Source organism: Hirundo rustica, chromosome 1 (genome assembly GCF_015227805.2).
Source record: "Hirundo rustica isolate bHirRus1 chromosome 1, bHirRus1.pri.v3, whole genome shotgun sequence".
NCBI lineage: Eukaryota > Metazoa > Chordata > Aves > Passeriformes > Hirundinidae > Hirundo > Hirundo rustica.
In genome coordinates, this window is record NC_053450.1 from 75129238 (window position 1) to 75578120 (window position 448883).

Here is a 448883-nt window from a genome sequence, read left to right on the forward strand (position 1 = left end):
GGGATTCCTCTCGGCCCACCGCACAATGCAGCCCAGGCAGAACAGGTGGACGCAGGGTGTTACAGAGGCGATTTCACCCGGAACGTCACGGCAGATGGGGCAGTTCTGCTCTGTCTCCGTGGCCATGTTGGAGCTTTGCAGCAGAGCAAGGGACAGCAGCTGCTCCCTCTTGCTGGTGTGACACACTGCCAAACAGTCACTTGCTGTCCCAGGGAGATGGGCAGCTAGAAGAAATGCCCAGACCCCTCCAGAAGGACACACTCACATCACCCCAAACGCCATCGCCCACCCCAGGGCCGCCCTGTAGGCATGTTTCCTGCACCGCTCACCTGTGCTGCTGCAAGCGCCACCCACACCACTTGGCTTCCCGAACCACGTAGGGCTAGGGAAACAGGCACAGTCTCGTGAGTGAGACCTGAGAGTTGCTGGCAGCAGCTCCCAATGACCTCACGGGCTTCCAGTCCTCCCAGACACGCTTGCCAGGAGTCCAGGCGCGAGCAAGTCTGAGCCAGGCTCTGCCCATGCCCAGACATAAGCAGTGAGGGATGTGAGGTCACAGTGCATTGCTCACCTAGGTTGCCATCCATGGAGTGCGTGGCCACCGCTGATGTCACACTCTGCTGTTCTGTACTGGCAGCCTTGGCTGCCTTCCAAAATTTGCCATAGCAGACCTTTCTCCCTTGCAGGTACACGGCATCAGGAGAAAAAATGGGGTGCGTCGGCCATGCTGTGCCATTATTCGTTCATGCCTCTGACTTTCAGAATCATTTCAAGTCATTAGTCCAAGCACTTCTCCCTGAGAAGCTTGCTTCCTGCTAGTGTTAGGTTTTTGTGATGGGAGGGTGCTGTGTACATCAGGCACATGGGTTGGCCTATTGAAATCTGGTGAGATGACAGCCCATATTCTCTATTCTCAGTGCTGCTTGCCTGCACCACTTGGAGAGGGAGGAACATCCTGACATTCCATGCCAGCCTCTGCACACACTACTTGCCAGGTCGTTTTAAAGTTCAGGTGTTTTTATCTTCTCCACAGCCCCATTGGATTGGCGCACAATGGTGTGGTCATTAGCTCAGTGACCATTAAAACCCACTGTTGCTCTCATCCCATTCAAAAAGAAAGCTGTGAATGGATAGACAACTGAAAAAGAAGCATCAAGTCCAATTTTGGGCAAACCAGTCAAAAACAGGGAGAAAATCTATACTGTCATTGCATTTTAATCTCTCTCTCCTGTGGTAGTGCTTGCCACCCAAGAAAGGGCAGGTCTCTCTGTTCTTGCTGTGCTTCCCAAGCTGCTTTGCCTGCAGCTTTCAGGGAGCTGCAAACCACTCCAGCCAGACTTGCAGCTGGGCATTTTCTGCCTCCTTAGGATGATTTTACTAAAACTAGTGGGAAGTGATCCAGAGTGAGTTGCAGCTTGACACCAGCCTGGGAGAGAAGGGGATTTTTAGGAGAGTTTTCCTGCCTCATCTTTACCATCTTCTCTGAAATGCCTTCTAGTGAAAAAGCCCTAGGCACATCCCAGGAGCATCCCTACCTTCATGAACCCTAAAAACACATAACCTCAATCAGTGCCAGCTGAGCAGAAGTTTAGTATCATGTTCAGTGTGAAGTGAAACTTCTAAAAGCCAAGTTCCTGCTGCCTTGATGAATGAGCCCAGTACTCGGGGCTCTCTATTGGATGTGTGTGTTGGTCTGAGCTTTTTCTTGGCTCTTTCCCTGCACTGACCCCCTTCAGTGCTGAGGGCAGCACCAAACTGTCACCTGGTCCCTGCCTGTGTCATTTTCCCTCCCTGTGTCATTTTCAAGGGCAGGGTCTTTTAAAGATCCCTGGAAGACTTTTGGTTTATTAAGAGAGGGAAAGGTTAAAATAAACCACCAGTCATCTGTCTCTTTGGATCAGGGACTTACCTGAGCACCCTTGGAGACTCCATCCATCCAGCCACTGGCACTTGGCCTGGCTGACCCTGGGTGGTCCTGTCCAGCTGTCTCTGGTTAACAAGCAGGATGGGATGTGGTTCTCTAAGGAGACCTGTGTTTCCAGTGGGTCCCTTAATTTCGGAGCCCATTTCCAGGATGGCCAATCAGTAGCCCTGGGGTCAAGAAGGAATGTTCCCCCAGGACAGACTGGCACTGGTCCCTGGGGAGTTTGGCCTTCCTTTGCAGCACTGTGCATGACCACTCTTCAGGGCTCCTTCAGTCCCTTTTGGCTCGGTTGCTGCCTGCTGCTCATGCCCCGTGAAGATGGCCTGTCGTGGCCTGCAGCTGTGGCCAGGAAGCCTTCCAGACTCCCAGCGTCTGCCCCAAGGGTGATCTGGGGGTTGCTTCTTGTCCTCCTGTAGCACTGGGCACAGCCCCTTGTCAGGGCTCCTCAGGGCCCCTGTGGCTCCCTTCTTGCCTGCTGCCCTCACACCTCCAAGGCACCACGCGTGCCCTGGCTCTCTCTGGCTCTCTTGCCCATTGCAAACCTGGAGTGGGGTTGAACTCTGCTCTTCCCTTGCTTCCATTTTCCATGAGGTTCTTGCATCCATCCACAACTGCCACTTCTCAGTTCTCCTGCCTGCAAGCACAGGACAGACATGAGAGGGCTGTTCATGCATCCCTGCTCTGGGAGCACAGCAATGAGGCACACCTCAGAAGGAAAAAGTGTGTTTGTCATTGATCGGTGTTACACTTTGGAACAGGCCGGTGGTAGTCCACACCTTTTGTATTGTTGCTACTGATTCGCATTCTCCATGTTGTGACCCTTCCAGGAAACAGGACCTGCTGGGCCTGTACTCCTGCTGCTCCATTCTACAGCTCTGTCATTTGCCTTTGCCTTACTACAGGGGATTTTTCAAGCTAAACTGAAGAACACATCAGCCTGCGCCTGGCTACACATGCACATTGTGGGAATGGTTGTGAGCATCAGCTCTGAAACTGATTCAGAAAAACAAAAATAAAATAATATCCTATTTCCAGGTGTAACCTCTGTGTCATGTGTTCTTGAATGTGTTTTCTGATCAGAAACTCCCTGGGACTTCACAAAAATAACAGCCTCAGCATCATTTGCCTCAAGATGAGTGCAGGGAATAGAACAGGACGGAGCAGTTACACTACGTTAAATCCGGAGCTCTGCATGACAAGGTCCGAGCCAGGTCAGAGGGCTCCAGCCCAGAGAGCAGCTCTCTGCAGTGCAGCTCCCAGGCCCACCCAGGACCCCTGCTTTTTGCAAATTTGTGCAGATGGTGCCTTTATCTTGAGATGATCCAAAGCCCTGACCCACCACAGAAGATACAAACGTTCCAGCCAGGTGACAGAGCCAGTGCCTGGGCTGGTTGATGGTTATGGGTATTCAGTGCCTTCTGCTAGTGCAGGGCTGGGAAGACTTGTCTTAAGAGATCTCCTCAGTGTGTGTGGGGAAAGACACAGAAAAGGAAAGGGGATAGGAAAGGGGAAGATAAATCCATCCGCTAATAATGCCAATGAAGTGAAACTCAAATTTGGTGTAGTAGCACACCAAAACATAGCCATTCATTGCCATGGAGCTTTTTGCTTCAGCACCATTACATATTTATAAGCACTAAGCCAGATAGCAGCGAATTTCAGCAGCTGTCAAATGCTTGTTTTCCTATGTAACACAATGAATTTGTTCTCCTAGTAGTGAAAAAAGTGTGATACTTTTCCAGCCTTACCTTCTTTATTTAGACAGGAAGCAAACTATCAGCTAGGATATAAATCTTGGACCATAATCTTGAGGAATTTTAACTAATATGAATGAGTGACAGGGCTTAGTTTTCCGCAAATACACACACACATACAAACAGCTTTGCATTTACCCTCTTGAAGGTAAGTCCTGATAGAAGAATATTTACTACCAAACAGTAGCAATGTTCAAGTCAATTAATCTTTATTCAAAGTAAAATTAGGCACACAGGAGGAGTGCTTATGCACACATAAGTGATAGGAACACTAAATATTTCTCATGATTTTTCAAAGACATCAAAGTTTATGTCACTATAAGGTATAGCATTTATAAGCCTACTGTAGAGGTTTATTGAGAACAATTTTATAAAAATACCATAATGGAGTCTATGATTTAGAAAAAAAATTTTTAGAAGTGTTCCACTGTGTATCTAAAGAACTCCTGGAATTTTTTTTTTAAATGTTACTTGACATCACACAGAAGCGCTACTCCACGGAGTACCCAGTGCTCTGGAGGCTGACGGGTTTTAAGATCCATAGCAGCAATGTAATTCACATCTGTTCGACTGCTCTTTTTGTAGATGGGACATGAATACAGACGTGGATCTTTTGCAGCTGAAAAGACAAAAGAGACATAAAGAGCAATTAAACTAAGTTGAAAAAATAGGGCCCTAAGTGAATGATCATAAGGCAAATGGAAAACTGAATCCAAGTTCAATAGTACACTGCTCTCTATTTGCTATTGCCAGCTGAAGGACATATATGCTTTGAAATTTCTGTAGGTTTAATGTTTAACATGAGCACCTAGGAGCTGATGCAAAGCAAGACACATAAATAGACACTCTAGAGTAATTGGTGTTCTTATTATATTTTAATCCATGTATATCATATGTTGTATATACACACTTAGGTATATGTTACATATGTTTTTTATAGATATATGTTATATATATATGTATAAATTACATTCATTTTTGGCATGAGTGAAAGAGATGATTTAGATTTACATTACAGAGGCTACAGAGATCACAGAGTTTATGTGTAAGAAAGATGGCATTTTCAATCTGGGATACATATTGGCAATATGCACAGCTTACCTATAAATGTGTTACAAAGTTCTTAACACCATTAAGACCATGTATAGAGACCAATCTAGATATTAGGTAAAGTGCCTACTATCAATTATGAAGCAAGTCTGAAAACACATTTTCAGTGGAAGACTGGGAAGTCTCCCCTGTTGAAAGAGATTTGCTATGTATACAATGATTAGCAACAGTCTCATGAAATCCCTACAGCCCAAAAGATTTCAAAGCAGTTAAATTAAAAGTTATATTGAATTCAATGGAAGTAACATCCTTAACAATACTGTTACTTACTGTTATTCTCTGCATATATCCTTATAACTGGCATCAGCTCGAAGAGCACCTTGGGCTTAGATTCTGTCAGTCTCATGTTTCTTCTGTCCCAACCAGCCCCTTCCAAATACAGCCCATAGACATAGACACCTTCAGAAGGAGGGCTTGTGATATCATCCTTCATCCATTTAGTGACTTCGTTGCACAGCCCTACACTGTCAAGGGCCCATCCTTTGTTAGCTCTTGTTATTTCCTGCCCAAACCAGAAAAAAAGTTAGGTGGTTACATTTGCACATGAGCACAGAACTCTTTTTCCCAGCAGTTATTAGCAATAAATTTGAATGGTCATAACATATCCTCTTCAGTAAAAAAACAAAACAAAACAATTCTTTACAATATCCATGTTCACAGAAGTCTGACTTTTCTCTGAGGGAGTGAAGGCATGGCACTACAAGAAAGTTTACAGTATTTTTACAAAGACCATACCAAGTAATTCAACCAGTGAATGCCCATGGTAGCCAGCTCTTGTGAAGACAAAAATTTCACATATTTGATGAGAAAACATTACCTGCACGTGGTAAGTGAAACATATTTTCTGGTGTTACCTTCCTTTTCCTGCCCCTCTACTCTTCAGTAACTATTCTTAATGAGTTAGAACTCACACACTATTCTTAATGAGTTAGAACTCACACAGCTAAAAAGCCAGCTGAAGAGACTGCAAAAAAACCTGTTAATGCATTGGACAACACTCATTTCTCAGTTTCCCAGTTCGTAACTATCCCATGCAAATAAGTTACGGCAAACCAAAGTTTTATCCTGGTCTTCCAATGGCTTAAAAAAAATCTTTGTTTGAAGTAATTGTAATAAATGCTTGCCCCATACTGTAGTTACTTGGATGATCTAAAAGAACTCAAGGTTTATACTTCAGTGATCATTCTGGCTCTTTCTCATTTCTATTTGTTTTACCATACAGCAAAGCCCAGAAACTCACTTTGGTATTTACTTGGGATATTATGTTGTTACATATCCAAAGTTCCTTTTTAAGGAACCAGAAAATTCTGTAGTTTCCAACTGGTTTGGATCCTGCTAGTAGACCTTTTGCACAATCTTGGATGAAAAAGATAGCCCCAGTTTAGGACTATTCACTCAAAAGAAATATTTTGTTGCAGAATTCCGAGGCTATATGCTTGAAATTTTAGATTACACTACCCACATCTCAGAGTAAGAGGGGATATTTTTCCTACACCACAAATCCTCATTCTCTTCTCCAAAAGTATGGGCTTTTTTTTTCACCTGGGTATTCTTTTTTTAATTTTACACATTCCAAACACTTACTGTCTCCAGTATGTCCCTTTATGCTGACCAACACAGGCATTTATCGCTTCCTTTTAAAGTAAAAAACTTGCCATGACTGCAACACAATCACCAAGTCAACGTGCATACATTAGCAAGCACATCAACTATTATATGCATTAGTTAAGAAAAGTCTTCCTCACTTCCTGAAGAAGGGCTTAATCAGCTACTGAACAGCTGAAGCAAAATGTAAGACTAATTCCGAATAGCTTTTCTGCCCAGTCTCCAGTCAGGTAAGTACTGAACACAGAACAAAAAACAAATTCATGACACTTAATGACCATTCTCAGAGATATCTCAATGGAAACCTGAGACTAAATATTTTTCTAGTCTACCATAATAATGTTGTGAGCTATTCTCTACTTATTTGGGCCTTGGTCAACACAGGAAATGTATTTTAACACATAAGTGGTTGACAGACTGAGAAAGTATGTGTGAAGGAAGAGCACATCACTCAGGAAATGTTAGACAGTCCCACATCTTCCCATGTGCATAAAACTCATCCTTCATCAGACAATATATTTTAAAAGGATGTAAAAAAATAAGCAGAATAAGACTTCAAAACCAATTTACCTGTCTCACTGCAGTCAAAAATCCTTGAGGATTAAAAAACCCTGTCATCCAGAAACAGTTCGGCCGACTTTCAAAAATCCACTTGTAAAACTGGTGGTTCCTTTCTAGAAGTTCAGTAAACCAGAAACCAAGTGTACTGGAAGGCCAAGATGCCTAAAAACAGTAAGCATATTTTAAAATAGCATACTGCTGTCAAGAAAAGCTAAAATCCTCCCATGATAATAAACAATCTATTAGAAAAGCATATTTGAAGATTATCTATCATGTCTTGATTTTAATCTGAGGCTTAAACTTTGCATCCCACTGAAACCTGAAGCAAATCCTTTCTCTGTTCAAATTCATGTCTACTACTCCATTTACATGTTCAATGCTCTCTGTAGTAATTGTCTATTTCATTACATTTTTGCAAGGTTAGCTGCATAAACTAAGAAGAAAAATTGCATACATGTCTTTATAATTCCAAGGTCAGTATATCAAGACAACATAATTTCTGTAAAACTGTTCTCCATTTTTATTCTTCTGAATAAAACCTAAGGAAAACTGAACTTGGACTACGTGGAGATATAGCTGTGTTGTGAAGCATTTGTTTACATCTAGGTTTTGTACCATGAAAACACTTTGTCAGTAGAAACAAAACAAGCAAACAAAAAAACCTCCCCATTTTTCTTTCCATCAGTTGCCGTTAACAGCTATAATTATCCCTGAAAACAATTTCTATGGGGAGAGGCTGAGAGCTGGGATTGTTTAGCCAGAAGAGAAGGCTCAAAGGATATGTCTGTATCTCATGTGGAGAACGGAAGAAGATGGAGCACAATGCTTGTCAACAATAGGAGAGAAGGCAATGGGAACAAGATGAAATGTCAGAATTTCTGTTTCAGCCTAAGGGGTTTTTTGTTTGTTTGGCTGGCAGTTGGTTGATTGGTTGGGTTTTACTGTGAAGGTGATCAAACAGTGGAATGGGTTCCACCTCTCTGATTCTGGAGACTCCTGGAAAACCTGCTTTAACTGACCCTGCTTTCAGAAGTGTGATTAAGCTAGACTGTCTCCATAGATCCTTTCCAGCATCTACTATTCTATAAATATGTGGCTATTACTCAAAGCACACTGATTTTGACCAAGATGGACAAGCCACCTCTACTTAACCCAGAAAAGGAACACATATAAATTATATATGTTCAATAAATAACACCAGCGTAGTCCACAAATGTGGGTGCTATTTTTTAAAATCTATCATCATATTTTAAATTTATCTCCTCTCTCTGGCTTTTTTATCCTGCCAATATGCAACAGGTTGTTAAAAATGGCAAATATCTGCATCCCTCACATTCATTTCGATTTTTATAAATTAAAGAAGGCTTGTTTTGACTATGTTTATTTTAGCATGAAATCTATTCCAGCAGTTGCACAGCTCTGGTTAACACTTCTGAAACTCATCTGATAACATGTTTACTCTAAGTCTAGCAGTTTAATATAGTCTCTTCAGAAATAGATTTTTTTATTTCTTTCCAGAACAAGTGATGTACACCTACCTTTCTCCAGCTAGCAGGAATCCTTCCATCATACATGCAGTCTAAAGCATCCCTGAGATTTTCACTCATAACTATTGTCCCATCAATGGCAAGTTTTAGATCAGTCAGAGTGCTTCTCACTAAAGAAATAACTCCCTGCATTTGTTCAATCTCCTGTCGCAAAAATATGTGCATAGGTTGAAAAGGCCCCATGTTCTTTAGTTTTTCTTTTACCTGTTGGTAGAAAACCAAAGATCCATGTCAAGGTTACACCCCAATATGATCTTTGAGACATAACATATTTATTTACGAGCTTAAATGGTCAGTTTGGCACCTCCCTTGAATTTGAATTGCAAAGAGAGAAATTCAGGATTTGTTCCAAGAGAAGTCTACGATGCTGAGACTGGCTATATTTTTAGTCCAAGTCATTATTCAATCTGTATATCATTCTCTGAGCTAATGACACTTGTAGGCTGCTTGCCTTAGTTCAAGGAATTCAGCTTTAATTCCAACAAGTAATTCCAAGGTTCTCTGCACAAACCAATCAAGAGTAATTGCCCCAGATACTTTGAACTATCACAGTACCAGGCAGTCTTGTATTCTTACCAAATTCACCGATATATTTTTAATCAAAAGTGTAAAATTAACAAATAAACAGCTGCATGAACATAACTAGAAATTTTATAGTGTCAACAACCTATAGTGTTAAAAGCTGATGATCCTACCTCCCCCATAGAGCAAATGACAATTTAAGTGTTAACAGGTTTAGTATTTCTGAAAAAGTTCTTACAGAAGCATTTCAGCACACGTTTAACGACTTCATTATAAACATTAATAGTTTGGTCACACTTCTTTAAAATACCAAGTATTGCCTGTATGAATTAATTCAAAAATGCTTTTAGAAATGTTGTTGGTTGTTAGTTGTTGGGGTTTTTTTGGTTTTTTCTTTCAATCCATAAAAGGCAAGATGGAGAAAATGTTTTTGCCAGAATTTCATTAACTCACTTCAAATGGTACATAATCAGCAGGAAGTTTTTCCAGCATATCATCAGCCAGTCTGGCTACAACTGCCTCTCGAGTTTCACCTCCTCCACCAGAGCTATCTTTAGGCTGAATACTGAGGATGGTGTCCAGTACATCTTTGGAAACTTTACTTTGGTAGGTGATATCCGCATTGGGGTGCAAACCAAACACCTCTGGTGTGTCATAAGCAGGAAGGCTCTACATGGTAAAATATAAAAGGAGTAAAACTCGAGAATTAGAAGAAAATCATTTAAAAAAACACACACAAAAAAAATTCCCCAAATGAAAACCCATAAAACTCAACACACAACAAAACCAAATGTCCTAGGTTACAATGTAAAATGTGCCCAAAGTATGTATTCTATCACCATCTACATGAAATGTTGAAACTAAGTTGTGCACCACTGTTTCCCGTGCCCCCTCCCTCCAGACTATCTTCTGTTAATGGCCCATCAATGCCGTCCTGCATGACTCATAGATAACCCCCTCCAGGAGCTATCTCTGTTTAATAGGCAGTCCAGGACCCATTACAAAACTGATAAAATGATATCAGCCCATTGTGAGATGCTCTGCCCAGGGGGAGGAGCCAAGCATTCCCACCTGGATATAATCTGGGCCTTGGTACAGCACAGGCAGCCTTACCTACTGGATTCCCAGAGGACAAGAGCTACCAGACCTTTCTGCAAGAACACTGCTTCAACAAGACCACTTCATCTGGACTGCTACCACCACGGTTTCAGGTTGTATTCTGACTCTGTCAGTGATCTTTTGTACCATTGCATGTGTTTTATTTTATTTTACTTTTTTTTTCCTCTCCTATTAAATTGGTTTTTTTTCTGACTTGGAGTCTCTCGCTGGTTTTGCCTTCAAGCCAGCACACCAAACAAAAAACAGAAAAAACCCTTGATTACTCTTAAATAAGAAGCTAGATTTCTTCAAATAGTCTTAAGCCAAATAACTTGCTATGGTCTATTTGTCATGCCACAGCCCAAATCACACCAAGCTAGATGTGTTTTAACAACTATGTGCTGTTTTAATAATAAACTTTTACTCTCATATATATACAACTTTTATTTCAAAGAGGTTGTACCCTATATCTGGACTCCATTCTTTGCCCTCCTTAATAACTTTAGGTGTGTACCACAAGCAATCTGCATGAAAGAAAAAATATGTCTTGCTGTCATGAAGATGATTACTGATAACAGTAATTAGTTGTCACTAACAGATATGCAAAGTGCTAGAAATCAGTTTAAAAATCTGTGAATGAAAGAGAAAATACAGGTACTCAGACAAAAAAGAAAAATTATAGGCAATCAGGAACTTACGAGTAACAAGTAATTAGCTTTCATTTACCAACCTGTACGTACTGAAGGTATTGATCCACCACAGTACATTTGGGTATGCTGTATCCTTTGTAGAAGCTGAATTCCTGACTGAATATATTTTCACTGAACCAAACCTTTACAAAAGTGTTCATGAGTCTTTTGTCAAAGTCATCTGTCACACGACCACCATACTGGATCTCACCTATCATGTAACAAACAGTACTCCAGGAGATCCCCTAAAACCAAGCAGAAAGCACTGACTTTAGCTAATCCTATTCTTATTTACTTAGATCTGCCTTAGTAAAACCAGCCGATGTACTGCATCTGTCTTTGGAAGAAAGTTACTTTGACTTTTGCTGTTCTTTGGAAGAAAGTTACTTTCCTGTTACTCTCTTTTTCATTATAATTTTGCATTCCCAGAATAGCTGCAAGGATTTCTCAAAATATAATTCATTGACAAATTCAAGATCATCTTGAAGATAGCAAGAAGATTACAGATACAATTGAATCCTCCTTTCACTTAAAATGCCAACTGCAAATTGTTCTGCCACAGACCTCTCTGTATGACAACTGACCATATGAAAGTGAGAAACGTAGGAGACATTCTTGTATAATCATTTAAAACCACTTTCAATCTTTTCTTGCTGCAAAGATGGGGGGGCAGATATTATTATTCTTTCTTGAAATAGATTTAAACAATAGAGTGTTTTAAATATCCCTTTTTAAATAATCGACTTAATCAGAATTGAAAAGAAGGTCTATACTTCTGAGGTTTATATTTCTGAAGTGGCTAGGAAGGCTTTTTTTAATGTAGACATTAATACAGAAATTAAATATGCACTAGATTAGAAGTCTAAGTCTGCTGCTATAGACAGGTATAGTTGAAATACTGAATTACTGTGGAAAAAACAAGTTAAAATCACTCTTGTAGTTCCATTATTAGGAAGCATTTACATGCATTTCACTACTAGAAAGATCCATCATCTTAATCCACCTTTCCCACAAAATCATTAATTACCTTCTTGGTATCCATGCGATTCAAGTGGTTTTGAACAAACTGCACAGTAGCATTGAAATCAGCTTGATTAAACTCATAGGGTATATTCCAACCCAGAGACCCAAACTTGCGTCTTTCTTGAACAGTGGAGTGCAGAAAGGCTACAGCATACAAAAGTGGTTTCCATTGCACCATTTTACTGGCATCTAATAAATCCTGGCTGACACCTGTTGATTGCAAATGGGCTTTATGATAATCACAGTAATTGTCTTTTTCAAAACTACTTCAAGTCAGTGCTAAAATATCACTGTAAAGATATTCACTTGGCTCTCTGCCTCTCCCAAGGGTAAATTATTGTCCACAAAGTGTTCTGTGCAGGAGACAGTTTATAGCATGTTATTAAGTTGCTCAAATTAAAAGAGTAAACTTCAGGATAAAAAGCCCCACAATTTACTAATAGCTGAATTCACATCAAGTTTCTTTCTGCAGAGAATCTTTGTCCTTTATTTTGTGTAGTGTAAAGAGCACTTGATAGCCAACGATGTCATTTTTCTGCCAAAAGACAGAATATTAAAAATTCAAACATTTTTAACTGAGATACTAGGAGTCAACATGTGAGAAAAGAAAAGGCATTTCCTGTTTTGCTATCCAATTTGTTCTGGCAACAGAATGTCAGCAACTCTTCTGTTCTTTTTAATTTTCAAAACAAAAACTAAGATATGTCCTGGCATCATTGTGGTCAGTTCCTCATACTAGCTTACACCTACTACCAGTTTAACATGATCACACAATAGCATCCCAGTCAAAAATTTAATTTTAACTCATTACCGTTCTATCACTCACCACTGTATGTCCTCTTTAGTCCAGCTCTGAGCCCTTGTGGTGGTTCATTGGTAAACTTAATTGACATTTGAAGAAGCGTGATGGGGAACTGTTTGTGAATGTCTGTTGTCATCCACAGTCGAAAGCTTTCATGAACAGTCTCTGTTTCTATTAAAGTGTCCATTAACTCATCCAGAAAGTCAAGTCCAAGGTGACAGTTTTGCAGAAGTGCCCAACCTCCCTAGTTTAAAACAATAGAGATATAAAAAATCATCAACATTATTCACAAACTGAAATCACTCCTTGAGGGGAGCTAAGCTGTGGGCTGTTTCTTCTAAAGATGGTGTTAGCTTATTTGGTTTTTTCACCTGAACAAGTGGTCCCTACTTGTCTCATCTGGTCTTTTCAAATTGTCTCTATCTTTTCCATTTCAATGGAAACATACCTTGTTTCCATTTTTTTTAAAACATACCTTGTCATGTCTACAGTGCTGATAGAAACTGATAAATTTTGACTTATATAAGACAGCTCAAGAGTAGCTCCATAGAGCAACATGCTGCTAAACCTTGTTCCTCACAAGGGTCCCAGGCGTGCAAAATAATCAAATAAACATACATAATTAATCTATTGCTATCAATCAACAGATGTCAAACTTTCTTATATGAATTACTCTAGTTCATTATAGGCATCTCATATACTTCTTCACTGAGGGCTTGTGAGACAGTGAGGGAAAGTAACTGTATTTCTATTAACTAAATAAAAGGTGCTCCTCTCCCCTATTTTTGAATGGGTTTCTTCTCATTTGATCTGCTTTTAGTTCCTTGTGAGAAGTTATCAAACAAGAATCTTAAGCAAGTCAGAGTAAAACAGGTTATAAAAAGAAGCCCGTAACAGAGGAGAGCAAGATCAGTATTTTCACGTGAGCAGGCATAGCAGTAGTATAACCTGATGCGCAAAGCATGACAAATTGGAACATATCAACTTTCTCACAGATAGTTTTTTCTTTAATTCCTTTTCCTGTAAAATGCCTGTGCTACTACATTGTCCCTCCCAAGTCCAAATTCAGACTACAGCAATACAAAATAACTTGCTATATACTTCCATTTTTTTTCATCAAGTTTATGTAAGTATCAATAGCATGTTTGGAATTAATTTTCTTCATTTAACAAAATACATCTATATTGCTAAAAATAAAAAACTGAAAAAATAATCTGAAATGCCTACAGAAGAATATGTACTTGTGACATAGCCATAAAAACAAAAAAAATCAATTCATCTATGTTCATCAGTCTGCAATGAACTATAAAAATTCTATTTTATATGAAAAGCACTCAATTTTCAATGAAAAACATCTGCACAATATCAAGAAGCTTGTTATGGCAAATTGAAGGACTGTGAAAAGACAGTTCTCTTACTTAGGACACTTATATAAATAAATGTAGGGGTTTGCATCAGCATTACCTACCCGCCAAACAACATTATCTCATGGCAGGATTATTCTAAATGCTTAATACAGAGAGAAGGATGTCAGATTTTTGTTGCTTACGTGAGCCATTTTCTGCTGTAGAAGTTTACGAGCATGGATTCCTTGCCCCTGGCCCATGGAAACACAACACGTTTCTGTCCTCAGTCTTTTTCCCAAAGCAATAATTGAGTCCGTAGGATCAGAGCCCATGGAAAGAAAGCATATGAGGGGAGTACGTGGATCTGACTCTTCCCATGTTTTCTCCAAGTCCAAGATGACTCCCTCTGCATATTTCTCCCCCATAGTGTCAGTGATATATTTTCTTGCCTATATTAAAAAGGGTAAATTTAACTTGTGATGTAACCATTTAATACTTTTTTCTTCCCAGTGTAAATACTACCAATAATTCAACAGAAGACGAAATAATTTGGTAAAAAAATTATATCAAAATATAAATACACAAGTTTATTTTTACATGTCAACACATCATACTGTCTTTGAAGGTGCTATTTCTTATAGCCTTATACAATCCTTTGAAATTTAAAAAATAATTATATTTCATATATCTGTATGTATTGTTTTATATATAATAACTATAATTAGAATATAATAAAAATCATAACTTCTGTAAAACTTTAGAAAAAATTTAATGATTTAAGGATATCTTCATTAGATAGTGCAACTCCTAGCCTTAAAATCTAGAAAAATAGGAGGAAAGGATTAAAGATGGGCTTCAAATCTCTTAAGCTTTTCTCACCTTCACAGTTAAACAAGCAATAAATCAACAGCGGCAATGATTAACTATCACTAAGTCAACGATCCAGAGGAACTGGTGAAAACCATTTCTTATCCCTTCTTTATTTATCTTTAAAAACTCTAGATTATTGTTCCTTTTCACAAAGGAATAGAAAGGGCTCTTTCGAACAGTCTGAGATTATCTTTCTTGTACTCTTTCCCACCACACACCTTTTATCTTAGATAAATCTTCCCCATAACACCTCTGGGTTACCTCTCAGAGACAAAAGACATTCAACATTAAATTTTTTATAAACTATCAATTTTCATAAAACCATCGAAAGATGAAAGTTTACCTTGCCCCATTAACAGCAGGGAGGAACTAATCTTGCGTGATCTGTTTTAGACACATAGCAGATATCATAGAAGTATTCTTTATACAGTACTGCTTAACCTGTTGACTGCAGTTACACCAATAATTGCTGAGATTTTTCTCTGAATCTAATCACAATGTCTAAAGATATGCATCTAGAAAATTAATACCACATTTCAAGTGATGCATTCAAATTTCAGTAAATCATCAGTAATTGCTCTGAATTGTCAGTAATATTATAATTTGTTGTTCTTTTGTACTGGAGAAGAACATAAAGGTTAAAAATAGGCTTCTAGAAGATTATTTTTCTTTAAAAAAGGTCTATTTAATAAACTTCTATTTTTTACTTTTTTAATAAATGGCTTTAAATTGAGATCTTTGAGCAGACTTTATTAAAGATTTTTTTTTAAAGTGGATCTAATTCTTCCATGCAAGAAATAGTTTCTCAGTTAAATAATTTTCAATTTTCTCTCAGCCAGTCAAGTTCATTAAAATATTTTACTTCAGCCTAACATGGGGACACTTCTAAAATTCCAGTGAATAAGCAAGGATAGCCAAACATATCTTCTGAACTAATAAAAGCAGACCTGGGTGAACACATATGATTCCAGAAGAAATCACCACAGTGATATCCACTACAGTGGATAATACTTGCTCAATACATTGGAATAATTTTGTTATCACTGCCCTTGTAAAAAATACATAAATGGTCTGAAAAGAATTTCAGAAAGTACAACATAAATGTCTAAAAAGATGTTTAGCATTACATAAGATAGTACTAACCTGCAATCTGGAAACTATTATTCTAGTGAAACCCGAATAGGTCATGTAGGCTATATAAATATACCTGAGGTATGGTCCTGTCAGGACACCAAGATCTGATAAGAAGAAGATGCCTGAAGCAGTCCAGAGATTGACCATAGCCACTAGGAACCAATTCTTCTTCAGGATTTTTACTATCAAACCAGATTTTCCACTGTTTCTCTTCTCTGGAAATCTGCAATTATACCATCAAAGAAGCAAGCATCACTAAACAGACAAGTCATATTTGCACTGCCACTAGGTCATAAACTTTTAATGAGAGTCAGAGACATGCAATCCACACCCAGACATTTGTTTAGAGATATTCTTCCACAAGTTTAATAAGGCTATTAGAAATGATAGGATAAAATTTCAGATTATAAGTATGCTATTGTAGAATGCAACTACTAATCAGTATTTTCTATTATGATATAATAGATTATAGCTATGTCAGAACATGGATAGCTAGGCACAGACACAGCTTTGAGATAATTTCTCCCTACATGAATGCACAGAAAAGTTTTCTTCACCTATACCAAAAGCTATTTACCATTAACTACAATAAACATAGTGTCCAGTAAGACTATTCATACAAGTATTGAATTTGCTGAACACCTTCTCCCCCCTAACTTTTACTCCATGTAACATGAAAAATATTGGAACGAGCATCATAAAACATATTGTGAGAAGGCACAACAGAGATTACAAGAAAATCTAACAACCAAAATAAGAATAAAGCTGTGATGTATAAATTGGATAATGGCAAGTTAAATCCCAGTCTTAAAATATAATTATATAAAGTCTGGACACTCTACACTCTTCTTATTTTCCTGGGGGTGGTTGAGTCTTTTTTTTTTTTTTTTTCAACATAGGGCATTAAGCAGTCAGGGACATAACTGTGGCTATCTGCTGTCAGTTTTGTTTCTCTTCTATAAAATAAACCACTTTCCACCATATGGATTGATAGCTACCAGACAATTACTTGTTAAACAAGAGATCAACTTTAAAAAGTTCTTACGTACTTGATCAAGAATATCTGAAAACTGTTTAAGCTTACTGAGCTCCACCAAGTTCAACCAAGTCATATCCAGAATCCATTTAGCTGGCTTAGGAGGACAAGTTTTAAGGTCTAGGGAAGCACCACCTGCAAGCAATTGAAATTAGTTCTTTATACTTTTGGAGAGACAAAGAAAAATAAACAAAATAAAAGGGGAAAAAACAAATACAATAATCCAGTTTTTATATCATGATGTTATAGGAGTTTTCTACCATACAAAACCACGCCATATTTGATTAAGCTGAGTTTAAATATGGTTAGTTTGTTTTTTAGGTTTTTTTCTATTATGTACCTTAAACAGAACTCTTAACCAATTTATATTTCGAGGCTTTATTGGTTTTTCATGCAAAGTGCCTAGAAATAAATGCTTTTTAAGAAAAGATTTAATCCATAAATAAATGCTGCATAGAAAATTAAGTCTCTTGAAAAGGTAATACAAAATGGATCCAAACTTTCAAGTGAACTCAGTGCTTGTATGCAGTCAAGACCAAAGCCAAGACCTTGTCACATGCAGCTGAGACTCCAATAATCTTTTAAACTGTTAGCATCATTTTCTGTTCCTATTTGCTGCAATTACTATAATTTGTTTAGTACAATAATATTTTTTCTAAGTTAAACACATACCTGATTGTATTTGAGCAGCAGACATAAAGGATACCTAACAATATTCCTTTTAAATTCTCACCATTACAAAGATATATTCATCAATATTCAGTGTACTGCTATAAATCAGAATCACCATATAATGTTGCCTGCCACCAGATCAGAATGATAAACACGTATTCTTACAATTGACTGGTTTCTCATGTGCAAAAGGAAAGAGCATGCTGGCTAAGAGATAGAAATACATAAATTTTCTATAAAAATAATGTGCTGTCCTTAAAATTTATTCATAGTTCCAACCTTTAATAAGTGTGAGAAATTCTTCATGCTTCACTCTGTTTCTTTGTATATCAATCTTCAAAGTAAGTAGCAATGTGAAAAGAAATTTGTGCTCCTCATAGAGCCCTCGGGCAGTATATTTGAATACTTCATATGTCATATGTTCAATAATATTGGTAACCCTCTTGCTGGTTATAGGGCTCTTGGTAGACCTGTTAGAAGAAAGGTCTACAGTTGAAAGTTGATTTGCTTAGGCTTTATAGAAGTGAATACTATGCAAAAGGGAAAAAGCCATAGTTCAGTATTTTCAAAACATGAAAAGTAATAGATCACAAACAGAGTATCAGACAGTAAGCTGACAGCAACTTTCAGATTGAAGGAAAACCAGTAACAAAAATATCCTTTCTAATCAGGCTTTTTTGCCCAGATGAAAATCAATGCAGTATAATGCTTTTTTTTTATTAACTAATGGCAAATTTTGAAGGACTGTAAGAACATTAGAAGGTTCTTTGCCTTGCTAACTGACAAAGTTTTATGGGTATTTAAGCTGACAATTCCTGATCAAGATCGTAAGAAACAACAGTCTTTCTGATATTAGTTTACAATAAATACAAGCACCTCCAGGACTGGGTAAATACAAATGATACTTCTTGCTAGCTAAATTACCTGGCTAGGGAGTGGTCAAAAAGCCCCAGAAACTGCCGAAGTGATGTCTGATACATAATATTGACCATGCTCATCTCAGTGATAAGGAAGTACAGGATGCTACCTCGAGTTGCAACTGAAAAACAGAGAAGAAAAAATTTATTCAAAGTAGAAATGCAGAGCAGAAAACTTTAACTCTACAAGTGATTTTAATACTAATGATAACTGAAGATCCTTGAGTTTCTCTATTCTTTACTGCCAAAAAAATAATAAAATCATTCATTTAATCCTTATACAGAAAAAAAAATCTTTTCTGTAATTAATGCAAACAATGTAAAGCCCAAGTTTCAAGTTTGAGCATATCTAGAGAGCAGCTTGATAGTACATTGCAATATTGAGATCATCAGCAGAACACATAAAAATTATGGCTGTTTGAAATACTGTTTAAGTAACCAAATAAATTTCTTTTTACAGACTTTTACAAGGGTCATATAAAAGTCAAATGAACTATATTGATTTAGCTCACCCAATACTGATTTAACTTCTTTTCAGCAGACATTCAGTTCTAAATGCAAAGGTTTTAGAGTATCTGCAATGTTTCTGGTACACTAACTGTACCATCTTACACATTCCCTCGAATGCAGGCTATTACAGAGAGCTATTTTTATCCCTGTTTTTTTCACATTATTATCTGTCAGATAAAAGTCAAAAGACTCATTACATGTGCTGACTATAACAACCTAAGGATAAATGATGAAGCATTCATCAGAACAGATATAAATACCACTTAATGTTATACGAGCTCTGTAAAGGAATGTCAATGTGTTGAACTCATACATACCTAAACACCGTAATGACTGATACACTTGTTTATAGAGCAATAGGAAGTCTACAAAAAGAACAATTCATTCAATTTTATAAATTCCATGAGGCATAACATCAACTATTTTCTCCATTATAGCTCAATTGATATCTCCTAGATACATTTTACTTACAGGAAAACACAGATATCTCCCACCAATTTTGGTCTCCCTGATCTCATACTGATCTCAATTTCTCCTACTCTTAAGTATTGATGTTTTAAATATATGGTCTAGCTATTTGTATTCCATCACTACCTTCACTCACCAGGTCTGTACTCTTCACGGGCTGCATTGATCTGTACTTCAGTTTCAGCAGAAGTTTGCAGTTTCTGTGTTACTTCTTCAGCAGTCTTCTTAGTGTTACTCAATACAATTAGTAGAGTCTCATCATCAGCCAGAGAACTCTCAGTGCTTGTCAGTCTAAATAAAAGATTATCTTCCAAGTCTTTAATCCTCCTCTTGTTCATAGTCACATCTTCAATAAGATCAGTTCTTTCTTTCTCTAATTCCTATTGGATTACGTGGTAATATTTGGGAAACAGAAGAGTAATCAAAAATAAAAATAAAATATTTAGCTTAAAAAATACTGTTCCTACTAAAACGCTGTAGGTCAAGACTAGCTGCTTTAATTTGGGGAAAGAATTTCAGTGTTTTTTCTGACACAAGATCTATCACCAGGATCTGAACCTGCTACATAAGTAAGAATTAACAAATCATTTCTACAAATATTATACAAGATGATTGCATCATGCCATAAAGAATAGTAAGTTCACAATTGTTTGTCTTCTCTGTTTCAGAAAAGATGAATGAAAACATCATTCCAGATAAAGGAACTTATTCCTCTCCATGTAATCTTATCCTCATTAATGCCTTGTTTTACAATTGTCATATGGAAAATTTAGTCTCAATGGCCATCCTTCGTCATCAAATCAAGCATCAGATATTTCAAGAAGTGCCAATACTCCTCCATCAAAAAGAGATAATTTCAGCCTCTCACTAAAATGGTTCATTGATTAAGAAAGTATGTAGAATTTGAGTTACTTCACTAGAAGCATTTATTTTATACATTTAGTAATACAGTCTGGGTGGTTTATGTACCTAGTTTCTTTTCCAATGGCCAAATATAGAAGATGGATTACTGTTAATCAAGAGTTTTACATTTAAAAAAAAAAAAAAAAAGCTATATGAAATCTCTAGAACAATATTTTTCAGCTATAATAGTCCTTTCAGTTCATTCTTAAAATTAACCTTTAAAAACTTGCTCCCTCAGAGATAAAAATCCTCTACTGAAATATTACAAAATGTTTCAATACAGAGAAGTAAAAAAAAAAAAGAAGAGAGAGGATGGGTTAAGAGCTTTTCATAAGATAAGGTTAATATGAATCTTATGAATGAACAGTAAGTGAGCCAGTTAGTAGAAACATTTGCTGTCTAGATAAGTACTTCACAAAATTTACAAAGGTCTGGTGAATAATTTTAATAATAAATCTCCAAATTTGGAAGTTCCTGTTCACCCCATCATTGCCAAGTCCATTTCCATGTTGCTTACCAGCTGCTGGTAATAATCCAAAGGAACAGGGACACTACTTAGAAATACACGACCTCTCATATAGCACTAGAGACCTAGTGGACCTTAAGGAAAGGTTTTACTCCACCATTTGAGTAGTCTTTATTTATACATCTTTGAAAAAAACTATTGCAACTTTTGAAATTGCTTTTTTTATTTTTCCACATTCTAAACTTCTGGTCTTCTCAACAGTACATTCTCCTCCTACATTCCTAATTCAAGCATTTATTCTTTAAAGAATCCCCTCTTACCTTAAAAAGGAAATTAAGAAAAATCATCTTATTATTATCAGATTTAGAGATTTCTTGGTATGTTGAAACATCATAATCATCATCAGATAGAAAATATTTAGTGGGACAATTATTTTAGAATAATGCAAATACAACATGACTTAGAAGATGTGCTTACTTATTCAAAAGATTCTGACAAAAACTGATGAAAATAAACAAGAAAACTAGTTATCTGCATTTCAATCAACTGCTGCTTCATGGAACTGAAGAAAATCAGGTGACAGTTTCATGAAGCATTTTTTTCATGCAAGTTTGAGGAAGTAGAAACTTTTTTTTAAAGAATAGTATTAAAAGAAAGTAATCATCCAATAAAATATAATAATTAACATACAGAGCCAAATTAAATTTCATGTTTTAAGTTCAGTTTTAAAAGTTAAGCATACTTCAGAATTCAATGCATCATAAAAACAGAAGGCTATTCTCCTCAAAAGAAAAGCCTGAGAAACAAGTTGGAAACAGTTCCCAAGCTAAAGTGAAATAACCCTAGACGAAAACCTTAGTGGAAAAAAAATCCACATATTACGCTCTTGAAAGCTTTCTTCATATCTTCAAAAATTTCCAGTCACAACACCAAGGGTGCAGAAAAAATAAGCCAAGTTACCATGTACATAAATTCAAGGAACTTGCACAAAAGAAGCTATTTCAAATCCAGTTTCATGGAGTCCCTTTCACAAGCAGATGACATTTTACTGACTGTACCAAAGAATGCTATATTCATAAAATATGAAAGCTGCTACATAGCATATATCAACCTGTCACAAAATGATTCACAAGTACAAGAATTTGCATCGACTGCATCTTACAAAACTTGAGTCTTTTTCCAGAAAAAAATCTTGATATATGAATGTGAAAATTCAAAAAGCCATAAATTTATTGCGTATTAGAACTTCACTACTAACCTGACTTACCTATGACAGTAAATAATTTTTTTTTGTTTAAAAAAAATTACATAACAGCCAATGTATCATAATTATGATATCATTAAAATATCATAAGTTATATTACCTTCAGACATATATCAAATCTCTCAAATCCTATTATTTCAAGAAATATAGTAGAATAAAATTTATACAAATATACCAGCTGCCCATTAACCTTATGCTTCACTTGTAACTTGCAATTGGTTTAACATTCTGGTGGAAAATAAGAAATCAGTACCAGTGCTCCTATCAGTAAACAATTAATTCTATAGAATGTATGTGACAAAGATTCTTCTAATGGTCATACCAGACAACAGTCAGACTTTCCATAAACTTTAAATTACATGCTGTAAATACTCCTTCTCCTTCCTTGAGGTCTAAACCTCATTCATTCTAAGACCAGAACCATGTAAGAGACGGTAGAATGGGAAGAATGATAGAAATGTGCATTAAAATCTTGAAGAACTCTAATTTCAAATAAATAATCTCTTCTCTTTCTGGGACAGAAGTTCTGCACATACATTGTAACACTGGATATCACCAAGCAGTCACACTGCTCAAATCACGTGACAGACTATCTCACAGTAAAATAATTCCACCACTCTCCTATCAAAGGCTACAAAAGGTATTAAGAATCCAGATATTTAAGAGGGAAATCCCCGAATTCCCAAAGATGCATCCTTAGACATCGTAGAAAAGCATGTGGATGGTGTGACGTGTTCAAATTGACTCCTCAGGAAACCTTGAAACACAAGATGTAAAAACAGAGGCCAAGAAAACTGCAACCTGGTAAGCCTGTTCTGTAGACGTTCCGCTGTCTGTCAAATGGTCCACTTGTCATTTATCTAGAGGAAATATCTCCAGGTGGTTTCAAACAAAGTAGTAGTGAGTATAACACTCTGAGAAGCTGGTAGAGGGAGCACCGCATGTTCGCCTATTAGATGTTCCCACTTAGTGACAAAGAGGTTGATGGAGTCCAGGGCATTCCTCTGGTTGCCCTAGAAAGTCAGAGACCTAGGCAGAGGGGTCTAGGACTTGGACGGGGGGTCTAAGACTCTGGTACAGAGCTTAGGAAGATATTGGCTTTGATTTTAGTTTATGGGAAAGCTTTCTAACATGATTTTAGTTGCGGGCAAGAGCTTTAAATCTAACTTGGCCTTTTTCATAGCTTTATGATACAACTCCTTATTTGTTTTTTGCTAAAATTTTGGCTCAAATAGGATACGGGTCTTACATTGAGGATAATTACAACAGACTTAGAGTAACAATGTTTGAAGTTCTTTTTTTGGGAGGGCTTCAAGATGTGTAGAAACCACTCCCCGTAGGGCAGATAGGATAGTAAGTTTTTCTTGGGAAATGGCTCCCCCCATGATTTAGATTTAACTGTTCTTACTAAAGCTTAAAGGCTTGGGTGCAGTTGTTGAATTTGTCTTAGAGGTGTCTTGATCACTAACTAGCAGGTTTTAGAGTGACAGATTCTAGGGTTCTTGGAGATCTGTCGCTTTGGGACAAATTTGAGATTAGTTGCTCTGGCTAGAAGTGTTCTTTTTATTTTGTCTGGACTGTTTGGTTTTTTGTCTTTAGAGGGTTTGCAGTGTTCACTGCGTGCAGAAGGCTTATTGTGGCTCTTATTATGCCCTATTTTGGGGCCCACCCAGGGATGCAAGTTCTTGGGTGTTTCTTCCAAGATTCAGGTGGTTTTAAAGTCCTTTGCTTTCTGAAAAGCCCTAAGCCAGATGGAAGAAAGAGATGAAGTCTTCAGGTTCTGATTTTTTAAGGTTGCGCACTTTGTTTATTATTTCTTATCTTACAATTTTTTTCTGTGCTTAGCTAAGATCTGTGCAGCTGCTCGGGCATCTGATGACTCCCCCTGCACTGGGAGGTCGCTGCCTCTTATACTAATTATTACGTGTTTTTCATTTATAGTTACTTGCTAATACTTACTACTTATACTAAACAGGTCATCTCTATTCTGACTTAATCTCTTTAAATTACTTTGTGCTAGCGTTACCGCAAAAAAATGGAGTGAATGAAGAAGAAAGAAGAAGCAAGAGACAACGTCTAAAATATTCTATCTTGCTCTCATTTACTTCTATACTAAAGAACCTAAAATTATGATTTTTTTTTTTTTTTTTTTACCCTGTGATAAGCTAAACTACTATCTTTCACACTCTTGTGGCCTGTAATTCATCTTGAAGTGTTGGGAGGCTTTCCCATGGACTGAGATCAAAGACAGCGTCTTCCTGGGCTCTGTGCCAGGGTCCAGGTCCCAAACCCCCCTATCCAAGTCCTAAACACCTCTACCTAAATCTCTAACTTTCCAGGGCAACCAAAAGAATGCCCTAGACTCCAACAAGAGGCCACTGAGTAGCAGAATAATTTTAATTTCAAAGGCACCTACAGAAATTAACTAGTTTAACCCCTGCTCAGATCTAAACACCTCAGCTGCTTAGGGCAATTTCCGGGTGAATCTTGAAACCTTCCAAGAACGGAAATTCCACAAAATCCTTGGTTTATCTGCCCCTGGATTTGACCACTCTTGATATAACTATTTTTTTTCCCTAATATCTAATGAGAATTCCCCATGTTCCAACTTGTGTCTGTTACTTCTCCATCTATTTCTTGGCTCCTCTGAGAAAAATCAGGCTCCTCCCATTTCTGTGTCCCCCAAGCAAGCACAAAGCAACAGCAATCACTGGAGCAATTTGATAAACTGACTGTCTCCTGGAGCAATGTACTGTATTTCAAGGCCCAAGTAGTGAAGTTTGGCATTAGGCTTTGCGAATATACACATCACACCACGTTTTAAATAGACAGTGATAATTTCATTACATAGGGAGTTGACAGGCTGTCAGAGGTTGAAGAGAAGGTGACGGTGCAATGAAGCTGTCTGACAAAAACCAGACCCTAACAGACTGAGTGTGATTTCTCTCATGAGATCCATGCACTGTTTGGGAATGAAATGCAACTACTAGACGTGAACAAGATGACTGAGGCTATTAACAAGAAAAATATTACATTGATGTAGCAGAGAGAGGTGTTGGAAGGATGGAGGAGAACCTCAACAGATGCCACAATAAGGAAAAAAATATATTCCTGTCATTCCTCTCTAGTGAAGGTAAACTGGAGTTATTGCCAAAATCTTAGTAAATACAAAAGTAAATGCACAGTCATAGCTGCATAGTGTTTCTGATGAGATTAACATTGTCTGACCTTATAGTTACAGGGATTAGCTCTTCATTAGTTAAAAAGATAGCAATCAGCCTCCCTCCAGAACTGCAGGTGGCATGTTAATTGGGACTGGCATCCTGAACCTAGACCTCCTCAACTAATATATCTGCAATGTCAAAATAAGTAGGCAGCCCATTGTCCCTGGAGCAAGGAAGTAACTAAGTCTGAATTCTTTGCACTAGGTTCTGTTGCCATGAGTTTCAGGGTGTGTAGACAGAACATCAGTTTTGATTTCAGGCCCTTTTGCTTTTCACCAGCCATTCTCATGAGGTTATAACTCACTGAGGCAGGAAAAATAAGGTTAATACAGTACAGTTACAACAATAAGGAGACAGAGAAACTTCCACATGGATGAGTCAATCGCTTCTGTGCCATTTTTTTAAACCATTACAAATAGATTATATAAAGAATAATCACAATAGAGAGAGCCAGAAAGTTACTTTGCAACGTGAGAATAGAGAGTAATAAATTAAAGTAAAACATTCTACAGGTAAATATAAGAAGTACAGCCAGGAAAATAGATAGAATAAATTCTTTTACCTGTTTCTCTGTGAGAATAACTCTGCCTAAGAGTTGGTTTTCAAGACCTTTCATGGTTACAGTAAAGTCAATGATGGAGGTTTGAGCACTAATTTCAGGAGAGTAACATGGATTTGACAGTTTTGTAGTAATGTAAAGTCTGAAGCCATTCATAACATCTACTTCCTTATCACCAACTTTCACCTTAAGAAAAACATTAAAAAGAAGTATTGAAATATCAAGAGCCAATACACACTTTTTCACATACTACATGTAGGAAAAAAGACTACATTTTTCTCCTTAAAGGCATAAAAATCCAGTTCTAAATCATACATCTGATGCAGACAATTTCTTGAGAACAGTCAACGACCACTTTAAATGGCCCATTCAAAAATTATTTCAGCTTCTAAAATTGTCGTAAGCAAATGAATAAGGAACTCTATACATTAAATATACTAACAGTTTGTGAACTTAAACTCTACCTTATTTTTTTCTTGTATTAGCATTAATCAAGTTTAAATGAGTTTAATTTTTTATAGTCCTACATTTATTAGGAGATATTTTGCTAAGGAGAGGGTGTGGGGAGGGGAAGGGAGGAAAGGGGAATTTCCATGTTTGCTCGTTTGTTTTATTTTTACCTTGTTGGCTGAACCTGTTTTAATGATGTTTCTTTCCAAAACATTATCAAGTGCTGGGTCAAGCTCTTCCCCAACATCTTCTACTAAAAGAGGTCTTCCCAAAGAAAGGCTGTCTTCTAAGTGGTTTCTAAAATACTTGTGATTCAAAGAAGTGATCTAAAAACATAGATGCAATATCTTATGCCTGTTTACCAAGATTTTTGTTTGTTTTATATTTATAAATTATTTCATTTTCTTTAAAGTACTGTCAAAAACAATGGCCCTGTGAATAGACTAGTATTAAGGCAAAGACTGTGACCTCAAGGAAAGGTAACATCAGCATATCCTATTGCCAGATCTCATGGAATGCAAAGTTATATTTTTTCAGCTGCAAAGGTAGAAGCAAAGCAACACTGAGTCCTTGCAGTTTTGATATCCTATGTGCACAACTACTCAAGGATTTCACAGGAAAAATTCACAGGAACCTTTTAGCACCTTCAATTTTATCTTGGATAACATCTCCAAGTCAAATTGCAGCAGGGTCAATTCCAAGATAAGTATTCTTCTGGGTTTTTTTCACCCTTGAAAATTATAGTTTTACATGGAACAGGACCTTAAACAGTCTTTGCTTTAAACAGTCCCCCAGTATAACTGGAATTTTCAACATGTTCCAAAAGCACATTCAGCTTAGACTTTAATAAATTTTAAGCTTGTTTATTGGTGTAATCATAATCGTAGCCAGTAAGGACATTCCTCCTCAAATTTTCTTGTTTGAATTGAATTAGTGTATCTTGCTTCAGACTGTACATTGTAGCACTATGTCTGTCCTGTATATTTGCAGAGTGCTTAGCAGCTGACATCCCTACTGAGACAACAGAAATTAACAATTCTGATTAAAAAATTTAAAAAGCATCTTGCTGTGAATCTTCATTTGTAAACACTTACATGAAATTGTATTAATCAACGAGTTGGTGTTTTTTTCCTAACAATTTTATTTTTCCGAAAACATGTTTCTTACGAGACAATGCCCATCCAGCCTATTTTCCAAAGTTTATGTTTCATTGAAATAAATTCATTAAACAAATGGAATCATTGGTGCTAAACTATATATACTTCCACCTCTAGCCAAATCTCAAATCCACTAAAATATATCTGAGATATTCTTTATATTCAAACCAGACTTTTTATATAAATTTGATTTCCAAAGCATTCTGGCATCCTAAGGTGAATCACTGAATTATAATGTTTTGTAAGATAACAGTTTTTAGGGATTATAAAAGCACAATCATTTCTATTACCTGAAGATCATTTCTGCCTTCCTTATTTTTGATCCAAATTTTACCCTGTGCTTGGGGATCAATTAATAAAGGATAACGAGATGCTTTAGTGACAATAATTGCATTCTGTATGGATAAGTCATCATTTGGCAATCCTTGCAGGTTCCATTCACTGATAGTTGGAGCATCAGTCAACATTTCTATGAGGTTCAAGTCGCTACGGAAAGGAATTTTTCGACTTTTCATTTCCTTTTGCCAGTCATTTAACAGCAGACTGCGGAACTCTTGGTTAAAAGGACCAGAATAGGACAGAAAAGCTGTAGCCAAGAGTACATCACCTCAAAGAGAAAAAGGAAGAAAATAACCCCAAAGCATTACAACATTGCCAATTCTATTAATGAACAAGTTGATTCCTTGTAGTATGTAGTATGTAGTATTGTCGTATGTAGTTGCTACATACTCTGGCTGGCAACAGAAGAAAACACTTGGACCCATAAAGAAGGCAAATCAATCTTTTTTCCAAGGCTCATTCATGTCATTACAATGGTACGTTTCAGTACAGGCCACATTTACTTTGTTCTTACTGTGCAATTGTAGGAATCAAGAGATCAGCATCTGGCACCTTGTTAAGGTCAGCTCAACACACATGTAACCCTATTCCAAACACCAGATCCTGCACAAGCAGGACACAGCAGAGAGGACTTGCTCATAAACTTTTAATCCCATTATTTTCTCATGCATTCATAAGAACAGGCTTAAACAATGGGGTGGGTGTGTGTTTGATGGGGGGGAACATGGTGGAACCCCTCATAAGTACTAACTCAATGAATTACTGTAAATCAATTACAGTGATGAGTATTGGTAATAAAAGCTGTCTCAGATATCATTATGGAGGTATTAAGCGTGACAACTTTTAAACTTCTTAAAAGTTCCGTTTCAAAATTTTCCCCCTAAATTTTGTGACACCATAGTTTACGGGAGTTTCGTACCTCTAAAATAAGAAGGCAAGATTTAAACTGGAGAAGATATCATACTTTTATACTGAGCCCTAATACTTTATGGGCATTTTCAAGTTATCTATAAATGAAATAGGATGAATCTGTGGGGAAGATATCCTGCATTTTTAATAAGTTTATACACATGTATATATTATACCAGCAAACAAAATACAACCTAGTTACTATAATACAACAAGACTGCTTTTTGCAGCTTCTCAAGGTAAAAGGCAGAGAAGAAACTTCAGCCCACAGTAAATGACGAGATAAATTTCATTTATTGATCTAACTAATGAACCAATTATTTATTACAAAGTACTTTAGTTTACAAGAGCAAATTTAAAAAATAATAATGACCTTCTAGAAGCAAATTTTTATGAACATTAGTAACTGCAGTTAAAAATATTGATTTCTACGTATAAATGTCAGTGCCTGAGTATCAGGCTTCCTTGCCTCTATATATATTCTCAGTCATACACATTTTATTGGCGCTTGCCAACATGTCACTCTCTTTGGACCTGTACCTACAAATATCAGTCTAGTTCAAATTTTAGTGTCCCAAATATGTGCCACCACATTCATAGCATCCATTATCTTTTCTTTTTAAATATTAACTTTAGCCTTATGTTTATTTTTCACCTAACAGGGATTTAGCAAAGGAATTAAAACAATTTAAAGGAATTAAAACCCTCATTTTTGAGACAGGGATCTAAGATACAAAGGAAAAGTCTGACATTTCAAATGTTTTCACTTTCACTGCCCATTAAAACTCAAACAATTTGCTTCCAAGTTCAAAGGTTTGGATAAAAACTTACCAACTAACCTCTTGGTTTGCATGGCAAATTCTTTACTCTGTTCTGTCCACCTCTCTTTTTCACCTGCTAAACCACTTATAAGACTTGAGGCAGTTTGCATTTTATGTCGGCAACGCTCAGCATCTTCCAGCAAAGTCTAGAGAAAACATTCACCAAGAGAAATTGTTTTTCACTCAGATATCTGATAGGTCAGAAAAATCTCTACATATCATTAAACAAGTAGATAAACAACAGGTTAGAAATTTATTCTCAAACATCTCTATCACTATGCAGAGGAGGAAAAGTGAGATGGAAAAAGTGAGATGCATCAGGATAAACTATCAACATCTCCCAGAAACATGATACAATATTTCTTTTTAATATTTCTGTTCTTAACTTTTATTTTGGTGCAGTTGTTGAATAGTACATAAATTCTTGATACTTATTCATCCTGGGGAATTCTACTCAGAATTTCAAATACATTATACATATATAGCATACATGAAATTTGAAGGTAAAATAGTAGGTACTGAATAAAAAGTACAAATAAAATAGTTTTTGAGGGGGTAGGAGGGAAGAGAGGAGATGATCAGAAGCAAAGGAAAGAGGTCAAAAGCAAAGAGGCAGTATTCAAATACTATCTATCTCTTATCTACTGTCCATCAACATCCTTTTCAAGGAATCACAGTGAAATTGAAAGGCTGCATTAAGTGCTCCTTAAAGCAGGTATAGAAACTTCTTCTCTGTGAAGGGCAGTTCACCTGTTTTTCTCTCATTGCATTTTCATACTCTGCCTGCACAATATCTAATTCTTCTTGCTTGGCTCCCAGTTCTTCTTGAGCTTTCTGCAGATCCAGCATAGCACTAGTTAGGCGTTTCTCCTGAATTGCTAAATTAGCCTACAGAGCATAAAAACATAAAAGTGTATTCATACCCAGAGAATTTCAAAGCATTTGCTATAATATATTTCAGAGAGCTTTCTTGTACTACATTTCCAAATCAGACTCTTCAATATGGATTTCATCACTCAGCAAAACCTTTTATTTGAATCTTACAACAAACTAAATTCTTATTTCAGATAGCTGCACTTGAACAGTTGATTTCATGCCAAATGGAAAAAAATAATTAAAAATACTTCTGGGAATGCCAGTCATTCTTCATGTGACACAAAAGTTAGTCGACACAGCTTGCAGAATAGAATGATGCGTCTAGAAGTCTACTTGATTTGCCCAACCAATGTGCTAGGTCAAAACACAAACCCTGCTCCCCTCTCAGTCATTCCTAATATAATACAAGCTATTATCTGTTAAATGTGCTTGACCATGTTCTTCCTGACATTCATTCTAACTACTTAGGCTTGGTTTTTTGGGGGTTTTTTTTGTCTACATAACACTGATGGAGAGCCTCTGTACAATCTTCTTATGAACTGAGATCTGGAACATTGAAAGAACCACATCACAATGCTTTTTTCTATTTAATTCAAAATTAATGTAAGAGCAATTGCAGTAGTGTATTTAACTAGATGGCAGATGCTTTATCCCCATTCTGTAGGGGTTCAGAAGCATAAAACCACACCATCTCTTTCATAATTTTGACAACTTTCAAGTGGAAGAATATTTAAAATGTATTTTATTGTAGAATTACAGCATTCAAGATAATAAATTTCTAGAGAGAGAAACACCAGTTCAAACAAGGCAGATGAAGATTCCCACAGATTAGATCCTCAAGTTCAAACAGGTGAGGATGAGAAGCAAAGGGTGTATTTGACTGACTAACAGACCTTTAAAGGTAATACTTCTTTGTTGATGGAAAAAAATACTGCCATAGCTTTGGTCCATGAGCAAAGGCCAGCAACATTCCCACATACTCTCTTAGCTGTCTCAATGTTGTAGTCCACCATCTCAAAATAAGGGCTCAAAAGTTCTACCACTTCTTCATTAATTGTGTCTTTCTGAAATTGCTGAAAAAAAAAAAATTAAGTATAAGATACAAAACACATTTAATAAGTGTAAATTATACACACATGTATTTCAGAACACATAGAACACTACAAAGATCGCAAGTGTTACTTACAAACAACTACTAGGAAGTTATTTGTTGTGTGCATCTTTGAGACCTTTACAAAGTCATTCCACTGTTATAGATACTTAAAAAAAGGAAAAAATGTTTGCCTTCATTTATGATCTTTGTTATCTCACACTCATGATTACTGTAACACAGCTAACCAATGTTGCAAAACATCACCAGTCCGGCTTGAAATTTCATTTTGCTTAAGACAGAATAAGTTTTAACAATCTTCGAAAAGAAAATGAAGGGCTAAACTCTGGTTCAGAAACATACATTCTACAAGACAGTCCATTCAAAGGACAAGCTAGTTATTTTACCCTTAAATTACCTTGTCTAATTAGTGGAATGCATTTTAATTTTTAAAAAATTTATTTTTATTCATTTCTTGAAAAAGCCTATTTTTCCTTCTTCCACCTGAAAAGCTCTAAATTTTCTCCCTCATTTTTTTTTACAAAGTATAATGAAACCCTATCCCAGACAAACTTGAAAAATAGCTGTTCCCTGAAGCACAAATAGGTTTAATTAAGCACAAGTAAAATGAAACGTTGAAGTCCTTTAGAAAATTAAAAACCTTTACAAGTAGATGAAATGTGAATACTACATAAATAACATCCATGCCACTACCAACCATACAAAGGTTGGGAGGTCAAGCCACCTAGTAGAGCAGTGAAAAATTAAGTAAACTCAAAATGCAGAAATCAGGGATAACAGTCAGCAGAGCAGGAAAACATACCATTTATTCCAACTAGATCAATCATATTATTGGTCTTAGTTATGAAAAGGGATTTTTTTTTACCAGATAGCTAGTCTTTCCATTTCTCTAGACAAATGCTGTGAACTAAAAAATCCCACATTTTAAAAAGTTCTGACTCTGTTCATCCTAATAACTATCTATGCTTTTGCAAGCCAGTGCACAAGCTGCAATGTTGAAAATTAATGAAAAATTAAATACCAGAAAAAAAGCTATTTGATATCAGCTTTAATGAAACAGATAATAGCTCTCAAATTCAAACGCTTATGGCTCTGAGTCATTTGTCACCTAAAACAATTTCATTGCCCTACTTAGGAAAAATTATAATTGATTTATAACACGACTTTGCAAGAGGGATTAAAGCTTATTTCATTCCGACATATTTATTCTTAAGCCCTTAACACTTCAGATTTCCCTTTTTTATTCTTAAGCCCTTAACACTGTGTGATTTCCCTTGCACATTTGTTCTCCTATGAACACCAGAGAAAACACTGTCACTCGTTTTCTTACATTATTTCAATAATAAATAAATAAAAGTTTGCACAAGCACCTGTAGGCTCTGTAAGAAGTTCCCTGTTGTCATCAGCTTCAGAGATTCTTGCCATGATGGGATGGTACAGCATTTTTCCTGATCAATTTTCACATGGTTGACTTTACGCTGGAAGAGCAGCAACACACAGTCCATGATACGCATGATGAGGTGAGGAGGCCGACCCAGTGTGCGGACAGTGGCAATATCTGCAGGTTTTATTGTCTAGAAATTTTTAAAAAAGGGCAAAGCAATTACTGTTACTGTTTCGTTAATAAAACATGGAGCATAAGCTCACCAACAGTATTAATCAATGGGAGAAAAATATTTATGTTATTTTTACCTCTAAAAAGCATGAAGCTAGAAGGATCCCCCAATCAGATTTTCACTAACTCTGATCACCTACTAGGAAACCTCAGCACAGTGCCTCCACAGCAGCACCTTAAAACTCGAAACTACCATGAACTGTTTTTTGACAATAAAAAAGAGCCAACAAGAAATATCTTGAAATTTTGTTTGTTTTCTTTTAAATGTGAATATATTGACCAGAAACTGAGTCTAGAAAGGAAATACTTTTTGTTGACATCCAGCAAATGGTAGGTAAAGTAAGGAAACCAGTGAGAAGGCCTGGTATATATTTGTACCTTCTTATACATCTTACCAGGAATATTCTTGGCATAGGAGCAGGCCTGTGAGGAAAAAAAAAATATAATAAAGTGTATAAAACTAGGCCCTATTAGGGCTAAATAAGCCTAGGGTGCAAGTCTAGCACTGTAACTCATAACTCTACATCTTGAATCAGATTTTCTTATCAGAAAAGTCTGCTGAAGATGTCTCCTTAGAGAATTGATTTAAGCAGTAAAAAGGTGGTGGCACCACATCCAGTAACAAAACCACTGAACAATGGGAACTGCTGATGGGCAGAGCCGCTCCTACAACAGACACAGCTCTGAGCAGCAGCTTTGCTTATTCACAGGCAGTCCAAGTACATGAAAGCCCAAACAGTAAGCAACAGATTACTGCAAGTGTTATGACACCTTGCCTCTAGCCTAGCACATGCCTCACTTCATGAAGGCAGATTTTAATTACTTGTGTCTATACTTCAATAAAGGGACTTCAAAGCATTGCAGACTATCCAGATTGTCTTCCCTCAGCCAGCCCTTTGTTTCCCTTCAATATTTTGCTGCTTGTTTGTTCAGTGTGCACCAAATAATTCACCAGAGTTTTTCCATATAACTGTGTGAAAACTTTAACCAGTGTTTCTTAGTGACTGTTAGGAAATTCAGCTCAGCCGTTTTTTGCTAACATACAAATTGTGGTAAAACTGTTACTTTTAAACTTTATTTATTTATTTACTTGTCTAAAGCTGTGCATTTAATGTATTACTTTTATTATGGGGCAAAGTGCAACTTTGACAATTATTACTCAAACTTAAAAAAATTAATCTCACGATATGTTTAGAAATGCTTACAAGATGTTTTGTACGTATCTTAATGCAGCGTTTATGGTTCTTAAAATATGTTTAAAAGGGAGTGAAATAGCTATTTTTTTAATTTACTTTTTTCTATCTGGGTAATAACCTTTTTATCAAATAATTAGGTATTTAATAGGCATTTATCTACTCTGCAAGCAGAATTATACTATAGGAATCCCTAGCTCAAATTTGCAAATCTGTAATGATTATGAGATTAATTTTTTTTAATTTTTTGAAATATGCAGACCCATACAGAGAAGATTCTTTCTTAAGGGAGTGAATGAACGAATGCTGAGAGTACATATGCACATTCTAGGTCTCTTTATATGATAGTTTGGTTTGTTGTTTCATTGTTGCTAGTTCTTTAACCTTTTTCCTGTGCCTATATATCAGGGTCTTATAATGCAAACCTTCTTCCCTATTTTACTATTCCCAGTTGTCAGTTCATCAACCTTCTTTTAGATTTTTGCACTCGGTCCTTTAAGCATCATGGCAGTCAGAGATTGTTAAACATCTCTCACTCAAAGTCAAGTCTTACATTCAGAAGATCCATGAAATTTTTTTCTGCACTAGATTTCAAAGCTAATCATGCCAGTCCTCAAATCAGTCTTTAACCATCACATCCGCTAGCAGCCTCTCAAGTGGAAAGGTATAATTTCCAGTAAATCTACATAAAACCCTTTGAGGTTTATCTATCCTTCAGGTTTCTTTTTAATACTTTCCTGTTTCTTGAGATGAGCTCCCTGATAGCATCTAACAGGTATATTTCAGATTTCACTATTACTGTTCACAGCAAAATGTCTTGAGGCACATACTCCTATAAAGTCAGCTGAGCAGACAAAGATAAATATTATGAAAGATCAGCTAATATTAATCCTTTTAAATCTTAAATGTATGGGCATTCTATAAAAAAAGCTTTACAAGAAAATTATGTTAAAGGAAATGAAGTCTAGGTAATGCCACAACTCCTACGAAAAGATTTCTTTTAAGAAGATAGAAAATAGTGGACCAGAAAACTTATTGAAAATGCAATTTCTTTGTGAAAATTTAAAATAGAAGGTTTGGATTTGGATGGAATTACAACCGATTTTACATGGACAGTACTTCACTCATTGCACACAATCTGTTTAATAATAGTATCAATATTCAGTTACTAGTCTAACATCAACCTGCAGCACATGCTGTATCAATGACAGTTTCAAAGAAACTTGAACCTTGCCCTTTTCTCAAAACTATTTGGGGGTTGGTACCCACGTGAAAAAAAAAAATCAAAACTGAGCCTAAAAAGCATCAAAATATGTATATTTATTTCTTGTCAAGTGAAGACTTACGCAATGCCTGCAATTTTGTATTTCAAAGACATCCACCTTCTTAGTGGTAAAGTCATACAATGTAATGATCCAAGTACTAACCTGTAAAGCTGCTTCTGCCTCTTCCAAAGCAGGCTTGGCAGCTTCCAATTTCTCTTCAGCAATGGCTTTGTCAACTGTGATACTGTCTACAATAGCTTGGGCTTTGTCTTTCACTTTCTGGACATCACCCTTCACATTCTCAGCAGCCTGGGCTTTTACAGTAACTTCTTTCAATACCTAGAATGTGAGAAAACCCACATGCCATGGTTAAAAGAGTTTTTGTTGTAAAATCATATCTGTCCAATTCCAGAAAACTCAAATAAGATAATTTCCTTCAAGATTCTTTCTTTTTAGCACTTAATTTCATTTTAATTGATTATTTTTTTTTCAAAATAGAAGGAAAAAAAAGAAAAAAAAAAATCAAATAGCAATACACTTTGAAGGCTGTACATACCATGTCAGCTTTTTCATTAGCAATTTGAAGTTCCTTTTCTTTTACCTCCAGTTCTCTGCTTAGAGCAGCCACTGACTCAGAGGCCTCTTTCAGTTTTTCCAGACCAGTATTTATTCTGAAGTTAAAAAGCAAAATAGGAAGCATCTCATACACTATGCAATTTATGCTCCACTTTCCGTCTATAGAATGAATCACATCAATCCGAATCATCAATTGCAAAAGATGTTTTACACCAAAAATAAAACCTGGACAAGTACTTTCACTTTTCTGATATCTTCAGAATCAATAAAGTGGACAATAAACTACATTAATAAAAGCTATGGCTTGAAATTTTACCCACTTCTAATCAAACAGTATGTCTTTATCATTGCATAAAATCCTACATATTGGTTCTATAAATGTCACTGTCCTTTTGAGCCAATACTCAAAAGAACTGAGTTCTGTACAACAGAGAGCGTTTTCTGATCACCAAAATTCTGAAAATTATAACCAATCAATATTTCTTATTTGAAGTGGACGACACTGAAAAGAAACCAAGACCAAACAAAACAGAGTAAAAGAAAAATAGTATTGAGGTAAGACTTCTCTGATTCAGCATTAAAATGCCCCTTCAACAGTGTTTTTTCTATCAAAAATTCTTCACTTGGGACTTTTCAGATGAGTTTAAAGGGCCTCTACAGAGGCTGCTATTGACAAGGCTATGCAGTACTTGGACAGCTGAACTAAGTACAACCACCAAAAAAGCAATTCAGACAGTGCAACCAAGTTTAAGTGGAAGAAACTGGACTTCATGAACTAACTTGGTAAATCTGAAGGTAAACAGGGCAACACCCTTTTGTTTTACAAGCCTTCACCCCTAATGTAACTACAGGTTTGAAACTCAATTTGACTTTGAAGACAAAGAATGTTTTAAAGTGAAATAAATTAGTTTAAGCCTTTCTTTAAGGTTTCCAGCTCTTTTTAACAATCTTTCAAAACTGAGAAGGCAGTTTTTCTTAAGGGTGATACCAACTGATACACTAATTGCTAATTTTACATTGCAGTTGGGTGTTCCTGACATGAAGATATATCTGCAAATAGATGCTATTAGTTTAATAAAGCATCTGAAAATAGGAATAAGCATATCAAAACCATTTTCATAATCTACAAGTAAAAAGCTCAAGAGTCTAAGTGAGGCTCTGTGTTCAAAAAAACTGAGGATATTCCTTATGTGTTCATAACAGGAGGTTACAAGTTTTCAGCAAGAAAACAAAAGTTGCTTCCTGGCAAATTAAATCCTATTATCTATATATTATGAAATTACATGTAGATGTCTTCTTTTACTGTTTAAAAACACACAGGTATAATTTATGTTCACCTCATATTCCCTCTACCTCTGTTTTTCATGCATCACTACTCTTTCCCTCCCCCTCCCCCAAAATATATATAATCTTTAGCTTATATGACAAGAGCAACTCCAATATTTGAATAAGCTACCCCTTAACATAATTTTAGGAGTTAAAAATACCTTTTTTTGCTGTGCAAGGAGACGAGCCATGAATTGAAATGAAGTGTATCAGAATTTATCTACCTGGGGAAGAAAACTACAGGAAAACAGAAGTAACCTGAGTAGTTTACCTGTTTGATAATGTTTGCACTTCAGCCTGCTTTTCTTTGTATGTGGTTTTATATCCCTGAATAAAGGTCAGATAGGATTTGGGAGTCACATGTGTAGAACGTCTGTATCTTTGAAAGTAATCAGAACACTTTTCTGCCACTCCATCCTGGAATGAGCCCATACACTGCACAATTTCCCTCTTTGTATCAGCAGTGCAGTCCATATCAAAGGAGGACAGGAAGTGGTCAGATACTTAGGAAAAAAGAGAGAAAGCCTAAATGAAAGTAAATATTTATGAAAACATCTTAGCTTATAAACAAGTCTCTATAAAACAAGTCAGCATGTATTGGCTTTTACCCAGCTTCTGAAAACCCAGTCTTCTTTACTCTTCACCATCAGATTCTGAATATTATTCCACACTTGTCAGTAAAAAGTATAGCCAAGGATCTGGCATTCTTTCATCTCCAAAGTGTGCACCTGCTTTTTCACTCTGAACCTAGCTGCTACCTACCAGGGACTGGGTAATCACAGCCTTCCTCTGTATGCCCTATCACAGACACATTCACAAATAATCTCTTTCTTTAGTAGCATCTTTGCCTTCTTTACAAATGCTTTTAAGACATTTTCAGGGTGAATTTTTCTTCAAACTGTGTTCAAAACCTTTCCTCTGTTAGAAATATTTCAACAGCTTAATATAACAGGCTTTAAAGAGGAAATCAAATTTTAGAATCAAGTAAGTTTCTCTGGGGAAAATTCAAAACAAAACAGCTGCATGATCACTGACCAGAAAATTATGTGCCTGCAAAGATAAAACCTACACATACCTGCCACCAGAGCATCCTTAGGCCACTGGCTGAACCAATCTATAGTGCATCCAGAAATGAGAGCAGGGAACTTCAGGGCCCTATTTCGGAATTTTTCACCTACTGGTGAAAAGCAAAGAACTACGTGAAGGTTCTGACGGACTCTGGTCATGAAATAGTCATACAGAGCTTCACTGGTTGGAGGTCTTCGTGGATGTTCCTTTTTGAAGGAGGGAATGAGATCACTAATGATCTCCTCTACTTCATCACGTGCAAATAAGTTTGACACCTTCGGGAAGAAGGAAGATTTTTCATGCTTTTTGAGATGGTCCAAAATACAGGATATATCACAAGGTTCTTTTAATACACAGCATTGGAGGATGGGACATACATCTTGGACACTGAAGTTACTAGTACCCACCAACTCCTTTAAACAAGAAGTTTTAATGAAGTGATTCCATTAAACAGACTGAAAGCTAACTTGCTATAAAAATTTAAACCCCACCCTTCAATGGCTTTGATTCCTTCTCTTTATATTCCAATAACTAGTAGCAATTACTCTGAAACCTAACCCTGAAATGATAAATAAGTAAATAAAATCAATAAAATTCATCCTATCCATTGTGGATATAAATTTACCATACAAAAACTAACTGTAAACTAATAGTTAATTTAACAGACAACTTTTTAAAACATCAATAATGATGAGACCAATTCTCAATTTTATTTTTTAAAGCTGTTCTCATGTCCCATGAGATAGCTTCTCTCACTATAACCTAGGATTTTGTAGACTGCATTCATTTTTAATAATATTCTAATGACAAAAAACATTGAGATCTAGTTTTTGAAAGTAAAAAACCTGTAACAAAATCTTCAAATGAATTCTGTTATTTTACTTCAGAAATATAAATTTTAAAAAGCAGAAAATTGATCGTGAGGAAGCATCTTACCTCTCCTGATGACAAAACATTGTTCAAGTATTCCAAGAAAGACTCATCTTTGATCTCATTGTCTGTAAAAAGAAAACAGGTGCCTTTGCCTTGCAGTCCTGCTGTTCTGTATAAGAGTTTCAGATCTTCCATCAAGTTTAAAGTGTTGTATGATCTACAAAAAGAAAAGTTAGTTGAACAAATACTCATCTCTTTAAAGAAAAAGTCTTCTGACCAAAGGGTAAAAAAACTAAGCAAATTTAAGTTAGAAACAATGTCTTGGAACTTAAGGCAAAAAGGTGCTTATTTCAGATAGATCCTCTGATGATACCCACACCAAGGGACCTTCCCACATGTGAATCTACAATTTCTTCTGCAGCCAACACACCTGCAAAAGATTTAAAACAGTTTCACTTCTCTAAAATGACATCTTATTTGAGTGCCAAAACTGACCATTCCTATAGACAGCTGGGGAGGTATTCGTTCTGAGGCATTCAGAGAAGGATTTATAATTTTTTTATCTTTTGTGAGTTATTTCAAAAGAAACCACATTGGATTGAACAATATGAAATAAGGCAAAAATGTACTTGGAAAAGGTTGTCAAAATATGTAAGATCTACCAAATTAGAGGGCGGGGATAAAGATTCAAACTCCTCAGATGACAACATTTTAAATATTACAAGATGAATTCATCAAGGCCTTTTGGATAGCTAACCACCTGAAAATATTTTCAGTACCATTTAATGTACTCTGTAAAGACTCAAAGATAATTTGACACCACCAATATTCTTTCTCATTCTGTGAAAGAAACAAAATTATTTCCTACTCCAAAGATAGAAAAAATTCACAATTATCATCAAAAATCGAGCAAATCTAGTAAGTTTCAAGGAAATTTCATGTCCTTCCACTCTATGTGATGGTGATCATAGTATGTTAAGCAGAGAATGAGAGCCTGTTTTATTTATAGGAAGAGTTAAAACACAAAGCACGTATTTAGTTAAATTTCAGGTAATGCTCACCTTGTCAACATTATCTGGAATGTGTCATAGCCAGCTATGAAGGATGCCAGTCTTGTCAAGCTCTGCTTTCCTGAGCCACCAACTCCAACTAAGAGAGCATTTCCACGAGGAGTGCGAATCACACGAGAAATCTGTGTAATATACCAGTCATTTATTGCTCCAATGTCTGAAAGTCACACATCCAACATTTCTATGCTACCACATTAATAAAGGTATATTAGAAATGAAGAACAAATGAAAATTTTGGGATTTCATTAAGGGATTCTATACTACTATTTATATATTCTGTGGATGTTTGTTCTTTGCAAGATTTGCTGTTGACCTGTCAAATAGTGTACCAATCATTTGATTTCATCATTGTGTATGTTCAGTTATCAGCAGAATTACATCTCCCACAAAGTACAAGTAAATCTCAGCTGTGATTTCTTAGTGATGTGCTATCACAGCATGAGGGATTATCAAAATTGGGAAGGAAATAATTATTTTCCCAACACCATGACCTCTGGATAACTTTGGTAAGACTCATCTCACCAGGTCCTTCCATTGTGGCCCAAAAGACAGGATGTCCCAGGCATGTTAAAATTCAGGACAAAGAGTCTTCAGTATTCTCTGCAGCAGGTAATAATATTGCCTTTATAATGAAACTTGTTATGCTTCTCATTTATTGACTCTAAAAATTCACAGTATCAAGTATGAATATTTGATCACAGTGAAGCGTCTCCCAATTAGATCTACATTTCTTTCCCACTTCATTATTTATCTTTTAAATCAAAAGGCAGTAGCTTCATACTGCTCCACATTTCCGTTTAATTCAGGACTGTGCAATGTAAACAAACAGACCCTTTAGAATTCAGAGCAAAAAAAAAAAATTCAGCAATAACTGTAAACTGCATACAGCACTTGTCCCACTGCCCACAGCCAAAATACAATGCCTTGAAACATGGATGTGGGCAGATGTTACCTGATTCTTAGAAAATATGTCTTTAAATACAGGAGACAAACCTTCTTCACAGCCCATCAGTTGCAAGTGGACAGACACTCACTGTACCCAGAGGAGCCTACATTAATATCCAGGGCAGCACAGAGCCAATTTCCTCTCAAAGACACAATAATACCAGCCAGCTGGTTAGCAGCTGTTCTCCTCCATACAAGCAATGATGCACGGGATTGGCTTCTGTTGTCTTTATTATCTTGAACAGTTCTTTGACGACTCCAGAATTCCATCGTGTTAATAAGCAACCTGGAATACTTATTTACTTGCCTTTCCTCTGAGTTACTTCTTTCCAAGCTATTAAAAATAGTCATGCCAATTTCCTCTAATTTTAAACCTATTTATTTTACATACTGAGTGTAATGTATTTGTTATTTTCCATAGGTTAATGTTTGATAAGAAAGATAAAATCAAGTATGAAGGCTTACTCTAAGCTTCTTTACTTTTTAATAAGAGACAAAATTTAATTTGCACAACACCCTTGCAATATCACTGACTATTTCAATAATGGCTATTAGATTTTTTCCAGGTAGAGGCACACAAGCTGTTAATTGGAAACTTTGTTCTCTATTTAAGATATCCCTCAGCTTTAACTCATTCAAGTCATATTATGTCAGCTCAGATTAGACATTATACCTCACTTTCTCTTAGAAGCTGTCTCAGAAGCTGTCAGGACATATTATGTCAGCTCAGATTAGACATTATACCTCACTTTCTCTTAGAAGCTGTCTCAGGTCTACACAGTTGTTCCTGTTTTTGATAATTTAGAATCATAGAAACACTACCTATTCTTTTTACCAAAGCAAAGACTAATAAAATATTTCAAGTATTTACCATCTAGCTACCCAAAGAAGATATTCCTGATGACAGGTGACTGTTCAGTGAAGAAAAAAAAAAAAATTACTACTTCCTAAACTTACATAATTTTCTTCCTAGGAATAAATGAGAAACTTACTGGTTGGTAAATGTGATGATTATTTACAATTGTCCTAAAGAAATCCATAGCACAATGTCATTGATTTTGCAGTGAACCTTAGAAAGAAAGGGACTAATTTTGTGAAATAACAAGAATTCACCCAAAAATTTTGAAAAATGCAGATGCAATGTGTTTGTCAACTATAATAATTATTTTAATATTTAATATCATATTGAGGGGATGATGCAATTAAATATTCAGTTCTTAATAATTTATTATAAGAAAAACTGAAAACCTCAGTATTCAACTGAGACAACAGGGGTTCTAGTGTAAAAAATGAAAAAGCTCTCCTTTGTATGAGGCCCATTCTGTGTGAACAATCGTATCAAGCTGTGCTGTGCTAAAAGTTATGGTCAGTTCCAATCCATATTCAAAAGAACTTTAAAAGTAGTGAAAACACTGTGGATCTACAAAAGAATTCTGGACTACATTAATTCCTACTTGGCTGTGCATACTCCTTCAGAAGCAACCAATTATGTCTTAACCTGAATTTCATTTGACTCGTTCCAGAGACAGAAAAGGCTCCCAGAAGAATTAAGAAGAAGGAAGGTTGAAATAGAATTAGAATAGCTAGTGCCATGATCTCACCAAACATAAAAGACAGGTATAAAAGAATAGTCTGGTGCATTTTCTGAAAAGTTTTTAATAGGTTTTAATACCTAGCTACAGAGAGAAAGATCAAATATTTGCTAGCAATAAATTAGTTGCTGCAGTTTCAGAAGTAATTTACCTTGCTTCATACATTCATGCATACCTCTACTCAAAGGATATGTGGGCAAGTGAACAACAACAAATGGCAATCTAGCAAGACTGTACCTTCACTAAATGAACCATAGCATCCTCAAAGAAAACCATGTCCATTCCAGTACCACGAACGTTCTCATTGTATGTATGTAAAAACTTATTTAAATGATTCCGTAGCTGATGAAATGAGGAGATTGGTTCATAGATTTTGGGAATATCTAAATTAACATCCTCTGGTTTTTCATCTAGAACAAAAAGCAAGTAATAAAACCTTAGCAGTTTAAATAATTGACAAAGGTTCAATGAGGGGATAAGTAAGTGAAGATAACTAGAAGTTTCACCACCCAGAAACAGGTTTATTACACATAATATTATGTATTAGATTGTTTAGGTGCTAGGAAAAAAAGTAGCACCAGAGAATGAAGGTAAATAAATACTGCAGTTAAAAATTGCAAATAATCTTTGCTGAAAAAAAAAAAAAAAAAAAAAAAAAAAAAAAGTCTAAATTCATTAAATAATTGCACTAGAAAAAAAATACTTTTGAAACTAACTGCCACAACAAAAAATATATATTCACTGTGAATTAGCATACATTTATTTCCTTAGGTGATATGGAAGGCACGAGTCAACTCTCAAAGAAAGTGCTGCTGCCTCATCTTTTCATTCATAATCTTAATCATGCTGCCAGGTGACATGCCTTCATTCATAAGAATTCTTACAGCAAATAAAATTGCAGAAAAGTTGAGATTGGCAGGGACCTCTGAAGGTCATCTGGTCCAACCCCTTACTCAAGATGGGCCACGTAGAGCTTGTTGCCCAAGACCATGCTCAGGTGGCTTATGAATACCTTCAAAGACACATACCCCATAACATCTCTGGACAGCCTGTAACAGACTGTCACAGTTAAAACAAACAAACAAACAAACACAACAACAACAACCCACTACTGATGTTCAAGTTCTTCAATAGATTTTGTCCAGTATATTTATGTCTTCCTTGCATTGGGGAGCCTAGACCCGGACACAGCCCTCCAGGTGTGGCCTCGCTAGTGCAGAAAAAAGGGAAGGGAGCACCTTCCTTGGCCTGCTGGCTACTTGTCTTCTAACACAGCTCAGGATGTCACTAGTTTTTTCTTCCTGCAAGGGAACACCATGGGTTCATGTTCAGGTTGGTGCCAACCAGGACCTCCAGGTCCATTTCTGCAAAGTTGGCTTGCAGATGGGTGACCATCAGTATATACTGGAGGATGGGACTTTTCCTCCCCAGGTCCAGGACCTTTCTTTTCCCTTTGTTGAACCTTACAGAGTTCTTGTTAAGGTCCATCTGGGAGGCAGCACAACCTCTGGCATATCAACCACTCCTCCTAGTTTTGTGTCATCTAGGAACTGTGTGATGGTGCACTCTGCACCATCACCCAGACCACTAAAGACAATGTTGAGGAAGACTGAATCATGTGTTGACCCCTGGGATATACCCTTAGTTACTGGTCTCCAATTAGTCTTTGAGCCACTGATCACCACTGTCTGGGATTGAACATTCAGCCAGTTTTCAATCCATCTCTACTTCTCATCCATACCATATTTCATTAATAAATAACTGACAAATCTCATTGGAACAATGCCAGCAGGCAGACAGCAGGAGGTTTTTGGTTGGTGGTTTGGATTTCCTCAAAAATAATACTAGTTAAATACTAGTACAATTTTGCTTATTTATATACATTTAACTCAATTCGTTTCAGGATTTCATGACTATATATGCTAAAAGATGTATTTTTCCAGTTATCCTAGATCAATCTGTTTTACTAAGCCTCTTCCAACTTGCTGAAGAAATATATAATTCAGAACATTATCTCTAATTGGTAGAATTAAAATCAATGAAATAAGTCATTCCAGTAAAATAAGTATTTCCCTAAGGCTTAGAAAAGCACTAGAGCCAGTGTGAAGGCAAGGGACAGAAAGGGAAAAAAAATCCAACTCCCAACCAAACTGTACTGTATGTAGAATATTGTCTGTAACCTTTTTCTTGTTTCAATTTTTTTCTCAATTTCCTTTCCATTGCACCATTTTAATACTCACACAGTTTCAAAGGAAAAAACAACAGAAAAACAATAACAACAATAAAACCCAAAAATACATATATAAAAATATAGTTTAAGAAATGCACATTTTACCAGAGAACCTATTCTTTCAAAATATAGGGATTATTAATTCTATTTCAGCTAAATTCTATTTATATTGTGTTTTTTGTTTGCTTGAAGTCACCTTAATTTCAGAATTTTTTATCTCTGTATTGCTTCTTCATATGAACACTCCTCTAGATTAAATCAAATGACTTCTTATTTTAACCTGTAAAAGCACTGGTTAAACAAAAGGAGTTCTCCAAGTGGAAATAAATTGCTTACAAGTTGAATAAGACATATAAACAAATAAGCAGCTGTAAAGAAATTATTAAGAAATACACCAAAGACTTAAACTGCAGTGATACTTCTACAGTTTCAAAACATTTAAAAGAATTATATCATCTTAATTCTGTTCTTACAGTTTTGTTATTAACGTTCAAAGACAGTATAATCAAGTACAAAACCTAAGAAAAGGCAAACTTTTCCATTATTTAGAGAGGCAGCTAGCAAAATATGTTAAAGTCTTGTTCAGTCTCAAGATTCATAATCACAAGTACCAAATTATGTGTAAGCCAACTGATAAAAACACCTTTGAATAGGTGGAGGATATTGAGATTACTAGCACCACTAGCAATTCCTTTGAAGCTAAGACCTAAGTCATCATGTATTTCTCTCAGTGACAAGCATATTGTGCTTTTACAACCCAGAGACAAAAAGATTATGTAGTACTAGTAAACATATTACTAATTTGAGCATAGGGCTCTTTGAAGTCAATGTCAGACATCATTTTTTATATATTTAGGAGCTCAGAGATCAAGGTCCTGCTCTTACACTTCCACCATAATGGGATACACTAAATGCCATTATAGGGACAAATAAAACAAAATTACACTTGCTATTATTTTCATTTAATGCCGAAAATAGAAAGGGGGTTCTCGAAGCTTAGGATTTAGGTTAGATCCTCAAATCTATTGAGGACAAAATATAGCCTTTCTAGTCGAGAGTCTCCTGTCTTGTATTTAGATGAAGTTCCATGCTAAGAACACATTACAGGACAGGTACATTTAATATGTCACCAGGAAGGCATATAATTTTGAGAAATACATTAACCATCTTTCATTTATTTTTTAGTTCAACATGACGGTTTCTACTGTGGACTTAAATTTTCACATTAAAGATCACCTCTTCACCCTCTCAGTATGCATTCTGACTCACATTTCAGTCTTCTCTACAGTGATCAAGTTTAGCAAGTTATTTAAGGATGTAATTCTTTTCTTACACCAGCTTACTTTCACTTCTATTTGATTCCTTCCAATGAAATACATCCTATCCTTTATTCTCCTTTTGTCACTGCCTTCTGTCTACTTCAATTATTCAAGGAAAGGTTCAAATAGGATTAGCTATTCATGCCAATCTCTTATTGCCTCCATTCTCCATCATTGCAGTGATACCAACACAGATAATTGAATCATCCAATGACCTTCCCCTAAACACAAATGTTTTCTGTTGTTTTGCAACGACTGACAAATATTCCCAGGTCATTTAAGTGAGGTCGGTGACACCATGTTTTTATTTGAAAGTCATAAAGGTATTGCTATAAGTCATATGGGGTTTTAAAGAGATTTAACTAGCATTCAAGAAAATTTGAATAATCATTTGTTACAAAATCATGTAACAGTTATTTCCAAAGAGTATTGGATTAGCCCAGAGACAGTATTTTTTTAAATCAGATTTCTAGGGTGTGTTACATACATTGCTATTCTTTCTCTAGTACTGCAACCCCACCATTTCAAGTCATTCATAACACACTTCCTTCATCATTTTGGAATAATAAACTCAACTCATGCTCACTATTTGGCAGTTCTTTCTACCACACCAATCTAAATGAAAGCAAGGCTCTCCTATACAGACAACCAGGATATCAATACAGACTTAGAAATCCCACTTGGATAAAAATGTGCCACAGCTGGTAACATAGATTGCCTTCAAAGCCACTGGACAAAACAGACACTTTTGATGCATAAACTTAATACGATTTTTTATGACATATTTTTCTTACTATCTATGATTGTCATATTCCCTTGCCTATTCTTGTCATTTCCATGATTATTAGAGTCAATCTTTACCAGTTCTTGCAGGTGCATCCCTTAAGAAGTCAACAAAGAATGCATCTGTTTCATGATTCAGCAAGGCTTTTGGATCTTCAAATTCCTCCTCAATGAGTTTTGCCACAGCTGTGTGAAACCAATTAACATCTTCTGAGGTTGTGAAACGATCAGCAATAACACACTTACATTCATGCTTCCATAGTTTTATCAGCACCTACATACAGAAAAAAAAAAGCGGGGGGGGGGGGGCGGATTTCACAGAGTCACGGAATGGGTCAGGGTATTAGGGACCACATCAGGTCACTTGGTCCAACCTCCCTGCTTGAGCATGGTCATCCTTGAGCACATGGCACAGAATTGCATCCAGATGGTTCTTGAATATCTCCAGTGAGAGACTCCACAACCTGTCTGGGCAACCTCCATCAGCCTCCTAAGTAAAGAAGTTCTCCCTCATATTCAGGTAGAATTTCCTGTGAATTAGTTTCTGCCTCTCGTCCCATCGCTTGTCCCCACCAAGCAGAGCCGTTGGCTCTGTCCTCCTGATGCTCTCCCTTCAGATACCGGCAGACATTGATGAGGTTTCCCCTCATTCTTCTGATTTTGAGGCTGAACAGACCCAGCTCCCTGAGCCTCTCCTCTTGAAAGCGGTGCTCCAGTCCCTTAACTGTCTTTGTAGCTCTCAGCCAGACACATTCCAGGAGCTCTATGTCTCTCTTGTACTGAGAAACTCATTTAACTTGTGAAGAAACTATACCAACTTTAAAGCTTTGCCTTCATTTCTTTACTTAAAAATGAAATTAATATTAGAAAATAAATAGTATTTGGGGGGGGTTCTTCAGAAGAGATACTTCGAGCTTCTTATTTTGCCCAATAGCAATTTAAGTTTATATTCAGTTAGCTCTTGAAGAAGCCTTAATCTATCATTCCAAAGTGAGGTGTATGAAGATTTTATTTCCCCAGCCCTAAAACCACATCCATACCAGTTAACATGTTTATGTATTGATAAACCACTTTTCTAACTGGTCATTAAGTAGAAGATGGGTGAAAATATAAGCATCATGGCACAAATAATTTCATGCCAAACACAGCTGTCACGCCCAATGCTACAGCCAAAGTAATTAGAATATACAAACAAAGAAAAATGTTTTAGTGTTTATATTATCCCTTCTCCAAATTCAATATACCTTTAAACTCCCTCAGTTTCATCACGGGATTAAGAGGGTGAACCTGTCAGACTGTTAATACCAGCAGCACTGCTTTTAATCCTATACTATTACTGCACAGCAGTAGAAAATATTCCAGGTACTCCTTGAACACCTTTTGTTCAGCCTACAGCACTTTGTACAAATGACACATATTATGTCAAGTCTCAGAACTAATATGTAAATTTATATAATAGCATTGTGACCAATTGGTTTTTGCACTTCAAAAGACATTAATTGTGTGTGTGTACACAATTACACACGTACACATATAATACTTGTTACTACTTCTCCCTTTTAAACCATAAGCCAGAAACCATTTATTAGACAGAAATTAGGTAGTGACTGAAAGTCTCAAGACAGTAATGGAGAGGAGGAGCTATTCAATTTTTTAATCCATATATAAGCATTTTTATTGGGTTAAACTAAGTTCATTGGTTCTCACTTATTTTCTCACTTCTTTCAGATAGACACATTTTTCAGTAATAGGAAAAGCAGATGGAAGCAAACTGTTGTGACAAAAGAAGTGGGTTTTGTTATCAATTTGAAACAAATTTGTCATTTCAGTTGGTACTATAAAAGCTGGACTAAAACACCTATGCCTCAAAAAACCCACTAAAGTTGCATTTTTTTTTAAGCAAACTCAAATGCCGAGATAGACTCTTCATCCTATTTCCTACAGTAATTATAACAAGGTCACTGATGTGCTGCACTTGCCTGTGGTTCATTGATCACTTCCGATGTAGTGTTCAGCATTCCTTGCCAAATCCTGGAGAGGTCTCGAAGGTTGAAAACATAATGAAACTTGGCTGGTGTGGGCAACATTTTTAGCTTGGTAATCTGCCACAGTCTGCGTGTCAATGGAACCAATTTGGATACTGTTTTCTTCACATCATCTGAAAATCCTCGCTCACTACAGTAGTGCCCTTCTCCAATTACACCTATGGGAAAAAAGTTTCCCAAATCAAAGACAGATTAGCACAACACCAAGAGCAATGATGACCTGATGTTTCTGTTTCTTCTTTTTTTTTTTTTTTTTGCCAATCCCCAAAGCCTTTTCAAATTTGTTGAAATGGCTTTCCAATGTTTATTCAAATCTTGATTCAGCCATACTTAAGACGATTCTGCCACCAGTTCAATAGTTATTTAGCTTTTAATTAACTGCACATTAAAACGTTCTTTTTCTCCTAAAATAGTTTCCATTGTTCTTGAATAGCTAATCTGCTGAAATCAGTATCCCATCCGTTGTGAAAGTCTAGTCTTTAGTCACTCATTCTTAGCAACAATGGCGCCTGAGCAACTGTCCAGCATTGTCACTAAAACAATACTTTCATGTCATTCTTACTAAATCTGAGCATACCAAGGGTTTCAGAGATGTGACGTGACCTGAAAAACTTGCAGATGTTGCAGGTGGGGAGTGATTGCTGAAGGAATATAGGAAAATGTCTGGTAAACGAATCAGAGGGGAATTAAGCCTCAGTTTTAACAATAATGTAAATAAATAGAAGGATAAAGAAAAATCAACTAATTTTTTTAAAAATGGGATGGATACAAAGCTAGTTTCCCTTTACCAAAAATTTTGTCAATGGAAGAATTAGAAGGCAGAGTACAGTTGAACACCGAGAATTGTCTCTTCAGCCTCTGTGGAATATCATTGCGACCTCCCCCAGGGTGGATCATGGCAGCCAAAAACTGGATGTCCATGATGTTGGTAAATTCACCAGGTTTTTCCAGGTTATACAGTCCTTTCTGTTCCATCAGCTGCCTAACTGTCTCATTAGTGACCTGTAAAATAACCAGGTTTTATATAAGACAATATTATGCAGACAACTGAATGAAATACAAAATATACTTGTATGTTTGAAAGACCTAACAAAGAGTATAACATGATTTTGTCACCTAACCTTTTGCTTATTTGCTTCAGGATAAAAGTGCTCTGCAAAGAATAAGCACATTTGGTAAAATCTATGGATAAAAAATGGTGGGAGTAGAGGGGTACCCTCATTTAGACCTAATCATTCATATAACAATTTATTCTGACTTGAATTCTGCATGATTTACATTGCTCTTGTAAATACTTCTCACTTTTAACACAAAATTTCCAGTTTGCTCTATTCAAGCCCAAACTAATGCACCTTTGTATATTGTAAATGATACAAAATATATGTATTAAGCTTCCTATGTAATAATCACAAGCATGATTTTCGAGCTGAAATCATAAAATTACTTCCATACAAAAGAATGAAAGATCTTTTTCTTTAGCCATAAAAGGATACTGTACATTTCTGTTTGACAAGCTGAAAAAAAATTCACAAAGAGTACATCCTGTAGCTATACTCCTATAGAAATTCTAACATTAATTTCCAAAGCAATGTACTTCAAAACAGCTTTGTCAATAAACATAAAGATTACTTCCATTTTGTCTAAAGCGGAGAAGACACTTCTCACCTCTCAAGTTTCACCGTATTTTAATTAGTGCCTCCATTGTCAGTTTGCTATCACAATTTGTGTGCCGAAGAATTCTTATTTTTAATTATAAAAATGAATGTTGGTAAAAAAAATTATTGAAATTATACACGCATGTTCTAGGGAGCACTCAAACTGCTTCTCACAGTCACCATATTTATTTTCAGTTAATTCCTGACAAATTAATGCAGGTGGGTTCTTTAAAAAGACTGTTTAAAATTAAAGTACTACATATCAAATTTACCCTATTCTGAATGATTGAGAAGCCAGTTTTACAGTGTAGCATGAAAACAAAGAAAACCTTTTGTCTTCTTTTCTCTCCTTTCACAAACTAACCTGATCTCCCCATTCGTTGATTATGGGCATGTTCACATCATCAATGAATACTGTCATCTTTTTGCCTGCAGGTGGACCATAAGTTGTGCCCATGCGCTTATCCACGTAACTTTCTATTGTACGCTGTTAAAAAGGAATTAGCAGCATGGTTACAAAGAGCTCTTCATTTTGATGATGATCACATGATACGATCACTTAAACATATTGATAGTTCTGTTACATAGAATTTTACTAAATGAGGTTTAGATAAGGCATTTGCTGGAGGTAACTGTACTAGTTCAGCTAGAATGTCTGAAATCCCAAGCTATACAGCAGGGGGCTGGTGTCCACAGTAGCTTAACAGCTTCATAAATCTGAATAGGTTTCAAACTTTTCTTTCATTTTATTCATTTATCAGCAAAATTTATGACTGCTACCAATAATGATTAAATTGAAGATATAATTCTGGAACAGCTTTTCAGCAGATATCAGTGTACTCCATAAAAACACACATTGATAATTAAACTCACATATATAAATACACTTGATGAGATAATTTTGCCTACTGGTAGACTTGCCACTACTATTCTTCTCATAATCTTTCCATTTCTCTGCTCTTCATAAGATCCAGTTTCTATTTATTCTATCCTAAGTGAAAGTTCACCTAATCATACATAATTATTCTTCAGTATGAACCTAAATATCTCCACTCTTGTACCATGCCTAGGCCCCTGTCTTCCTACACAACTGGCATCAGTTAGACCAAGATTTTAAGAAGCTAGAGTAATTTTAAAGCATGTGTTGTAAGAGAATGTTTCAATCTAGACTGTTAACAGAGAATTGACTTAGTCTTGCACATCTCTTTCAGATGTCCTGATCATAGACTCTCACCTATCACCAATTAAATCTACATTTATTTTATAAAAATGTCACTTTTTGTTTATAGCCCAATAAACAGAAGAAAAAAATCTGAAGGAAATTTAGACCAAAATTAAATGTCAGTATATTATATAACTTGTTAGTAGTTTCTACTATGCTATATAGTCAGATGATAGGTGTTTCATCAAGTTCATAGACAGCATTGGCCTGGTATTGCAGGTATATGCATTAAAAATATTCCCCAAATATATTGCCAGGAGGTTAAAGACACTTGAAATAATTCAAATTAGTAGAAATTTGGACAGGCAGTACAGTTCAGGATTTAAGCGTTCATAATTGTATGCAGAGCAGCTGCACTGCATGTGTTACTTTTTTAATGAGTAATTGGAACGACTGAAACTTAAAAGTGTGCAGATAGCACACTTTTAATGACAGATTGTTTTGGGTAGCACTTATTTTACCCATGGTGTTTAGTGAAATCTAACAGCTCTTCCCAGTTAGTGAGAACTGATGTATTTGACACAAAAACATAGTATGATGAAGAAAATAATAGACATGGTATTGTAGAAGTCCAAGACCAGCTCAATAGCTACTGAAAATGTTGAAAGAAACAGGTTTTTTACAGAAGTCTTAAATCTTGCGTTAGAACACTTGGACAATTTGAACGGGTGTGTTTTTATTGTGCAGAATCATTTTCAGAACCATCCTCCTGGCAAATTATCAGAACATTCTCTGAATCTATCTTGTATGAGAAGATTAATCACTACTATACCTGAAAAATTAATGGGGTGGTTGCGGATGAAAAATTCAAACTCTTAGTCATGTGCCTTTCAGGGTTATATTTTGACATAAAACCTTTGATTATAACAGTCTTTGCAGTTCCTTGCTCACCAATTAGTAGGACAGCCTAGACAAAGACAACATCGAAATAAGATGAAACGCAAGAGCTGTGTGTCTTGGCAAAGGTTCAACAGTCCCATTTAGCTTTTAAACAGAGAAGAAACTAGAAAAGTTCTGTAAAGCGAACTCTTAACAAGAGACATGTAGAAGTAAAATATTTAATGTCTCACAGATTTTTGCAGACCTGACAAGTTAAAAATATTTGCAGTTAATGGTCATGTCAGCCAGCACAATCAAACTAACAAGGAAATGAGCTAATTACTTGAAAAAGGGTTTAATCGTCTAGAGACTCAGTATCTGTAAAATTTCAATTGCTTATGCGACACAATTTTGGTGTAGAATAGGGTTTCATAACCTAAAGCTACATAAATTCTGTAACTGCCCCCAGCAGGCAGAGTTCAATCAGCAGAGTCATACGTGAGCTTCCTGACATGTGCATGAAAATATTGTTTCTGTTCTGACCTGACCTCAGCTGTAATTACAGTTATTTCCACTACAGAATGACAGTGTAAAGGGAAGACAAAAAAAGTCTGGAAGCAGTGACTATTCAAGAGCTGAAGCATATTTGCATGAAAGAAGCTTCTGGAAACACCATCAAAAAGAATGTAAGTTCATCTTCTTCAATAACGTAGTATTTCACTGCTAATCCAAAACTTTTATCATGCGTACTATTTGCAGTGCTTTGATACGAAATATAGAAAAAGTACCTTGCCCTGTTTTGCTATGGTTTCAATAAGGAAATCCATTCTCACATTGTCGACATTAGGCACAAGAATTGAGCTGTACTCTGGTGTACCACGACTAGGATACACATACTCTTCAACGTGTGTATTCCAGTGCATCCACGTGCCTAATAAGAAAGATATTAAGTTAATGTTTTAGAAATACTAGGCATTATCACTTCCTTTATTTACCATTCAGTTCACTCATCTGTCTCTGCTTCTGTCTCACATACAGCAATTCCTCTCTGTGTCTTCAGACTAAAATTTATAGAATCATACAAGAATAGAATCCCTCAAATTCTATCTAAGAGGCTTACTCCTCTCTCCTACATAACTTATGACAAAGACAAGGATTATCTGTTTATGTTCACTTGACAATTCATCACCACAAAGTCCATGCAGCTTTTGTAGCAATATATCCAAATTCTGACTTCTCACTGGAAACAGGGAAAAAGCTAAACATAATGCCACCAGTAAAATATAGCCATTAAAAAAACTTGCTAAGGGACACAAAAGAAGGTAGCTCCAAAATACTTCTGAATTAATTCTCTAAAAAAAGCACAATTTAAAAGTAACTTTTTAATTTTACCCCATGTCACCCTTCTAAGTTACTAACCATCAGATGCCACATAATAATCAAACATTGTGTCTTCACTGCCTTCTGGGATACAGGGAAGATCAAGCTTTACTGCTGCATGGTTTCGAAGCCAGTATTCCATTTTGCATCTGTCCTCCAGCTCTAGCAATGCTCCTACACTCCACATGAGAGAGAAGATGTACAGCCTTTCCAAGTATTTTGGAGTCAGTTCCCCACCTTGCTCCTGAAGGATTGAGTTAGGTTTTAATTTTCAACAGCCTGAAAACTCTACTTGATAATCATTAGTAATATGAGGTTAGAAGTCTTCAGTCATATATAAATTTAGGGATGTCTTCAATGATCAGACAGAATCAATAGAAACCGATAGCAAATCACCCAAAGATTTAAAAAAAAAAGGAAAAACTGCAAATGCATGCTCCATGTGTTTAACATAAGCCAGTGCTTAACATCAAATCCAAATGTGAGATTGTGAGAGAGGTCGCATCCCAGCTATTACTTTCTAAAGAAATTTAAGGTATTCCTTACTAACCTGCATCTCCGTTGACATTCCAAGTCATCAAAGACTCCCTCTCTACAAAACTTTGTTACTTAAAATTATCTCCAGCATGTTAATTATATGTAAAAACATTCACACTACCTACCTTAGGTGGGATAAGGCCCTGCAGCATATTAATGCTCTGCATAATCACAAAGGCTTCCAGCATCTCAGTCTTGCAATGCAGAGACTGAATGCTGAAGCGGTACAAGTCTGGGAATGATGAAGAATACAGCTGACGTAGAATTTCAGCCTCTTGGAAGGAACATCTTTTCAAAAATCCCTGTTGCAAAGCATGTCAATAAAACAAATTTAGTTCTCAATGCAAGTCTCAGTAAATTCAAGCAGAGTAACTCAAAAGGTTCAGGAAGCATGGAATGTTTATTTCTTGGGGTTTAATTAAGGTCAAGTTTTACCCAATTAAGCATAAATCCTACTGGATGTTAAAGATAAAGAGAACTTTAAAAAAAAAACTGTGTTCAACAGCACAAAAATAATTTTTTCAAATATTTTTTAATCACAACAGCTGTGGAAGGTATCCAAAAACTCTGCAAAAAACCATATAATACATTCTGAAACTAATTTGATTTAGTCTACACATTATTTCTAACAGGAATACAGAATAACCTAAAAGGTCTGGCAAATGTACAAAAAAAATCAGGCTATCGAGGGGAGGTCTGCTGGTGTGTGTAGTGTTCTTATTGTGTATCTCGGTATCTGTAATGATAGATAAACAAAACCTAAGTAAAAGTACCCACTTCTTAAGATTATAGAATAGGATTCATTCTTTGATGCCTCTAATTAAAATTAATAATGTGATTCTTGATACTTCTCATTTACATTCCATAAATTTATTTCCTACATAAAGTACAATCACCAACAAAAAAACAGATTCTTCCTTAAAACTAAAAAAAAAAAAAAAAAAAAAAAAAAAAATTAGAATAAACTGAAAACAAACAAATTTGCTTTAAAACTAGGATGTTTTTCTCTTGTTAGAGCAGTTAAAACTAGAACAGACTTCTCAGACTTCTCATTGAGGTCCTGGCATCTCCATCTCAAAACTGAACAGGACACAGACCTTAGAAACTTCCTCTAGGCTGACTTATGTTATATTCAACACAATCTCTTCCAAGCTCAACTATATTGTGCTACTATGATTCTTTCTACTACCTTCATAATATTTTGAAATTCTACTTTTACTTTCCAAATGAGTAACCTTTTGGACTGATTACAAATAAGTATATATACACAGAAAACCTTTTCTAGAACTGGGTAAATGGAAAACAAAGTGATAAAAATTAAAAGGCAGAAGTACTTAAAACAGATATCCAAAAATTCACTGATTGCTCAAAAAATATTAAGTGTAGCTAGAAAACCTGATATTCTTTTGCTTTGGAGGAGGTTGATGAGTAATGGACCAAAATCACTTGCAAAATCTGCTTCAGGAGCACATTACACAAGAACAGCAACACGAAAAGTTTGAGAACTATTTCATTGAACTTGGAAGTTGCACATATCATAAAAATGCATCACAGTAGGCAGCTATATTTAGTTGTTTGCAAATGGTAAGGATTGAAAAATATAAATATATATACAACAACTTCCTAAGTTATCCCTATTTGTCTTTAAATATTTTTAAAGTTCTTCTGAAATATCAACAAATACTATGTTTCATTCAGCATCTAAGAATTAGCAAGGTTAACATCTACTCTGGTGTGTTGGAATATGCAGTATATTGCATCACAAAAAAGATTTAAAGGGAAGTATACTGAAAAAGCCATCAAGATATTTTATGTATGATGTAAGACCAAACAAAAACCCAAACAAATGCTATTGGATCAAATTATAAATAACTGTAAGCTATAATTTTACAGCCTATTTTTTCAAGAGGGAAAGGAAGTGAAGTTGGAAAGGTTACTTCATGGTGAAATGAACATAATTTGGTTATGTAGCCCAAAATTAAAGAAAAAAAAAAAAAAAAAAAAGTGTGGAGGGTTTTTTTGTCTGTTTCTATCACCCAAATATACTAAAATCATAAGGTTATGGATTAAGGAAAACTAGTTTCATATAACACTTCAATACAACTAAATTTAGCCTGCATCTCACTTTAAAGTGAGAAGGTAAATCATGAGTGATAATGCAAAACAAAATGATTTTCTTTCTGCTGTCTTTGCAGCTGAATCTTTAACACAATTTTAACATCCAAGAAGTGGTTGTCTGCAAACTAAGCAATGTAAGGAGGCAGAGCTGTGAGAACCTAACAGCAGTAGGCCCTATAAAGTGTTATAAGCACAGAAAGGAACAACACAGGTGGAATCTCAGGGGAACCACTGTCCTAGATGCATAACTTACACTTTCCCAAGTACCCATATTAGGTTTTTTTTGGTTTTTTTTTAAAAATAAAATAAAATAAAATAAAATTAAATTAAAAAAAAAAAAAAGCTTGTCAGTAGCATACATAAGGCACTTGCGTTGACTGCATGTATTTGCATTGATAAAACTGAAGATTTACCAGCCAATTTTTTAGGAAACTTGTTAAATGCTTTTTTTCATAATAAGACTACAAATATTTTAGATTTGGCAAAGGAACTCAGTGAATTAGCAAGGATTCTCAAGTATCACAGAGATCTGTGACTGAACAGACAGTTCCATGTAATTTAATAGCATCTGAAAAGGAAAAAGCTTCAGATACTACTAGAAAAATATAGTATCGGCCCTCTGCAGCAACATCTAGTCCTTCAGAAGCAGCAAACCTCCAAGTTTGCAACAAGTCAACAGGACATGGGTGCTTCCAACACAGGAAGGAATATCTGATGACAACCCCACTCCTTTTCCTCCGAATGGGTTAAGGCTAAGCAGGATTCTGATGCCTTCCTTAATGGGCCTTGCTGCTCCTCACCTATTGGCAGGGCATTATACCTGACCTGCCATTTCAGATCCACAGGTGGAAAAGAAATCTTGTGTCTGTTGCCAGAAATCACAAGTTTGCAGCCTTCCTCACCTTGGTAACTTCTGTTCACCAAAACACATTCCCTGGCTTCACTTTCCCAGAGGATCTCCACTTTCTCCAGTCCCACAGAGAGGCACCAAGCACTGCCTGGCTTGGACTACAGCATGCTGTCTCCTTTGATTTTTGTCTGGGCTGAAACCTCTAATTTGCTAAGGACAGTGGTTCTAGGCAGTACCACAAGCCAATTTTCCTCTGTTGCCAGACAAATCGGGGATTTATGGACAAGGAATCTGATTATAAATTAGCAGGCTATATAAAAATTACAAGCATAAGAACCTTAATGAGTTAAAAAAAATAAGAAAGCTGAGACTAAAATAGAGTAATCACTACAAAAGCCTGATATTGGAAAGCTAATGTGAGGCAAACTGTATTTTTCATAGGACTAGTTAAGCAACACTAACTAGGTGAGGATTAGTTATATTTTCCACCAGTATTCTATTTGATTTGGAAAATGAAACGACTGAATGAGACTGTGAAACATTAATCTTAAAAAATATTTTGAAGAACTTGTTCATGTGATACATTCTAGAAAGGAGGACAGTAAAATTTAGCCTGTTAGCTCACAGTAGCTGATAAAGTTTTGGTTTTTGAGCCTGAAAAGCAAGGGGACAAATATACTACAACCACCAGGATGATGTTCCAATTCCATAAACAGGAAATAATTCCTGTCTTAAAGTCTAAAGCCCATATAAAGGAATGTAATTTGGGATTATACTAAAATATATAAAATATAACTTGGGTTTCAGAGGAAAGTAAATAATTATCTCTATGGTCACAGCAATCAGTATCTTAGGCATGCAGGAGAAAGTTCTCATTTTTGATATTCAGTATACAGTCTCCGTTTTATCAAAGCAAAATAATGTTAACCAAGCATTCTCAACAAGATGGCCTAGACAAGAAGAAATGCAGAGGAAAAAAAAATTTTTTTTTTTTTTAAGTGTTAATCCTGAGTAGTGTGCTTTGATCCTGCATTGACTTTATTTCTGGTTCTAAATCGCAACTGCAATAAATTTTAAGAAATATCAAAAGAATTTATATTTTCTTGAGGATTTCAAGTTCCATGAATCGTCTTTACTCTTTTTTCCTCCTTGGTCTGAAGCTGTACTATGGGCTACCAGGTAGTTAGTGCTTTAAAAACTGGGTTGTCCTTCAATTGCATAAAATACTTTTAATTACAAATTTGTCCCAAAGTACAATAGCCATATTTTTTAAAGTGTAATGTGTTAACTATGTTCCTTAAAAAAATTATTCACTCTTGAACTACCAGAAACATTGCTATTTTAAGTACTGACCTAGAAGTTTATACACAGTAAAAGGGATTTCATAGCAAAACGCACAAAAATAGGTCCTAAAATAACAAGAGTGAAGTGTTGAAGAAGTAACCAGTAAAATTTTCAATATATATACAGACACTTAGCTGTTGTACCTCAAGGATAGGACTCCAGGTGAGAACTGATGAGCTCATGAACACCATCCCATTTCTTGAAACTGTTGCTGGAGAAGCATTATCAATATTATGAGGCTCAAAGACTATTTTGCAATTTGGTGCCATAGGTATTCGATCACCATTTGCAAGTGTTAGAGTTCTGTTGTCATCCAGGACAGAGTTAAGGTTCTCAATCCAAATAGCATCAACTGGACCATCAAGAACTATCCAGATATGGTCACCTATAATCCAACATAACAGATAAAATAGCCTGTGGATGAAGTGCTAGTTTCTTTCAAGGACCCGTTTCTTATGTCAGAACAAATTAGTTAAAAACTATTTTTTAACTAATTCTGAATTCATGCATACAGCTACAGTCTCAGCTTTTAATACAATTACCATTTCCATCACTCAGTTTCATTTGGGTACTTCATTTTCTCACCTATCGATAATAATTATTCATTCTTATATATCCAGTATATAAAGTCCCATCAGTATAAGTCACCAGTTTTTTATACTCTGAAAGAGTTTTAAGGATCCAGTCTTCAAGACAGTAATAAATTAGGTTTATTTCAAGTTACTTAAAACAACATAAAGAAGATAATAACTACAGATATATTTCAATTTAAACAATTAATTTGTTTCCAATTAGTTTTATAAATGTAGAAAAATTAAGTGAAAGGAACACTTGAAAAATCATTCTTTCAAATAGCATGCACACTGTAATAAGTAAAAGAGGTCCATTAGGGGAAGACGCTTGTCATTTGTTCTGTCCCTAAACTTGATCCACCTTCCCTTTAAGTTTTTGCATTGCTCTCCATTTACTAACAAAGATATTTTAAAGCCCGCCTCTGTTTCCGAGGAGGGCCTGGGTCTATTCTAGTTGCCTCACTTGGGTACTGAGCAACAGACCCTGACTGGAAAGAGATCCCACCCTGGCTTCTGGCTGCCCACCCCTTAGGGAGCAGACAGCCCCACCACGCATTGCTAGACAGCTCTTTAGCCAGAGACGGTCCAGCTGCCTTCGGAGTCAGTGCTTATTACAAAGGCCTTGGTGGCTTGGAGCCTTGCTAGTGTTGACTCAAGGAGATATGAAACGGATGATAAACTTTTTATATGTGGAGGGTTTTTATAGCTGGAGTGCAGACACCTCAAGCATGGGATGGTCTGGAGTCTGACACATAAAGAGCTATTACAGAACACTTATAGAGTAAATCTGAGGAAGACATATGAGTGTGCTAATATATATTTCATCTTGAAGGAAAAGATGAAAAATATCAATAATTAATGCTATGCTACATTCTCAAGGGTGTGACATTTCTAGATTTGAAACAAGCCTATCAAAATTAAATTGAAAAGCATTTTCTATTTTAAAATATCTGTATCTGAAGACTAAAAATTTTTGTATGAAAATAGTGCAAAAACTGTTAGAATTTTCTTTTGTTCTTTCTTTTAAGGCATAATGATAAGATTGCATACTAATTTTCAGACAAAAAAAGGAAGAAACCATCTAGCATCAAACTATCAAGGCCACTCTTTTAGTTAATGCAGCAATCTAAGAACATAGGTCAGCATAATTTCAGGCAGAAATTGGCTGCCTAGAGAGAATTTTCTAATGCCATTTGAGATGGACTATGATATGTGCAGGGCTGGTATGACACAACTGATGAGATTTATTTCCTTTTAGTGTGGCAGCTGGAGAACAGGTAGAAATCCTGAGAGCACCAAATTTTTTTATAGAATACTACTGGGGCAACTGAGTTTTACCTACCACTTTCCTTCCATATGAGGGCCTAATATACAAAAAAAACGAATTCAGTAAATGCAACGAAGTAGTATTTTTTACACTCTACTGTTTGAACACAAAATGTTTAGAACAGAGACTGCAAAAGGCACAGAAGTTCTTCCAGCAATTTCCCAACACTTCCATGTAAGAAAAAAACATCCAAACAAAAAAAAACTGCTAATGTGCTTTATAAAGTTTTCCTAAAGCTTGAGATTTTTTTCTGGTTTTATTTTGAATGGAAGTCTTTTTCATTATACCTGTATTGGGTCTGGCTGACCTGGAGTTCCTTTCCCCATAGCAGCCCTAAACAGTGCCATGTTCTGCACTGGTGGCTGCAAAGGTGTTGATTTTGGGTCCTACTGAGCAGCACTGGCACAGCATCTCTCAGCATTCCACAAATCAAGGGGCTGGGGGTAACCAAGATCCTGGGAGGGGACATAACCAGGCCAGCTGACCCAAATCAGCCAAAGGAATATTCCATGCCATATGGCATCTGCTCAGATATAAGGAAAGGTGGAGGGTGGGCATCTGTTATTTACAATGTTTGCTTTCCAGAGCAACCTCTATGTGCGCTGAAGCCCTGCTTCCTTGGAAGTTGCTGAACATGGCTTGTAGATGGAAAGTAGAGAACAAATCTTTTCTCCTCTTTGCTTGTGCTCATGCAAATTTTTGCTTTTACTTTAGTAAACTGCCTTATCTCAACCTACAAGTTACTTTCTATTTATTTTCTCTTCCCTGTCTAGCTGGGCAAAGGAGTGGTAATGCAACTTGGTGGGCAACTGGAGTCCAGTCAAGGTCAACCCACCACAATACCTTTCTTTGCTCTTAAAGTTTTTCTCCAGAGCGTTGAAAATATTCCATCTGTCCAATCATTTGTTGCCACATCAAGGCGTCCAAACATTTGTGGAGCAGTTATAGCTTTAGGATTCATCCTCATTTCACGATGAGGCTGTCCACAATCTATGAAGGCAGACTACCAGTTAGTTTTTGCGTTTCTTTTCAGCAGTAAGAGAATTTTGACAAATTCAAACTGGTTACACCCAGTTTGAATTATATATACACCAGTTTATTATATAATTATTTATTATATATTTATAATAATATTTATAATTATTTATGTATTATATAATACATAATATTATTATATTATATATTATATAATATATAATATACACAATAATATGTATATGTATATATGTATACGTATACATATGTAATATGTATACATATTATATATGTATATATGTATATGTACATATACATATATACATATGTATATATACATATACGTATACATATATGTAGACATATGTAATAATATGTATATGTATAATAAAAAACATAATAATATATTATTATATTATATAATACATATATAATATAATAAATATTATAAATATTAATTAATATTTATAATATTTATTATATTATATAATACACCAGTTGAATTATATAATACACCAGTTTATATTACTTATAATAATTATAAGAACGTGTGTATTTACTTGAAAAATTTCTCTTGCTATACAAAATTCATTAATTGGGGACATCAAAAAAACTAGATTGAAGTTCTGAAACCTTTGAATATTCAATCCACGTTTCATAGCTTCATTGGGAACAGAAAAGCAGCAAAATGAAATTTAATCAAGGTTTAGTTTAATATTTTGAAGGCTTAACAAATGATGGAGCTTTAAAACATTTGGTTTGGATGCACATTTTTAAAACCCAATGAATAAATATGGGAGAGATTGATTATTTTGCCCTTCTGTACAGCTGCATACACAGGTATGAATAGGTAAAGTACACAACATTGGCATATTCTTGTGAATTCTCTTAGACAGATAATCTAGCCTCTATCTAGCCATACCATGATCATATAATCTTTATTTTTTATCTCATTAGCAACAGCTTAAAAATTACTATGCCAGACATCTTTTAAAAAATCCACTATTAAAACATAACCAGGAGCTAGTAGTAAGATGTTGAAAGAAAGAGCTGAAAAAATTACTTATTTTAAAAAAAAAAAAAAATTCATTATATTCAGATTTCACTAACATGTAAGATAAAAGCCTGACAGATCATGTAGTTTAACATTTCATGAGGTTGTGTGAGAAGATCAGGTTTGTAAAAAGTAGTGAGATGGTTTTATCTTGGTAGTAGTTCACATCTCAGCACTAGAAAAAAAAGACAGGAAAACTGTGCAATGCAACTTTGTCTTCCTGCTTTTTTTCCTAAATGGAACAGTCATTTCCACTGCAATGTAGATTTTACAGTGTTTCCAAAGCACAGTGCATTACTGCTTGCTGAACTATTTTTTACAGAAATTATTCACTTCTGGGTAATCATATAAGCAACTTGTGAAATGGGGTAGCACAAGCTTTCCTTAAAAGAGATGTTTTTCTCCGCAAGCTATGACCTTTTATTTTAGTAAGATCAAGCAGACATTCTTCAACTAATATTTTTGTTTAGAAATACAGATGACAAAAAAAGCACACAGTCTTCAAGCCTCCAGCCAGCACATAAAATTAATACCCTTGAAGACTTTTCTTGCTGTCTAAACCAGGCATTTATGGCTATAAAACCAGATATTTTATATTTCAAAGACCCTGTCTTGTGCATTGTGTCCAAAAAGACCTAAATACTTATGATTAGCAAAAGGTTTCAATACTACCTCAGCAAAACCCAGGAGATGCTTTAATCACTTGTCTGAGCTGCCTATCTGTGTTGCTCTTTCTTAATCCATCTAGAATAAGAACTTCTGATAAAACTATGGTAATAAGGAAAAAAGGACATGAAGCATATGGCTTTGAATGTCAGATATTTTTAAACTACTAGAATAATAAGTATCTCAACATACAAACTCATTCTTCTGTAATATATTCTCACAGTGAAGCAGTTGAGGTTTTCTAAGAAGAAACAATGGGGTTTAAAGTTTACAGTGTAACAGTTCAGTAACAGTTTATAATATAAGTACTAACACACCTGTCATTGCCTTCATTAAGGTGTGGATGCAAGTAGTTTTTCCTGCACCACTAGGTCCTAGAGTCATCAATCCATGTCTTACTCTCTGGGTTTCAAAAAGCTGGATAACTTTCAGTTTCCAAGGAGGATGACAAATAAGGCCAGATTCCTCCACCTAAGAGAAAGAAAACCAAATTACTATTATTTTAGAGAACAAAATATATTTTGATGCCTTTAGATATAGATAGATATAGATATATCATCAACAGATTACTATATTCTTTGTAAAGGCTGTGTGTATGTAAAAAAAAAACCCCACACCTGTTGGAAAAAGAAGATATATTTGGTAGTCAAATACACAATAAGAAAAATAAGGTAAAGCAGCCTCTATGTAAATTATACTCTATCTATAAGATAGACCTATAATATATCTATTATATATACATTATATTCTTAAATTTGCCCTACTAAAGTATTACAAACTCCTAATGGGACATTAAATAAATAAATTTTTATGTAAAACTTTTCTCAAATTCTAATTGTCAAGACTTGAGATAAATATTAAATCCTGGGTCACATAAGACAACTTTATATACGTGTATTTTTCAAACTGGACCCCAGTAACCATGACTCAAGAAAACCACGGGACACTACAATCCCAATTCAGTGACCTCCTGAAGAATAAGCTTAATATTTATATTTCTGTGGTAAAGATTTATGGAAAAACTTATGCTTCCTCTAAATAGTAAAAATATAATATTGCCAGCTGGATAGACTCCACAATAATGATTTTCTTAGGTGTCACAGGACACCTAAGAAAACATGACAGTTATGCCACAGCACCCCAGATCATGAGAAACATCACCTGTTTGTCAATGGCTGCTTCAAGTTCAGGATAGCCTGCTTTATCAAGCTGGATATCTGGAAATAGATCCTCAATTAGACTCAGAAATAAGGGTTCATCTTCATCAATCTAGTGAAAATCAGGAAAAACAAAAATCCACACAGATTAGAACCTCTTCTGTTTATTTTACCAACTTTAAAAGAACAATCCCTGAGTCCTGAAGACCTAAAGAAATGCTTGAGATCCTAAGAAACCATCTTTAATAATCCTCTCGGCACTAAACATTAGAAGGACACAGCAGAAAGACATCATGTGATGATTCTATCAGTCAGAATAAACCACCAACTTGAAGACTGAATTTCTTGCAGTAGACTTTAGCAATAACATTTAGAAAATTATTTGGTGTAAAAAATGATGTATCACAGAAACAGAAGAAGCTTGTTAGCTATTTAGACAGGTGAGATGGTACTCATTACTATGAATAACAGATTCTTTTTGAAAGAGTGACTAAATGCTTAAGCACAGAATTTCTAAAGAAGTTACTGCATAGACATCTATTTTGTCTACTTACTTCTACGGGTAGCAGGGAAAATATGGAAAAAAATATCTGAACAATTTAAAGTTCAACCCGTGTAGGAAGCCAAGCAACAGACAGCTCACTCTCTCCTCAGCCCCACACAGGGCACTACAAGTAATTTCTCTATTCCAGTCAAAATCTTCCACTCTGAGAATGAAACATTCCAAGCTAGCTTCAGTGTAAAGGTCATATACAATCTTCTAGTGATCACGTAGCTCCAAAGTGCAGTTTAAATTATTTATCAGGCCCCCAGAACTTACTAGTTTAGACAGGTTCATATCTCTCAGCACACGCATGACAATGGTAGATTCAGTATCTGTGGGATTTGCTCTTTTTGCTGCTCCCAGTGTACGCAGCACAGACAATATATTCCTCAAGCCAAAATCATAATGCACCTAGAAGATATGTGAAGTTTGGGAAAATATTCCCCAGGTTAATAGGGATGAAACAGTTCTTATTTACTATTTAAGACACGGATGTATGTGTAGGAGAAGTGGTACATGGGTTTCAAATGCGTCCAAACATCCATCAACTATTCTTTGGTTATGTGACTATGGGCAACTTGACTTTCCAAATCTGCTACCATCTATTAAAATCTAAGGTCTGACAGAAAAAAAAAAAAAAAAAAGTAATCATAAGTCATTGAATCAGGACAGGCTTCCCAAGGGCTATTGAAAAATACTTTATCAGTATTGTTTTGAATTCTCTGTTGCCCTTGGAAACTAATATCTGTACAAGCACAGGCGGCACAAACCAAATGCTTCTCCCACTCTGTAAGACCAACAAAAGCTATGATAAAGCCTTTATTTGTCTCAGCCATCACCACTCATTAAAGCTAATTGAATGAAAGCCCCATCCTGGCATCAACAACCTGCAGCAGGAGTTAATCTTCCAGGACAGCAAAGGGCCACATTACTAAACTGCAAGTGTCTCTTAGCTTACTTAGTAAACATGAACCTTTCCTTACTCTTCACATGAATATTTTGTGACTTCATAGATAGTTTTTCCCTAAAATAATCAGGTTCCATCATATGAATATAATCACCTGCTTTGACAGTTGTTCTTCACACAGCTTGTACAGTGTAAAGAATTTCCTTGCCAACACAACATTAGCAATGAAACCACAACTAGCCAATTTAACACGAATTATGATTTGACGATCAGGAACCATCATAGCCACTGAACGAAAATTGATCTTCAAGTTTTCAGGAAGTTCTTGCCGTCCAGCATATCCTGGATTCTGGAGAGGAAAAACAGGTGTTGAAGTTGAGTGTACCTTGCACCAACAGAAGAATCAGCAAAGGAGTGGGCCAGCTTGGTAGGTAAAAATAATTTGTTGGCTTTATGTCACATGTCAAAATTAATTGTCAAGCAGACTTACCACCATATCTCTACAGAATTTCTGCCTCTTTTATATCCATGAGATATGAAAAATGTTCCACCTAAGCATTTAAAATCTGAGTTTGTATTGTAGGTCCTATTTTTACTGGCCACTCCTACCTATATCTCTATGGCAATTTTTCTGTAGTTGTAGCAAAAAGCATACTTTGGGAGCCACAATTTGGCATGTAGAAGCAATCTGAAGTCGAGATAACTTGTATTTATGGTGCTGTCTGCATTTTTCAGTTGCATGTGCTTGATGTCATTGAAACAAGACCCTGTATACTGTGTTTACAGCAATGTTCAACGTTCTCAAACTATCAGAATTAGTTCTAGGAATTGAATGACATAACAGTTACAAAGTACACTTAACATACCAAGCTGGACTCAATTATTGTACAATCATCACTGGTATATCAGAAACTTAGTGAATACTTACCATGGTAAGAAAGATGCCAAATTCAGGGTTCATTTCTACATTGTCTCCATCAGTAAAAATAAACCTTTTTTTACGTTTCTTCTTACATGTCAGCACAATTGCTATTTGCTGTGCAGCTACTGATAGCACTGGTAAATCAATACGATTGAATTCATCAAAGCAACCCCAGGAGCCAGACTGAGCAAGACCTTCAAAGAGAAAAGCAGCTAAGCATATGACCATTATAGTTTTTAACCCTTTACTGGTGGATTTCACAAGCCAAAAATTAGGTAATCTAACTCAGGGGGAAAAAAAAAAAAAGTGTTTATTTTTGAGGGTTAGGAAAGGAGTGAAGAGAAAAATGTTAATTCCTTTTCAAGTAAGAAAATACAAGTTGACAAAGTCCTTGAGATTTTCTAGGATACAATGTTCTTTGATTTCTTCTTGTCTTCTTTTAACTTGAATGTTTTCCTGTCTCTCTTTACCACCCAAGAAAAATTCCTGCAGTAATTCTATGAAAATGCGATAGGTTGTCAATAGCTTGTTGCACATATTAAGAATAACAATACAGTTGTGTAAAGAAGCTGGAGGTCAGTCTATGCCAGGACTGCATTTTTCCTTGGATTTTTTAGGAAAAACAAAAAAATCATAGATACAGTCACTTGCAACAATACAATAGTCAAGAACCTCTATTTGATCTCTAATTGGACATCTGTCATGACTGATAGATATCAATTTCAGATGCCTAAAAAAGTGTCATCTGCACCTAAATTCAGTGAGTTCCACCAGTTGTTTTTAACATACATAGCACTATCCATGAATTTCTTCTACTGATAGAAACTTCAATATTTGAATGAGACAAAATATTGAAATCAAAATTCAGCATGTCCTAGCAGTTCAGCAATACATTTTACAACATTTTCTCTTCATAATGGCAGATCTTCTTGTGATATTAGGTCATTTTAAGTGATTATCTATCCTTTCATAAACTGTGTCCTGTTTTCAGACATTTCTATTTCTTGAAGACAGAGTTGCAACTGGATATTACACTCATAACAAGATAATAATTACTTGCATTTATTAAAAGGCTGAAACCATCTGCCTGGTATATGTCAACCTTGTTTCATAGAGATGTCCTCTTACCAGCTGAAACTTTTACATAGTTCATAAAATCATATAATCTCAGAATATAAAGGATTGACTTCTAAAGAACTCCTGGGGATCAAGAAGGAGAACTCCTGACTCCACAAAGGTCTATCTAAAAGTTAAACCATATAAGATAGTTGTTTATGCACTATCTGGACACAAAGAAGCTTGAGACCCCAACGACTTCCTTGGAGGATTTGTTCCAGTGCTTGACCACACTCTCAGTGAATACCTAACTTGAATTTCACCCAATGCAGCTTCAAGCCATACCCCCATGTCCTGTTACCAGACACCAGAGAGATCAGCACCTCCACCTTCACTCCCCTTCATGAGGAAGTTATAAACAGCAATGAGGGTACCCCTCAGTCTCTCTCTCTCAAAACAAAACAAGAATAGTATATTCAGCTGTTCCTCTTAAGTCATGTCCTCTCACTCTTTCACCATATTTTTTGCTGTCATTTGGATACATTCCAGTATTTTCATATGCTGTTGTATTGTTGATTCCAGAACTGTAAAGAGTACTTGAGTTGAGGTCACGCCAAAGCTGAGTACAGTGGAACAATCACTTTCTCCGCCCAATTAGTTATACTGTGCATTGTGCACCCCAGAAAGCAATTGACTATTTAGCCAAAAGCTCACCTTTGGTCCACATCTTACCTTTGAAGATCCTCCCAAGTCCTCGGAAATCCATCTGGTCTGAACAGTTGAAGACCACTACATATTTTCCAAGGCACCGTCCCATATCTTTCACGGTTTCAGTTTTTCCGGTTCCTGCAGGTCCCACAGGTGCTCCACCCATGTTCATGCCCAAAGCTTGAGCCAAAGTGATGTAACATCTAAAAGGCAACAATCAATCAGGATGCAGCAGATGGATTTCTGTATAGTGCCAGAGAAACTTACACAAGGTCTAATTTAAGGAGAAAAGGGAAGTGCTGAAATTATATTCCACTAATTACAACTTGGATCAGTAAGAATAAAACCCCTTCACTCAATCTCTGATGCAGGGAATATTAAGATGCTGCCTAATCTTAGTTTGAATATCTTGGCTACTGAGTTATTTTATCTGGAGTAGTTTTGAAATACATCATACTGTGAAGTACAATAATGAAAGACATCTAACCTTTTCTTTCTCATCCATCTTTAAAATTTGATCACACAGTGCATCCCAATTTCATGAATGAAACATCTATGCATAAAGCAGCAAAACACCAGCTAATAATTATATATCAAGAGTAGCTCTAGATTTTTTTGTATAGAATAATTTAAAAAAAAAAAAAGGCAAACAATGTCCTTATTTTGCCAATGATAGGTTATAAAGCATTCTTTGTAGTATTTGAGTTGGACAGGTAAATCTCTCTGTTAATAGGATTGCAATTCTTTCAACATCCTTTTAGATCCAAGATCTCCATACTACTGCAGCTGAATAAAAACTGGTTTTCCTGTCTGTTCTTCCTTAGCTCTTTTTATTAGCTTGTCTGTAAACATCTACTTTTGTCCTGTATCTCTACATATTTTATCTGTTGGATAAATCAGATATTCAGATATGTCAGCTTCACATACATAAGTATGAAGGTCAGATCCATCATGTATGTGGGGACCAACGCAAGTGTGTGGCAGAAAATAAGTTGGAAATTACTCACATTATAGGGCATAGAAACAAAAATATTGAAGCTTTCCATATGAAATTACTGACTTTGACAAGACAGTGAAGAATAAACTCTGCAGAGATCAATGGTGCATCCAACAGGAATGACTAAATTGCTCTTGTAAAAGCCAAGGTTTGGCAGCAAAGAATAAAGAATAAAATTGTCTTTTTCACCTGTCTGTAAGAGGTGTTATGACAAGCCTGTCAGTACAGCCCAAGAATTCATTCTGGTATGTGAAGTTCACATCAGTGATCTTAATCACCATTTTATCAGAGTCTTCATTAAAATAAAACCTACATTGTTTCAGCCACTCAAAGTCCGTAGGGCTCTTGATATGCATGCAGCACTAAGAAGAGAGGGAAGACAAAGCTGTGGCATCCATGGTTAACATTTACTTTCACATTTATATTATAGTATCTGAGTAGTAGATGCAAAGGCAGCACTGCAAACATAATGGAAGGCAGTTCTAAAGCAAGTAACAAAAAAATAGTGGAGAACCTATCTGGATTTTTACCACAAAAAATTGCTAATGTATTGTTGCTCAATCACATACTTAGCAGGAGAAGTTCACGCTTTAGACAAACGTATCAGAATTCTAAATACAAATTAACAGTCCATAAGCCTCAAACAAGTCATTTCAGTTTAAATTTAAAATTATCATTCCCTTTAGTCCTCTCTACCACTGTAGTTTTACATGAGTCGGAAGTACATAATGTGATATTTGATTTTACAAACTGCTATAAGGATTTTATGAAACCACATGCATTTTGAAAGATATTTCAAAGCAGTGTCATGGTGCTGATACAATCTAAGGAATTCAACAGAGCTGAAAATAGGTCACAGTCCCTCTACTGAATATTAAAATGAGATTTCAAAAAAAGTCAGTTTGTATCTAAAAATTACACTTTACATAAAATTATTATAACTACAAAAAAATTATTCTACAATGAAAAAATAAATGCCTTCCTATCAATAATGGGCCAAAACTCAATAATTCTTTTCTTGGACAGCCTAATTTCAGAATCAGGTTCAGGGCTTCCTGTATGTAAAAGGGTAGGCTAGCTTTAAGTTTGATTAAGCTAAATGCTTTCATTTTCCTTATTTTAGTATCCTGTGTCAGCATGAGAAGGTGTAAAGTGAATAAAGAAATCCCTAAGTAATAATGAGGTATGCTATTGAAAATAAAATAGAGACGATATCAGCTTCAACCAGCTTCAAAGTTTTTCCTGTACTATAACTCTATATTAGTTTTATTTACTTGTAGAAATCCATAATGCAGTCCAGAAAAAGGACAATTACTTGCAACAAAGTATGTGAGGAAAGAGAAGTCCCTAACTAATAACGTAACAGAGGCATTTAAGTTAGTGGACCAACATGAAACATTACAAAATTCTGCTACTGATTGGGGAGTGGAAAACTCACTGAATTACTTAAAAGGAAACTAAGAAGACATGGTTGAAACAACATCAGCATTTTTATAATATTCCAGGACACATAATCATTACAGTCATGAAATTAAATGTTTATCTTATCAGGCAGGAGTTCAGAGGTATCATAATATTTTCTTATAATTTCACATTGTTTTATGTGGAAAACCCCTCATAACTCATTGCTAATTTTTTAAGACTTACAAGGCCATCAAAAATGTCCCTCTGATGCACATGAATAGTGATTAATGTCTCGTATTTAACTCGCTCAACTGGACTAAGGTCTTTAGTTGTCATATCTATCAACGTGTTCAGAAGATCCAGGAAAAACTGGTTTGTCTTGCGCATAACTTTTTTATCCTGCTTGGCGAGAGTCAAAGCTTCTTCTGAGTCTCTTGTCCAAATCATTTGGATCCCCAATAACCCGACCTTAGGAAACATAGAAGTATATGCTTCTTAATCTTTTCTCTTTCACCTAAAATGTACCTTCACAGACACAGAAAAACTAAAAAAGTAGAACTATGTGTACAAAATTACTTTCCATGCATTCATACAGAGGTCATGTTTTTTGTGTACCAACTGCATTCATAAATTCATAGTTAAGCCTGTACTTCACTCAGTCTTGTAGATATTGCCTACAGTGCATTGCTTATACAACTGCTCAAAATAATTTACAGTGTTGATAAAAATAATATATGTAATAAATATAGTTTATATAAATAACAACTAACCAGTGAATAATTAGCGCTTAATTTGAAATATTTTTCTGGTAATTCACAAAGCCTTTATTCTATATCCAACAATATTCCTGTTGGATCACAAATGAAGCTTCTACTAAAAAATACTTTTCTCTAAACATTATCCTCAGTTTCAAACCTTTAGCAATACACAGCATTATCCTGAATATATGAACAAGCACACAATTTTACTACTTTTCCTCCAGTAGTCAATTATTAAGCTTATAAAGAAATAGTGTTAACTTCATTATATTAATTTATTGCATTCAGCATACTTTTTAAACAGGAGCTTTAGGGTAAGTTACCTTCTTTTGGTTCCAGCTATGTGAAGCTGAAACTTAAAAGACTGAGACAACTCAAATAAAATTAAAGCCAGTTTTGTATTTAACACTGGCTGCAACTTTGAATGCAAAGACAAGAAAAAAACCTGATACATATCTGTGAATAATTCTTCATTCATGTAACAAGGGTATTACCTGGGCTGGATAAGTAGAAAGAAATTCAGTAATCTGGAAACTCGTTTCCTGGATGTCCATAGCTGCCTGGCGAATAACTTGATGCAGTGATAGCTGGGATTCCTTCAACAGAGAGCTGAGCCAAACTTCCACATTACCTTCAGCCATTACAGGCCTGGTCAGCTCTACAGTCTCACCCTCTCGTGAACTAATTGACAATATACGGTCATATATCTAATAAAAGCAAAAATATCTTGTGTTTACAGATATTTATTTTTACAATAATTCGTATTTTTCTGCAATCACTTCATTACACTTCTGTAAGTAACTAATAAATCATATCCATTCGTTCAATGAAATGTAAACACTCTTAAACCATTACTTCGCTATGCAGAAAGGTTTTAAACAAAACACTGTCAAGAAAAAGGAGACAAACCCTAATATATTGACAATTCTTGAATCTCACTAAATTTTCAATGGCAATCTTGTGCCATGTGGTCTAGGATGGCCTTGCTTGAACAGGGATATTGGAACAGAAGACCACTGTGGTCCCTTCCAACCTGACCCATTCTGTGATTCTGTGACAAGATTCCCTTTTCAGTCACAATAAAGGAAACCTTCCCCATTACTGGTGGGTTAACAGCCTAAAAAGAATTCAGTCTTAGAATCAAAAATAATGAAAACAGAAAAGTTAAGAAGCATGGATAATCAAAGGAATTTCAAAAGCATGAGGAGGTAATTAGTTTCTAAGAAAATGTATACAGAAGGAAAATATGTTGCTATCTGTTCTTGTAAAAGGTATAAGAAAAGAGTTCTTCAAACACTGTGTCTGAAGGCATAGTAAGGACAGCTCAGAAACAGTAGAAACAGTAGATACACTTTCTCTTAAAATCAAATAATGAATGTAAAAATACAAATACAGGCAATGTAAAGATACAAAGAAACTCATAAATACTCAAAAGCTTATTTGAGAGGGAGCCACAGGAAAAAAAATCAGTACATGGTGGATTTTTCTGAAATTTAAGCACTGGTGCAAATTTTTGTTTTGCTATTCTACATGAAGTTTTACTTCATCATAAATGAGGATAGGAAACAAATCTTAAATTAAGAAAGCCTACTCAGCATCAAATAGTTGGTGAATAAGGTAAAACAATAGAATGCCTCATGCAATCAAGTAGCCCCTTTAAGTAAGCAAGTATCACACATTGCCAATGTGAAGGAATGTAACACTGAGGTGTGGGCAGCACATACCTTCTCATGGAACCTGACAGCTTTAATGTTGTCAAAAACGTTCAGCAGATGTGCCTGTATATTGTGAGAGTTGGATGCCTGGCCAAGAATTTCTAAGAGAGCAGGATCTGATACAAAGAAGAATCGTGGAAATAGCAGGCGCTTTTTCTCCAGGTACCTGCATTTTTAAAAAATTGTTAGAAGCCAGGAGGAGGTAGATGGTAAGTGATTTGGGTTAATTTATACATCCTTTTTTCTTTAAAAGTGGCATTTCTTACAATTTAATATACAATTTTTAGGTGAAACAATGACAATTTTTATCCATCATACATTCATGTTAAGCATCTGCTTTAAAACTACTCTCTTAGTATCAGAAATCATTTCATGGAAAAGTTTTATGATTTGCTATAATCTAAAAACCAGTAAAAAGACAGGAAACTAAACTGAAATAAAATCTTTTTACATTAACTTTTTTACTTGCTATTTACTTCCCTCAAGCTGATTGTCACCCAGATCTGTAAAAAGTGTGAATGGGACACACAAATCTAGACTGCATTCTGGATTGAAACTCAGCTGAAACTAGCTTTGGATTCAACAGAGGCAGACAGTGAGTGACACCTCAGTCACAAATCAAATGCTTATTCATTAGCTGGCAGAAATTTCTTTGGAGGTGTTGTATTATCCTGCTAACTTGTTTGCTCAGTTCAACTGAATTCATAGTAGAATAAGAACACAATCTTTTCAAAGTTCATGGGACAGTACTTGAGCAATTGCTCTTTCCCCAGTTACACAACTCTCAACCATCTGGCCAAGAATGCGGGCTCGTAGTAATCTTACCCTGTGAGCGATTTCTGACAGATTTCAAGCTGTTCCAGTAAGTGTGGCAATAACTGTCCCATTATTTCATCTCCAACACAGCACTGAACAACATTGGGTGTTTCATGAGCTCGGGCCATGATCCTTACCCAGGATTTATCAATGTTAGAGAAACGCTTTGCTTCCTGTTGAAACATGACAGCGAATGTGGAATGGAAGAAATGGGGGAAGGAAGGGAGAAGAGGGAAAAGGCACCTGCTTCCAGAACCAGCATCCAGTAATCTCAACAGCAATCTTCTCACTAGTAATAGCATGTCTTCTAGAAAATTTTCATCTTAAACCCAATTCTTTCTGCTTGGACAATAGAGAATATTTTATACTTGCCTGCTATGTACTTTCTCTTACATTTCTAGAGAAAAAGACAGAAAACTCACTATACTTGAACTGAAGCTTCAAATCGGAAGAGTTTTTCTAAAATTAAAGTTCTTTTTTTAATTTGAAAAGCCACGCAGGAAAAGTTTAAGATAAGGACTCCTAGGTACTACGCTAGTGGTATGTACAACTAGACAAGGCTACTGCTAGGGACAATGTTTAAATACATATTAGTTAACAGCTTTACAATCTAGAAATCAAAACAGATCACATGATTTTATTATTCTTCTCACATCATGCCTTCCATTGGCACTGCTTACCTAATTTCCTAGCAAGACCAGTTTTGTTAAATACTAAAGTTAAGTTTACATTACTGCATCAATTATGACTTCACATTTAAGTTTTATTCTTAAAATGTTGATAAGCAAACTGAAAAAGACATGTCTAGAAACCTTTGGAAGCTGCCTTGCTATATCACCACCAATAAAAACAGCTTCTAAATAAATCCACAAGTTCTGCACAGTCAGCCAGTTCTCAATTATATCCGTTGTGTTGGAAAGATAGTGCACCCATTTCTGAATCTGTGTCTTGAATGGTGTATTGTATCTACAATTTAAAAAAGAAATAAAAAAAAATAAGAAAAAAATGAAAAAAAAAAATAAAAAAAAAGCCATTTATTTATTTCAAGAAGAAAAAAAGACGCTTGAAAAGCAGCATATAAGTCACAGGATGAGGACTAGTTTTTATGCTTAAGATTTTTCAAGTCAAAGTATAAAAACTTAATTCAGCTAGTTGGGAACTCTAAATCCAATCAGCTCCAACTTGCTGCTGCGTACACAAGGTGCACAGCACAGCTCTGATCCAACAGAAGTAGGAGGCAAACAAGGCTTCAATTTCACTCTAAGGTAAAGGGACTACTCAGCATCTTGAAAACTATAACCTCACAGAGTTCCTGAACTCTCCTAAACTCCTGCTTCAGAGTATCTGAATATGCTCTGATGATCAGGTTCTGTGTTCTTCATTTTATCTGTGTCTTTTGGCATGTAAAACCAGACAAACTTTCACTGGGATTTTCAGCACCTTTGGCATGAGGTGATTACTATCACAGGGGCAGAATAGCAGCAGTTCCTGTAATGCCCAAAGTATGCCTGCCATAGCCAGGCAGCTTTCTCTCTTATGTCCCCACTTTCAATGAAAACTTGCCAGTTGTTTATTCAGGAAATCTGAGTTGCATCTACATGTTTTCAAAAGATCTTATTGGGGAGATACACTAGATACAATAAGAACTAGCCCTGAACTATGAACAGTTCAAGGACAAGCAAGCTCTTAGATTTTATCTAGATATTTATTTACCTTCCTTTCTGTGATAGATTTGTTCACTAAAATAAATACTTTTGCTAATATTTTTATCTCTCCCCCCATTCCCTCCCTCCCTTTCCTGTTACCTGTTACTCATGAGAGAACCAAGAATCATCAAGCTGTCCTCCAGGGTAGCAATTGTTTCTGACGTGCTGTCACCTCTTAAAAGGAGTTCCCCACGAGTTTTAAAGTTTGCAAAGATAAACATCTTGTTATCCCATTCGGCTATCACTTGTTTTAACTTCTGTTCAATGTCTCTCTCCTTCACAGCACTTATGCAGATATCCTTTTAAATAAGCAGGAAGTCAAAAGAAGCTATGAATCCTTCAAGTCCCTGGTACACGAATCTAGCTCTTATTTCCCTTAACACTAGGTAACATTAGGCTCATGAGCAACTATTTAGTGGAAAGGTCTACAGATATACAAACACCATAGCTAATAATCTGTATATCACATAACAATTTAATCAACTCTGAGGCGAATAAAATAATAACATAGTGATTACTTTTCATATGTTTAATGTCACAAAGCAAGGTAGCCTCACAAATTAACTCCTGGGTCAAAAGGCATGCTTTAAAAAAAAAAAGAAGTTGGCACCACAATATATTTGTGTCATTATTTTATACAAAACCTGAAGTGATAGTCCATTTCTCTATTCTTTTTACAGAAATATTTTGATTTCCTTCTTGCTACTTTTACTCCTATACTATACAAGCAGACTGCAGGTTTCATGTATCCATATTTCTTTCTTCACAATACCTCTATTTCCTCTTTATATCTTAATAGTGGAGCTTCCATTATATTCCTCAGTTTGAATGTTTCACTCTCCACGTCAAATCTGTGTTCAGTGAGATCCTTAATCTGCTCCCAGTGCCGGGGCATCATTGCTTTACTTGACATATGCTCAAGCAATGGGCAACATTCACTGAAGTCCTCTATGGTCTTCTTTAGATCAAGAAAAGGCTGCCATTCCTTTACAGCACGAGGGAGCTTACGGCACCTACATTGAGATAAAGCAAGCTTTTTCTAAAAGTTTCCAATATTCTTTCTTTAAAGTCACAGTATATGGTCTTAACAGCAGAACACATGCCTTCCAAATCCAGGTTACCTGTAATTTGGAGCTTCTGTATGTGCTTCTCCATGGGAGAAAATCTCTTTTCCAGTCTATTTCAATGACTGATAGCTGGGTAGGCACCTACAGCCTCCCCTTAAGGACTGTAGGTTCAGGATTTTAATAACATGCAATCTTCAAAACCAGTTGAAATGTTCTGCATCTTGATTTCATGTTTTGGTGAGACTGATGGTAGGGACTGCTCTGTGCTCTAGAAAACCCCTTTTCCTCAGGGTTTAATTCTTTAATTTTTTTGATTCCCAGTTTGATAGAAAGTTCAGATTCTATGCATGCAATAAGACCCATTTTGTAGAAAAACTATTCAGCAATTCACTAACTTGCCTTTGACACCTAGCATAAATCTGTCTCTCATGAGCAACAATACTACAACAAAAAGGTGAAACTTTCCCTCATGGACAAAAAAATTTACAATTTTAACATATATTGCAAGGTTTTTTAAAAAGATAACCAAGAATCTGTCTAAAGAACAATAATGCTCAACATTTAGAATCTAATTTTTTTTCTTGGTTTTATGACATGGCTAATGGATATATTTTTCCGTTTAAATTCTCATTTTTCATGCCTCGGTAAATAAATGCATACTCATATATGATTACTGGTGCTAACCAATTATATTCAAGATGTACTTGAGGCAACTTTAACACAGCAGTAGTTTCTCACCTGTTCTGAAATTCCATAAGTTCACTGTTAATTTTTTCAATGTCTAATTCTGACCACAGAATATCATAGTAGCCACTGATTGTGTCAATGACACTGTTATATAGATTATAGAGCTTCTTCAACAGATTCAGTTGCTTCTTTATTTCAAGCAGTTGAGGACATTGAGTAACTGGCAAACCAAAAAGATGTTCTCCACCTGTACAAGTAATGTATTTCCGAAAGAGAGTGTCACATCGATTCTAAGAAAGAAAAAGAAAAAAAAAGTTAAATAACTAAATAACAATAAATAAATAAAAAGTTAATAAAAATAACTAAATATTCAAGATCCAAAACCATGATTAGAGCTGAATTAGACTAAAATCTAGGCAATAATAGAAAGATATAGAGAGATAGTAACAGCTTACCCTGTCAACTTCTTTGTCAACAATTTTCTTGAGAAAAGTAACTTTTAGCTAGCTTAGAGGCACATCTTTAGAAGCTGACAGGAAAGCCATTTACTTCATGTGGCATAGTGACAGAACAATAAATGCTAAGATTGTACTTGAAAGAGGTGAAGCATGACACACAAAGCAAAAAAAGGCGGATACAGCAAATTCTACCTCTCCAAGTAGGCTGTGCATACTTTTATTGACTGATGAAGGAAGAATTACTACCATAAAAGCAGCAAGGAAAAACATAATGTAATTGTCAATTGCAATATAACTCAGGGTACATAGTCGGAAGTCAAATGAATAGCAGTATGGGAAAAGGAAAAGCATTAAAAGTTGTTATTGCAGGAACAGACATTAATAATGGTGCAAAGACTGACTTCAACCAAAAAAAAAAAAAAAAAAAAAAAAAAAAGAAAGAAAGAAACACAAAAATGAACACAAGAATAGCCTACAGCAAAATACACTAAACTTTTGGGAAAGCTCTCATCAGGTTATTGCATAATCATTACTCATTATCTATGCAGCCTGTTAACTCCCCCCCCAAAAATTAGATTTAAACAGTATTCCTTGTAAATGCACAGAAAAATTCCAGTTTAGCTTTCACTAAGACAGAACAGCCAAATCAGTAACCCTATCTTATCAATGAAAGTTCATTCAACTATTGAAATTCCTTCTCAGAGCCTTTAGGTGTTAGCTCACTTATAGGAAGGATTAAGTTATGTCTTAGAATTAACAGTACCTGGAATATAGTAAGCCTGTCACTGGCCTCCTGAGGTGTTAAACCAACCACCATTGGCCCATTCTAAAAGGAAAAAAAGAAGTAATTTAGAGGGTAAGAATAACCACAACTTACTTCTAATCAGGATTTTCTAAATGCTAACCTCAAACACTTTTGCAGCCTCCACATCCCCTCTTCAGATAACAACTGAACCAAGAGATGACAGTCAACCTACTAGAACAAACACTTTTTAAAAAAGGACTAAAAAAAATTCAAAGAAGGAAACTAATTGTTTTTTTTATGCAGAAATTTTTCACTACGCTGTAAAAGCTAGGAAATCATAGCTCAGTTTTTGAGTAAGAGTCAGCATTACTTAAAAGATGATACAAGATTTGTTCAGCTTCATTCATCTATATTCTAATGAAAAAGGAACATGAGAGCCTACGTCACTTGTACATATACCCAGCATCAGAAAACTCTTCTTGCTAACATAATTTACCATTAATCCTGGCCTTCACATTTGCTCATGGTAACTAGGTGTTTTTCAAAAACCTTAAATATGTCAATTATTTATCTTAATTTTTAAGAACTGATTACTGGTATTACTTATGTCAGTCATATACAAAACATTAACAAAACCTTCCTGGCACTGAAACTCAGACACCATCTTAACAAGAACAAATCTATTCAACAGTAGAGACCCATCCCATTAATTAGTCAAATCCAAAAACCTTTCCATGCTCCCACTGCTCCTTAAAAATTTCTCAAATACAATAAAATAAAACCACTTGCCTGATCATAATCTGAATAGAACTGTGCACAGTCTTCAGTAAAAGTCTTCACAGCCCTAATAAGCTCTCCTCTGAAGTTTGGCTGCAAAGCAACGAGCTCATTCTGCACTTCATTTGCACGGATTAGCAGTTTTTCCCAAGTGTAGTGCAATGTGTCCACCTTCTCGGTCTCTTCCTTGGCAACAAGTAGATCATATTTGTTCAACATAGCATAGGATTCCTGCCAGAAATTTGGATCAAGATACTTAAAATGGTAACTTCAGTTAACTCTGTAAACACATATGTATGCTAACATTTTAAAATTTTAAGAACAGAGAATGATTTCTTAGTAAAAGAAATTCTGTTCTTCTTGCATAGCCTTTATCAAAATCTGACAAACCAATACCAAACTGGAAGAAATATCTGAATTTTTTCTTCTCAGAGCATTGATTTCCACTTGCACCACCAACATATTTTCAGTCCACATACTGAAAACTCTCAGTGAATTTTCACTAAAACACAAATGAAATTCACTTTCTATAAATTAGCCTAGGGTAGGGTAGAAATGAACCTGTGGCATAATTTATTTTTAAAATCATAGCATAACATTCATTTGAAATTTTTTGTATGAAGTGGGACTATTTCCATTCATGTTTTCCAATTTGATCAAATTGGAGCCAAATTGCAGAAATGGAAATGTAACTATCTACCTATTACAACATTATGTGGAAAATATGTCAACCTCCCTTTCAAAAACCTGAAGCATCACTTCTTGTGCCTAGAGACTCAAGGCTCCTGCTTGCAGAATTGGAAGCTTATAATGAAATTATTGAGAATCAGGAATCACGAACATGTCTTAGAAAAAAGAATTCCACCAAAAAATCAGTGGTGCTTTTTGCCATATTACAGCATTCTTAAATAAATACTCTGGTCAGGAATGCAGAGAAACAGTTACCATCTGTTTTTAAAGTCTGCCATTTGTCAGATGTTCAGCAAATGCATTCTATCACATTAACTTATTTAAGGAAGTCGGTTGCTTTCGTTTATTTTAACCTATATAGCTGATAAAAGCAATCAATTTCATAGTCTGCTTAATGTTAGCTTTTTGCTCCTATTTAGGCTTAGCTAAAAAAAAAAAAAAAAAAAAAAAAAGGAACCTGATTCCTTTTCGTACACAGACTTCTTCTACAAAATATGAAAAGATTTCTTGCATTAAATACCTATATTTTCATCTTCCTCTTACCTACATCACTCAATTTCTGCACTGTTCATAAAACCACCTCTCACCTCAGCAAGTATACATTTGCCCAAATCAGAATGTCACACAAAAAGAATTACAGGAACACAACAGGCCTGTCACTCAACATTCAACACATATTAAATCATACATTTTCAAAGTTCACTGTTAAGCTTTAACCCAAAAAACTTGCTCTCTCCATACATGCAACATTCCCACTAGCTACCTCAATGGGGCCAATTTGAGAGTCAATAGAGATCTGTAGTTCTCTGATCTCTTTTAAAGCTGACATGGCTATTCTGATATCATCCAGGTCCGTGATGCTGCGATTTAACTTCTTGCCAGTTTCCTCTATAAAAGTCAAAATTGCTTCCATCTGTGTTCTGTACTTCTTATTGCAATGACACCCCAGCAAAGTCATCCAGGCTTTGGTTTCTGATCTCAGTGCTAGCTTCAGATCAGCTAAAAATATTGAACAATTAAAAGATATTAGATATTATAGATATTTTTAAAGATGCAGTTTTAATCTTTTTTATATCATGTGTTCTCTTTGGTGCCATTTCTAGTTTTTTGGTCTAATTCTTCACATACAGAGATGATGAAATCACATGGACACCTTGAAGTGGCTTATAAAATTGCTTGCAATTCACTATTGTTTTCCTCCTGTTCTTCTCAGAATTTATCATCTTTTCTACTGGAAAGATCATCTAAAAACATTGAACAATTAATAGATATTAGATACAGATATTAGATATAGATAATTTTAGATGTGCCTACTGGAAAGATGAAAGTGAAGTCCATACTTGTCATCTTGTTCATGTACCATTATACAAACTTCTGTACTATACATCACTAATGAATTGTTTAATAATCTCATCTAAGTCTAAAATATATTCAAAAATTAATCTTAAAAAAAAAAAATGTGGGGAGGAAATTAGGAGTCTAACTATGAAAGCTGAAGAAACAAATTTGATGTCAGCATTGGTGGATTGTTAGATAGAGGGGGGTTCAGCTGTCTTACTGCATGCAGCCAGGCAAGGAGAAACGTAACATGAACTTATCATCTTACTCCTTTGAAATAATGTACCCCTGGGAATCAGTGACAGAAGGTTGGGCAAACATCTACTATCCACCCCATAAGTGAGCACAAGTATCCAGGTGAGGTAATAAACTCCAGCTGATCCCCACATGTATTCTTGTGTCACTGGATTTTTGCATGCATTTATAGCCAAAACAGCAAGCAGCCCTTTTCTCTCCCTTTCTCCTTTCCATTTTAATCTAGTTCACCCATCCAAAGCTGTCACATTTCCCCTTCCTGCTGGAGTCAGAAAGTACATGTCCCTGGAGAGAAGCTGAACTATACCAGTGTACAGTGCAATAGCTCCCACAGGGATGTATTCAGGCTCAGAATTGATTTTCAGGTCCAGGTCTTGGAAACGGAGAATTTCAGATTCAAATTCAGAGAGCAATGGGTTTCCCACCATTAATTTATCAATGGTTTCCTCCTTGTCCCTCTGCCATATATGGTGGTAACAACTAAAACTCTCCAGAGCTGTAAGAACTTCCTGAAAGACATTTACAAGTTCAAAGAAAGACTCTCAGCATCACATATATAGCATACATATAATTTCTTAGCAGCTGCTCAATAGAGTACACTACAAACTCTATAGTGGAGCTGGTTGGATCCCCTCACTAAACAAAGGGTTGCTGGTAAATTTATGCTAAAGCAAGTTCCATTACTGATCACACATCATGCCAGAAACTCCATGTTAATCACATCCAGTTTGTCAGATTAATTTAAACATTTGCCAATTAAGTGAATCTTCAGTCAATAAAATCATTGGAATCGGTGGGAAGTAAAGTTTAAAACTAGGATACATTACACTTGTCCTTCCCTGCCATTTCTTGGGCTATAAACTGAAACCTGAGCTCCAGGGTCCAATATAACAAGAAATTTCATTCTGAAATAATGAAGCTATGAGACTTTTTTTTTTTTTTAAATCATTAATTTCTACAATCAATTCAAGTGTCTTTGATTTGAATAACACTTGATGAGTGTGGAAGAGAACACACTTTTCTTTTTGGTTCTCAGGAGTTCAGAAAAATTTGAGAAAGTTAAAGTTAAATCATCACTGTATCTAATTAAACAAGTAAATGAGAGATGACTGCTATGAGAGATAATCCACATCATGACTTACAATAAATATAGTACATCCAGGCGTTTAAAGCTGGCTAAATGATAAAAACTTACAATATTACAAAATACCAAATATATCAAAATACCATGAAAACCATCCACCATTATCAACTACCCAGCACCAGCCTGGTAGTTATGCTTTGGTACCACTGAAGTTACAAGGTCTTGCGTCAAAGAGTTTCACATGGCAAGACTCTTAAAAGATTGGACCAGCTCCAGAAGAAACTGATGCAGAGCTTCCTTAAGAAATACAGTTTACTAAAGAGTGCATAGAATAAGAGCAAGGCAAAGAAGTTATGCATATCCTTTAAGATAAATCCTAACTTACACTAGCAAATCCTACACAGAACTTTACTTATGCCAATCTGACAGTCAGATTTCTTCTAAAAACCTTCATAACCTCTTCATAATGTGGCAGAAATCATTCTGGCTTCATTAGCTACACACAACACAACTACGCCTAGAGTTTTTATGATGTTTTAATTTATACAATATTCAAAACCTCAAATCTTGGAACAGAGTACACTTTATCTATGTTATACTTTTAAAGCATATTTGCAAATTTTCAGCCACATGTTTTCCATCCACTATCCTAAACTTTTTCATTATTACATTTAATCACAGCTATCCTTATTACCAAGGATATTAAAAGTTACACATTAATATCTGTCAGATTGTGATATTAAATTAACATCTCAATTGTCTTACCCCTTTTGTAGAATTGATAGCACTGCTGAGTAAAGATACTAATTTCATAATTTCTTTGTTCTCTGAAACATTCTTGAAGTAGTTCTGGCTTTGCATTGGATCAGATGAACTGAATGATGCTGCATCTGATACACTATCTACAGAAGAGGATTCAAATATAAAAGCAGGCTTAGGGCAGACATACTGGTTAGGAGAAGTAAATTCCTATAGACAAAAACGAATGACATATTTTTTCAATAATCATGCATTTTAAAGTTAGGTGTTCTTAAAGGGAACTAGAAGTCAAGGAGGCCAACACAAATTCACAAGCATCTCCATTTTAGTAAAATTGCTCCAACTATGCACCCTGTAAAATTTGGAACGAGTTCCACACCAACCTTTCAAATAGAATCTTTCCTCTTCTCTCCCCCCTCCACAAGGTTTATTTTGTATGCTTCACCTAAGTAATTTATTTATATATCAGCACTATATTTACTTAGATATCAGCACTAAGCATTTTTATTTTCTGAAATACCCTACACAACTGACAATTTGAAATACAAACTAACATTAACTCTGAGAAGATGACCATAACCAGCCACCTAAAAAGGAATAAAAGTTTAAAAAAGTCTATCAGTTAGTAAATATCTAAAAGTTTGACTTCATCATCATTTTTTATCTCATCTCTTGCAAGCAAAATTCTTAGTTTTGAAATACTAATTTAGCTTCTTAACCAGTTCAAGTATTACTGTCCTACTTTTTAGGTGCATAGGAGAGAGCTAGTCTAAAAAGACGCTCAAATGCAGTTTTTAAGTATCTCCGGTACAATGTAGAACAATTGGCTTGATGTAAAACCATTTCGGAGAAGAGAAACAAAATCAAAGATAGCATCTTAAATTTCCTTGAACTAATGATTTCAATAACTTCATGGCTGGTCACAAAACAGAATAATGAACATCCTTTTAGAAGTTCTGGTCTATTTAATCTTTTACGCAATCCTCTCAACACCAATATTGCAATTTACGTAGACATTTTTATTCAATACCAGGTATTATGAAAGTTCAGCTTACCCTTCTTAAAGGGAAAGCCAAATGGCAAATCATGAAAGATTTTTCTGTACCAAAAGTGACTATAATTGTAACCAATATACAGGCTCTAACCCAAAGCATTAAAACTCTTCAAGAAGCACAAAAAAAATCCCCTTGATCAAATCCACAGAAGTGGCAAACCTGCTTTCCAATGAGAAAGATTTCTTCTCTGAGGCAATTTAAAATCTATGAGGTTGTTTAAAATCTACTGGGTTTGATGTATTTTGTATTTAATACCTTCCAATACATTCTGTATAAATCACATTTACCTAACAGTCAAATTTAGTGATGTCAGAGTTTATCATTACCATAGATGTTTTTCTTTCCAGTTTCTTTCATTCCATCTTCAGAATCACTGTCTCTGCTCCCACACTGCAACAGAACAGCTTTTCTCTCTAACACTTTCCTCTGAAGAGAGAATAACATTTATTTTTTTTATTTGCAGCAATCTTGCACCATTAGTTCTAAGTAAAGCTGTTAAAGACACCAACCTTGGATATTCTCTCCTTACTCCACTGTCGAACTCCTTTCATTACTTTCACAATACAGTCTACAGCTTTATTAAGTGTCTGCTGTATCTCATCCAAAGAGGGTGTCATGATGATATTAGGGATAGATAGGTTAATATTAGTCCTAATTATAGGATGAGCACCTTTTTTCTGCTTAGACATACTGTGATTTTCTAAATAAAAAACAAAACAAAAAGGTTGTTCATTTTTTTCAAGACATAAGCTAGGCATTGATATAAATAAATAAATCTAAATAGTGTATAAATTTATATAGCAATAAATTTATCTCCTAATATAGAATATTGAGTGTAACATCTGAAGGGAAAAAGAATTCCTGAGTAGTTTTTAAGATGTCCAGCTAAACTCCACAGCAGCACAAAGTACAAAGCTATTTTTTCTCCATGAAGCTCCTCTTCAACTTGTTCTGTACAGCTAAACTCTGTTTAGCAGACAATTTTGTTATCTGGCTGGTATTCCCAGTCAGCATATTAAATTGGGCACAGAACCTCCTTAGAGACTCATAGTATTGTGTGCCTTATAAACTATAGAGACCAAAGATAACTGCACTTATTTTTGTTTCTTAAAGGCATGCAACAATAAACCACTTCAAAACAGTGTATAGAAATATCTGAAGGCAATTAGTGAGAGAGGGAAAAAAAGACATCTCTATCTTTTTTTTTTTTCATACAGTTTTATGTAAAAGGCAAGGTCAAACAGATCTTGTCAAGTTATCATGATCTTAATTTGTCAAGTTAATAATTGATAACTTTTAAATTAAGTGATAACTTATCAACTTATCAAGGTCTTATCAGAAACTTATCAATCAAGTCTAGCTTCAAATATAATATTAGCTTAAGAACAGAACAGTGAGTCCTAAGAGAATTAGCATTGCAAAGACACTTTCCTACTGCCACAAGAAAAAAAATGTCTTTGGAAGTACACAATGTTATCCATTGTAACTTAACAAGACAGCTTAATCAAAATCCCTTTGTTTTCCCCATTTACACCTGCGACTCTTATTTATGCAGTTATGGGATATTACATTTACATTTCTCTTTAAATAGCTTAAAAGAGCAATGTACTTCAATGCAGCCACCTAAGAAGTTGATGGTGGAAGATGCATGAATGCGCTTGCGGATGGTCTCCAGAGTGTTTCGAGTGACTTTCAAAAGGGCATCAATATTACGATTATTGAAGTAAGAAAGCAGTTCATTGGCTTCTTCCTCCAACTTTTCTAAATCCATTCTCCTCCTCTTTGCCGTAGGAGACAGGCCAGCCCACATCTCACTGGAATTCTGTGAGGAAGTCAAGCTTTTTGATCTTCTTTCCTCTTCTGTTGCTAAAACATCATAAATCTAGTTAGTTAAATTTACCTAAGGGACTTGAAAATACCGTAAAGGAACATCTCCACAGGTGTCTAAAATAATTTTAAGGAAGTGCAGAATTACTTATTTTTAATCTGCACCTCAGTGTAATAGGCCTTTTATTCCTATCTGCCTTCTTATCCAGTACAAACTGGCATGCTTATCATCAAAATTTAGATATTACTTTTTATTATCTTTCTCTAGGAAATTCTGCAATTAACCAAGGCTACTGAGTAGTTCCATGGCACAAACCTTTCAATATCCCAGTTAGAAAAATAATATTGACCTATTTCGTAGCTGATAAATGACTGTTGGATTATTTATTACACAGGCAAATTCAAAGAAAAGTCTTTAGAAATTGGATACTACTCAGTACTTCAGTTATCTAAGCTACAATGTCCCCCAACACAAATTATCAGCATGAAAAAAAACCCCAAACACTAAGCAATGCAATACAATCTTCTTACCTGTATTTTTGTCCCTTTTTTCACCACTGGGTACAATTGACTTCTCATCATCTTTACTGCCCTGTTCCTCAGTGTCAAGTAACATGTTAATCACATCATTAGCAGAGGCTTCCACCAGTGAGCTTTTTAAGTGTAAAGTCTGAGAACCTTTTATGCAGAGCTCCTGTTATCAAACCAAAACAATATGCTCTTATTGTCACAATTCTCATGTCAATTTCACAGTCGTAGCAACCTTTATTAACACAAGTGCCAAGGCCTAAGATTTGTGAAAAACCAAAACTTTATACAACATTAATCTTAAATAGGTTTGTTCCAAAATATTAGGTATTGATAAGGCATCATAAATGTCTTTCAACATTGTTTTGGCCTCTTTCTCAAATCACATGATTTCTTAGTTAATATCATGAATCAATGTTTACAATACCTAGTTTCACTAAAAGGCTCCCAAAAGCAAGGGCTTCTTAATTTTCTTAACTTGCCAATGTAGACATTGGGAGATTGAACACTTCTTTTAATCATTGCCAGTTTACATTAATTGGCTGCAACATAATGAGTATTAGCCAATCATATTTCCCATTTGCAGTTAAATAAAACATAAAATCTATATAAGATGTATTTATTATTAAAATAAACATTAAAATTATCAGCTGGAGAGAGAAGAAATCAAAGAATGAGATTAAATAAAATTCAGAAATTTATTACAGTATTGTGCATCTTTTTTATCCAATATAATAAATATTGGATAAAAAATCCAATCAAATATATAATATTTATAATAAATATATTTTTATATTTAATATAACTATAAATATATTTATATTAATATAAATTATTATTAAATTATTAATATATTTATAAATATATTTTATATATTAACATAAATATATTTATAAATATATTTTATATTTTTATATATTTATAATAAATATATAAATATTATAATATTTATAATAAAATCAATCAAGTAACTTCAGCTAATTATAACCTTTATCTATAACAACCTTTTAATTTTTTACTTCTTTGTTATCTTATATTTCATTCAGCTTAAACAAACATGACTACCTTTATTTAATTAAAAATCAATAATTGGAAATATTCAGCCATTTCCAAATTTTAATAAAATCTTTGGCCTTCCTAATGATTCTGTTGACTTGAGAGAGAAAGCAGATGTGATTTGTAGCATCACAGCAACACTAAACAAAGGACTCTGGGATTTTTCCACTGGGTAATTATTTTTGTTGCAGCAATTTCTTTAGAAACTTAAAGACAACTGTTAGGTGACAGAAGATATTTCTAGTCCCCTCTAATTAAAAATTACAATAAGCTTACAGACTCTTACTATATTCATTGTACCCGTAAACTGGGGTTCTTATACCACTTACTCTGCTAACTCAACTCAGTTGGCTGTTGTAATTGCTATGAGTGTCATTGCTTGGTAGCAGTTCAAGTTCTCAAGTTACCATACTGTGCAGAGACGTTTTTCTGCTCACTCTCACATATTTTTAGCTTAGTGAATATACATTTTAGTACTTGCCTAATCAGGAAGGTAGCAGCAGAATCAACAAAAACAACTATGGTTTGTGAGGCTTACAAATTACTATTCCATATAATAACAAACTATAACTCCATATAACAAACAAACTATTCCATATAATATTATTTTAAACTTTACTCTGTGTTTAACAAAAAGGTGAGTTGTTACAATGGCCAAAAGAGAAAAGGCCAAAAAAGTTAAATACACTAAGATAATCAAAACTTTCATGTGTAATATTTATTGCTACAAGAGAAAACGAATGAGGATTATCCACTTGAATTTCTACAGTCGTTGTCAAACCAAAGTTTGTCTCAGGAGAAAACACATTAGACATTATAACTTAAAATGCAATACCTTACTATAACCTCACAAAATTATTCTGACTTTCAATTTAATTATGACATTAATCAGCTTTCTAACCAACAATTTACAGGTTTATAATTAATTACCCTCAACACAAAATTATTTTGATGGGGTGAAGGAAGGGTTTTTTCCCAGAACACCTTCACCCAGGTACTTCTGCATATATTTTCCACATCCCACTACCAACTCAGGAGAGTTTGAGATACCCATTACACGATCCTTTCCATAGTATTTACTCTCCTCAGACAACTGCTGGATAATTCCCTCATCTAAACAGAAATAATGACAAAAAAAAGAGATACTCTCATAGAGGCAAAATTTTTGAGTGATATGAAAGCATAAAAGAATAGCATATACTATCTGACTTGACATTAATAATGAATAGAAAGAACATCTCAACTCAGATCTCTCTGCATTTGGTACTTTTGTTCCTTTTTAAGGTACCAGCCAAGCAAGTGGGGATTTCCATGCGTATCCCATGTGCACTACATTAATTCTGCATTCAGAATTTTTTATCTCATAAAAAAGAAAAATATCTAAACTCAAAGTCATCAATCTCTTCTTCATGAAACTTTTATCTACTAACTTTAGTCTTTTGAAGAAATTCCTCACAGCTCTGTGGTTCATCTTCTGGCAACATACAGAGTGGCACTCTATTCATGTCTTGAAGGACAGCATCAATACGAAATTCAACCAAGTCATTCACTCGATTAAGCAATAACTCCAGCCCAGCTTTTGAAGAAAACAGAAGATTCAAGACAAGCTTAAAAGTTTGAATCAATATCCTTTGCAGAGTCACATTTAAATTTTTACCTCAACAAACTATCATATTTAATTGTAAATGAATTCTGCCCCTTAACCAATTTACTTCAAACATCTAAACTTTTATGGCAAACTTCACCACAAGAACCATAATTAACTTTTTGCACAACAGATACTTACCTAGCATATGCTATCTACATGGCAAAAGATAACTATTATATTTTATAATCTATTGTAAAAATATAGATCATATAGCTTTTGAGACAAAATTGATATTATAAATATATATAAGATTAACTTTAAGGATACATAGTTCAAACATAGAGACATTAACATTTAATTGAGGGCCAACAATATTTCATCTTCTTCTATAGCTTGCTAGAACTTGGAGAACCTGCTAACAACAGAAACTTTAAGCAAATAAAATCTTTATGCTTCAAGCATATGTTAGAGGTCAAACAATAGTTAACAGAAAACAATTACTAGAATTTTCAAAGTTTAATAGTAATCTGCCCTCAATGCTGAAGCTGAAATAGTAGCAAGGTGCCTGATCCAGACTCAAATTACCTGTATCATTCAAAATTAAATTAAGCATAATCAGGCTAGCTTACAAAATTCACTTTAACCTGCCATTCCAACTGAAGAAAATTTCCACTATAATTACTTATGTGATTTCAAGAAACAAAATTTGTTTGCTGTATTAATTAGACTGAAGAAAAAGGAATTTGGTATCTTCTGGAAAAAAACTGTATCTCAGTGCAACCTTGTGATAATCTTTTGAAAACACTACAAGCTCATCTGTTTTCTAAAGCTGTTGTCCAAGACGTGTGCTGCATTAGTTTTACAGAGACTCATGTTTAAATTAAAAAATTAATATGAAATGCTATTGAGCAATGACAGTGCCAACTGAGTCAGTGTTTTACTCCCTGAGAAGTTGTTTTGTACATTACAGAAACAAAAAAACAGGACTAGGAAAAATCTGAAACCTAGGAGTTCATTTAAAAAGTAGCTATCATTCTTTAAATTCACCATACACTGGGCTTTTTGCAACATACTCAATGTTTGGTGCAATCCCAATTGCCTAACATATACTTTAGTAAAAATTTGATGAACAAGACAAAAAGAAGGTGATGTTATAAAGCAAATGTTTCATGAAATACAAAACTGGTGAAAATTCTGATATCTTTTATATATAAATCAATTAAGTGCAAATCATGTAAAGAATTGTAAACTCATAATATAACTTGTATTTGTATAGAACAAATAACCAGAGGTTAATGAAAGAGGCAAGTAACCAACCCAGCTTAGAAAAAACTGTATTAATATATTTCTCAATGTTCAAGGATGTCCAGTTCAGTAACATTAGACCTGGCTGGATAGCATCCTCTACATTAACTAATCGAGGAGCAATCAGTTGTTCAAAAGGGTGCTGTATTTTCAGTTTAATTCTTTTGTACTCTGCCAGCATCATCTGAAATAGAGAAAGAAAACATTAGTTAATATACATTGATTTGAACCTCTTTATGTACACGTATTTATGATTACTTAAATAAATAAAATTCATCTGTATGTACATTACTGAAATTTTTAAGAAGTTACAATTAGTTGCTTGGGAAAGTTTTTCGTTATTTTTCGCAGTTCACTATTTGTTGCTCTTTATATCTCTATATATTTGTTGCTCTGCGTGAAGTACTACTTCATGCAGAAATCAATCTTTGATTGCACTGGTGCTGTGATGAAGTTAATTTCCTTCTCAATGGCTCACATGACGCCATGTTTTAGATTTGTGACCACTACTGTGTCACTAACACATTGATATTTTGGGTATTGCTAAACAGTGCTTGTACAGCATTGAGTCCTTTTCTGCTTCTCACACTACTCTGCTGGTGACTGGGAACACACAAAACAATGGGAAGGAACGTAGGCAGGACTCCAACTGATTAATGGGATATCATACATATGACACCATGCTTAAAAATGAGAGCTGGGAGCAGGAGGGAGGGACACTCAGAGCTATGGTGTTTGTCTTCCCAAGTAGCTGTGATACTGCCTAGTTTTACAAGATTAATTCCTTTTTTTCCCCCTTGTGCATGCAGTTTTTGCCTTCCCTATTAAATTGTCTTTATCTCAACTCACATGTTTTATATTTTAACCTTCAGATTCTCTCCCCCATTCTAAGGAGGGGAGTAAGGGAGCAACTGTGTGATACTCGGTTGCCTACTGACTTAAACCACACAACAGAAAAATCTTGCAAATTTCAGTCTGTAAATGAGTGTTACAGAAGACAAAAAGGCCAAGGAGAAAAATACAACAAAATGAACTTTCCAGCAATTCTAATAAGATCAGCCTTACCAGAACTTTATTACTTTATTATACTATTTTCTTTCTAATGCCTCTTTAACCTGCTGTTGTAGTTTCACATGTTTGGCAATAACATTATGACTTAAAGTCATAAAGATTTTATGATTTTTTTTAATTTTTTTTTTTTTTTTTTTTTTTTTAATTTCAGAATCAAGTAGTCTTTTAAAACTGTAGGATTCTGGACACCTATTTTTGAATCCTCATCTTGAGTCATTGAGAATCTTGTCTGTTCATAGGCAGATAAAATTATCCAAAGGACTTAAAAGAAAAGAGAAAGGGAAGTTTCAGCTTCTCTTTTTAAACTGTTCCACAGACATCTGTGTAAAACACCAGTGCCAGGGGGGGAAAAAAAAAAAAAAAAAACAAAACAAAACAAAAAACAAACAAAAAAAAAAAAAAAAAAAAAAAAAAAAAAAAAAAAAAAAAAAAAAACCACGCTGTTACTTGCTGCATGCTTTACACTTTCTAAAAACAGACCGCCCGTTCCTCCCTCCCAGGTATCCTCTCAAAACAAATGCTGCCCAATGCTGACTTCATTATTGGATAAGAGATAAATTGCTTATCATTTAGACAGCAAGCAACAGCACAAGGCATATTGTAAGCCTTTCTTCCCCATTCTCATCTCTGTCCCAGGCTCTGCAGAGCTTCCTCAAACCCATGCATCTGCAAAGTAACTTCACAGAAAACATAAATCCAAGAAAAAAAAATTAAGTGCCTCAAGACAGTCACACAAATGATAGATCTGGGTTTTTTATTACATAACTGTTGATCTTCATTTATCCTCTTCCATATGTATAGAACCCAAGCATCTTAATGTACAGTACACGTACATAAATTAACTAAAGTAAACCTACTTGCAAATTGCTGACAATCGTCTTGTACCAGTCTCTCTGCTGTTGAATAACACTTGCAAATGGTGGAATTTCAAGGCACATGTGAGCCATGCAATCTGTTTCTCTGATTAGAGTTAATATTTGAGGGTCAAAATTCACAAATAATTCTCCTGTTTCTGGAGCTTTTACCAAGAGAGTTGTCTGAAGTCCTCTTTTAGTTAATTCAATCTGCAGGAAACAAAGTCATCATTCCTGATCAGACAAGACACTACAACAAAATACTTTGGTTTGCACACAAATAACGCTTTGGCAGGTACTAAAATCAGGTACTGCTGACAAAGATTGATGTGCTGTATGAATCCAAAACAAAAATTTATTAACACAATGAGTATGGACCCAAATGCTTAATAATCAAACTGCTATTTATCTGAGAGATATTTTTCTGTTGGGTCTTGGATGTTATAAGTCGCATGCCACAGTCCAAAATCAAATCAGAGCCATAGATTTGCTTACTTCAACCACCTTAAATCTTAACCCTCATCTCCTTAGAACTTATTGCATATTTTGCAATAAGGCTGCACAAAATCTCCTCAATGAATTAAAGTATTCTTGGATAACCTCTTCACATATCTACTTATCCCCATTTCTCCTTCTGCTTGTTTTCCAATAGCTAACAGATATACCAATCTTAATGGTACTGATAATTATATGCAACATTCGGGCAAATCTTTTAAAGTAATAAAATCAATGTTTATTATAAATTTTATTTCCTTTTTATTCTTAAAAGGAGAACCTAATCACATAATTGGTTTAACTGCCTTATTTAAATATTAGAGGACCATTTGTTCTCTACGTGATAAGAAAGGACAGTGTTCCTTAGACCACCACACACTGAAAATTTGGCTGACACCAAAAAGCAGTCCAGTCTTAGGCAGGCAAATTTTTCTTACATTAAAAATTTTGCTGCTATTCTTATTTTCCATTTGTCCTTTTGTTGACACAACTTTATTGTACTTTATTCACTCCTCAAATTTCATGTATGACATCACATTACATTGAGAGTTTCTAGGCCATAGTTTCAGAACCCACTGATATCTTCCAATGCACTTTTTTCTTTTTTTAGAGAACACAGAAAATTTGCACCACCTTTCAATGTCTAAAATGTAGTGGGGTATACTTCTTGCTTCAGCAATATCATGTACTATCAAGACATTTCACACAGCATTTTTCAAGAAGCAATCTAATCAATTTTTGTCAATAAAGATGTCATGCTCTATCCATTATCATCAGTCTTCAAAAAACCCCAAAAAACTCGACTGCCCTAAAGAGAAGCTGATTTTTTCTATAAAGTTCAAAAGCAAATCTTACTCTACTCATTTTCAAGATTCACACTCATTTTTCCCCTCTCTCAAGTCTTCCTCTCCCATTTACATTTTCATTGTTTGGGTAACAGAAAATGGCAACGGAAATAAGGGGTACATTGGAGGCACAAATCTTACACTGCCAAGTAATTAAAGTAACTTTTACACTTTCAGTAATTTATTATTTTAATACGTCCAAGTTGAACATCATTTGCTACCGAAAAAAAAAAAAAAAAAAAAATCCTTTGCTATTTAAAAAAAAAAAAAAAAAAAAAAAAAAAAAACAACAACAACAACAACCAACCAACCAACCAAAAACACCTGGATTAATAAGATGTTAACCATCCAGTAACGAGTAGAAAAAAGAGGGGCAAAAACGTTCGGAAATCTCAGAAAGTGACACTGAGCTTAGGATTTACACCGTACAGCAGAATAAAACGCAGTAGGAGCTAGAGCCCTATTCGTGTTCCATTTGTATTCCCCACAGGACTCTTTCCCCTCTGGCGTTTTCCTTTTGCTCAGGAGTAGAGCAGGAGCTCCACCTTGTGTTCCGTGACACGTCCACACCCGTGTGCGCGCTTCTTGCCTCCAGAGAAGAGGCTATGGAGCAGTAGTCGTATTTTTTTGCCGTACCTGGCAGACAAGTGCACGTATGTTAGAGTGAATATATTTTTCCTGTATTTTCAAGGCATGTGTGTGTATTTCAAACTTGAGATTTTGTTCAAATCCACCTCCCTTTGTTCCCGCGTAATGAGTATAAAGTTGGAGCAGGCCCAGAAGTTAATATAGCTGCCAGGCATGACCTGACTGCTATAGCACAATACAGACATGCTGGTTTAGTACAGATCAGAAACAGAACACAGACGATTCAGACCTCATAGAGGAAGGCACCATTTCAGGGGAGATGTCTGGGATGTTATAGTTATTTTACAAAAGATGAAAGGCATATGTAGTTGACTGCTCCATCAAGGCATGGCACATGTAAGAAAATCTTATCATCTAGCCAAAGGGGCAGATGTAGCCCCACAAGAATCATACATTCTCTTTAGTCTTTATAGATGAGACAAGGCAGTGAAAACTATCATCAGTATACTTTGAATGATGCAGGTATCCAGGTCAGTACTGGAATCAAAAACGAGACTGAGTCCAAGAGAGAAACACTAAACAAATTCCTGAAGCATTGCAATTCATTCCATAAAATATGAGGGAGATGAACCAGCTCTTGTGAAGAGTACATGAAAACAAATATGATCTATGTTAGCAGAAAAAGCATTGACATTATAGACCTTTCTAAGTACAATAGCAATTTTCATTACTGCCTGGAAGCAGGACCAATTAAATGCAGATTAATGGTGCCAAATTTGGATATGATGTACCTGAAACGTAACGTATAATGAAACAACAATTGAGGTACTACTGTATAGGTTCCTTGATTCCCAACTTGCACTCAATATATATTCCACACTAAGTCTCAATACAGCATCTTTTATGTACTCTAATATTGCAATCATTTCTACTCATTTACTATACCAAATTGACACAAAAAATTCCCACTTACAGTATCAGACAATCAAATCCGGTGACTCTTTAAACTACATTTCACACCACATGTCAAATGCAAGTGTGAAAAAGGAAAGATCAGAAAAACCTAATATATTCAGACTGGAGAAAAGACAGCTGGTACCTCTGGTCCCAGATCTGGTCTAAGACTATCTTTGAGAAGATTGATGGTTATCCACACTAGAGATTTCCACAGTGTAGAAAAGCTGGCCCCGAGTTCCAAAAACAACAGGCAAATGCATAGACAGGTGTCACACTACCTTCAAAACTGCAATCTGGAGATTCTGATCCTTCCTTTTCAGCTTTGCAAGACTGAGGCAAATTTTTGTGTAAGATGCTCTTTGGCAAGGCAACAAAGAAACTGGAGGTGAAAAACATGCCAAAACAAGAGTAGAAACTTGCAGAGATTTCTAGGCTTTAAAGTAGCCCCTGCAGAAGCCATCTGATAATATAAAGGCAGTCACAGGTTCTGTGTACAAGACCCAAGAGATGTAGAATTTAAGATAAACCATGTTCTCTGAAGAATATTCAGGCTTCAAAGTGTTCTGCCTGTAAGGCCCTGAACAACTCCTTCAACCAGAGACATAAAAAGGGCCTTTGGTCGTTCATGTACTCAAGAGTTAGACACATGCAAGAAACACTGACCAGATATGCTCAAGAGATCAAAACAACAAAAATAATTTACTGGCAACTTCAGAAAATCATAGAACTTTGGAAAAATATTTAGTATAATATTCAGTCAACATAAAACACTTCTCAAAGCATTAACTTAACCCATCCAATTTTGCAAACGATTTTAAGTTATTCAAAAAATTCCAAGAAGAGGGAATCAGAAGAAGAAAGATAAAGAGAGAAACACAGAAAATAAATAGAATAGCACACACATAGCTATCACCTCCCAGGTTCCAGAAATATTCAGATAGAAATTCCAAGCGGAGGTAGAGTCAAGACATCAGACAACCTCATATTCAGCTCTAAAAACCCTTTGGACTTCCAGGACCTTCCCCTAGGTGGGACTTCCAGTCACTTGGCCACTCAGGAGCTGGGTTAGGGACTCCAGAGGTGGGTGTGGATCAGTGCCTCTGGTGTGCCAGGGCAGTGCCTCTGGTGTGCAGCCACAGGGAAACAGGCTCTAGGGGTGGAGCGTGGGACCGTGCACTGCCTAGCCGGGGCAAGGCCAGAGCTGCCCCTTCCCTCACACACATGCATCCCAAAATCATCAGTAGGAAATGAAATTACTATGTACTGGTTCTGACTGGGTTAATCTTCTCTGTCGGCACTTAATTTTCTTCATAGCAGCTTATATGCTGTCACCAGATTTGTTATCAAAACAAAGCTGATAACATGCAAATGCTTCAGTTGAACAGTGCTTCTCCTGTTCTAACTCTGTCCACACAGGGAATAGATTGGGGCTGGGAATGGGGATGAATGGTGCAAAAGAGGCTGTGAGGGGACAAAACCGGGCAGATGTAATGAAATAAACAAAAGGATGTTACAAAATAAGTGAAGGGATATTCCTTGCCATATAACATCATGCTCAGAAATAAAAAGGGAAAGGCAGGGGTTGAAGAGGTTAGCCACCCTCTGCTCTGGAATTGGTTAGACATTGTTTGACCAATGGGAGATGGTGAGAAATTGTCTCTGCGGCACTTTCTTTTTCCTTTCTTTCTCTTTCTTTTTCCACTTCTCCTTCACTAACCAAACAACTTACCTTGAACCACAAGTTTTCTTGCTTTTGCTTTTCTTTTCCTCTTCCCTGTCTTACTGGGGGTGCACGGGGGGAAGTGAATGAACATTTCTGTGGTGCCTAGCTGCCTATTAGGATTAACCCACAACTGGCTCAAAGCTCACTTGTGCACTGACTATGCTGTTATCTGTCCAGACTGGATGATTTCCACATGTATATTTACAGAGTGTACCTGTAGATTATCACTCAAAATTCATATTGTCCAGAGCTGAGGAAACTTGTGTGCCTGCTTTCACCTTAAGCCAACCAGCTGACAAAACTCCTCTCCTCACACATGATGATCTTCCACCAGCCTGAAGAATACGGCAGAGACAGAGGGGCAGCTAAGCCTTCCACTGGATATCATGTGTTTTCTTTCTTACTTCTTAGTTACAATGAAGGCCTTTCAGCTGTTCCTAAATTCAGCTACAGGTATTACAGGCCCTGTTTTTTTAACAGGAATGCTTTCTTGTAAAATAACTTTTCTTATTCCATCCCTCATTTGAGAGTTATCATAAGTCTATAGTTAAGCATACCTGACAATTGCTATACCAACCAGAGGTTGCATCATTTTTTAACTTTTTCTTGAAGGAATATCTTAATCAAAATCAGCTGGCTTACCTGCTGAAGCCATTGCCTGTGGTAGATCACCTCAAATTTCATAAGAACTTTTGCTACTTTGTTGTAATTGCGGATTATGCTCTTGCCATCTGGGGTTCGCAGAACTGCTGGATGTCTCTGGAAAGTCTCCATGGGCTCCTTGATCCTTTGGAATAGGTGGCGTGCCCACAAGATCTTGCCAGCTATTGGAGGCAGATTACGAGCGAGTGGAGGGTCCTTCTTGTGCCTAGTGTAGATCTTACAGGTGGTTTCTATATCATGGCCATAGTTTTGAAATATTTTCTGATACTTTTCATCAATGCCAAGATTCGGGATTTGCAATCTGCTTAAAAAATAATAATCATGAAAAAATTCCTTCAACACTTACGAAATCCTTCTAATACATTGTTGGAAAATACAGTCGTTCCAGATTCCCTTGCATCCTTTAGAAAATAGCTACTTTAACCGCAGAGTTTTCAGCCTGAATAAATGCTGTCACAACCTGATTCCAAGCAACAAAGATTTAGACCAGATGACAAAAGTTTCCAAGTAAGCCTACACATTTTCTGTTTTGTCACTGTTTTCAAACACTGGGCTGAAAATTATGTGCAGCAAACTGTAACCAATTCACCACTAGCTGTCTATTCTATTAAACAGATTATAATACAAAAACTGACAGAATAAAGAGTGAGGCTGTTTTTGCAACAACGTTCATTTATAATGACAAATTTCACTGTTTCTTAATAAAAGCATTTTACTCTCTTCTAGCTTCATTGTGGTAACAAATTAATTGTTCATTGTCATTGTTCAAGCACAAAGCTAAGGCAAATATGCTAACAGAAAGTTTTCCTTAAGCTGATTTTGAAAGATGAAGTTCAAAGTCCACTTATATTTTGCATTTTCTGATACAAAAACTATGGCTTTTATTCATTCAAGGTACTAAGGCAACTCTTAACAGGGCTGAACAGCTGACAGCAAAGAGGTTGGAGTTGGTTTTGTTTATATTTAAGAAAATGCCTCCTGCTCTGCTCCCCCTCCCTCCCCCCACCCTTAATGTCTTATTTCCATTGCCTGGCCAAGTTTTAGCAATCTGAATAGGAAATACTACCTTTCAAATTTCTGCAACGTACTCAGTGCCCTTTCAGTGTTCAGAATATTTTCAAAGGTGATGTCCAAGAAACTCCTTAATTGATCCTGAAGAAGAGTAAATAATTCTACATCGAAGAAGTCCATAAAGAACACACATCAAATATTACAGGTACTATTTGACAGGATTTAACATGCAGTATATTAGAAGATAATTTGTTTGTGTGAAACTAATTTCAATAAGTATTATTTTTCCCTTTCTTCCTTCCCACAATAATTAAACAAAACACAGACAACTTTTGAAGTATTTTCTCTCCAAGTTCCCTCTGTAGCTGTGCAACCAACAAAAGCTTCTGTACCTTCCAATGTTTCACCATGCTGAGAGGCCTCAAAGAATGCTTGCTTACCTCTTTGGCAGCCAAAGCAAGAAATAAATTTTTGGGGTTTTTTTTCCTTCTGCAGATACCCTTTCATTTCACCAACTTGTGAACTATTGGAAAGTTAATTATCTGACTTATTTGTACTACACTCCTATTCACTCAATGAAATCACCCATTTCTGTTATTCTTGCCAGCATACAGTAATGAAAAACCCTTTTGTTGGAGGCCCTCAATAGTTCCTTCCAACAAACTAGTCTGAAAGATGATAAATGGAAGCTTTAAAGTGAAAATATATTAGAATAATTTTTCAATTCCAGAATACCAACTCTGAGATTTGCATAATTTTTTTGGTGTTAACTCAGAGAGGATAATAAGGATTCATCAGTAAATTAAATTTTTAATTGTATCATAAAACCTACATGAAGATCATTTATGTCTCTGCAAAACTCTTCATAGTCTTGGTCAAATTCAGTCTTCCGCTGATCCAAGAAATCATAATGTTTATTCTTCATGTTGTCAACAATGCTCTAAGCAGTTTCACAGAAAAAGAAAACTATTACCAAAAAATGTCTTATGAAAAAGACTTACCACACCAAAACACTTAGCACAACAGGATGTGCATGCTCACATTTTACCTTTGCTAGTAGTTCCCAGTACTTACTGAGCAATATAAGCAAACCCCTTAAAAGAAATATTTGCAGGAATCAAGTTGGTGTAATGTCTATTAGAATTTCATTTATATTATTGATTTCTCTTTTAAGTCAGTCACAACTGACTGAAAATTCAGGTTTGCTTTTCATCAAAGATGTTTGTTACTCATTAAACATTCTATTATGCAGATGTTCATTTCTATTAAAAACTTAAAGTTCAACAGAGAAAAATATTTTCACATCATTATTTTCCACGTCCTTTAAATAACTGATTCTATTATAAACAGACTATTCAAAAAGCACAGTAAGATGCAGCACATCACCAGCCCACAACTTAGTATTCCTGGCTTCTCTTACACAGCTGCTGTCCACACACATGAAAGTACATCTTAATCAGCATCTTCCTTGAACCATACACACAGATAAAGGATTTCTAATTATAAACTACTATTTAACATCCTAGTAGATTACCACAGTATAACTGTGAAACTCAGCATATTATCAGCTCAGCTGACCTCCATCATTTTATAGTAAGTCAACTGAAATTCAGTTTCATTGCATTGCTGTAAATAAAAATTCTATCTTTTCCTCTAAGAAGCAAATCCTAGACAGGAACGAGATGTTAAAGCATAAAGAACAGCAAAATAGTAAACTCTTATTCTAAAAAAGTTTCAAGACATGTAATCAGTCACATACTAACTATAGCTATGGTCTGTGTCAAATACTTCAGTACCTCAATTTTGTCACTTTAAAAAGAAGCGCAATCACTTCTCTGTCCTTTATACAACCTATCCAGATCCTTCCATGGAGGATTTTTTGCCAAAGCATTCTTCATCCCAAAGAATGATAAAGTCAACACAATTGACTTTACAGCAACTGGGTTTCACACAAAGTTCTTGTTTAAGGACTTGGGGGCTGCAATTAAGGTGTATCTGTATAGAGTTGGCATCACAGCCGCCTTTTCAAATAAAAACACCCCAAACAAATTAGATTCCTGTGTTCCAGCCTACAAAAACAGTACCTTCATGGCATGATCTGAAAATTCTCAGCAACCTGGGTTATTCCACTAAAGCAAAATGTTATTTCACTAAAGCAAACTGACTGACTCCTGACCATAACAAAAAGGCAAAGGACAGTAAAGCAAAGTAGAATGCCATATTTGCCTGTACGGCCACTGTATCACATGTGATCTCAAAAAGCTGTGAACAAAGTCTATACATTGAATACTTCTGATTTATTTTAATATTCACAGGTGCCATATTATGATACTGCACTAATAAAGTTACAAATAAAAAAATAGTAAGCTAACTCAGGCTCAGTAAAAGCAGGAAAGATTACATTTGGTAGAAAAGAAAGCTATCTGAGAAAGAAGGAAGGAAAAGAACATGACTTAATATATTTCTATTCTTAGAAGATCTCCTTGTTGCTCAAGTCACACTTCCCTTAAAAAATAAAAATCAGGAAAGAAAACTGCATAGTAACACTAATATGCAAAGAGGCACTCACAGCTAGCCCAACGTTTGTAGAGACAGAAATGTAGCACTTTTTTTCCTGATCATAGCACAAAACTGTGCTCCTACTACTCCTGTTACGGTCACCCCACTCTGTTGCTTTTTTCAATCAGTTTGATTTTAGCATACTTCTTTCACATGCCCGTTGCATGTTTTCTTTCATATTGTCTGCTTATTTCCCCAGTAATCACATATTTACATTGCTATTACTCAGTAATTTAAGCACAATCAAAAAATTATTTTTTCTCTTAATAAACGCTTCCCTAATTGTCATAATTTTCTTTTAAGGGTTGAAGTTAGACTGACACAATATACAAAACCTAGTGTGTACCTGATATTTTGTGATCATTTCTTCCAATCCCTCTATCTTAGATTCCTGTAGAACTGAGTACGTTTTCATTGTATTGAAAACATCTATTATCTTTACCAGACGACGATGAAAAGCTTCAAATTTTCCAAATATATACATCTCACTAAAATCAAATTGTCTTTCAGCTGGATTTTGTTCCAAATTCTCTTTTATCTTGTGGAAACAATTTTGATACTCCTTAAAACAAAGAATATAAAAGAATGTCAAGTCATAACAAAAGGCACCGTTTTTAGCGAGAACAAAATTTACACAGACAAGTGTCATCCTAACCTGATGGCAAGTAGAAGTTTCATCAATAAACAATCATGAACACTATAAAGAGAGTAACAGAATCTGCTTCTGAAAACCAACCCATCAATGCCATTACAGGATTACACACTTCAGCAAATGACTGAACTACACATACAAATATATTTGTACATATCCTTAGCAACAGAAATTCTGTTCCCTCCATTTCATAGCAGAGTTTGATGTGTTTACTGAAGAACCAAATGACAATCCAGTTCCCAGAGACTGAAAATGTTTGCATGCTGAGAGTTTTACTGAGTAATCAATGTTCAAAAATCACTTTCAAGAACAAATCACTTCCCGAAGTTTTAATGCTGCCCCACAGAAGCTTCTACTTTTCATTCTGCATTCATAACAAGACACAAACCTTACTCCAAATTTGCTACATTCTTCACGTAGTCAAAGTACATATTCAACAGATTTGCTTGAAACGCTTTCAATAGTAGTTTTCTTTACCATAAAATGCTCATTCATTTTATCACATTTATGTATGGATAACCCCACTTGAAGATAACAATACAAAGGGTGCAGATTTTGCCATGTTGTTAGTGATTCAAATGTAAGTTTTAATCTACAGAAATTCTGAAAGCTTCTGGAACTAATAAGACTCAAATGAATACCAAATTTTTCAATATATTTTCATACAGAAACTGGACAATTTGATATATCTTTATAGAAAAATACAAGTAAAGTGCTCATTGTTGATGGTAAGATGTCATACAAATTTACACTAATTTATAGTAGAACTAGGCAAGATTTCTTGCTTCAGAAGGTATTAGGATAAAGATGTAGTCCTGCAAGCACATATAAGGAATGAGGGAAAAAAAAAAAAAAAAAAAAACACACGGGCAGAAAGCCTATATGAAGGTCCCAATAAGTACTGGGAGGTTACCAAAGAGAGAGTCAAGCTCTTCCTCACAGCAACACATGGACAGCAACCAAGAAGAAAAGGGCATAAATTGAAATGGATGAGGTTTTGACTGGATATAAGGAGAGTATCTTTCATCCCAAGGAAGCTGAACAGTCAAAGAGGCTGCCCAAAAAGGCAGTGCAATCTCTCCATCCTTGGAGAATTTCAAGGCAGAGCTGGAAAAAGGATTGGGAAACCATGTTTCATCTCATACAGCCCCTGCTTTGGCTTTGAGCAGAAGGTTGAACTAGATACTTTCTGAGGACCCTTCCAAGCCGAATTATCCCATAATACTATGTGTTAGGGAAAAAAGAACAAAGAAAAATAAAATTTTTAAAAGTATCACAGAAGTATATTCAAAAAAACCACAAATGCTATCTTCCTGACAAGTCTAGGCCAACTAAACAGCTGAATTTTTCTCACTTTAGTAAATTGTCCTTTCTAAGTGTATAGCTTGTCCACACATTTTTGGAATATAATTCAGTTCATTAAGTCTCCTTGTTTTAATTTGTATTTCATAATTCTCCACATGAAGTGAAAAGACACTACCTAGAGAAACACAGGCATGAAAATCCAAGCAATTCTCTTATAAGCATAGTTAAGAAAGACTGAGCATCAAAATTCTGTTTCCAGATCAACAGACAACAGACTAAATTCCTTGTCAGCTCTAGCATAAGCATTCCAGTGGATATTTTTCAGTTAACTCATTTTTCTTCACTGTAACAGTGCTTTCTCACATAAAATTTTCCTATTCCTGCCCTCCTAAATATCACCATATAATTTATTTTCTAAATGTTCTTCCCACCTACCTGTTTAAGTCTAATAGCTGCTTGTAGCTTTTCCACAACTGTCTCCTGTGGTTGATTCCAGATAGTGTCTGTGTCATTGTTCGCAATGTAAGATTTACACGCTGAGATCATCTGGTTGGTCACCTGAAAGCAGTTTTAACTTTGTGAAAATACAGCATTTCAAGACAAAGCAGGTCTTGCTGTTCTCTCAGTCCCATTCCTCTGACTGCACTGACCCAAAGCCTGACAAAGAGCAATACCAAATACCAGCCACATCGATAGACTGTCCTCCTTGCAACACCCAGCCTTCTGAATGTGACATAACAAAAATGTTGGTAACTATGCTCATCCTAAACCTACACATCTTGCACCAACCTTGAAATAGCATTGAAGAGTACAAAGTAATAAGACTTTGTCTCTTCTGAAGGCAAAGGTAAAATCAAGAGCCCAGGAGAGTACAAATGGTAAAGAATAGCTTGTCCTTCCAATCCATTTCCTTCTTTATGCAAACACGTGAAAGTTTAAGGGCAATATGAATTTAGCGCATTTGGTTCTACAAAAAAACCCTGTTCATAGCAGGCAAAATTTGTAACGAAGAATTCGTAACATAGAATTACTCTATGTACATCAGAGGTGAGATTTAAGTCTGAAAACGTTCCTACAACTCCAAATTACAAGCAGTAAAATAAGTCCTAAATTTGAAATAGTTTATCACTATTTCCAATTCTTTATATGTTTAAAAAGCCGCATTAAAGGGCACAAAGTGCTGCCTCTCCAGTTGCATGGTTTCTTTGTGTTCTCTCTTGCACTCAAACAACAACACAGAAGACAATCTGAGAATATTTCTTTTCCTGCTGAGCACCAACCTTCACAAGGAGAGAGGAGATCTTTTCAGAAGTGTTGTAATACTGAGAGATACTCTGAATCATTTTAATTGCATTTATGAGTCCTGGAATAGCATCCAGCATGGACACCTGGAAAGAAAACACACAGTCTGAACTCTGCTCAGTACCTCTGTTACCACACATTAGCACAACACCTAATTAGTGAATGCAGGAGAATTATGAACATGGTCTTTGGAATGGTCCTGGCCCTGTCTACCTGGGCCTTTCCTGCAGAGCTGCCTGTCCTACATTGTTCCACAAGCTCTGTAACTTAATTTTGGGGAAGAATTTTCACTAGGGTCTTGGCTGGAAGAATTCAGATCAGTGAGTGAAATTTGGTAGAAGTAAAGGCCTCTTAAAAAGAACCCTCTTTTTCACAAAAAGGTATGTTTATATATGCTCAGTTGCTAAACCTGATGTAAACTTGCATGTAAAGAGAATCCCTTCAGTACTTGGAGAGAGGAGGAAGAGAACAGGGGATTGAAGGGTGAAGCTGAGCCTGCTGTTGCAGAGATGTGGCTTTAGTTTCTGATTTTGTTTGTCACTACCCAAATGTATTTTCACTGTCAATAAAGACATTTTTCCCCAAGTTCAGTCTGTTTTGCCCATGATTATAAAAAGTATGCGATGCTCCTGTCATAGAAAAATACATGAGCCTTTTCATATTATATTCTCATCTCATCTCATACTATTGAAGATGGGGATAGGGAGAATGCTTGATGCACAGCCAAGGGCACACTATCCTACTCATTTAAATTCTTCTTATCGCTTGTAGTCTTCAGAAAGTTTTGTGTTTAAAAGAAATACTTTTCTTAAAAATATTTAGTAAAAGGCATCACTTCAAAACCATAGCAGTCCTGTCTTCAATCCATAAGTGAGCCAGACAAAGATTTTGCAGATCACTCTTCATCACATCTGAATTTCCAAAGTAATGACAGTTTTATTCTGCTGACAAACTCATTCTCAAAATTGTACAGGAAAATATCAGTAAGGGAAAGGCTTCACACTCCATGCCTCTAAGTCTTTCATCCCGGGTGCTACACCATCACAAAATTAAACATCTCCAACGCGGGCACACCCCTTTCTCCTTGGTGAAAACCTGCACTGGAAGCACAAAGCAGGCGAGTTCAACAGACCCTGCACAGTGCCAGTAGCAAGTACAGTCATTGTTGTTCTGAATCCAATAACCTTTCAGTAGAGAAGCTCAAATAGCAGATTGGAAACACTGAAAGAACATTGGAAACACTGAAAGAACACAATGTTCTAATATCACCCAGTAAATGGAAACAAACTTGGTTGCCCAGAGCGCTCTTTGGAAGCAATTTGGTTTTGGGATAAGTTTCAGAGGAGAGAGAGAGGAAGCTAGGATGGGTCAAAGTCTTGAGTCTTCATGGCTACCAGTCGTATTTCTTTGACTAGCAAGACACATACAGCCAGTTGCAAAACCAGTTTTAATAAAAGCAATTATTTGCCACCTATTTTGGCAGATAATGGGAGAGGGAGACTCCTCCAATCCTGTACTTTAGGGTGGCTGGTTTTATTACGTTATGCTTGCATCATCCTATGCATTCTCATACTATAGCATGAGAAGGTGATTTATAATTATGTCTTAATATTTACATAATACTATTTATCTTTTCCCAACCCAAGAAGCTGAAAATTGCCCTATAAATGGTAGTCTAACCATGTCCACCAATACAAGACAAAAGATCAAACTTTGTCTTTAGCACAGCATTAAGTTTACTTCTCTTTTTTTTAATCTTAAGGAATTCACTTTCTCTCACAGCACAGAAACCAGTCTCTTTACCAGAACAAAAGCTTTACAGATACTAAGGTATGAAAATAGCAAGTACTTTATTTTGTAGCCAGAAATTCCCATCAAGCTACTTGTACCACTACTGCACAAAATCTCAAACTGGAGTTGCATATGTAAAATTTACTGTTTCATTTCCAAATTCATCCTACAGAATATATTCATGTTGCTCATCTCAAGACATTTCTGTTGAGAATTTAAAAGTTCTGCTTACAGGATCACTATTGTATAATGGGTCATAGTATTTTTCCAGAGAATAAAGATACTTCACATTATCTTTAGCTTCATTTGCTGCGTCTGTGATGCGAATATCCAATGCTCGCCACTTCTAAGAACAGGAAGTTGAAAAAACAAATAAAAGTATGCATTTCAGAAAAAATGTTTTGAGATCATTTTGGTTAGTCAGTAGCTTCTAAACACATTCAAAAGCACAGATCTTTTACTTCAGGATTATACTTGTTCACCCAGGATGAGGTTCCTTGCCTTGTTTCGGTAAGTTGACTGTAAACATACAGTTGGTTTAGACCACTCAGCCAAACAGTCAGTGGTAGTGTGCAGTCAACCTGCTGCAAAATATATGAATTATGGGCATATAGCTATGTATTTGTTCCACATCTCATTTTGATGAGACAAGATTTTTTTGTTTTATTTACTTATTTTCTGTTGGTGATGGGACTTTAAATTTAGTTCTGTCAATGTAAGAAGTTGTGATTCCACAAAATTTTGACAGGCACTGTAACAATATAAAAAAGAGCCTTAAAATGGGGGGATTGATTTTTTTGTCATTAAATATCCAGTTCATTAATTCAATATTCTGATTTAATAATCAACTTTTCAAATATTTTAATTATTTATTTCTGTTGAGCCACATGGATGAAGTATATTATATACTCAGTCTCTAGACTGAGGCAACTCCCAGTGTTTTTTAACAAATTGAACTAGTTTTATCTACTCAAGCTAAGAAATAGAGAAAGAAAGGGAAAATAAAAGCCAAAGATGTTTCAATGTTTTTCCCGCATTGTTACATACATTATCAAAATGAGCTAGGGTATAAAGAACATTTCTAGTCTTTACATCTGTCATAATTTAAAATAAAAACCTTCAGCAGTTTGGATTTAGCAGCAGTGAGTACGCCAAGCACTGCCTTCACATCTGGGCTCTTCAGCTGCTCCATAAGGTAGTTGAATTTTGACAATTTCTTTTTCCAATAATCAAGCTCTACTCGTGGTCCAAGGTCATCTCCTTCTTTTCTCAACTGGTCATTTTCTGCAAGAACCTTTTATCATACAGTAATGTGAGTGATGCTCATACTTTTTATTTGCAGAGGTAGCATGCATTAATTCTAATTTTAACACATAGTTACATTTAAGCTTGCCCGATAAATTACCTAACAGCTTCCACCTCACATAAGAAACTTGATTTTGCTTGGTCCTTTTATTTCCAGGTTAAAGAAGAGATTCTTTTCCTTCTGTTGTAAGAGCACTGACACAGACACAGTTACATTTGCTGCAAATAACCTGCAAAGCATGTTTCAACGTACAAATGTGACTACTGAAAATAGTGCTCACTCAGTTACTGTGTTCTTTTTGTTTTCATTAAATCCACTGAGAACCACTAACTGTTTTCTACTTTAATAACAGGTAATTATCAAAGACTGGGGACTAAGCTTACCAAACTGTGTATCCTGTATTAACAAGCAGATGGAAAAAGCTCTCAGTAATATTCTCATTGCGAAATAATAGCACAAAAAACATACCAACAATACTTTAAAATAAAGAGATTGAACTTATCTAAATTTATAGAAAGGCAGCTATAACACCAACAGGATTAAACTCATCTGCCAAGATGCAGATGTTGTCGTATTTCACATTTTTTTCCATGTATCACCTGTTCAATTTGTTTGGTCCATTCTTTCATGCAGATTTCTATTTTTTCAAGAGCCTCTAAGCTGTTAGCAACCATCAAGTAATCTGAAGGTCCTCTTAGAGTTTCCAGGTCATATGTTTCACATTTCTTCAGACTGACCTAAAATGTAAATAAATAAAAAAAAATTAAAAAAAAAAAAAAAAAAAAAAAAAAAAAAAAAAAAGCTGAATGCTCATGACAAATAAACTAGGAAATTTAAAGACTACCTTGTTGCCCTGCTAGGTGTATCTCACTTCCTATTCTCAGCTCAGTTTAATTTAGACTGAGCCAGAAGTGGACTCCAGAGTCTGGAGAATTTACCAGCCAGGCAGCTGTGCTCTCACATCCTTTCCTTCACAAAAGCTGAATAGAAACCAACCAGTTGGAGCAACAGTTTATCATACATTAATCATTCAACATTTAAGAGGGACACCAGCCACTGGAGAGTCAAGAAGTTAATAGCTCTAAAGAACTGGCCCCAGAATAAACAAGAACAGAAGCAACTACAGAACTATTAAAACCACAGATCAAAGTAAAATGAATGACTGACGACAATAGACAGAAGTGTTGGGTCATTCTCCAGTTTAACAAAAACAATTTTTATGAGTAATCTACAACAGCAGTTAATTCAAAAGGTCTCAAGCTAGAAACATTCTACCACTAGCTCACTTTCTATTTGCCACATCAACACACTACCTTTTCCAACAGACTTTGCTGAGTTCCTGAAAGGACACTAACAAATGCTTCAAGGGCACGAAGGAAGTCCTGCTTAATATTGGGAACTCGCTGAGGTTCAATCCAGCCATGGTCCATAGTCTGTAAGGCTGGAATGAATATTTCTGACATCAACTGCTCAACACTTTTTAATAAGCCATCTCGACCTATATCCATCATATTAAAATTTACTTCCTGTAAAAGAGACACAACACAAGGAGTCCTTTGCCAGTAAAAACTTAGTTATATACAATTTACATATATACTCTCAAAAGTAAAATAATTTTTGTTTTTTCTAATGAATTTGCTAGAGGTTTTTGAAATTTAACACCATTTAATTTACCAGTATTTAGGTATTGACTAATTACTCTGTCATTACACATCGTCCTAAATTTTCTTCCTTAGCATCCTTTTTTCATATCAATAATATATATCAAGTTGCTGCCACAAGATAATGTCTTTATTTTCATTCCCCTCCCTTTTTGTCCCATTTTATTTAATCTATCTGTGTCCTTCTACTTATTCCTCTATGTCAAATTATATGCTGAGAGCAAATACCCCATGGTAAAAGCAAATTTTAAACAAGGTTATGCACAGAGATGAGGAGTCACTGACTTACTTGATAGATATTCTCAGCTGTGACATGCTTAGAAAAACTAGTTCTAATGAAGAAAATGCATACACCGGTTAAAGCAACTTCTTTTCCCTCTGTCACAAACACTTTAAGTTTCTTCTTCTTGGTCAAATGAGAGTTTGTTCCTATTCCTGGAAGGTCAAAGTACTCTATAAATCCAAACAGAGAAACAATTAAGACCCACTGATTATTTATTCAAAGAAAAGTTTTCTACACAAGCACTTCAGTCATTATTTGTGCCTCTATGAGTCCCAGTCTCCTGGAGGCATCTCATGGAACTGTCCACAGAAAGTATGCAACAGAGTCTCCATGGCACTAGTCTTCATCTAGTTTTGCCATTCTTGCATCAAAAGCCTTTCATTTCTAGTCATTTACTTGTTTTTCTATTCCTTCTAAATAATGGCTCAGGCATTTATAGGCTCTATCGTGCAGCTGTTGATAATACCGTCTTGCTTGAAAAAGAAAAATTAAAGAAAAACCAGAAAATGTAGCGATGTATTTTACCTTAGAGGAGCTATTATCAACTGTCTTTCCCTAAAAACACGTAAACATAACAGAAAAAGAAGAAACAAATAGGGTGCTTCTGAAAACATGGAGAAAGAGGCCACAGCAGATTCTTGGGGGAAAAGCAAATAAGCAGACAAACAAAAAACAATAAGGGAGCTACAAGGGAGTTCCTTGTCCTTTCTTTTTCCCCCAGCATGGATATACTACTCATGTTCAGGCTGCTGGCAACACTTATAAAGGGTCATGAAGAAGAATCAGTGTCTTTGGGGGTAAAATATTTTTTATATGCTTTTGATCACAATATTCCTTTGTTACTAGCTTTTCCTTATTACCTCAGAGTAAAATTGTATGTATACACATCTCAGTGAGGCACTACAACAATAAGAAGATGAGAAAGTAAATTGCTGATACCAGCATTTAAAGAACATCCAAAATGAGAGACCCCTCTGCACATTTTTTTCTTTCAGATACATGACCATGATCCAAACCAGGGATCCCTATTTTGGATCAGGTGGCCAGCATAAGTTCCACCCTCAACCTTTTGTTTGCATCATCTTTTCCTCCCCCCTTTCTCACCACAGCTCTGAAGAAATCTCCTTTTCATACACCTCAGAAGTACAGAAAGGCTCTGTCATCAGCAAAAGACCTGACTCTGAAAATGTTATTAGTTTGATTGGTTGCACGCTAATAAACTTGCACTTCCTTTGTACTGCAGTAATGTTTTGGTTTTGCATGGCTCTCAGTAGTGAAGGGAGCCACAGAGGTGGCTTCAGTGAGAAGCTGCTGGAAGCTTCCACCATGTCTGGCAGGAACCAACCCCTGATGGCTCTGAAGATGGACACGCTGCTGGCCAAAGCTGGGCCAGTTGGAGGTGGTGGTAATGCCTCTGTGATCATGTGTTTGAGAGGAAAATCAAAACAAAGTTTGGGACGCAGTTTTATATCCAGCCAGAGTAAAGGAGGAAGTGAAAACATGGGGAGGTGCCCGTGCCAGAGCAGGTGGATGCCTGGAGGAGGCTGTGGTCCCATGGGAGACCCAGTGGAGAAAGGGGTCCCTTGCTTCCAGGGTGGAGCAGCCTGTTCTTGGAGGACTGCACCCCATGGAAGAGTGACCCATGCTGCAGCAGTTCTGGGAGGAGTGCTATTTATGAGATTGGAACCACACCAGAGAAGTTCACAGAGAACTGTCTCCTGTGGGAGGGATCCCAAGGTCTCACAGGGGAAGGACTCCTCTCCCGGAGCAGTAGAAGAAAACGCTGGGTGACAAACTGAACAGAACCCCTGTATCCTGTCAGTGGGAAAGAGGGAGAGTCTGAGGGAAGAAAAGGTTGTTTTAAGGGCTTATTTTACTCTGGTTTAGTTGGTAATAAATTCACTTAAATATCCTTAAGTTGGGCCTGTTTTGCCCTTGGAGTGTTTTTGCCCAGTCCTTATCTCAATTCATGAAATCTCCAATAAATTTTCTCTCCTCTATCCAGCTGCAGCAGGGGGAGGGTGAGTAAGCAGCTTCCCCTGGTGCCTGGCATCCAACCAGGGTCAAAATGCTGCAAGTAATTACAGAGGCAAGACCAGCAAGAGTCACCAGAGTTTTCGCACAATCTGAGGAGGTGAAGTAGGTAGTGCAACTGCAGTCTCTTTAGAAAAGATGTACTGCTACTGAAAAGGGTGCTAGAAGTTTGTAAAATGCACATGAATAGTGATCTTCAAATCACTGCACGAAATCAAACTTTTAAATGACACCTTAAGACTCTGAAGTAGATCTTCCTGAACTCACAGATACAGTCTCCTGCTCTGCAGAGACACAAAATTTCTTCTACGCTGCCTTCATGGAATGATCTTCTGCCCTAACAGAAGTGTTGGTTGATCCAGATCAGGGCCAGAAAATCAGCTTGTGTAGGAGGTGGCCATAGTAAGTGCCTTTGCCAAGAAGGTACATGTAATGCCACAAAAATTCACTTAGCTTTACCAGTTAGTAGCCACCACCACAACTGAGATTTTTGCTTTGACAGCCTGTGAACCACAACCCTAAAGAATCAACACATACTTCTTTTACAATCTCTGCTCCAGCTACAAAGGGGAAATGTACAGCATAAGTTTTACTGTCTGATAGTATTACAAGTGACTACACTTACAGCTGTGGGCAAAGTCAGTCTCCAGCCCACTCATTTAATCCCCACTGTCTTCTCCATCACCAGCTTTTTTATTTATTTTACTTTTTTTTCCTCCTGTGTATGATCTTCTAGGGACTTTTGCTTATTTGCCCAATGCACAGCTTGCTGTGAATTCATTTGGATTTTGCTTGTGTGGTTTTTTCCTACTGCTTTCCATACTGCCCACATTTAGCACCACACCTCAAAAGGTTGCCAAAATCATACCATACTCTAGTGTGATCTGATCGGTTTGGGGGTGGACATGGGCAACTCTCCTTAGATTCCTAGGCTTTCACCCTTGCCTCACACTTTCTCTGTCATACTTTCACCACTTCATCTCAGGCATGTTAAAACTTGCTCATCAGCTTTCTAAATTAGTGGTTGGGTTTGTGTTTTCATTTAACTGTATTTCTATGTGCATTGAAACTTTTTTTATTAAATTGCTTATATCATATTAAATAGCCTTTTCATCCCTTTTTGATATATACAGATATACTGAAGAAAATACATACACACTGAAAATGCATGAAATATAAATCCATATTTGTTCATTCATCTAGGTATATGTTTGCCTGTATATAAACACATTTATACAGCTATACATAGATATGTTTACAGGACTGCTCATGTACCTCCAGGGTAACTCCCTGGATGGGTGGAGTGAACTCTCACCAACCAGTCACAGGCTCTGAGAGGTCACAGAGCACCTGGCTAGTCCCAACAGCAAGAGCACTGGAGAATCTGGGAGAGAAGTCATGGGAAAAATGAGGATGTCCTTGTCACAGGTGTCCTGAGCTAACTCCAGGGTAAGGGAGAAGGGGGTTTCCACCAGAAGTGTGGAACACGGGGGCATGTGGTAAAGGGGTATGTGCAGAAGGAACTTCTGGGGTAACACCCCTTCTACCCATAATGCGGGCCTCATGAAGGCATTTCCCATGTAACAGAACCACCTAGATGGATGCTCGGGTGCCAAGAAATGTGGATGGCTTCTAGGGCCAACAGCTGGTGTGATTGAAGGGGAGGAAGAAGGGCATCTGTCACTCCTCACCTTGTGTGAAAGTCAGCTTTTAATTATCAAAACCTAATTCCCACAGGCAAGAGCTGCTGAGCTCACAAGGAAATATTTTGCTGCTTCATATTAGCAATATGCAGAAGAGCATTAATAAGCTTCAGAAATTTCACCAATCCTCATTTCATGAGCAGGGATCTAAGCCTTGGTATGACCAAACCTGACTTACTTTAAGTCCCAGTTTAAGGGAACTTGACTATCTTCCTTTTCCTTCCGTATTTGCCCAGCACAATTATAACACGTTGCAGGAGAATATAGGTTGCTTTACCTGTATCCATTACCTCCACGTCTTGATAGTAGAACATCAGGTGGCGCAGACCTCCAGGGGCCAGGAATCTGTTAATGCGCTCTATCTGTTTGAAATGATGTTGAGATCATAATATGTCATTGATTTGATTCATATCACAGCAACAGAGGAAGCCTTTGCTTATTTACTTATTTATAAGCATTGGGACAATTTCACAGTTCTTCATCAATTCAAGGCTGCCAGCAAGCATCACTGAAGCATGTGCTGGTAGTGCAGTCCACAAATCTCATGTATAGGCCATACAGGCTGAGGAAGAAATTGAATTACTTTATGCTAATATGCTGATCCATGTCTCAGCACTTGAAAGTCTGTCCTCATCAATTATTTTTCTAGATCTGAGTCACTCTTCTATATAGTCCCTAACTACACAGCTATCTTTAGCAGAAAAGGCTCCTTCAGGTTCATCTTGAGAAGCTTTAGGTGGTACCATTTGTGCTTTCTAGTACAGAAAAAAAGCTAAAAGATCACCAGAAGATAGAAAAAATCCACATCCCCTCTTCCATTAATAACAAGCCTCAGTTACACCAAGATAACAAACTGCTATTCCAGAAAATCTTGGCTGAGCCCTCCAAGATGAGGTCAAAACAGCTATTACAATTTTCTCTTTCCAAGTATAGAAACTGCCAATATTTTCCTCATATGATGGCTATTCTCAGGCAGTATAGTTTGCCAGGAAACCCATTTAGGGATAAAATGCATAAAGGCTGAAACAAATTCTGCTTTCTACTGTTCATGACAGTATTCTGCACCGCTCATTTGCTATCTCATGAAGTCACAGAAATGTTGGAAGGGACCTCTGGGAGGTCTTGAGGCAAGCTTCTTTTTTCACCAACAACAGCTCAGATCATCTAGAGCTTTTCCTAGGCTGACTCTCAAAAACCCCAAGGACAGAAATTCCACAGCTGACTTAAAGTAATCTATTCCCATGCTGCATTACCCTCCTGGGGAAGAAGGGTCTCTTGGTGGCCATTTTGCAAGATGTGGCTTTATCTTTGGAGTTATCATCTGCACCCACTGAGAATAGTTCAGCTCTGTCATCTTTGCAACCACTCTTCAAGCAGCTGCAGGCTACTATATGACTGCCACTCAACCTCTTCTCCCTCATCTCATAATTGATGAGCTCTTCTGTGTCCCTCTCTTACTGGTCTTCCACTGGACATTCTTCAGTTCCTCAACAATATTAGCACTGAAGTGGGAATGCATAAATTGAAAGCATGCAGATGGAAAGAGAATAAGAAAGAAAACAAACCATAAAGACCCAAACACAGCCATGTATACTTTAGTGTCAGGAAGCAAAATATCTGCTTCTGTCTACTGTGGTTTTTAAAAAAGTGATATTTTAAAATATCTCAGTATATGAATTTGTATTAGCCTTCATGCAGTCACAGTCAGATCACATAAGCCATTCTGTTTTGTCAAGTAGTTTCTACCTATTTTAATTTGCTAAACTAGATCACAATGAAGTCTCACAAATGCTGCTGGCAGCCTTACAGAAACAGCAACATGGAACCTGCTGTGGACAGGACTCTTGGACCTCAGTGTGCTGTGTGCTCAAGGACTGGAAGGCTTCACACTGTGGTTTCACTATGAAATACAGTCACAGGTTTTAGCATATTATCTATAACCACTGGAAAGGAGAAATTCTAATCAATTTAAAAATCAATATCAGTACAATAGGTCCTGGAATTAAGGACACTCTCGTTCAAATTAAAAATGCTGAAAAATATTTTTTCAGGGAGAAGACTTGAGTATTCTCAGGTGTGAAGTCTGGAAACTATCTCACCAAGAATTCAATGGCAATAGTAGTTCCAAAGTATAAGCTTCACTTTCAAATTCATCAGATTACCTGGTTACCATCAAGAATAGCATCCTCTACTTCTGCTTTGTCCAAATTCACACAAGAGGCAACAATATCCAGTAAGTAATCATGCCTGCCGTCCAGACAAGCACGTTTAGCCTCCCTCTCTTCCTTGAGCTTTTGCTGTTATAAAATACAAAGTGGACAATGAAAAATTAATTGGAAGACAAAAATAAAGTAAAAAATTTTTAAAAAATTAAAATTTATTTTTAATACTAACGGCTAATACATTCTTCCACACTTGTGATTTATGCTTTTATAGCCCTCAAATGAAAATTTTAGAAGCAGCTTTTGTTAGAAGTTTACAGTTTGTTTCTGGTGTTCTATTTTCAGATTTATCACAAAATTTCTATCATAAATAATGTTGTACAGAAAGCTAATTTGTTGAAAGACTTTGTAGAGAAAAAAGTATTCTATATGTACAATTCTATTATTCTTCAAGTTACCTTCAACACCCTAAGTCCTTCATCTCAGCTTTTCAGTCTAGTCACGTATGATCATCGAGTCAAGACAGGATTCTGACTGATCTTTGTTATTTGTGGGAGATATTGTAAGTGTTCTCTAATAAAGACAGATGCTGCTGGAGGAAGCTAGGGTTTTATACATTATCTCTTTAATATAATGAGAAGTAAAACAAACCACAAGCCTCAAGGTACATAAGTGTTTACAAATGTGCTTAACTATAGCTATTAGACCATTCTTCAAGCAGTAAGCCTACTCTTCTAATTAAATTGAAATCCCATATGTAACACACCTCATTACATTATAGACAAAATAGCCTTCTGGAATAGTTACTGGTATTATTGTGCTTGTGGGTTACAAGATTCAATATAACTTCATTTTCAAAAGAAATTTAGAATTATGTTTCATTGGTGGTAAATTCAATCTTTATTTCCCCGGTGATCAGGAGAAAACTAGTAACTTTATAAAGTATGCATAAGTGATTTATCCATAAGCTTTTGCAGAGCCAAAAGGACCCGCATAATATACTTTATACCCTTATGTAAATATCTTTCCTACTTTCCAAAGGAATTTGCAAATACCTGGTAAATTTGTAACTTCTACCATGCCTTCATAAATGCTGAACACATTTGCAATATTTTCCATATAAAAGACAAACACACAAATCCTATTCTTTACACAGATATGTCTGAAGGACACATAGCAGATTAATTCGTGCATGTACTTTATGCTATTTTACCTCTCTCATACCCTAACAGGGTCTCCAGTTTCCTGAAGGGCCATCACAGGACTGGCTTTTCCTACATGTTTTTAAACATGAGTAGAAATTTTATTCCTTGTTAGACGTGCAAAAAGCAACCATTTTGTCTGAATCAGCTTCATTCACACTAGATGATAAACAACAGAATCCTCAAAACTATTGTTCATTGTTCCAGTAATTTGAACACAACTGATAAGGCATCTTTAAAAAGGAAAAGCAAAAACCACCCAATACGCTACCAGTTAGTTTCTACTTAATACAAAAAGAAGCTTTTTTGTCTCACCTAAACTACAGAGAGACTGCGCTTTTGTACTCTGCTTGTGTGTTTCCAACACAGAGCTCCAGATATATCGCTACACAAGACTACATCTTAGACAGGTTTTTAAGTCACCAGCTCTACCTACACAGATGCTCTTGACATGTTCATAGCCTCCATTCTTCTACAAGTTGCTGTCTGTATAGACTGAAACCATGAGTGCCTTCTCCTCAAACTGAGCAATCATTTCCCTATGTTTGTTTCTGTTTTTTAAAACCTTTTAAAATTGCTGTGTCTCAAGCCCTATAACAAATATGCAACTATTGTGCATAGCTGTTCATACAGCAGTGGACAATATTTGATGTCTAAGTCCAGTAACAAGAATATTCATGAAGATATCACAAAACTTTAGAAGTATAATTAACTTAAATTACTTAATAAACCATACCTAGACAAACAGAAAACTATTAACTAAATGGTAAAGCAATAGTTTTATGACAATTAAGCCTTTGACTTGTATTTATCAGATGTCACTACTGGAAGGCATTTGCATTGATATGTTGGATGTTTCTATTGCTAATGCAAGTTTCACAGACTTTTTCTCCTGATAGTTGCTGCAATAGAGTGCAAGAACACTCAATACAATTCATGCTATCATGCTTCTAGATTTTGATGAGTTATCATTTCTACAAACTTCCTCCCCAAATGAAGTGTTGCTCAACTACAAGCTCTCACATTAGTTGTTGCAGTCATTAAAAGAGACTTCTGCCTCACTTTTTAGGATTTAGGTACACAGAAAAGTAAAGGAAACCTAACTGCAGTGCTTTCAACAGCAAGTCACTAATTTATGTATTTAAAAACACTAAGAGGCTACACTGGAAATTGTCTTCCATTCTAGCTTCTGAGCTTCCATTTGCATACTACTAAAAGAATGAATTTTTAAGATATCCTTTACTTAGGATTAAAAAACTCAGAGAATTAATTACTAGAAAATGCTGAGATTTCTGGCTCTTATTCTTCCCTTTCCCTTTTAGCTACCCTCACATCTCACTTCAAATCAGCACTGTGGTCATGGGCTAAGAGTTTTTGTAATTTTATATCCTGAAGTATTTACTGCAGAAGTACACAGGCCTAAACTGAATCCTTCCCCCAAAAAATTACCTAACAATAGGCATCTCTATGTAATTCAGAATTTAATAGAACACTGAAAGACTAAGATTTGAAGATGGAAGGATGCTGAAACACATGCTGTCATTTATGCAGGTAAGAGAGAAATTGCTGTTACATGCAGTAACATCAACATGTCAGTACCAACTCTGATCAAGGTCATACATCAAAGCCTCTTCCTAACATCCCATGATGTTGGAGGATGCAGTATTTACAAGAGATAAAACAGTCTCACTTAGATATCTAGAAGGATTGTCCAAATTTTTTATGGTACAGGTTCAGCTCAGTTTTTCATGTAAAGAACAACGCAGGTAACACACCAAGTTTAGTTTGGGGTTTCTTTTAGCATTCTTGGTTATGAAGGTAAGAAAGGTCACGTGCCTGTCCCACAACAGATGAAGGTCCAAAGCTAAACTAATTAACTGAAAAGTCCTTTTCTGATTATTAGTCCAGTCATAACACGTAGCTTGTTTTATGTTACATAAAATCTTAAAATTCCTAACACCTAAATACTAGTAATTTGGCACAGGAAACTAATTTCAATAGACACCTTCTCCTGAAGCAAGATTTAGGAATCTCCCATTTCTATCTCCCATATACCTAAACCCATAAACATCTCACCATCAGTCTGAAAAAATAATTGGAGATTAAATCAAAATTTTGAAAATGTTTCCTAGCTGCTACAAAAGTATGCACATTTAAGCAGTTTGTACTAAAAGAGCGCAAGTCAGAGTCTCAGGGGTTCTTTTTTTTTTTTGAAACAACAGGCTCAGAAAACAGCTATTGACTATTGCCAGCTTCTCCATACAGACTGGAGCTGCTGATGCAGACACCCTGAATAGAGTCAGCAAGAATGTTGTTTAGTACGCAAGTCATGTGTACACAAGATAAAACTTGTTCTGAACACTCTTTATCCAGCAAATGACGCATTTTGCTGTCAGAATACTGTGTGTCACTGAATTTAGACATGCAGAAATCCAAGTCTTATGGATGAGCAAGACTTTACAGGGAAGTTCAATAGTGAAAGAGTCAAAAAGTAAGAATGTTTTATTGTTTATTTACTCTTATCCAAAATTTATTTAACCAACAGGGAATTCCTTTGTCTCTCCTTTAACTTGCTAAGATGTTTTATATTACATAAGCCTTGATCATGAATTTCCCTTCAAAAGTAAACAGCAAACCATTTTACAAATTTTTAAGCACACTGAGTTTTCAATTTTCAAGTTTCAATGTTTTTATTTCCTCTTTCCAAAAAAATACAAACCCTAAAGAGTTAGGGCAGTTCCCTTAGCTAACTCTTACATCTCAAAAATCAGAGCTCTGCACATGTGTTATCACATTGGATTAACTCAGACACAGCTTGCTTAAATAACCAGAATTTAAAAATCAATTTAAGTATCTTAATGACTTCTATATTCTACTATGGTTTTTCAGTGCTAAGTATTGCCTTCAAAATTCTATATCCATCTTAGAAATATGGGGAAAGTGAGGTTACATTTCTGTTTTCCTTCATAGCAGAGTCAACCCCTGGTTTGTTGCCACATCTAACATCCAACTTTTTAGTGTACTAATACAGCATTTGTGAAATTATACCATTACCAGACCATTGCAACAATCTGGGCTAGACACAAGTACCACCAGCCAAATGCATAAACACCTCCCAGTGCAAATCTGCCTTTCAAAACAAATTGTGCAACTAGCATCATCCACTTACATATATTTTAAAACACTCATTTTTCTATGCCCTCCCCCCTCAATACACACCTTTATTCAAATTATATATTTATTAGTCTAAACCTAGTTCAAAATTCAGTTTTCCTTACCTTTATCACTCTGCCAATGCTCTGTTTCCAAAGTTGCTTTCTTCCAGCTCTAAACATTGTACTATTTATTCTATATAAGCATTAAGCACTGTTTTTCAGGAACAAGCCCTAACCCATGGGGACAGCTTCTACATTCATCATTTTGTACTCCCCCCCAACATTTTGTTTGCACTTGTTTCTTTCCTTTCAGTAAGAATGCCAAAATAACTCTGGAAGATAGAGTAAGGACCTAAAAAACCCAGCACCTATTAACCTTATCTCCGTATTTAAAATTCAGTTCTAGCGTGCATACAAATTGCTGGAAAATTAAATTGCACTGCCACAGAATCAAGAGGTCTCTAGCCACCAGAATTTGCTGCCTATAGATTAGTCCCTGAAAGTTACTGCTACCAACCACAGTGTTGTTAAGGTGATACTGTTTACATACAAACACGGCTGGATACAATTCATCATACTCAAGGGCACCATAACTATTTGCAGAAGTCAATTTTATGACTGCTTCTCTGATTTGTGTTGAGCCTTCTGAAGCAATCCTTGTGTCAACAGGCATCTTTGTTTCCTTGTCACAGGTGACTGCTTAAATATACAGCAACACTCAAGCAACTTTCAAATACCTTTCACCTCCAGACTTGTAAATTACTGAGTTTTCTATTCCTGGTTTTTATACAAGTACATTTAGCCTTATTTTTCAGTTGTACAATGGTTACTTAATACAGAAATTTTTCTTCAGCAAGAAATGTTAGCTATTTTCTTCCTAAAAGAGCCTTAATTTTTTTCCACTTCAGTGACTGAATATAATCCAATGTCCTCTTGAAAATGTCAAGAAAAACAATCTAATTATCCAGTATTAGTAACAAGAAAACAGACATTTTACAGCTATTTTTGGCTTAAAATGTCCCTAAATATTTCTGCTTCCACTCATATCAATGTGAATAATGTCTAAAAGCACTTGACAACCTTGGCATTGACAAACACATGAGTAAAACCATTTTCCTTGCATTGTGTACATTTTCCCCACCTACTGTAGTCAAATCCAGTTCTACATATATGTTTGAAAGAGAAAGACTGAAAATTTGCATTTAGGGTAAGAGCAAACATCCATAGATTTCTCTGAACCCTCTACAGTTATCATTTCAAATTAAACATGTCATTAAATATTACATATAAAGTTAATTCCTGTGAATCTATTCAAATGACTGAGGAATTCATTATTTGCATTCTGTTGGAAGGAGACCAGAGGAGAGTCACTGAGTTGATGACAAGACTGGAGCAGCTCTTGTGAAGACAGGCTGAGAGGGTGAGAGCTGTTGTGCCTGGACAAGAGCAGGCACTGGGGAGACCTTCCAGCACCTACTATTTCCTAAAGGGGGACTGAAAGAAGGCTGGAGGGACATTTTACAAGGGCATAGTAGTGATAGGACAAGGGGGAATGGCCTTAAGTTGCAGGCTCTTCTCTGTGAGGGGGGGTGAGGAACAGGCACAGGTTGCCCAGGGAAGATCTGGATGCCCCAATCCCGGATGTGTTCAAGGCTGGCTGGCTGAGGCTCTGAACAATCTGGTCTTGTGGAAGAGGAGTTGTGGCTAGCTGATCTTTGAGGTTTCTTCCAACCAAAACCATTCTATGATTCTACAGTTCTTTGCAGGAGGTATGATTTCTAAAGTAAAAGCTCACCCCAACAAGCTTAATTTTGCCATGCAGCAATAAAAGTTCTTTTTTAAAAAAATAAGGAGGAAAAAACCCCTTATTTAAATCTCTTGAAAAGACAGCTAGAAATCATGGATCTTTTTCCTAAAATGCTATAAAGTCATAGCAAATAACTTACAGAATCACAAAATTATGAGATTTTTTAAAAATCCCCAAAAAGTCATCTAGACCAGTCTTTTGCTCAGAGCAGGTCCAATTTGAGAAGGTCATTCAGAGATGTTTTCAGATTGAGTATCTCTAAGGGTGGAAATTCTGCAACCTCTGGGGCTACATAACCATGCCTAACATAACTTGACCATCCAGCATGAAGACTATTCCCATCTAGCTGAAATCCGCCAGGCTCCAGTTGGTGTATGTTGGCTCTTATTACAGCACACCTTAATGAAGCATTAATGAAGGGTTCAGCTCTGTTCTCTCTCTACCCTCTCATTAGACAATCCTAGGTCGCAATAAGATCTCCCCTTAGCCTTTTCTTCCTGTGGCTAAACAAGCAGAGTTCTCGCAGTACCCACCACTGCTGCTTCCCATCTGCCTACACAGCTATCCATCTCACCACAGAGAGCAATCAGGCTGGTTGTGAAGAACGTGGCACTGGTAAATCTCTGACAGCTGCTCACAACCAGCTTCTTGGTGCTTCATGTGCCATGAAATGGCTTCCAGAACAGTTTGCCCCACAACCTTACCAGGAGCAGCTAATTGCTGTGTCCTTCCCAGGATCCTCCCTTTTCTCCTCTTTGAAGACAGGAGGACACAGTCTTAAGCTGCACCAGGGTTTAGGTTGGATATTAGGAAGAATTTTTTCACAGAAAGGGTGACTAGACACTGGAGGGGGTTGCCCAGGGAGGTGATGGATCACCATCCCTGGAGGTGCTTAAGAAAGACTGGGCATGGCAGCGCCATGATCTAGTTGATACGCTGGTATTGAGTCATAGGTGGGACTTGATGTTCTCAAAGGTGTCTTCCAACCCAATTGATTCTGTGACAGGTGTAACATTAGTCTTTTTCCAGTTATCAGGAACCTCCCCAGACCATCATGGCCTTTCAAAGAGATATGGGCTTCAAAACAACACTGGTTTCCTCTCTCAAGACGCCCAGGTGTATCTCATCTTCTCCCATGGACTTCTATACAACCAACTGACTTAAGTGCTCCCTAACACTATCTTTGGCTACCATGAATAATCCCTCATTTTTGTATACTATGCAAGGAGGCCTGAAGATCTGAAAGAGCCAGAGGGCAAAGCCAGCTCATGAAAACTGATTTTAAAAGTCACTGAAAACTTCAGACGTATAAAGTTCTTTGCTCCTTAGTCCCTGAGCAGTGGGCCTACATTTGCTTGTGCTGTCAGTGTACTTAAAAACGATACTGTCATTTCCCTTTGCCCTCCTCTGAAGTTTGAACTCCAGCTGAGCTTCCTAACTCTACCTCTGTGAACCCAGGCACTGGGTCTGTATTCCTCCTGGGTGGCCCACCCCTGATTCTACTTCATCCCAAGCTTCTAAGGAAGCTTGCATATTTGAATTCATACCCTCTGTGTTCATCCATGCTGCCCTCCTCTTCCTTCTGCATGCTGGATGGCCTCTCTGCGTGTTCCAGTGATGTTATAGTTGCAGGTCACAACGTTTTCTTCAGCCCTGTTTCCCACTAGAGAAGTCCTTCATGGGTTCCTGCCAAGAAGACCCCCTGAAGAAGTCAAAAATCTGATTTCTAAAGCCTAAATTTTTTTTCAGGGTTTTAAGCTCCACAATCTCATGATCCCTGTAGTTAAATCTTTCAACTTCCCCATCTTCAACTAGTTTTCTTGTTCGTAAATGGCAAGCCTAGCAGAGCATTTCTGCCAGCTCGTTTATCATTTGCAAAAAGAAATAATCTTCTGACTCCAGAAATCTCAGTCATTTCAGTAACCTGGAATGTGACATCAGAATTAAAATGACTGTCACTCATGACAAAGATTAACCTAACCCATGAAGGGAGCCCATATATGTGTTGATATCAAATAATTACAAATCACTACTTTACACAGGAACTCTCCTTGCAGCTGAAATATATCCTCAGAACCCTTGAGGCAGACTGCATTTACAGTACTAAATTTTACACTGATATTGGTTAGAGTCATTCAAAGATTGTTGATGTTTATGGAATTCAACTTCCTGTGATCTTCCATCTCATTAAGTTATAAAAAAGAAAACAAAAAATAATGAAGCGGTTGAGACAGTGCTTAACTGCCATCATCAGGCCACTGCTGTCCTCAGGTCAAAAGTCAGACTTCCAGCACAGCCAGTTTAGCACAACATCAATGCAACCAACTCAGAAGGCTGAGAAGCAACATTTTGGTCAACAATTATATGCCAAACTTTTGTAACCTCTACCTCTTCCTTGGTTTAAAAGTCACAAAAAACCAAAAAATGCTCAGCTTTAAATATAGTTTAGCTGATTTTGGCTTTAACTGCTATAAAAATACTGCTTTAGGAATTTGCTTTACATCCACTAGAGCATTAGACTGGGTAGTGTATAATGGCTATATAGATAGGCCAAATAATCCAAGTTAATTTTTTTCAGATTTTTGACCAGAACAGCTCTTGCTGCGGCAGAGTTTAACAAGGACTCTTTGTTCCATCTGAGTACCAGATTTGACTTATATAAACATTTTTATAATTTGGGGGGAAAAAGTTTTCTTGCAGATTTTAACCAGCTTTAAAAAAAAAACCTCCTCTTTTACCTCTATTTTATTAGTGATCCACCATAAGATCATAAAGTATACACATTTGAAGAAAACATTTCCCCCCCAGGTGCTTCAGGAGTGCAAAATCCATGGTGAAGTTGGATTATTTTTAATAATTTAATTTATACATTATACATATACATAATCTTGTATTATAGCTGAGAATTCTAAGAATAATTTTAGTCTGTCATATGTCTGGCTAGTGGCTAGCCTTGGCTCTGCTCAGCACCCAGTGAAGCACTAAGTCAAATTTGGGATAAATTACCACTGTGCAGATGAGTAAAACTATGAAGCACACAATCAACTGTGTCAGAGAAACACTCTTCAAACTAAAATATTGAGTTGTCATACTATTTTAGCAATTACAAAAGTTCATTTCATATCTTTGTTCATCTTCCAGTATCAAAATTAGAAAATGGGGTAACATCAGGCTGGAGACCAGTCACTAGTGGGGTTCTGCAGGGCTCCATCCCCACAGCACGATGGGAAGAGGAGCAGCAGACACTGCTCTTTTCTCTGTGGTAACAAGTGACAGGACTCAAGAGAATGGCCTGAAGCTGAGTAAGAGAAAGATTAGGTTGGATATCAGGAAAGGGTTTTTCACCCAGAGGGTGACTAAATCCTGCAACAGGCTCCCCAGCAAAGTGGTCACAGCACCAGACTGACAGAGTTCAAGAAGGGTTTGGACAACGTTCTCAGGCACATGGTGTGACTCCTGAGATGTTCTGAGTAGGGCCAGGAGTTAGATTCGATTATCCTGATGGATCCCTTCCAACCCAATATATTCTATGACCTTTTTTTTTTTTAGTGTTACATTGCAGAGTTTTGGCAACAAGCGTTCATTTACTGTGGGCAATAGGAGTAGTAGACAGTTGTTAGCTACCATCTAGTGGTTAAAGGCTGAAAGCGTAAGACTTTCATGGTTTCTCACAAAATAGTCGATATAAAATTTGGCAGTGGAAATATCCTTTACAGAGATGATCACTTACAAATCACAGATGAAAACCTACACTGAATATTAACAGGAGGAACTTAAAGAAAAGTATATTCTACTCTGCTGTGTTCTCTTGATACAACTACAATGCAAATAATCAGAGCTAAAGGTAGACATTACCTTGAGCTGCTTCCAAAGTCAAATAACACTGAAGCTTTAATATCTCAAAGACAAGGATTTTTAACTGCTTTGCTGAGAAAAATAAAACTTCAACATATTTAGTGATTTTCTGCACTAGTAGGCACGTGGATCGCTTCTCATCCCAAAAAAAAAGCTTTTTTCTTAAAATATCTAACTAGTGTATGATTTGTCAGCCACCTAATATCTTCAGTTCAATGTTATTAAAAAGAAAAAAGGGGGGGGGGGAAGAGAGGGAAAATGAAAAGCTATCATAGCTGAAAATTATACTTCTTACTTGCTTGATGAGGTAATAGATATGACTAAGACTTTATCCTTTAATAATGTTACACTGCTATTCAACAAGGATTTTATGTTGTAATAAATGATCAAGCCCAATTTCGTGAATCAAAATACAGAGTTTTATTTCGAGACTTAAACTCAGTCTCTAACAGCCACAATTAAGAGCGTCGAACCCCAGGTTTCAGCACTGGGTGAACACAGAAACAGACTCTATCGCTCTGAATCTACCCTGTTCACCGAGTGTGTCTCGAGCTGCTGGTTTTTATACAGTCTTTCACTAAGGATGAGGAGTTACTTTACTCCTCATGTCCCTTCTGCTTCATTAGATATTCATGTCCATGTCTCCAGTCAGTTGAACAGATTTCCGGGGGTAGAACAATGTCTTGATTGCTTTCTCCGGAGTGGGGTTTAAAGATGTAAAATGCAGCTGGAGCAGATAAAATACCTATCTGGTGTTGATCGCTGCATCATTAGCAGGTTCATCTTGGGGGGGGCGGGACACATCTTATCTGGTCACACCTTCTATTCACTGAGTAAATGAGTGTTCTGATGGTTTCCTGGCAGAAACCCCGCCCCGTTTCTCAATCCTCTGTGTCCCCCTCACATTCCGTTTCTCAAATTCCAAGTACATTTTATATTTTACAAAGTTTAATTCAGACCGAACGTGAATTAACTTTATATTACATATCACAATGTGAAAAGTAGTACTGCTTAAAGAACTAACCTACCACGTAGGAAGTCCTAGTGTAGTTCCCTGTTCTGCTTTAGGCAAAACATTTGTTCTCCAGGCTATGCTTGCCTATTTGATCCACTGCTAATAAAATAAAATTTAAAGAAAAAACACTTAATTGTATAATTGACAGACAAGCAATCAGCCTTCTGTTTATCAGGACAAACAGGATGCATGGGTCTTACCAAATGAAGAGACATTATAATGAGGTCAGAAAATTGCCATTCAGGTAACCATGGAAGTGATACACTTTTCATTTTAAGAAACTACAAAACCTCACACCTTCTCTGCCCTTTCCTGTTTCAAGTTATGTGGACATTGTGCCCATCAACTTAGCCAGCACAAAGACCAAAGGCAAAAATACCCTACCTCAGGATCTTCAAGCATCCCTAGCACTGCTCAGATATTCCAATACCCCTTAAAATGCAGACTAAAGAAAATGATAAATTCTCAGCATGCCACTGAAGACCAGGAAAGAAACAAGGTCCAGATTCACTGGAAGATGAGAACAGTGCTGAAATGAAAGGAACAATTTTGGAAGAAACAATTTAAGTACATTTTCTGGCTTTTACTCTTAAATATTAGAGAGGGGGTTTTAAACCTAGCATGAGGAAATGCTATCAGGACCTAAAGATAAATTGTTCTCAAAATACAAATCCACTTGTGTGAAGTACAGGGTGCTAATGATGCGATTGATAAGGCAGAGGGTTCCACCCCTCACACTGCAAACCATAGCAAAAGGCTGGAGAGCAAAAGGTTGTCCTTTTGAACAAGGTGGGAGAAAAGAGAAAACTAAAACAAGTACACAACTACTTTTACCTAAGCAGGAAAAGTCCTAGGAACAAAACTGGGGGATCTCAGATTCTATCCTCAATCTAAGACATGAAACAACAGCACTAGAAACCACCAGAACAGCATAAGGACGGTATCCATTGGTACCTTGTGCCATACAAGGTATTTACTGCATAGGAAATGTGGAAAAGCGCTCTCTGGTTTTAAAGACTTCAGTGTTCAAACAAGTTAGTGAGACAACCAGAGCCCAACAGCATAAAGTTTCAGTCACGAACAAGCTAGACACAGCATATGACATTACTGTCTGCCTAATGAGCCTGGAAGTATTGACTGTGACATGCTGACAGTGACAAGGGGGGGCCCATGGCAGGGAACATAACCAGCAAATAACTTCAGCTGTATTCATACACATCTGGGAAATACCATTTCAGACTGTGATGCTGATACTAATTTTTACAGACATCGATAATACAAAGTTCATAATTCAAAAATACATGAGGCCTCAGCGCCTAAAACAGCACAGTGTTTAGGTTCAAAATATTTGCGTTCAAATAAAATTCAAAATTTAACAACCTCACAGCTGTGGAGGCCCAGAGAACCTGGCTGGTGACAGGATGGATTGCAGTGATGCATCCCCACACTCCACCCAGGCTGCACAACAACCTGAGTGAGGCTCATTCATGGTATTAACACATCATGAGAAAGAACAAGGCTTGGCTGGAGAAGGAAGGCCAGGCTGCAGATAGAGCAGCACTCACTACTCCCTGAGAAGGAACCACACAACTGCAGGAATGAGTGGAAGGATGTGGGCATGAAATCTAACATGAGATTGAGACACTAATGACTCCCAAAGCCCTCCAATACCTTTCCAGAAAGACATGCACATGATAACTAATTTACACAGAAAGAGAGAAACCTGTTATAAAGAAGGCACTTTCCCAAGCCCATGCAGTGCCCCCCAGGACACTGGATGTCTCACTGGCTGGACTGACAACTAGATCAATGCTTATCTCTTGGATCAATGCTGGAACCAGAAGTGATGATCATTTTCTGCTTTTCTCTGTTCCTTTCTTTAATTCATCTCTCACTCTTTAATTTCTTCTGCTTTTCCTTTACTTTCTCATTTTCTTCTCTAACTAATCTCTCTTTTTAAATTCTTCTTTCCCTTCCACCCCATTCTTTTATACAAACCCTTGTTATGTGTTTATATAGTAGGTCAGAAACTTACACACCAATTTCCATGCAGAGTGTGTAATTTACTAATAAAACTTTCTAATTGTTTGCATATGCTCTTTTGTTTTGTCCTTGTTGACCAAAGAGCATTTACAGATCTTAGACATTCCTTCCCCTTAAGGGGGGGTCATCACAACAGCACTAACAAAAGCTTTTAAAAAGCCAACGGGTTTTCAAACAGGGGAACCACCAAAAGTAAGAAGATAGAAATAACCACTCAAAAGATTTAAATCTTTGCAGACAACATGCAAACTGTCAAGCCAGTCAGCATAGCTAAAAAGTAGAGCAAACGCCAGCAGGCATCCTCCAAAAAGCTGCGACAACAAAGACATGGAAAAAATCCAGATAAATTAAAACCTGACAGCTTAGACAAAGATGCAATAAGGCAAGGTGAAGCAGACTGAAAAACAGCTGATCAGAAATACAAGGTGCTGATAATGCGCTCCCTTCCATGCTGCACCCCAGTAATAGGAAACTTCCCACAACACCTTCAAAAAAACCATGGCATTGCACAACTTGTGAGTGCTGGTGGATGAGAGGCTGGACATGACCCAGCAATGTGCATTTACAGCCCAGAAACCAAAGTTGTCCTGGGCTGCATCTGAAGGAGAGTGGGCAGCAGGGGAGGGAGGGGACCCTGCTCCGGTGAGACCCCACCTGCAGCACTGCACCCAGCACAGGAAAGATGTGAACCTGTTGGAGTGAGTCCAGAGGAGGGCTAAGGAGATTATTAGAGGGATGGAGTACCTGTCCTAAGGTGGAAAGCTGAGAAAATTGTGTTTGGTCAGCCTGGAAAAGAAAATGCTTTGGGGTGACTTAATTGTGCCCTTCCAACACCTGAAGGGAGTTTGCAAGAAAGACAAAGGGAGACTTTTTATAAGAGCACAAAGTGACAGGACAAGGGGGAAATAGAGTCAAACGGCAAAAGGTTAGGTTTGTATTAGACATTAGGGACAAAATCTTTACTGTGGGGATGGTGAGACAACAGAACAGATTGCCCAGAGAGGCTGTGTATGCCCCATTTCTGGAGGTGTTCAAGGCCAGGCTGGAAGGGGCTCTGAGCAACCTAGTATACTGGATGGTGTCCCTGCTCATGGCAGGCGGGGTGGAACTAGATGCTCCTTAAGATCCCTTCCAATCCAAACCATTCTATAAGAAAGCAATAGAAGAGTACTAATTTGTATACATTTTTGGTGCAGAATTCAATATTTTCTTCACAGAAACCTCCCATTAATGAGGCAATATGTTAGGGCCAGATGATGAGTATATAAGCTAAAAAAGAAAACAAAAAACTTTTTTTTTTTAATGAATGGAAAGTAATGCTTCAGATGGCTAGATGCCCAAAAATTGCAAAGGAACTCAAAGACAAAAGTGTAAAACTTCTTAATGTGACATGTACTGTGCAACAGTATCAGAGGCACTGGCTACTAAAATAAATATGCATTTTCAGGGTTAGTTGACTGAGAAACACCTGATGAGGAAGCCTTGGTAGGTAAAGTAACAGGCATTATATTAAAGCATATAATTAAGAGACAGCTCAAGTTATTTAATTTCCAAAGGAAAACTCAAAATATTTTTGTGAAAGGGAGAAACACCCATCATGAACTGCTGAGCTGCACTAAAGATGTTAATAAGCATTAGTATAAAGAATATTGAGCTACATTATATGGATTTGCAAATAAAGCTTTCAAAAGGATCAATTGCCAAGTGCTTTTAGGAGAAGCATAAGGTAAATGACCTTCAAAGTTAGAGACTTGATTAAATGTTGGAATGGAGAGGATAGGGAAAAAATGAATAGTTAGATCTTACAGCAAGAGTTTTAAGGTATAAGTGGAGCGCTCCAGGCATCTGCACAGTCAGGTGAAAAAGGAAAAGCTACAAGAGTGACATCTGCAGACAAAATTATGCTATTCAAGGTAATAAGGAGGTGCACAAAGAATTACAGAAACTTCAAAGACTGAGCAACTATGATGTTTTAGAATGGCAAATGAAAATTCAGTGTAAGAAAATGGAAAAATAACAAATCTAAACCTAAATTCTCATCAAAATTTTGGTCTCTGAACTGATCAGTACTTCCACAAAACTTATTTCTCACCTTTGTCAGCAACTGTCTAATGTACAGAAATTAATTATCATCCTAATTTTAAGGGGTCATGTTCACTACTAGTTAAAATTTTCCTCTTTCATTAAGTCTAAGACAAATGCACAGTCTAAAAAATGTAAAAGATTACTGGAGACAAGTTTTTTTACAATATTTCCATTTTAGGCATATTAGATCATGAAATAGAAATTTGTGAAAAATGCAACTTCTTTGAAGTTATCACTATAAAGGTCAAAAAAATTGTTTTTACATTTTCTAGATCAGCATGGGCAAACTGATTATTTATGTCATTTACCATTTTTTAAGTTAGTAAAATACTTCTACAGATATTAACTACTTTCTACAAGCTATTTTCTTATCCTTTTAAGTGAAGGCAGTGATGTTTGTAGTTGTTTGTATTTTCTGTTCTACTGCCCTTTATTTCCTTGAGGTGGAAGGGGATTCAGCAGCACAAGCTTTAAAGACACATGCCTGATTTTTTTCTGTTATGCAAACCACCTAACATAAGTAAATCAGTAACAAAAAGCTTGGTTGTACCTGGGATGTTTCTGGGTAGCTTAGCACTAATAACAAAATGTTCATTTGGATCATTTGTTTTCCACTGAATAGCCAAAAAAAAAGTCAATTAAAAGCTCTAATTTTTGTCTGGCTATCAATGGATATTAGACAAGGCCTTTGATTCAGGTCCTGCAAGTTGTTACATGTTCCAAAACTATCTCTAAGCTTAGTTGCTGCCACCAAAAGAACACCTGGGTCAACACAGAAGCAACTAAAGAGATAGGGAATTTATTTTCCCTTTTAGTAATATTAACATTTGAGGGGGTTTATTGCTGTGCTGAAATTTAGGCTTTTTCACCACACTTGTTTACAGTTTTTTAGAGTTGTTCAGACACAGCTGAACTAAACTGCTCTACGGCTTTTTGAACCTCCATGCACAGGTGCACTGACCTCGCAGGAGTAACTCCTCTGACCTACGGGTCACGAGAAAAGCACTTCTTACGCTCCAGAGACAGAAGCCAGCTCTGCAGCTGAGACATGATGTACTCCTACTGAGTAAGTTATAGAATCATTGAGGGTGGAAAAGACTTTAAGATACAGTTAAATCACAAAGGTTTGACCGTACAGCAAACAGGGTGTAAATAACACGTGCACTACACTTCTATGCCATTACAGATTTTAATAAAAGGGTGTTTCCATTGTACTGTATCACTGTTATGCACAACATATTCATTAAAACAACTGAGTAACCATGCTGAGCTTGTTGGTTTTTTCCAGTCACTCAGAAGTTACTCAAACCTCCAGATGCCCTTTGGACCATTCCTACCAATCTTAGTTTGAGGTGTGCCTACTAGACCATCTTTGGAAAGAGCTAGATGCATTAGCTAAAAATAGAAGTTGCATGGCTCTTCTTCCACAGTAACGCACAAAGAGATATTTGTTCAGCTCTGTTACTAGCTCATACAAGAATTCTTCAGTTTGAAAACATTGAAAATAAAATGTCTTCCTTGTTTTCTCTCCCTCCTCTAATTTACTAAGACATGCACAACTAAAGGAAATTAAATCCTTCCACACATATTTCAAAATTTAGAAAGTGATGTGTCAAGTGTTTTTATTTTGTAAAGTAATGACATTTTAAATTAATATTTACTTCCAAGTAGTCTTTAAGAATGCCTTACTCATTTTTCTGTCTGCTGTAATTATTTACCACCAAACAAGATTCCAATTAATGCAACTTTTACCTACTCATTTCCTTAAAATTTAAGTTTGATAAAAAATTAATTAAATAGAGCTGCAGCAACTAAGTCTATTTAATTCATGCTACCCAATTCTGTGACTATTAACAAAAAACACCCACTTGGCAATTTTTAATAGTAACAGCTATGGCATGAAAAACACAGCGCTTGCCAACCGGCCAATGTAGTAGTGCTGGCTTTCATACTGATTCTTTTTCCCTGGAGAAATAAAAAGGTAATATGCACAGGCCATAGATTTCTATTTCTTTTCCACACCGTAATTCTTTTCTCTCTCCTCTCTTCTTAGTAAAATTTTAGTCTTTCATTCTTTCTGAAACCAGTCATCTTCTAACAAGGCTCTTCTCTGTGCTCCAAGCATTTGGAAACTTTTTTTTTTTTATTTATTGATTAACCTAAGATTTGGATTACTACCTTCACTGGACCTCTGGAGTCTCTCCCCTAACAAACCAATCTTGATACAGATTTCTCTTTTACTTAGTACTTCCAGTGCCTTCTTCCCCAGCCATGATCCCACGACTGTGATACAGCAAGCTGGGGCAGGGGGAAGTTAATATCCAAAATTTTTTATTCACATTTTTCTCAAGATTTAAAATTACTTGTAATTGAATACTGTTGTAAAAGCGCTCCTGAGAAAACAAAGTAAGATTCCAAAAGCTTTTCCCCAAAGTTACTGCATTGTCTGCATGTGGCTAAACCAACACTCTTGAAAACTCTGCTGCTCAGCTTTTAGCAGGAATCCCCTCTTCACTACTGTTAAATAATTGTCCAGAGGCCTGCTCATATTATCTGGGAGGGATATAAAATAACCCCACCACAGGTGGAGGTTAAGCTCACTCTTTTGTTGAGACTGTTACAGCCCCTTGATGTATTTCAGCAGACTTGAACTACAGCTTTTAAATTCCAACAAATCTGAAAACATCTTACGGCACGAGACTTTTCAGGTGCTTTCACCTCAATAATGCCAAAGGCTTATAGTTCTGTAGTCCTGCACCCAGGCCGTTTTTCCCTTTGCTGTTCTCATGCTAATACTCTTGTGCTGTCATTCCCTACGGTCTGCACCTGCAAACCCCTACAGTGCTCTTACCATGCTTATACGAAGCCCTTCCCTCTGGCAAAAGGATCACCCTTCCTCACTTTCTCCTCTCTTTGCTTTCTGCCTCTGAAGATTTTAGTTTACATTAGAAAAAACCAAACATAATGCATAACAAAGTAGAAAATAGCCGTAGAGATGCTTGAGAACTATTACTGGATTAAATATGCGCAAAGAGTTTTAAAAACCAGTAAGTAACTCTTACATTTGACTGGCATACTCCAATAAGTAGTAGTAATAGGGAGTTTGGACAAGTCCCAGGGAAAAGACAGGGCCTATATCATTCCTGATCCTTTTCACTGCCACGTGCTGCACTGGAGGCAAAGACAGACCAGTCCAAGAGGGTGCTCAGCAGGCACCCATCACCTGGCCACAATGGTGGACAGCACCCTCACTCTCTCTCCCCCACCATTCTGCTGGTTTTTAGTTTTCCTTCAAAAAAATAAATTCTCCATCTTTACAGCCAATGAATGCCATCAGCTAAAAATCCTGCTAATAAATCCTAGTAGAAAGATCTTCTTACCTATACATCCTTTCTTTGTATGCACACAAAATTTCATAGAAAATCAGGAGTAAAAGAAATTATTTCATACAAAGGAGTTCTGTGCTTCTTGACCCAATTTATATTAATAAACAGTTCACCACATATAATAAGCATTCTTCTTGAAGAGGTCAAAGAGAAAATAATTCAGAGCAGAAGAAGAGAACTTTTATTTCTTGATTAAACTAAATATTATTAGAAATAAATTTCAGAAATCTCAATTTCCACATTTTACATTTTCACATCTTAGAACATGCCAAATTAAGTTTATGAGGAGCAGTATGCATGTTCTTTTCTCCATGATCGACATTTAAAATGTTTTTGGTATACAGACTTTTAGGAATAAAATGGTAAAGAAAGAGGAACTACTGACTCAAACTTCTGGCACCTGATTGCACATTCACATTATGATCTCATAATCCCTTAGCAGTTGGAGCTTGACTACTCCACCCTCTATTATCTGCTAAACAAAACGCTTCTTTTCCATAGTAAAAATCTGATCATTCTTTAAATTTTTTGTGTCCATGGAACACTGTGTTCCACGCTATGGAAAAAACAGGTATATTTTCTTTTGTAAACTATTATCCAAAATACAAAGGCTTGAATCATACATATCATTCAAAAAATACCATCTTCTTCTGCATTCTGATAACAGAAGTGAAGTCACTTAAGTTAGTCTAAAATTTGCAATTTAGACCAATCTTCCACCTGCTGTAACAATTATTTTCATAGGTGCTAGTCACAACAACCGTGGGGGAATCACAAATGGAACAGGAAAATATGATTTGGTACACAGATTAGAAGACACATCTCTAAATTCAGCAACATGAAGAATTTATTGCTCCAAGAATCTGAAGTTTCTAATATTTTTCATACAACATACTAATATTTCTTTTTTTTGTCATGATATTTTAGCAGTGCCTTCAGCTTTTCTAGGAGTCCTGAATACTTCCAACATCCTCACAGAAAGCACCTCCTTTCTGTTTCCTCAGACAAGCAGGAAAGACACCTGGTTAGAGTACAAACAGAATAGATACTTGAGGGCAAACTGTACTCAAAAAAGCAAGTGAAGAATGTTGAGGTTTTTTGTCCTGCAATAGCCTCCAAGAAGTCTTCTGTAACTCAGCCTGCCCTTCCTTAAGCTTAGAAAATATAAGGAATGTCAAGTGCAACTCTGCACTAAGCCTTTTTGTTCTCTTTTAATCCAGTTCCCGTAACACCCTATGTGCTGGGTTTGGATGAGGCACACTTCTCCCTAGTAACTGGTACAGGGCCATGTTTTGGTTTTGTGCGGGAAACAGTGTTGATAATTCCGGGATGTTTCAGTCACTGCTGAGCAGTGCTTACCCAGCACCAAGGCTTTCTTTCCCCACCAACAAAAGGCTGGAGGAGCACAAGAAGTCGGGAGGGAGCACAGCCACAACAGCTGCCCTAAGGGGTATTCCAGACTACACGGCATCATCCCCAGTATATAAAGCAGGGGGAGAAGGAGAAAGGGGGGGGGGGGGGGGGCATCCAGAGGTGTTTGCCTTCCCAACTCACTTTACATGTGATGGAGCCTGTAGGAAGTGGTGAATGCATCCCTTAACCTGCTTTGCTTGCACACAGCACTTTACTTTCCTTATTAAACTGTTTCTATCTCAACCCACAAGTTTCTTCACTTTTAGTCTAATTCTCTCCCCCATCCTGGTGCAAGGAGAGAAGCAGGTGAACTGTTGTACAGGCTTTATTTACCATCAGGGTTAAACCACGACACCCTGTGATCTACTTGGTATCACAGGAATACCACAACATGTGAGGCACGCTGTTATTTCCTAGAACTACTCGTGCTGTGTCCCTTTCTGTTGTGCAGTTTAACTGGGCCAGCTGCAGACTTTCATCATCAGCAGTTCCACTGCACAGAGGCAGAAGGTGCCCAGTGTTATCTCTTTCCCTGTAGTTCAACCCCAGATCCTCACTCCAACACCTCCTTCAGGTATTTTAAATGTCTACTCAGCAACCTACAAGCAAAACCAGTTATTTGCCAATAACCAAGCACTTCCCTTTTACATAGCTTTACCAACAGAGGAAGTATAGATTGCAAATTCCAACATTACATAAACAAATGCCAGAACATATTCAATTCTACAAAAGTGGCAATAATGCGAAGTTATACAGTTATCCTGGGCTATACATGAGGAGCCGATGTCCGCCAACCACGTCAGAGAGGAATTTTCTCCTTGGCGCTAAATCAAACCTTTCTGGAAAAAGCATGGCTGCTACTGCCTGCTTAACTCACACTCACAGTAAAAAGCTGCAATTGTTGCTGAGCAACCAGAGCTGTGCTATTGCTGTGTCCCCAGCTCACCATCTCTCCCTGCACATTCAGAGTGGAGGGGGTTGGACACCATGCCCTGTAGCTGCTGGCTGTTAAACCTCTTTCTGCTTCCATGGCACATGATGGTTATTTGTCATGAAGTGTTATCACTCTTGATAGTTTGGAGTATGACACATTGTCTGATCTAGGTTAAGTGACAGAGGTCTTCCTTATCTGTAAGCTTCCTGAATATTAATTGTAATGATGAAATACTCCTTTATTGCCAGTAACAGTTCCTTGGAAATGTTCCTTGTGTCTATTAAGCAGTTTCAAATATTACTTGGCTACTGAAAACTGGAACCAGTAAGGATCCGTGATCTTCTTTTAAGCAGTCACAGCCTGACTGTGCCTAAGAAAAAAATCCTTCTTTCCCATTTAAACATATGATGTCATGTTTTATCCAAATATATTCGGCAAATGGAATCCATATCGATTTATTGCTCATTCATCTCTGTATTCCAAACAAAACAGCATCATTTGGCTTCTGTTTTCTTTTGATTAGAAAGGTCTGCTAGAAAATTCATTAACTCTACATATCGTTCTCATACTCCTCTCTCCATTGCTGCATATTACATTTTTAGTTAACCTCTTGTAAACTTTCTTTGTTTACAAAGAAAGTAAATTTTCTTTGTAAACTTTCTTTATGAAAGTTTAATGTATTATAGATTATATTACTACAGCATTGTAATGACTATCTTTGCTGGAAAATTTTAAGTTTTGGTAGGACAGCCCTCCTGATAAACAAGTTACTCTTAAAGAGACAAGCACAACTACTTTTAAAGTATGCAATTGTACAGAAATAGCACCTCAAATGGATCTGGAACATGTCCTGGTAACTACTGCAAAATTTAAGAACGAGGGGCATTTGTATCACTTTAACACTATGGGAATCTATACAGAATCCAACCATCCCTAGCATCTATGAACTATGCACTCCTTAGAGGAAAAGGCAATCAAGTTAGCTCCTGTCAATAGTGAAAGACCATACTGGAAACTTCTCTGCTCGTAGATACATCGAGAACTCAGCCAAATCAAAGGGAAAACAAATAGTTTACAAGAAACTGTTTTCTTAACAGTGCTAATCCCTGAAATAATGTTGATGTGCGTTTCGACTTAAAGACAGTCATAAAGTAACTAGCAGAGCGGAGCTGAAAGCAACCGATTTCCAGTGTGTTGAATGAAAAGGGAATTTGCACGATTCCTCCTCTTTACTGGAGGACTCAAGAGCACCCCATGACGCTGGTACTCGTGAAAACACACTCCTTTAATGCTTTCATACGTGAAGTCTTGTCACAAGACGAGTAATTGCCATTAGAAACAGCTGCCTTCCTCACTAAACACAGCAACGTGTACTTTGCTTATACGCAGTAAAAGTTGGAATTTCCTCACAGATAAAAACGCTTTCTCCGAGGAGGCAAACTACGCCAGGTTATCTCCAGTCCCGAGCGCACGCCCCGCCGGGGCGGAGGGAGGAGCGGCGACCGCGGCTCCGCGCACCGCGGCTCCGCGCCCTCCCTCGCACACCTTCGGGACAGAAGTTACCGGCGCAGCCGCTCCGCGGCTCCCTTCCCCACGCAGGCTGAGAACGCGGCACTCTCCGCGCCCCCGCGCTCGCCTGTCCCGGGGTTCCCGGCGGCGGCCTCGCTCCCCGCCCCGCTCCCAGCGCGTTGTTCCCGCGGCCCCGCCGCGCCCGCACCTGCCGCGCGTCCGCGCCGCGCTCCGCCGGGCCCGGCGGCTCGGGGGGCTCTGCCCGGGCCCCCGGACGGGCGGCAGCGGCCACGGCCGGGCCCTGCGGCCGCCCCGCCACCGCCTCCATCGCCCGGCGCGGTTGCCATGGCGAGGGGCTCCGCCACCGCCCTCCGGCTGGTGGGCGCTTTCGGAACCTCCCCTTCCAGCCCGAGCTCAGTCCCGGCTTCCCGTGGAAACGGGCTGCCGCTGGCCCGGCGACTCCGCGCGCTGCGGGACCGCCGCCGAAGCCTGCAGCGAGGCAGAATTCCCCGCTGCCAGCGGCCGCCCTCCGGCCGGCTCCGGGAGCCCCCGGTGACAACACCCTCACTCCGACTGCCCGGGGTGTCGCACCTTGTCACCGCCCGAGAAGCTGAAAACTCGTACCGGGTACAGCATTAAGACCTCAGACGCAGTGACACGATCTCACCTTTAACATCTCGCTCTCAGGAGCTCCCAGACGTGTGCGTTTGTGCAGCCCGCGCACCTGGCACGTCTAGGGGAGGCAGGAGAGATAAAAGCTTCAAAAGCCGCTATTTTAACTGCTTGACAAAAGAGGAATGAAATTTAATACAGCCGGATGCTACAGGTGCACGTCTTCTGCTAATTGGATAACGCAGTGAGGGTTGCCCTCTTAAATGACCACAGAAACTCCTTGTTATCAGGTTTCCTGCACTCCTCGCTCCCAGAAGGCAGCAATGAAAGAGAATAAAGAGCTTGCTGACACTCCGTTAGACATGCTGATCATTCATGCATAAATCAGATTCCAAAGGTGTTCATAAACGAATCTGTCCCCAAGAAAATCTCTTCCTCCTTAACACCTGACGGAAGATAGATACAAATCAGGGCCGTAATTGCACTATACGCGATGGTTACAATGCATCACGAAAGTACTGAAAGCTGTTTTAAGATTAAATATACATGAAGGACAGACTAAATACATGCAACCTGACACCGAGGCATCAGCAGCTTTTCTTCACCCACAATCTATGGCAACACATCCTCGGGAATGTGAAAGCTAAATACTAGGAGTAGAACACAGATGATTCAGGAGAAGAAAAACTGAAATTCTTTTCAAAATAGTCTAAGAAACCCAATGCCCAGAACTGAGATAGGTATTTCACCTTGGAATGTTTTTCTCTTCTGGTCCTTTTGATGTAATTTGAACTCTGGATAAACGAGTCTCCCTCTCGTCTTTTATGGAAACATACATACACAAGGCGGCAAAAAACCTGCAGAAACCCCATGTCTCAGCCCAAGAATTCCTCATCATCCTCTAATAGGATTTTCCATCTATTCTTCAAACTCTCTGGAAAGCAAAGCATGCACAAACCCCCCAGGGTCCAGTTCTCATTTGCCCATTTCTTTTTTTTTTTTTTACTAATATCAGTTAGTACTTCAAAGTACACTTTTTTCTCATCTATCCTTCAGACACTAGGCAGAAAAAGTGACCTTTATAAAAATAATTTTTAATGTGCTTGTTGTGGATTAACTCTGATAGACAGCTAAAGCCCACACAGCCTCTTGCTCACTGCCCTCCAGTGGGAAATGTTTTCTTTTCAATTTTTTTCTCTCCTAAAAATAAACTAATTGTTTCAGATAAAAGCTATTTATTTCATCGTTTTCTTGGAATTCATAGTTTCTTATCTTTATGATTTTCCAGTTTGTTGGTATACTCTTACCAAAATTTGACACACAAAACTGGACATTAAACTCTTCTAGCAGCCTTAGAAGTGACAGAGCAGAAAAGGAAGTTTTCCACTAATGGTTTCAACAGATTTTCTTTTTAAATTTCCACTGCTTAAACACCCTCAAGATAGTTCTTTTTTCTGTATGCTTTGGTGGAATTTCTTGTGTTTCAGTTGATGTCCAACCTGTCAAGCTGGTTAAGCACAACTTCCCCTCCTTAAATCCATGCTGAAACATGACAAAGAAACAAAGTTTTCAGATCTGATAGTGATGCCATTAGGTAACCCTTTCTCAGCAATGCAATCAGTGCTTATATTTGAAGTATAGAGAGCTATATATGTATGTCCAAATGTATCTCAGAAAGCCTCAGTCTGCATCATACCTGAGTCACCAGTCACCTACATTCTCTTAAGCCACTTTTGATTTCAATCACATCAGTTATTTATTTGACACTAATTTGACACTGCTCACCTCAGTCACTTACCCAAGCCTGCCTGTCACTCTACCAGCTCCTCTCAGCTCATTTTATAAGCCACTTCACTCCTTACAGCTCTGTCTTGGTTTTGAAAGAGAGTTGTCTGCCAGGGAAAGCTAGACCCTCCCTTGGAATGGAGAATGTAAACCCCCTTCCCTCCAAATTATTATAATTTTGCAATTAGGGGCTTTCAGGCAAAGATATGGGAATAGGAGTAACAGTTCTTTACTAGGAATATTTTTAAAAAGGATACAAATGTAGTAACAAGACAAAACAAAACAAAACAAAACAAAAAAAAAAGGAAGCAAACAAAAAAATCCTGGAAAAACCCTGACAGAATCAGGGATACAACCTGGCGCCCTGGTGGTCAGGGTGTTGGAAGCAGTCCAAATAAGTCCTCCTGGAGTAACAGATGTGGTTCTGTGGAGTAGAGATGGTCCTGTAGAAAATCCAGTGGTGATGAGCTGGGTCCAGTCTTCCCCTGGGAATCCAGTGGGAAAACGGATCCCTTGTGTCCTTCAGTCCCAGTTTTTATCTAGCTAGGAACAGTTGGCTCCTCCCCCACTGGGTGGAGCATCTCCCAATGGGATGATGGAATGTGTCATGTCATTGGTGGGCCCTGATGGCCCATTATCAGAAGATGTCCCCCTGGAGGATGGAGGGGTGGTGAAAGAGATAAACACTGCCCCACCTGGTTTGAATGGCTGGGCCATTATCAGAAGGCATCCGAACCCCTCCCCCCTGGAAGGGTGAAAGAAGGATAAAATATCTCCCCAAAAAACAGCTTTCAACATATGAAACAGAATACACATTTTTAGGTTACATAATACAAGCTCCCAGATTAGTCATCTCCTTCAGATGGACCCGCTGGGCAGTTGCCTACTGCCCCCAGCATCTCCCTCACTATCCGTCCCTCCACTATCGGCAAAGTGTGTGACAGAACAATTGTCCAAAGTGATTTGTACAAAAACTTCTTTTGCATTTCAGACTATTAAAAAACATTTATACATATAAAAATGGAAGGTGATTTCACTGAAATAGTCACAAATACATGTTTCCATAACTGAAGGTTAATGCACATTTTTACAGGTAATAGCTATATGATAGTTTAAGCATAGTTTAAGTTTTGTTTGCAATTTAAGTTACAACAAAAACAACATTCTGGCTGTTGCTTGACTAATTCAGCATGGAATTAAGGGATTATTCACACATCATGCTCTTATTTGTGTGTCTAAATAAATTCAGGAGAATTCTTTTGGGAATATATCCAGAGTTTGATATTCTAGTTCCAAAAGCGGTCACAAGACACCTTGGGAGAAAAAAGAAGAGAGCAAGTTTATGTGATGCTTTTGCACAATATTTTCCCAGGCTTTGGCCATCTTTAGTTTAGGCAATTTTTAGAGCCTGTTGTCACGGTGCCACCATGACACATCAGCCAGGGCACCAGGGGCCCTTTGAGTGGGTGGGTGATAGCAGTTCCTGGCAGCCAGACCCCATCCTGCTGCTTCAGCCAGGGGCTTGGCAGCTGAGGAGCACTGGAACAGCCCCAGTCCTGGCACTGGGCACCTCTCTGGGGACAGGGATAGGCCAAGACCAGGTTTTACCTGCTTAAGAAATCACAGTGGAAGCTTTTCAAGATCCTTCTCTAGCCTCCCACTAACCCCATGCAAAGTTATTGAATCCACAGCACTGTTTAGCAAAGGGATCTGCCTGTTGTATGAAGAGCATCTTTCAAGTATTTGTTTTGAACCTGGTTCTCACCATCATCCCCTAGTTGCATTTGAAAAAAACATGGTGAACAGTCTATCTCTATCTGTTTTCTCCGTGCCCCTCAAATTTTTGTAGTCTCCTGACGTATCCTGGCCTGCAGAAATGCCCCTTCTCCAGCCAATTCAACCATGCTCCTCATGGAAGCCATTCTAGTCCTTTGGTCACCCTGCTGCTCTTCTCCTCCTTTTTTGTTCTTACATACCCTTTTTGAGATGGAAGAACTGTAACTGCATATTCAAGGATATTCAAGGTGTGGGCAAACAACTTATACAGTGGTGTCATTGCATTTTCCATTCTGCTCTCTATTTCCTTCCTGCAAATTTGTAGTGTGTTCTTTGTTTTGCTCACTGCTACTGATTAATAAGTGGAGGGTTTTGTGTAGTTTTTTATTATAACTGCAGGGTCAGTGATAATGTTTTAGGACCAGTTTAGTTTTAAATATTTTTAAGAACTGATCTTGGAGAGCAGATAAGACTTGGGACGTGATAACAAAAAGTACAGTAACAATACTACTTTACTTGGCAGTACTGAAAATCCATTCAGCTTCTCCCTAGCAATATCACCCGCAGTAATAATTGTTCACCCAGCACAGATAAAACCCGCAACACCTACCATGAAATTTTGAACAGTGCCAAATAAAAAAGTGTAAGATCACAGTGGGGCAAAAGAAATACATTATTTTACACATCCACACCCAAAGTTTCATAGTTTTATGGGTTAGCCTGTGACATATTTAATTCAAAGGCTGGAATCAATGATCTTAGAGGTATTTTATAACCTCATCAATTCTGTGATTCCATGATATCCAAGTCACTGTCAAAGTTTTAGGAAAATCAAGAACTTCGAATCTTGTTCTGGTTTACACTAACACCCTTTCACTCAAATCCAGCACAGTACAAATATACAGTCCACTTTGGTCACTTCTATCTTAACGAAAAGTTTCTGTTCTGTGAACTCTCCAAAAGTTATAGTATAACTAGATAATCCCAGTTTTCATATTTTTGCATAAAACAGCCACTAGAGGGGGAGATAATCCCAAACACTCGAGTATATCTAATCCTAGCTGGCAGAATTTATATATTTGAATATATTTTCTATCACCATAACCGCAAAATCTATTTTTTTTTTTTTTACAGTACACGTATTCCGCTACAATTAATCATATTGAATTATTTGTTGTTGTTATTTTTATTAGGCCCAGCAGATGAATCGGAGCAAAGGTCTTAGAAGGCTCTGTCAGAGCAAAGGTCTTAGAAGGCTCTGTCTATTTATTTAGTAATTAACAGGTAATTTTTAAATAACAATTTCTCTGTCAGGGTGGTTTAATTTTGGGACTCTAGGGTTCAGCAATCTTCTTTTAAGGAACCTTAAATTCCTAGTAACTTTGGCAATCTTCGACTCACTAATTCTAACAGATCATAAAACTCAGGCATGTTGTGCTCAAACATATGTACCTTTATTAAGACAATAAGAATATGTGTCACATGTTCTAAGCAGTTAGGTTATGACACTTACAGCAAATGCCAATGTATTAACTAAACAGAAAATCAATCAATCTGTTGTGAGCATAAAAAATTTCCCGGTGATTTGTTAAGGTCATAGTGACAGTCCTGACTGCTCCACCTCCACTCAGATCAGCGTCTCTATAACTGTTAGGAGCCCATGGAGTCGAGGTAAGGAAGACTTAAACTGTGTTGTATCACAAAGCAATCAAGGCCTATGGTTCTCCATAGGAGAGGGACATAGTAATTACCCACGTCTATGATGTAATAAACATTGTTAAACATTGTCGAACACAATACAGCTATGATAAAATCTTCATCCGTGACAGCCACGGTGACACTTGATTGTGGAAGGAATTGCTTTGTATTTTATTGTGAGTTCTTAGGCAAATTTATGAGGCTGATGTGAGACAGTATGTTATTATAGTTCTGAAAAGGTAATCAGTCAAGCAAAACCAAGGAAGATGTGTCCCATCACAAACATGTACATCCATGAAACAGCTCCAGGAATTCCCTGATCTCTCTTGCTTCTCCCATCAGTCACAGAGGGGAAACAGAGGGACAGGTCTGCAGGGACTGATTATCCACCACCACAACAATTATAACCAATGGGAAGAAATAAAAGAATGTTTAGTTTCTTTTAGCATCCCACATGAGTGGTCAGGCAGAACCAGAAACTGAGTTGTAATTGGTTCTCTGTGACTTTTACATCCAAAACTACTCTAAGTTCTACCTGGTTATAAACCAGTACTTTACAGAGGGATTAATATTATTAAGTAACTCATACATATAGATATAAATGTGCTGTGCATTATAAAAATATATTCCCTTGGGCGTACATTCCTTTCTCAGAAGAGGAGAAACCACTATTGAGAAAAATGATACACCAAGACAGGAGGTCTAAACAGTAATAATAATTTTAAAAAATATTATAATTGTGATACAGATCAAAGGTCAAGAATTGGCAACGGGAAATAAAGGTGTAATGGTCAACCACAGAAACAGGAATTTTTCCATGAAAGAAGTTTGTCTCACAGGGAAATAAGTAACTCATGGAACATACTTTAGAGAAGAGGAAGGGAGACTAAGCTGTTGTTGTAGTTATCAATCTGACCTCTTTTTAAAAAGCAACAAATGAAAACTTTATCCAGTTTTCTGAAGGCAGGAGATCAAGTGTCTGGTTTTCCCATGCCCTTTGGTGGTGGTGTGGGCTACGCTGAGTAAATGTGATGTTGCAGGAGTGCAAAGCATTTGTAAAAATTTAGAGTAGCAGCAGTGCTGTGAGAACACATTCTCCCGTCCCTCTCTCTTCTTCTCTCAAAGAAGGTACAAACAGCTGAGGAGAGGAGATGCAGTAGAGCAATGGGAACAGCAGAGGAGGACTGATCTGGAATTGTCCATGCTGAGAAAGATGAGAGGAAGCCCTGAAATCAAACAGTATTGTTCATGAGGGGTGGGGATCCTTTTAATTGGGAAAAATGGTAGCTGGAATGGCTAAGGTTATGTAATATAAGCATTTGCATGCAATTGCTTTCCAGCTGCTAAAGGAAGCCTTTAAAAAATGAAACATATCAAATTTTAACAGAGGAAAAGAATTATTTAAGCATTTACATGGCTGTGACCATGCAAACAAAACCCTAAAACACCATTAAAATCTCAGTTTTTTGTTGCTAAAGAGGGTCATATGAGAACGGAGAGAAGAGGACAAAGTACTGCTTAGAGAGAAACTCAAGAAATCCCCAGAAAGTTAGACTTTAAATGGAGATAATTCACAGAAAGTCACAGAAAGGAGTTCATCTTTGACAAATCAGACTCCTTTTGAAAAATACAGCTGAGCAACTGTGCTTCTTTTTTGCCTGGTCTTTTAGAGGCCTTTTGCCTTACAACCCCTTCACAGAGCTTGTTAAAGATCTCTTTACAAAGTAGATAATGGAATATTGTAAGGATGTATTAATTGCACTGATATAGGACTAGCTTGGATAGCAAAGGCAGAGAGCACTAGTGTAAAATAAGGATTTGAGCTAGAGAAACATGAAGAGCTGTGTGCCACAGAGACCAGTAATGGCTGGGAGTGACTTCATTCCTTACATGCAGATCTCTGGCTAGGGTGAGGAAATGTGGCTGTAAAGGAGCAGAGGCTGTTCATGACACATAACTGGGCAGAGATTCAGCACAAGGGAAAAGAGTCATAAACATCAGAAGGTCTTGGACACAGCAAGAGCGACAGGATATGAGTTAGTGTGCTTGAATTGGGAGAAATACTGTTATTAGAGACCAGACAAATCAAGATGTTGTAGCACTGCCCTGACTCTGTGCTTCTTACTGACTTTTTACTGACCAAGTACAGTGGGAGAGGAGGACTACTGGTGCTGAAGCAGGAAGTTTTCAAGTGTTTAGCAATAGACAGATTTCAGGGCAGATACAGTCACCCTCAGCAGCACTTCCAGCTTTTTGAACAATATTACAGATGTCAGCCTGATTTGGGGTTTTTTTCAGTAACAAAGGCCAGACCAAAAGAGAACATTATGTAGAAGTAAGTGGATGCTTTGCAATAATATTTATTTTTAATATATCTAATACATTACACAGATGCGGCCACACCAAAACTGAGCAAGATGCTAAACTAAAAACTTGATATTAATGATACTGCATTGAGGCTGAATATTCAATGGCTTTGGCTATTAAAAACTAGTTTTATTTAACAATTTAACTTCGCTACCTAACAACTGTATGTAGAACGTATGCCACAGACTTTTGAAGGTTCATTGTTTGCCGCAGAGGCATCTTTGTTCATATTTTTAGATCTTTCAAATATTTGTTTACACATTTCTTGGGGAGGACATACCTTCTGTAATACAGCTTGTGCATCAGCCCACTCCCGATTTATTTTAGTATCCCCCAGCTGATGGGGGACAGATGGGTGAGGGCTGGGAGCAGAGGAATGCTGCCCTGCCTCTGACAGCCCTGGATGGTATGCAGCTTGCCTCCCCCAGACAGATTTTAAGAACCTTTGGGAAAGGGGCTAACATGACTTTTGGTCACCACAAACATTAGAAATCTATGTAAGACTCAAGAGGAAATCAGCTTTCTGTCTTGTGCAGCAGGATAGGGGTCACCAAGATGCTGTTGCTGAAGATTTCTATCCCAGAGAGGTTCTGTAATATTGAGGGAACTAGGACACTAAACTACAAAGTATGGAGCATTAATTGTAATAGTGGTGTGTAGTTTGTGATCATGAATTTTTCCTACAGATCCCACCTTCACTTGTCTAGCTATGGAATTGGAATTCAATTTTTGTCTCAGCAGGCTGGGAATTGCAGTTTGGATTAACATATTTTGGATTAACACATTGTAAAATTAATAGAGTCTAATCTGCACCAGTGGCTGCAATGTTTTTTGTGTGCAATGCAAGCCAGTTTGTACTATGCTCCATTTTTCTGACCACAATGACACAAAATCCCTTCTGCTAAGAAATGCTCCTCTGCAGCTCCTGATTCAGAAGCCACATCTTCACTGGTCCCTCAGGAGGTCATAGCCACCATCAGAGAGAGCCAGCCACAGAGAGCATGATGTGCAGATGGCATTGGCTGGACATCAAGTGCCCATCAAAGTCACACTCTCACTCCTCTCCTCAGCTGGACTGGGAAGGAAAATAACAACCAAAGGCTCATTGGTCAAGATAAGGACAGGGAGAAATCACTCACAAGTTACCATCACAAGCAGACTTGACTGGAGAGAATTAGTTTGTTACCAATAAAATAATAATAATAAAAAAAATAAAAGCATTTTCCCTCCTTCTTCCCAGGCTTTACCTTCATTTATCTGCCTCCTCTCATCACTGGCACAAGGGGGCAGAGAATGGGGCTGAGGTTATTCATCACATGTTGTCTCTGCTGCTACTTTCTCCTCAGGGCTAGGACGCTTCACGCTCCTCCACTGCTCCAGAATGGGTCCCTTGGCACAGGAGACAGTCCTCCATGAACTTCTCCAACGTGAGTTCTTCCCATGGGCTGTAGTTCTTCAGGAACTACTCCGTCATAGGGTCCCTTTCATGTGGTGCAGTCCTTCAGGAACAGGCTGCTCCAGTGTGAGTCCCCCATGGGGTCACAAGTCATGTCAGCAAACCAGCTCCAGTGTCGGCTCCTTTCTCCATGGGTCCACAGGTCCCACCAGGAGCCAGGTCCAGCATGGGCTTCTCATGGGGTCACACCTTCCCTCGGGCACCCATTTACTCTGGCATGGGGCCCTCCATGAGCTGCAGGTGGATCTCTGCTCCCCCATGGATCTCCATGGGCTCAGGGGCACAGCTGCCTCACCACAGGCTGCACCACGGGCTGCAGGGGAATCCCTGCTCCAGTGCCTGGAGCACCTCCTCCCCTCTTTCTGCACTGACATGGGTGTCTGCAGGACAGTTTCTCTCACAGTTTCTCACTTCTCTCTCCAGCTGCTGCTGCACAGCAATTTTTCTCCCTTTTTAGGTATGTTATCCCAGAGGTGCTTCCACCATCACTGGTGTGCACAGTCTTGGCCAGCGGTAGGTCCATCCTGGCATAGGCTCTGTTGGACATGGGGGAAGTCTGTGGCAACTTCTCAAAGAAGCCACCCCTGTAGCCCTCCCTGATACCAACACCGGCATGCAAACCAAATTCAATGCCATAGGCAGGGCAGTGAGCAGAAGAGACGCTTCTGAAAGCTTCATTCCATACAGATCATTTAAGTGTGGGCCATGGAATTCCCTCAGTGTAAGAGAGTCAAAACAAAGGGAAAAGACTCCAACCCCACAGTTTTCTTCGGGAAATGTGGATGATCTCAAAGACAAAGTTGTGGGTTTAGAAAACAATGTCTTAATGTAGAAATTTTTCTAAAACATGGCTTGCAAACTTGTTTTATATTCAGTGATTCATGCACTGTGTTATGCTTACCAGCAAATTTTTCACTTATAATGAGTATAACATATTACTGCCTTTTTAAATAGGAGGATGGGATAATCCTCTAGGGAAGAGCCCTAATATGAATGCAGGCAGCTGTTAGTTCCCAGTATGCAGAATGCACCTCATGCCTGCCTCTGCTGCAGGTATGGTAATTGGTAGAAAACCAGGCTACAATTAGACCAGGTCCGCTGGGAGTGTCTCATAATTCCGAACTTTCAGACGCCTCAATAAATCTGTTTGGGATTTGGACAAACTCCTGGTTGACACCTTCCCTGTTTCTGCTGTACACTTTGGAAAGTCTGCCAAAGGCAGCTATTTCCTCTGCTAAGGTGGCTTAGTCCCCCAACAAACGACTCAAGTTTCTTGCTGTCTTCTCCCCTTGGGTACAAAATTTTGGGGCTCAGACAGAAACTCCTACCAGCTGGTTGTGCAGTTCCACGTGTTGTTCTGCCTCCTTCAGGAGGCAGGGAGGGGAAAATCCCCATTTTTCCTCACAGCTTCTCCCTTTAGTGAGTGTGTAGAGACAGCAGTGGAATGAACTGGAGAGAGGAGGCTGCGAAGTCCAGCAGAAAGGAAAAGCTGATGGGCTAATGACAGCAGATTCTCTGCCACATGTCTGATGGGAAATATTTATAGAAAATGTTTTGTGAGAAACAGGAGGAAGTCTTTTGGGAAGGAAATAAAAGACTCAAATCCAGAAACAAAAATGGAGAAGGAAAGATTTCCTTCCTCACATCTTTCATGATTTCCACTGAGAAGAAAACATCATAGATGCTCCATACCACCAAACTGTGAACATACTGGAAATCATGCACTTGCTGATATGTGGTTCCCACACTCATAAGACCTTTCTCCTATAATAAGAACATTAAAAAGCCTGAAAAGCTAAAATTGCAAATTAATCTTTTTACAGTTTGTATTTCTAAAAAAAATTATACCGGAAAGCTGGGTAAGTGTGAAACTCTACTATTAATGTGGACATTTCACCAGCCTCTAGTATTCAGGATTGCTGATACAAAGTACATAACCATAACAAAAGAAAGCTTACATGAATAAGCGATTCTCTCTGCTATTTTGTCTGTTAATTTTTTCCTATAATTTGTCTTATAGTTGCTCCTATTAACATCACTTCTGTTTTTCTACTTGAATAATTTGTTGTTCCCTAGACTAAGACGGCTTTGAATATAAAAACTGAGTCTTGGTGAGTTTAATATTAATTTCTTATTATTAACCAACTAAGATCTTCTTTCTATGTCTGGAATACAAATGCATATTAATAATGCCAGCATGCCTTTAGAAAATTACTATCACCATAATAAAACACTCCACTAAGTATAACAATATATTTGCAAGGTAGTACCTGGGGAAAAAGTGTTGATGTTTGATTATATTAACATTTAATATAAAATGTTTAGAGGCCATAATTTATTGTATAAATGTTCTTGAATATTAATGAAGTATTGAAGGATTGACAAACAACTCACATGAAACCCTAATGCAGAACTGAAATCCGTGAGCAATTCCTTTTCATAATTCTCTTTGATTTTCCAGGAGTAGATACGTGAAGCTATTCACTGAACAGCAATTTCTCAGACTGAGGGCAACACAGATTTCAAATACAAAAACACTTAGGGTTAACTTGCATTAAAAAAAAAAATACATAGCATATTTATAAAGCTGATAATGCATATATTGACCATACAGTTAAAAATCTGATTCCAGTATTTGTGACTGACAGAAATTTAGTGTAAACCAGAAGCCTGTCTTGAAGCCTGACATCTGGCACATGGCTCTGTGTGGTCTGACCAGAAGCATTGTTCTAGGAATTCCATCTACATAAAGCTCCACCCCGGATCTGAAGTGTTCTGAGAATATGTAACACGCAAGATAAGGAAAGCAGGTCAGCGAATAATAACGTTGACTGAATTGTTAGAAGTTATACTATGTTAACATTTTTGGTTTTCAGCAGAAGAAGGATAAAGCAGTCCAAAATTTGCTAGGTTTCTGTTAAGCTTTCCTCATTGTTCTTGACTGCGACAGGAAACAAAAACTACTAAGTTATCGTCTCAAATTGCACAAGAAATTACATTCTTTGAAAACCATTATCTGCATGAAATCTCTTATGGCAGGAAATCACAAACAGAAAGAAATTCCTTCACATTGAGAGAAAAGTCCAGACTACTTTCAGTGCTTGTTTTAAAGTACAGAAGTTGCCACAGAAATTGATTCACTAATCACTGTGATTCCAGATACCTGTCTTGACAGCAGCCTGATTTTCTTAGAAAGAGCCTAAGGGTATGAGGTAAGGACGAAGAGAATTGTCTGAAACACTAACAATTAAATTTTCTATGAGACAATCTGTTGTTTGTCGCAACTGATCACTGAAGAGAGAAACAGAGAACACAGAACAGGTGATCACACACGCATTTCAACTTCATACTTTAAAACAGTGTTGTGATAAAGTGAGAAAAAATGTCTGGCCATTCTTAACAGCATCTATGACAGAGCAGAAGAACCTGAGAGGAGCGATACAGGAAAGAAATCACCGGCAGCTTACATGCTGAGCCAGACCATTTACAGCCTGTTTACAATAAGTGGCAGGATGATAAAAAGTCACATCTTTTTTCCCTTTTGCTTTTCCTTACAGTATTCACATGTCATCACACCAGTTCTGGAAGCTGCTGAAATCCCTCGGTAACTCCTCAGTTTACAACAGGATCGTATGCTAGATGTATATAGAGTACTTAGCTCAGTGAATTTACTGAAAGGCAAAAAAAACCCCACCAAAAAATTAAAATAATTGTTCATATGTGTCTCTAGATGAGCCCTTCCCAAAATATGTCCTTTTTAGCTCTATTCAAAATGAGTAGAGAAGACTGAAGGGAGAGGAGGGGTGAGGAGCTCAATCTGCTGCAGATAGTCAGAGGCTGTCTGACCTCCCTGAGCTCCAATTGGATATCCCAAGGAGCTCCACATTCCTAAAGAAAAGACACTTTGTGATCTTCAGAGCTGGATGGCATCCTCATCTGCCATGCAAAGACAGCTACTCAAATGATGCTTTTAAAATAATAACAACAAACAGTAAGAATGCCACACCTTATATATCAGCTTCATAACATTGAGGGGGTTTTGCAGTCCTTGCTGTATCAAAGAAACCTGTATGGTTTTGCTTTTTTTTACTTTATTTGACTCTCTAAAGATGATAAAATGAGGAAGGCACCTCAGTTTACATTTTTCCTTGGCATGCTGATTTTACATAGCAACAGTCTCCCTTCCTGACTGTAATAATCTTACCCTGCCCTTTCTAACCCTGTCTGCCAGTACCAGCTATTACCTTTTTTAATAGCACTGCAGATTACTAGTAGTCATAAATTGCAGGTTTTACACTTAATCATGACTTTTTTGATTCATTTCTGTCAATGGCATAATTTAGATCACCCTTTTTACCAGAACAACAGTTGTCTCAATGTCTAAAAGAACAGATATTTTGTCAGGCTTATTTCTTATCCAATTATCAAGCTAGGATTAAAATGAGAAAATGGTGATTTTCTCTGCCACCTTTTCTCTTTTCTGCTGACTTTCAGTAACCTTCATGCTTGTTGTACTGCATAGCAATTCTTCTTAATCATTTATTTTGTTAAAATTCAAAGTGTGTCAACAACTTGTAGGGAAGGTGACAAACCTAATTCTGGAGGAATGCATTCAATCTGCTTGGTCAGACTCTGCCAGCAAGAAATGCCTCTTTCACACCTGTATTAATGATAGTTTAGACATGTGTGTTCTGCCCTCATATATCAGCAGAAGCTCACCTTTCCATGGATGTAATTAACTTGGCCTTGCCTGTGGCAAAGAGCACAGCAGGTATGTCAATCTCTGCATGGCTGAGCTAGCTAATTCTTGTCTTTTCATGATGCTGCTAGACTTGGGAGTACATGCTCAGAAAATATTTTCAGATTATGCTTCTGGGCTTTCTTGAAGACAATGACTTCTGATTTTAGACCAAGGCAAAGCAGATGACAGAATTTAAAGGCTACGAGTACTTATATTCTGAATGGATTAGTTATGAGTTGTGGCTTTTGTCTTATACAAGCTTTCAGGAACATACTGAATTAGAAGTTTGTACTCATTTTATATTTAGAACCATTTTGCATAAACACAAAATTACCCCGCTGTTTGAGAGATAAGGCAGTAAATAAAGTCCCAAGCTTTATAATGCACTGATGTTCATGCTATTAGATTGCCTTCTACAAGTGATACCCACAGTCTATGTCTATACTGCTCTCCTTGCTTCCTCCCAAGGACCGCACCAGACATGGCAATGTGAAGCATACACCATTACCAAGGAGGACAAACCTCCCAAAACAAATACTACCACTACAAAGGCTTAAACAAAATATCACATTCAGCCCAGTAGCAAAGACGTCTGATTGTGATGAATGTTGGTACTCAGTTGAGATGGGAAACTTTTAAAGATATTGTTTTACTTAAAAAAAAAAAAAAAAAAAAACACAAACAAACCAGTTTGAATAATCAAAGGTTTTAATTTATTCAGGGCTCAAAAATACAGACATTTCCCTGAAATGGAAGAGTGAGAGGTTTTCAGAAGGACATAACTCAGTTCTCTGGCTCTGTCTTTAGAAGGGCTGCAGAGAGATGCATATTTTTAATATGAACAACTCTATACTGAGATGCTAACACATCAGTGGAGACCCACAGGTACAAAGACACTTCTTATCCCATCTTTTCTGTACCTTAAGCAAGGCTAAAGTGGTTATTTAATTTGCATATTTAGGAAATTTTTATGTCCTTCTACAGCTACAAATATTTCATTTATATACAAGAAGACCTTTATTTTAACATCCAGAGAAAAATTCCTGTGGGACAGTAATTCCACAGACTGTGGAATATTGTCAACAGGGTTAAGCACAACTTAGAAATCTTGCTTATTTCTTTAAGCTGATAAATTAGATGGACATATATCACATAACATATACCCTATAATATAATTGGAAGAAAAAAGGGAAAACTGGACAAAAAGCTATACATTTTTATTTCGGAAAGGTTTCCTTGGCCAAAGGGTAATATGGGGAAAAAAAAAAAAAAAAAGTATAGCAGTGCTCATTTATTTAAACAGGCACGTCAGTTAGTAACTATACTTCAGGTCATTATAAATTAGTTTAATATGATAATTATCATTCAGAAAATCATGTATCAAATATTATGATCGCATACTTTTATATGTTATATAGAAAATATTACTCTCATTCTCTGTGTGCAAAAATGAAACAAAACTAAGAGACAGTAGATAGATGGATAGATAGATACATAGATAATATTTGAGATCTATCAAACAACAGATATTTTCTACAAGAGACACACACTTAACTTCCTTTGTTAAGATATCGTTGTTCTGTAGATCATGTATTTGGAAAAAAGAAAGAGGAAGCCATGTTATTCTGATGGTTCATGTATGGTCTTATGCCAGTAGATACAGAGCTGGGCCAATTAGCAATCTCTTTGTTCTGGGTTAAGAAGGACCCAGTTGATCACCCAACCAGTGAGGGCTTCACTAATTCCCAACTCCTGGAGAGTAAAGGAATGCTCTAGAGGCCCTTCATGGTTAGAGGAGCAGGATGAGGATGTTTTTGCATCAGCTCAGCTGAGGATGAACATTTTTTTCCCCAGACTTATAGCATATGGAAGACCACACAGAAAATGCATTGCTTAGGCTCAAGCTGGAGTTGAGATGTTTAGTACAGCAGTTGTGGCCTGGGCCTTGCAAAAAACCCTATGTCCTCTAGATCGCTGGAGTTGATCCAAAAGTCATGAACTGGACTCCAGAATTTACCTGGGTTTTGACTATGTGCTGAATTTGTGGTGAAATTTGCACCCTGCCAAATCAATACCATTCGAAGTGTTTCAGTCATTCCTTCAGCTATAGGCAGAGTTGGTATTGTTAAATGCAATATCTGCTGAAGTTTTTTGCTGAATGCTTGTTCTTCCCTGTTTGGTTTTTTTTGTTTGTTTGTTTGTTGGGGTTTTTTTTAATTCATTTCCTTGGATTGCTGGCCTTCTCATGGCATGAATCAGCAGAACACTCAAGCACCAGCCCTAACTGAATTCCCAGAGATTTAATATCTGTTTAATGTCAGCCCCATCAGAACAGCTCAGTCCAACAGCAAATCCTGAGCAGCAGCTATGACTTCTGACTGACTATGTCAAAGAGGAGTCAATGCCCCTGTGGTGTGAATCACAGAATTTTAAATTTCCACTTGCTGCCACACCAGGCCCACAAAGCACTTCATTCTGCTGTGTTTTTATAAAAAAAAAAAACAGTGCCTGTCTTTTACTAGAACTGAACTTGTACCCATCTGATCTCAGAACTAGATGTGTGTCTTCAAATTAATTGTGTGTACTTAATTCAAAGAGTTTGTTCATGAACTAAAAGAACCCCACAACCCTTCTGTCTGTTTACTATTGCATTCCAATACAGATTGTAAGCAAATAGACAAATTAAAGTGAATTGGAGCTTTCAGTACCTTCTCCTGCGTTGCTGTCCCTGGTGAATTTAACTGAATCAATGAATAAACCTCTTATTTTAAATGAATGTTGGGAAAGAGAAAATTTTTAAAATAGTACCAGTGACCAACTGTCATTCTCCTCTATTCAGAAGTGGCCCCTAATGAACCCTGAAGGTATAAATGGACCTCTGTGTGTTTCAAAAGGATTCTTTAAAACAATAAGGAATTCACCCAATTCTATGAGGCCTAACCATGAATACAAAGAAAGATATATGGGATGAGTTTTCATTTATTCTGTTGCTCTTTTATATTTTCCAACATTTAATAGTGCTTGGGGAACTCTGTACATCAATTTTATATGGTGATGTACAGACCCCTTTACCTAGTCAGATTGTTACAAAGGGAATCTAGTGTAATAATGAACAATAAGAAAATTGACCATGTGCGTAGGTTTGGAAAGACAGGTGTCTGCCAGGGAAAGCCAGAGTCTCCCTTGGAATGGAGAATGTAAACCCCCTCCCTCCAAATCATTATAATTTTGAAATTAAGGGGCTCTCAGACAAAGATATGGTAATAGGAATAACAGTTCTTTACTAGAAATATTAAAAATAAAAATGTAGTAGTACAAAAAACCCAAACAAACAAAAAAGAAAACACTGACAGAGTCAGAACACAGCAAAACACCCTGTTGGTCAGGGTGTTGGGAGCAGTCCAATTAAGTCCTCCTGGAGTGACAGATGTGGTTCTGTTGGAGCAGAGAAGATCCTGTAGAAGGGTGTAGTTTTCTCTGAAGGTCTAGTGGTGGTGAGATGAGTCCAGTCTTCCTCTGGGAATCCAGTGGAAACAGACTGCTCTGATGTTCTGAATCTCAGGTTTTATCCAGGTAGGAATGCTTGGCTCCTCCCATTGGGTGGAGCATCTCACAATGGGATGATGTAATTTTATGTCATGCTGTGAGACTCAATGGCACATTAACAGAAGATATCCCCCTGGAGGGAGGATGGGTTGTGGAAGAGATAAAGAATATTGCCCTACCTGGTTTTAACAGCTGGCCCATTAACAGAAGGCACGCCCCCCCCCCTTCCCCCCTGGAGTTATGAGGCATGGGTCATAGAAGAGATAAAGAAAACACCTCCTGAGCTGATTTCAAAAAATGGCGATAGAATACATACTTTTGGTTACATCTTGCATTGCAACCTAAGACAATTATCCACCATGTGCAACTTGGCCCCCGAGCAAAGACAATCCCACTCAAGGCAGAATTGATCCAAACTATCTCCCCTAACAGACCTCTCACACGTACTGCTGGGACTTCGTGTCCACCTACTTTATGCAGGGGCTCAGACTGGGCAGGGCCTGCTCTGTTGTGGAGCCTCAGAGTGGCCTTTGCTAGATGCTGCTCCCAATTCTTGAAAGATCCCCCATCCTACACTTTCAAGGTGGTTTTTAAGTGGAGTCCATTGTACCTCTCCCCTTTGCCTGCAGCGGGTGCATGATAAGGAATATGGTACACCCACTCAATGCCATGTTCTCTAGCCCAGGTGTTTATAAGGCTGTTCTTGAGATGAGTCCCGTTGTCAGACTCAATCCTCTCAGGGGTACCATGTCTCCACAGGATTTGCTTTTAAAGGCCCAGGATGGTGTTCCGGGCAGTAGCGTGGGGCACAGGGTAGGTCTCCAACTATCCAGTGGTGGCTTCCACCATGGTCAGCACATAGCGCTTGCCTTGGCGGGTTTGGGGAAGGGTGATGTAGTCAATCTGCCAGGCCTCCCCGTACTTATACTTGGACCATCGCCCGCCATACCACAGGGGCTTCACCCGCTTGGCCTGCTTGATGGCAGCACACGTCTCACAGTAAGAGATTTTTATATGTTCAGTTTATGTTCCATCTGAAAAAGAAGCCATGTGTCACAAGGGGTACGTTAATGTTGACTTGGTGGGCCTGTTTCCAGCACATCCCCTTCATGAAATGGAATTTCCAACCACAGCTGGTCTCCTCAAAAGAGGATTAGAATCTAATCACTAATGGAAAGTGGGGGAAATCAAAAGTTGGACTCTCTGCAGCCATCAGTAAAGACCAATAAGGACTCATTCTCCAGACAAAGTAATCACTGAAATGAGAAATAATTAATTATATGAAGGTTTATTTGTTGCTGCCAATTCTGAGTTTTTTGAGATATTTGTATGAATAAACCATAAGAACTGCATCAAACTTGTGCATGCATTTTAACACCTGTAGGCCTTAGAAGAGATTCTGTGATACTGAGAAATTTTTGAAAAATTCTGGAGGTGTTTGGCACCTCCTGGTAAAACCTGATGTGAAAGTAGTATTTTTGGTACTTGCTGGCCTACAGCATATCTGTTAGTAATTGAAAGGTAGAATCAGTACAACTCCTAAGGGTGAAAATAGTAGGGATAAATGGATTTAGGTTTATGTTAAAGTTGATAGCAATAAAAACTTTGAATCTGTCTCAGTGAACGGCAGTGATGAGGGTAACAAGAATAAGAAAAGACTAGAATTAAGAATAAGCAGATTTTTATTTTCAGACCATAACTATGCTTGCCAAGAACACTGCAAATTCAGCAGAACATACCTCTGAAGTAACAGTTTCCTCAGCAGAGATTACTGTCACCTTGTGGTTTCAATTGTTCTCCATATTGTTAATGCCATGTTTTAATTAATTCCAGTAACATTGTGATTATTGTACAGGGTATTTTTATGTTTAATGATTGACATTTAAGCCTTATACACCAGAAATTAACATACCTTTAATCAATTTTCTGGATATTATTAATACAACAGATATGGATGATGGTTTATCATGGACTGGGAACAGGAGAGCAAGATCCTGCTCTTACATTCAGCTAGCAGCTTTACAAGTCCTGTGGCTAGAAGATGAGTGAAAGAAGACCAGGATGGAGAGAGCATCTCTGAGTGGTGGGGTCACACAACCCTTGGTACTGTCAATTGCCTTTGGAAAGGATTTGTTACCCACACGGTGATGTATTCAAATGAAAGCTCTTTGATTTGCACTTCAAAGTAGTGGACTGCTTTCCAGTATCACTAATTCTAATTCTTAACTGCAGTGCTTTATCCTCCTCTCCTGTTCTCCAGTTTCTACCAAGTATTCATAAAATGACTTTATCACTCACTTTCATCACTTCTTTGAAATATATGTGATAATCTATGTGATAATCTCCAGATTATCACATAATACAGAAACTTGAAGCAGAAGTGCATAAATCAATCTATTTTAAGGCGTTTGCCTGTGTTCCTTAGACCAATGCAACAGGGTAAATTCCAAAGCGAACAGAAGGCACACCTCAGCATGGAAAGCAATTGCACAAGTCTGATCCTTCCTCCACACCAGAATCATTATGAAAGTGGGGCACACCAACACAGTTTTAGTCAAACTTCTGAATCCAGCTGTGGTAGAGATGCCAACAGCCATTCTTCCTGTAGTTCCACACATCCAGCACATCCTCCAAGGCAGATGAGCAGTATTATTAGTTACTGGTTACTGTACTGTTACAAATGGTTACTGAAATGGATGGGATTGTAAGGCTAGCTTCCAGAGAAGAATGCTACATGATATGGACTTTATGTAATGGCCCAGTTTAGCATCTCTGGTAGATCTGAGGATTATTACATTTCTGCCTGTCAGCTGAGCCAAACTAACTCAGTGTGCATACTTCACCACCAAAATGAGTAGGTAACATTTGTCACCTTCAGTGCAGGGTGACTCAAAAAGTATCCAAGCTAATGACTTTCTCCTTTTCCCATGGAATGTATGTGTATGCATCATTTACTGTGGCCTTGAACCAAAGCACAAGATGATGCACCTTGGTCTTGAAGCTGCTGTTGCCAATTTAAGTATGTAGTGAGACGGCAAAAGCTGGAACTTTGGGGTATTTTCCTGTTTTATGTGCAAAACAAGTTTTCTAGTGATGCTTGATAATAAAATTCAGATCCCCAAAGTATTTATCACTAGACTGTGTTTACCTAATCTCATGATTTTTAGCTAGCCAAAGTGAGGTATGTTCATATAGACTAATATTCAGGAGTATACCTCAGAATACACTTCTTCCCTCAGGTATAACTATTTTGAACATCAAGACAAGTCTTTTTGGGCATAACGTTAAAATTCTATCATTCCCTCACAGGAATGCTTTGAAGCAAAGTGTTTATGCTTAGTTAGATTTATAAATGTCTAACAACAATACATCACTTCCCAAGATGTATGTTATGCTTCAACCAAACAATTAGTTATGAAATTGTACATTAATAAAAGCAGTTGGTTCTCTTTGTAGCTCAACTCCCTGTGCCCTCACTCTGTATACAATAATGTCAAATAGCTCTCTGCAGTGCTTCTGAATGACTATAGCTACATTACAAACATAATATATGAACTTATATTATGCATGAAAGGTCATGACCTATGGAGAAATCAGTTTCTTTTCATGCATGTATCCCTTAAGAGCTGGAACTTACAGAAGGGAGGCAAAAAGGGAAAAAAAAACCCAGGCTCTGCGTTGCTACTGTGGAGGCACTCAGAACAATTTTCCCTTTGCTCAACTTTCTGGCTGTGTCATATTTTTGTTCAGTGTCCACACTTACTGTGTCCCTACCATTTTAACTTCCCTTTTCCTTTGGTGTGTGTGCATTTCCCCCTGCAGCCTCAGTTGACTCTTTTCACATCCCTTCCAGGATTATGTTGTGCTGAAACTGCGATTGCTCAGAGAGCCACTCTGGGCAGCTGGAATTGCAGCAGAGCTGAGCACTAGTGGGGGATGACAGAGGGCTTAAGCAAGGGGTGAAGCTGAGCTCTGAGGCTGGGAGATGCCAGGCAGCCTTACAGACCACCAGGACATCTCTGGAACTTCTGTCCCTGTTTCTTTTGATTCTGGCTGAGCGCTTTCTCTCAGTCTTCTGCAGTCATCGGGGGGGGGGAAGTTATTTTCATTTGGAAAATAAAATAAATAAATAAATAAATAAATAAATAGGTCGTTTTAGGCAGATTTTCACCAAATTACATAATTCCTCAAATAAGGCTCTAGGAAATTATCTATTCTGATGTGTTGATGAAGTTATCTATAATGATGAAATTATAGGAACGTGAAGACTTGTGGTAAGCTGATTGTGAACTCCTTGTTGGTTAGAGTGATACCCTATAGATTGCAGATTTGGAGGAACTTTACCCTTCTGGAGAGAAACAAGGGGAGTTCCAAAGAAGTTTTTCTTCTCTTTTGCTACTTGCTGCAAGTTATACTTGATGATACTCAGAAGGAACTATATTGGTTGGTGGCCAAATAAAGGTTCAGATACATAAAGCTAATGTAATATGGTTCAGGTATATAAAGATTCTGAAAAAGAAACTATCACTCTCATCTCCCCTGGCTTTATCAATGTAAAAAACCTTCTTTATCTGGGTTTGTTTTAATAATGTCTGAAGTAGGTACACTGAAAATGCAGCCCTTCTCTAGGACTGAGGCTGTTTGTCCCTTTTATTACAAGACTTCTCTTGGTCCCAGATTTATGGATCAGTGTTGTTTTCTTGTGTGGGATTTACTTGCAGTCAGGCTACTTGTCTGAACTCCTTTTCCTATCAATGGAAGGTAATACAATTTGCTGGAGTATGAGTCATCTCCTCCCTCAGCAGATTTCTAAGGCAGGTCAGATGAATCAGTTTTCTTGGTGCCTACTTCTCCCTGGTGAAAATAAAGGGAATCTAAGAGAGCAGCTCTGATATATCCCATACACATTGTAAGTGTCTACAGCTACTTGAGATGAAACCCACTTCCAGTGTTTGTGGAAAATGTACACAATCCATCAGCGTGAATTGGCTTCTGGGTGAGATGGAAGCTGTGGGTACACAACCTTCCAGCAGAGGTCTGTCCTCCAGGAAGGGAGTCCACGTAATCGCCTTGCCCACAGTCGTGACTTTTGTCTCTTCAATAGGTTTGTTGTGTACCAGCAAATGCCCTATACAGAAAGGCCTCCTGCTATGTTTCAGGGGAAATAAAAAAGTACCATCAAGTGTATGGCACTTTTCCAGCAAAACCTCTCATGCCTATTCTATTTAATTGGAAAAATCCTGGCGTGTTTTAGTTGGGGCATTTGCTAACATGTAGGAGCAGTAGCAGTAACATCTGACTTAGATATCTGCCGTAACTTTGAACAGCTGAACTCGGGGCACCTGCATGGTACCAAACCAATGCAAAGAATTACGTTGTGGGCTTAATCAAGCAGTAACAGACCATTCAGTAATGTTAATGTACACACACAGAGTCAAAAAGACTAATTAATCTGACCTGCAGCTTCCTCCATCATTTATGATTAAACATTTGAGAATACAGAAAAAGGCAGATACAGCCCTTTAAAATTAAAATGTGGACTATGTGAACTGAAGACCAAGACTGTAAGACTTCAGCCCTTCCTGTTTGATTCTTAATCAACAGTGGCTCCTAAAGAAAATGTGATCTAATTATCAAAAGAGCTGGAGATTTTCTAAACGTTTCTTAAGTGTTACAGCTATCATCCTGTTACCAATTCCATTCACAATTATCATTTTGCAGTCAGAACCTCTCTCTTGCAGCTTCTGCTCACAGGGTAGGTGTGCCAGCCCTGACCATTCTGTTGTCCTTCACACAACTCACTCCAGTTTACCAATGTCTTGCACTGGAAACAAAAACTGGAAGTATTCAAAATGTGATCTAATGAATATCAGATAAAGATATGCAATTATTTTCCTTTGTCAGTTCGCTGCAATTTTGCTAACAAAGCCCGGTATGCCAGGACACTGCTGACACATGCTTAGACACAAACATACATTGGTGTAGTACCAGACTGTTCTGCTGCACCTCAAGGATCTGCAGGCAAACACAGGTTTTGAGCAAAAAATGGCATCTCTGTCAGACAATCTTGGATTTTTTGTGACAAAATATGTCAAAAATACTTTCTGTGTGACATCAACCCAAATAAATCAGATGGTCTCCCATTGAGAAAATCTATTGTATAGCACAAGTTCCAAGTTTATGTTTACTATGCAAGTATAAAGTTACTTTGATGCTTCCCCTTTTTCTTTGCCTAAAGGGTAAGATATACCTAAAAAAACCTCTTCCCTAAATTAAAAAAAAAAACCCTTTTCCACAGAGTTGCCCCTTATTCATGGAAACTGGCTAGGAAACTGTTTAAAAGAAGAAACCCAGAAAATACTAGATGAGCTTTAATTATCTTAACAGGCCACCTGGCCCTAGGTGCACTAATAACTAAAGCAGAGGAACAGCCTTGCCCTTAACGGCTCACATCTGTGAGTAATAAAGACAAGTGTGATAAAAGGGGGTGGGGTTGTCCACTCCTCTCCTCTCTCTGTTGTGGAATAAGAAGAGCAACTTGGAAATGAAAGGTAAGAATCTCTTGTCTTTATCTTGTCAAGTACAAAGAGCTGCCTGAAAACAGAAGGTAAGAAACTTGGACCTGTCTTCCTTCTCTTGCTGAGGACGAAGAGCAGCCTGGAAATCGAAGGTAAGAAACTTCCTCCTCTCCTCTTTCTCTTGATGAGTATGAAGAGCAGTCTCAATATTGAAGGTAAGTAACTTGCCCCTTTCCTCTCCTCTTCCTGAGAACAAAGAGCAGCCCAGAAACTGAAGGTAAGAAACTTGGACCTCTCCTTCCCTTCTTCTCTTCTTCTCTCTTGTCAAGTACAAAGAGCAGTCCAGAAATGGAAGGTAAGAAAGTTGCACCTCTCCTCCCTTCCCCATATTTGGGAAAGCAAATAATGTACAAACTATATTCTGAGGCTGCTGCACTCCTACAAAGGGAACTTTGTTTGGCTCTGTGGATATATGCAAGACCTCTTGCTGCTCTGCTGCTAGCATACTGCCATCACTGAGCCCACGTTCCCAGTGAACACTAGCCCAACCCTCCCACAGAGAAAGAAGTTAGAAGACCTCACACTGCGAGTGCACAGAGAGCAGCTGTACACAAAACTCTAAAGAGAATGTTAACTGGAGCCTCACAGTCCATTATTTGAAAAAGACAGTGTGAATCAGCCTGTGTGCTCCTGAAGTGATGCTCCAGAAGCAATTCTTCAGCAAATAAATACCACGCTCCCCAAAGGCACTGGTGCATTGCCTTACTGTGCTCAGGAGACTGAGCCTGTTCCTCCAAACTCTCACTTCCATATGGCATTGTCTTATCCAGAGCAGTACCAGAAATAACCAACAAAAGCCTGAGGCTAAAGGAGAGCCTCTTGCTAAAAAATGCACCATGCTGTATGTCTCTCAAGTGTATATTTGCAAGTGGTTTGATTTTTAGGAGGTGTGAGTGTGTGTCAGATTTCATACAGGGGACTGACTGCAGGATGTTCTGCTCTTTGGAAAACAAGACACACATTATATATACGTATCTATGTCTCTATACAGACATAGGAGTCTAATTCTATGCTTCCAGGTGCAAATATTTTGACTTGTGTCTTTTGTATCCACATATCCCATAACATGAATCTACATAACACAGGTAGGCTAAATAAACCTGTGGTGCTGCTAATAGCCCAAAGGTGTTATTTCCCATACAACAGACATTATTTGCTACTCCATATAGAATGCCTGCCCTCAACCCAGCGCTTACTTTGTGTTTGTGCCGCAGTGACTCTATCTCACAAGGCTGAGGATGGGCACCACGCCATCCTGACAGATGGGTCTGACGGCCAGGAGACCATGGATGTGCATCCAGTGTGGGTGAGACTGGGGAGAGCCATTGCCAGGGAGATTTAAACAGCTTTCTGTTTTGGCTGTACCTACTGCAAGGAGAAGGGTGTAGGCTTGCGTTACGTGAGGTCTATGCAAGTGCAGGGATTGGAGAGGGAGTGTCATGTGCGTAAAGAATATACACTCAAGTAGCTACAAAACAAAGACATGCAGCGAGAAAAAGTGAGGTGGTGTTAGGGAACTCCACACCCCTCTAACTCCCCTTTGGAAGACCAAGCACAACTCGTCATGACAAGTTCATTTGTCTGAACACGTGGGCAAGGCTGCAGAAACCTGTTGCACAGGATTTCTTCCTGTCCCAGAGGCACATAATATTTGGTAAAGCAAAGGCCTAACTTTCAAGTAACAAGAAGACACTGCTCTTCTATACGGTGTAAAAAATCGGCTCAATGAAGGAACAAGTCCTTTTGGTACAAAGAATTGTGAATTTAGTTTGTATCTTTTTAAAAGACCTTTAAATGCCCTGTGAACAATTTGGCAATTGAATGAGTAGAAGTTAAAGTACTGCTTTCAAAAATTATCCCCTTATAGAATTTGCATCTTTGGGTCAGGTCTGTGTGTTTGTACGGGCCTGAAGAGAAACACGGTGCAAGCTGAATTTATTCAGCACTCTAAAAAGTCGAAGCACAATCAGTGTAATTTTCTTCATAGTCATGTGTTTTATTCATACCAAGAAAAAAATCTACATAAAAATAAAGTCTTCCATATAAAAACAGTCAAGTGGTACTTCAACTGTCAGCTTGAACTACTTTTCAGTTAAAATTTAGGCAATGATCATAATATATGGAGTGACCAGTGAAATAAGCTTATAGAAAAAACATACTTCAGTATAACACACCCCTTTTTAAAAACATTTAGCTGTCTAGCAAACCAAGTGAACCTAGCAAAAAATGCATACTGAAAAAAAAAAAAAAAAGAGGGAAAGCATAGCCATATTAAGATGAATAAAATATATGAGGAAAGTGATAGAAGTCCTTCCTATACATAAGCTTAAGTGCCAGGTAGAGCAGGGGAACTGGGAAGCACCAAAAAAATTGGTCTAAGGTGCTGTTGGCAGTTTTAAAAATATCCACTAGGTTTTTTAAATGAAAAAGTTAGGTGCCTGTCCTTACAGACATTAAAGGCAATTTTATCATGTTTCCTAGGATGGGTGTTTTCCTCTAACCCTAGTGATCACCTAAAAAGCTGATACTTTCAAAGGAGCATCCTTCCACAATGAGTGGATCAGCAATGAAACTATTCTGGCCCTCTCCTCCTCCCACTACAAGGGCTCATGCTTTTAGGACTGATGTTCTAAATCTTAATTACTTAGTAATAGTAATAATTTTAAAAATAACAAAAGAAAAATAAATTCTAAGCTAGCTGCAAGCCACCGTGTTGAAAATGGCAATTAATTACACTGGCAGCATGGGAAATCAGGGAGCAGTAAGTCAGCCTCCTTCCTGCTCCAGATTTTTCAGTAGTTTTTATTGTGTTTTGTTTACTGAATTAACTCTTGAGAACAGTGAAAACAGGGGAGTTTTTGGAATGCACTCACTATTAAAGAATTCAGCCACAATGCAAACATGTCGCAGCAACAAACTTGGGCTTGTGCTTAGCCTGAAGGTGTAAGAAAAGGGTAAAGGTGACCTAGAGAAACTATATGCCTCCCTATTTGGTGTATTGATGTAGCCACAAACACAAGGTACCCTGTGCCTCAAGGGCTGTTTTGGCATCTGTGGACAGCTGAGATGTTTACACATATTTTGCATTGTTGCTCCCTGCATTGTGAGGCATGGAGCTACCACGGGAGTACTCCAGCTCCACTTATTCCTTGTAGAGTAAATTCTGTCAGAAGTTGATCCTTATGGCTATGTTCTGCAGCTTCATCACGGCACTGCAGTCACGTGTGGGTGTGTGTGCCCATGTACTTTTAAAATCTAAATGTACTTCATAACTTTTTGATACCTGAAAAACATAGTCATTTTACTTCTCAGAGTTTCTGAAGACCTCTAAGTTCAGGAACATACTGTATTGTTATCCAGATGATATCAATACATTAATATCCTGCCTTCTGCCATCTTAGATACTTTTCATTTGGTCTTTGGAGCCATTTTATTGTAAACTCAATTCATCAAATAAAAAGTGATCCTCTCCACGTACCCTTCCAAATTCTTAGTGTCCTTTTAAAAGAAGAAAAACACAATCTAAAAAGTGTTGCATTTTAAGTATACTAAGTGTAGTGTCTTATGAGTAATACTGTCTAATATAGACACTTCAGATATATAAAAATTACTTGAAATGTTAATGTTTAGCTACATATTATCACTCAAATGATAAACAAATTGTTACAGTGGGAGAAAGAAATAAGAATATATTTCCAATCAAAATCAACCACACAGGCCAAATGGTTGTACCATTTGAAGATTAATGTAAATTGCTTTTGTCTTTACCTGAACATGTTCTACAGATTATAAGCATGCATGTTAAGAACAAGACAGTGGTGTAATTCTTTGATGTTTAATTTAAGCCTTCATATGTAATTCCTAGAATATATTGCATTATTCATTAAATTCTACTTTAAGGTACTGGTTTTTATAATGGAATTTAAAAATAAAATTAAAAAAAACCCTCAGATTTTTTAAAAATATCAGTGTGAGTCCAGTACATTCTTGCTATCAAGAAGAACCTCATTAGTAAGGTGCATTCTTGGACTTTCACAGGCCTGAAAATACTCTGATTTAAAGGATTGGCAAATCGGCATCCTGTGAAATAAAAAGTTACAAAATTTGCCTGGTAGAATAAAAATAATTTTCAAGCTGCAGAGGGTTCTACAACATTGCCTTTGGAAGTCTTTTATTCTCCTCCTAAAAAGCAACCTTGCAGTTCCTTGATGTTGTTCTCTAGAATCTTCATTTCAATTTTTTTTTTTATCTGTAGGCAAATAAGCCCTTTCTTAATGACATATTTTTATTAGGCTGTATACTGAACAAGAAATGCTTTCATTGCTGGTTGAATTGCAGTGGAAGCCTCCAAAATGTAACCAGAATTAGACATTGGTCATGGGTGCATCAGCACATTGCCCCTCTCCTGTCCCAGGGATGTGCTTGGGGGAATTCTGGAAATCAAATTAGAGGATTGGGGTTTTTTTTTGTTGTGAGCAATAAAGTAGATTCCATCTCCTGAGCTGATTTTAATAGATTAAAAAATTAATATTTTTAAGGGAAATCTTTCATATGTTTGCAAATCTGGATTTTTAAAAATCTTTTTCATTGTGCTGTCTGAAAACAAAGTTGAACAAAATGCTAGAAGACAAAAAAGGGTGAGAAACTGAGAACTGAGTGATGTCATACTGTAGTATAGCTGTATAAATTGAGGAAAATAAGAATAGTACCTGTGTACATTTAACTGAGTTTCAAAAAACTATTTTATTTTTTTTTTTAGAAAAAAATTGCTTCTTCTTTACATTCAAAACACATCTTTATTCTTCTTCTCTGCCCAACAGTAAAAGAAATGGGTTTTTTTAGAAGATATTATGTTATACAAAAGTAAGAGAGGAAGGAAACTGGAGTTAGAATAAAAGTGAACATTGTAACTTCCAGGAGAATTTATAAAAACAGATGTATTTATTTTCATGTTTTGTTTTGTAAGTATCCCATACATTTATATTAATAAAAGGTGAACTCATCAATTGAACTTGTTCATAATTTTTATTCTGCTACTCATTTAGTCATGTCTAGTTGCCATTTCCTGAAAAGACATTGCATGTCAATTAAGAATGGTAGTAATTTCTGATGGAGTGGAATAATTTGTAACAGGAGCAAAATTTAAAATACTATACTAAAAGCATCAAAATTCATAAGATACCAGATTGGTACCTCAGTCTTATCAGTAGGCTCGCTGCGTAGTAAAGCAGAATCTCACTATAAAATCAGAAAGTATGTAAACAATCCTGAAATAGTGAAAAATTTAATAAAGATATCTCATCAGCAGACTGATCAGAGTGGGAGTAATGTTATGCAAATTAAGCTCACAGTTCTTCTACATCAAAGAAACTATCAAAGCCAAATCAGAGAGGAAGGAACCACTACCATCTGCAATTCAGATCACCACTTCTGGTCCCATCATTAAACTTAAGAAACATTGGGAGCATCCTACTATTCATTCTTAGCGTTATTACCTATTTTGGCTCTCATGCTAGAAGTTACTGAGAGCTTCTTAAGACTAGGATCTGCTTTTTAAAATGGCAAGACCATCCCTTTCTGGGACTGTAAAGGAGAATGGATGCTGGCAGCTCACTTTTCTTTTTCCTTTTCGCTTGCCAGGTAAGAAGAGATAATTCTTACAGTCTCTTTTAAGTTCATGCCCAAGCACAGCAGCATCTACACAGCCATGTCCTCTGCCATGAAGCTGCCCAGGAGTGCTATCACATATGAGAGCCTCCCTGCAAACCCTGAATTTGTGGAAAACAAGAGCTTAGTGCACATCATGGAGGTAAAGTATCTTATGCCTCATAAAGCACCTGAGGAAGATCAGCTGCAGAAGGATGGGAATCTAGCTGGGAAATGAATACTTGATCAAGTCCACGCAATTTGTGTGCTTGTAGGGTTTGACACTCGCTTCCAAGTTCCTCCCTCTCCCCCCCCTTGCATTTTATTTCCATATGGGCAGTGCTGTGCTTCACAGGAACTGTGAAAAGAAGACAGGTTTTCGTTCTGGAAGGATCGCTCATGTTAGCTGTCTAGGTAGCTATATTGAGAAAGCAGTGCTTTGCTACAAGAGGAATAAGGATTTGTTTGTCAGAATGTTTCTATTTCAAAATGAGACTCCGAGCTTTTCCCTGTTGCCATTAATTGCTCAGTGATATTGCACCCACACAAGACTAATGTAAGGAAGCCTTTATCCTGAATTTTTATGTTAATAGTGGCTCTCCTGTGGCCATGAAAGAAAGTATTGATTTATGTGTTCTGCAGCAAGGTCTCAATGGTGTCAATAAAAAGGTAACTAAAAGTGCAAGATCCATCTCTGGCATTTTTAGCTATCTAGTAGAAATTGCCTCTTCCTGAAATTTTTATGTGCCTATTTGATCTATACCTTATCAAATATCATCTACCTCTATTATGATTAATTAAAAGCTAAGCAAGAAGCATATTCTGAAAGCTGCTAACTCAGCAGTGTTCAAATATTGATAGTAATCTGTGAACAAGATCAACTCTTTATGTGGTGCTCTTGTGAACCAAAGAACAGGCGGCAAAGGGAGATTCTTACGTATGTATCAGTACTTAGATTAATTTTGGACCTCTTTAGACATCCTTTTGCAGCCTACTCTTGAATATGGCAGCTTACTAGAGAAAGAAAAAAGTGTCCATGTAGCTGCTGTGGTGGCTCCTAACACATCATCCCCTCAGTGCCTCAAGAGGAGACAACCTCCAGACCCTTCTTCAGCCTCTCTTCTCTGTAGAAGACAAGAGTCCCTGAAGATTAGTGGCTTTTAGATTCTTCAGGATCACAAATCATCAAAAGGTAGTCTGGGGGGAAAAAAAGTTGAACAATAAAAAATCTGAAAATACTGTGCTTGGATTCCCAGGCAATCAGACAAAAAAAAAAAAAAAAAAAAAAAAAAAAAAAAAAAAAAAAAAAAAAAAAAAAAGTAGAGTATTAAAGTGACATATAAATTTTAAATTAATTTAATTTGGTTGTAAGTGAAGGCAGTATAATATCTTCATAACCTCATCTGTGGATTAAAAAACCAAACGAAAACAAGACAAAACAAAACATGATCTTTCACTTTACAAAGGTCAAAGAGCCATGGGCTAGAGGGCATGGACACACAACCCACACAGATGGATTTTTGGCTGTGAAGTTTATATGCAGCTTAGAAGGTTTCTTCCTTCCTAAGATTTAGGCAGAGGGTCTGGCAGCACACGTACAGCTGACGGAAGACAGCTCCTCCCCAAGTACTCAACAGTTAAGAAAAAAAATAAACAGCACAGCTCACTGTGAAACTGATCTAGAAGAGCGTTAATGTTAGAAATGGACTTTGACAGCACCTAAATGTGCACTATCTGGATTTACCGATAGCCAAAGCTTGATGTTTCAAAGCTCTGATCGAAAGCTTTGATCTCCTGTAAGGGTATAATTGATTCTCATAAGCTATCTAAATACTTAGATACTTTATTGTTGTTGTTGCAGAGAAATACACCCACAAATGTCTACAGAAATATTAATTTGTTTAACATTTATGAAAACACGCTCAGTCGCGTACTGGTTCTAAGGTGACAAGCCTTCTAAAGCTAGCTAATCTGAAAAATTCTATAACAGGGAAAGTTTCTGTGTCTGTTGAAGTATTCGACAGCTTCTATAGCTATATCACTGTATATTTTATAGTGATAATGTTAAATCAATATACAACCATTAAAATGTCATTAATCTGGTTGTTCTAGATTAAAAGAAGTCCTTTTACTGTAGTTAAAACTCGTTACAAAGCAATGTAAAAAAAATTTCTATGAAAGGAATCATGCTGATATAAAAAATTACTATATAAATGGAGGTTAGTACATGCAGTATTATTTTCCATGCAAAAAAATTCTCAGATAAATTCATTGAAAGGAGAGAAGAAGCAAGTCACAGAGTAAAGAGCAGTTAGAAAAGATAAAATGAGAAAGAGAAGAGATAGGACAAGAGGAGTTATTGTTCTACTTCTGTTGCACTCTGATTTAATTTGAAGGAGGAAAGGCACCATACTAAGACCACTGCTACGTACTCAATTTCTTTGCAATTTGAAAGGGAGAGACTTGTGAATTGTAAATATTCATAAATTACTTACACTAATGCATGTGCATTTTAATGATGCATTTCATTCTGTAAGATCAGCCTGGAGGTACCTTCAGAGGTCATTCAATTTAGGACACACTCCCAAGGAACCAAATCTGTATTACTGTTTATGCATACTTGTTCAACTTTTTTCAAAACTTTTTATGTTTATATAAGTACAGGTCTGTGTCCACAGTTCTAATTAAATTAGTTCTTTTTATTGTTCTATTTGTATGATTTCTTACTTTGTGGTATTATCATATCAGAACTAAAAAAATTCACTAAAAACAGCACTTAACAAAAATTTTATGTCTTCACCAAGCTGAATGTAATAAATCCCCATTTTTGTGCAACTCTAAGATAAGGATATTATAAATTGGCAATAACTATTTCTGTTACATGAAATTTTTAGATAGATTGACTACAAATCACAGTTTAATACTGTATATATAGGAATGCATGGAAAAATTTAAGACCATTTATATGAGATATACATGAGAATGATAACTGGAACCAAAGTCAAAGTTTTTCCTGGTAAATGGCTTGGGGAGAGTAAGAAAGACTCATACCTCTACAATTTTATCTAATGCAAAAGGGGAAAAAATAACCTATTTAATTAAAAGCAGTATGTTCAAACTAATCACAAGAAAGAACTTATGGACTGCATAATATTTGGTAGCCATGATTTTTGAAATACATAAGAGAAAGTCAAGTTCTAATGAGAAGAAAGTATTTTTGAGCCAACTACTCTTGCTAGCAAAAAATCTACTTCATCTTGTTTGAGGTATGCATCTGTCTAAAACCTTGCCTGGCTTTTCCAGTTGTACCAGCTCATCTGATCAAAGATACAACCTTTTCCTACTTAGTTTTTCAATTAACTTTTATCACATGCAGACACAATAGTCACAATGCATATTTATGTTAAAGGATAGCAATATTTGTGGTTTAGGGTTTATGGTAGCGGTGTGAGGCCAGAATGAAACTTCCAGTATAGGTAAAGCTATTATTTGGTTTCTGTGCAGCATTCGGCCTTTCCTGCACTCTGAAACAAGATGGGACTACATTTCAGGTCAGCATTTTCTTTTTAAGGCACCTGTCTTGTGTTTGGTGAACAGAAAATAAACCTTCCATTGTAAATGCACCGCTCACAATTTCACATGAAAGGCATCAGTCACGGGCAAAGCACACACAATTCCGTCATTTATAACTGTTCATTCTATAGAATCATGGATATAGTTAGTTGCATATTCATCCCAGCACTGCAAACTACCCTTTCTCCCTACTTTTTTTCCCATTCACTTCTTAAATTCTCACTAAGTGTGTTATGAAAAGCCTTCCAACAGCCTTCTGAGGCAGTTCTACATTTTTGCTGATGGTCCTCAGATTCAGCTGCCACCATAGTTGTCCACTGGCAACGCTTTCAGGAGTAGTTTTGTTTTGTCTATTCATAGTGCTCTGATTGGCCTTGTTCACAAAGCCTCAGTATTAATAAAAGCAAAATTTCCTTCCTTGGGATGTTTGCAATACTCATTTTTACCATAAGGTAATTTATAATGTGGTCTATATAATGTAAAAAGCTTATTATATGTGAAGATATTAGTTTCAGATGCACTGAAATATTAATAATCTTAGATAAATGAAAATATTAATATTTAAGATATAACTATTTTCTGAACATCATTTAGAAACAAAAACACTGCTGATGAATCAATGCAAAAAACCAGTGTTTCTAAATGTACTACAATGAACAAATATGCTTCATAGATGAATGATGAAGGAGTTCATTTCATCATATATGTAAAAAGAGAAAAGTAGATTTTAGTCCTACCATAGAAATCACAGTTGGAGAGAACTGATGGCTCAAAGCTAGTACTGAAAAACTGATATAAAAGGAACAAAGACTTGATCACTCTTGCTTTACTAAAAAACTAAGGAATACGCATTTTAAAAACTCCTTGTATACAAATCTTCATTAACAGAGATAGAAAATTATTTTGAATGCTTCATTGTTAGTCTTGATATCGTAATTGGTATGAAGCCCATAAAAAAGCTCAACAGATATTTTGAAGTGTCACTATAAGCATTTCCATCTTTAAACGTGATATATAACTTCTAAAACAGAATGGTTCTCTAATAGCAGTTATTTTTATCAAATACAGCACAAGATATCACAGTGAACAATGCAACCCATGGTGAAGCACAGAAATTGAGAGATGAGAGAAATTATAATCCATGTAGTAGATGTTAGTATAGAGTGGAATGGTTTGACATACATTTTTTTTCACCTCAAAAGGATAAAACCACATGCTTACTTCCTTGCATGCTATGAAATATGACAGAAGTTAAGCCATTGACTCATAAATAAAGGAATTAATGAGTAATGTATCTAAAGTACACTGCACTGTGATTTTATCATAAAAAGATCATCTGGGTTCTAGTTAGTCCCCAAGTGACACTTGCTGGTCAAAGTAGGATCACAGCAGATCTTCTTATAAAGGTCTTACAATCCTAGATTCTTACAGCCTTACATTTTCTTCATTCATAAGGAAAAAAAAAATATGGTATGATAGATTTGTCAGACTTGTGCACTATCTTTTGCTATTCACCTTGCTAAAAAGGACAGTTAACTCAGAAATTATTAATTCTCTGTGAACTAAAGCTTTAATAAAATTCTACCTACAAGACAGCTGACTGGATTGGCTTCTCATTTGTAACATAACAATAGTTTTTATACTTTATTGTTGTTAAGCCTAATTTAATTATTACAGAAGCTTGGAAATTAGTCCTGGCAAACAGCAGTAGAAATAGACAATCAAATAGTTCAAAGTAATCAAATTCCAACAACAGACAGAAATGGAATGCAAGAAAAGTGACTAGATGTAGTATGCATTTCAGCAAGTTCATATATATTTTTTTTCCTAACAAAATGTAAGGGCAGGTTAGGATAGCAGTATTCATTCATGGCTCAGCACAGGCTCCAAAGTTTATGAAGAATGTTCCAAATGAGCAGAGAGAGCTTGAAGCAACATGTAGCTGAAATATATCCAATCAAGAGAAAGATGTTTTTATAATGAAGTGGTTGTTTGCCATGCCATCTCCACAGTGTGATGAAGATAGTAAAATTTCATATTTAGCTAGAGAACAAAATTTGGTCCTAATCTTCACTGTAAGCTGCAAAGACAAGGCGTCACATGAGCTGTGCTACCTGCTGTAGCTCCTATGGCAGTGTAGAACCCTTGCAGGCATTACAGATCAAAACCTCCTTAAAAGTTGTTCGAATTTCCAAACCTATTGGACAATAGTTTAAGTCTAGGGGAACACCCAAGACAATAGAATTGGTGGGTGTCGTGCAAGAAATACTTCTGTTAGGTGAAGGCAGTAAATAGGAAAGAAAATTAGGCACATCATTAGAAAAGCAAAATTTCAAGTCAGTATTTCCTGAGACCTAATATGAAATCTTTCACTAAGAAGTATTGATAATTTAAATTCTAGCAGTTAAATAAAAACTTTAAAGATTTGTTTAGCAAATTATCTCAAATGGGTTTCTATGGCATCCTACATGCTTCTGATCTGACTGTACTATTGCTAGAGATTTACTGTCCAAAAGTCATTACCCGTCTCTGATTGACATGAATGAGGCCATTGGTGAAACTTCAAGTCTATACACCAATAACAATGACAGCTGGAATGACTGGATGTGGTTTTCTACCTGTAAAAGTATTATTTTGGGGTTATTAATTGGAACAAAAGGGGCAGAATCATCTTAATATAATGCAAAAATAGCTTATGTCCTATAATTATGCTAAGATCCAGAAGTTTGTAGGCATTTCCTGGGAGTCCTGCCAACTGAATACAGCTCCTATCCCACATTATCTTCTCCTCCTCCGTGAGGATTGAGAGGCAGGGATATGACATAAGCCATGCTGAGCATGTGATCTGTAAACTTGCTTCGTGTACAAACTGAACAGCCCTTTATTCCAGAATGAAAGCATGCACAGATGATGTGTTCAGTCTTGTGTATAAGTATTGGCAAAGGGGCTACGAACTAGAGACTGGGAAGCTGAAGTCCTTCTTCATTTCTGTCTTTAGAAACAGCAGCTGAGACCCTGGAGGGAATGTGGAACACTAAGTGACTCTGTGAGTCCTGAATGGTCTCCCAATGGCTGAACATCTGAGGAAGCAGCTGGCTCCAGCTGGGGTTAACATGCCAATAACAGTATGTGCAGGATACCTTTCAGTGTCAATATAAAAAAATTTACCACTGTTGTGCCCAAAGCTTCCTCTCCAAGTAGTCTATTCAATTAAATATAGAAAATGGACTGCCTGTGAAATCAGCTGCTAAATAGAAAAGAGAAGAAAGCAAGCACATGGAGTGAAATGCAGGCAACAGTTGCTTTTTGCTCAATTAGCTTACCAGTATGATGGGGAAAAGTAGGCTGAAGGGAAATAAAAGAGGACTTGTCTTGCAACCGAAAAATTGGAGAGTATAGAAAAAAAAAAAGCTGTTTATTTACTGCCCTCTATCCACAGAGCGATGCTGCAGCTGCTGCTCTTTTGCCTCTGAGAGCCAAGCGGCTTCCCAGGCGTGGCAAGGAATTTAACTTCCTGATAATGAGTAAAGGAAACACCAGGAAACTTTGTTCCACATTGTTCAGTTTTTTTCCCATCACAGCAACTCTGGAAGAAGGCAAATCTGGCAATTCATGACTGTGCACCATCACAAAATTAATTTTAAGACTGAGCAATGTCAGGAATAACATCCACTGCTGCAGTCTAGGTAATGGCATTATTGACTAGGATGACAATGTTGGACAATTGATACTAAGGAGTGACAAATGCTCATCTAAAATCTGACCTCCCTAAGCAGAACCTCTGACTCACTGATCAGAATAAATTATGTATTATATATAGAGACCACAGGCAGTAGTGAAATATCTGCTGAAAGTTAAGAATATGATAAGAAGACTGAACTGGAGACAATGCCTTGACAAAACCAAGGTAAACGAGAAATCATTATAGATGTGTATACCTATACATAAACAAACATGTTTGTGAAATTGATAACTCAGATCAAGATCACCTCTTGTGCTAGGAGGTGGTGATGGGGGATCCATGCCATGGGTTTCAAGAAGCCATCTTGGGAATTTGGAGAGCCTTTTTCTGAGCAAATCTGTTCTTTCCAAATGAAAAAAAAAATCCAGGGGATCCATTTGGGAACTCATGCAGTCTAGATCCACTGCAGCAGAACAGCCTTTACCAGTACTCTGACTGAAAATCCTGTATTTTTTTGCAGTTTCTCTTTAGTGAGCTCTCACATGAACCTGGAAAACTCAAGGTTCAATTGTAAATAACACTTGTCTAAAAAAACTTACACTCCTCTTTCAAAGCAAAAAGTCAGCAAGGGTTGAACACATTCTTGGAGAATCATTCACCTATGAGGACTTAAGTCATATAAAAACAACAAACTTATGAATTACATGGATTGCTATAAAGCTAGCTCCCTAGCACTGGATGCAAAAGTACTGTAAATATTTTTTTTAATTGTCATTTTTAAATGACTCAAACTGCAATTCAGTTCTGTGTATCAAAAAGAAACTATGCATTTCTGCTTTGTTTGTTGCATAAGCAATTACTCAAATTTCTTCAGTCCCTGTTACAGGATATTGATTTACAGAAGTGATACAGGCATAGGCATCCAAGATGCTTTCCAAACTGGGCAGTTCTAAACCAGCATACAGATGAAGGTATATGTATAAAAGTACACAAGCAGTGAAACTGATTTAAATGCCCTCTTCTGGGAGATAAGTCTTTAACCAGGGTGCTATTTGTTTTAAGCTTCACTTTTGATTGACTTTTCACTTTGTTTAGGCTCATAAATTAAAACATTTTAATTTGCATATGGCTCTTTGTGCTGCATTATACCAATTCTTGAACACTATTTTGACAAATATTTGTAGGCAAGCCAGTACAATTAACAGATGATTACTGTTAAGGCAGAAGGGTAGTTGTCAACTGGACTTAACACTGCTTTGATACTAAGTGAAGAGTTTTCTCATAAATCAAATACTTGGTAAAAATAAGCAACATAATGTAAGGCTGTCTGCTGATCTATTTGCAATCACTGGTGTTATAGCTTAGCTTAATTGGTGACCTATTTTTCTGAGTTTCCCTCATGATGATAAAAAACAGTGGTCTTTGTTTAAAGATACATATGATAGATTTTTTCTGAACAAATTTTTTTTTACTGTGGACATGCTAATTCTTTTCTGGAATGAAGGGCAAAGTCTGTTCTGGCACAAGTTGTCTGTGTATTTTGATCAAATAAGGTACCACTGATAACTTCAATGCACAAAACATCCACAAGCTTGAATACTCTCCAGTAGTAATCATACACATGCATACTGTGGATAGCATAATTGTTGAAACGTAAGTGTGATAGGGGTCCACCTTGCTGTTGGCTGTTACATCCCCTGAACAGGAGCAAGAAACGGACAGATGGATGGAGGATGCCAGGCATAATATAGAAGCTTTCTTTTGGGGTTCAAAGTGGTTTGTACACCAAGGGCTTTGGCAGTATGGTACATTCAGAACAATGGGGATAATGTGACAGGGCACAAGCTGATGAGTTGGTTGTACCATTCAGGTGCTTACTGTAAAGAGCTGAGACCAGGGAAGCAAGAATCTGGATGCCTAGGAAGGAAATATGCACAACATTAAGCTCCTTACATTTTCTGGAGTGTAAGGAAAAACTTTGTTACAGCTATTGCTTTGAAACTACATGTGCTAACTCTTCAGTGTTTCCATTGATCTGGATTGTTGAAGCCAAATTTAACTTAAACTGACAAAGACTTCAAACTGGATTACCATGTGAGACAGTAGAAGGTGAAATTCAGCAATAAAAAGAAAATGCTGAATTTTTCTCTTGAGTTTTTTCCTGAAATGCTCATAAAGCTGAAGAAAGATAGAGAAGATATATTCAACAACTCATCAATTAAGATGAAGTCAACACTTGTCACCAGTCTCCTTAGCCAGGGAGAATAAAATAACATCCCTCTTCTTTAGTTACCTGGAACCATACCTTCAAAACCTAGTCTTCAAAAATTCAAGGATGACAAAGTAAAATGATCAAGAATATGTAATTTGAGCTGTTGTAGAGTGAGGACTACACTGCAGAACATCTAAATGAAAGTTTTTAAAAAGCAGAATAAGAGGTCATGCCACCTGAATAACTGATGGGGGAAAAAAAAAAAAAAAAAAAAAAAAAAAGGAATGGATCACTCATAGAGGCTTTAGCATGCATTGTTCTACAGTTAGATTTCTGGATTTGCTCCTTCTAGGCTATGATCTTGTAACACACGTGCAACTTGCTTTCAACCAGGCACACTAAGTTCAATTCTTTCAGAAAACCTCTGAAACATTGCGCTCATTTCTGCCCAGAAAATTTTGGACAAAAAGGAAAGTACTCTTTGAAAGTCCAGTATGATTGCCAATGTTAATGACAGTGATAGAAAATCTGAAATTAGGGTGTGCATGTGTGTGTACATTTATGTGTTTGCATACTTCCTGATGGAGAGAACAAGCATTTCTGAAAACCTGGGTGGAGGAGGCAATGGGATGACCTTTCTGAGATCCAGTCGAGTGGTTCAGCCACCATCAATTGCACAATAATGTGAAATTATGAATGCCTAAGCATAAACAGTAAGACCAACACTTCGTTAGGGTGAAGTTAGTGAACAGATGGCATCTAGAACACCAACAGTCTATAGAACACCAGACATCTGGTATAATTTCTACATGTAAGCGTCCTGGACATTGACAAGTCAATACATGCCACATAGCAGAACTGGGAGCTGGATTTTAATAGAGACAACACATCATTGAAATGGTGAGAATTTAAAAAAAAACCACTTTGGTTATAAATAAAATCAGGATGGTTAGTATTTTTGGTAAGCAATATGCAAAAATACACATCTTGGTCTGCAGGCTATTAAAAACCTGCTCGATTCTCTGCTTAAGATTTGACAGTCATGACCACCTAAGTAGTAAAACTTTATTTGTAGTTACCATCCCTTGATGGTAGTTACTGTCCATTTGATTTGATCTCATTTGTAGTTACTGACTCTTTACATTTTTTTTTTTTTTTTAACTTAGGTGTACTAAACCTCTCCCTATAGGTGCTCAGAGTGTTTGTGAAATGTTGTCTTGGCAAGGGCTGGCAGCGCTGCTTTAAGATTATATAAAAATGTAAGAATCACAGAATCATACAATGGTTTGGGTTGAAAGGGACCTTAAAGTCCCTTTAAGGGACTGAACCAATTCCCTGCCATGGGCAGGGACACCTTCCATTAGACCATGTTGCTCAGAGCTCCACCAAGCTGACTGTAAACACCTCCAGGGACCTGGAGCTTCCCTGGGCAACCTAGCCCAGTGCCTCAGCATTCTTACAGAAAAGAATTCCTTCCTCATATCTAATCTGAATCTATATCTATTCTTGTTGAAGTTTAAAACCATTCCTCTTGGTCCTTTCACTCTGTGCTCCTGTAAAAAGTCTCTCTCTATTCTTCTTGTAGGCTTCTTTCAAATATTGGAAGGCCCCATTTAGGTTACATGAAGCCTTTTCCAGGTTGAACAAACACAACTCTCTCAGCCTTTTCTCATAGGAGAGGTGCTCCATCCCTCTAATAATCTTTGTGTCCCTCCTCTGGACTCACTCCAGTAAGTCATGTCCTTCTTGTGCTGAGGACCTTAGAGCTGGGTGCAGCACTGCAGGTGGGGTCTCACCAGAGCAGAGCAGAGCAGAGCAGAGCAGAGCAGAGCAGAGCAGAGCAGAGCACAGGGGCAGAAACCCCTCCCTCCCCTGCTGCCCACACTGCTTGGGATGCAGCCCAGGACAGGATTGGCTTTCTGGGCTGTGAGTGCACATGGCTGGGTCATGCCCAGCCTCTCATCCATCAGTACCCCCGAGTCCTTCTGGGCAGGGCTGCTCTGGATCTGTTCATCTCCCAGACTGGCTTGGCACTGACCAGCAGCACCTTGTACTTGGTCCTGTTAAAACTCATGAGATTATGAGGGGCTCACTTCTCAAGTTTGTATGTGTCAGGTTGTACTAGGAAAAGTATGGAGAACATACTTTCAATTAGTCTGACAATATTTTACATAGGTGATAGGTACATCATCTACTAAAAAAAAAAAAAAATAAAAGCAGAAAAATAGAAAAAAAATATGAATAAACAAGGTTCCAAAAGCTGCCAGAACTCATACAATGAAATGAGAACTTCATTTTACAGGATAAGGAAATGGAGCACATAAGCTTAATACTGTTCAAGACAACTTTTTAAAAAGACTTGGATGCTTCTCTGGAAAAGAGGGCAATAATGCTAACGGTTGGAAAATGCCTCAGTGCCTGTCTACAGATAGAAGAGATACACCATGCGCTCTGAGAATAATTTGAAATTGACGAATGTTGCTATAACATGAGCACCATTTAGATCAGAAACCAGATAGCAGCTCCAAGGTGGTGCACATTAATAACTCTTGATTGCTTTCGTTAACTGCTGCAAACTTGAAAGAAGCCTTATCATCTCAAAAGCACAGTAGCACCTGATAGGGCCTTCTCTATTATTTACTGTGTTTATAACTTGTTTTTATAGATTCAAAAGCCTGCTGTAGAAAAAGAAGTGTTGCAGGAAAGTTCTTAGAGGCCAGCTGGGCTGAAGTCCATGTGCATTTTCCCTAATTTTCCCTTAGAGTGTTTTCCATGTGGAAGCCTTGTCCCCATACTATCCTTTATGTTTTGTGGTTTTGTTTACAAAATGAATAGTGAAGCGTGTGAAACAACTACAAGAAGAGAATTCCTGTAAAAATCTAGTTGTTGGGTGGGTTTTGTAGTTGTGCTTTTTTTTTTCTTCCCCCCATAATTGAAGTCTCTTTTTCCATGACTCTTTTTCTAAGCAAGAAGACAACTTAATGGCCCCAGGTCAATACCATCTCCTGTCTCCTAGTTTCTCCAAACTAATGAGTTTCTAGTTTACTTCTCCTAAAAACTTGTAAATATTAGTGACTTTAAAATTAAGTTTGTCCTGCTTTCATTAATATCTTATAGAAATGGGGGAATCTTCGTTCTTTGTTTTCTTGATCAAGGGGGCAGCAAATGCTGCAGGAAAAGAACTCAAGAAATATCAAGTCTGCAAATTCCTTTAGAGATGAAACATGAAGTGACATGTGACACTTCTCAGCCTGAATACATAAGGCTAGGCTCTGGGCAAGCTTCTTCCCTCACAAGACACCTCTTTGACAGGAATAAAGTTTTTTTGTGTTTGGCATACTGGTTTTGGAGTGACCATTCAACCACAGTTAGACAAAACACAAGTAAAAATAAAGAGCATTCAAATGAAACAACACTTCTCTTCGGGCATTTATTTTATTGAGGTATAAATATTTTTGAACAATGTGCTTACATAAAATTAAATACTTTATACACATATATAGAATACATAAATTAAGCACAGAAACTGAACATCAATAATATTTAAAACTCCTAGTATACAATCTAAACCTCTGTGCCTTAACACTATTGATATTTCACAGGTCACATTACCGCTAAAGTATCTTTTACACCATGAATATTTTTTCCATTCCTGCATTTATGATTTCAATTGGTGCAAAAACACTTGCAGGCTGACAAAAACTGAAATAAGCAATGTAGGAGTTGAGGAAAATATGGCTATTCCCTAATGACAGGCTTTCAAATTCACACAATTTACCAATATGGGACATTCTCCATACAGACAATTCATACCTGGTTTGCTTTTGTTTGAAACCTAAAATGACCAGGAAGAACCAGATGAAGAAACTTAATTTCTTAATGTCAAAATACTAAATCTGGTGTTTGATACCCAAGGTGCATAACTGTGAATTAAATCCTTAGAGAGTGTTAAGTAATTTTGCCATAATGTCATTTTCCTATCTTTGTCTCTTTAACTTACCCTTCAGTAAATATTGCATCCTGAACATTAGCATGAACCCTATGTATTGCTATAATCCTTATGAAGAATCATGCAAAGGATATGAGAATTTTTGGCTCTTCAAGGATTTTCTGTAAGCACTACTACCTTTGTTGCTGATGAAGAACTCAAATCACAACTAGTTCTTCTCAATCACTTTCACAATTATGAAAGGCTCCTGTAGTGGGGGACATGGCTCAGGGCATCCATGTACTAAGAGATGCAAACCCAGCATCTCTTGCAATTGAGCAGATGGAGGGGACAGAGGAAGGGACAAACTTGAGTCATACAGCCTTCAACAGTGTTCAAATTAACCTTGCCTTTCTAGCGCCCACTTACAATTTGTACAGTGTGCTGGATGAGCAGCTAGCTGGAAAGGGAAAGTCAATGTGTTCAACAACTGATGAAAAGCCTTCTAAAGCTTTATCCAGAGTTGCACAGAATACTGAAGTCCTTTTTTCAAATTTGGAAAACAAGTAAACTCAAGCAAGTGGCTCTCTAGCCACTGAAAGCTGGAATGATGGCTTCCTATTATTTTCTTTACTTATTATATTAACATTATTATACACACTTACCCAATTTTCTCATATTCTTACACAGGTGTTTTTTTTTTTTTTTGTTTGTTTTTTTTTTTTTTTTTTTGTTTTTGTTTTTTGTTTTTTTTTTTGGGTTTTTTTTTTGTTTTGTTTTTTTTTTCCTGGGCAGATATACAATATCCTATTCCTACCCCTAGGTCAACTCACTGCTTGCTAGGGAACAGCAGCATTTGTCCCATTCATGTTTTTTGCTAAGTGGATAGTGCAAGTTAGAAAGAAATTCATGTTGCAACCACTTCTGCCAGTGGGATGCTAATTTGGAACTCTTTCCCGTGCTTGCAGTCTGAAAGAAAAACATTTTAAAAAATCTTTTCAGTCAAACAAATCTCCTCTCTGTAAGAGAAATTGGGGCAGGTATGATTGCACAAAAGCTTTTTCATCAAGCTATACAACTTCAGATAAATACAAACCTTGGGCACCTCACAGATGATTTCCTCAGCATCTGACTGATAAACTAACAGAACTTGCCAGGACTCCCTTAGGACCCAAGGGAAGGACATGAAGCTGTGACAGGATGTTTAGGCTGGGCATTAGGAAAAGGTTCTTCTCCCAGAGGTTGGTTGGGCAGTCGAACAGGCTCCCCAGGGAAGTGTTCATAGCCCACAGCGTACTGGAGTTGAAGAAGTGTTTGGACAATGCTCACACACGGACACATGGGATTCTCGAGGTGGTCCTGTGCAGGATCCTAGGATGATCCTTGTGAGTCGCTTCCAACTCAGGCTATTCTATGATTCTATGAACCACCTTCCTCCTGAACTTCCCTTCATTTTAGCACTTACCAAAGGTTCAGGAGTTTAATTCCTGAAGCTGTATTTCTGCATTTCAGTGTGCTAACAATTTACTATTTACCACAAGCATTTGAGACGTGTTACTCAGATTCGTCAATCTGTGCAACTGCTGACTGCCGCTCTGACACTCTTCCCTCAGCCTTACCTGGATGCAAACCTATACTGCCTTAACATTGGGAGCAGGACGGTGGTGGGACACATCATAACCACCCCCATCGTGAGCTGTTTGCTTATTTGATATTAAGTAAACCGGTCCACAGCATAAAATCTTTTGAAGTGTCCCCGTGATCACAGAAGAAAAAATGCCCCCAATTCAGACAGCAACGTAACGGAAGCCTTTTAAAGGCACCTTTCTAAGAAATCTGTGCATCCCCTTTTCCCTGTGTGTTCCAGAGGTACGTCAGTCTCCTTCCGATCTCGGGCAGGGGGTCTCTTCCCGAGCACGGCCCCTTGGCGGCCGGCAGGAGCACGGGGCACGCGCCGCTCCTCACGCTGCCGCCGCTCGCCCCCGCCCCCGGGACGGACGGACTGGATTTTGTCTGGCTTTTTTCCGTGGTGGGGTTTTTTTTTGTTTTGGTTGTTTGTTTGTTTGTTTGTTTGTTTTTTGTTTTTTTTTTTACCTCCACTCCGACCTCCCCACACCGGCGAGCTGGCAGTAGTGCGAAAGCCAGCCGGAAGCACCTGAAACACCGCCCACCAAACAAAAAGAAAGCCCAAACCCCAACAACAAACCCCGAGCCCCCAGCTGGCGGTCGCGCTCCCGGGAGCCGCCGGGAAGCCCCGGCCGCCTTGGCCCAGCCAGAGGGCGCGGGCGCAGCGGCAGCGCTGACGTCCTGCGCCGCCCAGCCCCGCCCTATTCCGAGCGGTGCCGGAAGCAGACGGAGATTCCCGAGCTCCCCCCATTCCCGGCTCCACCGCCCTTGTTCCTCGGGCGGGGACTCGCTTCCTTTCCCGACTGCCCCTTCCCACCCTCCTCCCAGTCAAGATGGAGGCCGGCAGTTGCTGCAGTCATTGCTACCGCGGTGGCTAGGGCAGCTGCTGCTCCTCCAGATCGCTCCTCGCTCCTTCTAAAAAAAAAAACAAAAAAACAACCAAACAAAAAACCATACCCAACCAACCAACCAAACAAAAAAGGAAAAAAAAAAAAGGCTGGAAACGTTTCTTTTTTTTCTCCGCCCACCGGCTGCTCGCTGCGTGGACTGCTGGCCCTTCCCATGCCGTCGTCGTCGTCGTCGCCCTCCTCCTCCTTCTCCTCCTCCTCCCGCGATTGTCTGCGCTCCGGCTGCCGCCCGCCCGCCCGCCCGGACTCCCTGCATGCACACGCCGCCTCCTAGGTGGCTGCGGGGGGTGGGCGCTCCCGGAGCTGCCATTCCGCACATACCTTCATGTCCCTGCGCTCGCTGCGGCCGTCCGCCGCCGCTCCGCATCGCTCGCCCGCTCCGGCTGCCGCCCTGACGGCCGCTCCAGCCCGGAGGTGAAGCCGGGATCCGCGGAGGGGGCGGCGGGGTCGGCGGCGGGTCTCGCCCGGTGGAGCCACCGCCGCCGGCGCACGCAGCAGCAGCAGCAGCCATGAGCAGCGCCGCTACCGCCACCTCCGCCGCCACCACGGCCGGCAGCGGCGCGGGGGAAGGGGCCGAGGAGGCGGCCAAGGACTCGGCGGACATCGCGGCGTTCTTCCGATCCGGTGAGTGCGGTCCTGTGCTGGGGGAACAGGGTGGAAGGGCCGGCGGCGAGACCGCGGCTGGAGCTAGAGGCGAAGGGTGGCCCTGGGGAAGGGACGGCTCCCCCCTGGAGCCGGGAAAGGAGGCGAGGGCAGGCGGCTTTGTCAGGTGGCCTCGGGGTAGGCTCGCCTGTCTCTCGCCGCCTCGGCACTGCCCGTCCGTTCCTCGGGGAGGCGACGGGGAAGAGAGCCGACCCCCTCCGTCCCGTGCCGGGGACAGCGGGGCTTAAGCACAGCAACTCGCCGGCGGGACGCCACCCTCGCCGGCAGAACCGAGGCGTGAAAACGGGGGTGGCGGCGGCGCGGCCCGGCCGGGAGGGTGCGGGGCTGCTGCCGCCCCGGGGCGGTGTCGCCGGTGACAGGTGCGATTCAGCCTCCCATGCCGGCCCGGTAGCGGGCGCGTTACCGGGGCCGGTCGGCACCATCCTGCGCCAGGCGGACCCAAGCCCCCCGAAAATGTCCCGCTTGGGCTTGGGGGGCAAGGGGCGGGTGGAAAAGCCGCTCCGATCCGAGAAGCGCAGGGTGTCGGAGGGGCGAGAAGCGTGAGCGGGGTCGCAGGGCTGCGGGGAGCCGGTTGCGCCGGCCGGGCCCCCCGGGGAAGCCGGCGAGCAGGCGAGGATGACACCGCTATAAAAGGCAGCGCTCCTCCGGTGCTGTACTGCTGGGTGGCGGCACAGGGCAGGGATGGGAGAAAGTGGCATGGAAAGTGAACGTTGTAACGAGAAGCGAAAGAGGCGGACAAAAAGCGAAGCCCGTATTAAGGAGGTGTCGCTGCCTCGGCTGAGGCGGGGCAGCAGCGGCTCTCGGGCGCTGCCGGGCTGGGAAGCCGGACTCGGCGCGGAGGATCGGGAGGGGAAGGGGGGGAGCCTGTTGACAGGCTGCCGGCATGAGAAAAAATGGAGGCTGCCTTCTCCCTCGGTGTTTACTCTCGGCACGCAGCCGGGCAGGGAGGGCGGCTGCGCCCGCCGCCGAGAGGCTGTCCCCCGAGGATAGCGGCGGGGAAGGCAGGACTGCCCGGGCCGCACGGGCCGCCGGCGGCGGGGACGGAGCCCTGCCGGCAGCCTGGGCGGCGGCGGGGACGGAGCTTCCCCCCGGTGCCGGCTGCCCTCCCCCGAGCGGCGGCGGCGCCTCCCCTCCGTCCGCTCCGCCGGCGGCTCCGAGCCCCCCAGGGCACCCCCCGGCCATCGCTCCGGGCGGGGCGGCCGCGCTGGGCTGGGCACTTGCTCCTTGTGGATGCCTAAAAAGGAGCGGCGAGCAAGGAAAATGCAGACTCACCGCTGGAAAGATGAGGGGGTTGGCCGATTTCGCGTGTAAAAAATAATGATGACTGTAGTAATAATAGTAGTAAAAGCTGTGTTCGTTGGGTTTTTAAGGAAAGTCCGCGAGGGAAGTGGGAAACGGCGTAATCAGTGCTACTTGCGGTCGGTGGTGCTGCGCAGTGTGTCTGGTTTCATGAGGGTGAAGGAGGAGGTGTGATTTGTAGCAGGCATCCCTGAAGCGGGGCTGGGAGCTGCATTTGCATGGATAGAGGGTCCGAACAGAGGGCTGTGTCCCCTTCGGAGGGCTTGGTGCTCCCGAGGCAACCTGCTTTACATGACAGCCACTGAGTGTGAAACTCCTTGTTAAGATGCTGGCCTTGGTGGGTTTTATCGTGGAGGAAGGACTGAACTTTATCGTTCCCAGAAAAAAATCCTGCAGATAGCGAAATGACAGATTAGAACAGTAGGCTTATACACAGTAGTCTGCCTAGCGTAGTTACAGATGGGTGCTTGTGTAGTAATCTTGCAGTTTTGGAAGACCCTGCCAGCTGTATTAATAATCAGCTTCCACATTTATGTGTGGGTTGAGGGATGCTACAGCCGGTAAGCTCGTAACTGGTGCAGTGATGACTTCTGACGCTGATAACTTCTGATAGCAGGGAAGTTGCACTGAGCTCACTCTTGCAGCAACTGGAAATCTTAAAGCAGTAGAAGGACATGCTTATCAAAAAACTCTTGAGGCATATTTAACAACTGGCATTCTCATTTCCATATTTACATGTGGAGGTTATCTGGTTCAGCCTGGGCTCTTACATACGCTGGAAAATGTTCCGGCATCTATTGTGAGTGTTTGGCATTGAGAAGAGCTCTTTGAATTCCACCTCTGTACATGATCCACTCTTCTATAAGGAGAGGGTCTATTAAGAGATCTCCGGTGCTTCCCTTTGTTTGAACAACAGGCACATTTTTTTTCAGTGAAACACAATGGGCGCAGCGATCAATGAACAAGGAAAAAACTTTGTTTGGTGCACTTAGGAGCAGACAAAATATTTTTCTCTTTAAAGGATTTACAATGACAAATGCTTCCTTTTTCCTGTCACTTGCAGAGATATTAGGAAAGCTGTAGCTGTTACTTAAAAGAGAAAATGAGTAAAAATGTTGCAGTGTTTTCCGGGGGGGGGGGGGGGGGGGGGGGGGGTGGGAACCAACAAACCAACCCTACAACACAAAGCTTGCCTAAACAATCAGCTCTAATCTTGGGTTGGTTAAATTGGTCAGTTGAGCTGCCAGGTGGGGTTATTGGCTTTCCTCCTGTCCTTTTGTAGGACTAAGCTTGAAGTAGAATTGAAGTAGCCTGAAGAATAGAGTTTTATTATTCACAAGAATTTGTTAGGGTATTGAACAGCAGCTAGGTTTACATCACTTGAAATGTGCACATTTCCAGTTTTCACTTCGGTTATGTAAATGTAAACTCACTCGAGTTGTTGGGGAAATAAAGCTGCAGTTGAAATGTGAGGAGAGCAGCTGAACTGGAAGTGAGGCAGTGGTAGTAGGAACGCATAAAGACTGTCTTGAATGTAAATGAGGAATCCCTTTATTGGAATTGGAAGAAATTGAGGCAGCTTACTTTCTGTTACATATTTGGTATCTAAATCTCATTATTTGGAGTTAAAAAGAAAAAAGTACCTTGTTAGGTCTGTCACTTTGTGGCAGGATTAATAGTAAAAGAAGCAGAGTTGAGTGCCAGGCAAAGTGATTACAGTTTGAAGGACAAAACACAGTGGTTGTAGGAAGTGCCTTTTTATCCTGTACAGAAGTTGGAGATCAGAAATGACTGTGTAAACTAACGGAAGGATATGTTTTGAACTATAAATGCGTAGACAAACATCCCTTTTTTAAAATTAAAAAGTGCACTGGTGTGACTTGAAAGGACTGGTAAAATACCTTGGAGTTATGGAAAAAAGACTGTTACCATATGAAAACCCAGTAGTACAGAGTCTAAGTGGCTTTGTAGAGTGGTGTTAGTACATGTTAAGTATACAAGTTCCATTTCTTATGAAAAGTTATTAGGATAAAACGTTTTAAAATGTATTCTAAGTTTCAACCTAATATTCTGTGTATCTGATAGGTCTGAAAACAGCTGACATGAGCAAAGTTGAATTTGAGGGAGTGCCATCAAGTGACAGCTTACAGGGCAGTAACCATACAGAGGTTTTGTTTGGTTGCTATTGGTTTAATCATCTTTGCAGCTTTTATTTGAGTCCTCAGTACTCTGGGAAGGGGACTCAACTGACATCAGGATGCAAGAAGGAGGGCTGTCTGTCAAGTTTAAATCATGTTATTTTAACAGTGTTTTCCAAACCAAAGTATTATTGCTAGTTGAAGTTTGTGAATTTAGTTTTTAGGCATAAAGAACAAAACTTCTTTTCATCCAAGTAAAAGACCTGTTGATCAAACTTTTCTTAATTAAAGTTACCCTTCTGGGATGAAGATATCTGTGAATACAAAAAGTTGCAGAGAAAAAGGCTTGTAAGCACTTCAGTCAACCCTTGGCTAGACAGTGTAGGGAGTGCCTTTATAAATTACTCTGATAAGTCCTCATGGGAAAAAACCAACCAACTGATAACTCTTCACAGTTGTGAGATGAAAGTGAATGTTGTTCTTTCCTGTAAGATACATTTTTTTATGAGTGGCCTCTACAAACTGCGGTAACTTCATTCATATATGGACAAACAATACAGTTTTCAAAGCCGTTGAGGAGATTAGTGTTGTCACCACCTGTTTGTGTGAACGGCTTGCCACATTCCTAGAAGGAACACAATTTGCATACTGAGCAATGGGAAGGGACCCTTTGGAGGAACAAAAGTGAAAAACGAAGGAAAAACAAGGGGCCTCAAAAGTCTTGTCATTAAGGTGAATAACTGCCCAGGCTTTGCCAGGTCAAATCTGAATATAATTGTTAATTGTACTTCATCCCTTGATATAGGAAAACACAAAAGTGGAGGATTTTCCATTTGAAACCTAATCTACGCAGGTGGCAGCAGTCTTTTCTCAGGAGAAGTCAGTCTGAGATAAATATGAGTCTGGAGGAAATGGGTGTTCCAAGTAGAGAGTTCAGTGTGCCACTTCTTTCAAGGTGAAGTTAGAGAACAGGCTGGTAGCCAGAATAGCTTTAAATAGCTCCTGGTTCTAATGTTGTGCACTTAGTATATCCTGCTTGTGCATGTGTTTCCTAATTGAAGCTTAATGTTAAGAGAATTTAGAACTTTGGTGTGAGATACATGTGTTTAGATGCCAAAATGAACATGTGGATATTTTAGGAAAACAGAATGCTGAGTTTTTGTTGTGGTTGTGTTGTGGACATTTGAAGACTCCTGCAGGTACTAGTAACTTGAGACTTGGATCAGGCTGGGTTCAACTAAATCTGCCTGTAGCAACCTACGCTGATAGTTGCTTGAATAGTTGAGACCATAGAAGAAGTGTTAATGAGTGTAATGAAAACATGATTGATTTTCTTCTTTTTCTCTTAACTAAGCAAACAACAAGATCATTATTTTTCATGAACATCACTTAATACTGTAAAGATAAAAGCCAGAATTTAGAAATGTGTTACTTCAAGTTTACAAGGAGGACTTATGTTTTATTATTTCCTGATTAAATTGCTTCATATACTGTTGCCTTGCTTGCTTTATATTAGTGTCCTGTGATTGTGGCTGGGATAGTTGACTGCATGTAGTAGACAGCATTAAAAATGTTATCATAGTAGAGAAAGTTTTCCAGGAGGAGGGAGAGTGTTGGGAAAGATTACATAGTAAAGAAAAGGTAAGCATATTATTGAAAGGCAGAAGATTTTTTTTTTTCAAGAACGCTACTAATAAAAACACACCATAATTTAGATCATGGGCAAAATAGCTTTCAAGGTGGGCATCAAATGTGAAAAACAAGCCAGGTTTCTATCTGAAAACCGTGAAGCAGAGCACACCATCTATAAAGTTAAGATAGGTTAATCTTCTTAGGAAGGCAGTATCTCCTGGTGGTGTGTAGTAGGTAATTTACAGAGAGGGTAGCCAGAGCTGTGGTTGTAGCTTCCTTGGCGTGACAGTTGGCTTCCTTGGCGTGACAGTTGAAGCAGCTACAGAGTAGTTACAAGTGTCTAACAGAAATCATCTAATAGTTAATCCGAAAGTGAAGTTTTGCAGGCAGCACTGGTGGTAGCTCACATGACATCTCCCAGCTGTCCTCTGCAAGTACTGGTTCTTGGCCCTGTGGCTGTCATGAGCTGATATGTGTTTTAAGAAGTGGTGAGCATGCAGAAGATGTAAAGTATGAAACAAGTTGTCCATTCTTTTGTGTGACTTAGAGTGATGGCAGCATTTGTATTAAATAAACTCAGCAAAATATTACAGTGTTATGTAAACTTTTCAAGAATCTGTTACTTTGTGCTTTGCGTTGCATTAGCAAATGAGAAGGTTGCAGCAGGATTGCTGGCATTAGTGCCGGTTGACCTGGGCTGAAGAAGTGAGCTCGTTTGTGAAGGTTTGATCCAATTCCAGAGATATCCATTTTAATAAGATGGTTGAAGCAGGGTGGTGTGTGTGTGTGTGTAAATGATATTTTGAAAAACACTATAGAAAAGTGCCACAACTTGTTAGTTTCTGATGAGCATATACAGAGCAAAAATAACTGCAGAAACAATGAAGTTACAATGGAGAAGGTAGGCTGGGAAATAGCATTGTTGAATTGATATTCCCTGGAACAATGAAGATGAGGATAGAGAGCTTCAGAGTGAAATGCAGCAGCTGTTGTGCAATTTGGCTTGGTGTGAAACAGCCAAGCTTCTCTGCGTATAGACAAGGATAGATCAAGTTAGAGGCTGGGGTGTGTTTGAAACAACAGCTGGAGGCAGAAGTCATGAATATTTCTAAGAGAGGACAGAGAATTACTTGCAACATCTGTGATAGCTGACAGTTGATAAACTAAATGCACATTTGGAGTGGAAGGTAAAGAGGAGTTAGAGAAAAGCCAGGTCCATTCTTGGAAGGAGTAAATTTGAGCTGGCATCAAGTGCTGATGTGCTCAGAAAGGAGGTGACAGAAGGAGGAAGAGACTTGGTACAGCCAAGGCTTTCATCAGTTATGGAGCTCAGTCACTGTGTAGAAGATGGGTAGTAAATGTTCCTTATAGAAGTGGTTTGTCTCCAGTTAAATGTGTCCCACAGCAACCTAAAAGAAACAGGTGTGAATTTTAACCTGAAATATCACATGACTTCCAAAAGCTTTTCCATGTAAAATCACTATCTAGGTAAATAAAATCTGATGAAAGACTGGAAAGACATTTCCTTACCCCAATATATAGAGAAAACATTGTTTCTCTACTCTTTTTCAATTGAAAAGAAAAACTAAAATAATTCTACTTTCAAAAATGTTTAGGTTCAGACTGCTAGATCAGTTAATTAGGGTGAAACTGCATAGTGATTTTTTGGTCTGCATCTTGAAGGAGGTAGGATCACTGAAAGAGCTGTTCATGGTCAGCAAAAGTGTTGAAATAGTAAAGACACATTGAAATTTTGGAAATGCAGTGGTGGTTAAAGGAAAGTGAGTGATAACTTTAAAGAGAACAGAGGAAACGATTTTTTCTGCTTGATGTTGGTAAGAACCAAGTTGAATCTTAAAAAAAAAAAAAAAGGCTGAGGTAAAAAAACCCCACAAAGGTCACAGCAGGCTATTTTAATTTAATGACTAAGATGGTTACATGTATTTGTCGTTCTCAGGAAGAAATTTTCCTGATTTGGAGAAGGATCTTTGTTTAACTTAGCGTTTTTCTCGGTGCGGTAAAATCAAAAAGTAGACTAGTGGTGAAGTAATACTGATGATCTGCAAAGCTGAGTCATATTCCTTCAGGAAGGATACTGCTGTTTTGAGAAAACAGATCACTTACCCAGTAGTGAGGAGGAGGAATTGAAATGACAGGGAACAACTCAAGTGCTTTTAGCAGTAGACACTACAGTACATTAAAGCATCTGATTTTCAGCCTTTAGAGTAGGTTGTTGTATGGATACACAAAGAGGAGGGTCATAAATGAGTTGTGTCCACAAAGTTTCACAAAACAGTCTGAGTGACAAGACTGTGCTTCTGAGTGACAAGACTGTGCTTTAAAGATACAAAGCCCATTCCAGCGGTTTCTCTGCCAAATAGCTGCTCTAAGTCATCTGAAATTGCCTAATTGTCCATTTGTTTAAAAAATAGGGTTGTTTTTCAAGGCTGTTGAGTGGAATCTTCTGAAATAATTTAGTGACATTTGTTTAATCTCCCGTGTTGCTGCCTTGCATAAGTGGCAGTAGCACTGTTTAATATAAACAACTGCAAATATGTGACGGGTTTTCCTACTGAGCAGTGCTGAACTACGTCTTTTGCTGGTACTTCTGAACATGTTTTGTAATCTGGACCTTACTGAAGAACTGAAATAGGCATTAGTGTTTTATATTTATGGTGGAAAGAAAAAAGCAATCTTTACAGGGAGATGGGAATTTTACTTTTTTCCTGTCTCTCAGGGCCCAAGATGTTGAGGAAGCAAGATGGAAAGTATAGGGAGAAAAGTGTAGGCTTCCAGCATTCAAAATATGTCAGGGGATTGCTTTATGTTTTATGCTGTAGGCGTAGTATAGTGGGCTTGGATAATTCCCACAAATCTGTGCAATAGTCAGGACAATGTTACTGGCATGTGTAATAGCCTGACATGAGTCTGAGATCCAAGGTTTGTTTTACCAGTGTGCATGAGGATACATGTGTGCATGTATACACCATCAAACTAAATATTCCATGTGGCTACAAAAACTTGAGCTTGCATGATAAATCTCATTGTTCAAAAGTTGGAGAAAGTATTCTGGGCAGCAGGCACTGAACAGAGCTGTTGTGAATAATCCCAGTGTATTCTAGTCATCTGTCAAACTACCCAGCGCTTAATTACTCATGTTTTCTCGTAGTTTTAGTGCGTGTATGAGCAGTAATAGTTATTCCTGAGGTGCCTGCAGACTGTGTAAACAACCAGTAGTGATTTTTGTGGTTAGATTTGTACATGACTGCTTAACAATTAGAGTCTGAGGACGCAGGGTTATAGTGAAGTGAGATTTCCTAAGTGCTAAAAATGAACAGGAAAATGTACTACAGGAAGATAGGGCTCACAGGGCCCTATCAGGTAAATATCTACTTGTTTTTGTCTAGTCTGTACCTCACTTCACTTATTGCATAAAAGAGGGATGCAAAATCCAAAATTTTTAGGCTTTATACAGAATTTCTGCATTTTTGTGGGTAATTTTGTGGAAGCCTTTAATCTTAGGACATACTTTATCAAGGCATTTGATCAAAGGCAATTCACTAAAGTTTGTGATGGTTACATAGCTGGTTAATAATTTTGAGGCCATCAAACAATGAAAAATGTTACTGGTGAAATTTAATGAAAGCTGAAGTGTTTAAAGTCTTGGGGACTGCTTGCTTTCAGAGCCCAAACAGATGTTAAATGTTGGGAAGAAATCAGGTGACATTTCTTAAAGTGTGTCCGAGGTAATAAAGGGAGGATACATCAGGAACGTCCCAAGAAGTGAGTTAGACTTAATGGAGTGTTTAAATACCAAATATAACTTGGTGTTATAACCTTCTACCTCCACCATGGACTTCACTGTATCCATTGTGTAGTCTTGGCTGTACAGTGTTAGATATAATTTTCTGCTGGCCTTAAGGTAGTAAGTTCTTCACTTTCCAGGTGTTTATCATGCCACTGACTTCTGGGCATGTTGGGTTAAGCAGCAGTGAGTAGAAAGATGGTACCATCTTCTGAGATCGTAGAAATACTCCATCCTCTTCTAAAAACTTGGCCAAGGTCAAAGTGTCTTTGCCCTTTGTAATTCTCCTATTCCTTGAATTCCAGGTATATGCAGCTGAAAAAATAGGAAAAAAAAACCAGAAAGCTGTCAGCGAATCAAAGTGAATAGAAATAAATTGCCTGGATCGTCCTGTTCTGTGCAGAAGTCGATAGCACATAGTATGTTGAACATGAGACTTAAGGAGATGCCAAACCTCATCTTTAGAGGCCACTTTCTGTCTTTTCCTATGGAGTCATATCCTCCTATACAGGATATGATTTCTCTGCTAAAGAAACTGAATAGCTATTGTTTTATTTATTTTTTTTTAATAAAGGTTTACTCTCAAAGCTTTTATTCCTGTCTTTATTTAATTGCTTTATTAATGTTAGTCAGCGACTTCATTTTGGTTGATACTGTGCATAGGGTTTGTCCTAAAATAATGGAAATGGAACAGTTACAGCAGTAGCTTATGGTCTTTACAGGCCTTAAAGTTACGTTTCCTGTGCCTTAAGTACTTGTTTTCTGCACTTAAAGATAGTTGTTAGGCTTGAATTTGCCATAGCTTGCAAAGTTCAAAGAAGTGATCAGTGCTGTGCATTGCTTAGCTGCCCGGGTATCATGTGAGCTGGGCTTCTGTAAGGAAAATAGAGGCAAGCCAAACTAAAATTTATTAGGACAGTTGCACCTTTTCAGATGGAGAGATGTTAATGGTTCACCTAATGACTTGTTGGTTGGCTGTCCTGGTTTAGGAGTGGTGTTCTCCTCACTCCACTTGCTAACTTCCCCTCCATACCCCCTATGGTGGGATGGAGAGGAGAATCGAAGGCACAAAATCTTTACCTTTACAAAAGGTAAAGATTATAGGTTAAGATAAGAGCAATTTATTGGGAACAGTGATGAGATAAGAGAACAGACAGTAGTTACTAAGAATGACAGAGTGTACAGGAAAATAAATGTTATTGCTCACCCTTTGTGGAAGCACCCAACACTCCTTGACTGCTCCCTCTGCCGCCCTGCCCTGACCTGGGAGTGAGCCCTTCCCCTTGTTCCCAGAAAATGACATGAGGTGGTACTCCAGGTCCTAATCATGTCTTCTCCAGGCAAGAAGCAGGACATTGACTTGTTAATGCTTTATATTAAATGAATAAATAAATAAAAACTAAGATACTGGTTTCTACCAGTTTCCATGTAGTGGAAGGTTGTCTTTGGAAGGAAAACAAGGAATTGTACTTAACTGAATTTCTTGCCTTAGTGGCTGAGCAGAAAGTTACAAAACTGAACTTCATTTCTGTCCCCATTTGGGGAAAATTCTGTTGTTTGTCTGTTGAATTACCAAGGCAGAAGACCCAAGTCAAGCCTGCTTATAGGTGATAAAATATGGTTGGTCTCATTGTGATCCTTGTAGAGTTTAGCCATGACATACTTTAACCCGTCAGCGGAAGAAGCAGTATCTTTTCTAGTGCAGCGTGGGGATTGGAGTCAAATTTGCCAATGCTTAACTCAGAACAAGGGTATAATTCAGCCAACAATAACCACTCGGCGTGTGTGTGTGTTAACTTTTTTTTTTTTTTAAGCTTGGAATCAGATGCATCCTACCCTAGCCAAAGGGAAACGTTTTAGAAGCTCTGACGCATTTACACAGATGAAGGAAGGAAATGTCCAAAAGAGTCAAAAGCTAAAAACAGATCAGTTTACTGAGTTGAACTCTGGGTGGGAATTGACAAACTAAATATAAATCTAAATTTGTACCTTTGTGACTTACATAACTGAGTGGTGTAACCCCTTTTGGATATTGCTGCTTTTTCTTGCATTCGACTTTATAGTAGACAGCTTCAGAGGAAAACTTGTATCAAGTTTTGTGAGTTTGCTTTGCAGTGCTTTAAATAGACAGCACTGAGAAGTCTGATTCTCTCTTGAGGGTTATTGTTACAGCATAGTTTAACTCCCTGGAAAAGTGGATTGTGGGTTGTGTTGGTTTTGTTTGTTTGTTTGTTTTGAAGAACTTCTCAGTGGAAATGATATCTCCTGACTGTACTGAACAGAAGCAATTAGAACCAGTATCTGTGAGGTTAAAAAGGGGTAATTTTTTTCCCCCAACTTCTTCAAGAAGCAGTAAATTTGCCTCTGTCATATCTGTACACAGAAAGGAACATTTAAGAATGGATGTTTGGCTGTCTAAAAGGGTTTGCTCTCTGCCTTGCCACAAATCAAAGTTTAGGAGCTGTCAGCTTTCCTTTGAGGTAAAGAAAAGTAAGCTTGAATGTAAAATTTGTGTAATGGGAAAAAATATAGGAAGAACTGTTAATATGTGAGAGTGTTGTAGATTACTGTTGTTAGATGACTGTGGTAGTGCCATGAAAATGGAGATAAGCAAATTTTTCTTCTTCCTGAACTAACAGTGTACATTTTTGGATAACTGGTGGCAACCAACACAATACTGCTAACTAAAAACTGGCCTTTTCCAGTGTGTTGAAGCAGGGACAGTGCAGTTGAATCCCAGTAGTTTAGCATTTGCTAACTGCTGGGATGGTTCTTTCATAATGCTATACCTAATTCTAAAGCTTTGCATTCGAGGGGTGAAACACATATATTAATGCATTGATTTGTCAGAAAAACAAATGTCACCATTTGCAAATATAATAAATGTAATAGGATATTATGGGTAAAAATGATAGCATTGATTAGATTAACTTCAAGCAGTAACTCTCCACCCATCACTCGCGCCAGAACTGAGGGTTAGTTTTTTTTACTCAGTATCTTTCCTTTTTTTACTATATCATTCACTGTAGAATATTTGCTTGGCAGATGTATAAATAGTTGTGCTCTTATTTGCTTTGTTTTTGTTTGGTTTTCCAGCGGAGCCTGAGAATGTTTGTTTTTGCAAGGTTGTTTTCCAAAAATTTGGAGTCTTTGCTTACTAAAAATAGTATTTGTTCCAAACAGCGGTTTATCTGTTACAGCAGTGAGTAGTTTGTAGCAAAAGGACCTGACTACCTACTGTCTTGGTTGTATGCCAACATGTCAATTTAAACTTTGTATTTATGGAAGATCTTGTTGTGCAGCAAAATAGGAGAACTACTGTGTTTAAAATCTCATATTTTTCTGGAATATGTTTTTGGAGTGGATTTGTCCATGTTGCTTTCTCCACTGTGTTAGCCCACTGTTAGAAAGTTGAAGCTGTAAAACCCTTTTGCAAGAGCACTTGGTTACCTGAGTGGCTGTGCAGTCTTGGTGTTTCTGCTCGTGGGCAAGTTCATGAGCAGGATGTGACTTGCAGTTCATGTCCAGTGAGGTAACATGAGTGCCCACATGAGTGGGTTCAAAGAGCAAGAAGGTGCTGCTCTCCATAATGCTGTATATGTCCTCTAGGCAGTGAAAAGAAGTCTCAGAGCCCTGTGTTTGAGTGTGGTAAGCAAGGATGGATATACCTTTATTCTCAGGTGGAGCACTTCAAGTGCAATCTGTAAATTGGCTGGGCCGCCAGAGCTCGATTCTCTCTGTGCATGTGCTGAAGCTTTGTTACGTGTTGATACAGCAGCAAATGAGAGCAGGAGTTTTTGTGGTCTTGAGCAGCCAATATAGTATCTTAAGCTTTAATCTATTTCTTTGTGAAGTGTTTTTACTACTTGGGGTAGGAATCTCGCTCCCACTTTTCTCCTTTGCTGATACTTTGGTCTCTGGCTCCTGTTCTGACTTGAGAGACGGGATACAAAATCTTCAGGTTTGATATATCCTAGTTTAATGAGACTTGTTTAACCCAGGAGAGATGAATGTTAGAGGAGGGATAGGCATCTTTTTCCAGAGTGGCTTTTCACCGTCTTAATTGTTGTCTCTGCTTCTGTGATCCCTTCTTTTGTTCCTTTTCTTCAATAAGTAAGACAGAGGTCCAGCAGACAATAAGCTCAATGATGAGGCATCAGTGTTCATCTCTACAGGAGGTCTATTACATGCACACAGATAAGTAGGGAGTCCTGTGGAAAAGCCCTGCAGAGTTTGAGAAATGCAGCATGTATACTGAGCTGATAAATAAGGGTTGCAGGGGTGGTCTTAATGCTGCATTACCTAGTTTTTGATTCCTCTTTGTGGCATTTTCAATCACACCTGGTCCTGTCTCAACTGAGTCGTTGTTTAGAGTTAATGTAAAGTTTTCATTAAATGCCTTATTGGATGATAGTAGACGGCATTGGTTTCATCAGGTGGCACTGGTTACTATGTTACATCAGAGGTATTTTGGGCATAGAAATGCATTAATTCATAGGACAAATTAGGTAGTTTATTACTTTTTTTTTTAATAGGCCCAAATACACTCCAGAGTGTTCAGTTTCTTAGGGATTCATTTTTGTCAGTTGAGCATCATGTTAGTTCTGCCATGGTAATAAAAGTTAAATGAAGCAAGGTGTAAAAATTATCAAATCCCAAGGAGGAAAAAGGAACCGAATGATATATTTTCCTTTCACAGGCAATGGATAATTAATATTGAAAAGACAAAATATGTTCTCAGGTGAGGAAAGTTTTCCACAGCATAATAGGCTAGGATTTGAACACAAAACACCCGTGGAAGAATATATGACACTGAAGGACTTTGATGGAAGTTAATAGTGATAAGTGACCTAAATTGTTGCACTCTTCATTTTGCCAGTTATGTGGACTAAAATTGCTGCTTTAGTAAGAAGTTTTCTGAACTGAACTGTTGTGTAACCCCAAGAAAGGACCCAAAAGGAGATAAAGGAGTTCCTCTTCACATGATATGAGAGAGTTATAATGTTGCTGTGTACAGGCTGCGTTCCTCTTGCTTTGTGGAATAGTGATTGGCTGAATATATGAAATAACTGTTTATATGTCAAACTAAATATCATAATGGAATGAAATGTATTCCTTATTGAAAGCTGACTGGTAGAGAGCTAATTATCAGAAACAAAATAGCCCTGTATCTCCCTAGTGGTGTTGGATGTCAAAGGTGACAAACATCTGAAAATGTTGGAGCTATATTTGAAATGTCAATATGTATTGGTCCTGTGTTTGGGGTTGGTTAGCTTTTGAGCAGCACACAGTGTTAAGGGCATTATTACCAGCCACATTTAAACCAAGAATGAATTAAGTGTATTTAAGTGGTGCATTTCTCACCCAGGCACCCATTTCTTTTACAGAAAGTTTGAGAATGAAGCCAGCGTTCAAGTCAATATCTGTTTATGTTTCACCGTTTATTTTGTACTGTTGGTATTGGGGGAAAGGGAGGGAGAGGTGACTAAAGCAGTTGCTTGTTCTGGAGACCAGTCAAGCAGTCTCTAACCAGTGAGGCAGGACATCTGTGTGAATTGCTGAGCTTGTAGTAGTTGAACTACAGTTCTGGAGACTAAGCTCTGCTGTCCTTGTCTTGGTTCTGCCCAAGCGCTGATACAACTTGGCACTGATACAAGGCATAATCCTTGAGAAAGCAGCAATAGCTGGCTAGGGGCAGGCAGGAGTGTATCTGAAACCATGAAGGATGAAAGGGAAAATCAAGGAAAAAAGTAACTGACAGAATCAAGGGTGAGGGTCAGTTTGCTTACAGAAATACTGGAAAGCACCACAGTACCTACCTGCTGCAAAAGCTGCTGTTTCTGTGGTGATTAAGGTCTTATACTGAAACAGTTCTATTAATGTACACAGGCAGATTAATAGATGCAAGGGAGCCTGAATTTTCACAGGCCATTTGACAGAAAATGCACTCTTTCCCTGAAGCAACCACCAGTTTCAAAGCCAAAAGGCTTTGTTTTAAAACACAGCACAAGAAGGACAAGCCTAGGCAGAAGAATGGAAGGGAGATAATGGATATATGATGCAGAAGACTTGGGATTGGAAGTGCTGTGAGGTCATGAAGAGAACTGACCCTTGAAAGGAACATAAAGGTGGGATGCATTTTTATGTACCACACTGCTCAGATGTTTGCTTTACAGGGATAATGTGCTCAAATCAGAGAGACAAGCTGTTAATAGTCCCTGCCCTAGATAGATCTAATGTTTTTTTATTCCCTGTAGAGAAGAACAAGAAAGTGGAAAGGAACTTGGATAGAATTTGTAATTTTGTAATGCAAAGAACAACCTTGATGACACAACTCCAGAAAAAGTCGCTGTTAACTATTTTGACCTTAAAATTACCTTTTCCCTTACTCTCTTCCTCAGATTCCTGCCACTCCCAGTAAAAATGTATTACTTGGTTTTCTGTGGAAAGAGCAGCTTGGTTGTGTGAGAAGGTCACTGAGGGTCTTAGCTCCACAAGGACCCCAGCAAATAAATGCGTTTGTGGTTAGTCTCCTTGCTGTAGCCTCTGAACTGTCAGGTCTGCTGCACAAAATGTGTGTATAAGGCTGTACTGATCTCAAGTGATTTGTTGAACTTTATCTCTAGGTAATCATCTTGTTGTGTTCAGGTGAGATTACTAATCGCACTTTTTAATTAAAGAAATGTCACAGCTATAGGAAAATAAAGCTATTTGGAAATGGTGGTTATTTTGCAGACAGTTTTCTCTGCTTGAGGAGGCTCAATCAAAACTTCCTGGCAAATGCATGCTATTGAATGAAAATGAATTATGACTAATTTCAGGCTGACTTCTTCCCAGGTACTTTCTCTTCTTTGTGGTCAAAAGTTGTTCTTGGTGAAGCAGTTAGAGCCATGAAGCAGAAATTTTGTATTAAACCTTTAAAGAGACAGCCAAATCACCTGAATTTTGGTTGTTCCCTCCTAGTAAAGTATGTTGAAGGAAAAGCTGACATTAGTAATGTAAAGATACATTCTCAAAAAGGGCAGCTCATATAGCTGAAAAACTGAAGCAGAGTTAAGAAAGAGCTAGCTTGAGTTTACTCCCTGAGCTAACAGTAATTTCAAAGTTAACATACTCTGAAATGTTGCTTTGACAGCAATCTTGGATTTAATTCTGCAGTATGCACTTAGAATTGTCATTCCCTGTGATATTTAAAATGTTGCCTTGAGTTTAGCAGAGAAAGTGAGTATGGTTGAGTTTTTTCAAATGACATCTACTTCAGTAGTTGCTATGTGTGCAGTTTATCTAGTGATAACAGCTTTCAAGTGTCTAAAATTAGGAATATATTGCCATAAGAAATAAGCAAACCACATATTTTGCTTATAGCGTTTAATTTAAGCATGGTGTTACTACTGGATGCCTTGCTTTTGTGGTTGGTTTGGTTAGAGTTCTGAGTCCATTGGAAGTATTTTGGCCCATGTCTTAGAGGTAAAATAAAGATGCTATTGTGATATTTCAAGTTGGTGGAGGAAATGGTCAGTTAGTCAAATGTATGAAACTGGTAACTGGCCGATAGCTTGAAAATGGTCCTGAATTAACAAGGTGAGTTTATAAAGGTAGCTGTGTAGTAATGAGGTCATTTTATATTTTCCTTTAAAATTGGCCTTGCTGAAGGGAGGCTTTATGATGGCATCTGATAAAGGCAGGAGCTGAAAAAATGCTTAGTGGAATGGATGGACGAGTAAAAAGATGCTGATGTACAGTTGAAAAAAAACAGACTTAAAATTATATAATAGAACAGCCATAGTGACTGGGCTGAAGTAACAGAAGAAACTGAAGAATGAGGTTAATAATTTGTTGCAGATATGCAAAGTTCTAAACAGGATTAAAAAGGTTCTTAAGAGCAGGCTCTTAGGCTCAGACAGAAAACGTGAAAATAAATACCACTGCAACCTTGCTATTCCCAGTGCTTCTCCCTGTCAACATGTTCTGATCTGACTTCTAAGTTGTAGTTGTTTCTAAGACTAGAAATGGTTAGTCAAGTTGTACAGAGGCTCTCCATCTGATAATATTGCCCTTTTTCTGTCTCTTCAGATATCTGTAGTTATTTTCCTATTCCCTAACATTTTAGAGCTGGTGTGAAAGTTTTTTCCTGAAGTAGTGGCTGTGTGGTGGAGTTTGCTGCACTCAGAAGAGGGAATCTGTGATCTTACTGGCTCCTGTGTGTTGAAGAGAGTTAAATGTAGGCTACACAACTTGAATTCCTGAGAAAGAGGTCGTATGTGTGTTCTTTAAAACATTTTTAGTTACTATGTCTCTGCCTTACCCTCTAGCTTTCAGAGACATACCTGAATATAGACTCAATTAAATTCCTGTCCTTTAATGAAGTCCTTTGCTTAACGCATAGCTGATATGCCTGGCACATCAGGGCATTGGTCAGGATCCAAAATTAATTGCCTCTTGGGGATGGATAGTGCCAGATGCCATAGGGCATCTGAAAGAACAGTGTCTCTTTCAAAAGCCTTCTGAAATGGTCAGCATTGTAAATGAGGCACATCCTTTTTATGTTAAGGAAGGTATTTGGGTCTTGAGTCCTGCTTAACATTTTCACTTTGTAACAGCAAAAGCAAATATATAATTTGTCTATGGAAGATGGCACAACTTGAAAGAGGAGAGCCATTACTTCCTTACTTGCTGCCTTCTTCTAGTCTCCTTCCCCTCCACCAGCCCCCAAATGTAGGAGGTAGAAGCCCAAACCTGGCATAAAGGGAAGAGGGCTTCTCATTCCCAAACTAGTCACTAATGGGTCAGTCCACAGGAGTTTTAACGTGGCTAAGGCCCCATTCTTTCCTTTGTATTGAATTCCTTCCTGTTTAAGAACATTGTCTTTTAAAGTACACTCATGTCAGCTTGAATGGTAGGAACTTCGTGCTTATTGCTGCAGTATCTGTATTAATTAGTTGGTGTAGCTGTTTCAAGTAGGAAAAAAAAAGGGAGTTAAGCAGGCATTGGCTGTGGGATAGCAAGTGTGTTTGTTAGCAGAACTGCTAAAGCATGCTAGGTGTGTATGGAGGGGAAAGAAGGCAGAACTAGGGAGGAGCTGAAATTCAGTTTGCCTTTGTATACTCAGTAGGAGAGGAAGAACCAACAACTGGGCAAAACCATGCTAGATGACATGGATCCAAACATACAGCTGTCAGTTAAATATCCCAGAATCTCAAATGAGTAACTGATGGATGTTAAGTAACTTGGGGCACTCATGGCCCCTCACATTGAATCAATTAATAGATATTGTATCGATTGATTCAATGTGAGAGGCCATTGTTTCATGGACCTTCATATTGTATCAACGAATAGAGAAGATCAAGTTCCATTTGCTCAGTTAAAGGAAACATGTAATTTTCAGTAATGCTTGAGCTAATATTCATACATTTCTGTGACTTGAACTTCAAAAACAAAAGTGGAGGTAGCTATTCTAGACGTTCTTTCTGACTAATTCCTGTAACTTGTATTGGACTGGTTGTGGGCAAGCAGGGAAGGGAGAACGCTGCTTTTTTTTTCAATAACTGTGTAATTAAATTCATTGATGGTAGGCCAAGAATACTGATCACAAGGGTTGATGCTGAATCAGAAGGAATACTTTAAATGGCGCTCTGTTGAACAGAGACATAATTGCCCTCTCTTTCCCCTTCTTGGCTTATTGGATGGCTGAATTGCTCATTTCATACATGACTTTGAGTGTGACTGGAGCTGTGAATCAGTGTTTGTTGGAGTTTTGCATCTGGCTTATGTTCTGACTTCCCTTTTATGAGCTGGAGAGGCTGCCTCTGTTATTACTGTGTAGTGAAAATCCTCTTAAGCTCTCCTTCTCGTGAGTGGGTGAAAATGTTTGCCAAACACACGAATCAATAATTGCTTATTTGCCTCAGTGCTCCTTTTCAAAAGCCTCACTGTCCTTTTCTGTGTTTGCACAGATAATCGATGTCTGTCCCCACATGATAATTAACAGGGATAGATAACTAAGGGACCCTTCCTTTACAAAGTCATCCTACTATGTGCCTCTCTGAAACCTCTTACTCCATTTTTGACCTTTTGTCAAGGCTTTCATTGAGATGGCAATAGCTTATATGCAGTGAGAAAGACTTGATGATTATTTCATTTAAAGGTGTTTAGTAGTTTACCATGCTGCTGAAATGCCTGGAGCTCTCTGTGGGACAGAAAGAACAAGTAAACTGTCGGAAGGCTATTAAAAATGGGATATACACTTTTCTCAGTATGAGGAAAAATACTGCATGTAGCTTGACCTGGTAAGTTTTCATAAACAAGAGACTGGCTTTTTAATGGCCTCGTCTAACATGTCCATTTTGTTCTGCAGTTGCTGACTGAAATTGAAAATTAAAATGAGGCAAAAATAACCTTCATGATTACAGTTTTCCCTTGGGAACTATTTCAGTTGTGGCTTTCTCATGAGAGAGATTGTGGCTTCCTTTCTATTTCTGTGGCATGAAAATTCAGATTTATGTAGCCTGTTTCTAAAGTTGAGAATATTCTAGATGCCAGTTTCGGAAGATACAAACAACTTCCAGGTGCCTGCAATTTGATGAAGTCTCTAGCTGATTCAGATTGCCATCTTGATGTGACCTTTGTCAAAAATAACAGCAGTTAAGTAGTTCATGCACAAACTGTCTATGCAGTAGAGTAAGGAAAAGACAAAACAATCTGTTTTAATGGTAGAGATTTGTTGGCTGTTTTAGATGTGCATTCTATAGTGGGAAGACAAGCTTTTAAACTGTTTTACTTTGCTATTCAGGTCAGTGGCTTCTTAGTCCACTGGAGGACTGCAAGGTAGATTTGAGCTGTTCACACTGTTCCAAATCAGTGGGGCTCCCTGTCACTGGATGACTTGTTTCGTTCCAGTGCTTGGCTTTGTCATCCACTGAAAAAATATTCTTGGTGCCATTGTTTATGCCACTGAAAATCTGCTTTTTGGTACCGCAGTTAACATTAGCTGGATGATGGCACAAAGTTTCAAACTGTATTGCTCCACAGCTCAAATGAACCATAGATGCAATGCCTGTACCTGCCTAAACCTCAATGTATGTTCAGGTTGATTGTATTTCAGTGATATTATCTAATGGCAACAAGGTTTCTTCAGTGGACAAAAAGTAGGAGGAAAAGAGGACTCTATCCCTCCTTCCGTAGGCCTGAAACTACAGAGAATCTGCTTAATTATCTAGAGCCTCTTAATGGCTGTTCCCATTAGCAGTTTAGTTCAGATCAAAATGTTCTTTTGAAGTGTATCTCTTGATTGTCCCATTTCACAGTTCTTTGTTCGATGTGAAGCATCTCAGGCACACAAATAGAATTCCTTTCAGATGAAATTGAAAGGAATTACGTACACCAGTTACAAATAGATATTAAGTCCACAGAACCAGACAACAGCCAGTCAAAAGTAAAACTTCATTCAAAATAGGTAGTTTGGCTATTGAGGTTTCTGCAGCACGATTTTGCTGTATTGACCCTTTTCTCTTGCACTGTGCACTGAGCTCAAGTGTAGACTTAACCAAAAAGACTCAGCAGCTAGGTCCTGAAACTCAGCAAAAGGTCTGGTGAAGTAACAAGGACCCGATAGTGACAGAGAGTTAATTTACTGTGTGGAATGAATGATCACTCTAAAAAGGTGGATTGTGCTTCAGAAACTTTTCTCAGTATCCAAATAGTCCTGGGACTGCAAGGACTTGGAGAGCTGAAGGAAGGGAGGAGATGGCTGCTTGAGTTAGAGGTGTGAGATGAAGGGCTGGTGTTGCATGTGGCACAGCAGCTGTTGCATTTGTGTTTTCTCCTGTGGCAAGGCACTTGGGTTACCTGTCAGCACCACCCTAATGCAGGTCTGAGTTTTGACTGGGACCTGTGCATCCACTTTTGAAGAATTCAGTGTGCCTAAAAAGATCACCAAAGTCCATTACTAATGCTCTGGAGAGGGACACATTCAAGGTTCCTCTCTACCAAATGTGACTGGATGGATTGTGTTTTCTTCCTCCACACATTCACTCCTAGAAGAAGCATGGTTGAGGTGTGAATGGGATGATAACCATGCACGTCCTGCTTCTGTGTTGGAAACTACAAGATCTTTCGATGCAGAGCTGCCTAAAGCCAAGAAACAAATAAAATTCTGTAGGAAGAGGACAGTCAGAAAGCAGGCATATGAACTGACTCGGTGATGCAGAAAGGCTGGAGAAATCCTTCTCATGCAAAAGCTGCTGCAAAGTTACTTATTCAGAAAGAAATTCAGTAACTAAATCATCAATAATTGAGCACTGGTCATATGTTCTAAAACATTTGAAATGCTGCTGTAGAATTCATCATTAGTATTTTGCAACAGGTCAGAAGAATATAACTGTCGAGTGGATAATGTTATCCTTTCACTGTGCTTCTTCTCGTGAGCATAAATTGCTAACTCTTAATTCTTAGATAAATTTTTGAGTGCTACTAATTGGCCTACTGTTAGAGCCATCAGTGTAAGGCTTCGAGTTCAGGTAGCCTTGTTGTCATAAGTAGAGTTACATATTTCATCTCTATACTACAGTTATCTAGAAGAATATTTTCTGAAGTTCCAGCTACTGGATAATTGCAGCTGGGTCCAAATGTTACTGGCCTGTGGGTTTGAAAGGTTTCGCTTTGGTGCAGGTGTCAGCACTTGCTTTTGTCTTCTCTGTGGGTGGCATTTGGAGCAGAAACATGTCAGAATAACTCCAGGAGAGAATGTTGGAAACTGAATGTAATATGAAATTGTAGGCAACATTGATCAATTGTGATTAAAAATGCTACTGTGGAGCCCTTTTACTTAATGAAGATGGAGGGCTGAAGGGCTTAGTGAAGGTCACTGCTAGCAGTGAGGATTTGTTGAGATCCTGTCTCTTTAAGGGCTGTTACCAGCTTAAAGAAAACCTTCCAAGCCCTCCATTCTTTTGTTCTTTTGGCTGCTGAGAGTGTTTGCATTGCCCCAGAGCAGGGAAGAGGGACCAAGGCGAAAATTTGGATTTCTAAAGACCTACTGTGTAGTGTGTTCATTTGCTTTTGCAGACTTGTCTGGAGAGATGGTAAGCTGTAGCAGATGAGCAAGACACTTTATTTTTAAATTTATCATGAGTTGTAAGTTGATATTATCACACAAAAGTAGAAAAACTCTTAAAAAAAAAAAGTTTATCTAGTATCTAAAGCTTGAACTGATGACTTTAAACAAGTCTTTCAGTCCCTCAAAGCTCCAGATGTAGGCTTTATGTTTAGTTCTGGTGTAAAAAGACTAAGCACTGAATTTGAAAAATTGCCAGAGTCTCTGGTACTGTCAGTAGGGCTGCCTGTCCACTCAGAATTAAATATCGGCTTGGTGATACATTTTTCACCTTCCAAATTTGTATGTAATGCACCTCTTGCTACCTTGTGTTCAGTGCCTTAATGTTGACATACTTTTGCTGGTGGACGGTGTAAACCTTGGTCCTCTAGTGACTCTTTAGGCACTCGTACATTGATGCATCAACAGCCAGCAGCCATCTGTTTCCTACTGGACCTTAACCTTAGCCTGCCAGCTCCAAGGAGATCTGGTTATACAGCTTCATTTCTTGAGAGGGAGGATAAACTAATGGTGTGACTTCGTGGGTGTTTAAGAAATACTTGTATTAGTAAATTAGTATGAATTTTATATAAGTAAGTACCACTAAAGAGCATTTGTGAAAAGCATCTTTATTATGTTTAAGATTACAGTATTACCAATGATTTTGTGGAATAAAAACTAAGTGGCCTACTTTTGTCATCCCAGAATCAGAGATGTTCAGGAACATGTACAAAGGGAGGGAGTAAATCTTGTGTTAGGAAAGGTTTCAGTTTTACTTTGCTTTCCTTAGCTGCATTTACAGGTTGACCTGCTGTTTTCATAAAGCTGTTTGTAGAATTCAACCTGGACTTTGTGTGTGCTGTCTGACAGCAATTTGAGGTGACAGAGAAATCCAGGCACATCTTTGCCTCTTTGCTTCCCAGGAGAGGAAAAGGTTGTGATTGGCAGCCAGGCTGTGACCTTTTGGGGCAAGGGGCTTGCATGGGCAAACATGCCTGGATCTCCTTCAGAAGAGAATAGATTCTCACCCAGTCTGTTACTGCACCTCTTTGTTCAGAGAAAGTGAAACAGTATTTCTTAGGTGTGCTTACAAATGAAAGAAATTATGGCCTGAAAAGCCTGCAATATGTTCTGGCTTCCTTGTATGGCTCCTGGTATCCTGAACTTTGCTGCATTTTTCTCTCCTCTAATGGATACTAGTAAGGAGTTGTAGTCATTTGCGTGACTCTGATAATAGACCACTTGTAAAATCAAAATTGTCAGGCGTGATTGAAAACACTCCCTGCAGAGTCAGAATTGCTATATTTGGAGCTGTTGTGGGGTTATTTTCCTCTCTCCTAATACAGCCTCTTTCCCACACTGACACTCCATTTTGCAGTCAGTACTGTGAGGGCAGAATCCTTTGGTGAGAACTACTGAATTCTGCAGACACGTATGTCAATATCCAGCAGGAGATCTCAGAAGAGGTTTTGCTGGAATATACAGAGCACCTATGGGAATGTAGACTCAGGCTCAATTCTACCTCTCCCAGGTGTAATTCCTGTTAGAGACTTGAAAGAATTCAGTGTTGTCCCTTTCAAAAGTACCCCTTATCCCCAGCTGCATATTTTACTAGCAGGTTCATATGCATGAAAGGCCACACATGGCTTTCATCTTAATTATGAAGATTCAAGTGAGAGGAGCAGCTGTTCCTCTAACTAGAATACTGTAGTACAGTTTCCCAGGTAATAGTAAAATTACTAAAGCAATCTTTTGATCAGCTTTCATTTTAGATGATGAACTGTAGACGTGAATTATCACAGAATACTTGTTATTTCATGGTTTGGTGTCTGGCTGGTGTTCCAATGGGTGCTGCTAACTATGAAACTTGTTATAAGCAGCTGAAATTCCTGTATGTAAACCTCTTTGAAATGTCTTTAGGCACGGAAACATGAAGAGCTATTGTCCCTCCAGGCCAAACCAAATTTTTATCTGTATCACTATCCTACCTCTGCCAGTGACCAAACCAAACATCCCACAAGGATGGGATAAATGTCTGTGAAACTTCTCCACTCTCTTGCCTCAGCGTGCAGATGGGTCTTCCATAGCTAAATGGTATTTCTATCATTTCAGTGACCTGTGGAGTTTTACTTTTCTACCAACTTGTTCAGTGTCCCCTTAGGCTTGTATATGCTTTTATATCTTGAAAATCCAGAGTACACAATTAATCACTTTAACCACCTCCTTATGTTGTTTTGAGCCTGCTGCCTTCTAGTTTTCTTTGAGAGCTCCATCTCTTATGTTGAAAGAGTTTGCAAACAGTTAATTTGCCCTGACCAAGCCACTCATGATTTTATAAACTTTTGTCATGTTCCTACACTTTTCCATGCTGAAGGGTCTTACCCTAGTTAGCCACTTTTCATGCAGATGGATTAAAATCATTCCTCTGATCATCTTTTTGGCCCTCATCTGGACTCGCTGCAACAGATCATGTCCTTCCTGTGCTGGGGACCCCAGAGCTGGATGCAGCAGTGCAGGTGAGGTCTCACCAGAGCAGAGCAGAGGGGCAGAATCCCCTCCCTGGCCCTGCTGCCCACACTGCTTTGGATGCAGCCCAGGACACATTTGGCTCTGTGAGTGTCCATTGCTGGGTCATATCCAGACATTCCAGTACCCCCAAGTCCTTCTGGGCAGGGCTGCTCTGGATCGGTTCATCCCCCAGCCGGTGTTGGTACTTGGGATTACCCTGACCCAGGTGCAGCACCTTGCACTTGGTCTTGTTAAACCTCATGAGATTCCCATAGAGCCACTTCTTAGCTTGTCCCTCTGGATGGTACCCCATCCTTGGGATGTGTCCACTGCATCACTCAGGTTGATGTCATCTGCAAATTTTCTGAGGGTGCACTCAATCTCTTTGAATAATTTTATTTATCCCAGTTGCTCTTTGTTGAACTTTCTTAGGTTTTTCTACCTTATTCAAGAAGGTGGAATTAGATTCTATTTAAAAAGTAAGCATATTGCAACTTAACACAGTTGTCTGATGTTTTGAGTGTCATTCTCTCTTACTTTGCAATTAATTCTGAGCATTTAATATGTTTCTTTAATGACCTTTTCTCTCTATATGGGTCCTTTTGTTTTCGTCTTTATTGAGTGAAGATATCCTTGAAGATACGATTACCAGAATATTTAGTTGGCCTGCAAATCATTCTGATGCCACTACCACATCAGAGCCAATGTAGTTTAGGCATTAGATATCAAGTTAAACAATGTTCCCTTGTAAGGAAAGTTTAGTATTGATAGGCCAGTTGTCATGGAAGTTGTGAAAGTGTTCATGATTTCTGAATTGCCTGATAATGGGCAATGCGCCTCAGGTCTAGTACCATCTTGAAATTAGTTTTTAAATCTTTAAAAGTAAGATTTTTTTTTTTTTCCTAGTCTCTACAAATCCTCTCTCTCAGAGTTGTTAACTTCAGGTCTAAAATATTTACCTTGAGAAACTTCTGGGAGTCCAGTATGAGTTTTTATTTGTAAAGGGGTAGTGTGGCTCCTCTTCCCTTTTGCATAATAGCTCTAACATAGATTGCCTTGCTTAGCATGCCTTTTATAGGGTGCAAGATGTTGCATCTTTTGGTGGAGTCGATTAACAAGATGATGATGGTATTAGTGTTTGTAGGAATAAAGGGTTATAAGGTGGTGTTTCATTCTAAAATAAGCTTATTCGTTCATTGTAATGACAAAAAGAAAATACAGAATCTTTTGTACAAAGAAAGTGGTGGTTGTTTAATTTGGTGTTGATCAATGCTGTCATAATTTTCTCTTTGTATTTGAGTGAGCCCCTGTGCCTGGTGACACATGCATGTGACAGTGTGATTAATATTTACATTCAAATAGGTCTTGGAAGTGGACATTTTATTTAAGCTCTGATACCAGTGCACAGTGTTGAAATTGTTGTGAATGGCCTCAGCTTCCAGAAAGATGGACTGTGAAATCTGTGTGTACTCACGGTATCGTAGGTCATTTGATTGCTGAGACTGAATGGAGATTTTGTGAGTACAGGCATTTATGCGTGTAAATATATGTAAATATGTAGACATATTTGAGGAATTATTATGCATGGAAGAAAGTTTGGTCCAGTCCATTTCAATTTGCAAGATTTTTCTATTCTATGTAACTTTTCTCATACTGAGACAAGTATGAATGCCAAACCTACATGAGGGAAATGCTTTCTCTTTTGCTGAAGCACATGCAACCAGTAGCCATGAATGGTTAGGAATATGCTTCATGTGTGTGGGATGGTGCAGAGGAGAGCAGCACAGAGGCTTGGAGCTGTGCTGGCTGTTCTTTGGTCGCTAGAGCCAGTTCTAAGAGAGCTTACAATTTGTTTTGTTGGAAGAATCAAGAGCTGATGTTGCACACAAATTCTGCTTGTAGATAATGCTTTATACTGTAGAGATGTGAAAATAGAGTTCTTTCCAAGAGATAATAAAATGAGCCAATCCTGTAATCATATTAAAGCCTATGCTGTGTGTATTATTCATCTTAGCCAAATAAAGCTTTCTCTGCAACAGTTGAATTAACTGGTTATTTTTTGAGGAAGTTGGTATTTACAACAATAAATAATGATAAACATAGATTATCACTATTTCATAATTTTGTAATTCTTGTAATAGTTTATGATAGTGTAATTGTACAGGTATCAGTAAATACAGTTTAAGATAAATTTTCTTCTAAATGCCCGTGAAATACAAGTTATAAGAGAGAAGTAAAGGCAGCTATAATCTTCTAGACTTCTCCAATTACTATAGCCTCTAGGCAGTGCATCCTATATTCAGCTAAGTCCTGTAAAGATATTTGTCCTGCATAATGATGACTTGAAATACCAATGAATTGAGTTTTAATATTCTTTAGACTATTGTTCTTCCATAGAAGAGAAGCCAAGAAATGTCTTAAAAGTTCTCATCCAAATCCAAGTTTTTTTTATCCATGCTACCTTCATTTGGTGGTAAAATGACAGCGCTTGATTAGCTGCAGATACTTAAAATTCAAAGCAAAGTTTTCTGTCTCTTTTTTTAGTCAAATATATCACCAGCTTTAAGAAATACTGTGTCTTTGTACAATACAAAGTCTGTAAGAAAAATACATTTATTAACTAGTAGTGATGTGGATTTAAACTGGGAGAGGGGAGTGGTCTTTTTCGCAGTAAACAAAGTGTACAGGTTATATGGAACTCCAGGATTGTAATATTGTAAAATAATTTAGAATGCATGCGTGAAACTACCGTATTGGTTCATACTTTTATCCTGGATGTAGGATAATGTGACTTACGCTTTATGATGAAGATGCAAATAACTAGCTATTTCTATTTTTAAACACTTGTTCACAAAGAACTTTTAAAAATTCCATTGTTATCCTTAATCATACTGTGGTCCTCATAAAATATGCTTAATACCAAAGCTACTGTTCTGTTTGCAGAAGAGTATTTTTGGATTGAGCTTGAGTGTGAATGGCCATAACTACAGAAAGGGAAATGCCATCTCTTTGCTTCTGTGCATGTTAGGACAGCTGCTGGTTCTGTAAATGAGAGTTGTCAAGACATAATTTAGATTAGCACCTACCAGGGTTTTGGCTTAATTCTCCAGAGGCTGCTTTTCTTAGGAAGTATTTGGTGCTGATCCATGTTCCTCCTAGTAATAAATCCTAGAAAAACTTCTCTATGCTCCTGCTGAAATGTGTATCTATCCAAACAGAAGATTTTCACTTGAATTAGAAAGCGCTTAAACCTTGAATTTAAAGTAGATTAGGTGTTATTAACTAGCACAGTTATAAAGGGGTCTGCTATATGTATTCATTGGTTGTGGGTGTTTTTCTTAAATATTTCCTTCAAGCTTGTAATAATAGCTGTAGCTGAGTTGGATTTAGCAAGGGTAAACACCATGTTATTTTATTTCAAATCCCCTTTGCTAAAGTTGTTATAAGAAGGGGTTTATCTAATTAGATATGCCACATAACTCAAAAAAGTGCAGGAAATGTCCAGTTAGAATAAATGGTACCAAGTGTTCTGTTTAAGTGCCTTTAAAGTGAGTTGTTCGCAGAGCTTCTCAGAGGAAGATTGTTGTAAACTGCTCAGGCATAAGGTTGAGAAGGTTGAGTAAAAACTTGGTATATGTGTAGTTCAACACAAACAGTTATTTTGGATGTTATTTCAGTATCAGAACTACTGATTAAGTCTTTATTTTCACAGCACACTGACATCCTCTCAGTCAGGCTTTAGCTGTTAGTTGAACTTCTTAGTTGCCCCTAACTGCACTTCATGAAAATTTAAGCAGCTTTGTTTAAATTAAATATTAGATTTAAAATACCAAATGAAGTTAGTTATTCAGCCTGTTAGTTGACAGGCTTTGAGTGTTCTCCAGAGGCGCTAGGCAGTGTTGTAATGATTTATTTGCTAGTTCTAATTGGTGAAAAGAAGTCAAGTAACTAAAAGGCTGTTATTGATCAAGTGCAATGTATACAGGCCTATTTGAATGCTGTTTAATTAGAATAATGCCTATACTGTTTTTAAAGCACAGTCTATTACTGAGGAGTGTCTTAAACATGGCTCTGCCATGTGTCAGGACAGACGCTTCTCCATGCTTGGGAGGAAAGACCGTCACTTTTGAATTGCACAGGCAAGGGAGAACGGAAACACAGCAGAGGTCTCAGAAGAAGTTCCAGAGGTTGGATGGTTTAGTGAAGTGAACTAAATGCTCAGTTTTTAAATGTAATCAGCCTTAAAATTGAGATCTGAAAGGAACAAATGCATAGTGAAAACGTAGATCCCGAAAGGGGAGAGGAGCAAAACCCACTAGCATGAAGATGCAGAACTGTGGAGTTGGATGTGTCCTGCTTAGTTATGTAACAGGATTTTTAGCTTGAAAATTCCATGGGCATACAAAAAACTTGTAAAACTTACGATTAGATAAGAATGTATCTTTATTTTTACTAACAAGCAAAGGCCTAAACATTTTCTGAATCAAGAAGTAGTGCTATTGTTATGATCTGTTGCTATGTGTTCCATGTTGCTGCGTGAGACCCCTGAATTCGCTCTATGGATTTTAATTTTCCTTTAATCATATAAAATACAGCCAGGCACTAATATTTTTTTAATCATGTTTATATGAGTTTACATATTCTGACACAAGTTCATGGTAGCATTGTCTCATTAAAAAACAAACAAACAAAAAACCCAAACAAAAACAAACAAAAAGCTGTGTTGCGTGTCTTGGAATTATGAACTTACCTTTTTTTCATGTTCCCAGATTTGAAAAAAATAGGACATTCTTAGTATTTGTCCTAGATCTTCGTGCCTAGGATGTTAGCAAGCGGATGTAACAGTTGGTTGCATTAATTGCATGGTGGCTTAGTGCAGTCTGTCTGGCAATAGCACTGCTGTAGCCAACACACAAATAACACTGAGTGGATAAGATCTCATTTAATGGAAGTGACTTAATCCCCCAAGTTTGCCCTAGGGTTTGGATTTGTAGCAAAAATGTTAGTTTCTTAGAGCTGTTGCAGTTGGAACATGAACTGCTCTTACTAAAACTCAAACTTAAGAAAAAAAAAAAGGTGTTTTGTAATGAAGTTTTAAAAGTATTTGAAAACTTCAATGTTTGAACCATTACAAATAGTTTCTGTTACTTTTAAGATAACTTTATCTTTATGTACAATAAAACTATTGTTCTAAACATGAAGATACAAAACAGAAATTACTTAGAAGCACATGAGAGAAGTTGCATCCCAGTCCAAAAAAAGAAATTTACTTTTTAATTATTTCCTCTTGTTGGCTTAGCTGAAATATGTGTTCTAGTAAGAAGCTTATGTACACTTAGCTTAAATAAAAGCGAACAGTCCATAAGAACTTGAGTAAATTGAATGTAAATAAGTGTGAGTTTCAATTGCTTTTCCAAATATTCAATTTTAAGACAGACTGCATGAAGAAATAAAAATTACTTAAAAACCCACCTAGATGTTTTGGATTGCAGGGTTAATTAATCTTCAGTGATTCCATGTGTAATGGGAAAAGCATTAAACCTCAGCAACCGGTGTTTAACTACTGTGTGATTTGACTGACAAGTAGTTAACACGTAAAAATTACTGTTCACTGTTGTTAAAGAGATTGTTGGTCTTTTGGAGCACTTGAAAGTTGGGGCAAAACCCAGGATACACTTAGAAGATACTGCAATATGCTTTTCTCTTAAAACAGTAAGTACTTTGGAAACAAATTGAAAGTTATTTACTGCTCCAGGAATACCTGTTTGTGATGTTCTGTGGTAAATGACTTAGTTAAAATTAAAAATTCTATTTAGGAATCAAAATGCTTACTGAAAATAAGTAATTCCTTTAAAGCACAGAATGAGGGTTTATTTGCATCACTGAAAATGCTGCAGCTTTTTAATGTCTTACTGTATTGTTCATTGACAGACTTAAATGTTCACAGTCTTGACATTCTGCTGGATTAAGTTTTAAAATGTCTTTGCAAGGGCTTGAATATAACAGCTCTGAAAAAATAGCAAGTGTGCGGAAGTTTTGTAAAATCTAATCCATACTTTTAGAGGAGATGAAGAATGTAAGATTCTGAAGTGTCTTTTGTTCTTGTTTTGGGGTGGTTTTTAATTTTTTGTGTTTGTTTGTTTTTAGTGATACAGAGTCACAAACATGTGAGTGCAGATCAATGCAGCCAAGATACTGAAGTAACATGTAATTGGAATGGTGATGATTACTATTTAAGGAAGAATTTTAGTATGTTAAATGTCAGTTTGAACAGCTCCAGATGACATTGGGGAAGAAGATTCAAACTTGTGTGAGAGAGCTTTTGGTCAATCTTTGAGCAAAAAGTAAGAAACACATTAGAAGTATTTTTGTTAAGAATTAGTACTTGAGATTTTATAGGTAAAATGAGGGCATTTTGACGACTACTTAAAAAAAACCCAACTTTGCTCAAACTGAACCATTTGGACTTCATGGTACTAGAGTGAAGAATGCCTGTCATTGACTTGTCAAATATTGGCAGCTTTTTGGGGAGCTGTTGGAAGGATAAGGAAATAAGTACAAGTTTGTAGCATCTTTGGTGGTTCATAGCCAGAGGAAAATAACAATATACTAAAAAAACCCCCCAGAACTGTGTTACTGCAGTTTGTTAATAATACCTTTGAATTGCTCAGTCATGGCCTGTGATCACAGTATTAGCTATGAAATGAAAGTACTGGGAATGTCAGAGTTGCTAGGCTGCTCAAGTTGAGCTGAGTCAGTCACCTGCTATTTTATGGGCTATAGAAAGTAGGTGATGAGGTACTTCAAAGAGAATAGTTACAGGGATATTTTGGTAGCTCTTAGTTCTCTGTAGTAGCTCTATTGTCAGATAAAACGAAATGTTGAAGCAGTAGGTCCCCAATGATACGCTGTTTTCAAGCGTGCAAGCTCTTTTCCATCCAGTATCACCTGGGGAAAGTACACCTCCTTGTCCAGGCATTCCTTGCCAAGCTGCTGTTCTTTGTCTTGTGCTAGTAAGAGCATGGGATCCATGCTTAGTAGTGGGTTTTTGTTTTGTTTTGGTTTGGTTTGGTTTGTTTTTGTTGGGTTTTTTTCTGCTTTAATCTCCAGTGGTTTCTAGGAAACATAGAAACTGCTCAGTTGTTCAGATGTTGAGCGAGCAAGGACGTGGGTAAGGGAAAAATGGGAGAGCAAGAGGGTTAAATTTCTGCCAGAGAAGTTTAGATATACAAATGAATGTGCTCTTTGCCACTCACAGGTATAAGGTATACTGTCTTATGTTGCCTGGATTTTCAATTTGTAACATAAATGTGCAGTTTTGTGGCAGGGTAAATATGAAAATATAGATGAGGTTGACTCAGTTCAAATCACGTCTTACGTCTTAGGATTTAAAATCTAAGTTTGAGATTGTACAGAGGACAGATTGTGAAGAACAATATACACAGGTGACCTGCTGGTTGCTCAGACTCGTGGAAGAGTTTCACGTTAATGTTACTGTTAAGAGATACTCTCCATATGCAGGCATGACCGGTGCTGTGGCGAAGAGAGGTGTTTTGACTGGAACAGTGGAGAGACAGCTCCACATTCTCAGGAATTCAGGAAGAAATGGAACCTTGCAGGCTTTTAAGTGTTTCTGATTATTTGATTGAAATTTTAACTGACTTAAAGTCATGATGAGTTCATATTGTTTAATAAAGCTCTTCCTTGTCTCTTTGGTTAAATGTAGAATAAAGGAGGAAAATTTAAGCACATATAATTGTTTGGCACATGGAGTAATGAAAGTGTAGATCTGATAAGAGGATGTTAGAATGATTTTTTAAATAGTTTGTTCAACCAAAAAACAAAGGCCATAACTTACCTTGGTATGTGCAACTTAATTTATGCCCTGTGCTTTCTTTTTCACCTTATACAGAAATTCGTACTGCTTGGTACAAAATGCATGAGGTTGCTTCATATAGAGGAAGTGAGTTTTGATAAGGATGCTTTTTGGAACTATTTTGAATATTAATAACACAATGTGAACACAGTGTGTTTAGTCTCTTGAATCAAACATTAACTGGTTCAAGCTGGACATGGTAGTGGCTTTTGGAATTGTTACCAATGGTACCCACTGGTGCCACAGAAGCAACATAGACACAAGGCTTGAGGTGAGAATACAAATGATCCAGGTTTTCATTTGAGATATGAATATAATTTCACTGTCAGAATCTAGGTGTTAAGCAGTGGAAAGGAAGTAGCTAGTTTTTTAGAACAAGGAAAAAAGGGAGGAGATTGTTGGTAAGAAGCTATATTTTTATTTATGGTCAAATATCTAGCTTTTTGGTTTAAAAATTACGGATCCTGCATCCCTTGTCATGAGACAGTCTTCTGCCCACCTCTGAATTCTGTTGCTTTTGGTATTGTCAACAGAAGATTGAAGATTGTTGCTGGGAGCTGCTAGAGCTCTCTCTAGTAGTAAACTTGCTCATAGTTTAAATCTGCTTTTGAAATGATATGAGTTGCTGGTATTGGTGGCAATCTGCACTCAAGAGCAGTCAGTAGTATTATCAAGGCACTTAATGAACGCTTTCCAAGGGGATTTGGTCTGACTGGGAGGGTTCTTATCTTGTGGAGTGTTGTTAAGCATGTGCAAATTGCATTACTGCACAAGCTACTGAGAGTAGTGACGGTATACCTAGGTTCTGTCTGATAGAAACACACTGGAGCTGAAGATGCTGAGTGCTGTAGTCATAATTAGTGGCTTCATAGGAAGGAGGAGAAATGTGTGGATTTTGTTGTGAAATAAATACATGGTCAGCTCATTGCTTTACGACATTACATAGTCAAATGCTTGTAGAATCACATAGTATTAGGTAGCCAGTTTTGATTAATGATATTCAGTATATGCTAACCTTAATTTATTTTTCACCTAAATCTTCCCATTGCTGGGAAGATTCCCATAGTCTGGTCATGGAATGAAAGTATATGCTTGAGTAACCCTGTAGAAGGACTTGGCAGGGGATGAAGTAACCCCTACAAAATTGAGATTTGGGTGGGAGTAGTATGGTGTTTACACAACAGTGGCTATTTTACATCTAGCAGAATTTTATTTGTTCTTGTTTATAAAATTTCTCAGCAACCACAGACTTGGGTACTGTGACACTTTGAAACTCATTGAGATCTCTAGGGAGTTGAGGCTGAGCCTGTACTAATTAGCATGCTTTGTTTCCATGCGTGTGGTACCTTCACACAAGGTACTTGGTCTGAGACCTCAGGGTTCACGGCAAAACTGGGTTTTGAATGGAATCTGATCTAGTCGGTAAGCGGTCATCAGATAGGCATTTCATAACTTGAAAAGGGCTGATACTTCTGGATCTAAGCTGACCTTTGAAATAACTGAGCACCATCTCTGTGATGACGTCTTTATTTCATCCATTCTGCACCAGAGCTTGATCATGCTGGTTCAGAGCTGGTTCTCTTACCTGTGACACAGTTGACCTGCAATCCCCAGTAACTCGTATACAGTGATGTGAATTACTGTTATTTAGTGCTGGTTGGCACAAAAAGTGTTTAGTGTGAGAACAAGTAAGGCAGCTCTCTTCCTTTGTCTTTAAGATTGTTTGCCATTTTCAAAACCTGTGAGGGTCTTCTAGAGAGGTACTGAAGAAGAGTCTGACCAAGTGACAAGCTGGGAAGCATTTGTAGGTAGAAATTGCATCTAGTTGGGAGACAAACCAGAAAATACTCAGTGACAGTCTGTGGAAGGAAATTTAGATCTTAGTGTTGTATCTTAAAATTACTGTGATTTGTAATGTCAAGATACAGTGCAAATCAGAAATTACTTGGAAAAAATACTAAATTTAAGTGGCAGAGTAGAGTTGAGGCATATGGCTTGTCATGGAAGTGTTGTCACATCGAACTTTGGTTTTTGTGTTAAGTGACAGTACATAAAGATACATCAGGTCTGAGTTACTGACATACAGCATGCTAAAACTGAGTGAAACGTTTTCTAAAATCCAAAGAGAAGGCAATATTCAGCAGCAACAGGTTTACTTAATTTTGTTAGATAATGGAAACATAACTTTGGTGTTGGGGGCAGGGGGGAAGCTATGTGTTTCTTAGCTACAATAGAGTCGTCCTTCTGGGATCCTTATGTCAGCAGCAGGCACAGTCCAGGCACAGCTGTTGATGGTTCTGGCTGCAGATAGCATCTCCTGCCTCTTAATGCATTGTATCCTTAAACCTGGAAACCAACCGAGCTCTTCAACAGCTAAAGGGAGTAAGAGCTGTACTCTTATCGGTTTAGAAACTACTGCAGTACTGGTGTATAGGGAGTAATTGTCAGTGGCTCAGTGACTCTTAGTAAGTCAATTTTTCTAATCTTGCAGTTGAAATTGTAACAGAGCAGAAAAACTGCTAGCAAATGGGTAAAATTGTTTAAATTTTTAGCATTTATTCTTGTAAAAGGGTAGCAGGTCCTTGGAAAAGGGTAAAGGGCTTAATCTCATAAAGATGTGTAGAAAGCAGGTGCATTGTCTTCCTGATGTAGATGGTTTGTCTAATTGGAGATTGGAGGTGCTTTAGATTGACTAGCCTTCCTTGTTCAAGTGGAATGAAGGATTTGGCAGTGTGATTAAGAGAACATTTATACTTCAGGGCTTTGAGAAGCCTTCCCCTCTTAAATGTCGTGGATTACAGACAACTGTAAGAAGTAATTAGCCATCTATCAGTTATTCATTACTAGGATAAAGTAACTTTTTATCACCCTTTTAGCTATTTGGAGCGTACAACAGGGTGATTAGCTTGGTTTATTTGTGAATACCCTTAGAAAATACTCCTGAAGGCATGCTTCCTTAAATGAGTTGCCTCCGTTTGTTATTTCAATGCATTACTGTTCATATTGCTATTCTTATAGGAGAACTTGCAGGGTTTTAGCTGAATACGTTTGTAGGAGGGCTTCCTCCTTATCCCCCTGCCGTTTGGATTAGTTTTAAACTTTCTGTTCTTGGTGTTATCATTGATTCAGGATAGTAATTTTTACTGTGACAGATTAGGTGGGTTTTTTTTGTTTTTTTGGTTGAGGTTTTTGCGGGGCGGTTGGGGTTGGTGTGTTGGGTTTTTTTGTTTGGGTTTTTGTTGTTGTTGTTGTTGTTGTTTTATTGTACAGGGCAGGACACTGAAGTTCTTAGGAAAAAAGATTTTGTTTAAATAGATACACTTGCAAGGACAAAATGAGAGCTGTTGAATCCTAGTTTAGGGTTGGCTCATTCCTTGTAAAATGATGAAACAGCAGCAGAAATAAGCACAAGATAAGTTTTATATTTCTCATAAATGAAACCCCAAACAAACAACCATTGTCACTCAAATTTCTGGCTTTACATTATGTTCCTAGAATACACAACTGAAATGGAAATTTGTGAGTTAAATTAAGACCAGAACGATAATTTATTGTAATGGAAGGGAAATCTGAGTATGTTATGCAAAGAGTATTTTTAGAATTGGTTGATTCTAAAAAGCTGACAGCTTTTTCTACATTAAGGTTATTTTAGTCTGAAGAAAAAAATAATGTGTTTTATTAGTAGAATAAGCATGGTATGCAACTCAGATTATTGCATTTAAAAGTATTTTTTCCTGTTGCACCAAGATGTGTACTTTCCTCCAGTAGGGAGGTCTTCTCACAGACTTCATAAGGTGTGCAAGGAATTTTAGTTTCAATGTAAAGGAGAAGATATTCTGAAATGTTTCTACTCAGCCCTTCTGAAATAAGAAATTGTACATGTGAAGCAGAAAAATACAAGTCTGAGGTCAAGTATTATCTTGCACAGTAAGTTGTAAATACAGGCAAACTGGAGAAACATGGTAGTGCCTGTCAAATACTGAAAATACTAATTAGTGAACCTAAAGCTATCTAAAAAATGTGGCAGAATCAAACCACAATCAGAAATACCCAAAACAATCACCACTTTGCAACCTAGTTCTCTCTGGCATCACTCAAGATATTGCTGAGCAGCAAGAGTTCTGTCAAGGCCTGACTCAACATTTGCCGCCTCCTCTCTCCCCAACATTTTCAGTTTCTATGTACCCCCTTCATGCCTGACCTCTTCTGCCTCTCCTCAGGTACTTCACCTGCCCTGCCTCACACATCCCCTGCTTCCATGGCACTTTCTTCTCTTGCCTGGATGGAGCCTGGATGCACCTGCAGCCCTTCCCCGGCTGCTGCAGTTTGTCTTCTGGCGCTGCACAGGAGCGCAGCAGCAGGAGATGGCCGCGCTGGTCACGGAGGTGAACCACCATCCAGTGCTGCGTTCTTCTCCCATCACTTACTCCTGGCTCTCTTGCCATCTTGAGAGGGACAGCTTCAGCGTGACAAAGCGTTCAGCACCGGGTGGCCGCAGGCTGGTACAGGGGGTACTGTGTAGGTAAAAGGACTGTAAAGATCTGCTAATGGCAAGCTGGTGGGAGAGCTCTGAGGCACTCCAGGGGGACTGCACAGGGTATGGCCTTGTGGTGTGCAGGCTTGGTGTAAGTCTGGAAAGAAACAGGGAAAGCATGTGGCCCTAGATTTTATGCCTTTTCTGCTGTTTCCATAGGTCTTGAAAGATTCTTAACACTTAATTGTTTTAAGTTTCTTACAGCGTGTTGAAAACTTAGTCTTCCCAATACTTCCTAGTATTAATTGTGGTATCCTAAAATTGTATGCCGCTTGGCTGTTGGGTGGGTTGCGTGTAGATGCTGTTTTTGTGATCAGTTTCCCTAGCCTCTGGTCATCTGCTCTTATCTTTCATAGCACTTTTTTCATGCTTGCAGGAATAAAAAGAATCTTTGCAATTTTTCATTGCTACTTGAGGAATAAATGTCTTCAATAAAAATTACAGAGGTTTCTGCTGACTAGTAATTTTTTATATCTTTGTCCCAGCATTACATAGTTCTAAAAATTAAGCTATAAATATCATACTTGCAGTCATTTGTCAGGGAGAGCTGTAAGTGAATTTCAAGCATTGTTTTTGGATTGTTGTTAAGCATCCTTGCTGAAGTCACCTGCAGGGAAAAGCATTCCAAAAGCCTTCTTTTGTGAGACTGGCAGGAAAGCTATTGGAAGGATTTGGTTAGCACAGGAGACAAGAGTGTGGCCTCAACTAAACCAGCTCTCCTAATTTGGGGTGGCAAGAAGTCTTAAAGCTGATTTGGCACTCAGCAGAAAGAGCCTGCTGAGAAAGAGGATAAAAAAGATCTTCACCTTAGGCTGTAATTCAGTTTGCAATTCAGAAACAGTGCCAGATTGAGCTTCCTGGCCACTCATGCTGGTTCCTATGCATGCTGGATTTGAACAAAACTGAGTCAGTATAAGACCTTCCCCCCGCACCCCCATCTTTTCAGCAGATTATACTCTTTGGCTGGATCAGTTCCCTGCTGCTTTTCATCATGCAGCTGCACAAATACTTCGGTTGACACAACAGTGGGAGCAGTGTAGGGGCAGGAATGAGCCGCTAGGAACGTGGACCCTTTGGATCAGCTTAGGGATCCATCAGCCACAGTCTGCATCTTCACTCTGTTAAAGTAGAGGAAAAGTCTCATGATGAGGCTTATGTGAAAGCTTGACTTCCAGGTCTAGAGGGCTATGTGTGTAGTCAAGGGTTTTACCTTGCACAAGCTTCTAAGATATATCAATGTATTTCGGTTGAATCTCATTTTAGGTGGAGGAGGCTGGACATCTGAAAAAAACGGTTTCCAAAAAGTCACTTGTGATGTTCAAAATGGGATGTTTAATTGCCTGTTGATGACTGGATTGTTGCACCTCTTTAGCTGGTGCTTAGGAGCTCCTTGAGAGCCAGTAGCTGTGACACTTCTACTTGCTTTGCCCTCAAAGGGCATTAACTTTCTGGAAATAGATTTTAGAAAGAATGTTCCATGTAAATTTTAAGTGGACCCTTGAACGGTATCCCTACAGTGATGCAAGATGTATTTTAAGAGACTGACTAACTTTTGAAATTCTGCCAACATTCTGCAAAGAAGAGGATCTGAGTAATATCAGTTAGAAAATATGTTTACAGGGACAGGTAATAGCAGAGAAATTTTTTCCCTATACAATATACCTCAAATAAGTTGGGTATTGTCTGAGGCTGAAGCTCTATCTACCAATGTGTTTAGCATAGTTGAAGAAGAAGACCAGGTTTTTTTTCTAGGATTTCTTTTTTCCGAAGAGATTTCAGGATTTTTTGAAATTAGGTTGGTATTCAAAAAGTATGGAAAAGTAAGAAAAAAAGTTCTCTTTTACTTGAGAAATCCCACATGTAAATACAGTCTAAGCAGAGTAGGGTTTCAGATGAAAACTGATGTGAAAGCTGTTCTTAGGAAGGTGTTACTGAATCTACCTGCACATAAGAAAATTGGACTCCTTAGCAGTACTGGAAGCTACTCAAGCCAGTAAATGAAACAAAAAAGTAAAGTGGTGTCAGTTAAGCTAAATCGTGAAATTTAGCTCAAATTTTGTGTTTCTGCCAGGCTGAAGTGGAAAACAGCTTTATTTTTAATGTTTTGTATTAAAGCAGGAGCATAACTAATACCATCACTGCCAGCTGCTGCCAGCATAACTGTGCCGTTTTGGATATGCATCCTGTTCAAGTACTGGCTTTGTGCATTTCCCTGAGCTGTGGGCTGAAGCACTTTGTAGCTCCCATGTTGTTGAATGCTATGGGAGAGAAATACACAGTTTTGGCTTTGTGACCTATCCTGTATATGGCTCATAGACAGTTCTTTTGGCTGTGAAACCTTATTTTCAATTCAGAATTAGAAAAGGAGAAGACTTTGGTGCTGTACTTCATGACCCAGAACTGTACCCTAGTTCTTATTAATAAAAAGGAGACCTGGGACAGCCTTATTCCCTCTGATATTTTCCTGTCTTCCTCATTTCATTTTATGTTGAAAACAATTTAAACATCACTTTAAGTAAGCAAGCTTTCTTGGGCTGTATATCAAAGAAAAAATATAGTTAATAGCTTTTTGTAATAATCACACTGCTTAGACAGAAGATAATTCCTGCTGATAATTAGATACGTATTACTCAAGACAATGGAAATTGGGGTGTGGGGAGAGGTGAGGAGGGGCTAAGGAGTATTTTTTGTTTTCCCTACCCAGTTACACCTCCAGTTCATGGCCTCTTTAAGTTCCTCAAAATGAGAACAGTCTTCATGAAATTGTTGACCTTTTGGCTTTGAACTTCTTGAACTCTTACGCAGTGGAATGGAAACCTGAAAAAATTGTAGTCTGTATGTCAAGATTTGCTTCATGTACACAAAAAGTGTGGGTAGGGAAGCAAGAAGAAAAGTTGAACCAATGTGTGGATTGTGGTGTTTAGCTTCTGCACTAAGATATGCTGGGTTGGCAATTTCAGGTGTTCTTTATCCAGTGGCACATGTATATCAGCTGCCTAAATAAAATTTTCCAGAATTCTGGTTGTGTTTAGAAGCTTATGTCAACATTAGGTTTGAGCCTGTTACTGTGAAGGGAACTCTGATTCTGTTAAGAGTAACTCAACTTTCTTCAATATATTAGATGGTCTAGGAGCACTGTGAGAATGGGGTGGAAGCCACAGGAGCCAATGTTGTGATCTTTCTTCCAGAAATATCTAGAGAAAGCTTATCTCCAGGGTGGGGAAAACTTAACTGTAAAAAGAGTGAGGTTTGTGCACATGTGCTCCTCAGGACCCTAGACTTCCCCACTAGATTAACTGGTGATCCCTTTTTTTCCTCTTCATTCCTTTCTCTCTCCCTCCCTCCCTCCCTAATTCATCTCTCTTCCTTTTCACCCTATCTCTTTATCCAAAACCTACTGCCATGTGCTGATGTAGGGACTAACATACTGATTTCCATGCCAAGTGTGTAGTGACTAATAAAACTTTTAAAGCTTTTGTGGGCCTTCTGACTTTGGCCTTCCTTTCAACCATGAATATCTATGAATCTTAGGTGCTCCCATCCCCTTATGGGTCAGATGTCACATGGGTTGACAGTTCATAAGGAAGGCTTCCGAGGAAACCTGATCTTAATTGTTTAGGTGGTTGCTTGATCACTTCAGTGTCTATGTATAGTTTGGTTGGGCAGTTGTGTTTTACTTGTTTCAGTCTAGCTTTAGCAGATTAAATCTCTATATGCCTAGATAGCTTAGTTTGGCCAACCCTTGTTTGATGGTATCATGGGAGAAACAATAAAAAGAAGTTATTATGATTTTTTTAAGTCTAAACAAAAATATTTTAAACTGAAATAGCATGAACTAAACAGCAGCAGCTGCCATTTTACAGTTGCTTTATAAGCTAAAGCCATAGAAGATGCTAACAGTTCAGAATGTATTCAAGTGTGAAAGACATATAAAACCTTAACTGGAGGAACGGACTGAAGTGTCTGGTTGGGCTTCACTGTGTCCAGTGGGTTTCTGTTTGCAAGATTAACCTTAAGCTTGCTGCTGGTCCTGCTGGCTGATGGGTGCATGTGTGATAAAGCTGCTGTTGAGTCAAGCTCAGGGCTGAAGGTAACTGAGATGTTGGAACTCTCTGGAGCAGCCATTAGTAACATTGACAAGGAAGTGGCCAGTTCTGGAAAAACGAAGCCTTTTCCTATGCTTTTTGGCTTGTGTTATAGACAAACTTCTGAACAAAGAGGAGATAAATATCCAAACTCCAACTCTCTCCCTAGCAGAAATCTAGGTGTTTTATATTTATTTGTTTTTAATTATACTGTTTTATACTGGAGTTTTCTGAACTATCTCACTGCTGTGTTTCTGGGCTCTAAGGTCTTTGTGGGGTTTAAATAGAATAGTTTAGAATGAAGTTTGTAAACCAATGCTTTTTATCAGTTAAGTGTAAGAGTGTATAAGAAGGAATGATAGATGCAGGCAAGAGGTTAAAAATCCTAAGTTTATAAATGTGTTTTCCACCTGTTCATAATCCATAAATTCAGTCTTAATGGATTTAGGTTTCAAAGAGGATTTAATGTGTCCTGTAACTGGGAGCCTTTTCGTTTTTGCATACATAAGAGAATTCTGTGTGAAATCCATTGTCTTAAAAAGAATTGTTGGCTGTTTAGTTCAGCTGTGAGTTTATGTAGGTTATCCAGTGATATCTTGATGACTTACACTAGTGCCTTGAAAGGTACAACCTGCCTATAGGTGAATAAAAAGGCTATTCACTATTGCACTTGTTTTACAAATCTTCTAGCCTTTATAAATGACTATTACTGTAGGTCTAGTATAGTGATTTTTTTTTCTTTTCTCAGTGAAATTTCTATGTATGATTTTTTTTCCTCTGTGAAATTTTGGAAGGTTTTCAGTTGCAGTGCAATGGTTGGTAAGCCAAGAGGGAAAAAAAAAAAAAAAAAAAAAAAAAAAAAAAAAAAAAAAAAAAAAAAAAAAAAAAGCTAATAGTTCAAATAGAAACTATTGGGGGTGGAATATATTTGGATGAAGCGCAAAGGTTAGTGTTTGGTTTCTCCTTGTGTCCTGTTCCTTATGTGAACCTTTTGAAATGGAGTTCGTTTTTACTTAGAAGTATCTTTGTGTAAGAATTTGTCATGTTGAAATAGCTTTGTGGATTGCTTTTGTTCAGGTCTGACCCTCTCAGCTGACTAGTGAAAGCTGGGATATAGAGTTGATCTCTCTTTTCCAGGAGTTAAAATATTTTTTTTCAAACCTCAGTTTTCCCTAAGCAGTCTTGGATTCCACAAAGTCTGGGTGTGGGCTAAACAAAAACCAATTTATTAATTGATAAGTGGGCATTAAGGAAAAAAGTCAACCAATCCAACCAGTGACAATTATTCTGGAGAACTGTGAAGTCGTTTTTTAACTGGATAACCTTTTCCATAGATGTAGTGGCATGAGTTGGGTGCTCTAACATGTCAGAACGAAATGGAAGCATCTTTCAGCTCATGTCAGTCTGATTGCATTGCTGTTAGCCTGTCTAAAGAGATTTGCTCGCTGTAGGCTTGCTTACAGTACATGCATAATTTAATAAGATGGTGCAACTGGCACGGCTGAGATCTGAGCTGGACATAGAGGCTGAACTGACCTCTTGGCTCTTGATGTACCTGAAACCACCAGAATTGCATTTAGGTTACAGGCTGTACTTCGTGCTTAACTGGTGCGTGTGGAATGAGTCTATGTAGTTGTCAAATCAACCCCGTTCTGGATGACTTTAAAAGTCCCTTAAAGCAGATAGCTCAGAGAAGAGTCTGTACTGTACTTGGAGAAATAGGGATTCCTTTGTAAAGGTTAGGAAATGATTCCAAGAGTGCATGAAAGCTCAGTATTTTACTGCCATGTAAACATAGGAAAATACTATAGATTTTTGTTCCCTGCTTAAATCTCACATTCCCTTGCCCCCAAGCCAAACAAATAAACAAAAGCCCCAAACAAAATCAGATCTTTACTCTGTGAATATTGAGTCTTGAACATGAGCTAGTATTTAATAAGGCAGAGGATACCAAAGGCATTTTATTAAGTTTTTTTAATTTAACCTAAGATTTGATTAAGTGTCGTGGAAAATTTCTAGGTATGTTTGCAGGGAATTTTGCATGTTTGAGACATTTTCTTAGAAAAACTGGAAAATAATTATGTAGAACTTTCAAAGTCTACACAGAATATTTAAGCATTAGTGATACATACTGATCAGGCACGCAGAGCTGAATGTTAGATTGTATGTTATGGTTGGCATTTCACGCTCCAAAATTAATCTCTCAAAGTTCATTTTAGGTGTTATGTTTTTCAAGACTTAAAAGAACTTTGTTAATGTAATTTTTACCTCTAGTCATAAATTCATTTTCTCTGAGTAGGAGTTTCACACAAAAATGTATGCTTAACTTCATCTCTGTTACAAAGCATACCTTTTGCCAAGAGTTTTTTTTGGGGGGGGTGCAGGCTGGGAAAGAGGAGAAGTCATAAATTGTTATTATATTACACCTATGCTCTTGCCACAAGTAGCCAACTTTAAGACATGCCTGTTAGTTTATCTACTTATCTGTTTAAAACAAACAAACCTTTGCTAATTTCCCTGAAATACATCCAGAGATAATCTGTCATTGCAATTTGATCTGAAATTTACAATAAAAATAGTTCAAACGTTAAACAAAAGAAGCTTTAAAGGCAGAGAGATAGTTGAGAGATTCAATTGCAGTTTTACAAAAAGTGCTGCCATTGTCACTTGGCATTTTTTAATTCTACAGCATTACTTTAAAGCATCTTCTGGTGGTTGATGTTAATTTTCAAACCTAAATATATGTCACCTCGATGGGATAGAAATGAAAAAGCTACTTCACCCCCAATTAAAATATTTGTGATGTCTAAATAATGTGTATATTTACAGAATCATATAAAATCTAAATGAAATTAAGCAAAGCTTCAGGGTGCTAGAAACATTTAATGTGAGAAACAAGGTTAGTATTTATATCATTCTTAGAGTTGAGAAGCTAGTTTTAGAAAATGAGTGATTATCAACACATTTTTAAGTCAGGTCTGATATTGATGTTTAAAAATATTTTAGCTGGACAGAAATAATATTTCCAGTTATATAACGTCTGCAGAGAGAGGTGCATTTCAATGGCAGATGAAATGGATTTTTTTAAAAAATAAATCAATGTTGTGAGTGACTTGGTGGACTGACCTTCTTAATGTGCGTCACTGTCATTTTAATATAAAGGAAATGGAATGAGGTTAGTTGCAAGTGGATGAGGAGGAAAATTAGATGGTGGAAACTTTTCTGCTGAAATAGATTTCAAGTATACAGAAGTTGGGAGGTGCCTAACCTGAAAGTTGGTCATTAAAAAAAGGTACTATATATTGCAGGCAGGATTGTTATGCAGGGCTGACCCAGTAGTTAGCTGTCAGCTCTTGAGGGATGCAACTAAAATGCTTAGTACCTCATCACCTTGGTGTTATGGATGAGGATTATGTCATCTGTGGACTTGAAATGGCTCGGTTTGTCAAATTGGGTGAGCAGAATGCAGAAGCCAGTGACTATCTCTGTTTAACTGGCAGTTTACAGTGTAAAAGCCCCTGCAACAGAGCCACTGGAGTAAGGGAGATGAGCTTCCTTCCTTTTCTTTTGGCCAGAGCCTACAGTTACTGCATTGGAGGGATTACCACATGATGGAAAAAGCATCCTTTAAAAAACTATACTGAGAAGTTTTACGCTAAGGTGATCTCTTGAGAGGATGCAAAAAATTGAGTAGTGAAAGGAAAGACTGCGTTAAAATGTAATGTGAAACATTACATTTTTTTAATGTTCAGAACTGTAATCGTGTCACTTCACTGACTTCCAAAAATTGAGATAAGTAGTTTTTCATGTGCAGTGTTTTGAAGGGTTTTACAACCTAAAGTCTGTTACCATGTGTTTTCTTTGATAATCAAACCTGCCAGATATAAATTAGTTTGGATATTTGCTTACCTGCAATGAGGAAGGATTTTCCCAACACTGAATTGCAGTGTTTGGAAGACTGCAATTTCTCTCCTGTGTTGGCAAGAGGAATCGGAAACCACTTGAATGAAGTGCAGCTAAACCTATCACAGTCATAATAGCTAAAAACACTATAATAAGCAGAAGCATTTGTGAGATTATGTTTTCTGTGATACCTGCACTGATTAATACCATGTGATTAATTAGGAATGGCAGTATCAGAACTGGTCCTTCTTGGACTACTACTGCTGTTTTACATATAGCAGTAGTAGAAGTCACTGTGATCAAAACCAAAACAAATATTGAGTGTAGCATCTGACTTCAGTTGTCTTTATTTAAAGAAGAAAGTAGTTTCACCTATTTGGCAAAATCCCTTTTAGAAGCTGTTTTACTTTGCTTCCAGTCAGGGAAGATAAATGTGTTCCTGGAAAGATGATTTATTGTGTGGGCTGTACTTTGCAAGCATAGCATTTTTTGTCTAACCGTCCATTATGCTTATTGTATTTCTCAGTCTCCCAAGTAGAATGCCTTATTTGTCTGAAAATCTGCAACAGTTCTCCTAACGGACTATGACTGTATCTGTTGGATTTTTGGCTTGTTAAAAGGGCACGAGAAACATTTCATACACATACCTCCAGGATTGGCCAGTTTTCTTGGATAGAATGTTTGAAATTACAGAGAGCTGCCATTCTGTCTGTTAACCTTTGGCAGAAAATTACTAAAGGGAAGTGGATGCAAGTGGCTGAACTGTTTGGTTTCCATTGACAGGAGTAAATAATCCTACAGTAATAATCCTACAGTAATTTATAATGTTTTACGAGAATCTTGCAGTTTTGAACTAGATGAATGGTTAGCTCAAGATTTAATTGTTGAAAACATTGCTGATTTAATGGTCAATAAAAGAATTTTTAGGTCTTCTTTATGTATTTACAGTGCTGGTGTTTCGTCTGTCACTTTTTTTTCAGAGATCAATTTAGAGGCCTGTGATACTGTTGGCATTTAACTATGCCAATCTATTGCCAATATTGCCAATCTAACTACATCTGTTTAACAACTTGCTGCAATCACCTGGATTTTTAGCAGGAAGATTATTAGTGTGGTAAATACATGGGGTTTTCTGAGATGATTCACCATTTCCTTTAATTGTTCCCTGTTTTAAGCATAAGCTTGTTTCTGGGTGAGCAAATAAGAGTATAACCATGAGGAATACATTTAGGAAATGTATTTCTGGGTGCTCAGTGGTAACTGTAGAAAGCCCATCTGTACTCTTGGACTCCTGGAGCAGGTCGTGAAAACTAACTAAGCAAGGAATGTCTCCATGCACAGTGAAATTGTCATGTTGTACTTTCCTTGTCAGGTCCAAAGATAAAATAAACTTCAGGAGCAACCAATTCAATGGAAAAGCTTGAGACAGTGAGTCAGGATATGTCCAAGAAAGTTTGCTAACAGTTAATCTGCAGAAAAAAATGCCAAGTAGCAATGCAAAGGGAAGCAAATGTCCAGCTAAGCTTGAAATAAGAGGCAGTGGTCGAGGGCCACAAGTAGTGCTGCTGCAACATTAACAAAAGGAGAATAAAGAAGGAAAAATGCTGCTGCTGAGGGGGGTGGATGGATTAATTTCCACTGATGCAAAGGCTGAGTTCCTCAATGCCTTCTTTTCCACCACGACGGTCTACCACGTGTTTGTACCTACAAAGAATATTCGAGGAGGAGAGGATCAACCAACAGTGGATTGATACAGTGTGGGGACTGCATGGTTGATAGCAGCTCTGTATAGAAATTGCTGGTTGTCCTGGCGGACAGTAGGCTGGAGATGAGCCAGCAGTGTGCTCTAGCAGTGAGGAAGGGTAACAGTGTCCTGGGCTGTCTCCACAGGAAATCAGCCAGTAGATTGAGGTGATCAGTTTTCACACCGTATTCACTCCCTGGAATATTGTGTTGAGTCCAGCTGGTGAGCCACCAGGGTTGTTGGGTTGGATACATTACCATGTGAGGGGAGACTGAAGTTCTGTCAGGAGACAAGGCAGCTTCAGGGGTACCTAATCATAACTTTCTGATACTGAGAAAGAGGGAACTGAGAAATCATGTTCTTCGTACATGTGGTAGGAGGAACAAGAGACAGTCATGAGCTGAAATATGGCAGGTTTTCTCTACAAGAATAGTTAACTCTGGAAGAAGTCACCCAGAGAGGCTGTGGAATATGGTCCTGGGAGATTTACTGGACTCAATTGCATTAAAACCTGAGCAACTTAGTCTGACCTCAGAGCTGATCCTGCTTTGAGCAGGAGACTGAGCTGTGAGCCTCCGAAGATTCCTTCCAGTCTGAGCCATTCTGTGTTTGGAACCAGGATCCACGTTACACAGAGCCAATGGGAGCTGCTTTGGCTCTCAGGGTCCTAAAATGGATTCGGGTACCCTCGTTACCTGAGAATTTTTGGTTTACTTGTTTCAAGTTAGAGGCTTCTGTTCACCTAAAGGGTATAGAAAGAATTTCAATATTCACTGACATTTAATGTTTTTAAGCAAGAATGTACTGAGAATGAAATTCAAATAAGATTTAATATTTTAAAAAAGGTTTGCAGAATGAGAATTGCTTCTATGACTAGTAAAATGTTTACCTGTAACTTGCAAATCCAAATCTCTCTTACATGCTCATGTAAACGAAAAAGAATGATTTATGATTTAGAAATTTTACAGGGAAAAATGGAGTAAATTCTAATTTGATGATTTAATACTGCCATGATGCTTTAAGAAAAAACAGAACACTAACATGGGGATGAGACTCTATGAAAGGACACAGAAAATGAGGACGGTGGTCAGTTTATAGCTTCACCACGTGTGCTGGTGCTCTCGCTAGGTGTGCAGGCTGTTGAAACAGGATGTGGGTTTGTTCCTTGGAGATCTGTCTGTGTGTGCCGAGGGGTGAGCCAGCGGCTGGTGGTGGTCTCTCAGGGCTGCAGGCAGACGCAGCTGGGCTCCTTCCTCCCTGTCCCCATGCAGCCAGGCTGTGCCAGGCACTTGCTGGGTAGAAGCGAATAGTTGCAGGCCTGGCCCAAAAGTGCCTGCCATTGCAAATGAAAGAGTTTGCTATGTGATCCGTGTTTTGCTTGGAGTTCGGTAGCGTGCATGAGACTGTCTCTCTTTTCCCCAATTCTTTGGGGGAAAATAGTTTCTTTGATAGGTTTGCCCACATGATGTTGGCAGGGCCAGCTGTAGTACTACACAGATACTTACTGGCCTGTCACAGTGAGCTGCATTCATGTTCAGCAGTAAACCCTGGCACCCTGTTCTAAGTTGAATTGCTTACATAGTTGGCATAGTCTTACTGAAGTAATTGCTGATGTATGGAGCAGTGTTTCGTGGTAAAACACTCTTTCAAGTGCCTGAGTCATGTTAGAGGCATGTTGTCTGGAAACGACTGAAAGAGATTCCTTGTTGGTTTCCTTTGTACTCTCATTTCCTGAAGAAGAATGAGGGGTTTATTAATTTTCTTTTTGTGTACGCTGACATGGAATTGTGGTGGCCCTCAGCTAGGACAGGCTGTGTCCTAGGTTAGTTGGGAAAGGTATTAGTGGTGCGGATTGACACGCTGACTGTGACACAGATCAAATGCTTTCCCTTTTGTGTAGCTGGCTGCCAGTGACACACTTTCTGATACGTGCACCAGGAAGCGTTTTGCTACATGATAAGCACAGGAAAATGGTAGAAGGAGATTCTGTCTTTCTTGATTTGCTTAAAAAAGTCTTTTCTTAGTTTTATATATATATATATATATATATATATATAATTTTTTTAATGAGCTACTCTGGTGTTAACTGTTTTATCAGAACCATGCTGCTTTGTTTCTAAGTCCTGGAAACCAAAGGAAGGGTTTGCAAAGTATTGGCAAATTATGCAGGAGTTATCTGGATTGTTCCTAATTTTGCTGTATAAGTTGTTAAACAAGTCTGTGGAAGACTAGTGCTGACAGGAGGCTGGAGTGTTTGTCTGCCAAACTTCTGCTGTACAGTGCAGCAGTAGGATTCCACAGAACAGTGTGAGAGAAAGGACTGTCTTAATTTGAGGTCATCATCTTAAATATTTGTCTTTGAGTTCTTTCAGCACTGAAGTGGCAGTTTCTAATTTAAAGCAAATAGGTGTATTACTTTTTTCCATGGTGTAAACTGGGTAACTTAGGTAATGAAGAGGCCAAATCAGAGTTCTGCTTTTCCAGAAGCATTAAGACAGCTGCCTGTGAATAGAGCTTAAACAGCAGTCTGATAAGATGTGGCCCTTCACAAGAACTGTCCTGGAGTAGAGACATTGAGTCAGTTTGCCCAGAAATGCTTCAGTTATGGCCTGGGTTTCTTGTGCTGGCACATGTATAGCTGTTGGGAAATGACTGAATTTTTTACGTTGTTTTTCATGTTTTGTCTTTGTCAACCTACTCAAATGAGCCTGTTTTTTTTAATCTGAGTGCAGTAATCCCTCATTCTCCTAGATGGCATTAAGAAGTTTAAATCCATAGGTTTTATTATTCAGGTATGTTGAATTTTGATTTGAGATGTAGAAAGAATAAAACATTATCTTTAAGGTGAAGTCAGAATATTTTGTTTTTCACTGTATTTATCTTACGTTTTATCGTCTGGTGCTGTAGGCACAAGTTGTTACTCACCCTACTAATGCTTAGTTTGTTCTTAATTAAATTGTTGATGGAGAGTGTTATCTGAATCTTAAGTTTGTCTTAGGTTGAAATGATGAATTTATTAGCCAGTTAATAATTGTGCAGGTTATTGGTTTATATCTTAGAGTAGTAACTAGACAGAATACTGGGATGCTGGTAGGGATTTTTTAGTTTTGCTTTGGAATGAACTTTCTTGTGTTTTAGAGATCAGGATAAACTTAAAATATATCACTTCGGTTTTCATTTTCTAAGGTGGTGTGTGTGTTGACTTTAGATCATGGCAGGATCTTTCAGGGGGATAAGCATTTCAGAAACTGGGGTAAGGATGTTCAGGTATAATTGAAGGATTCTATTTCAAGTAAATACAAGCAGAGATGAAATGATTAGAGAAATAATTTTAGACTTCATTATATACTTACGCAGGATCTCCTTGCTAGCAAGTTCTCATGTACATTGAGATATTTTGAGTGACAAATCTAGATCATATAATTCACAAAAACAAAAGATGAAATTTATAGTTGATCCAAATATGAAAAAAGCCCCAGATCCTTGAATATGACAGCTCTAAAGGTGGCAGTAGTAACTGAGAATTTAGTGGTCATCTGGCTAGTGTACAGATTCTGCAGCTGAAATAGGAGGCTTGTGTAAGATGAGTGGGTTGACTGTTGAGTTTGAATTACATGGTGTGTTTTGCTGTTGGTGGGTGTCTTAAGTCCTGACACTCAGGTGGTGAACTCTGTTACTTCGTTTTATTGGACTATCATTGCTTAAAGTAAAAGCATTAGAAAGTTCAGTTTATTAAACTGAAATTTTAGATAAGGAGTAAGGAGATGTATAATAATATTTTTATTGCCACAGATAAATACACAAAGATTAATCGCTGTTATTTACAATAGTGGTCCTTTCTATTACTGAGTTTTGCAATTACAAGATTTCTAGCACATCTCCAGGCTTGTATGTAGCCAGGAAGGAGACGTGTTTTTAAACTGTCCTCTGATCTGGGAACAGTTGCATCTGAGTATTACACAGGATTAAATAGCAATCATTGTCAAAGCCTATTTGGTAGTAAATCCAGGCAGAGCAACTATTAAGCAAACTGACAGTCAAGCAAACGGTACAGGCAGAAGATACACATTGACAAAGATGACTTGGATTTGGGACATGCACTGTACCTTTTTTCATCTGACTGCTCAAACAAGATTGAAAAATGTTTTGACTTGGAAATAGAAGATAGAAAACTAGCATTTATTTATAAACTACATCAAATTTACTGGGGTCATGAACTCAAATCTGAGTGTTTTGAAATAAGGGGTTCATCTTTCCTGATAAGGCATAAGGGTTTAAATTGCTATTGTTCCCAAGCACTGTTTAGCTTATCCATTCTGTTGGCCGCAGGCATATTGAGTGTCTGGGAGTATGAACAGTGTGCTCTTATAAATGGGATGCAAAATAAAAAACGGGTGTACTGATACTTCTGAATGGTAAGTCACTTCACTATTTCTTGAACTTTGTGTTGTACTAGCATATTATTGTATAATACTCAAAATGAAATTGAATATGTAGCTATAATGTGGTAAAATCATCTCTACTTCTTAGTTAATGACCTTGTAAGATGGAGAAACAGAAAACATAGCTATGGTGGGTGAATCTTGACAGTACTTGACAATGTGTCAAAGCAATTCTGTATTCTTTTACTCTCCAAATAGATGTGGGTAACACTTCATGTTTTAGCATGATGTAAGTGATAATGGCAGCTATGGTATTAGGTGTCAATCAAAATAGTGTGCTTGTAATATTAGTCATCCACTGAAGGGAGCATAAATGCAGATACTGAACTCATTATGAAGAAGGAATGCCTGTGGTGTGTTGGGGCAAATACCACTTCCAAGTAAAGGAAGAAGACTCTTGAGATAAAGGATGTACAAGATAAGCAAATGGTTGCCTGTGTCAAAATAGCATTCCTCACCTGACAACTATTTGTTTAAAGATGATCTTTGAGCCAGTTGTTTTCTTGCTCTAAAGCTGCTATTCTAGAGAGTGAAGAATTCAGAGGATGGCATTGTAGCTGACTGGCGTTATGCAGTAATTCTGGCCTCTGTAATTTGATCCGTGGCTTTCCGACAAGTGCTCCTGTCTGCTATAGGTTAATATTATTGTAATGCAGGGTTTCCATGATGCTTCCCTTAAAAAGAAATACGTATATCTTCTTGGAAACAAAGAGAGCCACTGAAGATCTTTCCCAGCTGAAGACTCTAGCTGGCATATGACATACAGTTAACTTTACAGGTAACAATCTGGGTGTGCCACAGTACGTTAAAATCCAAACTCAACTGAGCTGCTAATGTGTGGTACCCCTGAATGGAAATATATGGGTGCAGTTGGTTTATGTAACTAATTTCCTAGGTGTTTAATGGGCTGGAATTTCAGAACTGGATTAGCTCCAGTCAGTTACTAGAACCAGCTCTTCACTTATACACTGCTGTCCTACTGTACTTTATCAGTGTGCAGAGATAACCAGGCATGTGTTGAGTAAGTCGATCATATTTTTTCTTGTTTTTGTGATTGTAAGTTTAAGCATAAGGGACTTTTTTTTTTTTTTAAAGTCCACATTATATGTATCTTTTGCTGTGTGATTATTATAGGCATATGTGTTAATTATAGGCAGTCACTGTTGATATCCCTATGCCTTCCTGTTGGAGATGCACGTTCCCATGTGGATGAAGTGCCCTGATGCTGACTGTAAGGAAGACAAAGATGAGTATTTCAGCCTACATTTTTTTCAACAATGATACGTAAAGTGAGTTACAGACATTTGACTTAACAGGGTAATAATAGAGTACTGACATGGTACTGATTAATCAAACTAAGAATCCCCTGCCTGCTTTTGGTAATTATGGTAAAACTCTGGCTTAAGCTGGCACTGCCACTAAAAGGGAATGTTCACTGAATTATGCTCATGGTAGTGTAGTTGCATGGAACTTGATTGAGCCCATTCCTTGGCTTTTGGTGTGTGCCAGTGCATGTGTGCACACATTTGCCCCCACAACCATTTCATGAGCTATCAATAACTGTTTGCACAGATGTTTGTACCCGAAAAATTAAAATATTTTAGTTTCATAGTGGACTTCTGAGTTAGCACTTTGGTTAAGTCTTAATTCCTAATAATTAATTACCTCCTTTTCAGAAAACTACAAGTAACTTTCCTCTGAATCTTTGTCTATCAGCTGCCAATATTTGCTTCCTGCCTACCCTAACTGTATCATATTGAATTAATATCTTTGATAGAAGAAGCTACAATGCCTGGTCTAATGAAGCCTTCAATTCAGTTGTAATCTGTTGGCAGGTGCTGATAAACTACCAGGTAGCTAACACTGGGCTAAACTGGTGAAATCGAAGCAGATTGGAAAGTTTTACTTCCTATCTAGAGGCTCTGTAGCAATCCTTTCTTGCTATAACTCTAATCTAAGAGTGATTCAGTTATTTGGATATAGCAAAGCAAATATTCAGTGGAGATAAAGGGTTATTGTTCAGAATCATAAGCCATTTCAAACAGTTCAACAGCAACAAAAACCAGGAAATCACAATAAACTTGACTGTCACATTTAATTGGAAGCCTTTATGAGAAATCAAATTCTTAAATACCAATGCCTTTTAATGGGGAATAGTATGCTCTAAATTGGAAAGTTAGTCTGACAAAGTCAGGGAGCTTATATCCATAGAAAGCCATTGAGCCAAAAAAACCTGATGTATGACAGTTCAAAAAAATCTGGATGTCAGAACAGACATTTAAAAAGTGATTTTAATGGCAGTCAATTACCCAAAGAGGTCAAAAGCAGGCCTTCTGTAAAGATGGGATTATCTCACATCTGCCAGCAACCCTCACATTTGGTAGGGAACTTAAGCTTCTGATATTGGCCCCATTTCAGAACTCTTTTGGATTCATTCAAGGTATTTTCTCATAAATCCAAATAAACTTCAGCTTTGTTGATTTTGAATCTTAAGTGAACTTCCTTTACAAAACAAAGCTATAAAGAAGGCAAGTAGAGATGCTGGATTTTGGTGGTGTAACTTAGGTTCTTAATGTTGTTATGCCTATCATTATTTCAAGCATAAATGACAAAGTAAGTCCTACTAGTTCAAAGTTTTGCTTTTTAGAAGTCTCAAGTAATTTCTTTCCACAGTTGTTGAGATGATAGTACCACTTTAAGTCTGCTTTGAAACCAGGACATTTTTTGTTGCTGTTGACAGCATTAGTGTTCTGACTAATATATCCTGCTAGCTTGCTTGCTGCTCCTTCTTTCAAGGGTTGGAAGCCATGGAGTTTGTGCTTGGTGCTCAGTTACTGAATTCAGAACTCAGTTGACACTGCAAATTTATCGTTTTGGGATAATTGGGATACATTTGTATACAGCTGAATTGTGTGTGGCAATGGACTGAGTGTTGTTGCTGACTCTCAAGAGAATGGAAATATACTGAGTCAGAGCATCTGGTGGAGGAAAGGGTCTCCAGACATCTTGTACCACTGTACATATACTTCAGGCTCTGTTCAGTAACTTCTGGACTAGTCCTGATACGTGTAAATGGATAGTAGATAAAATGCTCCATCTACTTTCATTACCCCTATAGTCAGGTACTGCCAACGAGCTGACCTGTTGTCAGCATGAGCAAGGCTGATGCAGTGGTAGTGAGGATAAAGTATATCAGAACTGGATGTAGAAAGGACTTGGTATTTAAAAATGTTCTTCCCAAATGCATTACGTGATGCTGGTTGTATACACTTGTGCTGAGCTAGGGAAGCATAAAAAGGAGGCTGTTAGATGTATCAGCTATGAACACTTGTGGGGGAGCCTGTTACGGAGAAGTTGCAGTCCACGTCTTGCAGTCTGACTGTGCTCCAGTCCATAATGTTGGACTCAGTACTCTTCCCCCTGTGTTGAGTCCTGAATACATTCGTTATCTATACCAAGATGGCTTGTGCTGAAAAATTATGTGCTGCTACTTCCTGTTTAAGCTTACAATAGCTGCCAGGCAAAAAAAAAAAAGACTCTGTAAACCTCTGACATGAGTTAATATCACAGGGTTTTTCTTATAAATAATGATAGATATGAGAGTTGGCAATTTGAATTGGATGTCAGGGTATTGGAGCGCAAAAGCAAGTGAGAATGACTTGTGTACAACAAAAGTGGCTCTATACCAAAAGCACTTCAGTACAGAATGCTTCTTATTTAATAATGTACAAAAATAAAAACATTTGCCAAACTAAACAATATAGCAACTGTTGCTGTACTGATGCCATAAACTTGTGTTTTAATGTGATGAGAAGGGTTGGGTGTGTAAATAATAAAGATGAAAACAGCTTAAAAGAAATCTAATTCCCCTTTTGTTACTGTTCTACTCTACAGAAGTTAATATTTCTAATTAAGCTTGCTAGGTCACTTAGAAGTACACCTATGGACTGCTAATGGGTTTTAGAGTTTAAAATCTTCAGAGACAACTTTGTGAATCTATAATGATGTCAGGAACTGAAGACTTGAAGGCAGAGGCATTGTTAAAATCCTACCTAGTGCTTTTAAAATACATTGCAGACTTCTGAAGTAATGGATTCATACACATGCCAAAGTACTTTGCTGCTTTTTATTGCAATTAAAATGTTAGCTCTTATTGTTGTCTCAAAGAGCTTTTCCAGGAAATCATATGCATTTAGAATTTTTGGTAGAGTGAGTCAGTGTAGTAGAAGACCAACAAACCCATTTTAATTGAGCTTAAATTAGGCCAGTTTTGTGAACTTAATTAAAATACTGTTAACTTCCAGTGGCTGAATCATTGTTGTTACCCCGATTTGCAGATGGTATCACATGATATCTATAGGATACTGCCTAATGCCTGGTAAGTCTCAGCATGTTCTTTAAAGGCATGGATCAGAGGTGCTTGAACATGCCCATGTGAGGAATGCCCTGTATTGAAATAAAATAATATGGAAAACATTTGCTAGTGTTGGTATTTAGCAGGTAGTGATGATATTTAGCAGGTAGTGGAGGTGAATGGCTGGAAAGTTCGGGCATATAGCATCTTTGTATTATCCATGCTCTAGAAGGGTAAAGCTGATGGATGAATACTTGTCTGTGCTAACAGAAAAGTTACTCTATTTGTTATTTCGGTGGGAGCAACCAGATCAGCATCCATAGTTACAGTGCTAAAATTCTGAGCATGCAGTATAGAGTTGAATGCTCACGACTATTAGGCTGCATTTGTTGTGCTGGCAAGTAGCAGGAAGTAGTAAATTGCAGTCAAGTTTAAATAGCTTTTTACTAGTTTGGTCTATAAAATGAGCAATATTTCATACATGAGCTTATTTTAAGTTGAAGGAGAATTTGATTAATGCACTTGGGAGTACAATGCGGTGTCCCTACTTTCAAATAACTGTTTTCCCAAAGAAATATTAATGTAATTAACTGTAAGAAACATTATTGTAATAGATAGCAGTTGTTTGACAATGCATGTGAATATTAAAGCTGTAGAAACAGTTATCTGAATATCTTTGGAACATTATATGTACAGATTTCTGTCCTAAGTAGCACTGGGAGCTGCCTCCTTTGTCTTGTATTGCATATGCTACAGATCCTTAATTGTCTTGGTATTGCACATGCTACATATCCTTAATAAAAACGAGACTGCAGCTTATTTACTCATGACTTGAGGAGAGGTGAGCTGCTGAGAAATGCTGGATTTGGGCGCTGAGTTAGGGAGCGTGTTTCTGACCAGAGTCGTGAAAGTGCACATGCTGCATTTATAGTAACATGTAGCTGTCTGCAGAAATGGAAGAAAGTAAAGGCGAGATGTTAATCTTTTCTCATTGCAATAACGTAGGCGCTGAGTAAGTTTGAGTTCACGAAGAAAACCCAGCCTCGATTTAGGTTAAATTTGTGTACTTCTGTAGTTGTGTTAAATGTAGCTCTAATGAGATTCGGGCTGCTTGCCTTTGTTATCCGAAGGAGATAATCTGCTAGAACAAATTTGATAAAAGAATGAAATCTCCCTCTCTTAGTCGTGACAATCTGCAAAATCCTTTCTGTTTATTCTTGTCTGAAATCCGTTCGTAAAGCTAAACGTGCTAAGGGTCTTTTCCTTTCTAATGAAATTTCCCAGAGGGATCAGCTGGGGAGGCTTTTCGGCAGTGCGGGGAGAGGAAGGCTGACGTGACTCCAGATCGCTTCTTTTTCTGCCTCCGCGCGGTTTGGGGGATGGATGCGGGGCTGCAGCTCTGGCAGCGCTCCCCGAGCACAAAGGCGGTGATGTAATGCGTGCTGTAATGCGCTGCGCGGTGCCGGCTGCGGTGCGGCGGCCAGGGGAGCCGCGCCGCCGCCGCCCCCGCCGCTGCCCCGCGTCCGTCCCTCCCGCGCCTCCCGGGGCGGCCATCGCCTCTCTGCCTTCTCTGCCTTCTATTGTCTTAAAACACCCCCCACACCCTTTTTTTCTTTTTTTTTCTTTTTTTTTTTTTTTTTTTTTCTTTTAATTCACGCGGCGTGTGTGGCGAGAACACACACCTGCTCGGAGTAATTCAGGCTAGAATTTCTAACGTAATCCTTGAGCAAACGAGACGTGTGTTGGACATCCCTTTTGGCGTTCCGGGCTAATCTTCCATTCCCTTAAAGGCGGGGAGGGAGGGAGAGGGAGAGAGACAGGTTGCTGTTAGCAACCGCTCACATCCTAAAAGTGAAACACCCAAGCTATAATTCCCCTGCGGACGCCTCGCTGCTACTCTCGTTTATTTATTTATTTTTATTTTAATTTTTTTTTTTTTTTTTTTTACGAATTGGACCAATATGTTAGCATCTGTTAATCAGTGTTTTAAGTAGAATCAGCTCAGTAAAGAGATAGAACAGGGAGATGCTCTGATGTAAAAGTTTATTTGCCCCCTTCTAAACGCGTCTAACAACCACACATCTGAAGTTTAAGGGTGGTAAAAAACCAAGCTGTGGACAACGCTTTTCCTGTGTCGTTTGACTGAATAGGAGCTTGACTGGTTTTGCAACGGAGGATGGAGAAAAGCATCTCCACCTTCTTACTCACATAGGTCTCATGTATGTGCATTGTAATGTGTTGGAGAAGCTGAGATTCATCCTACATTTCCTGTGTCTCAAGGCTTTTGGAGCTCAAGCTCCTTACAGCTGCAGACTAGTAAAATGGGAATTTGAAGAAATGAGAGCTGTACACAGATCAGGTTATTTGGCATACATCTTGTTGCAAATGGCTAGTTTTTCCACAGAAGGACTATGACATATCTTGCAAAGAAAGGAAGGGGAAAGAGGATGGATATTCAACCACAACAACAAAAGGTCATTTAAGTAGTAATATCTCAAAGTATGAATTTAACTGAGTCTAATTTTTGCGTATGTATTTTTGCATAAGGTGAAGAAAATGTTGTAAAAGTGTGTGCATATTTAAAAAGAAAAAAGGGCGGAGAACAGGAAAAATACTATAACCAATAAATGCCTAATATTGGGATCCATGAATGGTAGAAAGCCCAAAAGTAATACTTTATGCTATAAAAACGTGTTTTTACTGAAGACTATGCAATCTGTTTTTCGGTATATTTGATTGATTTCAGGGCTGATGGAAATAGTTCTTCCTATTGTTGCTCAGGATAAAACAATGCAGGAGGATTTTCAAGCTGTTTTAAGTTGCTTATTTTTACTGCCCTTGCTGTAGTCTTCATCAATTTCACTGTGAAAAGAGATTTCTCCAGATGGTGGTTTGGAACAAGAGCCAAAGGACATGATCTAAAATGTTATGTTCCAGCTGTTGCTGCACAGAATTTAGAAGCTACTGCCTTCCACTTGATCTGTGTTTTGAACAGAAAAACAAGTAAGATTGCTTACAGATCTTGTTAAAACTGTGTGTTAAACCAGTCTTTTATAGGAGACTGTGTACCCTCCTGATAGCCCTGAGAGTGGAGACCTTTAAGCTGTGTCTGTGGCAGCAGTGAACAGGGAAAGTGTCTTGACTGCAGTGAGAGCTGTGTGCTACCCCAACAAAAAGGCTTGCTACCTCAGCAGGGCAGTGAATTGAAGTATCACAGCACTTAGAGATGGATGAGCAGTTCCCAGCAAAACAAATGAATTTCCAGCAATGTCGGTAGGACAGCAAGAACAAATTGAACGTTGCTAAGGGAAAGAAAAATTTAGGAACGCACCTTCTCTCACTTAAAAGGGTAAAACTGGTCAGATTTTGATTGTCTCATCTTAAGGTGCAGTTAAAAAATGGACGCTTGTACTTCAGTCTTACACGTTTCATAGGATCAAAGGGTAATTCAGGTTGGAAAGAACCTCACTACAAAATACGGATAACTTGAAGGCGCTTGTTACAAACTTAAAATTGCAGATTTTTAGCAATGATTTAGCACTTGGAATTTTCTTTAACTTAGATTCTTAAGACAGCTCTTCAACAGGTTTTGCAGAATACACCTGAGGTGGCTAATTTCCTGGTAATTGCTCCTAACTGAGGAATAGCTGGGTATGCCAGCTTCCAAGAAGAGCGAGGTTATTCAGTCTGTGAGGATGATCTTGTCTGAGTATTTGCTGTCGACTACACTAGCAGTCTTCCCTTGTCCCACATCTCACTGCATGACATTGTGCTTCTCCCATAATTTGCAGAGATGGGAGGTGTGTCCTGCTGTCAGGGCAAAGCAGAGAGCTGTTGAAAATGCTAAGAGAGAACTTCTTAACACTTAGCAAATACACCAAAATCTGAAAGTGACTTAGAGCTAGTAACCTTCTAATGAATCTCATTTTCTTATTTCAAGGCAATTTCTCAGCTGTCTGTTTCTGTGAGGTCCTGGTTGCCACTGCATACCAGCTCGGTCCAGATGTGATGCAGTTCCCCACAGCAGGTATAGAGAGTGCATAGAATGCAAAAAAAAAAAAAAAAGGGGGAATAGAAGGGACATTTCTGGGAACTGGTATGGTTAAAAGTGAGAGTTTGAGGGTATAATGTTTTTTGATGGGTGGGTCTTGAGCCTGATGAGAGCTGGAGGGAGTCAAAGGTGTACTCCTGGAGTTGCTTTGAATTCAGGACCAGGATCTTAACATTAGATGATTACATCAAATACTTTGCTTAAGCTCATGACTAAGACTACTGGCAGAACTCTGAAATCATGCCACTTCGATGGTATGCCCCTAAACTGTGTCCCTGTTGAAGTCCCCCGGTGATTCTGGAATCTGGACTGAGAAAAATGAGTGAATAAATGATGAATGCCAAGGTTACTAATGTTGCCCAGTGATCTGTATGCCGTGAAAAAAAACCTGCTGGTAGTTACTTGTTAGGTCTAGGAAGAAAGATCTGCAGTCTTAAAGATGCCATAACAGGTGTACCTAAAAGTTAATGTTCCTGAGATGATTTTGAAACTGGTCATCTGCAAGCTCATGGAGCTTGAGAAAAGGTGGGAGAATTGCAGTATTTGCCACAATTTTCCTGAATTCTCTTACTTTGTTGCAATGTGAAAGATGGTGTGAGATTGCTGAGCAGCACTGAATGTAGGCAATGTCTATAACGGGAAGCAGTAACAGTGCAGTTGGTGAATTGACAGCTCTGATTGCTCTATGAATCCTTTACTTGCATCCAGAAGTTAAGCCTGCCATAAAACTGAAATTGGCACTTCAAATACTTGAGTTAAAATCAAGCTAGCAGTAATCCCATACATGTGGTAACTTTAGTTACCTTTTGCTTGCCTTTGCCACAACTTTGGGGTATATTCTCGCTTACTGATTGGTTTTTGCCATTTGCTGCTTATGAAAGTTCAGTTTTCTTTCTCACCTTTGCCTCAGTAGTCTGATTTCATTTATAAAGACTTACTGAGTTCAGCAATCATTTTTTCTAAATATGATTGAAAAAAAGAATCTAATGATTTTGCTGACTTAATTATACTGCTTTCTCTGTATTAACTTCAGAATAAGAATATAAACATTTACACAATGACTGCTTATGATTCTCTTCATATCTTGTTTGAAATTATTCTTAATTGAATAATATCTTATTTTGAAATCTGCTCACTGATTGATTATTAAAGCCTCTCCATATTAAAATGGGGAATAGAAACCTGCTTTGTGCTTTCTTTCTGGACACTTGAAAAATGTGGGAGGCAGTGTGTAAATTAACTTGCAGCTGAGGTTTATCATATGCAGTTGTTAACTGATAAAGAAAGTTGAATAAACCTGTAGGATTCTGGGATTTCCGATCATCTTTAAAATCTTCCGGGATGTCATCATCTTGTGATATGGGGAACGAAAAAGGGCAGATAATGAAACCCTAATCAGTCTATAATGCACTAATACAATTACATTTGAGCTTCTCTATGCCAGGGTGTGTGTGTGTTTGTTTGTTTGTTTGTTTGTTTGTTTTTCCTCCTCTTCTCGCTTGATTAACTAAGAAGCAATTTGTCTTGAAATGTAGCTAGGATAGCTGTGCAAATAAAGGGAGAATAGCTCATATTTCAGTGTTGTGTCATTGATATAAGTCATGCTGTGAAATAGAAAAAATAATGCTGAAGACATCAACATCTTGGATTCTTTTTGCTTAAATGTTGATTGCCCACAGTTTTGAGATTTTTGTGTTCCAAGATAAGGCTAAACACAAAAAGGGACTGACCAGCGGATGCAAGGAGTTGTGGAGAATGGTTTGCAGTTGAGGCTGCCTTGCCTTGGTGCTTTGGTTGGGAAACCTAGTCTTTCCCACCCATGGAAGTTCTTCTGGTTTTTAGCAGGTACCTCTTTTCACTTAAGACTAACCTCGATCAGTGCAGTTGTTACCTACTAATAGGTAATTAGCAGTTCTGAGTGCAATTTCTATGTCAGTTTTCTTTTTTCTTTCCTGTAGAACTTAGCATGTGAATTTTTGAGCAAAAGTCTTGAATCAGGTCCATTGAAGTGAATAGAGTACTCTGTTGGAAGGTAACTCACTGAAAGATGTTTCTTCGATTCAGCATGGGATTTCTGTCAAAGAAGAGGTGGGGGTTGAGGTCTGGTGCTAGAGTGAGCAGCCTGGCAGATGAGGCTCTTGCTTTCTGTTGATGACACAACAGGGAGTCATTCTAAAATCAGAAGAGAGCCTAAAGCATCAAAGTAATCTGGGCTGAGTCTGGCTTTTTTTGTTTATGCTTGTTCAAAGGTATTGTTTTTATTTGGAAGGTGAAAATAAAATTACTGTTCTGTTATTAAGAGTGAGTTTTTAGGATGAGAGCATTTCCTTTTGGCGTTTGTGTCTTTTTTCAGCCACGTTTCCGAAAAATTTAAAGTCAGTTGTGTGTGCTTGAGTGCTTGGTCAACATCTTGGCTAAGAGATGCTGCTCTTAGCCTCGATTTCTTTTTGTTGTCCTAATTTCTATTCCCATATTTTATGTTTATTTCCAAAACTGAATAATGCACATCACTGAAGTAAACGCTTCAATGTTCTTGGGGTAGTAATGCTTCTTGGAGAAGCTGTTTTCAACATTGGTTTGTATCGCAGTTCTGTAGTCAAGCTGTTAACCTCAGAAGATGTGTTTAAGGTAATTTTATCTGCTCCCCTTAATTGTGTGGCTGACTAGTTACTGATCATTGCAGTGCAAGATGATTAGCACAGTTACCTCGTTTCCTGCGTGTGAAGGAAGCCTCGGCGTGAGACTAATCCAGCATTTGTCTGGCTTGTGTGAGTTGCCACACTGAGTACCCATTTCCTGTTGGCCCTCTAAAGGTGACTTCCTGATGTATTTCAACACCTCTGGGAAGTTTCAGCAAGTTGGGAATCTGGGGAGCAGCAGAGTTCCCGGAATGCTGTGATTTCTAAGCAAAAGGGGGCCGTGTTACACAGGGTTACTCTCTGTCCTCCAGGGCAGATGGAGGGGCAGCTCTGCAGCGAGGTCGTCACCGTGGGATTGGGGAACGCCTGCAGTCCAAATGAGAAGGGGCTGTCCTGGCCGTTCAAATAAAGGGCTCTCTGAAACCTCGTGGGGTGATACCTCTATCCCAAAATGCTGTCTTTTCGTGGATCTTCTAACTTGGATAAAATTATATATTTTATTAGCAAAATATCTGAATGAGAAAAAGGGTTAATATAGACAAGTCAGCTAAATTTGGCTAGCTGACGGTGTCTTCAGGCTCTGAAGTTGTGGGGGCAAAGAGAAAATGGTGTGTTTGGGGGGAAGACTTCTTAGTTTTCCGATGTATAAAAACGTTTAGGTGACACTTTCTTGATTCTATGTTTTAATGATCTTAGTTGTGTGATACAGCATTTAAATAGCTGGTTTTTGATAGGGCTCCGTTTAGTAGGAGACCGTATATAACTTGAGAGATTGTGTGATTCTTTGTGAGGGCTGGGGAAAACCTCCTATATTGAAATGGACTATATAATCGTGTGTTCCTTTTTCTACTGAATATACTGAAGTTAAATATTAATTAGCATAGTTGGAGCTTCTTCCCTCTTTGCTGGTAGTTACGGAAAAGCACGTGTACGGTGTACGTTACGACGGAAGGGCATATACTACCTATTAAAAATGCCAAACTGTAAAATGAGTATTCCTTTAATAGGTGTTGAAAATACCAAGGGCGGTTTTCCAGTTTAAGACTGAAGCGGTCTTTAAAAGATGCAGGATTTAATACTGAAAGCGGCACATTTTAAGATCAGAGTGCCATTTTTTAGGCGGAGCAGCGTCGATCTCTAGGCGCCATAGGCGCCCGTGGCGCTTTCAGAGGAGAAGCGTGTGCCGCGGGGCCGGTCCCCGCTGGAATGCCGAGCCGCGGGGCTCGGGGGTGGCGGCGGCGCCGGTGCCCGGCCGTGGCCGCGCGGGGCGGGAGCTGCGGGCACTGCGGCGGCGGGAGCTGCAGCCGGCCGGCCCGGCGGGGATGACATCACCCCCGGAACATGTGATGCAGCCGGCTGGCGCGGAGGATGCTGAGCCGTGGAGCGAGAGATTGGTGCAGATATTTAAGGCATTTCATTTGAGTGTGGTTGGTAAATGCCTTTTAATTTTTTTTTTTTTTTTTTTAAATTAAATCCGCAAATCCTCGCATCCACAAATGTGTTTTGTGGAGAAGAGGCTTTGAAAAGGGGGAGGGAGGACCCACCCCAAGCTCTTAAGACCTGCTTATATTGCTGGGTTTTGTTTTATTTTTGCTTCGTTGGAGATAAAAATGATACTTTCCTGGCGTATTCACCCTCTTTGCTCCCCAGCATTCTTTCATCTGTTGTAATCCCCACAGTCTTTTCAGTTAAGCTTTAACACTGCAGAACTGAAATAGAAATAGACTGTTTAGAGCAGCAGCAATATGATAATCCCAGGCAGTCAGCCTTAAGGATATGCAGATGCAGAACGTGAGCCAAGCACTAACGTATTTGCTAGGGTGTTTACCTTGAGCGGCCCCTTAATAGTCAGAGAAATGTTAGCTAAATGTTTCTCGCTTCTTACATGCCACAGGCAAAGCAAAACGTGCAGCTACTGCGCATCATCATCCGAGGTGAAGTAGTTTAAGGGCTTAGAAATCTGAGCAAGCAATTGCGGTAACATCAGTGTCTTGGGTAATTTCAAGCTAAGAGAGACAGCAAAGTACGGCACTAGTTTCTGCATGCTTTTTAGGTGAGGAGAAAGTGTTTTCTACCTCCGAATTTACTGTAAAGAAAAGGGATTGACATGGTTGATAAGAAAGTTGAGCTTGCTAAATTGGCATTAAGCTTATGGTGGGTAGCTCAAAGCACATTAAAAAAAAAAGACAAACTCTGGAAGTGTGCCTGTATGCCTTAGCAGTCAACTGAAGCCCAAATATTTCAAGGTGGAAAAGGGTATTTGCTGTCATTTTAGGTAATTTATTCAAGTCCAAGCTTTTTCTTAAAGCTGTTTAGAGTTTTAGTTCATACCAAACAGAAATATATTAGGAACAAAACTGTAGGCAGTTTCAGTAAAAGGCTGATAACCTATAGCCAGTTCTCTGGAGAAATAATAATGGCGCGAGGTTCCTTTGGCTGTGTCTTAGACTCTTGAGAGCCTAAGCGCAAACATCAAAGTAAATTCTGCATTGCTTTGCCAGTCTGGAGTTGCTGTGGAATTGCAAAATACTGTCCATCATGTAGAAACCCTCCATGCTATGTGGTTACCCGAGGAACCAGTTTTCCTGGTCTAGCCTTTCTGAGAATGTGTACTGAATTTGGGGTTTGTTTTTGGTCGGTGGTGTTCATGAAAAAAAACAAAGAACTAACCAGGGAACTTCCATCTGGCTGGAAGTTGATTTGTTTTGTTTTCTTTTGTTTGCATTCTGGGAGTGCTGAGACAATGCCCTGGTTGAACACTTCAGTTATAGTGAACTTGAGGGACCCATTGCTGACAGACATTTGTCTGAACACATATTTTGAAAATCCCCAGTCATGGATTGGCCATAGTCTTCCACAGGCAATCCTGTGTGCTGTTCACCGTTCTTTCCTTTACAAAATTTCTTGCCATCTAGTAAACCTCTTACTGTAATTCTAGCAAGCTTTTGGTCACCAGTAGGCTTTGTGTGTTCTGAGGACTGCCACTATGTCTTGCTGCAGTTCTGCAGGTGAAACAGTTGCTTAGAGGATGCCATGAAAACACCTGACCATCTTTGTGCCTTGGGTGTTGTGCTTGGTGCACCCTGGATCTGTTTTGAAAGGTAGTGCCCATAACTTGATACTGTAGTGGCACAGAAGTCTCGGTGCCACTGCGTGTGATGTAATTTACATATATGATTCCCTTAAGTACTGGCTTTATGTTACTTGTTGACCCTAGTTTGATACATCCAAGTTTAAGTTTAGAAATGCACAGCTTTTTCATTTAAGCTCAGAACCTGAGACCATAGGATACAAAACATTTGGATATTTTTGAGGAGGAAGAGTTTTAACAGCACTTTTGTGCTTCAGTAGTTAGGGAGATGCAGTGTGCGTCCTACTTAACCCAGCAGAGGTACTTGCTTCGGATATAGGATTATTTTAGACAGCACATGAATCCAAGCAGACCAGGAAGGGTTGTACAGATAAGTTAGTTGAAGATGTGACACCCAGTTCTTCTTGTAAGATGAACAAAATCGGTCTAAACATGACCAATTCTGTATTGTACAGGTGAAATATAAGGTAAAAAAAAAGCTTCCTAAATCTTCCATGTCAAAGAAGGAAAAACTTTAGAATTTGGCCCCAGAATTAGAGTAGTAGAAATAGGAAGCAGAGAAGGAGGGACAAGCTGGTGAGGTGCTGCTTTACAACATTGACTGTAATCACTCACATTGGGCAGTTTCATACTGTATGTATGTAGAGTTAGTACGATAAAATGTCCTCTCAGTTGCAAAATGTTGCTCCTGTCAGGCAGCAGAAAAAAATTCTGCTTACAGAAGTGATTTAAGAGAAGTTGCATGTAAATAGTGTTGGGGATTTTTGGTGGGTCTTTTTGTGGTTTTTTGGGTGGGTTGGGGTTTTTTGGTGGGTTTTTTTGTTTGGGTGCTTTTGTTTGTTTGTCTTTGTTGTTGTGGGGTTTGGGGTGGGGTTTTTGGTTTGGGATTTGTTTACTTTTACTGGTAATTGTTCTAAGCATACCTACTCCTATTAGCTTGATGCTCTTCCTCCCTTCTGGGAACAAAAAAAAAAAAGAAAAAGAAAGTGGGATTTGGAATGCATAAAAGCCACAGGATCCATATGATAACTGCTGAAAAAGGCTAATTCTGGTATCTTGTTTTCTACTGCGGCTTGCTAACAGGCCATGCTATTTATGTTAAGCTGGTCAAAGTGATGGCTTGTCCATTAATATATTTTTAAAGTTTAGCTTATTTTTTGGCAGACTTTTATTGTGAGGTTATCTTAATTCCTGTGATTGTTACATTCAGAATGTATTCCAGAGGTAAATGTTTTTGAGTTCATTCATTAAATGTAGAAGCTGGGCTTGTCTGATTTTTTACTAATAATCTTCTATTTTCTTTTTTAAAGGGTTTCGCAAAAATGATGAAATGAAGGCTATGGAAGTATTGCCAATTTTAAAGGAAAAAGTTGCATACCTTTCAGGTACAGTCTTTTTCTCTTGTAGAATGCCCAACTGTGTTGTTAGAAGCATATAAAATGGTACTTTAAATATTGTTACAAAATTCATGTAGCGCTAGGGCAGCACTGATTCCTCTTGGATATCCTAAACACGACATAAGCATTTTGAAAGGCGTAATGAAAGAGTTATTTGTTTTCTTGTGGGACATTGCTAGTTGTTTTCTTGGTTGTTAAATCCTGCATTCCCCCTGGCCTGCACATCATTATTTACAGCAACTTAGAATCTGCTGTACCAAAGTCATATTCCTTTTCTTATTTCTGGTTCTTCTGATTGCGGAATTTTACAAAGATGCCTTTGTTATTGGCCCATCCAGAGCATATTCTGGAGACATATGTGTGTTGCAGAAGTGGACTTCAGTTGCTTGTCTTTTGAAGCACACTTAGTATTTTCTTGGTGAGCTGACTTAGCGTTTTGTCTTGGTTTCAAAAGACAGTTGTCTGCCAAGGAAAGCTAGAGCCTCCCTTGGAATGGAGAATGTAAACCCTCTTCCCTCCAAATTATTATAATTTTGCAATTGGGGGCTTTCAGGCAGAGATATGGGAATAGGAGTAACAGTTTCTTTACTAGGAATATTAAAAATCGGAAAATACAAATGTAGTAGTACCAAAAAAACAAGCAAGGAAGCAAACAAAAAAATCGTGGAAAAACCCTGACAGTCAGGGATACAACCTGACACCTTGTTGGTCAGGGTGTTGGAAGCAGTCCAAAGGAGTCCTCCTGAAGTAACAGATGTGGTTCTGTGGATGGTCCTTTAGAAAGTCCAGTGGTGATGAGCTGGGTCCAGTCTTCCCCCGGGAATGCAGTGGAAAAACCGGATCCCTTGTGTCCTTCAGTCCCAGTTTTTATCTAGCTAGGAACAGTTGGCTCCTCCCCCACTGTGTGGAGCATCTCACAATAGGATGAAGGAATGTGTCATGTCATTGGTGGGCCCTAATGACCCATTATCGGAAGATGTCCCCCTGGAGGATGGAGGGATGGTGAAAGAGATAAGAAACACTTCCCCACCTGGTTTTAATGGCTGGGCCATTATCAGAAGGCATCCGCCCCCCTCCCCCCTGGAGTTACAAGAGAAGGATAAAATATCTCCCAAAAAACAGCTTTCAACAGATAAAACAGAATACACATTGTTAGGTTACATAATCCAAGACATGTGTAGTTTTAGGTAGTTCCAGCATACACATTGAATTTGGTTGGTTACTGAACAAGGAATAGCAGGAGGATTTAAAAGTGGGATTTATGTGAGTTAGTATTGTAACATAGTCTATAACTTCATAAATAACTTCACTTGATGGAATGATGGGCTGAGGTGCTTATTTTTGTAAACTGCTTTTTGGTGTGACTGTCTGTTGGGATTAAACACCATCATTCTCTCAGCCATAGTCTTAGTGTCAAATGATTTAGAGGACAGTCTCATATTGGAAAGCGGATTTTTGGATAATTTGTCAAGAATGCCAAAAGTACAGCTATTGTCTGTAAATATTAAAAACACATAAAATTATTCCTGTAGTTGTACTCTTTAAGAGATTTGCTGTACATGGATGCTGATGCTTGCTAGTTCAGCATGTAGTACATAGTACTTTATCCTGTCCACTCTGCCAAGTAAAGTAGAGGTGCAAAGCAAAAAGATTTTTGGGGGTGAAGTTGTTTGTTTGTTTGTTTTCCTTTTTGGGTGTTTTTTTTTCCTTAAAATTTCCTGGCAATTGTAATGAGTAAGGCCAGTTTTCCTGGTAGCATGGTAACATGGGGATTGTAGTGCTGGTGAAGCTTGCTTAAAACTCTATTTTTAGAGGGAAAGAAGAGAAAAGGGGCTTAAGCACAATATTTCAATCCCTCACTCCTCTTTTTCCTCTTTGTCTTATGGCATTGAACAAAAATGAAGTCAGTTTTCACTCCAAACCTCTGAATTTTCACGTTGTCCGGTACTTAGTTGAGACCCCTTAGAATGGACCTGAAAAATGATGGGTTTTTCCAATGTTAATTTGTAAGCAGATGGCATTCTGAAAGGCATTAATTCAGTGAAAGTGAAATGGGCCAACTGGAAGATGAAGATAAATTTAAGGGGAGATGATAAATTGTGAACCAGAATAGGGGAGGTGTTGGCAGAAATAAGTGGTTGCCAACTTGCTTGCGTGAAGGTAGCAACTCCTAATGGAAGAATGGAGCAAACAGCTGTGGGCAGCAAGACTGGCTAGAACTGATCTGCCAGAATCCATCATTTCACATTTCTGTTGCAAGTGAAACTCAAATGGAATGAGATAAATTAGTAGCGCAAACGGATTAAGAAACCCTGAAGTACAACAACCTACAACAACGCTCTTCAGTGTGTTCTCCCCCTTCCCCCCAGAAAGTACCACCATCACTAGGACTTAACCACAGTGGAACTAGAACTGTCAACCTTTATACCTGGGAACACAAAGATAAGGAAGAGTATTGGTTTACTGAACAAATTTTCCCCTATCTGAGAAGTAAACTGCTTGAGTAATGGATGTTTAACCACCTGAAATAGTTGCGTTTCTAGGCTTTTGTATAAAGTACAATTAGAGTCTTGGATACATTTTTTTGTATTAAGTTTAAACTGAAATCTGTCAAAGTACAAATACTCTCATATCTCTACACATACCTAAGCAAGGAGAGCATATTCTTACAAGGTGCAGTTATCTTGGTTTCATATAAGGAAATAACCCTTGGTAGCTTGCCTTGCCATAGAAGTCAAATGTTTGGCTTTCTTTACTGGAGTACTTTGTAACTAGGTGAAAAGGCATTACTTACAAAAGCTGCGCTACTCAGCCTGTTGGATTTTAGTGCCATTTGGAGACCCTTGAGAACACTGCTGTTAGTGATGTGCGCTAAACAGAAGTGATACATGTTGGGTGACTCACGTGAGTTGATCTTATAGATATTGTGAGACACGCTTTGGCATAAACAGAATATCTCAATAGTGGGGTGGGGCAGAGTATCAAAGGAAATGGATTAAAATGGATGTCTTACTGATGAAAGCAGTAGTAGCGTAATGTGTTTTTGTTAAACAAAGATTAATAGGGGGTTAAGTTGGATAAAGACTATTGCAAGACAGGAAATTCCCACTGATGCCTCATGCATTGTTGCTTTTAACTTTCCCGTTTGTGTATGACACAGGAGCATCAGGAACAAAGGAAGTGAGAGTTAGTTATTGTAAAAGGCCTAAGAAAGCTGTCATTAGAGCTGATGAAAAAACCCCAAATCTTAGGGACTTTTTAAAAAAATTATTTGCAATTTTGCTACGTGATTTAAGACTGGATACTGAAGTTCTTTTTATCTAAAATCAAGACTATATTAATTTATTTCTCATCTACACCTGGAGTTTGTACATCAGAGTTTGTCCCTGATGTACAAAAGTTTCAGGATATGATTTATCAGAAATTTAAGCACCATTTTTAAAAATGGGCTTCTTCTGTGACTCACTCGGAGCTGGAGTCAACTGAAGTGACGTCCAGAATGACATAAAAAGGCCATATCAAGGCATGATACAGGAGCTGCAATGTGGGAAAGGCCTGGGGAACTCGTCTGAGGTGACCGCATGTAACAAAGCATTTGCTTAAAGTGCTTAGAGAGTGTTAAGACAATTCAGCTTATGCTTCTGCCTGCTAGCTGCTGCTTTTCAAAGAACATCCACCCTAAGCAATTGAGTTACTTTTTCTGGGGGGCTGGAGTCAGTAGCTCTTAGCAGTTGAAACAAATTTTTAAGATTTGAAGGTAGTGGCCCGTGGTGCAATGAAGAGAGAGAGCATTAAGGGCTGTAGCAGGCATCAACTACACTTGGTAGTTAGAGCCCAGTGATGGCCCTGGAGCTCAGTCAGGGCCTGGGCTGTTGGACTCTGTCTTGTCACTGATCATTCCTTTCTCTTACAGCTTCTGTCTTGTTTTTCTCCTGTCATTTGCTACATAAAAATACTCAAAGCTCTCTGCTTGGCAAATGAGTCGGGATGGTCAAGACTTGCCTTTCTCCATTAGAATGAAACAACTCTGTTTTTCATTTTAGATCTCACTTAAGAAGGTCATGGAAGATAAAGATACGAATTTCCTTTTAAGTTTTGCTTTCTGGCACTGACGGAGATTCAAAGATGCATTTGCCTCTTCTGAGTTTCATTTGGTGTCTTCTCTTGGCCTTCCTTTCTAAGTGATTTTTGAAAAACTTTGTTTAGCAACATGGAATTAGAAGCTGATTTGAAATGAGAAATTCTGGGCTAAAGACAGTGTTTTTCTGCGTTTCCATGGGACAGAAGAAAACAGTCCATGCATCTGTGGTTGAAAACATATATGTGAAATTTAGCTTGCAAGAAATTTAGTCTGTGCTGTTATAGATGTGTTGATAAAGGCATCCTACTGGGCTTGAATTTGGTGCTTAGCAATAGTAACATTTTGTTGTCACTAGCAAGGGATTGGATATAGAATATATTTTACTATTCAACTACTCCAAGTTTGTGCAATTTTATGACTGGGATGAATGCATTTAAGTGGAACACTTCAGTCAGATTTTTTGCCTTTTATATTAAGTAGATTCAGAATTTCCTATGTTGCTAAAAAAAATTGTAAACTATAAACAATTGGGAATCTGCAAATCAGAACAGGATAAAAATACAAGTTAAATGCTTAAATAGTTTCCATCTGCTCAATCTATGTATTGAGTATGAAATATTATACACCAAAATTCTCCTAGTAATTAATTTAATCATTGAATTATGAGATCAGTTAGGTTGGAAAATACCTTTAAGATTGTTGAGTCCGGCCCTTAACCCAGCACTGCCAAGCCCACCACTGACCATGCCCCAAGTGCTGCATCTACATGTCTTTTAAGTGCTGCTGGGGTGGTCACTCAACCACTTCCTCAGGCAACCAGTTGTCCAATGCTTGACAAGTATTTTGTGAAGACATCTTTAATAATACTCAGTCTAAACACTCCCTGGTGCAGCTTGAGCTCACATCCTCTCATCTTGTTGCTTGTTACCTTATAGGAGAGACCAAGGCTCACCCCACTGCAGCTTCCTTTCAAGGAGTTGTAGAGATCAATAAGGTCTCCCCTGAGCCTCCTTTTCTCCAGGCTAAACAATCCCAGCTCCCTCAGAGGCCCCTCATAAGCCTTGTCCTCCAAACCCTTCACCAGCTCTGAGCCCTTCCCTGGACACACTCCAGCATCTCAATGTCCTCCTTTGCAGTGAGGGGTCCAGAACTGGACACAGGATTTGAGGTGTGCCCTCACCAATGCCAGATGCAGGGGGAATGATCACTGTCCTGGTCCTGCTGGCCGCACTATTGCCGATACAGGCCAGGATGTCATTGGCCTTCTTGGCCACCTGGACACACTTCTGGATCCTATTCAGGTGCTGTCAAGCAGCACCTCCAGGTCCTTTTCCTCTAGGCAGATTTCCAGCCTCTCTTCCCCCAGCCTGTAACGCTGTCTGGGGTTGTTGTGACAATAAGATCCCAGCACTTGGCCTTGTTCCGCCTAGTACTACTGACCTTGGCCCGTCAATCCACTCCTGCCCAACCTGGCATGACCTGCAAACTTCCCCTTTGTTCTTACCCGTAAACAGTCAAATTTATTGACAGATTTATAAGCTGTAGACAATCATAACACTCCTAACATTCAGGGCTACCTTGCTAGCTCTCCTTCCTTGCCTATCTGTTCTGAGGGGTTTACAGCCATCCATTGCAGCATCCCAGTTGTGCAAATCCTCCCACCATGTTTCCATGATGGCAGCTCTGTCACAGTTTTCCTGCTTCCTAATGGCTTCCAGCTCCTCCTGTTTGTTGCCCAAGCCATGTTCAGTGGTGTAGATGTACTTCAGTTGGGCTATTCTGTCACCTTTTTTTGGGGCAGAAGCCCTGATTCCTATATGACCTTTCTCAGGTTCTTCTATGCTTTCTGGCACATCAATGTTTCTTACATCTAGGCTGCTGCGTGGAACTCTGTTTCTACCTCCTGTGACATGGGAGACTGAAAGACCTTGCCAGTTCGCCATTCCTCAGACGTGGTGTGCTGCCTCCACGCTGATCTCTAGCAAGCATAGCTTTATCAAGTCTAGTTTAAAGCTCTTTCATTGATAATTTGTGTGCAAAGATCCTTTTCCTCCTTTGAGACAGGTGTACTTTGTCACCAGCAGGTTCAATGTCATGTAAACCAGCCCATGATCAGAAAATTCAAAAATCTCCCAGTGGCACCAGGCTCAGAGTCAGGTATTTATCTGATGGCTCTTCCCATTTCTTCCCTTAGCATTAGGAAGCACAGAGAAAGCACTGTGTGTGCTCCTGATCCCCCAACCAGCCATCCTGAGGCTTCAAGGGAAAGACTTCAGTCGTATCTCTCTTGATTGTCCTTGGGCTTCTTATTGCAAATCTTGCTATGTCCCTGAAATACGGGTTAATAATAATGGGTATTCCCAAGGGCCATACCAGGGTAGGAAGCTTTCTCATCGCATCTTTAATCCTGGGCCCAGGGAGGCAGCAGGCTTCCTGAAGAAGTTGGCACACTGGGTCTTTGTTCCCTTCAGAAGGGACTCTCCTATGACAATGGTCCAACTGTCTTCAACCTCCTCACCTCCTCCCCAAGCTCTGTCACTTAGCAGAGGAGCTCCTCTACCTGGGCACACCTCCCACAGCTGTGCTCTCTGCTGCCGTATCATCTAAATACTTGCCTACAATGTAGCATAATTCTGTATTTAAATTAAATCTATGCAATTGCTGGTCAAAAATTAAATGCGTAACAAGGTGGCGTTGCTGGAGATGTCACACTACCTGCCAAACTTGAAGGTGAGTGTAATGTGTAAGTGTAATGCTCTGGTTATTCTTTGTTTCAATTTTTTTTTTGGGCATTTGCTTTCTCACTGTAGGAAGTGTGGCAATATGCTGATCAATACTCCCAAAATTCAATCATAAGTTGGTCTCAAAATGACAATGTTGGCATTTAAGTTGAAATAACTTTTTTTAAAGTAGATACTGAAGACTAGTTCTGCAAACAAGAATTTTATTCTATGCTGTGGGGTCTTCTAACATTTTTAATTTTTTCAGGTGGCAGAGATAAGCGTGGAGGTCCCATTCTAACATTTCCAGCTCGTAGTAACCACGACAGAATACGGCAAGAAGACCTTAGAAGACTAATTTCATATCTAGCGTGTATTCCTAGGTAAGTGATCATCTGTTAACCTCTGAGGCCGTGTAACAAAATAAATGGATTATGTTGCAGTACTCCCACAAGCTAGCACACTGAATGAGTTAACAACACGAGCAAATCAATACCAGGTTTTGTCATTTTCTGTTTTCAAATGGCTCTTTGGAAGAGAAATAATTACTCTGCCTGTAAAAGGAAGGCTGCTGGCAAAGGGGCTGGTGTGCTTTAGCTGGAAGTAGTTTGTGTCTCGGAAATGGCATTGCCATGCCACATTGGTTGTTGCTGTGTTAAAGACTGCAAATACAACCCAAAGGCTTTCACTACATCAATAATTAAAAATACGCTGGTCATCATTCACCATATGCCTCGTGTGGAGTGCGGTCAGCACAGGACTCCTAACTGTTATTTGTGTTAGATAAGTCACAGTGTCCTGATACAACACAGAAATAACCAGGAGAAAGGTATGAGAAATTGCTTGTAAAGGTCTCAGATAAACCTGTGGAGTGATCTGTGAAAGTACCGATAGAATTGCATTATCAGCAATGTGACCCATGAATTGCAGTGAGCTGTTTAAATAAATTGGCAGAAGTCAAACCTCATGCTAGTGTGTGTGTGCATATATACACTGCCACATATATATATACATATACATAGTTTTACACACGCACACACACATATATATATACACTTCAAGCAAAAGTTCAATACTTTGTATGTATCTAAAAAAAGTTCCTTCATATAGAACTTCGTTTTCTGTAGTAATCAAGGTGGGGGACAAAAATGATCCAAAGACCCTTGACTTTAGATCCGTCTTGGAACCTGCCAGCATTTGTTACAGACTGGAGCAATGCTGACTGTGTTTGACTATGTTTGTCTATGACCGTGATCAGCAGTTGTAATTACAGTTGAAAAAAATTCCTTGGACAACGTCCCTGAGTGCAATATCTTCCATGCTTGTGTAATGTGCTAATTTACTGAGAATCTTTGCACTTGATATGATCAAATGTCAGTTTCAGACTGAAAAAGGTGGTTTGATAAAAGTAACTTCAAGGCATCTGTCTGAGAGTATACATGGCCTCCTTTTTGTAAAGTTACCTGGGGAATTTGGGGGACTTAGAGAAAGGAGAACAGGAAGAAGGCTTGAAATTTTTACTCTCAGATTTGAATGGTGAGGTGTATTCTAGCCATCTAGACCTTCAAGTTGCTAGAGAAGCTGATAGATAAATATGCATCAAAATGTGTCCCAAGAATTTTTTTAGAGCTAATCAGGGCAAGAAACAGTGTTCCTCTGGCAAAAGGTATATGTTAGTTCAGGATCAATAGATCTAAAATGAGAAGAAAGTTAGTGCATGTTTTATACTCTTGAAGCATCGGCAAACTTTTGAGAATAAAGGGAGATTTAGCAAAAGCAAGACTTGTTTTGATATATATTTAAGGGACTGATGATGCAACTCTTAACTAATTAGAAATCCCAATTGGTACAAATATCCCCAGACTTTTGGGGTGTCTGTCTTATTTGTTGCAGTACTTGATGTGGCTGAAGAATCACATGTATCAGTTGTTTAGCAAGAGATCTAAAAGCTTAAGCTGACTCAATCTCACAATTTTACTGATTTTACAATTTATCTGATTTACAAACATGGCCAGACTTATGTCACTACCACAGCATGAGCCAGATATTTTAGTGTAGCTCAGACTTACCAATACATGACCTTTGGCTCCCTAGAACAAATCTTGTGATCCTTGCTTGTGTGAGATGATGTGGCTCCATGACGGAGGACACAGCCACACTGTCACACGATGAAGGACCACATTGCACACCCTAGCAGATGAGTGCCTTGTGAATTAGTGGAAAGCACTCCCTGTGCAATCCTCAGTGTGGCAGGGATGGGGATGGGCTGAGCAGCACTTCTACTGCCATTTGGCCTTTCAGTAATAGGTCTGTCTTTAAGACAATAGGTTTTTTTCCTTGAATCCTGTGGGGATTTTAGAAAACATTTTCACCATGGTCAGAAAATTGTACGTTGTAGCCTACATGTATGCCAAGCTTTTAATGTGTTTTGCTTCTTCCACTGCCATTTTTGCCATTCCTATGGGCAGGTAGGAGAGCCAGCATTTATCATGATAAACTTGTTTTTTGCGATGTTATGGGATGTTTAGTCTCTCTTCTTTTCCCTAGCTTTAAACTTTTCAAATTTAAAAAAACATTCCCCTTCTGAGGAACTCGTATTACCACTTCTTCCAGATCTCCTATATCAGTCATAATCCATCTTTTTGCAACGTGGCCAATAAGACTGAGTAAAATATGACAGTGAAGCTTCCCTGCCTCTTGGACACTCTGAAAACCTCTCCACATGAACTCTGGAATGGCATTTGAATTAGTCACATCCCTGAAAGTGACTCATGCTCAAACAATGGACATTTTGTCCTTTTTGATAGTCCATTGGCTATGATACATTGTTTTTGAAATATTTTCCTATGGTCATGCTGCAAGGTCATGTAGCAAATTCTGCTGGAAGAAAATCAGAGTTTTTGGTGGTGGTGGTGATTGTCAGTTTTGATCAGTGGCAAGAACTAAATGTACGGAAGATATTGATGAAAAGAAATTAAATCTTCCATTCTCTGAGGGGATGCTGGAGAATTTGAGTGTAAGGTCTGTCAACTTTTGGACAGGAAAATTGAGCTCAAATTTTGTAGAAACAGATTGATGTGGTTTTCTTCACAAACATAAAATACTGTGTTGTCTTTTAACTGTTCACAAATTGATCCTGTTACAAAAGAAATTGTCAATAAATGGGTGTTTTTCCTCTACAGACTCTAACTCTCAGATAAAATGGTTCTAAATCTGAGACAGTTTGAAAAAGTTGCAAAGTGGTACGTAAGAACAATTTGCTGTCTTCTGTCTATTAGAGGATCCCCTCAATCATTAGAAAGACAGGAATATTATCATCAGTCAAGTAAGTGTGTGTGTGTTCTGAAGAGTCAGTTATAAATGAATTAGGTATTGCTGCATTAGGTAACGGGAAGTTTATTGTGTGTAAGGTGAGGGAGAAACAAGACTGGATGATGAATCATCATGAATATAAACAGTGAAAATGAAAGTGAAGATAATGGCAGGATATCAAATCAGCAAGAAATATAAAGCTATCCCCCACAAGGAGTTTGGCATGGATGTGAAAGAAGGATCTTGAGAAGTTTGTGAGATCTGCTGTATATGGTCAGCTAGTCGGTAGTGAGTCCCTGAGGAGACCACGTTCGTTAGGCAATGTGGTGCAGTAGGGTGCTGTGTTGGAAGTTGAAACACTTGCTTGATAACCTTTCCTTCTGTTTTCTGCAGTGAGGAAGTATGTAAACGAGGATTCACCGTCATTGTAGATATGCGTGGGTCAAAATGGGACTCCATAAAGCCTCTACTGAAGATTTTACAGGAATCCTTTCCGTGTTGTATTCATGTTGCACTGATAATCAAGCCAGACAATTTCTGGCAGAAACAGAGGACTAACTTTGGCAGCTCTAAGTTTGAGTTTGAGGTAATTTCCCCTGTGGTATACAAATTTATATTTATTTTGTGGTTTTAAATGTTCTCATTAATGATCAGCACCTTGAAAACTCTCAGATAAATTATATTCTGCCTGAAAGAAGAGGTACTTTAGACCAATGATGCTAGAAGAAATGTGGTTTTCTTCAGGTACTTAGGCTAGGTAATTGTGCATGTTGTTGTTTATATTCTTTTTGTAAGCTCAAGAAAGACTGAATTAGGTTTTTCCCCCTAATGATAAAAAGTCTAGGTTTTGTCTCTTTGTTATCTTAGTCTACATTATGGTAATTGTGGTATCTCCAGAATCCAGAGGAAATCAGCTGAATTAACCTTGTTGTTGTCCTGCAGCTTTGCAATACACAAAGCCAAAACTTAATCAAAACAGTAATCAAGAGTGGTTACTCTTTTGTTCTTAAATGTAGTGAGGTAAGAAAGAAATGTGGGGAAAATATGCAAGGCCTCCTGTCTTCTGCTGATCAGAGTTCATACTTGAAATGTATGAGAAAATTTGTCATGTGAACTTCATGAGCAAAATGATCAACTCTTACAAAGAGAAAAGCAAAAACATGAAAGGAAATTTCAAATTCATTTCAGTAACAGCATTTTTTCTTTCCATTTTTATTTTTTAGACAAATATGGTGTCTCTGGAAGGCCTTACCAAAGTAGTTGACCCTTCTCAGCTAACCCCAGAATTTGACGGCTGTTTGGAGTACAACCATGAGGAGTGGATAGAAATCAGAGTAGCCTTTGAGGACTACATTAGCAATGCAACCCATATGCTGTCCAGACTGGAGGAACTGCAGGATATATTGTCAAAAAAGGAAATGCCTCAGGACCTGGAAGGTGCTCGCAATATGATAGAGGAGCATTCACAATTAAAAAAGAAAGTCATTAAGGCCCCTATCGAGGACCTTGATGTGGAAGGACAAAAGCTGCTCCAGCGGATACAGAGCAGTGATAGCTTTCCCAAAAAGAACTCTGGGTCAGGGAATGCAGACTTACAGAACCTTTTACCCAAAGTGTCCACCATGCTGGACAGGCTGCACTCAACACGGCAGCATCTGCATCAGATGTGGCATGTGCGGAAATTGAAATTGGACCAATGCTTTCAGCTCAGGCTGTTTGAGCAGGATGCTGAAAAGGTAAGGATTGAGCGAGGAGACTATAAATGGCCAAAACCTGATGGACTTGAAAGAAGTACCAAGGGTAACTGAAAATAGTAACTTTTGTCTTTGAAGTTAATCACTAGCCTTTTAATGAGAAATAAGGGACTTCTTGATTGAGAGACACTCAGGGTCTTCTGGAGTAAAGGACGTGGGATAGTACTTCTAAGCTGTAAGGAACGCAGGAAGCTCTTATCAAAGAGAATTTTAACTGCTGATGACTTCAAAGCATTTATTTTGTTAATCATTTGTTCCAGACAGATGCTTTTGCATGCATCAAGTAAAGAATGCTGTATACTTCATAAATACAGATGATTATGGACTACGTTGGTCTTCTTTTGAGTGATCTTTGGGAAGTGAGTGACAGGCAGTCAACAAAGTCTGAAGAGGCTGACATGGGGAACTGCTTCATTGCGGCAGGGATTGAAGTCCTAGGATAAAAACGGATGTATCTCTTCTCACAGTGCATATGTCATTAACAGGAAACAGTGATTTCAGAATGTTTCGGGCTAACCAGTCCCTTCAAATGAGAAAGCCCTTGGCTATCATGGAATTTGAAGAGGAAGTATGGCAGGCAGATCACTTTTAGATGAGCTCAGATAAGGTCTATTTTCATGTAGAATGGTTTTTGCAATCGCTTATTCCTGACTTGTTACCATGGAACAAATAGCTTTAGGGAAGGGTGGGGAATTTTCCCCTGGGAGTAGTAGTAACTAGACTATGCAGTCAAGTAGTAGGTGTGTTTTTTATCAGAGCTTAAAGTAGTCAGATTTCTTAAAGTATTTTACATAAGATTGCCTGAACTGCATGAGACCAATGGTCCATGTTAAACCAGCTCTCCAGCAGCTGTCACTAGCAGATGCATGGGGAAGAGTAAAAGCAGAGCAAACATATAAAACTTAACTTCTTCCTGCTTCTTCATTTGTATTCTTCATACATACTTTCCCTTATGCTCATCATTTCAGCCCAGGACTTTCGTTACACTACTGTAATGTTTTCTGCTGTGATTAATTTTTTTTTTTTTTTAAAGTACCATTTAAAACAACAAATGTTTACTGGATGGATATAGCTGAAAATAGTAGGGACATGTTAGAGAGTTGGAAAAAAGATAAAATTACTATCTGTTTCTAAAATGATTTAGAAAACAATACAAGCTGTTGTTCCAGTGTTGCTCTTTCAGACCCAAATGCTTTTTATCAACCTTGCAGCCACCTCATTACAGCATTAATTATTCTGCATTATAGCATATCTTTCAGTACCATGTGAGCACCATCAAAATATATTTTGTTAATTTTCTCATATTTTATCAAATTGCTTACATTAGTTGGGTTTAAGAAACTTCTTGTGAAATACTTGAGCCTGTGGGATTGACCTCTGTCCTGCCATGTGGTTGCATAAGCTCCTATCAGTGTTTTCTATGTTTCTGATTCCAAGAATAAGTCTATATTAAATAAGATACATCTTTCTTTCAAAAGGGAAATACTGGGCACCTCAAAATGAGGTTGACAGCAGCTACCATATCTGGGACCGTTTTTCTGTTACTAGCCAGTAAAAAGAGATTAAGAAGAAGGTTTGTGTAGTATCCTAACTCACTTTGGGATTAAGACCCTTGCTTTAATCTACTTGCAGCCTGTATTTTAACTGCATGTGTCAGATTATGACAGCTCATGACTTTTTTATCAGTGTATGCCTGTATTCTACTGAAATGTGGGGAAGGATGGGATCTTGGTTGGAAAGAGGAAGGGTGTTGTGTGGGGAGAAATAAACATGTTCCTTTCGGAAGACTTGCTCAATTCAGTGCAAGAAATTTGGACTAGTTCAGGAGAAGAGAAGGCAAAAAAGGGATAAGGTGGGAGCAAATCTGACTGGAATTGCCCTTTAAGTGTCTGAAGGCAGCAAATTCAAGTGACCTAGAGAAGGATGGTCCCGAGCAGTATCAGTGTCTGTTTTGAATAATGTTCTAAGGCTTTTTCACTGAGTTCTAGATAAGAAGCTTAAAATTTTAGGAGTATGTGATCATCTGTCTCAGTTACCTAAACTTCAAAAGTTTGGTTTACAGTTCTTGCCATATTGTGGTCTGCTTATAATTTAGTTTGTCATGGACTTGGGACAGATACTGGACTTGATAATGTTGTTCTGTTAGCCAGCATATTTTGAAAGATCTTTAAATGAATACTTGCTGCTTACTGCTACTGTTTTTTCCTGGACAATCTATTTCAGCTTGTCAAGAGAGCAGGTGTGTCTCTTTTACTGACACACAGCAAGGATTTTAAGACCATTGTGAGCAGGTGGGGTATTAGACAGCTCTTTGCTGTGTTGCTTAGTCTTTGAAAACGTTGTCTTCCAGTGCCACTGTTAACATACCTGTGTGCCTTCATTGATGGCTGCTGTCATATAAGATCTTTCCTAAAATTTGTTGGTGTATTAAAATATTCCCTTTTTTTCTTAAAAAAAAAAAAGCAAGCTTATTTAAAGATTATTCTTAAATTTCTCTGGAAGAAGGTAACTCCGTGCTCACTTATACTTTTAATAATTCATCTAGAAATAGAATAGTTGTTTTCAAATCTGTGGTAAACTTATGAAGTAAAAATATTAAATTTGCTGCTGAAGTACTTGATCAGCATGAAAGAATTTATATTTAATTTCCATGAGTTGCCATTTTCATTCTAAACTGCTAAGCTGCTGACATCACTAAGTGCTGACACTAGGGAATGTATAAGCTTGGCAACTCAGGGCTGTGCTCCAAGTCTGTTTGTTTACTATGATTTCTTTGTAATAATGAAGTTTGTGATTGTGAAATTACTGTAGCGTGTTGAGATAAACACCTACAGTAAAGTGAACACTAAAAGCCTCAGCTGTTTGATGCAAAAAGACAGGTTTCAGCAATGATTGGGTTAAAATATACCATAACTTACAATGGAAGGAGCATCAGTGTTAATTTTCATGGCCTTAGACTGTATTCTGTGTTCATAGCTGTCTTACATTACTGCTGCATGATTTCCTCCATAACAAATTACTAAACTTCCTTCTTCCCTTAATATTTTCATGTAGATGTTTGACTGGATCACACACAACAAAGGTTTGTTTCTGAACAACTACACAGAGATTGGAACCAGTCACCCCCACACGATGGAACTTCAGACACAGCACAATCACTTTGCCATGAACTGTATGGTAAGAACAGGCTTCCCTGCACAGACGTGCTGGCTATTTGTTACATGTTAAGGTAGAATCTGTAAGTACATAGACACAGATCATTCCTTCTTTATAAGCAGTGAACATTTGTGTTTGGGCAGTGAAGTTATAACACACAATGGAGGAAAGTAAAGAGTGGTCAGGTACAGAGGTACTGTGATAAAGCAGCAAAATTGTTTTGACAAGTGGCAGTGTTCAACACAACCTCAGCACCTCCCAAATGTAAGTGTCCAAGCTTCTAGAACCTGGGATGTATCTTTGAGTACTGTCTTGGGTCTTGTAGAAAATCTCAGAGAATCATGTGTAATATAGATTTTAGCTCTCCATTCTGAAAGAAATAGCTCTCAGGATCTTCTGAATAGATTTAAAGTCAGACAAAAAGTTCTGAGAAGTAACTTAGCCTGGCGTAATAATTTTCCATGGTTTTAAGAAGACACTTCTCATTTTTGGCACAAGCAGAATGGATCTAAATTTTTTTCTTTTTGTCAAATATCATCAGTAGGCTGTAAAAAAAAATTGAATTTTAACTGGTACTGTGAGAAAGCTATTTACTTTCAGTTTCATGAGTTGCTGTTTGAACATGGGGACAAAATTCTGAAGTGCATTTTAGGTCCTTAACACATCATAGGTGTTTAAATAACCTTGGGAGTCTAGACCTGAATCCAGTTCCTGTTTGTTAGATCAATGAAGGAGGAACACTGCCAGTCTTGTTACAAATTAACATTCTTGGCTGTCCTAGGATGAGAATTGAATTAAAGTACGCTTGAAATAATCAACTCTTGCAAGAGGGTTTTTGTGTAGAACAGGAAAGTGGCAAATTAAACTTCCCTAGACCATGCATCTTGCAGAAGTAATGGAAGGACTAGTAAGGCAGCTCTTGTGTATGGTGTAGCTGGAGGTAAGACAGAAGAAGACACGATTAGAGCAGGCACATTTTCTTCTTTTGCAGCTCAGATCTGTTTCCAAAAGTTAAAAAAAATTAAAATCAGTATGAACTTTCTGAAAAGAGTAAAGCAAATGCTGGTGAACTTGGTAATTAAGTTACATAACATCATGTATGGTTTTGACCATTAGGTTTGGTTCACAGCATGGGGAATTGCTGCCTTATGAAGCACCTTCTTGTTGTTCTTCACTGCTCTGCATATGAAGTAGAGCAGAAAGAAACACAGGATGACAGTAGGTGTGATTGACATGAGATGACTTTTGGAACTTAATAATTTCGAATGGCCTTCCAGGCAATTCTTGGAGTTGCATTCTAAAGGTTAAATTCTTCTATTAGCCTGTCCTCATATTTGGTCACTGTTGTACTCTTTTCTTCAAACTGGATGACTTTTTTATTTTTGTCCCTTCTTTTAGGCTGTTCAGATGCTATCAACAGTAGGAAGCACTTGAGCGATGCAGCATAATCCTTCCTGCTCTGTGTTTGCTATTAGTCTTTTCCTGTTAATCTCTCCTTTGCCTTCAGTTGTCAAATGCATTAATTGCAGGGTTTTTTTTTTCTCAGCCTGCAAAATGTTTTCTTAAAGCTTACAAGGAGGAGCGTCAATTTGGGGCAAATTAAGCTATCTGAACATTTGAAAGTGTAAAAACCAGCTGCATTTTTTTTCTGTAGCATAGCCCCCCCACCCCTGAAGGGGTTCTCTGCCATGGAATAGGAAAATATAAATTCCATATGATTGGTCCCTGATTTTGATTTAAGCAGCATTCAGATTATCTGGGTTTTATTTGGTTAAATAGCAAAAACCTTTCATATAGATTAGGGGAAAAGATTAAACTAAACGTGACATAAGAAATGACATGAACTGATTGAATTTTGGCAGGCCTTATTTTTCATTAGCTTTCAACTGGAAAAATGTTGGGCAGTCTTAACTTCTGCAAGCGTGTTCAGCTTCTCCCTGACCACTCTCCACGTATGTTCTGTGCTTAGCAAGCTGCTGTTTGTTCACTCTTCCCGTCAGTGTAACTCTTCAGTAATCAAAGTGGATTTAAGATCTCTTGTATGAATAATCTAACACCAGAAGTGAAATTTAACTTTCAACCTACCTACAACCATGTGAAGTGATTCATTTGGATGGAATAGAGGAAGGGAGAAAGACAACTATTTATAAGCTTTATTTATTGCAGGAGATTTTGAAGTCTTTTCATTGTGGCCCTAATTGGAACTTAATAGAGCTTTCTTTCTAGTCAATTTTCTTAGGCTCACTTGAGGTAGGCAAGAACTGTTCAAAGAATAAATGCTCCCCAAGCAGCTAAATACAACCTCTTGTGCTTGCTTACAGCTAAACTCTGGTAATTGATGTTGCAGCTGCTTTTCCCAACACATTGTGGTTGCAGGGCACATGCTCCCCTCCACAGCAGGTGCTACCCTCTGTCAATAGCTGGGTCTCTCATGTCCCCTTCCTTCCCAAGCAGAAGTTTGTTTCCAAGAGGTGGAGGGCAACTTCTGCAGCTGCTTATGCCAAACTTGGCTGCGAGAGTGACGGCCTTTGGGTGAGATGCCAAAATTTTGATCTGGTCTTCCAGTCTGAAGCAAGCCACCTGGATGTAAACCATTGTGAAAGCTACTTATTTCCTGTCATGAACAAGAGTTAGTTACATCAAGGACAAAGATAATTTGCTGATTTTTTTTTTTTTTTTCTTGTAATGGCTTTGTGCCATTTTTAGAATATTAGTTTTCGGTAAGAACACAAAATAGTTGAAAGTGTAAACCAAATGTTATAAAACAAAAAGGTAAAGAATACATCCAGAGAGAAGATTTAACTTTACTTTCACCAGTTTCATTAGCAAATGGTATATTTAGGAATCTTGTGTATTCATGTGGTTGCACTTCAAGGTAACAGGAATAAGTTCATGCAAGTCTTAAGCTTAATACACAGAGTAGTTCTCACTGCAATAAATCTGCCCCAGAGAAAAGCTGGATAGGTGTAGTGCTGGGCATTGGAGAGGGACGCATGTTTGGTTACCATGGATTAACACACAGGTTGATGTGGCTAAAAGAGCTACTGACTGAAGGATAGTTCACAGGTGCAGCCATAAGTATGTGACTTCCTGTTAGTGAATTTGAGAAGCTGTGTGTGGATAAAGTCAAGGCTCTCTCTTTATAGGGCAAGTAGATGCCATGTTCCATAACTGTAGGGGAAAAAAACCAAAATCTCAGTGATTCTGCCCCCTGAAGATGAGGATGGATTTTCAGTACAGTTTTAAAGGCCTGCTTTCAGCAACAGTAAATTGCTGTTGTCAAGTCCTGAGATTTATTTGGGTTAAGCAACTCTGTTTCAGCTTGATGTTCCTATTTGGGTGACTAAACCAATGCTTCACTTCTCAAAACAAGTTTTTAGTACCTTTTAAGGTAGAGACTTTCAAATAAGGCATCATAGGAGTTACAAGTACAAAAATTATGTATTGAGTTTTTAACCTGCAAGAATAAAATACCCATGATTATACAATTAGTCTGTCTTGCATGCAAGTGTGGAAAAGACTGATTATGTGTCTGTCCGCTCTTTTTCCTGCCATTTTCTATACATCTACTGAGACACAAGGAAGACAAGAAGCCATGTGAAATATGGATGAGGAGGAGAATGTTGTCTGCTTGAACATTTTCTGCTCCTTTTTCTGGATCAGATGGTCTTGCTTTCATTACTGTGTTTTGTTTTACTATGCCTCTCCCTGCACTGTGGAGGGTTAAAATGCTTGAAGAGTGATGCAGGCAAAACGAAACTTTGTTTGGAGAAAGCTGACACATGCTACTATTAAAGGATGTGCTGTGACTGCTTCTTGTCTCAGTGGTGATAGGTCCATGAGTGGAAGTTACATTTACTAACTGTAATCCAAAAAATCCTGTCTCAATTGTAGGCGTATCGCTAAGTTGATTAATGTTCTCAGAACAGGCTGTTTGCATACACTAAACCATTTTATCAAGGTAGTAATCAAATCCTGAATGCTATCCAAAATGAGAGTGTCAGAGATGAGCACTGGTGGGAGCTTTGGGATGTTAGAAGTATGAGCACAACAGTTGAATATCCCTAGGTTTGCAGAGTTAAAAGTTAAAAAGATGTCTCGCTCAAATCCAGCCACAGGGACTGGTACAAATGAAAACATGAAGAAAGTCAGGTGAGGTGAAATCACCTTAGCTTAGAGCTAATGTAATTTTTTCCTCCTCCTTTTTACCACTGACATATTTCACCCCTGAGATGCTTTTTACTTTAAATATGTGTTTTTGTAACCATGCAGATTTGTCTCGTGAGATAGACTTAAGCACCATGTGAATTCTAGACTGCCCTTAGTTCTCAGGATTTGGGCAAATGAGAGCAAGACCACAGGTGTACATCCCTAAGAGAATTTTTTTGGTGCCAGAGCAGTTAATGCTTAGGCACAATATCTGGATGCCACCAGCCTGAGAGTCGACTGAAAAGGTAAAATAAGTTCAGGCTATTTTCAGCTTCTGAGGAGCACTCCAAAGTCAGCAAGACTAAATAGAGCAGGCTAAATGTGCAATCCTTAAGAGGGAAGAAGCAAATAACCAGATTGTAAAAAGCAGTCAGTTACTGAGGTGTTAATACAGCAACAAGTATGTTCATGTCAGTGAATCAAAAACTAAAGGAACAGACAGTGTTACTGAAAAGAAGCAAATGTTATTTCACTCTTGGTACTTACTGGGGTGGCTGAACTTCAGATTTGTAAAGAAAATGCTCTGATTCAGTTGGTCCTACTTGAGAACTAGGGCCAGTTCAGAGCCCCATACTTAGTATTGTAATGGGAAACACATACATGAGAGTGATGTGGCTGTAGGGAGAGTTTGAAGGCATGGGCATTTACTATGATTAAGTAAATGTGAGTGAAAAGTAAAGGAGGAAAGAAGGTAATGTTGGGGTTGGACTATATAGTCTTGCAGTAGATTTCCTCAGGTCCACTGTGAAAAAATGTAGGAAAGAGATGAGATATTCGAAGAAAGTTGGAGTGAAATTATATTGCCCATGTTCCAGTGCTGATAGCAGTGGTTAAATGATTACCTGAGAATATTTAGAGGATCCTTGCAGTAGAAGAGATCCATGCAGAAGAACACATTAAACACTTCCCTTAATTGTAGCTTGGATGTTGCCAAGTTTATATTTTTTCGAGGGAATAGATCAGGTTTTACCTTTAGTTGTCCTGTGGCCCTCATCGTTGAAGTTTGTATTCTCAAACTGACAGTTTTGCTGTTGCTTCAAAAATGAGACTAGAACAAATGTTAGAGGGTATGTAAATCATTAAGTAACACAGGTATTAATTAATACATTAATACTGCACTGTAGCCATTTGTGTGTGAGGTGAGATGATTTGAAAATTCCATCACTAAATGGATTCTATCACAGTAAAATAGTTCAAACTCACTACAGTCTGTATAGAGGTGCCACTTCTGATGCTTAAGGACCATGTCACTGAGTTTGATGGCATTTTTAAAACTGAATGTGTAATAGTCTCTGTCAGAAAACTGCTGTTGGAAATCTTGGAGCTAAACAAACATTTTCTAAATGGATCTGGGAAAAATCAGGAAATAAAATGGAATCAGCTTTATTTTGTGGAGTGTGATAGAAGTTCAGTTAAGCTGGTACACTGTCACCTGTATTTTTCCCATGTGTTTGCCTTTCAGGCACACACCACAGAAAGACATAGCACAGTTAGGCTACTAATTTGTCTTACTTTGCTGAGCAATAGCTTTTTGTGTTTGTATACTTTCTTTAGAGGAAAAATCTGCAGTGAGGAACCTTCCAGATACTGTAAGGTGTCCTTTCAGCTTCTGGCTAAAGAGCATTTTGAGAGAAAACAATCATGCTAAGTACATTTGTATCCTTACTAAACACTCTGTAATGCTGTGACTTGAATTGTTACCTTTTAAATCTTGTTACAATAGTCATTTGTGTGACACAATGAAAGAAATGCAGTATCACATTGCCCTTTCACCTTTGAGACAGTTGATACACATTTAAAAGCTTCAGGTGCTTTGTGCGGATTCACGTGGTATAAATGAGGTCGCTAAATAAGTGACACTTTATCAGTTATTACCTCCTAGCTTAACTTTAAATAAGACCAGGTTGTAAATGCATACACTGAATTAGATATCAGTCTCTGGTAAATGAGCAAGAGCTCACTTGTAACAGTGTTTCTCATCTCTCAAGCAGTGTGGAAATACGCAGTTTTCTTATAATAACGACATTGGAATTGCCTGTCCTTGTAGGAAATGGAACAAAATTTGTTGACCTTCAAGGGTCAATTAAAGACAGCCTAATTGTAATGAGTTGCTATTAGAGATTCTTTCCCTTCTTAGCTAAATCTATCTCATTTGGGTCATTACATTCTGAAATACTGACACTTAAAACTTTGGTAGATATATCACTCAGGTAAAAGGTTTAGATTATTGTAAGTTGTTTTTTAGTTGTCTGGTTTTTTGAGGAAAGGAATGTGGTGTACATAGCTTGGAAAGTGTTCAACTGTCAGCATTTTAATTCATATTCATACTGCTACAGGCTGTATTCTTCCAGACGTGTGAAGCCTGATTGCCATGGGAAAATGAATACACGTTAACCACAGCTCAGTTTTAATTTGTTTTACTTCATGTTTATAGTGCCATGTCCTTCATTTTTAACTGCTGTTCCAGAATTTCCAAAATTGCTTTATTATTATGTTACAGAAAGAGTTCAAATGGCAGTCTACTATAGCCCTTATTCTTTTCTCTTTTGGCACTTGTTTCTTCTCACGACTGTAAAGACCATCTAAGGGCTTTCTGTATTCATTTAGCAGTCTTGCATTTATGCTACATATACTTCTAATAGGCCTAAATGCTTTCCAGTCTTTTAAAATTTGTTGGAAATAGCGGATTTGTACTCTGCCTGTTGTTTGGCTGTGCTTAAAAAGCAGAGCATAGATGTGCGGGATAACCTAAAAAAGTGCGAGGTAGTATTGTGCAGAAAGGAAAAACAGCCAACATGACGCTGGTGTGTTCCTTGTATTGAGTGGACCAGCTGAGCTTGTAGGCTGTGTCAGGTATGCTCCTGTTTGCATACGTGCATGCAATTTACAGTCAATAGGGACCTATCCTAAATGCCACTCATCTGAGTGTGGACAGTGAAGCCTGGAGGAGCTGCAACACTTGCTCCAGCCAGTCGGGGCAATTGCTGGGTGCCAGGAGGTCATGGTTCCACTTGAACTCAATGTCTGGTGGTTGGACTAGGTAATCTCCAGCCTCAACAATCCTGTGATTCTAAGAACTTCATTCTAGGGATATAGGAGTCTGTCCAACTGATAAAGTGTCGACTCTATGTTATATGCGTGTAGCTCTGAAAGAGTTACTCAGAAAGTTTTTGGTGGCAGAGTTGTTCCTGTTTTACTTTGCAGGAATCCGAAACTCTTGATTGAAAATTAGACTGACTAAGAGCCATCAGTGACTAATGCCAGTATGCTAGAGAGTACTTCCGATCTTGGACTTTATTTGTCTAATTTTCAGCGCTAGTTCTGAGGCAGTGTAGCGGCAAGAAAATAAAATGTAAAACTGTTAAACTTCTTGTAGCTCAGAGTTCTTTATTTTGTTTCTTTAAGAGTTTCCGAAGTTTATGTAAAGGTTCACAGATGTTGCACACATGCCTACTGTTGATACATCAAGAGCTTAGTAATGATACTTCAATTTTCCTATGTTGTGTGTGTCGGAATGTCTTGTTGACTTGAATATCTGTAAACATTTTTATTGAGGTGGTTGTAAAATATGGTTATTTCTTCCTCTTTATTGTAATAATGTGTCTTCATGTAATATAAATTGGCTTTAGCTTATTGTTAACATGAGTTTTAGACTGATTATTTCAAGTCATCATTCTCTCTTGTCAATTATGGATAGACTGCTACATTATACACCTAGATTCCAAAATTTGGCATGCATAAACTTGCAAATAAAACCAGACTATTGATCAGTACTGTAATAAAATAGAATTTTTTAGGAATGTACTTCTTTATTTAGTTGGTCTGCTGACTTGCACTAATTTTTCCCTCCTTCTCCACAGAATGTGTATGTAAACATAACCCGCATCATGTCAGTAGCAAACCGCCTGATCGAGTCTGGCCATTACGCTTCACAGCAAATCAAACAGATTGCCAGTCAGTTGGAACAGGAATGGAAGGCATTTGCTGCAGCCTTGGATGAACGTAGCACGTTACTGGACATGTCCTCCATCTTCCATCAAAAAGCTGAACAGGTTAGTGAATGGGGAGGGCATCCACAAAAGTTTATGTGCTGGAACGGGGACTTGTGCAGTTTGCTTTTGCTTTGGACAAAAGTGAAAGAAAACGATTGAAAATGTTTTAAAGAAAGCCAGAATATTTATTTCTGCCGGTTTCGATACTCAAACAAAATTTCATTCTCCTCAGTTTAGCCCACTGGCCTCAAATTCTCCACAAAATGCTTTGCCCACATCAGTGCAAGATAAAACACCCAAATTAGCTATATAAATGAAAATTAATTGGACTGAAATGCTTAAGTATATAAGGCTTTTAAGTATCGATACAATGCCTTTCCTACATCTAGAAGCTGTCACTTCATCTGTTGTCCTCACCACTCAACTCCTATCGGTCCTCAGGTGTCAAGATTTAGCTCATAATAACTGCTTCTAGAAAACCTAAGTTGAACTGGCCTGAAAGTTGAGAAGTAAATTAACTGCCTTCTGAATCCGAAATTGTGATGGGAGATGTTTACTTAGTATTCCATAGGAGATTCCTCCTATGCTAAAAAAACATTTTAGCTTTAGGCCTATACCAATTATTTTAATTAAGTCATTAACCACGTCTAACTGCCAGAGAAGAGGTATATGTAGGGGAAATAGGAATAAATATCCCCAAGTTAATAATCCTAATGGTGAAAGCATGTTTTGCCCTCAAGGGAGTTTAGTTCTGAAGGAGTTGCTGTGTGTGCAGTCGAGTCACCTGCTGATCTTGTAGACTGTCTGCTCTGCGCATCCCTGGTGTGTTTGGAGAGCAGCGGTTCTTGGATGGGTATGGCTGATGCGCTGTGTGTAGATACTTTTCTTTCATTTTGCCTTGCTAAATTATATCCAAGGACAGGTCTCATGTCTGATATAACTTTTATTTGGAATGAATGAAGGAAGCATTTGGGAGCTGAAAACTTCAGAAATAGAGAAAGGTGGTGCAGTTGATTTTAAGACATTTTTTCCCTGATTTCTACTACATGGATATTTAACTTGATAAATATCTAGACATTAGAAATGAGAATGTTTTAAGATGCAAATACACATTACTTTTAATTATGTTAGTGGTGACATTGGTTTAATATCCTGAGACTAAGATAAATTATATAAAATGATGCCACTATAATAAGTCCTTTTAGCAGGTTTTACAGAAAAGTTACATAAAAATGAGGTGAAGGAATTGTTTTCTGATAGAAAAGTCAACAGTCAGCTTGAAGTTTTGATAGACACAGTTCGGTACCTTGTCAATATTGACGCTTTTCTAATTACTTGGGTCATTTTGGGTTTGCATTTAAGCACTGAGCCATACATGCAGGAGAGAGATGAATAAAATGAGAACAGGTAGGTATAGCTTGGCTCAGATGCTGCCATTTTTCATAACAAAAATAATAAATTATGTTCATTGGAAGTCAAGGGACTAAATTTTGTGTGTGATTGTGCACTGGGCAACTATAGCAAGGGTCAGAGTTACCTTCTTTACTACTAAATATAAGTGTAAACAGAAGGAAAGATAAAAATGAGAGAAAACAGTGCAGCATCTGCTGGGATTAATTTACTTTTAATTGCTCCTTCTGCAGTTTTCATTTTATGATTAGCTGCGATGGATTGCCCTAGTTGATTTGTAAGATACCTGCCTGTGATATATTAGCTGTTTCATTAACAGTGGAGAGCAAGTTCAAGGAAAGAGGGTTTGGAATGTGAGGAATGACCCCTTTAGAGACTGGTGACGCTTGACCTACATAAAAAGATTAAAAAGTAAGCAGCCCAAGAAAAAACACACCCTTTCTTGAGTGTATGTGTTCTCTTACAAGTGACAGGTAAGTGTTGCTGCCTACTGTCAGGCACAGTGAGGACTACACCAGCTATCAGTGCCTGCTCACTGGTGCACATGGAGCTTCTGTTAACGTTCAGTGCTTAACATTAGAGATGGTTTAAATTGGCCCTTAATGAGAATTAAATGAGTATTTTACAGCTAAGTACTCCACCGTCCTTCTGCCCAACTATCAAACAATAGAAGAGTACCAGAAGTGATCTATGAATTCCTTTTTCCTCAAAAGACTACGTGTGCTCCAAGAATTAAAATATGTATGATGCGACAAATAGCTTGGTCTCATAACTTTTGAGTCTTGAACTTGACATGAATAGAGAAAATTTACTTTACAGAGCTGACATATGGCCGTACTAGGTTTAACAACTATTAAAAAGCCTAGAAAAACAAATTCCTTTTTCCTCTTTCCCTTCCTAGCACAACAGAGGTATAAAATTCATGCCCCCTAGCTGTGAAAAAATAAGTCGGCAGAACTTCTGCTGTGCAGAAGTGTGATGGCAGTTTCTTGTCTGTCAAGACAGCTTAAACTTCAGAGATAAGTTAAATTGTCTGCAGAAGAGATTTCTGGTGGAGTACCCTCAATTTCCCCTGAAAGGCTTGACTCGAGCAGCTATGCTGGCATAGCTGTGTGCTCAAAGTTCAATGCTAGTCCTAAGAGACCTCCGCTTAGGTTGTAAATCCCTTACATGCTTCCTGCTGTAGTAGCTTGCCAAATGGATTTAGTGCTTCTCTGCATGTAGAATTTAGTTCTTTGGGGACTGAGGTGTGAATTCGCTGTGCTCTGACACTGCTTTGCTTCTTTGATAACCTCCTCCCAGCAAAAGACAGTTATGGAGTGTTTGAGTGAATGGTTCACCAGTAATTCTTTGTGCGCGTGTGCAAAGTAACATGGCTTTCTCGGAAGAGTAAAAAGAGGTGAGGTGATAAATTTCATGATACCATGTGTATCTGCACAGGAAGCTGATAGGTGAAAACCAAGAGTCTGAACTTGAAAGCTGTAGCATGTGTGGTACTTCCTTGTGTAAACAAGACCTTAATTGGCTTTCGTGTTTCTGAAATGGTAGATGCAGGTTAAAGGAAACTTTTTCTTAGCTGCAAAATCAAGAAAAGAAGCAAGAGTTAACTTGAAGCATCAATATTGCCAACAGTTAAATTGGTTCTGAAGACTGCCAACCTACAGCTGAGCCTGCCTGGAGCTCAAGGAGTTTCAGATACCTAAAAGCACAAGTATAGTCAGACTTGAATATTTCTTTCTATTCTGATCTAAACTTCTGGTCTTTTAAGAGAGAAGTACTGTAAAGGCTTTTTGCTTAAAAAGGATCTTTTCAGTGTCTGTCACACAGATGAGCGTCCTTTTGTATATTACCATAGAACCTAAAATCAAAGCTGAATGTTTCTTCTCTGTTGCAGTACATGAGCAATGTTGACTCATGGTGTAAAGCCTGTGGTGAGGTGGAGCTTCCCTCAGAACTGCAAGATTTGGAGGATGCTATCCATCATCATCAAGGGATATATGAGCACATTACCTTGGCTTACTCAGAGGTCAGTGTCTTGTTTGTTTCCTTAGATAAAATTGTGTCGTGTTAAGTTTGGATCATGAATGAGTATCACTTGTTGCATTGGGAGTTAATTGGAAACTCAAGTGCTGAGCTTCGTTTTAAATTTTATGTACTGGATTTTGCTACTGTTGTTCAAAAGTGAAGTGTTAAAGTCTTCCCTGTAATCTTCATAAAGAAGTTAAAAGGTGAGATTTAACCATGTGTGGTACAAAAAACACTTGGAGCACTAAAGTACTAAGTATGTTTTAATTTTCATTTGCATATTACTGCCTTTTAATAGCAGTGGGATACTACTGTTTAAGCATTTACTTGAAGGGAAGTTAGCTGGGCATTTCTTGGGAAGGTACTCTGTTGACGTGGATTTCTCTAAGTGTGTGAGATGGAAAATCCATCTCTGAAATTGCCTCACAAAAGGGAATTAACTATCAAAGGATGTCACTTGAGAAGCCAGAAGGTAATGTACTTAGTTTCATCAGCCTCAGAGACACTTAAATGAGCTAAGATGCCTATGTAGTCAGTATTTGTAAGATTAGTGTATCCTGTGCTGGTGCTCTAATCTTAGACTCAGCACACACTGGAATCATAATATTTGTCACTATTTCTAGTAGTTGTATTTACAACTTAAGATAAAAAGCTTATTCTGAATGTTGTCTAGAAAGTGGTGACTCAACTATCTTTTTTTGCTTTTTTTTTCAAATTTTGAGTTTTCTGTTGTGCTTTACTCAGCTGAAATCAAATCAGTATTCACTATTATTAGCTAGCAGGTATTTTCTGCATTTCCTGCTTTACTTGCCTTTCTTTCTTTGGTCAGGGTTGTTTCTCATTGTCGGGTAAAGCTGTTTTTACTATTCAATAGGACTGATGTTTTTCTGGATTAAATACAGTAGTTTTTGTACTCAGGAAGTGTTTGGTCAAATCATAGTAAAAATTATCAGTGGACACAGGATAGGTTAGGCCACAGCTTGCACCTGTCTTTAAAGGAGGTCATGTGGGCTTGAATTAATGGTTGTGATTTATACATTACATTAAAGTTAAAACTACTTTCTGATGAACCAGTTTTATGATAGGAAGCTCAAGTCTGGTCACATTTCATTTAGCAGTAAAGGAGGGTAAGATTAGTTCTAATGATCCATCCTATTGTTAGTATATCAAGACTGGGTTTTTTGAATACCTGCCACTTTAGGCAGGTAAACTGCATAAACTTTGTGATCATGAGTCAGATGCCAGGGCGCACGAATTCTTGTTCTTCTGTGTAAAATATACATTGATACTGCTATTCTTGCTCTGTCACCCTGCTGTGTCAGCTGATCTAATGACATACAGCTGATAATGCTTGCGATTTTACTTACACATTGCTCTCTTAACTCATTCTTGAAAGTTTGATTTGTAGTAAGGTTGTTTTGTCTTCATTATAAGCTTTCATCATTGGAAGGGACAGAAATATAGCATGTAACAGATTTATGTGGAGAGGCAGTCTGGGGTGCATGCTTCAGAGTGCAGCAAGGAGGAGGAAGGCTAGATTTCTCTAGAATAATGATTATAAAGGGCTGAGATTGAAATAGTGGCTTTTTTCCTACTTGGTTCTGTTTGGTTTGAGTTGGTTTTGTGTGGGTTCTTTTCTTTGGCAGGGATGTGACTGGGTAAGCCTACTGTTAAGTGTAAATAAGTACTGTGGATTAGCATGTTAAATAATGTTTGCTTGCAGGTGATGCATAAAGAAAATAAATTGGACTGGTAGATTATAGGATTGCTTTGGAACATACCTTAAAAATATATTTAGGATTTCAAAGCTGTAGCTTTTGACTTCAGGATTGCTAGATATTTTAACAAAATCTTCACTGGTACTGCTCGAAGGAAGAAAAGAGCACTAAGTGTCTTTCTTCTGATTTCTGGTCATTACTCTTTTTTTGTCTTTAGCAACCAGAACTGGTACAGAAATAATAAATGTATGCATTTGTACAAATTGTGTTTCTCCTCTGGGCAGAAGGTTTTATTTTTCATTTTTCAAACACACATTCCTTTTTGAAGATTGATGGAGGCATCTTTCTGTGTCAGGGTATTACAGCACTATTGCTTATCATTATTAAATGTAGGACTTCATTTCTGTTACAGTGTGGAGCTCCTTTCATTTTGTGATGAATGAACAGTGGGGGAAGAGAGAGAGCAACATTGTGGAAATCACAACACTGTCATTCATTTTAGATTGCAATGTCTTGACAACACGACTTGGTTGCAAAGTAGAAGACAGTAATTTTAAGAAAGTAAATGCTTTTGAGACTAGACAGTCTGATTTTACTGAGAGTAATTACTATATATTACTACTAAAGCAACATACTAGCTTACAGGGTGAGACAACTGGTATGCCTGAAAATCTGATGGATGTGCCTTAAATGAAGTTATAGATATAAATAAAGTTATACATCTCGCTGAAATCTTAAGGCAGTCATGCACTACAAAGGAAGAAAATTTTAGTGTATTAATGCCAAAGTAAAATCTGTGCACAGTCATTTGTTTATTAAGCTAATAAACTAATTGGATCAAGGGGCTGTCACAATTACTTTTTTTCACCTAGATTTTATGGATTCTGAATGGATAATTGAAGTCCGTTTTCTTGAAATATTTGATGGACTTACTAAATAATTCATTTGGATGCAGAGAAGAAAAAAGATAACACTGTAACTTTGTTATGAACTATGCATTTTTTTCTGCTGACTCAACTTTACTGGAGCTACTTTCAGAAGTTAGCATCATTCTCTGTGTTGATACTCATTGCTAAAATGGAAGAGCTTGAACTGAAACTGAGAAATAAACTGCCTTGTAACCTAATTATTAGAAAAGAATTTTCATTTGGACCTGAATTTTCATTCAGTTGACTACTGAATAACAAATTTAAAATGTGCCTAGACTTAATAAAAAGTTGTTGAGAATTGCAACTGGAGGAGGGCCTTGGCAAATTTGCTGTTGCTGACGTCGTGTTGATTTGATGGATTCAGGTTATTGTTTATGCTCGAGTCTTGCGGTTTCGAATGATTTTTGTTCCTTCCTGCTAGATGAGCTGTTAGAAAAGTTCTTTATAGATGTCTGAATCATACTGAATTGTAACAGTTCCCTGAGCTTCATGCTAAAAGTGACAAAGTAAATGCCAATGAAACGTGCTTTTAGCACTAAATGTTGATAGTGACCACGTAAGAGAGGATTATTGCTCTTTAATTAACATGCAAGGTCAGTCTGTGTATTTCTGCTGTGGTTTAAATCAGAGTAGACAACAGTTAGAAATGGCAAATGTTTCCTGTCAGTATCAGTAGTTAAATACATTTTGGAAAACAGTATCTTTCTGTACTGCATGGAAAGGGTTTAAATGATTTAATCAGAATTAAGTTTGCCTTAACAGCAGTTTTCCCTTGGTTTACCAGTAACGGTAATAATTTAGAAATTGTAAATAATGTCAGACTGAATCACATACTAAGTTTTATATCCATTGGTTTAAATGTATTTGTCAAATACTATTAACCTACAGAAATAACTTCCCTGTTCATCATTACAGCAAATGAAGAGAGAGATTGTTTTGGAAGGATAATTCTGGACAAATGCTTAATTTTAGTGTTGTGTTGACTACGGAAGGAGTTGCAGAATATTTATTCAAAGTTAGATTCGACTAGACTTTAAAAAACCCCAAAACAACAAAAACCTCAAACCAAACAACACATCCCAACACTTTGAAGGAAAGTCATTCTGAAAGTAATGAAGAAATGGAAAGATAGGCTGTTATTTAGAAGAGTGCTACTTGTTCATATTATTTAAAATAGAAAGAGTATATAATTTTTTTTCTTTCCTATGGCAGCTGCACGTAGGTAATCATTCCCTCAATAAAACGAGTCTTCATCATTGCTCCCTAAGTTCTTGAAGGCATTTAAAACTGGAAGAAGGGGGGGGATACAAAGTAGTAGCCCAACAAGCTTTTGGCAAGACATGTAATTCTTTGTCCTTTCCGGTGGTCAGGTGAGCCAAGATGGGAAGTCACTCCTTGACAAACTTCAGAGACCTTTGACTCCTGGGAGCTCCGATTCCCTCACCGCATCTGCCAACTACTCAAAAGCCGTCCGTCATGTCCTGGATGTCATCCATGAGGTGTTGCATCACCAACGCCAACTGGAAAATATCTGGCAGCATCGAAAGGTCCGCTTGCACCAGCGGCTTCAGCTCTGTGTTTTTCAACAAGATGTTCAACAGGTAGGTTTTACTTCACTTTGTCTAAATGCCGTTGTATTCTGTCAGCCTGATTGCACTGGCAGGTGAGTTTGGACTGCTAAAACCCGTGTTCTTTTGTACAACAAATGAGTAGTTGCATGGGATTGACTGAATGATGCCAAGTTCTGTGCATTATCTCAACTTGGGTATTGGCTATTATGGATAACAATTATATTTGAAAGTTAGTTCTACTTCCTTTTTTCTTGATTTTAAATTAATTTATTTACTTTAAGTCATATAGGATGAAAAAGATTTTTAATATAGACAGCTATTCTGAGTTTGGGCTGGAAGCTGACATTCGCATTATAGGTAAAATTCTAGACTTAAGTGTCGAAAAGACTTCTTGTAACATGCAAAAATTTAATAGTGTTATTTGGTAAAATTTTTGATTTTAAACCCTCACGGATACTTAATTGACTTAATAGTGTTTCCTTAAAACCTGAGAGTAGTATAATAAGGAATTATAAAAATTACAGATGAGATTACTTTCTGATAATAACACTGTTCTTGAATTAATTGTTATCAGCTGCTATTTTTTTATTATTATGACAACATCTGTAAAAGTTAGTAGTTAAGTACAGGCATACAAGTACAGACATACAAGCTCTGACATAGCTTTTGCTTTTTAAAGTGAAACAACATAAAAGTCCTTGGTTGATGGATTTTTAATAAGCATAAAATGTTGGCTTTGGACTGAAATAACAGAGATACTAGTAATTTTTCCTTTAACTGCTCATCTTCATACGAAAGTAAAGATGGCCAGTATTTGCTGATCATGTTCTTTCATTTCAGTGTAAAAGTGTTCACAAATCACAACTTCTGAATGGGGTTTTTAAATAGATAGGAATAGTTCTGGTTAAACTAATCTTTTTTCTTCAGAATTAGTTGCACTTTAAGCTAAATTTCTTGTACTGTTCTGTTTTAAGAAGATACTGGACGTGAGCAGTTTGGAGTGAAATAACTGATCTTCATCATTTACAGTAGTTGGAGAAGGTAATTTAGGCAGATGGTGGGGAGACTGGGCAATCTTGATGACTGATTTCTTCTTGATGACTGAACTTCCTTCTACATCTGGTGAATGTCTCTTCATGTAGTTAAAGAAAATAACTTAAATGCTTTAGCAGTAAATCATGTAAAAAATTCAAAACTTTATTACTTAATTTTTTTATCTAAAAGGAGGAATACATTGAAAGACAGGCTGTTATCCAGATTGTCAATGCTGAGATGTGACAACGGATGTGGAAAGGCGTGAAAAATATTAGCTGACAAAAAAGTGAAAGATAACAGAAGGAATGTTACGAATGGTCAGCAAAGGCACAGAGAGCCAAAGACTCCATTCATTATGCCATTGTATAAATCCTTGAGGCTCTCCACGAAGGTTACAACATAAGCAGTGGCTAGTAAGGAGGGTCCAGTGCTAGTACTTGAATGAGTAGTCAGTGAGGACCAGTTCAGAATATGCTGTGATTCTATGATGAGGCACAATCCACAAATGAATCACTTCTTAAATTGAAAAGGCTTCATAAGGAATCCTCAAAAACTGAAATTAACACAGAAGTTTGATTCTCGTGGAAAAATGTATGTCCTCTCAGTAGTCTGGTGCCAACAAGTACGGATTGGATGGTGGAACTTCCTCCTCTAGTTTGAATTCAGTTCAAGTAGGACCTACTTAGGCAATCTAGGCCGAGGGATCTCCTGAGGTAATTTGCCAGGTGCATAATTCAAGTTTCGGGCCTGTAGGCCAGGCTTTTGGCAGTTTATTTCCTGGGGGAAGGTGCTCATTAAATGTTGCAGAGAGTATTACTGTACTGCTCCTACTCTTTGCCTTTAATATCTTGGGAGTCATGAAATGCTTGTAGGAAATTTTCATTTTCTGCTCTGCCCTAAATCATGGTTCTCAGTGTAGAGGAGTTAGCTCTCAGACCGCTTTGTTCTTTGAAGCTGGCAAATAACTCATCAAGTCATTGAGTCTAACCACCAAGTTCTTCAGCAAGATGCTGGATTTTCCTTCTTTGTATTGGACTCATCAGCCTTTGGAACTGCTGCATTTAAGATGAAAACAACAAAGAGGACAGCTTTACATATTTTTATAACTTCCAGTATCAGGAATGTGCTATCCAGATCATGAATGTGGATTGTGAGTACACCAGAAGTTTTCAGTATGAACCAGTTGCTTCCAGAATGTTGATTCATATTGACTTACTACATGCCTTACCTACTGGTTGGAGAAATTTCTTTCATCCTGTTTATGCCTGTGGTTTCTTTACATAGACATTGAATTAAGGCAGCAAGAAATCCTCCTGACAGTTTGAAGTTGCAGCCTTTTGTGCTAATGCACTTCTTTATCAACCACTGATAAAGTGAAATTTCAAGCTAGATCTGTACAGAGGTGCAGCCCTTGCTTGCTGTCTTCCGAAGCCCTTCCCTTAGAATCCAGTGATTACCACTGTCAGAGATTGGGTTGTCCTTTGGTTTATCTCTGTAATGACTGTTAATTACTGTTGCATGTGGAAGTATAGCTCCTTATGTTGCTTTAACTTAATTTAAAGATATTGGGGTTTTTTGGCACTGCATTGTGAATCACAGTGTGAATTTGGTCACTGTTCCCTTTCATATTACATGAAATACTAATATTTCAGTGTAGGTCAGTCTGTAGGACAATGACCATTCAACATCCATACCAGATAGATTAATCTAATAGCCACAGCAGATGTCTTAGAGACTGTAGCTCCCTCAGCTTTGAAAATTTTATCTGGGGAAAAAAAGTGACCTTGAATAAAAAGATTCTTTTTTCTTGCAAAACAACTTTATCAGATCATCCTAATTATCTGAGAAATGTTGGGTTTTCATTTGAATAATCATTCACACCATTCAATGCATGAAATTACTCTGGTTTGAGTTATTAGTTAAATTTATATCTGAGACAGTTCTGGAATGGTTTGTGTAGAACTCCAAAGCAACTTTCTTTCTAAAATACTTTTGTTTTTGATTGCACATTCTCTCTTTGATCCAGTGTTAAAAAAAATTAATGAAGATTGATTGAGAAGCTAACACGAAAACATCTTTTAATTGTTGTCACTAAACTTAAATGTGGAGAGGGGTTTTTTTTCATTTCAGAATAAGCTAAGTGTGGCTCTCTTCCACTGTTTATAGTTAGTTTGCACGTAGTGACAAGCAACCAAGTGTATTGTAAGTGAATCTATAACCATCCTTTAGCATGAGTCTGATTTCCTTCTCCTCCCTCTGCTGGATTAATGAAATAACTCAGTCCATGGAAGTGTTAAATGAGTGGCAGAGCTGAGCTGGAAGAGGGAATTGCCCATGGTGAGCTGTTACTTCACTTTGTGTTACTTCCACCTTAGAAAGCTCATTAGTTTTTTTCTTCCATCTTGCATGTTCTTGTATACTAGGAGACTGTTTCTAGTGGAGCTTTCCAAATCAACAAAAACATTGTGGTGATATCTGAGTACACCAAGAATCATCTGTTGATCTTTTGAAGCAATTAATAAGGAAAGTAGTGCGTGAAATAATGACAGTAGTAGTTAAGAAGTGAATTACAGAAAAGATTAAATCTGAAATATTAAACCATGTGACAGTCTTAAACTGAATGGCATTCTGAGTATGACTTTACGTAGCAGAAACGTGCTGGATGATCTAGTTCCTGGTTAGTTTGTACATTAACATCTAAAAAAGGGGGTTTTATTTTAATTTAAAAAAAAAAAAGTCTGGGCACTGGCACTCAATTGTCTATATAGCCCTTCCAATAGAAACCATGCTAGTGAAAGTATGATTTCATGTTTAAGAGTTAATAAGCTTACTAAGTAGATAATAGTCAGCCTTTCACATAAGGAAAGGAGCTGACTGATTCTGGTATGAAGCTATAAAGCAGACTTGGAAAAGCAGCATGGATTTCTGCTCTTCTAGACCATGAAAGGTCAAAATTGAGCATAAAGATAATGTTTCTGGTAGAGTGATACTGCTGACACTCATATGATCAGAGTTTTGGTGCCTTAAAAATTCTCCTGATAGCTTGCAAGCCAGAAATTAGTAAAACATGCTGGTAGGAGGTGTTTTGAGTTTTTTGGGGGGGAGGGAGGGGATTACTTGTTTTTCTTAGTTTTTTTTCAGAGGGGGAGGTGTTTTGATTTGTTTTGGCTTGGTTTTGTTTTGTTTTGGTTTTTTTTTTTCCCCAAAAATACATTTATTTGATCATAGTGGGTGTCTTCTCTGTCCATTTTGGATAAATGTGCTGCTTCTTGCTTGATCTGCCTGCCTCAAGACAGGTTACAGTCACTAGTTTCAGCCTTGACTAACGAAGGGCGGGCCATCAACATGATTTCACTGTGTGACTCCCATGTGGCTTTTGAAAGGCGGTTCCAGTGTAAAATGGTTCTTTTTTCGGGAGTAGTTCCACATTTATCGAATATCCGAACATCAGAAATGCGGATATTTCCGTCTTCCCCTTTGGAATGCTGTGTCAGCAGCGCGTAAGTGGAGACTAGAAAAGTGGACTCAAAGTAGGTGAAGGGGTGGGGGTGAGGAGTGGGTAATAACGTGGGAAAGACTGGTGAAAACGAGCATGCACGTTGGGTCTGCAGAAGATCCAGTTTACTTCTGCGAGCAGCATATACCACGTTTTTAACAGCCATGAGCAATGATTTTGTTAAAATGAAGCTGTCTTTCCATAGTAGTTTCTTCTATTGTTTATGCTTTTGGGAGCTAGAGAAGTAAGCCTTTTTCTAGACCCTGTGTTGGGCATAAGGATGGTTTTGCTGAGACTGCAGTAGAACTTAATTGCATCATTAAAGCAACTTGCTGCAGTGAAGGATGATGCTGTTCACCCTTTCACTGAAAAGTGTTGAGCCTCTTAGACTCCTATGTATTGCTTAAGTACTAGACTGAATTCCATTTGCTTTCAGTATTGGTGGAAGAGTCCTTAGTGGCTCAGTATGATTATTTCTGTAATTCTTACTTCTCCCAGGAAGAAAGTGTGTAAGTTGCTAAGAGGCTAATGTCAGTGCCAACTAATGGTATTGTCCTTTGATTGAATTGGTATGCAAAGCACTTCCTAATGGGAAGAGCCTAACTTGACTCTGCCTCTACGTGCTGGTGCTGTGAAATTCCCAAGAGTGCTTCCTCAGTTTTGTTAAGAATCAAGGTATGAAGGCTGAGCACTAATGAAACTTGTATTCATACTGATTTCACTTAGAGGCAGTAATGTTTCTCTAGTTAAATGGTTTATGTCATGATCTGTGTACTGGATTTCTATGACAATTTCTTCCCTTGAGAAGTTATTCAGCATTATTTGGAGCAAAAATCATTCTCCCTGGGCTGCTTTCTGCTTTTCATCCCATGCTTTCTGGGACTGATTTTGCTGTTGATTTCATTTGTTAGCTTGTAACTGTTAGTAGTCTCCAGAGTCCAGTCTAATTATTTCATGCAAACATGTCTCTTTACAGTTCTTTTTATAATGGGAAAAGTAGTCTCCTGAAACTAGTTAAAGTATTGGTAATAATGACTGAGGCCATGTTCAGCTCCTCACTCTCCTTTCTCTGATCAATACTTCAACTTGAAAGAAGAAAATGAAAACTTACATTGACCTAAAACACGATAATATTCTTTTGGCAATACTTAGTAGGAAAACAAATATTGCATAAGTTAAGTATGGAGATTTAATGAAGTGTTAGTGATTTGAAGTGGCTGTATTTTGTGGTATTAGGGAATTGTTTGTTGTTTTGAAGATGTCCAGTAGGAGAGATATGCAAACAGAAGAATATTTGCATGGTCAAGATAAAGGAGAAAACCATGTTTTTGTTCTTCTGCTAAAGAAAGCATGAATGTTTTTCATGGGAATAGTATGGGATTACATGTGTAGTAATAGTGGGATTACATGTGTTTTGAATGTGGTCGTGAGTGGCGTTGCAGGAATGTTCTCAAATCTGTGTGGAAGAAAAAAAAGTCTTTCTCTTCAGTCACACAGTTATACTTTCAGTACAAGAGAACTGGGGAGAAAACCTCGGTCAGTTTTAGAAATCACAGTGAAGGACACTAGTAGATAAGAGGCACAGTACAGGCTTTTGAAAGTTATTTTCAAAACCAACTACAATATTCATGTTTCAAAGAAAAAAGAACGCGGGAGGTGAATGTTAGGTGAGGTATTCTGCACCACTACATAAGTGCTGTATTGATATGGTTAGCTGACTTAAGAAAATTGCTTATATGCGGTTGTTTTTAATTCTGAAATTCATTGAACCTTTTGGGTATCATCCAAAAAATTGAATACCATATGCATACTTAACTAATGGATTAAGTTATGGCTAGGAAGTATTAGTTTGAAGAGAGGTATGTGAAGGGGAATCTTTTGTGTTAACTGACAGGAACTAATTACATGTACAATTTTTACTATTTATAAAGCTGTCAGCCCAGTCATTGCGGTAGAAGCATTAAGGGCCTTAAAATGTCTTTTGTTCACTTCTTTTTCAGCTATAAAATTTACAATAAACAATTATGTCTGATGTTTTGAGGGAATAGATGCTTCCTAAGTACTGGAGCATATTCCATCATATGCTCTGAATACAGACATTTATCTCATAACGATTTCAGCTAATTTTTCTGTGTTAAGTGGGGTTAGTTACTACTGAATCTTATTTATTGACTTAATAATATACAGAAGGCAAAGCAGTTCTCATTTAAAGTAGAACTTCACTGTGTTATTCACCAGCAATGTGTAAGCTTCATTAGTGTTACCTTGCGGAAAAATGTCAGCTGAAGGCATAAACAGATTAGAGACCCTCACAAGGGGTCTCACCACTTGGATCAGGTGACTGTCAAATTGGTGAATGCAGAGAAATGGGGTTGTCCTTGGTAGACTTCAAAATACAGATATAATCCTGAATCGTACTATTTTGCTGGTTTGAGCTAATTATCGCCTTGAGAAAAGTTAAATGAGATGTAATTAATGTCCTTCAATGGCAACACTGTGTTTTAATCCAATGGCTCCGTTCTTTTTAAGCAGTGCCTTTACAGCTCCTCAACTGCTTGAATAATTGTCTTTTTTTGTAACATTCAATACAGCCACTCAGGGTTTCTGTGTGTCTCTCTTCTGTACCACAGGTGTTGGATTGGATTGAAAACCATGGAGAAGCTTTTCTTAGCAAACACACTGGAGTGGGAAAATCCCTGCATCGGGCCAGAGCTTTGCAGAAGCGCCATGAAGACTTCGAAGAGGTCGCACAGGTAAAAGCAATTGCGTGAAGGACTGTACACTTGTATGGAAATAAATGAAAAATTCCTGCTTTTGCACTTAAGAGCTGTGTAGAAGGACCTGCACTACAAAACATTCCATTCCAGGAGTGGACTATTTTTGTTTCTGTTGCAAGTTTTTATTCTCTTTTATGCTCCATCTTTGAGAAGAAAAAGACAAACTTCCACAGTCGTAGAGGGTGTGAACCCTAAAGTACAATAGAACTGCTCTGGCAGCATTATTACTACTACTACTACTACTATTATTATTATTATTATAAAAGCATGCTTTCAAATACTGATTTACAGAAGAGTGAAAGCTCTCATTTCAAAGTAGCTTAGTTCCATGAGGATTTAAACTTTTGTGCAGGCTGTCAGAGAGGATGGAAATGAATTGAAAGTCCCACTTTCTGACTTTAAGCTTAGGGAGCTCTGAGATTCTCACTGCAGTCTCATGTAGCGGAAGGGGGACTCCTCTAAGAAACCAGGTGAGCCAGCAAACCCATCTGCATTGAGTTTTTTCTTTAAATATAATTGAGTTTGCATATGCCCTTCTCTTCTGAATCACCCTTAGTTTAGTCTTAAGTGATGATGCAACTTCAGAACACATTTTTCTGTGAAAAAAATCAAAACAAATAAAAATACAAAGAAATGCAGGGAAGTTAACAAGGAGCTGGTGTAGCTGTTAGTCTCTAAAAGAGGATGTGAAGTGAAGAAAAAACCTGTGAGGGAAGCTGAAGGCTAGAATCCTCCCCATTAGTAACATGCACTGTCTGTCCAGTCTTAATGATTGGTAAGAGAAAGCATCTCCAAGATTAATCAAGAAAAATCTCCGAAGGTGACGTTGATAGAGGGGTGCTTCAGTCAAACAGAAGACAACATTATTAGATAATTGTGGCATTATGTGCAGGAGTTCAGCAGTGACACCTGCTATGGGGGATGCATCAGAAGTGTTGTTTACAAGCCTGTTTAGTGGAAGATAAAGCTCTTGATAGAATTTTTTTGTAAATGCAGTCTTAGAGCATGCAAGTGGCTGAGGACTTGAAGTAGCATCAGAAAACTTCCTCAATACTGAGTTCCTGTACAATTTTCAAAAAGAATAGGTGTTGTTACTTTTGTATATATACATGGTGGGTTTTCTTTATGCATGTTTATTACTTCATTTTTAGTAAAAAAGTAATATTTTCCATGTGGAAATGCTTATTTTTCTGGGTCAGACAAGGAGTCTATTTCTGTAAGATACTTAACAAAGCCTGAATGATCTCATACTTAATACTGTATTATTTGGGCAAAGAAGGAGAAAATATTTGAGTAGCCAAATAGGGATGAAGTGCATAAAAATGTTACTGGGATGTTAAAATAACAGTCTTGTTAATTTGCATTATACTTTAAAGCAGAAAACTGTAGAGCAAATGCTTGCTAAAAACTTCCTAAAACTGAATGTTACTGGAGTTTGAAGTTATCTCTTCAGGGAATGGGTGGAAGTTCTATTTTTGGAGATACTGGAAACTTAGATTGGTTAAAGAACTTAAATATACTACAGGGGACTATCTTCCACTGACAGAAGGATGGACAAAATGATCTAATAAGTATTTTTTTTCATCTCTAACTCTTGAATGTGTAGTGAGTTACTGCCAAGAGAGGCACACCCTCTGAGTTGTTCTTCTTACTTGCTGTAAAACTGAATATAAGCAGCCGAAAAAGCATTCCCGTTGTTGCTGTTACAAGGAGTATTATTTTCAAGTATAAAACAACAGTCGTTGTTAAAGCATCACTAACTTTTGGATGACTTATTTTCTGCCTACATTTCTGGTTGGTCCAGGTCTTTCTTGTGTTTTTGATTTTGGGCTTTTTTTAGTTGTTGTTGATATTAATGTAGTGATTTTGGTTTTGTTTGCTTTTAATAGGACTCTAGGCATTATTATGGGTTTTCAGTCAGTTTCAGTCAGAAGTTGAGAGAAAGTAGTGTTAAATGAAGTGTCACTGGCATGGCAAAGTTCTGGCAAATCCAGGGAGCCAAGAGTAATGTTGACATGTTCCTGGTCAAAGGCTAACTCCTGATTTTGAAGGGAGTGAAAATTATTTTTTCTTTTTTCTTCCTTTCTGCTTCTTCTCACATTCTTTTTTTAATGTGAATGAGGTGCCATTTCCTCAACAGCATTCAAAGAGACGTTAAAATAAGCTGTGTGTCAAATAGAATAGACATTCCAGTCAGTGGGCTGTGGTCTCACAAATTAGTGACTTAAATTCATGTGAAATTAACATTTGTTTCTCTTTATTTAATACTTTTTATTACCACTACAAAAGCTAGATAGTAAAAACTCAGCTAATAATCCTCCCTAAATTCTGATTACAAATTCATGGTACACATTACACACTTTGACTTGCACCCACTATAGTAAAATTGTGTTGCTCTTTTCATGTAAAGCCTGTCTAGTTCAATTTCTGTGTACCCGTCTTTTTCTTTCTTTTTTTGATCTTCTCTCCATGTTCATCTTTGTGTCCATGAGACTGTTTAGTTAAAGTGCCAAATTTTGATAGAATTGATTCACTTATGGGCATGGATTTTCAGCTTACAAGTATTGGATACAGGTCAATATTGTAGTTGTACTTCTCTATGCATTTTTGTCTGGAATTCTAAGTCAGCTTTTTGTTTTTCAAATGTGATCCCTGCCTGCTTTTTGACAGTCTGTGCTCAAAAAAACCAAAAGGTGTATGGTGACAGTTAGTTAATGGGATTTTTTCCCACAGGTAAGTCTTCTTGGTGCAAGAGATGCACAAGAAAGATTATTGCAAACCCTGTCTGAATACACCTTTCATTTCCCTACCAACACCTGTTCCCACCTCCTTTAAGGTTATAAAAATAGGTTATGAATTTGGACTGGTTCTGAACTTTACCCACGAAGTGGTTGCAATACCTCAAATTAAAGGTCCACGTCTTACACTATCTTGTGTCTATCACCAGATGCATAAAGGGACTGTATGCTTAAAAACTTACCTTTACCCTCCCAGTTATCTGAGCCTGTTTGATGTTTGAACTGAAGGATACATCTGAACCAGTATTTAATAGTTACTGATGGACTTCTCTTTCTTTAATTAGGCTACTTTTTGAACCCATTTATGATCTTGGAATTTATGCCAGACCCTGTGGCAATGAGTTATGCAATTTAATTGCTCCTTAGATGAAAAGTACTTTGCTTTTTCATTTTAAGTGTATTGTCTGATGTTTAAATGTGATAGTGTCCACTGTACTTAATGAGTAATCTATTTTATTTTCTATACCTTTGATGATTTGTATGCCTCTGCTCAGCTCTGGCCATCCATGTGTCTCTCTTCACTTTCCACAATAAACTCCAGAATGTTTGAAGTGCAGTCCATACCTCCACTCACTTCTCTTTCTGTATTTATTGTCAGTAGTAGTCATTTCTGCACTACTGTCTGAAATTTAATCTCTGGGTTTTCTCTAATGTGTCACTTCATATGCTTTCTAAAAATATGTTGTTTGTTCTTTGTGAAGAATATTTAGAAAGCATAATTTAACAGATGGCAAAAATTATGGAATTTATTGCTGGGGAAGGTGGTAAATTCCATTGTGGAGAAATGTTCATAATTTTGGAGAAGAACGCCTATTAAAGACTTGCACCTTGGGGCACAGAAGGATAGACTGCAGGTAGTCTTGAAGTTCTTACCGGGCTCCTTTTTTTCCCCTGGGATCTGGGGAGAGTGTGCTGTTGAAGATGTCCTGAGGAAGTTTGTCACCGTGAAGGCTCCTTTCCTTTCCTTCAATTTAGGAAATTTGCATAAGCATAGTTAAGGAAGAACCCTTGCTCTTTTTGCCTGACTTCCAACTAGAGGCTGCCCCTCGGGACGAGCGTTTTCAAAATCTTCACCTTACCGCCTTTTTCCCCCTGAGCATTGTTTAGAAGTGAGCAGAGAGCTGGGAAAGGCAGTAGTTAGTACTGAACACCTGGTGATGTGATTTCTATCCAAAGCGCAGTTTATTCCAGCTCTGCTTGGAAGTGAAATTTGAGCAACAGGGCATGTGCCTGCTGCTGGCTTTGAGAACTGCAGCCCCTTCTGAAGCAGCATCCAGGCTGTGATCTTTTCTAAATACAGGCGGTTCACCATCCCCTTTACAGAAAGAGAGGTCAGATGTGTCTGGGCCTGTGTAATGCGGAAGATACTCCTGGAATTTGTAAACAATGCTTCACATGTGAGATAAAGTTTTCATTAAAACTGGAAACTTCTGTTTCAGCCATCTGCAGCTGGGTGTGGTGCTCTGGACTGATGAAGTAGTTGTTGTTTGAGGAGTGCCTGGAGGCCCTTTGGCCTTGCCCCTTGAACACATGTGAGCTGCAGCTATGGAAGGCAGAACACCCAAGGGCAGCTGAGAGTGTCCTCAGGGCCAGCCCGGCCTGGGACCGTGGTCTGGGGCGTGGGGTGGCCTCCTCCCCTCTGAATAGGATAAGCTCCTGTTTGTCTCTGCAGGCCTCCCAGGGAAACCAGGGAAACTCTTTCTCTCCATGCAGCTAAAAAGCTGAAAGTTAAGGAAGGGCTGAGAGTTACGCAGGCAAAGTCAAGGATCAGCATGGATTTGATTCCCTGCATAAATAGATCATAATAAATTAAGGGGGAACTTCTCCCAAATATGTGAAAGCTTCACTGAGTCATGTCATCTGTCCTGGGCTTGTCTGGTAATTTACCTGATACCCTGGGGGAGAGCTCCTATTTCCTGCCCTTTTGGTTCAGTTTTAGGATTTAATTTTTGTGGATATTATAATGTTAATTAGCGGTGTGATAGTGTATTTACGGCAATGAAAAGCACATTTGCGTAGGCTTAATTCATCTTTGCAAGGATTGTTTTTACCTGATGTAATTGAAGTTAGGAGAACGTGGAAGGGCAGAAAGGAGAAGAAAAAGGTATCGTTTATAGTGTCAAGAATGCATTCTTCTTTTTTTAGTCTTTGGTGCAAACCTATCAGAAGATCTAATGGTGTGACATAAGTGAAGCTTCCTTAGTCTAAACTTGGCCTCAGTTTTGTTTTTTTTTTCTTCAGTGGTTAATGTCCTTCTAACCTTCCTTGATGAGAGTTTTGAGAACCATTCTAAAACATGAAAACCCAAGGTTCTGCTCAAAAAGAGCACCCAAAGCGTAACAAATGTTTGGACTCAGTCCTGTTTTGAATTAACAAGAAGGATACTGAGGAAGGCTGCACATGCAGAGCTTCAAGAGTTGTTAAACAAATGTCTCTTCTTTGCACCATAGCACTCCTAGCACATCAAAGACCAGATGTCTTCCGTTGCTTTCTGCTTAGACTCAAGTCTCTGATAGGACTTCTGCTCTGCATTTGTTAATCCTAGGATGTATTGGGACACTATTCCACTAGGAGACTCGCCATAGCTGACTTCTAAATCTTCCTATGCTGCTGCTTTTTCACAAATGATGATACACTTGATGCATGACTTATGGATGCCTGACTTCTGTAAGGATGGAGAAAAATCTTCTCCTTCTTTGCTTGGTCACTTTCCACCCTCCTGCTGAATGTGTGGACTTAATATTAGGTGTCTCTGCCAGCAGTTAGAATTTCTTCAGCTCTAGTAGTACACATTTGAAAAGTCTTCTGTCCCTGACTGTAGTGATTTTTCCAGTGTTGAAGTAGGCCAGTTTGCAAGTAATGGGTTAGGCATTTAGGCTGATCTTTATTCTAGATGTGTATATAAAATACAAGTTTTGTGTTGAGCAGACATTTGAATAGACATAAATAAGGAGCTTAGGAATTAATTTATTCACAGTTAGGTGAAAAATTATATATAAATATAACAAAATCTTTAGTAAGATTATATTGTGCTACCTCTAAGAAGAGAAGAAACACAAGTACATTCCAGGGGCCTTTTCATAATTTTGTTTTTGTTACTGGAGTGGCTTTAAAATGTACTGACTGACTTTTCTTTCATTTAATCCTGTGAAACTAATTTACTTCTCTCCAGAACACATACACGAATGCAGATAAGCTCCTAGAAGCAGCAGAACAGCTTGCTCAGACTGGGGAGTGTGACCCGGAGGAAATTTATCAAGCTGCCCATCAGCTCGAAGACCGGATACAGGATTTTGTCAGGCGTGTGGAGCAGCGCAAGATCCTGCTGGACATGTCTGTGTCCTTTCACACTCACGTTAAAGAGGTAAAACTTCCGCTAATTGTGGTGATAACTTCAAGCCCTAAACCCCGTGTTAGCTGGTGTTGCTTTCTTTGTTAGAGCCTTGCCATAGGACAGCATGAAAACCGCTGTTGTATGATGAGTTTTGGTTTGTAATTCGATGTGGATTGTGAGCTGGGGTAGCACGGTGGTTCTGTTTAAGGATTTTTTTGATTGGATTGGATTTTGATTTTTTACTTTCAAAAGCAGCTTTTACCTCCTTTGTTGCGCAAAGACACATGCTTATTCAGTTACAGGGGAGGGAGAAGGGAACTGATAGAGCTAAAAGTCATAATTTTGGAGGGAGATACTGCACACTTTCGGTTTTTACCCAACCAGCTCTCCTGTTGTCTGGTTTACCAGACCCATGGTTAGACTGACGTGGTTCAGGAGACCAAAATGTGCAGCAGAAGCACAAGGCTGCTTAAGGCAGCCTTGTTGCCCAGAGAGACTTTGTTTATTTCTCTGTTTTTCACATCGTATTTTTGTCTTGTATATTGACAGTTCTTTGCAACCTAAAGATCTTATCTGATAATGACAGTGGTTTGCCTCATGTTTGCCATTTTTAGTCTTCTTCCAAGGTCACCAGGAAAAAGAAAATTTAGCTACACTTAACTTTCAGTTAGATTAGCTTTTTGCCCAAATTCAAAACACAGGATGTGAATTTATAAGCTCATGGGAGAAGGTGGAACAGGCTACAGCAAGAATAAGGACTTCAGTGAGGTATTTTGGTTTTTGACAATCTAAGGTTACTTGGTTTCTGTTTTGAGCTCATGTTAAATCTCCTCACTGTTCAAACTCAGTGGAAATATGAAAAGCTTCTGAATCTCACAGCACGTCTCAGTGTATTTTCCTTCCCTTTACCGTATATTGTGAAATGGTCTGTTCAGTGGCAAAGTATAGTATTCAAAGTAGCTTCTTCAGCAAAACCTCCTAGAGGATAGGAGTGGGAGTTTTTTGTAAGTGAAACATCTGCTTTGCACTAGAAACAAAAGCACAAGGCAGTTGGTCTTTGAAGAAGGTCAGGAATGAATTACTTTTCAGCTTTAGACATGAGTACATAGCTCCCCCATCAGTTTTCTGTTAGGTGGTTCCTTGCCAATACTCTCACAGGACTCTGCTTGTTCAGACAAAGTATAAATGCTGTTTCATAAACTGTTCTTAGGGGGCAGCTTTTTTGTTTCACTTTCTTAAGCAAACTGTACTGGCCCTTATCTGTTATGAAGCACAGGAGCAGTCAGCTGCTGAAATGTGTTCATTTTTTTAATATATATTTCTTCATTATCTGTTTTTTTTAGCAACAGCTGGAATGGTATTTAAATAGAATACAGTTGGTTGTAGTGGTGAAAGACCAAGAGTGTAAAAGGATTCGCTTTTCAAAAATGAAAAAAAAAAAACCTGAAAGGCAGACTGATATGTGAGTCACTGTTGAATAATTCTGGTAGGCCAATCCAGATGTGCTGGCGCATTGCCATCGCTCCCCTAGATAATAATGTTTTATTGAAAAGAAAAAAAATAGATATTCTGTATTTTGATTTATTTCTTTGGGAAAATGGCTATTATTTTGAGTCTGTAAGTGTACACAGCTGTTACTATGGAAGCCTCTTTGCAATCCAGACTTTGGGGGAAAAGTACTGTAGTGGCTGATGTTGATTTTTTTTGTTTTGGTTTGGGTTTTTTTTGTTTTGTTTTGTGATGTGAATGACCTTTTTATCTAGCAATGCAAGGAAAAATTTTAGAACTACCTATTTGTGTAAGGAAGGATGTATTTTTATATGTTTGCAATCTGCTTAAAAAATGCAGATTGAGAGAGAGAGAGACAGGTGATTCATATTTAGTTGACTAGTCCTTGGTTCAGGTGCAGAGAAACAGCAAGCTCCAAGCTCTCCTGTGCTTTCTGTATTTGGATCTATTTTCAAGAGCATGTTGTTTGTTATCAAACATGCGTATGGAGTGCTGAGAAGGCATCACAAAGCAGATGGAAGATAAAAATGCCCTAACCTGAAAGCCATCCGTGCTTATTGGCAGGAGAATTGTGTTTCTCCTGCAGGATGTGGGAGGTCGCTGAATAAATTAGTGCATACCTGTAAGCAACATAACCTTTCTGCTGTATTGTGAAGAAATTAACATGCATGCTTAGCTAGTGAAGGGAGGAGTTCAAGCAGTAGGGTAACAGGTTAGTTGTTGAACCAGAAATAAGTGCCTTAGTTGTTAAATAAAAAAATAAATACATAAAAAAACAACACCAAAAAGCCCAACCCACCAACCAGTCAAGCCCCCAAAACACAAGAAAAACTCAAACAAAACAAAACACTACCAATGCATTTTGCCCTTGAAGTATTTGGGGCAAAATCTGTCTCTAGTATCTTTTTTTTTGCATTTTCCTGGTTAAAAGAAATAGACATGAAGAGGTGAACTCCTGTTTGTGTGTGACAGTTTGGAGGGAGCTGCAGAGCTTAGAAAAGCTGTTTGTCTCAGTTGCTGGCTGTTTGAGACTTTGAAATCTGCATCCAATATCCTTCCAATCCCTTGATTTCTTTGAAGTAGTATGTTTTAGTGTGTTTTATTCTTTTTCCCCAGAATTACTTCCTGTTGAATGAATACTTTGGATGAGAGTATTCCAATAGCACTTCTCCTCTGTAGATTTACATAACCTTTATACCTGATGCAGAATTTGCCTGCAACTTTTCTCAGCTTCCTTAGGAAGCAGCAGCCCTTCAGTGACTGCACGGTACTCTCGCTCTGTTCATGCTGAGTAAATCAGCACAGTTTCTGCTTTCAGCAGTGTGCTTGCCATGAAAAGCTCTTCCTGAAAGTCACAGACTTTGCTATCCATTTGTACAGAGCAGCTGTGTGCTATTTGTGCAGCAGCCTGTTATGATGCACATGGAAAACGCTGTCTGTCTTTAGCATTTCCAGAAGTTTTGTAGTGAGGTAGTTACAAGCTGGTAGAGCTCCCTGTGGCTTACAAATATTAAAAAACCCCAGTATTTAAGTTCTCAGACTCTTCATAGACTAACCTCAATAGACAACATTTTTCACTGGGGGGAAAAAGGGTCTATTCAGAAATGGCATAGATACAGTGTTTAATGGTATCACTCATTTTTTTAGTAATGATCTGAGAAAATCAGTTGCTTGCTATTTGTAAATTGTGATTACATGATGCTATCTTACTACTAGTTTTAAAATTGTAATCAATTGAATATTGATTTTTAGCTCTCATGCGTACAGTGAGAAATTTCAATCTATAAGCCAGACTCTTCAGTGAAGTGATGTAGTGAAGTTAAGCTGTGCACTGGCAAGCTTTAACAGTGTTTGGGATCATAAATATCCTTGTCAGGATCTTTGCATTGGAAGTACTATGTCTTGACAGATTCCTGGCCTGAGGATGGGTAAGATACAACTGAACATCTGAAACAGACCATTGCAAGACAGTGGAACCCTTATGGCTTTTGTGCCTTGGGACATTTAATAATATGGCAAGGGATGAGGTGAGAAAAAAATTGCACAGGTAAAAGATAATGCTTAAAGATAACAGTAACAAATAAGCAGTTTTCATAAACGTTTGTGTGTAGAACACAGGAGCAGGAGTCTCAATAGTCTCTGCTGTGCAGTGTGTCACAGACTGGAGATGAACAGCATTTTGGTGTGAGTTCAAATTCTTCCTAACACAGACATACACATGTGCGCACTCTCTCTCTCCAAAATGGCTCCCTGTGAGTGGGAAGACTTAAATCCTGTCCAAGCCAGGTGTTTGTTGTAGTGCCAAAGTAGAGCAACAGATATTTTCCTAACTGGAGTCAAGTGTGGGAATGCAGATCAGGCTGACTGTATGTGGAAGAGAGTGATCTCTTAAGAGCCTGTTGGGTTTTGCATATAACCTTTTGTGTGTATAATGACAAGTTGATTATAAAATAGCTCAGAGCGCTTTTTATATATACACAGTATGCTTAATGGTGTTACTAGAAGACATGACTCTACTTTTTTCATCTTACTCAAACTAAACTTTGTTCAAGAATGGACTGAGGTTGAAACAAAGAGAAGGGAAGTGGAATTAACTAGGTTTTCAGATGCAAAGCCATCATTACCAAAGTAATGCAGCAGTAGTCTGTACAAGCTTTGGAAGGAAGGTGGCATCATTTTGAGGGTGTCAGTGCATGGGAGAGGGCAGAGGAGGCCTCGCTCTGGCCAGAGTGCTGCCCATTCATTCACATCTACCTGTGAGGCATGTGCGTTTGATTCAAAAAAGCTTGTTGATAATAGTCTCACTTTATCTCACAACTCACTGCTGGAAAAACACTTTCCTCTGCATTGTCCAATATGAGAGGGTCTCCATAGCACAGCCTCACAGTCCATTTGTCTTGAGGTGGACCCTGAGATCACAGCCCTGGTCGTTTGGTCACACATCCCTCCTGGGTGTTTGCTCTTTCTGTGCTGGTGGTCTACATGGTTAAATTTGCATGTCACAAAAAGGCTGCTTTCTCCTCTGCATGTAGCTTCCAGCAGCAGAGCATCCTTTGGGTGCCCCCATCTGAGTGTAAAGGCTTTATCCATTTGGCTTGTGCATCTCTAATATTTTTCTTGTCATTATAGCACAGGTCTGGTAAAAGATACGCAGTCTGGTCAGTATTTTGATATGTTGCTTATCTTGTGAGAGTTGTGGAAGATAGTTTTAAATCTGAAATGAGAAACACTCTCAGTGGCTGCACACTCAAGTGGTAGTGGCTTTCTGCTGGTAGGACTGGAATTCAGTTTCTTAGCACAGCTTTTCTTCTCTCTTGAGTTTTTCAATACTGGTAGCTTCTTTGCTTGAAAAAAGGATGAAATTTAAGTCCCAGTGTTACTGAAATAGCACTGAGTGCTTGACAAAAGTGAGGCAGAAGTAGGCCTTTATAATCTACTAAGCTATGTATAGACATTTTTCTCTTGTTCAGTTAAGAAATAGGGCAAATGTTAACAGGGTAGTAGTAGTTGATGTAATTGTATGAACGTGTGGGAAACTTGGTTTTGCTGCAATGATGAATTTATTCTGACTTGGAAATTAATTCCTTTATAACCATAGGATAGATAAGGGTATTTGAAGCTTTTAAAGATAATTATATCTAATGAAAAAGAAAATGCAGCTATTTAATGTCTTAAATGCCACCGAAAGGCCCTGGAAGACAAACCTCAGGGTTTTTAACTTCTAAGGGTTTTTGTTTTTAAGAAGATGCATTTTTTGTGCACTGCATATCCTCAAAGCCAAAGCTTACAGGCAGGCATACAACAACTAGCCCCTTTCTGTACCTAGACATACTTGTTAAGGAACACCATTGCAACATTTGGCCCTGTATAAATAGTAGGTCCTTCAACAACTCTGCCTGTGGTAATGCACATACTGCAACAACACCGTGCTGGGGGATGGGGGCAGAAAGAGGAATTTGCAGTTTTTGCATGCAGAAACCACGTGCCTTTCTTTGCCTGAGCCTACTGAAAAGGCAGGCTGCGTATCCAAAAGCCATTATTATAAAAATGAATAAATAACTTGTGAAAGAGTGTGATGGATAATTTACCCTAATAAAATAACACTGTGCTCTTGGGCGAAGTATTTACACACACACACACAAAAAAAAAAAAAAAAAAAAAAAAAAAAAAAAAAAAAAAAAAAAAGCTCTCTGTTTATATTCAGCAGAATACAGTAGGGTCTTATTTAACTGCAGTCTTTCAGGAGATTGCAGAGGTGGGACCTAAATGGATAGAGGCCCATGATGGAAACACTGAAACTTCCAGGATGTTGCAGACAATTGAAATAATACCATCTCAGTGACTAATGGCATGCTCCCAAGAACTTAGGAAAGAGGTAGTACAGGATGCAGGCTCATTCAAGCAGATGTTTCTTAGTCTGTGCTATATTTAGATCAAGAAAAAAAACTGCTGAGTGAAACATTTGCCTGTCAGGGATTCAGAATTTTGTTTCCCTCTCTAATTTTAATTCTGATAAGATGCAAAGAGCAGATGAAAGGAGGAGAAAAACCTCCTTCTGTGACTGGATTGAGTTTTTTATGCAGTTTTTCTCACCGTATGTTAGAGCTGTCTTGCCTCTGGATAAGTTCTTACTGAGATCAGAGGACCTGATGGTTTGTTTAGGGATCTTCATGCTGCTTCTCGTACAAAGAACAGAAAAAAACCATGACTGGAAGTTGCTCAAAAGTTTACACCGAGAGAAAGTTAATAGTTTTTTAATGATGAGTTTGTGATTTTTTTCCCACTGGATTTTTGTTGCCAAGCTCTCTTTTATGGAATAATGTGTTACTTCAGAAAGTCATTGCACTGTAAAATCTGTAATTCGACACTGCTGAACATGTATGGTAAGCTCTAGTCTCTGTTCACCCCCTGCTGTAAACTGTTTGCTTTCTTTTGGCTTTGCTGTGCAACTTTGTATAGTCTTCAAACTTAATTTTATATCTGAATAAAAGGTAATTTTTGTAATTTCCAGTGTATCCAGGGTTCATTCTGATTTGAAAGCTGCAGAGAAGCCAGCTGGCTACTGCCACCCATTAAGAATTAAGCTTCCCTCAGTACATCGCATGAATTTCTGTCCAGCTTTAATAACCTGACAGTTTTATTTGTCTGTGGTGGCTTTATCATAACTTCTCTTTATAAATACCTAGATTATTTTGAGGGGAAGTTTTTTGTCAGAAACTTACTTGGTGGAGAAATGTAGAAAGTTTATTTGGTAATGTATTAGAGTAACTTCTGCTATGGAAGTGTTACAGAGCTGTTTAGTCACTTCAAAAATGGCTCAAATTGTTCCACTTCCAACAGCGTATGAATCACAGCTAGGCAAGTAATGCATGCTAATTACTCTCCTTCTCTTTCTGCACTTTTCATAAAATGTTTTTGCTTCCCAAGCAGTGGCCAATTCAGCTCATGGGCTAGGCAAACACAGCATATTTTTGAGCCCTTAGGTACCTTGGGGTCCAGATACGACGTTTATAGTGATGCTGTGCTGACCCGGCACTAAGCCAGGCAGCATCACACTTGGTTGTGCTGATGCCCGTGTCCTTCTGCTCGAGGCAGGTGGTGGTACCTTGAGCTGGCTGTGCAGAGGGAAAGGTCTGCATGTCCTCTGTTGGCTTGGTCTCCAGCATCCTGGGTGAGCTCTGAAGGAATTATTCACAAGCACAGGACCTCACCAGTCCAGCACTTGTAGGTTGTGTTGCTTCTGCCAGATCTCCATCCAGTTATAGAAGTGGCTGAAATGTATCTGGGAATAAGAAATGAAGAGGTGAGGTGTATTCCTTGTAGAGGTCTGACACAACTCAGCTGCAGAAGGCATTAAAAATTGAGGTGGCTCTCAGACCTGTCTTGAGCTGCAGTACCCAGAGGGCAAACTTGATACAGTTTGAGAGGCTTAAAATTATTTAATCCCAGTTCCTCTATAGTAAATATCTGTGTAGATTTGGCCTTTTGTAGGCAGTGCAGTAAGCATTGCCTGAGTGTATGTCAGCATGTAGAGCCAGCTATGTCTTCCAGCCAGCACCAAGCACGTTGCAGAAAACAGCAAAGTGTTGCTCTCAGATGTTTGTATCTGCACAATTGCAAGCTGTACTGGTTATGTGTACACACCAGCTCATTTGGAAGGTCTCTGACTTGATGCTCTTTTTTGATGGCTCTGGCATAAACTTCACAAGCTAAGAGAGGAATAAATACATGTCCTCTGGGCACTGAGTAGAATTTTCAGGTTGTATTTTCAGGCTTCTTGCTTTCAAGTTTCATTCATTTCTCAGTAAAAGTTGCATCCCGAAGTACGCGTTTGGAAAAAGAAAAAAAATGGCTGCTGCATTGGGTTATGCTGGAATGGATGTTGACGAGTGCTTCTGACCCACTTGTTAAGTTCTGTTGATTTGTGGTCCTTTTAATAAGAGAGACTGCTGTGCTGTGGTGTTTACAACTGTGGAGTTGCATTCAGGTTTGTGACAAGCATTGTCTTTGAAGTATACGAGTAGTGAGAATAACATCGTGTGTGAACAGACAGTTCTGGTTTGGGGAGGAGGGGGTCGTAGATTTGTAGAAAAGAGTCTGGCTAAATCTCATCTGGTCATCCCATCCCAGTTTGTGAAAACTTAGCCTGGTTTACTCAAAACCTACAGGAGCAGTGTAAAGCTATGAGATACCAAAATTGGCACTTGATTTTAAAACAAAGTTTCAAAGGAACTAATTAATCAAGACCTGGAATCATTCACTGAGTTTGCTATTTTTATGTAGTACCTAGGAAGCCTTTATGATCAGAACATACATATACAAACAGCAGTGAGAAATGCCAATTTCTGTAAAAAATGCTTAGCAAAGAAATAAAGAAAACATTCCAGTTTCTGTCTTTTGAATTTAAGCCAGTTTTGTTTGCTTAGTTATGTATTTTAACACTGTTAACCTTTTAATTAGGTTCAAAAAGTCTCTAAAATTTTCAAAGGCAGAGATTAAAATGTCGTCAAAAGGTCTTAATACTTTTGATCAGATCAGAGTTATTCTTTTGGGATAAAAAACAAATTCTTGTTCTTGGAATAGCAGCAGTTTGGGGTGGGATGGTAAAATAGACAGGAGGGGCCAGGTTTGAGTGCTTCCGGTGAGAGCAGCTGTTCCAGTGTGTTGTTGATGCCGCTCATGGGAGTGTTGCAGGACGTAGCCGTGCTCCTGCTGCTTTTTTTCGGTTCCACAATAGATGGCTAATGGTTTGCTGATGAGTGATTTTCACACAGGGCTTAGGATGCAATAGCTTCCATCATGAAATTGTGGAAAAGAACGCTGTAGGGTTCTTCACGTGACCAGCAGTGATACCTGTCCAGCATATACCTAGAGATTTTTGTGTAAGCCGTGGTGCATGGGCATTTTTGAGCAGGGATATGTGCACATGTGAAGCAGGGGGGAAGAATGTTGAATTAACTGGTAGAATTGCTTACGATGATTTTTGTTTTGATAGTGTGAAACTGAAATCAGGAGGGCAAACGCCATCGTGATAGAACAATAACTTCTCACATGTGATTTGTCTCTGTATTTTGTTTTCTGAAATGCCCTTTCTTTTCCCTTTTTTTGAAGGGCACTGAAAAGTCTTATGTTGTCTGTGTGCAGTGTCAGCCTGGCAGTGCAAATGTGATGGTGGGCTACAATACATCTCCCTTCCTTCCTTCCTTCCTTCCTCCCTTCTCTCGGAGAGTGTTACCATAGCATTTCTCTCCCAGGGACTCTCGCGCAGAGCTGCAGATGGGATTCTCACTATGAACTCTGTGCTGCTCAATCGGATACGCTCAGTTCTGTAGAAGGAAAATGGGGAAGAAAGGGTGACTTAGCAACACGGATAAAGCTTTCCTGGTATTTCCAAGAAGCAAAAACCTTTTTTGAAACCAAGGCTTGTTTTCATTAATATGAGGATGGGATTTTTCTATGAAGAAGAACAAACCCTCTTTCTTCCTGCCACCTCAGTCTGTTTTTTCTTGTTCAGGGAGATGGATTCGGAATAGATGACTGCCTGATCCTCGGGCTTACGTTTCTTGCTTTTTCCCCTTGCCTTTAGCTGTGGACGTGGCTTGAAGAGCTACAGAAAGAACTTCTTGATGATGTCTATGCTGAGTCTGTGGAGGCTGTCCAAGACCTGATCAAACGTTTTGGTCAGCAACAACAGACCACTCTGCAGGTTACAGTCAATGTCATAAAAGAAGGTGAAGATCTCATACAGCAACTAAGGTAAAACAGATTTTTATTTAAATCTCTCCTGGTGTATATCTGATGTTCTGTGAGGTTCCTTCTATTTTAAGGGTAGAAATGATGAGTACAAGATATGACCTATAAATAAAACTTGTAAATATTAGGACTACAATGATCTTTCATGACGTACTGATGGTCTCTAAACCTCTGTTTACAGGAAGTTCCACTTATAAACACTGCTGCCACAAGAAGGAGATTTTGTTGACATAAGCTACCTTTTTGATAGAAGCAATGATGTGTTTTTGTAGTCTGACATGCAGGGCTTCACAGCACTTTGGGTTCTGAGCAGCAGCTTTTTTATAAAGAGACACTTGAATTTGTTTTGCAGACTGACAAGTAACCTCATTGTAGTAAAAGCCAAGTTTGCAGTCCATTTAATTCAAAAATGATCTGAATAAATAAATTTGGTTCCCAGCTGCTCTGGTACACGTCTCCTTTGCTGCAGGAGATTAACAAATCTGAATTTGCAAGTTTTATACTCAGGTAAAAGATAAAGTAATTTTTTTAAATTAACTAATTTGATCTTCTTTCCTTGCTAGGAAGATTCAGTAAAGTAAATAGTTATCATATGCTACTTCCTTTTCACAGTGGAAGCATTTGTGTCTGGTTTTAAATTTTATCCTTCCTGTAAATAGAATGTCTTTACATGTTGAATTGGGCAAAAAATGAAATTAATTTCCTAATGTTTGGGGTTTTTTAAGTACTAGAACATAGTTTGACTTTTTATTTACAAAGATATACAGACTTAGCTCTCATGCAGTATGGTTTGCACCAACCTTATCTGAAGCAGGCTTATATCTTGTGGTCATGTATAGTGTCCAAATTGTATGGGCTATTTTTTTTCCAATAATGCTCTTTTTTCTTCCCCCTCCCTTCTCTCTGCTTTGAATAGGGATTCTGCCATTTCTAGTAACAAGACCCCCCATAACAGCTCAATCAACCACATAGAGACAGTCCTGCAGCAGCTGGATGAGGCCCAGTCTCAGATGGAGGAGCTTTTTCAAGAACGCAAGATCAAACTTGAGCTGTTTCTGCAGCTCCGCATATTCGAAAGAGATGCAATAGATGTGAGTGTTTGCTTTCAGACTTGCCCTGCACGCACTTCTCCTCTTGTGTAGGAATGTTTATGCTGAGATCATGTAGTTGCATTGGCATATGGCTCAAATGGCTGATAGACTTAATTCTTTCCTGAGCTAAGGCTTTGTCCTGTATGTGTGAGTGTCGGAAGAGCTCAGTGCTCAGCAGAGCTGAGCTTTTTGACTCTAGTCAAAACTTTGGACTTTGACTTTTGGCTCTTGGTGCATCTTTAAGCAAATGTTAAGTAAAATCTTAATGCAACAGTTACTTCATCCGCTGAGTTTAGTTTGAATATCAAACTACCTTGATGTAACTAGTATGCCTGCAGTTAATATGAATAGGACTTGCAAGATGGTTTCGTACAAACCCACTAAACTGATGCTTCATAGTAACAACCCTCTTCTCTTCCTTTTTCAAATCAGCAGTCTTTTTTTTTTCAGTTGGCAGCTGCAAGTGGTATTTGGAATTCTATCTTAATCACTGGGAATATTCTATGGGCTGTCACTTAAAAAAAAAAAAAAAATATTCTTTTCCACCTCCGAAAACAATTTAATAGCAATTGTAGTGCTGCACCCCTGCAAAACTTCAAGAAGTTTTGAGCCCGTCCAAACTTCGAAGGGGTGTTACGGCTTATCAGTTGAAAAGTCTCTGTTTGTGTGCGAGAACATGTACACAGACACGAAACTCCACGGGGAGCTTAGGTTAGCAGAGTTGCATTAAAAAACTTCAGCTAAGTTCATATGACTTCATAAAACTACTAGAGCTGTACACAGTGACTGAAACAAGTTGGTGCCTTATAAGGCTCATGGTTATTCATTGGTAAATGATCCTGTTTGAGTGTATAACGACTTACCTCGAAATTCTGAAAACCAGGAGTTAGAGTGATAATTTTACCCCTTGGCTTGTATGTAGTAAAAGCCACAGCTGTGGGTTACAAATGTAAGGGTAAAAGAAGCAGTCAGCAGAAAGCTTCTCAGATTTTTAGTGGTAGTGTCTTGGGTTTTTAGTGTTTTGGTTTGATTTTTTTTTTCCCCCTCCTGAAGATCAGGATTTGATGTCATGGCAGAAGTCTGGTTTAGCTAAGCACATTGTTAGGGGCAGTGCAGAAGTAGGCAGACACAGTTCCTTGATCCTTACCCACAGAGGAAGTGAGAGTGTGCAGTCTACAGTAGTAACAACTCTGATGTAAACGAAGACTAAGGGGTTTGGATTTTTTTCAGTTTTGCAATTCACACTGGTCTGCAGAGAGTTCTCTACTTTGACTATGTGAGAGTAGCTTTTCCTTTGATCGTGTGAGAGTAGCTGTCTCACATACACTTATAATCTTTGCAGGAGTGATCAACAGTGGTTGGTGTCTGTGACATGTTCTCAGAACACTTTTTTTGAAGGAATGGCAGCTGTGTGGGGCAGTGCATATCAAGAAAATTAATGGAAGAATTAGGATAAAGGTCTGAGTGAAGTTCACTGTTAAGCCGATTGCTCTCTGTTATAGGTTACATAAGTCAGGATTCTACAGTAGCAAAAGGCTGGTTGCAGGAGCCCTGCTTTGCAGATGTGTTCTAGTCCTCCAGTTCTGGACAGCATCTGTATAGGTAGGAGTACTTCTGGTACTGCTGCTTGGTGATGCCCATAGGATTTTGCATCAGAAAGCTGCAACCCTTAACTTCATAGATTCATGGAATAGAATATAATGAGTTGGAAGGGACCCACAGGGATCATCAAGTCCAAGTCCTGATCCTGCACAGGACATCCCAAGAGTCGAACCAGGTGCCTGGGAGTTTTGCCCAAATGCTTCTTGAGCTCTTGGTGCTGTGACCACTTCCCTGGGGAAGCCTGTTCCAGTGCCCAACCACACTGTGAGTGAAGAACCTCTTCCTGATATTCAATGTAAACCTCTTCTAGCTCTGCTTCATGTTGTTTCCTCAAGTCCAGTCACTGGTCACGAGAGTGAAGATGTTGGTACCTGCCCTTCCAGTTCTCCTCATGAGGAAGTTGTAACTGCAGTGAGGTCTCTCCTCAGTCTCCTCTTCTCCAGGCTGAACAGAAAAAGTGACTTCAGCTGCTCCTCACACGGCTTCCCCTCCAAAACTTTCACCCTCTTTGTGGCCCTCCTTAGGATTCTCTCTAATAGATCGGTGTGTTTGTATATTGTAGTGCCCAAAACTGTACACACTTGACAGGTCTTGCTTTTTCTAAACCTGACACTGGGCATGCTTTACATTTTGCTACATACAACATAAGGTAAAGTATTAGTTATCTTGTTGAAAGAGTTGGTACAGTTTCTTTATATGGCTTGGAAATAGAAATCTTTTTTTATTTTAGATTGACGGAGAATCCCTCAGGGAGGAAAATGGCCCAGGCTGCAGAGTGACTTCAGCAAAATGTTGATTGTTTTGCTGTCTCTGTACCATGTCTTCTCTGCTTCCTCAGCAAAGCACACTTTTCTTTTCCCTCTCCCTGAAGGCAGACATCTGTTCAGAAACTTCCAGGAAGAAAATGTGGGGACTAGTTCCAGGTCAGTTGTTTGAAAGCAGAAGCTCAGCTGAAGTAACTTGATAATGAGGAGGAGCCAGATGCCAGCTAGAAATTTGCAGACCTTGTTTTGACCTTCTCCTTCCTCCAGGATTTTGTGTGACTGGTCCAGTCAATTAAGACTTCGCTGTAGGGGCAGCTCATTCAGGGGTGCATCCTGTGAGGACAGCTTTTCTCAAAGGCAAGTAGTGTTTCTAGCTTCTCTTACTGCTTGCAGAATTACACAGGCTAAAATGAGACAAAGGGCTCCCCTAGCACTGCAGGGTTATAACCATGCAGCTGTTCTTCTGGGGACAGTAGTGAGATTTGCAGGCAAGGTTAATTCCCTTCTTCTCCTTACTCTTCCCTTATAATCTGCTGATAAAATACTTTGTTTCTTTGCTGATAAAATACTTCATTTCTTTTATCCTACAACTTTTCAGATACTTGTGCTCTTCTGAAATTAGTGTAACTGCAGTACTGTCTCTACTTTGCCCCTTGCTCTTGGCATATAAACTTCACCTTCTCTATCCTCAGGAAGATTTTTGATATTATTGTTCGTGAGCTATTTGAAGGACTTCTCTGTAAATGCCTGTATTAACTAAAAGGCATGAATGAGCAAAATAATGTCAGTGAAGATTCCCTTGGTAGAGTGATAAGGAGCATGAGGAAGGTGTGTGTGAACCCAGCCAGGGGGGCGGTAACAGCGGTGGCAAAGTTCACAGTCCAAAATGTATTTGTCCCATCTGTGTCTGAGCATTTTTGCCTGTCTGTAACTTACACGCCTTGAGGCCTATGCCAGGGCTCTACACGGAGCATACCACACACTTTTCAGCTCACAGCGTTATCTCAACTCTATTTTTGGACCATACTTACAAGATGCCTGTTAAATCACACTGCTGAAAGGCCGAGGATGCAAAATGCCGGGGTATCACAGAGACCTAACTTCCCTCCATTTCCCATTTTCTCTTTTTTTTTCTTCTCCTCAGCACATAATATTTACCGGGTCTTGGTGAGCCCTCAGTTGGTACTATGAATGATAGACACTTCTGAGAAGAGACCTGTGGTTCTTTAGTTCTTTCCCACTTAGTATGAAAGAGTCTGCATCCCTTCTGTGTTATACCCTGCCTTGTTTCCTGTGTTACCTTCACATTTAAGAGAACGTAGCGATGTCAGGCAGCTCAGAATCTGCACTAGGAACTTCTTCAACACGTGCTATGGTAAATTGTTAGCTTGTGTTTATGCTGGGTTGTCCATTTCCTGAGAGCAGCATGAATTTGTGATTCGGTTACTTTAGATTTCTATTAGTCATTTGTTCTGTTTGTTTAATGCTGGTTGTCTTGACAAAACTTTACAAGGAAAATGGGAGCCTGCTTGCTTTAAAAGTGTACGTAAAGCAGAGCTTCAGGGAAAGCACTGAAGAGTGTGGGCAGAGAGGGCTTAGTGAATGCCATTTCAGATTTGCACAGGGGGTGCAATGGCTGAAATAGACCACCTTGTGTCACCTAATTGCTGCTGATAAAATGTGGGGATTACTACCCTTGTTAGGAAACTTCTCTCTGATGGTCATTGACTGCTCACCTTTTGAATGAGTTTGGAAACATGCTGGCATTATTTATTTGAATCGTGGGCATCCTGATCTTTCGAAGGGGAAAGAAAATGCATTGGTCTTGTTCAGAGTGCTTCAAACTGCTTTAAACTGTGTGTGTGCCATGATCTTAAGCATGGGGTTGGTTGTATGAAATAACATGGGGAAAACTATAATTCTCGCTGGCTGTTCTTTGGAGGCAGTATCAGTGAAACCTCTTGGCTGAGGCAACACACAGTTTTGACCCTTTGAAACTAGCTGTTTTTCCTATCAAGTAAAGGGGATCTTAGGAGCTAGTTACTACAATCTGTTGCTTTATTATAACAATACAGACACAGCCACGGCAGTTGTCATATTGTGAGTTTACTCTGCCTTTTTTTACTTTATTCCCACTTAAATTCCTAGTAAAAGAGAGAAGGTTTGGCATCTGTTCTGAAGGGAGATGGACTGGTTTTCCTTCTAAAACAGTGTCAGAAATGTGCCATGTTGAATCTTAATCCTTTGTATAATGATGTTTAGAAAGATGGGGAAGGATGGTGTTTTGATGGTGGGAGTTTCACAACCTTTTTTAATGCTGAGATTTCTGTTTGACAAAGTCCAACTACGGATATTTCTTCCAAGGTTACTTTTGAATGTTGTTAACTGAACTGGATGAAAATAAGGTGTTAAATCTGTTTTCTTAGAACTTCCCTAGTGCAGTGGATGAAGAAACAAACATTAGATGACCTCCACTGCTTTTAATAAAAAATGAACACAGTTTTAGAGGGAAGCTGGGAAGAGCAGAGCTGAGATGCACAAGAGCAGAAAAAGTGGGGTAGCTGAAAGTAAGCAATTTTCTCTGGCTGGACTGTCAGGAAAACCTGAAGTTTCTTTAAAATTTCAGGTCACTTAAAAGAATGCGAAGAGCAGAGGAAGGTGATGAGACATGTTGGGCATGGACCAAGTGAAAAGGAAGTGAAGGGAACTTCTTAAAGATTTTGTGGGAGGTGAAGCCTGTTTGTGTGTTTAGAGGGAGAACCACTCATAATGCCTGCATAGACTGTGTGATGTGTAGAGCACATGGAAGATGAAAGGAGCTTCAGGCAATGGCTAAAAGCCTTGTCCTGTTGATCTTCCTGAATGCTTTGGTCATCAGCTTTTCTGTTTTCAGTGTTACCCCTGACGCTTGAGTCTCTGGCTGTTTTCAGGCAGAGGTAACTGAGCAGGTTTAGGGATTGCAAATAGCTACCTTAATTGTTTGGTATCTTGCATCATGACCTGGTGGAAAACTCAAATACTTAGTGAATCAAGTAGAATTTTTTGCAGAACACCTTTAAAACAGGAAGTAACTCACTGGTGCCACGATTTTAATATTAATTGCATGATGTGTCCATTTTTTTATGGCATCATGTGAGCAGAATGGAAAAAAAGCCTTCAGTGAGAGATTGTAGCAAACTACAGAAGCTTTATACAAATGATTTAACTTTTTTATCTCCCTAGTTCTGCTTTTTTTCTAGAAGGCTTGTTTTCTTGGAATTTCTCTTGTCATTTAACTGTCTCACTAACTTTGGAGCTATTACAGCCACTTGAAAAGGGGTAGTGGCATCTTTCTTTTGCTGAAAACAGATGACTTTGGTTAAATATTTATGCACTTAGATATTTGAATGCTAATGCCTGTTAAGTCAGGTCCTATTTTTGTTGTGTCTTGCTGCATAAATAGGTACTTTCTTCTCATTTAGCACCATTCACATGAGTTTGTCCTACTCCTGAAATTGCAGAACACTGAAACTAAGCCATACTTGTTTCTTGATATCTATAATTTTACTTTCCCAATGAACTGCAATAGTTGGTGCCAAAACTGTGCTAAAAATCCTGGAAAAAATTTAATCATTGGGTTGAGGGTTATGTGTGTTAGACTTTTTAGAAGTAACTGATGCATCAAATCTGTGCCCTGTGAACTCAACCCACTTTGATAATGAGGATTGTAAGCACTGTGTATTAACCTTAAAACCAGTTTTGTATCCTAAGTAAAAGGAATATTTATCATTTTAGGTAGGCTTTGCAATATGGTTTGGAGAATACACTTGTGTGGACAGACAAGGAGAACTTACTGTTGTGATACATGTGCTAAATAAACCCAAAACTTCTTTAGCTACCCTTTTTTGGACATCCTACAGTGAAGAATAAAATCGTGTAAAAATTGAAGTGTAGCTGAAAAATATCAGCAAGCAAATTTAGTTATGACATTTCAGTAATATTGTAATAGAGTATGCTTTTTTGGGTTTGCTGGATTCACTGAGTACCCAGCCTTTTGTGGTAAGTGCTTCTCAGTTGTCTGGCAGAAGTTAAGGGTGCACGTGGCCTTTTGCTTCCTGCCCACACAAGGGTAGAGCTGGCTTTCTTGTAAAAGGGCTCAAGATTGGCATATTTGTAAGATAAACTGGCTGTTGATGTGTGAATTAATACTTGGCGCAGTCTGAAGAATTAAAAAGGTATTCCAGATCCACATTTTCCTTTAAAAGTGGAGATAAAAACGTGTTAGCTTCATCTGTTTCACAAGTAAAGTTGTGAATAAGGCAGGGGTGCTAATAGTGTTTCAAGCACTGGTTGAATAACTAGCAGTTCTCAAAGAGGTTCTCTTGGATTGTTTGCCAAAATTTAAAATCCATGCTAAGACAGCCTGTGTCTGAACCATGTCACATTTGATCAGTGATGTCAATCAACAGTGAGCAATTTGAGGTCCCTACTTCAATCATCAGTGCAACATTGGAAATAAACTGTTTCGTGTTGTGTAGTGGGTAATTGAACATGGTCTCCTTCCTTTTTCCCACCAGATAATTTCAGACCTTGAGTCTTGGAATGATGAGCTGTCTCAGCAGATGAATGACTTTGACACTGAAGATCTTACAATAGCAGAACAGAGGCTCCAGCATCATGCAGACAAAGCCCTGACCATGAATAACTTGACCTTTGATGTCATCCACCAAGGGCAGGACCTGCTGCAGTATGTCAATGAAGTGCAGGCATCTGGTAAGATGGCTCCTCTGTGCTATTCCAGGCAGTGGCTTTCTAAGAATTACCCAGTTGTCTCTCCATGGGATGTGTGAAAATAACAGGGATGCTGGTTTAACTGTAAACTGGAGACACGTGGACTCCTTTGTACTCAAATCATTCAAGGGTGTTCATGAGAGCACACTGGTCCTGTAGCACATAATGTCATCAGAGCTGGCAACACCTGAAGGTGTTTAGTTTTTAGAGAAAGGGGTTTCACTCAGGAAGTCAATAAGACTTGAGTAAATAAGGGAATGTTAGTTTTAGAGGTAGTCAGATCAATGCAGCCAAGCAAATATTTTCAGCTTTCAAGTAATGTCTTCCTGTTTTGTTCCTTACGCCCCTTCATTTGATACTTTTTACTGTATATGGTTACATAGGGTAAGTATCAAATTGCACTTCTTAGTAGTGCAATCCCCTTTACTCGTGTAAGCAAATGCTCCAAGGATCATGTTGGACTTGGAGAAGGAGCTAGGAAATTAAGTGTAAAGCAGTGGAAAGGGGCTGTTTGTCTGGGGCAGCTTTGCCTGTCATTCCTAACCGGCCATCCCGACTGCAGGTGTGGAGCTGCTGTGCGACAGAGACGTGGACATGGCCACTCGCGTGCAGGACCTGCTGGAGTTCCTGCACGAGAAGCAGCAGGAGCTGGACGTGGCGGCGGAGCAGCACCGCAAGCACCTGGAGCAGTGCGTGCAGCTGCGTCACCTGCAGGCAGAGGTCAAGCAGGTACGGCCCCCTGCCCCCGGCAGCTGCGCCTCCCCGAGGGCTCTGCTCCCCAAAACACGCGCGGGAAACGACCTCCTGCCGCATGAAGTCTTTCACTGGGAGCAGGGGAGGACTTCGATCACCTGAGAAACTTCATCCTCTGTTAGCATTAAGTGCATTTTAACTTGCATCACCAGTCAGTACTGCTGCATGGGTCTAGAGCACAAATCCCATGGGAGCAGCTGAGAGAGCTGGGCATGTTTAGCCTGGAGTAAAAGAGTTTCAGGAAGGACCTTATCACTGTCTCCAGCTCCCTGATAGAAGGGTGTATGAAAGTAGGGTTTGTTGGATTCTTTATCCAGGTAACAAGTAATAGGACAGAAAGGAAAGTTCTGCCAGAGGAGGATTATGTTAGATATCAGGAAAAATGTCTTCACTGAATGGGTTTTTAAGCACTGGAACAGGATTGATGGCGGCACCATCCCTGAAGACACGTAAAAGATGAGACACTGAGATTTGCTTTAGTGCTGGGCAAAGTTGGACTTGATGGTTGTAGAGGTTCTTTCCAACCCAAATGATTCTGATATTCTGTAGATACAAGTCAAGTATTTGAAGTATAGAGTGACTTGGACTAATGTTAAGCTCGTGCTTTTACCGTCTGTATGGTGCTGGACAACAATGCTCAGTCATGGTCCCTACACACTGACTTAATACTTCTGGGTCTATTGTTTGAAACATCTACAAATAGTGATTATAGAATATCAACGTAGTTTATTTTCCTCGAGAAGAAAAAAAAAGTTTTGCTTGTCCTGGCAGTAAAGTGGCAGGTTCTGAGTTCTTTATCTGGTAAACACCTTAGCCTTTGGTGAATTTGAGATGTGGGCACAGCCACTGAAGTAGGTAAAAGTTTAAAAAAGAAACAAGACACTGGAAAAGGTAAGAATTTTTTATCTTGCTCACACTTGGCAGCATCACAGAAGTTCACTATTATCTGTTCTATTACTGTGGCCCATGATGAGACTGAATGGCAGCTCCCAAATTGCAAAGTAATATGAAAGGGGTCCAGCTAGGACTAGTAGAGATGAATAGAAGGTTCCCAAAGTATTTTCAGGCAGTGGTTGGTTGCTCTACAGTAGCAGATGGTAAGTTTCTGTGTGGTCTTGAATTAAAGGAATGCAGAAAACTGATGGTTGTCTGCTGTCAGTGCAATACAGGCATCAGTCAAATACCTGATGTTCTATTTCAAGGCTTTGCATACTCCACTGAATTATGCTTTGTCTGCCTTAATGCTTATTCATCTTGGTAAGTGCAAATTGCAAATTCCTCCTTTCACGTGAGTAATGGTTGAGATAAAGTTGTTGCAGATCAGGATAGTTTCTGTACTAAGTTGCATTTTATCTTGAGGATGAAGGAAAAGAGTGCACATCTGCAAAGGAAGGAAAAATTAAAAGAAATAGTGCCAGCTGAGGCACTCTCATCCCTTTATGGTATGTCAGTGAGTTTGGGTGGGATGAGTTAGTAAGGAGAAAAAATCATTAATTTCCATGATACTGAAATAGTATTCAATAAAAGAACAGAATATAGTACTTTGGTAGTATTTCAAAGAGACACTAAACATTTATTTATGTTGCGTGCTCCCACAGTAAAGTGAGTGCTTTGGTCCACTAGCTTTGTTTGTATGCAAGTTAAATGTTACAAAAAAGACACACGTGTTTAAAACCTATGTTTCAAACAAATATTCTGTATTTTGGCAGAAACAGGCAGATGATGAACATCATGGATTCTAGGGGAATACCCCTTTTGCACTTTGTATGTGATTTGTAGATCATTCTATAAGAAATTTCTAACTTTCTCAAACCACTGGTAGCCGTGACTGAAACTGATGAACATAGCCAACAGTCTTTTCTTGGTGGACTGGGATTTGGAAGAAAAAAGCATATTCTATTTTGTATTTCTAGAACACACCTCTGTCAAGTAGGATTTTATGTTGAATTAAATGCCACACTATGTGTGAATTTTCAGACAATCATACATGAACATATAGCTGACAGAAGGTTCATGTATTACTTTCGCAGATTTTACTGTGCAGATTCACCTGCAATACTTGCCCAGCATGAGGCCTGAAAATTGAATGGAACTCAATCTGAATGTTAATATATTGTCTCATAGGATTTCTTTTAGCCCTTTGGAATGCTTTGAGGCTACTAACTCTTAGTTTTGTGATTTCAGTTGCCTTTTCAGAAAACCACATCTGATTTATTTTGATTTTTATTAAGCATGATTAAGGAAGCATGATCCTCTCCTGTCTCTTCTGCACTGGGAAGAACTTTATAGGTCAGCAGGTCACAGTAGGTGCTTTACCTGAGAGTAAAGTGAAGTGGTAAACCTCGTCTTCAGTCTGTTTTGTTTGTGTTCGGTTGCCTGAAGCAGTGAACACATGGTTTTCTGTTCCTGTGATTTCTGTTAGATTTATTGTTTATGAGCTGGGTGTAAGCATATTTGTTATGTAGATGGGATACTGTCTCCATAGCAAGAATTCTAACAGTATTTCCATTTAAATCCTTCCTGCCAAAGCAGCATTACTGCTGTTGTATTTTCAGACTCACACACACATACATTTATGCATTTTTACATTTATGTATTTATGTAATGTATTTATATAAAATACATAAAAATATGTAGCTTGTAGTCATGTGAGGAGGTTAGACTGGAACACTGCAGGAATTTAGTCAAATAATTCCAAAGATTCTCTTCCATACTAGGTAGTGAAACTTGGTGCTTAGTGAATTTTTATCAAATAAGCACAGAGAGTAGACAAAAATGTTCAGTATTGCTTCTTAACTACTGTACCAGTTCTGCTTTGTGACATTGAAGTTTTGTACATCAAGCCTCAGGACTAGGAGGAAGCAGAAGAGCCAGAAGACAAACAGAGGTTTAAAGAAAACCTGCAAAGAATTTGCTCGTCAACTCGATGTGTAATAGGTGCAGAAAGGGCAAAACCAGATAAAAAATTACAGTGTAGAAAACCCATGGAAGATAGGGGGAAGAGAATGCTGACTGAAATAAGAGGGACAGCTGTATGTGGGGAAAACAAGATGGAAAGGAAAATGTGACCACTTTTTTGCAGGGCAGGGACATATGAGTAGGTGGAGGCAGAGTAATATTTATGAGAATGTCTGTTTCATCCAGAACTCCAGCTGCAAGTTTGCCAGACAAACCTTCTTTATTAATCACCTAACATACAGCTGTTGGATTACTTATTGCTGCAATCACTCCCACATAGTCACTTTGTAGAATGAATGCTTTACTCTGCTTAAGGTCAAAATCCCTACCAAGCTCCAAAGCCAATCCAGTTGGTTTTAGTATGCTCATTAAGCCTTTCCAGTGCAGTATTTTCTGCTGTTCTGATCAGGGTATGATCAGTAAGTTCTTGGATATATATAAATATGTACTCATATATGTACACTGGTGTACAGATACTTCAGCCCTCAAGAGTACTTTGAGCTGCTTTGTGTTTTCACTAGCAGATCTTTTAGCTTGGTGCTTGAGCTCTGACTATCCCAAAATACTCCTCAGGAAGGGTATCCTGGCACTCCATGTAGTGCCATATGGATATGAAAACATGGCTAAGACGGCAGACTGAAGCAGGTTGTCTTGTGATCATGTTTAGTTACAGTCAAAAATCTGTCCAAGAAACTAATCCTAAATCAAGCATTTGTCTGCAGATCTATCTATCTGACCTTTTCAAGTGTCCCAAGTGACCCAAATTCTGTCTCTTCCACACCTTTGCTGATGCTCTACTGATGCTTTTCTAGCCTGTTGAAGACTGCAAGGAGAAAGATGGGGGTTGTGATCGACTCAGGGAGGTGGTGAGAACATAAAGACGTGCCAGCAAACCCTGAAGGCAGCACCCCTGGAAGGAGAACAGGCTCCCTGTTTCCTAATGCTTATATTTTCCCTTGAGTCAGAGCAGAGGGAAAGGGAGAGTACTGCTGGCAAATTTCCTCCTGTGAGTTTCACCAGCTTGTGCTCTTGCACCCTGACCTGCACCAAGCAGGAGGGCAGGGCAAGTCTTTGTGTTTGAGATGGCATGTTCTGTTCTAGCTGTCGCTGCTGTAAATAATGGGAAGTTAAGTCAAGAGCAGCTTTCAAGTGGTGCTGCTAAAGCATTCTCCTTCATTAAAATTCTCTGAAGAAGGATAGATGTATAAGAACCCTAAAAAGGTGTATTTTGTTACACCATACCTGGAAGAACTACTTTTTAAGGTAAAGAAGGGACCTAGAATACAAAACAAAAATAAAAAAGGAATTTCAAGTCATCTGCCTCTGTGTTCTTGCAGACAATGTATTTGTCCATGTATAGTTTCTGTCTACAGTCTATTGGACCCACCTGCTTCCCTCAGAAGCTGCCCTTTTTCTTGCTCCTGAGGCTTACCCAGGCTTTCTCCCTTGAGTGTCAAAAATCCACCTTAGCAACTTAGGAACTCCCAGGTTCTTTCATGGTCCCTTTTGTGTGTCCCCAGGTTGTGATCTACAGGTATCACCTTTGCAGTAGGAGAGGTTGTTCCAAAGCTGGAGCCATCTTCCCCTTGCTTGCAAGGCTGCACCTGACCACCCAGTGCTTTCTCCCCAAAAGACCAGAATATGCACCCAGTTACAGTCTGGCATGCCCTCCCTTCTACATTGTAGACTTAACTCTTTTCTACAGACTTCCAGTATTTATATAGGAGAATTCAAATATATGCTATCAGGGTGGAAAAATCTTGTTAACTATTCATTGTGCAGACAGAAATGGCAAAAACTGCATTAATAATACAACGTCACAATCTAGGTAAGTGTAAGTCAGAGGATGAGGTTGTGGATGCACATTTGAGGGAGAGGATGTTGTGTCAGGATGGCTAGACTTCAGTTGCTTCAAGCTGTCAGACATGTTACAGTGTACTTGGATGTAGACCCACATGTGCCTTTCAGTTTTTGAGGAATTGTGATTTAATTGATAATTTTCTTGGGTTTTGCCCATGTTTCCAATCTGAAATTGCCATCATACCCTAAATACTTAGCGCATTAATGCTTCAATTGGTAGTGTCATGTGTGGATCACTAGATGAGAATATTTAGTGCTAAGAGCTAACTGATTTGGTAATTAATATATTTATTAGCAGTGGTTAAAGGTCTAAAATGAATTAGTAGGAAAAAGTTAGAAAAACTGGTGAAGTTCAAATCAACTGGGCCTAAAGAAATTCACTCTGAAATACCTAGAAAACTGCCTGAAATTATGTCATAGACATTAGTGCTTATTGTTTCCAAGCATCAGGAGATTGGATGAGATTCTGGAGGCTGAAACGCAACATCTATTTCTCAGAAGTGGGAAAGGACTAGCTAAGGGAAGATTATAGGTCAGCTAGTTTAACACAGTCCCCAGGAAAAATAATGAAACAAGTAGGTCATTAAACTTGAACAATGACAAAAGGAGGAAAGGCTAACAAAGGTTAATTAATAATAGCTTTCCATTGATAAGCCCCCCTTTTTTTTTTTCCTGACAAGGTAACAGCTCTTCTGGGAGGGGTGAAAAAGCAGTATTAAAGCTTTTAAAGTAGTGTAGCTCAGTCTGTCTGGCCCTAACTTACTATGGGAACGTCATATGAGACTACATTACCCAGAATGATAACTTGCTGAAAAAATATCTCAGTAACAAAAGGTTTAAGAGGCACAATGGATTGGAAAACAAATTTAAAAATGAAAATAAAATTTGTTTGTATGTATTTGGATACTGCTAGTTCATATTCTCAGTCAGAAAATCTACATATTAGAAATTACGCTAAGAAATTTGAAGTTAAGAGCAGAAGAAGCTGGAAAAGGGGTTTGAGTTCATCAGAAGACACTGGATTACAGTTAAGAATTATCTTGATGTATGGGAAAATTGTGCTTTAAGAAGAATGTGAGTTTTAATAGTGAAAAATAGAGAGCGTGGTGTACTGTAAAGAATAAACAGCTGAATAAATACAGGAGTAATTACAGGATGGGCAGCAGTTCCATAGAAGAGTTGTACAGATGACAGTGAATGACCTGAATTATGTCCCAGTTTACTCAGTATTTGAAAAATTTTGACAAGTCATGGATGTCAATTGGAGAGAGCTCATAAAAAAACAGTTGTCTAAAAAAAATAAGGTGACTGGCTTCACGTGGGGGAGACTGAAGAGACTGTGGTCAACAAGGTAAAAGGAGCCTAAAGGAGGGAATCAGATAATGTTTCTGATGGAGAGAGGAGAGGGAAAAACAAAGCTAATGCAAAGAGGGAGAAAATGTCCTTTTTTCCTTCTTTTTTTGGGAGGGGTCTAAAAAGTTTCATGTTCCTGCTGTTGATAAGGAGTGTATAAGGTGGCCTCCTGAGGCTTCTGCCCAGCCATGGATTCTTCCAGTTTCACTGGACACATTCAAGAAGGCACATTCTGAAAAATGAAAATCATTAAGCAGTTCGAAGGACGCTCAGTGATCACATTTTTCCCAACGTTACTGCTCAGAAATACGTGCATACATTTTACTAAGCTGGATATCCTCAATTTACATTACTGACGCTGGCTTTTAGGCAACTATTGCTTGTAACTTGTTCCAGCTTTTTGAGTGACAGAAACAGTATTCAGAAGCACAACCTTTTTCAGAGTATGGGCTGAAACCACAAGCATGTAGTAGTTGACTGCAAGCTGTGAGTTGTTAGCTCAGTGAAATTGCAGTGAATGTCATTCACTGTGCTTACTCAATATAGAATTCACTGTAGTATGTAATTAACAAATGATTTACTTACCTATTGCAGTGCTAATGTGACCCTAAATGTTTTTGCCCCTACAGTGGTGCTTTTTTGCTGGTTGGCAGTGGAATTGTATATTTCATGTTCTTCTCCTTTGTTACAGGTTTTGGGCTGGATCCGAAATGGGGAGTCAATGTTAAATGCTGGGCTTATCACTGCTAGCTCTTTGCAGGAGGCAGAGCAGTTACAGAGGGAGCATGAGCAGTTTCAACATGCAATAGAGGTAAAAGCACCGTTTCAGTGACCATAGCCTTGTGTTTACAGTTCTCTGTAAATGGCACTCTAGGATTCATGCTACAGTATTTCCGGTTTGGGAAAAGCTGTCGAACTCATGCAAAGAGACGAAAACACTTACTGAGAAGTGTTCTTACTTATTTTGAAGTTGCAGTTCCAGGTGCACATCTTCTCAGTGCCTTTTTGCATCTTTGTAAAGTGATAGCTGTTCACAGCAGTTTTGCTGAAAATAGTGTTTTCGTTGGTTACTCCTTTCCTAGAATGCTAACTGGGGGAAACAAAAAAAAAAAAAGAAAAGACTAAATGGACCAGGGAGCGGCAGTTTTGTGTATTCTGAGGTCATCCTTTAATGCTTCTATTTTTGTTTGAGAGTAGGTTTCACTGAAACTTGTATTTGGTTTGGCAGTCCCCCTGCCGTGGCTTCAAACTAAAGTTATCAGATTGGTCATATTGCTGCAAAAAATTAGGCAGAGTTCTTAAGATTGACTGAAGTGCGTGTAGTATTTTGCATCTTACTTGTGCTACTTAGTAACTTAGTGATAATATTAGCAATATTATGATGGTTTGGGTAGACTATTTTCAGAAGTACTTTGCCTTGATGTTCATTTCCTGTTTGGTAGAGTTTCATAGAGAGCTTCCCCTGTCTTGATTTTTTTTTTTTTTAGATTACAGTTTGCACTATGCACACCGTCATTTTGGGTGCTTTGGTAACTCTCAAATATATAAAAATCATGAGACCTCTAGGTGTTTGTCAATTTAAGAATAAATTATGAGGAAACTTAAAAATCTGTGTTTCCTTAGGCCATTCTTTACTCAGGTATAATAACAATTAGTATTTAATCCCTTAATATTGTTATATTACTTGATTTTGGGCAAGTATATCTCTGCAAAGAGAAATACAGTTAAAAAAATTTGCTCACAGTCAATAGACAGTTGTCTTTTTTATTGGCCTGCGCACCTGCACCTTTCTTTGCTCACTACTGATGTGCAAAAGCCTGAAGTTAAAGCTGTAAAGATTGCCAAAATAAGATACCTTTTTGTCATCTTCTTTTTCTCTCACTGTGAAGGGGAAGAAAATCAAACTGAAATTCGTAACTTCAACAACATGTAATGCAGCATAGATAGGTCACGTGGCTTAATGCTAGAGAGTTACTGTTTGTTAAGAACTGCTATTTAGTGTTGATTTGATGATAAATCTCTACGGGATTTATTTCCTTTGTAATTGCGTAGAGAAGTCACACAGTAACTAGTATCAGAAAGTCATTTTTAGCTGATGGGTGTTAGTGCATGTATAGAAGTGTCATTGACAAGGTGGAAATGTGAGCCTCTGAGGTCTCCAAGTAAATGAACTGAAGTGCTCCACTGAACTCCTGACTTCTCACCTCTTGTCAGAAAACACATCAAAGTGCCCTGCAGGTTCAGCAGAAGGCAGAGGCAATGCTGCAGGCTAATCACTACGATATGGATATGATCCGGGAGTGTGCAGAGAAGGTTGCTTCCCACTGGCAACAGCTGATGCTGAAGATGGAGGACCGTCTCAAGCTTGTGAATGCCTCTGTTGCCTTCTATAAAACTTCTGAACAGGTATAGAAGTGCTACATGATCTGTGGCCTGCCTTAGTTAATTCCTCAGTGTGGCATAAAACAGTATTACTTGAAAAAATAATTGAGGTTTGATTATATTGACTCATTTGGTGGCTAGTTCTGGTTGTTTGTGTGGAAGTCAGAGAAAAATCAGCTTTATCTGCTTGTCCACAAACAAGTTTGGGGGGAAGTTGGCAAAGTTGCTTCCTCTGCAGTCATAACTTAAGTGTCCATCCAGAGCTATGCAGTCACAGAGTCAGAGAAAGCTGAACAATTTTAGGGACAGCCTCTGAGCAATTCCACATAAGCAGTCCAGTGCTTGGAAACCTACTGCCAAAGTTGCCTTAAGTCCCAGTCAAAGCATGTCAGAAGCTAGGGGGGGTATATGTAAGTAGTAGATTGGTTTTCTTTTTTTGAGGGCTGAATTTTGATTTTTATTGCCTTACTGAATTGTTTTCCTTTATCCTGAAAGGTGTGCAGTGTGCTGGAAAGCCTGGAGCAAGAATATAAGCGAGAAGAAGATTGGTGTGGGGGAGCAGACAAACTGGGTCCCAACTCTGAAACAGATCACGTTACTCCCATGATAAGCAAACACCTGGAGCAGAAGGAAGCGTTTCTGAAGGTAAGGCTGGGGACTTTCTGCGGTCTCCTGTGAGGCATGCAGGCATACAGCTCTTACAGCACTGACGTAGCTGTGGAAAGCAGCAGAGCTACAGGTATGTCCCCAGCTGCAGAGATGTGGGAAGTGGCGTGCTAACTGCTTCCGACAGTGATTAAGAGAATATTGCCCAGTGCATAAACTTGTAGCCAGTTTTATAAATATATTTCCTGTTGAACCTCAGTAGATGTCAAATCTCCCAGTGTGACTGAAGAGGAATTGGAAGTCACTGCTTTGAGCAACTGTCACTTGAAAGAGTGCTTAAGGGTTGCTACTTTGGAAGAGAAGTCAAAGTCACACAGTGCCATTGCTGCGTGTGCATCAGAGCAGCTCTACAGAGGAGTATGGGAGGAGGAAATTGCTAGACAAGCATCTCGGAGTAGTTGGGTTTTGTGAAATAGCCTTCAGATAAATGAAAGATTTTTGTTCCAACTAATGTCTTAGTGAAGAAAGTTATTGATCATGCTGAATTAAATGTGTGGCATGTGCTTGCAGAGCAGTGTAACTAACTCTGTTACCAAAGGCATTTTCCAGCATCACCATGAAAGATTACTAAGAGAATAGAAGTTTTTTGTTAAAAACCCTTCTGTTTGCATTACACGGATTACAACACTCAAAAACGTATTAACAGAACTCAAATTATACAGCCTAATAGATCCTTCTGCAGCTGGCATGAATTACTAATCTTTGTTTTAAAATGATACGAGAAATGACTTAGTGTCTTTGTTGCTATATCGAACCATTCTACTTTTAACTAACCTTTTAAAGTAGCGTTCCATAATTTGCGTGTTAAAAATGAGGCAGCTGGCCCATATGTAACATTTGATGCATGTTAAGGTGAAGATGACAGCTGAGATGAGTGCTTGCAATATAGTGGCAAGGACTGAAAGCTGTCAATGCCATGCCTTAATATTTTAAGAGCAGGTATTGCTACAGGTACATAAGCATGTGTACTGTTTATGCAGTAAGCAACTTCAGGTGGCACATGGCACACACACTAAACAAACTTCTCTGTGAGCTCTGAGTCATGCTGAAAGCCCTAAAGGAAGGAATTGTTTTTCAGGTTTTTCAGAAAAAAGGAACAACATTTTATTTGGGGGTGTTTATCTGCCTTTCCCCCCCCCCCCCCCCCCCCCCCCCCCCCCCCCCCCCCCCCCCCCCCCCCCCCCCCCCCCCCCCCCCCCCCCCCCCCCCCCCCCTCTGCCAGGTAAGGTGTAGCTGCTATTTGGCAGAAAATCTATTTTAATAGTTGACTTGGCTTCGCTTACTTGTAGAAGGATTTAACATGCAATGCTTTCCAAAACTGAAGAGGGTGACAAATGTACAAAAAGGGGATTAGGAAGATCTTTGATCTCTTCTGCATATGTATTTGTGCATCTTCAAATGAAGTTCTACCTCTGACTCTCTAGGCCTGCACATTGGCTCGGAGGAATGCTGATGTCTTCCTGAAATACTTGCACAGGAACAGTGTCAACATGCCAGGGATGGTGACACATATCAAAGCACCTGAACAACAAGTGAAAAGTAAGGGGTTTCCTGTTCCCATTCTTCTCACAAGAAAGTGATCATCATGTGCTGTGCTGTGTTTGGTGGTGGGGTAGCGAAGCCTGCTCCGGTGGAAAGAGTTCTGTCAGGCTTAACAGGGAACAAATTGCTTGCACACTTTGAAGGAGCTGGCAGTCTTCAAAGCCTCTTATTACTCAAATGAAGTTGTTTGGAATTCTTTTATCTGTTACTTACACCTAATCTTTCTATTTGAGACTCAAATGTGCAGCTTTTATTGAGACAATGAGGTAATAAACTTCCACATGATGATGTTTGGTCTGAAGCCACATGGGAGCTGATCAGTGTAAGCATATTCAGCGTGTTGGTGTCATACATTCTGCAGGTTCCCTGGGAGTGCCAGAGTGATACGAAATGATGCCCTTGAGCTCTCCAGATAGTTTGAATCAGTGCTGAGGAACTTCATGAAGCATGGGGTAGCTTGGATCATGTTTAAATTGGATGTGTGGACGTGCTGAGGTGAAGCTGGAAAGAGCTACTACATGAGGCTTGGCTTTTGCTAAGATTAATAATACATAGTACAGCTTTAAGGTGTAATAAACACTCTAGGGAATAGAGAGAGAGACCTGTAAGGCCTTGAGGGACAAAAGTGCAAAAATTAATAGAGTATGCATAACTGATGGGTGTGGTAGCAGAACAGAGATCAGAGAGATTCAGAAATAAATATTGCATTTTAATAATTTATTGCCAGTCATATTCTGCTCAGTGCATTTTGAAGCTGTGAGTTGACGCTCTGGCCATGCTACAGTCTCAAAACCAGAGAAGTCTAATTTCTAATTAAATGCTGTTTGCACCTACCCGAGGGGGAGTTACGTGTATGGTGTGGCCAGACTCAAGAGGAACTTGGCAATAAGTCCAGAGAAAAAGTTGCAGCAAGGACAATTCTGAAGGGGAGAAAGTGTTACAGCAAGATGGATTAGAGCAGGTAGCCCAGAGAGGTAGTAGAATCTGTGCCTCTAAGAGTTTTTAAAAGTTAGTTGAACAAGCCTCTGAGAAACTTTGAAGTTAGTCCTGCTTTGAAGAGGAGATTGAAACAGATGGCCTCCAGAGGTCACTTCCGCTCTAATTTGCTTGATGACTCTATTAGAAAAGGACATGTTCACTGCTTCACTTTAACTACGAGGGGAAAACAGTTCACGTTAAATTTACCCAGTAAATTTACTGACAGTGCGCAAGTCAAAGTCTGACGATACTCAAGTTGAAGATCCTCCTGTATTGAACTTCTTCTGTTGGAAGGAGAATACAATATTGGCCGTATTTTCACTCTTAATACTGGATTGTGGCAGTTAAAACTTGGAGAGTTTAGCGCTACAACAAAGGGTTGTTTTTCCTCTGTCCCCAACATTTGTATAAATGTACAAAACAAAATCTCAACACAAATGCCAGCAGTATCAATAACTGAAGCTGACATTTGTCACTTAGCTCTTCTTTCAGTAAGAGACAAAGAAAACAGAGCAGAAACAAGCAGGAAGTTGTAGCTACCACACTTACTGAGTATTAGACAATTTTTTTTAAAATTCAGTTTTGAAATCTGTATAGGAACAGTCATTCTGAGAAGGGTAAGTGTGCTTGTATGAGGGAACAATAGATCTCTACTAATGTCCTTAAGAATAATAATTACATGCCAGAACCATAGTGTTATGCATGTTCTGCATACATTTAAAACTGTGGATGAGTGATACATGTTTAAAAAGCAACAAAAACCCAGAAAAAATCCCCAAGTAGAAAAAAATTAGCTGTTGCTCTAATACTTTTTCCCCCCATAAACCATGTAGTATATGCTTCTGAGAATTAAGTGTGAGTTAAGATAGAGCTAGTGGGGACTTGTTCCTGTTAGGTCTCAGTAGTATGGTGGTAGCTGACTAAATGATATAAAAGTTCACTGTTCTTCCTGTTCAAATATGCATGTCAAGAAAAAAAAGATCTCCTTTCACCTCTTCTAAATTGAGAAAAAATTTGTTTATTTTAGTGAAAGAGAGGTTACACATGTTCTAATAGAGCATTATAATTCAGATGTATGCTTGAAACTGGCAGACTGCGATCAGTATATAGTTTATAAATTAATGCCTTAAAAACCTGAGTAACCCTTGAGTTTCTACAGAACTGCTGAACATTTTCAAAACCTTCATTCAGTGGCATACTTGATCCTTATTCCCAGATGCAGATTAAGTGATGTCTTAATCTAGGCAAAATTTAGCTTAGCACATGCTTCATTGGGAACAGGAATTACAGTGGTACTGAACTCTGAGGGCTGTCCTTATGTCCCTGCGTACCAGCGTGAATAATTTCTTTGATATGCAGTTAAGGGTACCCAAATACTGTCTCATTTAGGAAGGAATTGTGGCCTAAAACTGCTGTGGCAGGTGGATTGAGTTGGTGACAATTCCAGCAAGCTCAGAAATGGAGCATCTTCATCTTTGTTTTGGCTGTGTGTGTATGCATCTGTGTTACCTGTCTGCTGTACAGGCTGCGACTGAGCGCGGTTCAGGATCTTGTCTAATGGTGCTTATATTTTTAGGTAGGTTGGTAGAAGGGACCAGGATGCACAGAGACAGCTGAGAGGTCTTTGAGGCTGGAGAAGAAGCTGAAAGTTGAGGGAACAATCCTAACAAATGTTGGAGTCAAAGTAAATGACAACAACGGGGACTGTAGTTCAGGTGGCTCGAGATACAGAGATACTTTTCCAAACCTACTATTAAATATTGATGTTCTATAAGTCCCTTAGTTTATAGAATATTTTTTCTCCTGTTTGTCAGTCCAAGAAATTAATGGCACTAGCACTAACAGTGCCCAGCCAAATATCTCTCACTGCCTTGCCATCTGTATCATGTCCTGGCAGAACAAATGCTGTTCCAATTTGCAAAATTCACCTCGTTTGCTCTTTGTCAGAACTACTTTGCTTGCGTCACTATCAAGATTTCTCTTTTTATGTGGTGTGTCCAGTTGGGTGTGTTGCATTGTATAATGATAATTGTGTCCCACCCACTCCACCTCACTGCCTCCCAAAATCTGGCATATTCTCTGAGCAAGTGTTTTGGAGGTGACATAAGGCAGAAGTAAAACTGAGAAAGCAGGGGAGGCTCACAGCAGATCAGCTCATAGCTTGGCTAAGGGACGGATCAGCTGAGCCATATTTGAGGGGAGCTTGACCAGTAAAAAATAAAACCTTGGCCACAGTGACCACATTCCAACCAAAAGCAAATTCTGGGTGATCTCAGCACTCTGTGGCAAGTGGGAATATGGTGCTTGTAAGCAGGAGGATGTTGGCAGTGATACAGACAGATTTCATAATCCTCAGAGAGAGTGTGACAAGATGTGTTTGGTCCCAGATCTCTGATGAGGTAGATAGAGATACATTTCCCCTCAGGCTTCCTGTTATTTGAGCTTCTTTGTCAAGCTGTTTCTAGGAGGTGTTGCCTTTTGGGATGTAAAGCATGGTGGACCTGCACAGTGGGAGAGCAGAACGCAGAGACCTTAGGACACCCAGCACCTGATAGCCTCTACTCATAATTATGGATTATGGAAAATAGCCAGCTCTGGGTATAAGCAGGAAAGCAAGTAAAGTCTTGGTGTAAAGAATAAGCGTTTTTTGTGGTCTCTTCTGCTGGATCTCCCTTTTGGCTCTATGCAATTCCAACAGAATCACCTGGTGGAGACACTGGGTGTCCCCGTTCCCCTGTGCTCAGCTTGCCCTCTGGGTTTGCCGTAGATACAAAGTCAAGTGAGGCTGCTGCTCTGGAAGCACCAGTGGGTAAAGTGAGCTTCACAGGAAACTACTAGAATCTACTTGTTTGATGGAAAAACCATAATCATTAAAGAAGCAGAGTTCTGATAAGGTCTTCTGCATATTGTAAGCACAAGGTCTTTGCTAGGAAGAATTTAAAAGGTTGGACATGTGGGATTTGGATGTGAGTTTACTGATGCTCAGGAATAACGAACCAGAGTTAATTATTTGATTACCTAGAAATTCTGTCAAGGTTCAGTGAACATTCATATTTAACAAGTCAGTTTACTCAATTATATATTGTTTGGTTTGATTTTTTTTTTTTCAGTGGAGAATTACAAACTTAGTAATTGCCTATTTTTATTACTTGGGTTTCTGTACCTATAGTGTCTGCTTATGCTGCATTTGATCTTGTAGTGACCTGAGGTGGTACATTTGTTCATCTGTATTAAATTGTTCAAATACTTTATAGGGGACTGGTATATTAAAAATTTCCCCTTTTTACTTCAATTAATATAATATATTAAGCGTGTTGTGATTACTTGTGCATGCTCATTCTTTCTGAGGAAACCCCATCAAGTGCCATCTTTATCAGCCTACATTTTCAGTCCTGCTATAAGCAGTGGCAATCCCCTTGTGAAAAATATTTGAGAGGAAAAAAGGCATCAGTAGAAAGTTTTAATTGCATCTCTAGTTTTTTTAACTAGCACTTCTGTAAGTAATGAAAAAGGAACACTCTGTGTTTCATTAATATCAGGAAAAAAACAAAGCAAAGACTAATGGAAGGAGCAAGTGTATAGTAAATTCTAAAATGTAAAGTACTTTATTCCCCTGATTTTCATGTGATATTTTAAATTTGGTTGTCATAAGCTCTGTTTTCATTTCTTCAGATATCTTGAATGAACTCTTCCAGAGGGAGAACCGTGTGCTGCATTATTGGACCATGCGTAAAAGGCGTCTTGATCAGTGCCAGCAGTATGTGGTGTTTGAAAGAAGTGCCAAACAGGTGAGGGTTTCATGTGAAAATCCCCTTTGGTGTGATTAGGGGTTGACATACTCTGTCTTCTCGCAGTAACAAATTTGTCATTGACTTCAATATTTCAAACGGCTAAAACATCAGAGGATAAAAGCAGCAAATTGAATTCTTTGCCTTCCCTTCAATACAGAACGACTAAATTTGGTGTGGCAGTGTGTTGTAACTTAAAGGTGGTGTTTTGCTTCTGCCAGCTTCATCTGGTACTGACAAATCTAATTTCTGCAAGCTTGTGTTTGACAAATTGTTTTGCTTGTTAACTTTTACACACACACCTAATTTGTCTGGGGAAATTACAGGCAGCAGCATTTTTCTCATGTTGGAGGAAAAATATCTAATTAAGTTGATTGGCAGTTCTAGAAATCTGACAAGTTGGATAACTCATTAAACAATAATAACTGAATTACTTTGGTTTTTCAGCTCTTTGTGTATTTGGTTTCATGGTTTCCTGCCTGATAGATCCACCCCTTGGTATTTTGTTGAGTTTATCAGTCTGGAAAGAACTATTAAGTAATTCACTTAATTAGTAACTTCACTAATCAAAACACATGCCTTAAAAATAAGTAGGGGGTTCAAGGCAAAAGTGGTAAGTAGATTAATCTGTGATGGTTCTTTACTCTTTTTTTTTTTTTAACTGGTTATAAGACAAAGAAAGGAAGCTATCTGTTCCTGTTCTCTGGAAAAGACACAATGGCCATAGTGTAAAATATAGTCAGATCCTCTTTAAAGGGCTCAAAAAACTATTTTTTTTATTTCTTTCTGATGGCTAATTTAGACAAAAGTTTAAATATTATTGGTCTGGTTTGCTCTCTTTCAAGAATTCTCAGGTCTGCCTTTCATGCACTCACAAAGACGTTAATGCAAGATGTATCTTGGAGTGAATTTGAAGTCTGATACTTCTTTTAAACAACACCACCATCCCTTCCCTGCCCCCCCCCCACCTCACTTTTGAATACCCTTAATTTAGACCTCTGACAAGCACATGATCTACTTGTTTTTGTATAGAGATTGCTAACTAGCAGTCAAGCACTGGAGATAAAGATCTGTCAGCATTTTCATTGTAAATCCCATTTTCCAGCAGTCACCAGTTCAGTCATCAAAAAGCAAAGTGAACCAAGCCATATATGGGACTCCACAGTGATTAGCCATAAAAATGGAAATATTTATCTCTTCACTTAGATGTCTTTTTGGAATTTGGAAGAACCTGTTCTTCGTGCTTTCAGAATCTGATGCCCTTATGATGGAGAAGATACCACAGTGGATTGCAAGGACAGTGCTAGATTCTCAAATCCTTTCGGCGTTAAGGGCTTACCTGATCCCTAAACTGATTTCTCCAGGTCTTGTAGTGATACTTCAGCTGAAAGGAAAGCTGATCTGAACTGTAGGAATTAAGATCAAATCTGACTTTCTGTCATATTATGCCTCTAGAGAGCTGCCAGCAAGTTACAAAAAGACAACATTTCATCCTCATGGCAAGGGGATTTGAACTACATGATCTTTAAGTTCTCTTTCAACCCAGATCATTCTCTGATTTGGGGAGGGGCAGCTTATCATTCATTCCAGCATCATGTAATAAACCCACTAAAAAATACAGAGGTTAAAAAGTTAAAAGCGAGAAGGACTAAATGTTGTTGGTAATATCAGTGGTAGCCATGCTGTGCCTGTCCATGTCAGTCTTCACTTGTGAAGATTGACATTAGAATGACAATGCCTGTCACAGAGGTGCTTGGTTGAAATGCTGCTTTTTTGACAGAAATCCAAGAGTTGTTGGTTCGTTTCCATCAGCAGCTTTTAAAAGTACAGACCCATCTCATCAGACTTGCACCTGCGCTAGTATATGACTAAGAAAATAGCATCCTGGCACTCACATTCAGTGTTGGATTTTGAAGACTTTCTCCTCAGTTCAGGTTTTTCACCAAGAAGGAAAATATTTTGAAGTGGAAGTAAGGGAATCAACATTGTTTCATCACAGCTTTGATGAGCTTAAATCATTGGTGGATTTATAAAACAGACAGTGCCTTTCCTGGTTCAGTGTAAGGTTATGTGTGTGAAGCATACGTATCTACTGTCCACCAAGATAAATATTTTCCTTTCCTGTTCTAGCTAGTGTGGGTAGATAATTTCAGTTTATCCTTCTAAGGGAAGAGTGAGGACCCACCAGCAGTCTACTGCTTTTTCTTTTGGGGTATTAAGTTTTTGTCTAGTGTTCTTTGTATTTACCGAAGGTACAGAAGATGCACATGCATTTAGTAATAAGGTGGTTCTAAGCGAGCTGCATAAAACTCTTTGACCATCTGCTATTGGCTTTGTCAGAAATGAGATGTTTCTAAGCTCCCATCCATCTGCCTGCTGTTGTAGAAAGCCGGTATTGAGAGTTGCAGAACAGTTGTCAGGTAGATTTTTACTGTTATGCAGCATTTGGAGATGACTCTTGCTTTTTCCAGGAGACAGAGATTCCTCACAAGAGCTGAGTTATGCTTAAAAGAGAAGCAGGTAATGTGGGTGAAGCATAGATAATTACATGGATCAGCATTTTCCATAATAGTGAGCAAATAAAAGTGTCAAGATCTGGAAGGGAAGCAATCTTAGTTTGCAGTTCTTCATTCTTTGGGTTTTTTTACTTATGCATTCATGAATTGGTTTAACTGAGACATCTCACTGTTCAATCTCTGCTGCAGGGTTAATTTCTAGGAGCCCAGACCACGCTTTGTGAGACTGGAATACATGTCAGCAAAAGAGTGAAGGGATAGTTAAATCTTACATGCTTGGAAGGTTCAGCCTACACACTTGGCGGACTTATGTACATTTTTATGAGTTGGATCATGCATATTTCTGAGTACAGCTGTCCCATGTGGCACCAAGGAAGTGATTTTTTTTTTTCTTTTTCCTCTGCTGGGGAGTATTCTACCAAAACTGTGAACACAAGTAGTTCAGTAACCTTTCAGTAGTGGACTGCTGTAGTCCTGCAGTAGTGGACTTCCCTGAAGTCTTTGGATTCATGAGTCATTTTTAATTCTCTAAGCATTGCTTCTTAGACTAAGTGAATTATTTCAAGAGTTATGAACTATTTGATATTGTAGAGGTATTAGATGATTGCCACAAGCGACATAGAGTAAAATTCACCTGCGGCCAAGCTGTATGTGTGACATACTGATTACAGATGGTTTCTGTTGCCAAAAATATATTGTCTTTTTTCTTACTTTTCTTCATTAATGCTTTATTTAGGCTCTGGAATGGATTCATGACAATGGAGAGTTTTATTTATCCACGCATACTTCCACTGGTTCCAGTATCCAGCACACTCAAGAGTTGTTAAAAGAACATGAAGAATTTCAGATCACAGCAAAGGTAAAATAAAATTTAAAAATTATCACAAAATACTTAGAGTTGGAAGGAACCTTTGGAGATCAGTTAATCCAACTGCCCTGCCAAGGCAGGGTCCCCAAGAGCAGGTTACACATGAATGTGTCCAAGTGGGTTGTTTTGAATGTTTTCACAGAGGGAGACTCCATGACATCCCTGGACAGCCTGTTCAGTGCCACCCTCAATGCAAAGTTGAGATGGAACTTCTTGTGTTTTTAGTTTATGACTGTCAGTCCTTGTCCTGTCCCTGGGTATCACTGAAGAGTCTGGCACTATCCTCCTGACTGCTGCCTTTGAGATATTTTATGTTTTGGTGAGATCCCCTCTCACTCTTCTCTTCTCCAGAATAAACGGGTCCAGCTCTCTCAGTCTCTCCTTGTTAGATGGATGCTCCCAAACCATCTTTGCTCTGCTGGACCCTCTCCATTAGCTCCTTGTCTTTCCTAAATTGTGGAAACCAGAATTGAGCACAGTACTCCAAATAGGGCCCCATTAAGGTCAAGGAGAGGGTCAGGAGCTCAACCTCCCTCGACCTTCTGACCGCACTTTTCCTGCTGTACCCCAGGATACCGCTGGCCCTCCTGGCCACGAGGGCACTGCAGGCCTCATCCGCCAAGACTCGCAGCTACTTCTCCACAGAGCTGTTACCTAGCAGATCAGCCAACAACCTGCGCTGGTACTTGGGATTATGCCCCCCCCAGTAGCAGGACCCTGCCTTTGCCCACGTTGAACTTCATTAGATTCCTCTGCCCAGCTCCCCAGCCTATCAAGGTCCCACTGAGGCAGCGCAGCCAGTCCCTTCAATCTCATACCAACAACAAACTTGCTAAGGGTGCATTCTATTCCTTCGTCCAGGTTGTTGATAAACAAGTTGAAGGCAAGTTGAATTATGTAAGATTTGGAACAAAATAAAACAACTGAATTCCCACTGCCCAGCAGAAAAACATCAATGATGCATCTGTCAAGATCGGTTTACTTGCAGTGGCTTTCTGTCTGTATTTCTGCTGAGAATAGAATAAACCAGAAGATAACCAGCAGATATTCATTTTTACTGGAGCTCCATGAGCCCTATGTGCTGTTGGTTTCTCATGACAAAATTGTAGTGAGGTAGCTTAAAAATGTTTCCAATACTACAAACCTTTCAGGGCCTTTGATTTCCAGTTTTATATCTCCATGACTGTGGATTGCTGAATGTTCATTTAGGATATAAAATACAACAATCTGTATTATTATTCAGCCTATTATTGTTAATTAGAAGATAGTAAAAAAAAAAAAAGCTTTATTTGTTACTTAACTTATTTTATTAATATATTCTGTAATTCTGCTGCAAACCTTTTTGAATCAGGCAGTACAATGTGATTCTCCATCTCTGGAGGCCTTTACAGAGATGTAGATATCACTCCTGAGGCTTGATAGTTTTCATGTGTGAAAGACAGACAACCAGTGCATGACTGAACTACTTGAGTCTGTAGCCTTGTCTGTCTCTCTGTTTTGTTTTGCCAACTGTTCAAACTGTCACCTTTTTCTCCCTCCGGCTCTCCAGCCTTTCTAGAGAAATAATAGGGCCCAGGAGAGTAAGCAAGTGTTTATTTGTCTGAAGGATCACCCCAGAACAGACTTGGAGGGGGAGTTGTTCAGGGGATATGTGAGAATGGAGAAAAGAAAGTCCAGAAAGAGCAGAGATTACTTTTGATGTTCAAACCTGCATTTTCTTCTTTCTGAGCTTTGCTCCAGACTATGATTTGCTGGATCCCTTCCAGTATGCAGAACACCACTACTCTTCCTTATTTCCTCTGTCAGCCTGCAGATGATGTTGGTATCCCTTTTGGAAGGAGGTTGTTTTTATCACTCCCTTGGCATTTTGCTACCTGTTGGGAGGATATGTTAGCCCTAGCTAATTCCATACTGAAAAGAAATACTTGGGTGAGGGACTATTAGGAACAAAAAGAATTAAAAGAGGACAAACTTGATTTTTTCAATAAAGTAAGAGTCAAGTTTTTATTGACTATTCTGCATAACTCTCTGCTAGCAAGGGCCCTGACAATACACTTCAGTCATGACAGAGAGACGTGGATATATAAACTCTTCAACTGTGGATGATTTATGGTTTACATGAAAGAAGGTGCATAGTCTTAGTCAGCTTGTCATTTGGAAAAAGCACTTACCGATTTGGTGGTTCTCTTAGCTACTCCCAAACAACTCTATGCCAACAAAGCATAATATAGAAAAAATTTAAAGAATAAAGTGTATTAAAGTGTATTAAAGAGTAAAGTGTATAATAAGACGTACTTCCATCTCTTCATTTCAGTGGTGTCTAAAGGAGGTAGATTCTTGAGACTGTGGGCCAGGTCCAATACCAGTGCTTCAGTGGTAATGAACAAAGTACTCTCTTTGGCATCAAAATGCCTTTGTATTGATGCAAGAGTACCCGTGTTGAAAGCTTGCCTAGCAGAATTTAATCTCTGGGTTAGATATGAAGGACATTTTTCAAAGAAAAATAAGTAATCTGCTTCTAGTCATGTAATAATTAAGCCAAATGAAACCTACCTTAGTCTTGTGCTGTTTTTATTAAGTAAAAGTTATCTGTTTAAAGGACTTCTGGGAAGAGGGGGGAGGAAGGTAGCTCCTTCAATTCCTTTTCTAATTCCTTAGTAGCAATTTAGCAAAATGACCCCCTGCATGACAGGTAGAGCTTGTAACTGTTCGATATTTTCCTGTTTTCATAGCAAACCAAAGAGAGGGTGAAGTTGTTGATACAGCTGGCTGATGGCTTTTGTGAAAAAGGGCATGCTCATGCAACAGAGATTAAAAAATGTGTCACAGCAGTGGATAAGAGGTACAGAGACTTTTCCCTGCGCATGGAGAAATACAGGACCTCTTTGGAGAAAGCTCTGGGTATTTCCTCCGATTCCAATAAATCGGTAAGAGAAATTTGAGTGTGATGACAGACAAACAAGCTTTACTTGCATTTGATTTAGCTACCTTTTTCTCCTGTCTTCTTCCTTAATCAATTCTTTTCTTTAATAAAGAGCAAAAGCTTGCAGCTGGATATAATCCCAGCCAGTGTCCCTGGGTCAGAGGTGAAACTACGCGATGCTGCTCATGAGCTTAACGAAGAAAAACGAAAGTCTGCCCGCAGGAAAGAGTAATACATTTATTTATTTTTTAATCAATGAGAATGCATAAGTCAATCCTGATAATGAAACAACTGTCATGGCTTGTTTGGCATCTTAGAAATCATATAATTGGTAAAAAGAGAGTGATAGTATCAGTATCTCTTACTGCCATTTATTCACATGCTTGTTCTCACAGTTAGTTCTATCATGACAGAATCTTAAACTTTCAAAACTATTAGACTTCTTTTAAAGTGCTTTTTTCCTTCATAGAAATAATGTGAAATAAATGTAAGGGGAGAGAGCAAGACAAGAGTTAAATTACTGTAGCAGTGAAAAGTGTTAGAGAAAAAATTCTGTCTCCATCTCCATTTGTTTTTGTCCTGGTTAGTAATGGAGGGATGTTACCTCTTAGGTTTCCTTCCTCTGTTGTCCCTCTTCACATTTCAGTTCTCAGATTTTTCTTGCTGCAGTAGAAAAGCAAAAGCTGATGAGGAGAAAGATGTATTCTGGTTATTATGCATTCACAGTGATCTAACAGACTGAGATCTGATTATTCTTTCTGTTGTCACCTAAGGTTCATTATGGCTGAGCTAATTCAGACAGAAAAGGCTTACGTAAGAGACCTCCGGGAATGCATGGATGTGAGTTTTGTTTTTTTCACTAATCTTTGGAGGCAGGATTCAATCCGTTTCTTTCTGGTTTCAACAGCTGAGCATGACTGGTTTGGAATCATAGGACCAAATTAAGTTATTTTACTGCTATTAAGAAGAAACTTAAAATTGTATCTGATAACAACCATTTCAGAATTAACCCTGTATGTTTTGGTTTTGTCAGTACTGAGTTTCAGTATTTGTTCCTTTCCCAATTCATAATCGTATGCAGGGTTTTTGTTTTAGAGAGAGGAGGGGAAAAGGAGGGGTTTACTTTATTTGCTTTGCTAGCAATAGGGGAGAGCTTCTGCTAATTCTTTTATTATCTGTATCACATGTTCTGCTACTAGCTGACTTTTTGAATAGAAATTCAGTGAGATTCCATGGAAAAGTGCCCAGTAATTGTTATGCTGAAGCAGCTAAGGTTCAGTGGTAGCTGTTGCACAAAGCATGAACTTCTAGACTGCAGACATGACCTTGATAAGGAATATCCTGAGGCATTAGAGGTTGTCAAGAACACTATGCATTTTAAATGATGAAGTCTCAGGGACTATGTTAAATTGTCAGTTTTAGAACTTGTATTTCACTTTCAAAATCACAAGGTATATTTGACACAGCAGTCACTGTCACAACTGGAGATGATGCTGCTGTGTGATCTTTCCCTAGTTTCTCTCCAGGAGTGCATACTTACAGATACCTGGCTGCATGTGTTGGGAGTTTACCATCACTTTTCACACATCTTTTTTTTTTTCTGGGCAGACATATCTATGGGAAATGACAAGTGGAGTCGAGGAGATCCCACCTGGTATTGTAAACAAAGAACACATTATCTTTGGAAACATGCAGGAAATTTATGAGTTTCACAATAAGTGAGTGACTTATCTTCCATTGCCATACTACTGCTAAATCCAAATGATGACCTGAGGGATTTCCTAATGAAAATATTGTGTATATCAATAACAAATGCTTTCCCATTAAAAAAAATTGAAATATTTTCCTCTTACATTGCTAAATTATTTCAGCTGTTGCTTTTTGCAGAGCGGTAGGTACCCCATTAGAAATTGTATTTTTTCAGTCTTGGGCATCTTTCACCATTTAAGAAATCTTTTGGATACACCAAAATTTTATTGTAAGTTTATCAGTTGTTCTAAAGCAATGAAAAACCACCGAACTCAATAAAATACAAACATAGCACTAATAGTAGGGCTCTGTCATTCTCTTAGAACCCTCATTCCTGGTATCCAAGTGCAGCTGTTAGTAGGAAAGAGTCCTGCTCTCAGCTCTTCTTGGCTCTTCTTAGCTTCTGTGGAGATGCTCCAGCATCATTACATTTACTTGAGTACAGAGCACAAATGAGACTTGGCCACTCCATTTCTTCTGAACAGAGTGGTTCCTAGGGGGACCTGTGTACTGAAGTCTTGCTCTGAATCTTCCTTCTTTGTTATTTCCTGGTTGTGTACACATTTGTATCAGGTTATGATTATTTGAAGTAATAAAATATACCTAGTGTATTCCAGACCCCGATTTTACAGTTCTTTGTATGCTTTGTGTTAACTTGAGATCTTGTGTATCCAAAAAGCAAGGTTTGGGGTTTTTTTAAACAGGCGAAGGCTTTTCTTGAAACTGAAAACAGTAGGAAACCATCTTGATAGAGAACAATAGCAATTACTAAATTTTTTATATATTCCTGTGTATTAACTGCACATCCACTGGTTCAATTTCTTATCTTTTCATCAGAATTTTTATTGAATTATATTTGCTATTAGTACTTTCATTACACATTTTATCTATTCCCATTGTGTTTATTTCTTTAACTTGTACATTTGGTGTTACAGAAACTTGTCTAATGGCCATTGCTCACAGGCAATAGATTGCTGTAATGAACATGTTTCATATGCCTTGTACTATTTGTTTCTTTTCTACCCACAGTATATTTCTCAAGGAGTTGGAAAAATATGAACAGTTACCAGAAGATGTTGGACATTGCTTCGTTACTTGGGTAATGAAGTCAGACTTACATTTAGAAGTAGAAAGGGGGATAGGAGGCATGATGGGATGAATTCTTGCTCTCAGATCTTTTTTTGATTTGTAAAAGTACCACTTCCTTCAGATTCAAGTAAAATGTGTATCTTTAACTGAGAAAACAACAACTAGGGTACTCCTGTCAGATGCCAGTCCTTAGCTGCTCTTGAAGTGTATGCAAGTTGCCTAAAACAGTGAGCACATTTGGTTTGTCTTAGCTTTAAATAACTTATTTTTATATACGTTGCTATTGATTTCAGCTTTACTTGCCTGATGTATATTTTATGCTGCCAGTTTGAGTGGAAATATAATTGAGTACAGCTCAGTTTCATGAGAGGGAAGATAAGCTCTCTGATAATGGTGTAAAAACTTTGAGACAGGAATGATGCTCTCTGATAACCTTTGTAAATTTGCATTTTGTTCTGCAGGCAGACAAATTCCAGATGTACGTTACCTACTGTAAAAATAAGCCAGATTCCACTCAGCTGATATTAGAACATGCAGGAGCATACTTTGATGTAAGTACATCGTGTCCATCTTAAAAGCACGCCTTGGCTGTTTGACTCATATTTGTGGTTCTGCTGAGTGCCTAATTTGTTAAGAAAATGCAAGTTTCCTGTTAATAACGCTGCAGTTTACTAAGCTGTCAGCTTTAAGAAAATCCATCCTGTATCTCACATGGTTAACTTCCATTGCTCAGTTGGTGTTATAGAGCTGTCAAATCAGATGTGAAAAGTCGCTGTCACGTATCAGAGTGGTTCGGAACTGGAAGCAGGCAACCAAGATGTGAATTTTCAGCTCACACAAGCACATCCTGCCAATCTTAGCAAATTTTGACGTGCTTAGTTTGCACTGTATGTAATAGAGATAGAAATCTTTGTTAGATTTTTGGGGCACTTTTAAACTGTAACCGCATGTAGTGGTAATTCAATTCACTTGTGTTATACAGAAGGGCTGAACCTCCCTATTCAGTTCCATGGTTCCATGGTCTACATATGTAATATTCTGCATTAAAAAGTGACAAAAATGTAGATGTGCTAGAGGTTTTAGGAAGGAATTTTGGCCATGGTGAATGAGTTTTAGTTGGACATGTATTAGCAGATGGTTCAACTAGTGTGCTCCCTTTTTCCTTTTTTTTTTCCCAGCTGAGCCACTAGCTGTGTAATGGCACCACAATTTTTTTTAGTATTGTTTGTACAAGTAGAGGGAAGTAGAGGAAATCCCTGAAGCCCTTGGGGTTAATCTCAAAAGTCTAATCACTGAGGAAATGGGGTTTCTAAACATTGTAAGGTGAAGCCTTTCTGTGAAGCCTCCGTTAAGTTTTCAGTGTTGGAAGAAGAGCAAGTAAGTTACAGAAAATCAGGCAGATATGTCCAAAAAAAAAAAAAAAATTCAAAGAAAAATTCAGTAAATACCATTTTGAAAAATAACACAGCGCTCTGATAAAAGTATTAGAAATAAATTCTTGCCACCACCTCTTTTGATCAGTCTGTTTTACCACTATATCATAGCTCTCCATCCCCTAATCCATCTAAAATATATTAGAAGTGTGAAGACTTAATTCTGTGCACAGAGAACTCGAGCGCTTTTACTGATGACACCACTGGTCCATGTGAAAATATCACGTGCATCCCATTCACTGTAACCACGGTTAGGTGGCACACAGCTGTGGGGCATAACTTGCTGCTTGAAATTGCTTGGTTAAAATAGAACCAGTGCTATGATAAATGGCAGATAAATCAGTGGAGTTCAGCCCCAGTCAGCACCTGAAATCTGTAATCATCCCAGTTAGCTATCAGATAATTCTGTTTTCCACCTTTATTTTCGTGGAGGTCATTCTTCTTTCTATTTTTAAGTGGCTGTTTTCTTTTCAAGTGCTTGGTAACCTCTTTCCTTCAGGCAGAAACTGTTACTCGGCGCTCCCTCTGGTGGGGATGAGGCCGTCTGTGGCTGTTGGCACTGAAATAGCAGGGGATGCTGAGAAGCCTCCACTTCAGCCTTCCTGGTATTCCTGCCTTTTCCCAGGAATACTGGAATGTGAGGGTTTTTCCTCTCTTGCAAGTGAAAAGAAGTACAGATCTCAGTGTTTTTAAAAAAGGTGTTGCCGCACGTTCTGTGTGTGTCCCAAGAAATTGTTGCTCTTTGTGTTTATGTTTGTTGAAACATTTCACAGGTACTCTCAGAGGTAATCATCTTCTGTTTGTACCAAGTGAGCAGACAGATGCACAACATAATGATTCATTGGGCCTCGCATATCTGATTATCCTGGTTTTGGGGGATTTTTTTATGCTAAAATAGAATTTTTAGTTAATGGATATTATTTCATATCTCTCAAAACAGTTTATATTTGAGTGGTGGTGGTCACAGTCCTGAAATGTTTGCTTTTTCCATGTAGGAGATACAACAACGACATGGACTGGCCAACTCTATCTCCTCTTACCTTATCAAACCTGTCCAAAGGATAACAAAATACCAGCTTCTCTTAAAGGTCAGTATTAATTCAGGGTTCTTCATCTGATTCTGCTGGTCGTAAGAAGGCAAAGCTCTTGCTGAAATCAGGAAGATTGTTCTACTCTGCTCTTCAAGACTCCAGCATCCTGGGCAGCCACAAATACTGCTGCAAAATTTCAACTGAAAATGAACGAAGACATAAACAAGCACCTTTTTGTCCAGATTTCTGTAAACCAAAAAAAGATACCTGTCTCCTGATATTTACTTAGAAAATATAATTTGCATTTCCAGGGTAAAAAAGTAATTAATGGCTTTATGGCTATAAAACCGTTTTTGTAATGGTTTCTACACTGAATTTTGGCAAGCCATTAGCTAAGCTGATGGCGTTAAATACCGTAAAATAGATAATAATATATTTATTTATCTATAAAGCTGTAATATAAAGGATCTATAAGACATATAAACATGTGTGTGTATCAGTGAATATTTACACATATTGTCTGTACCTGTAGAGCTGTTGCACAGAGTTGTTATTTGTAATGATGCCTGGAAATGTCAAGTAAATAGTGGCTGTTAAAATATGCACAACTTTTGGAACACTGTAGTTAGAGCTTTCACTCAGTGGACGGATGTCTTCTCAAGTGAGCAGCAGGGCTCTTGGGCTGTGCTGGGTCTCTCTTAGGTGGCAGCACTAGTTTAGTTGTAGCAGCCTGCAGCTGCACTGTGACTGATCTGTGTCTCCCCTTTTTACTTGAGAACAGCCTCATGTGATTGCTTTTGAAATTTCTGAAAAACATTAGGGGCTATTTCAGGCCACCTTGGGTGGAAACAAATCTGTCACTTTTGACTTAAGTTTTGTCTGTTTTCCACTTGGAAGGAGTTGCAACTTAGTCAAGCTATAATTACAGAAAAACTCTGGGCTATGCTGTTTCAGAAATTTTGAGGTATTAATTCCAACATTTATTATTATTTTTAATATTAATATGCTTTAACCTGCTACTTTATGGAAGTGGTGGGATGGATTGGTTTCACCAGTGTTTGCAGAGCCAGATATCTTTGCTGTGTGGTAGAATAGATTTGTCTGGTGCTTGCTGGGTTTCTGGATTGTCTTTCCTTTTTTTTTTTTTTTTTTCCTGTAATAAGAGAGAGATGTATAGCATGGTAGGTTGTTTTTCCAAATGGTATTGAAGCTGCTCCTTTTCTATGTCTCTGAGAGATACTTAGTTACGCTCACTGTTCTGTGGAGTTGTCTTGCAAAATTTAGGTGTGACCATGGAGCGTTTTGAAGTGATGGTGGTATTGTCAGTTGAATAAAAATAATGTAGTGATCATAATAGTAGAAGTCACATGGCTTTCCCTTTAAAAAGGGGAAAAGGAATTTAACCTGAGGGAATGAGTTAAGTGGGCCTTTTGAATAAAAGAAAGAACATAATATGTCCTTTTGGTTATGTAACCTACATTTTATCTTGATACTGTTCAAGTGCTTAAAAACTGTGAGGAAATTTGAACATCAGCTCAGGGCTGTTACGTTAAATCTCTGGGGTGTTGAATGGGCAGAGAACTGCATGCCCTAAATTCTACTGCACTTCAGCATGTTCAATTCTCTGACTTTTGTCCATTACTTAATGCTCATTGGTATTGAAAAGTTTTGTCTGTAGGTTGCTTTTAACTGTGTGAACACAGAATAGACATTCATGGAATACTTAGAATAAAACAATGTAAATGCTCTTTATCAGCAGTTATACAGAGCAGGTGTTTGGTGCAGTGGGAGGGGGGAGGGATCCTTTTGTGCTGCCCTGCTTTCCCCCATCTTTGTAGCTTGGCAGCTGCATTATTCTGGGCCTTGATGTAGTGCAGCATCTGATAACTGTGCCTGTGCTTATATAAAAAAGTTTTTTCTTAGCATAAGTTTTAAAGATTTCTTATAAAGCAGATAAACCTGTTTAAATTAGAAATGGTTAACTGTTGGGCTGCTCCTTGAAGAACTGATTGTGATAGAAGCAAAGCATGCTGTCACATCATTGGTAGAGTAAAAGCTTCAAGAAGATTTTATGTGTCAAATATCTTTTGGTTTTAGAACTATTCTTTGGTTGTCTGTCATAATAGTGTAGAAATAAGTGATAGAGGGTCATTTTGTGTGCTTGTCTTTTGCAGGAGCTGCTCACGTGCTGTGAAGAAGGTAAAGGTGAGATTAAGGACGGCCTGGAGGTGATGCTTAGTGTGCCAAAGCGAGCCAATGATGCCATGCACCTCAGCATGCTGGAAGGTAGGACTGAAGTTGCCTTTCCCATTCATTGTGTGCTGCAGATTAAGTTTCTATAGTGAATGTGTTCTTTTCTCTGGGTTTGTATTTTTCTACCATTTTGACAGGTATTTTATATTTCTTATATTTTCATATAAGATGAAAATTTATTAAAGAAAATTAGTTGTTACAGACAGCTGGTACAGTTTTATTAATTTTTAAAGTGTTCTTTCACCTTGATCTATAGTTGTGACACTGCAGATTTGAAAAACACGTAGGCTAATGAAGTAGTCCGCTACTCGCCCAAAATGCAATATAGGTGACTGGTCAGGTATGCTGGCTTTGGCTGTGTTCTCCAACCAGCATCCTTAGCTTCTTTGTATGAGGCACATAAGTGTATTATTGGTGATTTTGCTGATTTATGTATCAAATAATTGGGTCCAAGAAGTTTATCTTTTTCACATCTGTTTGCTGCCTGTTCTATAACAGACTTCTGGTTGACATGAAATCTATCTTCTGGCTGTAAAATGTCAGCACAAGCCAATTCAGCCCAAGCCTTAGCCAGCATCATCATGTTCATGGCAGAGAGTGGAGGTTGGATTTAGTGCATATATGTACTTAGAACAACTTCCTGCCAAAATCTGTTTTGCAGTTGGCATGTTACCATGTTATAATGGTGCAATCGTACATTTAGTAATAGAAGTGTTTTTCTTTGGCGTTTACATTTTTTGAGAAAAAAGCAGGGCCCTCTTGCCCTACGGTTGCTGAATAAATACTCTTAAGTGCTTCTTGTCAATATGCCTTTTCTTCCCCTCTGCCTTCTGGTACTACCATGCATCTTGTTGTGGAATTTCCAGTATTGTGCTTGTTACTGTAAAATTTGCCTTGGTTTGACACGTGATCCTTGATCGTATGAACGCTCTGGATCTCCTCTGTTCCTTGATTTTAAACAGTAAGGATGTTGGTCAGTTTACAGGATCAGTTCCAAATGCTTGTTCAGGAGGTGGTTTTATTATAAAGGTTGATCAGCTTTGGTAATAATCTTTTAACACTGGGAATGTGGCTCTGGAGAATATCCTAATCTTCTACATAAGTTGATTTTACAACAAATCTCGCGTGCATTGTTGAGTCATCCCATGTTGGACAAGTATAGTGAGTGAGCACATTTCCTCTTTATGCCTCTGGAGGATTTTGAATGAACATCCTGGCAGAACTTGCCTCTGATCCTCTGCATCCTCTCTCTCATGTTCAGAACATGAGAACTGGCAAGCAGTATCTATTTAAAATACGTTTTGATACCATTCAGAAGGGTATGGCAACCTCCAACTCTAAAGCTGTGTATTAAACTGGGAGAGCATGGCACCATTAAAATGGAAGTAAAATTGTTGGTATTCTCAATTTTCATATTTTTTTCAGTAAATTTCAATACAAGTGATCCAGCTGATAATTACTTTACTGTGGATCAATTCTAGCATGACCAGTGGCAGGCTGATTGTATGCCAACAGCTCCAAGCTGCCATGTTTTTCCATCCCCAGTTGGAACACATTTCTGTGTTCATTGCCCACATGGTAGAGAAGGTGTACCTCCAGAAAAGGTGGCATTTGGGTGCTTGCCATTCTCAGAAGAACCTGATATGCCCGGTGTCTTTGCAAGTTGCTTACTGTCTACAGTGGCAGAAAGCTCGTGAGAGAGATCATATAATGATCATGTGATAATTTTCAACACAGAAGAGGTTATCAGAAGCCGACAAAGACAGATTTGTCACTTGTTGGTAAAATACTGAGAAGAGTTGATTAAGTTCTTAACAGTTGGATGTCTAAATTTAGAAGTACATTTGAGCTGCAGTTACATTTAGGATATTGCAGTGTTAAAATCAAGTCTTGTTTTTAGTATTGTTTTCTTGGAATCTCATCTTTTGAAAGTTGTGTCAGGGAGAAAAAATCATACAGTTTAACGAACAGGAGCTGTGCTTTTTTCATTACTTGTATTACCAACTTTTCATGGTGAATCTTTCCTTTTACTCTGTTTTTAGGCTTTGATGAAAATATAGAATCTCAGGGAGAGCTCATCCTTCAAGAATCCTTCCAAGTGTGGGACCCAAAAACTCTGATTCGAAAGGGAAGAGAGAGGCACCTTTTCCTTTTTGAGATGTCCTTGGTTTTCAGTAAAGAAGTAAAGGACTCAAGCGGAAGGAGCAAGTACATTTACAAGAGCAAACTGTTTGTAAGTATGGGAGAACAAGAACATATTTACAAAAGTGTCTAGATTAGGCTTCAACTAAGCTGAGGTGATTTAAGTGTGCCTGAAAAACTTGAACATCTATTACAGAGCACTGAAAGAAGAGCCTTGGAACGTATGGGCTGAATCTTGTAACTCTGGTACTTTGTCTTGTGTTTGAGGCGAAAGGATAGGCTCAAAGCAGCTACTGAAATATACATGGCAGTCTTGGCAGTCACCAGTATTGGGGTGGACTGGTTTTGTCTTAATTATGTGTTGACTGCAAATTCTTTAACACTTACCTGTATAAAGCAGAAGAATAGAAGGAGTTGATGAGATGCCTTCATCGTTCTTGTTTACTATTGCTGTTAACGATTTGTTTTAGTGGGTATTCTACACCTACTGATTGGGGAAGGCAAGAATTTTGTTTTGGAAAAGTTAATTCCAGGATATTTGCTGAGACCAGTAGTTTTACAATACAGTTCTGCAAATAGAATTATACTACTTAAGATCTACTGAAAAGATGTAAAGGCAGAAATGTTTTTCTTCCCATCTTAAAAAAAAAAATATAAAAACAACACCAAAAAAAAACCCCAACCCCCCCAAAAACAAACAAACAAACAAAAAAAAAAACCCAGAACAACCAACCCCCCCCCAAATAACCACCCCCCCAAAAACAAACAAACAAACAAACAAAAAACAAAACAAAACAAAACCCCACAAACCTCCACTGCTGCTTTCCTTATCTCTAGCGTGTATGCTTTACAAAACTCTGGAATTCACACCCTTACCTTCCTATCTTGTTGGATGACTTGGGTGAGAACAGTATTCACACTCCATAAGTTTAGGTAGCCGAGTGTCAAGAAAGTCTCCCATGGCTTGCTCTGCATCTGTCGAAGGCAAGATTAGCTTTTATACCAAATAGATCAGAGCAAGTACTTGAAATTACTTCCCTTCTCAGAAACACACTCTAGAAAACATTATGCTTGTATAGATCCTGTTGGGATATATAACTAAGTCCAGATGGTATAAATACTGAGACTTTTCTCCATGCTTCTGTTCCTTTTCTTTCATTCATTCCATCTTCCTACTTCTGTGTCCAAGCTGGTAAAACAGGTTGGTGAAGAAAAAACACTCTTTTTTCCATATCTTTCTTTGCATATTCTGTCACTTCTTTCCATCACTTGCTTTCCTTCCTGGTACTAAATAACTAGCAGGTAACACAGCTGCAGCTGTTTGTTGATCACACCTTTCTTTGGTGCTCTTAAGAACCCAAAATTAAAAAAAAATTGCTGGTATATTGGAGGATATTAATAGCTGCCAAGGGATTATGTGTGGGAGAGGCGACAGAACTTAAAATCAGTCCTGTAAAATTGTCATGTCAGTTCCTCCGGCAGGAATTTAGTAATTTAGCCTAAGGTCTTAGAGAAGCTGATGGAAATCTTGAAGACTTATTGTACCTCATTTTTAAAATACAAGGATTCTTTCTGTTGTCATATTCTATCTGATAAAATATCCTGTAGTGCAGTTTACTGTTGTAGCAGCTCTTCCACTTTGGTCTTTAGAAGAGGCATGTGTTGAAAGCATGCATGTTGATGGGGGCTAAAGATCTTTTTTGTATGCTACCCTGTGACTTCTGGAAGGTGGCTTTACAAAAACAAGGTCCTTCTCTTTGCTTTGGGCATGATGACCATCAGGGTTTCCCCCACACAGGATACTCAATGGCATAATATATATACAAGTGGCAGAATGTGTTGATGAACTCCTTTGGCAAGAGATTAAGTGTCCAAGAGCAAATGCCTGAAGAGGGCTGTGGGAAAAAAGGCAAGCAGGTATTGCTTTGACAGAACACTCTCCCAGTCATCAGTAACTGGCTGTTTGGGAGCTTCCTCACCTCAGTGTGGTTTCCATGGATCTGGTAACCCACAATGATTTCTGTTCTCTGAGCCTCGTGTCAGCCTTTTAGCGTTGGCAGTGTCCTTTGCAGAGCCATGTTGCACAGCTGCCTATTGGGCAAAGACAGCTATGGAAGGTAGATGTTGGGATGGGATTATTTTAGAAGAAAAAAAACCAGAAAAGCTTTCAACCACCAGGCAAAAAAAAAATCCCCAAGTCGGCATCTAAATGAGACAGGAAAAAAAGTACCTTTACTCAGGTATTGGGTATCCAGCATCTCCTGTGTTGAAGTGTGTACGTGCTAATAATGATGTGTATGAGAGGAAAAACACAGCTTCTAATCATGTGAGAATACTTAGCAGATGTTGGGGAGTGAGGGTTCTTTTAGTTTGAACTGTATTTCTTAGTTTGTAAATTTTTTTTTGGAACATGCCCTGTATGAATTAAGTGGAAGCCAATTCACATGGGTGAGATGTTGTTCCAGTCAGAAAGGAAAAACATTTTGGATAATAATTTGCTATTAAGGTCTGACATTAGAACATTCCCAAAGACTGATTGCTCATGTAGTTGTCTCACAAAATTCTCAAGGGAAACTGCATTTCTGAATTATTTCATCTGTTTCAGATGGAAGGAAACACACTAGCAAAGGCTCATTTGACAGAAAAGAAACCAGAGTTTTAGAAGATATCTAGAGAATTCTTAAGCATATCTTATCTGAGAGAAAGCATACAAATCAGTAAATAGGGAGTGTTCTCCAATGGAAATGAACAGGGAGAGAAGCCAAAACTTAATTTTTGCCAAGAATCTTCTTTTGAGTTATGAGGCTTTTCCTGTAAAGTCTAAAAACTAAAATAAGCAATTTGGTATTCAGATTGTAAGTGTTATTGTTTATTGTCACTTTATAGAAAATACTGTTAAGCTTGCGGTTCTTGCTTTTTTGAAAAAACCTCACCACTCCCACCAGAATAAAGGATTCTCTCTAGCGTATGAGGTAGCATTAAGCTTCTGAAAATCTCTTTGCATAGCAGTGCTCAGTTTTGTAGATGATTAGCATGCCTTTGTGGCTTCTTAGAAAAAATGCTTTGTGGTCCTAACAAATTTTTCTTAATTCCAGACTTCCGAACTGGGTGTCACAGAACATGTAGAAGGAGACCCCTGCAAGTTTGCTCTGTGGGTTGGAAGGACACCAACTTCAGACAACAAAATTGTTCTCAAGGTAATTTTAGCAGATGTGCTTTAAGTCTATAGCAAGTCTTATGGTTGTTGTTGATAATTGTTGGGAAAGCAAGGAGTGATTTCCTGCTTTGAGTGGGACAGCTGCTGACAGATCATTTTCTTTGTGTTTGTAGAGGTGGTGTATATATATCTAACTCATGTGGCCTGAGAACAGAGGCAAATCTTTGTAGCCTACTGAAGGATTAGACAAACCTGCTTTCAAAAATCATAGTAGGGAGAGGTTTGATCCCATGGAATTCCACAAGCTTGAAGACTTCAGCAGTTAGCTGACAGGGACCTGGTGCCATAAAGAAATGATGGCATCAGTGTTAGCTTTCACACTCAAGTCATTGCTGCTTTTTGGCAATGCTGTTTTTCATGACCCAAATTTTTATGCAGTAAACAAACACTGCAAAAAAATTTTATGCCTTTCTGTGGGCTACTAGTTTTTCTGAAGCTACTTCCCTTTGGATGAAAGTGCATGTAATGCCTATGAATTTTGTGTCTGGGCAAGTAACAGGTGTCAGTAGTGCTCTTTGCCTAGCTAGAAGAATGGCTAAATTAATGTTTTCTGTGATTATGTAACCTGGGACTCCTCCTCAACTAAAGAACCTGTTTTGTAATACCATAAGCAGCTAATGGATAATTTTGCATATTTTGAGGAGCTCTGTTGAGCTAAAACAAAGTTAATCTTCCCATTCCACAGGTTAATACACCTTCTATATTGTTTGTGATTTCATATATATTCATAGTGAATACTCAATAATGTCACTTAAAAATGGTCTCTCCTATTTACATGGCAACACTCAAATTTGTATCTTTTCATCCTGAAAAAGGAAACAAAAGCTTACATTATCTTTCTGGCAGCAGTCAAGGAATGCAAGGAAATGTAACACTTAAATGTAACATTAATACATACTCGACTTTCTTCCAGTTTTAAGGTTCCCATAATTTCACAGGCAATGCTTTGCAGCCTGAAATGATCCTCCCAGGGCAGAGCAGAATAAGAGGTTTTAAGGGCCCTCTACGTAAGATCACTTTAAGATGCTTGTGTTCTCTGCTTTACTTAGTGCATAGGATATTTAGAAAACGTCTATGATACATCGAGCTCTTCAACAGTTTTGTAGACTTTGTTTGGTTTTGAAGCTGGAAAGAAGCGATTCCTTACCTCATTAATATTAGAAATAAATTCCATTAAAAACTAAATAAAATATTTTTAAAAGGTCATGTTTAGTTTCTTTTCCTAAATGTTTTAGTTTGTAAAAGAAAACAAAATTCTTTTTCCTACCTGTCCATCTGTTTCGACAATTTTCTTCATCCCTTTAGAATTCATGGTTATTATATATTTATAATATATTAAATATTTATAATAAGTTTGAAGCCAGTTATTTCAGGAGACAGCAATTTAGAGAAGTAGTATATAATTAAGGAAATTATATATAATAATTTCTTTAGACCTGCAATAATATTTATATTTAGTAGCATTTCAGGTGCAGGGTTAAATTGGACTAAGCAATCAGACTACAAGTCAGGCAGGTGGATAACAAGTAATTTCTGGAATATTTAAAAAAATGGGTATGCTGCAGGCAGTAATTAAAATACAATCCCTAAATTAGCTTTTTGCCTCGAGATATGTATCAAAAAGTGGGAACAGTAATACATGAAATGTGTTGACAAAGTGTATGTGTTGCAGTGAAAGTAAACTTTTTTGCCACTAATAGTCGATTATTATTATTATTTCAAATTAGAATTAACCTAAAAGGTCGGGTGAGTTTAAAATACCAGTATTCAAGGTGTTATAACTGGAATTCTCCAAGTAAGTCAATCCACCCTACCTCACATGAGATGCATACAGGACTTTAGTCATCAAGTTATAAAAGTAAACTCTGAATTAATGTTAAAATGTTTCTTAGATTATCAATATTAATAATGTTGAGAGGTGTAAAGTAGTGTTGGTGAGTCAAAATTAAGACAGCCAGCTAGAATTTCCTTTTCTCTGTTCAGGTTTTCAGAAATTTTTCACAAAGTCATTCTTTATGGGTTCCTCTTTGTGTTTATTAGCTGACTGTGTATGTGGATCTACTCAGCCATAATGGTCCATTGTGGGCATTTTGTTTCTTTTGCATATCAAAGGCATCCAGTATAGAGAATAAACAGGACTGGATCAAACACATCCGGGAAGTGATACAAGAAAGGACTATTCATCTGAAAGGAGCATTGAAAGAGCCCATCCACATTCCCAAAACTGCACCAACAACAAAACAGAAAGGAAGAAGGTAAGTAGCATTTCAAATAATCAGAGATCTCTAAGTACACAACAGTGCTCTTTCCTCTGTAGTGCTGAATTTTGGATGACTTTCAGTGAATTGGACAAAAGCAAGAGTCGTTTTGTCCAGCTTTATCTTATCATGAATTTACAGTTTCCTGCAGTGCTGAATTTGTTGAGATTTCTGCTCTGAACAGTCCCTGACTTGTGTAAGTGAGCCATTACAGAAGGGATTTGGAACTACAGTACAGGATAGCTGTACATTTTAGATTTTTGCAGTTCTGCTTGTGTTATTCATGTCCTTGGTTTTCCTTGTATGAAACTTGAAATGTGTGACCAAACGGCATCCTTGCTAGCTTTGGCTAAGTGACTGTGCAAGTTTGTTGCCATATTTCTGGCACACTGGTTGTTGCCTTAATTCTACATGATGTATGACTTGCAAATGAGTCTGTTCTCTTATAGCAGAGAACAGAATATTAAGTACTGGGTATTTGATTCTTTCATCAGTGAATTTGGTGTCTGTTGCCACGCTAGGAGTGTCTCGCTTTGTAAACTAACGTGTTACAAACACAGACCTACTCTTGTAATGAAAACTGAATTCTTTGCAGAGATGGTGAGGACCTGGACAGTCAGGGAGAGGGCAGCAGCCAGCCTGATACTATTTCAATTGCCTCACGAACCTCCCAGAACACGCTAGACAGTGATAAGGTAAGTTTCCCAGGCATTGTTCTGTGCTGAGAGCAGATGATTTGTCCTTTAGTGTGAATTTGTACCCAGGATTAGTCCTTAGTACCTTCAGAGGAGAGGCATGGAAATATTGTCTCCTAAAAATAGCTGTCTGCAATAGAGAAAATAACTTGATACCAGGGGAGAGCAGGAGTGATTGTTTAAATCTAATAGGTCATGAAGAGATTATGTTTGTGCCAGTTTGAAGCCATTTTGGTCCCCTCTGTTCTGCAGTTTGCTCAAAGATTTGACCCAGTTTAACAAGAGAGTTTTATTTTCCATAAAATTTGATAGTGATGCACAGAATTTTTCTCGATGTTAATCTCAGCCTCCCTGAAAGCATACCATCTGCTTTTCATGTTGGCTTGAGGCTGGTGATTGCCACAGAGGTACTGTTGTAAAGGAGAAGTACTCTCCAATGTTTATGGGTTAGAAAGTAGGTGTTCACTTTCTGCATGAAAACTGATGGAATCATCCAGAAGTAACCCGCAAAACTGTCATTTCATACTAGTGCTGGTGTTTTCTTTCCTCCGGCTCTGCCTATAGATTCTGGCTGGCTCCTACCATAAGGATACACAGCCAGAGTTTCCCCTGAGTGGAAGAAAGATACGTGTCAAAAGGATAAAATTTTTTCTGAAATGTGTGTGTTACTTGGAATTGAAACAAGAATTTTGGCAAGTGAGAACTGTTAGGACCCCAGAGGGAGGTAGAGGTGGATAATAAAAGTTTATCAAACAGAAGAATGAATTGAAACACTGAAGATGCCTAGCAAATTACTTTAAAGTTTGATTAGGGATTTCTGGTCAATTACCTCCTTGTGTAAAATTGTTCCGATGAACCATTCAAACTAGGCAGATAAGTAGCCAGTATTCTTCAGGGTAGCTAGGTGAATAGATTTTCAGAATAATATTTTGACCATTCCCATCGTCACCTAAACTCAGTGAGTTTCCTCTATTTTCACATGTTGCTCAAACCCTATAGTTTGATTTTTCCATGTAGAGAAGCCGACAGGAGGAGGAAAATAATAGGTGCTTAGTTTGCTCTTGTATTTATCAAAAACAGCCTATGTTTTGACTTTGTGCATTTGTACTGAAGTTGGTCTGTAGTTTTGATAGTGGCTTCTTCTAGAGATAGCCGTGAGAAAAACAGTTGGTTAGAGGAAGAAGAACTCTCTTGATGACTTTTGTTTTGCTGTCTCATTCTTAGCATTCTTACTTAACTCGGGATTTAAAACATTGAGTTTTGTATGCTAGCAAACAGTTCTTGGGGGAAGAGTTTAGGTAACACGTGACGCCCAGAAGCAAGACATGCTCTCAGTGATTTCCCTGGTTGTTGGCTAAGACACGAAGCTGTGTGCACGCAGGCTGGAGGTGATGCAGTGCACCCATCCCTGCCGTGCAGAGCCATCGCCCTTCTGCGCTTGTGATGCGCTGTTCGCTAGGGTGACGGGCACGGTTGTCTCCTGATGCCCTTCACAGTCATCGTGTGAGAATGGCTGAGAAAGGTGGCCAAGTAGAATGCCCTCAGGATTGTTTTCCAGTCTGACATGAGGAGGAGTCTGACCAGCAACCTGTTTGACAGGAGCTGTAAGTTGAAAGAAAGGAGGAATGGAAGGAAGGAGAAATGGAGAACAGTTTTCAGTATTTTCCTGACAAATTTTAAGGGAATTATGTGTGATTAGTGACTGTAGTGTTGTTTTTAAAGTATTTTTGAGATCTTGCATTTGTGTATAAAATTTTTTTAGACTTTTCTTTGCCAAGAAAAACAAGCTGATGACTCCCTGGAAGTTGCTTATGCTGTATGTTGTATGTCCAAGGAAGGAATTTACTATTGTGCACTTCTAAAAAGTGTATGCATAAGCAGTGTAGCTTTATATAATGTTTCTGTTGTATGCTTTCGTTGGCTAAATACATTGAGAAAATCTTTAAACAGATTAAAAATACAAAATAAAAATCATTAAGGAGCAGTAACAGGAAGGTGGCCAGTGAAATCTCTAGGGTGTCTTAACACCGTTGCTGAGTCTGAGGTAATCTCTCACTTTGGATGTTGAAAATTCATTAGCTGCAGTCAACTTGGGGTTTAAAATCGACTCTGTTTTCTTAGCCTAGAAGCTTGAGGTGTGTGTGTGAATGTCTTACGGAAACAGAGTAAAACAGTTGTACAGATTTAAAGTGCCGTTGATGTGGTTAGCCAGAGGAAGCAGTGAAGTCCTTGGTCAAATTTGGGGCATGTAGCTAACTGAGATGGGATTCCAAATCAAGAAACATTAAAAATATCAAGCAATTAAAACCAGTAATAATGAAGTACTAGAAGTGTTTAGTGCTTTATTACATATTAAGCTCTTGCTGAACATTTTTCTGTTCACGTGTATCTGTCATTGAGGTTAAGAAAAGACAAAAAATATCAAATAATATCGTATTAATCAACAGCCAAGTAAAACCATTCTTTTACTTCCTCCAATTATATGTTCAGACATATCATTCTTTTAAAATAAATGTTTTGGTTAGAAGTGCTAAACTGTTACACAGGGAGTATATCAAGAATGAAGTCCTTTATTCAAGTGTCAATATTCTTTCTCACCTTCTCAGAGATATACTTTGAAAGAGCTGAAAATCCTTAACCTTGATATTAAGTGGTTGAATATTGTCCAGACAAACTTCTTTACTTGCATCCTATTTTCTGAACATAATTGGAATTGCCATAACAACAGAGAATAACTTCATGATTAGCATTTTTCTTCTCCACCCTTGCTTTTTGGGCTAGAATTTTAGCTTTTGATTGCTGGCTCATTTGTTGCAATGCTGCTTTTCAGTAATGACGGGGATGATGCAATAGACCATATGTTTATAAAGCTGACATTGACATCCTTCCCAGCTTCATGTCATCTGAAAACAGTGTTGGAAGGCAGAATTAGAATTCAGAATAATCTTGGCAATGGGAAAAATTAACTGGCAAAATGCTGTGCAATTTAATAGGAACACGTTTGAGCTTATATGAAGAGGTGGAAATAGTTAAATACTAATGAAAACAGTGAGAATCTTGACCAGTTTTTGAGAGAATGATTGAGAAGATACAGAGGCTCACAGTATGTTTATTATTTAGCTATGTAATGCATCTGGGAGGGTGAGGGAAGCGGCGATATATTGGCTTGTAGAAATGGCATGTGGAGGACACAACATTCTTTCCTCAGAACTCTTAAGGCTTACATTAGACACTGCATCCAGTTTTGAGTAGGGTTTTGGAAAATCAGTGGTCCATCGGAAGAATTCTGAGGGGAAAAAAGAAAAAGACTGATTAGAAGTCTACTAAACCTAACTTACAGGGCAAGGTAAAGAATTGAGGCTAACAAGTCTAAAGGGAAAAAAAAGGAGGAAGAACTTTATGTCTTCAAGTGGGGGAAAAGGCTATCTTACTAAACAGTCTTTTACCTTTATTTTAAGTGTGTGGGATGAAATCAAAGGCCGTATTTTTAAAAAAGATTGCAATAATACTTTTTATGGGTATGAAAATATGAAACCCTAGAGCAGAGTAATTGTGAAGGCTGGGCAATCTCCATAACTGGAGTTCTTTGAGAACAGTTTGGATAAATGTTAAGGATTCACACAGATGTGGTTGTGTGGTTGATCATGCTCTATAGGAAGGAAATGAAGTGGACTAGGTAATTTAAGATCCCTTTCTGGCCTTTTTTTATTATCATGGGCTATCATATTGCAAGACATGCTAAATATTTGCATCAATAGCACTGACCCATCCTGAAGCATTGGAAGGTATAATGGAATCCGGGAGGAAATGCAGAATTTTTGAGAGAGAGATTTCTAGCCCATCCAAGCATCTCAGTTTCCTGCATGAGTGCTCTTATTGTACCCTTCTCAGTAAATATTTTGCCCTTCACCTTTCAAAGCATTCCTTCCATTCACATTCTGTAGGTGTGTAGCCAGCATTTTAGGTGGTTAATGGTTATAAGATATTCTTGGACCATTCATTTGGCCTTTCATCAGCCTCATCTGATTTTTAACATTATCTTTTGAACTTGATCCAGTGCACAGGAAATTAAACAGGGAGGCTGAAGGAAATTGTGTAGGTCTGATAGGTTTTTTTCATGCGTTTGTTCAGTGATCTGGTAGAAACATGAAATAATCCAAAGTAGTATTTTGATGTCTGAGAACATGAGAGGCTTTTAGAAGAAGAGCTGTCACAGATTGCTATCCTAAATAGTAGGAATCATGCTAGCTGCTGTGGGTGGTCAGTAGAGCAATCTTTTATTTTTAAGAAATTGTCTTTTGTGCCCAGCTGGTAACACTTTGTATTACTGTCTGTGTGAAGTTGTATTTCATTTTCATGCTTCTTTAAGCTTGTGTGTAGTTCTTTGAAAAACAGAAAAAGGACTGAAGCAGCAGGAGACAACCAAGTATTTAGTTTCTGCCAGCTGAGTCTCCAGGAGAGAAAAGGCTCCAATCAGTAGAAAAAAATGTTAGTAAAAAGCAGACATGGCTCTGAGTACACACCTCTTTTCAGAGTCAGAAACCAAGTCTGGACAGCTACCTTGTCAAAGCAAAATGCTCTTTACTTGAGGCAGAATTTTTATGCTGTCCCATCTCTTTTCTCCCAAAGTGCGCTCGTTTCCATTTTAAAAGGGGATTAAAGATTTTCATGCTTAAAATAGCAGAGAAATCTTGTTAGCTTCTCTTTGCTTTCCTTTCTTCTTAATGTAAAATTACCATGGAAAATTAAATTTCATTTGCAGTCCTGTGAGGATGTCGTATGGCCTGATAGAAAGGCTCTTGAATATCTGGTCAGTCGTGATGCTTGCAGGTGGGGGTGGCAAGGTGGACTTAGTGTGGTGTCTCTGACCTCAGCAAACCTATGCTGAGAACGTACTCAGCCAGTTCACGTGTTTGTGTAGTTTCATTTTTTTCTTTCTCCCTACAAGCGACAGTGACTAAAAGGCCCCAGAGAGGTGAACGTAGATGGTTAACATTAATTTCAGCAACTGCTAGGCACTACGTCCCATGATAAGCTATTTAATTAAACTTTGTGCCTTTCTTAATCTGCAGTTCTGTTTCTGTCTGGCTTTTGTTTCTCATCTCATCTCTGTCTCTCCAGTTTCCATGTTTCAGACATAGCATCATTTATTTTTATCATGCATGATTTATTCAGTTTACATAAAAAGTTTCTTGAGATGGATGAATAAAGTATATAAAGCCTTCGTTCAGCCTAAATTTGGATTTTGATGGTTTGTAACTCTTTTCCCTTCAGTGCAAGTCAGTCTCCCAGTTTCTGCTGTGCCTCTTGCTCTTCCCTCCAGCTAGCCTGGAGAGCCTTGCCAAAGCTGTCCAGCAACAGCTGTTGAGCAATGCTCTTAATCACAGACACTCCCTGCTGTCCAACTGCATTTAATCAGTGTGAAAGATGAAACTGCTTTCAGAAAGTGTGTTATGGGGAGAAATGGAGCCATGAAACAAAGAGGAAAGAAGCGTTTCCTAACCACTGCTGTAGTAGCAGAAAGAAGGGAAGTTAACCCTAAGGAAGGGAAAATTGGTAAATGCCTTTTTTTGCTCAGCTCTCTAAAGTGCCATATGTGTGTGCTGGGTACAGAGGTCATTCTTTTCGGTGTCTTAGCAGTAGTGGGGAAGTTTTGCGCTAAGTTGCATGTAACAGCGTAAGTGCACCTTGATGAGGATGGTGTGGATCTAACAAGAAATGTCTTACATACTATACTGAAGTGTGAATGAGTGTTGGATTTCAGTGGAATACTGGCCAGCTAGGATATTGATTACCACATTGTCCAAAGAACTAGGAATTTTGTGTACTTTGGCCATCAGACATGGCCACTGACAGCCTTAATTTGCTTTTTTCTTTAGCTTAATGTTATGTAAAATACTTAGAAAACATGAAATCTGAGATCCTACTTTTTTTGTTTTATTAGGGGAAGGAGAAGAAAGAACAACTATATTACCAAAACATGTGGCCATTGCACCAGTCACAAAAAATACACCTTAATCTCTTATTTCTAGGAAGTGAAGGGTCAGGAAAGCAAAAAGAGCACCAAAGATAAGCTCCTGTAGATATTTAGGAGGAGATTTAAGGATGAGATGCAGTTTCTGGAAAGTGTCATCTTGTTACTCTGCTTGCACTGGATGGGATATGGACTCGTGAGAAAAATTTGGTCTGCCCTGGATACCTTGAGAAGTCATACTTCATCAGTTTTTTCGCTAGTCCCCATCAGGCATACAGATGGTTTCAATTGTTTCTGAGTTGGTCTGACAAAGACTGTAACATAAATCAATACCAGAAAACAAGGGAAAGCTCTTTACTTTTTCCCCTTTGCATAGCTTTGCATGGACTAGAAAGGGGAGTGTAAGGAAACACTTTAATGAGGGAGGAGGTAACATGTTTTGAAGATGCACCCCTCTGTAATTTGGGGCTGTCCAAAGAGACAGGGTAGAAGCAATGGGATTAATTTTTAGCCTGTATCTAAACAGGTACAGCCTGATTTATCTTCCTTAAACACTAGATGTATGAGGGTTTTCTGCCCTTCTTGGCCCCAGCATTCCCTCAAGAAAACTTCTGCTCCTTTGTAAGCACTCGAAAGCAATGCTAGCCAGTGAGATTAGCAGGCAGATACCATGGGAAAGCTCTGGAGTTTCTGTAGCCCATCTCCTAGGAGTTATGTTCTGTCATTTGTTGCAGACTCGAGGAAGAGAAGTTTGGAATTGTCCTTTGATTCTTACTGGGATTTTGCTGGTTTTGTCATTTGCTCTGAAATTCTTGCTTGATAACAAATAGCGTTCTCCTAGAAATGTTTCTGTCCAGTGTTTCCATTCCAGGCTTGTAATGAAATCTAATAAATAAGAAACAATGCAGCCTCTTATCTGCTGTTTCTGAAGCTCATGGGATGTAGCTGGCAGCCATGAAACTATCAAAAGCAACTTCATCTGTGCAGTGTGTTGGTGTGGCACTTGGTTCTTCCACTTGCTGCTGGAACTCTCACAGGGTATTGGTCCTCCTTTGTCATTGTAGAGCATTGCAAGATTACCTCACTGAGCTGAAGGAGTTTACTGGCCTGGTTCAAAATTCACAGAAGCTGAATGCCAGCTGAGATCTGGTATGAATATTGCGCTGAAGCAGGCAGAGATACAGAAATGCTCACACATGAAATACTGAAGTAGCCTGGAATGCTATTGCTGTAAGGAAGAAGGAATTCTAGGGCTGCTTCCTTAAGTTGGATGGGTGCTTTGGCACTGAGCAATCTTGGGAACTTTGCAGAGTTCTGATAATAATTTTCATTTCACATCAAAGCAGATGAAACTATCAAAGAGAGGAAACTAAAGCTTAGGCAAAGTTATTCAAATGAAGCGTTTTGAAGAGGGGGAGGAAAACCATAAGCTTGCATGCTTTTAATTCAAGTTTGTGCAGTTTTATTTGGGGAAACCAGCAAAAATGGGAAAGTTGTAAGCTTTGTGTGAATTTTCTGTTAAATAGTAAAGTATTTGGGAATGTTTTGTGAAGAACTTGATGCTGACTTTACCATTGTGTATGATGTGTCCTGGATGATTTTATTACCAGTGTGTGTAAACTGTGAGTCCGGTGGGAATAAGGCAGTAAGTTAATTTGAAAAACTAGCTCTTTCTCTCTTGAATTTGAAAGGTAACAAAGCTCATGAGTGACTGTATTTAGTGATATCTGACCTTTTTTTTTGCTAATTATCACACATAAAATATATTCAGAAGCGACTGCTACTTCAGCTTTTGGGATAAGGAGCAGTCTAGCAAGAAAAGCTGCTTGAATCCTCCGCCCAGCACTGTCACAAGCAGCGTGCTTTGAACAATAGGCAGAGACAAGCAGAGTTAGAAATCTGTTCTAAAACGACCGAACTGCCTGGTTTTGAAACGCTCACTTCTTGATGCGGAAAGTCCCAGAAGCCTGCTATCTCATCCAAAATACAAATCCTGCCAGCAGTCCTAAATAGGTAACGGTGCGTGACGGAGGGTTTGATCACGAGCGTTCATCTGGCTTCTCCTTGTTTTCTCCCCTCACAGTTGTCTGGTGGGTGCGAGCTGACGGTGGTGATCCACGACTTCACCGCCTGCAACAGTAACGAGCTGACCATCCGCCGCGGGCAGACCGTGGAGGTGCTGGAGAGGCCCCATGACAAGCCCGACTGGTGCCTGGTGCGAACCACGGATCGGTCCCCAGCTGCGGAAGGCCTGGTCCCCTGCGGGTCCCTCTGCATCGCCCACTCTCGCAGCAGCATGGAGATGGAGGGCATTTTTAACCACAAAGGTAAGGAGCGACGGGCGCAGAGTCTTGACGTCGGCAGCGCGAGTTTTGGGTAACGGGGAGAACCGTGCGTATGGCAGCTTCGGTGTTCCTGCGCCGCCTCGTTTGCAGCAGCCACGCTGTCTTTTCCAAGAATAAGCAGTTGGCGGTTCTGGGTTCAGTCCCAAGGGAAAACGTGGCTGAAGATGGGGAAGAGGTTTAAGCAAATTATATCGTGGTGAAGAGTTATATATCATATTAGATCAAGCTGCAGTGATAGGAAAAACTGTACCTGAGAAGTGCTGACAGTGAGGAGGGAAGAAAATCTCTGGCATGGATTATCACTGTTTCCTGAGATACCCCGCAGTAAGAAGTCATGAAGGTTCAGCCACGGAAAGGGTAAATACACTCATCCATATGCCCTGGCAGAGGAATTGTTCATTTGGACTTCTGTATTTTACTTAACTGAGCTTTTCAGAGTAGCACTGGCACACTTTTTCCCAGAGCATCTCTGAAATCTTTGGGTTTTTTTTTCAGATGCATGAAAGAATATTACGCTGAAGGGTGCAAGAAAAATCTGATGATTTTTTGAAAGATTTTAGGATTTTAGTGTGCTGTAAAGTTTGGGCTCTGTATCCAGGCTCAAAGACTTGATTGTTATTGGAGAAAATGCTTGCTGGCCTCATTTGCAACTACTTGAGTTTGTTGGCTGTGAACAGAAAGAAATGTGAATTTATTTAAAAAAAAAAAGGGGGGGGCGGGGGGGTGGGGGATGGAACCAGAAAAATAGTTCATTAGAAGGCATTTCATCGCACATTATGGGAAAAGATACATTTCAAAGAGTTTGTTATTGGAGGTAGTAAGATTAGCAGACTAGTGATGTTGGGGAAAATTTGTCTTCCAAAACACAAAATTCTGGTTCTGGAAAGTTTTTCATAAACGTAACCACAATTTTTTTAATTACTCAGTCTATTCCAGCTATTGCAATTTTTCCCATTTTTTTTAAGACTGTATAAATATGCTTGACTAAAACAGGGGTGAGTCTCTGTTTTTTACATTAGGGGCAGGCACCGCAGGAACTTCCTGAATGCAGGGAGATTAGGGGCTGGGGGGGTGGGTGGGGGAGGGTAGTTTGAAGGGTTGAGCTGTGTAGTTTTGTCATTTTGTGTCCTACAATAATTTGGATAGGGAAAGCTTGCAGATGTTCTGATGATAAAATTGGAAAATGTAGTTGCGTAACACTAAAACTTTTCTTGTTGGACTAGGGGGTGAAATCTGGATTATTTTTTACAGCACTCAGTACTGATAGATCCAATTTCATTTGGAGTTTAGGGACTTCACCTTTGAATGCAGAGAATTTTATTAGGATAGATTGTACTGGACTACATATATATATACACACACACACACACACACACATATATATATATGTATATATACATACGTTGAGCCTGTCAGAATCCCAAGTTACAGACAGAGCTGGTTTTGTGTTTGAGAAGTTACTTTGATTAATCAAACTAGCGGACATGACCTGTATTGGTTTGTTGTTGGTTTGTTTTTTTTTTTCCTTTAGAATTTGTTTAGGGAAAATGGGGCTGAGCATTTCAAGGATACTTTACTTTGTTTAACATGGTGCTTTGAAGTAAAGAGGATTAATTAATCATATTAATCACGGACACTGAAGAAGAAGAGAAGGCCATTGCTAGACTGAGCATAATTTGCAGGGTTGAATGCAGCCCCAGAAGTGCCTTCTGTCTCTGCCACAGGCTTGCTGCAGGACGTTATGGTATGCCATCCTAATCCAAACCGATGAGAAGCAGCTGCTGATTGTTTATTCCCACATTGCTGGGTGTCAGGCTTAGGAAGATGGATATTTAATTTGTAAAGTTTCCCCTGCATGTGACTGAAGTGAGTGTGAACTGTCGTGAACATGCAAGCTGTTATATAATGTTAAATAGTCTGGAGGGGGCGGAAAAAAGGGTAGACAAGACACTTAAAACTACTGGATTTGTTTCACTTTGGTCCCTATCTCATCTTTCTATTGGTTGAAAGAGGTTGATTTCACTGATGGATTATAAAAATTAAGCAAAACCAGTGGAGTGCTTTGACTTTATTTTTCTCCCCCATAGTGAAAAGTACCTCAGACAATCCCACAAACCTATTATTCATTCTCAAGTGCTGCATTTGATTAAATAAAGCATAGGGGAATATGCTAATCAGAAGAATGGAAAAACAATAAGATGATCTCAGAATTGTTCATTGTGGGTATTGATAGAGGCATGAATTCCTAAAAAACAAAACAAATCCTCAAACAAAGAAGTGAGTGATTTACGTAATTTTAAGTCAATCCATGTTCTTGGGTGGATAATTTTTTATGTACTTCCTGGATTTATAGTACTTAATTATGTAACTTCAGTCTTTACAATAATGATTTTCTTTTCCTTTTGTGACAATAATTCAGTAAAACTTTCAGAGTTTTTGAGAGATTCAACAAATTAGATTTTTGAGGTCTGAAAATACATGTCCTGTGTGAGGCTTACAGTGTGAACATCAAGTTTGAGTAATTCTATACAGTTCATGGACTAAGTAAGACATGAGTCTCAAATTTTTGCATGTCTGACATGACAAGCTCTTGGGAGAGGCTGAGGAAAAGAGAGGGTTCAGGTATTGCAGGGGAAAGAAGGAGGTGGTCACACCATCAGAAGTGGTGGGGTTGGCTACTTGGATGTAAAGTGCCTAGCCCCTACAGATGGCTTGCTGAAAGGTTTTGCACTCCTTTCCTTATCTACAGACCCTACAGTTTTGATCTTTTCAACTGTGTTTATCAATAGCACCACTTGCCAACAAAACAGAGAAAAAAAAAAAAATTAAAAAAAGGAAAGCCACAGCAAATCAAAGGTGAAATGAGAGTCTGTGTTTTGAAATGGCAAACCTCTTGTAATTGACAGCTGGTTCTTATGGTGTGTCAAACCACATTTCATCACTAAGTACAGAAATGTTGGGTGATACTTAATGCCTTAAATAATCTCAGATTATTATGCAGAGTAGGAAAACATTCACAATTATTAAAGCAGAAAATATGTTCAGTGAGGCTTAGTTCTAACAGTTGATCTTGGTCATTCCTTGTCTGTCCACACATTATCTGTCAACCATGAAAGGTAATGTTGTTTTATTCTCATGTTAAAAGACAGCCACAAAAATGACCCTCATCAATTGCCTACAAGAGCAGGTATTACTTCTCCTCTAAGAATGTGTATTATCTAAACCATATAATCAGTATGAATGGATTAAAAAAACATACATTTACAATATCTTCAATCTCTCAAATTGTATGGTAGTTAAGGTAATGAACACTTTGTTAAGAATATGAGGAAAGCATTGCACATAAAAGATGTTCACTAGATGAATACTAGCTAAGAAGGAGAGTTGATTGCGGTTTCCTGACCGCTTGCTTGCTCTGCTGGATATCTAATCTATTTTTGCAAGTTATTTGGGTCATTTAATCAATTTGATGTGCAGTTCACAGATGAGTACATTTTTTAAAAAATCTAAATCTCTTTTACAATAGGGGGGAAAGGAGAAAAAAGTGAGTAGTGAAGAGGCTGAATAACAGTTGGTGCACTCTACAAAAAATAAATCACCAGCTCTGGAAGAACATGTTTTTCACAAGTAATACATAAGGCAACATTTTTTTTTTTTTGCAATGATTTCCCACATGTTTTTGGGTGTGGGGGAGAAAGATTGTTCCTGTTGTTTTATTTGGTTCTTCTCTCTTTTTTAACATCGGTTTCTTTTCATTCTACGGTACATCCTGTTTTATAAGCGCAGCTCTCTTTCTTTTCTTTACAGGGCATTTACACTGCCACAGAGCTTTGGGTAAAGGGCAGGGGACAGGATTCAGTGTAATGAAAATGAACATGCAGGCTCAGAAAAATTGGCAGCTATTTAAAATGGTTTGTGTCTTGCCTGTTTAGATCACAAGTTTACTGTCTTTTCCGAATCTGTGAGTACTTCTGAAGAATTTGTGATTGTCCATCATATCCGTTCCTTAGGAGCTACTGTTCGGGGAGATACAACGGCTGCAGCAAGCCTTTGCTTATTTGCTTACATTTATGTCTCCTTTAAGTTACAAGATTTTAGGGGGGACCATGTCTAATTGCCAATTCATGTTGCTATCTGTTGGTTTCAAAACTTGGCCACAGAAGCCTTTTGTTTACCTGAAGGTACCGAGTTTGCCTGTTTTGTACCATCACATAATCCAGGGATCTGTATAGGTTTGTTCAAATCTGAGAGGTAGGTGATGTCTTAGTAACATGGTGCCAAACCGCACACCGCTCACATACTGAATGCTGAGTTTTGATTTTACTCTGAGGATACTGTACTGACTGCAGCCATAAACACAGAAACATAGTCTCTCTCAAAGAATCTTAACATTATAAGGCAGATCAAATGTCTTTGCAAGACAAAGGTTGACAAATTTGTTCAAATATCTGTGTAATAATCCATTTTCTACACCTGCAAGATGGGAAGGACTTGTGTAAGGCCAATGTCAGAGCTCTTCTTGAAATGCTGTAGGGTCCCTCTCTTCAAGAATTAAGGAGGACAAAAATTGTGTGGGTGACCTAGAGATATTTCCCAAGAAGAGATGTTTTATAGCTGAGGCCACAAAATGGGCTAAAACAGTCTTGAATTTGTTACATAGAGTGAGCTTGCTGTCACACAACTGGATCCTATTCCGAATACCAGGAGAAGGGGAGAGAGTAGACAGGAGATGGGGAGAGAGTAGAGGTAAAATCTCATGTGTGATTGAGAGCTTTGAAAGTTATGATTGAGAAAGGGAGTGTTTCGTGTTGAATCTAAATACTGTTCAATACAGGAAGAGGAAGCTCTGTGTATCAGCAGGAGAATTTGATCCAGAAAAATGGGCGTTCAGCTTGAATAATTGAAGAAGGACTCCCTGTTTGTAGTGGAAGAAAAGAAGGATGACTTGGGCAGCAGCAATTGTTTGCTTAGGAGCAGAGGGAGGCTGTAGAAGGGGAGGATTTTCTGTTTTGAGACTGCAAGCAAGTGAAGCATAGGCCATGTGTAAGGAAAAAGGATCCCCACCCGTGGCTCCGAGCCAAAGCGCTGCCTGTGAGACTGCCTGACAGCGTTTGCAGCTGCAGGAAATGAGTTACAGCCCAGGCCAGAGGGGAAAGTAACTCCTGACAATGAGCTGGTGGGGTACGTGCTTTGCTGTGCTGCCTTGGGGCCAGGTGGCAGAAGGTGGGGACTGTAGTTTCCAGGGCACCAATCCAAGAGGGATCTGCTGCGGCTGCTACACAGACGGATGTGATTGCATGCAGAAGGTGATACAGAGAAGTATGTTGGAGTTGTACAAGATACCAAACCTTAATCTAAAAACTCTGTTTCTCGATGGATCAATTACCTCCCCATAAAACTTCCAAATAGCAGGCTGCCCATCCAGATAGCCAGCTGATAGAAAGGCTTTCGAGGAGCCCGTGAGAGGCAAAGCTGAGCAGTCAGTCGAATTTGACACTCCGCATGTTTTAATTAGGAAAAACATTGTAAAGGGCTGCAGTGTCAGTTCAACTTACTTATCAGCCAGACTTGAGCTTGAACAGAGATGCATGCATTTTAATAGCTGAAGTTCAACTTCACAATTACCGTTTGTTTTGAAAGTGTAATAAATCACAAATTTTCATTTAGTCACAAACATTTTTCCCAAAAGCATTGCTAGTCTAATAATGGTAAAGGTGGTTTGAATTTAGGTTGTATGCGTGTGATTTTTCTAACGTGTTCTCCTGCCTTAGTCCAGGTAAATAAAGGAGCTGCAGTATAATGCAAAACAAGATTTCTCTGTCGTCACTTTCCCACTTTGCGGTTTTAGTTGAGTTTGCAGTTAAAAACATCATCCGAGAGCAAGTAAACTTACATAAAATGTCAGCAGTTGACTGTGGTCCATTTTAGATAATAATCTTTGCATTGAGTTTTATAGCCAAACTGTGCCAGAGAGTCAGAGTTGATAGCCAAATTCTACTTGAGCCTTGATAAATAGTGAAGTCTCTATGAATTGCTTCCTTGGCATTGTGCAATCTTAAACTAGACAGGAGGTTCAGTGAATCTCACCATTTGAATCTCTAGACGAGTTCTCTCTAAGTCAAGTTCACATGTGCTCTGAAACATCATAGGACTGATTTCTGCATAAAGCTGCCTTTAACTCCTGCATTATTCTTTTATCATGATGCGGCCCAGGAAGACTTGTGAGATATGTCAGTATTTCCCATGCTGACTCTATTTGTGAGTGGAAGTATGTGGGTAATTTGTCTCTGGAGTTTTCGTACATAGCTAATGAAAGGACTTTGCCCTGTGTGAGAGCTCAGTATTATAGCTGAGAAAAAGAAATTTTTATAATGCTGGCTTGAATCTACTTTTGGTCCCAGACAGCTGCCAAATATATTTCTCTTATATATTGTAGTTGGAAAGGAAATTGGTGTATAGAAAGTATCTGCTTAGAACAGATGTATTTGCACAGCTGATCTTTGGGAGGTAGAGGGTGGGTATAAACCAGCAATTCAGATGGCTTTAGGTTTCCGAAGAGAGTTGTTATTTGCTTGCAATTAGCCTTTCTTTGACAGCAGTTTCTTTTTCTAACCAAGGTTAGAACAGAGCATAAACTCAAATCATATCCTGCAAATGTTGTTTCTGTCTTGCAATTGAAGAAATAATCCTGAAGTGTTGTTTGCTTTCCTTAACTTACAAGGAAACAACAACTCTTCAGTTGTAACAATTTTTTTAAAATTGCTGAAGTGTTCAGAATTACTTTGTGAGGGTGCTTTTGTTACCCATATTTTGCTTGCTGCTTTTTTTTTTTTAAGGAGCAGGCTAGAGCTGATGAGCTTGTGCACCTTTTGGGACATCCTCACATTACATTATATCACGTCATCTGTCATCATCACTGCCTGCAGGTGGAACCAGCAGGATTTAGGGTTCCACTGACTTCCTCCAATTCTGTTTTTTTGAGGAGGCTGCTGAATGTGTTCCGTTGACTTCATTCCACTTTTCCTGCAAATAGTAAAATAGCATGCGAAACTGGAAATGTTGTATTGCTTTTAACATAACTATCAGAAACTTTTTTGCAAATGCCTTTTATATCTCTTAAATTGTTGGCATTGTTATGCAATGTTTTGCTTCTATTTTGAGAGCTTATTCACTGACATAGGTATAATTAAAATTCAGGACATGCTTGTGTTTTCTCCTAGTTTTGAGTTGAGTACAAATAGTAAGATGTTTTCCTCTATCTGAAGCAACTATTGAACTTAATTGATTATTGTCCAACATGGTAACAAAAAAAGCAACGGAATTCTTAGAGCAAACTGTGTAAAAGAGGCTTTTGTGTTAAAAACATTTAATGATCCCAGAAAACATACTGATAATGCTATTCAGAAATCTGCAGTCTGCATATATAATGGTTAACCCCTATAGCAACAGAAGATATTTGCATAACTGACATGCAGGCATAAATAGTAAGGGTCATCTTAGATAAACTTGATATCAAATTATCCTTGATTACCAAAATCTTGTAATTTTTCTCTGTGGTTGTAAGCCAGCTGTGGCCAACCTCCATTTTATGGTTTACTGACCATTCACAGTGCAGCAGAAATAGTCCCTGTTACAAGAAGAGCTTAGAAGTATGTCAGATTTTCAAGAGCAGACTGGACAATGCCCCAAGTATGCTGGTCTGATCTCATAACTGACCCACCCTTTTGAGCAGAAGATTGGATTACATGGGTTTTTGAGGCCACTTGGAACTAGAGTTATCCTGTGATCCTATGGTAATAGAATTGCTAGTAAGGACTTGGTATGTTCTAAGTATTTCCTGCAGTCTTGGACTCCTCGTAGTGCCTTGGGGCTATCAGAAATGTTGAAGATTTTTACCCCCAAATACATTCATTCCACTAAGAAATGGGAAGGAATCAGACATAGTACTTCTCCTTCTGAAAAACTCCACTTGTGCTTGTTGTACTGTGCCGGGTGTGGTTATAACTTAATTAGGCATATGTTCATTTCTTACTATAAGCTTCAAAGTATCAGTGATATGGAGATGCTTTAAATACTAAGTCCAGGGAAATCTAGCTGCACTGTAAATCTTACAGATGTGCTGAAGGAAGGAAAACTGCTAGCATTTACCATCATCAAGCCTACCTGTTAACCCAGCACTGCCAAGTGCACCACTAACCACGTCCCTTGCGGGAAGAATCATCTCCCCATTGGTGAATGGAGCCCTGGTCTCCAGCGTGACAGGCAGGGACTGGTTGACTAGATTGAAGTATGCTTTAGGCAGTATTAAACAGGAAAAGCTTGACTGGTGAAAACCACCAAACTGTTAACCGCACATCTTAAGATTTTTACGTCAGTAGCCAGACTATTTCAGAGAGTTTATTTGTGATGGCCTGACTTAGTTGTTGGCTGGTTCTAGTGCATTTTATGCTGACTTCTCATTATGTCAGGAGTAACAAAATACATGTACTTTAAATGTTGGTTGATACAGTAGAACAGGCTTAGGTGTATTTATCCTTTCATCCTAAAGATGTGGCAGGACTACATATAATCATGCCAGAATCAGTTTGGAAAGCACTGGCTCAGAGCTCTGTTTACAGTCTCAGAGTAACACCTAAAGAGCTGGTATTTGCAGCAGGTGGTACCCTGGAGCTGTGTGTTATCTTTGTGTCCTGGTTGCTTGCTTAAGTAAAAGCCCAGGCAGTGGGATCCAGTGCCCATTCACATCATCTTCCTAAGACTGTGTGAAGTTACAGTCCTCAGAACTGGAGCAAATTAAAAGTAGCAGCATTTGACTGTCTTTTGCTGTTTGTGGAATAACAAAGCTTTACTCTGTTATTGTTGACATTATTAGCAATCTAAAACTTCTACCGTGATGGCATGCTTGTTCAAGAGGAACTAACTGGGAAAAGAGAATGTGGAAAAAAATTGTGTCAATTAAAACAATTTTCTGGCACCTGAATTTTAGTTGCTGTCCTAAAGGAGTGTTGTTGTCTTAACTGAGTGTAATAACTTACTGAAATGTCTAAAGTAGAGATTTTCAAGTGGCTTTATAACTGTGTTTACACAATTCTCTTAAGGGGTAATGATGTCATTTGTAGGAATTTTACCCTTTTCAATTTTGTCAATGGTGTGATCACATTAATTTCTTTGGTTCAGAGCTAATTTTCTTTCAAATGGGTGTAAAACACATTCTGCGTAACCCAAACAGAATTGTCTTACCTTTTTCAGGACTGAATTATGCTGCATTTATAGTTCAGAGTAGATAAAAAAACCTGTTAGTTACAGTTCAGAAACTCTCACATTTGTGGAATTGTTTGACAGTATGCAATTTCAAGTGTTTCTGTGTTTTATCATCTGATAGGCAAAGTATAATAATAAGCCCCGGTCCTGTGGATTTTTTTACTCGTCTGTTCTGTTGTGCTTATGGTAAAGCTAGCCTCCAAATGTACTTAAACATACTTAGTGACAAATCTGTGTTTATAATTTACAAAAACAGGGTATCTGAAATCCAGGCTTAGAGCGAGAGAGAAAATGCCCATTTCTGATTTTGCTCTCTTGTTAGAGGCAGTGCAGAGGAATTGAGGGAGGTTGCTTCATTTTTCTCAAGTATCTTTTAATATAATAAAGGAAGCTGTGAAAGTATGTAAGGTTTTTTTTGTGTTAAATGCTTCTATTTGTAGTCCACTCAGGTCCTTTCAGAGCCCCTGTGTCTTTCCTGCTTTCTGAAGCAGCGGGGTGTTGGATTGTGGCTGGGCTCCATCTGCCACATCTGGGAGGGCCATGTGACATGACCTGAACTGTTACAGGGACCTGTGGTAAGCAGCTCTGAGCAGAGGCAAAAGGAGGAGAGAGAGCAGTGAAGTAAACCTTCGTAAGTAACCAAATAGGTTAGTCTGAACTTAGCAGAAGTAGAATAAGAAAAGTGTTTTGGTCAATAATACCAAAGAGCAGGGAAAAGTAATTCCTCCAGATGCATTTGTGTGGAACTTCAGCATCAGAATTCCTTACAGGGAGTATGTGTCCCATTTTAAAAGCTTTGCTTTTGTTGTTTTGGGTTTTTAATGAGCTGGTTTGACCTGGTAGAACTGTTCATTCTCCTTTAAAGTGACTTAAAAGAAATTAATTTTAAGTCAAGAAAAATTCAGTATTCTGAGCGCTTCTGATGAATACATTCTTTTGTCTTTGACTGCATGCATTTTTAGTTAAGATAATTACCTAAGAAATTTATGCTAAAAAGAATCCAAACCTCCTGTATGTGCAGTTAAAACCGGTTTGGAAAATTAAACCTTGTTTTGACCAGATTTTTTTTCCACACCAGAAGGCTGTTTCCCCATGTGGAAATAAAGAAAAGCATGAATGATGAAGGGTGACTTGTATAATAAAATTAATATTAAAAATTGAGTGTTTCTTCAATATGTCTCATTAGGAGAGCAAATATTTCTTGCTTGGAACACTTCTTGTGTTTTCTCCACGGTACAGATGACACATGGCCTCTTCCTTCTCCCCTCCCACCCCTTGCTAAGTACTGAATGTATGTGAAACAAAATTCCTTACACTCATCCAAGAGATTTTGTTTGAATTATCTAAAGCTGGTTTGTTGTGGTTTTGCTGACAGTGGCTGGGATCCTTCAAGCTGGTTTGGCATGCTGCAGTGGTGACTGCATTGAGGAGTCAGAATTTTCCCAAAGCTTTTCCAGATAAACAGAAGATCAGGGACACTGAACATCTCACCATTTCTTTGAAAGGCTTCTTCATTCTTGGGAGTGGTATACTGGCTCCAATCTCATGGCTACAGCACAGAACATAGTTAAAAATTCAAGTAAATAATAGCCAAATGATTAAGATGGGAGAGTATTTACTGTGTCATGTGCTTTTTGATATTCTTTCTTACTGTAGGCATGAGCAACAGCTAGGGCATGTTCTCCAAAGCTGGAGACAGGAAGGACTTGTTTAGATCCTAGCTTGGGTGAGTGAATAGTAGGATACATGATTCATTTTCCAATATTTTTAATTAAAGCCTGAGTATTTCAGTGTCTTGATAATCAGTTGCTCTTGACAAATGCTTTACCCAAGATGTAGAATGGAAGGCTATAAATCACCCAGATGAAAAAATCTTTTTACCCTCAATCAGAAAATACTTTTCCTAGGTTTCCTAGCTGGTGAGATAGCCAGTGTGTTTTGTTGGAGGTGGCTATTGGTTGAGGGGTTTTTGGTTGGTTTGGGGGCGTTTTTTTGTTGTTGAAAAATACCATTACTTTGAAGGGAGCTCTTGGAAATCTCAAATTAAGGATGTTCACACAATTCATTGCACAATACAAATTCTGACTGATGGAGTTTAAAGTGTCTCTGGCAGCTGGCAGCAGGGGTAGTAAAGAACAGGAAACAACACTCTGAATGTTAAGTCCAAAGAGCCGCTGTTGTAATGATTCCGCTCCTTGCAGACTGGCAGTGTTATTAATCTGAGAGACTGAGGAGCAGCGAGGCTATTTTTTGGGAACAGGATGATCTTTGTGTGTAGAGCTAAAGAAACCAGATCTTAGTGGTGCAGCTGTACCCCAAGCAGTTAAACTGTGCACACATTGTACACTGAGGAAAAGGCAAAGTTAGCCTCCTTCCAGTATTTTCATGGGAGCTCACTTTTGAAGATTCAACCTCAGATTTATTTATTGATGTGGTTTAGCTGTCTACAAATTTCTTGATTGTGTTAGAGTGTTCTGGTGTGGGGCAGTGTGCCTAAGCTGTCAGAGATAGGATTTGTATGGGAAGTCTGCCTGTTTTTTTTTTTTTTTTAAATGCAAAATGCATATTGTAAATAAAATTCCTATTGATTTGTTCAATGCTATTTGGTTCAAGAATTTTAATAGTTATGGATTTATGTCTAACTTTGGCTCCTAGGTCTGGGTGGTCTTTGGTCTAACACAGTTTTAGAAGTCTGAATCTTTTCTCTCCCATATGCAGAAACATGACACAAAATTGTAAGAACTGTGCAGTAGTAAATCATGGAAGCATTTGTCTCACAGATCACTTCAAAAACTGTTTTGAAATTGTGACATCTAGATGCTGGCAGAACTGAATAAAGAATTCACTTCTATTAATTTCAGTTATCTTGTATAGGCTTCTCCCCTCTTAAGATGAACAAGAATTTTTTAAATAACTTTGTAGTACTGATTCCAAAATCTATTAATTATTTTTTTAAATGGAATGTAGGGAATATGAGGGGAAAGATTCTGGAGAGGACAGATTTAGTTTTGCTTGAGAACAATATTGAAGCTGTGTTTCCTCATGCTATAACCTTGCAAACACAGACACCTCCCCACACTGCCAAGACAGATATTAAGAAAGAAAGGTTGGCTCTTTAGCTTCTTGCTCTCAGGCAACGCAGAATAGGTATTTAAATTTGAAATTTCTGCATTTTATTAGCTTCCCTCTCTTGTTCTGCTTGTTTTCACCAAGATGGTGCAAAATGTAATGGGGCCTTACAAAGATTAAGTTGGAATGCTGGTTATCTTTGTTCTAATATAATTCTATTATATATTTCTATTGCCATGCAAATATCTTAGGAGTATGAGAAATGCAGTCAGCTTAACTCCAGTTGTCCTGTTAAATGAAAGAAGGGATGAATGTTTCCATTCTTACATGCAAGACTATTAATCGAAGCCTCACACGAGGTAGCACTTCCATAAGGAAGTTAATACAGTGGCAAATGGGTGCAGGTGCTGCAGTTAAGAGCTGGTACCTGTGAGAAGCTGAAGCTGTAAAGGGCTGATTTGTTGGCTGTCAATGGCAGAGACTGGTGGGCTGTTATATCTGTGCTGGGCTGAGCTGGCAAAATGTTGATACCTTAAAATGGTATTGGGAGGCTGACATTGTCCATCAAGTGATCCCTGAGATTAATTGCAGAAAGTTGATCCCGTTCCTGCGCTGTAGTAATAGATACAGGCATCTGCTGCTTCCCTTGTGTCTATCATACGAAGTATGTGCTACCTGATCTACTTGGGATGTGCAGTGAGTGCTTTGCTAGCTGAATTTTTTCCTTTTTAGTTTCTTTGTTTAATCACTGGGATGTAGCATTTCTTACAAAATGCTGTCTTAAAAATGAGTGGGCTCTTTTGCCGGGAATTTTAAAATCTTCATGAAATAGATGTAATTTTCACCTGGGCATTTATTTTGTCCCTGTTCTAACTGGGAAATATCTTAAATTGCTAAGAAATAAAGATAACTATTGATTCCTTTTAAAGGATATTATATAAAGTGTGTAACCAACAAAACTCATTTCAGCTGTACACAGGTAAGGCAAGAAATGAAACAGTTAATTTTACTTAAAAAAAAAAAAAAAACAAACAACACAACTATTTCAACTTTTGTCAACTGGCACACATCAATATATGAGCATTTTTCATTAGTAATTTCATCAGAGTTTATTTTCCTGATGGCCTGTGGTCTCAAATACTGATCAGCAGGTGAAGCAGGGGCAGCTCACTGCTGCTGTGCAACACCCCGTGCACTCCAAGCTCTCCTGCACTGAGCTTGTGCTCTGTACTCAGCTGGATTTTTTCCTAAAGGTGTTTTCCATGTAGACATATTCCTGCTGGCGGAATTAAGATTACCTGACTGGCTTGTTATTACCAAGGATGGGCTCCTACAAAAAACTGCTGATGCAAGGAGCTAGCAGACAGGGGTAGCTAATGCAGGATATGGCACTGGAATACAGAAAACCGGATGGAGCTAAAGGACAAAGAGAGCTTTGTGGTAGAGCCTGAAGTAAGCCATGAAAAGACATTAATAGGCTGCTTGTTTGGGCATAGAATTACATGTATTGATACAGGTCCCTGTCTCATAAACTGAGACTTGTGGTACATCTTGGTGTGTTTTAAGTGTGATCTGAGGGGACAGTGGTACTGCATCGTGGTCCCTGCCTATTAAATTAAGAAATGTTAGGTTTGTTATATAGAAGTCATCTGCCTTTTGCTTCCACTCAGGAGAATTTACAAGTCTGAGCTCTCTGCCTTGGACTATAAGGAAGTTGTAGCTGTTGTTGCAGTTTATGCATTGAGGTGTTTTTCAACCAAGCTCTTACTTAATGTGCCCAGTGGCCCTGCACCGCATTCATGTGGGGTCTGTTGTCTCCACTCCAGTGTTGCTGTAAAGCACTTGCGTTTTACAAAAACTGGGTCATCCAAGACAACTGTGTATCCATGATACTTTCTTCTTAACCATGTAACCTGTGAAATACGACTCTGAGACAGTCCATGCGGTCATTCTCACTCCTTCACCACCTGGATTTGCTTATCAGATTTTTCTCTGAGAAGAGAAGGGGTCAAAGCAAGAGCTAAAAATAAGAGTGTTTGCTTTCAGTAGGAGCGGAAGAACTTTTTGCAATAGCAAGCTGCAAACGATGCGGTTCCCGGAGCATTTATAATATCTTCCTGCATAAATTATTTGCTTTATAAGGGCAGTATTCATGCAGTTAGAAAGCAAAACAAAACCAACCTAAAAACAGTTTTATGTGTAAATTTTGCTCTCTTTTGGTCAGATGTTTTCTTACACATGGAAATCACTGCTTCAAAGTTGATAACATATCTAACTAGATGTTAGTTAAAGGTGTGATACTTCAACCACAGCAAGAAATAGCTGGATATTCTTGAGTGTGCTTGATTTGCGTGGGAATGGTTGCAGAGTAAAAGAAAGGGATTGTTTAATTTATTTTTTTTTCCTACTCAAGTAGAAACTAGAATGATTTTCAGATGTTCTACAATTTCACGACGGGTAAACTAGCCTTAGAGGAAGTCTCACTGTAGGTGGTAAACTAAAACGATCATTTATCCTGGAGAAAGAGATGGTTTTTTTTTCTTCTGCTTTGCCTGTCCTCCTCACAACACCCCCACCCCTAGGAATTCAGTCATTTGAAAGTTGTTTTGGGTCAAAGGAAAATTCATCAAAATGAGAATTAATGGTTTCAGTGCAGGAAAGCAAAAACTGATTCAGAATTTAGATTAGCTGTTCGTAGAAAGCAAAAGATTATTCTCAGGTAGAGGGTGACCATGACTCTTCCAACACTGCAGACAGGATAAGGTGTGCGTACCCAACTTGTGTTACATGCTAGTGATAAACTTGCTTTGACTCTGGGACCTTACAGAGTCTCAGTTCCACATAAAATAATATTTATCCTTGCATTACATGCATTTGTTTGTGCTAGTGTCATTGGCAACCCCTTCACTGCTTTATTACCCGCTCTGCATGTTTGTGGACTATATAGTATTATTTGTTCAATCTCAGCTTGAGGCATTTTTTTTTCCAATGATCATATAATATTAGAAAGAATTTCTGTTTTTACAAAAACTTAATTCTTGCTTTGTCTGTTTATCCATCTACTGAATATAGCTTTATTTAGCTCCTTTAAAATTAGCTGATAATGTGTTCAGGGGAAGACACCAAACATCTTCTCTAGCTTGGCATAGCAAAAAAAAAAAAAAAAAAGAAATATGTAATTTAATATTTATAGACAAATGGTTTTGTGGCATGCTAGGTGAGGAATGCATATACAAAACCTAAAATACATGCAGTCTCAGTTTACTGAACAGGAAGACAGCTTAATGAACTAGAAATATATCTTGCAGAGTATGAGCTCAGAAGTGAAACAGATCTGCACTGTAGTTAAACCGGGGCAAGATCTTAAATTAATTTAACAAATGGAGTGGCTTTTCTAGTATTGTGGGGTTTGGTTGATTGATTGATTGATTGATTGATTATCACAAACAGGGCTCAAGAGAAGGTGAAGGTGAGGACAGAATCTGTTGTTTGTCAAGGAAAATTAGAAGTTCCAGGGAAAGCTCTGTATGGTGTAGCTGACCGGAAAATGTCCGTCTTTTTTTTCTGTTTATGCCTTTAGCTAAAGCATTAAATACTATGCATTGTCAAATGAAAAGAGATGTTAAAGGTTCATTTTGTGCATTCTGGTTACTATAGAGCTTTGTAGGGGTACTAGGCTGCTTCTTTTCTGAAGGCTGAGAGGAAAAATTGCTGGTTTGCTGTAATTTTTAAGATCACCCTGAGCCTCAATTAGGGTAGTTACGGTAGAGTGTAATCTGCTGCATCTGGCTATTCCCACATGTGAATTTAAAGACTGGAACTGTGTTCAGTGAGTCAGAGGAGAGCATCCCTAGGAGAGAGGAGCTGCTCTGACGGCAGGCAGGGATCTAAACCAGCCTGAGAAGATAACAGCGACTTCCTCACTCTGATGGCATTGGCTGTAACGTTATCTGGGTGAACACCTTCAGGAGAAGCTGTAACCCATCCCGGGGTGCAGGCGAGTGCGTTATTTGGGAGCTGTGGCCATCGGAACAGCTGCCTCCTCACCATGCCGAACAGGATTAAACAGATTGACACTCTGGGATCTCTTCACTCAGTAAATCCTACCTGCTGCGGCAACGGGCAGCCGAGTGGCTGCAAATACTGGATCCTGGATTTAGGTACAAATATGCGCTCTACAGATACAATGGGAAAGGGGAGGCTGGTTGGTTGGTTGGTTGTTCGGGGGATGTTTTCAAATCTCGGGAGTTTAGTAGGATGCTTTTTTTTTTTCCTCCTTCTCTCACTTTCTCTACCCTCCCCTCCGTCTGATCTTACCCCAGCCAGAAAACGCAGTGTTACAGAAAGGACCGATATGGGAAAGGGAGCAGTTATGAAATTAATCTTCTCTGTAAACTACTGAGATGCTGTACAGCAAGCTCTTTCAGAAAAAGCTTGTAAGAGGCATGTGCTACTTTATGGGGTTTTTTTAGTTGAAGTAGGGAAATGAAAAATGGTAACTCTTGCTCTGTGAAATGTAGTATTTTAGGAGACTAGCAGAAATTTTCTTAGAATGTTGGTGCTAAACTAAAGAAATTATAGATTATTCAGTGTCGCTTCTGTTAAATTGTTATTGAGAAGTATTGCTTTTGGGGAAATAGAGCTTGAAAAGAGAGGACAGTTGGAAAACAAATTGGTCTGTGAAATTTATTTAGAGGCAGCATTTATTCTGAAGTGTAATATGGAGGTAAGCCGTGCTCTTTCACTCTCGACTGGAGGAGCACAGAGGTAAGGACAAGGATGTTCATGTTAAACTCGTTCTTGTTGGGTCTTCTCCCATTCCTCCTTTGTAATTTTTCACAAGAAACAATATTTCTGCTTGGCATTTGTACTATTGCTGGTGGACAAGTTTGTATGATATGCATTAAAATGTTGGAAATATCTCCAGGACAAAACAGTGTTAACCTTTAGTGTCTGGAGCTGATGCACCTGTTGGGGTGCCTTCTTACGTACCTGTTGCTGTGCTCTGTGCATGTACACTCAGAAAAAGCAGCAAAAGGCAAGTTATAATCAGTGTTATTTGATAATATCCAAACTGCAGTTACGGATGGATGAGAAGGAGAAGGAGGATGGTAGAAGGCTTGCAAACATGAAATCAAAGATGTAATGGGAATTAATCTTATCAGAGACCTCTGAAGATAGGGTTGCATGTCAGTGGATGTCGTACGTCTCAGTAGTTCCTCAAAAGGTAACAGGGTGTTGGAGTTCCAGCCAGTAGGAGTTAATGTTAGCAGGCTGTCATCTCTGATCCAGCAATAGAGCTGTGTTCTCAGAAGGCTGCTCTGTAGCCCCCAAGTGCTGCACAGTCGCTTCCTTAAACAGCAATTATTCAGTTTTTAGAAGTAAACAAGTACAGGTTTACAGTGCTTCGTACAGGAAGGTGGGAGTGAAAGGAGTCAATTATAAATACTAGTTGACAGGCAGAGTGTTCCGCAGCAAAATATTTTAGAGCAAGTGCTCGCCCAGAGCTGTGACTGCTTAGTCTGCTGGAGGTCTGTTCATGGCACTGCAGCAGTCTTGTCCTCTTCATGTTGCTTTGCATTCTCCTGGCTTTGCTGTAGCTCCTTTGCTTCACTTGTAAACTCTTGGATAAATACTAAAGTATTTAGTTTACTTCCAAATAATTTTTACAAAACACGTTTTATAAAGTGCTGGGTGTAGTCAGTTCCTATCAGTGAGATGCTTTCCATTATGACCATAAACTAAGATCGTAGGCACATATGAAATCTTGCTTGGCAAACATACATGGTTTCACAAACATTCTTCATTGTTCCCTTTCTGTGTCTTAAAAACAGATGTCCATGCACACAGACCATGCAGTAAGGAGGTTCAATAACCTTTCATAATCAGGGAGCAAAGCTTATTTTCAAACCCCAGCACTTGAACTGGAACAAGTAAAAATTGTATCTGTGGTGTCACTGGCCACTGAAAACTTAACATTGGTAATATGGGATTTAGGCTTAATATTCAGAGTGTACTCTAGTGCATGATTTTATTTGTAGAAGACTTGGACATTGCTTAAAGATTTTTTTAAGGAGTTACTAATTTTGATATATTTTTCATGAAAATGTTAGAATTCATGTACAGTTAATAATTATGTGTTGCTGCTTACTTAAATGATCAGAGTTTTTGCCCCACTACTGGCATGAAGCCTGAAGGAAGAAAAACTTGTTCAGATATAGAGGAGAAAGAAAACAGGGCTTTGAGTAATGAATTGGCAAGAAACTACTAAAACTAGTATGTATTGTATTTTTGCCTTTATCTGACATCAGTTGGAAAAAGCAGTGGTGTTGGTAGGAGGAAACCAATTCTCATGGTAATTCCACCCATTTCTGTAACTTAAAAATGCTTTGCATATGAGACGAGAGACAAGATAAATACTGAGGTTGTTTATGGTTGTCTAGCTGGAGAGAGCGTTTCAATCTGGAACTGAATATCGAAAATAACATATTTTTTCAGTTACCTTAGGAGCTGGAAGAAACAATAGCATGTATGTGTTCTAGTCCCTAAGTGGATCATGTGAGTCTGTATTGCACTTGGGAAATTTGAGAGGCAAATCTCATGGATAAATTCCAGGGAATAAATGTACAACCCCTGAACTTGTCCTGAAGTTATTAACCATCTGGGAGCTGGGTTTCAAAGGAGGAAAGGTAGTCATAGGAGTAGAGAAAGAATAGAGAATTAGCTTTGAAGAAATACATTTATTATATGTACAGCAGATCACTTAAAAGAATGTATGTGAGTCAACCTTTCTTTTTCCCTATTTCATAACATTTTGTGATATATCAAGCCTCAGAAATAATTCATCCATAAAACAGGATGCTTTTACTGTAAAGTAATTGTTAGCAAATGGTGTCCAAGAGAGAATAAGAATCTCTGAGGACTGAACTCAGAGGATGCAGTGGGAGAGTCCAGTTATTACTAATGGGTTGGTGTAATTCTTGGCACAGATTCACATATACTCTTTGAAAGTCTATTCTTTTAGAATACAGATGGAAGCTGTTAAGTATGTGCTGTGTGTGCCTTTCTATCTCCACAAAGAGCATGCAAGAAAAATCCTCCTTAAACTGAGCTCATGTAGCAGCTATAAAGTTACACATGCAAAGGTACTGCTTTCCTGACCTCTGTGTCCTTACTCACTTGTTCTTGGCTTTTCCGAATCATTAGGCTGCAGGACTTGCCACAGAGTTAGCTGGAGGTGTTGTTTCATGGTTAGTAAAAAATGAGCTACATGTCAGGTACTGCTAGTTTATTTACCCTGTGCTTGTATATATGATCCAGCTGCTTCTTGTGCATCAACACCAGCAGTCACACAGAGTGCCAGATCTGAGAGTAGATCCTGTAGAAAATGCTACACCATTCCCTGCTCGTACACCCCAAGATCTGCCCTAAAAAAAGCCACAGACAACAAAAACAGTAACAACAGCAAAATGTTAGGAGGTATAGGAGTTTATGCAAGAAAAATACTGATGTCCTTTCGTAATTGTCATCCCTGCTTCAGAGCCTAAAGATTTGAGACTGGGGTTTTTTTCCCTGAGTGATCGGGTAAGATCCACAGCTATCCACATTTTCGTCTGAACTAGCCCTGACTTTTTTCTCCCTTAATTTGGATGTATTGGACTGGACTTTTCAACTGGACTGAACTTTTCAGTCTGTTGAAGACATCATTTCTGTAGCTCTCAGGAAGGTTACCTGCTCTGTGAAATAAGGCAAGGCCGAGCAGCAGTGTGGATCAGAGTGTGTATGGAGTTAACCCCAGGCAGCCTTCTGCCTCTAATCCTTAGAAGTCTGCTCCCTCCACTGCAGTGCTTTCCACTCAGACTTTATATAAGTACTGCATGAAAACTAAGAAATTTAAAATTGTTCTTTTAGCCCCAGCTCGTTCTCAAACCAGCTACTCAGTTCTGGGTTTTAACTTTTTTTTAAGGATATAAAAGGAAAAACTATGCTTTCCTGAAGGAACCGTACTTAGGTTTATAATACAGTCTGCATGTATTATAAGGACTCGTAAGTCCATTTTTGTATTAAGAAGTGTTTATATATAAGCATTTTTTGAATTTGTTAAAATGTCTATATTCCTGTGTATTGCTACTGAAGCATATTCAAAATACTTAGTGAAGAATTTCCAGATTTTTCTTCAAAAGTATGATGAAACAATTTTGAATTTCCCAGAGAGAGAGCAGAAGGAATACTAATAAAACTTTGGAAAGAAGGGTGGAGTTTGATTTCTTACCAGAAATGTATTTGCATCTTTACCTCCTTGTCAGCTGTCTCAGAGAATACCTATATCCCAGCGTCCGATGCATATGGTTTAGTATCATGGTCAAAAGTCTGTATTGAATTGATGGGCTTAAACTGAGCAAAGCAGAAATGTTCCCGTTTATATTTCAGCTTAATTTCCCTCTTGCTGTGTTACAGCTCTCTTTCAAACAGATTACTTCAGTGAAGCAGCAGCATAAGAATGGGCTAGCGCCTTACATAATGGAAGTTTCCTCTAGATGCTCATTGCAAGACTAGTAATGAACAATATGCTCATAGTCTGCTTTTGAGCAGAGCTACAAGGAGCTGTAACAATCCATTGAATTTCCTCATCTAGGCTTGTGCTGACTCTCCTTTAGGGGAGGTAATGAGAGGAACAGAATTTAGGTGATGTAAGTATATTCCATCCTGCATTGAAAGACAACATTAGTAACGTTAACCATCTTCCACGGTTGGTTTTCCTCACAGAGAATTGTAAAGTATGCTTGCTAAACCACTTAACCTTTTTGTTTGTTTCCCTGCATTTGAACATTGGACTGGACAGCACTAGTCAATCTTCTTGAGCACATGATTACAAAAAAAATACCACCCAACTTAGTGGAGTAGTTTGCCATAAGAGGACTTTACTAAAGATCAGCTGTATAGAGGCACTGTAGGAAGTGCTGGGGACTTGATGAAAAGAAGAAATGTTTTTTTAATAGAAAAATGAATAAAAGCTAATTAAATTTCTTAGTTTCCACCAGATAACTTATTTGACCCTAAATTTAGGCTTAAAATTGAGTCTGTAACTGAAAAAAAGCAGTAGTTACTGTTTTGTAGAAATTATTACAGATTTCCTTCCCTTCTTCTGCTTCATGTCTAATTAAAGCAAGTAATAAGAATTCTGGTTTATTGCCTTCTAATTGCCTTTCAAAAGAATTTTAGGGGAGTTTTTAAAGGCTTTTTTTTTCCTTTTTTTTCCTACCTCCAAATCAGTTTTGGACAGCTCTTCCATGATCTTATCACATCATTTTCCTGTGGCCACTTAAGTAATATTAGATGGATGGGAGCTGGGGAGTGATATGAGGAATTGGAATTTAGATGACTTGGTGAATGGGGCAGTTCACCTTCCGCCTTAGGCTTTCTTGGGAAAATTCAAGGAAATAAAAACAATGGAAAAGTTGCATAACAAAATGTAGCTTTTTATGTATGCATGGTATGGGTTTGATCGTGCCAAATAAATTCAGCAGTACATGTGTTATTCCTGAAGAGACTGTAATCAAGTTAACGAACATGGCAATGATTCTGTTTTAGTGTTCAGTGTATTTGAATTGCACACTGAGATAAAATGTCACATCTTCCATTAATTTATAGTTTTAAAATACTTGTTTTAAAATACTCTATACCAAGGAGTTATCTTTCTCCTTTTAACTCAGTCTATATTCAAAATGGATGAATTTGTGGAGCAGTATCTTCCTCTTTCCTAATCCCTTAGAATACTTCATCCTGAAAAAGCATCTCTGCAGCAGATAGGCATTATGACTTTCAATAGCTCTCTGCTAGTCAGCCTTGACAGTGAGTCTGTTTGAAACAACCCTTGTGTTTCCAGTGTGACTGACATTTATTAAAATCACATGTGCTTTCATTGTATTGCTCAGGTTACATTCCCATCTGAAGACAAAAAATATAAAACCAGTTCAGTTTCTAATCACTGTCGTCTAAGTCTGCTCTTAGTAATGTAGGTATTGAGGTGAGATTTCGCTGGGAGGAAGTTGTCTGTCATCACCTACAGTCATCTCGTTACACAGTGGGGAGGCTGAAAGCAGTGGCATGGCCACGAGGGCTCCAGCACCAAAAAGGTCAACATTTTATGATGCAAAGTAATGTTTGTGCAATGAATTTCTATCACTAAGATCAATCAAATGGATAAGGAGCAAACATCATTGCATAAATGAATATCTATCACTAATATAATTAATTGGATAAAGAGGAAACACCATTTTTTATCTATAGGAATTTTAGAGGACCCATTTTTATCACTATTTTAGCCATTCCATCTTCGCTCCCAATTCCCTGAATTACTTTCTCAATGTATTTTTTGAGGGCTACAACAGTATAATATTTGGAAAGAGAAAATGACCAAAGTTACTGTAATAGCCCCAAAGCTAAACATATGAGTGTATTATTATTATTGAGCATATGGCAGAGTTCCTGACTTGAGATTGATGTGTTTGTACAGCTGTTGCTAAAGCTGTGGCTCAAACAATTGCTAGTTGTTCTAATGAGCTCTTCTGCTTTGAATCAAGAGGATGGGGGGAAAAGAAAAATACTCTTAAAATTGTTGTTGGATTATTATGTGTATTTAAGTTAATGTGTAACTGCAGTAGGTGAACAGGAAAAAGGTATTTTTTTAGTACAAGTGGTCTAATAACTTAGGGATTTAAAACAAATGAAACTAGATAAAGACGTTATTTCTTTAGGTTCATTTGGTTTTGTAACAATATAGTAACACTGTGTACAATCTCTTTATAAATTTTACTAGTGCACTTGAAGGTATGCTTAGCAATTATTAATAGTATTTACCCTTTGTGTTTTAAAGTGTTTATTGACTCATCATATATTCTGTCAGCTTTGCTAGAGAATTTTTGGAGGTTTTCTCAAGTTTTGGAATTTTTTTTAGGCATTTCAGGAGAGGATAAAATGCGTCTACTTTCATTTTCTAGAGGTCACGCATTTGTAGATACGTGGCAGAGATTACATTTGCCCCAATTTTTTTCAAACTTCTGGACAAAAGGAAAAAATATTTTTGGCTCAGCATTTATGCAGGTTTTGTGTGGAATTAGTTTTTGCCTTCATAATTGTGAGACTTGTTTATATTGATTACATAAAGTGCTGGAAGATAATTTCCTCCCTGTGTGTACATTCTCGATTTCGGAAGTACAGCAGAATTGTGTCTCGCTATTTCCTTTGGAGATCAGACTTGCTGAAACTTGCTTTTGCAATACCTTAACAGTATGCAACCTTTTACTTGGTGTATTAGGGGCTGTTTTAAAATCTGCTTAGGATAAATTCCTTCCATTGGAATGCCCTGCATTGCTGAGCTTTTGCACAGGGAAGCATGGCATGTGTTGCTTTAAATAACATCTGAGATCATCATTCTTCCTCACGCAATTTCTAGGGACTTGCTTCTCTCCCTCCTTCCTCCAGAGCTTTTTGTGATTTCAGCAGAGCCGAGGGCTTGCTGAATGCGTCCTTTTCCACCCCCTTTTGGTTGGCTCTTCTGTTACCTGTACTGATATGGACATTTTTGTTTCATGTCTGTTCATAATCTTCCTCTTCTGGACTGATGCACAAAGCATATCAGATGAGCTGCTTTGCTGCTTCAGAGCTTTATTTCTAGGACTGGAGCTTATTTTTATCCATTTCTGAGCGAAAATTTACAGCAAAAATTAGAGTAGCAGATGATAAAACCCCTACAGCTCAGTAACAGATGAGCAGAATTAATTGTGCAGTTGCCCCAATTAAAATCTGAAACTGCTCATCACGAATCTTGTCAGGAGTGGTTCCCGTTGGTAGTGTGTGACATACAGCGCTCTGCCACGAGCAGAGCTGCATCTTTGCGGCTTTGCATCTTTTGCATCCCTTAGCATGACTCTTGGGAGGTGGGCATGGCAAGTACGAGGCCAGTGCTTTGTCAGCAGTCAGCTAAACTCTGTCCAGTGTCTTAAGTGCCAGTGCTGCCTACGAGGCCCAGGCCCAAAGTTTCTGCTTTCTTCTTTTCCATTCTTTGCCTCAGATGTCATTTCTCCGCTCTGGGTGGCCTGGTTTTGCCAAAGGCAGGGAGGGCTGTGCCACGGAGCCCTTGGAAGAGCGCGAGTGCCGCCGGCTCCCACTGCTTCAGTAGCTGTCTTGTGCCCTCCACAGCTTCCTGTGCTGAGATCTTCAAGTGTCCAGCAGCAGCGGTGCTGGGGAGCAGCTGTACACAGCTCCTGGCAGCCCGGGGTGCTGAGGAGGCAGCAGCCTGGGGCCTGGAGCAGTCATTCCTGCTGCGTCCGTCCTTCTGGAGGGACGAGTGGTTGGGCCTTGCCTCCATCAGATCTTCTGCTTTGGTCGTCCTGTAGCAGTTGGATATGTACCTGACACTAGGCATCTAGCTCAAATAGCATCTACAGACGCTTTAAAACATTTGTGTCTCTGCAGTAAAGCTCAAAAATGCCTATGCTCTGAAAAGGAGAAATGTAGTAGAGTCTTCGTGAAACTTTGCTAAAGTTGGTCTTGCAAGCTACTGTATTTAAAGCGAAATAGGGAAAATAAATTGGTTCCTGCTTGCTAATATAGAAAAGCAGTATTTCTGTAATTTTCTTTCATTATTTACTCTGAAGAACTTTCTCAACTGTTTAATGGAAAGAAGGGTGTCACCTTAATTTTCTTACATTACATAGTATGTGTCTGCCCCTATAATGGAGTTGTTAGTATGTAACTTAAATTGAAAATCTTGCTTGTTGTACGTCTGCAGAGCAAATAATCTTTTGTGCTCCTTCACACTGATGTAAAATTATGTCCTATGAGGGGAGGCACAGGTGAACACGTGCAAGAGATAAGTAACTGGATGATGGCCCCAGTTGGCCTGAGGGAACTCACTGGAGGTTGTGCATGAAAAGAGGAAAACTTTGCCTGAAAATTGGAACGTTTGTGTTCATTAGCCATTACATAAAAGCATGGAAGTGCCTGTGCAGTTAGTGGTTAGGGGAAATGCACCCTCCCTTCCATTGGGAGACAATCATATTGAAATAATCAGGCTACTTGCTTTGATCTGTAAAGAGGATGGCTCAGTACACTGACATAGAGTGAGAATCTGACTGAGAAACAATGCTAAATTGCATAAATCTGTCCTTGGCATGTCCTGCCAGGCACATGGATGTAACTGACTTAAAATCTGAGCAAACAGGTGGCCAAAAGAATAGACGTGAAATCCAGACACTGCCTATTAAAATATAAGCTGCATACAGGGAAGCTGAGATGTAATCTTGTAGTTTTCACAAACTGTGAAACTAAACTTCAGCAGTCTAAGTCTTAATACATCCTGCTTGTGACACAAAATGTATTTCTCTCCAGAAACAGGAGAGAATAGCAATTTATTGCAAAGAATGTAATGCCCCACAAAGTCCACTCCCTTTCTGTAGTGCTGCCTTGTGATTCTAGCAGAATACAAGATTTAGATTTGAAGTTTTATTTCCCTGTAGTCTGAATTCCAGGGAGCACAAACAGAACTACTTTTGTTAACCTGGGAAGGTTTTTTTTCTGGCACACTGTCATGCCTTCTTCCTGCTTAAAAACCCCAGAAACCAACAACACAAGTGTGGATGCAAAGTTGTTCTAAGAGGAGGTTTTCTTCCCATCTGAATTTTGATGGTGTTTAGTTCACAGACAGCAGTTGTATTTGCAGCTCTCTCTGTGTACACTCTGTAATGCATGTGAAACTAGTTAAAAGCTTAAAAGTAAAACATCGGAAAACCTTGATTTACAAAGATTTGGTTTGAATTTTAAGGGTGGGAAGGCTAGAGGAGATATTAAGAAGAAAATAATGGTTATATAATAATAATATAAGCGTGTTAAACCTTTCAGGCTTATGCCACTAATTTTTTAATTCAAATGAACAGTGTATTCTTTTTGCTTTTACTCAGATGTTTTCTTCATTCCTTTATCTGGTGCAGTTACAAATATGTCTGTTGAATGACTTTTCTCAATATTAGAAAGACCTTTGGAAGTCATTAAGATGACAGTCTTAGGGGCAGGGTTGGGGGTTTTTTTAATTGCTTGTTGGGCAGTCTAGTATCTCATTAAGAAAAGCTGAAGACTATCTAGCCTCAAGCTTAGAATTCCAGTCTATCTGATGTTAAGATAATCAGCTTTTGATGATGTGGAAGACTTAATTATTGCATACATGTAAATCTAAATGCTCTGCACTAGTGCCTGTATCAGTCAAAATTAATACAGATAATTTATTAATCAGGGAAGATGTGCTAAGGAGTTGAGCTCCTTATCTATTCACATACTAAAAAGATTACTAGCTGGTATTTCAGCATCGTGCATAACTTGAAATAAATTACAAGAAAGGTTTGTTGACCAGAGATGAAGGCACTGTTTGTTCCAACACAAATATGATTGAGGGATTTTCTTCTATGTATTGAGTACTAGGTTTTGCATTTTGTGATTTTTAAAGTTTTTTTTCAAGAAACTAGTTTTCTGCAAGTTATATTGTTTTACCTCACAAGTGAAATTCATGCTTCCCAAAAGACATGGTGGAAGTGCCCCATTTGCAAGCCTGATAATGCTTAAGCTGCATTGTCTTTAAATGGTAACTGCTGTTATGATGGCTTTTTAAAAGTTGAAACACATCTAATGCCTTTTGATGTACATTCCAGTACTGGTTTGCAAAAAATAGGCAGCAAAGATATTTTTAAGAGGATACCCAGCAGGAGAGAAATAAACTTCCTGACAGATACAAAATTATCTGGATGGTCTTGTACAAGGCAGATTGGTAACCTCTTACCTCAGAAACAGTTCCCAGGCAGAAACTGCACATATGTCCATGACTAAAATAATCTTTGCACTCTTTTTTTCATGCCTTCCTCATCTCATCTCATCTAATAACAAGTGATCACCGTGTATGCAGGCAGGCTTTCATGAACTTTTGTCATTAGATGCTTGTCAACTCCATCTTGCATATTAAACCTTAAAGTGCATCACTGTAGATTTGTGCTCTCTGTGTTTTGTACCAACAAACAGCCCTTTTCCCCAAATGCTCATAATGTACCTGCAGCAGATCTTATTGATCAGTTGGTTGATCCCTCCTGATGAGATTTCTCAGCTTTTTTTTTTGATTGGTTGGTTGGTTGAGTTTTTGTTCCCTAGAGTCCATGGTGGATGGCAGATCTGCAGTGGGAGAATGACAGGCCAGTCAGGGTTCCTAAGTTTGCTTTGCTCCATTTTTCAGTCTTTGCCCCATCGCTGTTTCACAGTCCAGAGACTGTGAAATGTTCTTATTTTTGCTTTTGAAGCATTTTGTGTTTAGAAGTGCAGAGCATCAAGCAGATTTAGTTTGGTTCCCTAGGTAATGGAGTCAGGGGTTCTGTAGCCCCTTGCAGTAAAACTCAAAAAGCAGCAATATGGAAATAGTTAATATGAAGCAGAGTCTTTCAAGTCACCAACTAGCTTAACATGGCTGATTTATTTTTTAGGGAAAAAAGCAGTTTATTAACCACAGATGTGCATGTTTCTAGTGTTGAGAAAGCTGGGACTAGAATGAGAATTCCCATTTCCCTTCCCGTTTCAAAAATTTGCCTGTTTGCTGGAGGTAACTTTATCTTCTAGTTTGAGGGGGTCAGAACCCATGCTGCCTGCCCTTTAGCTTCAAAAATATATTTATGGACTCTGAGTGAACCCTCTGACCTCACTACCAGAGCAACATATGTGGTTTTTACTTTCAGGGAAATGGCACTTAAATGACTTATTTTCTTATTGTGGCTATGAATTATAAAACAAAGCCCATCCGTTAGTTTTTTTTAAAGTACTTTACTGAATTGCGAAACTTTCTATACTTGAACAAGTAGTGGTTTTATTAAATTCAATCGTTTCTTGTTGGATTGGTGTTGCTGTGTGTGACTGCTATATGGGTGTTGGGTTTTTCTTCTCTCCAAGATGTCCATCTGTTTCATTTATCTTTTTCTAAAAGGGAGTCTGATTCTCACTAGAAAGTTTACTGTACTTGAAACACATTTGGGGTTAGCATACCCCAAATTTATTCCATCTGTTTTGGTTTTAAAATTCCATGTTGTTCTCAGTTCAGTTTTTAATACTCCTTTTTTCCTCTTAGTGTGTCTTAGTGGTAAAATATTCTTGAGCAACACTAGAAAAACAATTTTCTATGTAGTCATAAAGGAAACAAAGCCGATTTAGTGTAAACAATCCCAAGCATGGTAATCAATCAAACCAAGTCTGTATCCTTAATTGTATAGAGAAAAGCCGTATATAATGATGGTACGGGGACAAATGAGACACACCCGTGGGGCTCTTCTCACAGTGAAGGTGAAAGGTCTTTTTGTGCTCTTGAAAATGCTTGTATTGGATACTGGTATTCCCGAATGCTTCGATCTGGCAATGCCTCTGCATTAAGACATGAACACAGGCACCCAGGTTTTGTACATGACTATGCTTTAGCATTTTTACTGGGGTCCTGAGGAAACAGATGGGTGTAAGAAAGAGGAAAATCTGGATGCCTGTTGGCTGGGGTGGGATGGGAAAATAGATGATGAAGGGTCTCACTGGGAAAACACGGACATGGAATATTTCTAGTGAGTGGTAACTCAGCTGTGAGGCTTTAGAGATGTTATCTGCAAATTTAAGGAAGGACAAACAGATCTGATCTCTGAAGAGGCCTAGTGGGATGGTATTCTTTTCAGGTTAACACTGATGATTTTAAATCTCTATTTTTTAATGGCTATTTTAATAAAATTTTATCTTTGGGCTAATGCTTTTATAGCAATTAAGTATTTTTATTTATTTTTAAAAGAGGCGTTATCAATGCATACAAGTATCTTGAGGTGGGTTTCAGGAAGATGGGGCCAGGCTCTTTTCAGTGTCCAGTGACAGGACAATGGGCAACAGGCATAAACTGAAACATAGAAAGGTCCATCTGAATATGAAGAAGAGCTGCTTTACTGTGAGGCTGGCAAAGCAGTGAAACAGTCTGCCCTGAAAGGTTGTGGAGTCTCCTTCTCAGGAGATACTTAAAACCTACCTGGATGCAACCCTGTACACCCTGCAGCGGGCATGATCTCCAGAGGTCCCCAGCCTTTGTGATTTTCCTTCTGAGTGATTTCAAGCTTTAAAGAGCAAAATAGAGTATGCTGTCATACTTAGATGATGTCCACTTTTGTGATTCCCTGAGGCCCTAATAATACTTCAGTGAGGATTTCATATTAAGTCATGCAGAAGGGAAGATAAGAAGCAGTTACATGCCGCACGCCAAATGAAAACTAATGTTGTGTGGGAGGATACAGCTGAAGTATGTGCTGTGGAACATGTCTGGCTTACATTGTTTTGTCTCTTAGATCCTCTCTGCTTGAGCAGAGTGTATGTATTTCTCCATGCTCTTTTCCCTCCTCCTGCCTACAAACTCTTGGCTGACTTGGGTTGAGAGTTAGGAGTGGTACAATAGAAGTACAGTCATACAAAAATACTGGCCTTCCAGAAGTTCAGGGCTTCTGTCCTGTACTGCTTGATTTTACAAGAAATTCGGTAGTTGTTAAGTTTAGCTTGTCAAAAGGATGTGTGAAAATCTGAGGAGGTGGAACACACTTTATAAAAAGAAGGGGTTTATTAACTGGAGGCATGTTACATGCTTAGGAATAGGCATCTTTATGTAAAAGTCAATCGTATGCAATCAGTTACTGCACCACCATGCTGCCTTTTTGTTAGGAAGGAGTAATTGCAAAGGAAAGAAATGCAGCAGATAGAAAAATACAGAACAGTACATGGAGAACTTCTATAAAGGATTAATTCTTCTTATGTAAACGAGTGAATGTTCTCTATTTTATTTGCGTGGAAGGAACCTTGTATGAGCTGTTAATGAGAACGATATACAAATGAAAGAAAAAATTGGCTGAGTAGTTATAACATTTCCAAGCTTGGGAGTTTTGGAAATGAGGCATTTAGTTTGTGCTTTAAGAAACTTACAAGAACACCAGCACTGTTTTCCCATCTTCTGTAGTCTGCTAGCAGAGTAGCAGAAGGTTGTTTAATGAAATACCATCAGCTGATATTTGCTGTGATTTCTGAAACCAGACATCTGATAATAATTAAAATGCATGATACAGTAAAGGCAAAGATAAGTTTAGTGAAAGACCAGTCAAACTAAATTCTTACAGAGGTTTAACAGGAGATTGTTTGGATTCCTGTGGAGAGCTTGCAGATGGTTGCAAGTTTTGTTTGGAATTTTTTTAATAAGCAGATCTGGGTTTTTTTAATAGAGTCAAAAATCTATCATGACGTGGATGCTGATGGCTAGTGGGCTTGCTTTTCTTACGTATGTGCTGAGAGCCCTCAAGCCGTAATCCCAGTGCCTTGAGGGATACTCAGATTGCAAGCTGAAAACCATTGTTATAGTTAATTAATTTCTTCCTTATGCTTTCCACTTCATCAAGAACATAATGTAGCAGTTCTTAGCACTGCTCTCCCAAGATTTAGAGACAAAGACAACTAGTGTTGCTCTGCATCTGCTTTTTTGCTAATACCCATTACTTAAAGCCTTGAAGCCAAGTTAGTGGCACCATGTGTACCCTCCTTACCTATGCACACTACAGCTTTTGCTGGAAGATAATTCTGCAGATGTGACTTGGTTTAAAGAGTTAGCAGCTAGCTTGTTAGACTGAAAGTATGCTTCATAAAGTTTATCTTCTGCTCTGTGGAAACATGATGAAAGTGGTGGTTAAGAGCAATTGTTATGTATGTGTTTATATGGTATAAGCTACAAATGTTCTTGGCATCAGAGCTGATGTGTCTTAATGGTGACATGCCACAGGTTTTAATGGAACAGGGAATCATTTTCATGAACAGCATGATAGATCACATTTTGGATTCCAACAGAAGTGTGCCCTTTGTGAAACAGCTTGAACATGAAGGAAAAATAAAAAGTCCTAACTTTTTATATGCACATTTTATGTCTCTTTCCCCATCTCCACTCAGAATCATCATTTACGCTTAGTCCTCTGTGGAAATGGAACAGCCTCACATATTTGTGTGTGGATCCAAGAATTTGAATGTTTATGATTAAGTGTATTGCTACATCAATGTGACCATATTATTCTGCAAAATTCAGACTCTCTCTGGTCAGACTGGCAATACACCTCTTAGCAAAAAGCGGCCAGAAAAGGTGACCTGAACATCTGTGTCAAGCTTCAAGAAGGAGCACAAGCCCTGCATTTAACTCGCAGCAGTAGAAACAGTCAACAAAACATTATTTATGTCATCATTATGTAAACTATCTGTCTGCAAAAGTGCATACATGGGAGGGGAGGAAAAAACCCCATATTTAACAACCTAGGATAGTCTTGCTAATACACTAGTGGTAGACAATATTTATACGAGTGGTGTTACAAGAATTTTTCCAGGCCCCCACTTCACCCCTACTCTTACCCTCCCTCTGCCCTGCCCTGCCCTGCCCTTCCCCCCCAACCCCCCCCCCCCCCCAAAAAAAAAAAGTGTATTTTTAGGAAAAGAGAACTGCTGGGGGAAGCAGCACTGTGCTGCATGGGGAAAAAAAGAAATCTAGTCTCACAATAGCTAACCAGTGGGTGTTCATCATAAGCATGCAGCCCTGGTCAAGTGACAGGAACCTTGGTGGGAAAGTGTTCTTGGCCTCATGCACATTTAACTATGGCTTGAAAAAAGTGTATCCTTTGTTTCATTACAGAACTTCAAGCGTGTCATGCTGAGAACTACTGCTGATCCTGAGATTTCAGCAAGTGGGGCTTTTAAACATTGCTTTGTGCCTTTTTAAGAAACAAACAAAACAAAGCCAAAACTCAGAGAAAATTTAAGCAAAAGACAGACATTTAACTGTCTTCTGGTTTCTTCTTCCCTCTACCCCAGGGGTAGGGGAAATATATAAATAACAAAAGTAATTGGAGCATTTGTAATTAAATTTGGTGTTTGAAAAATTATTTGCTTATCTCATTGAGGCAGTTATTGTTACCCTTCATGTCTTTGCTCAAAGCAGTAAACATTAAAAGATAAAACAAGCATATCCTTCCATAAAATTACATGACATAAGGAAAGTATAATCCACTATCAAATAAGCATCAGCAGTGGGAAGTAGGAATTATAGTTGAGGCAGGAACAACTTAATGGAGCTTGACTGTTCTAAACACATCAACGGTGCTTATGCGTGGACGGCCACGTGCAGCATGACCACTGATAGTTGCGGTGTCATTAAAGGCCAGGTTACCTCAAAAAAATCTCATTGATTTGTCCATAAATTCAATTCCATATCCATTATTACATAGGTCCATTTGCCTTGTTTCTCACTTGCCAGCGCTTCAGCTTTAAAGTGCTCCCCTTTTTCTTTTTTCCAGACTCCCTTTCTGTCTCCAGCAATGACGCCAGTCCTCCCGCTTCCGTAACGTCGCTTCAGCCCCACATGATCGGTGCTCAAAGCTCCCCAGGCCCCAAGCGCCCTGGCAACACCTTGAGGAAATGGCTCACCAGTCCTGTGAGGCGCCTTAGCAGTGGGAAAGCAGATGGGCACGTCAAAAAACTGGCCCACAAGCACAAGAAGAGCAGAGAGGTCCGTAAAAGTGCCGATGCAGGCTCTCAGAAGGACTCCGACGACAGTGCAGCGACCCCACAAGATGAAACTGTTGAAGAGGTGAGTGCTCAAGGCAGCTTCCCGAGGCTTGTGGGTATGTTTTTCAAGGAACTAAATGTTGTCAGGTGAAGGTTGTCTCCTCAGCTGACTGTTGAGCAGTGGAACAAAGTGTTACGTGCCCTGTGCTCATCCTTCACTGCTCTACTTTGCATGAGTCCCACGCCAGGGACAGTTTGTGCCCTCTGAATGTTAGTGAAGCTCCATGAAGCGCCTACAATATAAAAAGAGAAACAGGAGAATAAAAGGTAGTCCTTTGGCTTTACTCTCTTATGCTAATTAGGAAAGTGGCTTTTTGAGTAAAGGTGCTTCAAGGTCTGGGAATAATCAGATCGTTTTGTATTTCCTTTGCTTTTCTTGTGGGTGGATTGGAGAAAGTGTAGGCAGAGCTGCTTAACTGCTTAAAGCTCTAATTGCACCTTGCATAAGATTCAGAGCACAGAAGAATTATTGGCTCTTCAATGCAGGCCAGTTACCACTAGTCAAATAATATGCATGGCAATTTTCATTGGAGAGAAGGAAATTGTGAACTGTTCCAGATTTAACACCAAGGACATCTACTAAGGGATTCCCTTCTTCCCACAAACATGTGCTTCTCCTTCAAAGTCTGGACTCATGTATGAACAAAGCTGGCCTCCAGTTAGGTGCAGACAAGAGCTAAATTCTGAACCTATGGTTCAGGCTGAAATGAATATCATGTTACTGCTTCCAAGGGCACAGCTGGGTGCATGTTATTCCTTTTTATTAGATTGACTCTGTCTGTTGGTTTTGGTACTTACCATACAGAAAAGTGGTCTCAGTTGCCCAATATTTTCTTTATTGCAGCTTTTGTTTTTTCCTTCCTCCCAACATATTTTTCTACACACTTGGAGCACCAGTGAAGTTGCACAGTTAGTGCAGGGAAAGGAAAGACTGAAGACTTGGCAGCATGATGAATTGAGAGATCTTGGTTAGGAATGAATATTGGCCTCTGACCTTGAATGTCAGGCTGTAGAAAGAGACCCTCTGTGCTGCAGTTGTAATTGTTTTGGCAGTATCTGTTATTCTGCAGTTCTCTGAGTGAAGGGAAGAATTCAAGGCCATGCCTTAAAGTTAGGAAAAAACAATAACCATCTATGCTGTCTTCCTGTAAAGGTAGATAAATTATCCTGTGAGATCAGTACATTAATCTTTGAGTACTCAAAATCAGAGTTCCTTGTGGAGGACTGAAAGGATAATTGACGAAATACTGCATGTTGTAATAGGGCTTTTTTATATCCTCTAGAAGTCTTGCTGTGATACAGAGCAAAATAAATATTTCAGAGAGATACAGATTTCTCTTTACAGAAATGAACTTGGAAGGCAAGCATGGCTTGGATAAGCCTGTAGTAAATTTCAGCTGAATGTGTTTTTCTTAGTATTTGAATTCTTTTGCTTTTACCAGACATTGAAAACTGTCTTTGGCATCTGCATTTTCCCCCTCTGTTAAGGAGTGTTTGTAGGAGCATCCTGACTTGTTGGGAGAGGGCTTGAACTACAGAATAGCCTTAAAACGAGCATGTGATAACAAGCTTCATGCTGTTGAGATAACAGAGCTTGGACATCTTGTTGTTATTTACAGAGAGGTCGGAACGAGGGGCTGAGCAGTGGCACTCTCTCCAAGTCATCCTCGTCAGGCATGCAGAGCTGCGGAGAGGAGGAAGGCGAAGAGGGGGCGGATGCTGTGCCGCTTCCTCCTCCCATGGCAATTCAGCAACACAGTCTTCTCCAGCCCGACTCCCAGGATGACAAGGTAGGAGCAGCACGTGGGGGAGGCTTCAAAGGATGAGATAACCTCTCTTTGAGCAAGGTTTTCTTCTGCTTCCAAAGGTCTCAAAAATGTGCATAGCACAGCTTCATGGTAGATAGAAGTAATCGCTTTTGCCCTCTAGACAACACTAAAAGTGTGTTCTGTGAAAAGAGTGTGAATTAAATCCTTCTCTATTTTAAAAGCACAAGTGTAGAAATTTTTCTGCTAGCACTTTAAATGTGGAAATGGGCTGCTTTATGTGCTCACAGGATGATTTGCATCACTTTGGCTGGTGCCATATTTAGTGATTAGAGTCTAATTGTTTCATAATCATACTTTTTGTTATTCTTGGGGTTTTTTGGGTTTTTGGGGGGGAAAGGGAGGGATGCCTAAGAGAAAGGAATTACCAAATAAAGATAATAATTGTCATGGTTTAACCCCAGCCAGCGGCTAAGCCCAACACACTCACTCTTCCACTGTCCCTGTGAGAATCAGAAGGGAAAAAGAAAAAACTCTTGGGTTGAAATAAAGACAGTTTAATAGGTAAAGCAAAAGCCATGCACACAAGCAAGGGAAAACAAGGAGCTCATTCACCGCTTCCCATAGACAGGCAGGTGTTCAGCCATGCCCAGGAGAGCAGGACTCCATCATGTGTAGCGGTGACTTGGGAAGACAAACACCATTGTTCCAAACGTCTCCCTTCCTTTTTCTTCCTTCAGCTTTATATGCTGAGGAAGATGCCATATGGTTTGGAATATCCCTGTGGTCAGTCGGGGTCAGCTGTCCTGACTGTGTCCCCTCCCAGTTCTTTGTGCCCCCCCGTTCTGGTCACTGATGGGGTGGGCTGAGAAACAGGAAAGGACTTGGTGCTGTGTGAGCTCTGTTTGGCAGTATCTAAAGGACCCCTGAGTTATCAATACTGCTTCCAGCACAAATCCAAAACAAGAAATTTAACTCTGTCCATGCCAAAACCAGCACATAATCCATTTGTTTTTCACAAACAAAGGCACATTAAAATTGAAGGTAAAAATTTTGCACCAGTAATAAAACTTGGGATGTAGGTTGTAACTGCATGAAGAAAATATTGCTTGAGTATGATCTGTTTTTCTTTAATGTTATGATGTTCATGTATTGAGAGAGTTTATTTCAAGTTTGAACATGGATCAGACATTTAAGGGATAAGTATCAGGTCTGGAAATAGAGGGGCTTAAAATGGAAATAATCTGGACTTTTGCAGCAAATAGGTGCATTATTGTTTTCTTACCTTTTGCTCCTTAAAATTTTTAACCTTTGTAATCTATAGCACTGAATATTGTTAGTGAATTTTGTGATTGCTTGCTCTCTGTGGTGCAGATGTTATTCATAACTTCAGTGGATCTTATTTTCTTTTTTTTCCTCCTTTTTTTTTTTCCTTCTTTTAAAAACACTGCCTTTTAGTGGGAATCTACTCATCCCTAAAGCTGTTGTTTGTAGGATCAAAAGGGCTGATTCTTATACTCTGTGTGTTCAATTCCTACATCTTTCCTAAGCTGACAGAGTGTAACATACGAGTTGAGCAATTAATATATTGGGAAATATTCCTGAAACAAAACAAGCAAAAATAGGCCAGCCTTCAGAGCTGAGAGAATGTTTTCTTGCTAGAATCATCTCAGATTTGGATTTAGAAATAAGATGAAAATAATATTGGTGAAAATATGTTTAAACTCTTGCTGATGAGCTACCTTATTTGCATGTTCCTTCAGTGATAGAAAACAATTGATAGGCAAATATTATAAAATGTTCCCCACAGAAAAATTAATTTCATTATAGACTTCTTTAAATAGGAAGAACACTTACGTGAAGGGATACGTTTGTAAGCTAGTGTCTGCTTACTTGTGTATTTCTGGTAAATACAAAGTCAGACACATACCATAGTAGAGAAAGACTCTTTAAGTAGCTTTCCATCTCCTGGAAACTTTATTTTCACTGCTGTTATGGTTTAAACACAGACAGCCACCAAGTACCACCCAGCTGCTTGCTTACTCCCCAGCAGTGGGATCAGGGAGAGAATGGGTTGAGCTAAAGATAGAAAACATGTGGATTGAGATTAAGCAAAAACCATGCGCACAAGCAAAGCAAACCAAGTAATTAATTCACTGCTTCTAATGGGTGGACAGGTGTTCAGCTATCTCCAGGACAGCAGAACCCCATCAGGTGTAATGGTGACTTGGGAAGAAAAATGCCATCACTCCAAATGTGCCCCCCTTCCTCCTCTTTCTCTCCAGTTTATGCATTGAGAATGATGTCACAATATCCCTTTGGTCAGTTTGGGTCACCTGTCCTGGCTGTATCTCCTCTTTACCTCCCAAGCACCCCCAACTTCCTCACCAGGAAGGAGAACAAAAAAGCAGAAAAGGCCTTGGCTCTGTGTAAGGCCTGCTCAAAAATACCTTTACATTATCAACACTTTTTTTTAGCACAAAATGCTGCCCCACACCAGCCCCTGTGAGGAAAATTAACTCTACCCCAGCCAAAACCAGCGCAACTTCTTAAAAGGTTGACATACACCCCCTTCAGTAAAAACACGTTGGGACAGTTTTTAAACCGTAGCTAAAACTACATTCAGAGAAGACTTCAGAGATGTTAAGACTTGGTAAAGTAAATATTATACCATAATTTTTCAAAGCACGTAAATAGGGATTCTTCTGCAACGTGTTGTAATTATGCAATATTTGTCCTTCGTGGTGGGAGGCAAAAGGTCCCCTAATGGGGCATCCTGGGAGGTTGTTTGTGCCTCATGGAAGTCCATGCGCCACCAACTTCTAGCACCTAAAGTAAATGCTTTATTGGAACATAGAAGCGAGAAGCCAGAGCAGAGTTTTACCCAGGAGAAGGTAGCTGGCTCTATTGATAGAGTTACTGATTTATAAAAGGCTTGCAAACAAGTTCCCAGTTGTCTGTATTCTGGGTGGAGTGCTTCACATTCCTGCCATGCTGGGTGGTTTCTTGGATTGCACAGCTACTCCGGATCCAAAGGAATGTCTCCTCCTTTCTGTGACCTCAGAGACTTGGCGTTCGTCTCTGCCTCCCTGCAAGCATTTCTTCTTCTCCAGGGCTCCTGCTCAGTGCTGGAATCTCCCTGTGTGCTGGGTTTCTCCTTCCCTTCCCAGCCTGCTGTGGGCCCCCAGCAGCATCTCATACCTGTGTGAGCTCAGTTGCTCCCTCCAGCTTTCCCTTCTTTTCTGGGCAAGGGATGTATTGTGCTCCCAGAGTACATCGTCAGGAGAGTCAGCAAGGAGTTTTATCTGTGCAGCTCCTTCTTTTTCAGATAGTATGTGATATAACCACAGGCACTAGAAATCACAGTTCTGAAGTTTTACCTCCCATCCCACATACCCCAACAGAGCAATAAAAGAGGCCAGAACCAGAACCTGATTTCAACACTGACAGTGTTTTTTAAAGACTTAAGCTGAGCTCTGCACCCAAAGTGAAACCCCAAATGTGGGCACAGCTGTGGATAATGTGGTCAACAGTCAGATGTCAGGAGCATGTAAATTGCCTAAAAGACAGGTCAGCTTGTGGGATTGCTCAGTTTTTGGTGTGCATGCAAACATCACGTGCTAGGCCATGCTGATTTGTCTAATAGCACTAAATAACACAACCATTTGCTCCCTTAGTAGCTCATCTGCACACTATATGCATTCTTTCATTCAGCAGAATCATTGCATACGTCATGGATTTGATTTGGTGGCAGTTTACAAGCTGTTTGCATTTAATTTTTGGATAAGCAGTGTTAAAAGTTTCAAGATCAGTTGTGTTAATATGAAACTAATTATTTTCGCTTTTTGTTTTCTCTTTTTGTAAACTCTGGTGCAGCATTATGTTGACTTGTGTTCTGTCTCTGCTTTGGCTCAGTTCCCGTATCTTTCCGTTTAAAGTTTTCTGTATTTCCTTTGCTTACCCAGCCCCTGTTTTCCTTTCCAAATAAGGCAAATACAAGGCAAACTACCTAAAATCTGTATAGTCTTTTTTTTTTCCTTTGTGTTTACTTATGGGGAGTCTTGTTGCACCCATGCTTGATTTGAGCAGAACCTCTTGTGTGGAGTCATTTTTCGTGCCGTTCCTTTGCCCGATTTCTTGGAAACATTGCAGGACAGCTTGCCCTGTGCTGCACGATGTTCACTGTGCTGTTTGTAATATGAAATACAGTTCATATTACACCCTGTTTCCACTTTCCAGTTACTAAATGATAAATGTAATATGCAAACAACTCTGTTTGCAAATTACTGAGGCTGAATTGAATGGCCTTCTCCTGGAGTCCTTTACTGTGAACACCTTTTACCTTCAGTTGTATCTATAAACTGGCATTTTATAGCTTATGAGGCCAGAGATCTTCTGTGCTCTACACTTACCATTGGGAAAAATGGATGGCACAAGGAATGGTGAGCTCAATTTCCCATCTGAATCTGGGCAATATACTCCACCTCTTTTAGAAAAGTAAATGCCCCTGAGTTACTGGTATATTTTTTCTTAACATAATAATGCTTCCTCCTTTATTTCAAGTCTTCTTGATTTCTCTTAGTGTTCTGCAGTTGTTGCTTTGTTTAAGCAGCAATAAAATAGGTTAACAAACTGCTGTCCGTTGGGTCAGCTCAGGCAAGTTTCATAGCTGTTTGCCAGGAATTATCAGCAATTGTATTTCCTCAATTTCTATTGCATGTAGGAACAGGATTTTTTTTTATCCCAGCATTTAACTTCTATGGGGTTTACCTGAAACTTCCAACTCCAGCTGCCCAAGTTGGAAGGATGATCATGGTGTCATAGGACACTGACAGTACCTGTCAGGTACCTTTGTCTGACAGAGAAGTGAAGGAAGTCTCTTGATCCTTGATCCCAGGCTAACTCTGGGATTCTCCTCCCTTTGTGTCATTGCACAGACATCTTCTCGATTGTTGGTGCGGCCGACAAGCTCTGAGACCCCCAGTGCTGCAGAACTCGTCAGTGCAATTGAAGAGCTCGTCAAAAGTAAAATGGTGAGACTGACCAGCAGGTGCATGTATCTAAAGAAGTCGTGTCTTCAAGTCCCAGCTTGCTATTCGAAGAAAACCTGCATGTTTTATACTGACTTAGAAAATGTGCTGTCTGTTTCAAAAGTCACTTTCTGGGTTGATGATGGGGTCATTTTATACACGCTCTTTTGTAAAAGCATAAATGGCAATGTAGAGAAGCAAAAAGCAATAAATAAGAAGGAGAGAGGAGATGGTAGAAAATTTACAAAGTATGTCCTGTTAGTCAAAAGAAAATGTCCTATTAGAATGAATGCAAAGACCCGGGGTCTTAGACCAATAGACTTGGATGAGAAGAATCCCTAAATTTATTGCAAATCTTATGAGGTTAGCAGTAAAGCAGGTAACCCTAATAACACAAATATTTATGTCATCTAGTTGCTCTGTAGGCAACATGATAATGAAGAAATATGTAAAAGAGTAAAGGGATCATTTTGCATGTTAGTGCCTCCATCCTTGCTACAAATTAGGTAGGAGGAATTTGTATCAGCTTTTTTAAGTTTCTATGTTTTAAATTTTCCATGTTTCTGAAGATTCTCATTATATGCATCATTCCAGGAAGGGCCCTTTGTAATCAAAATCCAGCTTGGCCCAGTCTGGGAAAAACTTCTCTGGCTGAACCTGTTTGAGATTGGACTATATGATCTCAAGAGGTCCCTCAGCAATTCTGGATTTCCTCAAAACCTTTAAATACAGCTTTTGCAGCATAGCCCCTCTTGGCCTCAATAGGAAGTGCCTTTGTGAAAACAGCAAAGAACTGCAGCATGTTATCAGAAGTTGATATTTTCCAGGTTCATTTTAAATTGAAACAGCTTTGACTTTCAGAGCTAGAAATTTTATTTTCTGTTCTCTCATTCAGAGAAAATTACATTATTGCATAAAATAATTACTGTGCTTTCTTGGGTATTAACTTTGCTTTTTACTTCTCTTACACTGGAAGGGTGAATACAAAGTAATCTATGGGAAAATTCAACAGTCTTTGGTAAATGGAAAGTTTGATAGTCCAAGTGTCTTTCAGGCTGCCTAGCAGTGGATATAACTTAATGATCCATGCATATAGCCAGTGGGGGAGATGTTCTCATTTCACAGTTTTAGCCAAGGCTCAGCTTCCCCTGGGTTTTGGGCAAGTCATATCATTATTGGCTTTTTACTTTTTGTGGGGAAAGAAAAAAGATTATAGCTGTACCCCACCCCGATGAAGTAAATGTGTCTTGTAATAAGGCTATATCACATGCAAGGAAAATGTGATACATAACTGTAGCTTGATCCAAAATTATGGGCTCGAATTAAGGAAATTCAATGAATACTTCATAGAAGATGTTCGTATTATTTCCTCCTATTGCTTCTTCATCTTATATACAAACAGGAGCCAGTGGGAGTCCATGTAAGGGAGATACAGTGTTTTCTGGAAGAGGATACAGGGATTCCTCTAGGATCTGAACAAGCTCAAAAACAACATTGGCAGTGTAGAAGCAATTTTTTTCTTCACTGAGGTGTTATTTTGGCTAGTTACTAAGATAACCAAAGCATCCGAGAGAGAACACCTTCTCTTGAGTTAAAAATCTCCTTTAAAGATGTCCTATTTATTGTTGAAAGTAACTTGTGTTTGCCAGAAGTCAAATCTGACAGATCTAATTTAATCCCTGGCCATGAGGACACATTTGTGTTGCTCCCGCCATACTTGCATCCTGAGCAGGAGAGTCCGACCCTTAGCCACTGCTGCTCAAAACAGTTCAGCACCTTTATTTTCCTGTGAAGGGAAGACTGTCATCTCAAAGGAGCCTCTCAAATGTGCTTCAAAGGCTCAGTTAACTTGGAAAGCCATGTTGCTGCCTAGTTTCCTGGAGCCTTGTGACTCGCTTTGCCAAGATACATGAAAGTAATTGATCTCTCATAGATTGCTATATACAGCACCTTGTAATGTGTCATGTGAATAAAGGAGAAATAATTCATTGTTTCTGACTTTCTTGAATACCTCCTCAGGCTCTGGAGGACCGTCCAAGTTCCTTGTTGGTAGATCAAGGTGACAGCAGCAGTCCATCCTTCAACCCTTCAGATAACTCTCTTCTGTCCTCCTCGTCACCCATAGATGAGATGGAGGAAAGGAAATCCAGCTCCTTAAAAAGACGACAGTAAGACCAATTTTGTACAATTTTTCTTTTTTTTTTTTTTTTTTTTTTTTTTTTTCCAGTGCTTGTTTTGAACAGGCAGCAGAAGCTGTTACTCTGAAAGTGGGAGGACTTGTATTAGATGTCAAGCATGTGGTCACATTTCTCTGTGACATTCAATCTGTGATTTTTAATTATAGTCATACCTATGTTTGAATTCTGCTGCATGTCACTATCATTTATTTGGGAATATGTTGATCTTTAAATGTTCAAAGGTCTTTTAGGCTGGGAAAAAATGGTCATTCCCCTCATTGTATTCCAAACCATGCTTAATTTCTCTACGTAGTAGTAAACTGTTACCATGGTAGAATAAAAACATGCCTGGTTTCAAATTTTTTAAACTTGTGTCTAGAAATAGCCATCCGTATAGCTAAGAGTCTCCAGACCAGAGACATAATAGCATTTTGTTTTAAACAATAGTTAAATGTTTAATTTTTATGTCATGTTTAAGGAAACATCTGACTTTAGATAAACAGCAGCAAGACTTGTCCAGTTTCAAAGTTGAAAGCAGTATCTTGCTGAGAACCAATGTACATTAATTCTTCCATTTCAGTTCTGTCAATCAAACCTGTGACTGCAAATGTCAAAAAACTTGTATGTCATTAATTCTCTGGAAAAATCTGTTTAATTTTTTAATATTTGTTCACTTTTTTCCTTCCACTGTAGCTATGTCTTACAGGAATTAGTGGAGACAGAGCGAGATTATGTGCGAGATCTGGGCTATGTAGTTGAGGTATGATGTCTTTAATTCTCTCGATTTCTTCTTTTTTGTTAACGTATTGCTAACCAGCTCTGCAGCTTGAACCTCACTGTTGTTTTTCAAAACGAAACACAGGAAGAGACTAAAAATGTGAAAGTTTACATTCTGAGTTTTCCCTCCTGTAAGCTTTTAATGTATTAAAACACTACATCAGATTTTATTCCTTTTTTACTGTGTTCACCTTGTTCTTTTGAGGAGTGTAGTTCTTTGCCTTTTTTTTTTTAAATCACTACCTCTGGCCTAATGTTATCCTAGCAGATATTAAGCACATCTAAATTTAAAGAAAAAAAAGCACTGTACCTCAGCATACAGAGCAGCTATCCAAGATTTGAAAGTCCTCCTTCCTCTCCTACGGCTAGGCTTCTCTTGGACATCCTGGCTTCCCCTGCTGTAAAATGAGATAACATCACATATCTCCTCTCAGTCTTCAGCTACCAACTAAATGCATTTGGAAGAGTAGAAAAAGGAGCATGACAGTGAATTTTAGACTAATAAAGTTTAATTCTTAAACTGTTTTGGAGGCAGGGAGGGAAAGAAAGATGAGCATTGTGATAGTGTTTTCACAGTATTTAAAGGGTGCATTAGGAGTCCGTAAATAGATGTGTTTTTGTAAATAACAACATAATTTCTGGTGAAAGTGCTGGACATCAAAACATACACTTGGCAAATCAAAACCAGACCTGGCTATTTAGGAACAGAACTGCTGGGGGGGAAAAGGAATAGAGTTGCCTGAATATTACAGAATTTAAAATCACTCCCAATCTAACTGTATGGTAGAATTGCTCAGCGAGACAGCTTGGACACCAAAAATAAGATGGGACTATGGGAAGATATAAGAGGAACTTTATTGCAGTGAGAAAGCTTGCTAACAGAATTGATTTTTAATTTTTTGTGTTTGGTTTGCTCATAGTGCAAGCAGTAGTCCATGGAGTGCAGTCCCATGGGCAGTTACCTCCTGAGTGCACTTTGGTGTGGGGTTAGTGTGAGTGAAATAAGAAACACAGAGCAAAGCAGCAGAGAAGGCACTTCAGTGGCTCTGACATTTACTTGGGAACAGCCCTGCTTGGCAAGGCATTGCAGCTCCTTCAGGCAGTAAGGAGAAGGGCTGTGGAAGTTTCCTTCATGCTTTGAGCCCATTCATGCAGGCTAAATTAAACAGTGAATTCATTTTTCTAGCACTGTTGTGTAGACAGCCTCACCTCAATTTGTGATATTTTGTGTCTGTGCTGTGCTGTGTTATACAACAGTTTTCTGGTTTGGCTTTGTGTCCCAAGCAAGTTGTTGCCACTGGACATCTTCTGGGAAAAGGGAGATTAAAAGACAAGTTGGGTTTTTTTAAGTATGTTCACAGTGAATTCACTTGGACTGTTGCAGGGTTATATGGCACTTATGAAGGAAGATGGTGTACCTGATGATATGAAAGGCAAAGACAAGATTGTGTTTGGAAACATCCACCAGATTTATGACTGGCACAGAGAGTACGTATTGCACCTAAAAAATATTAGACTGACTTTAGGAATTAATTCCTCAGGTATTCAGATACAAGGTAAAGACAGTTGGTTTTGTGCTTTGAGTTGTAGAAAATGTAACTTCAGCTTACAAATGTATATATGTGTGTGTATATATGTATATATATAGCAAGTACTTCAGCTGAGGATCTCTAATATTGACAGAACTTTGTACATTGCTTTCTCTCTAACGATAGAGTCTATAAACAATTTTTTAGGGGTGGTTAGCATGGCAATATTAGCATCAAGCACTCAGACTAAGAAGGGGAAAGCTTTCAGTCACTATATATCAAATGTAGTAATTTTATTAGTGAATGCCAGGGAATTTTTTCATCTTGGCATGGATTCAGCATGTCCTTTTAAAAAGCTGTATTGAAATATTACACTGTTACCACTGTCACTTTGGACATACATTAATATCCAGTACTGCTGATAGGGGCCACAAAAGTGTCTTGTCTTGCAGTAAGACCACTTTGCAATTACCTGTTGCTGTAATGTGTGCTGTCAGAAAAAAAAGGAGTGTTTATTCTGTTTATGTTCAGCTTCTTTTTAGGAGAGTTGGAGAAGTGCCTTGAAGATCCAGAAAAGCTGGGATCCCTGTTTGTTAAACATGTAAGTGCAAATGTCTTTGTTGGCAAACTGTTGCTGCTTACTGACCAACATGTTTGACTATTAAGTACAACACAGTCAAGAACGGGCTGTACAATGTTCTTCACCTCTAAGAGGTGGAGGGGTAGCTTTCAAGAGCTTATAAATAGAAGAAGTAGATGTTCTAGTCTTTGTCCCCAGTACCTTCCTGTGGAGAGGGAGCATGAATGTGGGCCCCATTTCTCTATTTGATTACACTTCAGTGCAAGGGAATTGTCATTTCATATGACACCTGCCTTCTAATCCCAGGTATCCATGCAATAGCATGAAATATAAGTAATAAAAATAGGAAAGAGGCTCATTCTGCTTCCAGTTTGAGCATGTTCTAGTTCTGTATCCTTTCCCCTCCTGAAAATTTGTTTCTGGCAAAATGGGAAACCTGTAGGAAGTAGCTCTCCCTGTTTCTGATTGCTGCTTTACTTTCTCCTGGTATTATTTGTAATTGAGTTGTCTTTGAAAGGCACCTTTACCACTCCAGATGGAAAGGCAAGCTGTGATGATATTACAGCATCCTCTAGCTAAACCCTCTCGGCTAGAACACAATGATTCAGTTCCTAATGTTCTTAATCTGCATCCTGTGTCCTTTCCCATCTCCATCTTACTTTTTCATTTCTTTCTTACCATTTATCTTCACTCTCAGTACTCTGTAAGTCTCTGGGAAGCAAAGCCTCTAACAGCAAAAAAATCCTAGCGAAGTAATAAGGAAAGATTTTGGAGTAGGTATGTCTGTACTTCTTAACCAGCAATGTCAGTAATCAAGAATAAATCTTAAAGGCAGAAGATATTTCCTCTCCCTTTTTCTGTTGCTTTGGTGTTGAAAGCACACGCACAAGATAAAGAATCAGAGTTAAAAACTGCTAGTGTCTGCATTTCTATGCTTCATCTCCTACATCCCCACCCAAACTCCAGTAGGACAGCCAATACTAAGTAAAAGACATGGAAGTTTTCTCCTAACTGTTCTGTACGTGTAAACAGGAGGAGGTAATTACTCTATCCAAAAATTTCAATAATAAACAATTTATTAAAATAGAATAAAAAATACTGTATTTCAAAGGCTCCATTACAGAATCACAGAATGGTTAAGGTTGGAAGGGATAACTGTGGGGTCATCTTGTTGAACCTTCTATGGCTCTTGGTAAAAGAAAAATATAACCATTTTCATGCTTAACTTTATTGTGGGACCTGCTGAGCTATCATATCTGAACACCTGTCATTCTGGAGGATTTATAGCTGTGGGATTTTTTTTCACTTGTGTTGCCTTTCTAAAATCATAATGATGTTCCCAAATAAATGTGTTTTCAGATCTGTAATTTCAGCATATGTAACTGCTTCTTTTCCTTAAAGGTGTCTTTTTAAGTTCATACATTAGAACTGCTGTACTTCTTAAAATAATACTCCATTTCATTCTGGCATGTGTTTTTCTTGATAATGATGTATCATTCTGTATCTTTGTTCCTTTAGGAGAGAAGGTTGCACATGTACATAGTTTACTGCCAAAACAAACCAAAGTCTGAGCACATTGTCTCAGAATACATTGATACGTTTTTTGAGGTAAGTTCATGAGAGCGGATATGTGACGTGAAGGATTATCAAATCTGTTGATCAAACCAGAAAAAAAATGCAGCAGATATTGTCGTTAATGTTTTAAATTATAATTTCTTGGCCATTTCTGTTCTGATTTCTCAAATATGATACAGACTCCTAGAGATGCAAACTAAAGGTTAGGTATAATATATTAATTAATTAGTAGACTCTCATCCTTAATAGCCTTAGCCCAGGCAGTTACCAGTGCATTTTATATAGAATGGCAATTCTGGATAAGCAGAGATCGCTGTTGAAAATAGGCTGTATACAACCTGTGACCTAAAAATTACATTTCACTCTGAAGCCTCTTCAAGAAAGAGATGAAAGGTGCTTGCAGAAGGGGATACCTTGGGAGCAAGGGTGATAAGGGGAAGGACTCCAGATTTTGCTAACTTAAGATTATTTTCTGAATTTTGCCAGTTTCTAGTGTGATAACAATTAATACTGATAAATCCTTGTTTATATATATATATATATTTATCTCCATATACTGATACGTATGCTGTGTTTCAAAACAAAACAAAGTTCTTTCTAACTGAGCAAACAAAAATGTTTGTTTTACAACTCTCAGGATCTGAAGCAACGCCTGGGCCACAGACTTCAGCTCACGGACTTGCTAATAAAACCTGTGCAGAGAATTATGAAATACCAGCTGTTACTAAAGGTAAAGTGATGTTGAGATAAATGAGTTGTGTTAATAGATATGTTAAAGATGTGTTAACAGATACATTTTCTTTTTAAATTAATGTTGATGTTTTTCCACCCCTTTCCCTAACAGAACCCAGATTTGTAAGCTATGCGATATGATTATTTTCTGAACACAGTCAGATAGTTATAAAAATTGCAGTAGGTGGCTTGGGCAGAAATTTGGTTTTTTTTCTTTTAACAGTTGAAGACCAAATGTTTAGAAATGTTTAAAATTTGTACCAGTGTCATAGGAATGGGAGAAGGAACTCCCAACTGTTTTCAGATGTTAACATGATACAAGTTGTTCAGACTCATCACAGCTTCTCCAGCTACACCTGCAATCATTTTAATATCACATAAAAGTTTACTGAAGAGCAAACCTGTGTAGCACAGAGATCATTGCCTTAGCATATATTTTTGTGTGAGCTAAATCCAAATGGGTGTCTTCTGCAGTCTGTCATGTTGTGATAGAGGATATCAAATTCACCTTTTCTAAAATTTCTTGTTGATGATTGATGAGAAAAGAAATAATACTTGATTTTTTTTTTCTTTTTCAGGACTTCCTCAAGTATTCTAAAAAAGCTAATCTTGACACAACAGAACTAGAGGTACTTGAGACATTTTCTCTTAGTGATAAGAATTCTTTTAACTCTGAACTTCTCTTGTTTTGGCAGAGTCACTTTCCTTTTCTGATCTTCCTGAGAAAGTGATTATAAATGTTTATGTATTGTATTTCTGTTCTAAAGTAACCATATCAAATGAAACAAAATTTTATGCTGCTAACTCATTTGGAAAATAAAGCCTTGACTTTTTATTTGTCTCGAACAGAAAGCTGTAGAGGTCATGTGTATAGTACCAAAACGGTGTAATGACATGATGAATGTTGGCCGCCTGCAAGGATTTGATGTAAGTTGGCTGGAGTTTGCTTAGAGATTTTGTCAGGTCCTCTAGAGATTAGCCATTAATGTCATGAGGAGGAATGTCTTCAGTGCTTCCTCACAATCTGGTTAGCTGATGCAAAAAGCATCAAATGAAAAATCAAGTCTTAGCCCCTGCCAAGGACTTTTCCCTGGGAAACATTACCTGCCGTGTCAGTCACACTAGGTAAGCCCTTCTGCAAAATCAAGAAAGGGTCTTACTACAGTCCCCTTGTTGGCTAAAGGCTTGCAAAATAATGAAATTATCAGTTACCAGCAGGTGTGCAGACCTGATGTCAGTAGTGTAGACAAAGGAGGAGTCTCTAAGGTCAATCATGTACTTGAGGCAACTGTAGCCCTCCTTGTTTCTCTAAGTCTAAAGAGATGGAAATTGGCTACTGAAGCAGGATGCATCAGCCAGGCTACAGTCACATGTTCTGCTTGCAAAGCTCTTTATATTCTGTGATGCAGACATGAATATGAATTCTGCCCCTACTCAGTGCCCTGGAAGCTTATATGAGTAACTGTTGGAGTTATTCAGAACAGAGAAATGAAAGCCTCAAAGGGCAGTATGGATTGAAAAGCTGGAGTGGATTTTGGGGTTTGGTCTGTTTTTGTTTTGGGGAGTGGGTTGTTTTTGTTGTTGTTGTTTTAGGGGGTTTTTTTGTTTTTTCTTTTTGATATTTGGGTTTTTTTGAGAAATAGCACAAGAATATCTTGTGTACAGGAGGAGAAGTAGATATATAATGGTCAATGATAGTTGGAAGGTGGGAAATACATTGAGCTGTTTGTCATGACCCTGTGGTCAAAAAGGTTGATTGGGGAAAGAAGGAAAGAAAAAACTTCACTAAATATGTTTTTTTCTTGCCTCTGTGTTTAGGGTAAAATTGTAGCCCAGGGTAAGCTCCTGCTCCAGGACACATTCTTGGTTACAGACCAGGATGCAGGACTTCTGCCACGCTGCAAGGAGAGACGGGTCTTCCTATTTGAGCAGATTGTCATTTTCAGTGAGCTGCTAGATAAAAAGAAAGGTTTCTCCATGCCCGGATTCTTGTTTAAAAACAGTATCAAGGTAACTGTTGTGTGTGAGTCTTTTGTGTCTCCTGCACAAACTCTGCTAAGGTAACAGTTTCTCATTCTGTGGGCGGTCACTAGTGACATCTAGATGTGCAGTCGTAGAGCACAATGAGGTGTCAGTCATTTCCTGAAATTACTTCCTACCAAATTTGTTCTCACTCCGATGTTAAGTGAAGATCTTTGGATGCCAGTACTCTGATGCTTCCTGCATGAAGCAGGAAGTTCAAAGCAGGTGTTCTGGCACAAAGTGCTGGACGAATATTCACAAAGTTTAGTTTGCAGCTCTGTGCTGTGTGTACACCACATTACAAAGTCATTGCAAGTAGAGGTAATAACTCTTTTTGTATTGTTTCCGATACCCAAATACTTGGATAACATTTGTAATGAGCGCGACCTTCTTGGATATGTTGGCTCTTCCTCAAACAAGAGAAGTGTTTCCCCACTTCAAGCTTTTCCTGAAAAAGCTGATAATATTAGGGCTTAGCAGCCCTCATGAAGTTTTTTTGGTGAGCCTGCTTCCCCTAATTCACCTTGGTGCTCTGCCTGCCACCTGAACCTGCTGTTTACAGCTCTGGCTGAACAGCCGCGTCCAAGGCATTGCTGTATCTTCAGCTGAAGCCTTTGGTGGGAGCCAGTGGTAGAGAAAGCTCCATAGCAGGCTCAGCATTTTAACTAATCTGAAAGTGAGGGATGGAGAGCATTGGGCCATGCTGACCTGCTGGAGATTGTTCAGGCACAGTGTGTCAGTAAGCTGTACACTAATTCTTAGTTTACTGGAATTAAGTAACTTCATTTCACAGTATTATTTTACTAAAGGAACGAGTGGTTATCATTTGATGATCTGACTCTAAACTCCTAAGAAAGAGATTTTAAAGGTATGTTTCCCATAAAATACATGTTATTTTTTTTCATGAAGGTGAGTTGCCTTTCCCTGGAGGAAAATGTGGACAGCGATCCATGTAAATTTGCACTAACATCAAGAACGGGCGATGTCACGGAGACCTTTATTTTGCATTCTGCCAGTCCAGGAGTCCGCCAGTTATGGATCCATGAAATTAACCAAATTTTGGAAAACCAGCGCAACTTTTTAAATGGTAAATTATTTTCTTTTACTGAAAGTTCATCGTTGGATGACTTTTCTCTCATCTTCTTTTTCTTGGCTTTGAAATGTTTTGCAAGTTGCCTTTTTCCCGAGCTAATACAGAACAGTTGGGGGATACGTGTCGCATTTCTGCTTCAGAACAGATGCTTGCGTTTATTATAAGAGTGGTAGTCTGAATTTACATGGTGTTCTCTTGGTGAAATTTTCCAAATGTTTTGTAGGAGTGAATCAAGATAGGTGCCATCCGCTGAGAGCCTTTTAAGCAACTGCAAGCTTTTAAAGGCTAAACCCAAGTGGAACTTTAGCATCTATTCAGAATATGTTTTGCTTCTGTTGTTCTATTGTTTTGGTGGCCATCGTTGTCGCATCTTACTGTGGCAAGAACATTCAGATTCTGCAGGAGAAAAGTAGAAGGTGGTGTTGTCTGCTGTGACACCAGAAGGTTCTTGCTCTATTTTTATATCTACCAGGTATTGTCCCAACCTAGATTTTTTTAAACAGTTGTAATGAGTAACAACAAGCAGAGAATGTGAAGTCACACCTCTTTTTTTCCCAGCTTGGCTGCTGACTGGCGGTGTGATACTAGAGGAAAACATTTCTTCTTAGTTTCAGATTTTTAATCTTTAATATAGGTAGATACAGCAGGTCATGAAGGTTAGATACAGAAAAGTGACTTGAAGTCTGTGGCGTCTTTCCACAGCTAAGGAAATTTATTTGAACAGCGCTCCCCTTTTTGCCAGTAGACATGTCTGTTTTAAACTGTTCCTGTTCCCTTTCCTGCCCCCTCTCCCCTGACCGCCTCCCCCCTCGCCCCCACTGCAGCCTTGACGTCCCCGATCGAGTACCAGAGGAACCACAGCAGTGGTGCAGGCGGCGGCGGGAGCAGCAGCGGTAACAGCGGCGGCCCCAGCAGCTGTAGTGGCATCCCCAGCTCCAGCCGTAGCCGGCCGTCCCGGATCCCCCAGCCTGTCAGACACCATTCCCCAGTCCTGGTCTCCTCTGCAGCCTCGGCCCAAGCAGAGGCAGACAAGATGTCAGGTATGTCCATTCACAATCACTCCCTGCCACACTACAACACCTCCTTAGAAATTGGCCTGGGCCAGCCAGACAGGCACCCTCTCAGTGCAGAGCCGGATGGTCCTCAGAGAGAAGCTGAACAGATTCCCAAGATGAAAGTTACTGAAAGTCCCAGGAAGACAGCAGGAAACATTTCTGGCTTAGCTGATGGAGCCCAGAAAGACTCACGTGGAATCTCAGAGGACAGTCGAACAAGAAACAGCATAGGATCACTGACGCTTGGCAAGCCAAGGCCAGGAGCCATCTCTCCAATGAACTCTCCTCTGTCCACGACTTTCCCTTCTCCTTTTGGCAAGGAAACCTTTCCACCCAGCAGCCCCCTGCAGAAGGGCTCCTTTTGGAGCTCCATCCCAGCATCCCCTGCCAGCCGCCCTGGCTCCTTCACTTTCCCTGGGGACAATGACTCCCTCCAGCGGCAGGTCCACCGCCACTCTTCACACAGCAAGGACACAGACCGCATGAGCACATGCTCCTCGACCAGCGAGCAGTCAGTTCACTCCACCCAGAGCAATGGGGTAAGAGCGGAGCACCTCTGTCCTGCGAGCTCTTCTAAAACCTTCCATGCTCCCTTTCTGTGCGTTGCCATCATTCTCCGTACTAACTTCTGGCTCTCCGGTGCTGTACTGCTCTGAAATAATCAACTGTTCCGGTACCTTCTGCGCATTAAAAACCAAGAGTGTCTTCCTGTGTGTGTGTATACATGCGAACATGGCCATGTATACAGACACAAAAGCAACTGCTAACATTAGATCCGATTTCTGCCTCTGCTGAAAACATAGATCACTAGGCTGATACCTACTAACTTGCTGTCCTTGCTTTTTTCGTCTCTAATTTGAAGGCACGTAATTAACATGCTGAAGCCTGAAGCGTGGCAGCCAGAGCACCTTGGGGTATGCATTGTGCCAGCACTTAAATCTGACTACAGGATTTTGGCAGATTGCCTTGGGGCTTTTTTCCCTTTCATGCACAGATTTGCCACCATTGTCCTGTTGAGTTTTAACTTCTGGAGACATCTACGTTCCCTGGGCTACTTGATTTTTATTTTTTTATTAATTTATTTTGTCCCCCTCTCCTTTAGCCTTAGTTGTACATCAATCTCTTTTTAAATCCTGTGTTTGATCAAGGAAGCTTTCTGCAATCCACTCAAAATAGGCCAACAAAAACCTAGCGACAATAATCCTACTTCTGCTGCAACCAAAACAAATACCTGCTCCACTTGTCTTTTCTCCTTTGTAAGAAGAACTGGTTTCGAGTTTCTGGAGATTCAGCCTCTTAGCGTGCACTTGGTGTGTTTGTGCAGAAATCTGGGCTGTCAACAGAATCTACGTTATCTCTAAAAACGTCCACCAGGAAAGCAACAGCAATCACGGGGGCATGTGCAAATAAAAAGCAAAAACGTTGATTGCATTTGCCATGGATGTGGTAGGCAGGTTATGGTGCCTTTCTTTTTAAACTCACATTTGATTTTCCTCTCACTAAGCATTGAGTTCATGAACATTTGTTTTTCCACTCTCACAAAAAGGTATGCAATACCAGTTTCGCAAATCACCTAACTTGCTGGACCTTTTTTAAATGCATGCATTTCTTTATAGAACTGTTTAACACACAAAGCTTTCTAGACTTCTTAGTTCTTACACTTTCTTTTATAATAGCTTCAGAAGAAAACAAATTATGCTTTGCATGTTTTCTAGTTTTATCCTGATCTTCCTTCAGCTTTTTATTTGGTTTAGCTCTGTCTTGTTTTTATCTTCAGTCTAGCAAAATGTGATGTGATGTGATGTAATGCAAAATCTGGGGTAATTTGAGTATCTTGCATTTACTGCATAGTATGTGAATCGAGATGGTGGTACTTACATAGTACTAATTCAGGTTGTTGCATTAAAAAAAGAGAAAGGGAAAGATGGGATGGCACTGAGTTTTCAAAACATTTGGATTTTGATACTATCTCAGCAAAGACACCATTGCTTGTTTTTATCTCACTGTAAAACATAATGTTGGAATGCATGCCTTCTGCTTCACAGCTATATAACTCTTTAATTTGGTAATTAAGATGGGCCATAAGTCCTCATTTATAACCTGATTTCTGGACCAAGCAGCAGGATTTCACACCACATTGAACAAGCTGGAGAAAATGGGTTGTGAAGGTTTATTTTAATATAACCATTTGTGTATGTATATTCACATGCACTTATGGCTATGGTCAATTACTTAAGGAAAAATTATGTCTGAGAAGAAAAAGGAGTAAGTTTTGCTAGTTGAGGAATATGGGAGGAATTTTTATATTTTGTTTGTAGATCCTCCATTAATCCCATAGTTGAGGTCAGTGACGACCAGAAGTACTTTCAGCAAGAAAACATCACTGTGCAAGAATTAATTACTTCCTTGGAAGGCAAAAGGAAAGGCTATCTTTCCATAGTGAGAATGAATTCTGGTATAAACACATTCTCAAGAACGTTTGTCACTTAGTAGCTACCAGACAATTGTTTATTTAACAGATTTAACTGTCCCTGTTGAACCTAAGAAATATTCAGAGTTTATGATGTTCCTTCAAGACTTAAATGTCAGAAAGAAATGTTATGTTGTAGAAAGGTCAGTCTTGCAGTTACACAAACGCTGCTGCATGCTAAGAAACAGTATGTTCAGGAATAGTGTGTGGGGCAAGGTTTGAGGCTTAGGTTGATATTGCAACTCCCTTTCATCTTCACTTATAAGTCTTGAAAGGAGGAGTCAACAAAAGCTGCTTTTTCTGAATAGAGTTGTTTTTCATCTAGGTAAAAGAATGTAGAAAGTTGTCATCCTAATTTAAATAATGACTGAAAATGAGACTTAATTTCTTTGGTTCAGCTGTTCCCAGTTTGCCTGAATCATAGAACAGACTTACTAATACAAAAGGCCAGGCAGGCCATCCTCTAAACTAGAAGAAATGAGTTCTCCCACTGGAAATACAGCGTCTGAAATTAATTTAAATATCCTTTAGTCGATTACAATCCACAGTGAGATCTTTCTCACTGAGGTAGCACATGCTTGATCATTCTAATATGGCAAAAAGAAGATTTGAGTCACTCAAATCTTTGAGTCACTGGAATACAACAGTCCAGCTAGAATAAAATGTACAGAGTCACTGGCACTCCAAGCATCAGGGTGTTAAACATGCTATGAATTAGTAATCTGAGGCTGTTCCATTCGAAATGTCTTGGTTTCTCAGCCAGAGTCCTCAGGGAAGCACAGGCACAGAGAGATGGAGTGACTTGTTTAGGGTCTTTAGCAGATTGCAAGAGAACGCAGTGTTCAGGGCTCCCAGTGCGCCATGCTGTCAACTGACCTCCGCTGCATCTCCTCAATATTTGAGAAATATTTGACAGTTTTGAGGAAAAAAAAAGGTGCTATTTTTTGGCATCCAAAAACATCCACAATCCTGTGTGCCAAGCTCTCCACTGTCTGCTAGCACATGAGTGGTACTAATGTGGTTCTGCTCTATAAGCAATAGGAGTACCCAGGACATGGGTACTCATTTCCTTCTTCAGCTCAGCTTCTACTGAGCCGTAGTGAGCCCTCACTGTCACTGAGTGACCTGAAACAGTTTGAAGTAAGAACAGAGACAAAAGACATGCACACAGACACACACACGCTCTTCATGCCACATCATTCATAGGCCATTCACCTTGATTTTAACTTGTTTCAAGAAAGCAATAATTGCTAAGGGAGTAGGTCGTGTAATCTGATAATAGTTTTCACACTTCCATTTATTAAACCTCATATAAGGAATAGATGCAAATGGGCAAAGTAAGTCTTAGTTTTAAAAAATAATTTCTAGTAGGTTCATGGTCAGGAGAAGGCTTTTAGTTCTGTAAGTAATATGATTTTGAATGTACACCTTCTCAGCCATAATTAGCCTTCCAGAAATGCTTGCTGGGGAAATGAATAAAATCATGAACAGTAGTTGAGAGTGTACGGTAAACAGGTAACAACACTCAGCTGTCTTAGTCACTAATCAATTAGAAGGGATTCTTACAATTTAGTGGGTCTATTTTGACCATCAAATTAATAATTTCTTATTTCAGTAATTTACTTCATCCTCTGCATTTAAAGGAATAAACCTGATCATCTGATGCAGCCAGAGATAAGTCTTGGGTTTTGAGAGATGCTGTCAAAACCCTGTTTTGTTCTTTTGTAGCTTGTCATGTTTTGTGTGCAGAAGGCCGGTGTCTGAGATCTGACAAACAGTGCTAGGAAAGACTACATGTGTTTTTCATTGTTGGAGTTTCCAGTGATTATGAGCGAATGACTGTGATTTTGAAACTGAATTTACAAGACCGTGAAAAACTGTCTTACATGCTTGTACTGTAGTTTTGATGCCTGATGAAGATGCAAGGTTCAGTGTCTGAACGTGAAAGGAAGATTAGTTGAGATTATGAATAAACTGACTCCTAATTAAAAGAAATTATAGTGAATAACTGTATTGGGAATAAATTTGTGCAGCAGCAGTACATGAACATATTGTAGTGCACAAGATAAACAGACACAGGCAGCTTTAAAAGAGAAAACATTTCTTTTTTCTTTGACTACAGTTTAAACCAAGTGGATTAGGTAGGTAATGTGGCAGGCCAAGAACAGCCTGTCTTCTTCATGAGTTTTAAACTTGATTCTCTCTTTTTCCCCCCGCTCTCTCTGCTTCTGATTGACGCTTGCAGAGTGAAAGTAGCAGCAGTAGCAATATCTCCACCATGCTGGTGACACACGATTACACGGCAGTGAAGGAGGATGAGATAAATGTCTACCAAGGAGAGGTCGTGCAGATTCTAGCCAGCAACCAACAGAACATGTTTTTGGTGTTCAGAGCCGCCACCGATCAGTGCCCCGCAGCCGAGGGCTGGATTCCCGGCTATGTCTTGGGGCATACCAGTGCAATCATCATTGACAACCCTGATGGAACCATCAAGTGAGTGCCTGGGTGTGTGTAGAAGGGGAGGAAGAAAACTTCCAGTTTAGAGAAGGCTTTGAACATTTAAGCCCAAAAGTTGATGTGATTGTGGAGAAATAAATGAACAAGTAGAATGAGTACTGCAGAGGTCCCTTAGCAAATGTCAAAATACAAGCTAATAAGAAGGATCCCAGAAGCACATACTCTTTATTAAAAAGCTACAATACCCTAATCTTCTGGGAAAAAATGCCTTATCTAAGAGCAGAAATAATTTGTTTTAGCTTGTTTATTTAATAGAATGAGTTACCAGTCTAGACACCTTTGTCTAGGAAAACAGGGAATGTTTGTTCAAATAGAACAAGATTTCAGATTTCCTAGATATCTGCTTTAAGCCACAAACCTATTGAAAATGTATGCTAGGAACAACTCTTTCACATCTGCATGGAAAAAATTGTATCAAAGTTTGAATTTTGTGTAAAGCCTTTGTAAGGCTGCATTTGCTATGGGTTTCATACTGGTTGTTGCTCAGTTTGATTGACAGATTGCATTTTCATGTAGAAAGTTCACCATGCGAGCAATGATTTCAAGGAATACTGACTTTCAGACCACATTTCTACCTTGTTCACAGTTTTAGCCAAGCGTGGCATACCTTATGTAATACTTAATGTGTTTCATTTTACTATACTGTAATACATACGAATAACATTTTGACATACTTTTCCAATGCCACATGAAACTAGATAATTTAGGACATAACAGGGAGTTGAAAAGAATTGATGAGAGTTTCATGTTCTGTGTTCAGGAAGTCAACGTCTTGGCACACAGCACTCCGATTAAGGAAGAAATCTGAGAAAAAAGATAAAGACGGCAAAAGGGAAGGCAAGCTAGAGAATGGTTATCGCAAATCCCGAGAAGGACTTGCCAACAAGGTTTCTGTAAAAGTAAGTGTCCAAAGATGTAGTTTCCAAAGGAAATTGGGTTGGGATTTCTTTAAAAGTAGCTTCTGTCAGAACTTCACAGGAAGGAATCAAAGGCAGCTGTGACTTTAATGGACAGTTTTTGAAACAGATCTGAAAACAGGAAGTTATAACCTTTGAACCGAAAGCATCATACGAAACAAAAAGATTCTGCAAAAAAATAGAGTGGTGCAGAAATCGTGGTATTTAGATATTTCTTGGGTTTTGTGGACACAGCTAACTTTGATCAATCTCTGTGCTTGGTTTTCTACCATTCTTTAAGTTATTGTAAGATTATCAGGACATTAATTCTTTAATTTCTTCTTTCCAGCTTCTCAACCCAAATTACATTTATGATGGTAAGTTGCTTTCATTTTTAAAAGTTTCAGTCAGTAAATTTGATTAAAACAGTATTTTCTTGATATGAATGGTGTCAGGAACGGAGTGCTTTCTACAAAAACATATATAGACTCTTTTTAGATAACGTAGAATGAAATACATCGTATTTCTTTTTTAAGATGCAAGAAACACTGTTTTGTTCACAAGTCCAAAACAACATAAAACACAAGGACCATATGATGTGTTCTATATGGAAGTGGGGCCTTGCTGAATTTGCAAAGTAACAAGGCCAGGAGTTGGAGCTCCTTTTTTTCAATCTTGCATCCTAGGGAATATTCAGGACCTCTCCAGTGCAGAGCCGGATCAGGACAAAGATACTGGCCCATTGGGATCAGAGTGAAACTGGGGTTTTAGCTTAACAGACAGAAAGAAACTTTTTGAGTTTCACCTGTGGGAAAGGGAAAGCCACTATGGTGCTTCAGTGTATGAAGTATTTTGTGGTCTCTTTTGCAAACTTGGCTGGATATAAAGATAGCCTAGCTGAGCATATCCTTAAATACTTTTCAGTATAGACTTTCCTCACTTACCATAATCTGGGTGTTTGGTTCACCATGGTAGGCTTCAGGGTTATCTGTGGCACAGCAGTAGTGTTGTGTCCAAGTCGTGTAGAGAAAAATTCACTATCTCTGTAGAGCTCCAGCAAGGGGCCTAACCATGGATGTGCTCCAGGGGTAGGGGATATGGATATACACCTTGGGAATCTAAAGTACTGCTTCATCTAATAGAAAACCGTGCAAGGGATAGAAATTAAATGTCTTTGCTTCAGTTGACCTAATGCCATTAATTCTCTTTTTCCAGTTCCCCCCGAGTTTATAATTCCATTGGGTGAGGTAACATGTGAGACAGGAGAGACCATCGTGCTTAGGTGTAAAGTCTGTGGTCGCCCCAAGGCTTCAGTTACTTGGAAAGGTCCTGATCATAATACACTGAGCAATGACGGTCATCACAGCATTTCCTACAGGTAATTCATGTCATGTTCTACAGGAACTGCTGAAACTGTTGCTTGTTTAATTTGCACCTCAGGTGCAGGACAGTGTTTGTCTTTGAGGCATGAGGATAGGGTTGTTCTCAGACAGAAATATCTCATCACTGGGATTTTCCAGAAATGTTGTGTAAATTCTGTATATGGCTAAGGTAATTAAATGTTATAATAATTTGATTTTTAAAAGCAAAATTAATCTGCTCTTTCTGATTAGCTATTGCAGAAGACATTGTGGTTCTGTCACACTGACCTGTTCCTTGAAACAGACCAGTGTGTTGTGACATGCCAGTACTTTGACAGATCCTGCCAGTCCCTTATTTCCATTAGCGGCTTTCAGATCACACTACAGTGTTTTGCAGAGAAGCCTCTGCTTCCTTCACATGATGACATCACTCTTCATTGTTGAAGTGTGGATATTAATACTTTTGTCTGGTTTTAGCTTTGCTATGATCAAACATAACAGAATAACTGGTAACTCAAACACCAGGAGAAATTTTTCAGGAGAAATTGTTATTTTAGAATGGGAAGCTGAAGATTAAACTTTTTTTTTTTTTTCTGAAAAAGCATCTTTTGTATACAGAAAATGTAGTTTAATGAGTAACTTCAGTGTGAAGAAATTTCTTATTTATGAATTGTACTCAACTCAGAATAAAGGGCTCTTTTGTGAAAACTTGATGGCATATTACACTGTTATTTACTTCTTGCTGCTCCTACTTTTTCTTTTAATTGGATTTTTTTGTTTGTTTTTAATGGGAGGCAGTGTGGCAGCTTTACTACTGCAGCCAGGGCTGTTGTGAGATGTGTAAGAGTTAAATTTGCTAGGTTTAATTCACTGTTACTCATTACAGAATTATATCCAGTAAATCATGTTGGCTGTGGCTGACAGATTTTTAGAAATAATCCTGCAATGTTCTTAGAGCTGGGGAAGGGTGTCATCTTCCTAAGTTCCTAAAATTTACCTTCTTTTTTTCCCCCTGATATTGAGTGGTGAAGAGCATTGCAAATAGGTTTTGGGTCAGTCAGTAAAATGACTTGTAGCAGCTGAGATCCAAAGGAAAGCAATAAGTATGATAGAAGATCTTGAAAATATTCATTATTGTGAAAAAACAACACAATGTTAGGATTAGTTTGAGCCTAGAGGTGAAAAGAGTACGGAGGTCTTGCCAAGTATTCACATTTGTAAGAGACTCAGAGATTAAATTTTCTGTTGTTCATGTCCATGACAGATAGTCAAAAGACCACTAGAAATTTATTGCACAGAGGAAAATTTAAGCAGGCATTTTAAAGACAAACCATCAAACAAAAAGGGTGGTTGAACAGTGAGAAAGATTAAGGAAGAACCTGTAGAGTCTTTCTGCTCTGGTATTATTACCTAGCTTAATGCTGTTGTTGCCCTGGAGCAGAGAGTAAACTTAAGTCCTTCCTAGTTTCCTTCTGTCCTCATTGTCCCAGCTTCTGAGGTCTCCAGAGTTATGGTGAAGTGTGCCTTTTGCGTTGAAGGGCAAGCCCTCTCTTTCAAGGGGTGAATGCTCTGAAAGCACAAATGATTGATCAGCTGACACTTCCTGGGAGTCACGGATGGAAACAAACCTTTCAGAAAGAACAAGGATGGATACTTGTCTCAATATGCCTTCCAAAAACTTGAAGTAGGTAAAGGAAGCAGGAAGAAACAGGGGAAGCATTTGATTATTTTCAACAGTAGAGCCTGAGACATGGTGAGACAGTGTCAATCAGGATGTTTTTCTAGTAATCTGTAGGACTTTCCAAGATACTGGATGTACACAAAGTGCTCAGGTTCTGGTATACACTTCTGATATGGCAGGGCAGGGTTAGTAATGTTAGTAATGTTCTTCCAGAGATAGACAAGGGCTGGAGAACGAGAAGTATAAACAAAATCAACCTAACTTTGTCTGATTTTCATAGCCTAAGTTCTGTGAAGTTACTGTAAAGTAAACAGCTGCCGTTGTGTTTTGCAGTGACTTGGGAGAGGCGTCGCTGAAAATCGTTGGTGTCACTGCGGAAGACGATGGTATCTACACGTGCATAGCTGCAAACGACATGGGTTCGGTTTCATCCTCCGCCAGTCTACGAGTTTTAGGTAGGCCTGTCTCTGCCTTCTTCTAAAGCCTGCTTACAGTCAAAGTGCCTGGTACCCATACAACAGTAAAAAGAAAAGCTCAGCTCCTGGGCACCCCTTTGTTAAAGGAGTATTGATAACGAGCCTTTTTACCTGTAATATATTGCCTGTTTTAGCAAGAATAGATGCAGTTTTAGGATGATTAGAGGTTCATACACACATTCCACAGTACTGTCAACATGCATTCACTTCACCAGTTCTAGTTCATACACACAGTCTTGGTTTGAAAAGACAGGTATCTGCTAGGGAGAGGCAGGGCCTCTCTAGGAATGGGGAATTCCAATCCCTTCTCTCCAAGTTATTATAATTTAGAAGATTAAAAAGGCTTTTCAGTCAGAGCTATGGGGAAAGGAATAACAGTCCTTTACTAGTAAATATAACAGGACAAACAAACAACAACAGCAATAATAATAATAATAAACAGAACCAAGAACCCCGAGGGTCTTTGTCTCACAAGCCCTGGGCAGTCTGATCTCTTTGGACCCCAAGAGCGCCAAGCTGAAATGGTGGAAAAACTCCGAGGCTGATGACTGGAAAGGGTGTGTTTCTCGGCAGGCAGGGGGGTGTCCCGGCAGGCGAAGTGAGCAGTGCTGAAGAAGCCACTACGGCTGGACCAGGGTTTGACCCAGCTCCAGCAGGGCAGGCGAGGAGCTCTGAATTCCTGGGGGCTCCAGCAGATGATAGAATTCCCAGGACCGGACCCTCTGTTAACAGTGGACTCCTCCTCACGCAGCCAGCAGTCACCCACCCATCCTCTCCAAAACTGAGAGCAGAAGAGAACCACCCTCAGCTCCTGGAGCCCCCGAGCCTTTCCCTCCCCTCCAAACTAAGTGATTTACTTCTTTGTGTGGGTCAAATACCCTTTAACATCAGTATTTAGTCTCTTAGCAACTTATGGGGGGGAAAAATTCTATAGGAAAACTTAACCCCCAACACACACTGATAAAATCATATTTTATCATCCACATTCTTAGATTAGTCTCAATTAATGTTACTATTAATTTCTAAAGTGTACAAATAAGAAAACAGTAGCATTGCTTTGTAATTTTTTTTTCTCCTTTGCTTGAATTGTAAAGCCACAATGTTTAGGAGAACATAGAACTAGTTCTTATCTTTGCATCATTGATCTACAGTTAAACTATTTCAGTACCTGAAGCAAGGCAACCTGAATGTTTGTGAGGAATGAAAAGGAAACGTGCAAAGATGAAAAAATGCCTGTGTTCTGGGGGCAGACAGCAAGGAGAAAAAAGATTTTTACTTGATATGTGTGATGACGTTGTGATAAGTTTTGGTGTGTGTTTGTGCAGTCACTTACCCTTCTCCTAAGTGTGCATAATTCTCCATTTTTAGAAATAGGGAAAAATATACTCAGCAGTATCACAGATTTTCTTACAAGGCTGTTCATAACAATTGATGCCATCTGGGTCCTTAAGTCTATTGTGAGGTCCATATATTTTTTCACTGGTGAGAATTAATTCATAGATTTTAGTACAATGGCTCTGTCTCAAACATGAAGTGTCTCAGCCAGTATGGGGATTTATCCCCATATAGGGTTGTCCCAAACCTCTTTAAAATGCAGTCTTTCTTTGCTTTTTTTTCAAAGAGCTTTGCTGTTTTCCTGGAATTTTAAACCAGACTGTGAAAGATGTGTCCCTTCCAAATCTCACCTGAAATTTTGGGTGTTTAGTGGTGCCACTTTGAGCTCCACCTATTGGTAGCCAGTAAGTGCCTTACTGACAACATATTGAGGTGGTGATTACTTCAGGCACTTCCTGCTCACTGACCCAAGACTGTAGCTAAGCCCTTGCTTGAGTGTGTTTTAATATAAAAGAGGCTGAAAGGGAAAATTGAGTCTTTATACTAGTACTTCCTGAAAAATAAGAGTTGCTTTCTAATGTAGCTGCTACACTGCCTGGCCATTTTTTTTTTTCCAGTAGCAGGTGTATTATGGATTATGAGATATAATGTAAGATACCTTTTCTTTTTATTGTTTCCCTCAGCTTGCTAAGGTTACTCTTTCCTGTACAGACAGTTCCCACTGTAACCTGAATTGTTTCCATTATAGAATTTGGTCTACTGCATTGGCTGGGCTGCCTTGGTGTAGAACCTAGTTTGTCTTACTGCCACCTTGTGTGTCATATGGGGATGAATAAGATGGGGTGATTCCCCTCACAGCCAAGGAATCTGAGTATATTAAATCTTGGACATACTGTCCTTCTCTTTTTTGTTTGTTTGTTTAGGTCCTGGAAGTGATGGGATCATGGTAATCTGGAAAGACAACTTTGATTCCCACTATAGTGAAGTGGCTGAGCTTGGCAGGTGCGTTCTGTATGCTGATCTCCAAAGCTGTCTGTGTCAAAATACTGACTTCTGTTTCACAAATTAAATTCTCCTTGATAAATACTTTTAAGTATGAGCCTGAAAGGCCAGAATTTTGTTGGATTAAATAGAAGTGAGGAAGCAAAAATTTAACCAGCACTAGATGGCACTGCATAAACAGAATGCAGTTAGGCTAAAGTGGTATCATTGATGAAGGGGTTTATTTAAGCATGGCTTGCAGTGACTGACACGGCTTCTGTAGTGAAGTTCTCCTAAAGCTTCTTATTTAGGGAATGAAAACTACAGAGAAAAGAAGTCTGAAAATGGGCAAAATAATGTAGATTATACAGTTGTCCAACTTAATGATGACCTTTGAAAGCTGGTTATTGCTCTGACAAGTTGTCTGCAAGTGTGATATAACAGATCTCTGTCAAGTTTCCACAGATACAATTTGCAGTAGATGCATGCACTGAAAAGTCTCGTGCCCAGAACCTTCTCTGTAAGGATAACTTATTAGAGATCTAAAATTACATCTCTTGGAGTATCGTTTTCAAGTAAAAGTATGTCCTTATTGCATCTCTTGGTAAATTCTTTCCTTTCATCATTTGCATTCCAGGGGCAGATTTTCTGTCGTTAAGAAGTGTGACCAGAAGGGAACCAAGCGAGCAGTAGCCACTAAGTTTGTGAATAAGAAGTTGATGAAGCGAGACCAGGTTACCCATGAACTTGGAGTCATGCAGAATCTCCAGCATCCCCAGCTCATTGGCCTTCTCGATACCTTTGAGACCTCCACCAACTACATACTAGTATTAGAAATGTATGTGGACTCTTAAATTATCTGTAAAATGCTTTTTTACAGCTGACTTTCTGGAGCATTTATGGTAGTTTATGAATAAGAAGCTTTAAAATTTCATAGCAGTTTGGAAGCACCTAAGTAAAATACTGCAGTTGTCTAATGCTGTTACTAAAATGTTGAGTTTAATACTCAGAAGGGTACAAATAAAGATATTAAACTGACAAGTGGATGATTATCTTAGTCTGAAGGTTCAACAGTATTTTTGTATCAAATGGCTGCAAAAGTGAATTAGGAATGTAGCTTAATGTGAAATCTCCTCTTCATACCCTTAGTCCTCTGTCTTGTAAGCTTTGCAGGCTACAGTTACTGCTGTAGTCTGTTGTCTCTTAGTTTTGGGGTTTTTTTTCAGTTCTGATGCATGGATTAATCCAAAATACAACCTTTGTAATTCTCATAGGGCTGACCAGGGTCGCCTTCTAGACTACGTTGTGCGATGGGGAAACCTCACAGAAGGGAAGATCAGACTGTACCTGGGAGAGATTCTGGAAGCTGTGCAGTATCTTCATAACTGCAGAATAGTACATTTGGACCTAAAGGTGAGGTGTTAGTGGGATTATGGGCAGTGTGCATCATTCCAGGCATAAAAATCTCCCTCTTCTAGAAAACTTGCAGCTGGGAACATAGAACTGTGAAACGCTTTGAGAGTCGTGAAGGATATGACTTGGGGCTCCATTCCCAAATGCTGTAGATCACTCATAGCCAACAAAGCAGAAACTTTCAATTCCCCTTGCTTTCTCCTTGCAGCTTGCTTGCCCTGTGTGGCTCTTTGTACTGGGAATAATTGCTAATAGGAAGTTTTGCCTGATTATTTATTTATTTATATACTTTCTGGTAAATTTGCAGCAAAAATACATTTCTTTCTCAAGAAGCATAGAGTTTATTGTGAAAGAGACTGCTTTTCCTCTTTTGCTGCAAAAATGTTTCTAATCTTTGCACTTGGAGGGCTGTGATATCTGCCTGAATGGTGCCTCTTTGGGCCTTTGTTCTTCCATTTGTGTGTTACTTGAGCCACAAGGGTTTGATGCATTCTAGTAAAAAAAACAAACTATGTAAGGTCTTAATGTAAATATTGATTAAAAACTTACTCTTTATACTTCCTTTTTTCACCTGTACATGAATAATAATTTTAGCATTGACAAGTTATCTTTGTAGGCAGGGTCTCTAGCCAAATGGGGTCATGGTGAGAAAAAGCAAAAAGCCTGAGCCTCGTTCCTCCATATACTTCTGTTTTCCAAACAGAACCAGTTTTGAGACTTCATGCTATTAACTTTTTCGTGGTGTGCTATACAGAGTTCACCAGTACTTTTTCTGGTCTCACATACAGATGAACTTATTAAAAACTAGTTGTAGGTAAGTTGCTCTTTGCAGAGATGCAGCAACAGTAGCTTTAGAAATAAAACTGTAGAAATAATTCCACTTTCAGTTCACCAATAATGGGGCAGTTCTCTAGAAGTCATGTTCATCCAACAGGATCTTCTGCTTCCATAGTCTCCTAACAGAGCTTGTCTTCCATCTGTACAGCTGCATTACATGAAAGAGTTGTCAAATAAAGCTGGATTCTGTTGAAAGCATCATGCAAATATCTACAGAGTCTTCCAGTCTTTAAATGCAAGGGTTTTGTTGTCTCTGTCATAAAACAAATGGAGCAGTTGCTTTATTCACCCTCTATTTTTAATTGCCGTTCCTTAAGCTTAAGTTTTAAAACGTAGTTCCTGTGAAGCTTTGTAAAGCTGCTGTCATGAACAACTGAAATATTAACTGACAGAACTGTATTTCCTGCAAAAAACATAGTGCCAACAGCTAAAGCACATTAATTGCATGTTGCAGTAGGCAAGAACCCGCCTGCTGGTTGGTCTGGGGTAGCCTTGTTAAGCCTGCCTCAGAGCTTTGCTGAGCTGGCCTTCTGCAGTGATCCTTACAAAGTGCAGCTACTTATGTTCTAGAGCTGACCACACTGGCTGGGAAGGAGTTAAGTTGGAGCATTAAACGTGCGTTAGACTCACTCGAAAAAAGACATTTTAACTTTTTCTTTTTATGTTTTCTAGCCTGAAAATATTTTGGTGGACCAGAGTTCCACTAAACCAACAATAAAACTGGCTGACTTTGGAGATGCAGTCCAGCTCAATACCACGTATTATATCCACCAGTTACTTGGAAACCCAGAGTTTGCAGCTCCTGAAATTATTCTTGGAAATCCTGTTTCACTCACTTCAGATGTTTGGAGCATTGGAGTGCTCACTTATGTCCTTCTTAGTGGCGTCTCTCCTTTCCTGGATGAAAGTGTAGAGGAAACTTGCCTGAATATTTGCCGCTTAGACTTTAGTTTCCCAGATGACTACTTCAAAGGAGTTAGCCAGAAGGCCAAAGATTTTGTATGCTTCCTACTTCAGGATGACCCAGCTAAGCGTCCCTCGGCTGCACTGGCCCTCCAGGAGCAATGGCTGCAGCTGGGGAATAGCAAAAGTGATGACAGCATTGATATATCCAGATTGACTTCGTTCATTGAGCGGCGAAAACACCAGAATGATGTTCGACCCATCCGTAGCATTAAAAACTTCTTACAGAGCAGGCTCTTGCCAAGAGTTTGACCTTGCTTGAAGTTCTTTCTCATTCTCTTTCACCTGCCAATTAATCAGACTGGAGATGGACTCCTCCTGCCAATCAATCAGACTGGAGATAGACTCCTTCTGCCAATCAGCTGTTGACTTGAATTTTGAGGAAAGCAAACCCCAAGCCAACCAGCTGCTAGTGAATGTTCGTGTGCAAATGCATTCCACAGGGACCCACGCAGGGCGGCGCGGGGGACTGGAGATGCAGACTTCACAGGGGTGGAGGACAATAGCACTGTACTCAGCAAAAAGCAGTCACAAGCGATACAGCAACAGTATTTTATTCAGGTTTCTGCAAAAAAAAAAAAAAAAAAAGTTTTTTTAATAAACGAGTTGAATTTTGCAAGTGAACTTAGCTACCGTTTTCAAGATTTATTCAAGAAAGAAATGCCTATGTTTAAAGCACTGGTGTTAAACAAAAATCAGATCATGCCTGGAGAAGACTCACTAAAATGGCTGCCCATTGGTACGGCCTCCATTTATAACATCTGGTTTTCACTTGGTCCTAGAGCTTTCCAGTTGCCTCGCCTGTATGTATCTCACGTAGCAGTGCACTGAGATCAGACTCTGCTTTTAAGTGCATCCAACCTCAAAAGATTTTGCATACAAATAGAATGGATTGTTTTGCTCTGATAAAATGTAGGCCTTACTTGTATATAGACTGTTACCTGCCTTCGGTCTGTAATTTTTTTCCCCCTCCTCTTATCCTTTTTCCCCCCTCCTTCCTAAATGGTGGTATACCACTGTGCGGGTCTTCAGTTTGGGTCAGTAGTCACTGTCCCCCTAGAAAAGAACTTCGGGTTGGTGCCCAGCTTGCTGACCCAATTGTCAAGCAGTATACAGCAGGATGAAATACTGTAAATGCACTCATTTGGGATTTTGTTTTCTTTCATATCATGTGCAATGTTGTGGCTTTAACATTTTATGCAACTATTTATGAGGACCTCTGTTGTAACTGTAATAAATATATAGAAAAAGCACATACTTAGTACGGTGAGCTTTATGGTTTTGTTTGTGTGATTGGGGGTTCTGGGTGGGCATGGGCGGGTGTGTTGTACCACACTGTCATTATTAGTTTAAGATGAGGGTTAGCATAGAATTCAGTCAAGACTCTAGTCAGTTTTTAGGATTGTTAAAAAGAAAAACATTGAAGAGAGAGAGAGAGAGAGAGAGTCATATCCCAAATGTCAAGCTGGTTAAGAAGTAGTGACACTTTTTAAAATTTATTATTATATTTAAAAAGCCAAAGTCTGACTTTCCCCAAATCAGTCTCAAACACTTAACTGCTTTTTAAGAATTTTCAAATCTGGAGTTTTTTTACTTCTTTCTGTGAAATGAACAAATTACTCTTGTGGTCTTTGGTGAAGAATACATTTGGAAAGTAGCAGTCAGATGAGGAGAATTGGACCTGTAATGTAATTGTCTTGGTAACTGTTTTTAAGGTTGAAGTAATATTAGTGTGAGATATTTAAAAAGACAGAGATGGTTTTCTGTGCATCACTGAGTTCATGTGGGTGTGTTGTCATCTATGTTTGCGTGAAATGCCATGTTTAAGGAAACCAAGCTGACATGCCACAAAAGTTAGTATATGGGTGTTAAGCCATAACCTAGCTTAGGTTAGTTTTGAGCTTTGTGGCTTCCACTGTATCCTATTTATTATTTTTTTTCCTTTTTTTGTTTTGTTTTGTTTTGTTTTTTGGGGTTTTTTGGGTTTTTTGTAAAGTTGTACAGAAACTTTTTAAAAGAAAACAACTGACTTTGAAACTGGATATGTATTCATACCAACCTCATATCATTATGTTTGTGTATTATTTTCCTTTATTGTTTTAGTTAATTTTTTTGCTTTATTTTGCATGTATATTTCTTTGTACAGTGATGTTACATGTTTACACAGTATGACATGATGTAAATATTTTATTTTGCCATCAGTTATTTTGAAAAAATTAAACATATTTGACATAATTGTCTGATCTCTTGCTTTAAGGAGTTTGACAGTTTAGGTTTGGCTATATTTTAATTTGGCTCTGTATTTTAAAAAAAAGTATGTTACTTTATTGCCATAAAATTCATTTTAAATTGCAATGATGTATTTTTCCTTCATGCCTTACAAAATAATATTTGCCTTTGCTCTAAGTGTTGAGTGCTTTGTAGTGTCGTGAATGCTTTTATATAAAACATGCGTAATTCTCTAACTGTGGAAATGTATTATGGTCTTTATTAGCTAGTAAATTTTGACCAGTAGAGTCTTCTACCAGATGTTCCCAGTTAAAGACCAAAGGATCATATTTCAGTTTAGTATTAAGCCAGGGAACAGATTTCCCACAACTTTTAGGCATTCCAGTTTCATTATAAAGAAAAGTTACTTTCAAGCATAAAGATTTGGGATTTGCAACTAAACTCATAAAGCAGAAAAGTTTCTCATCGTGTATATTTATCTTCCTCCCTTTTCTGCTATCAGTAACCATTTACAGTTCAAAATTAAGTGAAAGGTCAGGGAATAATACAGAATGTTTGTGTTTATTGCTGTTTTGTATACAGGATTGTTACTGTTTTTTCCTGCTCTTTTCTGCTATTCCCTGTCAGGTGATAAAACAGTCCCTTTATTACTTACTGGGAGAGACAACTGAGAGAGACATTTTACATACAGAAAGACAGAGGATATTCAGGAAGGACCTGTTCACAAGGATGAGCCCCTGGAAGCTTTTTCCATGACAGGGAGGTAGATGTCTATATGCTTTGAGGAATGACTCTTGCCTGAAAATGTACTAAGATAGGGATTAGTTACCCAAGAAAAATAATGCGCTTGTAGGTGTTTCAAATAGCAGAGATGGATTCTTTAGGTCATATCTAAACAGGAGAATGCTCTTTCTGGTACTCTCCATGAGCCTCTTTCTTGGGAAAGCTAACATATTTCAACAGAGTGGAGTTTTGCACAAAACCCTGCAGCTTGGTGCAAGAGCTTCCAGCTGCACAAAGCCTGAATGATGACTTTGAGCTTCAAATCATCTATTTGTAAACCTATTGAAATGCTTTGAAGAGATCATATTAAGGTCCTTTTGTTTTGCCAGGTTGTATTGTTGAGGCTGCAAATGCCGGTTGGACTTGGTTGGGGGGCAAGGCTCAAGTGGTTGTTGACCATCCTGCACACCACAAAGCAGCCCTGCAGGCTGATAGAGAGTTTAGACCAAAAACATGGGTCAGAGCAGCTGGTGTGAGGCTCTGATGTGGGAATATTCTAGAGCATAGGGAATGGCAGTCAGTGTCACAGCTGAAAAGGGGGGAAATAGCCAGGGATATTTAAGAGAAGACGCTTGCATGTTTCTTCTTGATAACATACCCCAATCACTTCTTACTGATAGTTTAAGAAGAGAAGTTGCCAGACTTTAAAGTCTCGGTGCATGAGTTAGTACTTTTAAAGCTGAGTTTGGGAGCCCCATTCTTCATTGCATGTGTAATAAACACTGATTAACTCGAAGGCCATTGTGTAACTGCTAAGCACAAAACCTGACTAGATAACATTTCCATGATCAGGAAAGCAACCTACATTGTCTTCCTAATGGGCGGAGGCCTAACACATACCTGCCTATGCTCCTGTTGAATGCAAATCATTCTCAGATGGGGACTATTAATGTGTTGATAAATAGAAGAAAAATTAATTGACTTTTTCTTACTCCAAATCCAAAAGTATGATCAGGCCAGGGCACAACAGAGATCCTTCAGGCTGACACACTTTATATACCTTTTCCATGTATGAGTAGACTCAGTGTGGCGGTGTTACTAATGTCTGTGCTATAGGCATTCAGGTGCACGTGGAGGTGGGTAGAATCAAGGAAGACCAAGTTTCTGTATTTGTTTAAATGAGCTCCAGGTACTGTGATGCTTTTGTCAGAGCCACTGCTTTATCCCTCAGGCAAACAACTTCTGAATTTCTTTCTCTCCTAAAATTAAACCTTGATGAGGGTTATATTGGAGAGTAACAGACAGGTTTTCCATCTAGAGTTGCTGCTTCCAGTATTTTTTGCACATTCATATCACCTCAGGCTGTCAGAAGACAAAAGGCTCTTTCTGTGTGCATTCTAATGCAGGAGCATGATGATCTCTCTGTTCTCTTTCCTTCCTGGTAGGGAGATACCCAACACCCTGCTTCCCATGCCTGGTGGTCATCTCAGCATTTCCCAGGTTACTGCACTCAGTGGTCCTCAGTGCCACACCGTCACACTGAGCATCAGCACAGGAATGGCATCTTCCATTTCACTGACCTGCCACAGGGACCCTGAAGGATAGGAGCAGGAGAACATACTTCTCTCATTACATTATCCTTAAAACAGGAATGCTTCGGATCTCCTCTAAGTCAGTGCCCTTAGCCTTATCCAGAAGTCTTTGGGGAATGGGGCTGGAGGGGCACTTGGGGTTATTGAGTAGAGCCTGCTCTCACCCTAGGTAATGTTAGGAGAGCCAGCACCAGGCCTGCTAATCATAAACTCCCACCAGCCAATCTGTGCCTTCCAATAAAAGAAGAAGCCATTATCAACCAACCCTAGTACGAGAGGAGAGCACAAGCTTCCAGTTTTCTTCACTGGTTGTAGGTTAAAATGATGAAACAGGCTAGAGATACATTTGAGGTTTAATACATAGATTCTTTGAGCTCTCTACTGGAAAGATCCTTTCATGGTCTAATTGTCATGAGCAGTAATCTGAATGCTGCTTTTTTAATGAGCTTTTATCTTAATGTGCATTTTCTTGACTGCTGGAGGGACTTTTTATTGTTCAAGGAAATGTGAAGATGAGGTACTTGAGACTGCATCAGCTGCTGCTGCTAAAGCTTCAGATCTCCATGTTTATGCCTGTGGTAATATATTGGTTCTCAAGGTTCAAATTTTCTAAACAAAAATGTCTTCTATCCAAAGAAGGCAAATAGCTATGGAAAGGATGAAATCTTAAAACCAGAGCAACACTTAAATCTCTGCAGGCTGAATTTTCGGCTCCCAAATTATATTCTGTCCATTACCACCCCAGCGTATTCTCATCTATCTTACACAATGGTCTTCCTACAAAATTGTGACTTTGTGTCTCATGGAAGAAAAGTCCATTGAGATTTACTTAACACATAAATGTTGGTTTTGAATAGCACACAACTTGGTGTAGCAGCAAGTTATGAAGTTTAACTATATATTGTGCCAAGAACCCACTGACCTCTTCCTTTGATGTCTCTGAAGCTTTTAATAGACAGTTAATCCCCCCAACTTTCATGTCCTATCTTTGCTTTTATGACCTGCTACTTATTTTTCATTTGTTCATCTGTTTACCAAGCTGAAGAATAGCAGTCGGTTTATTGCTCATGAGGAAGAGGAGATGTTTCTCATCTTAATTGCCCTTCTGTGAACCTTTCCTAGGTCCAACTTCTATATTTTCTATGATGGGAGGAGGCAAACCTCATACAATATTTATGATACAGGTGCATATTAGCTTACACAGCTGGAAAATGGCATTTTGTTCTCTATTCTTTTCTAAAAATTCCAAGTGTTTGACTTCTTTTGAGCTGATACTTTGTAGAATAATAAATCCTGAGATCATGTTGCCAAGTTCTTCAGTTCTTCAGAGCTTCAGTGGTCCATGACCGTACGTGTAAATCTTGAATTCCCCCTTCAGCACATCCCCCATGAATAATAATTTTCTTTTGTTGAGCCACTTTATTTCCTAGACAAAGCTGAGGTATTACAGTTGCATTAAGGAGCAGTTCTTCTGATGGAACTGAGTACAGAGATCTCTTATATTAAACAAATAGAAGCTGACTACTGCTGGCTTTCTTTTCTGACTCGGATAGCCAGCCTAGCTCCCCTGACATTTTCCAAGTACTCCTTTTGCAGGACTTTCTTTGCCAGCTCCAGGAGCCATTTTTTCTTGTCCTGAGAGAGGGAAATGTAACCTGCCTTGGACTTGATTAATCTGAAACTCTGCCCCTTTCATATTGAATGGCAAACACTGATTTTAGTGACGCTAGCACCTCAGTTCAACAAAAGTATTCATTTGGGTCTCAAGCAGGAGGCTTGTTTCTCCAGGGAACTCACACATCAGGAGTATCTACAAATACTACTTGCAGAAATTTCACATTAAGCTTCCTGAAGACTCCACCGGCTGTAGTCAGCACCAGGAGTTCACTTGGCATACCCTGGACTCAGTCTCTGTGAGGGCTTGCAATCCTAAGGGTTACTTCCAAGGCTGAGGAAGAGCTGGCAGCAGCTGAACATTTGCCTTGTGCCACTGGGAATCTGTCTAATCACTTCTGGTCACTTAACATCACCTGTCTTGTCTGTCTTTACATGTCTTGCCTGTGTGTCGCTGAAGACCGTGCGATCCCTTGAGATGAATGGTTCTTCAAGCTCTCAGACTTTTCCCTTCAGTGTTGCCAAGATCCACTGAGTATTTGCAGAATGATGTCATTTAATTTGCCATCTCTCAAGACTGATGGTGAAAGAGTGCTTCCTTCTTTGGTGATGGAGTGTTCTCCTGGGCCTTGCAGGGTTCTGGACTCTTTGCTTGCCAGGAAAACTCAAATCTGGGAATCTGTGCTAGTCCCAGTTGTGCAGTTAATGCGGCCATTGCTGTGTTCTGATTTTGTTGGTGGTGTTGGCAGTTTTGGATGGTAGTGGACAGCCCTGGCTGATTCACAGATGGAAAAAGAATGTCATGATATATCAAGAAACATTAAGGGGAAGCTCTTTGTGGGTCTGATATTTCTGACTCTGATAGATTTTAGCTTGCTAGCAGCTGCTAACCTTTTCCCAAGGGAAAATTTCTTAAGGAAGCTTCTTCTCAAAACAATCTTGGCTAGCAATTATCCTTTCCCAAAACAATCTTCGTCCAGGTGGTGTTTTGCTGTTTCTCCAGTTTAACCAATGAGATTAGAGAGGTGTCATTCCTGTTCACCAATCATGTTAAGTCTGTATCAGGACACCTTAAAAAAGGTAGTAAGAATTAAACAATAAAGCTTTTCTGTATGCTTTGCCTTCTGAAATATTTGGAGTCTCCCGTCTTTCATGTCCTACAACAAAAGCTCTTAGGACAGGGCATCCTGAAGGTAACTTGAGTCCTACCAAAAAGTGCCTGAATATCAGAATTTCTCATTGCTCACGGAGTTTCATGGAGGCCTAAACTCATTTCTCCCAAGGTTCCTTCACAGAGAAAGGCAGGGTGTAAATCTGGTCATGGTCGCTGCCTTTACCCTGGCTGCTGATTGTGAGTGACAGCTCGGAATTGTTCATTGCTTTTCAGACTTGCTTGCAAAAACCATGAAGCTTGTTACTGTACTTCATCCCACAGCTCAGGTGGGTAATGGTTCGCCAGTCTAAAATGAGTCTGGTTGTTTTTTGTCTTTTTGGATTAAGTAGTGATTTTTGTAAGAGGACATGATTTTTCACTTAATATCCAGCCGCCCATTTCCTTTTCAAGACATCTACCTGTTTAATAGTCTATTATTTTTAAAAAATTAAATGTTATATTCTCTATTTAATGAAGTCTGGGTATAGTATAAGTAATTTGATATGTGACACAGTACAAGGTTGCAACGTAGGGGTCAGCATCTCTGCTGGGGAAGTTATCTGTTTGTGGTAAGAGGCTCTGTTTTCTTTCATCCCACTCTGTAGGGAATTTTTAAGTATGAAAATCCTAGCTGAATTCCTATTACACTGGCAGTGGTGATATGGATGAGGCCATCATCTGTAACAGCTTCAAGTTTCTCAAACATTTTTATCTTTCAGGAGCATGAGAGAGATTCAAGTCTATTAACTGTTCTTTCTAATGTTTTCTTCTTCCAGGTAACTTATTGGGGGGTGAGGTTAAAAGCTTATGTTGGGACAATGCTGTGTGTTGTGTCTGCCAGGACCCAAAAAATTACAGTAATTGTTTTCCGTCTAGCACATTCCTGTGGCCGAGGGCTTGCTTTGTAACTCACACAAAATGTTATTATGCTGAAAATTAAACCTTTCAGGGCAGTCTTCATACGTGCTGATTGCCAAAACTAAATGATCCGATGGTGTGACTCTGGGGAAGTAGTCTCACTGGTTATCTGGCAGTTCCATGGCTTGCAGCAAGACTGTCAAGGTAAATCCACAACCTTTGCTGAGAGCACTCTTTGCTGCAGCTCAGGCAACAGCAGTGAAACATGTCCTTGTGCTCGTGATTTGCAAAGTCCCTACTGGGAGCTGCATTTGCACAAAGGCACTACTGTGTTCCTTGGATTCCACGTCTGATGGGTCTGTTGCTGCTCAGTTAAAGTCCAAGATACACGTTCAGTTCCTCTGTGAATGTGTGTGGTGCTGCCTGGATTCATCACACAGTGTGGGGCAGGTATGGGAGCACCCACAAGGGAAAAGAAAACCGGACACTCCCTCACGCGCTTTGAGACGTGTTCTCCATCTGTGGCTGTTTCTCCAGCTATCCTCCTTCTGGCAGACCATCGTATGTGAGATAAGAAAGGAAATAACGGCCACAGTGCCAAAATCCTTTGGCACACGTGGATAATGATGTGCTGTAAGAAAGAGTGGCAGCTGCAGTGCAGTGCATGCATGCTGCAAAGACTTTAAAAATATGTACACATGTGGAAAAGGGTATGGATTTCTTCAAGATACGTTGACTGCACATATAATTCTTGGTGGTTCTTTTTTCTGAGTTTTGGGGGTTGCAAACTAATGTCATGGATGAAATGCTATTTTCCCTTTGCTTTCTCTGTAAGTAGACATATAGCAGTGATGAAGAGTGGAATAGGTAGGTAGTTATACGCACAAAGAAATCCTCATTTCTTAGGATCTGCCTCAGAGTTGAATTATGGGAAATAATTCTCATAATTGGTGGTGTTTCATGGGAAAGAAATTAAAAGCTTTTTCACGATCTGAGTTAGTCATGATAACAGCAAGACATGGGAACAGCGTCAGCTTCTTCTGCATGATCTCTTGGAGAAGGCAGGGGTTCTACCTCCAATTCACAACATGTGGCAATTCAGAAAGTGCTCAAGAAGGCCAAGACAGATGGGGACTGGGGAGAAATAAGCGAGAGACAGCAGGCAAACACAGAAAGGAGGTGAGTACACGTGTCTTTCTAGGATGACACTAGGAGTAGAAGGAGGCACAGGCAACACTGGACGTTAACTGTGCATCTGATCCCTGCCACTGTCTCGGAATCTGGCCAAGGGAAGAATGGTGCACCTACAGAAACCGTGGCATGGTAGCCTGCGCATTGTCTGCTTTTTGATATGGAACTTTGCAGCAAATGTCTAATTTACTTACTGTCTTTTTCTCTGCACTGACACAGTGCTGTTTCCTACCTCTTTGTACTGGTTGAAAGTTACTTGTTGCTAGGTCACCACTGGCTTTAGAGAGTGAACTACCATCCAGCAGTTCAGCCACAAGCAATACATTGCGGACAACTTTCAGCATCTTTGGAGCAGGATGGGAGAAATGCTGAAGAGGATGGTAAGCCCTGGAGATAGGAAAGAGGAGAATTGGCTTGAAATATATGCAAAATAGTTCAAATATGCAAAATAGTAATCAATATTTTTACTCTAAAAAGTATTTCCAGTTATTTCTGGAACAAGCTAATGGATCCAGTGGAGGAGAGATAAGAGTTTACTGAAAATAGATGGCATCCCTTCAAAACATCTCACTGTAGAAGTAAAAAGCATTTCTCTAAAAGTATCTGCTGCTGGTCTTGGAAGATCCCAAAGAGACTGCAGAGATAAAGTTCAGAGAGAGGAAAATATCTTTATTTGGCATTTAATGGAGATAATATATTTGAGTAAGAATGTTTTGGGATAGGCAGTACATGGCTGATAAGCCTATAATTTGCTTTCATCCTGGGTAAGGATGACATTTGTTTGTGAAAGCCAACATCTGTTTCTGTTTGCAATGCTGCCACTTTTCCAGTCGAGCATGGTTAGGTGAGTAGGGCAAGTACTTGATCAAAACTGAATCTTCCTCTTGCGTTGGTAATGTTTGGTTTGACAAATAATCAAGAAACGTACTTTTCTGTGTTAATCAGTTGCAAGGGTTGAGAGGACTAGCATTTTACAAGGCCCAAACTCCATCTGTTGGCTGGAAAAACGATGAGGCAATAGCAATGCTCTTTTCCATTAGTTCAGATGTAAACTGTTTCTGTACTCAAGTGCCCCGTACAAGCTCTTTATCTGCTTTACAAATCTATTCCCAAATAACTTGAGTATTCTTTGTCTAACAATCTCTCTTGTCTAGTTTATAATTTCTATCCTGCATCAGTCCCTATTAGCAAGTAACCACTGTGATTAAAAAACAAAACCAAAAAAAGTTTTGAAACTACATGTATATGTTGTGGAGTCTAACAGTGTGGAAGCTGCAACCAAAGCTGTAAAGTTTTTCAGTGCCTTGGTATTACTGTCCTGTGTAAAGCAGGGTTTTATTTTCCAAGGTTAAATTTGCCTGGTGTCAAACACTGCCTTCTAGCCTAAGTTGGAGAAATACCAACTTCTACCATGTTACTTGAGCCTCCCTCTCTGTTGTATTTTAGAGGTGCAAGGGAAAAGCTTTCCCATTGGATAAAAGGACATTAGATGAAGAATACATCTCTGTGTAAATATTGGAGATCTTCTACAACAAAGTAGTAACAGGGTGGATTGTCTTAAGTGTCCACAGCTGTTGTACTTTTTTATGCTGTAGTGCCCTCACGGGGCATCTGCCATCCTCCCTTATTGCAGCTATTTATTTTCAACAAAGTCGTTTGGGGTTTTTCTGTACATTTCTGCATTTCTGCAGCCACTGGAAGTGAAAATGTTGTTATTTCATTGTAGAGAAATGTTACTCTGAAAGATGTCACCTTTAGCAGGAGCTGCTGCTCTAATCTTTCTGCAGGAGAGCACATTTCCCAGAACTTTGTACCACTCTAGGGAGCTCTGCTCAAGCTGCTCTCCAAAGTTGTCTTGTATTTCTCCAGCTTCTTCTCTTCTGTCCATACTTTACAGATTTCCTAAATCCAGCACTTTTAAGAGGGAAGGGGAAAGGGCCCTTTGCTAATTATGGAACAGTTAAAAATGTCTTTCTGAGCTGCTCTTGGCAGAGGGGGTATAGAAATGCTTCTGTTGAGGGGGGAAAATGAAGAGGTACAAATGGCAAATCGTGTGGGAATTGCAGCTCTTCTGCTGACTTGTTATGCACTGTTACAGTGGTGAACATCCAGCAGACAGGAGGGGTGTATGGCCCAGAGGGATGCAGGGAAACACATGCCAGGGGGACACAGCTTTATGCCCAAAGTACCCTGTCCTAGAAACAAAGAGCTCAGGTGTAAAACAGTTTTGTTGGGAAGAATCAATACAGATATATAATATATAAGAGATCAAAAGGTGAAGTTATCTATAAAAATTTGTATGTACCAACGCTGTTGCCTTACAGTGTTCTGATGCACTCTGCATGTCCTGTGCTCCCTTTGAGGAGCAGGAGTTACATCCTAAATCTGTCACTGTGACAGGCACACCTCAGCTTCCTGTTCCCAGCAAGACAGCTGACCCACATCCTGGAACTCCTAAAAAGTCAAAAGTCAAAGCTGCTTTAGCTGTTTGTGACAGTGGTGCTTGGCAGAGCAAATCTATTATCACAGCTGTCAGGCAGTGGAGGAAGGGTGGTAGCAGAGATCTTTGCTACACTATGAAGTCCCATCTTTGGTTCTGATGAGGAAAATACAAGGTAAAGCACCCGTCTAGCATGTACTTGCTATTCCCTCAGCCACACTTGGGCTGCTTGTTTAAAACAGTTTGATTTGTTCCCTAAATAGGGCAAATCTGATGTTACATTTAGGCATGGGGAGGGGAAGGAGGGGGGAAAGCTCTCAAAAGCTGTAAGTCCATGCATGGAGACCCAGCATGTTCCTACTATCATCTGCAGCCTTAACTTTGCCATTTTAGGCTCCTACTAGTTTGGCTATACAAATGTCCCGGCTTCTCTCGTATTGCTCATTTGCAGCTGACATATTGCCACTCAGAAGTAGTGGCTCAGCCCTGGCTCTGCTCCATGTTGGACTTTATAACATCTCTCAGTATTTGTTTATTCAGCACAAATTATTTTACTACCGGGTGTAGCTCTTTATGAAGCCTGTCTCCTGGAGATATTGCCAGAGGAAGGAAGTATAACTATATGGTATTTACCTTACCATGATGCTGTTGTAGTCACACTGTTTCACTCATGCTAATACGTTCTGTGTTAGAGTAGTGCTTGAAGGTCAGTGGAGGAAGGACTGCTCCTACGCTCACTTGGAAGAAAAACAAATGGAGCAAAACACAAAGAATCATCTGCTTGGGGGGTTTTCACTTGTAGTACACAATTGATGGCAGAATGGAGCCATTTCAGAGTTATGCTAGACCTCATAAAAAAACAGAAAAAGAGGAGAGAGAGGAGAGGAGAGGAGAGGAGAGGAGAGGAGAGGAGAGGAGAGGAGAGGAGAGGAGAGGAGAGGAGAGGAGAGGAGAGGGAGGGAGAGGAGGCCTTCTCTTGATAGCTTCTTCTTACCTCTGCTCTTCTCGGATAGGAGCGAGGAGAGGAGAGAGCCTCTCTTCTTCTGTTCTCCTACCTCGGAGAGATAAAAGAAAAATAAATCCAGCAACATTATGCTTGTTATCACCTGTAGAAAAGTGCCCCAACACTTTCTGGAACTACTTAGAGAAGATGGAAAAAAAAAAAAAGGCAGAATACCCTCATCTGATTCAATTTTTGTCCTGAATATGAGGTGTTTTGAGGACATGAGACACCTGTTAGCTGAAGAGACCCCAAGAGCAAGGCTCTGCACTGCCTCAGAAATGCGGATCTATATTTAACAGCAGCGACGGCTGTACATTCTGTTTCTCACTTGTTTCCTGCTGAGCCCCCAACATGTCAGATTCCTTCCTTCACAAAAATGAAAGTTTAGATGGTCTCCCCTTTCATTTCTCCTCCAAGGCAATTTGTCACACATTTGTGCTCTCAGTGCTAAAATAAGTTTATTAACATACGTAGACATCATTTGAGCTTTCAAACAAAACCTGTAACATAAGGATCCAATTATGGGATTGTATAGTTAATGATCCTTTTAAATGTAAAACTCCCTATAAAAATTTACTGGCAGCTTCAAGAGTCTTCAAACTGACATCCTGAATTGCCACAGAAAGCAGCATTTTTCTGCTGTAATGTAAATCCATACAGATTGTTCATAGGAGATTATTAAATCTAGAAGTAATTTGGGGGAAATGAAAGCAGAATCCAAGACACAGTTCTCCTAATCATAGGAGAAAGACCTCTGCTTTCTTCTCCTGGAGCTACTCAAGGTCCCCACCTTCCTTGTGTAAATGGATGCAAGAAGCTGAAACGAAGCACCAGCTCCTGACTCCTCACCTGTATGGATCATGCCTGGAGTCCAACATGCCAAGCATGGATCAGACCTCCTGAACTATGCTGGGCTGTCTGCTTAGTGCGCACCCATGGGTGGCATCTGGGATCTCGGCATGCCTGACATGATGAGGGAGCAATTCCTGCAGGGCCCTGAGGTCTACAGAAATCCTATGAACATTTAAAGGCAAACTTCACTGAGACCAAATTTCTGTGGTGGAAGGTGGTCCAGGGAAATTTTCATGTACATATATATTTGAGAAGCCATACGGGAACATCCAGGAAGCTTCATTCTTACATTCTCAATACAGGGATTTTTTTTAAAGAAAATATATGTCGTTTATTTGCCAGAAAAGTAAAAATGCTAATACTTGCTGTCTAAATAGCAAAATGTCAAAAGGGGTAAGATCCATTTAAAAATTACAGAAAGATAAATCATTGAATTCTTTGTCAGGAAAGTACTGACATCCCTTGCAAGTAGAATTCTGTCTTTATTGTCACTGACTGCAGAGGGAGATGAGAGTGCTGCTTGTTATCACAGCGGGGGCTGTATATTCAGCTGAAGAGTCTCCATCACCATGGTATTTTCAGCAGCTCTCCGTTTTAATCATCAAGCTTCACTTTACAGATGGAGAAAGCTTTTTAGTTCCCTTCCCCCTTTTTAACAGGTGGTAAAAAGATTTGCTGAAGGTACATAAGATTCTGGCAACTGCAAAAATAGATGTTCATCCTCTGAATTCCTGTCCCGTATCCTAATTAAAAGAAATTGATGTCATTCTTCCTTCTGTGTTGTGAAATACATAGTTAAGTATAGCCTATATTCGTTTAGCAGCAGGTTGTTTTTCTGGTAAATTAAGGAGTACATATATTAATTTCAGCTGTCAGCATGGATGGGGAGTGCTGGGGGATGGGGAAATGAAAATGGCAAATAGAACCAGAATGTTTATCTTTGCAATTCTGAATAAGCAACCAGCTGCACAAACTGTCCTTCAGAAAGGAGCATCTTCTGTTGCTGTTTCTGTTAATCGAAATGACATTTAGATCAATAAACTGCATTATGAAAGGGGGCATGTATGTGCTCAAGCCCTCGTCTCTCCATGACTTTTCCACTGTTGTTCCTATGTGTACAGGCTACTGCTTTCCTTCAGTTTTTACACGTTTTTTATGTGTACTTTATTTTCCTGCTTGTTACTAAGTCTCCACGCGAAGAAAGTTTGTTCTTTTCTCTGTTGGCGTTTGATGTTTTTGGTTGGAGTGACTCCTTCCACTGAAAAGAATGAGCTCCTTTCTGCTCCTTCCTTCCCCTCAGTGACCCTGTTTTGCTGCTCCAGTACAAAACAAGGCATTGCTGGTGACTGCTGGGCTTCTTGGGGGGTGGCAGAAAGCAGCTGCTCCTCCTGCCTTGGAGGAGAACCCCAGGAAAGGGGCTGCTCACGTCTTTACTCCCAGTGAGTCACTCCTAGCACACAAGTCTTAAAACGCTAGCTTTGGTTTGCTGCTATGCACTTTTGGCATTTGTGAAACACAAATATTTAGTCACTGTTGCAAAGCCAGGGATTGACACTTGACACAAAAAGAAAAAAGAAAGGAAAGTGCCTACAAATAGGCTGCATGCTGTTTTTTCTTCTGGCAGTAACATCTTTCAGCATGAAGGAGAAACAGCTGAGCCTTTGCACGTTGATTTCTAAATAAAAATAAGTCATAATATGAACTCTAATTCCAAGTACAAAGTATTTGGTTTTAAAAGACTTGTTAGAAAGCAAGGTCCATCATAGATTTTGTAATAGGGATTCTTCTTCTCCAGGAACTTGGTTTTCCATGCCCAAGCCCAGGCACTAGGAGGCAATTCTGCACTCACAGTGCATTTCGTGCTTCCAAAACCAGAAAGTCAATTGTATTATTGATGCTGTTCCCCTTACTAGTCTTCAGAAAGAGAAAGGTACCTGTTGAACCGCTAAGTAACCAACTGAGCACCTGCCTAGGACTGCACCTCTCCTGCCCCCTCTTATCCACTTACAGCAGAAAATTGTCAGCAATAAGAATAATTGTACCAAAAGGGGTGATTTTTCTTCCAGGTAGCAGATGAGCTGGTAGGACAACCTGTTACAGCAGAACTGCAACCGGAGGTTGGGGATATTTGTCTCTGTAACCTTAATCTGCTTCCATAGCAAGAGAGAAAGGAGGAATAAAGTAAGAAGTTGGTTCTAGGGCTCAGCAATGGAGATGGAACTGCCTGCAACTCCAGGACCGACTCAGGTGGCCCTCTGTTGGGGGTTAAGTTTTCCTATAGAATTTTTCCCCCCCATAAGTTTCTAAGAGACTAAATACTGATGCTTAAAGGGTATCTGACCCACACAAAAGAAGTAGATCACTTAGTCTGGGGGCGGAGAAAAAGGCTCGGGGGCTCCGGGAGCTGAGAGTGGTCTCTTCTGCTCTCAGTTTTGGAGAGGATGGGTGGGTGACTGCTGGCTGCGTGAGGAGGAGTCCACTGTTAACAGAGGGTCCGGACCTGGGAATTCTACCACCATCCATCATCTGCTGGAGTGCCCAGGAATTCAGAGCCCCTCGCCTGCCCTGCTGGAGCTGGGCCAGCCCTGTCCAGCCGTCACGGCTTCTCCAGCACTGCTCACTTTGCCTGCCGGGACAACCCACCGCTTCCAGCCATCAGCGCCGGAGTTTTTCCACCGTTTCAGCTTGGTGCTCTCGGGGTCCAAAGAGATCAGACTGCCCAGGGCTTGTGAGACAAAGCCCCTCGGGGTTCTTGGTTCTGTTCTATTATTATTATTATTGCTGTTGTTGTTTGTCTGTCCTGTTATATTTACTAGTAAAGGACTGTTATTCCTTTCCCCATAGCTCTGACTGAAAAGCCTTTTTAATCTTCTAAATTATAATAACTTGGAGGGAAGGGATTGGAATTCCCCATTCCTAGAGAGGCCCCGCCTCTCCCTAGCAGATACCTGTCTTTTCAAACCGAGACACCCTCTTGTGTTTACAAATTTCAGAGAGCTGGGTGATGTTGTGCCGTGTCATGTTCAGGTTTCCCAGCTGCTGCTGAAAACCAAGAGCTCTCCTATCACTGGTGAGCAGGGAAACAACCACACTGAGCTGTGGTGAAGTCAAGTGCAGAGCTCATTTGCTGCATCTCACAGAAACGCAGGGGAATGCCGTGGGTAGGAGAGGCCGTCTGATAACACCCACCGCAGAAGTGTGGGGGTGGACAAAGGAAATTTCCTTGTCAGCTTGTGAATGTGATAAAGAGTGCAAATAGGCAGGCATGCAAACAAACACTATTTAATAAAACACAGCTATGCTTAGTTTGTGGATTCTGTCAGCCCAGGTGCCTCCAGCGTACCAAACTCATCATCTCCACTTAAGGTTTGTCTTTCTCTTTTCCCCATAACCTTGCATAGACCTCTTAGCTGTTTCTAATTTAAGAAAAAAGAATCATGGTGTATATGGGGAATTCATCCTGTGTTTCTTGTAACTTAGTCCAGTTCCAAAGCTCAGCTGGGGCTTTCCCGCAAGGAAGGGGTGCAGAAGGTCCTGGTTTTTCCTCTTCTCCCTTCTGGAGCCTTTCTTTTCTTGCCACCTAATCCTGTTGGAGCAAAGATGACTAGCACCACTTTACAAAACTCTCTCCAGTTCCCTGCCACACAGAGTATTCAGATGTCCCAGTATTTTCACCATGCCCTAAAGATGCTCACTGGGGTATGATCAGATCTTGGGAAAATATTTATGCCCCAGCACAGCAGGAAAGGGAGATAATCCATGCTTTTCCTACTTGGATAAAGCCTAAGGAGATATTAAAGGGTTATCCAGGTGAACCAGCTACGCTTGGTTGGGAATTATGATATATGGGTTAAAGAATGTGGAAACTGCAAGAAGAGATGAAGAGTAGGAAGTGCAAAATATCCAGAACTGTTTATGGCCAGAGCAAACCAAACTACCCAACCAAAATTAAGTAAGAAGTACAATAGAGGAATTTAAGGTGACTGAAGGGAATTCAGTGCAGAAAAGAAAGTTAATTTTCACTGTAAAATATAAAATAAACAGCTTCCTTTCATTGCTTTATTAAAAAAAAAAAAACCAAAACAAACCAAAACACAAACAAAAAACTGATAAGCCAAACAACAAACACCCAGTGCTGAGCAAGGAAGACAAAAGAGGGCATGTGCAGTGTTTCTTCCGTCCTACTAATTTTCTTTCCAGATCTTCCCTTGGAGATGCACTGGCCCTGTAGCCAGTCCACAGTTTTTCTGCTCTCAGAACTATCTTGTTCTGCTTACGAGAACAGAACACAGACAAAAAAAAAAACCCAAAAAAGCAAACAAACAAACAAAAAAAAAACCCCTATGTACTTATAAACATGTGCATGCATGTGTGTGTGTGTATATACACACATTTAAACACTGCTTTTAAGAGTTCACTGGCTGCCTTTGGATGCTCACCGGCATGGAGCATGAATAGCATGAGAGCATTCAAAGGCAGTAAGTGAACACTTTAGGAAAAAAAATTCTTTGTTGTTCCTCTCCTCCTTCCTCCACAGTAACTGGTGAAATAAGAAGTGTTAGCAGGCCTGAAGTCATGGGGCCCAAGGCTTGGATTGGAGCCAGGAGAGCAGATTTCACCTTCAGCTCCTGAGGTGCCAACAAACAAAAAGAATAATGTAATATAGGTAACAGTTATATCTCCAACACCACCTTTCAATTTATTATTATTTTTTTTTTTTAAACAAACACTCCTGATGCTGGGTGATTATGGAAAATTAGCGTTTTAGAACTGAATTGAAAAAAATACTGTAAGAAGAGGGGTAGAAAGGGAAGCTGACATTCTAGTGAAAGGGAAAATGTCAGTCAGTAATTGTACCGGTTTTTTTAAATGCATGTCAAATATGAAGGAACCTTTGAGAGACAAGGAATCTCTGGGAGGCGAGGGCAAGTGGCTGCTTCTCGCTCTGAAACAAGAACTTGTGGGTATTTTCAGAATGGGAGACTAGATTTAGTGAACTTGTAAGCTGTGGTATTGTGATTTATCTTCCAACGGCATAATTAAGAAGGAATTAATAGTCTTAGACCATAAGAAACCACTTTTTCTTGTTTAACTTAAAACAATGAGTGAGGAGGGAAAAGGAAAGGCTGTCTTGGAGGACCCTTTGCTTACTCCAGTTAAAAATCCCGTATCTATGAAGCGATTTAACCGTATCTGTGTAAACTTTGCTTTTACCTAGCTTGGCCCATAACCATGGGAAGGGATTTTTGTGTGGACTACCTGTTTCCTCTTCACTGTCTGACTGTTTCTACGGGAGGCACGCTGATTGCATGATAAGTAATGTTAAGAGCTTAGCAATCGAACTGGAGCTGAAAAGAAGAAGCTGTGGACTACCACTGAGATAGAGACCATGTATGGGTGCTACATCACAGTCTGAAAAACACCCTGCAATCTCCAGCCCTCCAACAACTTGGGAGATGCAGAGGGAGGTGCAATGTGACCTTTATAAATAGCTGAGTTATGCACAATTTTTTTCTTGTGGCTTGGATATGGAGAAGCATAGACAGCCTGTGTGACTCTGAAAACTTTAACGGAAATGAAACAGGAAGCCAGATCCTTTCACAGCTTGTTGATCTGTGAAGACAAGCTGAGTCTGAAGAGACTCATTTTCTAACCCCAGAAAAAAAGCAGTCAGGGGAGAGAAATCCATCTGGGGGTGATACTCTGGAGAGGAGATGCAGAAGCAACATGACAGAAGGGCCAGCAAGAGCAGAGACCACTTCACTGAACAAGAGAAGAGAAGCAGAATTAGCTCAGAGAAAAGTGTTGGTAAGTTCATACGGCCGTGCTCTAAATTTTGGCATGTCAACAAGCTGGTGATCAGCTAGAGAAAAGTCCTGTGCTGCTGATTACAGCTGCATGGGTACTACTTTTACCTATGTGTCAGACTACCTGACCTTGACAGTAGTAATAAGTTACAATAAACGAGGAAATGGTTCTTGACTGTTAGAAATGGACTTGAAAAACTGAGGGAGGAAGCTGTCACCAGTTCTGCACTTAGGCTTCCTACTTTTTCTGGGTTGGATGCTGTTGCCTTTGTCTCAGCACTCGTTTGAAATTGTTTGCACTCTTTGTGCCATGATTATAATCCTGCTGCTCACCTGTGGATGAGCACAGCCGTTGCTTTTGCTGCTGATTTGTGGGTTTCAAACAGACACGGTTAAAATGTCTTCACTTGCTTAGCAATGGCTTTCAGTACAAGCTCTTGTTGTAATTGCTGGGCACGCTCACGTGGGTACAAGCAGAGGGAGGTAGTCACAGTCACGGCTGCAGCTTGGAAATGCCATGACCTGCAGAAGAATCTGGAGGTTCATGTTGTGGGAAAGTTCAATAATACTCTCCTAAAGGAAGAAAATATCATACATATCCCTAAGCAGTAGAACTTTGCCATCAGCACATAGCCTCGTTTGAGTATCAGAAACATATGCAAAATGCCATGACCAGGAAGTCTGGAGGAAGAGAATCCAATTTAGGCTGCTTCCAGTCTGAGCTCCCTGGAGCTGTCCCCTTGTCCCTGCAGAGCTGCTGCCTACTCAGAGGCAAAGCAGAGAATGCATTAGTTCTGCTGAAACCTATTGAAGGAATGGGCCGTGTAAGGCTTTCTCCGTCCCCCTACATTGTTTTGTTGGAGCAGGTCCAGAGAAGGACCATGAAGTTGAAAAGAGCACTGGAGCTCCTCCGGGAAGACAGATGAGAATGTTGGGGTTGTTCAGCCTGGAGAAGAGGAGACTGTGTGCAGACCTCATGGCAACTTTCCAGTATCCGAAAGGAGCCTACAGAGAAGCTGGAGAGGGACCCTTTGTTAAGAACTACAGTGGCAGAACAAGGAGTTCAAATTGAAAGAGGGGAAATTTAGGTTAGACATTAGGAGGAAATTCTTTAGTGTGAGGGTGGTGAGACACTGGAACAGGTTTCCCAGGAAGGCTGTGGATGCCCCATCCCTGGCAGGGGGAGTGGGACTAGATGATTTTCAAGGTGTCTTCCAGCCCACATCATTCTATGATTCTCTGAAATATTTTGGAGAAGCTGGCATTTTCTGAAGCTTTCTGAACCTTTGTAGTAGCATGTTTCCAGTTCTGCAGC

General features: G+C 38.6%; 2 protein-coding genes across 5 annotated transcripts; one reads left to right on the forward strand and one right to left on the reverse strand.

The window, feature by feature from the left end:
* Positions 1-3977: 3977 nt before the first annotated feature.
* Positions 3978-140191, reverse strand: DNAH5 (dynein axonemal heavy chain 5). Of its 2 annotated transcripts, XM_040076784.2 has the most exons (79): positions 140032-140191; positions 116961-117095; positions 115076-115160; positions 111068-111231; positions 110431-110643; positions 109717-109854; positions 108929-109105; positions 108044-108157; positions 105999-106106; positions 105154-105276; positions 103108-103323; positions 101035-101142; positions 100258-100343; positions 99171-99492; positions 93924-94130; positions 92008-92179; positions 90533-90678; positions 88050-88212; positions 87315-87557; positions 86201-86391; positions 86018-86117; positions 84643-84779; positions 83101-83302; positions 81964-82199; positions 80523-80741; positions 79752-79814; positions 78582-78820; positions 77549-77789; positions 76876-77075; positions 75883-76036; positions 75080-75243; positions 74264-74420; positions 73034-73246; positions 72025-72249; positions 70567-70739; positions 69405-69583; positions 67623-67810; positions 66849-67043; positions 66064-66198; positions 65248-65355; positions 64404-64557; positions 62235-62381; positions 59636-59877; positions 55306-55482; positions 54683-54887; positions 54052-54194; positions 53217-53351; positions 51587-51709; positions 50356-50569; positions 49502-49725; positions 47601-47796; positions 43428-43600; positions 40645-40775; positions 39647-39800; positions 38718-38985; positions 37914-38145; positions 36297-36411; positions 35903-36079; positions 33038-33241; positions 31450-31629; positions 30431-30568; positions 29691-29826; positions 27902-28218; positions 26625-26780; positions 26008-26190; positions 19725-19968; positions 18618-18732; positions 17973-18163; positions 17035-17156; positions 16059-16208; positions 14185-14430; positions 12660-12879; positions 11838-12043; positions 10852-11055; positions 9477-9692; positions 8493-8705; positions 6964-7116; positions 5059-5290; positions 3978-4297 (listed from the first exon to the last, which is right to left on the reverse strand). In XM_040076784.2, exons 1-79 carry the CDS (start codon positions 140038-140040, stop codon positions 4146-4148), a joined length of 13836 nt encoding a protein of 4611 aa, XP_039932718.1. In that variant the 5' UTR covers positions 140041-140191; the 3' UTR covers positions 3978-4145. The 2 variants fall into 2 exon arrangements, with proteins under 2 accessions (XP_039932718.1, XP_039932724.1); XM_040076790.2 differs by lacking the exons at positions 115076-115160; positions 116961-117095; positions 140032-140191 and having other exon boundaries at positions 99171-99495; positions 110431-110558; positions 111068-111201.
* A 45751-nt stretch (positions 140192-185942) lies between these two features.
* On the forward strand, positions 185943-429370 carry TRIO (trio Rho guanine nucleotide exchange factor). 3 transcript variants are annotated; one of them, XM_040074368.2, is made up of 57 exons: positions 185943-186122; positions 252663-252737; positions 259819-259933; positions 263256-263448; positions 264086-264598; positions 267671-267793; positions 275842-276033; positions 279278-279409; positions 283426-283656; positions 290788-290910; positions 296905-297096; positions 306662-306831; positions 307745-307919; positions 314842-315037; positions 315618-315784; positions 322671-322790; positions 324194-324385; positions 324857-325006; positions 326452-326566; positions 331220-331335; positions 334588-334710; positions 337452-337646; positions 337755-337870; positions 338416-338482; positions 339251-339360; positions 340421-340490; positions 340942-341031; positions 342909-343001; positions 345119-345230; positions 347240-347430; positions 350435-350536; positions 352669-352811; positions 353410-353509; positions 361567-361810; positions 394570-394862; positions 396460-396630; positions 401544-401639; positions 403656-403804; positions 404507-404573; positions 405975-406078; positions 406651-406720; positions 408218-408307; positions 408912-409004; positions 409585-409635; positions 409856-409933; positions 410825-411016; positions 411938-412115; positions 412946-413715; positions 417892-418139; positions 418924-419062; positions 419409-419436; positions 420275-420437; positions 422435-422556; positions 424836-424914; positions 425531-425731; positions 426168-426306; positions 427816-429370. In XM_040074368.2, exons 1-57 carry the CDS (start codon positions 186008-186010, stop codon positions 428356-428358), a joined length of 9225 nt encoding a protein of 3074 aa, XP_039930302.1. In that variant the 5' UTR covers positions 185943-186007; the 3' UTR covers positions 428359-429370. The 3 variants fall into 3 exon arrangements, with proteins under 3 accessions (XP_039930302.1, XP_058278529.1, XP_058278530.1); XM_058422546.1 differs by lacking the exons at positions 418924-419062; positions 419409-419436; positions 420275-420437; ... (3 more) ...; positions 426168-426306; positions 427816-429370 and having other exon boundaries at positions 412946-413161; positions 417892-418020; XM_058422547.1 differs by lacking the exons at positions 412946-413715; positions 418924-419062; positions 419409-419436; ... (4 more) ...; positions 426168-426306; positions 427816-429370 and having other exon boundaries at positions 417892-418004.
* The last annotated feature ends 19513 nt before the right edge of the window (positions 429371-448883 follow it).

Bases quoted from the DNA above. Each gene is read 5' to 3' on its own strand.
- TRIO (XM_040074368.2), top strand. From the start codon at position 186,008: ATGAGCAGCGCCGCTACCGCCACCTCCGCCGCCACCACGGCCGGCAGC. The intron at 264,599-267,670 runs GTAAGGATTGAG...ATTTTCATGTAG, and splicing joins TTGAGCAGGATGCTGAAAAG to ATGTTTGACTGGATCACACA. The intron at 322,791-324,193 runs GTAAAAGCACCG...ACCTCTTGTCAG, and splicing joins AGTTTCAACATGCAATAGAG to AAAACACATCAAAGTGCCCT.
- DNAH5 (XM_040076784.2), bottom strand. The intron at 76,037-76,875 runs GTAACAGGAAAG...TTTAAATTGTAG, and splicing joins GGTTCTCTCATGAGTAACAG to ATACAATACACCATTCAAGA. The intron at 12,044-12,659 runs GTGAGTGATAGA...TGCAATCAACAG, and splicing joins ACTAAAGAGGACATACAGTG to GTGTCAGCCAGGATTTATTA.